At 34.5% G+C, this 475,207-nt stretch overlaps 38 protein-coding genes, 17 long non-coding RNA genes, 6 other non-coding genes and 71 pseudogenes across 157 annotated transcripts in view; 60 read left to right on the top strand and 72 right to left on the bottom strand.

Moving 5' to 3' along the window:
* Positions 1-2,032: 2,032 nt before the first annotated feature.
* AT3G30240 lies at positions 2,033-2,695 on the bottom strand (annotated as a pseudogene; the record flags this gene model as incomplete). The annotated part of the gene is made up of 2 exons: positions 2,033-2,233; positions 2,327-2,695.
* A 199-nt stretch (positions 2,696-2,894) lies between these two features.
* On the bottom strand, positions 2,895-4,254 carry AT3G30235 (General transcription factor 2-related zinc finger protein; the record flags this gene model as incomplete). The annotated part of the gene is made up of 5 exons (NM_001161182.1): positions 2,895-3,003; positions 3,269-3,306; positions 3,373-3,537; positions 3,689-3,783; positions 4,155-4,254. The coding sequence occupies 5 exons, from the start codon at positions 4,252-4,254 to the stop codon at positions 2,895-2,897; spliced, it is 507 nt and encodes a 168-aa protein (NP_001154654.1).
* A 477-nt stretch (positions 4,255-4,731) lies between these two features.
* On the top strand, positions 4,732-7,285 carry AT3G30230 (myosin heavy chain-like protein; the record flags this gene model as incomplete). The annotated part of the gene is made up of 5 exons (NM_113922.1): positions 4,732-5,186; positions 5,761-6,077; positions 6,228-6,355; positions 6,518-7,115; positions 7,200-7,285. The coding sequence occupies 5 exons, from the start codon at positions 4,732-4,734 to the stop codon at positions 7,283-7,285; spliced, it is 1,584 nt and encodes a 527-aa protein (NP_189642.1).
* A 327-nt stretch (positions 7,286-7,612) lies between these two features.
* On the top strand, positions 7,613-7,888 carry AT3G30222 (uncharacterized protein; the record flags this gene model as incomplete). The annotated part of the gene is made up of 1 exon (NM_001125268.1): positions 7,613-7,888. The coding sequence occupies one exon, from the start codon at positions 7,613-7,615 to the stop codon at positions 7,886-7,888; it is 276 nt and encodes a 91-aa protein (NP_001118740.1).
* A 173-nt stretch (positions 7,889-8,061) lies between these two features.
* AT3G30220 (uncharacterized protein) lies at positions 8,062-8,654 on the top strand (the record flags this gene model as incomplete). Its single annotated transcript, NM_113921.1, has 3 exons — positions 8,062-8,220; positions 8,336-8,499; positions 8,540-8,654. The coding sequence occupies 3 exons, from the start codon at positions 8,062-8,064 to the stop codon at positions 8,652-8,654; spliced, it is 438 nt and encodes a 145-aa protein (NP_189641.1).
* Positions 8,655-9,736: 1,082 nt separating this feature from the next.
* AT3G30219 lies at positions 9,737-14,949 on the bottom strand (annotated as a pseudogene; the record flags this gene model as incomplete). Its single annotated transcript has 1 exon — positions 9,737-14,949.
* A 292-nt stretch (positions 14,950-15,241) lies between these two features.
* Positions 15,242-18,730, bottom strand: AT3G30218 (annotated as a pseudogene; the record flags this gene model as incomplete). Its single annotated transcript has 1 exon — positions 15,242-18,730.
* A 1,469-nt stretch (positions 18,731-20,199) lies between these two features.
* Positions 20,200-20,806, bottom strand: AT3G30216 (annotated as a pseudogene; the record flags this gene model as incomplete). Its single annotated transcript has 1 exon — positions 20,200-20,806.
* Positions 20,807-24,927: 4,121 nt separating this feature from the next.
* AT3G30214 lies at positions 24,928-25,951 on the top strand (annotated as a pseudogene). 2 transcript variants are annotated; one of them is made up of 4 exons: positions 24,928-25,053; positions 25,169-25,299; positions 25,387-25,511; positions 25,603-25,951. The 2 variants fall into 2 exon arrangements; another variant differs by having other exon boundaries at positions 25,387-25,951.
* A 3,307-nt stretch (positions 25,952-29,258) lies between these two features.
* AT3G30213 lies at positions 29,259-32,041 on the bottom strand (annotated as a pseudogene; the record flags this gene model as incomplete). The annotated part of the gene is made up of 1 exon: positions 29,259-32,041.
* Positions 32,042-39,091: 7,050 nt separating this feature from the next.
* On the bottom strand, positions 39,092-40,528 carry AT3G30212 (annotated as a pseudogene; the record flags this gene model as incomplete). Its single annotated transcript has 1 exon — positions 39,092-40,528.
* A 381-nt stretch (positions 40,529-40,909) lies between these two features.
* On the top strand, positions 40,910-44,968 carry AT3G30211 (annotated as a pseudogene; the record flags this gene model as incomplete). The annotated part of the gene is made up of 1 exon: positions 40,910-44,968.
* Positions 44,969-46,017: 1,049 nt separating this feature from the next.
* On the bottom strand, positions 46,018-48,157 carry MYB121 (myb domain protein 121). The gene is made up of 3 exons (NM_113920.2): positions 47,776-48,157; positions 46,987-47,116; positions 46,018-46,729 (listed from the first exon to the last, which is right to left on the bottom strand). Exons 1-3 carry the CDS (start codon positions 47,951-47,953, stop codon positions 46,207-46,209), a joined length of 831 nt encoding a protein of 276 aa, NP_189640.1. The 5' UTR covers positions 47,954-48,157; the 3' UTR covers positions 46,018-46,206.
* Positions 48,158-52,257: 4,100 nt separating this feature from the next.
* Positions 52,258-58,768, top strand: AT3G30200 (Plant transposase (Ptta/En/Spm family); the record flags this gene model as incomplete). The annotated part of the gene is made up of 12 exons (NM_113919.4): positions 52,258-52,331; positions 54,460-54,531; positions 54,931-55,045; positions 55,243-55,478; positions 56,656-56,783; positions 57,075-57,172; positions 57,560-57,763; positions 57,848-57,940; positions 58,010-58,115; positions 58,191-58,483; positions 58,576-58,665; positions 58,745-58,768. 12 exons carry the CDS (start codon positions 52,258-52,260, stop codon positions 58,766-58,768), a joined length of 1,533 nt encoding a protein of 510 aa, NP_189639.4.
* Positions 58,769-64,178: 5,410 nt separating this feature from the next.
* On the bottom strand, positions 64,179-65,246 carry AT3G30190 (annotated as a pseudogene; the record flags this gene model as incomplete). Its single annotated transcript has 3 exons — positions 64,179-64,658; positions 64,766-65,001; positions 65,171-65,246.
* Positions 65,247-65,614: 368 nt separating this feature from the next.
* On the top strand, positions 65,615-66,772 carry AT3G30187 (annotated as a pseudogene). Its single transcript has 3 exons — positions 65,615-65,650; positions 65,737-65,856; positions 65,939-66,772.
* Positions 66,773-67,531: 759 nt separating this feature from the next.
* AT3G00600 lies at positions 67,532-68,418 on the bottom strand. Of its 2 annotated transcripts, none has more exons than NR_143838.1 (2): positions 68,232-68,352; positions 67,532-67,637 (listed from the first exon to the last, which is right to left on the bottom strand). It is a non-coding gene; the product is annotated as an uncharacterized misc_RNA (transcript). The 2 variants fall into 2 exon arrangements; NR_143837.1 differs by lacking the exon at positions 67,532-67,637 and adding an exon at positions 67,678-67,841 and having other exon boundaries at positions 68,232-68,418.
* Positions 68,419-69,541: 1,123 nt separating this feature from the next.
* AT3G30183 lies at positions 69,542-70,801 on the bottom strand (annotated as a pseudogene; the record flags this gene model as incomplete). Its single annotated transcript has 1 exon — positions 69,542-70,801.
* Positions 70,802-72,636: 1,835 nt separating this feature from the next.
* On the bottom strand, positions 72,637-75,794 carry BR6OX2 (brassinosteroid-6-oxidase 2). The gene is made up of 9 exons (NM_113917.4): positions 75,463-75,794; positions 75,045-75,369; positions 74,471-74,620; positions 74,142-74,387; positions 73,977-74,063; positions 73,813-73,891; positions 73,397-73,503; positions 73,183-73,307; positions 72,637-73,098 (listed from the first exon to the last, which is right to left on the bottom strand). The coding sequence occupies exons 1-9, from the start codon at positions 75,651-75,653 to the stop codon at positions 73,011-73,013; spliced, it is 1,398 nt and encodes a 465-aa protein (NP_566852.1). The 5' UTR covers positions 75,654-75,794; the 3' UTR covers positions 72,637-73,010.
* A 12,534-nt stretch (positions 75,795-88,328) lies between these two features.
* On the top strand, positions 88,329-88,790 carry AT3G30165 (zinc ion-binding protein; the record flags this gene model as incomplete). Its single annotated transcript, NM_001339043.1, has 2 exons — positions 88,329-88,601; positions 88,668-88,790. The coding sequence occupies exons 1-2, from the start codon at positions 88,449-88,451 to the stop codon at positions 88,788-88,790; spliced, it is 276 nt and encodes a 91-aa protein (NP_001327268.1). The 5' UTR covers positions 88,329-88,448.
* A 513-nt stretch (positions 88,791-89,303) lies between these two features.
* Positions 89,304-92,618, bottom strand: AT3G30170 (annotated as a pseudogene; the record flags this gene model as incomplete). The annotated part of the gene is made up of 1 exon: positions 89,304-92,618.
* An 8,524-nt stretch (positions 92,619-101,142) lies between these two features.
* AT3G30160 (uncharacterized protein) lies at positions 101,143-102,870 on the top strand (the record flags this gene model as incomplete). Its single annotated transcript, NM_113915.2, has 5 exons — positions 101,143-101,332; positions 101,445-101,577; positions 101,682-101,786; positions 101,899-101,959; positions 102,522-102,870. The coding sequence occupies 2 exons, from the start codon at positions 101,143-101,145 to the stop codon at positions 101,528-101,530; spliced, it is 276 nt and encodes a 91-aa protein (NP_189635.1). The 3' UTR covers positions 101,531-101,577; positions 101,682-101,786; positions 101,899-101,959; positions 102,522-102,870.
* Positions 102,871-103,407: 537 nt separating this feature from the next.
* On the top strand, positions 103,408-104,364 carry AT3G30150 (annotated as a pseudogene; the record flags this gene model as incomplete). Its single annotated transcript has 4 exons — positions 103,408-103,509; positions 103,665-103,787; positions 103,927-104,079; positions 104,188-104,364.
* Positions 104,365-108,367: 4,003 nt separating this feature from the next.
* AT3G30147 lies at positions 108,368-109,309 on the top strand (annotated as a pseudogene). The gene has a single exon.
* A 2,207-nt stretch (positions 109,310-111,516) lies between these two features.
* Positions 111,517-111,784, bottom strand: AT3G06015. The gene has a single exon (NR_141220.1). It is a non-coding gene; the product is annotated as an other RNA (long non-coding RNA).
* A 2,512-nt stretch (positions 111,785-114,296) lies between these two features.
* Positions 114,297-119,407, top strand: AT3G30145 (annotated as a pseudogene; the record flags this gene model as incomplete). The annotated part of the gene is made up of 1 exon: positions 114,297-119,407.
* A 5,982-nt stretch (positions 119,408-125,389) lies between these two features.
* Positions 125,390-128,042, top strand: AT3G30122 (annotated as a pseudogene). Of its 7 annotated transcripts, none has more exons than one of them (8): positions 125,391-125,870; positions 126,018-126,058; positions 126,186-126,260; positions 126,336-126,384; positions 126,552-126,591; positions 126,678-126,737; positions 127,491-127,668; positions 127,754-128,033. The 7 variants fall into 7 exon arrangements; another variant differs by having other exon boundaries at positions 125,411-125,870; positions 126,455-126,591; positions 127,754-128,042; another variant differs by having other exon boundaries at positions 126,186-126,384.
* A 254-nt stretch (positions 128,043-128,296) lies between these two features.
* Positions 128,297-128,664, bottom strand: AT3G02865. Its single transcript, NR_143894.1, has 3 exons — positions 128,592-128,664; positions 128,406-128,512; positions 128,297-128,326 (listed from the first exon to the last, which is right to left on the bottom strand). It is a non-coding gene; the product is annotated as an uncharacterized misc_RNA (transcript).
* A 145-nt stretch (positions 128,665-128,809) lies between these two features.
* On the bottom strand, positions 128,810-129,222 carry AT3G06005. Its single transcript, NR_143907.1, has one exon. It is a non-coding gene; the product is annotated as an uncharacterized misc_RNA (transcript).
* Positions 129,096-129,535, bottom strand: AT3G05995. Its single transcript, NR_141219.1, has one exon. It is a non-coding gene; the product is annotated as an other RNA (long non-coding RNA).
* On the top strand, positions 129,412-134,797 carry AT3G30120 (annotated as a pseudogene). The gene is made up of 12 exons: positions 129,412-129,532; positions 129,995-130,156; positions 130,892-130,994; positions 131,081-131,147; positions 131,251-132,018; positions 132,089-132,159; positions 132,253-132,327; positions 132,449-133,411; positions 133,509-133,823; positions 133,900-134,064; positions 134,136-134,224; positions 134,308-134,797.
* Positions 134,798-138,023: 3,226 nt separating this feature from the next.
* Positions 138,024-139,795, top strand: AT3G30110 (annotated as a pseudogene). The gene has a single exon.
* On the top strand, positions 138,689-138,805 carry MIR8183. The gene has a single exon (NR_141218.1). It is a non-coding gene; the product is annotated as a microRNA ath-MIR8183 precursor (primary transcript).
* Positions 139,796-139,949: 154 nt separating the features above from the next.
* AT3G29970 (B12D protein) lies at positions 139,950-141,323 on the bottom strand. 3 transcript variants are annotated; one of them, NM_001339041.1, is made up of 3 exons: positions 141,131-141,323; positions 140,437-140,525; positions 139,950-140,189 (listed from the first exon to the last, which is right to left on the bottom strand). In NM_001339041.1, exons 2-3 carry the CDS (start codon positions 140,502-140,504, stop codon positions 140,039-140,041), a joined length of 219 nt encoding a protein of 72 aa, NP_001327220.1. In that variant the 5' UTR covers positions 140,505-140,525; positions 141,131-141,323; the 3' UTR covers positions 139,950-140,038. The 3 variants fall into 3 exon arrangements, with proteins under 3 accessions (NP_001327220.1, NP_189632.1, NP_001327219.1); NM_113912.4 differs by having other exon boundaries at positions 141,198-141,323; NM_001339042.1 differs by lacking the exon at positions 141,131-141,323 and having other exon boundaries at positions 140,437-140,577.
* A 6,349-nt stretch (positions 141,324-147,672) lies between these two features.
* AT3G29830 (F-box/RNI-like superfamily protein) lies at positions 147,673-149,471 on the bottom strand (the record flags this gene model as incomplete). Of its 2 annotated transcripts, none has more annotated exons than NM_001339040.1 (3): positions 147,673-147,937; positions 148,031-148,224; positions 148,539-149,471. In NM_001339040.1, the coding sequence occupies 3 exons, from the start codon at positions 149,469-149,471 to the stop codon at positions 147,673-147,675; spliced, it is 1,392 nt and encodes a 463-aa protein (NP_001326343.1). The 2 variants fall into 2 exon arrangements, with proteins under 2 accessions (NP_001326343.1, NP_189631.1); NM_113911.1 differs by having other exon boundaries at positions 147,673-147,960; positions 148,051-148,224.
* A 2,232-nt stretch (positions 149,472-151,703) lies between these two features.
* Positions 151,704-153,212, bottom strand: AT3G29820 (annotated as a pseudogene; the record flags this gene model as incomplete). The annotated part of the gene is made up of 1 exon: positions 151,704-153,212.
* Positions 153,213-154,607: 1,395 nt separating this feature from the next.
* AT3G05965 lies at positions 154,608-154,917 on the bottom strand. Its single transcript, NR_141217.1, has one exon. It is a non-coding gene; the product is annotated as an other RNA (long non-coding RNA).
* Positions 154,918-156,169: 1,252 nt separating this feature from the next.
* Positions 156,170-158,496, bottom strand: COBL2 (COBRA-like protein 2 precursor). Its single transcript, NM_113910.5, has 6 exons — positions 158,230-158,496; positions 157,888-157,967; positions 157,316-157,772; positions 157,076-157,232; positions 156,731-156,999; positions 156,170-156,645 (listed from the first exon to the last, which is right to left on the bottom strand). The coding sequence occupies exons 1-6, from the start codon at positions 158,306-158,308 to the stop codon at positions 156,362-156,364; spliced, it is 1,326 nt and encodes a 441-aa protein (NP_566851.1). The 5' UTR covers positions 158,309-158,496; the 3' UTR covers positions 156,170-156,361.
* A 762-nt stretch (positions 158,497-159,258) lies between these two features.
* On the top strand, positions 159,259-159,880 carry AT3G29805 (annotated as a pseudogene; the record flags this gene model as incomplete). The annotated part of the gene is made up of 1 exon: positions 159,259-159,880.
* A 4,536-nt stretch (positions 159,881-164,416) lies between these two features.
* AT3G29800 (P-loop containing nucleoside triphosphate hydrolases superfamily protein) lies at positions 164,417-166,424 on the bottom strand (the record flags this gene model as incomplete). The annotated part of the gene is made up of 3 exons (NM_113909.1): positions 164,417-164,614; positions 165,166-165,501; positions 165,636-166,424. The coding sequence occupies 3 exons, from the start codon at positions 166,422-166,424 to the stop codon at positions 164,417-164,419; spliced, it is 1,323 nt and encodes a 440-aa protein (NP_189629.1).
* Positions 166,425-167,007: 583 nt separating this feature from the next.
* AT3G29798 lies at positions 167,008-167,392 on the top strand (annotated as a pseudogene; the record flags this gene model as incomplete). The annotated part of the gene is made up of 1 exon: positions 167,008-167,392.
* A 999-nt stretch (positions 167,393-168,391) lies between these two features.
* On the bottom strand, positions 168,392-168,929 carry AT3G29797 (ECA1 gametogenesis family protein (DUF784)). The gene has a single exon (NM_001084756.2). It carries the CDS (start codon positions 168,905-168,907, stop codon positions 168,437-168,439), a length of 471 nt encoding a protein of 156 aa, NP_001078225.1. The 5' UTR covers positions 168,908-168,929; the 3' UTR covers positions 168,392-168,436.
* A 4,562-nt stretch (positions 168,930-173,491) lies between these two features.
* On the bottom strand, positions 173,492-177,959 carry AT3G29796 (uncharacterized protein; the record flags this gene model as incomplete). Its single annotated transcript, NM_113908.1, has 7 exons — positions 173,492-173,656; positions 174,795-175,002; positions 175,415-175,588; positions 175,650-175,757; positions 176,172-176,429; positions 176,892-177,099; positions 177,689-177,959. The coding sequence occupies 7 exons, from the start codon at positions 177,957-177,959 to the stop codon at positions 173,492-173,494; spliced, it is 1,392 nt and encodes a 463-aa protein (NP_189628.1).
* A 6,477-nt stretch (positions 177,960-184,436) lies between these two features.
* AT3G29792 lies at positions 184,437-188,942 on the bottom strand (annotated as a pseudogene; the record flags this gene model as incomplete). The annotated part of the gene is made up of 1 exon: positions 184,437-188,942.
* An 806-nt stretch (positions 188,943-189,748) lies between these two features.
* Positions 189,749-190,764, bottom strand: AT3G29791 (uncharacterized protein; the record flags this gene model as incomplete). The annotated part of the gene is made up of 4 exons (NM_113907.1): positions 189,749-189,854; positions 189,958-190,045; positions 190,178-190,354; positions 190,758-190,764. The coding sequence occupies 4 exons, from the start codon at positions 190,762-190,764 to the stop codon at positions 189,749-189,751; spliced, it is 378 nt and encodes a 125-aa protein (NP_189627.1).
* Positions 190,765-192,897: 2,133 nt separating this feature from the next.
* On the top strand, positions 192,898-193,425 carry AT3G29790 (uncharacterized protein; the record flags this gene model as incomplete). Its single annotated transcript, NM_113906.1, has 2 exons — positions 192,898-193,018; positions 193,112-193,425. 2 exons carry the CDS (start codon positions 192,898-192,900, stop codon positions 193,423-193,425), a joined length of 435 nt encoding a protein of 144 aa, NP_189626.1.
* Positions 193,426-193,968: 543 nt separating this feature from the next.
* On the bottom strand, positions 193,969-194,896 carry AT3G29787 (annotated as a pseudogene; the record flags this gene model as incomplete). Its single annotated transcript has 1 exon — positions 193,969-194,896.
* A 556-nt stretch (positions 194,897-195,452) lies between these two features.
* On the bottom strand, positions 195,453-196,461 carry AT3G29784 (annotated as a pseudogene; the record flags this gene model as incomplete). The annotated part of the gene is made up of 1 exon: positions 195,453-196,461.
* A 1,688-nt stretch (positions 196,462-198,149) lies between these two features.
* Positions 198,150-202,280, bottom strand: AT3G29782 (annotated as a pseudogene; the record flags this gene model as incomplete). The annotated part of the gene is made up of 1 exon: positions 198,150-202,280.
* A 988-nt stretch (positions 202,281-203,268) lies between these two features.
* Positions 203,269-207,338, bottom strand: AT3G29783 (annotated as a pseudogene; the record flags this gene model as incomplete). Its single annotated transcript has 1 exon — positions 203,269-207,338.
* Positions 207,339-208,457: 1,119 nt separating this feature from the next.
* On the bottom strand, positions 208,458-210,321 carry AT3G29781 (annotated as a pseudogene; the record flags this gene model as incomplete). The annotated part of the gene is made up of 1 exon: positions 208,458-210,321.
* Positions 210,322-214,280: 3,959 nt separating this feature from the next.
* Positions 214,281-214,883, bottom strand: RALFL27 (ralf-like 27). Its single transcript, NM_113904.3, has one exon. The coding sequence runs from the start codon at positions 214,777-214,779 to the stop codon at positions 214,426-214,428; it is 354 nt and encodes a 117-aa protein (NP_189624.1). The 5' UTR covers positions 214,780-214,883; the 3' UTR covers positions 214,281-214,425.
* A 1,210-nt stretch (positions 214,884-216,093) lies between these two features.
* On the bottom strand, positions 216,094-216,690 carry AT3G29779 (annotated as a pseudogene; the record flags this gene model as incomplete). Its single annotated transcript has 1 exon — positions 216,094-216,690.
* A 427-nt stretch (positions 216,691-217,117) lies between these two features.
* Positions 217,118-221,164, bottom strand: AT3G29775 (annotated as a pseudogene; the record flags this gene model as incomplete). Its single annotated transcript has 1 exon — positions 217,118-221,164.
* Positions 221,165-222,838: 1,674 nt separating this feature from the next.
* AT3G29778 lies at positions 222,839-225,918 on the bottom strand (annotated as a pseudogene; the record flags this gene model as incomplete). Its single annotated transcript has 1 exon — positions 222,839-225,918.
* A 756-nt stretch (positions 225,919-226,674) lies between these two features.
* On the top strand, positions 226,675-227,763 carry AT3G29777 (annotated as a pseudogene; the record flags this gene model as incomplete). Its single annotated transcript has 1 exon — positions 226,675-227,763.
* Positions 227,764-229,037: 1,274 nt separating this feature from the next.
* AT3G29776 lies at positions 229,038-233,514 on the bottom strand (annotated as a pseudogene; the record flags this gene model as incomplete). Its single annotated transcript has 1 exon — positions 229,038-233,514.
* Positions 233,515-234,082: 568 nt separating this feature from the next.
* AT3G29786 lies at positions 234,083-234,871 on the bottom strand (annotated as a pseudogene; the record flags this gene model as incomplete). The annotated part of the gene is made up of 3 exons: positions 234,083-234,247; positions 234,359-234,604; positions 234,695-234,871.
* Positions 234,872-235,539: 668 nt separating this feature from the next.
* Positions 235,540-238,424, bottom strand: MES11 (methyl esterase 11). Of its 2 annotated transcripts, none has more exons than NM_113902.4 (4): positions 237,669-238,424; positions 236,680-236,916; positions 236,448-236,591; positions 235,540-236,365 (listed from the first exon to the last, which is right to left on the bottom strand). In NM_113902.4, the coding sequence occupies exons 1-4, from the start codon at positions 238,047-238,049 to the stop codon at positions 235,955-235,957; spliced, it is 1,173 nt and encodes a 390-aa protein (NP_189622.1). In that variant the 5' UTR covers positions 238,050-238,424; the 3' UTR covers positions 235,540-235,954. The 2 variants fall into 2 exon arrangements, with proteins under 2 accessions (NP_189622.1, NP_001327129.1); NM_001339038.1 differs by having other exon boundaries at positions 235,681-236,365; positions 236,448-236,613; positions 237,669-238,229.
* Positions 238,425-238,707: 283 nt separating this feature from the next.
* On the bottom strand, positions 238,708-239,069 carry AT3G00590. The gene has a single exon (NR_143836.1). It is a non-coding gene; the product is annotated as an uncharacterized misc_RNA (transcript).
* A 6,536-nt stretch (positions 239,070-245,605) lies between these two features.
* Positions 245,606-247,013, bottom strand: AT3G29774 (annotated as a pseudogene; the record flags this gene model as incomplete). Its single annotated transcript has 1 exon — positions 245,606-247,013.
* A 2,453-nt stretch (positions 247,014-249,466) lies between these two features.
* On the bottom strand, positions 249,467-252,505 carry AT3G29769 (annotated as a pseudogene; the record flags this gene model as incomplete). Its single annotated transcript has 1 exon — positions 249,467-252,505.
* Positions 252,506-255,840: 3,335 nt separating this feature from the next.
* Positions 255,841-259,295, bottom strand: AT3G29773 (annotated as a pseudogene). The gene has a single exon.
* A 6,005-nt stretch (positions 259,296-265,300) lies between these two features.
* Positions 265,301-266,522, bottom strand: AT3G29772 (annotated as a pseudogene; the record flags this gene model as incomplete). The annotated part of the gene is made up of 1 exon: positions 265,301-266,522.
* Positions 266,523-267,214: 692 nt separating this feature from the next.
* AT3G29771 lies at positions 267,215-268,099 on the bottom strand (annotated as a pseudogene; the record flags this gene model as incomplete). The annotated part of the gene is made up of 1 exon: positions 267,215-268,099.
* Positions 268,100-273,833: 5,734 nt separating this feature from the next.
* Positions 273,834-274,163, top strand: AT3G29785 (Pol-like polyprotein/retrotransposon; the record flags this gene model as incomplete). Its single annotated transcript, NM_148768.1, has 1 exon — positions 273,834-274,163. One exon carries the CDS (start codon positions 273,834-273,836, stop codon positions 274,161-274,163), a length of 330 nt encoding a protein of 109 aa, NP_683610.1.
* A 780-nt stretch (positions 274,164-274,943) lies between these two features.
* On the top strand, positions 274,944-275,273 carry AT3G29789 (annotated as a pseudogene). The gene has a single exon.
* Positions 275,274-275,778: 505 nt separating this feature from the next.
* AT3G29768 lies at positions 275,779-278,320 on the top strand (annotated as a pseudogene; the record flags this gene model as incomplete). The annotated part of the gene is made up of 1 exon: positions 275,779-278,320.
* A 1,501-nt stretch (positions 278,321-279,821) lies between these two features.
* Positions 279,822-282,493, top strand: AT3G29767 (annotated as a pseudogene; the record flags this gene model as incomplete). The annotated part of the gene is made up of 1 exon: positions 279,822-282,493.
* A 202-nt stretch (positions 282,494-282,695) lies between these two features.
* AT3G29788 lies at positions 282,696-284,492 on the top strand (annotated as a pseudogene). Its single transcript has 3 exons — positions 282,696-282,776; positions 282,810-283,032; positions 284,039-284,492.
* Positions 284,493-284,507: 15 nt separating this feature from the next.
* AT3G29764 lies at positions 284,508-284,834 on the top strand (annotated as a pseudogene). The gene has a single exon.
* A 1,864-nt stretch (positions 284,835-286,698) lies between these two features.
* On the top strand, positions 286,699-289,115 carry AT3G29766 (annotated as a pseudogene; the record flags this gene model as incomplete). The annotated part of the gene is made up of 1 exon: positions 286,699-289,115.
* A 327-nt stretch (positions 289,116-289,442) lies between these two features.
* AT3G29765 (General transcription factor 2-related zinc finger protein) lies at positions 289,443-291,053 on the top strand (the record flags this gene model as incomplete). Its single annotated transcript, NM_113901.1, has 1 exon — positions 289,443-291,053. One exon carries the CDS (start codon positions 289,443-289,445, stop codon positions 291,051-291,053), a length of 1,611 nt encoding a protein of 536 aa, NP_189621.1.
* Positions 291,054-291,078: 25 nt separating this feature from the next.
* AT3G29763 (General transcription factor 2-related zinc finger protein) lies at positions 291,079-292,596 on the top strand (the record flags this gene model as incomplete). The annotated part of the gene is made up of 1 exon (NM_113900.1): positions 291,079-292,596. The coding sequence occupies one exon, from the start codon at positions 291,079-291,081 to the stop codon at positions 292,594-292,596; it is 1,518 nt and encodes a 505-aa protein (NP_189620.1).
* A 453-nt stretch (positions 292,597-293,049) lies between these two features.
* On the top strand, positions 293,050-293,317 carry AT3G29762 (annotated as a pseudogene). Its single transcript has one exon.
* An 831-nt stretch (positions 293,318-294,148) lies between these two features.
* Positions 294,149-297,056, top strand: AT3G29760 (Haloacid dehalogenase-like hydrolase (HAD) superfamily protein; the record flags this gene model as incomplete). 5 transcript variants are annotated; one of them, NM_001339035.1, is made up of 7 exons in its annotated part: positions 294,149-294,331; positions 294,636-295,698; positions 295,780-295,861; positions 295,952-296,018; positions 296,097-296,282; positions 296,396-296,456; positions 296,552-297,048. In NM_001339035.1, the coding sequence occupies 6 exons, from the start codon at positions 294,687-294,689 to the stop codon at positions 296,743-296,745; spliced, it is 1,602 nt and encodes a 533-aa protein (NP_001325861.1). In that variant the 3' UTR covers positions 296,746-297,048. The 5 variants fall into 5 exon arrangements, with proteins under 5 accessions (NP_001325861.1, NP_001325858.1, NP_189619.2 ...); NM_001339036.1 differs by having other exon boundaries at positions 294,164-294,331; positions 296,144-296,282; positions 296,552-297,015; NM_113899.2 differs by lacking the exon at positions 294,149-294,331 and having other exon boundaries at positions 294,687-295,698; positions 296,406-296,456; positions 296,552-297,015.
* A 2,915-nt stretch (positions 297,057-299,971) lies between these two features.
* Positions 299,972-300,515, top strand: AT3G05955. The gene has a single exon (NR_141216.1). It is a non-coding gene; the product is annotated as an other RNA (long non-coding RNA).
* Positions 300,516-301,268: 753 nt separating this feature from the next.
* On the bottom strand, positions 301,269-305,204 carry AT3G29755 (annotated as a pseudogene; the record flags this gene model as incomplete). Its single annotated transcript has 1 exon — positions 301,269-305,204.
* A 715-nt stretch (positions 305,205-305,919) lies between these two features.
* AT3G29750 (Eukaryotic aspartyl protease family protein) lies at positions 305,920-307,395 on the top strand (the record flags this gene model as incomplete). Its single annotated transcript, NM_113898.1, has 4 exons — positions 305,920-306,111; positions 306,189-306,923; positions 307,002-307,137; positions 307,193-307,395. 4 exons carry the CDS (start codon positions 305,920-305,922, stop codon positions 307,393-307,395), a joined length of 1,266 nt encoding a protein of 421 aa, NP_189618.1.
* A 277-nt stretch (positions 307,396-307,672) lies between these two features.
* AT3G29740 (BTB/POZ domain-containing protein) lies at positions 307,673-308,052 on the bottom strand (the record flags this gene model as incomplete). The annotated part of the gene is made up of 2 exons (NM_113897.1): positions 307,673-307,795; positions 307,912-308,052. The coding sequence occupies 2 exons, from the start codon at positions 308,050-308,052 to the stop codon at positions 307,673-307,675; spliced, it is 264 nt and encodes an 87-aa protein (NP_189617.1).
* Positions 308,053-309,403: 1,351 nt separating this feature from the next.
* AT3G29739 lies at positions 309,404-310,837 on the bottom strand (annotated as a pseudogene; the record flags this gene model as incomplete). Its single annotated transcript has 1 exon — positions 309,404-310,837.
* Positions 310,838-310,879: 42 nt separating this feature from the next.
* Positions 310,880-311,086, top strand: AT3G29738 (annotated as a pseudogene; the record flags this gene model as incomplete). The annotated part of the gene is made up of 1 exon: positions 310,880-311,086.
* Positions 311,087-311,315: 229 nt separating this feature from the next.
* Positions 311,316-312,962, bottom strand: AT3G29736 (annotated as a pseudogene; the record flags this gene model as incomplete). The annotated part of the gene is made up of 1 exon: positions 311,316-312,962.
* Positions 312,963-313,198: 236 nt separating this feature from the next.
* On the bottom strand, positions 313,199-316,045 carry AT3G29734 (annotated as a pseudogene; the record flags this gene model as incomplete). The annotated part of the gene is made up of 1 exon: positions 313,199-316,045.
* Positions 316,046-317,532: 1,487 nt separating this feature from the next.
* AT3G29732 lies at positions 317,533-321,377 on the top strand (annotated as a pseudogene; the record flags this gene model as incomplete). The annotated part of the gene is made up of 1 exon: positions 317,533-321,377.
* A 1,050-nt stretch (positions 321,378-322,427) lies between these two features.
* AT3G29730 lies at positions 322,428-325,006 on the top strand (annotated as a pseudogene; the record flags this gene model as incomplete). Its single annotated transcript has 1 exon — positions 322,428-325,006.
* An 825-nt stretch (positions 325,007-325,831) lies between these two features.
* AT3G29727 lies at positions 325,832-327,623 on the top strand (annotated as a pseudogene; the record flags this gene model as incomplete). Its single annotated transcript has 1 exon — positions 325,832-327,623.
* Positions 327,624-330,532: 2,909 nt separating this feature from the next.
* Positions 330,533-331,890, top strand: AT3G29725 (annotated as a pseudogene). Its single transcript has one exon.
* Positions 331,891-335,150: 3,260 nt separating this feature from the next.
* AT3G29720 (HXXXD-type acyl-transferase family protein) lies at positions 335,151-337,102 on the top strand (the record flags this gene model as incomplete). Its single annotated transcript, NM_113894.1, has 2 exons — positions 335,151-335,238; positions 336,528-337,102. 2 exons carry the CDS (start codon positions 335,151-335,153, stop codon positions 337,100-337,102), a joined length of 663 nt encoding a protein of 220 aa, NP_189614.1.
* A 351-nt stretch (positions 337,103-337,453) lies between these two features.
* Positions 337,454-340,250, top strand: AT3G29710 (annotated as a pseudogene; the record flags this gene model as incomplete). Its single annotated transcript has 7 exons — positions 337,454-337,637; positions 337,687-337,901; positions 337,991-338,224; positions 338,640-339,380; positions 339,455-339,616; positions 339,694-340,053; positions 340,137-340,250.
* Positions 340,251-340,587: 337 nt separating this feature from the next.
* AT3G29700 lies at positions 340,588-341,163 on the bottom strand (annotated as a pseudogene; the record flags this gene model as incomplete). Its single annotated transcript has 2 exons — positions 340,588-340,806; positions 340,984-341,163.
* Positions 341,164-342,048: 885 nt separating this feature from the next.
* Positions 342,049-344,493, bottom strand: AT3G29695 (annotated as a pseudogene; the record flags this gene model as incomplete). Its single annotated transcript has 1 exon — positions 342,049-344,493.
* A 477-nt stretch (positions 344,494-344,970) lies between these two features.
* On the top strand, positions 344,971-345,879 carry AT3G29690 (HXXXD-type acyl-transferase family protein; the record flags this gene model as incomplete). Its single annotated transcript, NM_113891.2, has 2 exons — positions 344,971-345,034; positions 345,272-345,879. The coding sequence occupies 2 exons, from the start codon at positions 344,971-344,973 to the stop codon at positions 345,748-345,750; spliced, it is 543 nt and encodes a 180-aa protein (NP_189611.1). The 3' UTR covers positions 345,751-345,879.
* A 7,612-nt stretch (positions 345,880-353,491) lies between these two features.
* AT3G29680 (HXXXD-type acyl-transferase family protein) lies at positions 353,492-355,167 on the top strand. Its single transcript, NM_113890.3, has one exon. It carries the CDS (start codon positions 353,716-353,718, stop codon positions 355,069-355,071), a length of 1,356 nt encoding a protein of 451 aa, NP_189610.1. The 5' UTR covers positions 353,492-353,715; the 3' UTR covers positions 355,072-355,167.
* A 1,932-nt stretch (positions 355,168-357,099) lies between these two features.
* On the bottom strand, positions 357,100-358,764 carry PMAT2 (HXXXD-type acyl-transferase family protein). The gene has a single exon (NM_113889.3). It carries the CDS (start codon positions 358,566-358,568, stop codon positions 357,213-357,215), a length of 1,356 nt encoding a protein of 451 aa, NP_189609.1. The 5' UTR covers positions 358,569-358,764; the 3' UTR covers positions 357,100-357,212.
* Positions 358,765-362,385: 3,621 nt separating this feature from the next.
* AT3G29660 lies at positions 362,386-363,996 on the bottom strand (annotated as a pseudogene; the record flags this gene model as incomplete). The annotated part of the gene is made up of 5 exons: positions 362,386-362,789; positions 362,866-363,068; positions 363,235-363,499; positions 363,615-363,790; positions 363,866-363,996.
* Positions 363,997-365,078: 1,082 nt separating this feature from the next.
* On the bottom strand, positions 365,079-368,694 carry AT3G29650 (annotated as a pseudogene; the record flags this gene model as incomplete). The annotated part of the gene is made up of 1 exon: positions 365,079-368,694.
* A 59-nt stretch (positions 368,695-368,753) lies between these two features.
* AT3G29648 lies at positions 368,754-371,584 on the bottom strand (annotated as a pseudogene; the record flags this gene model as incomplete). Its single annotated transcript has 1 exon — positions 368,754-371,584.
* A 4,425-nt stretch (positions 371,585-376,009) lies between these two features.
* Positions 376,010-376,430, top strand: AT3G05945. The gene has a single exon (NR_141215.1). It is a non-coding gene; the product is annotated as an other RNA (long non-coding RNA).
* A 1,046-nt stretch (positions 376,431-377,476) lies between these two features.
* Positions 377,477-378,001, bottom strand: AT3G29647 (annotated as a pseudogene; the record flags this gene model as incomplete). The annotated part of the gene is made up of 1 exon: positions 377,477-378,001.
* Positions 378,002-378,156: 155 nt separating this feature from the next.
* AT3G29643 lies at positions 378,157-381,857 on the bottom strand (annotated as a pseudogene; the record flags this gene model as incomplete). The annotated part of the gene is made up of 1 exon: positions 378,157-381,857.
* A 3,238-nt stretch (positions 381,858-385,095) lies between these two features.
* On the top strand, positions 385,096-387,641 carry AT3G29644. Of its 5 annotated transcripts, none has more exons than NR_141637.1 (4): positions 385,101-385,361; positions 385,793-385,853; positions 386,833-386,895; positions 387,015-387,641. It is a non-coding gene; the product is annotated as an other RNA (long non-coding RNA). The 5 variants fall into 5 exon arrangements; NR_141639.1 differs by having other exon boundaries at positions 385,749-385,853; NR_141640.1 differs by lacking the exon at positions 385,793-385,853.
* AT3G29642 lies at positions 387,171-388,632 on the bottom strand (annotated as a pseudogene; the record flags this gene model as incomplete). The annotated part of the gene is made up of 1 exon: positions 387,171-388,632.
* A 2,188-nt stretch (positions 388,633-390,820) lies between these two features.
* On the bottom strand, positions 390,821-391,333 carry AT3G29632 (annotated as a pseudogene; the record flags this gene model as incomplete). The annotated part of the gene is made up of 1 exon: positions 390,821-391,333.
* Positions 391,334-392,548: 1,215 nt separating this feature from the next.
* AT3G29641 lies at positions 392,549-395,771 on the top strand (annotated as a pseudogene; the record flags this gene model as incomplete). Its single annotated transcript has 1 exon — positions 392,549-395,771.
* Positions 395,772-397,958: 2,187 nt separating this feature from the next.
* Positions 397,959-398,474, bottom strand: AT3G29640 (annotated as a pseudogene; the record flags this gene model as incomplete). The annotated part of the gene is made up of 1 exon: positions 397,959-398,474.
* A 516-nt stretch (positions 398,475-398,990) lies between these two features.
* Positions 398,991-399,308, top strand: AT3G05925. Its single transcript, NR_141211.1, has 2 exons — positions 398,991-399,119; positions 399,176-399,308. It is a non-coding gene; the product is annotated as an other RNA (long non-coding RNA).
* A 188-nt stretch (positions 399,309-399,496) lies between these two features.
* AT3G05915 lies at positions 399,497-399,701 on the bottom strand. The gene has a single exon (NR_141210.1). It is a non-coding gene; the product is annotated as an other RNA (long non-coding RNA).
* Positions 399,702-401,961: 2,260 nt separating this feature from the next.
* Positions 401,962-402,716, top strand: AT3G05895. The gene is made up of 2 exons (NR_141207.1): positions 401,962-402,215; positions 402,598-402,716. It is a non-coding gene; the product is annotated as an other RNA (long non-coding RNA).
* Positions 402,717-403,809: 1,093 nt separating this feature from the next.
* On the bottom strand, positions 403,810-404,358 carry AT3G00580. 2 transcript variants are annotated; one of them, NR_143835.1, is made up of 2 exons: positions 404,047-404,332; positions 403,817-403,995 (listed from the first exon to the last, which is right to left on the bottom strand). It is a non-coding gene; the product is annotated as an uncharacterized misc_RNA (transcript). The 2 variants fall into 2 exon arrangements; NR_143834.1 differs by having other exon boundaries at positions 403,810-404,358.
* Positions 404,359-405,329: 971 nt separating this feature from the next.
* AT3G29645 (uncharacterized protein) lies at positions 405,330-406,136 on the top strand (the record flags this gene model as incomplete). The annotated part of the gene is made up of 3 exons (NM_001339033.1): positions 405,330-405,434; positions 405,739-405,779; positions 405,866-406,136. The coding sequence occupies 3 exons, from the start codon at positions 405,330-405,332 to the stop codon at positions 406,134-406,136; spliced, it is 417 nt and encodes a 138-aa protein (NP_001327917.1).
* AT3G05885 lies at positions 405,406-406,062 on the bottom strand. Its single transcript, NR_141206.1, has one exon. It is a non-coding gene; the product is annotated as an other RNA (long non-coding RNA).
* A 350-nt stretch (positions 406,137-406,486) lies between the features above and the next one.
* On the top strand, positions 406,487-407,887 carry AT3G29639 (uncharacterized protein). Of its 2 annotated transcripts, NM_001339032.1 has the most exons (3): positions 406,487-406,848; positions 407,305-407,425; positions 407,591-407,880. In NM_001339032.1, the coding sequence occupies exons 1-3, from the start codon at positions 406,787-406,789 to the stop codon at positions 407,786-407,788; spliced, it is 381 nt and encodes a 126-aa protein (NP_001326982.1). In that variant the 5' UTR covers positions 406,487-406,786; the 3' UTR covers positions 407,789-407,880. The 2 variants fall into 2 exon arrangements, with proteins under 2 accessions (NP_001326982.1, NP_001078223.1); NM_001084754.2 differs by having other exon boundaries at positions 407,305-407,887.
* A 3,073-nt stretch (positions 407,888-410,960) lies between these two features.
* On the bottom strand, positions 410,961-413,411 carry AT3G29638 (General transcription factor 2-related zinc finger protein; the record flags this gene model as incomplete). Its single annotated transcript, NM_148767.2, has 6 exons — positions 412,726-413,411; positions 412,548-412,602; positions 412,225-412,385; positions 411,691-411,966; positions 411,328-411,614; positions 410,961-411,209 (listed from the first exon to the last, which is right to left on the bottom strand). The coding sequence occupies exons 1-6, from the start codon at positions 413,039-413,041 to the stop codon at positions 410,961-410,963; spliced, it is 1,344 nt and encodes a 447-aa protein (NP_683609.2). The 5' UTR covers positions 413,042-413,411.
* A 978-nt stretch (positions 413,412-414,389) lies between these two features.
* Positions 414,390-415,405, top strand: AT3G29637 (uncharacterized protein; the record flags this gene model as incomplete). 2 transcript variants are annotated; one of them, NM_001339031.1, is made up of 2 exons in its annotated part: positions 414,390-414,647; positions 414,993-415,187. In NM_001339031.1, the coding sequence occupies 2 exons, from the start codon at positions 414,489-414,491 to the stop codon at positions 415,185-415,187; spliced, it is 354 nt and encodes a 117-aa protein (NP_001326993.1). The 2 variants fall into 2 exon arrangements, with proteins under 2 accessions (NP_001326993.1, NP_001326994.1); NM_001339030.1 differs by having other exon boundaries at positions 414,543-414,647; positions 414,993-415,405.
* On the bottom strand, positions 414,980-415,313 carry AT3G05855. The gene has a single exon (NR_141205.1). It is a non-coding gene; the product is annotated as an other RNA (long non-coding RNA).
* A 281-nt stretch (positions 415,406-415,686) lies between the features above and the next one.
* On the bottom strand, positions 415,687-416,029 carry AT3G05845. The gene has a single exon (NR_141204.1). It is a non-coding gene; the product is annotated as an other RNA (long non-coding RNA).
* On the top strand, positions 415,699-416,146 carry AT3G29631 (nuclease). The gene has a single exon (NM_001339027.1). It carries the CDS (start codon positions 415,727-415,729, stop codon positions 415,955-415,957), a length of 231 nt encoding a protein of 76 aa, NP_001326984.1. The 5' UTR covers positions 415,699-415,726; the 3' UTR covers positions 415,958-416,146.
* A 1,516-nt stretch (positions 416,147-417,662) lies between these two features.
* On the top strand, positions 417,663-418,556 carry AT3G29636 (transferase-like protein; the record flags this gene model as incomplete). The annotated part of the gene is made up of 4 exons (NM_148766.1): positions 417,663-417,900; positions 417,984-418,127; positions 418,214-418,349; positions 418,475-418,556. 4 exons carry the CDS (start codon positions 417,663-417,665, stop codon positions 418,554-418,556), a joined length of 600 nt encoding a protein of 199 aa, NP_683608.1.
* A 709-nt stretch (positions 418,557-419,265) lies between these two features.
* On the top strand, positions 419,266-420,825 carry AT3G29635 (HXXXD-type acyl-transferase family protein). The gene has a single exon (NM_113885.2). It carries the CDS (start codon positions 419,293-419,295, stop codon positions 420,667-420,669), a length of 1,377 nt encoding a protein of 458 aa, NP_189605.1. The 5' UTR covers positions 419,266-419,292; the 3' UTR covers positions 420,670-420,825.
* Positions 420,826-424,670: 3,845 nt separating this feature from the next.
* Positions 424,671-431,861, top strand: AT3G29634 (annotated as a pseudogene; the record flags this gene model as incomplete). The annotated part of the gene is made up of 1 exon: positions 424,671-431,861.
* A 1,130-nt stretch (positions 431,862-432,991) lies between these two features.
* AT3G29633 (uncharacterized protein) lies at positions 432,992-434,011 on the top strand. Of its 2 annotated transcripts, NM_001339029.1 has the most exons (2): positions 432,992-433,211; positions 433,246-433,969. In NM_001339029.1, the coding sequence occupies exon 2, from the start codon at positions 433,483-433,485 to the stop codon at positions 433,576-433,578; it is 96 nt and encodes a 31-aa protein (NP_001326985.1). In that variant the 5' UTR covers positions 432,992-433,211; positions 433,246-433,482; the 3' UTR covers positions 433,579-433,969. The 2 variants fall into 2 exon arrangements, with proteins under 2 accessions (NP_001326985.1, NP_001319667.1); NM_001339028.1 differs by having other exon boundaries at positions 433,023-434,011.
* A 1,340-nt stretch (positions 434,012-435,351) lies between these two features.
* AT3G05825 lies at positions 435,352-435,649 on the top strand. The gene is made up of 2 exons (NR_141203.1): positions 435,352-435,483; positions 435,515-435,649. It is a non-coding gene; the product is annotated as an other RNA (long non-coding RNA).
* A 536-nt stretch (positions 435,650-436,185) lies between these two features.
* AT3G05815 lies at positions 436,186-436,424 on the top strand. Its single transcript, NR_141202.1, has one exon. It is a non-coding gene; the product is annotated as an other RNA (long non-coding RNA).
* A 1,420-nt stretch (positions 436,425-437,844) lies between these two features.
* On the top strand, positions 437,845-439,518 carry AT3G29630 (UDP-Glycosyltransferase superfamily protein). Of its 2 annotated transcripts, NM_001339026.1 has the most exons (2): positions 437,911-438,614; positions 438,693-439,492. In NM_001339026.1, the coding sequence occupies exons 1-2, from the start codon at positions 437,996-437,998 to the stop codon at positions 439,340-439,342; spliced, it is 1,269 nt and encodes a 422-aa protein (NP_001326983.1). In that variant the 5' UTR covers positions 437,911-437,995; the 3' UTR covers positions 439,343-439,492. The 2 variants fall into 2 exon arrangements, with proteins under 2 accessions (NP_189604.1, NP_001326983.1); NM_113884.3 differs by having other exon boundaries at positions 437,845-439,518.
* A 2,116-nt stretch (positions 439,519-441,634) lies between these two features.
* On the bottom strand, positions 441,635-442,303 carry AT3G29620 (annotated as a pseudogene; the record flags this gene model as incomplete). The annotated part of the gene is made up of 1 exon: positions 441,635-442,303.
* Positions 442,304-447,468: 5,165 nt separating this feature from the next.
* On the bottom strand, positions 447,469-447,712 carry AT3G05805. The gene has a single exon (NR_141201.1). It is a non-coding gene; the product is annotated as an other RNA (long non-coding RNA).
* Positions 447,713-451,866: 4,154 nt separating this feature from the next.
* On the bottom strand, positions 451,867-453,221 carry AT3G29618 (annotated as a pseudogene; the record flags this gene model as incomplete). Its single annotated transcript has 1 exon — positions 451,867-453,221.
* An 8,638-nt stretch (positions 453,222-461,859) lies between these two features.
* Positions 461,860-470,033, bottom strand: AT3G29615 (annotated as a pseudogene; the record flags this gene model as incomplete). The annotated part of the gene is made up of 1 exon: positions 461,860-470,033.
* Positions 470,034-471,304: 1,271 nt separating this feature from the next.
* AT3G05795 lies at positions 471,305-471,587 on the top strand. The gene has a single exon (NR_141200.1). It is a non-coding gene; the product is annotated as an other RNA (long non-coding RNA).
* Positions 471,588-472,410: 823 nt separating this feature from the next.
* AT3G05785 lies at positions 472,411-472,904 on the bottom strand. The gene has a single exon (NR_141199.1). It is a non-coding gene; the product is annotated as an other RNA (long non-coding RNA).
* A 1,250-nt stretch (positions 472,905-474,154) lies between these two features.
* The window catches only part of AT3G29612, a pseudogene marked incomplete at both ends in the record, with an annotated part of 1,793 nt that continues 740 nt past the window's right edge, over positions 474,155-475,207 (top strand). Inside the window, one exon of the mRNA in view lies at positions 474,155-475,207. This exon is cut by the window's right edge and continues 740 nt beyond it. The product of the transcript in view is annotated as an uncharacterized protein (mRNA).

Genomic DNA, 475,207 nt, shown 5'->3' with positions numbered 1-475,207 from the left:
GGAAATATTTAATTTTATTTATAACATATTATTTCTATTATTATTTTAGTTTAGTTGCTAATAATTTTATGTGTACATAATATCTTAAAGGAAAAAACAAATAAGATCTTGTATCTCTAAACATATTATGATTTGAGTCATTTGACAAAAATAAAATATTTGATAGAATGTATGTCGCATATTTTGTTTTGGCTATGTACTTAATTTGTTATATTTGGTAAATGAGAATATATTGGAATATATTTATAACATAAATATGTAAACAAGTTTCTTTATAATTGGTTCTTATGAGCTCTAAATAAAATCTAATGGCAAAAAACAAAACAACATAAAAATTATTACTTATATTTTATTAATAAAATATTTTGTATTTTGAATTAATGACATTTGATTTTTGTCGATTGTTTTTGTTTTATCTCTAACAAATTAAAAAATACAAAATATTTTGATTTATATTCGAAATAAATATATTGATGCTGAATATTCAGTTATCATTTAATATTCAGTGTTGTTTCCTTTTTGGTTTTTGTAGACAAGTTGTGGGTTCAGAAATCCACACTGGAGATTTATATTTAGGTTTATGTGAAAAAGAGCTAGATATTCAATAAAACTTTGAGAATTATATTGCTAAGAACGAATGGATTTTATTGATGAGAATCAAGTGAATACAAGGTAGAGTATGAGAATACAAGTATGTGATGTATTAAGCGTTTGTGGGCAAAATAGGCCATGTCTTCTTCAAGTTAGCCTCTCTGTTTATATAGGTCTTCTTCCTAGGTCATTTGGTTCGAGGTCAGCGCAAACTTCTCCTACATTTCAGGTCTGTTCCAAACTTCTTTTATATTTTAGTTTCGTTCCGAGATTCCCTCTTGGCTGATTCCTGATCTGTTGCTAGCTGCGCATCTCTTCTTAGTGGGCTGACAGGCCTGATTTAAATCTTAGAGCCTAATTAATGTTTACGCACGTGAGAATTCGAGGTGCGAATTCCTGCTCCAACAATAGCCCCTAGTCCATCGAGTGAGTGAGCGAGCTCGATGTGCGGAAAACAAGGTTTGATGTGATAGCGTAAATATTACTTGGGTGACGTGAGATAGGTGATTGGATCTCATGTATTTCTTTGTTCAGGCTGGGCGAACTCGAGTGTTTCACTTGTAGGATATCAGTTATGTTTGTGCTTCGGTTGGTCAGTTCTTGGCAAGTTACGCTGCGCATTTCGAGGACCTCTGAAGTAAGATCACAAAAAGGATTCGCCAGTTTTCAGAAGCTGGGCTTAGTGGTATCGCAATATTCTTAATGAAACCGTCGTGTCCTCCTTGTTCGAACTTTTCTATGTCAAGTTGCAATCTTAAGAGGTGGCTTTTGACATGGTTGTTGTAGATGAGCTCCGATGAGTCGAAACCTATGAAGGTTGAGCTGCGTATTTACGGACTTTTGGAAGCAAGATTACAAATGTAATTACGAACTATTAGTGGTGGGCCTATTGTATCGTAAGATTACGAATGAGTTTGCCAAATTCTCTTAATTTGGAGTGAATTGGTGTTGGGTGATGAGATCGATGAAGGATCAAAAATTATTTGATGCTAGGATTACGCAGTCCTATGTTACGCACTTAGATGGTCTAAGATTGTTTTAACCTCATGTTAAGTGTGGACCTGTTGTAAGGTTATTCACTTAACTGGTTTGAGGCTATTCGGTTTTAATACCTAAAATTCAAAACTTTGCTGATAAGAAGCATGAAAAATAATTTCTGCGCTCGAGAGTTAATCTGCCTATGTACTAGTGAAGAGATACATAAACGGAAATCAAAAGGCAAGCGGACGAGCTGACACTTGTATCAGCGACATGCTAATAGTGTCCTATCTGACGGGAAAGGATCGGTTTAACCAACGAGCTGAAAGCCATGTATCTTAAAAAGTCAAATATGCCTTATATGCGAATTGGAAGCAAATGAGCTAAAAGGAGTTTCGGTGTAAAAAACTAGGTCCGCGAAGCAACGCATAGGCCTAGTTTTTTTGGCATTAAATGAGGTGCTTTATCCTTTAGACTCTGTGAATCTAAGGGCTAGGACGGCGGTCTCTTCTTCGGCTTTGGCGAAGTAGAGAGCCTTGTGGAGGGCATCATCTAATGTAACTGGTTGTCGGAGAGTGAGTTCCTCACAGAATCTTGAGGAAAACATTAATTCGTTGCGGAGGGCCGCTATGGCTACTTCCTCGTTCAGGTTCACAATTTTTGACTTGATTCCTTAGAACTTTTCGACGTAGGATCGTAGGGATTCGTTTTGGAGCTGAGTTAAGTCTCATTGGTCAGCCTGAGATGTTTTATTCACGATGAGCACCAAGTATTGCTTGAGGAAAGCAGCTGCGAGTTGATCGAAAGTAGCGATAGTGTTTCCTTCGACGCTTGTGAACGAATCTAGAGCATGGCCTACGAGGTTTTCTGCGAAAAAGCGATAGTGGCCTGCTTCGCTTTCCTCGTCTGCCAGGTACGCTAGTGTTATGGCTAGCCGGAAAGCTCTAAAATGAACCTTCGGGTCGGCCGTTCCATCGTACTCCGGGAAGCAGAGTCTCTCGGCGACTCGGATCCAAAAATGGGCAATTCTGTCCGTGAACGGGGCACGCTTTGTCATCTCTATTACTCGATCTATGTCGGGAGCGTTGCTCACAGCCAGGTGCATCCATGAGTGCATTTGAGCCATGTGCGTTTGACATTTGAGCCAGATATATAAAGAAACTACAACATATAAAATATCCAAAAAATGTTTTTTAATAAAAAATAACACCTTACAAAAACACCCTGCGATTTTTCATATCCTGAAATCTTTTCATCACACTTTCATTTGTAATAGTTTCAAATACTTCTTTCTTAACAAAACAAACTAAACAGTCGTTCAAAAATTAATCTCCAATCCGGTTGCGCCGATCTGTCTTCACAATCTTCATTGCTGAAAAACATCTCTCAACAGTAGCAGTAGCAACATGCAAAATCAAAATCAACTTCAAAAGCCTATAAACCAAAGGAAATGACATATGTTTCCGCATTTCAACCAACACACGAGCAAGTTTTTCAAGACTCTTTAAGTGAACAAATCTGTCATTACTTCGAACATTATCAATGTAAATCTCTAATTGTTGCTCAAGGCATATGCATTCTCCAGGACTAAAGTCGTATGGATAGAACGTAGATAACCTCATCAATTTTGAGTGGTCAAATTGAGAGAACGAATCGATAGGACGTAAAAAACAGCACAAATAAGCAATTCGGTGTTTACCTCATTAAAACGATAGTTAAACTCTTGAAGCTGTAAATCTAAAATTGCATATAAGCAATACACCTTGTAGTGATGCACATTTGATATCCCTGTTAGCAATTCACCTTGTAGTGATGCATATTTGTTATCCCTGTTTTCTTTCTTTGTTTCCTTGAGTCAACAAAATCTTCATCCATGTTAAGCTTTTCAATATCATGTTTCTCACAAAAAGAAGAGATTTTAATCATCAGAGAATTCCACCCATCAACCCTAAACTCCTGCAGCTTTCTCTTAGTTGATTTCACCAATGATATGGCATTCAATTTCTTCAATAATAGATTTGGCTAATTTTTCTGCAAAAAAATGCATAATATCTTTCTGAATCTTTGGAGATGTCATCTGATTGTTACCAGGAGCATTTTTTAACATCACCTTACTCACAACCTCGTCCTGGTCATCAGTATATTTCAAGAGTTCCAGAAAGTTACCTTTGTTAACAGATTCTTCTGTCTCATCGTGTCCACAAAAAGGTAATCCTTGTCGTAATAAGTGTCTAGAAGCATCAATGAAAGCATTCAACCTAATTTGATACTCATTTTTGGTGATATCATCTTTGTGGATGTCGGATTCGCACACTCAAGTATTTATTTATTTAGTGAGAAAGATTATTCTTGAGGACAAAAATTAAGTATAAAAAGCTATGGATTGCCAAAAGCTGTGAATTGATGAAAAATGCGTATAGTAAGTTTGCACAAAAATGCGTGTGTCTTTCATGGCTCTTGGCCCTACTACTAATACTCACAAATGATATTTAATTCTTAACTACACATAATTATTCTTTCTTAAATGTGTCCGTTTTGGCCTTCAAATTTATTGCTTAGACGTTCGAATTTGAATTGACTCTGACCTTCATGGGCCTCGCCCTTTAACCGATAAAGCCCAATCCGTCCTTGACTTCGACTTTGCCCCCACTTCGCGGTGTGATCACTTCGTCCGTAATCTGCCATTCTCCCAGGAATCTTACGGGCCTTACTCCTTGTGGGCTTACTTTTTATCTACGTGGCAATCTTTGGTAGGTCCCGGACTCTGGTGCGGAATATGACACCAACAATTAGCCCCCCAAGTCTTTCGAAGTGTTCTTCCAATTCGGAAGACTAATATCTTAATGGGCAAAGATTGAGCTAGATGACTTTCCGATTTCCTGCCAAAAGCTTGTTACTCCTTCGATTCCGGCAATGTCCATATTTATCCGTATGACATCTGTCACCATTATGACCGCATCTTAATTATTACTATTAAAGCGGGAAAATCCTTCCGCTTCCTCCACGACTCCCGAGGCGGTTTCATCATCACCACCAGCTTGCGTGAGGTAAATTCATTTACCTCTTTCTTACTTTTCCGCTTTTTCTTTAGAATAAAATTTCTCGCCTTTTTCTTCTGCCAACTTTCTCTTCTTCGAACGCTTAATTTTTTCACCTTCCTCGATGAATCCTGATACTGAAAGACCCGAATCCCCGTCTTTCGACGAGGGGGGTTCTAACAATGACATATGCACTCGCCTGAACGATATCGCCGGTCCACACTACACATCCATCTGTACCCTTCAATCCCTCGAACGACTAAAAGATCTCTACCAGATTCTGCCTGAGATTATGGCGGAATCAGAGATGCATGGCCCCTTTGAGTCCCCGGAAGACCCTCGCCCTGGTTATTTATGCGTTTACAAGATCTATTTCAAGGGCTGCGGGTTGACCTTCCCTCTTCCCAAGGCCTTGGTCTGTTACTTAGATGCTCTTATAATTGCTCTACCCCAACTAACCCCCAACCTCCTCCGAACTATCTTTGGGATCATAACTATTGCGGCGGAAGCCGGATTCGTTATCGGGGTCCCTGAACTGAACGAGCTTCTCACCATGAGAAGTTCATCAAAGAAAAATGGGTATTTCTCGGCATACCCGAATGCTAACAGGAACCATCTCGCATCTCCTGAACAAGGATAAAAACTGGCATCATCCTTGGTTTTTGATTAAGAAAACCCTTGCTTCAATCAAAAATCTGTTCCATGCACTCCCATCTAAGTGGTTTGCAAAGCCCGATAGAAATTAGGTAATATACACCTTCTTTATTTATCTTTATTGCTACTGACCAAATCCATTGTCTCGCTTCGCAGATTTCATCGCTCAAACTTTCCCGACCAAAATATTCATCGAATTCTTGAAAATCGTCCTTGAAGGGGATACCTTTTGGAACTCCTTCACTCTTGATCGGTTTATAGAAGCTAATCGCAAACTCATAATGAATCCATCCGGATAGAACCTTCCACTGCCTCCCCCTTTACCTCAAGGAACATCAGCTCGGGCCCTTGCTTCCCGGCGCATGATGCTATCCAAACCGATGGCCGAGGACTGTGAGGAAAATAAGACATTCCTCATGTCCGTCATCGTTTAAAAGGAGTATAGTAGGACCCTGTTAGTCGGTAGTGCTGAGGGGGCCGAATCTGCTGACGCTTTTAGATCAACTCCATGTCCTGAACGTCGTGGTGGCTGTTCGCCTCGGAGAAACTTATCTCCCCATCGCAACTCTCCTCGTTACTCTCCCCGAAATAGACTGAGTAGCAAACCAGTTGCTGACTTAATTCGCAAGAAGAGAGACAGATCAGCCCGAGGTAACTCTTCCCCACGGAGAGAGAAATCAAAGGCTCGGACAGACCGTTCCCCTAGGTTATCTCTTCCACCTCGATCGATGGGTCCTCCCCTTCCTGTGGTCACATCTCCCCCTCCTCGACTTAGTGGCGAGAAGACTGACCGAGGTGTGACTCCTCGACAGGAAGGTTCTAAGTCACGAGATACTCCTCCAAAGTCAAAGAATCGTTCTTGTTTCTCAAGCCAAGTCGCTTTCATGTTTGGTAAACAAGTTTCCTTTTCTAACTTCTGCGTTGTTCGCGGCCTGAATAACCCTTGATCCCTTCTCTCTTTTTCAGCTATGGAAACAGAGGGTAACGTTTTCCGATGTTTCAAGACCCAAAAGGACGCGATCTTGCCGAACTTTGATAGATGGCGTCCTACAATCCACAAACGCTTTTTACTTCATGCCTACCATTCATCTCAGGTTAGTTTCATTTCTATTTTTCTAATCGTGATATTCCTTTATGTACTAACTTGCTTTTCCGGATTTTATACTCGATGCCAAGCAAACAGCGAACTCAACGACATGGTTGAGCACTATGAAGGACTGCTGCTTAGTAGGGAGCAAGACATCTGCACCTGGAAGGGCAAGTTTTCTTCCCTTGAGGCTGACCTCCGCTCCCTTTCTGATTCCAAACAAAAGTTGGAGGATCAAGTTGACCTTTTCTCTACCGAACTCAAGAAATCAAACGCCGAATTGCAAGATCAGTATCGCAGACATGACAAACTCCAAGATGAACTCTCAGTTGCCCGAGGCAGGCTTTCTGAATCCAAATCGGCCGCCTACACCTTGAACAACCAGTTCACCAAACTCGAGGCGAAGTACAAAGCCATCACCAAACTTCGAGATGCTGAGTTGGCTAAGTCAGCGGCTAAAGCCAGAAATGAGGTGAAGGGTCGCGGGATGGAGTTGATTCAAGGGGCCATTCTTTTCATTCAAACCGAGCAGGCACGTTCAGAACTAGAATCTGATATCAAGGAGCATGAAAGCAACCTACTCTTACTAGACCAAATCCACAAAGATGATTTCTCTGAGGAGCAAGAAAGGTCCGATTTGAAAGCCGTTCTATACGAGAAACGTATTCGCCTTGCTGCTCTTCCCGCTTCATCCTTCAACCCTCAGCACTTCGAGGAGTTCTTTACCCAATCACCCCCCTTGGGTGAATCGGGTTTAAATTGGGCTGGTAAACTTTCATACTTAAAGCTTATCATATATCGGTTTCTTTTATATATATATCTTTTTGACTGATTTGAACTGTTCTCCTCAGGATCAAGTGAGCCCGTTGATACTGCCGCACCCGAGGTGCCTGCTACATCGATAGGGATTGTTGAACCTGATCCTGCTTTGCCTTAAGCTCCTTCGATCGTGGATAGTGAGACGGTGATCATCCCAGATGATGAAGGTGATGCCGGCCATGAACCGGGAGCCTCTTCTGAGCAAGTCCCTACCGTCGAACCGAATGAAACCGAGCCGGTTGATGTTGAGCTCGAGATGGCTACGGATTCATAGTGGCTGCGTCCACTTAAATTTGGGGTTTGTCCCAAACATTTAAGAATTTGAAATTTAATATTCGGATAATTATGTTTTTGCCTAAAGAGGCTTTTTTTTTGTTTGAACAAGATTTTGCCTGAGCAGGCTTTTAAACCTTTTCCACTATAACCCTTTGAGGGTATTGCTAAGATGGAATGCGGGTTTGCAAAGTCCGCATTAGGTATTTTTGACCATGTGGTTAAGTTTCAAGATTTCTCGGCTTATTCGGCCTTTCTCTTAGTTAGTGAGAACGGAGCTCGTTTTCAACGTGAATTCCCCAACTCGGGTTTAGTCAATTCAGTAAACTTGTTGGGTTTGGGCCTTAACTGTTTTACTTTGTATTTAATGGGCTTTTTGTCTTTAATGCGACGGTTGCCATTTTCCTTCCCATTCCTCGAGACACAGGAAAAAACTTCACGCCTTTGAAACAATAATTGCCTTTTTTCGATTTCCAAAAATGGTTTAAACCATTCGGACATACCATAATTATTGAATTTTTTGTTGCAAGACAAAACCTAACCCTCTATAAAATAAGAGTTCAGATGCCGCTGAATTTTCCAAGTATGATTTCATAAATTTACTTGGTAAACACTACAAGAATGGAAAACGACGGAGCCTCCACCGTCTGTCCTCTCGACCTTGGCAGTCAAATGTTTTTATCCGGCGATGGTTTTGAACCGGCCAGTGTCCTCTTTCCCCACGCTGCTTTTCACTTTCCTCCAAAAGACAAAAAGGAGGCGTACGATTTCATGGACAAGGTCGGGATTCACTCTTCCTTCCTTTATTAAACTTCTTCCTCTTCCTCTTTTTATGCTAAACAATTTTCCGGGCTACGTTGTCGACAAACATCACCGCTTGTGCGATGAGAGGCAGCGTTTAGGCCTCAAGAGTTTGCCTCTTGAGGCCCGCATCGCTCGAGTGGAGAGGAAGGTGAGGGCCATGGAGAGTGATCATTTCCAATCGAATTGGAGGAAGGTGCGTGGCCAGGATCCCGACTATGCTTCGGATTTACCTCCATGCCCGTGGTCAAGTCCAAGGTCCCGTAAACGCTCCCGTCGAGGTGGTCCCGTCCGACAGCGAGGAGGACGACGAGGAAGAGGATAGCAACCACTGGAAGCGTGTCAAGAATGAACCCGAGGTGGATGATAAAAATGAAGCATCCACTTCGAACGCTGATCCGGCGATGAAGTAGCCTATTCTTGAGTCTCTTCCATAAATGTTCCCGAACTCGTTACTTATTATTTTATTTTATTTTATTTGAACCTGCTATGGGCTCCGGCCCATATTATTTTATGGAAACTTTGCTACTTTCCTTAATCTCGAAATATTCGTTTTGGAGATATGTTTTAAATGCAGGGCTGACTGGAAGGCTTAAGTCTTTCCGTGAAACACTCTGGTCTCAAATGGAATTGCAATCCTCAAGGGATACAAAGTCCCTATAAATTACAACCCCTCTTTCCGTGAATCACTCCGGTCTCAAATGGAATTGCGATCCTCAAGGGATACAAAGTCCCTATAAATTATGACTCCAAATTTACCTTATTTTTCATCACAACTTTCTTTTCCTTTTGCAACTATGGAGTTTAACCTTCGATGCTCGGAGTACATGCCAGACTTTTGCATGGTCAGAATGATGGACGAAGACATCCCAAACGTGCTGGGGAGAGGGCCTTCTCCACCTCGTGGCTTCTTCCGGTCCTAAATCCGAGCTCCATGTGCACTGATCAAAGGCCTTTCAGATTGAAATCAAGAAATCGCGATGGCTTTCATCAAAGCTCTTGCAGTTCAGCACCAAAAGCGTTCGTTGGAAAAAAGGAAGCTTCGAAAAAAGATTAATCGAATGTTACGTAGGGTCACCGCGATATCAAGGGAGCTTCACACCCTCAACTCTCACCCCAGTGACTGGATCGAGCTCGAAATCTCCGAATTCGCTCGCATCCCGAATTGTATGATGTTGATCCTTGACCTCGCTGGTCAAGGAGTCCAAGTGTTCTCTACGTCGAGAAAGGTTTCCTATCTCGAAATGCGGGCGTGGTGAAACTTGTCTTTTTTGCTTATTGCTTGAATAAACATCGTTTTGTTTCCTGTACTTGCATGTTCGCATAGTCGAACTTTTCTTTGCTTTGTTTGTTCGCACAATCAAACTCCTTTCCCTTTTAATGAATCAAACAAATTTGATTAGAAGCTGAACTCGTTTCCAAGCTGCGTACGTACCCATTTCGGGATCAAGCCATACCGTAGTTCATGTACATAACAAAAAATGCGTGTTACTTAAACATAAAACTTCTTTAAATTCACCACATTCCATGGACATTGGACTGGCCTGTCTTCTAAATCTTTTAACCTGTAAACACCATTGTGAACCACTTCGGTAACAATGTAAGGTCCTTCCCAATTAATACCGAGCTTGCCTGCTCCTTTTTCCTTCTTATTGTCAAAAACACGGTTTAGCACAAAATCGCCTACAAAGAAAGGCCTGCTTTTGACTTAGGTATTGTAATACCGAGGTGCTGCTTGCTGGTAATTTTAAATTCAGATTGAGGCTTGATCTCGCCTTTCATTGATAGTATCTATCGAATCATCGAGCATTGCAGAGTTTTCCTCTATTCGGCAAAGTCCAGGCATTTTGAGCTCAGTCGGAACCAATGCCTCCATCATGTATACCAAAGAAAATGGAGTTTCCCCAGTAGAACGCCTAGTAGTTGTGCGGTAAGCCCATAAAACGGGTTGGAGCTCGTCGCTTTTTTAGATTGTTTAGGATTGTCTTGTTCGCGGCTTCGGCTTGACCATTTCCTTGCCGGTACCGTGGAGTAGAGTAACTAACTTTGATTCCCCAATCTGAATAGAAAGCTTCGAATTCGTGTGAAATTAATTGTGGTCTATTGTCTGTAACTATCTCGTATGGGACACCGTGTCGACATATAATGTTTTTCCAAATGAAAGTTTTTACCATCGAGTCCTTGATGCTCACGTATGCTTCGGCCTTAATCCATTTCGAGAAGTAGTCAGTTAAGACCAAAAGATATTGCACACCTCGGGTTGACCTGTGCAATGGTCCAATGATATCCATCGACCACCTCATAAACAGGTATGGGGCAGAAATGGAGGAGAATAACTCCGACGGTTGGTGGTTAGAGGTGCATGAAGTTGGCAACGTTTACACCGCTGGGAGTACTTAACACAATCCGTGATCAGAGTGGGCCAATAATTTCCCATTCTTTTAATCTTAAAAGCCATGGCCCTTCCTGACAAATAACTACCACACAAACCTTCATGCACTTCGCTCATGACAATTTCGACTTCGGGTCCATAGATGCATAATAGGTAAGGGTCGCTGACACCTCGTCTATACAACGCGTCTTTTGATAAACAAAATTTCGCGCTAACGATTCTCATTTTTCTGGTTTGCCACTTATTTTTGGGAGCTCGCCTGTCACAATGTAATGTTTTATTGGCTCCCTCCAATCAGCCCCCCAATCTTTAGCCGAAATTTGGTCGATCTCGTAGAATATCCGTGGTTCCGGTTTGGGATGCTCATTTGGTTCAAGAATATCCTCCTAGATTAGTGGCTCGGTTTCTATAACTGTTTCTGGAACTACGTCTACTGTCAGATTGACATGCTCTGCGCTACTGTTTTCTTTTGACACGTTGGGCTCGGGTATGGTTGAACCCTTTGACTTTCTTCGTTTGACAGGTGGCAATTCTATCTCAGGTTCTCCATGATCACGTGCCGTAGCTCGGGACCTTGTAATGACGGGTGTTTCTTTCTCCTCTTTAATGCTCCGTTCTGAAATACATTCCACCGGGATGACTCTTTTTACCTCAGGATCCGACGTTGATGCTTGCGCAGCAAGTGCATCCCAATCGTATTTTCTCTTCGCGGTATGCGAATGAGTTCAAATTTTTTGAAGTTCTTAGCCAAATCTTTCACTACTTTGAGGTATACTTCCATTCTTGAATATTTGGCTTCATAATCTCCATTGAACTTGTTAACAACTAGTTGCGAATCACAATAAGCAATCACTTCTTCGGCTCCAATTCCTTGTGCTAGCCTCAGTCCGGTGATTAGAGCTTCATACTCTGCCTCGTTGTTAGAAGCACTAAATAATAAACGGAATGATTGTTCAAGAATTTCCAATGTTGGAGATTCCAACTTTATTCCCACTCCGGATCCTTGTTTTGATTTAAAATCCATATACATGCAACTTCCAAGTTTGATTATCTGGTTGTTCTAGTGTGCTAAGCACTGGTAATTCGGTCAAGAAATCTGCCAAAACTTGGGCCTTCATGGCGACTCGGCTCTTGTACTCTATATCATACTCACTTAACTCCACTGTCCACTTCGCCAATCTTCCGGACTGACTTGGAGTATGAAGAATTGTTCGAAGTGGCTGGTTGGTTAACACTTCGATTGGATGAGACTGGAAATATGGACGCAGCTTCCGGGCATAGGTTACCACCGCAAGTGCGAGTTTTTCTATCATTGTGTACTTGGTCTCTGGATCTGTCTTAGACTTACTTATGTAGTAAATCGGTTTTTATTCGCCACGATCCCCCTGTATCAAGACTCCGCTAACTGCATGGTTTGACACCAAAACATATAAATAGAGCTTTTCATCCACTTCCGGTTTGGACAATACGGGTGGAGTGATTAGGTACGCCTTAAGCTGTCCAAATGCTTCTTCACATTTCTCATCCCAAAGAAATTCTTTGTTTCTTTTTAGAATTTGGTAAAAAGGCAAAGATTTATCTGTTGATCTTGAAATAAAACGGTTCAAAGCTGCAATCCGGCCAGTTAACCGATGTACTTCAAGGCATTGATTTGGTTCGGATTGGCTTCAATTTCCCTTTTGGTCACAATACAACCAAGGAACTCTCCGGATGGGACTCCGAACGTGCACTTCGTCGGCTTTAGCTTCATTTGGTATTGATTGAGAATCTCAAAACATTCTTCTAAATGCTTAACGTGGTCCTCTTTCTTTAACGACTTGACTGACATATCATCTATGTAAACTTCCATCGTCTTCCCAAGATGCTCGTGGAACATTTTGTTGACCAATTGTTGATAAGTAGCTCCTGCATTTTTTAAACCAAAAGGCATTACCTTGTAACAATAAATACCTCTATCCGTGATAAATGACGTCTTATCTTGATCTTCGGGATTCATCATTATTTGATTATAACCTGAGAAAGCGTCCATGAAAGTTAGTAACTCGTCCAAAGTGGTTGATTCCACAAGGCGATCTACATGCGGAAGCGGGAAACTGTCCTTCGGGAAAGATTTATTGAGGTTTGTGAAGTTGATGCATACCCTGTCCTTTCCATTCTTTTTTTTTACCACGACAGTGTTTGCCACCCAATTCGGGTATTGCACCTCCCTTATAGATCCTATCTGTAAAAGCTTGTCCACTTTGTCATTTACCACCTTTGCTCGTTCCACTCTGAGTTTTCTTCTTTTTTGTTTTACAGGTTTGAAGCTTGGATTCACGTTTAGCTCGTGGCAGATTATGCTTGGATCTATGCCAAGCATATCCGTTGCTGACCACGAAAGCGACGCTTTATTTTTCTTCAAAAGCTCTATTATGGCCTCTTTTATTTCCCCGGTTAGAGTAGCTCCAATTCGAAGATTCCAATCTTGTTTGTCCTCCTCTAACATAACTTCGATCACGAGATCATCCACTTTCTACCCACTAGAAAATCTTGGGATTATTCCTTTCTTCGCGGGCTTTGTTAATTGCTATTGGATCTTCAAACGGTGGCTAGCCATATAACATGTCCGCGAAGCTTCTTGATCTCCTCGAATTGTTTCTACTCCGCTTGGAGTTGGAAATTTGATGCATTGATGATACGTAAAGGGGATCGCCTTCATTTGATAAATCCAAGGAGTCCCGAGGATGATGTTGTAAGCTGCCGGTTTATCAAAAACGACAAAGTCCACAATCTTCGACATTTTTCCAGCTAGAACTGGTAGCTTGATTGTTCTAAGAGACATGGTTGAACCGCTTGTGAAAGCCACCAAAGGGGATGGAGGTCCCACTATGTCTACCCGACTAATTCCCATTCTTTCCAAAGTACCTAGAAAGATTAAATCAACCGAACTAACCGTATCGACGAGAATTCTTGAGACTTCAAAGTTAGCCACGTCCAGTGTAATGACTAGAGCGTCATCATGAGGTCTTTCAAGGTGTCGCGTTTCTTTCCCGTCAAATGATATTGAAGCGCCTTGGTAGTTAACTTCTTCACTCAAACTTGATTTAAGTAGAACATTTCGCCTATGCTTTTTGATTGCACTAATAGAATCTCGGCAAAGTTTGGAGCCTCCAAGGATTACATTGATCTTCCCCTTCGAACTCCTTGGTTCTTCTTCATTGGTCAACCTTGGCCTTTTTGAATTTTGAACTTCGGAGTTATCCCTAGCTTCGTGATATTTCTTCACGAAATCGTCTATGTTGAATTTGGAAAGATCTTCGCTGGCCCATAGTTCAGCGAGATGCCTTTTGAGGACACTACAATCTTTGGTTAGAGGTCTGATTACCATATGTATGTCGCAGTATAGACTTTCATCTCGGACCCAGGTGTTTGACTTTCCTTTTCCTTGGAACTGCTTCCAGACGTTATTGTTAAAAGGTTGCAATCCAAACTTCCTTGGCCCTTGGTTTTCCCTGGGCTCGAATTTCTTGGCAGGAAAAGTAACCGCCGGTTTTGCTGGCTCATTCCATTTTGCAAAACTTTCTTTTTCGTCTTCTACTTCCGTCCAGTTGTTTGCTCGAAAAAGTGCATCTTGAATTGTGTCCGGCTTGTGTAGTATTAGATCCTTTTAAAATTTTGAATCATGCCACAAGCCTTTTCGTAGGGCAGACAAAGCCGATTGTTGCGAAATCCTTGGAAGCTTTGAAAGTACACCCTTGAATTTGGTCATAAAAATCCAAAATGACTCATTCGGCCCTTGTGACAAATTCCAAACATCGGTGTCCGAAATGCTCTTATCCATAAGAATGAAGTATTGTTTCAAAAACACGGCTGACAATTCGTTGAAGTTACTGATTGAACGTGGCTCTAATTAGGTGAACCACATCAGCGCTTGTCCACAAAGATTCTCAGAAAAGAGCTTGGAGTACCCCGCGTCTTCCTCAGCTTCATCCAAGTCAACTCCTCCTGCGGCGATTAACCCGTCATTTTCAACCCCCAAATTAGTCTCAAATCAGTCGCAAACCAAGGTTTTACGACTATATAACGACTGAAAAAATTGTCGCTAAAAAACGGTCGCTAAATAAATTAGTCACAACAGGGTCGCTTATTTACGACTATTATCTGAAAGCAGTTTTCAGTCGCACATAAGCGACCGGTATGTGACTACTTTAGAAAGTTGTAGATATCCGACTAAAAAGCAACGCCGCTTACTTAAGACAGTTTTGAGACAAAAATTGTCGGTCTCAAGTGATTTGGGACTCTTTGTTCTACTGTCTGTTACCAATCTCCTAAACCTGATTAGATTTTGAATTGAGAAGCTATTAGTAGTAAATAAAGAGGATTAAAAACATGAAACAAGTTAACATTCATAAAATCATTCACTCATACATTATATTATCATCCTAAATAGTTTTCAACAAAAGACAAAGTTTTTCAAAAATTCATTAGAAAATCAAGTTCAATGGTTAGAAGAAGTATCAGACAAAGTAGCTGAAGTGGAGGCTAATGGAGTGGTGCCTAATCCGGTGTCTTCTGGGGTGCATGTGGTGGTTGAAAATGTGCTTGGAGCTGGCTTGTTTAGCTGGGTGCCTGTGGTGGTTGGTGGGAGGGGTGGTTCGGGTTCTATAGAATCAGTAGGCAAAAATGCAGCCAACTTAGGATCTTTTTCCTTCATGAAGAGGAGAAGCTTCTCCATCCGAGATTGATATTGCTAGTGATCCTCATCACGTTTTGCATTTTGAGCTTCATGTTCTGATATCTTCTTCTGCAGCTGATCTTGAAGATCCACAATGGTTGATGTAGAAGAGCTCGCATAACACTCGTTCTTTTTTCTTTTGTTCAGCGTCTCCACAAGCGATCCAAGGCCATAAGGGTTGCCTTTGCCATCTATATGAGTACACTAAAACAAGAAGACAAAGGCACAAATAAAATGAATTAAATCATGAGAACCAAAAAAAGAGAATCATCATTACTCTAAGCATTTATCACTCATCAAACAAAGAGTAAGACAATCATAATTTCCAAGCAAACAAAGACAAGCATTCTAAGTAAATAAAAACAGAAATTAATAACCTTAAGAAAGATCTCATTCTTCTCTTCAAGGCTGAGTGTACGCTGAGTTGAATGCTGAGAGGAATTGTCAGAAGTTTGAGGACCATCCCGATCTATTTCAGACATCCTCTCTTCAAGGCTCTGCGCATACGCCTCACCAACTTGTTGAGATTTTTGATCCACAAAAGATCCATCAGCCCTAGTATGTGTTGCAATAAACACTTCTCCAAATGTGACAGGTCACTTCAAACGTTCCTCCTACAATGAAAATAAAAGAGATTAAAATCATATAAGCAACATTAGATAATCTGTTAAGTGAATCATTTGGATAAAAAGAGAAATATTACCATCTCTTGATGAACTTGCACAAATGATTTCTGACCAGCTACATGTTTGTGCACTCCAAGACCTCCACGAGTAGAGTTTCTACAATGTGAAGCATTCTCACTTCTCTCAATAGCATCTCCAGTGTTCCAATGCTCCCACATCCGACCCCAAAGTTTATCTCGAATCCACGGTGGTTGTGAACCACTCTTCTTTGCTTGACTGACAATCCCTTTCATACGCTTCTTGGCTATAACCAAGAATCCTTCTTTAACAAGCTCAGTAATCCCACTATCCCAATTATACTTCCGCTACAAAACAAGTAGTTAAGTTAGCAAAGATACTTCATATATACAATAACATAATGAAAGGTTTATAAGATAGTACCGCAAAATTCCTAAAGTATCTCTCTTGAATGTGTATTGGTGTAACCTTCCAACTGAAGTAAGGCCCATCAAACTTCCTCCGAAATATTCCAGCAATCACTCTAGACAGCTTCCCCTTGTGCCGGTTAAACCTGTAACAAAAGACACAATATTAAGTTGATATCACATTAGACAATGGAAAAATAACTCGTAAGTATACAAACTACAAAGACTTTAGTTGATGCAACTGATATATCCCTATTTTCACTAATTTGATCTATGTTTTAGGTATATGATTTTGAGTCTTTATGTTATTTCTCGAGTCTTTTTAGTGTCTTTTCAGGTGTATTATACAGTGGGACAACAATGGAGATAAGGAGACATTTTGGAGCAAAAGCTAAGGAAAAGGAAGCTAAGGACGATTTTCAGTCCCAAATTCAAAGGAGTGTCGATCGACACACTCTTGGTGTCGATCGACACCAGTTTTGGCCCAGCAAAGTCCAAGACGCTTTCAAGTTTATAGAAGAAGAAATTTGCCCCAGAGGACTTCCCTATTTGCATTATTAGTCCCTGGACGTTTTATAGGGTTTATATACATTGTTTTAGACTTTAGTTTCTTATTATCAAGCTTTTTGCAAATCCCTATTTTCAGAGACATAAGCTATTCATCATTTGTTCTTCAGAGATTGAATTCAGTTCTTAATACAGTGAAGGGATCCTTTCTTTCCCTTATATGTATTGCTGTGTTTATGCTTTCTTATTCAATCATGTTGTTTGTTTCATTCAATATGTTTGAGTACTCTGCTTGTTAGGAATATAGTTTCTCATTAGGGATTCATATGGTTTAGTAGATTGCCCCTTTGCTAGGTTATCGGTAGAATTCTTCATCTTTGATTATGTTTAATGGTAGATCTAGAGTAATTAACTAGATTTTGAATCCAGACAATAGATATGCCCACCATAGGTATTTGTAGTTGGATCTATTATTTGATGAGCCTGGTTTATAGGTGTGTAATAAAAATCGGCTTATCTACTAAGGTGAACAATCAAACTTGATAAGAATGCATATTTAGGTTAATAATCTCTCGGCTTCTCCGGTTATTCTTAGCTATAGATATAGGGAGTTTCGCGGAACACCACCGGTTATTCCATAATTAGAGTTTGAGTTTAAGAATGGTTCGATAACAACCTAGCTTTCATTAGATCTACTAACCAATAGTATCCTGAGAATACCCTGTTCCTAGCTCTTTATTTAATCATTTACCACACAATCAATCTGCTGTCTTTTTACTTTGCTCTCATTTTATTTCAATCATCACCTACTAGCTTAATCTCGACATTCAACTCATTGTTTGAACAAAAGAACTTTGTGAATTCGATCCTTAAATACTGCAACTGATCTCTTATTTGAGAGAGTAGTTCTTAGGGTAATTTGAACGTTATCAGCAACCAACAGAGAATTAACAACTTAATTAAAAACGCTCTCAAAACAGATGGTCATTCACAAACACAACCGCTTACTAAGCTCAATCACCAACTCAAAATAATATCCATACAAACACAACCGGTTACTAAGCTCAATCACAAACTCAAAATGATATCTATAAAAACACAACCGGTTACTAAGCTCAATCACCAACTCAAAATGATATCTAAAAAAGGTGAAAAGATAGAGATTACCAGAGAGTCTCGACCCCAGGGATAGGCTTTTCAGACAGAAGTGGAAGCTGTTGTCGACCTGGAAGGGCTAGTAAAGAATCCAACAGATCTTGATAGTCGACATTAGGGTCTTCTTCTTCGGGGGAATTAGGGTCTTCTTCTTCTTCCTTGTCTTCTTCCCCATCTTCTTCCCAATCTTCTACCCCATCTTCCTCTTCATGATTATTAGTGTTTTGTTGCTCCGTTTGACGAGGCTGTTGTTGAAGACCCGAAGATTGATGTTGCCGAGCAGGAGCCTTTTGTTGACGAGTAGGAGGCTGTTGTTGGCTCGTAGGAGCCTGACGTTGACGAGTAGGAGGCAGATTGCGATGAACGGGAGGCGGTTGTTGAGAACCAGAGATCAAGGGTTAACAAGAATTAGTCGGGGTTAGTGTTGTTTGGGGTGGCGTTGTCTTTGGTACAATAGCCGGCAGATACTATGAAGATAGGCTCCTATGGTATTCTGTAGCAGAATGTGTCGCCAAATTAGGGTCGACGAGTGAGAAGAGGCTCCGTGACAACTCGAACCTAACACTGGATTTTTACCCTGGAAGACTCGGACTTCAGTTGACGATTCGCGGCCTCGACCTCTACCTCTACCTCTATCTCTACCTGATTTTCCCTTACCACTAGCAGCCATAACGAATGAAGAAACCCTAGATCTAGAAATGGTGAAATTAGAAAGCGAAGGGGTTGAATTGAAACAGAGAAGAGAATCTAAATCTAGAAACCCTAGATCTACACAATAAAAACAAGAAATCGAGTTGAAGAAGAGGAGAGAGGTGAGAGCGTTTAACCGCAGAACTGTAAAGAGATTGAAAGAGAAGAAGAAGAAACGATAAAAACAAGAAATCGAGACTTTATAAATTATTGATTAAAAAAAGAGTCTATATTTAGTCGCAAAACCGTTGCACACTAAATTGTTTGGGGGAAATATTGAGCGCCTAAACACTTAGACAAAAAATTGGAGAAAATGATTGAAATTAAAAACAGTCGCAACTTAGTTGCACTACTAGTCGGTCTTTAATCACAAACAGGTCAGCAATTAGTCACAAAATAAGTCGAATATAGGTTAAACGTAGCTTATTGGTCGCAAAACGGCGACTGTGTTGTGACTCTACATTATTAAATTCAGTAATTCCATTGAGTTTGATCCATAAATTATTGAGAAGCAATGATTTAGTAGTATAGATTACATACATAAGTGTTAGGTTTGTAAATGTTTTGCTTTCTTAGCTTATTTTATAATTGTTTGAAAAAGATTATTTGTATGTTAAAGAACATGTAACACTTGATATAAATTAGGGATTTTTGAATATTTAGTTTGTAAACATTGGAATTGAAGAGATTGATTATATTCTTATAAATAATATCGATCAAATCAAACTATTAAACGTATAAGAAAAATTGCAAACACACCCCACAATACAAATTTTGAAATGCAAAACGCGAGCGTCGGTTAAACGTAACTTAAAAGTCGCAAAAGTGCGATTGTTTTGTGACACTGTATAATAAAATGTTTGAAATCCATTGAGTTTGATCCATAAATCATTGAGAAGCACTGATTTAGTAGTATAGAGTACATAAATAAGTGTTAGGTTTGTAAATGTTTTGCTTTCTTAACTTATTTTATAATTGTTTGAAAAAGATTATTTGTATGTTAAAGAACATGTAACACTTGATATAGATTAGGCATTTTTGAATGTTTAGTTTGTAAACATTGGAATTGAAGAGATTTATTATATTCTTATAACTAATATCGATCAAATCAAACTATAAACATATAAGAAAACTTGCAAACACACCTCATAATACAAATTTTGAAATGCAAAACGCGAGCGCCGGTTAAACGTAGCTTAAAGGTCGCAAAAGTGCGATGTTTTTGCGATTATATTTTTTTCTCGCTAACGGGTTGGTAAATAGTCGCAGACCTGAGACTTTTTTGCGACTATTTGTTTTCGTCATTAAGTAGCGACTAATTTGCCTTCATGTTAGCGACTAATTTGCCTTCATGTTAGCGACAGTCGTTAGTTAGTCGCAAAAGGATCACAAAAATGTCGGTTTATTTTGCGACTGAAAGTTTAGTCACAACAAAGAGTCCCAAAATGAAGGTATTCTTGTAGTATAATTAGAAAAGCTGCGAGATAACTTTTTGGATCCTCCAAACCGTTGTAAGGTTCTAGATTGAGCTTCCGAGAATCTCTGATTCTCAAACTTGCGATTTGTGGGATGAAAGGTGTTCGCCGAGCTTCTTCAATGACCTGATTGATATCCGGCTCCGAACTAGTGGCCTGATGGAACTTTGATCTTATTTCTTTCAGGTCCCGACTAACCTTCTCATGGTCTCGAACTGGTCGAGACTTTCTTGCTCGTGCTGATCTGCGAATTGGTCTTTGTCCCCGAGCTGTGTTTCCCCGTCTCCCGGCTGAACTACCATGTTAGCGGCATCTGGAGTTGTTTGTCCGCTGGTTCCATCTCGCGCAAGGGAGCTTGGCGAATTGAAAATAGTCTTTCGAACTCCAACAGGATTTCCTGCATTCATAGAACAAACACGAGATTCTATAGTACTAACATTTTGTCTAAAAGATACCTGGGTTGGTTGTAGTGTATCAACGGCTTTTTCCACATCCGAGAACTTACGTGACATGTCCGACATGGTTTGCTGCATGATTTTGAGAATTTTGGCCAATGATGCAATGATGACGTCTTCTACGGCCATTGCTGCTTGTCTTGAAAATGTTGTATAAAAAATCTGACGACTCAAGAATCCTCCGTCCCCACAGACGACGCCAAAATGTGGATGTCGGATTCGCACACTCAAATATTTATTTATTTAGTGAGAAAGATTATTCTTGAGGACAAAAATTAAGTATAAAAAGCTATGGATTGCCAAAAGCTGTGAATTGATGAAAAATGCGTATGTAAGTTTGCAAAACAATGTGTGTGTCTTTCATGGCTCTTCGCCCTACTACTTATACTCACAAATGACATTTAATTACACACAATTATTCTCTCTTAAATGTGTCTGTTTCGGTCTTTGAATTTATTGCTCAAACGTTCGAATTTGGATTGACTCTGACCTTCATGGGCCTCGCCCTTTAACCGATAAAGCCCAATCCGTCCTTGACTTTGACTTTGCCCCCACTTCGCGGTGTGATCACTTTGCCCGTAATTTGCCTTTCTCCCAGGAATCTTACGGGTGTTACTCCTTGTGGGCTTACTTTTCATCTACGTGGGAATCTTTGGTAGGTCTCGGACTCTGGTGCGGGATCCGACACCAACAATCTTGTTTATGCAAAGCTTGTTTGATAGACTGCTCTTGTCTCATCAAGTTTTCACATCTCATTGCTGCATTGTTATGAAAATTATTAACACCTCTTGCATGTTCGAATATGTTCTTAAACTTATTCCAGCTAGAGAAACCGTCAGTGGTCCATGCATCATTTCTTCCACCTTTACCGGCACTATCTCTGAACAAGTAACAGTAAATGCAAAACGTTGTGTCCTTCTTCACACTATACTCTAACAAGATAGGATACTTATCAAACCAAGCAGGATTAAATTGTCTCCATAAGCCTTCTATTTGTGTCTACTTAAAAATATGACCACGAGGTTGAAAAGGACGTCTAATCAAATATCTACGAGTTACCTCATTTCTTTCATTAGGATGATATTCTGAAAAAAATTCGGTCAGCTGGATTACTAGGTAGACTATCCAAATCAGTGTGAGATGAGGACGTAGCTTTCCTCTTCAAAAACTTTTCTGTAATTAGGTCTGAAATAACAAAAGTTAACAAATTATCATGTCAAACAAAAAAAAAATTCATAAAAAGTTACTACATAATACAAATAAAAATAAATTAATCGCCTAGTGAAGTGAAGCTCACGTTTCTCATTCCATCAAAATAAAAATTTAAGTTATTAACTAGTTTAATATCCAACAAACTACATACCAAGATCCAAGAACCAAATATCTAAAGCTTTATAGATCATACTTCATGTTTTGGTTAAATCATAAATTTGGGTATATAGATTTTTTTTAAAGTAGGATAATCAAATATATCTAGGTGATAGATACAATTGGAGATGTTGATGATAAAAAAAACAAAATACAATTGAAGAGAAATTATATATATGAAAGTTGGCCAACTCTCTCCATATGAGTGACAAATCATCACACCAGTGAGTGCCACATGTCATTGTAAATTAATATTAGTAAATTATAACAAAATTTAGTGATAAAATTTTAAAAGTTTCACATTGGATTAAATCATCCATTAATCTCACTCTTAACAAAATATCTTCATTTAAAAGAAAAAATATAAAAAATCATGTTAATGTATCAAACACTACTCTCATTTTACTTTTCTTATTTTTGTTATTTTTATAATAGTCATTATTTGATAATGACTAGAAATTTTCGTGTATTACAACTTAACTGTTTGTTACTTAACCTTCCTTAGTTTAGTAATTTTAACTTACTCTTTTCTTTTTATTATATTTTTTTGTTTATATGATATTGTCTTTTTGTGTTTTTATGATAAATTGATAACATTAATACTGACATGCATCTTTTGTTAAATAGTGATCTTTTGAGATGTTAGATATACCAAAAAGTTCAATATACGACCCTTTATCTAATATGGATATATGCAAATGCAAAGAGAGAAATCTAAAAGTGTTGAATCAAAAGACTATTTAATTTATGATTTATTTTTTTTTCATGTGAAAACTTTTAAAGCAAATGAGTAGTTTATATATTTGTTATTCAAATTATATCAATCCAATATTTAGCCATGAGCCTATCATGATGTGATTGGAATATTAGATTAGGAGAGAATCCATGGAACAAGAAATTATTTGCTTAGAATCAAGTTAGGCAACTTTCAAATCAAATAAGTAGCATAATTGCATCGAATTGTATCATATTGTTGATGTAAGTATTTCATGATAGTTAAAAAAATTTAGAAACTTAGGTATATAGATAAAAAGATTTATACATGAAAAAAATATAATTGATATTTGAATCAAAAGTGAATCTAAATATACAAATATAATTACATAAAATGAATATAACTTTATTAACTACATAATAACATACACGAAAATAACATAAATTAGCAATAAAAAGAGTTAAACATAATTATTTTAAAACAAATTTTAAACAACAACCCACACATAGCGTGGGTACTCACCTAGTTATATATTGATTGTTGTGCACTCTCCTTTTCTCTCACGATGCTGATTTATGATGAAGTTTTTGGAATTGACTTTTGAAGTTCCGTAGAGAATTAATTAGTTAGATTTATTGTAGTTTAGGTTATTAGACTTAATTGGTTAATGATGGGCTTTTTTAATTAGGTAAAATCTATATATTTATTTCTGGTGGATTTTTAATTTCTCCAAATAAACAAAAACATTGGGCCACAATTAATAGGGTGTCAAAAACGAAAATAAATTAGGTGCATTATTAGCAAGCCCAGATACATCTTAAGGAAAAATTAAAATGAATGGTGGGTCAAGTGAACCACCTTTTGACTTAATAGGTCTGCCCTTGCTATAAGTGTCACATGTCAGCTTTTGGAAGTGTGTTTTTTGAGAGGGGAGAAATGTCAATTAATCCCCCAACTTTCAAAAAATGGTCATTTTATACATCAACTTCGTATGTTGTCATTAAGTTCAGTCATTAACGGAACTTCTAACGTTCGTTATCATCCGTTAACGACTTTATTAGTCAAGTTTTAAATTGTGGCCATTTTAAACATCGACTTTATATGTGGCCATTTTAAACATAAACTAAGCGTTGACTACCATTTAAAACATGAGAAATTCGTTGACCAAGCCAAAATAAACATGTTGTCATCATTCATTAAAAGAACTTATAACATTCATTATTACTTGTTAACGACTCTATTAGTATCTCTAAAACGACTTTGTTTTGAGAATAATCAAAAGAAAATCAGGATTGTTTTCTAAATGAAAATCAGGAAACGTTAGAAGTTCCGTTAATGACTGAACTTGATGTATAACATACGAAGTTGATGTATAAAATGACCATTTTTTAAAAGTTGGGGGATTAAATGACATTTTTCCCTTTTTGAGAGGAACCCTTCTTTATTATATAAAATGGCTTGACGAGAAAAAAATTTAGGGGCTTATATACACACACTACACACATCAAGTTTTTGCATTTGTTTTGTTGGATCCATAATGAGCTTAATTACAAACTTTTACTAATTATATTTTCACTTTAACATACTTTTATATTCAACTAGATAAAGGCGAATTTAAATAGCTGGGTGTGAAAAATAAATAGATTTTATCAATATATTATTTGAATTGTAATGGTAATCTTTATTCATTTTATCTAAATAATTTTAAAACTAAATTTCAATCTTATATATTTCATTTTTGTAATGCAATTACTCTATTTATTTCACGACAAGAAACTGATTTTTATATCTATTCACTTCATCTTAATGGATAAAAGCTAAAAAATAATAATTTTACTCCCTCCATCTTATTTTTTAGTTATTGGATAGTAATTTAAATTTTTAATAGTAACAACCACACTTCTTCAATATTTATTATCCAGATCAGGATTGGGCCTTGCATGGTATTTTTGTTTTCCTGAGAGGATTGGACATCATCACAGATCGGATCTCGGATCCTGGATCCTAGATAATAAGTCAGAGGACTTGTGAGACCCAAACCCCACTTAGGCCCAACAAAGGCCCAATTCCACTAGAAACAAAAACCTAATACATACATGTGTATATATAGTCTTCCTCATCAACCAAGCAGCAGCCATTTACGTCTTCTTCATCACCATCTCTTCTTTATCTCTCATCTCAATCTCAGCCATCATCATCATCATCGTTGTGACACCGGAGTTGACGTCACATTGTGGTCGTGATTATTCTACGTGGTTGGTTTCGTTGTCGTTCATCACCGGATTGTTAGGTAAGGAAAACCTATCATGGTTATGAATTATACTACTGAAATTGGTTCACTTAGCAAGTGGATTCATGGATCATAACTTCAACTATTGGATTTTTGTGTGAATATGTGAAAGAAGAAAACAGTTCAAGTAATGGAATTGGTGATCCGTTTCCCGTCACGTCCGGAGGAGTTTGGGCGAGTTCTTAACGGTTCTGAGTAGATCTCGTTCCCAAGTTTTCAGAACAGTTTTCGGATCCAAAATCGGAGGTAAGATCGATCGGGAAATTGCGTTTAAAATTGGTGATTACTCACAATTTTTAGAGCCATTTTTTCTAAGTATCTGAAACTTTGCAGTTTCCGGTAGAGGTTTTAAAGATCTATTTCCCATCGGATCTGAAGGAATCAGATCGTGAATTTGGTGTCGTTGGAAAGATCTTGAGGAGAGCAAGAAGTAGCAAGTTTCGTTTTTACGATCCAAGGTAAGCTCCATTCGCAAAATGACTTACAAGTTAGTGAAAAATAACAGTTTCCCTGAACCCAGAAAAATACTAAGTGTCAGGAACATTGCAGTTTCATCTTAAGGTTTTTAGGAGGCGTTTCTGGTCATCTCGGAGCGACGGTGGATACCGGTAGAGAAAGTGTTAGGGAAGACACGGAACTTTTTGTCTTTACTTGGAAAAGTATACCCTAGCTGCCATGTCGATTGCTTGTTGAGCAAGAATCAGCTGTTTTGTGAAAACTGCAGAAACCCTAATTTTTCTTTGTGTTGTTTTCTTGTGCTGCAAGTTTCAGATATTGTCAAGGAGTTTACAACCTTTTTCTTTTATCCCAAATTCAGTGAGGGTGTGATCTGCGGAGATTCGATTACATGTTTCTATTTTTATGCTTCATGATTCATTGCATAGGAATAGATCTGTTTGCTTAGTAATAATGAATTGTTAATTAGGATTGATGATATGATGATTGGTCTAGTAAAATAGGATGATTGAATTATTGTACTTGTGATAACAAGTAAATTATGAGTTATATGAGAAAGTGGAATCACAGTGGAAAAGTGGAAAAGTGGAATAGTGGAAAATGGTCTACATTGAATTGACGGGTTCTTTGTAGCTCAATAAAAGACTGACGAGTCCAGTGGAATAAGATTGGTTCAAAGGTCAGGGAAATGATCGAACCTGGTATTGATGTGGAGATCTTGCTTAAGCAAGAATGAGTTGTGTGTTATAGTTTTGAATATTGATGCAAACTATATGAGTGTTGTGTCTGTTTCTATGTGATTATTGATTGTTGTTTAAAGGTAGAATCGTGTATCGTATTTCCAGTGGGCGGAAAGGATCCTCTCACTGAGTAATTCTTTACTCATCCCTTTCTTTTCCCTTTTTCCCCAGGTCACGGTGAGAATTGTGTGTAGTCGCTCAAGTCTGTCTTGTTATTTTCTTATACGATTTATTAAATAGTTTTCAGTGATTTAAGATTATTTTTAAGACAATTTTGTATTTGAATTAAGAAAGTGGAATAGAGCAAAGATATAAGTAAGGTGAAAGCACACTGTCTCAATGTTGAGGTAGACGGGTGTGACAGGACTACTCTTTACTCTTGATGTAGGTCAAATTAATCCTAAGAGCACTCTCTCAAATAAAGAGGTCAGTTACAGTCTCCATAGGGTTTTACTCCCAAGAACAATAGAGAAAGAGAATAGCCTCCAAAAGCTTAGGTCTAAACAATGACTTTAAAATATATATATATATATATATATATATATATATTAGATGTCCTAAAACGTGCAGGAACTTCTTTAAAAATAAGGAAGATTTCAAGGACGAATTTGGAAATCTTCAAAACTTCAATAATTTTGCGTATTTGAATTGTCGTCAGGTATTAGTGTCACTCGACACCAGCGGTGGTGGTGTCGGTCGACACCTACGTGGTTTTTTGGTCTCTAGATTTCTTCTGCAGCATAAGTTCTCTTTTTCCTCCAGAATGCTCAATAATTTCGAAATGCATGACAAACATGTAAAAACCTGAAAAGAACTACAAAAGACTATAGAAATAACAAATAGACTCTAAAACCTATACCTAAATCATAGCTAAAAGTAGTAAAAATAGAGGTATATCAACTCTCTCAAACTTAGCTTTTGCTTGCCCTCAAGCAAAACAAAAAAGCCGATCCCGTGGAAGAGGTTTGAAAACGCAGGAACTCCCAATATTCTCTAGCCTATTGCCTTGATCATTTTAACCAAATCCATATGCCTAGCAAGTTTAATCAAATCCTAACTTATATTATTCAAGTTACCTTAAAACCAATCTCTCAAATAAGAGATCGTCGATAGTATTTAAGGGTTGAATTCCTCAAAGTTCTTTTGTTCACACAATAAACTTAAGTGTGAAGATTAAGCTAGATAGGTAATAAGTAAATTAAAAGAAAGCAAATTAAGCAAATAGCATATTGGTTGGTTGTAACATAAGATAATAAAACGTCAGGTTTAGGTTATTCTCAGGAAACATATGATTAGTAGATCTAGAATTAGATAGGTTGTTATCGAACCGTTCTCGAACTCCAACCGTAATTATTGCATAATCGGTGATGTGTCGTGCTACTCACCTAAGTGAATAGACCGATCTAAACAAATTTGATAAGTTCACCTAAGTGAATAGACCGATCTTATTCGAGACGCCTATAAACTTTGGCCCATCAAATAGTGGTTTTGGTAACAGGTACCTATGGTGGGTATACCTATTATCTAATATCAAGTTCCAGTTAATTATTCTAGAACTAGCATTAAGAATAACCAAAGATGAAGAATCTTACTAATAACCTAGGAAGGGGCAATCTACTAAATCATATAAATCCCTAGTGAGAAACCCTAACCCTAACAAGTAGACTACTCAGACATGATGGATAAAACAAACAGCATATATGAGTAAGAAAACATAAACAAATCAATAGAGAAAAGAGTTAGAAAAGATCTCTGCACTGTTATTGAAAATCTCTGAAAACAGGGGATGAATAGCTTATGAAAGTATTTTGTAGCAAGTTGCAAAAGACTTTGTTGCTAGAAAAGAACTTAGGTCTAAACAATGACCATTAAAACTATATCTATGACCTAAAAAACGTGCATAGACTAATAATGAAAATAAAAAGTCTTCTGAGGCAAATTTCCTTATCTTCAAACTCTAAAGCGTGATGGACTTCTCTGGGCCGCAATTGGTGTTGATCGATACAAAGGGTGTGTCGATTGACACTCTCGAGTTGATCTGGCAGTGAATTCGTCATTTGGCTTATTTTCCTCAGCTTATGCTCCAAAATGTCTTATTATCTCCATTGTTGTCCCTTTCAATAAAATACCTGAAAAGACTCTAAAAGGACTCTAGAAATAACAAAAAGACTCAAAAACCCATATCTAAAACATAGCTAAAACAGTAAAAATAGGGTTATATCACTAAGCAACATGTAATTCTTTGCAAGCTTACACAACATTCTAGATTCCATACCTAAATTCCACAACTATATCCAACAGGCTTTCATTGCTGGGTCTCATCAAGCAAACTAATATTCAAGAACCTTCTAGACTCATTCCTCTACTATACCATGATAAATCATACATTATATATATATATATATATATATATATATTTTTATATTCTTTCTCTCCCCAGACTTATTCTTTTCAGAGATAGGACAAAGGAGTACTCGCTTCATCAGATAGATATCCTCCGCATATTTCCAACCTTTGCAATTGATCATTCCTGAGAATATAAAATTATGGGATGAAAGGAAACATTATTAACCCTTTATACTACAGGAAACACTCTCTCTTTTTTTTTATCACAGAGGGGAAGATAATAATTCTATATGGTCTCATATATCAGGTATGAACAAGGAGTCAAGTTATATGAATATTAACCGTTTTGACCAAGGGTAAGGAAGAGCAATGAGATTAGCGCCAGCCTCAATGGATTGTATTGTAAACCAGGATATCCTAAAATCTGTCGATTTGCCATTTTGATTTTTCAATAGTCGAACCTGCAGCATTAATCAACCAGGCAATATTCTTAAGAAATACAGATCATAATTTCTAACTAAATCTTGACTCAATAAAACGAGTCAAAAAGAAAAATAAGAGTAATAATAAGACTCAAAAAGAAAAACGTAGTTAGTAACTGCGTCCCCTACACTTAAACAACATTGTCCCTAGTGGCATTCAAATACAAAGTAAGCGAGAAAAATAAAAGAAAAACGTAAAATACTGGATAATTAAAAAGAAAATCATACCAGTGAGTTACCTCCCACTAAGCGCTTATTTATAGTCAATAGTTTGACTTTGTAGGGTTTACACATTAAGTGGATAAGAAGGTGACAGTAAATGCTTATTAACAACACGTCTCATCATCCAAAGTGGCGTATAGGCAGTTGGCGTGTGAGGTTGACCTAGGAAGTGAGGAACATCAGCAGGGCATGACTCAGGTATGGGTGCAATACTCTTATTTCCTGCACAATCATCAAAAGAAAGAACAAGCGCTCGACAAAAAACTCGTGGCTTGCTAAACCGTAAAACAGTGTTTTGAAAACTTTAAAGTCGTATTGATGATATCCTGAGGTTTAGGTGGAAGAGATGAGTACCGTAGCCTTTTCGGAGGTGGGTGTAGTGGTAGAGGTGTGGTGGTTGTTATTACAACAGTCCTTGGAATATCAGCAGTGATGTCAACTCGAAAACTATCTTTAGGGAACAACTCTTGTGCAGCCCGTGTGGGGTGTCGATCGACACAAGTGATGGTGTCAATCGACACCATCTCTGCATGATCGATTCTCAACAACGAATTTCAAACTTTCTTCATGTGGACGCTTGCTGTTACTGAATACCTTGCCAGGATAAACAACTGTGTCTATAGAGGTCTCTATAGAGAATGCTTGGCCATAATCATAGGTGGTTTCCTCTAGTTGTCAATGTCAAAAGTCATAACCACATCACACACATTCAAAGCAATTCGGCCAAGCTTCACATCAATCTGAGCACCAGCAGAAGCTAAGAATGATCTTCCCAAAATAAGAGGATCTGGAGGTTCTTCTTCATATTCCAAAACCAAGAAGTCAGTTGGAATCAAGCATTCTCCAATTTTCACAGGAATATCATCTAAGATACCTTCAGGGATTCTCTTTGAGCGATCAGCTAGGAGAAGAGTAATCTTAGTAGCCATGAAATTTGTCATCCCAAGTCTTACATCAACAGAATGAGGCATCAAATTGATACAAGAACCAAGATCACAAAGAGAACGAGGAAACCTGTCTGTAGAGATTGAAAAATCGAGTACAAAGCTTCCTTGAACAGATAGCTTCTCAGGAAATCCTACTTGGATTTATGTCACTGCCCTGTTCTGAGACAAGTACTGTCCTTCCCTTCTCATCCTGCTTCTCTGGAGCTTCATCTAGTGTAATAGCATTTGGAAGCGATGGTGACAACTTCTCTTTATCAACAGGAGGCAATTGAAGTAGAATCTTATCCATTATACCCATGCAATACTCCTCATGAATATCCTGTTTTGACTATCGAGATATTGGACAAAGAACTTTTGGTGTGAAGACTTGTCCAGTAACTGGTGGAGATTCAAGGAAGATATGTGTAGTGTGAGTCCAGTGTCGATCGACACTAGGTGAGTGTTGGTCGACACTATTGTCTGGCACCGATCCTACACTGTCAAACGTCAACACTAGCTCGTTTGTTTCGTGCTGGTGTCCATCAACACCCAGGTGCTGTCGGTCGACACTGTCGAGGTCGAGTCTGGTAGATATGACTTTTTCACAGCGTGACTTCTCCTATATAGTTGTTGGTGTCGAGCGATACCAGTGGTTGGTATCGGCCGACACTACCTCTACAGTGTCAAAATGAACCTGATTCTTTTCAACTTGCACCAACTCATCTTCACAATCCAGCAAAACAACATGATAAGCAATTGTAAGGCTGCTCTCAGTCCATCTCGGAGAGGTTTTCTCGAAGAGGTGTTGTTGTTGTCCACTCAACAGTTTAACTGCATTGATAGATTCCTTCGTTAAAACATACTGATGGAGTTTCCTAATGTCTATTCATATTTCAAAGAGCTCTCCAAGTAATTCCTCTAACATGGCTTCAGTTTTACTCTTAACAACAGGTGGTGGGTGGGCTTTGATGGAAGAAGTGACAGCTAGAGAAGTAATCTGTGTAGAATCGTGATCCTCTCTACTAACGGTGGAAGCTTCAACCAATGTTCTCTACCTACTGTTTATCCTCTTTGTTGTGAGACTTCTGACAGCATTGTTGATAAGTACCAGTGCTTCGCTATGACACCTTTTCATGAAATTGCCATCACTTGCACCATCGAAACACATCTTATACTACTCATCGATTCCGCGGAAGAATATGTTGATGAGATGGCTTTCTTGGAAAACATGTTATGGGCAGTCCTTCTGATAGGATTTGAATCTGATCCAAGTTGCCTTCAAACTTTCTGTTGGATCTTGAGAAAATGAAGAAATATTTTCTCGCAGTAATTCTGTCACTGAATCATCAAGGAAGTGGTTCATGAATGCGTTCTTCGTGTCCGTCCATTTTGTCAATGAACCATCGTCTAGCTGTCAGAGCCATGATGTTCCTCTTCCCGTTAGAGAGTGGGGAAAGAGTTTGCAAAGAAGATAATCAGTTGGTACATCATCTGCATAGATTGAGGACACTAAGTCTTTGAAGATTTCCAAATGATCTAGTGGTGATTCATCAAGAGCACCTCTAAACTTTCCTTCTGAAACAAGATCATAATTGGCAGTGAGAATAGCAAATTTTTCACTTGCAAAAGGAGGTAGCTAGATCGATGACCGATTTGAGTAGAAAAGATCAACATTGTTGAAGTCACCTATGGTAGCTGGTTTGTTCTGTAGATGGTGTCGATCGACATCCTGTTGGTGTCGTTTGACACTGTCGTCGATATCAGCAATCAATTTGTTGCGTTCCATCTTTTAGTTTCCCTGTCAGAGGAAAAAAGAAGAAAGGAAACGCGTGAGTAACAAAAGAAAGAAAAAACTTAGTATAAATTCTACACCTAGTCTAATGGTGAATCAAAGAGAACTTCGGCAACGGCGCCAAATTTGATATTGGTCAAATTAATCCTAAGACCACTCTCTCAAATAAAGAGGTCAATTGCAGCACTTAGGGATCAAATTCACAAAGTTCTCGGATCACACAGTAGACTAATGGCTATCGAATTAAGCTAAGTAAAATACTAAAGAAAATAAAAAGAAACAAAAGTAAGCAATAGCAATAGATTAGATGGAAGTAAAATAAGATAATAAAAGCGTTAGGCTTAGGATATTCTCAGGAAACAGATGACTAACAGATCTAGCTATGATTAGGATTCTTACCGAACCGTTCTAGAACTCAAGTCACTAATATAAAGTAACCAGTGATGTGCCGTGCTACTCACTATGCCTAGAGCTAAAGATTCCCAGTGATGTGTCCGTGAATCCCTAATTCTAAACATACATTATTATCAAGTTTGATTAGTTCACATAAGTATCTAAACCGTAGCCCTTCTATGAGCCTACCTGTTTGTTTCTTAAATACTTAGGTCCATCTATGATAGTTCTGGTAACAGGTACTTATGGTGGGTATACCTATTATTTAAGATCAAGTTCTAGGTGGCCAATCTAGAACTAGCATTAAGAATAATCAAGATGAAGAACTCTAAAGATATCCTAAAAGGTGGACGATCTACTAAATCATCTATAACCCTAATGAGAAACCCTAAACCTAACAAGAAGACTACTCACACATGATGAATGAAGCAAACAACATGATTAGAATAGAAATCAATAATGAATATATCAAGAGATTAGAGTTTAGGAAGATCTTCTCTAAAGGGAGTCTCCACAGCGCTTTGCTTCAAAGAACAACAGAGAAAGAGAATAGCCTCCAAAAGCTTAGGTTTTAACAATTACTTTAAAATCTATATATATATATATATATATATATATATATATATATATATATATATTAATATATATGTCCTAAAACGTGCAGGGATTTCTTTAAAAATAAGGAAACGTTCTGGGACAAATTTAGAAATCTTCAAAACTTCAACAAGTTGCGTATTTTAATTGTCGTCAGGTATTGGTGTCGCTCGACACCTTCGTGATTTTTTGGTCTCCGGATTTCTTCTGCAGCATAAGTTCTCTGTTTTCCTCCATAATGATCCATAAACTCCAAATGCATCCCAAACATGTAAAAACCTGAAAATGACTAGAAAAGACTTTAGGAATAACAAATAGACTTTATAACCTATACCTCAATCATAGCTAAAAGCAGTAAAAAATAGAGGTATATCAACGCTCATAATAATAATAATAAAATCTATATATTAAAAAGGATGAAAACCTCAAATATCCTACAACATAATTTTATATCATACTAGATAATGCCAACCTAAATAGACAGGTGTAAGATATAAATGTAAATGTTTATGGATAGTATTTGAATTGAGAATAGTAAAATAGTAATCTATAAATTTTTCTAGATATTTAATTGAATAATTTTTGTTTTAAACAAAACTTAAGTCTTATGTATTATATTTTTTATACATTTTAATTCTACACACACATTCTTTTAATGATTTTTGAATTCTAAATAATAGCCCATACGCTTTTTCTATATTTAATATAGTATTTAGAAAAATACAGTTTTCTATCTTATACATTCAATTTTGCAATACAGTTTAACTATCTATTTTGTAACGCCCGACAGTCCTTACTAGGGTCCCAGGTCCTCTTTTGGACACTCTGTCCATCCTTGCCCGATGGTCGGTCTGCTACGTCCAGCAGACTTTAATATTTGTTTACCGACTCTACAAATCACCACATGATCTTTCTCCATGCTTTGTCCTCACTCGCATGGTTCCGACAATCACTTGTCGGAAGGTCACACATCCTAAAATTACTCCAGCCCAAGCACCTTTAACAATGGATTTCTTTCAGCGCGTTTAGCCAAAATGATAAGAGCAGTTTGGTAATACAAGTAGGTAAATCAATTCTTTTAAATATATATGCGTGCGGTACCATATTTCTGAGACTGTGGTGTTACAATTCATCCCACTAACCAAACGCAACATCCTCATTGCACACCAAGATTGTCACCCCGACAGTGTGAGCCCTCTTGATCCCATACTTGTCTTAGTTTAGCTCTGATACCACTTGTAACATCCCGACCGTCCTTACTAATGTGCCCTCGTTCTCTCTCGGGCATGTGAGCCCACCCTTGTCCGACGGTCAGTCTGCTATGTCCAGGAGGCTTGGAAAACTTGTTTACCGATCCTACAAACTACCACATGATCTTTCCCTATGCTTTGTCCTCACTCACATGGTTCCGACAATTACATTCCAGAAGCACACCCATTCTGAAATTATTGGTGCCCAAACACGTTTAACTGTGGAGTTTTCTAACGACGTTTAACCAAAAAGAAAAGTGCACTTTGGTGAAATGTGGCCAAATCAATTCTTTTAAACCTCTCCACATACATCACCGTATTTCTGAAACCGGGATGGTACATATTTTCATCATAATAAATTTGATTTTACTTCTACATATATCATCTTAAGTGATAATAATTTACATCAAAAATATTATCTATATCAGATCAAATCTATATGACACCATTTTGTAAACATGGTTATTTTTGCAAATCACCTTTCTCTGGTCTCTATTTTTTTTTTAAAACCAAATGTCCAACTAACAACGCAGAAACGCAAAGCCCAACGTATAAGAGAAGACGATCGAGACACTGTATCACAACCATACAGTTTATATATGTACATATATTTTTTTCTCAAATACATATGTTTCTCAAACTACTTTGAAAAATTATCATGGACACTCTATAACCTTTTCAACAAAAATTGAATTGTAGACTTCTAATGTAATTTAAAAATAATATGGTAAACTTTTGGTATGAGTTTATGACGTTTTACAGTAAGTAACATGTTTTTAGCAATGTCATTCTTCGCTCGTAACTTCAGTACTCCAAAACTTCAGTGTTTTTACAGCAAATACATATATTCACATGTTTGTTAGTCGACATTCACCGGTAATAGTATTGAGAAATATTAACCAAATGTGTTTTGATATGAACTAAAGAAGAATCGAACAAGCTTATATAAAGAACTAGAAAATGACCCACGCGATGTGTGGGTGAAATGAATGTAGTGAAATATATGTCTATAACTAATATATATATTGATATAATATTAAATTATTTTATAATACATTTAATAAAAATTATCATAAATATTGTGACTATGATATTTTAGTTTTAAACTAATTATTTAGTTTATGAATTTTAATCTAAAATTATTTTTGGTATTTTAAAATTTAAAATTATCAAATTGATCAAAAGAAATAAATTATAATATTGATATACAAGATAAGCCTTGTGCTTTATTTAAATATATATGAAAATGATATGCAATATTTCTCTGACTAAAAGAATTCATAATTGTTTATATCATATTGATTATAGTATGTCTGTAAATTGTAAAATAGTTAATAGATTTGAAGTTGTGAGATTGATAAAGTCTTGATTAATTAGTAAAATTAACATATATAAATATTGATATATTGATACTAATTGATATTAATCAAAAGAACTCTAAGTGCTTTATACAATTAATATTCAAATTATTTACTATTTCTTCCATCATTGAACAATATGGTAAGAAAGTATTGAATTTATTTACTAATGATTTACTATATACACATGATTTTTAATTAAAAAGTTCAAAATTATTTCGATGCACATAATCAAATATTGAAGGAAAGACACTATAATTCGGTTGAAAAATAAAGTAAATTTAAATTTGAAAGTACAATGTAACAACATAGAAATTAATTTCAATTAACAGAATTTCCCACCAATGATCTCAATGAAGATTATATATTTTGTATAGTTTCATCATTCATCAAATCTCCTAGGCTCTATATTATCTTCATCCATGTAATATCTTTATAGATTACCTCATTTGCCAACAAATGCATCAAAAGAGGAATTATTATGGTCACTATAAAACTTAAGAAATAAAATATAGTGTAAATTTAGCATGATAAGTAAAAGATAAGCATTCTTTCAACTACTATGGTTAGTAAAATGAGTTATAAGTTACTATTTAGTACATAAGATTTTATCTAAATTTGCAAAGATCAAACTTTTTATGACATGACCAATAATAAATTAAATGTGTACAAATAGGAACAATGTTTGTATATTAAAACTATAAATTAAATGAAAGAGACGGAACACTTTATAAGTTTAAGAGGTTTTATCCAAGTCTCAGCCTCCTTTGTGGAACACTTTATCAAAGGCAAGTATGCGTTTTTTGCTCATGCCGTTTATGACCATTCAATGGTCGAGGATTTCGCGGAGTACGTCTCCATGGTCGAATCCATCTTGGCTTCAACAGATTTTTCAAACTTTACAAGCTTCTTCAAGTCTAGCACCTCTTTGGAAAACTCATGGAGCTTTTATCCTATGTCCCTTTATGTAATCTCTATTTCAATTTGTATGAACCTTCCTCTTTTGAGGTTTTAGTTTAATGCAAGTTTGTTTGACAAAAAAAAATAAAATGAAAAAGACGGAAATTAAAGAAGTAACCACATATTAAAATAAAAAAGTGAATATATTAAGCAGGACCAACCAGGAAATATCATATGGATCTAATAAACATTTGGCTATATATGTTTATCATTTGGTTGAGTACTCACTTTTGGTATTTTTCATTTAAAAACTAAAATAATTTTAAAGAATAATATGAATTTTAGCAACTTGACAAAATAAACATTATAAACCATTTGTCAACTTCAAAACATGAAGAATAAGTAGAAAATGAAGGTAAACAATACCTTGTTTCTCATGTAAAAGTGAGAAGGTACCTTAGACATTTTTCATCAAGTCATTTATAAAGGAAATCCACCTTTCACATATTCACTTATGTATATACTCCAAAATTTGACTCAACCTATTTATTTTAAAACCTACAAAAATGTCACATAAAAGAATTTTTAAAAAGATATTTAGTTAAATATATATATATATATATATATATATATATATATATATATATATATATATATATCCATTAATACTATGTTTATATCCTCTATTAAAATATTGTACATGTTCAAAAAATAGCAGGTTGAAGAGAGGTATAAGACAACGGGTTCGCATGTCGAACAACTAAAGTGAAGTTAAAAGCCTTTGAAACCATTTACTAAACTTTGAAACTTTAACTATGGTTGTGACTAGAATAGTTAAAACACAAATAGTCGGAGAAAAAAATTAGAATCATGACATTAATAATTAAATAAGATATAGACCACATATGAGCATCGAGCAACACATATATGATTTGCCTACCTACTACCTTCATCATGAACAGAAATTCTCAGTGTAATAGTTGCTAAGAAATTCTTAGTGTAATAATTCTTAAGCCACTTTGTATCTACCATTGCACCTATAAAAGGATGTATAAGCAAAAACACATGAAACATGCTATAATGAAGAGAAGTAACAAAGTGTGAATCAGTATCACCACATTTGGACGATTCAAAGGCTACATAAAACAGATATTAAAAATTATAAAAATGAGAGAGGAAAATTAACTTGATTTTAGTTCATTTATTTGGTGAAAATGAGAAAAATAAAAAACAACATAATACAGAGGACGAAGCAAACCTTTGAGATTACCATTCTTTGGTTTCTCCAATCCATCATACTCATATGGTTCGTGTTTTGTCTCTTTTTCTCTCTACTTTCAATTTAATTATGTGGAAAGACTTAACAGACCACAAAATATTATTTCGATGTTTCAGGTATCAGGAAAAATATAAAATTTACCATGCACGTTTTTATTTTCTTCCTATAGAAAGAATGAAGCTTCAACCTCAAGCGTTAATTAACTGACATGCAGAGAAACCCGCTTAAAAAAACTGACATGCAGCGTCTTGCATTTTATAAGGTGAAGGGTTACATTAAAAATGATATTTAATATGATACTAAATACTGAAATCATGATCATAATTACATAAATGATAATTATGTTTGTGTAATGTACCTGCTTTGATTTATGAAATAGAACAGTTTAGTTGACTAAAAAAAAAACTGCAATAGTTAGACATAATAAATAAAATAAAACGTGATATCACCTGTGTCATTAAATAGAATATTAACCTCACAACATAACTGAAATGTAGTGTGAGTAATTCATTGTTTTTTTCATTCAATTTATTATATTGTAAATGATATTTATGACTTAAGTTATATGGTCAGTTATGTTGTTTGTTTTCTTTCAAGATATACGTAACTTTTTACAAAAAGTTTTTTTACACAAATAAACATTTAATCGATTATGTGAGAGCCAAATTTTTTTAAAACAAATAAACAAATTATCATATTGTCAACATACACATACTATAATCTACTCATACATTTTTTATATCTTGAAGTTATTTTAGAGAAAAATTATTTGATCTTTGGTTGAAAGATAAATTAGTTTTAGAGAAAAATTATTTCATTCTTTAATTCAGAAGAATGACACATGTCGAATTTATAGAGCGCCACTTGTCAGATTTTTAGAGCACAAGTTTGAAGAAACCTTACTTTATTATATTGTTTTTTCATTCAATTTATTATATTGTAAATGATATTTATGACTTAAGTTATATGGTCAGTTATATTGTTTGTTTTCTTTCAAGATATACGTAACTTTTTACAAAAATGTTTTTTACACAAATAAACATTTAATCGATTATGTGAGAGCCAAATTTTTTTAAAACAAATAAACAAATTATCATATTGTCAACATACACATACTATAATCTACTCATACATTTTTTATATCTCGAAGTTATTTTAGAGAAAAATTATTTGATCTTCGGTTGAAAGATAAATTATTTTTAGAGAAAATAAACCTCTCTTTATTATATAAGATAACTCTCTTTATTGATGTTTTGAGAGTTCTCTCAAAACTAAACAAGTTTTCTCTTTTTTCTTATTATTACAACTCAACCAAGGAGATGATTAATATAAGAGTCGTCAAGTACCGCTTGATCCCATTCTTGTCACAGAATCCTTGGAACTCTTGTGAGGTGAACTCCCCTCCTCTATCTGTACGCATTGTCATGATTTCGTTTTCAAGATCCTTTTCGACAAGAGCTTTAAACGACTTTCGTTTTTCAAACGCCTCACTTTTCTCTTTTTAGTAGAATCGTCCTCATGTATCTTGTGTAATCGTCAATGATTACAAAGATATACCTGATAAAAGTAAGGTAACTAGTGTTATAGGGCCGCACAAGTCCGCATAAAGTAGTTCCAACGTTCGTGTGGACCGGTATTGTGTAGCTTTCGAAAACGATTGATGAGTTTGTTTTTCAACCAAACATGACCTGCAGAGTTTCTTCTCACAATTAATCTTGGGTATGCCGTGAACTATCTCACGAGTTGACATAGTCTTGACTGTTCTGAAGCTTATATAACCAAGTCTTGCATGCCATCTCCATGTTTCTTCTTCGATCGTTGAGTGCAAGCAAACCGACTTTCCAATGTTGAGATTGATCTTTGGTTCTCGTAATGTTAGGTGGTTGTGTCTTATTCTAACATCCTAACCTGTTAAGTTGTTTTTCCCAAGCTTAGTGTGTTACTCTTTAGCTCTGGATGAAGTAGATATCGGTTAAGAGTTTTTTGTTCTCTAATTTTTCCTTTGAAGAGAATTGACCTTTTACCGTCGATGTTAACACAAGGTCCATCTCCAAATTTCACCTTCTGTTTGACGTTTTTGTTTAGCTCCGAGAAGAATGGTCTAACTTCGTTTAGCTCACCATTATCTTAGTACTATATTTCATCTTCTGCTTTTTCTTTCTTGTACTCTTTTGGCAATATATTTTTTTCATTAGGAAACAAAAATTCATGCATGTAGAGATCCGCATCCGATTCTTGTGTTTCAACCTTGTTTACCTCTTGAAATTTATGTTTTCTCTCAAGACACACCGAAGCAAAGTGTCCCATTTTAACACATCAAAAACACAACACATCGGGTTGATCCGTCTTTTCCTTTGATCGATCTTGTATGTTGAATCTGCCACGGCTTTCTTTGTAGCCTATCTTGTGAATTCATACTTGAGAAAAGTAGGTTTCCCAAAGTCTCAATGTTACCTTCCTCGTCAAGTATACGCTCCTCGTAAGTTTTTATTCGTCCCACTATATCTTTGAAATGGCTTTGTTGAGATCTAAGATTTATTCAAGTGATGCTATGATTTGAATATACTTGGCTCGTGGTAGACTATTAAGGAGCTTCTTCACTAACTTTGTTTCATCGATTGACTTCCCTAGGTGATGTAGGAGAGATTTAGCAGTTTTAATTTTTTTTATACTTCCTTATTTCAAACTTACTACTTTGCATAGAGTTTTCTAATTTATGTTTTGGTTTCTACTCTATATATAGAGAGACCCTAAGTTATTTTCTAGACACGTTTTATCATTCTAATTAATAAAGTCATAGATTTTTTCTCTAATCTGGTGGATTTTTAAAGTTTCAACCCTTCAAGTTTGATGCTTCCGAACTTGATTTCTATCTAGGCATAGTGCTTGCTATTCCAAGGGATTCCAACTGCATCAAGTGGTATCAGAGCATGCTTTCTATAGTCTCTTTTCAAGCTTGATCAACTATGGCAGATCAATCATTGACGAAAGCAGACCTTCAGGACTTGATCAAGGCTGTTACCATGGCTCTAACTGCTATGACCAATCATATGGTGATTCCATGATTAGAGTTGAGCGAAGGAATTGACAGAATAATCATGATTACCGTGTATAGGCTGACATTCCATTGTTCTATGGTACTATTGGAGTTTAGGATTTTCTACATTGGCAAATCAACGTTTATAGGTTATTTGAAGTTATGGGCGTCCCTGAAAACAAGCAAGTTAAGATGGTAGCAATCAGATTAAAGAATATTGCTGCTATGTGGTGGGATAAACTTGTTGTTCAGATACAAAGACAAATAAAAGGGGCGGTGAGGACATGGAGGCGTATGAAACAGCTCATAATGGAAAGGTTCTTGTTGGAGGACTATGAACAGATTCTCTATAATATGTATACTGAATATGTTCAAGGAAAAAGGACCGTGAAAAAGTATACTGTGGAGTTCCTGCGATTTTCTTAGCCTAATGATCTAGGGGAGACAGAAAATCAGAAAGTGGCAAGGTACATCAGTGGATTAAAGAGTTCTATACAGAAGAAGATGGGCTTGCAAATTGTGTGGACTCTGCAAGAAACTTCTGTTCTAGCTTTGAAAGTTGAGTTAATGGAAAAATCGTCCCGTAATTTTACTTAGTTTAGAAGATACTCACCCCCAAAATAATTGTGAAGCAACAAGAGATAAGGAGAAGACTATAGTGACAAGGGATGCTAACATTGGTAACAAAGGATCTGATAGTTCTAACAATGGTTATAATAATGCTCAGAAGAAAAAAAAAAACATCAATCTAGAAGCAAAATAACACTTATGTGAGACCATCCATCGATAAGTGTTTCCGTTGTCAAGGACAAGGACGCAAATCGAATGTTTGTCCTAGTAGGAGAACTGTAGCTTTTCTAGAGGGAGAAGAAGAACTTGAAGAGGCAGATGAGTATGCATGGGTTGAATTTGGTGAAGAAGAATCAAATGAGATGATAAATTTTGTACTTCAAAGGATCTTATTATCATCTAAGGAAGAATTTGTTTAGAACACGATAATATATTAACGACAAAGTGTGTAACTTGATTGTGGATAATGGTAGCAGTGAAAACTTAGTTTCTCAGAAACTGGTGGAATTCATGAAGTTACCAACAACGTTACATGAAAAGCCATATTCCTTAGGATGGGTTAGTAAAGGCTCTCAATTTCGTGTATCACTGTCTTATAAAGTTCCAATCTCCATTGGTAAGCATTACATAGAAGAGGTTCTTTGTGATGTTCTCAACTTGGATGTTTGTCACATCATATTTGGTCGTCCTTGGCAATACGATAATGATATTACGTATCGAGGAAAGGACAACGTTTTAATGTTTACATGGAATGGACAAAAGATCACTATGGCTCCTGTTTCACACTTTGATCAGAATCTAGTGAAGAAAAATTCTAACTTCTTGATTGTGACACAAAGTGAAAAAGAGCTTGATGAAGCAATTAAGGAAACTCAATGTATATGTCTAGTGGTGATTAAAGGCTGATGAGTGCTATAAAAGAAGACAAAACAATTCCAACAGATATACTAGAAGTCCTAAAAGATTTCAAGGAATTGATTGCAGATGAGCTACCATAGGAATTGCCTCCTATGTGCAACATTGAGCATCATATTGATCTTATTCCGAGATCAAGATTACCGAATCTTCTTCGTTACCGTATGAGTCCTAAGGGCAAAAGAGATATTGAGGGAATAAATTAAAGATCTGCTGAAGAAATGGTTCATTCATGAGAGTATGAATCCTTGGGCCAGTACTAGTCCACCTTGTTCCTAAGAAAGGTAATCAATGGCGGATGTGTGTAGATAGTAGAGCCATAAACAAAATAACTATCAAGTATCATTTCCCAATTCCTCGATTGGACTACAACTTGACGAGTTAAGTGGTTCTAAGGTCTTTTCCAAGATAGATCTTCACAATGGATACAATCATATACGAATTAGACATGGGGATGAATAGAAGACAGCTTGCAAGAGAAAAGATGGACTGTACGAGTGGCTGGTAATGCCCTTTGGACTGTCAAAAGCCCCTAATACCTTCATGCGACTTATGAATCAAATTCTTTGTCCGTTTACAGGTTCTTTTGTAATGGTTTATTTCGATGATCTCTGATTTATTGTAAAACCAAAGAAGAATATTTGGAGCATGTGAGACATGTGTTAAAGGTTTTAGAAGGGAATAAATTGTACATCAATCCGAAAAGTGTACATTCACTAATAAGTTATTATTTTTGGGCTTTGTTGTTGGAAAAGATAAAGTAAAAGCAATTAGGGATTGGCCTGCCCAAAAATCAGTCTGTGAGGTACACAGCTTTCATGGTTTTGCTACCTTCTATAGGAGATTTATAAGAGATTTTAGTACTATTACTTCTCCTATTACTGAGTGTTTGAAGAAAGGAACGTCTCATTGGGGTTTCAAGTAAGAGAAAAGTTTTGATTTATTTAAAAGAAGCTTTGTACTTCACCAGTTCTAGCATTACACGATTTTGATAAAGTGTTTCAAGTTGAATGTGATGCTAGTGGAGTGGGAGTACGGGTTGTCCTGCCCTAAGAAAAATGACTAGTGGCTTTTTTCAGTGAGAAATTGAGTGAAGCTTGACAGAAATGGAGTACCTATGATCAAAACTTCTATACAGTATTTAGAGCTCTAAGGCAGTGGGAGCATTATTTGATTCAGAGAGAGTTCATTTTCTTCACTGACCACCAAGCTTTGAAGTTTTTTCACAGCCAAAAGGTGATAAACAAAATGCACGCTCGTTGGATAAGTTTTCTGCAGAAATTCCCTTTTATAATCGAGCATAAGTCAGGCGCACCTAATAAGGTGACACATGCATTGAGTAGGAGAGCGTCATTGCTACTTACTTTAACACAAGAGATTTTGGGCTTTGAGTTTATGAAGGAGTTGTATGAAAATGATGTTGAATTCAAGGAACTTTGGGCCAAGTGCAACGAGAAGCATCCTTCTGCATAGTTTCATGTCCGAGAAGGCTACTTGTTCAAAGGAGATCGATTGTGCATTTCTTGCTCATCACTAAGAGAGAAGTTGATCCAAGATTCTCATGGGGGTGGTATTAGTGGGCATTTACGTAGAAACATTGCTAATATGGGAGAGATATATTTTGGCTACATTTGAGAAGAGACGATGGAGCTATTGTCAAAAGGTGTTATACATGTCTGAAGTCAAAACGTCAATCTCAAAATATTGGTCTCTGTATGCTTTTACCTCTTCTTGATGGTATTTGGCAAGATTTAGCTATGGATTTTGTGTTAGGATTGCCATGTACACAACGGCGTGTGGATTCTCTATTTGTGGTAGTTAACAGATTTTCCAAGATGACACATTTTATTGCATGCAAGAAGACCGCTGATGCATCCAACATGGCCAAGCTGTTTTTCAAGGAAGTGTTGCGCCTTCAAGGGGTTCCTAGTCGATCACTTTGGATAGGGACATAAAGTTTCTAAGTCATTTCTTAATTACTCTATGGAGGATGTTTAGAACAGCTCTTAACCAAAGTTCTATAGCTCATCCGCAAACCGACGGGCAAACCGAAGTAACAAATAGAACCTTGAGAAATATGGTTTGAAGTATCTGCGGGGATAAACCAAAGCAATGGGATTTAGCTTTGCCTCAAATAGAATTTGCTTACAATAGTGCTGAACATTCTATGATAGGGAAATCATCTTTCTCTCTAGTGTATACTTCTGTTCCTAAGCATGTGGTTGATTTGGTTAAATTACCAAAGGCTCATGGGGTAAGTGCATCAGCTGAAATTATGGCTGAAGAGATTTTAGTTGTTAAGGAAGTTGTCAAGACTAAGTTAGAGACTACAAGGAAAAAGAACAAGGTCCCTGCTGATAAACGTCGGAGATTCAAAGTTTTCAAATACGGTGATGATGTGATGGTGTTCCTCCGTAAAGAGAGATTTCCAGTTGGTACTACAACAAGCTGAAGCCTCGCAAGTATGGCATGTTCAAGTTGTCGCGGAAGATCAATGATAATGCTTATATTGTGGCTCTCTCGGAATCGATGAACATTTCCAATATCTTCAATGTAGCTGACATTCATGAGTATTGTGCAGACGGGGACAAGTTCTTTAGAGAGGAGAGATTTAGCAGTTTTACATTTCTTTTGATAATTCCTATTTCAAGTTTTTTATTTTATGTTTTGGTTTGTTCTCTATATAGAGACCCTAAGTTATTTGTTAGACACGTTTTTTATCATTCTAATTAATAAAAGTAGAGAGTTTTTCTAATGTAGTGGATTTCTAGAGTTTTAACCCTTCAAGTTCGACGCTTGCTATTCTTAGAGATTCTGATTGCGTCATTAGGACTGCGGACTTTGATGCTAGTTCTGATATCCTTCATGCAAAGGTACCCACCATCTACGAGTCCTTCATCTTTACTTGTTTGAATTCATACATTAGTGTTTGCAGCCTTGCTTCTTCAACTCGATCAACTCCGAGATTTCTAGATTTGATTGAGTCCCAAATCCCTTTAGAAGAAACTTGTTCACCTATTTGTAAGATTAGAATCTTCGAGATGGATTGGAACAACAAAGAAATTGCGATATCGTTTTGTGGAGTCTGCTAAACCGCGTTCAACTATGCCCATGCCCCACAACTTATTAACCCGTAGTAAGACCTTCATCCTCATGGCACAAACTGTATAGTTTGGCAAGGTTAGCATAGGGCATTAGATGGCTGTCTGGACAAGATCCTTCTGTTGTGGTGGTTAGTCGATGTCGTCCATGGCTCGATTACGTCTCTGCTGTGTTCTTCAAGATTCCATACTTGACTCCTTCAAGTTGATCGAAACCGCTCTGATACCAAACAAAGAAGATTCGAACAAACTTATATAAAGAATTACTCTCGTTTTTGATCTTTAGAAACTCTCTCAAAACTAAACAAGCTCTATCACTTCTCTTATGGTTACAACTTAACCAAAAGATGTATTTATAGAAGACACAACTTTGCTAATCCTATTACAATTAGGTTTAGATAACTCTTAAAACTAATATATTTCCTTAAGCCTTATCTTATACTTTAACCGACTTATTAAAGCTATTGTAGGCCTTAAGTTAACTTGAAAGATTACTCAACATGAATTATATGTGACAGAGTCAAGGTTTCACTGAAATAGTACAATGCATGATGTCTACCACTATTAAGGGTTCATGGAATAAAAAAATGGAAAGATTATTTTGAAACTATTTATTCCATAAAACTTATACAAACAATGGTAGAATAGACATATATATTCCAAACCATCTTATTAGCCTCACTCCACTCTAGTTTTAGATCACTACTAAAGTTATAAATTACACAATGAGGTGTTTTAATTTTTTTCTCAACCTACGAAGACACAACTTCTTGATATCTTCGAGCATACTAATCAAAAAATATAGCCTCCCATGTAAACTCCAGTATAACTATAATCCCCTGAGCCACACGACGGGGCCTCAATTCCGCTGTCTGGAAACTTCTCATCAATATCCGCAGCTGTTCCCTGTCCTGAGCCACCACCAAAGCTATGCGGATCATCCTCGTCTAGATTCCACAAGCTGCCCCACAAGTGACCTTCATCGATCATAGAGTGGTCGGATGAGGTTGTTGCTACACTTTGAGGCATATATAATTTGTCATCGAAGACACTTGTCGGGTAATACAAGGATGAAGCTATGTTATGATCGTTGTCGATATTCATGTGATCTTGGGACACTAGCTGAGACTGATGATTCTCAGATTGTGCTTGTGGTTGTGGTTTAAGATCCACTTGTTGTTGTTTCCGGGATAGAGATTTTTTTACTTTGTCTTGCTTCGAAGAAGATTTTTGGTTTTTCTTGTAATGTGTTCTCCAGTAGTTTTTTATTTCATTATCGGTTCGTCCTGGTAAATATCTTGCGATTGTAGACCACCTATATATATTTTGTGAAAATATGTAAGTTCTCATGAAAGGATTGATTACAAAAACTAAACATAGGTATACACTAGTACAAATGTATGATAATAAAGAGTTGAGACTCATGAAGAATAGTTTAGACTATGATATTTTAGTTAAACTTTGGAGTAATTGTATCTCTTTCTTTCATTGATATATAATATCAATCTATTATGTAGGTTTGAGCTTACCATTTACTAGAGAATATCAAGAAGAAAAAAAAGAGTAGCTTACTTGTTACCCCAAAGGGAATGAAGTTCAAGGATGATTCCTTCTTCTTGAGGAGTGATTTGTCCTCTCTTAAGCCCTGGCCTCAAGTAGTTCACCCACCTTAGTCTACAGCTTTTACCACTTCTATTCAACCCTAATTTTTAAATTCCATGAAAGGAAATGGAGCACTATAAATGGGTTTGACATATAACATGGATATAAAAAAAATAATGCAACTTGATGATCTTTATCTATATAATATATGAGTATGAATCTCTTAAATTTTAACATTATCTCGACGAAAATGCTCGAATAAAAAGGGTATAATATATGTAAAAATGTTCCCAAAACTTATGAAAGTCAACTCCTGAAAACAGAAAACAAGGAATCATAAAAGATCATCTTTTGATTATTCGAAAAACAATAAACCGTAAAACCTTTCCACCATGACATTGTCCTCTTTCTGTTTGTGAAAGTTTGAGACTGCTTCTAGATTATAAATAAATAAAAAAGAGACAAAGAAAAAGAATGAAAGAGCTTAATCAGGTCAACTATACCCCATATACACTTATATGATCTCACACTTATCTATATTAATCGTCATAAAAGCATGTGTTATTTAATTATATAGATGTATATATAACTATTATAATTAAATCTTACTTTCATTGAAAAAAAGACTCAAACAGAAAGAAGATCAAGATCTTTGGTATAATTTGGTGATTCGCTTACTAATATGTCTACGAGATTATAAAGATTAGATTAGTAAAACTTATGTGTTTTTAGAAGCCATGATTGAATCAAAATAGTTACCTGCACACTTAGCTACAGTGCTCCATCTTCCTTCACCATGCGAAGTAACATACTCTGCGAGAAGCTTGTCTTCTTCAAGTGTCCATGGTCCCTTCCTACATCCTTGTTGTTGATGTTGTTGTTGATAAATATCATGATCATGCTTTTGATGATGACCTTGAACTCCCCAATCAAGCATACTTGTTCAGTCTTAAATAGTTTTTCACTCACAAATCAATTCTACAACTTCTGTCTGTGTAAGACTGTTGCTTAATTTGCTCTTCTATGTTTATGTTTTCTATATCTTTGTCTCTGCTTGAACATGTGCGTGTGGATATAAATAGTATGTGGATCTCTATTATATGCTTGACAACAGTCACTTCTTACTTTTTGTGGGTGTTTTGATTCTAAATATTTTATTTCATGTACTTATAGACTCTATAGTTAACCATGTAGCATATGCATTATCATTAGCCTCGTCAATCATAATTTTTTTTTACTAGCTAGACTTCCTCAATCACGGAAACAATCTTGAGAAGCCACTATTCTTCGAACAAGTGTCGATACCATAATGAGAACCAGCTCATTATTTTCTTACCCAATTAGGATTCTACAAGTACCCTATTACCAAATCTATACATAGATCCGTACCATGAATTTATTCGTCATCACCAAAAAGAAAATATTCTTGAACAACAAGGTTTTGTCTTTGGACACTTAAAAAGTTTCTTATAGACATCATCACAGAGGCATAACTTTGTTCTGGATTCAGTTCTCGGCGGAAAATATATATTATAAAATATATTAGTGGGTTGTCTTTAAATTCTCGAAAGGAACTTATGAGCCACTAGAATCTCAACATCTGTGTAATAAAATAACGAAAAAAGAGGCATGCTTTAAGAGTAATTTGTGATTAGTTTACAAATATAAAAATATAATTATGCTCTAACTAATGGGCCTAATGAAGTGTATACTAAATCGGGCAATAAACAAATCAGAAAATGCCTTCCATACAATAAAGTAACGATGACTCACCTTGTATCCATGTGGCCTTTCGGCTGTACGTATCAACATTTATGGCAATGTTAGGGTTTTCTTGAATTAGTTAAACCAAGTAACCAAAGATTATACGATCTTCTGTCTTTTTTTAATCTGAATGTTTAAACATTTTTACGTTCAAGATTCGTACTTGAAAACTAGATTAAGATGTACGTGTAACTTTACATGAACCCCTAAAATTTTTAAATATTTAAGTTAATCACATAATAGATTCATTAGGAGGTTTATAAGATTACCTCTATTCATTGTTGCAGATAGTTTTTTTGTGAACGGATTACCTGAATTTTTAGGTTAGCAGATTTCTCTTACCTTGTCTATAAACTTAGTTTTTAACGTGTTGTGTTTTTTATATTCTTATGATGGTTTAAATATATATATTTATAGGTGGAGAGAGGACCTATTCCTCATTAGGATTTTTTTAAAATTAGATCTCATCAATCCATTACGATAGAGATTGATTAGAAAAAACTTCTTTATTACCAATTTAAATAATTACCAAATATGTTAAATAATAATATTATTCATAGAAAACAGATAACTATAAAATCATATAATAGGGAAAAAAATGTTAATTAATATTTCTTACATAAGATAGAGAAAAAAGTTCTCTTAACCCTGAACATTTCAACTTTGGAAATGAAATTTAAAAATGATCTTTGAAGACATGTTAAATTATCAGAATTATGACTCTTTTCTTTGTTTCTTATATACTTTTTTTTTAAATCTTTCTTGTGGTTTTGGTAATTTGTATTTAAGAATTTGTTTAATAAGAAATCTTTCACTTTACATTTCGAAGTAGAGTTTTTGGTCGATGCTATCAGATAAGCATCAAAGACAAAATCTTTAATGACGTTAGAAGTATGATAATTTTTGCTATTAAAGAGAAAAATATAAAAGTTCTATTCTGACAAAGACTCTACACGTATGGACAACATTTTTGCTATTTAACCATTTATGCACATCAATTATTTGGGGGAAACAAAAGCACTCTAAATTTGTTGCGCATGTCTTACTATAATTAAGTTAAGATAAGTAACCAAACCAATACATATTCATATTGAAAAAGAGAAGGTGTCTGCTGACATCAGCCATACAAAGGTTGAAATGGTTTAAAGTTTAAACGCAGTGGTATGAGGATGAATACCGGAGTTACGCAAGTTCTTACTTCTCTCAGTCAGTTTTTACTGCATTATTAATTTTTGTAATAGATTTTCGCTAGTGTATCATTAAATTGTTGAACCTTTAGTATTTATGAATGTATATTTATATGTGTATGTATGTATGTACGAGTTTGTTTCGAACAAGAATACAAGATCCACAACTCGAGAAAATTATTTGAACTACGAATCTTGAAAACAAACACTCCTTGAAAACTAAATGAAATTGCCAGGTTGTCTTACAATAAGATATATGCCCCAGATATACTTTATAATAAAATTAAAATATGTAAATTTTGTTTAAGATTATAAAGCTTCTAGAATGATTATTATGGTACATGGTGCTGGACCCATTTAGTAGTTCGTCACTTAGATTGCTTACTATTTTAGCACTCTATTTATGTGTAGATTATTAAACTTCTCCGACTATAATTGTTAGCAACATTTTTATTATTAGTTTGGTTTCTTTAAAATATATTACAGTCTGTTGGTCCACAATTTCTTCATATCAAAATATGCTATATAAATCAATTTTCGTGTGGATATTCGAATTCGTAATTTAAAAAGAAAATTCTTGAAATGTAATTATAAATAATTTATTTATAACAAAAAAGAATATTTGCAAAGAAAAACCGGCAAAGAATGAATCAATATAAGGAAAAGATCATGAGAGCTATACCCATTTATGATATTATGCATGTTTCAGATTGTCTTGTCAATCATGCGGATGACGAGATGATTAGGAGGATGAGTATATTTGTTTCTGATGGTTTCCATACGTAATCAAAATATTACATAGTTTACTACTTTACTTTTTCTTACTATTTAACTTGTTTCTAATTTTCAATGTTCAATCACAAGTCGATCGATGACTAAAAACTTTTCAAATTATTCTTTCATACATTTATCCGGTGTATTCTTAAGTTTTCTAAAATTTACAAGTCGGTAGACGACCAGTCAAGTACAAAATAAATCGAAAATTTATGATTTTTATCAACTAAAATAAAAATGGTTCAAATTAAACTAGTAAAAAATATGCTATAAAATCTAATTGATTAAAAGATATTAAATATATTTAATTTTGTATAAAAAAATAAAAACAACACTTAATTTGTAAAAAACACATTTAAGCTACAAATATATTGAAACAGAGGAATAAGACTTAAATAATTATTGTTACATCATGTGATTGTAGAGCTGGTCGACACCTCACACGTTTAAACAATTAGATGTTTCTCTCATATTCCATACGAGAAGGACCACAAGTTAATTAAATACAGTAGTGGTATAAAGTAAGAAAAATGAAATACTACATTTTGACTAAAATAGATTAAAAGACTTGAGGATCGAGATAGAGCAAAGACCCATTGAAAGAAGTTTGAAAACTTGTTGCTAACGTGTATATATAAGTCCAGCTACCTTACTATTACTAAAAGAAATATTCATTAATTATTTAGTCTTTTCTTAAACAATATAATTATCCAGTCTAATGCCCCAACTACTATTAAAGTATATAAAACATTAAAATTGTTAAACAAGAGAATGTTATTTAGTGTGTGAACAAGGCAAGGCTCCGGGTTTTTTTTTACATTTCACAAGGTTTTTGTACATTTGAATCATTGATGTGTCTTTCACTCTCATTTTTTTTTAATTGAATATACAATTTATTAAAACCCAACCAAAAAAAAACTGTTTTTACGGGCTGCATCTATTCGAGTTTTTAAAAAGGATTAGTTAATGAAAAATAATGTTTATGTACTTCTGGATGCAAATCATATTTGAAGTGCTCCATCATATACTTATACACGCATCCATGAAAGTCACTGATGGGGTGAGGGAGTTGTAATTATGTTAATGTTTTTGACTGTTTATTTATGTTAATGTTTAAACATTGTTATTCGACTAATCATTTGATTGATATATATATATATATATATATATATATATTATATATATTACTTTTTTAATTTATAAATTTTACTTTATTTAAGTACGATTTTCAGTATGCATCTTATTAGAATAAATGGGTTGACTGGTTATCTTGGATTAACCTGATCTTGGTTTAATGTTGTAATTTAGCCTTGTGTATATAAGCTTTTTATTTTATTTGGTCAAAACATTTATCCTTTCATTTAACCAAAGAAGGATATAGAGTACAAAACATCAACTCTAATGGTTTGATGCATAAGACAAAATTAGAGCAAATTTACAACAAAGGTAGCTAGAAAGATTGAGAAAGTCTTAAACAAAAGGGATAAATCCATACGATCCTACACAGAAGAAGGCAATGTCGTTCGTCCTCGATAAACTCATCGGACAAGACGCAAGCAACGGTCATCGCCGACGAAATCCGTGGAAAAGGTCCTTCTTGGCAATGATACCTCATATAACATATTAACATCCTTTATGTCAGAGCTAGAATCGAATCTGAGATGTGGAGGCGATTGAGGACTGTTTATCCTTGAAATCGATGAAGGTAAAAACATGTGTATAACATTCTAAAGTTTCAATCCGAGAGCAATGTTTCAGCCACAACCTAAGTAAGGTTGGGGAAGCATATTGAACATTCTTCAAAGAGCTGTTCGAGGTGGGACGAGGCTTGAGATCGGTTGGAAGCTTACCAGAGTATAATTTAAAAACATGAGAGAGTCGTGACAAAAGTCAATCAACCGAGTAAGGATCGTCAAGCTTATGACTTCATAAAGCATGGCCATTAATTGGAATTAGACAAGGTTTCTTAGACAAAGATAGCTATACCAATGCAAAGAAATTAAATTCCACCTCTGGCGGTGTCCTCGACCACACAGATCAGGAACTCGAGAAATCGATTGAATTGGATTGAGCAAAGTAAAGGAGCAAATGAACCTGGGCCTAACAGATTGGAGATTAGAGCCATTCCCTCTATTAATGAATAAAGCCTTAGTGGTGATGGACCAAAATGACAAATAGGCCCATTAGGTGAAACCCTAATTTTCCTGTGTATGTGTTGTTAGTTTTCTTGTAGCAGTGAGTGTGCAAAGGAACTACACAAATGACAAATCAAAGTTGATCTCTTCACCGGACGGGATGACTTCGCCTTGGTTAGAGTGCACTCTAAATCCATAGCGAAGAGGAGGTGGCCTTACTGCGTCGGATTTTGTCCATTGTGATTTCTTTCGAGAGAGATTTCTGGGTAAGCCTAAATTGGAAGAATTGAGGCGGTTCCAATGGTATTAGCTTCGACAGGGAGGTTTGAGGGTGAAATCGGAAGAAGGTCTCCAGACATCTTCCATGCTTTCTCTCATAAACGTTCACGAGGTTGTCAAAGCTTGTAAATGGGAAAAAAGTTTGGGATGAAATACAAATTGTTGAGGTAACTGAGAGGAGAAGAACGGTTCCAACGTCGGCAAGCCGAAGCTTCACCAGCGTTGAAAAAAATAATGAATTTTGGTGTCTTGGTAATAGTGCCTGGGAGAGTTTTCCTTTGTATTTTTCCGACCACTTTTTATGTGTATATAAGTTTAAGCGTACATAAGTAAAGATTTTTGATCTCATATCTTTTGATATATGTGGATGATGATATTGAGAATGAAGGAAAAGAGGTGAACATGAAACTCGTCCTCTCCTCAATCAAGGAGAAAGTAATAGAACTAACAGAGAAAATCAAGGATGTTTGTAAAACTATGGCTCATCATAGCAAGCTGATCGTTGAGGAGATTTCATGTTCTGGAAAAGATCAATTGTTCTGGAAATATCATCGCGGTTGAACTTTATGAATGTATGTTTTTCAAGAGTCTCAAGACTCATACTTTCGATGTTTTAAGAATTGTACCTTTTATTTTACTTTGTAACGTTGACCATCAAACTATTCTAGAGGATTGGTTGATATGTACATCTATCTCGTATCACTACAAAAAAAGGGACGGATTGAATCACTTATTTTGAATCACAAATAAAAGTGATGTTATTTAACATTACTTATTTATAAATGAAGTAAATATATATGATTTAGTACCGTTTATATTAACTGATGTGATAATTAATTAGTTTAACATCATTTAAATAAAACTGATGCAATTTCTATTTATTTGTATCACTTTACAATAATCGATATAAAATAGAAATTTATATCACTTAGATAACTGATGTATTTATTAATTTTTGGTAACATCATTTGTAAAAATATTCAAAATTTACATCAAAAAAAACTGATGTAAAATGAATTCTATTATTAATATTATAAAATAAAAAAAATAAAAAGTAACGTTAAAAAAAATCAGATTGATAATTAATCACCTACCTATCCTATATTATCTCGACAGAATTAATTGTTATAAATAAGATAGATTATCATCTTCCTTAATCAGATTCTTCTCAACTTAGCTCCATTTTTTTCTGGTTTTAAACAAAGATCGAGTTGTTGCACGTAAGTTATTGTAAATTATGATATCTATTTCATCTTCTTTACTCCAATTTTTTTAAATTGAAGTATGGTGTAATATTTATTCAGGTTAAGTATTGTTCAAGAATTCTGGTTTTTACCGGCAAGTTTTTCTTCTGGATTTAGGCATCACCATCACACGTAAGTTTCCTCTGATCAATTATTGTTTAGATAGTCGGCAATTATAAAAGTCTATAAAACTTTGATCATGGTAGAATTATAAATACTGATGATATTGTATCTAACTCCAAACCACAAAACTTATGAAGACTACCTGAATAATTAGATTTATATCTTTTTATACTCTGATTCAATCTTTTGTTTTGTTTTTTCAGTCTTTTGTTTTTGTTCATCACTTAGATTCAATATGTTTGCTAAAGCATATTTGTATGATGAACGAAAGATTTATATGTATGGATTCTATTTTTTTTTAGAAATTTTAATGTTTGTTTGTGAATTTTTAAAGCCTACAAATTATACATTTTTTTATTTGGTTTTTAAGGTGATTTAAGAATTTCGTGTCTTCATCAACGCCGACAGAGTTTCTCCAATTGATCTTGCTACTAGTTGGAGAGCTTATAGGGAGAACCTCCAGCCTTCTACTGTACGTGGAATTCCTGATGTCAGCATTAATCCTGATCCAAAATCTGTTGAGGTACTTTGTTCTTCTACTTTTTTGTTTCTACCGCCATTCTATCTATCTGTAATGTGTTAGTTATGTGAACTAAAACAACAGGAATGATTTTCTATGCCTCCCGTAATTTCAAAGTTTTGACTGCAACTTCCATATCAATCTAGAATTCCCATGGGGAGAAATAAATCTTATGGACTTTGATGTCTCATATAAAGCAGTGTCCTTTAGAAAGTTTGGAGCTTGATCTTGCACATTATGAAGTTCCTGCTCCTACGCCTTCTGCAAACTCGTACCTTGTTTATGCGGCGGATAATGCAGAGAATCCACGATCTCTTTCAGCTTCTGGTTCATTTAATGACAGTACTCCAAAAGCAGCACAGAGAAATTCTGAAGATTCCGGTGTTACGGTTGATGGATCACCATCTGCAAAGGTAGTACTTTGTTTAGTTGCGTGGTAGATGCATGTCCTCCATTAATTAACTTTCGGCTTTCTTGTTTAATCATCTGCATGATTAATATCCTTGCTGGATGAAATAGATACGGTGGTATGAGAACTTTCTTGGTGTTTAAATTTCTTAGTCAAATAGTTAACTTCCTGTTTTAATTTTGCTAAGTTTTAGAGTTGTGAGCCTTGACATTTTTATCTAAGTTATTGCACGTGTAACATTTCCTTGAATTTTTGATGGAGGTTCCAAAAAAGGTGGGCTTAATTTTTTTTAGTATAGATTACCGCATAGACTAAACAAACTTATTAAAAAGTTAATTTATACATATGCATTTGGTTAAAATAATAAATCACTAAAATTTTCAGATCCCGCTAAATTTTAACCCAGCGGGAATTAAATTTAAGTGTAATTAGTAATAATATTTTCCTTATAAATATAGACCACTAATAAATTGTTTGATTTAGGGTTTCTAAATATTCTCTGAGGAGGAACCGTCACAGAGCGTAATCCAATCTCTCAGGTCACGATTTAGAATTCAACCAGCAGACACAAAGTGAGTTTTGTGTTCTATTTATGTTGTTTGTGTAGACTGTTTGCATTCTCATCATCTAAACATACTAATATCTTTATCATTTAGTACCTCCATTAGAAGATTGATATTTGAGCTCTTTGGTTCTCTATTATTTGTTTTTTCAAAGTCATATGAATTTATCTTCCATCTTCTCCTTCTGTTTTTTACTCTTTCTCCGATTTTTTCCAAGTTAGATGAATGTTTCTATATTGCTATAAAGAGATTTGTTATTTATCTAATAGTTTAAGTACATTTGAGTCATAGAAAATCACAATTTTTTGCGCAGTTTTCCATCACACCGTGTAATGATTTGAGATTAGAAAGTCAAGATTTGTTGCTTTGTTTTATATGCAAGAGATTCCCTTGGAAACAATTGCAACCTGTCACGTTAAAAACACTTTGTTTAAGATTCATTGAATTTGAAAGAGTCAATCTTTTAAACTGGATGTCCTATTTTCTTACAATGATAGTACGTAGTCTGCAATTGCATGTCAATTAGGCTTATACAAAAGAATCTTAGGAATCATAGATAAAAGCTGAAAATCAAGGATCATATTCCTTTCTCTGTAATGGAATTATTTGTTGCTAATCCTTTTTTCTTTTACATTGATTAGGATCATGGACTTTACCGACTCAGAAACACAACAACCTGATGATCTACCAAATCTGGAAACAGATTACACTATGCCTCCTCCACTTGCCCCAGAATGTAAAAGCTTCAAATGGAAAATAGAAGTGATAGGTAATTCTATAATCTGCGTTGGTTTTTGATATATTCAAAGTCAAATATTCACTCCTTTATAACTTATTTGCTTTAGTATATCTGTTAATTTGATTTATTATAGACTAATTCGATTTTGGGGGTTTGATGTATATGTGGTTTATCAACAAGATGTTGATGGAAACATAGAAGGCAAAATGATGACATCAAAAGATGTCTAGATAATGCAAAACCACCGAGTTATTGTGCATTTTGATGAATATACCAATCAGCCAATTGGTGATTCTGGAGGTTTACTTGGATCATGGTTAGGTCAGTTAAGCAATGATGTCATGTTGCTACCCATCAACTACACTGATTGGAGGTTGGTTAGTCCACACATAAAAGACAGAGCATGGGCAGTAATTCAGGTAACATTTGTCTATAGATTTTTGTACAATGGGATGTTTTAAGATTATAGTTAGGTATGATGACTCGGTTAATTTGCAAGTTTTTTTCAAAACGTAATTTATAATTATAATATATAAATTTCAGTACATAGTGCGAAGGACGTTGATGATTTTTGATTTTTGACTCTTTTTTTTACAGATTTTATTCTACCTCCTTGACTCAATTTTTGACTATAGATTTTTATAGAACGTTGAAGAATATCTGTCTATAGATTTTTGACTCAATTTTTTATTCTACCTCATTGACTTCGAATCTTAGTGGATAACGTTTGCTAAACATTACTAATGATTTTATAAATAGCCGAAGAGTTTGAAATAGACTTTTTTTTATTATTATTTTCATTGCAGTCCAAATTCAGATTTGATGATCCAATGATGAGGAAAGATTATGTGATGGGTGCACTAGGTAGCAGATGCAAGGATGTTAAATTACGTTTTTGGAGAGAACACAAACGTAACAATCTGAATGAAACGTTGGAGAATCGACCCGAAAAAGTTCCTGAAGATCAATGGTCTCATTTGGTTCACTTGAGATTCACCGATAAGTGGAGGGTATAGTTTATTTGTTGGATATTTATATGTAGTATAGTTTCTATATCAAATGCAATTAATCTTTTTCAACATGTGAGCTTTCAGAAAATGCAAGAACGGAATACAAAGAACCAGAAAAATCATATCATGCCTCACTTATGTGGAAGGAAGAGTTTTTCAAGAAAAAGAGACGAGATTGTGAGTTATTTAGTTATGATATATAGAAACCTAGTTTATTCTGTTGAATTTGTATATTGTTTAACGTAGAAAATCAAGACTGGGAAAACGCCATGTCGAGTGGAGTTTTTTATTGAGAGTCGCAAGAAACATGATGGAAGTTTCGTATCAGATGAGGCAAAATTACGCGCGATTGGTTTTATTAAAGTCTCTGTTGGATTTACTAGTTAACTATGTAGAATATTTATCTTTCTTTGCTCGTTTTAGGAAGCACTTACGACGTTATTGAATCTAAATCCGCAAGTCACATACAACGGTACTGCTAGCTTGGATGACGAATATAGTCAGGTGTTCGGTCCAGAGCGTCCAGGCCGAGTACATTGTGTTGGTCGTGGGCCCACACCTTCAAGATTAGTGAGACATTCCAATGCAACTAGAAGAAAAGATATAGAAAATTCTGAATTAGTTGCCCAGCTGAAGACACAAGTAAAGACATTAGGTGATCAAGTTAATGCAATGTCTACGTTCCTTGGACAAATACTTGGTAATTCAACCGGTGAACAAGTAATAATATAATAATACTTTGTAAGTTCAATTGCATTATTATAATTTTATATATATAGAGGCAAATACTAATGTTTAAACAAAATATTCAGGCAAGTGCGTGGGCTGCAAATTTTGCAACAGCTTTTGCAAACATCCCAAATCCAGCATTTGTAAACATTTCAAATCTGCCTAATCCTCAGGTAAAGAGTATTTACATATTAATTTCATATATACTAAAAATTTAGATAATTAACTTATACATTGAATGATTTTTTTCAGGAAAGGGATGGTGGTGCTAGCTAGCTAGTGGATAAACGTTTAAGCTAGAGTTGAAGGCAATGCTAGTTAATTAGTATAATCAAAGTTTGTTTAGCAAAACTTTTTAGTTACTTTTAATTTGCACACAATGGATTGATTATGTAGTTTGTTTTCAGTTTTTTTAATTATTAATTAAGTTTGCTTTTTTGTTTTTCATTAATTAATTTTTGTTGGATTTAAAAAAAAAAACTAAAAGCCGTTAGTTATTATTTTCATTAGCTCCACTTTATAAATGATGTGAAATTATTTCAATACATGTTTTTGTCAATTATATAAAATAATATTCTCATCAATTTCTAAAAATGATGCTACAACTAAAATCAGTTTTGAAAATTGACATAAATATAACATCAATTTCGTAGAAGTGATGTAATGTTTTAAATCAATTATTATAAATGATTCATGTACTAACATCGTTTACCAGACATGATACAACAATTAAAATCAGTTATGAAAATTGACACTAGTTTTAGTATCATTTATTTGTAAGTGATATAAATATTGATATCAATTATTATAACCGTTACAAATACTAACATCGCTTAGGCAAAGTGATGTAAATTATACCATCACTTATAGAAAATTATGTAAATATCACATCAGGTTTTTTTAACCGTTACAAATACTAACATCGTTTAGACAAAGTGATGTAAATAATATCATCACTTATAGAAAATGATGTAAATATCACATCAGTTTTTATAACCGACTCAAAGTAAACATCAGTTATAACAAGCGATGCAAATATTATGTGAAGTTGCATCAGTTGTTAATAAATCGATGTAAATTATTTTCATCAACAAGATACGAATCGTTTATTTAAGTGATGTAAAATTTCTTTACATCAATTATAAGTAATACAAATATTCGATATAAGTGATTTAAAATGAACTTTTTTTGTAGTGTATCTATTATAATTCGTGAAATAAGTTTGAAAAATACTTGTTGTATTTTCTTCACATTTTTTTTTGTTAACCGATTTTAATTATAACTCAAAAGAGCCAATCCCGAAGGATATTGTTTACATATGTGTGACTATTTTTCACATTTATCATCTCAAAAATCAAATAACCCAAAACATTTTGCTTATCAAATAAAACCACTTTTGCCTTTGATCCTTATTCATATCTCGAAATGACGCAAATAAAATTAACTAAGCCAAGAGTAAATTAGTTTCTGGTCAAATATATAAAAGATTTTATGCACTGGGTTATATGGGCCTTGTGACTATATGGCCCACTAACATGACCACTAATCTCTACGTAAAGAAATAGCAAGTATTTAGATTCGAAATTATATTTAATATATATGATATAAGGCAATCAACAATAAAATCGTAACTTCAAAAATATCACTATCCCATAGTTTGCGTGAGTAAACACAAAAAATAGCAAAAATTTATATTCAAATCCATATTGACACATTTATATTATTAATTGGGAATCATTGGGAAACTTTACAACCTTTGAAGGGTAGTTTTATAATGTCTAAGACTAAATTAAGTATTCGTTCATATGTAATCTTGTCATTTAAAATAATAAAAATGCCCGGATCCTTATTCGATTGTCGGGTCTATTATCAGGTCAAATATTTAAAGGATTTATGCACGAGGCTATATGGGTTTCGTGACTATATGGCCCACTAACATCACCACTAATCTGCACGCAAAGAAATAGCAAGTATTTAGATTCAAAATCATATTTCAATATCTATACTATTAATTGGGAAGCATTGTGTGAACTACAACATTGTAATGGTAGTTTAAAACTAACTAAATGAATTTTTGCATGGGTAATTTAGTAAATTAACAACTACTACAACTAAATAAATATCTTGGATTTTGTTTAAACAAGATCGAATTAAATCAATAAATTAATAAATACCCAATATTTTCGGAAATCATTTAAAAACATTTCCATAACATATCAGGCTATTTTAATTCAAATTATATATATGTAAACTTATTTATTTTGGTAATATAATATTAGATAATTCGGAAACTTCAATCTAATTTAATAACAAATTATCATTTAGTTTAGATTTTATACAATTCCCTTAACAAAACTATGTTAATTGTTTTCGATTAGTACACATAAAAATGATTTTAAATTATGATTTAGCATATTCAAAAGAGAAATTTTGGATTTTAGATTTGTAATTATCTAGAAAATAGTTTCAGTATATATTAAAATATTTAACATTTTAATTAGAATTTAAATGATATAAACTCTTAAAGTATTTTTCTAAAACAGGTAATTTTCATTATTTTAAAAATACATCACTAAGCTAAATTTGAATTATATAAAAGAAAATATATTTTTAAACGTATTATAATAGTTACAAGCTTTTGGAATATTCATTCTTCTAGATTCGATTATTTCTTTTTTTTTAAACAGTAAAACAAAGTTTAAATACCAATGTTTAAAATTTTTAATGCAAATATTCAAATGAGAAAATATTGATTCACACCAATATTCTTATTTTTTCTTTGAAATTTGAATGACTTTTCTTTGGAACAAACAGTAATATGATTTTTTTGACAGATCATTAACTGTATTTGAACAATAATGACTACCATATTTACAATAATGCATAAAGATAAGTTTAATTTAAAAAATACCAAAATCGTTGAGATCATTGGAAAATTTAGCTTCTAAAAAAAAAATATTTTTTTCATCCTAAATTTAAAATATGTAATTCAGATTAGTTTTTTTCAGACAATCTAAGATTGAATCCAAATTAAAATCTAATTTTGCGTGCAATCTATCTCTTATAAATGTTATACATACATTCACATTTTGCCTCACAATCAATCTAGAATATTGATTCTTTAAAAAAATAGATAGAGATTCATAAGTAAATTACTTCATGTTCTAATGATGTTTATCTCCTAATTTTACTATTCATTTATGCATATTCTTATGGATTTTTCTTTCAGGGTCAACACTAGATTACAAGAAACTAGCTGGGTGTTGGTCAATATTATACCACAGATAAAATCATGGAATTAACAATCAAAATAGAGTTATACAATCTGAAACAATAAACAAAACAAATATAACTTAATTTATTTTTTTATTTTTAACTAAAATCAACAAATTTATTAGTTTATATAAAAATAAAATAAAAATTAGCATGTGGTACCCTACAGGTAAATCACTACGATTTCATGAGGTTGCAATATTAATTTATACAAATTTTGACTTTTAAAATATACTTTATACAATTATTGAAAGGTATACACTAAAAATCAGTTTTATATACTACAATATCATAATTATTTTTAAATATATTAATCCAAGATCTACCACAGGTCAATCCCTCGATTTTTTAATATATTACAATAAGAATATTTAAAAATTACAAAAATAATATTTAATTTTACAGAATAAAATTATCTGGTGGAACTAGTTTGGATTGCTATTCATACGGGACGATAATCTACGAGTTAAATCTTAGAATTAATAATTTTAACACAATTATACAATCTTAAACACTAAACAAAAAAAAAAACAATATTTACAAAACAACTAAAACTTAAAATTCGAATTTTTAGTTAAAAAAAAATCGACCAACGGTGTACCGCGGAGTAAATTTTACATTATATCATCTAATTTGATCAAATTTCAAACAAAACAATTAATTTGTATATATATATCAAACTAACAAAAATACACAGATTTTCCAAATATCTCTATATTATTCCGCAATTCGAAACAAATCTAACATTCGATTTACTATGCAAAATACAAATAAAATATAAATAATATAAATTAATAAAAAATTTAGCTATTGTATCATAATTAACACTATACACTTTTTTTATGCACATTATAATTTATACACTACAATATCTTTTACTAAAAATGTATTCCAATACATTTCTTAAAATATGAAATCTTGCAAGTATGTGCGGGTCAGAATCTAGTATATGATATAAGGCAATCAACAATAAAATTATAACTTTGAAAATATTACTATCCCATAAATTGTGTGCGTGAACACAAAGAAATGGCAAGAATTTATATTCGAAATCATATTAACACATATATTCTATAAGGCCTTCAACAATAAAATCGTAACTTCCAAAAGATCATTATCCCATAATTCTTGAAAATCACCTTAATTTTGAAATTAAGTGAAATTACACAACCTATATTTTCCTTAAATAGTATAGATAACAAATAAATCTCAAAACTATTAAGATATCCGAATATCTTCATACCAAACTTATAATAACTGAATCACGTACTTTAAACATTTATAAGAATAATAGGATGAGAGTATCCTATTCAATTATTACTAGCAATCTTCTTCTAAACTAATTATCATTCGATAATATGATGACTTACTAAAACTAATACAATTAATTATTTTGATCCTTTTGCAGAAAGAATATATACCTTATCAAAGATTATTAGGTCATATCCTAATGAACTGAAAATATTCGCAAAACCTAACTTATTGCTTCACGAAATTGATTTACTATAAATATATGTCCAATAATTCCTAGAATCATACACTCACCTTCAAAAATCGAGCAAAATTACTCTTCCCCTTCCACATCATAAAATGGCCGCACAGTTACCCATCTCTAGGCTTTCCGAAATCAAGCCTTTCAAAAGAGAATGGAAAATCCAAGTTAAGAGTGTGCACTCATGGTTCAATACACAAAGTAAACAAGGAAACTATGGAAATGATACTTACTAATAACGATATGTCTTGATTAACTCAAATAATGAGATTAATTACTAAAATGTCTTATAAAAGTTGGGTTTAAATTGGTTATTTTCTTTTTTAAAATACTATTTTCTCATTTCTGTAAAATATAATAAATACAAAAATACCCTTTAAAAATATTGTGATTTTACAAAAGTCTATCGTTTAATTATAGCACATTTTTTCTTGATCCGTAGACTTACAGATTTTTTATGGCAGGCTTACACATTTTTTCTCCAACCACAACACTAAAATGGTGGTGAAATGACACTATATTTAATGTAATTTTCACACTAAATGTTTTTTCATCTCCAACCACAACACCAAATATCACACTAAAAATACTATTCTCTATTATTATATTATTAACCTAAAATATTGATACTTAAAAAAAAAAAAAAAATATTGAAAACAAATGTTAGACAACAAATTATTATATTGAACAAATTTAATACAAAATAAAAAAACACAACATATTATTATATTAAACAAATTTTTCTTCATTAATTAATATAATATTACAATCGATAAACCAAACATAATAAACATAAATTACATCGTACTAATTCTCAGAATTAGTATATTGTGAGCACAAATGTTCAATTAAAGCATTTCTAAGTTCAATATGAGCTTCTCGGTCTTTAATTTGTCTGTGCCAAGCCAAAAATTCTTGAAATCAAGCATCATCATCACCCGTCATCTCAACTTCTTCAATTGGAACTTTAACTTGTTCTTCAATTGGTGCATCAATATCACGCTCATCTTCGATGATCATATTATGCATTATGATACAAGATGTCATTTTATTCCATAATCGTGATGGCTCTGCCACGATTGCAAACCTCGAGTGCAAAACTTCGAAAGCAGGTTCCACATCTTTTCTACAAGTTTCTAGTTTCATGGCAAATAATTTCTTTTTGGGACCACGTGGATCATGAATTGTTTGAACAAGAGTGGACCATTTTGAATATATACCATCAGCTAGGTAATAACCCATATTATAGGGTTTTCCATTGCTAACATAACTAGCGGGTGGAGCAGTATCTTCAGCTAGATTAGCAAAAAGATGATATGCCTCTAACACATTAATATCATTATTAGATCCTGGTAACCCAAAATATGCATGCCAAATCCACATATCATAATCAGCTACAGCCTCTAGAATAATAGTAGGAGATTTACTACGACCAGCATTTTGTCCTCTCCAAGTTGTTGGGCAGTTTTTCCATTTCCAATGCATACAATCTAATCTACCCAACATACCTGGAAATCCTCGGGATTCGCTAATGTAGAGTAGGCGTGCAACATCATTAGCGTCAGGTGATCGAAGATAACGACATGCAAATACCTCAACAATGGCACGACAAAATAAGAAGAAAATGAAGAAGAAGATGAAGAAGAAGAAGTTGAAGAAGAAGAAGATGAAGATGAAGAAGATGAAGAAGATGAAGAAGATGAAGAAGAAGAAGATGAAGAAGATGAAGAAGAAGATGAACTACCTTAGTTAAAACTCATCTTTTATGAGAAGAAATAGAAGAAGATAGTGATATTCCTTTTAGTTCTAAACATATTGCGCATTATATAGAAGAGCATGGAATTGTGATATTCATCTTATCAGGAAAAGATAAATTGATTTTAACCGTTAAACTTTTTTGACCAAAATCTAACCGTTGCACTGTTTAGTCATTTTATGTCTTCTATCAATGGTCACCTCATGAGAAAAAGATGAGTTCATCTTAGCCATTGAATTTTTTTGAAGAGGATCTAACCGTTGCATTGATTAGTCATTTCATATCGTAAATCAATTAATACCTCATGAGAAAAAGAGGAGTTCATCTTAGCCGTTGAATTTTTTGATCAAGATCTTACCGCTGCATTGATTAGTCATTTCATGTTGTGTATCAAGTATCACTTCTTTAGAAAAAAAAATAAGTTAATCTTAACCGTTGAATTTACCAAGATCTAACTTTTAGTATTACTTTATGTTCTCTATATAAATATATACTACTCTATGAATAATCACACATCTCCAACTCATTTTCTTATTTCTTATATTTTTCAAAAATGAGTTCAAGTCGCTCTTTGTCATATTCTATTCAAGAAGATATACAATTGTGTCATGTGTATCTTGATGTTTCCCAAAATTCAATAATAAGAATAAACCAATCAGGAGATCAACTATGGACAAGAGTTGAAGCCGAGTATCATAAATCCGATCATTTTCGTCTTCAACGAAGACCAAAAAGATCTTTACAAACTCGAATGACGTCAATTCTTTCTACAGTCTCAAAGCTGAGAGGATGTGTTAACCAAATTGAGTATAAAGATCCTAGCAGTGCTTCCGAAGAAGACATTGTAAGTACTCAATTATAAATTATTGCGTTTACTAACTTATCTTTATTAAATTATTTGTACATACTAACTTATTTTTATTTGTTTATTGTCAAGTTGTTATTAACTCAATATGAAAAATACAAGAGAGGATTCAAATTTGATCATGTATGGCCTATTCTTAAAGGTATTGAGAAATGCTAATGATAACATGAAGACACCTGCTGCATTCCAAGGAGAAGGTCGAAATGTTACGTCATCTTCATCATTTTCAATCAATACCGAGTCATCATCTTTCCCTGGTATGAATTCAATTGATCTAAATATGGATAGTGAAGATGCCAATTTTAGTTTATCTTCAAGGCCTATGGGTTTGAAAAAAAGCAAAGCGAAAACAACAATCTGAAGAACTGTTAAACAACTTTTGGAACAAAATGATAAACTTATCAAAGCTATTACTAAAGGTACTTCTGAAAGAAATAAAATTCAAAGCCAGAAGATCGAGGTAGCTAGAACGAAAGAAGAGAATAAAATATTATTTGCAGATTTGAATTCATAAGTGATCCATCCTCTCGTGCATATATTGAAAATGAGAGAAAAAGAATTTTGGAACAAAGAGCACAAACAAATCAACATGAAGAAGATGGTGAAGAATCCCAATATCGAGCATCTCATTATCAAAAAAGTCAATCTGATGGAAAACAAATTCAAGAAGAACCGGATCAAGGTGAAAACCAAAGATCACCAAATAACCGAGAAGATTTTACCCAATATTATAATTATCTTAGCGGAACCGGAAACAATTTTCCGTAGCCATTTCTCAAGTTTTTGTTATGTTTTTAAAACCTATCTTGTTGCATTTAGTTTTTATGTTTTTGTGGTTTTAATTTTTTAATTATGTTATCAATGTTTAATTTATTTTATTGTATTTTCAATCAACTTCTGTATTAGTTTTGATATTTTATACTAATTCATAATTCATATTATTAAATTAAAGAATACAAAAATAGTTCTGATAAATTATTTTTTAGTTACAAGCCTTAATTAGATTACTTAAATCTCATTACAAATCATATATAATCTATTGTAACTAAATAAAATATTTTCTATTATAATAATATTAAAACAAAAGAAAAAAATATTATTTTAATATTTTTCAACTTAATTTACAAAGTACGCTTTTATACCTCAATAAATATACAGTCTCGTTTTCAATCTCAACTCCGAAACAATTTGAATAAACTACCTAAACTATTAAATTTGGGCAGAAAACTAGATTGACTTAAACACAATTTGCCAACCATTTTGTTTTACTCGCTTAAACAATATATTGGCAACGAGACATCCTTTTATGTTAATTAAATAACATCGTTTTGGTCATTTGAATCCATAAACTAAACTGAACGACGTTGTTTTGGTTATTTTAGTCCATAAACTCAACAAAACGATAATATTTAATTAAGAAAAAATATCACTTGTAAAGATAAACCGACACTTCATTGTCACTGTATTGAGTTTATGGACTCAAATAACCAAAACGGTGTTACTTCTCGTTGTCATCGTATAAAGTGAGTGAAAACAAATGGTTGACTGATTGTGTTTAAGTCAATGTAGTTTTTGCTCAAATTTAATAGTCTAGGTAGTTAATTTATTCGAATTATTTTAAAGTTGAGGTTGAAAAAGGTACTATGTATTTTGTTAAGGTATAAAAATGCACTTTGTAAATCGTTCGGGTTGAAAAACGCCCTTTTTCCCCCATAAACATATAGCAATCAATAAAAATGATGTACACATTCTAATCAACCTGTAAACAGATAAAGAGAAAACACCTCAATACACTAACATGCTTTTATCACAAAATAGATACTACGAATCTATATACAAAATTTTTACCTAATCTATATCAAAAAGTCATATAAAACTACAAGACGATGCATTACTTTTCTTCAACCATGAATATGTAGCATATTCTCTCTCAATTTAAATGTCCAAGTTTCTCCATAGATACCTTAAAATAAAACAGAGAAAGTTTGATCAAATTGAAATGAAAATCACGAAAACCTTAACCGTTTCAACATAATATCTCAAAAGAAACCTAACATTCATGCATATAGGAACAATAACTAATCAAATTCATGAACAAATTTAATATCCAAAGATTATTAATCGAAAAATTTATCAAGACTTCAAAAAAACTTTATCTGCCCACAAAACAATCATTAATTACCAAAGACTCTAGTAAATATCAAATTAAGATACAACGGACTATTAATCGAAACAATCATGAAATTAACCTAATTTTACAGACAACAAAAAAATTCTAATTTCTCATTTTTATGAACCGTATTTCAAAACAATCAATTAACATCAACTAATACAAACTAAGAGAGATTTTTACCATGACAACCTGATTGGTGAACGATTAACACCGATTTATCATACGAAACTCAGAGATCTGGCGAGATTGCTCTCCAGTTTTGAATGACCACCTCACTGATTTGATGACCAAGATTCACCGTCGATGACCATGATTGAATATACATCATCGAATCCTCCGATTGGTTACGATTTAGAGAGAAATTTCCTTTGCTTTCATTGGATATAAATTGCAAAAAAAAAAGAGAGAAGGAAGAGGAAGAGAGAGAGAAACACGGGCATGATTTTTTCGGTTTTATATTTTCTCTTCTTCACTTATCGATAGACACGTGCTCGCCTCTTAACTCATCATTTGTCTCTTAAACAAGAGGCGAATCTTGATATAATACACAATCAAACATTAAACTTTTAATGCTAATAAAACTAAGAACCACCTTACAACACAAGAATCCCAGTTCTACAATGGATAGCTTCATCTTGCGTACAAAGACAAATATATCTATGTCTGGTGGATTGTAAGGTGTGATTTATTTATTACAAACCGAGCCGGCCACAAATACAAGCTGGGCAAGCCCATGTCCATGCTTGCGAACAATAGTGTATATAAACCGTTTTCGGCTTCAAAATTATGTAATGGTTTGGTAAGTTAATGAAAGAGCTTCTCTATTTTGGATGTCATTATTTTTTTTGTCTTTTACTCAAAAATATTAATTGTAAATAATTAAGTAGAAAAACTTATCTCCAATAAAATACTCTTTTTAGAAAAAGAAAAAACGAAAAACAAGATTAACTTAAATCCCAATCCATCGTCACGTTCTTTCTAATTACTCTTCTTCCTCTAGCATTGTGGTGGTTCACTACTGCCATAGTTCTAAATTTGTCATCTTTTTTTTCAAATCATTGATTTTACCTATGCATGTATCTCATAAATATTCTAAAATTCATCTAATTAATCCAAGAATTTTACCAATGACGATAAACCTCGTAATCAAATTGATCTTTTTGTTGTAATTTTCTAAGATATAGTATTAACTTTTTGTGCCACCATATGCAGTTATATAAATGATGCTATGCCTCTTAGTTCGTTCTTGTTTGTACTAATTTAAATTTATTTTTTATTCAGTAAGATGTCTTCCAAACAAATAAAAAGTGAGGGAGGAGAAAAAATAAGAAAGAAAAGAGACAAGAAACACTAACAAAGTCAATCGCTAATTCGATGTTACAGTATGTTAAACGAACAGGAATTTTTAATATTGTTGAGGCTTTAGAGCATGAGATTAACAAGAATAGTGATGTGGGTGATACTTCATAAATAGAAATATTGGTGATGAGACTTTTATTTTATTTTATTTTGTCATCCGAAAATAAATTATGGCTCAAACGAGCCATTCCTGAAGAATGCTGTTTACATATGTAATATGAAGCGGTTGGGTACGAATTTTTTGTGCGAAAGTATCCGCTTTAACATTAGCACTACGGTAGATTAAAGATAGAGAAAAACTTGTGAACTCATCCTTGTCGCTCTTCAACTCTTCCAAATACGCAGAGAAAGCCGGCCATTCGGTTGGGAAAGACACCCTCTGCACCAGATCTGAACAGTTTGTAAGAAAAATTACATCTTAGTTGTCAGCACCAATCATACACTTCATCGCCCAGAGGAGAGCTTCCACCTCTGCATGTAATGGAGATAGACTTCTTCTGAGATTGGCAGCTCCCATGGTTGGCGTCTCTCAATTTGATGATGTACAGTACCATCCTAAGCCAGAAAAATTGTCGCTATCTTTCTAAGATCCATTCACAAAACAACGATATCCAGAATAATTGTTGTCTTATGTAAAATGCCGCACTCGATTATGATTTTCCAAATTGAATGAACCATGAGTTTCATTGTGAAGCTCAAGTTGCGCGGACTTCCACGAGTCTGACTCTTTTTCCACCAAATATCATATCTCTAGAGGATCTTTATCCACATTTTCAAAAAAAAATCCATTCCTTACTTTTCAAATATACCAAATTATCCATAGAAATGAAGATAATTCGAATTCCGAAGGTATGTGCCGAAAAAATGATCTAAATTTGCATAAATAGATGCATAAGGAAATTTCATGGGACCGTAGGTATATGTGAAAGTGCCCAAATCTGACGCGCATGATGGCATAAGAAAAACGTGTGGTTAATGGTTTCTTCTAGAGCACCACTTCTGCTACATCATATCTCACAGTTTATACCGCGTTTTCGTAAATTGGCTGTTACTGGTACACATCTTGCTAAAATTTACCACAAAAAGTGACGTAACTTGGGCGGACACTATACTTTCCATGAGTATGCTTTTAAGACTTTGATGTCTAGGCCAATAAAAGAAGAGTTATCATCCAAAGTCTTTAACTGCGCCGTATGATATCCAGATTTAACAGTATATTTTCCAGATTTTGTGAAATACCAACCTAGGATATCTTCCTTAGTTGACGCACCCAAGTGTAGAACACTTATTAGCGTGACATTTTCCAGATCGGTGATGAGACTGATATTCCAACAAATGCCCAAGATAGAAATATTGGTAAAGATGGAGTTGAAGATGAGCATGAATTTGATCAGACTACAAATATAAATGAGAATAAGAACGAGATGAAGATGAGAAAGCTGATGATTACTCATATATCACTCTAATATATATTTATTATATTATTATATGTAATCCTTTTAATTATGCTTTTTGATTGTGTTATGTGTCTATATATAAGTTGTAACCTTTCATTCAATAATAATACAGCACAATATAATTCAATACTCTATATTTACATGGTATCAAAGCGGGTTTTGATTATGAGTTTCGATTTAACGATCAAACTCATATTCTTTTAATATTTTTGTACACACATACCAAAAAAAAAAGAAAAAAAAATAGGAAAAAAAAAGAAAAAAAAAAGAACAAAAGAAAATCACTATGGACAACATTTCCTCCTTTGCCATCACCGAAACTCAACATCTCTCACCATCTAAAATCTCGGTTCTCTTCTGTGCGATTCTGTATTCTCCTTCAAATCCCATGGGAGCTCCGAGACAAGCCACCAACGTTTCCATCTCTCGGCCTCAACAGACTACTAACGAGATGCATTTCTCTCTGTATATATTATATGCTTAATATGCTTAACGCATTCCGCTATCTACCGCCCATCTTGAGTCCATAAGCGGTTGAGTCAATCTCGACTTCATTTAAGCGATATGCTTCCACACGACTTTTGTCGTCCACGATCGAAGTTAATCCTATGTTAAGTCACAAGACCTTTTTCTAAGCTAAATGCTTCCATCGACTTCTTTCAAAGCAAACGATTAAATCTCGTTACAACCGTCACAAATATGATTTTCGAAATGATGTCAATCTTAAGACGTTGCTTATGTTGTATAACGTACATTCTATCACCGCGTTGAGATTGAGGACGCGTATTAAAGAAAGAGTATCTTTATATCACCTATGATTACTCAAATCTCATATATCACTCTAATATATATTTATTATATTATTCTATGTAATCCCTTTAATTATGCTTTTTGATTATGTTATGTTGCATCATGCATTTGCATTAGGGATTATATATAAGTTATAACCTTTCATTCCATAATAATACAACACAATACAGTTCATTACTCTCTATTTATACATTAGATGGAAATAGAAGTACGACTACAAAAAGAATCAGACTATTGATAAGTATATGCAAGATGAGATCAATAAAGAGATACATTAGAGAGAAATGTGTTGTTAAAAATAATTGCAATGGTAAAGAGTCTTGCTAAATGTTATTATCAAATCACAATCAAAATGTTAACAGTAGAGAATAATTAATTAAATACAATTCCATATATAAGATACACAAATAATTCTCTAGTCACATAATTTCTCATGCTCTTATCAAAGTATGAGTAAAAACATTTTACCAAAAAAAAAATATGAGTAAAATTATGATTGTAGAAATAATAAAATATCCACCACTAGTTTATAAATCAGTCATAAACTAGTTTATAAATAAGAATGAAGAATTCAAACCTGACTCATATAACTCAAGTCTCCACTCCACTAGTTTATAAATAAGAATGACGAATTCGAACCTGACATATTTCAGTTGTGATTGGCCACATTACAGAAATAGAATTGGTGCAAAACCTATATGGATTTAAGTCGAGTTGGGCTGTCTATCTGTAGTTTTTGGGCTGTCTATAAATACACTTATTTGGGTTATCCTTTTTTAATAAAAACTCAATTTAAAACTTCAATAAGTAGAATGGGCTGCTGTCAACCAAAAGAAAAGTATAATGGGCTATAATTGGCTCATTGCAAGTAGGCCCAAATATTAGTAATCAGCCCGCCCAAATCATAACAATATAACTAATTATGTGCATATGTACATGTTACTCTGTAATATACTTGTCTCATATAGTTTCACGAACAAACAAGCTTTTTATTCAGATCATTCACAAAGTCTTGGACAGTTTTTGAACATCAGAAAAGAAAAACAAATATTGTAACTGGAACGATGATGTTAGACTAAAAAAAAACACAGAACGTAATTATGAAATGTAAAAATTTATGGGTTACAAATTTACAAGATAAGAGACTAAGCTCAACATTTCAAATATTTTATTTTTTTCTATATTCCATTTTCTTCTTCTCTCTTTCTCTCTGTACATTATCCATCTCCTCTATGATCTTGAGAGATTTAATAGATAAAATAGGTTAATTAGCCCTACAAAATGACCCTTAATAGATTTATTTACACATTTTTCAATATTAGGACAAAACTAGTCAGTAAGGTGAACACTTAAGATGGTATCCTTTTGGTGCAGAAACTCTTGGAAAGACCATTAATTTGTCTTCTCCATTCTCTTCCCATCTGCACAAAGTCAAAAAAACATTTAAGTCACAAGAACAACATTAAAATAAGATACCATTAGAGAAACATGAATCAAGAACATACCTATATTTTGTAACAAAGTAGTGAAGGAAGCTTGAGACTTCCGAGATTCCTAGTTCCTTTCCAGGGCAAAGCCTAACTCCACCTCCAAAGAGTAAGAAATAGCTCTTTGATTCTAAGCTCTTTTCCTACATAAAGAAACCCTCTTTGTAAGCCAGAATCTTTCAAACAACAAAACACAAAGAGCACCAAAAAAAATTATGATGCAAACACTAACCATCCATCTCCATGGGTTAAAGATCATTGGATCTTCATAAAGAGATGTATCATAGTTAATCTCTCTTGTGTATACGTAAATTCTCCAACCTTTTGGGATTAAATAACCTGTAATTATCAAAAACACAACCACTATTAATACAGATAAGAGATTGTTTGGTTTTTTATGATTACAAAGTAAAAATAAAAAGGGTTATTGATCTTCTCTCCTGTCAAAATAATTGAAATAAAATTATGGAGGGTCACGGGGAGATGATTGCTTCGCTGGATTGGTTGGTATATTTTTGTAAATAATTGATGTAATGTAAGGTCCACATGCCCAATTTATTTTTCTCATTTAAATACTATTTTATTTTATTTTATAAAAACTAAAAATTTCTTAAAATTTGACAATCAAAATGAAAAATAGTTTCTTACCGTTGAGTTCTAAGTCGTGAGTAGTTTTCCTAAGGACACCATTAACAATCGTTGCCAATCTTGATGTCTCAAAGATCACCTATTTAAAAAATGGTCCAACATTATATTAAATCACAATGAAACAATGAATATTAATAATTTAATTTGTGTACGAAAATACTCACAGCTCGAGTGAATTTCATCGATTTAATATCGTCGAGAGTGAGCGGTTCGTCAGGTCGTTTTCTCTCCCTTATAGCCAAATGTTCTCTCTGCAAAATCCAAAAAAAATCAATAACCGAACCAAATCAAAGAAACCGGTTTAAGAGATTCTTTCTAAAAGTACATACTCTGAGTTCTTCAAGAGCTTTTGGATGATCATGGAGATACTTAAGAGCCATCATGGAGGTTGTAGAGACAGTCTCATAACCGGAATACAAGATCGTTACCACTTGATCTCTTATCTCTTTATCGGTTAACAAGTATCGGTTATCTTCCTTCTTCATCAAGTAACCCAACATGTCTGTGAAAGTTTCTCCAGACTCTTTTCTTTCTTGCATCAGTTCTGTCAATAACCTATCGATGTTGTTTCTTGCCTGAAAAGCAACCAGAAAAATGTTAGTATATACTCATTTTTTTGCATTTTTGTTATCTTGATGTCGGTTTTCGGGTATTTTACTTGGACTCCACTGCGGTAATTCGTTCCCGGGATATCGATCGGGACCGATAGAGTTCCCACAACAAGCTTGAAAAACTCTGTTCTATATTCTTCAACCTCTGGTTTTTTCAAAGTCTCAGCTATTTGTAACAACGATGATAAAAATGCCATCTGCACAACAAAATAACATGAGTCAACAGAAGATTATTAAATTATACTAAAAAACTGTTTTAGTTCTCCAAGATTCAGACATTAACAATTATCGTCAAATTACGATTCTACCCCTCCAAAACAAAATAAAAACTAACTCCCTGAGAGAATTTAGAATAATATATACCTTTTACCTAAAATCAACAAAAAAATAGTTTGGCTATAATATGAATCTAATAGACCAACAAAATTAATTAAAGTGAGGACGAACAAATTTCTTTTGTCAAAAAGAATGATAGTAATTAATTTTCTTTTTAACAAAAACAATAAATTGCTCTGACATATTAAAAACATTACATCCCCAATAAAGGATATAGACCCGAGATTCAGATTCAATGTCTAAAAAACAAAGAGAGAAAGAGAGAGAAAAGCTTAAAAAACGTACATGTTTGGTCTTTTCTTGGATATCAACTGTCTCAAGATCATCCCAACCACAAAGATAGTTTCTCATGAAATCATCAATCTTAGGCAAGAGATGGTCTTTCATCATGGTTGGGCTTATTAAAGAAAGCAACGAGCCTCTCATTAGCCGGTGGCTCGGGCCATGAACCGCAGCTATGTTGCATGTCCCTAGAATATCAAGCATAGATTGCGGGTAACCGGCAACAAGTCCTTTCGATTCATTCATTAGAATGTATCTGTTTAACTCTGCGTCCATTGAGACTATTGTTGGGCAACCAAGAATGTGAGACTTGAAGAAACTCCCATATCTAATTAGGGACACAAATATTATCGGTTTCGGCCCAGAACTTTCGAGTAACCTTAACATAAAAATAATAATATAATGGAAGTATTTTTTTTACCTTAGTCTTTGGTTTTTCATGAAATCTGGTCCTTGTTTAAGAAACTCAGTCGTTTCACCAAATATTGGCCAGCCCATGGTTCCAGGAGGAAGACCTTTCTTAGAATATCGCATCTGGTTCCATCGGAGAAGAGCAGTACATAAACAAACAATGATCACAAGAAGACCCAAAATCATCATCATTATGCCCATCTTTGTGTGTTTTTTTGCTCTGTCTTTTTTTTTTTTTTTGTGCTATGTCTTCAAACAGAGAGAGAAAGAGATGGTAAAGAGTCTTTGGTTGGGACTAAATGGGTGTGTGTGGCGTTGTTTATATAGGAACCTAAAGACCAACATGCTATGAGAGAGAGAGAGAAGGGGATGAGAGATTTTACTATATAGGAAGAGTCAAAGAGAAATTTATGGTATTTAATTTATTTTAACAAACTCTGTTTAATTTTCTTCGTTTTTAAAATGTTGTTTTAAGTAACGACCATATCGTTATTGTTTCAAGAGTAAAATAAGCAAACTATGGCAATTTTCAGCACGAAATTCAGTTATCACTGATCATATATAGCAAATATTTGTACATGTATCTTATGAGTTATGACTAAAATATCTATCTATACTACTAAAACCAGTACCAAGAAAATAACAAAGTTCGATTATTGTTATAGTTATAACCGTGATACTAAAAAAAATTGAGTTTAGTTTAGTAAATAATTTTATCATACCAAAACAGAGTTTAATTTTTATTTGTTTCCCACTCTTTTAAATATTTTGCTGTTGATGAATAAATTTAGATATTTAAACAAAATAATAATAATGTTTTTTTGTTGAAGTAACAGTATTTCATTTTTATGTTTTTATAAGTTTTTGAATAACTAGATTCGAATTTGAATCTAGTTTATGTTTACGATGTTAGAAAAAATATTGACTTATCAAGTTTTCAGAGAGTTCTTACACTTTCATAAAAATAGTTCTTGTAAATAACTATTAATTTTAATAAATATATTTCAGATATAATCTTGATAAAGAAATTGATTGGAAATAACAGTTTCTATAGTTGTTTTGATAAATTTATTAATTTATAGTATGTATTCGAAATATACAAATGTGGTTATTTTTTAAGTTAGTGAAACTTCGCTTTTGTTTTTTACTGGCTATTGTTGACAAATAAGTCCAAACTTAAGAATCAGATATTTTCTTAAAATATATATATTGAAATATATTATAATAGTACTATATATATAGATATGCACTAACACCAAAAAAAAAAAAAAAAAAATATGCACTGCTCTGTTAAACTATCAGAATATGATTTTATAAAAACCAATTTTCTAAAGGTTGAAGATTTAAACATGATACCTTTTCAGGGTCAATTTACATAAAAGATATAAAATATTAAAATAATTTGATTTTGTTTTACAAATTAACAATTATTGTACATAGAGTTTTTATTCCATGAGGAGTGACAAGTCCGGAAAGGAATTATCAGCTTGTTATCACAGTGTCTTATCTTTGATCTTGTTCAATTTATTCCTTTTTATTCATCTTTGTACATTAATGTTTTTTCTTAAACAATAAATTGTAGGACCGCGAAATCCTGATTTAAAAATAAAAGTAAAAGAATTTTATAAAACGATTAGAAAAGACGGTTTTCGAAAATAAGTAAAGGCGAGATTTAATCTCTTTTCATAATCTAAACTAACTCTCAAAATGTGGCGGTTTTTATAAGCAGCAGATTGCAAGATACAATCACTCGATAGCAGAATTTGCGAACACTCGATAGCAGAATTTGCGAACTTGAAATAAACGATATACTCTTGAAACTTACTTTGAGAAAAAAATGGAAAGAAGGAAAGAGTTTCCTTTAGTCTTTAACAAGAAACGAGCGAAGTGAATGAGAGGAGAAGGCATTTTTTTATAGGTGAGAGGAGAGAATATGCGATTCGCAGATTACGGTGGAGATCGCGTGATCCGTAGTTAATACGGCTTGGATTTTCTTGTAGTCACATCATTTACACAAATAAAAACATGATGAATTTTAGTCACATCATTTGGTTAAATAGTATTTAAAAGCTTGTAAAATTATTATAATTATGTTTTCAATAAATTATGAATACTATAATATTATAAATTATAATATCATTAAAAAAATAGTTTGTGTGATGATTATAAAAAGTAATTAATTAAATTTTTTTAAAAAGTAAAAGACATAAATAAGGATGAAATCGGTTAGGTTCATATTGATGACTAAAGAATAAAACAAAATTGTAAACAATTAATTATTAATTTTAAGAGTTTATGGTTTTATACGATAATTATGTTTGATATTTTTTTTCAATAAAACTATTAAAAATATTAACTTAAAATTCCACAAATAATTACTTTATTGTTTAGAATTATAGTTTATTTTCTAATTGCATTGTTAACTTAATAATATTATTTAATATATATATATATAATAAATCAAATTAAATATTTTCATTTTCTCTTTTGTCATTGTAAATTTTCTTAAAAATTTGGTGGAATTATATAAACTTATAATAATTTATTTGTGTATTTCATTAATATTGTTGACAAAAATAGTTAATTAAGCAATTTTTATATGTTATATTTTTGATTGATGTTTTCAAAAATTCAGCCATATTCAGAGGTTACCATTTAAATTCTAACTTTTTCAGTAGGATTCCGTAAAAACTTACAACAAAATTCAGCCATATTCAATGGTTAATATTTACTATTTAGACCAATGATGTAAGATCATGTACATGGGTTATTTATTTTGGGTATCAGTAGCCCAAAAATCATATTTTAATTAATCAAACTATGAATTTGGGCCTGATCGATATCAGTGGACTGATACCTTTAATACTCAGTATCAGGTGACGTGGCAGCATACGGTTGGTTAGTATTTTCGCTCAAATCAGAAAAAAAAAAAAATCTTTAGTAATCCTATGTTTTAATATATTAATTTTTGATTTTGCAAAAAAAAAAATTGATACTTAAACCGGTCTCACCAATGCAAACATATTTAGTAAAAATATCATTAAAAATCTCAAATAATAAATAAATATTATAAATAATACTATAAAATTATTTATGATACTATATGAATATCACCTATATACATGCTCTAATACTTAAAAGATGTTATATATGTAACCGCAGTCGGTTTTAGAACCTTTAAACTGAAAATGTAAAAGGTAATAATTAAAAATTATGACAATATTTTAAGATTAAAGAAAAAGAATGTAGACAGAGTAGAACTTAATTAAACCACCAACTCATTCTTCAAGATCTCAAACATGAATGCTTGTTTGGTAGTGGGTGAGTGAAGATTCTTCTTTTCAGGTCAAATTAAAGTTTTTAACTTTATAGTTGCATCTTTACAGGTTTGTTATAAATAATCACATTAATGATTTCGATATAATTGGGATGAAAAAAGATGTAGGTATTATGTACCTTCGGTTTACATACCACAGTAACTTTAAATGATAACAGATTAACATAATATATGTATACATAATACATTATATTATACTACCAAAATTAGAGATAATTATCCTTTTTGCACATAAAACGTAATAATTTGTTTTAAACAAGATTATCTGCTTCACAAATCTGTAACATATATTTATCAGTGGTAGAAACTGAAATTTGAGGTCTATAGTTCAATTTAACTTGACACGAAGTTAAGGTTAAATCTATAAGTTACATTTTACACACCGACTTCAGTATATATCTATGTTTTGCAGAAGAGCTTTGGAATCAAACCATAATATTTCGTACATATGAATAGAGAAAATCTTCAAATTCTTTCTTTTTTTAGTTATACACTTTAAAGATTTTGGTATCACATTCTCAATTAAATTAAAAGGTATGTTTATGATTCGACAGTGTAGTAGGGTTAAGTAAAATGATGGTTGCATAAAAGTAATGATTTAAATATTAATTAATAACTATTATCTATTGATAAATAAAAAAATTAAGAAGAACAAAGAAAAGAAGAATTGAAGGAAGGTACTTGGGAGAGATGAGGATGGGCACATGGGCACCACCCAAAACAAAAAGTACATTTAAACCAAAAGCACTAAAAGAAAAAAGAAAAAAAAATCATCTTTAAAACCTTTTTATTCAATTTTATTCCTTAAAAGAACTTACAAGAAGTTCACGTGTATGTTCTAACAAATATATATTTTTTCATATGGAATTTTTACATTAACTCGCTAAGAGACACACGCTAGTGTCATTCCTGCATGTGAATAAAAGAAGAGAGAAAGAGAGTTTTGCAATAAAAAAGTTTTGAGAGATTTAACCTATTCATGGAAATGTGATGGGTGATATATAACTAACCACTTTAAATTAATTAGTTATACCTTTATTAACACTAGCATAGTGAGTTATCATCTTCGTGCAGAGTATCGATGAAGAAGAAAGTTGATTGGATCGAAATATGTAAATTCAAGTTGTTGTTTTTAAGATTTTATTTAAATTCAAATTATATAAATAAATATATTTATAGAAAATTATTACCAGTATTAAAATATTTACCATTACATTATAAAGGACCAATATTCCTATTTTTTCTATTGTGATTTTAGTTATTGTGAATATTTTAAACATCTTAATCTTTTGTCATTTTTTAATATTCGTTTGAATTTCGGTTAAAAAAATCATCAATTGAATGAATTTGTATGTGTTTTTCTATATTCCATTTTTCTTTCTTGTTCAATTTTTTTTGTTTTTGTTTTGGATAATATATATAGAAAGAAGGAGACAATTTGTTTTACAACATTCTTGCCTCTGTTCTAACTGCAAGTTTGAATTTTGGTCCGCCTTGAATCATGAAAATATGTACACATATTTATAAAAAGTACTGTGCATACGTCATCAACCAGCCATGAGCCCATGACGTTTAAGAAGTATTGGGAATCTTTTTTGGTTTTAACAAAAATGATATTTACTGTTATATATGAACTGTCAAAAAATATATGATTGATACAGAAAGTGTGTAATCAAGTTTAACAACTATCAACTTTTATACTTTGGTCTTTGGTAGACCTAGACATTCCATTACCTGTCTAAACTCTAATTTGATTCTTTCGGGTTTCAAATATTTTGGATATAGGGGATTAAGACCTGCTTATGTATTTTGAAATTCGATTCTGATTCCGTTATTTGGTTCATGTATTCAATTGTATAGTTGGTAAAATTTGAAAATTATGAGATAAAGTTCAGGTTGATTATTTTTTTTACCTAAGTAAAATCAAATTATATGTAAATATCTTTTGAAAAAAAAAACTAAAACTTTAGTTTAGTTTTTAAAAAAATTTGGTTAACTTTATTTGAAAATAACTAAAATATTTGAGTTTACAATTGTAGTTGTGTATATTTGGATTATTACAAGTCTAAATATGAAATTCTAAATATAACTAATATAAATTTACATGTATATATATCATGTTTTTTCAGGCATCCTGTCGATTTTCAGTTCAGGTTATATACGAGTTCTTAAATATTAAATTCTAGAATCATCGACTATTTATGTCGATTGTGGTTTGGTTCGATTCTTTGAATCTAGATATTTTGCCGAAAGCTAATATGTGGTTTATTGTCAAAAAACTTCCATAGTTAAGTGTGCTTGTGCTAGAACAATTTTTGATATATGATTTTTGGAAATTAATTGTTAGTATTATGTAAGTTAGGACAAAACACACAAATATATCACGTGGTAATTTGTAGGGTAAGTAAACAAATTTTTAAACTTTTCAAAACTAACAAATCGACTGTCCGAAAATTATAAATCCACGGATCAAGAGAAGATGTGGAGGCTCACTAAAATGGCATTCGGTCTTTACATAATTGCTAAAATGTAATCTTTGTTACCTGATTCATCAGTCATTTTTCACCATGATTTTTTTCTTAAATAAAATTTATCTTAATTGTGGGATATAAATATTACATTAGCCCCTTCAATTGTATGACTAGTGGCTAAAATCTCTTTGAACATTGGCCATAATTAATTGTATTGAAACAAAATTTTATGTTTAATTAATTATTAGCTATGATAATTTATATATATTAATTTGCAATTTTTATACAACAAATAATAAAACTAAAAAAAAATATTTTGATACTTGTTAGAAATTCGGAAGCGAGCAACATGGATGCGCATAATATTAGTTCCAAATAATGATATATACTTGCCAAAATGAATGGAAAGTTGTTTTGTATTTTGTTCTTTTGTTTGTGATTGAGATAAATACATAATTTGGTACTAATCACATCAATTTGACTTTCATTATGATTTGGATTTGGAGTCTTCTAGTAGTTTGGAAGAGGGAGATCACCTTTCTTATTTGTAAACACTATTTTTTTCTTTTTATATATTAAAATTTCAGCACATACATTAAAAAATCATTTAATTTTATTTTTAAAATATCTAGCCCTCTCACTAGAAATAATTTAACAAATAAATAAATAAAAAAAAACAGAAAATTTTCAGGAGTCAATAACAATAAAAAAATACCTAATTTTACATTAAAATTTAAAAACATTCAAATAAATAAAATAAAACCTTTTTTGCTTAAACAATACTTCCTCTGTTTCTATAAGTTTGATTTTCTAGCTTTTGTTGTTTGTTGTACAAAGACTAATTTTAGCATTTTTCTTTATTTTTGTTGGCTGGCATATGATAACCAAACAATTCTTCATTATTTTTCATTCTTTTGTAGAAATAAAATAGCATCTTCTCATTTAACGTCTGGATTTGGTTTTTAAATGCATCTCGAGTTACATCGACATGTGTGCAATATGGATAGAAAATCTTAACTGAATTTTGCAAGGGAATCTTAGTAGTAACTATAGACATGGATCACTTTTGTCACAAAAGAGTTCAATATCAAAACAAAAACAGGAGTGCATATTTTACGGACAAAAAACATTTGTTCACATCTCCAAATTCTGATTATTAAGTAAGTTTATGGCTCTAAATATGAATGAATTTTATTTTAATAGTGGTTAATTAAATGCGTTTAATGAGTTCAAAACGTCAGTCTATTTTTTTTGTTTTTGTTTTTCTTCATTGCATTGTTTATCTTTTCATTGCTTTTTTTTTTCTTTTATATTCTTCATGTTTTTAAAAAAAACTTTATAACCACTCTATCATAACGAAGTAGGTATTATGATTTATGAGCGGGTCCGTACATCTTTCGGGTGAACATCAATGTATGTTATGATAAAGGATACGTCTAATCAATGTATTTGTATTCTATATAAGTCCTTACTTACTTCACAAAAAAAAAAAAAAAAAACCCCATCTATTATTGGTTCTAGTTTTATCGAATTTAAAACTAATGACAAATAGAGAACGACGGAGTTTGATGGCATTTGTCTTGGTGTGCAAATAAAGTTGCATTAGAATGCGACTTGAAGCTAAGCTTGTATCCAAGTCCAGATCCTTTGAAAAGGACATGACAAACATGCATATCTGTAACCATTGTGCACGTACGTCTAGTGTTTACCATTTGTTTACATATATAGAGATTTCTTGAGGTGTTTATTCCAATCCGAACTATCTCCATCGTATAAAACCCAAACTATCTCCATTGTTTATATATAAACACGAATGAGTTTATCATTTCATACACATACTAAAAGTTTGATGTCCTATCCTACATAAACTATGATAATTTATAATCATACATTAACCAAAACGATGTAAATCAACTTGTTAGTAATTACTAGTGTTCAAAATATTGCTTTAGGAACCGTCTACGCGAACTATGATAATTTAGTCTAATCATATATTAACCAAAACGATATAAATTAACTTGTTAGTAAATATCAATGTTCAAAAAATTGGTTTAATCGCTGATTAGATTCTAATTAATCCGAGTCTAAAGATTTTGATTACTCTAAAACTATGGAAACAAGTTGGAAAGAAACCTTAATCGCCTAAACAACCAGAGTTTGCATGTTTTTGACTATTTGTTAGGTCCGATTGGTAACGCAAAGCTGTACAAAATTTTTACCGGTTAGCAAAAACTATTTTTTTTAGAAGAATGCAAAACTGTAAAAAATAACTCTTCAAGAAAGCTGTACAATAAAAATAAATATAATTTTTTTGTAACGCTTTTGATAAAACTTTTGCGATTGGTACAAATGAAAGCCGTACAAAATATTTTGTTTTTGTTCACCAATCATCTATACGATTGCTCGATCATAAAGTAACGACAGTATAAACTAGATATAACTCATACCAGTTTGTTTGTATAAACTAAATAACTCATACTATTCAATATAGAAGAAAAATGTGTCGGTTGATTTGTTTGTTTTCCAAATGAAATTATTGCACAAGCCAACAATTGGAGATAGAGTTCAAAAGACGTACGTACCATTTCATATAGATGTGGCAACTTTAGCACCTTTCCGTCTTTTTGTTTCCTTGGTTAGACTAGTCTATTGGATTTATTACGTCAAAATTGTATTCTAAATTCCTAATTAAGAGTTTTTTCCATTACAAGAAGGAAGATTTAACTTTTTTTTTAAGAACTAAGATTAATCAAAAGTAAAATTACATACCCGATTAAAAGCTTTCAAAATTATATGATTCTGAAAATAATTTCGAAGAGTGACAGGACCCATACTGGCCATGCACTCATAAATGCTCGATGTGAGAAAATCGATGTATTTCGTGTGAAGTGAACGATTGAATTATTGATAAAATATACAAGTAATAAATAAGTTAGACGTACGTGTGCTTAGATAGAGACCAGAGCAGGAATGTCTACCCACACGCGCACATTAAATAATATATGCATTTCTCTGCAAATCACTGAAAATGGAAGTATATTATATAAGTAATTGAATATATAAATGTTCTTTCATATTTTCAAGAACTCGAAAATTATTTTTTGGAGGCATTAAATTAAAAGCTGCAATGTTATATCGTACATTGAAAATCTCTAGTTGCACGAGGGCCTCTTTTTTGTCCCCTTTTGCTCTATCCTTTTCTTTCTCTCTCTCGTATTATTTTCTTTATTATTGCATTTTTGAGTGATTAATTACCTTTGTGACAAAATAAGAAATGAAAGAGATTAAACCTTTGAATTAAAAATATTATATATTTTTGAGTGAACAGTTGAGTTGATTTTTTATAGCATAATAATGAGATTTCTTATTATGAAAGAAAGGAATAATCAAATAATATTAATATGTATATTCCCATGCGTATGATGCATCCAAAACCTGCTGTTGATTGGTTGGTCTTTTTGGTTGTGTTCGTGTTCATGTTCATGCATGTGTGTGCATCAAAATAGTTTATCTTGTAGCCAATAATTTTTTTTATCAGCTGCTGTTTCAAATTTATAAATCAACTGGTGATACGATTTATCACCTAGATAAATTATTTTTACATGTAACAGAGTTAGAACATTATCCAATACAAATAAAAATATTTACATTGAGTTAAGCTCACTTTCTATTTTTAGTGCATTTTATTTTCTACCTACAGTATTTACTCTAGCAAAGCCATGAATTACACTTAATCAAAATATAACTAGAGATAAGTGTTAAATTGATTTTAGCAAAAAAAAGAGTTTAAAAAAGAAAGAAACAATATTATAATATTTAAGTGGTTTTAACACATTTTTTTTGGTAAAATGTTGAGTATATATATATATATATATATATATATATATATATATATATATATATATATTATTTTTACAAATATATGACAGAAGTTATAGAGAATATAAGAACGAGACTACAGAAACCACCAAAATTACGACACAATACATAATACAAAATGAAAGCAATAGTGAAACTCAACAAGCAGATCAAATCCAGAAAAAATACCAATTCCAAACCGCAAAGTTCTGACATTTGCGTGGTTTCTTCAGGTCCAAAGATCTCAATTTCGCATCATTGTTGCCACAAGTATCTCAAACCTCAGTCCATCCTCAAAATGCTTACAACTTCTCCGAAGACTAAAACTTAAACAAAATAACTATGACGGACTAAAAATACACATCTGGCGGCACAAGAGCATCTACAAGCAGCCATAGAAGGCGCCTCTAGCCACCAAACTCATCGCGAGCGACAAGAACCATCTCCCACAAGATAGCAAAGCCACCTAAACCGAACCGTCGCCTCTATTCCCCATGGATAACCCCACCAAAGCATCACACGGCTTCAATTCATCGCAGGCTGAACCTACAACAACAACAAAAAAAAAAGACAGCAACACACAAGCAACAACAAAACTGAACCAAGATAGAGCCACAATGAAGCCATACACGGAAGACTGAGACACACATATCACCTCCAAAACCACTGCTGCAGTCGTACTGAACAACTACAAAGAGCCTCTTCAAAAGCTTTGTCCAGCCAGCCAACCACCACAAAGAGCCGAGGAGAGAAGCAAAATTGATCTGAGTCTAATTAAGCGTCGGAAAGCCAAGTCGATGCCGAGAAGAAGTAAGATCCAGAGCCGTCCTTGAGCTCCATCACCTCCTCTGGCGTCAAGCTCTCCACTTACAAAACAATCAAATCGGAATCTTACTATAGATTAATTAATAAAAATCATTTTTTAAGTAGTACTAGGCCAACATATGCAAAACATGCAAGTTTTTTCATACATAATTTGTTAGTTATAACAATTTTTGGCATTTTGTATTAACCATTTTGATGTATTTCTCTCTTTGTCGAGTAAATAATTCATTCCTGTTTTTTTATTTTTTTAAATTACATTTTTAACGCTTATTTACAGTTACTTACTTTATAAAACAAACAAAACATTGTTATTTTAAAATATATTTTAAAAAATAAAAATAACTTTGATTTAGTATATTATATTTACCTTAAAATAACCTTAAATTTAACTAATATTTATTGTCTTCACATATATATATGGGTTTTGTGCAAAAAATCTTAAAGCTAATTTATTTTTGTAACTTTACCTTTCATGTCCCAAAAATACAGAATAATCATTTGAAATCAAAAATAATACACAATATATCCTTTTTCAATATTGTCAAGTTTTAAAATTTTGATAAACAATATATCAAATCGAAGTCCTCGAGATGAGGAGTTCAACTTTATTTTTAAAATTTTCAAAGGCAAATGTACGTGATCATGAAACGTTTATAATATATGTAAAATTGTAAAAATGGACTATATTGCGTATTATTTTAGATTTTATATTATTATTTTGTATTTTTTGAATGTGGAGAGTAAAGTTGCAAAAATGGGCGATTTTGAGGTTTTTTTTGCACAGAACTCTCTCTCTATATATTGTATTAACTGAAAATATGAAATAAATAATATCATATTATTTAATTTTTATACTTTAATAAAGAAAAACATAATTAAAATTTAATATGCATAAGATTATATAATTTAATACAATTAAATTTAAATTAATTAATTTATATATGAGTTTGATATACTTTTTTTAACTAATTAAATTGAAATTACTTCATTAATAAATGAAAACATGCCAATATTTTTATAATTAAGAGTTGATGCATGATTGAAATCTTAATTAAAATACATAAAATAATAAATATAATATGATTAATTTATATATATATATTGAAACAGTTCAAACCAAAAATTGAAATAGTAAATAGCAAAAATTAGGTCAAATATATCTATATAGTAGCAGTCTTGAGAGTCGCAATTTTGACTTCCAACCTGCAGAATAAGAAAATGCAAAACAAATTATATGGACCAAAAATGTCATACTAATATATAGGTTGCATGCTTTTTAATTCGAGGAACGAGAAGGAAATAAATCTTATTTTGGTATCATTGCTTCTTTAACACAAATTACAACTTTCTAGCCGATAATTTTTTCTTTTAATGGAAACATAAAAAAGTTGGGATATATCAAATTTAGTATTTTCTTAAAATAAATTATATTCGTTTTGGAGCAAACGCAAGTACAAAAATGTATTCCATAAGACAATTTTAAATCCCTATACCCTTTAATTTGTATAATTTTCAGAATTAATGGTAAATGCTTATGTGGTTGGAAGGAGTAATTGAATAGAGTAACAAAAGGGCAAGAGAGTGGAACCCATAGAAAGAGATTAAAGAATGTCAGTTGGTTTGTCCTCAAGTACTCGTCGGCTTCCGGTGAGAGGAGAATTTGAGTTTCTTTTATAATACCAATATAAAAACCATATATTATAAATATAAAAGCATATATTATACATATATGCATGTATAACTGTGATGATTGAGTGCACGTGTGGCTACTAGTGTCCACGTACCCATGTCTTTATTCTCTGAAGTTGACCTATTTGTCTCCTCTCTCGTTTTCTCTCTCTTATCCTTCACGGACTTTCTTCTCTCTTGCCTAAGTCTACTGGTTACTCTTGTTTGGTTATAGTCTAATAGGAGGTAAGACCGGACTAAGGTTTATTACAATGACAACAATGTTTTGTTGTGGTTTGCTTTATCCAATGAGTTGCTCGGATTATAAACTGTCTACATTCTTTTCTATTCAATTAATCTTTCTCACGTTTGATTGATTTCTGTTTTGTCGACTGGTGCTAATCATTTTAAAATATGTGACTTAAAAATTGTTTTAAAAATATAGAATGCGATCGGGAAAAATGTTGTTTAATACACCAACTTTCAAAAAGTGGCCATTTAAACCATGAATTCCATATATGGTCAAATAAAACTTAGTAAAAGCGTTGACCGGCCATTTTATACATTCAAAAACGTTGATCCGCCCAAAAACCCTGCGACGTTAGCAGTCGTTAACAGAGTCGATAACAGGCGTTAATTAATCCGTTTAAACACAAAACGACGTCGTTTTGTGTTTAATCGAAACCAACAAAATTCCCAATTCGATTCTCAATCCCTAAAATCCCCAATTTCAATTCTCATGCCCTAAAATTCCCAAATTCGAAAATCTTCAAAAGCCTCTCCATTTTTGTTCGTTTGAACTCGAAAACTCCAATTTCATAGCCATTTTCTGCAGATATGAGTTTAGAAATCTCGAGTGTTGGGGAAGAAGGAAGTGGGAACCGTGGGTTTCCTTCAAAGTGTCGTTGTGGTAGAGATGTCGTCATCTATACATCAAGCTCGAAGAAGAATCCGGGAAGACCTTACTTTCGATGTCCAACCTATCAAGATGTAAGTAGATTTGATTTTGTTTTATTGTTTTTGGTCATAAGTAAATAATTGTCGATGGAATTACAGGACCATTTGTTTAAATGGGTTGAAGATTGTGTGTATGAAGAGGTTGTAGATGCAATACCGAGAATCTCTATCATTGACAGCGAGGTAAACAATGCCAAATCGGAGGTTGCTCGAGATTGCTGAATTAAAGGGTTTGATCCAAGAATTGAAAGAAGATGAAATGTGGAGCAAAAGAGAATTGAAGAGATGGAAATCGATGACCAAAGTGTGCTTGGTGTGCCTTTGTATAATTTTCATTGCAATTGTGATCATAATGTTCTACAAGACCAAAAATGAGGAAATTGAAGAGAGGTTACTAGCGTTTGTGTTTGGTTAGATGGTTTGTGTTTACTAGTGATGTGTGTTTGGTTACTAGTGTTTGTGTTTGGTTAGATGGCTTTTATCTAAGTTTGTAATGAAATGGTACTATGGTAATGCAATGCTTGTTTTGTTCTTGGTTACTAATGTTTGTGTTTGGTTAGATGGCTTTTATCTAAGTTTGTAATGAAACCATGATTGGTAATGCAATTCTTGTTTTGTTTCACAATGATTAATAATCCTAAACAAAGTTCATACATTAAAAACGATTCATACATTATAACACTAATGTCACAAAGCCAAGACAAGTCAAAACAACAAAATGAAATCGATACTAAGCTAAGTCATAAAGACAAGTTCAACCACCAAAAAGAAACTTATGACTAAGCTGCAGACAATAACAAAAAGAAACTTGTGACTAAGATTGTCTGAACACTCAAACCATGATTCAAATCGACGAAGTCCTTGTGGTTCTGCTTCTGCTTGTGCTGAACCATGTCTTCTATAAGGTTGCGGTCCTTGTGATGGTCCACCTGCTTGTCTTTGTGCTCCACGACCACCACCTGATGCTGTTTGTCCTTGTGCTCCACAACCACGACCTGCAGCCCTTTGTCCTTGTGCTCCGCGACCACGACCTGCAGCCCTTGGTCCTTGTGCTACGCGACCACGACCTGCAGCACTTGGTCCTTGTGCTCCGCGACCACGACCTGCAGCACTTGGTTCTTGTGATCCAAGACCACGACCTGCAGCACTTGGTCCTTGTGATCCAAGACCACGACCTGCAGCACTTGGTCCTTGTGATCCAAGACCACGACCTGCAGCACTTGGTCCTTGTGATCCAAGACCACGACCTGCAGCACTTGGTCCTTGTGATTCAAGATCAGCCTGTGATCCTTGATGAGATTGTGGTTGCTCTTGTGATCCAAGATAAGATTGTGATTGCTCTTGTGATCCAAGATAAGATTGAGATCCAAACACTTCTGGTTCTTAAATTAAAAAAGAGAGTCAGAAACACATGTTGGATTGTTAAAAAGGAGAGTCATAAATGAATGTTGGATTGTTAAAAAGGAGAGTCATAAATGAGAGTCACAAACCTGATTTTTCCTAGGACGACCTCTTGGTCTCTTTGTTGGATTCAAGACAGTTGGAATGTTGCACCTTTGCTTGTTGTGCCCTTCTTGATGGCAGTTAGAGCATGTCATGATTCTCTTTTCCCGAGACATCTTGTTTGGATTTGAAGGAGCTGCAGCTTCATTTCTACCTTTCCTCCTAGCATAGTTACTTGGCCTCCCAGCATTGCCTCTTCTCCATGGTGGTGGTAATACAGGCAACCTATTCGTCCTACACCATAAAGGCATCCCTTGGACAGGCCTTATACCTTTCAAGTAAGTTTCTCGCCACCTTACCTTTGTGTAATAGTCACTCACGTAGTCTTCCACCTTTTCTTTTTTTCCGATTATCACACAAGTCGCATGAATACAAGGGATCCCAACCATCTGACACTTCCTGCAATCACAAGTTTTCTGCTCCATATCAACAAAATAGCTAACATTATTCACATATATCTCATGCAAGTTTTCTCTGGCCATGTATCTCTCGCACTGTCTAAGCCCAACAATCATTTTTTCAATCTCTTCATGAGCTCTCTTTGTGAACCTTGTCTGCAATTTTTCAGCAATTAGGAATCTCTTTGCACTTCTGACCATGCATTGCCTCCGGATATCCTCCAGCATATCCAATATTGGCTTTCTCCTTGCCTGCCTAATAGTCCTATTAAAAGACTCACTCAAATTATTGAGGTTGTCATTGCAACATGTACCTATTCTGAAAAATGCTCTTGACCATGTCACTGGACTAGTAAGCTGCAGAGATTCATAAGCTTGACGATTGTACTGCTGTAGCTCCATCATATGATTATTAAACTCCTCAACCGTGTAGCTTCGTGCTATCTTCCAAAACAGACGCTGGAGCTCTAAATCATGGCTGTCCCTTTTCCAATTATCCATGATGTGTTTTGAACATTGTCGATGCTCAGCATGTGGAAGTATTGTATGGATAGCTTTGACTAGCCCCTGCAATATGACATAAAACATGACCAAAAATCAGTAAACAAAACAACAAACCAATTTAACAAAGACACAAAGTTAAAAAAACTAACAGATTGTTTATCAGAGAGGATAGCTATATTAGCCATTTGACAAAGCCCCAAACTTGCAGATAGATGTCTTAAGAACCAGTCCCAGTTGTCATCATTTTCTATCTCAACGACAGCCCAAGCAATAGGAACAATCTTGTTATCTCCATCTCTTCCAACTGCAGCTAGAAGATGGCCTTTAATATCCCATTTCAGAAAAGCTCCATCAAGTCCTATGAAAGGTCTACACGTTTTTATCCATGAATCCTTTTGAGCCTTAAAACAAATGTATAACCAAAAAACCTCTGTTTGGCTCCAATGACAGCCCCTGCAGTTGTCTCTATCTCAAACTCAGTCCATGGATTCTGCTTTATTACCTCTGCTTGGTAATCCCAGACTCTTGCAAAATGGGCTTCATGGCTAGCATTTCTTGCTTTCACCACTTTCGTCTTTGCTTTAGCACATTGGTCCGGAGTCACTTCCAAGTTGTATTCCCTCAATATCTCAGCAGCCATCTCATATTTTGTAAGCTTTGGATTCACTCGCAACCTTTCCTCAAACAAATAAGCAATGGAAGACCGCTTCAACATCTTCGAATGCCCAGACCTCACACATATATGGTTATTCACATAAGTTCTTATTTGCATCTTATGCATAGTCTTCTCATATGAACAATACACTTTCCACGGACATTGAACACCATCCTTATCAACATAGCTACACTTTGCAGCAACAATCCTAGCTTCTGATCTAAACAGTTTAATGTCGTACCTTGTCTTCAATGAGTACCTCAAGACTGCAAGCTTGAAGTCATCGGGAGTGTTGTAAGTTTTCTTCAATTCTAGCAAAACCTCTTCATTCGCAGCATCTCTATGACCATGTACTTCTCTGGTTCTGCTCTCATCTTCGTCATCAGATGAAAACGGATCGGGAATTTTATCTTCCTCCCATACATCATCCGGTGGATCATCATCACTACAATCTTCTTCTACTCCCGCAAACTCTGGGAATTCTTCTGCAAGGTTGAGGTTAGCATCTTCTTCAACACCTCCGTCATCATCATCGTTACCTCCATCGCTTGTTGCATCATCATCATAACCTAAAGCTTCATCATCGTTACCTCCACAACCGGTTGCATCATCACCACCACCTACTGCTTCATCATCATTACCTTCACCGCCGGTTGCATCATCGTCACCACCTACTGCATCAGTATAAGCATCACAGTCTTCATCACCATGAACTGCGCAATCATCTTCGTAGTCGGGGTCGGGATCAATTTCAGCCTCGTCTTCGTCCCCCACTCTTATCTTTCTTCGTTTTCGATGCCGGCTTGGAACACAATCTTCTCCTCTGGCAACAAGCTCTATTCCGACTGGAGCTTCAACCGGTGGAACTTCAACTCCGTCTCCGACGACACTCTCTAATTCGACTGCCACTTCAACTCCACGATCCACAACACTCTCTGATTCCCCTGATCCAATCGTAGATATCACGCCTCCCATCCTAATTTTCGTCATTTGGGAAGACGATTTGAAGATTTTTCGAATTTGGGAATTTTAGGGCATGAGAATTGGAATTGGGGATTTTAGGGATTGAGAATCGAATTGGGAATTTTGTTGGTTTCGATTAAACACAAAACGACGTCGTTTTGTGTTTAAACGGATTAATTAACGCCTGCTAACGCCTGTTATCGACTCTGTTAACGACTGCTAACGTCGCAGGGTTTTTGGCTTGGTCAACGTTTTGAGATGTATAAAATGGCCGGTCAACGCTTTTACTAAGTTTTATTTGGCCATATATGGAGTTTATGGTTTAAATGACCACTTTTTGAAAATTGGTGTATTAATTAACATTTTTTCCGAATGAGATCTATTAATAATAATTAGTACAATATTGAATATATGTTTATAGAAAAAAAAACTTTAACTAAAGGAATGACCAAAAAAATATAATTATCTCATTAAATGAAAATACCTCCAAACTTGAATTGATTTTGATGAATGAAACGCATTGTTAATAATAGTTAACATTTAGTTAATAGAGTTATTCCGAATTCGATATAGTTTAAACGTTAAAGCAAAATTGTTTTAAACTTAAAGATAAATGATTAGTAAAGTTATCGACCGTTAAAAAGAAAATAAGTTTTATAGAACGTAAAAATGGACATGGTTGTCTATCTCAAGCTTTTATAGGCCTTGTATAGGACTAACTATCTCAATCTTTTATAGGCATTGTTCAAAACGCTTTTTATTTTTTATTTTATTGAAATCCCATTCTATATAATAATCCTTTTTTAAAAGGAATTTATTTATTTGGGATTTTGTTCAACCATTCTATTTACACATACTCAAAGACAGTACGAGGCGTTAAAGTTAGAAAAAAACAGTTTGAATTTGCCATCATATTCGTTTTTCAGTTTTCTTTACTATCTTTTTGTAAAAAAAAAATAGATAGAATAAAAACTTACTTTAATAATAGTGGCATATATGTAAATATTCAGAAAGTTTGATCAGTAATGTTGTAACTCAATTCTAATGTCGAACCGAAATGCGAGGTTCAATAAATGCAATGTTTAGCCATTTTTGAACTAGATGTCAAAAAACTGAAAAGGTCAAAAAAGCGAAAGGTTTCATTTCATATTTGCTGATCGATTCTATTTACCTTTACTCCATCTTTCTGTAGAATGTGTACTACCAACACTAGTAGTGAGTAGCCCATTGCCTATTTTGTTTCGCCATATATCAAAATATTTTCAAAGTACTAACTACTAACTCTAGATTCCACGTTACTCCATGTGAAAGCTCAAATTGAATTTTGGTTAGTACTTGTTGTAAGAGGTTGGAAAAAAAAAAGCGAAATGTAAGAAAAGAAAAATTTTGGAGATATTTTTTCATTTACCCACCACAAAAAAAAAAATCATTTACCTAAACAAACTGAGCCATAGTTTTTTTTTTCTATCTTTAATTTCCCTTCATAATTTGGTCATCTAGTAATATTATCCTAAATTTATTGGTTCCAAAATTAAAATCGAAATTACATTTAGTTTTGTTTTGTTTATGTGAGACTAAATTCCAGTTTTTCAATAGCTTTGGTACATTTGTCTACATTACGACATAATTCAAACAGTTTTGAAAATTTTGTAAAATTTGATACGGTTCAGAAGTTTGGTTTGTATTAAAAATTGGAAACATTGGAGAAAATACGAAAATTTAATACCAAACTGGTTACTAATTAAAAAAAAAGTTTCCAAGCAGGTATAGGCATAAACCAAAACCGAACAAACTTATAGAAATTCCGGTATGATTATTATTTTTTAGTTTTCTTCTATAAAATACTATTAGTCACACTTGTAGTGGTATCCTCACTGTAGAGTTTAATTGGTATGGCTCAAGACATGCCTACTTAAATAACATTTAAAATTTGAATTACTGTACAAATTCAATTAATTTCGCTATTTTATTGTAAGTTTATATATAAACATGTTTGATAGCTACTAAACTCTCATACAAATAGAAAGCAATATGACAAAAGAATACTATTAACGTAAAATCCACACCTAATGCAAATGTTCATCCAGTAAAAAATAAATAAAACAAATGCCACTTAGCGTGGATTTGAATGAATTGGCTTAAAACAACAAAATAGTATTAACACATTTGACATAATAAAACAAATTATTGCCTTATCACTAGATTTTAACCAACCGAAGGCATAGCAAATTATTTTAAGTCTAGGAAAGAGTTCAATTTTTGCTAGACATATTTTTCTTTAACCATTGCAGAATTCAGATACAAGCAGTTGCAAGTTTGATCAAGTTGTTTGAGATCTTCCGACTATAAAACAAAACTACTGTTTAAAAGAATTTTCTTTTATTTACAATATCATAATTTATCATAACGAGACAAGTGGGAACAGATTGATGGTATTGTGACATACGCTTCATGTGAAATTAGTATATAATAATTTTGCTTCCATGTGAAATTTGGTATCTACTTTTCAAGTCAATCTTGAACTCGAAAATTACAAGGCTCGAGAACATTTTAAATCACAATGACTAGCACACACCAAATCTCCTGGTCACGGTGACGCATATGAGTCTAACACCGTTCGAATGGTGACAACTAATTTTAGAACGTTATACTTATACACATAAACCATAATGTTTGGTAAATGGTAATAAAATGTAGACCGTATTTCACTTCTTCCTACACCATTTGAATCCATATATGAATATATGACCAAATTCTGAAGACAAAAAATGAAAAAAATCATGGACCAAGATTCCAACATATATGGTATGGTTTGATTGATGCAAAAAAGAAAAATATATTTACAGCTTAATACCTAACTGTAGTAGATTCGGGAAATCTACTTTGGTATTTTGATGTAATATAATATTTGTCTTTTTATTTCCTTGATAGATTCTTCCAAACTGATCATTAAATACTACATAGTCATCTCAAAATCTTTGACTCCACAGATCCTACGGTTAATTACTTAGAGTAGGAGGAATATTTTACGTGGCTAAACAAGTTTTAGTAATGTGGTAAAAGTCTTATCAAATGAAACAAAAGGCAAAGTTGAAAGACTAAATTGGCACAACATTTCGTTGTAAGCAAAAAGTCCAAACCTAGCGAAATGGCTAACCATTGATCCTATAATGTGACACATGGGTGTCAATAATATTTTTGTCTAAGAAAAAAGGGTTTCAAAATATACTATATGATCCATATTTAAAAATTTAATTATAATATAAGATACGGTCTATTAAAGGAAACCAAATTATATGGTGACTTTAGCCATCCGTGTGGTGGCTGCGGTTGCATGGACAATAATGGGCCATAACGAATCTGTGGGTTTCAACTACAATTATTATTAAAGTTTTTAAAATTATTTAATATATTCTTTTGAACAAACAATAAATTATTTATATATTTTGCTGTATAACAAGCTGGCAACAATAAAATGGTAATGGATTTTTCGAATGATAACGAAATTTATTGTATATATATATATATATATACTATATATTATAAGTTAAGGATATGTACATCAGCACACTACTTTATTTCATTAATTATTAGTTTATCACACTGAAAATTTTAATACTTCTGAAATCAGCACATTTTTGCTTAACTCAAAGAAGAAATAAAAATACATACAATAATTATACTGATGTAAACACTAGAATGTTCGTAATTATTATAATATGAAAATTGTTTGTTATACCTTACAAAGAAAAGAAGAATAATAGTAGATTTGGTTATTATATCTCTTTATAATTAAAATTTTGATTTGATGGATGCACCATACAAAAAATGATCATGTACCAAATATAATATGGTACAAATTCAATCAATAATATCACATGCATTGCTCATGCAGCACAATGTTTTGCAACTACCCAAACTTTTTTGTCTGTTAAAACCTACTAACCAAATTATAGTCTTTTTTTTTGTGAGCTAAACTAACGAAATTTATAGTCTTTAGTCATACATTTATACGGTATTCGATCCCTCGAATATATATAAAAACATATGCAAATCTTTTTCATATATATAGAAAAAAATGATTGAAACAAAAGATTGTCAATGTTGAAATTAAGAAGAAGAAAAGGTACGTAGGGAAGATGAGGTTGCAACCAACATTTTGCTAGAAAAGATTCTTAAGATGAGCTTTGGCGTTGGCTCCACTATATACTTGTCTTTCTAACACCCATGTGTGAAGGTCCCCATTACATTTTCTTTTGTTTTTTTTTTCCATGTCCAAGTGCTTGTCTTGGCTGTTGTTTCTTTCTCCATCATCTTCTCCTTTGCTTCAGTTTCAAATATTCTATATTTATAGATATGTTTGTATATATATTACTTGAAAGGATACGAATATATTATATCCTCTCATCTCTTAGCTCTCATCCATATCAACAATGGTTCTATCAAATGAGGAAAATAATAATCTGAAATGATGAGTCAATTATAGTTGCATCACCACTTTTTCTTTTAGGCTTACATCCATATAACCTCTGGTTTCTATCAAATATTGAAAATCTATTTTAATATGACAAGTCATGTTCATGGGGTTGGATAGATACATTACACTAATGGCTTTATGAATGTCGTCTGCTAGTTATGTTAAGTCATATTACTCTTAAACTAATCAATTTCCCAAAAAATTTGGGTTAAATTTGAATTCATATGGATAGTTATAGGATTAATGCTGTTTGTTTGATCCCAACACAAATGACTTATGATTCCCAAAGAAATTTTTCTTAAAAGTTTGATATATCCGGAGGTAAATCTTTTCATGCTTGGTAATAGTAGCAATGAAATTTAATCCAAAGAAAAAGTTTATAGTTTCTATTTCTCCAAAATCATTCGCTACGGCAACTTTCTGTATATTCTCCTGCATTGTTTGCTCTCACTCGATTGGTTGTTTCAATGTGCATTTCAAGTTTAAAGTCTGGTCTTATAAACAAAGACATTTGAGGATTTAATTGTCCATTACCATTATGCATAACCACGTAGTAGGAACGAATATCTACTAGCTAGTGATTTGTTCACTTTTGGAATATAAAAAATATGACCATTGCATGGTTATTTGTTAATCTTAGAATTCCGAAATAAACCAAAATTCCTTAAACTCGTTGAGATCTTGCTAATTCTACTGAAAAAATATCAAAAATCTTTGCAAAGCTCGTTTACTAATTTTCAAAATAACACAAGTAAAGCTATTAATTAATAAAAAAACATGAAAGCTCAAAAATATAATCTTAATTGATAAAATATTAAAATCTAAAATATAAATAAAATAATGAATAATTGTCAAATTTTACCCTACATTTACTTGATATATAATGTAGATTTCATGATCGTCTTCTCAACGTATGGACTTTCGCCAACGAAATGGTAGATGTCGTCAACCATCATGTCATCCAAAATAGAACTTAATTGGATTAAGAAACCAAATAACTGAATCCCAACTGACAAAATAGTGAAAACTTCTAAGATAGGTTCGCGATGTATTGTTGTTTTTAGAAAAACTAAACTCAACGAAAGGTTATATATACGATTAGTTTGAATCTCCGAAAAACTGACTAAAACTCAAATCGTTCAAAATGTAAAATCCAATACATCCCCATAAGTCTTCTAAAACAAAATAAGATTTTAATACAGTGTATCTACTGAAAAAGGATTACAAAATAAATAAATTTAAAAGCCTTACGAAAACTCATTTATTAAGTGTTGTTTTTTATTTATTAAAAAAACTTGAAAATTATAGAAAACCTAAAAACTAATCTTAATTGAATATGCATAAGCATTAAAAACTGAAGTACACATTACATAAAAAATAAAAAATAATTGTTATAATCACTTTGTTATTCATAAACTCAAACTCAACAATCGCATATACTGAGACAACTTCTTCATGTACACCAGTGGACTACCATGTGGTGTGCTTTTTGCCTCCCCACATCGACACTCTCATGTGGGGTTACATTTTAATGCAACATACCAAAAATATAACAAAATTCTCAAATCTAATTATGTTTGTTCATGATGATGTATTGTTTGATTGATAACATGAATTGTTGCATGTGATAAGATGGTTAATCAATCACAAAACAATGATCTAATAGTAAAAATAGTATTGTTTTGAGTTTTGAACTAAGATTTGGCCGATTAATAACCATTTCTGAACAATAATTTAATACTAAAGATAGTATAATTTTGAATTTTCAATTCATTTTTTTCTGGTACAATTTATCATCTATATATATGGAATGGATAGGTGTATAATGAATGAGAAAAAGAACAAAAGAGGAAAAAGGTGAGTGTTAGCCCCAAATTCACGTTGCCCCCTCGTGGGCTTAAGGATTCCAAACCAATATTGTGTCCTTATGGTACGATCTGTAGACTGATAGCAACATGCATTGATGTGATCACTAGCCGGCTTTTTCCATCGTCTCCATTATGTCTTCTTTGAGTTTTTTTTTTCTATTTGCACGCACAATTCTTCTAGATTAACTCACATTGTACGTAAAAACAATTGTTGATTAAAACAATTAGTGAAAATATGTGTTTAATAAATTTTAATGTTTACGATTATTCCAAAATAATGTATTTATGGATGAGAAATTGATTAGTAAAAGATGAACGAAAAAGGTGAAGTGTTTTATATATAGACATAAAATATAACAATTTATACAAATGATCATTTTCAGTTGTTAAATTTGATTTTACCTATTTTAGACGGAATCATACTTTTTATAGACACCTAATGACGCGTAAATGTTTTAAAATGTGTAACAAAATAGATCGCTAATTTGTGTTACTGAGTGAGGAGCCAAATAGATTTCAAACCATTACATTACAAGTTTAGATTGAATTTACCTTCAACAGGATGATAAAAATGGTGCTTTAAAGTCTAGTGACTTCAGAGTCGTAATCACTTCATTAACTCCATTCGCTTTGTTGCTTATGTTGAGTTAATGGACTGAAATTTAAGGATTTTAAATTATGCTTTCATGTTCTTATCATCTTTTGTCATGAGATTTAGATTTATAATCTTTTTTTTTATTGTATTCTTTCTTTATTTTCAATGAAATATTTCCATTTTAGCAAAAAAATAAAAATCTAAAAGATCATTGGGCATAAGTAATTTAAGCCCATGTATAAATGGGCTTCGTTGTTAGTATTATGTTAAGTAGAATAGGGAATCATGGTTATGGTTAATTTAGTCCAAACAGTGAGAGAGACATATTGAATACCAGCAAAGTTTTTTAGATATATATATGTAATGAGATTAGTGAATGAAAAGTATAAAAACCAATAAGTTCTTGTCAGCTAAATTCGTAAATTGTTTAACCTCTATGCTATTAAAAGAGAAGTACATTTAGAAAACAGGTCGGATTAGTTTTAAAATTAAGCTTCAATTTAAATTGATTTACAAGTAATTTATCAAATCTGATCTTTTAATTTCAATTCGATTTCAATTGAACTATATATGGAAATATTCGTCAGTTTTAATAACATTAACCACAATCTAAACAACCCTCTAGTTGGCTTAATAAATCGAGTTTAAAACGAGTAATATCCGCGCAATTCATTCCTACTAATAAAGCAACTCAATATTCTCTAAACTATACATTACTATCTACAAAATATGACAACTATATTTACTATATGACAACCAAACCGTTCTCATTAAATTTGTGTGATTGAATATATTACGAACTTGATGAACATATTATTCTTAAATGTCAAACTCGGCAAGATTTGATTACAATTATGCATTGTCTTTTAGTAACTAACCTTATTCGCAAAATCATAATTTTGGAATATGCTTCAAATTGATCCTAATCTTTGACCTAATACTAAACAATATAAATATATGCTTCGTATAAGAAATGAATTTCACACCATAACTTAATAAAAGCTTTAGAAATTAGCAAAACTTACATTCATAATAATAGCTCTTAACGCTACTTCGCCTTTCACTAGCCTCAATACTATCAAGCCATTCAAGACAACCTCGAAGATTCAAGTAAAAATTGTTCACACTTGGAAACAATACACACAATATTCAGGCGAGACAGTTGAGATGATTTTGGGAGACACCTTTGAGAGTTTTAGTTATCATATTAATTATCATATGAAGAAATATTTTGAATATTTTGATATAGATTAACTTTTTTTTAAAAAAAAAATCAGGAAATTTTAATTACTGCGACGCTTAAAACGGCACATGCCATAAAGTTTCGAAGAGACATTGTCACTAGAAAATGTATCGTAATTGAGAATTTTACCATGTCTAAAGCAATAAAAAAATTCAGAGCAACAAAGCATCCTTATTGGATATCCCTTAAAAACTGTGTTTGAAATAAACAAAACTTTTCTAAAGGTATGAATGGAAAATATAGTCGAACAAAAAGTATTGAACTCGGGGACGAATTCTCTTTAAGTGGGAGAGAATTGTGAGACCCAACTCTCTAATGAGGCCCAATAACAGCCCAACTTCTCTAATAGAAAAACCCTAAGCGTGTGTATGATAATATGTATATATCTCCCTCTCCACACAGCTTCTTCTCACGTCTTCTTCATCACCATCACTTCCTTATCTCACATCTCAATCCCAGCCATCATCATCATCGTTGTAACGCCGGAGTTGACGTCACGTTGTGGTCGTAAGTGTTCTACGTGGTTGGTTTCGTCACCGTTCATCGCCGGATTGTTAGGTAAGGAAAACCTATCATAGTTATGAACTATACTACTGAAATTGTTTCACTTAGCAATTGAATTCATGGATCATAACTTCAACTATTGGGTTTTTGTGTGAATATGTGAAAGAAGGAAACAATTCAAGTGGTGGAATTGGTGATCCGTTTCCCGTCACGTCCGAAGGAGTTTGGCGAGTTCTTAACGGTTCTGAGTAGATCTCGTTCCCAAGTTTTCATAACAGTTTTCAGATCCAAAATCAGAGGTAAGATCGATCGGAAAATCGCATTTAAAGTTGATGATTAGTCACAGTTTTTCAGAGCCATATTTTTCCAAGTATCTGAAACAGTTGCGTCTTAGGGTTTTAAGGAGGCATTTCCGGTCACTCCTAAGCATAGATAGACCAAAAGACGGTTGTATCCGATAGAGGAAGTGTTAGAGAAGCCATGGGACCCTTCGTCGTCACTTGAAAAGGTATACCCTAGCTGCCACGTCGATTGCTTGTTGGACAAGAATCACATGTTTTACCAAAACTGCAGAAACCCTAATTTGTCTTTGTGCTGTTTTCTTCTGCTGCAAGTTTCAGATATTGTCTAGGCATCTTCAACCTTTTTCTCCCAGTTTGCGTCTCATTCCGAGTTGCTAAGGTGAGGGTGTGATCTGCGGAAATTCGATTACAAGTTTTTATTTTTATGCTTCATGATTCATTGCATAGGAATAGATTTGTTTGCTTAGTAATAATAAATTGTTATTTAGGATTGATGATATGATGATTGTTCTACTAATATATGATGATTGAATTATTGTACTTGTGATAACAAGTAATTATATGTGTTATATGAGAAATTGGAATCACCATCTTTTGAGATGATGAAAAGTGTAACAGTGGAAAAGTGGAAAATGGTTTACATTGAATTGACGGGTTCTTTGTAGCTCAATAAAAGACTGACGAGTCTAGTGGAACTAGATAGGTTCAAAGGTCAGGGAGATGATTGAACCTGGAAATGATGTGGAGATCTTGCTTAAGCAAGAATGAGTTGTGTGTTATAGTTTTGCATAGTGATTCAGACTATATGAGTGTTGTGTCTATTTTCTATGTGATTGTTGATTGTGGTTTAAAGCTAGAATCGTGTATCGTATTTCCAATGGGCGGAAAGGATCCTCTCACTGAGTAATTCTTTACTCACCCCTTTTTCCCTTTTTCCCCAGGTCACGGTGAGAATCGTGTGTAGTCGCTCAAGTCCGTCTCGCTTATGGTGTATTTTGGGAATCGCGGTTTATTTTCTCTATTTGTTATTTTATGATACGATTTATTACAGAGTTTTCAATGATTTAAGATTCTTTTTAAGAAAAGTTTATATTTTTAAGAAAAGTTTATATTTGAATTAAGAAAGTAGAATAGAGGAAAAATATAAGTAAGGTGAAAGCACGCAGTCTCAATGTTGAGGGTGACGAGTGTGACACACAACTCGTTATGTCTTATATATTTCATACATTATGTAGAGATGTGAGGTTGGCCTGTACTTTGTGGGAGAGATTTTATGAAACACTAATTGCTACTTGCGAAAACATTGGGACTAAAAAGGCTATATGTTTGCTTTGTTCGCAAAGATGAATGAATTTAAAGGTAACATATACAATATGAAAATTGTTTGCATTATGTAATACATATTATTAAACTGAAATTAAGTTTACAGGACAGAGATCTGTCTCTAGTGCTTTTGATATGTCATTGTTGCAAATCGATCCAGATCATCCTTAAGTTCGAGAGTTATGTTGTTGAGTAACTTTTATTGTCCATTCAAAACTATTTTATAATTGAAATTTTAGTCCAATTTATGTGTTTAATTTTACCCTAAATTTTGTGTAGTCTACCACAAGATGGACTGTTTTTAACACTGCAAGTCCATGTTCTTAAGCAACATCATGTTGAAAACAAGGTTGAATTGTATAACAGTCTTCGAGTATGTACCATCAGAGACCTTATCTAGTCAACTGAGATTTTTTATCTACAAATTTTGTACTTGGTATCATGCATGCAAACCATAAGATTTGATTCCTTATAATTTGTTTTTAGGTTGGGAAGTTAAAAATAATGGGCACTATTTTTCCCATTGAAAAAGACTTTTCGTGGTATTACTTCATGTGTATGAAGTGTAAGAACACTGCCTTCATAGTTCCAAAGTTTGTAATCGAGGTTGATAATAAGGGAAATAAACCATTTTATTGGTGTATGGTACATGTAAAGAAACTACAAACATAGCAATCCCAAGGTATGTTTACTTATACATAATTTTATTACAGTATGAAGAGTTTTTACAGTTTTTGTGAACATATGTAATTTTAATTTAGGTACAAGCTTATTGTCTAAGTCATGGATTCAATTGTTCAACTAAATTGATGCTCTTTGAATCCGATGCAAAGAAGATTGTCTCTTGCTCTGCTTATGATCTCTTGAACGGAGAATATGATGAGGTAACTTTTATAAGCTATCTATTGTTTACTTCATTATTATATGCAGTGTTTGTGAATTTAATATGAATGTGCTGATCATAGATAAAAGATCCTACTATTCTACCACAACCCTTGGTGAATTTGATAAGAAACATTCTAGTTTGTGGTGTTAATTGAAAAAGATAACATCAACGATGGTAATGACACATACAAAGTTGCATACGCTTGGGTTAGTCGTGAGCCTTTACAAAGTGACACTATTGGTGATTCTAATGTTCTTGACGATCTTCAGACTATTGTTTTAGTTGATCAGGTTATATTTTATTGATTTTTATATATTTTATTTATATTTCGTGTGAGTTTTTAGTTAAATCAAATGTCTTCTTCGTAAGATACCCTACTGTTAAGTAATAGTAGTGAGAGAGTCGAATCTTTGGCTACTCATTCGATAACTACGTCATCCAAGCGTAAGGACAAAGAAGATGATCCTCTTGAAAGTCAATCATCGTCATCCAAAAAGTTATGCATTCCGAGCATTGGAGATAATATTGTCAAAGGAAGTGTTGGAATCGTGGAAGAGGATTTGGTTTCAAAATAATCTAAAAGGTGTTTCTTGGAGGAGTTTAATATACTATGTTGTTCATAACATTTTATTTCATTTTGAAGAATTTTTTTCTTTAGGCTTCAATTATTTATTGTTTTGTATGACTTCTTTCTACACTTTCATATTTTGGTTTGAAATAAATTTCGCAGTTATTTTTGAATAATTTTATTTATTACTTCTTCATATACATTTAATTTAGTAATTGCAAACGTTATCATCAGTTGCCTTATTTGTTAAATTTTCAAACTATATCTTCTACAAACAATATATATAAATGACTATAATGTTTGTTCATATATGACTTCATTGTTATTGATCTTGAACACGGTGCTGGCGGAATTCAAGAGGCACTCAATTGCATTCACGCTGTTGATGCGGCATGATCATCTACCGCTCTTTTTGTTCTGGATAGTTGTCAAGCATGGGTCCATATGCCTCAAGGAACGGGTTACTCTCTTTTGAATTATCTAATGAACATACACAAAAAAATCTTGATAACCTTTTGACATCTCTCGATCTCAATAAAATAAAGCGGTAGAAAAGAGCAGTAGACATCAGTTAATACTCTTTTTTCATCATTTAATATTTTATCTAGGTCTAGTATGATAAACCTATTATTTTTATGTCTCTTAGATGTTATAGACAGAGACACATAGTTTTTTCACGTTCTTTTGGAACCCGAACATCCATGATTGGATAAGTAAAAGGTTCGGTTCGTGTCAGGTTGATTTCAAAGGAATTGAGTAAGACATTTGGGATATACAGACTATACATATGCAAAACATAAGCTGGAGAGATACATATGTAAGGTTTTCTACCATATAACAATACAACGTTTCTCCAAAGAAAAAGGTTACAATGTCGTCATCCAAAATTGCGGTCTGTATCATCCTCATTTCACTCGCTAATCTTGATGAATGTATGTCATATAGTTTACGGTTTCCCATCACTAAACATCATTAGTTACTAATATTCTCTATAGTATTTTAAAATCATTTATTTCTCTTGTTATATATAGGCAATTTTTTCAAAGAGGACAAGCCATTGACCAATCCTATCGCATGAAGAAAGATAGGAAAAGCACCATGCAAACCACAAAGAGATAAATTTGTCCGAACATATTCTCAAGAATTGGTAATGTATACCATTGAAGGCTGTCGGAAGAACTGCCGCACAACCTATTAACCCAACACCTCCTCTTTAAAGATTTAAGAAATTTGAAGAGCATTTATAAACTATTTTTTTCTTTATCAGATAAATAGTAAATATTCATGTGACTTCACTACAAATAATTGTGATTACCTTAATTTTGGTTAATAACTTTAAATGTCTATGTAATATGCAATACTAAATATTTTTTTAACTCTTTATTATTTTATATTTTATTTGTATTATTCACGTTAACCTTATTTATTTTTTAAAGTTGTCATACATAATATATGAGAAATGATTTTTTGAAAAATATTTTGCTCATAATTAACTTCTTTGGAATGAAATGAAAGTTTTATTCAAAATCCAATTAAAATATCAATTGTTTTTACATCATGTGCTTCATCTATTTAAATTTTTGAAAAGAATTAGAAGAAAATAATGTTTATGTACTTCGTGATGCAAACTATACTTGAAATAATCCTTTATACTTGCGTCTAAGAAGAAAACATACTTCCGGATTAGATATAGATAAATCAGGCTATTAGAGGATAAAAGTAATAAGGTCGGATCGGTTAGGCTGGGTTCAAAGAAACTTGTTACCTTTGAGGAGATGTTTAGTGCTATTGAGGGCTCTATTCAATAATTACAAAGTTTGTTATCATTTTTTGATATAAAATCATAAACGAAAGGAAGAGAGAAGTTCAACGATAACGACAAAAAGAAGTATTATTAATCATCTAATCAAAACTAATGAACTCAATTTTTTGACACATATATCATCATTTCAAGAACATTTTAGGTCATATTTTATTTCCAATCAGAATCCAAAAAGAATTTCCAGATTTCAGTTGTTCATAAAATTTATAGTTCCTTATTGTAACAACCCGTCCCGTGGGACTCGCACACGTGGCCACTCTCTGCCACATGGCATCCTGTTGGCTCTGCAGCGCATCGACCCTAACCTCTCTCCTTGGGCCACCAAAGCCCACATGTAGGTTATTGGTGCGCTTGGCGTTTCTCGAACCCAAGACCTCACCCTTTAACAACCTTCCCAGAGGACAAGCTGTTACCAATTGATCTGCAGATTGGGGCGGGTTGTTACACTTATGCTATGTGTTGGTCTTGATTGCAAGTCCGACCAAATATATCTCGATGTCAATAAAGTAAGACATTTGGGTTCTACAATTTGCACATTTTCTTGTACTCCAAATTTGTTTTTTTTTTTGCTTTTACGAGTGGTCTCGAAAACTAATTTGGAACTTAGAGTTCTAAATATCAGAATAGTAAGTTTGACAAATCAGCTTATGTAGCTTAGTATTATTATCTTTTGTGAATAATTGATGAGACTTATAATTATATTGATTGTTTGATTTGGTTACAAAGAGAATAACTATTCGGTGTATGATTTTAATATTGATTCATGTACTCTTGAAACATGTATTACGTTCTTCAAAGATGATATGTGTTTTGTAATATGATTGGACTATTTCTAATTCACTTAAGCATCTAAAACACTCTTATGTTATGCGATAATGTATTTGTGTAAAGTTCTTGTTATAAAATTTTACGAGAGAGCAATCTTACTTATTGCATCTGTCTTTTTCTCGAATGAAGCTTGGATTTTGAACATGTTCCTCTTCTTATAACTCAATAATAGTATTTACATAACTAAATATAACGACCGTAAATCTAAATCAATAACTAAAAGAAAAAAATTGTTAGTATAAGTTTTAAATATTGATCATTTGGAAATCCTCAAAAACAAGTAATTTACTCTCTTTTATTTTTTGTTCAAATGAGTAATTAACGCTTAAACATCAATTTTTAGAATATAAAGGAAATAAAGCTAGCCAAACTAATTTTTTTTAAAAACAGTTTTTCTAGGATTTCCCTACAAAAATAGTTGGAGACATTTACATATATGTTTACTTTACATGTAAGGTTTTGTTACCATAAAACAAGAAAACGTTTTTTCAAAGAGAAAAATTACAATGTCGTCATCCAAAATTGCTGTATTTTGTATCATCCTTATTTCACTCACTAATTTTCATGAATGTATGTCATATACTTTACATTTTTCTGATCTTAGTTACCAAAATTCTCTATAGTAGTTTAAAATTATTGATTCTCTTTTTATATATAGGCAGTTTATTCAAAGCCGACAAGGTATTGACAAATCCTATCACATGAGAAAAGACAGGAAAACCACCATGCAAACCACAAGGAAATCATTTTGTCTGCACAGACTATCACGACATGAAAATGAATACTATCCAAGACTGTTGAAAATGGTGTCCTTATTAACCCAACACCTCTTTTTCAAAGAATTAAGTAATCTGAAGGGCGTTTCTATACCAAATTTTTTTCTTGTGCTATAAATAGTAAATATTCATGTGACTTCACTAAATGTTATTGTGCCTACCTTAATTTTGCTTAATAACTTTAAATGTCTATGTAATAATAAACAATACTAAATATTTTTCATCTTTTTTTTTAGTTTTTATTGTTTTATTTGTGTAATTTACGTCAACTTTATTCATTTTTTAAAAAGGTTGTCATATACAATAAATGAGAAACGAGTTTTTATTTTTTTTTGCTCATAATTAACCTTTTTTGAATTGAATGTAAAATTATCCAAAATCCCAAAAACAAAACTGCTTATACATCCAGTGTTGCATCCATTTGAGTTTTTGCATCATTTTTGATCTACATAAGCCAAAGCCCTCCGCACTGGCGACCTCTTCCACTTAAACTTCTCCTATACGGATTAGTCTAGTTTTTCCCCGAATCGAAAGCCAGTGAAAAGGATTAGAGGAAATTTTTAATGCAAACCATACTTGAGTGGATCCATCATACTTGCGTCCATGAAGGTCACTAATGGAGGAAATATATAAGAAAAGAGGGAATTAGTGACTGCATGATGCAACTGATAAAGCAGTTGCTAAATGTTGTGACTGGATTGCGACTCTTTAGCAGTTGAATGGTGACTAAAACAATATACTCACTAATGTGTTCTTTACACAAACTCTGCTCGAGTGGATATATAGCAACAACAAGAGTAAGCGGATGATAAATGACATACAATGGCCAATTTTGTTTGCTGCAACACTATGGTGGGGATGGAAATGGCGGTGTGCGAATGTCTTTGGTGAAAACAAGAAATCTCGAGATAGAGTGAGCTTTGTTAGAAGATTGGCGAGAGATTACACCGTTGCGCAAGGTAGCCTAAGTGGGTCAACGAGGAGAGTAGAGAGGGTGGAAAGGTTGATCGCTTGGAGACCGCCAGGTGAGGGATGGCTGAACACGGATGGGGCGTCTCGCGGAAATCGGGTCTAGCAGCTGCGGGCGGGGGGGGGGGGGGGGGGTCATAAGGGAACATCAGGGTAATTGGTGCGGTGGCTTTTCGGTGAGTATTGGTATATGTTCTGCACCTCAAGCTGAATTGTGGGGCGTGTATTATGGGCTCTACATTGCTTGGGAGAAATGGGTGACAAGAGTGGAGTTGGAAGTGGATTCGGAGATTGTGGTTGGGTTTCTCAAGACCGGTATTGGAGATTCTCACCCATTATCATTCCTAGCGCGGTTATGCTATGGCTTTATCTCGAAGGACTGGATAGTCCGTATCTCGCATGTGTACAGGGAAGCTAATCGCCTTGCGGATGGATTAGCGAACTATGCTTTTACTTTACCATTAGGGTTTCATTTTTTTCACTCTAGTCCGGATGTTGTTGATTCGGTTAGGCTAGAAGATACTAGTGGGACTTCGTGCCCAAGACTTGTTCGAATGTAATTTTAATTTTTCTTAATAAAACGGGAAACACTGTCTCCCTCATTCCACCAAAAAGACAATATAGTCACTAATATGTCAGTAGTTTGAGACTAATATAAATAGTCGTAGTATAGTCGCCAAATTAGGTGACTAAGTAGCTACTAAACATATAGACACCAAATTAGGTGACTATTAGCTATTGTTTAGCGACTATGTTATTTCATTAGGGCCTTTTAGTTGGGATTTTGTAGACTTGAACCATTTACGATAGCTTAACAGCCATATTATAAAATCACTGACTCTTTCGCAACAAATTCTAATCCTCTCCTAACAAGCCCTAATCCTCTCAATTCCATTACGATCTCTTTTATCTCTCTCCAATCTTCATCGAATTGAACCCTAATAGATATTCATATTTTTTTTTGTGGAAGAAGGAAGAGAGGAGGAGGAGGAAGAAGGGTTATCACACCTCAAATTGACCCATTGCTCCAGGTGATTCACAGACTTTGAATCAAAGACTCACCAGTCTTCCTAGGAACTACACATTCACGTCGGTGAACCCTCAAGCCCCATATCTAGAGTCTCATCGAAATCATGTCCCAATCGGCCATCCTCCAACGATCCCTACTTACAAAGACTATTCACCTCCAAGGATTTATAGTCGGCGAGGAGCACTCCCATATTGGAGCCTGGAACCACTTGGTAAGTATCTTCTCTTAACATCTTATAGATTGTGTAGATGCTAGGAATGTTTGTGTACGAACTAGGAAGATAGATAATATAGATTATCAGGAAATCTCTATATAGGAATTAAGAAGATAGATTTTGTAGGAATCTTTGTCTTGATTTAAAATGTGGTTTGATTGAATCTCATTGATTGAATCTTATAGATTGTGATTAAATTTTAAATATGTGTACAATTAAAATCTATGTCTCAAGATCCTTTGTAGTTTGATTGAACCTTTATAGTCTTAAAATTGTGATTTTTTTTCAATCTTTGAAAATTCTCTTTTATTGTCTAATTCTCCATTTAGCTACTAGTAATTACGAGGAATACATTCATTGTTCTTTTATTATATGTTTCTAATTGCATGCCTTTTTTTTATTTTGTGTTTGTAGGTTTGATAAGAACAAGTTTAAACTTACCTGAAGATTACAAAGGTTTTTACAAAAAGTTTCATGGGTCATATTACAGGAAGTTCATAAGTTATATAAGTAGAACGAGGCAGCTAAGTTGGTTGTCTTGAGAATGACGAGTCTGCCGGTGATACTTCGCCTCGATCAGAGCTATCTCAAGAAAAGGATGACGAGATCTTTTTCAAGTAATGTGCTTCTTTGTGTTTGCATTTTCATATATTATCGTTTTGAAAAATGGTAAGAACTAATACTCTTTATTTTGTTTATGCAGTCTACTGTCCCAAACGACATAGGAGAATATTTAATTTTAGAAGATTAGGATGTTACACCAACTAGAAGCGGAAATACTCGGGAGGCTCTTCTTCTTTCACAAGCCTGCAAACACAGCTTGAAGAAGCTAACTACAAAATAAAGGAACAAAAAACTTTACAAGCAGAACGTGAAGCAGAGGCTTTGCAGATTGCATCTGAGCAGGTGAGCACTTGATGATCATGAAGAAGTACTTGAGCGTAACCGACCCAAACATTCTAGCCTTCCCTTAGTCTCAAACTATTGATCCCGCTATTGCTGATGTCCAAACATTGGTCCTTTAATTTTTTATCCTTCTCTGAACTTGAAAACGTGTGTTGGTTTGAATAAGAATGTTTGTTCGTTTTGAACATGAATGGTTTTTGGTTTTGAATTGAACAAGAATGTGTGGTTTGTTGTTTGTATTTTAAAAACAAATTTCTTATGTGTTAACAAGTCTGTCGATAATAAATTAAAAATTACAATCAATTTATCTAGAATTAAATCAAGAATTAATTGCAGGCTAAATCGAGAATTAAACCTCTAATCAGTCACAAAGTAGTAGCAATTCAGTCACCAAAACGTTCATAATTTTTTTGTCATGTAGTGGCAAAGATGTTGCATAACAGTCGCTATACTTAGCGACGATATTGCGCCAAATAGTGACCACTTAAATCGGTCGCACATTAGGCTGTTATGTGAGTGATTATTTTAACACGATGTTTAGCAAATACATGTTTTACTCACAAAGTAGTCGCAAATAGGGGTTTTGTGACTGATTAATGACTTCATATGTAGTCGCCATCTAGCTGTTTTCTTGTCCTGCAAGAAAATAAGTTAGTTGTTTTCTTGTCCTGCCAAAAAGTAACTTAGCTGTTTTCTTGTAGTATACCGATGCAAACTTTTTTTCCAAGGAGTTTGATTAGTCTAGGTGACGATGTGGGCGTGTCTCCATGGGAACGAGCATTCCACTCTCTCCATATGCAGTGAATCGAAGCTTGGAAACGTACCGGGGTAAGAACAATTGTGCTGCTTCAAAGGTGGTGTCCGAGAGTAGTGGGAGAAGGTTGTTCCAACTAATGGCACATCGATTCTTGAGAAGATGTTTATATATCATCTTAAATGTTCCTTAACCACAAGTTAAATTTGTGAGATAACTATATCGATCTGCTAACAAGTTGATTGACACTCAACAAGTCTTTGTAACCAATGTTTTTTTATTCTTTTTGGCATGGATACAATCTTTAGGTTAAACTCTTTTTGTAAAGCCTCAAACTTTTATTTTACATGATATTCACATTCTTATGATAGCTTAATATACACAAAAGATCTTTTCAAAAGATCAATTAAGATACACACAAATCAAAACAGAATAACTGCCAAAAGCTATAATTATTATTTCCTATACAAATCTACATAATATACTTTAGCAGTATCATTTAGTTTCTCAGAACTTTCAATTCGTAATAGTAGTGTGTTTTTCTAGAATAATGAAGAAAAAAATGGAATTTGGTAAAAATAGCAACACAAATTCATTTCATCCTGCAAAGAGGAACTGTTCCACTCCCATTTCTAGATTGTAATAGAATGTTACACAACATAATGCATCAAATGCTAAGCAATGTGTTCCTATAAAGTCTAATTACGATAGAGTATTTGCAGATCTTACAAATTTAACTCTTGTTGTAATAGAAGAATCACATTGTCCATCATAAATCAGCCTTTTACAATCTCAGCTAGGTGTAAAAAACCATATTAGATCATCCATATTTTTGTAAATAGTTTATTAAGTATTTCATATCTTAATTGATGATTAATTTTCCAAAACTTAACTTAATGGTTATATCTTTATAGATGCCAGATCGTTCAAAATCATACTTTACACCAAATCGTAATGGATATTGTATACCACATTTGTTATCACAAAGTCATAATTCTGAAATTATTGATGAATCTCCTCTAGACATAGGTAATCAGTATGACATAAACTTAGAATGAAATATATTTTCCTAATAATGTTTCTATGATATACAAATGATATATTTATTATTTTAAACCCTTCACTACAACCTCTAACCAAGTTACAGATCAAATTAGGTGGTCAGGAATTTACTCCGGTCAGAGTGAAACAATCAAAGTCAGCACTTGGATCAGATAATTTGCTAACTTCAATAATATTAGAAGCTTTAACAAGTAAGATTCATTATATAAGACACAAGGTTCTTATTTCAAATTTCTAATCTAAAACTTTTGTAGAAACTAATTCAATCTTACTTTCCTAATTATATTCAGGTACAAAAAAATGAAGAAAACCATACAAATCTTTTATCAGTTCCTATTAGTCAGTCATATTTTGATATAGGCAGAGATCATTATTTCCCGAAAAAGGTGACTACACTTAAAATATTTTACTTATTGCAAGGGATATGCAATGTGGAACATATAAATTGTTTTTTCTTTGTTTCAGGGACAATTAACCAAGAGAATTCAAGTGATCAAAGCAGCAAATCCAGACTAAAAAGTCTGCTAATTAAGTATTAAAAGACATTACGAACAAACATGTTAGAGGAAGAAAACTAAACTCTCCTGTCATGAATGTAGTTGATGCTGCTCCTGAAAAACGAAAGGAAAAAATGTCTCAAGTGGTAAAAGTTTTATATCCTTCTCTCCGTTTATATTCACATTTTAAATTGTGTAGCAGTAGATATTATTGGATTTACTTAGAAATATAAAAGCATAAATCAGGTCATTATGATAAATGCGAATATATCATCCTATATATGTTTATTTATATGACGTGCAGACATCAACAATTTCTTATATCCATGTATTTAACATTAAATGCAGATGCTGAAAATATTATTCCCATTGGCAATTCACAAATACATACCATGCCACCACGAATTAATACCTCTCCTTCTTTTGTTTTCAAAGACTACTGAAGCAAAATGAGAACCATTAGAACTCAGCAAATGGAAAATGATAGAATTTATATTTCACCAGCAGCAGAAAAAGGTTGGTTTATAGATTTTTATTGACAAACATTTACATTAATTTGGAAAAAAAAAATATATCCATCTTTTATTATTATCAGTTTCTGTTAACAATGATCAAATACTTGGAAAGACAACTGAGAAATCTAAATCAAGTAATCCAAAGTATCGGAACTTAGAGGAAGAATTTGATGATGCAATATAGACATAATATTCTGAAGGCAAGTATAATTTAAACATTAATATTTTTTTCATTTTGTGATAATTTATTGTTTTCAAAACCATTGTAGATGATGTCGAGCAAACGTATTTATACAATAACAATGATGAGGAAGATCTTACTCTGTCTGAATCTGATGAAGAACCGCCTACTATCAACCAAGATCCATTTACAGGTGGAGACTTCAGTAATCTATCTACAAAGAGAAACAAAAAAGGTAAAACAGCAAAAGATGATTTAGGTATTTAAACAAGAATATTTTAATACATAAAATCTATAAAAATTTGTATATAGTACAACATTTTTATCATTAGGTTATCTAGATCATGGTGATTCGACATACAAGTGTCGTTTTTGTGGAGCTATAATGTGGTACGACGAGCGTTTTAACAAAAGAAGGAGATCTAAAAATTCGACGTTTTTCTCTACTGTTTGCAAGGGACTATAATACTTCCATTTTTGAAAAAGTCTCTGGAACGCCTAACAAGGTTACTTACAGGAAAAGATCGACTAAGTAGACATTTTCAGAAAAATCTCAAACCGTACGGAAAAGAATTTTCAATGACTTCACTTGGTGGTAAAGTTGATAGGTCAGTTCAAAAAGTAAAATGACCAAATATGTTTCAACTACAAGGAGCAAACTATCATCTCACATACAAGTGAGACTTTCCATATGCGTATTGTTAGTGATCGTATAGGTAAGGATGGAAGGAATTATTACAACCCAACAACATCTGAAGTGGCTGCAGTGATTCCTGGAGATTTTGTGAAAGGAATGTCATCTCGTGACATAATCGTTGAAAAGAAAACAACTGGCAGACTACAAAGGATTAGCGAAATTCATTCCTCTTATTCGCCACTACAATATCCTTTCATTCTCTATTATGGTGAAGATTGTTTCAGAACTAAGATACATAAAGGATACACTGGGAAAAACAATACCAGCAAAATTAAGTCCACTAGTATGAGACAATGGTTTGCTTTTCGGGTTCAGGAAAGGGAGAATGAAAGCCATACTCTTCTATTGTGTAGGAGATTGTTTCAACAGTTCTTGGTTGATGGCTATTAAACAATTGAAGCTAATAGGTTGTCTTATATTAAATTCAATCAATCAAAAATTCGTTGTGAGAAATTCAGTAACATCAAAGAAGCGTCTGCAGCTGGAAACAAAAAAATGAATGAACATGGAAGACCTTTGATTATTCCTTCCTCATTCACCGGTGGTCCTCGATATATGGTACAACAATATTATGATGCAATTGCCATATGTAAGCATTACGGGTTTCCAGATCTATTCATCATTTTTACGTGTAATCCTAAGTGGCCATAGATTATTAGGTATTGTAAAGAACGTGGTTTGAATCCTGATGATAGACCAGATATTATATGTCGTGTTTTCAAGATTAACCTTGATTCACTTATGTTTGATTTGACTGAAAAGCATCTTCTTGGAAAACTGTCGCATGTAAGTTTTCTATATATTTATTTATTGTTTAATATATATGCATATATATCTTAAATAGTTTTGAAAAGTAATGATTATATTTTTCTCATGCATCTATACAGTTGAATTTCAAAAAGAGGCCTGTCACATGCTCATATACTGTTATTCATGGCATCTAGGAGTAAGCTACAATCTTCTGATGATATTAACAGGATAATTTGTGCTGAAATACAAGACAAACAAAAGAACCTAGAGCTTTATGAGGTCATCAAAGAGTCGATGATATACGGCCCTTGCGGTGCAGCGTTTACAAATTCTCCATGTATGGTAGATGGTAAGTGTTTAAAGATGTATCCTAAGCCTCATGCTAACTTGATCTAAAGTAGGATATCAAGCTCATATCAATGTGGAGTGGTGTAATCAAACAGGTTCCATCAAATATTTATAGGAGGCGGGAGACATAAGATTTTGTTGAAAAGTGTGGATTTAAGTGTGACAATAGGTATGTTGTACCTTACAATGGGAAGTTATCGTTGCGATATCGATCTCATATCAATGTGGAATGGTGTAATCAAACAGGTTCTATCAAATACTTATTCACGTATATTAATAAAAGACCTGATCGTGTTGTTGTGGTTGTTGAGCGTATAAACAAGAGTCAAACTTCAAATACAGTTTCTGAGAACATTCCTAAATAAGATAAGCCAAAGAAGAATGAAATTAAGGATTACTTTGATTCCAGGTTTGTTTATATTTATATAAGCAAGAAACAATTTGTTATATAATTTATAACAAGGATGTTTTATATTAAAATTTCTTTGTTTTTGTAATCCTTTGCAGATTTGTATCTGTTTCAGAAGCAATATAGAGGATTTTTAAATTCCCAATTCAATTTAGAAATACACTGGTGCATAAGCTTTCTTTCCACAAAGAAGGAAATCACCCGTGTTGTTTCGATGAGGATGAAGATATTTAAGATGTTTTGGAAAAAAAAAAGCAAATGAAGATTATCAGTTTACTGCTTGGTTGTATTTGAATAGTCATGACAATTTTGCAAAGACCCTCACTTATTCTGAGATACGAGCACATAATACTTGGGATGGGAAGAACAAGCAATGGAATACATGTATAAGAGGATTCTCTTTAGATAGGTATAAATTACGTCCCACGAAAAATGGAAGCTGAATATTTTATGCGTATATTACTTAACATAGTACGAGGTCCTACATGTTCTGATGATATCAAAACATTCAAAGAGAATTTTTACGAAACATTTAAAGAAGCATGTTTGGCCCGTGATATTTTAGACGATGATCAAATTATATTGATGGTATCGTTGATGCAAGCCAATGGTTATTTGGAGATGATCTTTAGAATCTGTTTGCTAATATGATACTGTCTGAGTCTTTATCAAGAGCAGAACATGTTTGGGAAGCAACATGGCATATTTTATCAGAAGATATTGAGAACAAGAAGAGGGAAGAATTTAATAACCCAGGATTGTACTATGTTTCATACAAACCAGTTTTAATCATTAGTTTAGATTCACAGTGATTTGCTTCTTATTTTTAGGACATGTTAATATACGTTTCAGATTTCACTTTGTGTGAAGTTGACAAGAGAAATTATAATCTTCAGGAGATTGAGAAACTACTTCTTATGAATGGTTATTGTTTGACAAACCTTAAGACCTTTCCTTATACAACAAGGGAAACAATTGATAATTCGAATAGATTGATTGTTGATGAGATGAGATATAACATAAGTGAGTAGATAGAAAAGCACAACGAATGGCTCACTATGATGAAAATGGAGTAAAAATCAATTTTTGATGAGATAATGCGTGTAGTTGATTCTCAATCAGGTGGAGTTTTCTTTGTTTATGGTTTAGGAGGTACTGGCGACAATTTTTGTGTAAAATATTATCAGCTGCTATCAGATCCAAAGGAAAAATCGTGCTCAATGCTGCATCGAGTGAGATAGCTTCATTACTTTTACCCGGTGGACGGACAGCACATTCCAAATTTGCTATTCCTTTAAATCCAGATGATACCTCTACGTCTTCAATAGGTCGGAATACTGATATTGGAGATTTAATGAAGGAAGCTTCTCTTATAATATGGGATGAGGCACCAATGATGAGTAAGGTTTGTTTAGAATCATTTGATAGAAGTTTAAATGATGTGTGCTGGGAAAACATGATAACATGCCTTTTGGTGGTAAGGTGATTTTAGACAATTTCTTCCCATAATCCAGGGTGCAGGAAGAGCTAAAATAATGTTATCTTCGTTAAATGCATCTTCTATGTGGGAGAAATGCAAAGTACTAAAGCTAACTAAGAATATGCGACGTCTAAGCAACATAATTCAAACATGTTCACAACATGACGACTTTTCTTATCAAAACTTAAAAAATTGATATTATGTAGCTTGAATATTATGTTATGAACATGTTTCATTTATGTTGTGTGTTTGAATCAAGGTTCTTTGTTTGTTTAATACAGTTTTTTTTAATTAGGATTCCAAAAAATAGAATGTGAAATCGATAATTAAACATGTAATCAGTCATCAAATAGTTTCAATTCAGGCACCAATACTTTAACTAAACAGTCGCCATGTAGTGGCAAATAGTCATTATATCATTCACAAAATAGTCGCCAAAGAGTCACTATGGAGTGGCAATAATGTCTCCCAACAGTCGCTAAATCGGCGACTAAATAGTGACAACATTACTTAATTATTCATCAGTCGGTAAGTGGCGACGGTTTGGCGACTAAAAAATTTAGCGACACATGGTTTGCCGAGTACGTGTTTTAGTCGCCAAATTGTCGTCTTAATGGGTTTATCGACTATTACGCTCCTTATTCTGTTGTCACTAATTACATGTTTTCTTGTAGTAATGGGTACTGTTGATTATATTTCTGATCTTAATATTCAAAGGCCTAGTTTTTTTTTACGTGAAGATTTTGTGTATTTTGAATCATCAACCAAACCACTTTGATGAACCCACAACAATGATCCTCACATATGAAAATGTTTGTATATGTATCATTTGTTTTTTTTTAAATCACTTACTAACTTTGTTTTTGATTTTATTCTTTATATCATTCATCTATTTCGAGTTTACATCTTATTAGGCTAATAAGATTGATGCAACAATACCGACTGAAAATTATATGTACAATTTCCAAGAGGGACTCAAGGAAGGTAGTTGGTATAACATGAAAAACTTCTATGTAATGAGATCAACTAAACATACAAAATACTCTTGGTGTCCTTTGGAAATTCAATGTATCTGGCTAACAAGTATGTGGCCTATTAGTCCTAAATCTTGTAGCAACTACCTTGATTTTGTCCCTTGAGATGAAGTCAAATATGCCATTGATCAAGACAAGAATTATGTGACAGGTAATTTGATTTGTGTAATTTCAATCAAAAATTATTGTAATTTTAGAAACATATTAAGTTAGGACTAATTGATTTAAAACAAATGTTGTTGATGTGATTTCAAACGTATCTCCTATTCGAAGGTTTCCATTTGTATGCCGTCACCGAGAGACTAACTATGAGGCAAGATATGTGTCTTTTGACATCACTTTTTGGAATAAAACATCATTATTTATAAAATGTCTTATGATTTTGTGGTTGAAGGGGAAAGGTTACAACCTGTGTTGTAAATGGTAACTCCTGTCAGTTTTTCGTCACGAACTAGTTTAAGAAAATAGCTTATGTGACTTATAACTATGAGCCAGTCCTCATTGTTATACGTTTTTGGAGAATCTCGGAGTTCAATGGTAAGTTTGTTAGAGTTTCCCATTCGTGAACAATGTTTGAATGCAATTAAACTGTATTTTGTTTTTTTTTTTGTTTTTGTTTAGGTAATAACTGTTTTATGAGTGAGAATGGTTGTTCAAAGCTTTACATTGATCCAACTTTCACTGATTTTGACACTCAGAGATACTTGTAAGTAACATTCTATCATATAAAGAGTATATACCAAATTTCAAAATGACTTTATTTTACATGTTTTAACATAGACATGTCTTTGAAGTTGGACAAGTTTATGATTATGTGAAAATGGAGTTGGATCATGATAACTAAAGTGGATATGGATTGATATAACTGCTATGCTTGCTATTTTTTATTTATCTATGTCGTTTTATTTGAATAAACTTTGTTCAGAAACTTAATTTGTTTCTGTTTATGTTTATCTAAGGTTCAAACTACTTTATGATTCCATGTTATAAAGAGTAGTGTTCATACTGAAAATATCATATCAATCTATAATTCATACCGGAAACATGTTATAGATAAACATTACTCAAAATTATCTTAAGAACCTAAAACTAAAACATGCAATGTAAACATAAAGAAGTATAAATAAATTTGAAAGGTCACAAATTATGGTCTTTGTCTTTGTGACAAATTGATTTAAAAGGTCACGAATTATGGTTTTCGGGTCTCCATTGCAAAATCTGATATTCAATTCACCTCTTATCTCAAAGTCCCGATTCACATCTCTAAACGATTGATACTGGAGCATAATGAGGAACCGATTGAGATTGTGAATTAAAAATCCAGTTGTAGGAAGAAAAACAATTAGCTTTTCCATATGGCACATATCTCCCATAAACCGATTGAATCATGAATTCAACGAATCTAATTATCAAAAATCAGATCAAAGAAAAAAACTCTTACCTAATACTTGAATCGATCTTTGTTGCGCCAATTATTGGAATTCAACATGAGTAAGATGATCGTTTAAGGAGTTTGAAGAATTTTTCTCAGAAATTGATCTAATAGATCTATGGATGTCGGAAGGACGAGAAGACGATGTGTTTTTAAAAAATTAATTAATTTCTGAAATAAAAGTAATAATAAAAAATTTGGCCATTTGAGTGGGTGTTATATTAGGTCATAAACGATCGAAAACGAGGAAATTATTACAGTTGAAGATATATGGTATTTTCTTGGGTGGGTGTAGATGATATTTTGTTCTTATACAATTAGATGGTTAGGTACATTAACTAAATAAAATATACATAGTTACCGTAACTATATTTTATTTTTTTGGTCAAATTGACATATATATTTGGATTAAATATAATTATACGAAACTATACAACACATTATTACATAATCAGTATTTCCTATTCGTAAAGTCAGTTCGATACACATTATTTAATAATATTGTTATGTACTTTTGTTTACGTTTTTACGATTTAAATTTATTAACCTCCTCAATCAGAATCGCAACCTATTCTATTTTATTACCACACTAGATATTGACCTGCGATATACCGCGGGTGAATATGTTTATTTAAAAGTTATATAAATCTTTTTACAAAAATTATTATTTGTATATGAATGATATATTTTTGACACCTAATTTTTATTTATGGTAAGCTTGGGTAATTCATGTTTTATGTTCTGATATTTGTTGTCTAATAATTTAACATTAAAATTCAATATTTGTTTTTTGGAAAAATTCTTTGTAATGCCTTTTCACACTAACCCTTTTCAATTCTACTTTTTCTATTTACCATTTTCATTTATATCCGATTTAAATTTTTAATGACCATTTTACCCCTATTTGTAAATTGATTTAGGTTAACAAAATGAAATATTTATATTTTTCGCCTAAAATATTCCAAAATAAAATTTCCTGCCAAAATTTTCCCGCCAAAAAATTTCGGAAAAAAATTTTCCGCCAAAAAATTTCTCGCCAAAAATAAATTTCGAAAACATTTTTCCCGTATTTTTTTTTTTGGCGGGAAATAGATTTACAAGAGATTTTAAAAGGATTTTAAAATATTTTAAAAGATTTACAAAAGATTTTAAAAGGGTTTAAAAGATTTATAAGAGATTTTAAAAGGGTTTTAAAATTTTTACAAGGGATTTTAAAGGGCTTTAAAAAACTTACAAGAGATTTTAAAAGATTTTTAAAGTGTTTAAAAGTGTTTTAAAATATTTACAAGAGATTTTTAAAGTGTTTTAAAAGATGTACAAGAGTTTTTAAAAGATTTTAAAGAAATTATAAGAAAACCCTTTAAAAACTCTTATAAATCTTTTTAAAACCTTTTGTAAAGGTTTACAAGAGTTTTAAAATGGTTCAAAAAGAGTTGTAAATGTTTTAAATACTTACAATTCTTTTTCTAAGAGTTAAAAAATGCTTGTAAAGACTTTATAAGAGTTTTAAAAGGATTTACAAAGGTTTAAAATCCTTGTAAATCCTTTTAAAACTCTTTAAAAACTCTTGTAAATCATGTTTTACCTTTTTATAAGCTTTTACAATCCTTGTAAATCATTCTATACCACTTACTTATCTTTTAAAAACGATTGTAAACCATGCAAACCTTTTTTAAAATCCCTTGTAAATTATTTTTTGACACTTACTTATGCTTTAAAAACGATTGTAAATCATGTTAACCTCTTTTAAAATCCCTTGTAAATCATTCAATGCCACTTCTTTATGCTTTAAAACGATTGTAAACCATACAAACACTTTTAAAATCCCTTGTAAATCATTCTATGCCACTTACTTATGCTTTAAAAACGATCGTAAATCATGTTTTACCCTTTTATAAGCTTTTAAAATCCCTTGTAAATCATTCCAATACCACTTACTTATACTTAAAAAAACATTGTAAACCATGCTAACCCTTTTTAAAAATCCTTGTAAATCATTCTATGCCACTTACTTATGCTTTAAAAACGATTGTAAATAATGTTTTACCCTTTTATAAGCTTTTAAAATTCCTTGTAATCATTCAATGCTACTTACTTATGCTTAAAAAACGATTGTAATTCTTATAAAACTATTGTAAAAAGTTTTAAAATGATTTACAAAGGTTTAAAAAGGGGTTTTAAAGTATTTACCTATGTTTTTAAAGACTTTATAAAGATTTTAAGAGGTTTTAAAATGATTTACAAGGTTTTTTAAAAGAGTTTTAAAAAAATTTACAAGGATTTTTAAAAGCATTTTTTTGGCTGGGAAAAAAAATTTACGAGAAAAAATTTTAGCGGGAAAATTATTTTTTGGCGGGAAAAAAAGTTTGGCGGAAATATTTTTTTGGCGCGAAAAAAAATTTGGCAGAAAACTTTTAGTTTCTAATTACATGTTCTTATTAGATGAGGGTAATTTGGTCATTCTGTTCAAGGGAAGAGAAATTTTTAAAAATGAACAATATAAAAGGGTATTGTTGCAAAAGGGTAGTAAAAAAAGGGTAGTTTTGTAAATCTCCTTTTTTTTTTGTGGTTCGAGTTTTTAAGAGGTAATAAAGATTTAAAACTTGTATTATCTAGAGGTTGACCCGCGGTATACCGCATGTTAATATTTTTGTTCGAAAATTAGAGATTTTTCTTTTATTTAATATTATTTATATGTAAATAACATATTCAAGGGGTACATCATAAGCCTATATTTTTATTAAATAAAAAATTGAATTCTTGTTTTTAAGATGATCTACAGGTACATGCTATTTTTTTATGTATGATACTATGATACACCTTAGGACGATTTTATTAACTAATTTGTTTTTTGAAATTTTAAGTTATATATTTGTTTGGTTAATATTTTTTTTTAGTGTTTAAAATTGTATAATTGTATTTTGATTGTTAATTTTAGGATTTCATTCATAGTATACCATCCCGTATTAATATCAATTCAAACCCGTCCCACCATATAACCTAGTTCCATGAAATTAGTCATAATTTTGTCATTTTTATGAAGTTTGAATATTTATAATATTAGAAACTTCAAAAAAGTTTTAATTCGATCCAAATTTCATAATTGCATATTGATTGTTACATCTAAGATTTCACCCGTAGTATATTGCCCGTATTTATATTTTTTTAATATTTATATGTTTAAACTTCTAATAAAGTTTAAATATTTACAAAATTTAAAACTTCAAAAAAAATTAAAATTATTAATACTTAAAAGTTTTTATGGTCTTAAAAATTTTAATACTTAAATTTTAATAAAGTTTAAATATATATAATATTTTAAACTTTTTAAGTTTTTAGTTATTTAAAATAAAGAACCGGAGTAAACCGAATAACACTTTTAATTTTGGATGTCTGATATATCAAGGTTCCTGCTCATTCATATTCAAAAATATTTTAGTCTTTTTTATAGTATGACTCTAAACGAATTCCTAATTTTAAGCAATGTGAAATATTGTACACTTATTTTTTTCCATAGATTGAGTATTATATGTCTGTTTTTTAAAATTTGAATTGCATCATATGCAGAAAAATTAAATATTTTATTAACTATATGTATTTTATAAATAAATTCAAAATAAATTAGATATAAGAACAAATATAGTAACATAAAATAATATATTTATATCTAATGTCGATATAGAAATTTTAGAAAATTAGCCTTAATCGAATATAGTTCAAAAAAAAGATTTAATTAAGGATAAAAGTTTAGGAAAGAGTTAATTGAAGTATTTAATGAAAACTAACAATTTGTAAGTATTTAGACATATAATATTTGGTTGAGTTTAAATCTGTAAGGACTAATATTGACAATAATAAAAAGGTAAGAGATTTTTGGCCAAAAACCCTACCAAAAATGTATATATATATATATGTCCAAATATATTTTTTTCAGAAATTTCCAAATACGTATCCTTTTAATACTATAAAAACACGTTCCGTAAACGTCAAATAAATTCGGAAACAAAAACATTCTCCCCCGTTGTAGCGCAGATCCAATCCTAGTAAGCTAATACAAAGTAGTATCCAATTCCTGTGAAACATTTGCAAACATATATAGAGCATACAAAATTGAGAACTTTGTTTAAAGCCCACAAAACCCTATCGAAATTGTGTTCTCATCATTCTCTTTGGAACTTTGTTCAAACGCAAACTAAATTGAGAAACAAGATTAAGATACTATATGTGACAAAGATTATCTCCACCCACATGATTCACAACATATAACTAAAGTTAATATTATTATATTTATTGGATAAAGCCTGCCTAAATAGAAGGATGTAACAAATAAATATAAATATTTATTAATAATATTTGAATTCTAAATAGTAATTCATACCTTTTTAATATTTAACTTAGTCATATTATCTTAAACCAAATTAATATCTAAATTGTTGATATTTTAATTCTATACAGTAACCTCCACATTTTTTAATTTTAATTTAGTATATTTTTTTTAAAACAAATTTTAATCTTATATATGTTATTTTGCAATATATTATAACTGTTTATTTTATCATAATATATTGGACTTTGATTCTACCCATTTCATATTAATGGATAAGTACTAATTTTTTATATAAAAAAAATATGTATATTCATATCAAATCTATATCTTAGTAATAATATTTTTTAAAATAAGAAAACATTTATTTACAAAAAAAAATTGAAAAACACAAAAAGTTTGGAAAACAGACATTTGTTAAAGTATAATTTTTATATATGTTTTAATCTCGTTTTGAATGACTAAAAGTAATTCATATAATAAAAATAGGTTTTAAAACTAAAACTCCTTTACTTACAATTTTTCAAAAAAAAATGTAGATCTAAATACTCACCGTTTTTCACCAACATCGAAATGATTTTTTTTTCTCCACTCAATGAGCAACGACTAACAAAATCGTTCTTCAATGATTTTTAATATTACAGATTAATGGAGACAAACGTACAAGAAATCTCCATCGATCTATAATTAGAACCCTTCATTGTGATTATACGTATAAAGAGAAATGTCGTAGGTCGTAGATCGTTGAAAGTTTCCAAAATAGAAAAAAGAAATATCATATGTCGTAGATCTAATAAAGATCAGAAGATATTATTTATGTAAGAGTTATCATAATTTGAAATTAATAATAAATCTATACTATTAACAGAGAATGAAATATATGAACCATTTGAGCCGTTTTCGTTTTTCGTGGTCCAGGAACAAAAAAACAATTAAGGGTATAAGCGTCATTTACCCATCGATTGTTGTCATTAATATTTCATTAACCCTATGATACAAGAATCGGAAGATAAAGGCAAGTACTACAAGAATCTTCAGAAGAAAGTTCTCGAATCTGTGACCGAGGTCAGTGACATCGACGCCATCATTGAGCAAGCTGAGGAGGCAGAGTGATGCAGGGCATATTTCCTCTTCTTAATAGTTTTCTATTCTTTTTTTCTAGAAGTTTAACATTATCTAGAGTTTAGTATTTTTCCTTTATTTAGTTTCCAATTCCTTGAAAGATTAGGTTTGATGTTTTATTATATATAGTTGATAGCCTAAGCTTTGTAAGGACACAACATTATTAATTTAATCAAAGAGCTTTTAAACTCTAAAAACCCTTATTGCGGCTAGAACTCGAGAGTTCTCAACGGAGTAAGAAGACATAGATTCTTGGGCATTCTTAGACTAAACAAGTTTCTTTGTGTTATCTATCTTGGTTTACATTACAGAGCGTCTTTACACCATTAATCATAGCTCCTCCACACCTTTGTCCATTAATCTGTAAGCTTTCTCTTCTTCTAATTTCCTCTTTTTTATTGTTCTTTGATTGATTAAGTTTTTGTGGTTCTGTTTGTATAAGTTCAATATGGTAGTGTCATCTTGATGTTCTTATGGTGTGCTGTTTCTCTAATGTTTTTGGTGAAACAGAGACACAAATTCCAGCTCAAGTGTTATAAGATACATGCCAGGTACCTATCTTCAAGACTCTTTCATTTAGTAACGACTATTTACCTCACTCTTCTATTCATTCTACTCCTGCTTGCTCTTGGCCTTGGCTGCTTACTCTGTGGTTATTTAATCTCTTTATTGCTTCAGAACATGTCTGTTATTGGATTCGATATCGACCCTGAATCTCTTGAAACAGCAACACTAAATGCAGAGGAACTTGAGGTTTTTTTTGAAATGAAATGAGTTTTCTTTTGGTTGTATAGCAAACACCATTGCTATAATTGGTTTGTTTTGTAGGTGCAGATAGATTTCGTTCAGTGTGACAGTACAAAGCTAGAGTTAAAAGGTACTATCCTCCTTTCATTTTTGGTACAATCCTACTCGTAACTTTTTTGTGGCTCTATGAATTTTTTTAGGTACAATTGTTGATACTGTTGTAATGAACCCTCCATTTGGTACACGAAAGAAAGGAGCTGATTCGATTTGGTGATGATGATGTCTATGTTTGAGTAGGTCAGCTACTGTTAGGCTTATCGATGGCCAACAAAACATGGTAAATGTGACTCAAATTCTTGGAAGTGTAGCTTTGATTCTGCACAATAGGACTCATAAATTTCCAGTTTGTTTTGCTCTCTATAGCTTGGTTTAGTGTCTAAAGACGAAGCCGTTCGAATGGCTGATGATGCTGAACTTGATCTGGTATGTGTTTCCATTGAAATGCTCTTACTTGTGGACATTAGCTATTCGGTATATGCAATGGTTTTTGTACGATATGAGTCAGAACTCGAATAAGTGAAAATGAGCTAATAGATGGAAGATTGAACTAGAATTAAAGTAAATATTAGAAGAAATGCTCTGATACCGTATTAGCATAACTGAATTTGGATGAATGATTTATATTATTCTCTTCTTGAAGAAGAAGAGAATGTACATTGGTGAATAGCTGCTGCTGCGTCTTCGTCTACTGGGTAGTGAGATCTTGATGCCTGGTTCAAAGTACAAGAATTATCATTTGCCATTGCTTTAGCTACATATGCAGTACACTATTCATGATTTAGATATATAGGCATATACTTTGGCTATTGTATACGTTACATAGATAAACTGAACGTACAATACTGAGTTTACATGATCTATACTATTTGTTGTCATCAAGAGAAGGTTACAAATAAATTGAACTTACAAGCTTCCCATTGTTACACGCTTCCACCATTGAAATGAGTTTCTTCCCATTGTAAACAAGTTAGGCTAATTTCAATGCTCCTCTGCACTAGACTAAACAAAAAATTATCAAAATGACATCCATAAGCGTTGGCTGATAGGCTCACATATTGATCAAAATGTGTAGTTTATCCATTATTCACTGCTAAAATCTCATGTTCTGTTTAGTGCAATTGGTCAAATCTATAATATTGAACCATTGGCTAACGATTGATCCAATGTCTTGAACAGCGTGCTACAATCAAAGTGAACGGTAAATACGCATATGAACAAGGCTTCAGCAATGGCGGTACTTCAATCATGGTTAGACCAACTAGAGATGGCACGTCAGACATCAGTGAACGCTCAACATACACGATCACTAACAGAGATCAGCTGGGGAAACCAGATACGAACTTATGTTCTCCATGTATGTAGATACCGAATCCACACATTTTCCGTTGCAATTTGGTTTACATGACAATGATCTGAGTAATTATTCTTTGCTTTTGTAGCAATACAGAATGGTGAAGGATCTGAGAACAAACTACGAGGTCTCTGATCCTGACTCGGTTCTTGAAGGAGACTTAGATGGTTTCATCTCTAAGCTTCTTATCTTCTTCTTTAGACAAAGATGATCCTGACCATTAGTTTAGAGATGTTGACATGATTGTCTCAAGAGAGTTTCTACTTATGTTTACTTGAAACGTCTTTTATTACTAAACTCCGAAAGGACTTTAGAATGACATTCATTGTTTTTAAAATGGTTTAAATAAAATCTTTACACAGTATTCCGATATTACTTCTAGCAAAAGAGAACACATCAACAAAAAGAGATGAACTAAAACAAAAAGAGAACTGAAACTGAAAAATAAATCCAAAACTGAAAATCTGAAACATAAACCAAATCCAAACTAATACTGAAACATAAACTAAATCTTTTGAACTAAAACTAAAGCTGAACCAAAAACCGAATTGAGCACCTCTAAAAAAAAGATTTCTTACATTCCTTGGATCTTCAAACATTACGTGAAGAATCATAACAAGCTTCTATATTGTTCTTCTGTACATGTACTAAGAATTTGTCTCTGTAACAAAACCAGAGAAAGATCAATCTTAAAACAATGTCTATTTGACTCAATTACCAAAAGGTTATAAGCTTCTAACCGGCAATTCTTCTGTTGTAACTTTCTTGCAAGCATGTGCTTCAGCCTATACTTTTTCTATCTTTCTTCTGCGTCTCTTGCTGTTTCTTCAATTTAGTGAACCTTCGACTGAATCATGGATGAGTAAACAACTTTTGGATGTAAATCGACGAGTCAAAGAGAATAAAGAACTTTTCCATGTTCGTACCTTGCCATTCTGTTGTTTTTCTCCTTAGGTCACAATTTTGTTTTGTTTCTCTCTTAAACTTTCATACTTTCACACATCCATAAGTTTACACACATTACACATACATATAGGAGATTTCTTCTACTCACCATACCCACTCTCTTAGACCTTAAACTTAGTCACTATTTAACCTTACTTCTAGACATTAGACTTAGGGATACAAGCAACCTTACACAACCTTACCTTAGCCACTAACAACCCCAACTACTCTACCTCAAGTACTTAGCTAGAATAAGCTACTTCTACGAATGGGTCACAACAAAACATACTTCACCACTTTGGGCCTAAACAACTTCATCAGCCCAATAAGATAAAACCTAAAAACCCACTTCACTTGTTGAATTTTCTTCTTCTTCTCACGTCTCTCTCTTACGTCGTCTTCTTCTTCTAGTTTCCAATCTTCTTGTTCTTCATCATTGTTGTTTCCTTCTCACTGATGTTCTTCTTCTTCTTTGCCGGATCAATCGGAGAGTTCAATCTCAACACATTCCCATACAACTTTTATATCCCAACCACGACGAGCTCCTGAAGCTCCAATGCCACGAGTAGCTGATAACAGAGGATCTCCATGAACTGGTCCATCAGATTCAGTACTTGACTAAAGCTCCTCGTCGGCGAAAAATGAGTCAGCCTTTTATCCTCCGCAAACCAAACGGACCAGGACCGCAACGCCCGCATTATTTTGGGCTTCCTTACATGGGCCCGTACCCGCCCCGCCACATCCCTAAACGGACCAGGCCCGCGGACTTGAGGCCCGATTGACACCATATATAAGTCTTCCTACGTGTAGTCTTCTTCAATTTGTCCGCTCTTTTTCCTTTTTTGCGTCTAGGTTTCTCTTCTTCTCCTCTGATTCCTCCAATTCTCGATTCCTCAATTTCTCGATCCTCCTTCTGCGATCTGTGAGTTTCTAGCATATCTCTGTCGAAATTATTTGGGGTTTCGGATTCTGGCTTTTGGTTGTGTGCGATGTGTGATCGTCTTTTCGTTTAATATGATCTCTGTTTCGATTTTGGTCTATAATCTTCTTAGATATTGATGGTTTTAGGGTTTTCTTACACAAACATCGTATCAAGACATATGTTTCAGTTGTATATTACTTTGGTTTTGTGAAACTTAGGTTTAATATCGTTTACAGAACCAAACTGCCACTTTGTTTTTGTTAGGGCATTATGAGGGCTTATAATTACTAGTTAATTGCAGTATTAACAACTCTAATGTAATTAGTTTGAGTGATGGATCTATATAGATTATATCTATGATTTTTGAATACTCTTTTGTCGTTTTCTTGTACTATATATTTATCTGTTTTGTGTTACCCTCTTGAGTGATTTCTCTAATCATTCTTTTGTTTGTTTGTTAAGGTTTATCGAAGGCGGTTCTTGGTCAAAGCCCATACATCTAATGGAGGGAAATACTAACTGGAAGCCTAATGAACAAGGCGGAGACCGCGCTGCTGCGAATAATTGTATTGATTGGAGATCACAACTTGAGCCTGAATTACGGCAAAAGGTTCTTTCAAAAATGTAAGCCATTCTTTCATGTTTCTTTTGTTGGACTCATTGTTCTTATTTGATTATTGACATTCATGAAAGAGAGATAGGAGGTTTTCTTGGTCATGCTTTCGATGTGATCCTTGTAGCTTCCACATGATAAAGATTGCAACAGTTAAAGCATAAGAGTTGTGCATAAATGTTTATTATAGTTGACAAAACCTAACTTCAACCTTTTGTACTTTAAGTTTTGCATATTCTTTTAACCTCATTAGCTGCATTTATGCTCTTCCTCACTAGAAGAATCTTGTTTTACTCTCGCTTCTATTGGTAATATTTGGCACATATGTACATTTGTTTCAGTATTTGTTCGCTAAACGTAGCGCCTTGTTGTATGGTTTCATGTGTATATAAGCGAAAGGGACTTGTAAAAAGCGACTCAAGGACTTGTTTTGTAGCTCTAGGTGAAAAGGGACTTGTAAAAAAGTGTAGCTCTGGTTTACTGTTGCCATCGTCTTTGATAGCTCTGATTTATTACGCGTCATGTATTTCAGAAACAATGAAACATATCTTCCATTACTAATAATTTTTTAACTAGCGAGTCTTGTGGGATAAAATAGAAGAGATTAAAAGTTTTGAGGAACCTGTCAGACAGAACATTAACTTCCTCTAGAGTATCAGTTGTATCCAAATTCTTCATAGTATTATTTTGTTTAGCCGATTATTATTCAAACTGTCACTGATATTTTTGTTCTCATCTATGTGTAGAGTTGAAAAGTTCAAGGAAAAGTTTCCTACAGATGAAGAATACAAGATTAACGACATTGCTTCCAAATTTGAAGAGAAGTTTTTTGACATAGCAACCGATAAGGTGCTAAAATACAAATTCTTTCTCCATCTATTAACTTCAGAATCTGAATTTGATATCTTACTCATTGTCTCCTTGCTATGTCTCAGAATGATTACCTTCGGAAACTCAGTGAAAAGCTGCATTATATACTGAGAACTTACACTCGAGTTCCAGGTAATAAGTTTTTGGTTTCAAAATTACACTATTTTAGCTTAATAACAAACAAATTACTTACTAACTTTTTTTTTTCGATGTCTTTATCTAAACTAAACATCAGCTTCTCAAGTAGTTATGAATCAAGCTCAATCTCTTCCCACCTCGTTGCCATATACGCAGACTACAACAAACCAACAATGGATACAGCAAAATACACAGAGAAATCTCAACATTCCTGTGTCATCTTCTTTGCCAAGTCAGGTACATGGTAGGCAACAGCTTCTTCCTCAGCAGCAACAGCCTCAACAGCCTCAAATGAATCAAATCCGCCATGGGAATCTACGACCTTCGCACATGCAGCAACAAGCTCAGCCACCGCAGCCGCAGCATCATCCGCAAAGTCTGTTGAAACAACCTATTCAACAGTCCTTTCCACAATCAAGTTCAAGCCAACAAAACTCTCAATCACTGCCAAGAAATCAGTTTCCGACACAACGGGTCAGTTCTAGTCATCAAAAACAGATGGTTCTGCCGTCCCAAAGACAAGAACAAGAGCAAGTCATTAATCAACTGATGAATGTTCCAACATCACGACCTAACAACAGAGACCAACAAGGAGCTTTTCGGGTATCATCGTCTCAGCAGAACAATACTGTTGGCTTACATGCAATGGCTCAACAGAAGAATAACCTCCAAAGTATGACTAGAGGTCAACAATCTCAACCAATGATGTCACAACAATACCGCCAGCAATATCCCATGCAGCAGCAGCAGCCTCAGAACAGAAACAATACCAATCTGTTTCAAGCAGCATATTCGTTGCGCCAAACACAAAACATAACAGATCAACAGAATCAGCCACAACAATTACAGAGAGCAAATCCATCTAGTATGTTTCCTCTCTTACTAACTTGTAGATGTGATATTGTTTTTAGTTCTAATAATGAATATCTTTGTAGCTTCTCAAGATTCTACGGGAAAGACGGTAAATGCCAATCCCGGGGACTGGCAGGAGGAGACCTATCAGAAGGTATCTTCACTTGCCTTGCTCTTCGCTTCTTAACATCACAATTAGGTTTTGATTTTGTTTTCAAACATCTCAACATTTTCCTGTTTCCTGCAGATTATAAAACTGAAAGAGATGCATTTTCCTGTTCTGAGTTTAATGCACAAAAGAATTGCGGAAAAATTGCGGCAGGTACTTCATTTTATAACCTAATTTTTTTGCTTCTGGAACAAGGATTTGTTCTAATGGTTTTCTTAAGCATTTGTTTTTCAATTTTGTGTTGTTTTTGGTTTAATAAACCTAATGTTTACAGACTGAATCTCTTCCGCCGCAACCGATGCAAGCTCAGTCGATTGAAAAGCTAAAGGCGGGAAAATTGTCAATGGAACACCTTATGTTTTTCTTAAGTGTTCAAAGGAGCAATGTATCAGAGAAACATAGAGACAAGTTTAGTCTATATGAGCACCACATATTGAAATTTACCAAGAGTCAGACCATGGTTCAGAGGTCAACGCAGCAACAACAAGGACAATTTCCTCCTTCTCAAACAGCAATGCAATCCCAAAGTCCTCAAGTCCATGTGTCACAGTCTCTTGATAAGGAGCAAATGAGATCACGGTTGATGCCAAGTTGCCAAAATGAGGCCTCGTCTTCGTTGCAGACAAGGCCTAGGTTGGAACCAAGAGATGAGAACAACATTATGGCTTCCTCAGGAAATGTCATGTTACCTTCTGCTAAACAGAATCCTCAGGCCGTAAACACAAATATCAGTCCGGTTCAGTCGTTGCAGCAGCAGAAGCGATTCCGTCACCGACAAATGCAACAACAACAACCACAACAAGGGAATCATCAGCATCAAATGCAGAGATCAAACCAGACAAATGAGATGAATGATGTGAGGATTAGGCAGAGGTTGCTTGAGAAACTAGTCTCATCGAGTCAGCTCCAGGTTCCAAAGCAAGTGTCTAAAGTTTCATCCCCTCAGATACAGAACCACTCTTCTCCTCAGTTAGTTGACCAGCAGATTCTTCCTGCGACGGTTAACAAAACCGGCACCCCATTGAAGTCTAGTGGCTCGCCTTTTGTTGCTCCAGCTCCATCTCCAGTTCCTGGAGATTCTGAAATGCCTATATCTGTTGAGTCTCCAGTTTCTGGTGTTGAAATAAACTCAACTTTAGATTCTTCTAGTAAACTGGGCACACAAGAAACTCCTCTGTTATCTGTTCCTCCGCCCGAGCCAATCACCGAGCGGCCTATTGATCGACTTATAAAAGCGGTAAGTAAAGAAATCATAAACTCTATAGCTTATCCAAGTTTACTTTCATTACCTTCTCCTATTTACTGACCTAATGTTTAATGTCTGTACTTTCTAGTTTCAAGCAGCATCACCAAAATCATTGGCAGAATCTGTAAGTGAGATTAGCTCGGTGATCAGTATGGTAGACAGGACTGCAGGATCGTTCCACCCTAGTGGAGGATCGAGAGATGGTTTAGGCGAGGATTTGAGTGAGAGGACAAGAAACTTTACGACACACGAAGAAACAAATCCGTCTAAGAGAATGAAGCGATCATTCAGCATTGTGTCGCGAGATATGTCATCACATATTGATAGTTATGAACAGTTCAGTAGCCTTGAATCTGAAGTTGATTCCACAGCATCATCTGGCTTGAAAGTTAACAATATTGCGGTAAGATCTACTCTGTTTTATCGAACTACGAAAGCAAATGAAACATCGAAATAAATTCTTTTTTTCAATCTTGTAGCCTGGTGATGCCATTTTGCAAGAAATCAAAGAAACAAATGGGAGACTTGTAGAGACAGTGGTGGAGATATGTGATGAAGATACTTCAGGAACAATAGTCACGTGTACTTATGCTCCTGTGGCTCTCAGTGTCACATTCAAAGATCATTACAAGTCTGGAAAAATCGTAAGTCTCTCCAAACTTCTTCTTTTTCCTCACTGTGCTCAGCTTTTTGATGTCTCCAATGTTTGATGCAGGCACAGATTCAACCTTTACGCTTACTAGTTCCTTTGGATTATCCGTATAGTTCCCCGATGGTTCTAGATGAAATCTCCTTTGACACTAGGTATGAAACTTTACATAGAAATCAAGTAACAACGGTTGGACTAAACATATATGATCTTAAGGATTTATATTCACATGTTTCAGTGTACACAAGTATGAGGATCTATCCGCGAGAACAAGATCAAGGTTCAGTTTGTCCATGAGGGAAATTTCAGAACCAGGGTCTCTGAAAGAAATAGCTCAAACGTGGACTGATTGTGTGAGAGCGACAATGGTTGAGTACGCAGAGAGACATGGTGGAGGCACTTTCAGCTCCAAGTATGGTGCTTGGGAAACGGTTCTACGAGCTTCATGAGGACTAATACTTCCTTTCTCACTCACCGTTCCAGATAAGGTCGTGAGATTTTGCACAGACGTGGATAGAAGTTTTTAGGTGGGAAACCTTATAGCCCAAGTTAGGTTTTCTTATTTCCTTTGAGATAGAATAAACATTTATTTGTATGATGTGGCTCATGGCTTCTTATTGTATATATTTTAACAAGAAATTATTCTATAATTGTTTCAAAACAGATTTAGGTTCCATTTATGGCATGAAATATTTAGGCATGAAACATATTCATGGCTCATGGCATTAAATATTTAAGTTCCATTTATAAAGCCCAAAAGGCTGGAATATATAAATATAAAAAATAGAATTATAGAAATTGAAGCTCAAGCCCATAAAACTAAATCATCCTTAATAATCGTCGAAGCAAAATTTTTAGATCTCATTAACCAGAAAATAAGAAAACTGAAATTAATATCTGATTTGGATTAGAGCTTGATCCTCTCTAAAAGATACGTCTCTAAAGTAACCTATTGATATACATAGCATGATTGGTTGAGCTATAGGAGATTTATAAAGCCACTAAAAAGTTACTGCCCCAAAATTGAAACAATCACAATATAGTTTTTCTATTTTCTCTCACATTCCAATTAATAATTTTTTAATTATTTTGGCTGTAAGTACAAGCTTTTCTACACCACAACTTTATGGTCTTTAGAAGGTCGGTACATTTTTTCTCTTTTTCCTTTCACTTTATTTTTTTATTTTCTTTACAAATATTACTATAGTTTATATATATATATATATATATATATATATATATATATATATATATATATATATATAGTTTATGGACAGAAATAGTAGGTAAACATTTACTTATGACATATATGCAACTCACATTATTTTTTAATATATATATATATATATTAAATTGATACTTGTGAATAATATTATATAACACATAAGAACAATTTACCAATAATATTTCTTTTTTGTTTTGCTTAAGAAAACATACTACCAAAATCTTATTCAACAATCAATTTATTTAGGTAATAATATTTTATTAATAAAATCTACATCTTAATTTTTACAGCAATAAGATCTACAGACCTATATCAAAAATTTTACAACGATATATCTATAGCTACAGACGAACCAATCACCTACATAATATATTTATTTTCCGACTTAAAAATTTGACATAAAAGATTTTAAATAAATAAAAAACAAGTCAACGTTTTGTTTGTGGTTGAATTTTAAGTTTATTGATAAAGATGAGAGTTTGTATACAAAAGCTATAGTGATCCAACCATTTTCTTTTAAAATATTTTTACTTATTTGGAATTTATTATAATTGTTTACTAAGGTTATATAATTCAAAAATATTTTTATAAAATTTAAAGACAAATATTAATACACGTTCAAATTTTTTAATATGGCATAAATTAAAAAGATTTTAGAGAATAAATCGTACTTTACTTTAATAGATAAATATGTATATATATATATATATTTATTTTTTTTTCCTTCTTTATTTCTTTAAATAGAAGCGAAGCAAATTAAAATGAGATAGAATTAGCGGAACTTAATTCAATTATATCCCATCTAACTTGGTTATTAATTTCAGGCTTCAGCTACAAGAAAATATAGTTTTTTTTTACCTAATTTTCTATCAAAGTTTTGGTAGGAGAAATTTTCTACTAAATTTTAACGATATTGCTACGAAATATACATTTCGTAGAAAATTCGAAGCAAAATTTCCTACGAAAATATTCGTCAAAAGTTTGTAGGGAATTTCCTATGAAAATCTTACAAAATATATCGTCGTAGGAAAAGTTGTACGAAATTCGTAAAAATGTCATGGGAAAAATTACAAAACATTCCCACCACGATTTGGATCTATAAGTTTCAAAATCTGGATTTAGGGACTAAGATTCTCACCATGATAACTTCACATCGTTGGTTTATAGATTCTATGTTATGGATATGGAATCAAAGATGTTAATTATGATAGTTTGACTTCTCGAAAAAAAAAGATGATCGTGATTGAGATTGTCTTTTGGTGTTATAATCTATTCAGATATTAAGATGTTTTTGGTCGTATGAATGTGTGTTACATACTTACATCTTTGTCCATATTCCTCTAATTTAATAATAAAATTGGCTGCTTGGGAAGGGCTAAATCATTATCTCATCTAAATATTTCTAAGTTTGGGTTCTAGGATATAAGATTAAAATTCTTTCTATCATGCAGATTTCTAAACACAAGGATAAGAAATGGACCAAAGGCCCTTAAACCTGCTCATGTGATCAATATCATCTGTTGCAGGTAATAGATTAGCTTCTCTTGTTACTTTATCCGTTTGATTGCTCTTATTAATCCATAGGTGATAGGTCTAGTTTGGTATGAGTTAAGATTTTAGAATAACTTGTTTTCTTTTTCAATTGTCATGAAACACTAGTTCTATTAAGAGTAACTTGTTTTCTTTCATTTTCAAGGCTGCAAATGAAACTCTTGAAAAAGAGTGAGAAGAGAGACTTGTTGTTGATATGTATAAACTCTTGCAATAGTATAACTCGAGCTTGTAATCTTAAGGTGATGAAGCTCATGAAAATATAAAGGCATGAGAGAATGAACGGACGGACATTGTTTCTGTGTTTATTCGATTTGTTCTTTAGATTAGGGTTATGATTTTAGACAATAGATTTTTTTTGTCTTATTTTAATTTTAGACATTCAAATTATTTGTTTTTTTAATAATTTGATTATATATATGATTTAGATTAATAATAATGATTTTTAACTGTTTCAATTTTAATATTCAAAATTAATATAATTATTGAAAACAAATTAATTAATTTGATTAATGTATTAAGTTCTTAGGAAAGTCGTAGGAAACTGGTAAAGTTTCTGATTGATTGTAGAAAAATGGTAGAAACCTATTTCCTTCGAAAATTCTGGTAGAAAATGGTCAAAAGTTTTTTCCATTTTCTTACAAAATTACTTACGACTTTTCTTAAGAAAATCTTATCAATTTCGATTTTTTACGGAACATTCCCTACAAACATTTTTCGTAGGAAAAATCTATTTCCTACAAAATTCTTACGATTTTGGTAGTAGGAAAAATGGTTTTTTCTTGTAGTAATAGGATCAACAACTTATTGAAGTAGGTTTGGTTTTTGGTTTGTTTTATTGAACCGACTCATTTATTATTATTATTATTTTCTAACCAACATAGAATGATTTGTTTTTTAAAGGGTGAATTTGGTGAATAGCCAATCTACATAAAGTTATTAAATATCTAACACTATAATATGCATAATTCATTGAGGAGCACATATGAGGTGTGAAAATACAACACACTCCTTCCTTCACCTTCTTCCCGGTTCTTGTCTTCTCCTCAATCCAATTATTTTTTCCAGAAAAAATAATTCTTTATCCCAATTCATTTTAATTACAAACACCTATTGATCTAAGATAACTAAACCCTAAGATACTATACGTGGAACCCAAACAAAAATCATTAAACGAAATGTTATCATCTCAAGTTTCAGTTTTCAATCCAAGAATTTTTTCCAGAAAAAATAATTCTTATATCTCAATCCATTCTAATTATAACAAACACATGTTGATCTAAAAAAACTAAACCCTAAGATACTATACATGGAACCCAAACAAAACTCATTAAACAAAATAAAATAATTTCAAGTTTCAGTTTTCAGAAATTTGAAAAAATGAAATCATCTCTGTGTCTTCTATATTAAGATTATTTTACATCTTAAATCCAAATTTTTTTAATTATTAAACTTTTCAATCATAATTAATACTTAATAGTACAATAGCAGTAGAATAGAATAGTACAATGGTGATGATAGCTTTGGTGACAATTTTCCGACGATAGTGGCTCCGGATACGATTTTCCGGTGATAGTGGCTTTAAAAGTAGTGGTGGTTGTGGTGGTAGTGGAGGAAAAGAAAAAGGAAGAGAGAAATAGTAGAATTGTATTTATTACATATAATACACACAATATCATCTTCTAGTTTTTGAAGTTATAGTTTCCAAATTATTAATATTTTTTTGTTATATTTGCAAATTTCCATTTTTTTTAAAACAAAACCAAGTTTTTGTATGGATTTTAGACATATAACCTAACCAAATTAACGAAATCGATGACGAAGACGACGAAGAGATTTCATGAGAAGTTAGGGTTTTAGTTGACGGAATTGTGGCGGGATCTACAATTCTTCTTCTTCTTCTTCTGAAAAGAAACCCAAAGATCCCTCCATAATTCCCTCCACTAAAACCCTAACTTCTACTTCCGCCGCTGCTCCAGCTCTCGATTCTGGATCTAACTTAGACAAGCCAATCATCCTCAAGCATAAGAAGAAAGAAGCTACTGATTCACCAGCGATGAAATCAGGGACGAAGCGAGCTAGTGAAGGAACTACCTCAAAGGATAACAAAAAGCCCTATTTTCAGAGATCATGGACTGAAGAAGATGAGATCTCTCTATTACAAGGTATGATTGATTTCAAAATCTGAGACAAGTACAAGTGCTTATGATGATATGAATGGTTTTTTCGATATCGCTAAGAAATATATAAGCTTTGATGTTAGTAAAATCCAAATTCGGTGATAAGATTAGAGGTTTGAAGAAGAAGTATTTTGGTATAAGGAAGAAGAAAGGTGTAGAACTGGATCATGAATTCATGATAAGAAATGTTTGGTATTGGCTAAGTCTATTTGGGGACTTGATGGTATTAGCTAAGTCTATTTGGGGACTTGATGGTATTGGTGTTGTTGAATCTGTTGTAGTTAAGGCTAATGGGAAGGAGAAGAAGGTGGAGTCTTTGAACCTTTGGTTAAAAAAGATAAGGAAGTAGTGAATTGGTTTGAGAAGTCGTTTTTAGTTCGGGTTGTTGCGAGTCTCGATGTGGATGAGTGTATTGTGAAGTGGAAATGGAGTAAGGTGTCTAAGACCATCTCCAATGGTTGCTTCTATTTTTTCTTCTAAATATAGAGAAAAAATTAGGGATCTCTATTTTCACTCCAATGGTTATTCAAAAATAGAGATCTCTATTTGTTAGAAGAAAAATAGAGGATAAAAAATAGAGATGTGTTGGAGTGAAATAGAGGCAAAAATAGAGTGTTGAGACAAAAATAGAAATGAGTTGGAGATACCCTAAGGAGAATAAGAAGAAGATTGAAGAGAAGATGAAGTTGGTGGAGGCTAAGGAACTTGAGTTGTTGTGGGAGAAGATAGATGTTTTGAGGGAGGTGGTTTCTGTGATTGCTGAAACTATCTAAGAAGAAGTAATTGGATTATTAGGTTTTTTGGTTCTTTAATAACGGGTTTAATGGAGATGTAATGCCTCTTTTGTTATTTATCTTAGGATTTATGTTTCTCATCTATGTATTTGGTCGATGGTTGTAATGAGCTTAAGACTTTGGTGTTTTTGAGACTCGGGACACAGGATTCAACTTTTTATTATTATTGAGAGATACATATAAACGAGGATCTGATAACAATTCATAATAAAATAAGATTTAGTTGTCCTCTTGAGAGAAGAAACGGTTGAGTGAAGGCATAACTTGAGGTTGACGGGTCCTTAGATACTTGCGAAAATTGTGTTGTGCATATTTTTCTCCTTCGTCTTTATTTTCTAGAATTCCCATTTTTCTATGCTCTTTATTTATTCTGTCAAATGTTTTAAATGTAAAAAAGCATTAGTAAAATATAGAAATACAAAAAAAATAGTTAATTTAGTCATAAGTTAGTTATATTTGGAAAACTATATAACCGACATATATTAGTAAAGTTTGAAAATATTTAAGAAAAATTGTTATCCCATTTTTGACAATGTAAATAAGCATCTTTCATGACATGTCCTAAGTTTTACTAAACCACATATTAAGAAAAAATAATAGATTTGATGAAGACTAACCTGCAGTCAGGGTTTAAGAATGCATTTCTTGTGAGTTGAAACACAACCATAGATGTCACAAATCCCATTGCTCCAAGAAGAGGGTACACCTAAATTGTTTCGTTTAATTTATATTAACATAAATTAAGGTATCGGTATTTTACTATTCTTATATATTTGATTATACTCTTTTTTTTATTCATCACACTTTTGAAATAACACATCAATGATCGGTTGTCCCAAAAAAGAAAACCTTACAAAAGTAATACAAGCAAATTCATCTAGTTCTAGAAAAATATGCTAATTTAACAATTCGGTCATAATATTAAAACAGTTGTAACTATTTTATTTGGGATTATTGTTGATTTTGCTATTTTTCATCAAAATTTTTTGAATTTCCCATTTTTACTATAATCTTACAAATATGTCATGTTTAACATTAAAATATACGTATTTAGGATTTTTTTGGTAAAAATATGTACTTTATATAAATATTAAACCCTAATAACAACCAAAACCGACTAAACCTAAACATAACGAATAAAACGCATGTTAAATCATATTTCTGTAATTTGAAAAAAGACAAAATCCATAAACTATTCAAAAAATGGCAAAATCCACAAATGCTATCCAGAAAAATGGCAAATCCATAACTGATTCATTTAATCTTCTGTTAAAACTAAACTAAGATAAAATTAATTTATTTATTTCTCACCTTAGTTATGATAACTGTTTTATCATAGAAAGTTTGCAATTCTTCATAAAAATAAAATTTTCCTAACCTCAGGTCTCACCCAACGCCCCATTTCAGTTGATCCTTTCTACTCTCTATATATAAAATCTTCAGGGTACTATTCAATATGAATTTTTTTTTCTTTTGGTTTTGTTATGTGTAAGAAAAGAGAATCAATACGTATATGGTATATATAGTGTAGAGATATGACATGCTGATAGAAAAGTCCATGCCCTCATAATTTGAAACTTAAAAACCCACGGACTTGTTCCTGTGGGCTGATCTTCTTGATTCTGCTTATTGGTTCAATATGTAATTTGTAACGTTAATTATAATTTGTTACTATTATATATTTTTATTTCTGTCTAGTAGAGGCTTTACCATATGTTACATACTCTTTCTCTCTTATTTTTTATTTTTGCTCAAGTACTATTTCCCTCTTATGGTGAGCTGTTTAATGAAGTAATAAATCTATTAAAAATATGCATATATATACAACATATTTAGCTTTGACGATAATTACAAAAATTATTGAGATAATCTGAGATTATTGCACCTTTGATGAAACCTCATTTATTTAATGTTGTTATACCTACGTAACTAGGATTCTACAGTATTTTAAAATATATTTATTTCTTTACATGTTTAATTGCTTTCAAAGTTTTTGATTTCTTACCGCTATCCTAAATCTGTGGGTGGTTCAGCCTTCTCAAATTTACATTTCTTCTGTTTGACGTATCATTTTATTCAAAATTTGACAAAGTCAATCAATATTTCCGTTGTTTTGAAATTCTATCAGCTTCAATCAAACCTTGGGGTGGGATGATACTATAACATTAATTTTGCTACAGTTATAGGCCTAGTCCAAATTGGTGGAGCAGAAGTCTGCGGATCATAAGTCCATTTGTTTTAAACAGAATTCTGATACAAAAAGCCCATTAAAAATGAAAAAATAAAATATAATAGATCCAAAATTATTTTTCGAGGATTAAACACTAAAAAATAGTAGAAATCTAATACAACATACTTACGGCCGGCTGAGAGGGTGTGCAAAGGGTGTTTTTGCACATAGTCCAGTATTTTTTAGTCAGATTTCTTTAAGAAACTAGGGTATAAGAAATTATACGAAAATGCCCAAATCTATACATATAGTATATATAGTATACGAGATAAATATATTTTTTAAAATGGCTACAGGATTCCACTTTTCTCTAAGCCGACCCTGATACTACTATACTATTATTTGTCAAGCATGAAGAACCATATATTTTCTCTATGGCGATTTCTCTAATCTGCATTAGAGACAAACGATCATCGATCCCCCTTTGATTAGCCCTCTAAACCCAAGTAGAGGATTACTCTAGCATGGTTAAGTAACTCATCAAAGGTTGCTTTGATAATACCATAAGAAAGAGATGAATAAGACTTAAATAGAGTTTAGAGATTACTTCTTTGAATGTAAAATATAAAAGGTAAGACTTCACCTTAGTAGATTTTAGACAAAACAAGAGAAAAATAGAGATTTGGTGTCTTTCCAGGCTTGGAGAGGTGTGGCGGCAGCTGGGAGGCTCACGGCAGCAGCTAGGTTCGCTTGTGATGAAGACAAGAAGAAAGCACACCAAGGAGTCAGTTTAGGGGTAAAAACGTCAATTTCGTTGATTGGGTAAGTGATTGGCCGAGTTCTGGACTTGTGGCAAGGTCAAGTGACATGTGGGAAGTGTGAGGGACTGCCCGGGTACGGGCCTTCATAACCGAGCTGACCTTGAGGCTCCAGAACGGTTGCTTCGCACTACAGCCAGTCTCGCATATGTCTTCATTCTCCGGGTCGTATTATTCCGAACACCTTTATAGATTTATTCGTTCCAAATAGAAGTAAATCTTGACTCTACTAAATTTCCATAAACACTGATATGTAAATTTGATGCACGTGGAGGTCTCCAACAAATGACAAAATTCTGAAGTACATAAATTGTCTTGAAACAAGAATTGTTCGTCTTTTCGTCTTTTTTACTCTAAAACTCTTAAAACTTTCTTGACTCCCAAAATACTTGTTTATCATCTCCTTAGCTCTAAAATGGCACCAAATTCTCCCTAAAACATAAAAAAAAACAATAGGTAAAACGGGTGAAATGACGTGTTATCACATTTCATCACTAACCAATTCTCATATATTATAAGTTTTTAAATTGAAACTGCAAATATATATGCTTAATTTTGTAAATGACTAATTGCAACTTTATTTGTATAATATAAATCATTAAATTATTTGAAATTAAAATTGTAAGCTTATTATAGATTAAAGCATATTTATTTATTTATATATAATTATGTTGAATTTTAAATGTTTAATGTACCTAGAAAATTTTGTTTTAACTTTTAACCTCTCCAGGTTGAAAGATAATTTTTTTTTATTGTTTTAAAACCCGTTCTGTTTAGAACAAATCATCGTTTCTAATTTCTTATAAGAAAACTAACTTTATTTCTTGGATTTGGCAACAAAAATAAATTATTTTTGGAATGCTTTTTAATATACGATATATTTACATTTTACGTAGAATTATATATATATATAACTTATTTATAAAGAATTAGATGTATTATATATATATATATATATATATATATGTAAATATATTTATGTAAGTTGTAATAAAAAACTAAAAAGTCGTTGACCAATAATTAGACCAGTTTGATCCACAGACCTCGAAGATAGTCCCATTTGATTTTCGAGTTGTGTTTAAAACCTATTATAAAGCCAAACATAAGTACTATGTAGTTTCTTCAGGCAATAATAATTCATAACAAATTTATAGAAGCATATACAGTAAAACCTCTATAAATTAATAATGTTGGGATTGCAAAATTTTATTAATTTAAAGAGGTATTAATTTATCAATAAATTAATATTTATTAATTTATAGAGAGATTTTCTTAATTAGGTAACTTTTTTAAAAAAATTATAAGATTTCTTTCATTATAGAAAATATCTTTCTTGAACCAGTTACAATTAGAAAAATTCTTTCTACTGCCGTTTTCATGATGCCCCTTTTCAATTCTACCCTTTTGTTTTATCCATTTTTATTTCTACCCTCTTTAAATTTTTAATGACCATTTTACCCTTATTTAGAAATTGTTTTAAGTTAACAAAATAAAATATTAATATTTTGTCGCCTAAAGTATTTCAAAAAAAATTTCCGGCCAAAACTTTCCCGCCAAAAAATTTCGAAAAAAAAATTCCCGCCAAATTTTGTTTTCAAAAATATTTTTCCCGCCAATTTGTTTTTTTGAAGGGAAATAGATTTACAAGGGATTTTAAAAGAGTTTTAAAATATTTACAAGAGATTTTAAAGGGGTTTTATAAGATTTACAAGGGATTTTAAAAGGGTGATTTACAAAGGATTTTAAAAGGTTTTTAAAAGATTTACAAGGAATTTTAAAGAGATTTAAAAGATTTACAAAGGTCATTTAAAGATTTTTAAAGAGTTTAAAATTGTTTTTAAAGGATTTTAAAATATTTAGAAGGGATTTTAAAAGGGTTTTACAATATTTACAAGGGATTTTAAAGGGCTTTAAAAGATTTACAAAAGATTTGTAAAGCTTTTTAAAGGGTTAAAAGTGTTTTGAAAGATTTACAAGGGATTTTAAAACCTTTTAAAATTACTTGTAAATTTTTTAAAACCCTTTTAAAATCTCTTGTAAATCTTTTAAAACTCTTTTAAAATCTCTTGTAAATCTTTTAAAACCCTTTTAAAATCCCTTGTAAATCTATTTGCCGCCAAAAAATATTTACAAGGATTTTTAAAATCTTTTTTTTTCTTGAGGAAAAATTTGGCGGAAAATGTTTTTTTTGGCGGGAAAAAAAATTTTGGCGCCAAAAAATTGGCGGAAAAAGTTCAGTTTTCAATTACATGTTTCTATTAAATGAGGTTAATTTGGTCATTTTGTTCAAGGGAAGGGGTATTTTTAAAAATGGACAACATAAAAGGATATTGTTGCAAAAGGGTAGTTAAAAAAAGGGTAGTTTTGCAAATCTCCCTTACAATTAAAACATTAGTAATAATGTCTAGAAAACAACACCAACAATTTTGATACAGTAAAATATGAGAACTGTAGTCAAACAAAAAAAAAATGAATTTTAGGCAAAAAAATATTATAAATATATTTTAAAGAATTTCTTACATATAATATATATATATATAGTTGATACATTTATACAATTATTAATTTATGATATTATGGAACCATATATTTACATAGGATTTTCAAAACAATTATTATCTTATTAATTTATCGATTTATGTCACTTTTTACATTGGTCCCAACTCGGCACCGAAAACATTCATTAATTTATAGAGATTATTAATTTATAGAATATTAATTTATAGAGGTTAGACTGTATTATCCCTATATTATATTATAATAAAACTATTCATAATATTAAATAGAATAAGGTTTATCCGTGCATGACATAGAATTTTAACTAGTTATAATGGAAAAGATACTTACCAATTAATTCTGTTTTGGTTTAAAATAAAATAAATAGAAGAAAAGATAAAATAAACTTACATTCTGTTATCCAAGTTAAGAAGAGGTGAAAAGATGAATGTGAAAAGTTAAAACAATAAATTAGGCATTGCAATCACCCTAATTTATTTCCATATTTCTAATTTACAAATAAAATAGGCTTTAAACTCACAATAATTAGCAGCTAACTGTAAGAACCGAGATCTCACAAACAATTTATTTAGGCAAGTAAGGAGAAAGTTTCGATCAAAAACTTTTCTATTGAGGTCGTCATTCGCATGGTATTCTGCTATTAAGGCATTGACTTCCTCTTTTAGGAAGCTCTTTTGAGATTCGAATTATGTTATAATGCAGATTTTAGATCTTTAATTATTATTTGGCTAGGACACAACCAACTTTATTTATATCAAAAGTTAATGCTGGTTTGCGAGTGTCCACATGTTAGAATTGTTGGTCTTTTTTGAGTTTGTAAGACCCAATTTTAGGAAATATGATGTTGCATGAGAAGAGATTAAAATAATTAATTTGATCATCTATATCTTTAAAGTGAACTTATCTACAGTTAAGCATGCTTGAGCTGAAGTGGTTGTTGTTACCATGCGAGCGAAGACAAAACATGAGGAAAGATCACATAGTGATTTGTAGGATCGGTAGATAACTCTTTAAAGCCTCAAGAAATAGTGAGCATGCCATCGAAAAAGGGTGGCACACAGACCGAGAAAAGACATGGGGTCCACCAAAGGTGGCGGTCGTAACATTACAAGATTGAAACACCCCAACTTCAGGAGATAGTGGTGTATGAAGAGAGTTTAGAGCGCTTTTAGGATTTGTGACCTATATGGAAGTAATTATCAGTACAAGTAAGGACAAAATACCGGAAAAGATCACTAGTGATATGTAGATCGGTAAACAAGTCTTTACATCTTCTAAAAGTAACGAATTGGCCATTAGAAGAAGGTGGACACATGTGTCGAGAGAGAACATTATCCACTAAAGGTGGCAGCCATAAAATCACTGGTGATATCAGAGCCAAACCCAAACGAGTGTAAAGACAAAAGGGTTGACTCGGTCGGGGGTGATGGTCTTCGTAAACAACTAGGATGATGTGATGTGTTAGTAAATAGATTGTAACAACCTAATATCAGCAAATATAGTGGTGCATGAAGATATCTTAAAATAATTCATTTGGATATCAATGTCATAATTGTTTTTTATATTTTCAATCATACATCATGAAAAAAGTTTCACAAATAAGCATGATTGACCAGAAGTGATTTCAAGATCAGTTAACAAACATTTAAGTGATTTTAGGTATTGTGCAAGGACAAACACAAAGAAAGATTACGTGGTGATTGCATAATTGGTAAACATGTTGTGAAAGACTAAAATATAGCAATTCAGCAGTAGGAAGCCGTTCCTCAAGAAAGGACATGGGACCCACAAAAATGGAGGTGAATTTCAATGTGGATAGACCAATTTGAGTTCACCTTCTTTAGACTCTTTTCTTTTGGGCAGCTTTGGCGTCTCCTTATTTTAAAAATTTATGTTCCAAATAAATATTTTTGCATACTTACCTTATTAGTTTATGCACATGTACATGCATTTAATGGAAAGTAATTAGATAGATTGAAGTGAAAAAATTAAGTAGAATTCAATCTAATTCTAGTACCAAAGAAACAAAAATATAAAACCTACTAAAATTAAAATCGAGTAGAAAAAAGAAAAGAACAAAGAAATAAAATGAAAAGATTCTTAATTATATTATCTTTTAACAATAATTTTTAACAGTAGATGATATCATAATGGTAATACTCAAATATTTAATATTGTTTTTGGTGTGCTGACAGAACCAAAACAAAGTCCTCGATATCCCGAGGCTCTTATTCATAAATAACAATCCAAGGTACCAAAAGTACCAACCTTATTGTCGATAAATCAAACTTGAAAACATCAACGAATGGGCTAAACCCCATAATTGAGAAGTCATGAAAAGGAACTTTTCAAGCGCTGTGCAAAATAACTTGTACTCGATTTGAAGTTTTTTGTAACATCGCGGCTCCATGATAGGCCCACTGCCTTGGCATTTCTTGCAACGGAGGCAAGTAAAGTTCAACTCTTTCCAATGCAAACCCATGCTCCGGCAGAACCAAATAGTTCAATAAATAGAACTCGTTCCAGCTATTACAAAAACCCCTAACCACAAGGATCTTGAGAGTCCTTCTCAAACACCTTGATGAGATGTTTTCCAGCCATAATGTATGTGAACTGGAGCCACCATGTGAAGCCATCTGGAGAAGATCAACATGAGTCTTAGTAATACTAATAATAATAATCATTTATATAGAGTAATGTGACTATTCAATATATTGTAATCTTACAGGGAAAGGTTTTAGACAAAGAAGCTGGAACGTGAGGGTCTCTAAGTTCGGGCAATGATCAAGAAGGAGCCTCATACCCGTAAACTCGTTCGGATGCATGAGGGTTTCTAGCACCAAATGTTGTGCTTGGACATCACGAAGCATATCAACCGGATCGTTACATTCTGAAATCACCTATCATAAGAAAATAAAACACACGCACACAAATGGTTCGATCAATTATATTATTTTGTGCAACAATTCAACCTAATAATTTAAGGGTGATATATCTACTTTACTTTAACAAAATGGACAGATCTCATTTACGTGTTCAAGATATTTATAATCCTCTAGGCCATAATTATATATTAGAAGATTACGCAAATATTTTGTTCTAGAAACTAACGTAAAATAGAGTAAAATCAGTCTCGATCCCGTTTAAATACTGGAAAAAACAAAATATGTAAAAATTTGTTTATATGGCAAAGAATTATTTGTTAAAAACATACCTCAAGGAGATAAGAGCAGACGGTCAAAGTCCTAGAAGATCGAAGATCATTAAGAAGATGGGAAAGAATATCTCCAGCTTCTTTAGGTGAATAGGTTGGTTCGTCATTTTCATGCTCTATAAAAAAATCTAAGTAAACCTCTTTCAACAATATCATATTCACTTTCTGAAAATCGAAGACGATGACATTTCCGGAGTACTTGAAGATTTCTATGTTAGGTAGGTTTAACAAACAATACATGGTAGGGATAATGCAGTTATCGATGATCAGTTCTCTGACTCTAATTTGCCCAGCTAACTTAACCTCATCAAGGTAACAAGAGATAATACTCAGACTCTCAAGCAAAGGAAACTTTGATAACAAAGATTCGATCTTTTCAAGTCTAAACCAACCAATAGAGAGCGTTCTTAGTCCTACGTTTGTGAATCTCGAAGGGTCAAACATGCATGCGTAAATCGTCAATGATTCGAGGGTTTGTAGACCGTAAATGAGTGCGGGCAATTCAATAACAAAGTCATCATTTCTCAACCCATCCCATGTGTTATCCCAAAAAGGGCTTGAGAAATCAAGAACTAACTTCTTTACTTGTCTAGAGATGGAAAACTCAATCAATGACTTGATCTCTACCTCGAAGCCCACCGGAAAACCGAGACAAATTTCAAAACTTTCGATAACCTTAATGGGAACTCTAGAGACCCAGTTGAGCATATACCGAACAAATGATACCCGTTTGGAGACATAGTCAAACACAGAGATGTCCACATACTCTGATTCCTTAAAGGAAATGTTCTTTGCTTCATAGCAAATATTCCTCCAACGCTTTGAGAGAATGCTCGTCTTTACATTATCCTTGAAGGACAAGAAAGAGAGGATCATAACTAGAACTACATCTGGTAGACTTGATATTCTGTCTCGTTGGTTGACTGAATCCATTCTCCTTGAATTCTTACCACTTGGAAATAACTGCGATAGAAGAAGAAAACAATTAGCGATGGACAAAATGAAAATGGACAATGAAATATACTCTTTTGTATCTATAATTTCTTAAGAAAAAATATGAAGCCATAAGCCATTGCAAAACCAAAAGCAACAAAGATGCTCAAAACATCTTTAAATAAAATGAGTTAGTGGGAAACAAAGCAGACATCAAAATATTTTACTTTATAGATTTAGCTCACACTTTTCTTCACCATTAGTAAAATATTTCTATGTTTTACTTAAATTATCTCAATACATGTTTAGTTCAGTTATGTTATTTTTTAATATAATGGTAATTTTTTTATCTTTCATTGTAAAAGTGTCATAGATTTTCCTAGAATCATGGTCGTTTTCTCCATCTAAACTTAATGGTAAATCATTTGATGAATCTGCCAACAAAATTTTGGCACTAACGTATCCTTCAAGGGTTTGTGGTTCTAGATGATATTCCTTTTATTTTGGGAATGACTATAATCCAAAATCACAAACTAGATAGGCTAATTTGGTATCATGCGAAATGTCAGAGATATATGGTTAAGCTACTGGTTAACTGAGATATGTTTGAGGAGGTAGAGTGGAGCCTGAGTTGTAGAGCTTTAAACGCTTAAGAATGGAAAACTAGAGCTCTTTCTAAACTCATACACTTTCTTTGGTAACTTGCATCGGGATCCGTAGCAGTTATTTCAAGTCTACAAAGACTTGAAATAAGTTGTGATATAACCTGTCAAAAGTATGGGGCATCTAAGAAACTACTAATCATGCTCGTTTTATGATCCATCCTCATTAAAAACTTGGGAGTTGGCAACAATTCATTTAACACTTGGATTTTTTACAAGTTTGGTACCCACAAATTTGAATTTTCTATTTTGGAGAGTACTATCTCACCATAAAGAGCACCAAATCTCTCTAGTTGTTTTCCGTGGCTTTTATGGTTCTTACGGAATGATTTCACTCGAAGGAAGGGACACAACTCTTCACAAGCACTAGCGTAGTAATTGTAGTAAATGGATAACAACATAGGAAAGTATGTTTCTCTATATTAGTACTAATATGATATTTGGTCTAATTAGACTATTAAAATTGTAATTCAGTTACAAATTGCAAAAACTTGCTCGAATAAATTCTTATGAATCTTGATTATACTAAAAACAGGTTTCAATTATTAGAAAACTTAGGTTTTGCAAGATACCATTCCATATATATATATATAGCTTTGGAAGGAGCAAAACTTATTTGGTTTGACATGGTTTTGATATCAAGATGATGTAGTAGGATCCATTATGGGAGCTCGAAATATACAGTAAGTCTCTCTCTACTACATTCCAAATTAGAATAACTCAAATGGGTTATGTTTACTGTATGATAGACCAGCTAAAGAAGAGGGTAGCATTTTCAACAGACTCTTCCGATTTGGTAGAGATGAATTGACTTTTAGAGGAGTTTGTGAGGAGTAAGGAATTGTTTTCTTTGGTTACTATTTTGTTTATTCCACACAAAAAAAAAATTAAAAAGCGGGCATGATCATGCAGTGCATGACTTTATCTGCAAAATATTAGTTATCCTATCATTCCGTAAGAACCATAAAATCCACATGAAACAACTAAAGTGATTTCCTGCTCCTTATGGTAAGATGGTACTCTCCAAACTAGAAAATTCAGATTCGTGGGCACCAAACTTGTAAGAAATCCAAGAATTAATAGAAATGGTGACAACTCTCAAGTTTGCAAGGAGGATGGAGACATAAAAGGAGCATGATTAATGGTTTCTTCTTATGTCCCAGACTTTGACAGGTTATGTCACAACTTTTTTCGCGTCGTTATAGACTTAGTGTCGGCTTAACTATAGGTGTTGGTAGTACGACCGCCCCATATACATAAATTTTTAGGGCACAAAAAAAAATTGTATATACAAAAAGGGCACAAAAAAAATTGTCTATATAAAAGGGGCACAATTTTTTTTTATTATACCAAATGGGCACCAAATACTTTTCTTAAAAGAAGAAACCTAAAAAAAAAATATTGGAGTGACATATCTTTAAATTTGTCTCATGTGATCTGAAATGTATGAGCATACTTGAAGTAACTACTAAGGATGCCGATGCAATTTACCAAAGAAAGTGTCTTTTTTTGTGTGCGACCAGGAGTCAAACGCCTCCCGTGATTTATTAGAAAAAATAAAATCAAACTACATCTGTACTCATCTTGGTCTTGTAGACCCATGATTATCCTCTAACCAAAGCGGAGCAACAGCCTCTGGTACAGAAAGAAAAGAATGAAAACCTAACGGTAAAGTAAACGCATAGTTGGCTAATCCGTCAGCAAGACAATTAGCTTTCCTATACACGTGAGAGATACGGACTATCCAGTCCCTTGTGATAAAGCCATGGCACAATCACACCAGGACAGCGGATGATAGTCACATATCCCTGTCGTAAGAAACCCAACCACCATGTTTGAATCAATCTCTAATTCCACTTGGGTGGCCATCCTCTCCCAAGCCAAATACAGCCCATAGTACACACCCCACAGCTCTGCTAACGGTGCCGAACATTTACCTATATTCAGCCCAAAGCCCCCACACCAAGCTCCATCACTATCTCGCAAACCCCCGCTGAAGTGGCTAAGCCCAGGTTTCCTCTAGAAGCACCATTTGTATTTACCTTAATCCAGCCTACTTGTGGTGCCGACCAACCAATCATCCTCTCCTCTCGGCTGATCATCCTCTCATTCCCCATATTTGCGAGCTTAGCTAAGGCCACCTCTTTAACTGCATCTTTAAGAAACTTTACTCTATCCCGGCACACCCCATTCTGCCCAAAGACATTACCACACCACCATTTCCATCCCCACGAAACCGATATTGTAAAGAAAGTAGCCAAGGAACTGCCCTCAACAACCGCTCCTTCATCTAGGTTAGCATAAACCCATTCATGCAGTGATTGAGTAAAAAACACATGTTGTTTTTGCCTTGGTACTATTCTGGTCCAAATACATGTTATGGCAGGACAATCTTGGTAGGACAATCTTGGCAGGACAATCTTGTAGTACATGAATGATTATTTCCACCCCTCCTTTACAGACAGAACATACATCTGTGTTGGAAATGTGCCTTCGCTTCCTCTCCGCATTGACCATTATCACCTGATTACAAACCAGCCACAAAAACACTCGTATTCTTTTTGGTACTAAAACCCTCCACACTAGACGGAAAAGCTGCTCCAAGTTCTGTCTCAGTGTATCATCTAGTGTCAACATAGCATAAGCTGACCTCACAATAAAGTTCCCATCTGCACTATCTCCTCAAGATATCTTATCCTTCGCACCAGTAACATTATCTAGAACCACAGCTCACAGTTACAGTCTTGTATTTTTGGAAATAAAAGGTATCAACTTACTCATATCTGAGCCCCTACAGTCTCTCCATAAATCTCGAGTTGATTGCATCTCCATCCCCGCAGCTAACGGTGCATTTGGAGACTTCATAATGGAATTATTCGATAACCATCTATCTATCCAAAATCTGATATCTTTTCCGTCGCCCAAACCCGCTATGTCCATGAATAATAACATCACGCAGCCCATCACCAATACTTCTCCATGTTGATGACCAGTTGCTTTTCACAGTGACCCATTTGGCATCATGGATATCACCCATCTTGTACTTACTTCTCACCACTCTTGCCCAGAGACTAGATTGCCCAAAGAAAGTGTCTCCGAAAGAGCTCTAATTTTCCTGCTTTCGTGTTTAATGTTCAACTAACAACTAAGGTTCCACTCTACCTCCTCAAACATATGTTAGTTAATCAATAGTTTGACTTAACTGTATGTCTCTCACATTTTGTATGATACCTAATTAGCTTATCTAGTTTCTAATTTTGGATTACATCCACACCCAAAATGGAATATCTTCTAGAACCATAAACTCTCGAAGGATATATTAGTGCCAAAAATTTGTTACCATTAAGTTTGGATGGAGAAACTTTTCTCTGCTATTTCCTTGTCGGAGATTAAAATTTGGTATCCTAGGATCATCTATATAGCGCCAAGCCGATTTATTATCCTTTTAAGACGTGTTTTTATTGTCTAAATTATACACTTCCATCCAAATGACAGAGAGTTAGGGGTTTTTGCCTCCATAATGTGAACATTCATGTAGTATCTCACTTTCAACACCCCTGCTATATATACTAGTGAAGTTGAGAATTAAATCCATCACCAATAATGTTTAGCAAGGGTGTTGAAACCCCTTGTTAAGATATTCACTAAATCCATCCAAATTCACTGATTTTTTCGAAAGATCGAAACCCCATCCCTTCCATGTGTTAATTTACACAATTTCTCCGATGCCAGTCATTGTAGGCACACGTACTTTCCTTTAAACTCCATCAATAGTTCAAAATAACACTTGTTAGCTTAGCACTAAGCTCTTAAAGAACATTAAAGCACATAAGAACATATGTATGGTAACTCTAAATAATTATTTAGTTGGTACTTTGTTCGGTGTAATTAATATTTTCTTACCGAACATAACCCATAACCCATAATATATTGAAGTTGATTTTTGACCTAAAGCTATTCCATATTTTCCAATAATATCGTAGAAAACAATGTCTTTTAGGTTTCCCATCCAACAACACATGGTAAGAAACTTAATTAATGCTTTACATGATCAAAGAAATCCAAACAAAATTATAGCCTAAAACGAGTCAGAACAACCTCTAAACAGATTCATTCTATCTTGTCATATGCTTTACTGATATCAATCGTAATAATCAAAAAAACTTCTTCATACATAAACTATGGAATATTTCTTGAGCTATCAAGAAATTCTTTGTAATAACTCTGCCCGAAAAGAATGATACCGAAGAACTTTTGATCTAACTTTATCACTCATGTTAGAAAGAAAAATCGGTATGAACTTTCCCATCTTTTGTGGTTTATCTGTTTTCAGTATTAAAAATTTACTGAAAAGATTTGGTGTGGTAATTCAAATATACACACGCACATATTGGTGAAAAGAATCAAATTTTTATCAGCTATATATATAAGAATCCATAACTGATACAAAGTTGAATTCAATTTTGAAAACCAATTTTAAATTGTGGAAGTGACGTACATAAGTAAAAGAATCTCTAGATTTTTGAGATTTTTCTTTTTATTATTTTCCACTAAATTAGTTTATCAATCAATGAATGGTTTTGTTTTTATCAAAGTATGGTTGGAAATGAAAAAAGTAAAGAACCAATCCTATTTCTAGTATGTTACATATATCAAACATAAAAAAAAATTGAGTTTATTAAATCTGTGATTGTTCCAACGATAAAAGAGGCTAGAAAACCAAGTAGACAACACGAAAAGCCAAAACGATTTCTTAATTTTCTAAAAGAACAACCAACGCACCTGAAAGTTTGACACCACCCACGCTTCTGAATCGTCAAGATCTCACGAGTTGTTTTTGTCTAAGAATTTTGTAGTATGAAATCAGTATCAATCCTCCCTCTTGAATCTTTAGATTCAATGAATAATGTTAATGTCTTGATTTTTTGATGACTCAAAGTCAGAGTAATCTTTCTAAGTAAATAAAAGGTAAGTTAAGTATTATATTGTAGTCCAGTTTAGGCCAGTAATCTGTCTTAGATATCTTTCTCTTTTTGTTTAAAAATTGGTCAAGGAGGAGGTGAATGAGATTTCTTTCTTCTTATGGCATATTGAATCATTGTTTTTTTAATGGAAGAAATTTATAATAAAAATTAAAATCATCATATATTGCTCATAAAAAATGGAAACATCATTAGTATAGAACTTTATTATTCAGTAAATCTAAATATTCAACATTACCAAACTAGTGAGAATTGATAGAAATCACCAATAAAGTTATATATAATAAAAAAACATTATTCACAATAATGTTGACGTGTCAACTTTTTTCTAAGTAGACAATCAACTTTCTAAAGAGTAAAATGAGTCATAAAATTAAATCAAATTATAATCCATTCAATTTAGTCCATTAGTTGGTCATTACAACCCAAAACTTCTGTAAGTTTGTATGATATTAGTAGAAAAAATATCATACAAACATTATATGGATGTAAGGCCAAAGCCTAGAATCTCTTAATGATATTAAAAAAAAAGGGGTCTTTTGTTATCCGAACATTGTTTAAAATTCTATATCCAAACTAACAAAAATGTACTTATATATTGAATGCAACCTTGTCAATCAATCCCCTACATTGGATGCCATGTGAATTGTTCACATTCTTCTTGATCATACTAGAGATATTTTTGGACTCCAAAAGAAAATATATTTGTGACAGTATAATGGACTAAATAGAAAAGATTATAATGTAGTTAACCTCATGACAAATTCTAATTTTTTAGTTTTTGTTTTATGTGTGTGTTTTTTAACAACAAAAAATATCTGGGAAAAAAATTCCTAAAAACTCATAAAAAATAGGATTTTTGATTTTCTTTAGAAATTTGCAAAAATTAATAAAAATCTGGATTTCCTTCTCTCTAGGGAAAATTTTTTTTGTCAACATCTTGAATGACTAAAATAGGATATCAGAAAAACTAAAACCAAAAACAACTCTAAAACACATATTCATTCAAAGTCATAGTGAACAAATAAAATTCAAATTTCTTAAAAACAATGTCAGTGGTTTTATTATAACAAAGTGTTAACCTTCAAGAAGATAACTAGTTAAGTCACAATACATACATAGCATGCTTGTCAATTAACGTATAGATAATAATATATTTCAGATACAAAGAATGATTTCCTAATAACACACTCACTTATAATGTAAACATCACCAAACATGTCCATGACAGTATATAGATATCCATTTACATAAGAATCAAAACAGATAAGAAAGTGATGAGAAGTATGACAAATGGCGAGGTTGCAATGTTTGGACTAGCGTTTGGAAGCCATGGATAAGAGTCTGGAGGTGGCATAACGCAGTTATCACCGTTGAAGTATATGCGCCTCGGAAACGCCCATCCTTTCTCGAATGTGAACTCCAATGGGTTCTTTTGGAAGAGAAGCTCTGACTGTACATTGCCTACTGGACCAGCTTGGCTTAAAAAATCATTGTAGAACTTGATTCCCCATAGCATGGCCGTGTCATCTTCAATATATGATCCAAAACATTATATTATTAGAAACCAAACATTTCTTAAGAACAAGAGAAAGAATCTGAATGAGAAACTTACTTATGTTCAAGTAAGGATTAAGCGGTTTGTAGTTGAAACTGAAAAGCTTAGTGAGATTGTCGAAGTTGGGATGCTGAACGACTAAGTTCCACTGAGAGTAGTTCATATTGTAGTTAAAGTTTGTGATGGCAACCTTCACTCTCCAGTACTCTTTGTAGCTAGTTTTTACATGCCAATGAACTCGAATGGGACACATATGTTGCGTACATTGCAAGAGAGGTTCGAGGTTGTTCTTCCCTAAGGCTGGTACTACTGAAGCTATTTTAGGGCTGTCACAAGAAATGAATCAGAAAAGAGATAAGAAAACAAAACCAAGATGGAGTTTCTAAGAGTATAGGAACTTACTCAACACATGTACCAGCTTGAGAACTATTTTGACATCCACAAGAACAAGTTGGACATGGTACTATAGTTTCATTGTAGAAGGCTGAGAGTGAGACACAACAAGTCGGAGTTTTCCGTGCTAGAAACTGCGAATATGTGCAAGTAATGTTCCATGTAACTGCCATAAGAAAACATCAAGAGAAGTGGGATTAGAAACAAGAAAATATAACTTATAGATGCTAACACAAAAGCTAAACTTACGCAAAGACTGAGTCTTTCTTCGTTTATCCGCGGAAATGAATCTACTCGGCTTAACGAGTTTTGCAGGCCCGCAAGTGTAACCAGGTCCTGGAGCCTTCAAAGTTATATTCCTAGGTGCTCTAACCGTAGTATTAGTTGTTCCAGACTGGCCAACACTAATCTGAAACGAAGAAATCGCGGTTGCGGGGTCTTGCGCCCACGCGCTAATCACACCGCCTCTACAACAGTTTGATATCTGTTGGTTATAAGGAGTTCCCGGTAACAAATCAACGATAGCCGGAGTTTTCTTGCAGCAATGAGGAATGTTACCCTTAAACTTAGAACAATCTCCTTGTTCTGTTGCTTGACCACCAACCATACTCCAAATTACTTCCTTCTTCATCCAACTCCATCCTAATTGCCACCCCGGCGCCTCAATGTGACGGTATTGTTGGAAATTAAAGATTGTTACAACAGCCTGAAGCCAATAATTTGTTAATAGTAGTAATCACTAAAGACACATTTGAAACAAGATTTATTATATAACATTGTGATAACCACAACATTTAAAGTGAAGTTTTTAAATTTCTTACCACATAACCATCACCAGTCCAGCTCATAATATCCCATTTTATAGTAATGTTTCCATATGGATCAAGTGCATCATAAGCTTCTGTGTTAGAAAGATAATCTCAAACATGTGAGCTCATAACCAGAAAACAGAACAAACACAAAATTAAGACTTTTTCCTATCAATTGGTTAAGATAATAGACAACGTTAAAATTCAGAGAAACCCCACAGAATCATCATCATCATTCACCATCACAAATTCAGAAAGAGTTACAAATATCAATGATAATTATCACAGATGAAAAAGAGACAAAAGTGTAAAAAACAATTTTCTTTTTCTTTCAGACAGAACATTGAAGCAAACCTGTTGTGGTGAAAGTGAAACTGGTCCAAGAACAGAGAAACAGAAGCAAAAAGGAGAATCTGGAGAAGAGAATGTTCATATCTCTGATCTCTGATTTCTGATCAGCAGTTGTCTTTGATCTCTCCCGCCGGCGGAAACTTCTCGAAGATGTGTGTGAGAGAGAGGAAAGAGAAGAGAGACACAGAACTGGCTTTAGTTAACTTTTAAGACTTAGAAGCACTTAAAGCCAAAAGTTACTCGTTTTAATCAGTGTTTTATTAGTTTACGTTTTGTACATTTGTAGATAATTACAACCAAGACAAGAAATGTATTTACTATTTTTATTTAGTTTGAAGAAGCAGACGTTACATTAATCTTGTGGACAAACCAAAAGTATATATATTAATCTAGCTGTATCGCAAATAAATATTTCAGAATTTGTGTTTAGACTTTTAGTCTAAATTTGAAGGTAGAGCCGGTCAAGTTACGCTTAAAATATTTGAAGATATGATAAATTAATAATAGGAAAATCTGCTGATTTAAAGACAATATTTACATCAATAATTAAAAATATATATATAAAGAAAATATTATGGTATGTGAAGCAGTGACTTTTGGCTGATGACTAAAATTAAAAATTGAACAGAAGTCACTAAACTGAACAGAAGATTTTGTTTTACCCAAGCTAAAATAAATATTAAAACAATCCAAATAGTATATAAATTTTTACAGTAAATAAGCTAAACATGGTCTTAATTAGGGGTGTCAAAATGGGTAACCCAACTCAACTCAACTCATAATCAAATGAGTTTAGGATTAAATGAGTTATGAGTTGACCCAACCCATTTAACAAAATGGGTTGGGTCAACCCATAACTCATTTAATTTGATGGGTTGAGTTGTTAAATGAGTTAACCCATTAAGTAATAATTTAATTAATTATTATTATAAAACAATAATAAATAATTATCATTATTAATTCATTATCATCAAACTTAAAATATTTACGGATTCCACTTTTTACAGGTTTACGTTTTTGGTATAGAAAATCACGGATTTACGTTTTTGGCGGGAAAATTATAGGTTTTTACGTTTTTGGCCGGAAAATAATGGGTTTACATTTTTTGGCTGGAAAATTTCGGGTTTAAGCTTTTTGGCGGAAAAATCTCGGGTTTACGTTTTTGGCGAAAAATAACGGATTTACGTTTTTGGCGGGAAAATCTCGGGTTTACGTTTTTGGCGGGAAAATCACGGGTTTACGTTTTTGGCGGGAAAATCACGGGTTTACGTTTTTGGCGGGAAAATTATGGATTTACGTTTTTCGCGGGAAAATTACGGGTTTACGTTTTTGGCGGGAAAATCACGGGTTTACGTTTTTGGCGGGAAAATCACGGGTTTACGTTTTTGGCGGAAAAATCACGGGTTTACGTTTTTGGCGGGAAAATCACGGGTTTACGTTTTTGGCGGGAAAATCACGGGTTTACGTTTTTGGTGGAAAAATTACGGGTTTACGTTTTTGGCGGGAAAATTATGGATATACGTTTTTGGCGGGAAAATCACGGGTTTACGTTTTTGGTGGAAAAATCATGGGTTTATGTTTTTTGGTGGAAAAATTACGAGTTTATTTTTTCTCAATTTCATCGCTTGTATATTTAAGAAATTTGGAAAAATATTAATTTTATTAAATTGGTTTAGATGTGTTGGTTAAACTTAAATTGGCATTGATTTAGAGATTTTAGTTGGTTTAATTCAATTTTACAAAATTTGATGGGTTAATTGGGTAAACCATTGAAACCATTAACCATTACAACCCAACTCATTTTACTCATCAAACCAATTGACTCATCAACCCATTTGACCCATCAACTCATTTCAGTCAAAATTTTCAACTCATTAGGGTTCATGGATTGAGTTGAGTTGACCCATGAATTTTGACTCATTTTGACACCCCTAGTCTTAATCAAATATTGAAAGGCGAACTGTTTAACTGATATTGACTAAAAATCGGTAATATTATCTTAAAAGGAAAAAACCCAAAAAAGCTGCCATCTAAATTTTTTTTGCTGTTTAATACGTTTACTATTAAATTTGAAAAAAATACTTTATTTAATCGTAAAATTTTGAAAATAGATTGTATATATAAACATAAACCGCATGGGTTAAGTTTTAACCGCAGTTAATATTTCCGTTGGCATAGTTAACAATCGTTAAGTCGGAGATACGATTTTACCAATTTTTTAAAAATGAAGGTTTTTAAAGACAAGCGAAATTAAATAAAGTATTTTTATTCTAAATTTAATACTACACGTATTAAACGGCCAAAAAAAATTAGATAACGGTTTTTTCGGGGTTTTTCCCTTATCTCAAACTAGTTAGCTATAAGTTTTTTTTAATAAAAAACCGAATCAAAACTCAAATCGATCAAACCAAAATAAAATTATATTTCAAATAGATCAATTTTTGTTATTGAAAACAAAAAATTTGAATAGTCAGAACCAAATTGAACCGAATAACTGAATATCCACTTCTATCCAAAACAATAAAAACTATTATCAAGTATTATGATGATTTTTTATTGAGAAAATGTTATTTAATATCTCAATTTTCAAATTATGATCTTTATAAATCAGCTTCACATGTGAATATTTTATATATGTAGCCATAATTTAAAAGTTAGGATTGACATTTTTCTTTTTTTTTTAATTAGTCAGTTTATTTAAAATAAATTTTATTAAACCAAAGGTAATTTTCAAGGGACCAAATAAACTGAATAAAATAAAGCGAAAACGAAGACAAGAGTTACAACAAAATATTTTTTTATTAATCTGCAAAAATGAATAATTTAATTTAGTGACTTTCATCAACAGCTACTAATCTATTTGCAAGGTACAGTTGTCTCGAGAAAAAGACGGCAACGTTTGTCTATTTGCTGGGTCCATCCGAATCTAGAACCTTAAGTTTTGTAAGTTTTCATTTGTTTGTCACGGAAAAAGGGTCACCGCATACCACAATAAAATTACCTCGTCGCCACAACCCACATATATTTCATAATATGGGCTTCGAATTCATGAATTAGGCCAAAACCGGGCCATATCTTTGGTTCTCTACATTAATCAGTGTGATCTTTAATCATCCTTTCAAATAGTTTCCACATAATACATTTTAAATATCTTTCATTTCATACACTGTATCAAGTCTAGGGGTGGGAAAAAAAACGAAAACCGGAAAACCGAACCGTACCGAACCGAAACAAATGGTTTGGTTTGGTTATGGTTTTGTATAAAAATCCTTTTGGTTGTAATTTTTATTTAAGTTTTGGTTTAGGTTTGGTTTGGTTAAAAACCGTAAAATCGAATGTTTTTTTTGGTTTTTGATTAAAATTAAAAATAATTGTATATATATAAATATAATATCCATTTGATATATTATATTTACCAAACTATCGAAAAACAAAACCCTAACCCTAACCTAAACTAAAATTCAATATAAATTACATGCTGTCATTTAGGATTTGGGTATACAAACTAGATTTTGATTTTATTTATGCATCAAACTTATAATTTTTTTTTGGTAAAAACATGAAAAAATCGGAACCAAACCGGAACCGATCCGAACCAAAATACATATGGTTTTTAATTGGTTTTAATTTTTCTAAAACCGAAAAACCGTAAAACCGTTAAAACCGAACCGTAACCAAACCGAATTTCATATGGTTTTTATATGGTTTCACTTTTCTTAAAACCAAAAAACTATAAAACCGAAAAAACCAAACCAAAACCAAACCGAAAAAACAAACGCCGAGCCCTATAAAAAACAGTGGATATAAAATTCTAAAGACTGAAATCTGATTATAGTACAGTTTCGTAATTTCGTATACGTTATAATAGAAAACATGTAATTGCTTTATGTTCGTCAAATATCACAATTTTAACTATACTATATATAATATTAAAATCTCACACTTTTCTGAATTGCCAAAGTATATATACATGTGTAATTATCACTCAATAAATTTGAAATCTAATTTACATTTAAATCTTCATAGTTAAAATCTCTAAAACAAAGCTTCATTCAAACTAAACTATTGTAACGCCCGTGAACCGGAAAATCGGTTAGGGTTTGTTTTTAAATCATCTGGTTTAATTGGTTGGGTTAATTGGAAACCCTAAAGTGTGCCTATAAAAGAAGGAAACTCGAAATTAGGGCAGAATCGTTAACCACTTTTCGTTTTATAAAAGAGAAAAAAAGAGAAAAGGAGAAGGAGCAGAATCGTTAGGGTTTGGAAGAAATCAGTTTCGTCATATCAAATCATGGTCAAAGGTAACGAAATTTGGTAGAGTTATTCCCAAGTCGTTTATCGTTATGCTCCAGTTTACAGAACTTGATTTGGATTAAAATTGGTTGAGTTATTCGCAGTTTTGTGAGACACGTTTTCTCAGACGCGAATTAGGACCAGCGGAGATTGAAACTGAGATCGTGGTCTCGCCTGTTTTCCGATCGGCACTAGATTTTGTGGGAGGCGTTTTTACGTCGGCAGCTAGGGTTTCACCGGGGCGATTGAATAGTTAACGGTTAGTTTGTATTTTAGGGTTTCGTCTTTGAGACTGCTTGTTTCTGATTTTTCCTGTCCAGTTTGCTTCAAGGTTTTTTTGGTTGTGGACTTGTTGTAGGGCGGTTCTGGACTGTTTCAGACGCAAGGAGAGTCTCTCCTGGTTTAATTATTGTTAGGATCAATTTGTTAAGGTGAGTGCGTGACCACGAGCTTATCTGAGCGATTGGGTTGTATGATTTGTTTTATGTGATGATATGTAGGTGTGGTGAATGTGTGTTTGGGTGAATTGTTCAATGACTGGTTTGTTTATGTTGTATTTGTTATTATACCCTTTTATTTGCTTGTGTGTATAGCTCGTAGATGGGAGGATCGTCTCACTAAGTATTTGTGATAATACTTACGCATCTCTTTGTGTTGTTGATGCAGGTAAAGATAAAGTGTGATCGTGGAATCATGGCAAGGAAGAAAGGATGATTTAGGAACTCGGTTGTTTTATTTTTGTGTTTTTGGTTATTGGAACCCGGTTAGGATTGTTAGTTATTCTTGGTTTTGCTGGTCGAATTATTTATTTATTCATAAAATAGTATTTTTGACTTGCGGTTTAATTGTTATTTTATTGGTTGGTTTAATTAGATATTTATGGGAATATTTAATTATATTTTTAAAAAATGAGTCGGGTTGTTTCAATTATCAATCAATCTAAATATAAGGTATATCCAGAAAGTTCAGAAAAAATATAGTTAATCTGGATATCATACCTTACAAAAGTGTTTAGTGCATCCAAGTTAAGATAATATATACATAAGATTTTTTTTTTCTTTTTGAAAACCTATATTCATAAAGATTATATGTTGTCAAATCCGGGAATAATCTTGGAATGCTCTTAACGAGTAAAAAAGTAAGTTTTTAGTTAGCATAAATTGTCTTCATGGAAACTTAAGTTCTCCTCAGCAATGCCGTTCCTAGATTTATCAGAGTTTAAGACGAAGTTGAGATTATAAGCCTTTCCAATCTTTTTTAAATAAAATAATTTTGTAACTATATAAATCATTGAAAACAAACAATAATATGACTAAGACATATTTTTTCTTCCTTCATTTTTAATTAAGGCTTTCACCAAATTCTCATAATCTTATGTTTTTTAGATTCGAGTTCGATACATTCTCAAAGACATGTTGCTAAAGATTTAATTTTTTATTATTATTAAATCAGCATAATCATCATTATTTATAAACAAAGCTACTATAAGATGAATTAGTATACATTAAGTATATTTATATTTAGAAGCGGTGAAGCAGATTCTAACTGTTTTAAAATAAATAAAGTGAATAAAAATAGCATTAAAAATTAGGTTAGTCACTTTTAAGAGAAATAAAAAAAAATTTTATTTTTTTTAAAAAGTCGAGGCTATTTGCTTCAAATAGTATAATATTTGGAGCTCTAAAACTTTTAAATTATTATGAAGGCAAAAATTCTATTTCAATTATACAATTTGAAAATTATAACTTAAATCAAAAGTATTAAGTACATGCCACAGAGAGAGATTAACTGAAGAAGTTAGATTTTCTTTAGAAACTTCCTTTAAACCTCACTTTGGGTCTCTCAGATCTGTTTTATTCTTCTACCAATGAAATCAAGTTTGAGAGCTACTTATCTCTTATTTCTCGTTACTCGAGTAATCTATATTACTTCCGGTCTCTGTCTCATTGCATCGAACTTGGTTCAGAGCTTCAACTATAATAGTCTGACTTTTCCTAGGTTTTGAATCCAAATTTGAGTTTTTTCTTGTTTCTTCTGGAATTTGTGGTAGATCATCATCAATGTGATCATTCTCCTTCGATGAACTATATCTTACCTGCGGCTTATAGCCTATCTAGGTGACCGACTACTGAGATATCTACCTTCTCTTTGCTCTTAGAAGTTCTTCTTGTTATAACATTAATGGAGAAGACAAGTTATTGTACGTTAGTTGAAATGTAGATAGAAATACAAACCTTAGTTGAAATGTAGGCAAGGACAAGAAATTCTGTATAAAGGAAAATAAACTTGGTTTTGGGAGATCATTTCCATATATTTTGAGTAGATCATTTATTCTTATCGAGATTTATGTCTCGTGTGTTGCCCTTGGGCTTATAAGGGCTAAGCCACCGCACAAAAAGAGGACGGTGAGCATCGGGTGACCATCGTTTTAGTGAATCACAAGCTTTTAGTAAACTATTACTAGGTTAATCAACACACGCAATTTGGTTATTTAGGTGTTAAAGGTATAATAATAAAAGAAATCGATGTTTTGTGGAAAATGAGCACAACTTTCATAAACTCGTTTCAAGGAAACGTAACTCATAAGTCTTTGTCATCTTCATCAATCTTATTTGATATGATACTCGTCATCTCCAAAGTCCTCACCAAGCTTTGGAGGGCCACATCAACATCTTGGCTCTTCATTAGCTCCTCCACGACTTGACCTGGTGTCACAGCTTGTCCATCAATCAAACGCTTGATGTCCGGGTAGAGACGGTGTGGGGCATCATTGTCATGAGAGATGCCCAAGTAGTTAGAAGCCAACGTTTTGAAATCCTCAAAACAGCAATGTCCCATGTAAATTTTCATTTCCATACGACATAGCAATGTTTGGTCAAACCTCTCCTTGTTGTTTGTCGTGAATATCACGACGCGTGCCTTGCCATTCGACCAAGGCCAAGTTAGGGAACTTAACAGTTGCGATAATGCCACTTTCGAGCCCTGTTAATCATACCAAAGAAAACAAAACAAAAGGTAATTAGTTTGAAAATATATACTAATAAAATTAATCATCAACTGTGTGTAATTTGGCCCATTGACTTGACTGTATAGATTATTAGCACAAGTTCACTAACCTCGAGGGAGGTGTCGATATCTTCTACGAGGAGAATCGAGCTATCCTCGACTCTGCGAATTAGTCTCCGAGTGTCGAAGTCAGTTTTCACCCCTTGAGTTATGTTATAGACATCGAAGTTGAGATATTTAGCAATAGCAGCAACAAGACTAGTCTTCCCGGCCCCCGGTAGACCATGCAGCAAGTAATATCTCATCCAATGTCGCCCAACTCTTTTGTAGAAATCTTCCTTGCTGATGAACAGGTCAATATCGTCGATGAGTCTACGCTTGAGGTCTTCCTTCATAACAATCGTTTCAAAGCTTGAATGGTGGTCAAGGATCTTGGTTTCCCAAGTGTCACAGCAGTGAGAGTATGTATGCATCTCGAGGATTCTCTTCTTGCTCTTGATCTCCTTTGCCTTGCTCTCCACGAAAGGTATGTAAGAGTCGAAGACCAAATCTCTATGCTTTTCGTCAAATCTCAGCTCGAAGCATTGCTTAGGGATGTTTCCAATATTATTTTTATCCACGAAAATCCTCCACTTGAGCTTGGCCCCTTGGTATATATCATCGAACTCACGTTCTTCCACGAAGTCAAGGTTGATTTTGTCGAAAAGATAAGCCTGAGTGGCGCCATGGATCACGTTGATCCTTCCGTTCTCAGAAGTCTCTTCGATGATAACCGTGACTTGATTATCATGGTGAGTCAGCGAAGGAGGGCCGACAAGATACCGGAGGTAAGAGATGATCAAGTATTGTATCGGACGAGTTATTGCTTGAACCATTGATTTGATCAACTTGAGCATCATGATATATTGATTGATTCTATTCGACGGAAGTATGAGTCTTTAATCCAAAAAAACAGAGGAAATTGTTTTATCAGAAAGAAGAAACTGCCGTGGTCGGCTACAAACAAAGAAACGAAGAAGAAGCCATTAGGGTTTCTAATGACACGTGAGTTTTTTTTTTTTTTTATTCATTTTTGAAATTAGTATTAATTACATAATTAAAGGAATAAAAGACGTACATATAAGGGAAGTACTATTTGTTGCCTTAATAATGAGAAGTTTAATAGAAGATTTCTTTTATCTAATTAAAATCAATAATCAACAACGAGAGGGAAATCCTCAAGCATCAGTCAACTTTTGATACCATGGCTATGAAACGACGATCTAAAGCGTTCTGTGATCGATGATCTTGACCGGTTCATTAGAAGGAAATCTATACTAAATAAAAGTTGAAGTTATTTGCTTTTAAAGGCGTCACCAATCGAGATTAGCCATATCAATAATTAACATATTTATCATCTAAGTAATTAACATATTTGAAAATAGTAATTACTTTCTATTTTAAAATAAATATAAAGGAAAATAATAAATATTAACTTTAAATAAATTATGTTTTCTGCGACGAGGAACTGGAGACGCGAGACCACCTCTTTTTCTCGTGTCCCTATTCTTCTCAAATTTGGATCGCTTTAGCAAAAGGACTTCTCAATGGCAGAAACGTTTCGAGTTGGAGCTTAATCACTCCTCACCTTCTTGACTCGTCTCAGCCATATCTCCATGTTTTCACCCTTCGGTATACATTCCAAGCTTTGATTCATAGTCTATGGCGAGAGAGAAATGGTAGGCGACATGGTGAGCCTGCAATTCCGGCTTCGAAGCTAACTAAGCTCATTGACAAAAACATTCGGAATAGATTCAGCACACTTCAGAAGATGGGGAACAAAAGACTTCAAGGTGGGCTGCAGTATTGGTTTCAAACTCGCAGTTAGGACACATGATCATCTCTCAGACTCTGTTTGAACTCTCTAAATTCATGTTACATTTATTGTAAACAATGGTTTTTTTTGTTGAATATAATTTTACATTCTTTCAAAAAAAATAAAAAATAAAAAATATTAACTTTAAACTTATTGGAAAAGGAATTTCAGTAACTATAACAATTTAGAAGCGAAAACTTTTTCTTAGAATAACAGAAAACAAACAGAGTACATCTTAACGAGCTTGAAAAATGTTTATACTAACAAGAAAAAAAAGAGATTTTCGAAGAAGAAATATGGAGCATGTGAGTTTAAAAGGTATGACACATATTGCTTAGAAAAAATCAAAAGAGGATGGAAAGAGACACTGTAAGAAAGAATGAAACAAATAAAATGAGTGCTTACAAAAAAATAGGAGAGTGATAGCTTTTCGTAAAAAATTGTGAAGACAGAAATTCATATATATATTGAAAAGAGTGTGAGAAAATATGAGTTGTTAAAAGAAAGTGTAGATAAACTTATAAATATACTTCTATATAGTATATTATTTTTAGAAGAGTTATATTGACTAATGTAGCGAAGATAAACAAAAAAATAATAAATTTGTGGGTACCAAAATGAGAAAGTCGTCGAAGTTATTTTCCGTACAACAATTTATTTTATACATAAAAACACGTCGTTATCCTAAATATCTAAAACTAAAGAAAGTGTTATAAACCAAAAAAATGTTCAAATGTTGTAAAACCTAAAAGTTGTATTAAAGTTATTTTTAGTTATGTATTTAAATTGTAACTATTTGTCATGGTAATTTTAAAATTTAAAGAGTTTATAATATTGACAACAAGTAGACATATAAAAACATATCTTTCAAAACTTTCAATAAAAATTTTTAGTCACACAAAATTTGTGTCATATGTTTGATAAGTAAAACCAAATCAAATTGTTGGTATAATTAATGGTTCCATGTTAGCAAAGAAAAAAACTAAAATCACAGAAAACAAAATCGATCAGAAATAATAGTATTGTATTCATATAATGAAATTAGTTACATCTTTTTTAACCAGAATACGGTGAAACAGCTCCAATTTCAGTGAAACATCTGTTCCATATTTCATTAGCTTTGGAAAACCTTTTAGAAGTAAAACGTCTAAGTTGATAGATTTGAAAAAATAATTTCATATATTCCATGTGACATTCCTTTCCAGCTTTCACTATCCCTAAACAACAATCCCTTGAAGCACTTTTGTTCTGAATAATTTCAGCCAACACTTCTTCTATACATTTGTCTGGGACGTCCATCTTTTTACTGCAGTTTAGAAGATATTTTTTTTGTTTCTTTGAATATGTACGACCAACATTATCGTTATAATCGTTCGCTGTCGGTGACCTTGCAATCATCGCATTAAACTCGTCGTCTGAAATGAGGAGTGGCTTGTCATTATCGCCTTCTTTGGCCAAAGTTAGATGAGAAAACGATAGCAAAACCATGATCGAAGAAAATAGGATGAACATGGTTTTATTCTCCATTTTAAAATATTTTGATCTTTTATTCTTAATTGGGTTCTTTGTTTATGTTTTACCAATGAGGATTTCTGTGTGTATTTATAGTGTCGAATGTTCATTAACGTTATTATTTAGTAACTCTTTAATAGTGAAAATAACATCTTTCTTTATTTATCTCTCACCAACAATATTTTATTAGTTATCACATAATTTACATCTTTTGACGTTTTACACCGTTTATAAATATTATTCGTTTAATACATTTCAATTTATGACTATGAAATAAGTTGAATAAAAAATCTTGAGCATATCATAGATAGAAAAATTAGGATTTAAGTCCCTCTATATGTTCATTTCAAGCTTCATTGTAGTACATTTACTGTTTGTATTCAAATGAATTTGCAAAGAAATTAAAGAAAAGAAAATACAAAAGTAATGAAGTAAGTTATTCAAATAACTACCAAACTTATTTTATGAAACCCATTGCTAACAGTAAACACTAAATATGCACCGAAGGTCCATACTTAATTATTTATGAACATGAGGATATATTGGTGTATTAGCTATTTAATACTAGTTAAAAGTAAGAGGTTAATTTGGCAAAAAAATTCCAGAAGAAAAGAGTATAAAGGTAACGAAAAAGTTATTTTAAACAAAACCTGCACCATAGTTAACTATTTGTGAATATGAAACTATATGAGTGTATTAACTATTAAATACTGACTAACAAAAGGAGTTAATTTGGCCCCCAAAAAAAAAAAAAAAACATAACAAAAACATCTAAGGTGTACCAAACTGATATTTCACTAAAACCAAACCAAGATTTACTTATATAAAAATGGTTTCATACTTTCATGAATTAGAAAATCAAAAATCGAAATTGAACCGAACCGAACCAATTTTAGTGTATCTAAACTAAACAAACCAAAAGTTAATAAGATATTCTATAGTTTTAATTTTTATATACTGTACTTACAATAAATATATACATTTTGCAGAAATGTAATATAAACTATGTAAAATCTTTATCTATATTAATAAATTTATCTAGTCATGGTAATTCGGGTATATCTATATTTATAATCTTTATCTATATTTATAAATGTTGTAATTTTCAACATTACAAAGTTTTAAAATGTTTTAATTTTTATTGTTTCTAAAGACGTTCACATAGGACTTTAAACAATCAATCGGGATTAGACATCTCGCTAATTAACATTTATGAAATTATTCTTATTTTCTATTTGTTTGATTTTTGTAAATTGGAAAAAACTCATATATGAAAATAAGAGAATATTTGAAAATATGAAAATTTTTCTAAATATTCTGTGACCAAATAATATAAAAATTATCAAAATGAAAATTTCTATTTTATTAATTTAAAGTATATACCATCTCATTAATAAAAACTGAATAGAATAATTGAATTTTTACTTTAATAACTGAATAAAATAACTTGAAGTACTGATAAATTTAGAGTGATTAATAATAAATTATTTATTTTTTAATAAATTTAATAAAGTGGAAATTTTCATTTTGATAATTTTTATATTATTTGATGAAAAAATATTTAGAAAATTTTCCATAATAAATTTAAGCTATTTGCTTTTAAGTTATTGTATTCATGCCATAAATTTACAAAAATCAAGGAAATATAAGTTGATAATGACATGTATATATAAAAATAGCATTATTTGTTTCCATATAAATATCGTCGAGAAAAAAAAACTCCATAAATTTTATAACGCCTTTTTGTTCCTTAAAAATACTTTGATGAGGGTTTTCGTTCAGCTCATATCAAGCTACTATATTTTAAAACTGTTAGAAAATTGGTGGCGATATCAAAAATTCATCGGCGAGCTTTCTTAAAAGAAATTCAGTTGGTTGGTTTGTAGAACCGTGCATGTGATATTGTTTCATGATAAGAAAAATCACACACAACGTTTAAGTAGAAGATAATAATAATAAAAAAAGACAAAATATTATAGCAGAGAGATGATTCGTTAGTATGTTGGAGGAGAAGAGAATGTGCATAACAATGTTTTTGTGGTAATCACATCAGCTTTTTTAATTATATTTCTCAGCATAGATGAAGATCACAACAATTATGAAATCGGAACAAAAGTTGCGACTTTTGATGATTCATGAATGTAATGGTGATGAAGAACGACATAGATGCTGCATTCGTAGGAAGACGGGGAGACGGTGGGAGAAAGAGATTTGGTTAGCGGCGGAGCTGGCTGGCATTCTCTTCTTCTTTGATCTTCGCACTTAGATGTTTGTATCTCAAGTATACTATGACAAAGCCACAAGGAGAGCTATACATGTCATTATTTTTGAAAGGGAATATGACACGTTTATGCACTTTCAGAGAATATTATTCCTTTTGAGGCACTTTTCGAGGATGAGGCACTTTCCCTTGTTTATGGAGGATAAAAGGACAATTATATCCTTTTCAAACTAAACCATCAATTGCTTAATTGGTTAGCATAGTTTTGTTTGAATTGGTATCTAATAAAACGACAATTGAGATTTGGAGATGAGAAAGGGAGTTACCTTCACAATTACAGGATATTATCTCACAATATTGATGTCGATGGCTGATATTTCTTCCAGCCAAGGAATTCTTCTGGCAAGTGGATTCTGAATCTCCGGGTTGGGTATGAGCCTTGAAGTAGTTGATATTCCCTGTGCAACGCTCTCTTTCTCCCATCCCAAAAATCTCCTTCAACGATCTCTTTCAATTGAGTTGCCTCCGCCTTAACCGGCAATGGTTTGGGAACGATGTGTATACAGCGCCTTAACCGCCAGTGGGATGGGAAAGATGACATAGAAGTCGATTCGGAATCTCCGACTCTTTTGTATTGACCTGGCAGAGCGATGTTTTATCATAGACTTTGATAAGCTTAAGATTATGGAACTTGTAGATATCTGAAAAGTTTAGACTAACGAGAGTGACGATTAGAGATAGTGTGTTGCTGCAAATTATTGTGTACTTCCAACGCACCCAGACTTTAGTCGGCTTTATATCATCGTATGGTTCTTCATAAAGCAAAAAATTTCTTTTATTCCCCACCGAAATATTAAATGAAAGTTTTTTCTGAATAACATTACATAGCTGATTTAAGGATTGATGCACATAATTTAGACTGTGGCCTTACCATGAATCAGATGAATGTTGCCATTTCAACTGCATTCTGCATCGTTAGCAGAAAAAATATAAGATATCTATGTACATAAATCATAATGGGCTAGAATTGAGAAAGGAAAAGTCATGTTGCTTTCTAAAAATGAAAATTTTTATCAACAATAGTAGAGTCCATGCTGTGGTTTGACTTGATCCCCATTAAACAAGAAATTGATCTAAAAAAATAGAAGAAATAGTTTATGCAAATTAGATAGTATCCACAATATCATGTCCACTAAATCAAGGACTGCAAACTATTGTTGTCCACTTCTATGTGTCCAACAAGTCAAATCCATGTAAATGATATCATAGTTGTCCTTATATCCACCCAAATAAAAAAATAGTTTATGCAAATTACATAGTATCCACAATATCATGTCCACTAAATCAAGGATTGCAAACTATTGTTGTCCACTTCTGTGTGTCCAACAAGTCAAATTCATGTAAATGATATCATAGTTGTCCATTGATGAGTCTTCTGTATCATTAATTGCTTAACCGGTTATATTGATTATGTTTGATGTAAATGATATCTTTCAGTTTTAACCTTTTTTTCTTCTTGGACTTTTTAGTGAAAGCCAAAAAAGAAATGAAACATTGATTAGTATTGGTTAGTGATGAATCTTTTGGTGCAACAGGAAAAAGAGGCTTCCAAAGAATTCCAAAGAATTTGTAGTCTATCTAATTGATGCTTCTCCCAAAATGTTCAGCTCTACTTGCCCTTTTGTATTATATTGATATTTAACAAGAGAAAGAAGACAAACAAAAAGTCATTTTCACATTGATGTTAGTTGCATTGCTCAGTCACTCAAAACTCATATTATCAATCAGTCAAATGATGAAATAGCTATATGTTTCTTTAACACTGTAAGTTTCTCGATGAAACGTGTTGTATTGTTTTCTTTCTTTTTTTGGGGGTCATTACTTCTTTATTTGCTAACAATTTTGTTGTCACTTGTAGCGTAAAAAAATAATCTTCATAATGTAAATGGTGTTTATGTCTTTAATGTTCCAGAGAGAGAATGTATTGACCGTAGAAGAGTCCATGCCGTGGTTTGACTTGATCCCCTTTAAACAAGAAACTGGTCTGAAAAAATATAAGAAATAGTTTCTGCAAGTTAGATAGTATCCACAATATCATGTCCACTAAATCAAGGAATGCAAATTATTTCTCTACACTTCTATGTGTGCAACAAGTGAAATCCATGTAAATGATATCAAAAGATACAAGTTTTAGAAAAATATAAACATATAGATGGACATATAATGATGGATAACATATTATGAAAACAATGACATCTTTTTTCAAGCCAGTTTGGTTTGTAGCAAGAGCGATGATGAAGCAAATAGTTTAGATTTTTTCTTTTTCACTACAAGAAAACAGGCGATTTGCGAGAGAAATTTGCAATGGAAAACATCACTCAAATTGCTACAGAGTTGCGAGAGGATTGTGAGGGAACAGGACCAAGTCGATATTCCGTCGCAAACTTTGTGACGAATATTTCCCTCACAAATTTGTGAGACAATTGCGAGGAAACTGCGTGGAAGTCATGATTCCCCGCAAAAACGTCGCAAATTAGCGAGGGCTTTGCGGGAAACTGAGTTCACTCGCAAATTGAGTTCCACAATATCATGTCCACTAAATCAAGGAATGCAAATTATTTCTCTACACTTCTATGGGTCCAACAAGTGAAATCCATGTAAATGATATCAAAATATACAAGTTTTAGCAAAATATAAATATATAGATGGACAGATAATGATAAAATAACACATTATGAAAACAATGACACCTTTTTTCAAGCCAGGTTGTTTTGTAGGAAGAGCGATGATGAAGCAAATAGTTTAGATTTTTTCTTTTTCGCTACAAGAAAACAGGCGATTTGCGAGGGAAATTTGCGATGGAAAACATCCCTCGCAAATTGCTACAGAGTTGCGAGAGCTTTGCGGGAAACTGAGTTCCTCGCAAATTGAGTTCCACAATATTATGTCCACTAAATCAAGGAATGCAAATTATTTCTCTACACTTCTATGTGTCCAACAAGTGAAATCAATGTAAATGATATCAAAAGATACAAGTTTTATCAAAATATAAACATATAGATGGACAGATAATGATGGATAACACATGATGAAAACAATGACAGCTTTTTTCAAGCCAGTTTGGTTTGTAGGAAGAGCGATGATGAAGCAAATAGTTTAGATTTTTTTTTTTTGACAACAAGAAAACAGGCGATTTGCGAGAGAAATTTGCGATGGAAAACATCCCTTGCAAATTGTTACAGAGTTGCGAGAGGTTTGCGAGGGAACAGGACCAACTCGCTATTCCGTCGCAAACATTGCGACGAATATTTCCCTCGCAAATTTGCAAGACAATTGCAAGGAAACTGCGTGGAAGTCATGATTCCCCGCAAAAACGTCGCAAATTTGCAAGGGATTTGCGGGAAACTGAGTTCCCACGCAAATTGCGACGCACTTGCGACGAAAACTTATTCTGTAGCAATTTTTGCGACGGAGTTGCGAGTCTTCGCTGGTTAGGGTTTAGGGTTGCGAGTCTTATTATAAATATTTGAAGTTCTTAAACTAAGACAAAATGATATTTAATTTCATAAGACGCGGTTATATAGTCAGAATGATTTGGGTCGATATTAATACGTGATGATATTCTAATAATCTTTTGCAACAATGCCCTTTCCTAATGACGAATAGATCTCTCCGACAAACCTTTTCTTCGCCGACGAATAGATCTCTCCGAGGGAACAGGACCAATCGCAAACTTTGCGACAAATATTTCCCTCGCAAATTTGCGAGACAATTGCGAGGAAACTGCGTGGAAGTCATGATTCCCCGCAAAAACGTCGCAAATTTGCGAGGGCTTTGCGGAAACTGAGTTCCCCCGTAAATTGCAACGCACTTGCGACGATAACTTATTCTGTAGCAAATTTTGCAACAGAGTTGCGAGTCTTCGCGGGTTAGGTGAACACGTTATAAATTTCCTTACTATTTGTTCTATGTTTTGGTTATCATTTATTGTAACATTCGTTTGTTCTATTATTATAAATATTTAAAGTTTAGAAAACTAAGACAAAATGATGTTTAATTTCATAGGACGGGGTTATATGGTTAGAATGATTTGGGTCGATATTAATACGAGATGATATTCTACAGGTGAAATCTAAGGTATAACAATCAAAAAGGAGATTTGCAAAAGTGCCCTTTTTCTAATTACCTTTTCCAACAATGCCCTTTCCTGATAGCCATTTTGAAAATTGCCCTTCTAATGTGGAAAATAACGGTCTATCCCTTTACTGAATAATTAGGGTTTCACTTTCATTTTGACAAACCTACTCAAATTCGCCGACGAATTGTTCTCTCCGATAAAACTCAAATTCGCCGACGAATTGTTCTCTCCGACAAACCTCAAATTCGCCGACGAATAGATCTCTCCGACAAACCTCTTCTTCGTCGACGAATAGATCTCTCCGACAAACCTCTTCTTCGCCGACGAATAGATCTCTCTGAGGGAACATGACCAACTCGTTATTCCGTCGCAAACTTTGAGACAAATATTTCCCTCACAAATTTGCGAGCCAATGATTCCCCGCAAAAACGTCGCAAATTTGCGAGGGCTTTGCGGGAAACTGAGTTCCCCTACAAATTGCAACGCACTTGCGACGATAACTTATTCTGTGGTAAATTTTTTGATGGAGTTGCGAGTCTTCGCGGGTTAGATGAACACGTTTTAAATTTCCTTACTATTTGTTCTATGTTTTGGTTATCATTTACAGTAACATTCGTTAATTCTCTTATTATAAATATTTGAAGTTTATATAAAACTAAGACAAAATGATGTTTAATTTCATAGGACGGGGTTATATGGTTAGAATGATTTGGGTCGATATTAATACTGGATGATATTCTACAGGTGAAATCTTAGATATAACAATCAAAAGGGAGATTTGCAAAAGTGCCATTTTTGTAATAACATTTTGCAACAATGCCCTTTCCGAATGGCCATTTATAAAACTGCCCCTTCTAATGTGGAAAATAACTGTCTTACCCTTACTGAATAATTAGGGTTTCACTTTCATTTTGACAAACCTACTCAAATTCGCCGACAAATTGTTCTCTCTGATAAAACTCAAATTCGCCGACAAATTGTTCTCTCCAACAAACCTCAAATTCGCCGACGAATAGATCTCTCCGACAAACCTCTTCTTCGCCGACGAATAGATCTCTCTGACAAACCTTTTCTTCGATGAATAGATCTCTCCGAAGGAACATGACCAACTCGCTATTCCGTCGCAAACTTTGCGACGAATATTTCCCTCGCACGTTTGCGAGACAATTGCGAGGAAACTGCGTGGAAGTCATGATTCACCGCAAAGACGTCGCAAATTTGCGAGGGCTTTGCGGGAAACTGAGTTCCCCCATAAATTGCGACGCACTTGTGACGATAACTTATTCTGTAGCAATTTTTGCGACGGAGTTGCGAGTTTTCGCGGGTTAGGGTCTAGGATTGCGAGTCTTATTATAAATATTTGAAGTTTATAAAACTAAGACAAAATGATGTTTAATTTCATAGGACGGGGTTATATGTTCAGAATGATTTGGGTCGATATACATACGGGATGATATTTTACAGATTAAATCTTAGATATAACAATCAAAAGGGAGATTTGCAAAAGTGCCATTTTTGTAATAAGCTTTTGCAACAATGCCCTTTTCTGATGGCCATTTTTAAAACTGCCCCTTCTAATGTGGAAAATAATGGTCTTACCCTTACTGAATAATTAGGGTTTCACTTTCATTTTGACAAACCTACTCAAATTTGCCGACGAATTGTTCTCTCTGATAAAACTCAAATTCGCTGACAAATTGTTCTGTCCGATAAAACTCAAATTCGCCGACGAATTATTCTCTCCGACAAACCTCAAATTCGCCGACGAATAGATCTCTTCGACAAACCTCTTCTTCGCCGACGAATAGATCTCTCTGACAAATCTCTTCTTTGCCGACGAATAGATCTCTCCGATGGAACATGACTAACTCGCTATTCCATCGCAAACTTTGAGACGAATATTTCTCTCGCAAATTTGCGAGCCAATGATTCCCCGCAAAAACGTCGCAAATTTGCGAGGGCTTTGCGGGAAACTGAGTTCCCCTACAAATTGCAACGCACTTGCGACGATAACTTATTCTGTGGTAAATTTTTTGATGGAGTTGCGAGTCTTCGCGGGTTAGATGAACACGTTTTAAATTTCCTTACTATTTGTTCTATGTTTTGGTTATCATTTACAGTAACATTCGTTAATTCTCTTATTATAAATATTTGAAGTTTATATAAAACTAAGACAAAATGATGTTTAATTTCATAGGACGGGGTTATATGGTTAGAATGATTTGGGTCGATATTAATACTGGATGATATTCTACAGGTGAAATCTTAGATATAACAATCAAAAGGGATATTTGCAAAAGTGCCATTTTTCTAATAACCTTTTGCAACAATGCCATTTTCTGATGGCCATTTTTAAAACTGCCCCTTCTAATGTGGAAAATAACGGTCTTATCCTCACTGAATAATTAGGGTTGCACTTTCATTTTGACAAACCTACTCAAATTCGCCGACGAATTATTCTCTCTGATAAAACTCAAATTCGACGAAGAATTGTTCTCTCCGCAAACCTCAAATTTGCCGACGAATAGATCTCTCCGACAAACCTCTTCTTCGCCGACGAATAGATCTCTCCGACAAACCTCTTCTTCGCCGACGAATAGATCTCTCCGAGGGAACATGACCAACTCGCTATTCCGTCGCAAATTTTGCGACGAATATTTCCCTCGCACGTTTGCTAGACAATTGCGAGGAAACTGTGTGTAAGTCATGATTCCCCGCAAAAACGTAGCAAATTTATGAGGGCTTTGCGGGAAACTGAGTTCACCCGCAAATTGCGACACACTTGCGACGATAACTTATTCTGTAGCAATTTTTGCGACGGAGTTGCGAGTCTTCGCGGGTTAGGGTCTAGGATGCGAGTCTTATTATAAATATTTGAAGTTTATAAAACTAAGACAAAATGATGTTTAATTTCATAGGACGGGGTTATATGGTTAGAATGATTTGTGTCGATATTAATACGAGATGATATTCTAGAGGTGAAATCTAAGATATAACAATCAAAAGGGAGATTTGCAAAAGTGCCCTTTTTCTAATAACCTTTTGCAACAATGCCCTTTCCTGATAGCCTTTTGAAAATTGCCCCTTCGAACGTGGAAAATAACGGTCTTACCCTTTACTGAATAATTAGGGTTTCACTTTTATTTTGACAAACCTACTCAAATTCGCCGACGAATTGTTCTGTCCGATAAAACTCAAATTCGCCAACGAATTGTTCTCTCCGACAAACGTCAAATTCGCCGACGAATAGATCTCTTCGACAAACCTCTTCTTCGCCGACGAATAGATCTCTCTGACAAATCTCTTCTTCGCCGAAGAATAGATCTCTCCGATGGAACATGACTAACTCGCTATTCCATCGCAAACTTTGAGACGAATATTTCCCTCGCAAATTTGCGAGACAATGATTCCCCGCAAAAACTTGGCAAATTTGCAAGGGCTTTGCGGGAAACTGAGTTTCCCCGTAAATTGCGACGCACTTGCGACGATAACTTATTCTGTAGCAAATTTTCCGATGGAGTTGCGAGTCTTCGCGGGTTAGGTGAACACGTTTTAAATTTCCTTACTATTTGTTCTATGTTTTGATTATCATTTACAGTAACATTCGTTAGTTCTCTTATTATAAATATTTGAAGTTTATATAAAACTAAGACAAACTGATGTTTAATTTTATAGGACGGGGTTATATGGTCAGAATGATTTGGGTCGATATTAATACGGGATGATATTATACAAGTGAAATCTTAGATATAACAATCAAAAGGGAGATTTGCAAAGGTGCCCTTTTTCTAATAACCTTTTGCAACAATGCCATTTTCTGATGGCCATTTTTAAAACTGTCCCTTCTAATGTGGAAAATAACGGTCTTATCCTCACTGAATAATTAGGGTTTCACTTTCATTTTGACAAACCTATTCAAATTCGCCGAGGAATTATTCTCTCTGATAAAACTCAAATTCGACGAAGAATTGTTCTCTCCGCAAACCTCAAATGTGCCGACGAATAGATCTCTCCGACAAACCTCTTCTTCGCCGACGAATAGATCTCTCCGACAAACCTCTTCTTCGCCGATGAATAGATCTCTCCGAGGGAACATGACCAACACGCTATTCCGTCGCAAATTTTGCGACGAATATTTCCCTCGCACGTTTGCTAGACAATTGCGAGAAAACTGTGTGTAAGTCATGATTCCCCGCAAAAACGTAGCAAATTTATGAGGGCTTTGCGGGAAACTTAGTTCCCCCGCAAATTGCGACGCACTTGCGACGATAACTTATTCTGTAGCAATTTTTGCGACGGAGTTGCGAGTCTTCGCGGGTTAGGGTCTAGGATGCGAGTCTTATTATAAATATTTGAAGTTTATAAAACTAAGACAAAATGATGTTTAATTTCATAGGACGGGGTTATGTGGTTAGAATGATTTGTGTCGATATTAATACGAGATGATATTCTAGAGGTGAAATCTAAGATATAACAATCAAAAGGGAGATTTGCAAAAGTGCCCTTTTTCTAATAACCTTTTGCAACAATGCCCTTTCCTGATAGCCTTTTGAAAATTGCCCCTTCGAACGTGGAAAATAACGGTCTTACCCTTTACTGAATAATTAGGGTTTCACTTTTATTTTGACAAACCTACTCAAATTCGCCGACGAATTGTTCTGTCCGATAAAACTCAAATTCGCCAACGAATTGTTCTCTCCGACAAACCTCAAATTCGCCGACGAATAGATCTCTTCGACAAACCTCTTCTTCGCCGACGAATAGATCTCTCTGACAAATCTCTTCTTCGCCGAAGAATAGATCTCTCCGATGGAACATGACTAACTCGCTATTCCATCGCAAACTTTGAGACGAATATTTCCCTCGCAAATTTGCGAGACAATGATTCCCCGCAAAAACTTGGCAAATTTGCGAGGGCTTTGCGGGAAACTGAGTTTCCCCGTAAATTGCGACGCACTTGCGACGATAACTTATTCTGTAGCAAATTTTCCGATGGAGTTGCGAGTCTTCGCGGGTTAGGTGAACACGTTTTAAATTTCCTTACTATTTGTTCTATGTTTTGGTTATCATTTACAGTAACATTCGTTAGTTCTCTTATTATAAATATTTGAAGTTTATATAAAACTAAGACAAAATAATGTTTAATTTTATAGGACGGGGTTATATGGTCAGAATGATTTGGATCGATATTAATACGGGATGATATTCTACAGGTGAAATCATAGATATAAAAATCAAAAGGGAGATTTGCAAAAATGCCATTTTGGTAATAACCTTTTGCAACAATGCCCTTTCCTGATGGCCATTTCTAAAACTGTCCCTTCGAATATGGAAAATAACGGTCTTACCCCTACTGAATAATTAGGGTTTCACTTTCATTTTGACAAACCTCTTTGTTTTCGCCGACGAATTGTTCTCTCCAATAAAACTCAAATTCGCCGACGAATTGTTCTCTGCGACAAACCTCAAATTCGCCGACGAATAGATCTATCCGACAAACCTCTTCTTCGCCGACGAATAGATCTCTCCGACAAACCTCTTCTTCGCTAGCGAATAGATCTCTTCGAGGGAACAGGACCAACTCGCTATTCCGTCGCAAACTTTGCGACGAATATTTCCCTCGCAAATTTGAAAGACAATTGCGAGGAAACTGAGACCCCCTGCAAATTGCGACGCACTTGCGACGATAACTTATATTGTAGCGAATTTTCCGATGGAGTTGCGAGTATTCGCAGGTTAGGTGAACACGTTTTAAATTTCATTACTATTTGTTTAATGTTTTGGTTATCATTTACAGTAACATTCGTTAGTTTAATTATTATAAATATTTGAAGTTTATATAAAACTAAGACAAAATAATGTTTAATTTCATAGGACGGGGTTATATGGTCAGAATGATTTGGGTCGATATTAATAGGGGATGATATTGTAGAGGTGAAATCTTAGATATAACAATCAAAAGGGAGATTTGCAAAAGTGCCATTTTTGTAATAACCTTTTGCAACAATGCCCTTTTCTGATGGCCATTTTTAAAACTGCCCTTTCTAATGTGGAAAATAATGGTTTTACCCTTACTGAATAATTAGGGTTTCACTCTCATTTTGACAAACCTACTCAAATTCGTCGACAAATTGTTCTCTCTGATAAAACTCAAATTCGCCGACGAATTGTTTTCTCCCTGACAAACCTCAAATTCGCCGACGAATAGATCTCTCCGACAAACCTCTTCTTCGCCGACGAATCTCTCCGAGGGAACATGACCAACTCGATATTCCGTCGCAAACTTTGCGACGTATATTTCCTTCGCAAATTTGCAAGACAATTGCAAGGAAACTGCGTGGAAGTCATGATTCCCGCAAAAACGTCGCAAATTTGCGAGGGCTTTGCGGGAAACAGAGTTCCCCCGCAAATTGTGACGCACTTGCGACGATAATTTATTCTCTAGCAAATTTTCCGATGGAGTTGCGAGTCTTCGCGGGTTAGGTGAACACAATTTAAATTTTTTTACTATTTGTTTTATGTTTTGGTTATCATTTACGGTAACATTCGTTAGTTCTCTTATTATAAATATTTGAAGTTTATATAAAACTAAGACAAAATGATGTTTAATTTCATAGGACAGGGTTATATGGACAGAATAATTTGGGTCGATATTAATAGGGGATGATATTCTACAGGTGAAATCTTAGATATAACAATCAAAAGGGAGATTTGCAAAAGTGCCAATTTCTAATAACCTTTTGCAACAATGCCAGCCATTTTTAAAATTGCCCCTTCTAATGTGGAAAATAACGGTCTTACCCTTACTGAATAATTAGGGTTTCACTTTCATTTTGACAAACCTCTCCGTTTTCGCCGACGAATTGTTCTCTCCAATAAAACTTAAATTCGTCGACAAATTGTTCTCTCCGACAAACCTCAACTTCGCCAACGAATAGATCTCTCCAACAAACCTCTTCTTGGCCGACAAATAGATCTCTCCGACAGAACAGGACCAACTCGCTATTCCGTCGCGAACTTTACGACGAGTATATCCCTCGCAAATTTGCGAGACAATTGCGAGGAAACTGCGTAGAAGCCATGATTCCCCGCAAAACGTCGCAAGTCTGCGAGGGCTTTGCGGGAAACTGAGTTCCCCCGCAAATTGCGACGCACTTGCGACGATAACTTATTCTGTAGCAATTTTTGCGACGGAGTTGCGAGTCTTCTCGGGTTAGGTTAACACGTTTTAAATATCCTTACTATTTGTTTAATGTTTTGGTTATCATTTACAGTAACATTCGTTAGTTTTATTATTATAAATATTTGAAGTTTATATAAAACTAATACAAAATAATGTTTAATTTCATAGGACGGGGTTATATGGTTAGAATGATTTAGGTCGATATTAATAGGGGATGATATTGTACAGGTGAAATCTTATATATAACAATCAAAAGGGAGATTTGCAAAAGTGCCTTTTCTAATAACCTTTTGCAACAATGCCCTTTCCTGATGGCCATTTTTAAAACTGCCCCTTCTAATGTGGTAAATAACGGTCTTAACCTTACTGAAAAATTAAGGTTTCAGTTTCATTTTGACAAACCTCTTCGTTTTCACCGACGAATTGTTCTCTCCGATAAAACTCAAATTCGCCGATGAATTGTTCTCTCCGACAAACCTCAAATTCGCCGACGAATAGATCTCTCCGACAAACCTCTTCTTCGCCGACGAATAGATCTCTCCGACAAACCTCTTCTTCGCCGACGAATAGATCTCTCCGAAAGAACAGGACCAACTCGCTATTCCGTCGCAAACTTTGCGACGAATATTTCCCTCGCAAATTTGCAAGACAATTGCGAGGAAACCCACACCTGTTAAGAGAACGAAGTTTTTGAGCCATCGGTTAAAGTATATGTTGGTTACTACTTTTAATGGCGCCTTTTTCTATTTTTTCTTTTTTTTAATTACTTTTCCCATTGGAAACAAATTATGTAGTACTTAAAAATAATTTATGAATTGTTATTCAACGGTTCTAACAAATGCATGTTCAATTCCTTGTATCCTAAAAGTGTCACGTGCTAATAAATCTAGGAAAGTGGTGGTAGCGGTAGGAGATAAGAAACATACATGTAAGATTTTGTTAGAAATTTCTCTTTAAAAATATTTCTAAACCAATCTCTTACTAATAAAAGAAGCTCATTGTGGCTTCTCAAACCATCTACATCAGCAAATTCAAGACTACCTAAAATCATGCCACATCAGCAAATTCATAATTATACATTCAGTAAATTAACGACATGAAACAATATTTATGTATTATTGAGTTAACTTAATGAAAAAGCCACGTCATATTACTCTCTTTCTAACTCAAAATTCTTCCCAAGTACAGCCACGTCATTAACTTTTAGACTTCTCTCGACATAGAATCTTTAGTCTAAGAAATTAGGGTTTTCAATAATGTCCAAGAAAGTTCAATCGTTTCCCCTTCCTACCATTTATCTCATAAACGACACCTCTCCACATCTCCCTTAAGTGCATCACCGAAGGTTTTTCCCTAACCTTTTTGATGAACAATTGTCCTTTTTGATGCAGAATTTAGGTACGCTTCTCAAGCATTCATTCTTCTCATTTCCTTCGGTTTGAAGCTACTTTCATTTCCTTCGGTCTTACATAATTTGATTCATTATCTTCTGTGTGGTTATGAAAAATCACAGAGCATGGTGATAAACAAGATCTTCATGCTGACCAAATCAAGAGAAGAGGTGATCAAGTGAACGCATGAGTTGGAAAGGTTAGTGCATCCGGAAGTAAGCCAGAAATAGGAACGAGATCCTCAATGATATTTCACCATGGTTCCTTCATGTATTCATTGGGGATATAAATCTGTACTCATAGTTTTCTTTATCCAATTGATGCCCTAATTCCATTTCAGTTGAGTTATATATGTGGATTGTTGGATCATGTACGATGACAAAACCGTTAAGGTAAAAGTGTTGAAATAATTTCGACTTTGCAAGCAAATACTGATAGAGAACATGAATCAAAGAGATATGTGAAAGTTTTCTATATTTCTCAATCGAAACAGAATGTGCAATTGGATGTTTATATACTCTACACTAAACCAATCTAAACCATATACATTGTAAATACAATCTAAGTTAACCGGTCTAAACCGAATCTATATATACAGTCTAATAGCCCCCTCAAGCTTGAGTTTCAAAGATGTTAAGAACTCCAAGCTTGCTATTGTTAGTTCTAAAGAGCACCGGATAAAGAGGTTTAGTAAACATGTCTGCAAGCTGATTATCTGATCGAACAAACATAGTCTTGAGAATCCCAGCTTCAATACATTCTCTTACCTTGTGACAATCACGCTCTAGTGTTTAGTTCGCTCGTGAAACACAAAATTGCTAGCAATGTGCAAGACTGCTTCATTATCACAGTATAAGTAAGCCGATGCTTTGAAAGGAAGAGCTGTCAAGAGATAACCAACCCATTTGAGTTCCTTAGTAGCAACAGCCATTGCCCGATACTCAGCTTCAGCAGTACTCATTGAAACAACATCATGTTTCTTTGATCTCCAAGATACCAATGAAGAACCTATAAAAATGGCAAAACCAGTCACACTTCTTCTACTATCTGGACAAGTCCCTCCATCAGCATATGAAAATCCTCCCAAATCATAATTTGTATCTGTTCCATAAAACAAACTTTGTCCAATAGATCCCTTCAAGTAGCGAAGAATCTTATGAACAGCAACAAGATGAATATCCGTTGGAGCAGATGAGAATTGTGCAAGCTTCGAAACTGCGAAAGTAATATCAGGTCTTGTGATGCATAAGTATTGGAGCTTGCCAATAAGACGACGATACTGCTTGGAATCAGCAAGAACAACACCAGTTTCTTGAGAAAGAGTCTGATTAGGTTCCATAGGTATCGAAGACGGCTTGCAATCAGAAAAACCTGTAGCAGTCAACAAATCCAGAACATACTTCCGTTGATTAAGAGTAATACCTTGGTCATTTCTAGCAATCTCTATGCCTAGAAAGAATTTAGGAGGACCAAGATCTCTGAGTTGAAAAGCAGAACTCAATTGTGACTTCAACTCCACAACAACTTCATCATGAGTACTCACAATCAAAATGTCATCAACATACACCAATACTACCAAATAATGCCCATTAGCCTCTTTCATAAACAAAGTATGATCACCATGACACGTCTCAAATCCAAAATTCACCAAAGTACTCTTGAACTTCAAAAACCATTGGCGAGAAGCCTGTTTTAAACCATATATTGACTTGTGAAGACGACAAACAACAGTAGGAGAAACTTCTACTCCCATCAACTCTCCATAACCAGGAGGTAGCTTCATGTATATCTCTTCACTCAAGTCACCATTAAGAAAAGCATTAGAAACATCTAACTGATGCAAAGACCATTGCATTTTAGGAGCCAAAGAAAGCACAACCTTAACTGTAGCCATCTTTGCTACTGGGAAAAAGTTTCAATGAAATCAATGCCCTCTTGTTGAGTATATCCCTTTGCAACAAGTCTGGCCTTATATCGTTATATACTGCCATCTGCATGAAACTTAATGGTAAGAACACATTTACATCCCACAGCAGTCTTTCCTTGTAGTAAGTCACAGATACTCCAAGTTTCAGTTCTTATAAAAGCGTCAATCTCCTTACCCATACCATCAGTCCATTCCCTGTCATTCTTAGCCTCTGAAAACTTTTGCGGTATTTTTATTTTGGTGATGGTGTTAATAAAAGCACTGGAAGGCTCAGATAAATAAGAATAAGAGATTTAGTTTGCTAGTGGATAAGGGGAAGTTTTAGATAGGGTATTAAGAGTATTAGTAGTATAACAATGAAAGTCCTGCAAATGGGAAGGCAGTTTTCCCTGCCTATTCGATTTAGATTCAGAAGGAATAAAAATAGGAGAAGATGTCTCATCTTGATGTTGAGGAGCATCAGAAGATGGTTGCACTAGAGGCAGATGTCCATCATGATTTGGTGCAGGAAGAGAAAAATGAGGAAAGAAGTTCTTTACATCATCTGAGATAGTGGATGATGAAAAAGGGAAAATTTCCTCATGAAATATAACATGTCTAGAAACAAAAACCGAGTATGTCTCAATATCTAATAGCTTATACCCTTTAAAACTTGATGTATAACCTAGAAAAATACAAGCTCTAGCTCTAGGATCAAATTTGGTTCTATTCTTAGGGGATGTGGAGCTATAACATAAACAACCAAAGGTTCTAAGAGATTGATAATCATGTTTTTCACTAGTTAATCTTTCATAAGGAGTTTGGTTTTCCAAGACTGGGGAAGGTAATCTATTAATCAAGAAAGCTGCTGTTAAAACACAATCCCCCCAAAATTGTAAAAGAACTCATGATTGAAACATGAGAGCCCTAGTTACATTCAACAAATGCTGATGCTTTCTCTCTACAATAGAGTTTTGTTCAGGTGTTTCAAGACAAGAATGAAAACTTTTAATTCCTTTTTCCAGATATAAAGATGTAAATTTCAATTCATTAGCATGATGTGACCTAACTGAACAAACTTTAGTGTTATATTGAGTTTCAACAAGATTAAGAAAACCAGGAAAAACATGTAAGATATCAGATTTCTGTTTAAGCATATAAATCCATGTAGCACGACTAAAATCATCAACAATTGTAAAAAAATATCTAAAACCATCTACAGTAGGTACAGAAAACGGACCCCATGTGTCAATATGAATCAATTCAAACGGTTTATTACGCATGTGATTCGACAATTTAAAAGGCAAATGTTTCTGTTTTGCAAGATGACAAACATGACAATGATGAGATGTTTTATTGATTTTCTGTTTAGACAAAGATAAAACTTCAGAAAGAGTATCAATTTTATTCAAAGATGGATGTCCTAAACGTTTATGCCACATATCAGGTTCAACATGAACACTAGCATAGACAGACAGACCTTGTAAAGAAGACTCAGAAACATGACAAAGAGACTTATCAACATTCAAGACATATAGGTTTGCAACTTGACTACCGTTTCCAATCATTAACTCCTGAGTAAGTGCCTGAATATAACAAGCATCAGAAGTGAAATTGACTTTAGAATTCAAAGATTTAGTCACAACACTCACACTTAACAAATTAAATTTGAATTCAGGGATATGCAACACATTATGTAAAGACAAAGCATCAGTAAGTTGAATATAACCAGCACCCTCAATTTTCACAGCCTGACCATTAGGTAACCGGACAAATGTTCTATCTAAGGCTTTGTAATCTACATAAATGTCCCTTTCATGTGTAACGTGAAGACTACCCCCTGAATCTATTACCCAAGCTCTATGAGACAACTCAGTTTCATGAGGTATAGATGAAGTCAACATGTCATAGTAAGAGAAATCATAGAGAGAGAGAAATGTACCAGTTATCTGTGAGATAGATTGTACGGGATTTGAAGACAAGGCTATAGACTTATCAGGAGATGGAAAGACAGTATTTGATTGGAGCTTGGAACTTAGATAAGAGATCATCTGTTGAAGTTGATGTGGTGACATGTCTGCATTCTTCTCTTCAAGCAAATTCTCTTTCTGAATAACCATAGAATCATTCTGAGACACCACTGAATCTGAACTGGTCATGTTTGTACTGCCCACATAATTATTCTTCTTAGCCCTTGGATGACCAGGAGGATAACCATGTACTTTGTAACATTTGTCCATAGTATGACCAACACGAAAGCAATGAGACACTTAGGTTTCTGTGAATTCCCTTGTGCCATCAGAATATTGTTTTGTTCAGTGAGAATTGCCTGAGCTTGAAAGGGTGAAGGAGTAGACACCACAGGTCTTGAATATCCAACAATTCTTTGACTCTCATCTTGATCTAGCATATTATAGATCTCATTCAATCCAGGTCTTGGTTTCATATTCAATATCTAACCACGAATGTTATTGAAATTATCATTCAATCCCATCAAAAACTGAATCACACGACTTGTCTCTGCTTCCTCAAGAAGTTCTTTAACCTGATCACAATCATATTTCTTCACAGTACGAATCCTTGTGTTTGACAGTTGTTCCCACAATGTTTTCTTCTTAATGAAGTATGCTGACAAATCTAGATCTCCCTGCTTGAGTGTCATAACAGCCTGTTCAAGTTGATACTTCCTTGGCAGATTAGTAACCTTGAACCTAGTGAATAGATCATCCCACATTTCCATAGCATCCTGATAATACAATATGCTATCATAGATCTCCTTGTTCACGACATTAAGAATCCATGATTTCACCATACTATTGCATCTACTCCATATGCGGAAACTCAAATCATCCTCAGAAGGTCTCAACAACGATCCATCAACTAAGCCTAGCTTGTTCTTTGCATCTAAGCTAATTTTCATCGCAATCGACCAACTGTTGTAATTAGTTCCATCAAGAATATGAGATACAATCGTTAAACCTGGATGATTCTATGAATGGAGAACCAATTGATTGTCGAAAGAGTCAGTGTTCTTCAACATCGATCCACGGACCTCAGAAGTTTCGAATCTTCGATTGAGTTGTTGTTGAGCTCTCGCAACTTCAGGATCTTCAGCAATCATCGAGTTACGAGTAGATCGAGCAACAAAACCACCATCGTCAGGAGTATCACTGAGATTCTTCATTTTCCCACCTTTGTTCTCTATTTTCACCAAAATCGATCGCGCGGAAGAACAATCGATGTAAAGAGAAGTGAATAATCGAAGAAACTGAGTAAGAATTGAAGATTGAAAATAAAACCAACTGGAAAAACGCAGAAAATGCTCTGATACCATGATAGAGAACATGAATCAAAGAGATATGTGAAAGTTTTCTATATTTCTCAATCGAAACAGAATGTACAATTGGATGTTTATATACTCTACACTAAACCAATCTAAACCATATACATTGTAAATACAATCTAAGTTAACCGGTCTAAACCGAATCTATATATACAGTCTAATAAATACACTATTCCACATTTATCACCTATTTTTATGTAATATCCTTAGGTTATTGGTAACTGGAGTGATGATACTTTCTATGTGCTGGAGAGGACACTTGAAACCACATGTTCTTTTCTGCTCTCTATATAAATAAAAAAAAAAGAAGAAAAAACAAAAAAACATAGCAAATGGGAGATCTGTTGCTACTGTTTAGGAGATCTCCCATGTACATACTATAAAGGTTTAGAGCAAAAACCAGAGAGGAGGAAATGTGATGTACTCATCACTGGTTCTAAGAAGATGTGCGATGAAGATTTTGTTTTAAGTTTAAGTCATTGTCGCATAAGGATTGTGGGTGTAAATCTAGCTAAATAGAAGATAGAAGTTAAGAGAAAGATTGCATACACTCTAATCCAATCAAGTTTAACATGTTATCCAATAAAGATAGAAAAAACATATTAAAAATATGTACTTTTTTCTATCACTGCTTTTCTTCTTTTTATTTTAGGTAAACTGCAATTGAATTGTATTTAAAGGATGAAATTAGCCGAAGAGCTCTTGGATGGGTGGTGGGTGTGACCACTTTGCTTGCTTCTTTTGACACCAGAGTAAGACTTTTGCTTTTCTACATGTCTTCTACAATATAGAAAAAAACAAAAAGTCTACATATTGCACGATCGATATTGAGTGTATTTTTTTTTTTTGTCATAAGGAGATTCTATTAGGTAGTGAAACTCACGGTACAGAGTTGGATTCAAATGCACAAAGGGCATGTTTAGCTAGCAAATCAGCCTCACAGTTGGCTGAACTAGGAATAAAAGAAAAACCTACAAAGTGGAAACAAGCACAAAGAGCTCGAATATCCATTAAGGTAGCATAAATCTCAATGTGAATCTCAGAAGAATTCAGGATAGAAATCAGGGCTTGGCAGTCGGAGAAGACTTAAATATCCCTAAAACCAAGAGAGCGAGCTTGCGTTAGGGCAGCCAGAATCGCCAGAGCTTCCGCCTCAATCGCTGAAGAAACCACGGATCGATGAGTCACAGCTCTGGTGATAGTACTTTCTGAAGGAGTCGTATTAGAACGGAAAGACCAGCCGAGACCAGCATTAAAAGAGATTGCATTCCACGCAGCATCTGTGTAACACACGATTGGGGCAGAGGAAGAAGAAATTAAGTGTTCTCTAGAGTTTACTGATGGAAATACTTGAGATAACGTCCTGTCTTGAGCTGATTGACAACACTTCGCTTCAGCCTAAGCTTTGTCAACTATTTCATTCTCCGTGAACGAGGAAGTGGAGAAGAGTAGAGCGTTCCTCGCCTTCCAAAACCAGCAAGTCCACAAGAAGAGAGATACTATTGAGTGTATATTTGTCTAAGTTTGTGTCATAAGCTGTGTTACCAACCCCTGAACAAAATAATATTTCTACCTATACATTTTTGGTGAAGCTTTTGTAAAAAATCCTTTATGTAAATATTATTTAGTTTTTAATCCCTACAAAAAATATCTAAACAAAATATTTTAAAGTACAAAACTTACAAATCATCAATCAACATTAAACATTTACATAAATATTTTCCTTTCTTAACATCCCATTTGTGAATAATTATAATTGAGTTATTGCATAAAATATCCTCCAGCGAAATTTTAGTCCAAAAGTAAATAATAATTAGTTTTTAGTCCCTACCAAATCTATTTTAAGAATATATTTTCTTAGATTTATATCCTTAATTAAAGTTTATCTTTATTGCACTACATTTCTATATTTACCTACATTAAATATAAATATATAAATTCTTCTTTCACTTTTATTTGTTCTTATTTCTAAATTATTTTGATTTTATATAAAAATATATATAATTAATAAATGTTAGATTTTTCTGCATATTATGTAATTCAATTTTAAAAAGCTGATATACATTACTCAATCGATAAAGAAAACAAAATATTTGTACAAGGTCCCACATTGCTTAAAAAACTGGGCAATGGTTCAAAGTCATACTATAAAAAGAATTAAAATGATTCTGAATACGAATGAGCAGAAAGCTTAGATTTATCAGGCATCCAAAATTAAGAATGTTAACCGGTTTACTCTGGTCTTTTTTTTGAAGGATTGAAACTTTAAAGGGTCCGATTGGTGACCATTTTTAAGGTAAGGAATGGACAGGAAGGACATGTTCCTTATTGTTCCCCTTTTTTCACCATTCAACTAAATTTTTTTTTCCAAATTGTAACATGTGGACCCCACATTATTCCTAATCATTCCTTATTTTTTGAGGAATCGTAGAAGAAAATTGTTTCTTCCCAAATTTGATGAGGAACAAACAAGAAAACAAATTAAATATTTATTAATTAAAAATTAAATTTATGTTCGTTTAATATTATATATTTAATTTAGAAAATAATTTATTTATTTTTAAATTTTTGTTACTATTTGTTCTATGTTTTGGTTATCATTTACAGTAACGTTCGTTAGTTCTATTAGTATAAATATTTGAAGTTTATAAAACTATGACAAAATGATGTTTAATTTCATAGGACAAAGTTATATGGTAAGAATGATTTGGGTCGATATTAATACGAGATGATATTCTATAGGTGAAATCTTAGATATAACAATCAAAATACAATTATAAAGTTTAGATCAATATTTTTTTTTTGAAGTTTCAAATATTTATAGTATTTGAATTTTATAAGAAATAATAAAATGATGTTTAATTTCATGCGACATGGTCATATGGGACAAGTCTAGATCGATATTATTATGGGATGGTATACTATGGGTGAAACCCTAGAATTAACAATCAAAATATAATTATACAATTGTAAACACTAAACAAAACAAATAATATTAACACAACAAATATAATTTAAAATTAAATATAATCTTTAGTTATAAAAATCGTCACAAGGTGTATCATACTTCAATAAACAATAGCCTATATATATAAATTATTTTAAAGACAAAAAATCAAAAAAATAAAATAAAATTATAGAACTATAATGTATCTCTTGAATATGTTATTCATAAATAAATAATATTAATTAAAAAAAAAATTAACTTTTTAAAGAAAATATCAACATGCGGTGTACCACGGGTCAATATCTAGTTGGTCAGTCAAAGAGTTGTTTACGACAATACAATATGCAGAGAAAGAGGTGTTTGTAAACTGAAAATTTGTTATTAAAACTCCTCCATCATCACTACAAGAAATATGAGTATTGATAGCATATTACGATAGCGTATTTTCCGTAACTGCTATCATAGATGGTACTTGAATTTTGATAACTATATTATAGCATTTCAGAAACGCTAAACCCTATAATTACGGAATCAAAACTAAAATTACTTATAATCGCCAACATTAACCAAATATTTTCCCTATGCCGCCAATACTTAGCCCAAAATAAGAAAAAAGCTCAAAATAAAAATCAAACCCTAATTTCTATTTTCTTCATCCTCTTCGCTCTCTTCTCTTACCTCTTCCTCTTCCTTGATTCTTCCTTCATTCCTCCCTTCTCCTTAGCTCTCCTTCACCTCTTCACTCTTTTCCTATGATTATACATCCCTAGATCTATTGGTTCATTTTACTTATGTGGTTCGTCACTTCTATTTTCAAAATTCTCAGAAGTTCATGATCTAAGTAAGTAGTGTTCGAGTTATGTCTATGAGTCACCGATGCTACATACAAGCGATGGTCTTGAGTTTGCTTTTCTTGGAGAAAGTAATGGTACAAAGGAAATGAAATTAGTCTCTTCTGATGCTAAAGATATGTCTCAGTCGCAAGTTGAGTTTTCAGGTGAGTAAAGATATTTCTTTACTACTAAAGTGACTCAATAAGTTTGTGGTCAAGAAGCCTGAATTTTACTTGTTTTATTTCATGTTCTAACAGAAGATATTGTGAATCTCGTCGTTGAAGACAGTGAGATAGATGAAGATTGCAGTATTTGGGGAAAACCTAAGAGAAAAGGTAGCAGTATTTTCCGAAAACCTAAGAGAAAGGAAGAGACTACAACAATTATACTACAAGAAAACCTGCAATTTGCAACTCCAATATTAGTCCCAAAATGGTTGCAAACAAGGTTGTTACGACTACTTAGTGACGATATTAAACCGTCGCTAAATAATAAAGTCGCAAAATGGTCGCCGATTAGCGACGAATTGCGGACGCGTTCTGTTAGTCGTAAATATGCGACTGTATTGTGACGATCCCAAGAAGTTGCAGATATGCGACTAAACTGCAACGAGGTACACTGAGGTACGGTTCATACACTTAGTTACAATTTAGTCGGAAAATAGTCTTTCCTTTTTGCGACGAAGTTAAGGCGCTTTAAAATTCATCGCAAAATTGTAACACTTTTGCTACGCTTGTGCCACATTAGTCATATTTGTATAATTTGATTTAGTCACAAATTCGTCACATAATTGTCACATAGTGGGAGTAAGTTTGGTGACGAAAGGGTCACTGGTTTATAAAGTGGTTTGGTCACTAGTTAGTCACATTTTTTGTTTTGGTTTAGTCACAAATTGTCGTATATTTGGAATGATAAACCTGATTAATATTGAATTAAAAAGCCAATGATGCTAGTTAAATACCATTAAGAACAGTAATCAAGTTTACATTCACAAAATCATAGTGAAACCTAAATATTATCATCTTAACAAGTTCAACAAAAGCAACAAAAGATTAGCATCCTAACAAGTTCAACAAAAGCTACAAAAGATCAAGTTTAATTGTTAGAAGCAGTGTTAGACAAAGTAACTGAAGTAGAGACTAAGGGTGTGGTGCCTAATCTGTTGTCTCCTTTGGTGCCTGCTTCTGTGATGGTTGGTTGGTTGGCTGTGGCGGTTGGAAGTGTGGTGTGTGGTGGTTGGAAGTGTGACTGGTTCAACATCTGTAGAATCTGAAGACAAATAAGCATCCAACTCGGGATCTTTTTTTTTTATGAAGAGGACGAGCTTCTCCAAGCTGGCTATCCGAGATTGAGATTGGCGGTGCTCCTCATCACATTTTGCATTTTGCTCCGCTTGTTCAGACATCTTGAGCTGCAGCTGCTCTTGAAGCTGTGCAACTGTTGATGAAGAGCTCGCATAACTCTCCGTCCTTCTTCTTTTGTTCAGAGTCTCCACAAGTGATCCAAGGCCAAAAGGGTTCCCTTTGCCATCTGTAAGAGTACACTGAAACAATAAGACAATTACAATCACCAAAGACAATCATCATTACTTTAAGTATCCATTGCTCATAAATTCCAAGCAAACAAAGACAAGCAGATTGTAAGCAAAATAAAAACAGAAAATTACTTTAAAAAAAATCTCATTCTTTTCATCAATGCTGAGCATACGATGAGTTGAATGCTGCGAGGAATTACCAGAAATTTGAGGACCATCCTTGTCAATTTCAGACATCCTTTCTTCGAGCATCTTCATGTAAGCCTCACCAACATGCTGAGACTTCTGATCTACAAAAGTTCCATCAACCCTTGTATGAGTTTTCATGAACACTTCGCCAAATGATACTCGCCGCTTCAACTGTTCTTCCTGACAAAGAAAATCAAACAGATTAAAATCATGGAAGTAATAATAGAAAAGCTGTTAAGGGAATTGTTGGAAAGAAAACTGTTACCATTTCTTGAAGAACTTGCATAAAATATTTCTGACCAGCTAAGTGTTTGTGCATCCATTTTTGTGATATAAAGTACATACATATGTTTAGGTTTATAAATCATTGCTTTCATAACTTATTTTGGAACTTGTTTGAAAATATCAATCATGTTAATCAAAGAACATGTAACTCTTCATATAGATTAGGAAGTTTTGAATGTTTAGTTTGTAAAATTCAGAATTGAAGAGTTTGGTTATGATTTTATATCTAATTTCAATCAAATTAAAGTAACAACGTATAAGAAAACATATACATAGACAAAAACTTAAAAATATCGAAATGCAAAAATGAGTGTTGGTAATATGTAGGTAATCAGTTGCAAAGTGCGACTGTAACTTTCATTGGTCGCAAATAAGTTGCAAAGAGCGACCGTTTTGTGACGAATAATAAAGTTTTTCAAATAAAAAAAGGGGTCAAATGGAATCGAACCGCGATCGTATAAGATTGTGGGCTAGTATGTGACCAACTGGGCTGGCCAATAGTATGATTTTCATCTTCGAAGATAAGTACTTAAAGAGATATTAAAATAATATTTTATTTATAATTTTCTTACAAATACACATTAAAATCATGTCCATTCAAAATATTCTGATTGTTCATCATCTGGTTCTTCTTCATCTTCATCCTCAGATGTTGATGAATTACAATGAAATTCATCTCCTTCTTCAGCATCTTCAATATCAAAATCAATAGGTTCATCTTGATGGTTTGTTTCAGCTAAGCTCTCAACGATAATTTCTTCAATTATGCTCAGAGTTGTTTCATCAACGGATTGTTGCAATGCAACCACATCATTTAAGGTAAACTTCCCTTGGACAACATTCCTTGGATTGACTTTCTAAACTGAAAGCCACGATTTTCGAAGTCGTTTGATGTTCGTGTAAGAAAGATAACAAACCTGATCAGCTTGAGACACTGTAAAAAACCGACATTTTAAAATTTTAACTGAAATATGAATTTCTTACAAATCACTTACTAAAGAAATTTAAAATTTACCTAAAATAAATGGTTCATAATTTGGATATCTCCCTTATTCTAGCACGTCTACAACCCCTCCATTTCTCATACGAATTCTTTTCCCAACTTTTGAGTCAAACCATTGACAGTAGAAAAGTGTGATCTTTAAGTTAACAAATCCTGGATACTCGAGCTTGATTATAGTTTCAACGATCCCATAAACATCTTCTTCATGAGATGCTTCAGAATAATTTTGGCCTCGAACACATACCCCATAATTCATTATTTTATTGGTACGCCCATGATCCTGCGTGTGAAACATATACGCTCTTGTAAAATACATGGGCCAAGACTTGACTTTGTTTTCAGGACCTTCTACTATTTCATAAACCCATGGAGGGAAACTTTGATGACTTCGCGTTGCTTCCACCTACATAAAAATCTGATAAATCATAAAATAAAGAAGTAAACGTACACTTTTAATTTGTAGGATATCAGAGAGATGATCGGTAGTATTTGACTACATATTGGCGAATCCATATATGAAAATCTTCATCTCTTTTCGACGCAACCTCATCATCAGAGAGTTCTGGATATTCATTCCGAATTTGCGCATCCAACATACTGCTTTATCAAACATGTCGAAGATCTTCCATTATTAATTACAAAATAGAGATTTTCAAAGTTTTATTACTTGGTTAAAATAGAATACCTTTCAAGCGGGCGAAAATATTCACAATTACGCAAAACATATGCATGTGCGCATTGGTAATCTCTCTCATTTAACCAAAAGTCAATTCTTTTGCCACTAGGACGACCAACTTGAGTAAATATGAGTGGTACCGGGACAGGGTATACATTGTAGGAGCCCAAAAACCAAATTGAGAAACAAGTACGAATTTTATTAAGATAATGATAATAATAAAATTACAATAACAGTAATTAAGGACAAAAAGTAAATCACGGAGGCAAGATATGATATATTTTTCCTTAATTCAATAAATCGGCCGTAAGTGCTTTTCGGACATTACAATTTTTGAATCTCAGGATACAACCGATCACGAACTAATACCCGAGCACACAAGTATTAGATTCAAGCGAACTAGATCTACGATATACTCTCGAAACAACTAAACTAAGAACTTACTTTTAAGAAGCAATAGAGAGAGAGGAGAGACTTTAGAATTTAGAGTGTTTTGTGTTTGAGAGCTTGAGAAATAATGAGAGGCTGGGTCTCTTTATATAGTAGAGGGAGATAGGATTTTGCAGAATATTCTTAGGATAAGCATGACATATTTTGAGACTATCCTGAGAATATTCTGAGACTATCCTATCCTGAGAATATTTTATGACTATCCTGAGAATATTTCCATAAGATTCAACTCAGCAAGCCCAATAACTCACAAGCATGACGGTCCGCAAGCCCGACAGCCCTTGAGCCGACGACGGGACGTCCCGACAACCCGCAGCCCGGTTCAGCCCGGTTCGGTTCGGTTTGGTCCGGTTTGGCCCAAGTATCCCACTTTACACCATTATTTCTCATTCAATACAACTCCGTTTTTGACGTATGAGTATACCATTTTGTAGTACTCTTTACCAGCTTTCCAATGCACTAATGACCCGATAATTCTGTTCAGCCGTTTGGCTGGAATTTGGCCGGAAAGTCACCGGAAAAATTTTAAGTAAAAAAAGTTCCAACAAACCCCCACATGAATAGAAATAAGTCTAAACATATGAAAACTTTACTAATCCTAAGGACTAAAGCAACTAGCTAGACAGACCTTCGAGAGCATAAACGAAAATTAACTGTATTTGAGTTGGTGGCGTTTATCTGCTTTGAACCTACTGATTGTTAGTACCTGTCGAGTTTACTCGGCCAGATGGTGAACATGATGTCTTTAACCATCCGGAGTTTGATGCAAACTTAGACAGCAAGTATAACACAGCTTCATTTTCTCGTAGAATGTGGTTCTTTGTTTTTGTTCATTGTGGCCTTGAACATGCCTGGTTAATCATGAGTGAACTTAGAGAGTATAGCCTCACATATTCTCCTAGAAACGGCCCCATTTCACACTCACAAGGTGATTTACTAGCTGCTTGTATTTTAAAAAATATCATGTAAATACTTCACATATCTTACAAAGCTAGGTTCAAATCATTGAAAGCAAATGCTTAATCTTTACACATACAGGAAGCACTGTACATTATTTTAGGAACTAGGAAGAGACAACAGTCTCTCAGTGCTTATAACAGATTTAGTTTGATTTAGTTGTCCCTTTGAATCTATGTCATGGGATCTCCAATCTTTGTAGGTGGGGTTACCATCAAACTTCCTCTTAGGTGGTAGGCTTTAAACCCATTCCTCTTGATGATCTTGCAACTTGATCTCGATTCAAACCTTTTGTAAATGGATCCGCTAGGTTGTCAACTGATTTGATGTAATCGATCGTGATTACTTTAGTTAAGATAAGTTGTCGAATGGTTTTATGTCAACGTCTGATGTGACGAGATTTACCATTATATAGGGTACTTTGTGCCCTGCCTATAACTGATTGGCTATCACAGTGTACACGTATTGCAGGCACAGGTATCCCCCACATTGGAATGTCTTCCAAGAAATTACGAAGCCATTCGGCTTCCGCTGCAGTTGTATCCAATGCTATGAATTCCGATTCCATAGTTGATTTGGCTGCCACAGTTTGTTTGCTAGATTTCCAGGATACTGCTGGACTTCCAAGTGTAAAGATGTATCCACTAGTGGATTTAGAGTTTTTGGAATCTGCTATTCAGTTGGCATCACTGTAACCTTCCAAAACCGCAGGTTCTTTACCATAGTGCAAGCCATGATCTTTGGTATAACATACGTAGTTCATAACTCTAGTTATAGCCTTGCAATGATTATATCCTTGATTGCTTGTGTAGCGACTAAGTACATTTACAGAGTGCACTAAATCCGGTCTTGTACTGTTTGTCAAGTACATTAAACTGCCAACTACTCTTGCATATTTTACCTGTTGCACAGGTTCACCAGAGTTTTTAGTCAAGTGAAGTTGAGGATCAACTGGATTTTTTGCAGTCCCATTAGAGTAATGCTTGAAACGATCGAGTATCTTCTCATCATAGTGGGTTTGAGACAAGATAATGCCTTCATCAGTTCTGATGATTTTTATACCCAGAATAACATCTGCTAGACCCATATTTTTCATTTCAAAATATCTTTTGAGCATGTTTTTAGATTGATTTATGATATCTGTGTTACTCCCCAAGATGAGCATATCGTCTACATATAAACATAACAAAATGTACCCTTTTGGAGTAATTTTGAAATATATGCATTTATCACATTCATTAATGGTAAAATCATTAGACATCATAACACTGTCAAACTTCTCATGCCACTGCTTAGGAGCCTGTTTGAGTCCGTATAGTGACTTCACAAGTTTACACACTTTGTGTTCTTGTCCTGGGATAACAAACCCTTCAGGTTGTTTCATGTAGATTTCCTCATCCAAATCTCCATGTAAGAAAGCTGTTTTTACATCCATTTGATGTATTTCAAGATCTCTTAAGGCTGCAAAGCCTATGAGCATCCTGATTGAAGTTATTTTCGTTACAGGAGAATAGGTATCAAAGAAATCTAAACCTTCTTTTTGTCAAAATCCTTGTACCACAAGCCTAGCCTTGTACCTATCAATATCACCATTTGTTTTCCTTTTAATAGTGAAAATCCATTTACTCCCCAATGGTTTAGAACTTTGGGGTAGATTTGCTATCTCGTAAGTATGATGTTGCAAGATAGAGTCTATTTCAGTATTGACTGCTTCCTTCCAATAAGGTGCATCGGGGGAAGACATGGCTTCTGAATAAGTTCTTGGTACGTTTCCAGCTAAAAACGCCATCAAGAAATCATCACCGAAAGATTTCTCTTTTCGAGCTCTTTTGCTCCGCCTAGGTTGATCTTCAGGTTCCTGTTCTGTTTCTTCAACAGTAATAGTACCCAAAGAATTGTCCTCAGCTTCCGATGTTGCTGCAACTCGTTGATCACGAGTTCGTTTTTGAGTTTTCCTACAAGGAAAAATATCTTCAAAAAACGATGCATTTCTTGATTCCATGACTGTATTTTCATGGATATCTGGAATATCCGATTTATAAACAAGAAATCTATAAGCATTGCTGTTGTGCGCATATCCGATGAAGATACAGTCTACAATCTTAGGCCCAATTGTGACCTTTTTGGGAGGTGGTACAGCCACTTTTGCTAGACACCCCACACTTTTAGGTATTTGTACGAGGGTACTGTACCTTTCCAAAGTTCATATGGTGACTTTGCAGTCACCTTATGTGGTATCCTATTAAGGATGTAGTTAGTGGTAAGAAAAGCTTCCCTCCACATGTTCTAGGCTAACCCTGATTCCTGCAACAATGCATTCATCATTTCTTTCAGAGTTCGATTCTTTCGTTCCGCAACTCCGTTAGATTCTGGTGAATAAGGAGCAGTTGTTTGGTGTATAATACCTTTTTCTCTGCAAAATGCATTGAATGGCTCATTATATTCTCCTCCTCTATCACTTCGAACTATTTTTATAGTTCTCTGAAGCTGATTTTCTACTTCGAGTGTAAATTCTTTGAATTTTACCAGAGCTTCATCTTTGCTATGCAATAGATATACATAACAATATCTTGTGCAATCATCTATGAAGGTAACAAAGTATTTCTTACCACCTCTAGTTTGCACATATTTTAAATCACATAAGTCTGTGTGAATTAAACCCAGAGGTTCAGTTGTTCTTTTAACTCGTGGTGAGCGAGTTTTAGTGAGTTTTGCCTGTACGCATACTTCACATTTTTTTTGGTTAGTTTTGAATTTCGGAATTAAATTCATGTTTTGCATTTTTCGCATTGTTTTATAACTGACATGTCCTAAATGTTCATGCCAAGTAGTAAATGACTCTACCAAGTAAGCAATAGGATTTTCATTCATTTCCACAACAGAAGCAGAAGCTACATTTTTCGGAAAGACTGTCATTACAGACATTTTGACCAGTCCACCTTTAACGAAACCCTTTCCCAGATACACCCCATGTTTCTTAAGAACTAGCTTATCAGACTCAAAGTTAACGGCAAAGCCATTGTTACTTAGCACCGTTCAAGAGATGAGATTCTTCCGCATGTCAGGTACATGCTTCACGTTTTGCAGAGTAAGCTCACGTCCCGAAGTCAGCTTCAGAACCACTTTGCCCTTACCTTCAATCTTAGACATCGCCGTGTTGCCCATGAAGAGTTGTTCGTTTGACTTGTTATTCACATAGGTGGAGAACATGGTCCTATCTGTGCAGATGTGTGTGGTTGCACCAGTGTCGTAGTACCACTTCACTTGGTTGTCGTCCACCATGTTACATTCAGTGACCACTGCAACCATATCCTCTTCAGTTAGGTTTGCCTGGCTCTTGACATCCTTGGCTTTGCTCTTGCAAACATCAGCCTTGTGTCCAATCTTTCCACAATGATGACACTTTCCTTAGAACTTCCGCTCAGCATTGCTCTTCTTGAAGTTTGTTGACGATGAAACCTTCAAGTTCTTCTGAGGAATAGAGAACCCTTTTCCCTTGCCTTTCAGCTTGGCCTTATGCTCAGCTACATTAACATCATGCCCTTGATTCTGAGCACCCGCGTGAGCCCCACGATTGTTGCCTTCAATCATTAACCTTCGGATGAGATCATCAAAAGTCATTGCCTTACGTTTGAAGTTAAGGTAATTCTTGAAATCTGACCAGCCCGGTGGTAGCTTCTCGATCAAGCAATTCGTCTTGAAGACGTTGCAGATCGACATCCCTTCCAACTCTATCTCTTGACAGATACGTTGAAGAGCCTCCACCTGTTCCATGATTGGTTTGGAGTCCACCATCTTGAAATTCAGAAACTTCGCAGTTGAGAATCTTTGCATTCTAGACTCATCAGTCTTATACTTGTTCTCTAAAGTTAGCCACAGTGTTTTGGAAGACTTGGCCTTGCTGTAGAGGTCAAACAGATCGTTCAACAAGCGGTTCAGGATTAGACCTTTGCAACAATAGTCACCTTGAGCCCATGTATCCATACCTCCAACTGTATACACATATGTGGTACCTTGAGGAACTATTGGTGGATCCTCTGGGAGGTACCTTTCCATGTTTATGCTGACCAAATAGTAGCGCATCTTTTCTTGCCACGTTTTGAACCCGGATTTGCCATCAAACAAGTGTGACATCATCCCTTGGGAAACAGAGGCTGGTATGGTAGTGTTGGTTGAACCATTACCGAACAGATTTCGGCGCACATTATCCATATCAGAATCGGTGATCTGTGTCTTTTCAAGCTCTTTCGCAAGGCGCAAAGCTTCCTCATCCGGGGTCTCAGCAACTGTGGTGTTGCCAACGATCTCGTTGTTGGTGTTAATATCAGTCATTCTGTTCACAGAAAAACAGATTTGATTAGTATATTAACCAAAAAATTCAGGTAACTAAATTACACCGAATTAGTTTTGCAAACTCGCTTAAGAAGCGTTCGCAAAAACTTGTTTCGCGTTTCACAAACTCACTCAAGTATGAGCGTTCGTGGAAACTAGAGAAGTTTATATAAGAAACTGTCCATAACAATCGCTACATAGCGTTTGCGAAGCAATTTAGAAAGAGGAGAAAGAAAGAAGTAATAACGTTCTTCTATAAACCTTCCGCGTAAGCACCCAAAGATGATAGCAGAAACAATTTTTAGAAGATTTTAAAATCGTTTTAAAAAATTCGAAAAATTCTCAATCCTTCTAGAGCGATAAGCTAAAAGCAGATTTATTGAATTAAGATTGTAATAGCCCAAAAACCGAATTGAGAAACAAGTACGAATTCTATTAAGATAACGATAACAATAAAATTACAATAACAGTAATTAAGGACAAAAAGTAAATCACGGAGGCAAGATATGATATCTTTTTCCTTACTTCAATAAATCGCCCATAAGTGCTTTTCGGACATCATAATTTTTGAATCCCAGGATACAACTGATCACGAACTAATACCCAAGCACACAAGTATTAGACACAAGCGAACTAGATCTACGATATACTCTCGAAACTATCGATTTATAGAACAAGAAAATGGTGTATATAAAGACTCACTCTTTATTAATCTTTAGGAAACTTACTCAAAACCTAAAGCTCTCACTAAAGCTCTCAAACTCTCAAACTCTAAACTTCTCAATAGGATTACCACAACTTGGCATCTCTATTTATATGAAAACTCTAGCTATTAGATAACTCCTAATAACATTAGATAACTACTAAATATTGTATGTAGATAACTCCTAAATACAATCTAATCCTAATCACTTAGGATTTGGTTAGCTTATTCCTTAAGCTAACTTCAAGCTTATCAACATTCACTCCCTTAAGCTTGAACTCACACTTCGACAACTCTTGAACTCCAACTAGCTCTCTCATCTCTTTGAATTTGATTCTTCCAAGTGCCTTTGTTAGAAGATTCGCCTTCTGTTCTTCCCCGGGAACGTGTTCCACTTCTATTTGCTCATTCTCAACACACTCACGAATGAAATGGTACCTCTTGTGAATGTGTTTGCTCCGGCCGTGAAATACTGGATTCTTGGCAAGTGCTATCGCCGATTTGTTGTCAATGAGTAGTCTCACCTTCTTGCATGCTTCTCCTGTTACCTCTCCAAGTAATTCCTGCAACCAAATTGCCTGCTTAGCTCCTTCAGTGGCTGCCATAAACTCAGCCTCACAAGACGATAAAGCCACAGTTTCTTGCTTTTGTGTACACCAAGTTATCAGAGAGCCATCAAGGTAGAATATATGTCCGGTTGTGCTCCTCCCATCATCCTCGTCTACATTGTGACTGCTATCACTGAAACCTATTAGCCCCGACTTGTCTCCTCGCTTGAAAGATAGTCCATAGGAAGTAGTGCCACGCAAGTATCTTAGAATCTGCTTCATAGCTACTCCATGACCTTCTTTAGGTTCTTGCATGTATCTACTCAACACACCAACACAGTATGAGAGGTCAGGTCGTGTGTGAAGTAGATACCGAAGACATCCAATGTTTCTTCTATACTCTTTTGGCTCAATGTTCTTCTCTGTCTCCGAGTCATGACTTCCTTTCTCTGTTCCCGCTTTTGACAGCTTCAAACCGGAGTTCATTGGAATGTGAACTGCGTTGCAATCACTCATCTTGGTTTCGTCTAGGATCTTCTCTGCATATCTCCCTTGTTTCAACATAATTCCTCCATTATACTGAATTACTTCGATTCCAAGATAGTATGTGAGTAACCCGAGATCACTCATCTCAAACTTGGACGCCATTCCTTTCTTGAAGTCATTAATGAGCTTTAAGCTAGAACCTGAAATAAGCAAATCATCCACATACACTTCTACTAGAAGAAGATCATCTTTCTCTTGCTTACGATAGAGCGATGGTTCTTTAGAACACTTGACGAACTTTAATTCCCCAAGTATCTTGTTTAATTTGTTGTTCCATGCTCTAGGCGCTTGTCTTAATCCATAGAGTGCCTTATTCAATTTGTATACTTTGCCTTCACTCCCTTTCTCTGTGAATCCTTCTGGCTGTGAAACAAATACTATCTCTTTTAATTCACCGTGTAAGAATGCTGTTTTGACATCGAGATGATGCACTTCCCATCCGTTTGAAGCAGCTAGGGCAATGATGAAGCGGACTGTTTCGATTCGTGCTACAGGGGCAAAGACTTCGTCAAAGTCTATGCCATGTCGTTGTACGTAACCTTTAGCCACGAGTCTTGCCTTATACTTGTTTATGTTCCCTTCTGCGTTCTTCTTTAGCTTAAACACCCATTTGAGCCCGATTGGCTTAGCTCCTTGAGGAAGTTCCACTAAATCCCATGTCTTGTTCTTCTCAATTGAAGCGATTTCGTCCTCACACGCTTCTCTCCACTCTTGTGTTTCTTTTGCTTCAGCATAATCCCAAGGTTCCTCGTTTATTACAGAGAGGAGATATTCACTTTCTTCTTCAGCAAGTAGAACGTAATCCTCTAAGTACTTCGGCATAGAAACTTGCCTTTGAGATCGTCTTAGTGTGGGTTGTGTGTTCTCTTGTGGTTGACCTTCTTCTTGAATTGGTTCCTCTGTTTCTGTTGCTTCAGTGACTCGAGAAGTGTCTTCATCCTCAGTGTTCTTCTCGCTTGTCTCAGAACCATGTTCTTCTCTTTCTCTTCTTAGTCCGTTATTTCCAAATTGTTCAAAACCAAGTACAAAGTTTCCTGAATCTTCTGTTGATTCACTTCTTAGATCATTCCACTTCCAACTTTTAGTTTCATCGAAGACTACATCTCTGCTTACAACTATCTTGTGAGTGGTTAGATCCAAGAGACAGTATGCCTTTGAGCCTGGTTCGGTTCCTAAGTGTACCAGAGAACGTGATATGTCATCTAGTTTCTTCAAATGAGGAGATTCTATTCTTGCATATCCAACACAACCAAACACACGTATGTGTTCTACATTGGGTTTCCTGCCTTTGTATGCTTCATACGGTGTTTGATTAGTTAGAACTCTTGTTGCTACCCGGTTTATAACATAGGTGGCATGTCGAACAGCTTCTCACCACAAGTAATTTGGCATCTTCATATGCTCCTTGTCATCTCCATTAGGGATCTGTTTCGTCGCTCTACTACACCATTTTGTTGAGGAGAGTGTGGTGCTGTGAGATGTCTTGTTATACCGTTCTCTTCACAAAACGTTTTGAACTCATGAGAGACAAATTCTCCACCTCTGTCTGTCCTACAAGTCTTGATAGTTACTCCACTCTCTTGCTCAACTCTTGTCTTGAATCTCTTGGATTTTTCGAAGGGTTCGTTTTTTTCTTTCAAGAGAATAGACCACATATAACGAGAGTGATCATCAATTAGCACAAAGATATATCTGTTCCGAGCACTTGTAGGAGGTGTGATGGGGCCGCAGAGATCTCCGTGTATCAACTCTAGGTTCTGTGTAGCACGATAAGATGAAGCTTGAGGGAAGCTTTTGCTTACTTGTTTCCCGAGTAAACATGAAGCACATGTTTCTTTGTCAACTTCCATTTGAGGCATTCCGATAACAAGATCCTTCTTCACCATCGTCTTCAAGGTCTCAACTCCAATATGGCCTAACCGTGAGTGCCATTTTGCTGAGTTACTAAGGACCATTGCTTGTAGACACTTAGGAGGCTCAATCTCCATGAGTACTTTATACAATCGATTTTTAGATCGATTTGCTTTTACTAGCAGCTTTCCATCCTTGTCATGCATAATGAGCAAATCATCTTTCATTCGAACTTCACACCCTGATTCTGTAGCTTGTCCAAGGCTTATGATGTTGCTCTTGAGATCAGGTATGAAGTATACATCAGCAAGAATTTTCTTTTCCTTGTTTTTGCTAATGAACAGAACTGAGCCTTTTCCCTTTATGTCGATTCTCGAGTCATCTCCAAAACGAACTTTCCTTGTAATTGATTCATCAATTTTCGAAAAAAGCTCGATTTCCTAACATATGGTTGCTTGCTCCATTATCTAAATACCATACGTTGCTTGCATCCGAACTTGTCTCAAACTCGCTTGGTTTAACATTTTTCTCATTGAGATATACCACTTCATGCACCATTAGTTCTTCAGCTTCTTGAGTGTCATTGTCTTCTTCTTCTTTTGCTTTTTGTAGCTTAAGTAGACGATCAGGACAAGAAGAAGCATAGTGTCCTAGCTTATCACATCTGTAACAGACCACCTTTGACGTATCACGCTCTTGTTTGTAACCCTGATATCCAAACCTGCCACGACCTCTCCCTCTTTGATAGAAGCGATCTCCTTGTCCTCTGCCTCTACCTTGCTGAGATTGTGAATCATGGTTTGCATACATAAGTTTCCATCGTTTGTTTGATCCTCCTCTTCATCACATATCCTTTCTTCATAGACTTTCATCCTCCCCACTTTGTCTTCAAAGCTTGTCTTGTTAAGGTCGAGAACCTGTTCAAGTGAGGCGATGATTTGTATGAAGCGTTTCCTTGGTAGACTGTTTAGGAATTTCTTGACTAATTTTGATGCTTCAATCTTTTCTCCTAATGCTGCAGTTTTGTGGTTATCTCTGAAAGTCTCCCTGCAAAGTCTTCTATTGTATCTGTCTCTTTCATCTTGGCTCTCTCAAATTCTGCCATGAGAGTCTGAAGTCTTGCCTCCTTAACTCTTTCTGCTCCAACGTTTTTCGTTTTTATCGATTCCCAAACTTCCTTCGCAGTCTCAAGTTCTCCGATTTGAAGGGTTAGAGACTCAGGTACTGATTGGAAGATGAGGGCTCTGGCGATATCGTTCTTGTCCACGTCTTCTGATCCCGGTTCAACAGTATCCCAAACTTTGTGTACCTTGAGCAACAACCTCATCCGCATAGTCCATACGTTATAGTTTGTGGCGCTGAGTAGAGGACATGAGATGGAAGCTGAGCTCGTTTCTTTTAACTTGCTGCCTGTAGTAACCAGAACTATATCTCCCATAGTTTGATTTTCTAAAACAAAAAGCTTTGTTATTGTTTTTAGAGTTTTGTTCGATAATTCAATATTGCTCTGATACCAAATATCGAATTATAGAATAAGAGAATGGTGTATATAAAGACTCACTCTTTATTAATCTTTAGGAAACTTACTCAAAACCTAAAACTCTCACCAAAGCTCTCAATCTCTCAAACTCTCAAACTCTAAACTTCTCAATAAGACTACCACAACTTGGCATCTCTATTTATATGAAAACTCTAGCTATTAGATAACTCCTAATAACATTAGATAACTACTAATATTGTATTTAGATAACTCCTAAATACAATCTAATCCTAATCACTTAGGATTTGGTTAGCTTATTCTTTAAGCTAACTTCAAGCTTATCAACAGAAACTACTAAACTAAGAACTTACTTTTAAGAAGCAATAGAGCGAGAGGAGAGACTTTAGAATTTAGAGTGTTTTGTGTTTGAGAGCTTGAGAAATAATGAGAGGCTGGGTCTCTCTATATAGTAGAGAGAGATAGGATTTTGCAGAATATTCTTAGAATAAGCATGACATATTTTGAGGGTATCCTGAGAATATTCTGAGACTCTCATATCCTGAGAATATTTGTGACTATCCTGAGAATATTTTCATAAGATTCAACTCAGCAAGTCCAATAACTCACAAGCATGACGGTCCGCAAGCCCGACAGCCCTTGAGCCGACGACGGGACGTTCCGACAACCCGCAGCCCGGTTCAGCCCGATTCGGTTCGATTCGGCCCGGTTTGGCCCAAGTATCCAACTTTACACCCTTATTTCTCATTCAATACAACTCCGTTTTTGACGTATGAGTATACCGTTTTGGAGTTCTCTTTACCAGCATTCCAATGCACTAATGACCCGACAATTCCGTTCAGCCGTTTGACCGGAATTTGGGCGGAAAATCACCAAAAAAATTTTAAGTCAAAAAGTTCCAACATGAGCTTCACCAACATCATACCGACTTGACCTGCAAATTAAACATATGTATAACTTTATGTTTAGTTGTTTGAATGCTAAACAAAATTTTACTTAAGATAATGTTATAATATAAATATGAAATACCTTCTTCTAATAGCTGTAGAAATGTGTGAAGCAAAATAGTGTTCAGAGAAGTAAGATATCTCATCATTCATATATGATTGAACAATTGAAGCCGCTGGATATCTTTTGTTCTTTGTCTTCCCTTTCAAACGTTTAAAAAACCTTTCAAAAGGATACATCCATCTATATTGAACTGGACTACCAAGCTCGGCTTCATCTGGTAAGTGTATAGGTAGGTGCTCCATCACATCAAAGAAAGAAGGTGGAAATATTTTTTTCCAAATTGCACAGAATCATGACAATATTCTCCTTCAAAAGTTTGACGCGACTTTGCTCCAATGATCGGCTACTTAAGTCATGAAAAAATGCTCCAAATTCTACGATAGAAATATTTATGAGATGATTAGTAAATTATTACATAAATAATTTATTTTAACATAGGTATATATGACATAATTACCTGATACTGCAAGATGCACGTTATGCGGTAGGAGTTCTGCGAACACAAATGGAAGCAATCGTTCCATAAAGACATGACAGTCGTGGCTTTTCATTTCCGAAAACTTACCGACTGAATAAGTCCACATAAGAACTACTTTAAGGTTGAAGTTTTGATCTAAGGACACATCGTATGCCTTAACTCCATTCATCCATAAATCTTTTAACTCCTCGATAAGTGGTTGGAGGAAAACATCTAGACTAGCTCGTGGATGATTTGGTCCCGAATTCAAAATCGTTAGAAACAAATACTCACTATTCATGTACATATCAGTAGGCAAGTTGTATGGAGTCAAAATTACTGGCCACAACGAATGATTTTTGGACATGCCAAAAGGATTGAAACCGTCAGTACATAACCTAAGATACACAGTTCTGATGCAAATGAGGGCTGCCATTGCTGAAAATTCTTCCACTCAGCTGCATCTGATGGATGACACATTAATCCCTCCTCTGATTCATGCTCAGCATGCCATCTCATCGAAGCTGCAGTCTTCTAAGATAGATACATTCTCTTCAATCTATCTCCAATTGGTAAATACCACATCTTACTAAATGGTATTCTTGTTCTTCCATCACTTTTCTAATACCTTGGTTTTCCGCAGAACTTGCAATGCTCTAACTTCTCATCATCTTTCCAAAAGAGCATACAATTGTCTATACATACATCAAATGTATGGTACGGCAATCCTAGCTTTTGCATCAAAGTCTCTATCTCGTAGTAGGAACCGGTCGCCTTATTACCCTCAGGTAAATACTTTGTAAACGTTTCCGCCCATCCGTCCATGCAATTTTCTGACAAATTGTGGTCGACTTTATGGTTCATGAACCGATCTGCCAACGATAATTGCGAATGACCTTCTTGACAAACATCGTAAAGCGGCGTGTTTGCAGCAACTAACATATCATAAAACCGTTTCGCTTCTTGGGTAGGTTCTTCATGAACTCGTTATATGGTACAGAACCATGAAACGCATGATTAACCATCCCAACATATACATTATTCCTATCAAATCCTATAGGTTCATCATGAATACCACTAGTAAAATCGATGTTTTCAACATATTCTTGATAAGTACTAGTTCCCTCCCCAGTATCATTGTAATCTTCACCATGTTCATACCAGACATAATAATTGGCCATAAACCTCTTACTAAGCAAATGACTCGAAATGGTGACAACTTTCATACGTTTAGAATTTTTACAACCTACACAAGGACAATAAAACCGACATTTTTTGTCTTGAACATGAGAGCTTACAAATTCAATGAAATCTTCCACACCCGCCAAATAATCCGTCGAGATATTATTAGTAAATAGATCGATTCGATTGTACATCGATTCGCGTGATGAATTATTCCATATCGTTTCAAATTTGTTTTTTGTTCTATCTTTTTTCTCTCCTTTTTTTTTTTTACTTATCGATCTCAAGAAATTTGTTATGAAGAATTCAAATGAAAAGGTACGTATATATAATGAAATATTTGTGACGTTTTTGTGACGATAATGTGGAGTCCCAAAAGTTGGTACACCTAATTTCTAATGATTTTAAACGTTTTCGAAAATAGTGTTACCATTTTGCGACCGTTATTAAGAGTCACAAAAAGTAAGTTCTGCCTACTTACACCTAATTATTTTCGGGAAAAATGTTGAAAAATGCGCCAACTTTCAAATTTGGGACGAAAAAAGCATGAACTTTCGAAATGTCATTTAAATCTCAAAGTTTGAGTTGGCTTATTAAAAAATGTCTAAGTTTCGTTGACGTGGTCATTTAAGGCATGCCGTGAAATTTCCGTTAACAGAAAATTAACGGAGTCAACTTTCCGTTAACAGTTCAAAACGATGTCGTTTTAAAAATTAAAAATAAGAAGAAAATCGGACACAACCTAGTGTCAAACCGACGATTCCCTGCAGCTGTTATTAAGCCTTCAACCATGGAGCTACTGTAAACTTGTAACAACATTGATTGAGCTTATATATATGTAACTAGTTGAAACTAATAGAACTCCATTGTTGCCTGAGAAGAAAACAGCGTGAGCAGGTGGCGTGGAATCACGTCAAATATGAGCGTGAGGTTGAGATCGTGTGGCTCGTCTATGTCCAATGATGGTTTGTTTGGGGAGAGTACCGTTCTCGGATTTATACAATTGGAGATCCGTTTAATGTTGTCGATTTCAAGTATTGTGAACTCTTGATTACATCTGATTCAGAGTTATTTTCTGGACTTGTTCACGTTGTTTATTACGCAGGCAACAATGGAGCTTTTAGGTTTGTGTTTTTCAATTAATTACATCTACGAATATATATATATCTATTAGCTTAAGTAAACACCAAAAGCGTGAGTAGCTCAACGGTTTAATGCTTGACTACAGATCCAGTGATCTAAGGTTCTAGTCTAGGCTGTTGTCAGTTTTTTATTTATTTTTAATTTTTAAAACGACGTCATTTTGAGCTGTTAACGGAAAATTAACTCCGTTATTTTTCCGTTAACGGAAATTTCACGGCACGCTTTAAATGGCCAGGTCAACAAAACTTAGACATTTTTTTAAGAAGTCAACCCAAACTTTAAGATTTAAATGACATTTCGAAAGTTCATGCTTTTTTCGTCCCAAATTTGAAAATTGGCGCATTTTTTGACATTTTTCCCAATTATTTTCATATTTTCGACATTTTCTACCTACTCTTCGCGACTACTTTAAGACGATATTGGGACTATCATTTCTGACCAACATGACGTCAGTAAGTAGTCGCTCTTTGCGATTTATATGCGACCATTTTTATTGCGTCGCAACAGGGTCCGAAAATAGTCGTTCATATGTGACCGTTCCGACAACAACCACTGGTCGTTAATTAGCGACCGTTTAGCATCTACCTATATCGTGGTTGTTACGGTCACAAAATCGTCACAAAGAAGTCACTATAATTTGTGACTGAATAAGTGGTCACAACAAACCGTCCCAAATTGCAGGTTTTCTTGTAGAACCTATGAAGCTGAGCTAACTTCCTTGAAGAACCGAGTCCAATATCTAGAAAACAAAGTAAGGATTTTGCATGATCTCATCAATAACTTCCTTAGCAGAAGTAGTATATAAAAGTTAGGATATTAGGTTAAGTATTGGATTGAGACTTGTGTTATGTATGAATTAATTTTTGGTTTATGAAATGATGTATATCTTTTGGATGTTTTTATTATATATATCAGATATTTTGAAAACTAAATAGGTTCCACCAAATGCAAATAGCTTAAAACCAATCGCATAAAATTAGAGTTATGGCACTGAATATTATAGCATCATAAAAATTATAGATCATAGCGTCTATATATCGCTAGTATAAGTTGATTTATGAAAGCGTTTTACTAATGTTATGGTATAGTACTTTATCGTAGCATATGGAAAAAACGCTATCGTATATGGAGGGTCTAACATAATAGGGGCATAAGAAAGCGTTTATAAAAACGCTATGGATGACATTTAATAGCTCTTTTTCTGGCTAATAATGTAGATATTTCTTATAGTACATATACGGTGTGATTTCCTATCCACAATTTTCAGTGTAAATTGTCTCTCAAATCATTCTAAATCATATCATATATAATTTTACTACAAAATCCGAGTTTTGCACATTTTTATAAATGATTAATCAAATAACCATATATTTGGATTGATTTTAACAAATGGTAAATTCAATAAGGTAGGATTTTAATACATTTTAGAAAATCATTGGTGCTATAAGGGGAGATTGTTTATAGAACATAAATAATCTCAAATCAATAATTCTATGCCCCTATTAATGATAAAAATAAGCAATAATTAAATTAAATATAAATAACATTGAAATAACAATAAATAGATAGAGTTAAACCATTAATAGTATTATATATATGGTTTCTTTAGTAAAATGTTAAATACAACATTATATGTTTTTTGTTTTTTCAAAATTAACAAACTTTAAAATATCAAATGTTTCTAGGCGTAGCCCGAATTCTACCCTAGTATAGTTAAAATTGTTTATGTTAAAACAACAAGTAGATGCATTATGAACAATAAGGCAACATCTTGCATGATTCTTTTTTAACTTAGGTTGTATGTACTTTGGTTGGATGGTATCTAACGAGTCCAAAAGTATGAAGACTTCTGTTGAAATTGTGGAAATAGTTGTTCTTTTTTAAGTACCGATTTCAATTAAAAAAGGGGAATTAGTAAGGCGTAATAAAGATAATAAATTTAATTGATGAAAGTTTCTTTGCATTTTGAACAATTGACATCAAAATTTAGGTACAAAAACGGCTGATTTTTATCTAAAAATGATAAAGAAAGAGAGAAACTTGGTTGACACCATAAGATAAACTTGGATTATGAAATATGGCAAAAGAAAGTGAGAAACAATTATGACATGATATCTTTATGACAACGTTTAGTTCATATATATGTAGCTCAACATAAAAACGAAGATGAAAAGTATAACGAAGAAGCGAACAGTGAAAGTAATGATGATAACTTCCAAAAGAAAATTGATAGTTAAGATGACAATAAAAGATATGAAAAGTAAAAGATAAAGAATCTTGAGAGAAATACGAAGACATAGGTTTGACAACCAATTGAATATAAAATAATAAAATTGGTTTGTGGTTCTTTTAATTAAATTTGATTCTTCAATACTATTATTTTAATAATTTGAATATGGTGTATTTGAAATGAAATTTTACTTTAATTTAAAATTTATAACTAATTGTATGTATTTTTAACCAAAATATATCGAAAATATTCACGTGTAGCATGGATTGAAAACTTAGTTTATATTAAAGGAACATGGAAAAGGAATTGATCCTTAATTATTCAAATAAAATAGGATACTTCAAAACCATTATGATACATCATCTTTAATATTTGGGGCCCTAAAAAATGTTTTATATTTTAAAAACCTGAGACAAATGCCTTTTTTTATTACTCATAGGCACGGTATTGCTCATCAGCTAAGAACATTTCAATGGTTTCACCAAATTTGAAAGTGTATTATTTCCATGAATTCAGGATCTTAACTTGATGTATTTTGAAAAAAATAAACGAAAAAATGATCTCAAGTAAACAAAGTACTGTAGGTTTATATATTTATCAATAATATATAGGCCTGTTTATATGCATATAAAGCTTCAAAAATAAATAAAAACTCATTTGATAAGTGTTATTTTTAGTTATATAGGAATTTGTATTTTAATAGCTATTGTCAACCTCACAATTAGTGGAGATCCGGTTGCATAATATGTTTCATTGATTCATTGATTCAAACTTTCTTATACACATCTAGAAATGTTCTATGCATTAAACTTGATCAACAAATTTTATTTTTTTTAACCTACCCAACTTTCTTATTATTACTTTAAATTCTTTTACATTTTAATCAAAAAATCTTTTACATTTTAATAAAACACACATAATTAAGAAGAAAAAGGCAACATAATTACAATTATAAAAAAGACACGAAGATAAATAACTATGCGGCACGTTTGCATCTCTGGTAGTAAGTACAAGTTGCACCTTTTGGATTAACAGTCCCTATGCAATTACCAGCAATTCTACCATCACAAGTTGGCTGCTTCTGCAAAGTTTTGTAGCTTAAGTACTTTCTTTGTTGTAGAATCCGCCGGACTACCGCCTCAACTCCTTCCTCATCCTCCTCCTCAACCGTTGCGGTTATACATTCTCCAACGGTGTCTCCAGGAGCACATCCGTCATATCTCAACCCACTAGTAACATTCCCTGTAGATGCGGTTGCGGAAGTTGCCGCGAGGAGAAGGAGAAGAGAGCTGGTGAAGAAGAAGGAGAAGGAGAAAAATGTTTTGGTCATGTCTAAAGCTTAAGGTTAGGAGATGTGTTTTGAGAGGAAGAAGATAGTAATAACCCTCACCATATATCGTTGTGTAACATTAATTTATTTATGTTTATATTAAGTTTATGAATTATTGTCTTGCTGGTTTAATAATTGCGGTTGATATTTGACTTCAATTTTTATATAGTAGCGGCGAGTAGGTTTTGATACCGTGTAAATATTCGATCCTATGATTTATTATTGTTTGTGAATTAATAAAAAATACATTGAGTTTAATTTTTTTTGTTTTTTAAATTGTTTATAAAACTGCAAACGTTCTATCTCGATCAGTTTCTTTTTTCTTTTTTTTTTGATATACAAACACCATTTTTATTAAATTATTGGAAAGACACTCTCCGCTAGAAAGAGTTATTTAGGAACCGACGTGCTTATATGGGAGAAAAGGCAATTTCAAACCCAAGCTTTTTTAGCTAAACAATCTGCTCGAATATAAATTCTACGTTTTCTTGCTTAAATCCATCAAGTTAACTAGCTGGTAGTAGCCTAGTGATAAAAGACTTGAGAGTATAGTTTCAATCCTCTAACCCTTAGGTCTCTTTTATTTTCATTTGTTAGTTGAAATGGAGTAGTCATACTTTAGGTCAACTATCAAATCTGATGAGTGATGAGTGTGCTACTGAATCGACGACTATACACTTTTGTCAAGGGTTTTAGCTCAACCTAAATTAAATTCTGTTGTTTTTAGTGGGACTAAAACAAGACAGATAAGTTTATAATATGGAATTGAAAAGTACTGGCTTGTGGGGTTTGGCTTTTCTTGGCTTGAATAGTCTGGCTCGAAAAAAAAAAAGTCTTTGGACCTTTAGAAAGCTTCGGGTATAGTTGGAACCTTTGGGTTGGGTAGTGCAAGACGATGAGTTAAATAAAATGAAAGATCCTTTAGTTATAATGATAAGAGGACATGAGTTTGGGGGTGATTTCAAAAGCTGAAGTTTGAAGCGGCTCAGCTTGATTTTGGGAGTTTTGGACCCTACATTCATATAAAGGTTTTTCCAATCCGATGTTCAAGGTTTGAAGCTTGAGCGTGCGCCATTTTGGCTCCATCATCTGTAGTATCTTAACCGGCTCTAGTGAGCTCTTCTAAGGTGATTTTTTTTTTTTTTTGAATAAAAATGTAAAATTTATTCGAAAAAAACGTTTGTACATCAAGTGCAAATGTAAGTTAAAAGGTTTGCTTAGACATTGTTAGAGAAAAACAAAACGACCAGGCTTTGCTTATCTTGTGGCGAACCAAAGTGACATACATCCGGCGTATCTCCCGTCTCCTTGCTCTCATACGGAAGACAACTTATTTTGAATCTCCTTGTCTAGCCTTCGCAGTAAGGAAGATGACTGTAATGGTTTTTCACCATGTCTTCTACTGTTTCTTTGTTTCCATATCGAGTGAACGAGAATCTGAAAAGCATATCGCAAGAGAAACAACCTATCTTTTCCCATCGTCTTGTCCGTGAGGAGTTTGAGGGTGGTAGTCCAATCAGTTGTGTAATGGCTTGTGAGCAGATTTGAAGTGAGGCCTGACCAAATTTCTTGTGAGTATCGGCACGAGAAGAACAAGTGGTTTCTTGTTTCCATAGGCTCTGAGCAGAATACACATGCAGCGTTAGCCCCGACATTCCAACACTGCATTATGTCCCCTGTCGCCAATCGATTCTTTATTGCAAGCCAAGCGATGAATGAGTATCTAGGTGTGGTATGTGGGAACCATATACCTTTATGCCATTCAACGTGTGTCCTTTGTTCTCGTGTTGCAGCCCATGTGTCTTTCATCTTGAAACATGGTGTAAAACAGTCGCCTTTTCCTTTCCACAACACCACATCCTCTGCTTCATCAAGCCCTCCATTTCGAAGCTCTTCTAGCTGAGCTTCCATTTGGTTCAATTGTTCCGCTCGGTGTCTTCTTCGCCTATGTGTTGTAGAACTTTGATCTCTCAAAGTTATTAAGGATCGGACAACACAGATTTTACTCTGTTTTGTCTTACTCTCTCTGTTTCTCTTTCGACACTCAACGTATTGCACTAATTATTGTAAACACAAACCACACACTTTTATTAGATACATAAACAGTATTTATAGGTTTACATGACACACTTTAACTGAGGGACACGTCTCTAGAAGACAACCCAATGTAAAGACACATACACACACACGTAACTGTTTTGTAGTTAACAATTCTATACGTATCTTTTCGGTGTGATACGAATAGTTTATAAATCAGTTACTTAACTATATAATATACTACTCCTCTAAGATAATAAAATAAGATGAAGACTTGATCACGTCCAACACTCCTCCTTGATCATGGCTTCATAGTTACGCCTAGCTCTTCTCGTAAGACCTCGAACCTTGTTGTGTTTAAAGGCTTTGTCAATATGTCAGCTATTTGTAACTCTCCTGGACAGTACTCAAGTTTGATCTTCCCATTCTGTTGAGCCTCTCGAACGAAATGATATTTGATGTCGATATGCTTGGTCCGACGATGTTGAACTGGATTCTTTCCGATTGCAATCGCTGATTTGTTATCACAGAAGATCCTTATACCTTTCTCTGCCTTGAAACCGATCTCATTCACCAACCTTTGTAACCATATTGCTTGGTTTGCTGCTGAGCAAACGGCAATGTACTCCGCCTCGGCCGTTGATTGGGCAACCGTCTTCTGCTTGCTGGAATTCCAACAAAATGCACCTGATCCGATCGTAAAGACGTAGCCACTTGTACTCTTCTTGTCCTCAACTGATCCGGCCCAATCGCTATCAGAAAATCCCACCAATTCTGGTTTTTCTACTCGCTTGAAATGAATCCCATATGTCAAAGTACCTTTAACATATCTAAGAACCCTTTTGGCTTCTTGAAGATGTTGCTTTAATGGAGATCTCATGTAGCGAGACAAGTAAGAACTCGCATACATGATGTCTGGTCTAGAAGCACAAAGATACAACATACCTCCAATCATGCTTCTATACATCGTAACGTCTTCAAGCTTTTCACTTAAGACCTCCTCTATTTTACCGTGGGGCGTCAATGGCGTTGACACACTCTTGCACTCTTGCATTCCAAATTTCTTCAAAAGCTTCTTTGCGTAGTTTTCTTGTGATAAGAAAATGCCTTCATCGTCTTGGTTTACTTCCATGCCAAGAAAGTAACTTAGTTCTCCTAAGTCTGTCATTTCAAACTCATTCTTCATCTCCTCCTTGAATCGTTCAATCTCTTTTACGTTGCTTCCTGTGACTATGATGTCATCAACATAGAGACTAACCACCAATATCTCCTTTGAAGTCTTCTTCACATAAAATGCTGCATCATTGATGCTTCTCTCAAAACCATTCTTGATAAAGTATCCATCAATGCGTCCATACCATGCTCTAGGTGCTTGTTTTAACCCGTATAGCGCTTTGTGAAGTTTAAGAACTTTTCCTTCTTCTTTTTCTTCTATGAAACCTGGTGGTTGTTCTATGTAAACTTCTTCTTCCAAGTCTCCATTTAAGAACGCTGACTTCACATCCATTTGGAAGAGTTTCCATCCTTGTTGAGCCGCAATCGCCATTATGGTTCTTATTGTATCATATCTTGAAACCGGTGCAAAAGTTTCAAGATAATCCACACCATATTCTTGTGTGAATCCTCTGGCCACCAATCTTGCTTTGCGTTTGATTGCTTCTCCACTTGCATCAGTTTTCAACCGAAAGATCCATTTGACACTGATCACATTTTTGTCTTTTGGTCTCGCCACAACTTCCCATGTTTTGTTCTTCTCTATCATTCGCAACTCTTCTCTCATGGCTTCTATCCACTTTTCATCTTTCATTGCTTCCTCCAAAGCTTGTGGTTCTTCAGCCATCATGAGACACATCTCATGTATAAGAGCCTCTCCTTCAACTTCATTTGTTTGGTCCATAAGATTATTGATTGATCTGAAACCTCTTGGACCAACAGATTCTTCTCCTTCTTCATGTGAGTTTTGCACTCCTCTACTCGAAATATGAAGTTGATTGAATGCGTTACTTACTTGATCTATATGGGCGTTTAGATCATTCCCTCCTCCTTGTTCTTGTGAATTGATCTTGACTAGCGATAGAATCGCTTTTCTTTCTCCTTTTTCATCATGGCTCCATGTTTTCTTCTCATCGAATGTCACATCTTTTGACACTTCGATCTTTTCTTCATTTAGCAAGAACACTCTATACCCTTTTGATTCATTGCTGTAGCCTACGAATATCCCTTGCTTGGCTTTAGTGTCGAGCTTTCTTCTCTTCTCATCCGGTATGTGTATGTAACATACACATCCAAAAACTTTCAAGTGATCAACACTTGGTTTCTTTCCACTCCATATCTCCATTGGTGTAACTCCTTTTTCCAGTGACTTAGATGGCAATCTATTTTGCAAGTATGTTGATGTTGCAATAGCTTCAGCCCAAAACTTGTTAGATAACTTCTTCTCTTCGATCATTGATCTTGCCATCTCTACGAGTGTTCTGTTTCTCCTTTCCGCAACACCATTTTGTTGTGGAGAGTAAGGAGTTGTTATCTCATGATGTATGCCACTCTCTTGACATAGTTTGATGAATTCTCTTGATAGAAATTCTCCACCTCCATCTGTTCTAAGCCTTTTGATTCGACTCTCCGATTGGTTCTCCACATAAGGCTTGAATATCTTGAACTTTGTGATCACTTCACTCTTGTTTTTCAAGAAATACACCCATGTCATCCTTGAGAAATCATCAATAAATGTGAGGAAGTACCTGCTCCCATTTATTGACTCCGTTTGCATTGGACCACACACGTCCGAATGAATAAGCTCCAAGGTTTTGTTTGTGTTGCTTTGAGATTTCTTTGGAAAACTCCTCCTTGATTGTTTTCCCATCTCACAAGCCGCACATATGCCTTTTATTACTTCAAACTTTGGAAGCTTTTCCACAATCTTCAGCGTTTGCATTGTCTCTATCTTGTCATAATTCACATGACCAAATCGTTTGTGCCAAAGATCTGTTTGTTCTTCTTTTTCTTCGAAAGCCATATACGTTTCTTCTCTTGATTTTTTCCAAATAATTGGAAAACTTCTGTCCTTCATCTTGATGTCTAAGATCTTCCTTCCTTTTAAATCTTGAATCACACACTTGTTGTCTTCAAAGATGACTCGATACCCGTTGGATATCATTTGAGAGACACTAAGCAAATTTCTTGCTAGTTCGGGTACATAAAGTACATCTTTGATGACATGATCTCCTTTGTTTGTGGATACTCTTATATCTCCTTTGCCTTCAGACACAACCTTTCCACCATTACCAATCCGTATGATAATTTTCTTGCTGCGATCCAAAGCGATGAAGTGTCTAACATCTTTAGACATGTGATTGGTGCATCCGCTATCTACCAACCACGTTTCTTCTCCAATTGTTGAGATCTCTTTTTCTTCAACAGCACTAAAGAGCATATGACACTCATCTTCTTTTTCATCTTCTGATTCTTCAATACTTAGATGTGCTCTTTCACCTTTTCTAAGTTTGCAATCTCTGGCTATGTGTCCTTGCTTGTCGCACACATAGCATCTTCTTTCATAGCTTCCACCTCTTTGTGAAATGCTTTCACTCTTCTTTCTGAAACAATCTACCTCATTGTGATTGTTCCTTTTACACACGCCACACCACATGTTGGTCTTCCCATGGCGAATTTTGTTTTGCTTGTTTTCTCCTCTTGAGCCAAGCTTTTCTCCATTAAACGCACCCTCATTGATACGATCTTCTCGGAGATTTAAACGCCTCTCATGCGCTTTCAGTGTTCCTATCAATTCTGTGACAGAAAGAGTTGATAGGTCTTTCGTTTGTTCAAGTACCCCAACGATACTGTCGAATTGTTGTGGTACGGAGATTAGAATCTTTTGAACCACTTGGTAATCGGACTTCTCTTCTCCATGAACTCTTAGTTGATTACTCAGATTAATCAACTTGGTTGTAAAATCATTTATGGTTTCACCTTCCTCCATCTTTAGATTCTCATATTCTCTTCTTAAGGTCTGAAGATTGATCATCTTAACTTGTGAACTTCCTTGGAACTCCATTTCCAAAGCGTTCCACGCTTCTGTTGCGCTTGATGCCGGAGCGATTCTCGGAAATATTGAATCAGAAACTGCACTTTGAAGAATCTGAAGAGCCATCATATCCTTCATCACTTGATCGTCACGCTCTCTAGTTAACGCCGGTGAGGTTTCAGGCGACGAATTCGACGTAACCCCATTTTCGATAACATCCCACAGCTTCCGTGTTTTCAAGATGGTTATCATCTTGATTTTCCAAAAGCCATACGATTCACCATTGAAGATTGGAATAACTTGCTGCATTGTTGTCTCCATAGCTCTGATACCATGTAGAACTTTGATCTCTCAAAGTTATTAAGGATCGGACAACACAGATTTTACTCTGTTTTGTCTTACTCTCTCTGTTTCTCTTTCGACACTCAACGTATTGCACTAATTATTGTAAACACAAACCACACACTTTTATTAGATACATAAACAGTATTTATAGGTTTACATGACACACTTTAACTGAGGGACACGTCTCTAGAAGACAACCCAATGTAAAGACACATACACACACACGTAACTGTTTTGTAGTTAACAATTCTATACGTATCTTTTCGGTGTGATACGAATAGTTTATAAATCAGTTACTTAACTATATAATATACTACTCCTCTAAGATAATAAAATAAGATGAAGACTTGATCACGTCCAACATGTGTAAGTGCTTCAGCCACTGTGTCATGTATACCAACCTCGGTGCCCTGTTATCGCAATCAAAGGTCCTAGAGGAGACCAATTGTCATGCCAAAAGAGGGTACCCTTCCCGTTATGAATCTCATACTGTATAAAACCAGAAGCTCAATGTCGATATTTCAGTAGCTTTTTCCACATCCAAGTGCCTAACGTTGACGTTCCTTTCTGCAACCAAAACGAACCTTTACGTAGCACATATTGTTAGTATATTGTGATGTTGCTGAGTTGTGTAGCTGTGACAGTTGGAACATGGACACTCGGTCAGAATCACAACATATGCAGTGACAGTTTAGAGAAACATTCTAAGATAGTATTGAAGCTTGAAGATCATCAAAGTACAATCTACATAGGTGAGCTTGAGTTCTAAAACGCAGTAACAAAGGGGGAGAATGAGAGTATATTTGTAACTGGTTGTTAGACTCAAGATGATGACACACAGCTCAAGATATGAGATGATACAGACTACACTGCAACAAGAACATATGTGTGAAACAGGGATGATACAGACCGTGATACAACAGAGGACTTGGCACAGAATGAAACAAGAGTTTATGCAGACAGCAACAGAGATATTGAAAGATCTGTGTGACGCTGGAGTATCAACAGAAAGTATCAGAGTTGTGTTCCACAGGTAGCAGCTGTGTACACAACAGGAGAACTGAATGTAGAAAGAAATAAGCTAAGAATGAAGATGACGTGGCGTGTTTCTATTGGAGACGTGATGTTTCCTTTAGTGGTGGCTCAGATACTTTCGGATCAAAGAAAAAAGATTGCGAGAATATTTGGAGCTTAGGGTTTTGTCTTGAGTATATATAGATGGTTGTCGTGACAAAAAGAGGTTGCGCGTCTATGATATAGTTGAGAGAGATGCACACATGTGTGTGGCGTCGCCCCACCAAATACAGATGATGATCTGTTGGTGGTATTCCTTTGGAATCTGCAGCCGTTAGAGAAGACGGTGATGCACCGGTGCTGCCGGGTGGTAGTCAAGACATGCGTGGCTTGATACTGTTTCCAAAGTCCATCTAGAAAAGAGTGGTAAGCATAGTTATGCTGTAATATCATATGCAATTGTATTTGCAATCTTGTTCTAGTGGAATTGTTCTGGACTAGGTCCCGGGGATGTAGGTTGTTACCGAACCCCGTTAACAAATCTCTGTGTCATTTACTTTATGCACACGTACAAGTTCTTTACACACTCTCATCATTAACGACGTATTAGATCTAGTTAGTAATTTCACATATAACCTTAGCCATTGTACCCATAAAGAATTTGATGATAGCAGTCTCCAAATAAGTTTAAGGCAACTAACTTTGTTTGCTTCTTCTAGTGAGCGAAGCCCCAGCCCTCCTTCTTCTTTAGGTACACAAACATCCCTCCAAGAAACTTTAGCTTTTTTTGAATTTAACTCAGGGCAGACCATAGAAAAGCAGAGCATAGACTGTCAATTTCTTTGATGCAAGCACTCGGTAATCTAAAAGCAGACATCCAAAAGTTTGTAAGGCTATGGATCACAGAACTTATAAGTTGCAAACGTCCGGCAAAGGAGAGGTGTCCTGCCGTCCAACTATTTATTCTTCCTCGAATTCGTTCTATGAGAGGAGCATAGTCACTTGTCGTCATTCTTTTGCTTAGTAATGGCAAACCAAGGTAACATACGGGAAGAGTACCTGATTCAAAAGGAAATGAGCTTAGAATTAAGTCTTTTTCACAATCTCTAACCCCCGCCATATATGACGTCGACTTTTCGAGACTGATTTTCAATCTTGAGAATTCAGCAAACTTATCAAAAATCTTGAGAATTTCTTCTATTGATTTTTGTTTTCCGTCCGTGAATACTAAGAGATCGTCCGCAAAACACAAGTGCGTAAGCTTCAGTTTTTGGCAACGAGGATGGTAGCCTACTCTGCTTTCCCGGGCAGCATGGTCAATCATTGTGGACAGAACTTGCATACATATTACGAACAAGTAGGGAGAGAGAGAACAACCCTGTCGCAGACCCCTCGCACTTTGAAACAAGCCAGATAACTCTCCATTCACTTGAACTGAGAAGGAAGCCGTGGTTTAACAAAGCTCTATCCAATTTATGAATCGCGGTGGGAGGTTTAAAGCGGAGAGTGTGGCCAAAATAAAAGGCCATTGGACTAAATCGAAAGCTTTCGATATGTTGATCTTTACTGCACTTCGAGGAGAGATAGTTTCTTTGTGGTAGTCTTTGACAATTTCTGATGCCAATAACACATTTTCCATTAGTAGACGATCTTTGACGAATGCAGATTGGTTTGGTGAAATGAAATCCGGGAGTAGCTTTTTGAGTCTGTTAGCAATAATCTTGGATATGACCTTATATATCACATTGCAACAAGAGATTGGCCTATAATCCTTCATCTCCGTGGCTTCTTTCTTCTTTGGTATTAGTGCTAAAATTGTGGTGTTAACTCCTTTAGGTATGAATCCATAGAGAAAAAAAGATTGGACTGCTACCTCAAAATCTCTCTTTACTATAGGCCACGTTGCCTTAAGGAATTCCACAGTGTATCCATCTGGACCCGGGCTTTTATCACTTGGCATCGAGAATAACACTTCTCTTATTTCCTCAGTAGAGACTTCTCTTTCCAACTGCATTCCATCTGCTTCTGACACCGGTACTGCACTAGCTTCCTCAGCTCCTCCTCTGAAATACCCTTATAGTGAGCTGGCCTGTGAGCTAAGAAATCATGAAAAAAACTTTCAGCCTCTTTTTTTTATCTCCTCTTGTGTGTCCACTGTAGTACCATCAGGGCATTTGATCTCATTGATGGCATTGCGTACTTCTCTAACCTTTGTCGCTTTGTGAAACACTTTATTTTTGCCATCTCCAACCTTAAGCCAATGGAGCTTTGATTTTTGTTTCAAATATTTTTCCTCCAAGCCCGAGAGGTGCACCCATCTACTATAAGCTGCAGATTCTATTCGCATTGCCGATGTTGTTGGATTCATTAACGTTTCCATCTGACATCGACAAAGAGTTTCAAAAATTTCCTTCGTTTTCCTCGCTAGATCACCCAACTTGGCTTTACTCATCGATTTAATTCTTGGTTTCAGTGCTTTTAACTTCTTTGAAAAATGAAACATTGCGGAAGTTGAATGGAAAAGCGTTTCAGTGCTGTCTCAGAAGTCTTGAATCATTGGTAAGAACCCTGCATTAGTAGCCAAAGCATTCGTGAATTTAAAAGGCTTGCGTCTGTGTTGTTTAGCAGCTCCTATATTTATGCGACATCGGAGATGATCAGAACATCCCCCTGCTTCAAAAACTCCATATGATTGCCGAAACTCTGCTAACCAAGCATCATTCACTAACACCCGGTCTAGTTTCTTACATATTAGCTCCTCGTCATCTCTTTTGTTACACCAAGTAAATAATGGACCATGACTCTGAATATCACTGAGAGAACAATATCGCACCACTTCCTGGAAATCTCTCATTCCTGCGGGAATAACAGGGTTTACCTCATATAGAGAATGCTCCTCACCCTTCAAAATTTCATTAAAATCTCCATATATCATACACGGCTTATTTCTAAACATTGGTGAATCTTGGTGATTTTGCAAATCCTCCCATAACTCTTTTCTGTCCTTTATGAAGTTCGAAGCATAAACAAAAGAAACAAAAAATTATTCCTCCATATTTTCCATAAGAACTGAACAAGTAATCATTTGACCACTTGTAAAACATGGCGTCAATCTAACTCGTGGACTCCACACTTCCCAGATCCGTCCCAAGCGATTAAAAGCATAGTTTGATATGAAAGACCATTCCGGAAAGACTGATCCTACAATTCTTTCTGCTTTTTTTTCTTGTACCCTCGTCTCCAAAATACACCCAAACTGCAAATCTTCTTGAGAAACCCATTTTCTTACTATGGAATGTTTAGACATTTTCTTGAAACCACGAACATTCCAGAAAAAGCTCGACATAAATTAGTGTTGGGGGGGCCTTTTACTCTGATCCCGCGAGATTTGAGTAGAAAGGGTCGAAACTAATTTGTGAGCAGTCTTAGAGTCCCGAGGGATGTACTACCGCAATGGCAAACCCACCTTGTGTGCCCGAGAATTTTTTGGCAAGCCAGTTTTTCCTTGGAAAGACTCTTGTTTGCCGTCATCATTCACCACAACTCTGGTGTTTTCTTCTTTCTCCTTTCCTAGCGTCTGTTCTATATTTCCCTCAAGTTCATCATTTGATTTCCCTTCACCGCCCTCTATTGTGTCACTTAGAACATAATAGGAGTTTGAGAGAGTATAAACCTCACCGAAAGTCAGTTTCTCTTGCTTCTTGCTTGGGGTATTACTAGAGTGATGGCTTGTTTTTAGGGTAATTTGCAGGCCACACCCTTCGACCATGTTTTATTTTCTGGGATTGGCAAAGTCAAATGTGGTTTTCACGTTTTGTCTTTTCAGCTGAAATTTGACCATTTTACCCTTGCTGCTACAGTTGAGAAACTATTGAATGTACGGTTTAGTTAGTCAGGTTTAGTTAGGTACACTGTTCCGGTTTAGTTGGAGATATTTTTGTTTCACTTTGAGGAGTGCGGCTGTACAGTTAGAAGGGAGATTTTTTCCTTTAAAAACTAAATGACATCAACATTTAATGGCCCAAAAAGTTTAGACGTGACTCTTGTCACAACTAATGCAAAATCATCATTACATGTTATAATATTATAAAATTATTGATAATAATTGTTGAGTTAAAGATGAACCCAGAAACAAACATTAATTGCTAACGTACATTGATGTTGAAGATGTGTTGATCTTGTTTATTTACGAAGTTTGGGGTCAAGACAAGCATTATCGTGTAAGTAATGAAGTTTTAAAGATTTTTTTTGTTATAATACACTATGATCTTCATTGTGTTCGAAATCAATTTTGTTCTTTATAAAAAAATCCAGAATTTTTTTATTTCTAATTTTGTTGGTTGAAAATGGTAAATGTGTAGATATTTATGTTTATAAGTGCGTATAACGAATTTCTATTTGTTTTTGTCGATATAATAATGTTTTCAGTTGCATTTATTGGGTTTCTCCTGAATTTATGAAGCAGTTGGGTAATGGATAATCTCGTATTTACTATGGTCGGTGAGTGGAGATACAAAGAAGAAAAATGGAAATTTGAACCAGAGGAAAACATGTTTGGTCGCTGTGTACGTGTTAAGGAAAACATGACGTACACGGAATTTGTATGTACACTAAGCGAGACTTTCAGTTTGAAGTCCATAGAGATCAATCCCATAATTAGTTACTGGATACCGGGAGAGATGTTAGTGATGATAGATACTAAACGCCCTCCTGTCTACATTGAGAGTCAAGTGAGGGTGGGATACGATTTTTTTTATTCGTGGTGGGTATCCTTCTCTCAACTTGTTTGTCTCTTTCATTACAACCGTCAAGACACTCGGGAATAATGTCTCTAGGAGTCATGGTGACGATGCTGAAAGTGACCGTGTGTGTGATAGTGTTTTAAATGTTGATGAAAATAATGAGGCCATAGATTAGCAAGACGAGATTGAAGACGATAAAACAGATGAGGATGAAGATGGGGGGACAACGAAGATGGTGATGGGTATGATGATTATCAGGGTGACGATGGATCTATGGGGGAAGTACCATCGATCCTACTATTGATGGTAGTGAAAGTAGTGGCGAAGATTATGATTACAACAAGTGGAACGATGAAATTGTAAAAGAATATGGAATAGGGAATGTTGAGGAGAACGTCATTCTCACACAGCTGACTGTTCAACATCCAAGGGAATTCAGTCTTCTGTTGGCAGAGTGTACGTACACAAGTCAGCGTTACCTGGCGGAGATAACATTTCTCACCCGGGTGACCGTACACCAGCTGTGACTCCAAGAAGTATGTGTCAACATGGTTTGTACCAATGTACGTACACTATAGATTGAAGAGTGTTTTTAAGAACAGAAAAGTCATACAACAAACAATGTCTTATCTCGCAATCAAACAATCTTTTTGCTACAAGCAACCTAGGTCATATCCTACAAGATTGGTGATGGTATGCGTTGATGATACTTGTCCATGACATTTGACTGCTCAAGTCGTCAAGAATTCAGAATATTTCAAAATCACATCGTATGAACGTCTTAGAATATATCTCGCCCACTGCCAATATTAGTTTAATATTGTATCAATAAAATTTTGTATAATAATTTAATTTACAAACAAAGATGTACGTATATTATTACACATGTACATACATTAATTTACCAACAAAAATATACGTACATTATTACACATATACGTACATAATTTTCAATATGAGGAACAAATATTATTTCACCATCTATATCTATTTAATTATTATGTATGTATGAGATTATTGAGATATAAGAATACGTAATAAAATAGCTTGACTTATTAGAAATCGTACCATATACGTTCGACTAAATAATTTTGTGTACGTACACTGTAAATTGAATATACGTACACAGAAGAAATTTAATGAAGGGTATAATTGTAATTTTCCAGTCATCTTCAACCTGTGTATCCTTTTCTGCAAACCTAATTTTGCGGCCATCTTTAGCAGTTTTCTCAAAATCTCATTTTTTTATACGTTTTAATTACTATTTATATATAAATCTTGTAAACCTAGAGTATCTTTAGTTTAAAAAACTAAATTGTTTGAATCTGTGATTTTTTTTTGCATTTTGTTCATCTCTGAAAACAAGAAATTTCTTCCTCAATTTTGGAGTTCAATGGAGAGATGTCGAAATATGAAGAAGTGGATAATGAAGTTTGAACTTCTTTCTACTTTTCTTTCAAATCTCTCCATCTCTTTCTCTTCCTCTTTTTCTTCTTCTTTGGTTGCTTCGTTTCAGTTTTTTTTTCTTTTTTTTTTAAAACTGAACCATAGAAACTAAACCGAAACCAACTGCTGTGGAGTTTGGTTGATTCTATTAAGGGTATTTTGGTCTAAAAACCATTCAAAAGACAAATGGTGAAAACCACATCTCACTTTGCCAAATCATGAGAGCAATTCTTTTTTTAGCCACTTCTGTGAAAATTTCTTTTGTTTTTATTGGTGTGATCCATCCATCCGCCTTCTCTTCTTCCTCCGTACTTTCTTTCCTGGCCCCTGTGTTAGCATTTTCCGAAGTGGTGTTATGGACTGCATCTTCCACTGCCTCTAGTTTCTGAAATAAACAGAGTTTCAAGAGTTGTTCTGTTTATTATGAATGATTACATGTACATATATAGCTTTAGAGAACAAGATCTTTGTGCTATCACGATATCGTATCTTACCGAAAATATAGAAACAATATTAACAATACAGATTTTATGGAGTAACTTTGATATACATTCCTGATTTAACGCCAACGTTCTCTTCACGCAACTTTGTAGCCAAGTTTGTAAACCAAACCAGTTAAACCGGATCTCCAACTCCAACACCCCCCCTCAAGTTGGAGCATACAAATTTCGTATGCCTAACTTGACCCGAAATGCTGAGAAACAGTCACGTCCCAAAGGCTTTGTAAAGATGTCAGCAAGTTGAGTAGTAGTGCCAACATGACGAGGAGCTATTACACCTTTAACAAATTCATCACGCACAAAGTGACAATCTATCTCAATATGCTTTGTGCGTTCGTGGAAAACCGGATTCGTAGCAATATAGATAGCAGACTTACTGTCGCAGCACATTATCATCGGTTGGACGTGACGAACCCCAAGTGCAAGCAGCAGCTGTTTCAACCACAACAATTCTGAACCAAGAAACGACATTGCTCAATATTCAGCTTCCGCAGATGATTTACTAACTGTGTCTTGCTTTTTCGTTTTCCAAGAGATAGGAGAGTCACCAAACTGTACAAAATAACCAGTTACTGAGCGCCTACTCATTGGATCACCAGCCCAATCCGAGTCACACCAACCAGTGATTTGAAAATCACCTGACCGTCGAAGAAAAACTCCTTGACCCGGATCAGCTTTGAGATAGCGAACGACACGTAATGATGCCTGCCAGTGATCCTCTCTTGGTTCTTGCATAAACCGTGCCAATATATGTACCGAAAATGCCAAGTCGGGTCGTGTAACAGCTAGATAAATCAAGCGACCAACCAATCGTCTATACCGTTGTGGATCCGTGAGCAGTGGTGACGTTGACAATCCGAGCTTATGATTTTGTTCCAAGGGAAAACTCGCAGGCTTAGCTCCCAACAAACCAGTCTCTGAAATGATATCGAACGCATATTTTCTCTGACAGATATAAATTCCTGTGTCACTCCTTGCCACTCCTTGCCACTTCTATACCCAAAAAATACTTCAATGGACCCAAATCTTTCATATGGAAGCAAGACGCAAGATACTCTTTAAATTGTTGAGTAGCACTTTGAGAATTCCCAGTGATAATCAAATCATCGACGTAAATGAGAATTTTAATTCTAACAGAACCTTTGACAAGAGTAAATAATGAATAATCAGCAAGCGATTGCCGAAAACCATACCTCTTTAAAGCCGTTGTCAATTTTTCAAACCAACATCGAGGAGCCTGTTTTAAACCATACAGAGCTTTACGGAGACGACACACCTTGTTCGGATGAGAAGCTTCAAAACCGGGAGGTAGCTTCATATAAACCTCTTCTCTCAAGTCTCCGTGTAAAAACGCATTGTGAACATCGATCTGGTGGATTTCCCAATTGCGTTTTGCTGCGACATCGAGAAACAAGCGCACAGTGGCCATCTTTGCAACCGGAGCAAAAGTTTCACCATAGTCCTCACCTTCTTTTTGTTTGTTCCCCAGCGCAACCAAACGTGCTTTATACCGTTCTATCGTACCATCGGAATTATGCTTCACTTTGTAGACCCATTGACTGCCAATCGCTCGTTTCCCTGGAGGTAAATCCTCAATAGTCCATGTATGATTCTCTTCTTGAGCATCAATCTCTGTACCCATCGCTTTAACCCATCTTGTATCCATCATGGCTTGCTTATAAGATCGTGGTTCTGTTGCAGAAGTAATAGCAGCAACATAAGCGATATGAGTAGCAGAGAAACGACGAGTATCATCTCGCTCTTGCAATGGATATAGAATTGAATGAAGTTTAGACTTCGGTTCCTGACCGACTGCAGTATTGACAACAAAATCCTTAAGAGTCACAGGTTGTGTTCGTTTTCTTTCACTCTGTCGTCGCGGAGGAGGTACCGCCGGTGGAGCCACCACGTGAGAAGTTGTTGTCTTAGCTCGAGACAGAGGCAACAGCTGCAGATTCGTCGGAGCAGAGGTAGACGGAGCCGACGTCGTTGAAATTACAGGCGGCGGGTTGATTACAGGAGGCGCCTGAGGCGTCGGAACTTGTTCTGTGGGTAACGGAGCTGACGGCGACTCTTGTGACTGCAATTCTGTTACAAACGGGCCAATTTGATCTGTTTCACAAAGTGGAGTAGTTGGGCCTGCGTTTGGGCCCAAATTATTTTCTTCTTCAACAAACCCATCAGCTATTGGGGTCCACAAAGCTTCTTCTTCATCGATTATACTCTGTTCGTGAGTCATTTGAAATGGAAATTCTTGTTCTGAGAACACTACGTCTCGTGACACAAAGAATTCATGTTGCTCCATATCAAATAGTCTCCATCCTTTTTGACCATGCGGGTACCCAACAAACACACAACGCCTACTCCGTTCTGCAAATTTGTCACCACCACGATGACGATTGTGTGCATAACACAAACTTCCGAAAACACACAGATGATCAAATCGAGGCTGCTTCTTATGCAAACGTTCGTATGGCGTGCTATTGTTTAACACTGAGCTCGGAGTACGATTAATCAGATACGCCGCTGTCAACACACATTCCCCCCAAAATTCAATTGGGAGATTGGCTTGAAACCTCAACGCCCTTGCTACATTAAGTAAATGCCGATGTTTTCTCTCAACCCTGCCATTCTGCTCTGGAGTAGACACACAAGATCGTTCATGAATGACTCCGTGTTCTTGGAAAAAACTAGTCAAACACAGAAATTCTGTTCCGTTGTCGCTTCTCACTGTCTTGATTTTTACATTGAATTGTCGCTCTGTCAATGCAAAGAAATTTCTCAAGTGACTAGGTGCTTCACTCTTATCATTCAGTAAGTACAGCCATACCCCTCTTGAATAATCATCAACGATTGTTAGAAAATAACGAGCACCCGTATGTGACGGTGTTCGATAAGGACCCCACAAATCACAATGAATTAACTCAAAAATTCTCGAAGTTTTATTGATACTCAACGGAAATGAATTTCTAGTTTGCTTAGCGCGATGACAAACATCACATGCCTTATTCAAATGTGTAGAAGAAACAGAAACAGAACTCTCTGGGATTAAACTAACTACTCTCGCAGCTGGGTGACCCAACCGACTATGCCACAGCTCATAATTCTTTTCCTCCTTAACTGTGACTGATGCTGCGATCTCCGTACTGCGAAAGTGAAACGTTCCCCCTACACGCCTACCAGCTCCCATCACTATCCTCGAAGTGCGGTCCTGCACAACAAGGAAGCGATCAGACATTTGCAAAACACATCGATTCTCATCCATCAATTGTCCAATTGAGATTAAATCAGACTGAAATTCTTCAACATAAAACACAGATTTCATAACTAAATCTGATCCAAGACGAACTGTTCCTTCTTTAACTGAAATTCGTTCCCTACCATCAGCTAGAACTATCAAAACTGGTTCCATATCTCTAACATTCATCAATATATCAAATTTTCCTGTCAAGTGATGCGAAGCTCCAGTGTCCATTATCCAAGAGGGTGAAGTGGACTTACCGGTTAGTTTTTCAGTTGCAGCCTCTTTCCCGGAATTGAGTATGCTTTTGATAGTTCGCCACTGACTATCAGTGAGACCGCTCACACCGTCACGATCCTCATCAGTAAGAGCATAGTTTGCTTGTTCAAAGGAGTCATGATTTGGAACTGTCACACGATTGGCGTAAGCAGCTGCACCTCGTCCACGCCCGCCGCTTGAACTAGTCCCTCCACGACCCCGAGTTTGCATTGAGCGGCTCCGTGGCCTATCTCCCCACCACTCCGGGTATCCAATGACTGCATAGCAGCTATCGGACGCATGACCGCTGCGATTGCAGTGTTTACACACCATTCCCTTTTCTTTTTCATCACTTCTTCCTTGGTAAAGCTTCGGTCTCATCTGAGCAGCAAATGCATTGACTTCACGTTGATCATCCATAATCTTTGCTCCATTTCTGATCAGATCCTCCTCTTGCCTCACAATGTTGTACACTTCTTCCAAAGGTTGCACAGGAACACGTGACACAAGAGTTGATCTCACTGTTCGAAACAAAGCATCATCAAGTCCAAACAAGAATTCATGAACTTTGTCTTCTTCACGATCCTTCTCCTCAAGAGCACCAAGATCGCACACACAACCACCACACTTGCAGGTACGTACGGGACGAAAACTAGCCATACTGTCCCAAATCTTTGTTAGCTTCCCATAATATGTCTCAATTGTAAGCCCTCTTTGCTTACAACACGCTAACTCAGATTTAAGTTGCTGAAGTTTAGGCCCATTCATCACAGAAAACCTTTTCTTCAAATGATCCCAGAGGTCCTTCGCCACATCACGATTAGAAACGTTCTTCTTCACCACTGGATCGATACTCATTTTATTCCAAGACACGAGCAATGCTTGAATAGTCCACCAATCTTCCAAATCTGGAGATCCTTCTACGGGTTTTGAAATTGTCCCGTCAAGGAATCCAAATTTCTTTCGAGAGCATAACGCCGTCTTCATGCTGCATGCCCATTCATCATAGTTACTTCCAGTGAACAATGGATGTGAGATTACTGCACCAGGATTGTCGGCGGAAGTCAGGTCGTAAGGTGAAATTGTTCTTCTCACCTCCACTGTCGGGTTCGGGTTCGCTGCCATCGTCACTCTTCGTTTCAAAAGAAAATCAAAATTGATTTCTCAAGCTATGCTACCATGAAATAAACAGAGTTTCAAGAGTTGTTCTGTTTATTATGAATGATTACATGTACATATATAGCTTTAGAGAACAAGATCTTTGTGCTATCACGATATCGTATCTTACCGAAAATATAGAAACAATATTAACAATACAGATTTTATGGAGTAACTTTGATATACATTCCTGATTTAACGCCAACGTTCTCTTCACGCAACTTTGTAGCCAAGTTTGTAAACCAAACCAGTTAAACCGGATCTCCAACTCCAACAGTTTCTTATCAATAATGTCTTCTCGATCCGGTGTTGTATCTTTTGGTAACTTTGATTTTGAGCTAATTTGATGGTTACCCACATCACTAGCCCCTGCGAGACATGCATTCTTCACATGACCCCATTTTTTACAATTACAATACCGTGGGGGAAGCCAGGGTTATGTATAACTGATCACCACGTCCAGTTCTCCCTCTTCTTCACCAAAGAAACGATATTCCTTTGGCAAGTCTTTGGTAAGATCTGCTTCCACCAATATTTAGGCTTCATCGAAACTAACACATGCCTCTGTTTTTGGGTGTAGCCGTAGCGGTTTCCCCACTGCACTTGATAAAAACTCCAAACCCTTATCCGTAAACATCGACGGTGGAACATTCTTGAGAATGATCCATAAGGGAATGGATTTCATAGCTGGCTGTGTCTCCTCCGCAAAAGGGGTCCATTTAGATACGAGCATAGGAATTCCAACTATATTTCACATACCTCTATTCAAAATCCTCTTTCGAATGCCTTCACTTCTAATTCAAAACTTAACAGTCGTCTCATTAACAGCAAAAACATCAATCATAGAAGATTTATCTCCCAACCTCCAGATTTTGTTCACAATCATATAGATCTTTCCCACATGTGGTGCTGTTGTATGAAGAAATTTTCCAAGCAGGAAGTCCTCCCAGAGCGGTTTTGCTCCTTCAAAAACTCCCTTAGGTACCACTACCCTTTGCTGCCCTTCAACTTCCGAGACCACAAACTTTTGCTTTGTAAACATATGCTTTTGTGCTGCCTTCAGCCATAGCCTTTGCTCACCGAGAACTCAAGTCCCTTGATTGGATGATGAAATCGTTGGGGATAACCCTTCCAAACTCTTTGAAACCTCCTCAATCTCCTCTACAGATTTCGTTTGACCCATATTTCCAGCAAACTTTTCCTCGCTTGTCTGAGATCTGTCCAACTCTTCGTCGTTTCTGGTGCACTCAACAGAGGAAGAGACCAGCTCCTCTTCCGATGAAGGGCCATCTCCAACCCTAGGCGGAGGAGCCGCCGGCAGCATCAGCCTTGTTGATCAAGCTAGGAACCCTAATCGCCTTCAAAATTGCCTCCACGTCAGTAGAGCCTTTTTTATTGTTTATTTGATCCTTTAAATATCTGAATCGTGAAGCTTCATTTTAAACTTCTAAGGTGATCTTCAAGTTTGAAAGCTTCTATTTGTTATTTTCAAGCTCCATTTAGTTTAGCAAGCTCTCCACTAATGAACTAGTTGAATCCATCACTTAAGCTCATCTCCAATCACTTTAGGCATTAATTGTGATGTCTTTGGTTTGTTCTTGATTTGGTACGATGTTCTAATAATGATTACGCAACCAAATTAAATATAATGTTTAGATGAATTGGTCAAAGATTAGTACAATGATGCAATCTCCTTTTTAGTGGCCAACCTTCTCAAACCAATATTATGGATATAATGAAGATCTAGAATATTGTTAATTTTTGTCATCTCGGCCGTATGATTTTAATATAGAGCGATCTCATCGATTTCTCAATATTTACGGTTAGCTTTTTGAAAAAAGTTTACCTCCTTCAAAAATTCTTTGTGTACAACAATGAATTCGTTTCAAACATATATCTTAGGGCCATTGCTTTTGCTTTGGATTAGAGTTACCATTTCCACTTGTTACAACATTTTCTTATTATCCTTATCTATTTGAACCAGGACCACATATGCCAACTTGATTCACAACTTCTATATCTCAAAAGAATTTCATATACACGTCAAAAAATGCCATAAATACATTCACACACATACAAGAACATACAAGAACACAAGAAGATTTATGAGAGCAAGAGCAGGTCAATTAGACCCTCTAGAAGAATTGGAACGTCTTCTTTAAGGATCTTGAACATCTGGTTACCATAAAACGAATTTGTACCCTATGTCCCATTACATGCATTTTTTATAAACATTTTTTTTCTGGTAAAAACAGGAGAACAAGAAAATAGAAATACAGAATGATGACCTTTGAGAAAAGGCAAGAAGAAACAAAAACAACATCACCAAATGAAACAAAAAATACAGAGGAAGAGAGATCTGATGAGACACTTTGAAACACCAGTTAGTGAATATCATGATAAAGAGTTAAGCAGGGCTAATTCTGGCGATCTCAAGCAGAAGTTTATGCAAAGCTTGTGGTTTGGAAAAGAAAGGAGCATGGTCGGCGCCTTTTAACCGATAAACCTTTTCAGGAGGACTACTATTGATCATGTTTTCTTGAAGAGTCACTGGTATAGCATTGTCTTCTAACGTCTCTATATAGTACCGTCTAACTGATCCGTAGTTAGCATCCGAAAGAGAGAGTTTTTCAAGAACCGGCGCAAATGGAATTGACCTCATTGATACAGAAGCCAATGCAACGTCCTTCGAAGGGCTTTGGTTGAACAAAAGGTCTTTGAGAAGAGATTTGTCTAAGTCAATTGCGGTTGGAGGGTTTTCATTACCATTTGTGTAGATAAATATCTGAGCTTTTCTCATTAAATCGTTCTGACCGGCCTGCAAAGTGTGTTGTAATCGAAATCACTATGGCGCGGAACAAAGCTTGAAACATGAGAAGAATATATATGAGAAAGCAAACCTTCAAGGAGAACATATCGAGTGTACTTTGACCATTTGTTAACATCGCTGCAGCGAGGAAAACCGCTTTCGAAATCTTTGAAGGAAAGAGTTCCATAGCATAAGATATACATGCTCCACCAAAATCGTGACCGACCAATATCACCTACAAGTTTACATAATACATTCTACCAATTTTCAAAGACGAAATAAAAGGGAAAGGAGTAAAAGATGAATGCAAAGAGAAACAGAACCTTCTCTCCTATGGGAAGCTTTTCAAGAATATCGGTAAGTGGCTTGACATATTGTGACAAACTAGCGATGCCATTTATATTAATCGAGTTAATACCGCAACCTGCTAAGTCTATAGCGGTAACTTTAAAACCATCTTCCTCAAGAAGTGCAATGGTTTTATACCAACACCAAGCGCCAAAACTACCTCCATGAACAAGGACAAAATGGTTTGTTTCCAAGTCATCTAGCTTTATACCCTACTCAAATATCAGTAAAAAAAAAGAATTTAAGTTCGAGAAAAAATATGAACTCCAATAAAATGTATAATCCAATTTTTTTCCTATCCCAAAATGGATCATCTATAAGATTAGGTGAGCAAATTCTCAAAACACTATATTTGGGCATGTTTGGCTAAAATGTTAAGTAACTAAAACAGGTTTCAAGTTTGAATCTTGATTAAGATAATACTTTCAACATCAAAACCGTCTTCCTCTGATAGGTGGTCCCTCCTCAAAGCCAAAGAGATGTGTTTTGTCTTAACACAAGAACACACAAAGTACCAAAGAGATAAACTCTGTTTTGTCAATTTTCAAGTCTAATTCCTTAACTTAACATTGAAGTCTTTAAATACACAAAAATAAGAAAGAAACTAACCACTAAATCTACTACTAAGATCGTGGAGAATACAATCCCATTAGTTTAGGAGCCATAACAAGACCACATCTCTTTTCTATGACACCGGTTTACTCTGGTTATGTGCTTATCATCCTCTATAATATAATCTCATTGTCACAACATTCACACCATTAACAATAACCAATGAAACAAAAATAGAGTCAGCAAGTTTCAAGACTCACATTGATTTGTAACCACTTAATACGTTGAGCCAACAAGCATTCAAGAAACTATACTATAAATATTCATTTAATGCCAAGTAAGAAAACTAATTAAGACATATCTTTAATGAAGTACAAAAAAAAAAAGTAAGAATCAAGAAGAAGAAAAGAACCTGATTAAGAAACTGATGAGGTTGTAACAGAGGATCTGTAGAAGACCTTGACCTCGAACTCGAGCTTCGAGGCAACTGGTTCTTCTTCGAACAAGAACCTTGATAACGTTGTGAAGCCGACCGATCAAACGGCAACGATCCTCCACCACCGTTTTGCTGTCGGAACAAAACAGCAGCAGCAGCAAGAGCATGTTCTTGAATCAAAGCATCTTCGAACTTGTTGTCTCTTCTAGAAGAAGATGATCTGACCCGGTTGTTCCAACGGTTACTATTAAGACCCGACCCGGAAGAAGAAGCTCCGATAGAAGATTGTCTTTTTGTGATGGGTTTTCTTTTCTTCACGGGTTTTGGCGGAGTAAACAAAGAACAGAGGTTTCCCATTGCTTGAACATGAAGAAGAGTGTGAAAAAGATTTTAGCTTTAGAGAGAGAATGAGAAAAAGTTTGAGCTTTATGGTGGTTTAGAGAGAAAGAGTGACGTGAGAATTCAGGTGAAAGTGGTGGCGAGAAAGTGGAATGTAGAAGCTGTCAACTTTTTAATGACCTTCTCGGAGAGTCTATAACCGTGAAGGAAGATTGGGACCATTGCCAAAGGGGAAAGTGGTCTATAAAGATATAAATTATTTAAAAATTGCAAAAGGCTTTTTTTTTTTTTTTTTTGTCAAAACAACACTACAACAAATATAGACATAGATAGTATACGATTAACGCCATTAAAAGTCATTGATAACGAATTATTAAACGTTGTATTTGCGGCAGCTATAATAGGTGACATGCTATTGTAGCGTTGATTTTCACATGCTATGATATTTCACCATCTTTAATAGCATTTATTTTGACGCTAATAAGTTTTATGATAGCATTGTTATTACATGGCATTGTTTGGTCTTTCTTACGATAGCTCTTTGTATTAGTGCTATTACATTACTTTATTATTATAGGTTTGGTTACGTGTTGCATATTATTTTGTTGCAGCATTTTTAGATGCTATAGATATCAAGAATGCTATGCAGTATGTCCTTTTCAGTTTCCATACTACCCTGAAACCTGATACCAAAATTTTTCTTAAACCAACATTACATTACCAAATCCAACAACACATTACAGAATTCAAATTCATCATTCAAGTCTCAACAGAAATAAAAATAGGGAACAAATTAACAATACATGGAACAAATTACAGCTTCTACGAACTCACTTTGAACTCACCTGCAAAACTTGAAAATCTGAGATTGAAATCAGAGTTGAGGAGAGCTGCAGATTCGGCGAAGATTGAAAATCTGAGATTGAGGAGAGCAGATGCCGAGCACTGGATTCGGCGGAGAGAGCGAGAGATCTAGAAGATGGAATCGACAGAGATGGCGAGCTGAAATCGACTGGATTCGGCGGAGAGAGCGAGAGAGCCAACGATGTGTTTTTTTTATATATGTTTTTTGCTTTTTTTTGTTTTTTGTCTTTTTTTCCCAGCCACTGATTTGTTTCACTCCTAAACCGCGAGAATACCTTTTTTTTTCTAAGTGTTGGCGCTAACTCATAAAATTTAGGGCATAGCATTACTGTCACACTAGGACTCTAAAAACTCTAATTTCACTTTTAATAACAGTTACAGAAATCGTGCTATCTTAATGTGATATAAATATCCATAATTTTGTAGCAATAATTATATGACTTTCAAGTTTCAACCCTGAATAAGTAACTGTAACAAATCTATATGTATACATTTTTTGAGTATACCTATGAAAGAAATCTCAGAGTTGATACTTATTTATAGTGTTATACCCCTGTCTTTAATTCTTATCAATGAATTAATATTTCTGATTACTATCATTTTCTTTATCTAATTTATCTCCATCAATTCTAATTATCTAAAAATTAAGAAATCTTAAGATATTATAATTATTTATACTTATTAAAAAGTAAATATTATAATTATATAAAGTTTATTAAACGTTTAGAATATTTATAATATGTAAAATCTATAAAACATAAATAATCATTAAAAAAAATTTTTGAAATTGATTTGAATTAGATATTTTTAAATAAAAGTACTATTAAATTACAATATCATGTTTAGTTTCACCGAACGCTGTTAAATGGTAAGACGGGTTTCAAATATTTAGAATATTTAAATTTATTATATATTAAATAACCATTTGAAAGAAAACTTTTAAATTGATTTGAATTATATATCTTTTAAATTAAAATATTATTAAAACAGAAAATAAAATAATATTTAATTTCACCGAATATATTTATACGAAACGATATACTACAAATGAAATCCTAAATATAACAATCAAAATACAACTATCTCATCTTAAACACTAAACAAAACAAACAATATTAACAAAACAAATATAATTTAAAATTTTAATTGTTTAGTTATAGTCTAGGTTTTAACTTAATGAACGGTATGTTATTGTTTCTATATTTTTAAACGGTAAAATTCAAACATAGTAATTATACATTAAATAATATATTTTGTTGATAAGTATACACTAAATAATATATAAATATAGGAGTTATATATTTAAAAATATAAAACATTAAATTATATATATTTTTAACCTACAAAGCAATTTAAATTTTATTAAAAACAAATATAGCTCTACAGTATATCGCAAGTTAAAATCTAGTCAGCCGTACAAAGATTTTAACTAAAAGTGAAAAACAAATCGTTGTTATAGATCCTCGGTAACCCCGACTGATATTTACAAATCTATATACTTTCAATTTTCAAACTCTTATATACATCTTTGAAAATGGTAAAATTAACCCTAAAATAATGGAAAACGTAAAACTAACTTTCCAAATGTTTGTTTTAATTGCGAGTGTAACTTTCTCGTGGCTATCCACTTACAGAGAAAAAGTACTCTCGCACATTGCTATTCAAAATATGATCATCAGAATATCAAAATTTTGTTTGGACCACCACTATACAACATATAAAAGTAATTTTGAGTTAGGAGAATCAGATCCCGAGGCATATAAATAACAATATATCAAGATATGTAGATGCTAAGCTATCATGATCACTCACATAAGCATGTGAATTCTCTCTCAATGCAATATGTATGCAATCATAGGATAAGTAAATTAGCTTATTTAACTTTTTCGGTGACGCACTGTAGACGAAAAATTTATTGCTGTTAAAAACCATAACGAAAGTATATATAATATATTATACACATGAGAAATAATCAAGAGAAGAGAAGAAAGTGTGGACGTGTAGAGAAAATGAGAGAGCAAATGACAAACTCTTATATCTTCTTTCTTGTTATCTTTTTTCTTACAAATCAACTTTAGTCGACTACATATATATACTAAAGTAACTTGGGCCAAAGTTATGTTAAATTTGGATAAAATTATCCACAATAGCTTAGAGAGGAAATAAAATTATCCACAATAGCTTAGAGAGGAAGCTACTTAGGAGTTAAGTAAATGATGGATAATCATCATATTTTATAACACTCCCCTTTGAATATCCATAATTTTTGTTGAGTTACGTACTGCCTCGTTAAAACTTTATCATGAAAAAATCGTATAGGATAAAACCCATGACAAAGAAAATAGTGCAGTGACATAATCTCCTTCTGTAACAAACGAGACGTGTTCTCTTCATAGCTTTCGTAGATGATGCATCTCGATCATTCTCTTCGCCCCGTTTGATCTTGCCATTATATGACAAAGATTTCGGAAGAGAGATAGACCTTTATTTTCTTGTCTATATTTTGCGTGTTCTTTGCTGTCTCGTTAAAAATCTTTTCATGGAAAAACCCAGTGGGATAAAAACTATGATAAGGGACAAAGAGTACAGCCATGCTCATCATCATATGTCTCCCCTTGTAAGCATCTTCTTCAAATGATTCATTTTGATATGTGAAGAAGCTTTCTAAATGTTGTAGCTGGAAGCGCCTTTCTGCTACATTGTTTCTTCCATTGAATTGGGAAACACATACAACATTGTCTTGTTGTTGGCTCTTCACTGGTGACTATAGTGCTTGCTTCTTGTATATGTTGATGGCGTTAATCTAAGCCATACATCTTTTTGGTGTGCTTCATGAAGCGCAATAATTTTGGCATAACTTGAGCAAGCAATGACCAAAGTCTGCTATTAGAAATGCCGCGATGTTGTTGTTTTGCGATATTTTTATATGGATCTGATATAAATCCTTTATCTGCAAAACCAACTAAACCAAATTCGAGATTTCTAGAATAAAATAAGTCCAAATCAATCTAACCTTGCAGACAATATAGGATATTTTCACTTATCTCGATGTCTAACCGAATGAGATGAGTTAATCCTGCAAGTAGATCTATAGCAAATACTGCATACAATTCACAAAATATATAAATACTCGTCAGCATTTATATATAGTGTTTTATGACCAAATATATAGAGTCGACTTCCTTTAGGAGTGATTGATATAACATCAATTACTTTAGATGTTTAGTTGGAATATCTGGAGACACTTTTGTCTTTCCAAGATCTTTTATTCCAATGAACTCTTTAAGAGTTTTGATGATCAAAATCATCATGTTTATAAATTCCCGGAAATATAATTATGATATCATATATCTTTCAGGGATTAGTCCTTCAGACATCCCATGAGACGTAGTTCAAGTCATTTATATAGCATCAAATTCAATATATAGGGTATATTAACAAAATCCGTTGGGACACACCGTTTTGTCTTATATATCATAATACCCTTTTGATGCTTGGACCATGTGTCCATAAATTACTCGTTTCTAATACGAGAATAATATGACTTGATTGTCTCTTTATTTATTAGCCAATATATATTTATATATCTCTTTACTCTCACAGAGCGGAGATTCATGATCCTCATTAATTACATTGCGCGCTAGATCATAGATCATTTTTCATGCCGACATTATATTATCTTTACTTGGCTTTGGTTCCATATTTACCGTAATGACATGGTTAATGAGATCTCTTAATCATAATAAATGATTTTATATATATAGGTACCTGATTTCGTTATTAACCATGTCAATCGTCTCTTTACTCCTTTTTGAGGAGTCTCCTTACTCCTTTTTAGGAGTCTATATGCTTTTCTTTTAAGAGTTTAATCTTCTGTATAATAATTTGCTCCTTTCGAGGATTTTCTTTATATTTGGAACCAAAGTTGTCTATCACGTTCTTTAACGTGTTCTAGACAATAATATGTCATCCGCCAGAGACATATTTTTGGTGCATTTTTTATTTTATTTTAGCTGGAATATGAGATTTTCTATGAACTGTCTAAGTTCATATTTATTTATATGAGGATCAATAATTTTATAAAATCTCATTCATCAGCTGTTTGCATTTGATTTGCAATTTATTCTGAATAGTGATCATTTTGAACTTTTGAACTCTTAAGTTCATATATATTTGTTCAAAAATCCAAACTATTCAATAATTCTCCCATAATGATTGAGAAATTTTATCATCAACATGATGATACGCAAATCTTACAATTGGTACATCTAAAAGATGGCTCAATATTAATAGAGCGAAGACTTATCTCCAGCATCTATATATTTCATCCTCTTTGGATGATATTTTTATGAGGTGCATAAGAGCATTTATAATATATATCTCACACTTATAAAATTTAAAATGATAAATATTTGATCTCTAATCATGTATAAATTACATGAGAGAAATATTTCTTATGAATCGTTGGCCTTATATATAATCATTACTACATGCAAAACTGCATGTTCCATGTAAAAACACGGAGATTAAATCACCATAAATCGTTTTGCAATCTCTTGGATTTGTATTATGAACGATTTATTAAAACTCAATTTGAGAGTAAACATCATTTTTTAGATATTCCACTTTATCTTAAAGTGATAACTTTTAGGATATGACTTCACCAGAGTTATCTCGCTCTGGGGTGTCAAATTCACCAAAATTTATCGACTTAATATCGATGTGGGATTCCTTTAATTCTCCCCTTCGAGATAATAACTCTTTGAGTTCATTCATCTCGAAATGAATTCTACCTTAGGATCAATAACATATCCAAATGAGATCATGTATTTAATCTTGGATCTTTTTAAAGATGTGGGACTTGTAATAACCCCTCCAAAAATTATGGCTTTTCAAGCCTATTTATCTTGGACCGAATCTTATTTTAGATCGGTTGGAGTTTAATTTGGTGGATATTTAAGAAATTGACCAATGATCTTATTAAAACAAAAAAAAATAATGGTGATTTGGCCAAGAATCATAAAGTATGAGAAATAATAAAGAGAAGAGAAGAAAGTGTGGACGTGTAGAGAGAATGAGAGAGCAAATGACATACTCTTATATCTTTTCTCTTGTTATCTTTCTTCTACAAATCAACTTTAGTCGACTACATATATATACTAAAGTAACTTTGGGCCAAAGCTATGTTAAATTTGGATAAACATTATCCACAATAGTTTGGTGAGGAAGCTGCTTAGGAATTAAGTAAATGATGGATAATCATCATATTTTATAACAATTGCAAAATAGCATTGTTATTTTCGTCTATCCACGAGAAAAATTAGCTTATTTAATTTTTTCGGTGAAGGACTGTAGATGAAAAATATAATTCCAACTAGATATTTTATTTAGTACAAAATTATATATATAAAATTTTAATATATTGTAGTTCTAAGTGATAAAATATTTTTTGTCAGTCCTTATATAATATTAATATGAATATATATATATATATATATATTTTATATAATACTTAATTAAACATAATGTTTCTTAAGATATGGAAATAAAAATAATATTATTTTAAAAAATAAAATTGTTTGAACAATAAGTTTATTTTATGTTAACAACCACAAAATAAGATTGCATATAATTCTGTTAGATTAAAAATCAAAATATCATAAATGTGATGTATTTATAATATAGATTATTTTAAGTTAATTAAAGAAGTTAGCCGTTATTTTGTGTTATTTTGTGTTAATTAAATAATGTTGTTTTCAATTTGTAAATTTTTGGTTGTTGAAATAGAGATTTGTTAGACGTTGTTATGAAATTTAACTCGATTATATTATAACCATATTATATTATATAGTAATACCAAATTTAACTCGTGCTTAGAATCCATATTTTTATTTTTAAAATGCTAATGAAAATTGTTTTCACAATTCGTCATTCGCTGTTTTCAAAATTACTTACAAAATCAAATTTTCATAAATTTAGAGGTGTCAAACCTTATTTAAATTTTACGCCATCTTTTTTTTTGTCAATCGATATTGATTAGAATTCAAGAACCATCTCTGAAGAATGTTGTTAACATATGTGATATGATGGAGTTCGATACAAACTTTTCATGCCAAATCCGCTTTAACATTTGCACACCGAGAGATTAAAGATAAAGACAAACTTGTGAATTTTTCCTTGTCGCTTTGTAATTCCTTCGAATACATTAAGAAGGCCGACCATTCATTTGGAGAAGACACCATCTTCAAAAAATCTTAACAGTCTGTAAAAAAGATTATACCATGGTTGTCAGCACTAATTATACACTTCATCGCCCAAAGAAAAGCTTCCAACTCTACATGTAGTGGAGATAAATTACTTATGAGATTGGCAGCTCTCATGGTTAGCGTCTCTCCATTTGATGATGTACAATACCATCATGTTTTAGAAAACTCATTGCTTTTTTTCCAGGATTCATCCACAAAGTAACGTCATTCAACATAATTTATATCATGTGAAATATCCCTTACTCAATTCCAAGTTTCCAAATTCAACAAACCATGATTTTTAGTATGAAACTCGATTTAAGCTAAGTGCCACGATTGTGCATCTTTTTCCGGCAAGCGTAATACCTATAAAGGATATTTATCCACATTTTCATAGATCTTTTCGTTCCTTGCTTTCCAGATATACCAAATTATCCATGGCTATTGATGTAGTTGCATCGTGACTTTATACTTCTCTATCCATAGGATGGAGAGTAGGATATTATATATCCAGAGGATTTAATTTTCAAAAATATCGTTTGTTGGAAACCTTTGGAAAAAATGAATCTGGAACTGTAATCAGACTTTACAATTGTTTTGCAAGTAGGGCCGAATTAAAATTATCGACATTATAAAATCGCAACCCATCTTTCGATTTGCTAATACACAATTTATTCCAAGCTATCCATTGCATACATCTAAATTCACCATTAGAACTCCACCAGAATTTTGTAACCGCACTAGTAAGTTGAGAATGCCACAACTACTGATTTAGTCATCACCTCTTTCCCTCCTTTCGATAAAAATTAAAGTCGACTAAAGAAAATATTTTATTCATCCATTTATCTTATTCTGTAATCTATCTCTAACTAAAGAAAATATTATTGTTTTATATCCACCTAAACTTTATGGTAAGCTGAGATAAGTACCTATACCACCAAGGTTAGTGATATCCAAAGTTGAATTTTATTTATGCCTTGATAGAATCATCTATCTTATGCACAAACTATATCGATGATTTTGAAATTTTTATTTGCTGTCCCGAAATTGCTTCATATTGTTTTATTATTTCCAAAATGACTCTGCACTGCTCTTTGTTAGCTTTGCAAAAGAAAAACTATCATCCGCAAAAAATAGATAAGAATTGAAGGACTTGTTGTTGCTACTTTGATACCAGTAATCAATTTTCTTTGCTCAACTTTCCGAATATTTGCAATAGGCACCTCTGTACAAAGGATAAATAAGTAAGGAGAGAGTGGATTGCCTTGTCTTAAACCTCTCCTCGGTACTACTAAGCCTCTAGGTTGTCCATTAAGGAAAACTCTATATTAGACTGTTGTAATACATCACATTAACCACAAAATCAACTTTCCAAGAAACCCATTTTTTGTAATAACTTCTCAATGAAATTCTATTTCATCCTGTCATATGATTTACTCATATTAGTTTCAATGGCCATGAATTTTTCTTTACATGACGGGTTAGTTCTTATCCCATAAAACATTCTCTTGTGCGATAATAGTATTATTCGAGATTAGCCGTCCTTCCACAAAAGCATATTGTATTTCCGAAATAAGATTTAACAAAACCGTCTTTACTCTTTGACAAAAGATTTTTGAAATAACTTTATTACCAACATTACAAAGAGTAATGGGCCGTAATTCAGTCATCCATGTCGGTCATTCCGTATATTAATCGTATTTAACCGTTTATCGAAAACTTCATCTTGAAGGAATGAGTTAACCAAGAATAATAGGTCCTTTATAATGGTATCCCATGCTTTTTCAAAAAAAAGCTGTCATACCATCTAGGCTTGGTGCTTTTTCCGGATGCATCATAAATAAGGCTGCTCGAACCTCACATTCCATCGCGGGTGATATACCTCAATTTTCACTGCTTTTAGCTATGATTTAGTTATATTTTTAAAGTTTTTTTGTTATTTCTAGAGTCTTTTATAGTATTTTTCAGGTATTTACATGTTTGGGATACATTTGGAGATTATGGAGCTTTCTGGAGCAAAATAGAGAACTTATGCTGCAAAAGTAATTTGGAGACCAAACTTCGCGTAGGTGTCGATCGAAACCACCCCTGGTGTCGCTCGACACCAATATCTGATGGGAATTAAATTTCGTAACTTACTGAAGTTTTGAAGATTTCCAAATTCGCCCCAGAACTTCTCCTTATTTTCAAAGAAATCCATGCACGTTTTAAGGAACATATATATAGATTTTTAAGGTTATTGTTTAGACCTAACTTTTGATAACTTTTTTTATTCTTTATTTTTACTTTGTTCTTGAGAGCAAAACACTGTGGAGACTTGAAACAACCCAACCCGTTTTTTTTTCCTAAAATCATAATTAAATATTCTCATAAATACTTAATTAAACCAACCAATAAAGCAACATTGAAACCGCAAATCAAAAATACTATTTTATGAATAAATAAATAATTCGACCAACATAACCAAGAATGACTAACAATCCTAACAGGGTTCCAATAACCAAAACACAAAAACAAACCAAACAAATGAAGAGTTTATCTTTACCTGCCATGATTCCACGATCACACTTTATCTTTACCTGCACCATAAAGAAAAAAATGCGTAAGTTTTATCATAAATACTTAGTGAGGCGATCCTCCCATCTACGAGCTATACACACAAACAAATGAAGAGTATAACCACAAATCAAACATAACAGACCAGTCATTGAACAGTTCACCCAAAAACACAGACCCAACCTACATATCATCACACAAAACAAATCGCTCAGATAAACTCATAGTCACGTCTAACAACAATTATAACCAGGAGAGACTCTCCTTGCGTTTGAAACAGTTTAGAAACGTCCTACAACAAGTCACACAACCATAAGCAACCTTGAAGCAAACTGGACATAAAAACCAAAAACAAACAGTCTCAAAGACGAAACCCTAAATTAAAAACCAACCGTTAACTATCAAATCCCTCTGGTAGAAAGCTACCTTTAGACGTCACGAAGCTTCCCAAAAAATATCGTGACGATCAGAAACCAGACAAGACCATGTTCCCAGTTACAATCTCCGTTGGGTTCTAACTCACGTCTGAGAAAACGTGTAACCACAAAACTGCGAATAACTCAACCAGTTTAAATCCAAATCCACTTCTGTAAAATGGAGAATGACGATAAAAGACTTGGAAATAGCTCTAAAAAATTTTGTTACCTTTTACAACGATTTGATATATCGAAACTGTTTCCTCCCAAACCCTAACGATTTTGGTTCTTCTTCTTCTCTCTCTTTCTCCTTTACAGAACGAATAGTGGCTAACCAAAGCCCTAATTGCGAGTTTTTTTCTTTTATAGGCACACTCTATGGTTTTCATTAACCCAATAGATTAACTCGGGCGATTTAAAAACAAACCCTAATCGATTTTTCGGTTCACGGGCGTTACAATTCTCCCCCACTAACATAGATTCGTCCTCGAATCTAGCTTCACCCTTCCACTCTGAAGAAATTCGTGCAACCGTAGTACGCACTCCCTCCAACCCAACCCCTCTAGGTCTCTCTATTCAGTCGATATATTCACGATTTATTAGTCATTGTTGCTCACAACTCACTCTCCACTCTTAGACCGCAGTCTTCGAGCATAAACCATCACTCTTAGGCCTATGCCTACGGTATCTCGGGTATCACACGTATTATCTTCCCCACTCAAAGTCAAACCCTGAGTTGTGCCGGCTAAGCCACAGTCATCGAGTTACGACACTTGGAGAAAATAATACCTCAAAACTCATTCTCGGGTCGTCACCCTAAAGTGCGCTCTGGGATCGTCACCCGAAGCCACCTACCCCTCGCACTCTAAAGACGCCAAAATCCAGCGAGTTACCGGTACCTCAGGAGCATATCCCGCTCTTCACGAGTCATTAGGACCCTCATGTCCATCGAGCAAACAATACTAAACGCTTCCGAGCATATCTCCAAACTCTGTCATGGATTCGCGTAAGACACCTTTATGCCTCACCATCCATCATATCCTCTCGGGAATATCCTTATGACCAACTTCCGGCCATCTCGTAAACACACCTCTCTCTTAGGTTGTTTACTCAAACTTTTCAAAAATAGACAAGTCCTTTTTGGGAAACTTTCTATTTTAGAAACCGCACAACACATTCTTAAGTAACACAACTCAAGTCAAATGCAAGAAAAATACTCATATTATTAATCATCAAATTTCATGATCGTTACAACTCCAAACGAAAATGCAAATGAAAGAGAAAAAAGAACAACAATTCAAAAGCTCAAAAACTCGACAACTCTGAAACTGGAAACCAAAGATAGACAAACTCAAGCAGCAACCTGCTTCTCGAACCACTTCTTGAACCTTGCCTTCATCCTCGCCTCTGGCTCCCAAGTCTCCTATGTCACACCATCGCAATCCCACAGGACTTTGATCAAAGGAGTCTTCTTCCGCTGAAGTTCCTTGATCCTCCTCTCGAGAACCCTCACTGGTCTCGCCTCCAAAGTCATGTTGGGCTGAAGATCCTTTGGAATCTTAGCCAACACCTCATCATCCTTGTGAAGACACTTCCTCAGCATCGACACATGAAACACCTTGTGAAACGCACGCATAACATCTGGCAACTCCAGCATGTGTGCCACTGGTCCCACTCTCTCAACAATCCTGAACGGACCCATGTACCTTGGACTCAACTTAGTCTCTGAGATAGACTTGTTCGGACCTCGCAACATGGCCATCTTGAGATATACTCTGTGCCGAACCTCAAATTCAAACTCTCTCTGCTGTCGATCCTGAGCTTTCTTCATGTTCAGCTTAACAACCCGGATCCTCTTCGTGGTTCCCTGAACATAATCTGCACCATATATGCTCCTCTCCCCCACTTGGGTCCAACATAAAGGTGTCCTGCATGGCCTCTTGTACAATGTCTCGAAAGGAGCCATCCCAATACTCGCGCGATAGCTGTTGTCATAAGAAAACTCTACTAGATTCAAGTGATCCGCCCAATGGCCACCCCAATCCAAGACACACATCTGCAACATATCCACAAGTGTCTGGATAGTCCTCTCATATTGCCCATCGGCCTGAGGAAGATAAGCCGTGCTCATCTACACCTTAGTGGCTATCTCTACCTTAAAGGCTCTACAAAACGCAGAAGTAAACTTGGAATTCCTGTCTGACACAATATTCACAGCTATTCCATGCAACTTCACGATCTCGCTCACATATTTCTTAGCCAACACCGCCGCTCCATCGGTTTTTCAGATAGCTAGAAAATGTGCTGACTTAATCAAACGGTCCACGATCACCCAAATTGCATCATTGGTCCGCGACACAGGCAAACCAACCATAAAATCCATCGTGATAAAATCCCACTTCCACTTAGGAATGGGTAAACTCTGCAACAAGCCCCCTGGCACCTGATGGTTAGCATTAACTAACTGGGAAATATCGCACTCTGCGACCTTACCTACATCACTCTTCATCCCGACCCAATGATAATACCGCTTGAGGTCTCGGTACATCTTAGTCGCTCCTCGATGAATGGAAAACATGCTCGCATAAGTCTCACTCAAGATCTGCCGCTGCAACTCCTCATCCTTAGGCACACAAACTCGCCCATGCACAAAGATAGTCCCATTAGCTGTGAACTAATACTCAGAGCCCTCTGCCTTAGAAGCCGCAATCAACCCCTCATCCTTTTCTTGAGCTAACCGAACTCTACACAGAAGATCTGCTCGATCTACAGCCTCCAATCATAATGGCTCCCGTGCCACATCACACAATCGCAAAGCACCAATCTCCCTCACCAAGGCCTCAACACTCTGCCCTGGAGCCACACCCACGGGCTTACGGCTCAACGCGTCTGCAACCACATTACCTTTACCAAGATGGTAGGCTATCTCCAGATCATAATCAACCACTAGCTCCATCCACCGCCTCTGCCTCAGATTCAACTCTGGCTGAGTGAAGATATATTTCAAACTCTTATGATCCATGAACACCTGTACTTTCCCGCCATAAAGATAAGACTTCCAAATTTTCAAGACAAAGATCACCACAGCCATCTCCAAATCGTGAGTAGGATAGTTGTCCTCATGCTTCCTCAACTGCCGTGATGCATATGCAATAACCTTCCCACGCTGCATCGGAATACACCCCAAACCAACTCTTGAGGCATCAGTATACACCTTGTAAGGCTCTCCATGCTTTGGCAATGCTAACACTGGTGTACTCGTCAACATCTCCTTCAGGCTCACGAAACCCTCTTCACACTCTGGTGACCACACAAAAGGAACATCCTTTCCTGTCAGCTTAGTCATCGGTTGTGTCATACTCGCAAACCCCTTGACGAACCTCCTGTAATACCCAGCCAACCCAAGAAAACTTCTGATCTATGTGGCATTCGTCGGTTTAGGCCAGTCTCTGATATCCTCAATCTTCTCCGGATCCACTGAAACTCCCTCTGCAGAAACAATGTGACTCAGAAAACTCATCTCTCTCTGCCAAAAACTGCACTTGCTCATCTTAGCGAACAGCTTCTGCTCCCGCAGCTTCTCCAACACTCTCCTCAAATGTACCTCATGCTCCTCAGGACTCTTAGAATACACTAGGATGTCATCAACAAAAATGATCACAAACTCATCCAAAAACTACTGGGACACGCTGTTCATCAACCTCATGAACGCTGCTGGTGCATTAGTCAAACCGAAAGACATCACCACAAACTCAAAATGTCCATATCTTGTCCTAAAAGCAGTCTTTCAAGCATCTGCCTCCGCTACCGGGTCTGGTGATAACCAAACATCAAATCGATTTTAGAAAAACAAGTAGCGCCCCTCAACTGATCCAACAACTCATCGATCCTTGGCAAAGGGTACTTGTTCTTCACAGTGACGTGGTTCAACCCCCGGTAGTCAATACATAAGCGGAAACTCCCGTCCTTCTTCTTCACAAACAACACCGACGCTCCCCAAGGTGAAGTACTAGGACGAATGAATCCCTTACCCAACAAATCCTCCAGCTCCGTTTTCAGCTCTGTCATCTCTATTGGAGCCATCATGTAGGGTGCCTTAGACAATAGCGCTGTCCCTGGTTCCAACTCAATCGTGAAAGGATCAGACCGTGTTGGTGGTAATCCCTGCAACGATTGAAACACATCCTCGAACTCATGAACAACCCAAATGTCGCTCACTGCTACCTGCCCCACGGACTCCGACATAGATATCTTACAAGGTAAGCCTCACAGTCCTTCTCGATCATCTTCTCTGCATGCACTGCTGAGATGACGAGACTTCCGGAGGTAGGTCTCACTCCCTGATAAACCAACCTCCCTTCTGGCCGCTCAAAAGAAACTCTCCCACAGTGACTGTAACGCCCCTGAATCACTCTATGGCCGGACAAGCCAAGGGCAACCCGGAAACGCCACATTGATAGCTCACACGGACAACCCAACTTAGGTTCCAAACGAATTTAGACCCTTAGCCTGATTACCCACATGAACCATCCCTCACGAACGCGGTTTAGGCTTTTCAACCCTTGCCATGATCGTGAGTTATGTCAGTCCGGACAAGACTAATATCGCATGAAACACACTCTTTATATGAAAATAATCTTTTATAACATAGAAATTTCGTACACCAAGTATCCAAAACGTTTTAACAATGGCGCCACGAGCATATACGCTCAAATCAAATCAAGAATCAAAACCATTAAGTTTTGCAAAAAGCAACAAAACTCTATACCGGCTTTCCTACGTCCTGAGCATCCCTCTAATGGTTTCCATTAAGGTTTCCTGCAAAACAAAATGGAATCATAAGTAATCTAAAATTACTTAGTGAGCACGGTTTACCTGCAACAGATATTAGTTCCCCATCTCGAAACACGCAACAGAGAATAGCAACAAAAGGTAGATTGCAAAAGCATCTACCAAAAACATGCACATGCAATTAAGACTCCAGTTTTATTAAGTTTTCTTTTCTAAAATATGGCCCAATATGCTTCCTTCAAACACCCCCACACCAAAAACACACACTCCCGGGATCTCCCGCTTTACAACCACAAAGGCATGTAACTGGAGCATCCCTACCAAAATGCTACACCGTCGTGTAGACAACTCGATCAGGGTAGCTAGCCCCGTCTCTCCGAGCCCTTCGCACTACATGGCGATAGAGTAACAACGTTAACAAGATCCCACGATAGCACGGTTCACTACGAAGGTCAGACATACCACGATCTTAATACGCTTATGGTCTCTGCCTCCTACCACGAGCACCACGCATCAAGACCAAACATTTCAAGATATTATGAGACATATGGTTAACCAAACACATAGAATCATCAATATCTCAACATAACCTCCCAACCATAAGCCTTAAACATAAGAATCTAAAAGATCTCATATGCGGCTTAGTACCATCATTCACACCATTAATCATTACTCATACAATTCATGAAATAAATCAATGAATGCTAGAGTATATGATCATGCAACCAAACAAGCAATCAATTACCCAAATAAACACCAAACCTATCATGTGCCATATCACACGCTTCGAGACTCACAGAGATTCGACTGAAGGTTTACGGTTAGTTTCAACGGTTCTCGGACATCTCACGACTTCTCCACAACATTTGAATCTTGATCTAGCTTCTTTCTAGTTAACCTCCTTCATTCTTGACTTTTAACACAAATCGGCAAATCAAATCTCTTGACAGGATTCTTGATTATACTCAAAAGGATTCTCATATGATCGCCACGGATTTCTCGGTCGCGGACAAGGATATCTCATCCACGAATAGGTTCTCTTGATCACGGACATGATTTCTACCATGTCGATCCCAATACATACCTTGTAATTCGGGTTTCACCTTAACGCAGACATGAAATCCCGAGCATCATTCCTTGTGCTTCTCTTGATGTGAAAACTCGAGCAAGTCCTCTCCTTGGGCTAGATACTTTAAAAACAGATCCAAAAGCACCTGTTTTACCTGCAAATCACTCAATATGCAAATATGCTATGCAATGCAATGCAAAGCATGAAAAGTGAAGAAAAAAAACTATGAATGCATGAAAAGTGTCATGAAACTAAGCTAAATGCATGTAAAACAAGTATATAAGCGTTTTCTTATTAGTACAGAGAACAATTTATTTTGACAAACCTCATGGTGTTGCTTTGTGTGATTATCATATGCATATTTGTAAGTTTGAACTAAACCTTCACAGAAAACCACAACTACAAACAAACAACAAAGAAGTTGTGTATATAGAAACAAACAATAAAGGATCGTTGTGTAAATAGAAATATTCGTAAACTAGTGTAAGTTGTTTAAAAATGAATATCAACTAAAAGAATATATATTAGTAAGACTCTACCATAATTTGTGTTGTTTCCGTGAGTTTCCCAAGCCACGCATACAGCTCCTACGGTTTGACGCTGTTTCTGAAGCAAATAGTCTTAAAAGTTTTGAAAATCAAGTAGTATTGGAGTTGTAATGATTAATTACTCCCAATTTTAAATTGAAACATACCTTGAACTCATGTGATAATGCTTTGAATCTCTAGAAGTAATTGAGGATGAAACTTCATACCAGTGATATGACTTATTTCAAGCTCTTCCATAACGTCCTTATGATGTAAAGGTTGCAAGATCGGCCAGATTTCTCTCAGAATCTAGACTAACACAACACAGAAAAAAAACACTACACATACAATGCAATAGTTAGGACAAAACACACTGTTGCTGTAGGAAAATAATAACAAAAATCTAAAAGTACTCACGCCTGAACGGTGTTCACCATTACGTGTCCCTCAAGGTAATTCCTTATGAGTAACATGGTTTCGTCATGCCTCGTCCTCCTACTTGCTTCGTCCATGACTAGCAAGAGCTCTTTCTCTCCACTAAGAAATTCTGGAAACAAGACCCAGGTAAGAAATAGAGCATGTATGTACTAAAGAGCATGACTTTATTATCCACATGACCAACCAAAAATACCCAAAACCCAAAACTCAGAGTTACGAAAAAGAAAACAAAGAAATCCTTAAGAAATCTAGGTAAGGCCGACGACTAGTTTTCAAATGTAACCAAATAGATTTTGTTTTGTCATACCCATGACAAAAAATACAAGATTTGTGTTCAAATCAAAGATTCTACAAAACCCTATTATCGCTGAAATCAGAGATTTTTATTATGAGACAAAGAAAATCGAAAAATTCAAAAATGAGTTTACATCACAAAAGCAGATAAAATCGGTAAGAAGCAGAGAACACAAAGTCGGCAATAGTTACTTTCGACTTAGGGTTTAGACAAGAGTCCTTTGAGCTACTTCTTAGTTCTTATCCTTCTTCTCCTTTTTTTTTTCTTTCTTTTCTTGCTTTTTCCAAACTCATTGTCAACTTGTATCTTTTACTCGTATATTATACGTTATTGACTCCAAATGGAGAAAGCGTACCGGACAGAGCGGATCAAGCGGAACAAAATCGGATAAAGCGGTTCTAGCTGAACAAGTACGGATCAAGCAGTTCTAGCGGTTCAAAATAAATTTTGAATGGTGAAAATGAATTAAATATTACGGATTTTATTATATAATATTAAATTATGCTTTTATTTATAAATATAGTAAATATATTATTTATAGTGATAATTATCAAAATATTTAATATTTTAATTCAAATACAAAAATAAATAAATAATATCTAGTATTTTGATTTTCCCATAACATATCTACAATAATTTTCCCTCATATTTGGCTTTTTATCGCTATTAACTATCTCTGCAGTTTCGATGTTCCCTAAGCCAGTTTCAAAATTTGTGTCCGTAATCTCTGTTTCTCCCATTACTTCTCCAAAATCTTTATATGAAAATTTTGAAATTATGATAAAATTATGTAGTCCCATTGTAGCCATTACTACTCTCTTTTGCACAAGAGTAGTATATCTAGTAATTCACAAAGAATCCTTCATTTTTTTCTTCCAAATTCCAAATGACCTCTCAATAATAAAACGTAAAGATGCATGACATCGATTAAATAGTTTCTGCTTATTCCTAGGAGGAGGAGCATTTTCAAATTGTGCCATATGATAATGAATAACTCTGTTTCGTGAAGAATTATATAGAATCAACTAGATAATATATTTCTGTTGGAAGCAAAAGAAATTCAGAATCTCTGTCTTGTGCGATTGTGAGAACTGCTGTATCATGATAAGATCTTGGTACTCAATTCCAAACATATGTGAACAACATATTCAAATCACATATTGCCATGACGTTGAATGATGTTCTACCATGTCGATCCCAATATATTCCTTGTAACTCGGGTTTCACCTTAACGCAGACATGAACTCCATCATTTGCTCCAATAAATCCATTAAAATATGGCTCATATCTTCGAGCTACTTGCAATTGTTCATGAATTCGGTATAGTTCTTGTCTTGTTGGAGTCTTGATATAATCACAAGTAAGTAACTCAGTCGCTGTAAGGACCTCAAAAAATTTCTCCTTCACTGTCTCTTGATTTTGTCCAAATAGCAATCCAACATCTCTTTGAACTTCATTGTGACCACATGTCCGTAGAAACATTGTCACACTCTCTTTAATGCTTACATTCGATGTTGGTTGCAACCCATAATTTATTTGAAGTGTTTCACATAATGTTCCGAAACAACAAAGAGACATTTGTAATAATTGTAGACAAGCATCATCATCTTCTTGCAGACGACACCAAATATTGTGCTATCCCAAACCACCATTTGTTTGGATTGGTGCTCTTTGAAAATATTGATTGTAGTAACTCAATGTTGGTTGAATTATTAACTCTTCAAATTGCTCGTTTTCCAAATTCTACAGCTCAATTATTTCCTCGTAGCTTAGAAATTGGACTCCTCGTGCACGCAACTGACATATACGAAAAATCTATAATTTTATAAACATAAATTAAAGAAACATTGATTAGAATGAAACTAAATAGTGAATATTGTATTATACGTAAAAGTCATTAGAAAAATACAAAATTATGACTTATAATAAAACACATGCCTACTAAATTAATCTTCATCTTCCGAAACATTTTGATGAGTTTTATTTAAATTAGGTCCCCGCTTCCTTCCCTAAATATTGAATAATCCCCTTGCTCTTCGTTTTCGTGGTATTTGCTATGTTGAAGAATTAGGAACTGGTGTTTCTTCAGAATTTTTGTCTTGAAGATTTGGTGTGGTTTCATCTTGACTTCCTAGGGAAAACCCACGTTGAAAATTTGCCGGATGAGCCCATTGTGAAGAATTCGGTGAAGAGCCCCATTGTGAAACATTTGATTATGAGTCCCATTGTTGATCACTATTCCACTGTGGAGCAACTGGTGGTGAGTTCCATTGTGGAACATTTGATGGTGAACTCCAGTTTGGATCATTTGATGATAAACCCCATTGTGTCCCACTTGGAGGTGTACCCCATTTTGGTGCATGTTGTTTTGTTCTCCATTCTAAAATATTTGGTGATGACCCCCATTGCGGAACATTTGATGGTGAACTCCATCGCGGAGCAGTTGATGATGAACCCCACTGCGGACCATTTGATGGTGATCTTCAGTTTGGACTATTTGACGATGAACCCCAACTATGAGCATTTGGTTGTGTGCCCCATTGTTGAACACTTGGTTATGAACTCCATTGTGGTCCATTTGAAAGATTACCCCATTGTGGTGCACTTGGTGGAGTACCCCATTGTGGAGCATTTGGTGGTGTACCCCATGAATTACCATCACAATAAGGACTCTTGTAAGGAAAACCACCAGACATTGAACTGCCATAAGGAAAACAAGCAGAACTTGGAGTCCCAAAATGATGACCCGTGTTTAAGCGCTTTCCGACAGGTTCATCATCACATGTATATCCTCATAGAACTTGTAAAAATTGTATTTTATCTTCATAGGATTTGTTAGCTCTAGTAATAAAATATTTACGCCAAAATTCGTCTTCTCTAAATTCCTTAATGCATGACCAATAAAATTTTGTGTTGGTTGGAAAATCCATTTCTTCAAAAATCTTCACAGCTAGATCACACTCATCGAAATCATCTTGGTCGAACGGAGTTGGGCGTAAACTTTGGTGTTGAAACTCACGAAAACTATTCATCGTATCTGTTAGCGTTCTCTCAAAAGATTACTTTCTTTGAATTCCTCGTGAACCACTTGCAATAGTGAGTGACACGTGAATTTTCCACAAATCTTTGTAAAGTGCTTCCACGTCTTCCACGACCTCGTTGTTCAACTCCTGAAGTAGAAATCTGGATTGGATCAACTGATGGAGAATTTTGGCGAGTATATTTGTTGATGAACTCATTTGTAGGACGTGTTTCATCATCAATATTAACGAGATAAACCTCTTCGCTTTCTTGTGTCACTTGAACATAACTTTCAGGCATTTCATCACAATATGTTTCTAAGTATGTATTATCTTGGTTATTAGTTGTGCTTTCGTTCAGAATCTCTTTTCTACGCTGGTTTACTGAGTAATATGATTGGGGTTTGACATTATATAATCTGAAATAATGTTGCATCACATCCCAGAGTTGTGGCGGTTCTTGTTGAAATTAAAGTATAATTTTACATACCTGATATTGAAAAAAATGAAATAAATTTTTAGAACATAAAATTTAGTAATCATATTAGGTAATGAGAAATATTCTAAATACTTACTTCTTGCTCTTTCCACCATGAATTACTAGCAGTTATCTGATGTGTGACAAGATCAGCCGTGATACCTGTGTTATCCATGAGTTATACATACTTCTTGTACTTTTTTTTCAACTGGTTAAGCTTTTCTTTGAAGAACCGATAGTTTATATTGAGATTGAACTTCTCATTAAATTTTTCAACCAAAAACTCTTTACCAAGGGGTATAGGGTCTTTTAAATGGTAGTTATTCATGGCAATTGCTTTTATCATATAACTCAAGAAATATTCTTTCTCGGCTAAGGTTCCATTTGAAATTGTCTTCGCTCTACAAGTGTTTTAAAAAGAATAAATATATTTTACAGTAAACTATAATTGCAAAAAAATTTAGAAAAACAAAAAGGAGATATTTACCCGTGTTGATGTTTCAGTATAAACATTTGTATCAGCTTCTCCGGTGTTATTTGTGTTTTGTCGGCGATTAGACGTCATATCTACAATATTAAAAATTTGTAATTAACATGTTCAAGTAGGTATGAAACAAAAGCAAATGTTATGTTAACATCAATTATTTCATTATATCTACATTTTGCTTTTAAATAATCTACTATTTTAAATTTATTATAATTATGATTTAGAACTAAATACTAATAATAACATGCATTAATCTTATGTATATATAATATGCGCAATTATAATTATTTTTGATGCAACTTAAAAAACAAATTACACCATATAAAAGTTATTTTTATTTTAAAAATATATGTAATTATGTATATATTCCTTTTGATACTATTTATTTTTTAATTAAAAATGAAATTTTAATAGTGATTTTTTTGTTACATCAAAAAAAGATAAAAATTACTAAATTTCTACTTTATAGACAGCTAACAAAAAAAAATATAAAAACAATTGGTAAAATACATCAAGTTATTGTTTTATTTCATGGAAATTTTACATTTATAAATCAAAATTGTAATAGTTCATAAATTGTACTTATAACTAAATATTTTTGTATTTCAATAATTTTATACAAAAGTTTGAAGCTATAAAGAAATTAATCAATAAAATTACTCTATTTTTAATTAATTGATATGTATAAAATTATAATCAAATATTTTTAACACATACATATATTATATATAAAATAAAAACATACCTTGATTTCAAAAGTAAATATGACCTTCTTTCTTTTGTTGTGTGTAAGAGATTTTAGTTTTTTGGTAAGTAATAGAGAGGTTTTTTTTTGGTGTGTGTAGAAGTGTTTCTCTTCAATTTATTATATAGTCATACATGATATTAAAAGTAAATATAAAATTATTTCATGAATTGTGTGTTGCATTATATAGATGATCCACCCCATTTTTGTTGTGTGGTTCATCCACTTTTTTTACTAAAAGGGTATCAATAGATGGCGTTTAAAAAATATATTACACTTAATATGGAGGGACCATAATTAATTTTCCCATTTAGGATTTGTGTTAATTATATACAAGAAAACAGAGCATCTCCATGTGGATCATATTTTTTTTTATCCTTTAGTGATAAAAAGTGGGTGATCCATAAAGCAGTCCATGCTCTCAATTTATGAGCGTTCTACCTACAAAACACACATTTCAAAAAGTAATTATTTTTAAAAAAATAAAAATTATTATTGCAGAAGTAAAAAAATGAGTATTTTTGTGAATTCTTTTAGATATAATACTCATGTGTAGAAGAGAGTGGTAATGGCTACAATGGAACTACATAATTTTATAAGGATTTCAAATTTTTCAGATGGTGATTTTGGAAGTAATGGAAGTGACGGAGGTTATATACACAAATTGTGAAACCAATATAGGGGATATGGAAGCTTTAGAGACAGTTGATGATGATGTTATGGGAAATATGAGAGAAAATATTGTAGATATGTTATGGGAAAATCAAAATAATACATTTTAATCTATTTTTAATGTTGTATTTGAAATAGTTTTTTTCAATGTTTTAATAATTATCAAAATAAATATATGTACTTTATTTATATTTAATTTATAATTAAATATTATATAATATGATCAGCAATATTTGATCCGCTTTCACCATTCAAATATTTATTTGGGACCGCTAAATCTGTTTGATCTGCAGTTATTCTACTAGATCCGCTTGATTCACTTAATCCGGTTTTGTTCAGCTTGATACGCTTTCTCCCTTCAGAGACAAAGACAAAAAAAAAACACATACTATAACGTTTCTCCCACAAATGCATAAACTCAAATAATGAAAAGTTGAATGGAAACATTAAACAGATAAATTTGGAAAGTGTGCCATATACCTTTTATCTGCTTTTTATCCATCACTCATTCATGACCATTGTTTTTGGGATACACACACCTCCAAATTATTTGTATTTAGAAAATATTGAAAAAAGTGTTACTTTTAACACAGTTTTCGTGGCTGCTATAATTTCACGTGTTATTTTCTATATACTTAATTAAGATAATGAAGGAGTAATACAGAGTCAGACCCTAATTTAGCAGCAGTCTACAAAACATATATCGATTAGATTAAGATAATGAAGCAGTAACGCAGAACCATGCCCTAATTAAGCAGCAGATAATGAATACGACTTCCGCATGTTAGTTAGTCATGACCGTTAGATTAATGTTCAAATTGTCCATGTTTGTTGGTGTGGTATATATGGTACATATAATATACTAACCAATGACACATACATATCACACAACACGACTCTAATTTAGAAGAGATCGATGGGTTCGACACGGTGGTCCAATCAACAAAGAGTCAAAGGAGTAAGTTAAGTACGATGTGGGTGGGGACCTAAGTGAGCTAAAAGACCTTGACATGCAGGCTAGATATTCTTTGTTATCGCACGAGTACGTTACATATACTACCTTGGTTAATTTTTATTTTATTTCAATGATCTTTTACACAAGAAGACTTTTGTTTTCTTCGGATTGTATATTTTCAACATACACATCATTGGGCTTTGAAAAAACGGTTGCTTAAATATCATCATCGTACTCAAACTTTAATTGTTTCTCGCCGACGATCAAAATTTTGCCAGTCTTGGGTCCTTGCTCCCTACTTCCAATCTCTCTTCTCGTTCATTACACTTTATTACTAGTCTTGATCATCTTCTCTTCTACTTTTGTTTTTCTTATTACTTATTACACTATATATGATCATTTTATTTACATTTCAAACTCATGCAAAGTTGTACCTTATTTCTTTTGGAATCACGACTTAGCTTTTGCCTCTGTTATTTTCTTTCACTTTTTAATACAGAAGTAATTGAGAAGAAAAACACAAGGATGGATCATGGATGCATGGAGCCAAGTCAACAAGACCGGCGGAATCGGCTTCTAATTTTTAGAATATAATTTTTGCAAACTTTTCACAAGTGGCGGGACAATACCGTACCAGCGGTCTGCCTATACCAAAGCTTAAACGCCAATAAAAGTGAAGAAACCGGCGGTCCAAAACCGACAGTTTAGCTATTATGAAACTCGTCTGTCGGTAAAAATGAAATAATTGGCGGTGCGACCACCATTGGTCCAGCTCTCACGTTGCTCGAACGCCAGAAACCTACCAAGGTTATAAGAAGAATTCTTTTTGGTCTCATTGTTTGTCTAGTCACGTAGAACAACATTCAACAGTCAACACAACGGTCAATGGGTCAATAGAATTTTAAAATTTCTCATACACAATCGAACAACATCAGTTGTTAAACTTTACTTTCATGAAGAAAAAAAAAACCAGTTTATTACAAACAAGGTGAATCAAAAGAGAGTGTGATGGATCGATTTATTTACTGAAGCAACACAATTTTTGGCGTGGTTTCAGCTAAACAAGAAGCCTCCAAGTAAAAAAGTCTGTCCTAATGCAAAAAAACAACAACCAAAGGAGGCCCCAGATCCAACAAAGCTTCTATCAGAAGAAAATCCAAATATGTGATGTGTGTTTTATTTCGCCTCATGATTTTTTTCTGAAAGACCACACGACTACTGCAAGTGCACAACAAATCGGAGTAGTATTTAAGGATCGAATCTATATGGAGTGTAGCTGCAAGGTAGAATTTAAGTTAGATGACCTGGCCAAGACAAACAAAAGAGGGGGTTTGGTGAATTGAATGCTAATAACTAAAGAGTGGGATGCATGTAAAAGAAAGTAATGAAGAAGGCAATGAAAGTAAACAATGAAAATGAAAGAGCGGGTGTAAAGCAATATGGGGAAGGTGTTAGGTTCTTCTAGGGTTTCTCCGGGTATCAGGGTTCTACAATAAAGGATTAGAATCAAGATCAAGTGATAACATGATTATGTTTGTTTATTTCCAAGTTCTCGGACATACGAAACTCATTCAAGTTCGGCTAACCCCATGGTGTATGGGTCAAGAGCCAACTAATCTCTTTATGTACCGTTGCTCAACTAACCCTATGGTGTATAGGCCGAGAGCAGGCAACAACGCATAGATTGACGCATTAAGTTCAAGTTCGATTCTAGTCCATAATGTCCTATAACTCAACTATCGCATTTTATAACACAATATTCATTCCTGAGCTATGTTCAAGCAAGTTATACAAGATTTTGCCAAGCATAAAACGCATTAGGTGGCGTGTCGGACATACATGCATTAAGATCAAACTCAACTAGAAAGTACAGTTTAAACGATCAAACAAAATCATAGAAACTGCCAATCTAAACCAGATCATAGAAACTGCCAATCTAAACAAGATCTAACATCCCCATGAATCCCCTTTGAAACCCCATCAAACCTAATTAGAAATCTACTCACACATACTCAAAGACAATAAATAACACTACTCACACATCCCCACCAATTTCTTGGGCTAGAGTATGCAAATCTCTGGATTTAGTTGTTTCCGACATTTCCTCAAAACACCTTTTGGTTGTGGAAAGTCTCAGATTAACTTCCAATTGATCCAGAAAGGAAATAACACTAAGAACTCCTAATCCATAAGGGAGTCATGCATATAAACACTTAGCTAGCTAAAAGAACAGAGGAATCCACCTAAACCTAACCCATTATCAAGAACTCTGAATAACACTACTCAAGAACACTCAAGAATATCATAGATCTAAACCCATCAAAATTAGAAAACCCTGAAATCATTATAAACTTAGTTTGTGATAGATATAAGCAAGATAAACAACTATGCATAAGAAATCAAACTCAAATTCTTTAACATTCAACAGGAAAATAGATTACAAACTCAGAATACACTATTATCCACCAGACTAAAGAAAAAGATATTTTGGGCAAAAACATAAAAGTCCTATTTGTAGTAAATCCTAGGATACCCTAAAAAGGAAAATGACAAAATAACTAAGGCGGCGCAGCACAACTCGACCTCAAGCCAAGTAGAAATCCCGAATGGAAGCACTCGACTTCTTCTCGAGTTGGTTTGCTCGAGCAGCTTCAGTTCTTCAGATGGCACCTCTTCTGCTTGGTACTTGATCAGCAGGTCGAGCAGAAATCGTGAGCATGATTCCTTGTGCTTCTCTTGATGTGCAAACTCGAGCAAGTCCTCTCCTTGTGTTACAAACTTCCAAAACAGGTCCAAAAGCACATGTTTTAGCTTCAAATCACTTAATATGCAAATATGTTATGCAATGCGATGCAAAACATGAAAAATGAAGAAAAAAGACTATGAATGCATAAAAAGAGTCATGAAACTAAGCTAAAGGCATGGAAAACAAAGGCTTAAAAGTAGTAAAATTAAGTGTTATCAATAATATCTCACAAATTTGCGATAGAATTGCGAAGCATCTGCTGCAAATGTTATGTCCTTAGCAAAATCTTCACAAATTTGCGAGGGAGTATGTCCTCGCAAATCTGTCGCAAATTTTCGAGGGATTTACTAGATATTTGTTGTAAAATTAACATTTGTCGGACATTCATCGCAAATTTGCAACGATTTTGCGAAGACAATATTCATAGCAAATTTTGTACGGATATGTGATGAAATTGCGAGAACCATCGCAAATATATTGTAAATTGAGAAAATAAAGTTCAAAGAATTACTTATAAAATTTAATCAAATTTTTTTTTTGATACATTTGAGTACTCTCAAGGTTCATAGAGTATTTTCCATCACCGAACTCTTTGAATTCATCAAATTTTCACATATTCGTTGGATTCATCTAAGGTACATTAGAGCATGTCTAACGTTGGGTTCTTAATTTTGTGTTCTTAAGTATTGATTTAATATGAAAATTGAATAAGATAGACTTAAGAGATGGTGTAATGAATATAAATTTTTTGTGTGTCCAATGGTAGGTTCTTAGTTGGGTTTTTTTTTAAAAAATATTTTTTTTTTAAATATTTATAAATTTAGAAGACTTAATAATTATTCCAAATGATAAATTAGAAACATACATAACATACAATTTATAACATACATGACATAAAACTTAATAGTTTAAACTTGATTGTTCCCAAATTCTGTTCATATATGCTCAACCAAATTATATTTTAATTGTTGATGCCTAACTTGATCATGAATTCGAGTTCGAGTGGCCATCATATTCCCAATATCTGAAGGTATATCTGTAGAATAAGTGAAATCCACTTGTAAACTTCTAGCAGATTTCGCTTGTATGGATTCGCATATATTAGGATATATCAAAATGAGTATATCCATCTCGTTCGTCTTCAACTATCACATTGTGAAGTATTATACAAGCTCTCATAATATTTCCTATATTTACCTTATCCCAAATAAGAGCTGGATTTTTGACAATTGCAAATCGAGCTTGCAAAACTCCAAAAGCTCGTTCCACATCTTTACGGTAAACTTTTTGTATGGTTGCAAATAAAAATGCTTTCGGACTTTATGGAAGTGAAATAGATTGGATAAATGTAGTCCATTTAGGATAAATTCCATCAGTGAGATAGTAACCCAAATGATATTCGGTCCCGTTGACTAAATAATTTACTTTTGAAGCTCGACCTTGTAAGATATCATCAAAAACTAGAGAGCGATCAAGAAAGTTTATATCGTTTAAAGTACGTGGAGGTCTGAAAAAAGCGTGCCATATCCTAAGATCTTGGAAAGCAACAACCTCTAAAATGGTCCTTGGTTTGCCAGAGTCACGTGTATATTGCCCTTTCCAAGAGGTGAGAAAATTCTTCCACTCCTAATGCATACAATCGATGTTTCCCATCATCCCAAGAAGTCCGCGAATCTCTCCAAGAATGAGTAGGCGATGAAGATCTTGTGTAGTGGGTTTTCTTAGGTACTCATCTCCAAACAAATTATTGCTTCAACAGAATGTTTCATGCACTTCATCGAAGTGCTTTCACCAGTCTAGAGGTATTCGTTAGTCGCACAACCATATGCGAGCATACGAATTGCTGTTGTACACTTCACCGAGCCTTCCGGTAGCATCTCTTCTCTGTTGAAAGAGTTGAATTTCATTCGAGAGTTGATCAACAATACACATGAACAAGAGTTTATTCATTCTAAAACGGCGTCAGAATAGATTAGGAGAGAAAGCTGGATTTTCTCTGAAATAATCATTCCACAACTGGATGTGTCCATGTTCACTATCACTTTTGAAACAAGCTCTTTTCGTAGGTTTGGTTTCTCTTTGACGTTCCCCATAAGAGTAAAAATTATTTTCAAATTCTTGCTCGGAAATATTTTCAAATTCTTAGTCAAACGCTTCGTCAAATTTATCACGCGAGGAGGATGCCATTTTCTTAGGTTAAAATATGGGTTTTTGGATTAAGTAGAAAATATGGATTTTTGGATTAATATAGAAAGAGAAGATGAGTTTGTGAATTTTGTTTTGTATTTGTTTGAGAGAGTTAGTTTGTGAAAGAAGAGAGAAATGAGTTTGTGAAATTAAAGAAAAAGAGTTGTGCAATAGAGAGAATGAGTTTTGTAGTCCAATATGTGGTGTAATTTATAGTCCAAGTAAAGCATACAAATATGTGGTGTACATACAAAGCATACAAATATGTGGTGTACAAACAAAGCATAAAAATATGTGGTATCATTGACATTGTCCCTAAACTTGGTATCCTTTAACCATGTGATCATGTCTCCATGTGATTGATTGCTATCCTTGTCATTGTTCCTCAACTTGGTATCCTTGTCATTGTTCCTCAACTTGATATCTTGTCATTGTTCCTACACAAAGCAACAAATAATGCATAAAGAGTGTTAACTAGCCCGAATATAATTCAACTTGCAAAAATAAAGCTTGCTCGACCTTGCGGACTAAACATGAACCAAACATACACCAACACAAAGCACTTGATTAAACTGAAACACAGAGCACTTGATTAAACTGAAACACAAAACAACAAGAAGACTTATAACACAAAGCATAAACTGAAACACAAATACATGAAAGACTTAAACTGAAACGCAAAGATATCGAGTAAAATACATGTTTTTAATTAGCTTGTTCTTTAGTTCTGTTTTCACTTCACTAAGAGTGTCAGATCTTACAACTAAACTATCAAGCAGTTTCCCACATAATTTGCATCCTCTACAGCCCATTTCCTTATTCTTCCACATTTGTTGAATCTCCAGCCATGCTCCTTTTTCCTTTACCTTTGGCAGCCTTAATACCCGGGGGACGAGCTTGGGAAGCTTCAACTACAGGAGTAGAGCTTGGAATAGCTACAGGAGGACCACCGCTAACCTTTCTTCTTTTGTTGAGTAAATTCCCTTTGGTTGGAAGAGAGGCACACCACTTCTCATCATGCCTTAAGTCCTCCAACAATGCTCCATGCTAAACTTTTCATTCTAATCTTGCTCGTAAATTTTATGAGCTAACCTCATCAAATCATTCTCATTCATTACACGTGCCATCTGAGATGTTACAGCTGCATGGGATCCCACAAACATGCATGTAAATTTACTGATCTTCGACAACCTTTATTTACAATGACTGGCGGGTCGATTGTTGAGAGTGCCAACAGAGGGACTTGATGCAATGTAAGAAGCAATGCGTTTCCAGAATGCATTTGCTCGTTGCTCATTACTAATAACAACATCCTTGCTTGTGTTTAGCCATGCATAGATTAGTAAAACATCGTATTTAGATGCCCACTTGGTCCTCATTCTTGGTATGCGGTATGTGTTTGTGGTTTCACCATACAATGCTGCTTCACACCATTTGGTACTGAAGACAAGGGCGGCAGATTTACCAAGTCCAAGACTTGGTGAAACACTATCAGCCACATTGACAGAGGTTTATTGTTGAGTTGTTAATAGATCCATGAAGCCGAACGTGTTAGCATAAGGATTCATTAAGGATGAAGAAAGAGTTACAGTGACTTTTAAAGGAGGATGTGGGAAAATAAAGAAGAGAAAAGTGTGGCTTAAGCTGCGATTATACTTGGGATGTATAGAAGGTTAGGTTTAAGTCTTTGATTGTTTTAAGTTATAGTTGTTGTTACTTGAGTAAGCATTCAATGTAAAAACATATTTCTTTACCTAATGAAAAGCAAAGAAGCTTTGATCACATTGACATTAAGAATGATGTCAATGTAAGTTAAGTCATACATATTCTAATCAATCAACCTCTAAACAAACAATCAGCTAACAATTGAATACACACAAACATTTATCACAAAACAGACACACTACAATCAATACAAGTCAAGTCTTACCTAATCTAAAATACAAAAGTCAACTATGTCAATGTGATGCATTACCTTACTTCAAAGGTTTATATATAGCAAATTCCATCTCAATTTGTTGAATATTTTTCCTCCATAGATACCTCAAAAGAAAATACAAAAAATTTCATCAAATTTAATCGGAAAAATCCAAAATATTTCACAATTAAGACACAACACAACATCACAATTAAGACATTGCGAGGATTTGCGAGGGATTAGCTAGAAATCCTTCAATCGCAAAATGCATTATTTCTTATAGTGACTATGTTACTAATGTACATTTTCTTCTAGTATCACACCCAAGAAGGTACTTACTAATATTGTATATTGAGACAGTTAGTAATGAGATTTACCTAGAATGACTCAAAACTTAGCCAAAATAACTAAACTGGTCCTAGATTTACCTAGTAGACTCTCAGTAGGATTCAAACCCATATAGTTTTGAACATCTGTCAGAGAAAAAAGAACGAATGGCTCTTGTAGGATTCCCAAAAAATGCTTCGCTTTTTTGCTAAAGCAGTTTATTTTTCATTCGCTTCTCACATTCTGTGAATAGTCAAGGTATTGAAGAATAGGCAGAAAAGGTATTTTCGGAATCGTCTCATTTTATATGTCTTCTTTCCATTTGAATAAAGAGAGATAAAATTGTGTTTTACGATCTTCATCTCCTTTTTGCAAAGATTTTTCAAAGCTTCTTCATGATCATAATTTGAGTTTATCGAAATTGGAATGGATCTTCTAAGTTGTTTATTTATTTATTTAATTACATAGATCCACAAGTGAACAGAGGTAAAAATGGTGGGAATACGATTTTTAGGATTTTGAAAAGCTATAAAAATTGTGCGGTAAAAACTCAACCAAATAATGATGTCTAGCTATGAAATCTAACTAACTAAATATTATGCGTTAAAAACTCAACCAATCAGTTTAGAACACTCATAAACATAAAATTGATCTACAGAGAAATGTCTCTAGTGCCATAATTAAATTGCTATCAAAATTTTACTTATTCATTCCAAAAATTTAAATTTTGTAATTTTGTTTTATACATTTTTTTTTCTTCTTTGTTTGTTTTTGAATTTTTTAAAATACATTTTAGTGGATTTATCATAAGGGGTCTCGAAGTAAACATTTAGTGATATAAAATATACAGAAAAAGATCAACCAGAAATAAAAGTTTAAAAGATCGGATAAAACTAAATTGGTGAAAATGAAAAGATATTTCATCAATAACTAAAGAAAATAACTATTTAAAAACATGAAAACAAATGACAGAAAAAAGTTTTGAGGAATATGTCGGAAAAAAGGAGTATGGAATTATGCATCAAACTACTTTCATGAAAGTTAATGGAGATATTCTTAACTAATTACTCCAACAACCTTCGATTCTTTTAACAAATTGCAGCTTTTTGAAATCATGTCTGAAAATGTTGAAGATTTGTTTTTGTTAACCAGAAGCATAGTCTTTTTAACACGTGCAAACGATGAAGTATCACAACCATGTTAATTTTACTTTGAATAATAAATAAATAAAATACAAAAATTGTCAAGAAAAAACCGCTTTGTTATTGTTCTTAACAACAAAACTTTCATGGCGTCTTTTTAAGTGTGACCGTAAGTTTTTTACTTTAAAAAATTTGCATGCATAAATTTTAGTATTAAAATGACTGATTTACTTTATAAAACAATCATATGATATTGGCTTTAAGAAAAAAGAGATAACAAGACTTATCTAAAAATGAAATTGAGCCAATATCATCAAGTAATATCATACTTAAATTTATATAAAAAAAAGAAGTTAAAGTCTTAGATAGCCTCTAAAGAACCTTACTCACTAATTTTAAAAAATAAATTTCCTTGAACAATTTCAATTCTCATATATCTAAAACGAATCATTTTTTTTTTTGATCTTCATCTTCTTCTCTGGATTTTTTCTATAGAATGAAGTTGGAACAGAGAAAATAAACTTTTTTATTAATTCTATTGAGATGATGAAGTAAGGGTCGTAGCATAATTTTAAAAATTTATTTCATTTTAAAGATACATAACTATGTAAGAAAATAATCAAACATTGAAAATAGAGAATGGAGATGGATCTTTTTAATTTGACTAGGTGAGTGCCCGTGCTATGCGCGAGATTTTATTGTTGAGTTTCTTAAAATTATTTTGTTATATATTTATTTTGTTATCCTTTTTAAAATGTTCTTTGATAAATGAGATTGTATATGAAGGATGAGAACTATATACTATTTAATAAGCACTATATAATGTTCGTTAATTTGTATCTTTACGTAAAAGCTTTGAGTATGGTGAATGTTGGGTTCCCGTTTTTTTATATATGAGGTTATTAAACTGTAATAATGTCTAATATGTAATGATAATGTTTTAGTATTGTTTAGATAACACTAATTTGTTTTAATGGTAAGTAATTTAGATGGTGACCAAACCGCACGGTGCAGTACTGTTTAAATAGTAACAAAAAGATTTACATATATATGTATATGTATATATTTTCGTTACTATTTGAACCGCACCGCACTTGATCCACAGTTGAACCGCTCATCTTCTTTTGGACTCTAATTTGTAAGTGTATTATATATTTTTTGTTTGGTATTGGTAAATGTACATATATATTGCGTGTTTATTTTTCTGATTGTTATAATTTTTCTTTTTGTTTTTTCATTTGTGTATTATGTGTGTCAAATGACTTCATATTGTCGAATAAAGTTTTTCATTTTCGTATCAATGTATTACTTATGTTGTAATCCTAATTGTTTAACTTTAACGAACCTATGATTAGTTATAAATCAAGTTTAATAGTTGTTTTTTTTATAAATCAAATTGAGTTATAAATCAAGTTTTATAAATCAAATTGAAAATTGTTTCTAGTTGTTTCATTATTTTCAAAAATCTTTTGGCAAGAAATATCAATTTTTTATTTATTTTTTAAAATATAAGGAATGTAATAAAATGTGTTTTTTCCATTAGCATTTGTTTTATACAGAGTTGTAAAAGACTATAGAAGAGCACCATTTTAGCTTACTCATACATATTTTTATAAATTTGATTTTGTTTTTAACATTTGTTTTGTTGTCCTCTTTTGTTATTTTTGAAAATTTTATTTAAAAATATCTATTGTTTTGTAAATGTTTGCTACTTAATTTGTTCATATTTTGATTTCTTGCCTCATATATAATGTTTGATTGATGGATGCTTAACAATATTAACAATACGTTGAAATTAATATATGCGTAGATAGGTAATATAAGAGTTGAATTTTATTTAAATTAAAAAATTGTGCAACAACAATAGAAACATGAAAGCAAAAACAATTACATAATGTAATTTGTTTTGAAGCTTAGTGATAGTTCACCGCCTGAAACATTAATGGTGGAATTCTTAAAACTCATTCCAACTCTCTAGATAATGTGTTGAAAGTTATATCATAAAGATATACTTAAACATTTGTTTGTAGATAAAACACGTTTCATATGTGTTGCTCAAATATCTTGGATGGCACACGCGTGGGGGTTATATGTTGCGAAATGATATGATATAGCAATTTTTTCTCGCCACTCTAATCCCATGTAATGATGTTTTGATTTTTTTTCCAACATGTTTCAGCCATGGTGGTGTCTTCAGCCTCTTGAAGGTGGCTCAGATAGACCTTCCCCTCTTCAGTTCTGCCTCTACATAATAATAGCATGGCATACATGAAGGAAGCTTCTTTTTGGCCTACATCAATTGATTTACCAATATGGTGGAGACCAAAGTCAGAATGATCAAGGATAAAATAGCGTATTATACCTTTTTTGTAGTGAAAATTTGGGTTGTTGTTGTCAAGATATTTCTTCATAATAAGAAAGTGTTTGCATGCCGAAAACGATTTATCCACCAACAAAGCAAGATTAAGAGTTTTGAGCACGCATTTGTTATTTGCTGATGCACCTAGTTCTTTGCATATAACAATGCAATTATGAAAATCTTCATAACGATCATATTTTGCAAAAAAGTAACCCATTAATTGTATTATTGTAATAAAATAATCAAAAACTTGTTGAACGTATTGTGCGGTGGGGTTAGCATGGAGTCGATATTTCACCATTAGATCAGTGTAGTTCTCGACAGCAAGCAACGAGTTCCTTTGAAGCATACGCAGTTTCAAATTTTTGAAAACTTGGACATCATCAGTTGAGTTACGAGTTCCTTGCAATTTCTAACATCGGCACGAGTTTTTGGTCTACGTTTCCAATTTTTTTTTAAGAACATCTCAAGAGAGTTCATCAAGCGGTGTTGAACTTTTTGGTCCAAGAGGTTTGGATGATGTTGAGTTACAGTGGATGCTCTTAGTCTCACATACATTTTGTTATGTTTCTTTATTACAAAAAAAATAATAGATATTAGAGTTTAGAATATAAATATGAATGGAAACTTTGGTAGGTGTATAATTCATATAAAAAAATGATGGATGGAAAATAATGATGAGAATGACGTGTTTGCTCTATTACTCCTACGTAGAAGCTTTGAGTGTGGTGAATGTTGGATTCCCGTTATAATATACATATGAGGGCATTAAATTGTAATGATGTCTAACATGTAATGGTTAATCTTAGTGAAACCTTACTTTAAATGGGTGAAAAATAAAGTTTATCTATCGGGTGATAGAAAATATATGAATTTCAATATTTTATTTGACCTCAAATATGTATAAACGATAATATGTTTTAAGAAAATATGTGTTAAAGATATTCAATTTGGTCACCCTGTTAAATGATTATGTATATAATAGCATATAAATCGGTTTTAAATATCGAATAGGAAAAAAGATAACCAAGAATTGACAACGAACTACGAGAACTAGATATATTGCATGCCTACATATACCAACTATATGATGATATGTGGTCAACATCACGAACATCTTTTTCCGGAATACCAATCGTCAAAATCCGGTGTTGACCATCCTTAACCGGCATTGACCAACAAAAATATTCAAAAAATAATATGAATGTATGATGTCTGGAAAATGTTCTAGTAAGAGTATTTTGGGTATTTTCAGCGTATGTGTGTTTACCCTAGGTTTTTCATTTATAATGTAATTGTAGCAGTCGTCTCTATTGATAATCAAAGTAGAGAGTTAAAGCTAGAGATTGAGATAACTTGTAGCTCCTGAATTTCTTTGATCTTAGTGAAATCCGCATTGGAAGAGAAGTGAACATAGTTCTTTTGAGTGAACCACTAGAAATCTTGTATATACTTTATTTTTTGCTTTAGTTTCGTGTTTAAGGAGGAATTAGATCCATAATTCCTAACAAGTGGTATCAAAGCACATGGTACTGTTGTAGCTTAAGAAACGTTGGGAAGCAAAGATGGTTCAACACATGAACGACAAGGTCGATGGTACTAGTTATTCGTTTTGTAGGATGAAAATTGAAGATTATCTGTATGGTAAAAAGTTGCATCAACCGCTGGGAAAGAAGGTAGAGACGATGAGTCAGGATGACTGGAATATTCTTTATAGACAAGTTTTGGATGTTATTAGGTTAACAATATCGAAGAATATCGCGCACAATGTCGCGAAAGAGAAGTCTCCAGACGGGTTGATGAAAGTTCTCTCGGATATATATAAGAAACCTTCTACCAACAATACGGTAATTTCTCATGAAGAAACAATTTCAATTGAAGATGGAAGATGGTAGTCATGTTGCATAGACATGAACAAAATATAACCGTAACTGTATTTCGGAGCGTAACCGGACCGTTTATTAACCGTAACCCCACTGTAACCGTAGAAAACGGTTAATAATCATAACCGTGAAAATAGATGAACTACGGTTAAAAAGATATACTAACCGTAACTGTATCAAAACCGTTGGTTAACTATATAGTTAAAACCTTAAAAATATAGTTGTAACTGTGTATAATTCTACAAAGATAAACTTTTCATTTCACGATTTACCTATTGAATTAAGTTAGTGTTTTTATTTTTGTACTTCATAAAAGTTTTCAAATTAAAAATTTGTCAGCAACACTAAAATATGAATAAATCCGTACAATTAATAGCTTTGGTAATAGTGGTTAGGACGGCTGCGATTCTCATTTTGATTCTTTTTTAGCATTCTCTTTTGTGATGATAATAATATTCTTAAATTTGTAATTGTGTATTTTCAGCGTATGTGTGTTTACCCTAGGTTTCATTTATAATGTAATTGTAGCAGTCGTCTCTATTGATAATCAAAGCATAGAGTTAAAGCTAGAGATTGAGATAACTTGTAGCTCCTGAATTTCTTTGATCTTAGTGAAATCCGCATTGGAAGAGAAGTGAACATAGTTCTTTTGAGTGAACCACTATAAATTTTGTATATACTTTATTTTTTGCTTTAGTTTCGTGTTTGAGGAGGAATTAGATTCATAATTCCTAACAAGTGATATCAAAGCACATGGTAGTGTTGTAGTTCAAGAAACGATGGGAAGCAAAGATGGTTCAACACATGAAGGACAAGTTCGATGGTACTAGTTATTCGTTTTGCAGGATGCAAATTGAAGATTATATATATGGTAAAAAGTTGCATTAACCGCTGGGAAAGAAGGTAGAGACGATGAGTCAGGATGACTGGAATATTCTTGATAGACAAGTTTTGGATGTTATTAGGTTAACAATATCGAAGAATATCGCGCATAATGTCGCGAAAGAGAAGTCTCCAGACGGGTTGATGAAAGTTCTCTCCAATATATATAAGAAACATTCTACCAACGATACGGTAATTTCTCATGAAGAAACAATTTCAATTGAAGATGGAAGATGGTAGCCTGTTGCATAGCCATGACCAAAATATAACCGTAACTGTATTTTAGACTGTAACCGGACCGTTATTAACCGTATCCCCACCGTAACCGTAGAAAACGGTTAATAACCGTAACCGTTAACCATAAAAATAGATCAACTACGGTTAAAAAAATATACTAACTGTAACTGTTAATTAACCGTAACCGTATCAAAATCGTTGGTTAACCATATAGTTAAAACCTTAAAAATATAGTTGTAATTGTGTATAATTCTAAATATAATTATTTCACTAAAATAGTATTTAAAATCGTTTAATGTGCCCACTAGTACGATCTAAGCCACTCCACTGCTCAATATCCATAAATCAAATCATAAGTAGTTCATATAATTATTATTGATACTCTTAAAATTGTTTCTTAATGCTCACAAGTCACAATATCTTCTCTTTGGTATTGTTTTCGTTTGGAAGTTGTAATACATATTGTTATTAACTCAATCATTATAATTATGACTTTTAATTTATTTATTCGTTGGTTTATTTAAGAAAAATAGATAACTGATTCATTATAGATATTTGAAGCACATAATCATGTAAAATAAATATTATTTGATATATCACTATTTATTTTATTATAAAGAATAAAAAATATAATATTTTGACTATTTCATAATTATCATATAATTGTAACTTTATTTAACCATAACCGTATTAAACTGTAACCGTACTTAACCGTAACCGTTTTAACCATATATATAACGGTTAAGATTAAGGTTAAAGCAAATTTATAACCGTAACTGGTGTTTAATAAACCGTTACCGTAATAACCGTAACCGTGGTCATGCCTACTTGTAGCGCACATGAATGCTTTCAACATAATTGTCAACCAACTATATTTGGTTGAAATAGAGTTTGATGATGAGATGCATGCTTTGATTTTGATAGGATCTCTACCGAATAGTTTGGAGACCATGAGGGCAACAATTAGTAATTTTGTTGGTAATGCGAAGCTCAAATTTGTTGATGTTCGAGATTAAATTTTTCAGAGGAAGTTCAAAGGATATATACATATATGAGAAGCTGACGAGTTCTATTTTCAAAGTTGAGAACATAGGCGTAAGTCAAGACACAGGAAACCGAACAGTCAAGCAGTGTACATGGTCAACCTAAGACAAGAAAGCTTGCTGGGTGCACGAATTGTTGCAAGAAAGGCCATATTAAAAAGAATTGTTGGGCTTTACAGAAGAAGGAAGACAATAGAAGAGCTGGAGCTAATGCAGCAATGGTTGATGCATTTGTAGGGTCTGTAGATTCTCCAAGAGAGAGTGAGTCTCACATAGTGGATGTTGACACCACATAATCATCGTTCTGGTCCCCTGATAGTCAGATTGATTCTTGGGTTCTTGATTCAATAGCCTCATTCCACACGACTGCACACCCGAGAATAATGAAACCTATGTTAGTGAGCATTATGAGAAGGTGTATCTAGTAGATGGAATACCTTTGGACATTGTTGGTGTTGGAGACATCAACTTGAAGTTGTTAGAGGGACGTGTGTGGAAAATAACAAAGGTGAGACATGTTCCAAAATTGATGAAAAATCTGATTTTTGTAGGACAACTTAATGATATAGGACATGATGTCAATTTTGGCGGTGGAGATTGGAGAGTGACTAAGGGTTCTATGGTGGTTTCAAAAGTTCTTAAAAAGGTATTCTTATATGACTACAACCTATGAAGACACAATTGTTGTGTTCAAGAATGCAAAGAAGACTAAGTTGTGGCAGATTGGGGAATATGAGCGACAAAGGTATGAAGCTCATGATAGCGAATGGTACACTTCCAGATTTGAAGATGGCGAATCACCATATGTGTGAAAGCTACATCCTTGGAAAGCATAAACCGTTTGTTTCCCAATTGATGGCAAGAAGATAAAATTTGAGAATCACGAGTTGGTACACAGTGATGTGTAGGGAAAAGAAAAGCTGGTATGCAAGTTGCAAAAGAGTTTTTATGGGCTGAAATAAGCTCCAAGGCAGAGGTATAAGAAATTTGATAGCTTTATGAGTTCTTGAGGTGTCAGGCAGACCATTGTTGTTATTTCAAGAGGCTGAAGGAGTCCTACTTGATATTGCTTTTATATGTGGATGACATGCTGATAGCAACTCTCTTAGAAGAGTTTGCGATGAAAGATCTGGGAGAAGCTAAACAAATTATTGGGATGAGAATTAGTAGAAGCAAGGAGGGTCTTTTGTTGTCACAAGAGGAGTATGTGAAGAAAATCCTCAAGAGGTTTAATATGGATGATGCGAAGTTGGCTAGTACTCCCTTGGCGAGTCATTTTTAGTTATCTAAGGATAAACGAGATGGGATATATGATATGGTTCCATATGCTTCTGTTATATGCAAACTTATGTACGAGATGGTTTGTACAAAACCAGACGTTGCACATGTAGTGGGAGTTGTTAGCAGGTTTATGAGCAATATGGGCAGAGAGCATTGTGATGATGTTAAGTGGATTCCAAGGCATATAAAAGGGAATTTGAGTTCTGTGTTGTATTTCAAGAAGTAATAACATTCGAGTTTTGAGAAGGGATTCTAAGGATATGTTGATTCTGACAATGGGGTGACATTGATAGTTCGAAGAGTACATCCGCGTATGTTTACATTTTTGGTGATGCTTCAACAAGTTGGTGTTCTAAGTTGTGGAAGATCGTTGCTCTATCTAGCTGTGAAGTTGAGTATGTTGTTGTAACAGAAGCAACAAAGAGTTGATGTGGTTACAATCATTTATGTTAGAGTTGGATCAAAACCATGAGGGAAGTGTGTTATATTGTGATAACAAGAGTGCCATAGATTTGGCAAAGAACCCGGTTTACCATTCTCGAATGAAGCACATAAAGAAGAAGTATCAATTCAATAAGATCAATGTTGGAGATGGAGTGATGGTGCTTGAGAAGATCCCTAGAGTTGAGAATCTGACAGACATGTTGACAAAGGTCGTGTTGTATGATAAGCTGAGGTTAAATACAACCTAGGTCGGTCTTATAAACTGCAGATAGAAGACGATGTTGTAGATGGAGACAAAGATTGTGATTACTCTATGATATAACTCTGTTTTTACTGATTTTTTCTATGTTTTAGATTTAGGATTTTGAGTATTTTTGTTAGTTCTCGAGTCTTTTTAGAGTATTTTCAGGTCTTCCATGCAGTGGGACAACAATGGAGTTGAGGAGACATTTTGGAGCAAAAGCTAAGGAGAAGGAAGCTAAGGACGATTTCAGTTCCAGATTCAGTGAGGGTGTCAATCGACACACTTCTGGCGTCGATCGACACCAGTTTCAGCCCAGAAAAGTCCATGACGCTTTCAAGTTTACAGAAGTGGAAATTGCCCCAAAAGATTTCCCTATTTGCATTATTAGTCCTTGGTCGTTTTATAGGGCATATATATAGTTTTAGAGGTCATTGTTTAGACCTATCAAGTTCTTTTCATCCCTATTTTCAGAGAGACATAAGCTATTCATCTCTATTCTCAGAGATTCATCCAGTTTTCAATATAGTGAAGAGATCCTTTCATACTCTTATCTTATTTGCCGTGTTTATGCTTTCTTACTCAATTATGTTATTTGTTTCAATCAATATGACTGAGTAGTTTGCTTGTTAGGAATAAGGTTTCTCATTAGGGATTCATATGGTTTAGTAGATTGCTCCCTTTGCTAGGTTACCTGTAGAATTCTTCATCTTTGATTATTCTTAATGCTAGATTTAGAGTAATTAACTAGATCTTGAATCCAGACAATAGATATACCCGTCATAGGTATCTGTAGTTGGATCTATTATTTGATGAGCCTAGTTTATAGGTGTGTAATAAGAATTGGCCTATCTACTAAGGCGAACAATTGAACTCGTTTAGAATGCATGTTTAAGTTAAAGATCTCTCTACTTCTCCGGTTATTCTTAGCTATAAGCATAGGGAGTTTTGCGGAACGCCACCGGTTATTACATGATTAGAGTTTGAGTTTAAGAATGGTTCGATAACAACCTAGTTATCATTAGATCTACTAACCAATAGTTTTCTGAGAATACCCTATTCCTAACTCTTTATTTCATCGTTTACAACCAATCAATATGCTGTCTTTTTACTTTATTTACTTTTTATTTTAATCATTCCTTGCTAGCCTAATCTTGACATTGAATTCATTGTGTGAACAAAAGGACTTTGAGGAAATTCGACCCTTAAATACTGCAACCGATCTCTTATTTGAGAGAATAGGGTTAAGGCAATTTGAACCATATCACTCTCCAAGTGGAAGATTTTTGAGTTGTGGAGACAAATCTTAAGCTATTTAGGGTGTATAGAATGGACGTTGGTTTTATTCTATGAAGAAGGAACATTTGTTCCATTCTATGTGAACGTATGACTATATGGTTCCACTTTATGTAAACGTATGACAGTTATTGCTCTATTATATATGAACCTATGATGTTTAGGAAAAGTTTGAGTAAGTGTATTTTGGGTATTTTTGGCCCATGTGTGTGTTTACCTAAATTTTTCTTTTATATGTAATTGTAGCAGTCGCCTTTGTTGATATCAAAGTAGAGAGGTAGAGCTAAGGAAGTGTTTATATGTAATTCCAAAAGTTGACCTTTCTCCAAGTGGCTCAGAAACGTATCTTTACCCAACAGAAATTTGAAGTGGTCGAAGTTGATGGTTGCAAGAAGGTGGTTGTACCTAAGGAGGTGTTTGTAGGTGCAAAACCTTTGTGGGAAGATTTCATAATCCGAAAGTTCCTCAACACAAAAGATCCACATGTGGGAAAGATCCATATGATTGTGAATAAGATCTGGCGGCTTGGAGACAGATCTTCACTAATTGATGTTTTTGAAGTAAATGAATCAACAATCACGTTTCGTGTCCGAATTGGAAGTATGAGGCAACGAATACTACACAGGGGTATGTGGAATATTACGGACATTCCTATGATAGTATCTAAATGGACTCCATTTGCAGAAGAAGCTCAGCCTGCAATGAAATTGATTCCCCTGTGGGTTACCCTTTCCAACATTCCTCTGACCATGTTTACAGACAAAGGGCTTGAGTTCCTGGCAAGTGCAGTGGGAAAGCCAATTAGGCTTCATCCAAAAATAGAGTCATGTGTGAGTTTCGATGAAGCTCAACTATTAGTCGAAGCGGATCTTACTAAGGGATTACCTAAAGAGTGTGCCATTATGGGTGAGGAGGATGGAGAGTTGGATTCAGTTATCAATTACTCCTATCCATGGCTACCGCCGAGATGCACCTATTGTAAGAAATGGGGACATCTACACTCTACGTGTCTTTCTGCAGAAGCTCGAGATACTCAAGCTCCATCAAGTTCAGCACCTATCATGGTAGTTACAGAGGAAGTAAAGGAAACAACTCTATCACCACCCATCGCTCTTGAGAAGGAAAAGAGCCTTGCGACTACAGAAGATTTGACAACGGGTAAAGGCGTTGATGTAGACATAGAGAAAGAAGATGGTGGGGAATGGATCAAGCCTAACATGAATCGCAGCAGTTCAGGATTAAAAAAAAAAAAGAGTTCAAGCTATGGTGAAGTTTCGATTTTGTCCAACTCATATTCAGTTCTGGGAGAAAAGGCTGACACTGAGGAGGAAAATAAAACAGAGGAAGCAGGGGAAGCAGAGATTCCGTCTCGAGTTTCTGGTTCCGGTTTTGTTGATCAAGAAGTTCAAACTGGTACAGCTCAATCCCATGACGCTGTTTCAAAAAGCCGTGTATCCAAGGTTGAGCTGCCACCGCGACCATCTCTGCCACGCGGATCAAAGACTGCTCATAAAATTATTCCACAACATTCTGCTTCTTTCACTAGTGATCCCTCTAGAGATCAATCCAAGAAGCATCACTCCAAACATCATTAAATGTTGGGTTTCTTTTGGAATGTTCGTGGTCTAAACAAAACGTCAAAATATTCCATAATTCAAAAATGGATTTTTGAGAATACGTTCAAGTTTGGGTGTTTGTTAGAAATTCGGTTTAGTGAGAAGAAGGTGCAGATGTTGATGAATCAATTGTTTAAGGGATGGTCAGTTTTGACAAATTATGAACACAATAGCAGAGGTCGAATTTGGGTAGTTTGGCAAAGTCATGTTAGATTGAGCCCCTTCTATAAGTCTGCTCAATTAATTACTTGTTCGGTGAAGCTTGAGGAGCTCGATGACGAATTCTTTTGTTCCTTTGTCTATGCTTCTAATGGTGTAGAGGAACGCAAAGAACTATGGCAGGAGCTACGAGATCATTACGACTCTCCTATGTTTCAAAATAAACCATGGTTGATATTTGGAGACTTTAATGTCACTCTAGACTTGGCTGAGCATTCTCGAGTAGACACGAACCCTTTGGTTACAGGAGGGATGCGGGATTTTCAGAGCCTAGTCAACTATTGTTCACTCTCGGATATGGCGTCACAAGGACCTATTTACACTTGGTGTAACAAGAGGGAAAATGACTTAATTCTTAAGAAACTCGATAGAGTTATGGAGAATGATATGTGGCTGCAAGTCTTCCCGCATGCATATAATATTTTTGAGTCACGAGGTATTTCTGATCATCTTCGGTGCCGGATTATGCAAATAGAAGGAAATATGAGTAACGGTAATGGCGGAGGTCGGAAGCCTTTCAAATTTGTTAATGTCCTTACGGAGATGGAGGAGTTCTTACCGTTGGTCCAAAACCATTGGCAAGACACAGATGATTTGTTCCTATCGACTTCAACCTTATTTCGTTTCTCAAAGAAGCTAAAAAGCGCTTAAACCAAAGCTGTGTGTTTTGGCAAAAAACAGACTTGGAAACTTGGTAAAGAAATACAAAGAAGCGTATGACAATCTTTGTCTTTTGCAACAAGAAACTCATGCAAAACCTTCTCCTCTTGTGATGGCAGCAGAAAATGACGCTTACCAACGTTGGGACCCTGTAGCATAGCTGGAGGAGAAATATCTTAAACATAAATCGAAGCTCCATTGGCTAGACGTGGGTGACAGGAATAACAAAGTATTTCATCGAGCAGCAATGATCCGTGAGTCTACAAATGGTATCAAGGAAATTTTGTGTCAAGATGGTAGATTGGTTGTGGGAGAGGATGAGAAACAAGCCGAAGCAGAGCGTCAATTTAGAGATTTCATGCAGTTTATTCCGAGTGATTTTGAGGGTTCGTCGGTGGAGTAACCAATCAAACTTTAATATTTGTACATGTCAGAAAACTAAATTAAAATTAATCCAACCCAATTTCTTTTTAAACTAAACTTTCAATGTTATAATAAATTTTACATTAGCCCAGCCCAAATTGTTTAAAAGCTATTTTTCCAATGTTATTACATGGGTCTATACTTTCTATATTTTGTTTTGTTAACCTGTTTCGTTTCAAACTATTGTTTAACCTGTATTGAAATGATCGAAGAAGAGAAAGACTCGTTCTTAAAACTCGTTGATGTTCATCGAAATTTGAATTCGTCGAATCAAATCGACTCTGTTTGGGGATTTAATCTCACGAAATTCATGAAGATGCAATCGAAATCGTCATCGTCTGAGGCAATTTGGTGGAAGAAGACTCATCGAGCTTACAACGATTCGTCGTCGTTGAATAACTCGACCGAACACATGGCTCAGTAGTGGGTTTCGACGTGACTGAGTTGGATCCTGAAAACTCGCTACCCGGGTTTGTGGATGACGTTCCGATAAGCTTGAGAAGATGGGTGTGTTACCCAATGCTGCTAGGTCGAGTAAGGCCATGTTCGTTTCACCAGTCAGATGGATCATCTGGATGGAGATGAGTTTTGATGTTCGTTTGATGCCAAAAACGGTTCATTCAGATGATCCATCCAAATGAATCATCTGGATGAGTTTTAAAATTTAGACTTAATTTTGAAACTCATTTGGCTGAACTAAATTGGATTATTTGGATGGAGATGATTCAGTCCAAAACAAAAAATGACAAAATACCCTAATTATTTCAATTGATTATTTAGATGTATTTTTTAGATAAACAACAAATAGACTTAAATCTTATTTTACAATTATTTTTAAAAAAATAAAATAAAAAATTTCGATAGAACCGCAGTATCGAATTTTTCCGTTAAAACAGTAAAATTCCGTTTTCCGCCAAAACCGTAAAATTCTGTTTTCCCGCCCAAACCGCAAACTCACGTTTTCCCGCCAAAACCGTAAAATCGTGTTTTTCCGTCAAAATCGCAAAATCATGTTTTTCCGTCAAAACCGCAAAATCATGTTTTCCAGCCAAAACCGCAAAATCACGTTTTCCCGCCAAAACGTAAAATCACGTTTTCTCGCGAAAAACGTAAAATCACGTTTTTCCGCCAAAAACGTAAAATTTTGTTTTCCGCCAAAACCGTAAAATCGAGTTTTTCCGTCAAAACTGTAAAATCACGTTCTCCCGCCAAAAACATAAAATAAATTTATAAATATAAAAAACTAATATTTGAAATTTATTTACTTTTAAATATATTTTAGATTAAAAATTAAAATTAATATGTTTACAGGTAATAATAAAAATATAATTAGATGAAAGCATGGGTATTTTAGGTATTTGTATTATTACAAAACATTTGGATGGAGATAGAGATAAGCAAACGAACAACATCTCATTCGGATAGTCCAGTCAAATGAACCGACTAAAAATGAAACGAACAAGAGTCGAATGAATCATTCAGATGGACATGTTGAATAGATGAGTTGGATGGATCTGTCAAATGGAGAAACGAACAAAGCCTAAGACGCAATTTCAAACACATTATGCTCGTGGACCCTAAAACCTCCTTGTTCCTCAGTGACCCGTTAACCCGGATTCGTAATCGGATCCCCGAATCAGTCCTCTTCTTCTCTAAACACAGTGGCAAGAAAAGCTCTGATGTTATTCCGGTGATTTTGATCGATGGAGCTAAAGGAATCAGGAGATTATCGAGCTCGATGCACACTGAGATTGTGAGAGCGACGATTTAGCTGCAGCATAAGAAGAAAAACTCGGTTACGGAATCGGTTGTGTTGAGTCAACTCGTTGGGAATGTTCACATGACGAAGAATTTTGAAGTGGTTACGAGTGAGTCGGTGGCTTCGTTGATAAAGAATCATGATATAATACAAAGAGGTGGTGGTAATAGTAATCATATAATTTATATTATGGCGATTATTATGAAACGTATTTGTCATGAAACCAAAATTGTTAAATAATATAGACTAGCAAGTGTCAAGAAACAAAAATAATATAGACTAGCAAGTGTCATGAAACCAAAATTGTTATCATTTCTCTGTTTCGTAATTTTTTTTCACATTTTATTTTATGTATACTAGGCATATAACTAAACAAACCTACTTTCTTACGATTACGAGGTCCATTCGAATATGAAATTCAATCCTGAAAATACAGCATCCCACTTTTTTTATTACTCAAGGTTTCGATATATTTTGAAATCGAGAAATTTTTACTGGGGGCAGGGACGGAGCCAATGAAGAATTATAGGGGTCAAATGACCCTAGTGAACTTTTGGAAAATAATAAAATTTTTATTAAAAACTATTTATTGACCCCAGTCAAACAAAAATATTGACCCCTATGAATGATTTGTTGAGGTACAAGTAAAACAAAACCCAATAAAATTTTGTGAATTATAAATACAAAAGCCTAATAATTTTATTGAATTATACTAATGTTAGGTCCAATAAAAATCTGTCAAAATTAAGAAAGTAAAAAACCTAAATAATTGAACATGTGTCGTGGTAGCCAAAAACAGTTTAGCTTCTTCCTCTTTTGTTTTTTTATACAATCATCACATCCTTGAAAATCAGATTAAGGCTCGAGACTATAGATTTCAAGGTAAACTCTTTTATATATATATATATATATATATATGTTTTATATAAAGTTTAATTAACTATCAACCAATTTCAATTTGATCACTTAAGCAAAATTTGTTTGTGATTAATTTAGTTTTTGGTGTTGTTATTCTGTCAAAAATTGAAAACTCAATTCGTCATTATTCATGAGTTTTCTTTGTAACGTTAGTCGTCAATATACTGTTTTCTTCTTAATTTTTGATGTAGTTTGTTTTAGTTTCTAATTTAATCTCACAGTAATTTTTACTAATGACAAAAATTAAAGTTGTCATGAATCATGATAAGGCCACGGAGAAAACAATTTTTATATTTGATTTAAGTTTTAACTCATGATTTTTATATTGTTTCTTATTTTTGTATGTAGGCAAGGCAACAACAAAAATAATGTATCGGTTTCTGAAAAGAAAATCTCCGCCACCACCTGATATTAATTTAAATGAATTGCCAAGTGATCCCGCAAAGAGAAAAAGCATTCTAAGTTATCATCCTAATCAAAGAGATGAGGTACGACGTGAATATTTGATTAGGGGACCTTGTCAACCTCGTGGTCATAAGTTTAAACAAATAGCAATTGGAAAGGTGTTACGCCGTTTTAATCCAAAATGGTTTGATTTGTATGGTGATTGGTTGGAGTATAGTGTGGAGAAAGAAAAAGCTTTTTGCTTGTATTGTTACTTATTCAGAGATCAAGCTGGAAATCAAGGAGGGAGTGATAGCTTTCTATCAACTAGTTTTTGTAGTTGGAATAAGGCTGATAGGTTGGACCAACATGTGGGATTGGATGTGAATAGTTTTCACAATAATGCGAAAAGAAAATGTGAGGATTTGATGAGACAAGGTCAGTCCATCAAGCATGCTCTCCATCAGGGACGGAGCCAATGAAGAATTATAGGGGTCAAATGACCCCAGTGAACTTTTGAAAAATAATAGAATTTTTATTAAAAAACTATTTATTGACCCCAGTCAAACAAAAATATTGACCCCTATGAATGATTTGTTGAGGTACAAGTAAAACAAAGCCCAATAAAATTTTGTGAATTATAAATACAAAAGCCCAATAATTTTATTGAATTATACTAATGTTAGGTTCAATAAAAATCTGTCAAAATTAAGAAAGTAAAAAACCTAAATAATTGAACATGTGTCGTGGTAGCCAAAAACAGTTTAGCTTCTTCCTCTTTTGTTTTTTTATACAATCATCACATCCTTGAAAATCAGATTAAGGCTCGAGACTATAGATTTCAAGGTAAACTCTTTTATATATATATATATATATATATTTTTTTTTATATAAAGTTTAATTAACTATTAACCAATTTCAATTTGATCACTTAAGCAAAATTTGTTTGTGATTAATTTAGTTTTTGGTGTTGTTATTCTGTCAAAAATTGAAAACTCAATTCGTCATTATTCATGAGTTTTCTTTGTAACGTTAGTCGTCAATATACTGTTTTCTTCTTAATTTTTGATGTAGTTTGTTTTAGTTTCTAATTTAATCTCACAGTAATTTTTACTAATGATAAAAATTAAAGTTGTCATGAATCATGATAAGGCCACGGAGAAAACAATTTTTATATTTGATTTAAGTTTTAACTCATGATTTTTATATTGTTTCTTATTTTTGTATGTAGGCAAGGCAACAACAAAAATAATGTATCGGTTTCTGAAAAGAAAATCTCCGCCACCACCTGATATTAATTTAAATGAATTGCCAAGAGATCCCGCAAAGAGAAAAAGCATTCTAAGTTATCATCCTAATCAAAGAGATGAGGTACGACGTGAATATTTGATTAGGGGACCTTGTCAACCTCGTGGTCATAAGTTTAAACAAATAGCAATTGGAAAGGTGTTACGCCGTTTTAATCCAAAATGGTTTGATTTGTATGGTGATTGGTTGGAGTATAGTGTGGAGAAAGAAAAAGCTTTTTGCTTGTATTGTTACTTATTCAGAGATCAAGCTGGAAATCAAGGAGGGAGTGATAGCTTTCTATCAACTGGTTTTTGTAGTTGGAATAAGGCTGATAGGTTGGACCAACATGTGGGATTGGATGTGAATAGTTTTCACAATAATGCGAAAAGAAAATGTGAGGATTTGATGAAACAAGGTCAGTCCATCAAGCATGCTCTCCATAAGCAAACCAATGTTGTGAAGAATGATTATCGAATCCGGTTGAATGCTTCCATTGATGTTTCTCGACACTTGTTACATCAAGGATTACCATTTCGTGGTCATGATGAATCAGAAGAGTCAACAAATAAGGGTAATTTTTTAGAGCTTTTGAAGTATACAGCTGGTCAGAATGAAGTTGTAAAGAAAGTTGTGTTGAAAAATGCTCCTAAAAATAACCAGATGACATCTCCACCAATTCAAAAAGATATTGTCCATTGCTTTTCAGAAGAGGTAACTAGATCTATTATTGAAGAAATGGATAATGATGTCTTTGGCTTGCTTGTAGATGAATCGGCTGATGCTTCAGATAAAGAGCAAATGGAAGTAGTTTTTCGCTTTGTTGATAAGTATGGGGTAGTTAAAGAAAGATTTATTGGTGTTATTCATGTGCAAGAGACATCTTCTTTATCTCTGAAAAGTGCTATTGATTCTTTGTTTGCTAAATATGGATTGAGTTTGAAAAAGCTGAGAGGGAAGGGATACGATGGAGCTAGCAACATGAAAGGAAAGTTCAATGAACTGAGATCATTGATTTTGAAAGAAAATAGCTCTGCATATTATGTGCATTGCTTCGCTCATCAACTACAATTGGTTGTCATGGCAGTTGCAAAAAAACATGTTGAAGTTGGAGAGTTTTTTGATATGATTTATGTTTTGCTAAATGTTGTTGGAGCTTCTTGCAAAAGAAAAGATAAGATCCGGGAAATCGATCGGCAAAAAGTGGAAGAAAAGATTAGCAATGGTGAAATTAAGACAGGAACTGGGTTGAACCAAGAACTTTCCCTTCAAAGACCTGGAAATACTCGTTGGGGTTCACATTATAAGACTTTGTTGCGTCTTGAGGAGTTGTTTTCATCTATAGTTATAGTTCTCGAGTATATCCAGGATGAAGGCACCGACACCACCAAAAGACAACAAGCATATGGTATTCTCAAGTATTTTCACACCTTTGATTTTGTTTTCTATCTGGAGTTGATGTTGCTTGTTATGGGACTCACTGATAGCTTATCAAAGGCTTTGCAAAGAAAAGATCAAGATATCTTAAATGCTATTTCATTGGTGAAAACTACTAAATGTCAGTTGCAAAAGGTTAGAGACGATGGATGGGATGCTTTTATGGCTGAAGTTAGTTCTTTTAGCGAGAAAAATAACACTGGAATACTTAAAATGGAGGAAGAATTTGTTGATTCTAGAAGACCAAGGAAAAAGACGGGTATAACCAACTTGCATCACTATAAGGTGGATTGTTTCTACACTGTCTTAGATATGCAACTTCAAGAGTTTAATGACCGCTTTGATGAGTTGAATTCTGAACTACTTATTTGCATGTCATCTTTGAGTCCAATAGATTCTTTTCGTCAGTTTGATAAGTCCATGCTCGAGAGATTGACCTAGTTTTATCCAGATGACTTTAGTTTTGTGGAGCGTAGATCTCTTGATCATCAACTTGAGATCTACCTTGATAATGTGAAAAACGATGAAAGGTTTACAGATTTAAAGCGTCTTGGTGATCTTGCTCGTGTGATGGTAGAGACAAGAAAGCATCTTTCACATCCTTTGGTATATCGTCTTCTAAAGCTATCTTTGATTCTTCCTGTTGCAACGGCAACAGTCGAAAGATGTATTTCCGCGATGAATTTTGTGAAGACTACATTGCGTAACCGTATCGGTGATGTGTTCTTAAGTGATTGTCTTGTTTGTTTTATTGAAAAGCAAGTACTTAACACTGTTACAAACGAATCGGTGATAAAACGATTCCAAGATATGAGTGAACGTAGAGTTCATCTTTAGAGTTTTTATTTGTAATGACATTGTTATGTTTATAGTAAAGTTTATCGTTTCGTTTAATTTTTTTTTGACCCCAGTGAGTCATTGTTCTGGCTCCGCCACTGCTCTCCATAAGCAAACCAATGTTGTGGAGAATGATTATCGAATCCGGTTGAATGCTTCCATTGATGTTTCTCGACACTTGTTACATCAAGGATTACCATTTCGTGGTCATGATGAATCAGAAGAGTCAACAAATAAGGGTAATTTTTAGAGCTTTTGAAGTATACAGCTGGTCAGAATGAAGTTGTAAAGAAAGTTGTGTTGAAAAATGCTCCTAAAAATAACCAGATGACATCTCCACCAATTCAAAAAGATATTGTCCATTGCTTTTCAGAAGAGGTAACTAGATCTATTATTGAAGAAATGGATAATGATGTCTTTGGCTTGCTTGTAGATGAATCGGCTGATGCTTCAGATAAAGAGCAAATGGCAGTAGTTTTTCGCTTCGTTGATAAGTATGGGGTAGTTAAAGAAAGATTTATTGGTGTTATTCATGTGCAAGAGACATCTTCTTTATCTCTGAAAAGTGCTATTGATTCTTTGTTTGCTAAATATGGATTGAGTTTGAAAAAGCTGAGAGGGAAGGGATACGATGGAGCTAGCAACATGAAAGGAAAGTTCAATGGACTAAGATCATTGATTTTGAAAGAAAATAGCTCTGCATATTATGTGCATTGCTTCGCTCATCAACTACAATTGGTTGTCATGGCAGTTGCAAAAAAACATGTTGAAGTTGGAGAGTTTTTTTATATGATTTCTGTTTTGCTAAATGTTGTTGGAGCTTCTTGCAAAAGAAAAGATAAGATCCGGGAAATCGATCGGCAAAAAGTGGAAGAAAAGATTAGCAATGGTGAAATTAAGACAGGAACTGGGTTGAACCAAGAACTTTCCCTTCAAAGACCTGGAAATACTCGTTGGGGTTCACATTATAAGACTTTGTTGCGTCTTGAGGAGTTGTTTTCATCTATAGTTATAGTTCTCGAGTATATCCAGGATGAAGGCACCGACACCACCAAAAGACAACAAGCATATGGTATTCTCAAGTATTTTCACACCTTTGATTTTGTTTTCTATCTGGAGTTGATGTTGCTTGTTATGGGACTCACTGATAGCTTATCAAAGGCTTTGCAAAGAAAAGATCAAGATATCTTAAATGCTATTTCATTGGTGAAAACTACTAAATGTCAGTTGCAAAAGGTTAGAGACGATGGATGGGATGCTTTTATGGCTGAAGTTAGTTCTTTTAGCGAGAAAACTAACACTGGAATGCTTAAAATGGAGGAAGAATTTGTTGATTCTAGAAGACCAAGGAAAAAGACCGGTATAACCAACTTGCATCACTATAAGGTGGATTGTTTCTACACTGTCTTAGATATGCAACTTCAAGAGTTTAATGACTGCTTTGATGAGTTGAATTCTGAACTACTTATTTGCATGTCATCTTTGAGTCCGATAGATTCTTTTCGTCAGTTTGATAAGTCCATGCTCGTGAGATTGACCGAGTTTTATCCAGATGACTTTAGTTTTGTGGAGCGTAGATCTCTTGATCATCAACTTGAGATCTACCTTGATAATGTGAAAAACGATGAAAGGTTTACAGATTTAGAGCATCTTGGTGATCTTGCTCGTGTGATGGTAGAGACAAGAAAGCATCTTTCACATCCTTTGGTATATCGTCTTCTAAAGCTATCTTTGATTCTTCCTGTTGCAACGGCAACTGTCGTAAGATGTTTTTCCGCGATGAATTTTGTGAAGACTACATTGCGTAACCGTTTCGGTGATGTGTTCTTAAGTGATTGTCTTGTTTGTTTTATTGAAAAGCAAGTACTTAACACTGTTACAAACGAATCGGTGATAAAACGATTCCAAGATATGAGTGAACGTAGAGTTCATCTTTAGAGTTTTTATTTGTAATGACATTTTTATGTTTATAGTAAAGTTTATCGTTTCGTTTAATTTTTTTTTGACCCCAGTGAGTCATTGTTCTGGCTCCGCCACTGCTCTCCATAAGCAAACCAATGTTGTGAAGAATGATTATCGAATCCGGTTGAATGCTTCCATTGATGTTTCTCGACACTTGTTACATCAAGGATTACCATTTCGTGGTCATGATGAATCAGAAGAGTCAACAAATAAGGGTAATTTTTTAGAGCTTTTGAAGTATATAGCTGGTCAGAATGAAGTTGTAAAGAAAGTTGTGTTGAAAAATGCTCCTAAAAATAACCAGATGACATCTCCACCAATTCAAAAAGATATTGTCCATTGCTTTTCAGAAGAGGTAACTAGATCTATTATTGAAGAAATGGATAATGATGTCTTTGGCTTGCTTGTAGATGAATCGGCTGATGCTTCAGATAAAGAGCAAATGGCAGTAGTTTTTCGCTTCGTTGATAAGTATGGGGTAGTTAAAGAAAGATTTATTGGTGTTATTCATGTGCAAGAGACATCTTCTTTATCTCTGAAAAGTGCTATTGATTCTTTGTTTGCTAAATATGGATTGAGTTTGAAAAAGCTGAGAGGGAAGGGATACGATGGAGCTAGCAACATGAAAGGAAAGTTCAATGGACTGAGATCATTGATTTTGAAAGAAAATAGCTCTGCATATTATGTGCATTGCTTCGCTCATCAACTACAATTGGTTGTCATGGCAGTTGCAAAAAAACATGTTGAAGTTGGAGAGTTTTTTTATATGATTTCTGTTTTGCTAAATGTTGTTGGAGCTTTTTGCAAAAGAAAAGATAAGATCCGGGAAATCGATCGGCAAAAAGTGGAAGAAAAGATTAGCAATGGTGAAATTAAGACAGGAACTAGGTTGAACCAAGAACTTTCCCTTCAAAGACCTGGAAATACTCGTTGGGGTTCACATTATAAGACTTTGTTGCGTCTTGAGGAGTTGTTTTCATCTATAGTTATAGTTCTCGAGTATATCCAGGATGAAGGCACCGACACCACCAAAAGACAACAAGCATATGGTATTCTCAAGTATTTTCACACCTTTGATTTTGTTTTCTATCTGGAGTTGATGTTGCTTGTTATGGGACTCAGTGATAGCTTATCAAAGGCTTGGCAAAGAAAAGATCAAGATATCTTAAATGCTATTTCATTGGTGAAAACTACTAAATGTCAGTTGCAAAAGGTTAGAGACGATGGATGGGATGCTTTTATGGCTGAAGTTAGTTCTTTTAGCGAGAAAACTAACATTGGAATGCTTAAAATGGAGGAAGAATTTGTTGATTCTAGAAGACCAAGGAAAAAGACCGGTATAACCAACTTGCATCACTATAAGGTGGATTGTTTCTACACTGTCTTAGATATGCAACTTCAAGAGTTTAATGACCGCTTTGATGAGTTGAATTCTGAACTACTTATTTGCATGTCATCTTTGAGTCCGATAGATTCTTTTCGTCAGTTTGATAAGTCCATGCTCGTGAGATTGACCTAGTTTTATCCAGATGACTTTAGTTTTGTGGAGCGTAGATCTCTTGATCATCAACTTGAGATCTACCTTGATAATGTGAAAAACGATGAAAGGTTTACAGATTTAAAGCGTCTTGGTGATCTTGCTCGTGTGATGGTAGAGACAAGAAAGCATCTTTCACATCCTTTGGTATATCATCTTCTAAAGCTATCTTTGATTCTTCCTGTTGCAACGGCAACTGTCGAAAGATGTTTTTCCGCGATGAATTTTGTGAAGACTACATTGCGTAACCGTATCGGTGATGTGTTCTTAAGTGATTGTCTTGTTTGTTTTATTGAAAAGCAAGTACTTAACACTGTTACAAACGAATAGGTGATAAAACGATTCCAAGATATGAGTGAACGTAGAGTTCATCTTTAGAGTTTTTATTTATAATGACATTGTTATGTTTATAGTAAAGTTTATCGTTTCGTTTAATTTTTTTTTGACCCCAGTGAGTCATTGTTCTGGCTCCGCCACTGACTGGGGCGGGTGCTATCCGAGAACAATTAGCCAATTTAGATTTGCAAATTATTATAGAAAATTTGTTGGTAGAATGGAAACAATTAGGAGAAGAAGGACCTACGGGGAATGAATGGGAAGATCGAAAAATTGTAAAAAGAAAAAAAAATTTAGTTAGACGTATGAAATTAGCTAAGCATTTTCTTTGAACAAATATAGAACCCGAATGGATGGTTTTACTAATGTTTATGTTTATTATGTTCTATGATATATATATTTTGTTATATTAATAGATACAAAGAAACGTTAAATATTTTTTTCTGTATAGATTTGTATATTTTAATTGCATACATTAATCTATTTTTGTTTTAATATCATTGAATAAATTCAAAAGTATAAATTAATTGGAGAAAAAAATCAGAAGTAAGACTAATGGTAAAATCTATAAATATCCTAATAAAATTTAGATGTTTAATTAAATAGATTGAAAAGTTCTGAGAGAACGACACATAAGTATGACATTTTCGTTAAAATAGCTTTAATCTTACCAGAATTAATACATGGTGATTTTAAACACTTTTCACATTTTTTTTTTAATGATTTTTCTAAATAAATGTTCGTAAAGCAAAAATTAGCTTCCAAAACTTATAAAGACTATATCGGTCTTACTAAAAAAATCAATAAATGCATTGTGTTCACAATTATTTTCTAATGAATCCTTTTATTCTATATATATCATGAATTATGATAAATAATATTCAATACCTACATACAACTTAACAAAATCATATTTTAAAAAAAAACATCCGCGGTTTGACGCGGGTTTTGCTCTAGTATTTGTAAAAATGTTTAGTTTGGATTGAAATCTACATGCTACCAAAGTTGGATCGAAATTGGACTTTTACCGTAATGTATATGGGCTTTACTGGGTCTAAGTCTAAGTAAAACAATTAATTAGCATAGAAACTGTTTATAGAATTAAATTAACCGACCCGAGCGAACCAGCTCCGAAGACCCGACCCGAAAACTTGACAACACGAGAGATCTAAAGACCCCACCAAGTCACGTCTAAGCCACTAAACTTCTTTCTTGTCTCTCTGCAAAAAAATCCTTGGGAACACCAAACGACATCAAAACGCTGTCATTTCATCTCCTCTCAGATCCTTAAATTCTCTTCCACTCCAAATTCTCTGGGGAAAGGTCAACATTTGGAATTCTCTCTGTCTCCGACTTTTGTTCTTCCTCTCCAAATTCATCTGTAAGTTTCTTTACTGTAATTGTTCCGGAGAAATTTGTACGGGATACAAAATCCAGATCGATCACTTGTGTAATGATACGGACATATATGTACGAACTACTGTTTTGATAAATGCTTTTAAGTCAGATCATCTTTGTTATTACAAAGTCTTAGATTTTTGCTTATTACACGTTAATTGTGATTTAACTTTGCATTATCTTAATTAATCAGTTGTTATTGTTAAAAGTTAAAACTAAAGAATCATTTAATTGTTCTTGATTTTGATTTTCTCTCTTTGAATTTGTTATACTTTCTTCTTCAACAGATTGGATTGAAGTAAGTTAGTGATGCAAATTCTGAGTTTTTCGAGTTTAGTATGAGAGCAATTGAACATTCTGTTGAAGAGGAACCTCTGATTAAGAAAGCTAAATTGATTGATAAGGTCGAAAATTGTCACGAGGTTTCAATGTTGCCGCTAAACGAAACCGTGGTTAAAGGGAATGAAGAAGTTTGTTTGTTAGATATGGAAGATAAGAAAGAGACTTGTGTTGACGTTGAATCTAATGAGAGAAAGAAAGAAGAAGTTTCGGTATCGAGCTTGGTTGATCGAAAACATGTTGTTTCGGGTGACGAAAACGTAGAAAAGAAGGAAGAAGGTTCTGTTATATCGGCTGTTACGAGTAGTGATGAAGTTCCAGTGGTAAAGAACAACGATTCTTGTGTTGTTTCGGGTGATGAAACCGTAGAAAAGAACGAAGAAGGTTGTGTTATATTGGCTGTTACGAGTAGTGATGAAGTTCCAGTGGTAAAGAACAACGATTCTTGTGTTGTTTCGGGTGAGGAAACGATAGAAAAGAATAAAGAAGGTTCTGTTATATCGGCTGTTACGAGTAATGATGAAGTTCCAGTGGTAAAGAACAACGATTCTTGTGTTGTTTCGGGTGATGAAACCGTAGAAAAGAACGAAGAAGGTTGTGTTATATTGGCTGTTACGAGTAGTGATGAAGTTCCAGTGGTAAAGAACAACGATTCTTGTGTTGTTTCGGGTGAGGAAACGATAGAAAAGAATAAAGAAGGTTCTGTTATATCGGCTGTTACGAGTAATGATGAAGTTCCAGTGGTAAAGAACAACGATTCTTGTGTTGTTTCGGGTGATGAAACCATAGAAAAGAATGAAGAAGGTTCGGTTATATCGGCTGTTATGAGTAGTGATGAAGTTTCAGTGGTAGAGAACAACGATTCTTGTGTTGTTTTTGGTGGAATCAGCGGGGTAAATTCATTGGTGTTAAGGAAAAAACTTCTTGTTCTTGATCTTAATGGGTTGCTTGCTGATATAGTTACTCCTCTCAAGGATGTTCCAGCGGATATTAATATTGGAAGAAGAGCAAGTAAGTTTCTTTTTGTTCATTGTTATTTGTGAGACCACATTGTTACTTATATTAGTTTGCATTTTTTTTTGGTTATGACAGTTTTCAAGAGACCTTTTTGTGATGAGTTTTTGAGATTCTGCTTTGACAAGTTTGAAGTTGGTATCTGGTCATCGAGAAAACAGTAAGACGTTACTCTTATTATATATAAGATCATATCATTGTTACTTCCATATCTGTGTGAATAATCGATATAAGTTTTGTTTGCTTGCAGGAATAATGTTGTAAGAATCACTGAGTTCTTGCTTGGTGATTTGAAGAGTAAGCTGTTGTTTTGTTGGGTAAGGTGGTTCTTGCCATGCACTCTTCCTTTTTTGAAACTAGTAAATATCGATTTTTCGGGGATTTACTTTTTGCAGGACATGTCTTATTGTGCTACAACCAGTGTTGGTTCGCTTGAAAATAGGTACAAATATGTGGTGTTCAAGGATCTAAACCGGCTTTGGGAGAAACACGATCCAAGACTTCCTTGGAAAATGGGTGATTACAACGAAACCAACACGGTTTTGCTAGACGATTCTCCTTACAAGGCTTTGCTTAACCCGGTAAGCTATTTTGCGATGTCTTCCCATCTTCCTCGTGTCATTTATACAACAATTCTTTTACCTTATCGTCATCGATATTTTAAAGTTTTGAATAAACCATCTGAATGTTACAGCCATATACAGCAATATTCCCTCATTCATACAATCATCAGAACAAGACAGATACATCTTTAGGTAAACATCTAATTCAGTTACAAGTTTGCGGGGTTTGGTAACGATTAAGTGAGTATGAAGAATCACAATTTTTGTTCTGCTTCATTGTAAACTAGGTAATGGTGGTGATTTGAGACTTCATCTTGAGAAGTTGGTAGAAGCGGAAAACGTTCAAGATTTCATCAAGAAAAACCCTTTCGGGCAAGAAGCTATTACGGAAGTAAGCGAATCGTGGGAGTTTTACAGAGAGATCATTCGTATGCTACGTATATCTTCTCAAACGTACAGATTAAGGAACATCATACGGTAGAAAACTGAGGAAGCTGCAAGATTTTTTGTAGAGTTTGGGGGATAACAAACGTAAAGGAAGATATAGAAAGATTAACTAAAACAACGTGATGTTCTGATGTTGTTGTTACAAATGTGTTGGTGTTTTATTTTATAAGTTGTATAACCACAAGTAGTTGCATTTTTTTCTTGTGTAGTTGATTATTTATTATTAAAACTTGTATTTCATATCTTTATTCTGGTTGTTGGTGTTAGTTTTTACTTTTTAAACAATGGAATTTATTTCAATTGTAACTTTAGACATCTAAATTTTCTTATGGTTTATATTGGATATAGACTTTTTAAACATTTGGAGAAGACATATATTAGCAAATATTTTACTGATTATTAACTAAAAAAAAGATGATGCATTTGATTTTCATTGTGACTAGTTTAAACAGAAGGATCAATTCGTTTAGTTTAGGCTTCATAAACTATAAATGATACGAATTATGTTGTTGAGGTTGCAAAAACAATATTTGTTAACAATATTTTAAAACAAAGTTTTTTGTTAAATAAATATTATTCTTACTAAACGTTTTTTGTTTAAATAAATAAATTTTGTATTTGAACTTATTTACAATGTCATGTCACTGACATTAATTATTTATTAATGAAAATATTTAATTAAAGATTTAAATATTCTAAATCCTTGCTTTTAGAGTTATTATGTCATTACCTTATAAGCAAAAATATTAATTTTTTAAATATTATTATTTATATATTTAAAATTTATAAAACATTATTAATATTTAAACTTATAAAAAGTTTGATATATTACAATTTTTTAACATCATTATATAATATATGATTCAAAATTTTAAAAATGAACATATATTATCCTATTAGCAAAAAATGTGTGGGTTCAACGTTCCGCATCGACAAAAATATTTAGACAATGATTTATAAACATATCATAAATAAGATCAACATTAATATAAATAAATAGTTTTTTTACGGGACGGGTTTGGCGGGATGGGTTTGGCAGGACGTTACTTAATAACAATTGTAAACTATAAAATAAAAATATATTATAGATAGATACAATTTGCAAAAGAAAAATTATACTAACTTTAAAAAGATAAATTGTCACCGCGGTGTACCGCGGGATAAAATCTAGTTTATTATTAAAACTTGTATTTCATATCTTTATTCTGGTTGTTGGTGTTAGTTTTTACTTTTTAAACAATGGAATTTATTTCAATTGTAACTTTAGACATCTAAATTTTCTTATGGTTTATATTGGATAGAGACTTTTTAAACATTTGGAGAAGACATATATTAGCAAATATTTTACTGATTATTAACTAAAAAAAAGATGATGCATTTGATTTTCATTGTGACTAGTTTAAACAGAAGGATCAATTCTGGTTTAGTTTAGGCTTCATAAACTATAAATGATACGAATTATGTTGTTGAGGTTGCAAAAACAATTAAGGCCATGTTCGTTTCATCAGTCAGATGGATCATCTGGTATGAGTTTTGATGTTCGTTTGGTGCCAAAAACGGTTCATTCAGATAATCCATCCAAATGATTCATTTGGAGGAGTTTGAAAATTTAGGCTTAATTTTGAAACTCAATTGGCTGAACTAAATTGGATCATTTGGATGGAGATGATTCAGTCAAAAACAACAAATGACAAAAATACCATAATTATTTCAATTGATTATTTAGATGTATTTTTAGATAAAAAAAAACAAATAAACTTAAATCTTATTTTAAAATTATTATTTTTTTATAAAATTTTTTTTGCTAAAACCGCAATGTCGAATTTTTCCGTTAAAACGTAAAATTCCGTTTTCCTCGAAAACCGTAAAATCATGTTTTCCCGCCAAAACCGTAAAATTCTGTTTTTCCGCCAAAACCGCAAAATCATGTTTTTCCGTCAAAACCGCAAAATCACGTTTTTTCGTCAAAACCACAAAATCACGTTTTCCCGCCAAAACCGCAAAAATCACGTTTTCTCGCCAAAACCGTAAAATCATGTTTTCTCGCGAAAAACGTAAAATCACGTTTTTCCGCCAAAAACGTTAACTTTTGTTTTCCGCCAAAACCATAAAATTGAGTTGTCTCGTCAAAACCGTAAAATCACGTTTTCCCGTCAAAAACGTAAAATAAATTTATAAATATAAAAAAACTATTATTTGAAATTTATTTACTTTTAAATATATTTTGGATTAAGAAATAAAATTAATATGTTTACAAGTAATAATAAAAATATAATTAGATGAAAACATGGGTATTTTAGGTATTTGTATTATTACAAATCATTTGGATGAAGATAGAGATAAGCAAACGAACAACATCTCATTCGGATGGTCCAGTCAAATGAACCGACTAAAAATAAAACGAACAAGAGTCGAATGAATCATCCAGATAGACATGTTGAATGGATCAGTTGGATGGATCTGTCAAATTGAGAAATGAACAGGGTTTAACATTGCGCACCCTTTTTGTTGCAACCTTCCTTGAGCCGTATATCGACTTGCCATTGTTCATTAAACACCATTGCCATTATAAGATAACTTGAGTTTGATTTAGAAAACGATGGTCAGATATATAGAGAGGAAAGTAAACCCCATTGACGGCAGTCAAAATGACTTTTGATTTACTTCATTTTCCAAGACTTAAGAAAAAGGTGAGACACTAATGGTAATATAGACCGTACTAAAGTCCCAATTAAATCCCATCTTTTAGTTACCCTCTTCTCTTTACATATGTAACACTTGTAAATATGAGCACCCCTTTAAGCTTGCAAAATAAAAAATTTACAAATATCTATAAAAAGCTTTTTCACGAGTTCTTCTACTATTTTCGCCAACATTTGTATGACAAGCAATCTGTTTATATTTGTATCTTTTTTTTTTTTCAGTTTCATCGATGTGAAATAGATTATTACACGATCTAGTGCACAACTGGCAATAGTTCCCACATATAGTACACGATCTACCCCTGTCCCAAAGAACCTTTCACTATCTCCACGGTAAGATTTGAGTGATTGACAACGAAAACCTTGAACTCATCAGAGCTAGAAATTGTACTTATATTGGTTTTGATATAATCCAAGGTGGCATCATTGAGGTCTTTGTCAAAAGGGATTTGAGCAAGCTTAAGGACGTTAAGAGCATTAGAAGGAATACGAGATTTTATAAGTTGGATTCTGCATAGGTCACGTAGATGCGGAATCTCATATTTATCGGCTGCAAGATAGAGTGACCTAACGTGTTGCCTCCCTTTCGTAGAAAGCCTAGATCCGGAACTGTAGATGAACTCAATGATAGGTTCAGAAGTTGGGCCTTATATATGGGTTTTTATAAGGCTTAGTGTTTGGCCTGTTTACTTTAGTAATGTCTTTTATTTAAACTCTTCTTTAGTCATTGAAAAACACTTATCGATTATAATCTTAAGAATGTTTATCTTCTTCATCTTCTTTCTCCTTCCTTTCCTTTTCTGAAATTCTTCTGCATCTCAACCTATTTCTTCTATTATCTCATCTCTTTCTGTTACATATCTTGATAAGCCATTTTGGTACTTATCAATTGGTGCTTTCATTGAGAGTTGAACTCAAGACTACTCAAGCTGCTCAAACCAATCAAGCCGCCACAATCTCTGATCTAGAAGCAACACTCGATCGATTTGTTGAAAAGGTGGAGGAAAAGCTAGATTCCATCGTCCAAAGGCTTGAAGCTCAACAAGAGGAGTATCGAAAAGGGATTCGTGAAATTTTTGCTACGCTTTTTCCGGTGAATGCAACTGAAGAACCACCTGAGAAGAGGAAACAAGAACATCACGAGCTGCCTCAAGGTCTCACGACCAAATCTGAACCCACACCAAGGAAAAATGCAGAAATCTCGCCTGGGCGTTTTGTCGAACACTTGGCGTGTGTTTCACCAGCAGAAGAATTTCGATTCTGGATTATCAAGTACCAAAATGGCTTATCAAGTGAAGTAACAGAAATGAGGTGAGATACAGAAGAAATAGAGATGAGATTCAGAAGAGTTCAGAGAAAGGCAGGAAGAAGAAGAGAGAAGATGAAGAAGATAAACATTTCTTGTTCTTAATCGATAAGTGTTTTTCAATGACTAAAGAAGAGTTTAAATAAAAGACATTACTAAAGTAAACAGGCCAAACACTAAGCCAATTGATAAGCGTGAACTTATCAAGAAGGAAAACAGAGAATAGAAGTAGAAAAGGAAGAAGAAGTATAGGATAGAAGTCGAGTAAGATAAGAGAGAAGAGTAATAAGGAAAGTTGATTAATTCATTGATGAATATAACCCTAAAATAGAGTTCCGCTTAAGTAGTAGTTCCCCTACAGAAACTACAACCACTCACTCACAACAACACTTAAATGACACAAAGTTAAATAAGAAAACTATAGGCATTCTTATTCTTTGACATTGTCAAAGACATTGTCAAAGCCTCTGGATGGTACAGAGTATTTCCTTGACTTCCTTTAGCTTCATTTCAGCCACTAGGATCATAAACCTTCTTTGGTACTCTCTTCCTTGGAATTCTGACTTCTCTTGCTGACTCCATTGCTTGAGTTGCTGCCTTACCAATACTCCCCCGTAACAAAGCCACTTTGTCCTCAAGGTGAGAATCTGGAAATTGTTGCGTGATGCCCGTCATTGGTTCCCATGTATTCTCACACTCTGGCATACCCTTCCACTTAATCAAGAGCTTAGTATCTTCTGTTGTGTTGCCCTCTCTGATCTCCATTACCTCTTCTGGTTCTGTTGCCCACTCCAAGTTAGAAGTCATAATCGCGAAGGGGTTGAGCTTGTGCTGAACCTGGAAGCGCCTGTCTCAGTTGGGATATGTGGAACACATGATGAATAGAACTTTCAGTTGGTAGCTGCAGCTTATATGCCATTGCTCCTATGCGTTCCAGAATCTTATACGGACCAAAGAACCTTGGCGATAGCTTCTCATTACGTCGTTGAGCTACAGAAAGCTGTCTATACGGCCTGAGTTTTAAATAGACCCAAGTTCCCACTGAGAATTCCAATTCTCTTCTATGCTTGTTAGCTGACTTCTGCATTCGAGCTTGGGCTGCTTGTAGATTCTCTCTCAGCATAGTGACCAGTCAGTCTCTTTCTTGCAGCAACTCTTCAACGCCGGCGTTAGCAGTGGGTACATCACCGAATCGCAAGAGTTTGGGAGGTTCTCTCCCATACAGAGCCTGAAATGGAGTCATCTTAATCGCAGAGTGGAACGATGTGTTATACCAGTATTCAGCCTACATTAGCCACTTAGCCCAAGTCTTTGGTTTCCCATTAACAAAGCAACGAATATACGTCTCTAAGCAACGATTCAGAACTTTTGTATGGCCATCTGTCTGAGGGTGATATGATGTACTCTTATCCAGGGATGTTCCGTGTGATTTGAACAGAGAAGACCAGAAATTGATGATAAAGATTTTATCCCTATCTGAGACCATACTCTCAGGAAACCCATGAAGTCTGACTATTTCATGAAGGAAAATATCTGCTATAGACTTGGCTGTGTAAGGATGCTTCAGCGGTACAAAGTGATCATAATTACTAAGCCTATCTACCACTACTAACACCACATCATAGCCTTCAGACTTTGGTAACCCATCAATAAAATCAAGGCTAATGTTCGACCATACCTTAGTAGGAATGGGTAGCGGTGTGAGAAGACCCGCTGGTGACAAGGTTGAGTACTTATTTTGTTGACACACTTGACAGCCTCTGAGGAACTCTACCACGTCTCTCCTCATTCCCTTCCAATAAACTTCACTCGCCAATCTCTTGAGTGTCTTGAGCACCCCTTCATGACCCCCAATGGGACTAGTGTGGAACCTTTCCAACAACTTTGGAATAAAAGGAGAATTTGTTGGAATCATTATCCTACCATCTTTATGTAAGGTGCCAACCACCAAACTGTATCCTTTTTCAGACTCTTGTCCACTTAAAAGCTTTTCTCTGATGAGGTTGAGGCTAGGGTCGCCTTGTACTTGATCTTGTAATTCAATCTTGTGCAGAGTAGCTGGAGCCAGCAACAACATGTTCATCACCTGCTCTGTGACTGGACGTCGGGACAAAGCGTCTGCTACACGATTTTCTGCGCCTGGTTTGTACTCAATTTCATAATCCAAACTGACAAGTTTGGATGCCCATCTCTGCTGTATAGCTGACACAGCTTTCTGGTTAAGCAGATGTTTGAGACTCCTCTGATCTGTCCTTATAATCACCTTCTTGCTTGCTAGATAGTGTTTCCACTTGTCCACTACAAAGACAATGGCCAACAGCTCTCTCTCGTAAACTGACTTAATTCTGCCCTTACTAGAGAACCCCTGGCTAATAAACGCTATGGGACGTTTATCTTGTGATAGCACAACCCCGATTCCCGTCCCTGAAGCATCCGTTTCAATCACAAAAGGCTTTGCAAAGTCTAGCAATGCTAAGGTTGGCAACTGGATAACTGCTCCTTTAAGTGTCTCATAAGCTTTATTAGCTGCTTCAGACCATTCAAACTTACCCTTTTTAAGCAATTCTGTTAAGGGTTTGGCTATCTTCCCATAACCTGCTACAAACCTTCTGTAGTAGTCAGTGTGTCCCAGGAACCCCCTCAGCTCAGTTATGTTCTTTGGTTGAGGCCAGTTCACCATAGCTTCAATTTTAGCTGGATCCGCAGACACACCTTTCCCTGTTACCATGTGACCCAAGTAAGAGATTCTGGTGCTTCCAAAGTGACATTTCTTTTCATTGGCATATAACTTATTCTGAAGTAGAATTTGGAGAACCGCTTCTAGATGTTTAAGGTGGGTCTCTTCGTCTGAGCTATAAACCAGAATGTCGTCAAAGAACACTAGAACAAATTGACGCAGGTAGGTTCGAAACAACTCATTCATTACTGACTGAAAGGTGGCCGGTGCATTGGTCAAATCAAACGGCATGACCAAGAACTCGTAATGACCCTCATGAGTACAGAAAGCTGTCTTCTCCACATCTGCAGCCTTCATTCGTATCTGATGGTACCCCGATTTAAGGTCCAATTTGGAGAACATCGTGGCTCTGTGTAGCTCATCCAGCAGTTCCTCGATCACTGGGATTGGATATCAGTCCGGAACGGTAGCCTTGCTCAATGCCCTGTAGTCCACGCAAAATCTCCAGCCTCCGTCTTTCTTCTTGACCAATAGTACAGGACTTGAGAATGGGCTGATACTAGGTCTGATTATCTCAGCTGCTAGCATCTCTCTGATCAACTTCTCCATTTCATTCTTTTGTGCGAATGAATACCGATATGGTCTAGCCTTGATCGGTGAGCTTCCTAGTTGTAAGGTGATGGAATGCTCTCTATTCCTTGATGGAGGTAACCTTTGTGGTAACTGGAAAACCTTCTTGTAATCCTTGATAAGTTTCTGAACCCCCAAACTGTTGTTTCCTTCCGCCTCATGTGTCACCTTTTCTCACTGTTTTTTCCAATGCATGAAGAGATATCTGTTGTCTCAAGAGGGCTGGGTCTCCCACTAGTGTCACCCATTCTTCGTTGACCTTGAATTTCAGAGTGTGGCGCCCCCAATTGATCCTTGTATCTCCCAAGGTAGCTAACCACGAGTACCCCAGCACTATATCTGTGGTTCCCAAAGCAAACAGAAAAAACTCCTCCTTAATATCCACCCCTTGAATGTGTAGCTGCACATCCTTAACTTTGCCTTGTCCTGAAATAATCTGACCATTACCAACTGCTACTCCAAAATCACTTGTTGGTGTGACTGTTAGTGAGCACCGCTGAGCAACTTCTTCAGAAATGAAGTTACTAGTTGCTCCTGAATCAATCAACACGATCACTTCCTGACCTGCTATCCATCCTTTCATCCTCATAGACTTTTCATTAGTAAGGCCAGCCATTGAACTCAACGAAAGATGCATCATTGTCTGTCCTTCCACCTTAGGTTCCGGTTCTTCTTCACTCTCAGATTCGTCTTCCTCCTCCAGTAACTGTCCCGCCTCGCTTGTTGCGACCAACTCCAAACATTTGAGCTTCTGATTTTTACAGCGGTGTCCTGGAAAATAGCGGTCTCCACACGTGTAGCATGCGTTGTTCCTCTGATCCGGTTTCCTGTTATCTCTTACCCCATCAAATGACCTCCTAGCTTGAATGATATCCTGTGTCTTGATAGGGCTATTGTTGTTGCTTCGATGAAGCACCGGAGCTGAATTTGTTCTACTAACGGATTTCGAGTTGTAATTTGAGTGGAAAGACGTCTTCTCCTGCTCTTGCTCTTCTATGAGGCATGCTGTCTCCACAATCTCATATATGCTAGAGGGACGTGTACGCATCACTTGGTCTCTTATATTTTTCCTCATTCCCTTTAAGAAAATTCCTTCCAAAAGATCGTTAGTAATGTGTGGCACCTCAACTATTAATTCTTCAAACCGTTCTCTAAATTCCTCCACTGAGCCTTTCTGTCTGATGTTCAACAACTGCCACACAACAGACCCGCAACGACTGTGTCCAAATCATTTTCGAACTTTTTTCTTAAAATCATTACAATCTTTGAACAATCCTCTCATTAGCACACCTCTCAACCAATTTAAAGCTGTTACCGAAACTAAACACGTTATAGCTACCTCCAACTTTTGATGTTCCAAGGTCTGGTTCTGCAGAAAACTCTTCTCCATTCTGAATAACCAGTCATCTGGGCTCTGTCCTTCATACTGTGATAGATCTGACCTTCTTCCAGGTGACCCAGTGTTGTTACCCGGAGATCCTAGCTGACCGGTGTTCTGGCTAAACCCGTATGATGTCTGAGACGGATCCATTGTTTGGATCGGTACTGCCAGCAGCGGTAAGGGTAGAATCCCATCCCCTTTTGCCTTTAACGGAGCTTGAGGTGTGATGCAGCTGTCCGTGGTGACGTTGGTCTGGAACTGAGCCGTGGACTGAGGACTTTCAGCTAGTACAGAGCCTCGTTGCTTTTCACGGAAAAAACCTAAGAAGCTGTCTAAATAACTTTGAGAATTATTTTGGTGAGAATAAAATTTCGGAGCATGAGAGGTTACAAATTGTTTATGCTAACTTGGAAGGAGAGACTAGGCAATGGATAAAGCATCTCTGGAAAAAGAATTCACCTACAAGCTGGAAGGAATTTAAGTGTATGATGGGCCGAGAGACAAAGACGACAATGAAGTTAAATCATCAACCTCATTATTCGGGAATACAACAAGAAGGATCAGTGCGTGATTACAGAGAAAGGTTTGAAGCTCTTTGTCTTCGCTCAGTTACCTTACCAGGACAAGGCTTCGAGGAGATGTTCTTACAAGGGTTGCAACCTAGTTTGCAAACTGCAGTTCGAGAATTGAAACCGAATGGGATTGTACAAATGATGGATACAACACAATGGTTAGAAGAAAGTAATAATCTCATAAATTCTGGAATTGTGTCGTCATTGAGAACAGCTACCAATCAAGACAGGCGGAGCTGATGAGCCTTACCCTGGTACAAGCTAAGCTGGATGTGGTAAAGAAGAAAAAAGGAGTTATAAATGAGCTGGAAGAATTAGAGCAGGATAGTTATACCTTGAGACAGGGAATGGAGCAACTAGTGATAGATTTAACCAGGAACAAAGGTATGAGATTCTATGGCTTCATATTAGATCATAAGGTCGTTGTAGCTATAGATTCTGGAGCAACCGACAATTTTATCTTAGTTGAGTTAGCCTTCAGTCTCAAACTACCCACGAGTATTACAAACCAAGCTTCAGTTTTATTGGGACAAAGGCAGTGCATACAAAGCGTAGGAACTTGTCTCGGAATTAGATTATGGGTTCAAGAAGTTGAAATCACTGAGAATTTCCTTCTGCTAGACTTGGCCAAGACTGATGTGGATGTGATTCTTGGTTATGAGTGGCTCTCAAAACTGGGAGAGACAATGGTTAATTGGCAGAATCAAGATTTCTCTTTCAGCCACAACCAACAATGGATCACTCTTTGTGCTGAGCACGAAGAACTTGAGCAAGTTACTACAAAAGTAAAGATGAAGAGTGAAAATGAGCAAGAGGATATTGAAGAACAGAGAAATAACGATGGGGAAATGCTTGTTGTTTCCTACCTTGAGGACAAGGTAACTTTAAAAGGAGAGAGTAAGGTTACATGTGGAGGAATCGCTAAGGAAATACAAGGTGGACATGTTAAGAGCGTTGAAAGTCAAGAGTTGAAGCTAAGTCCAGAACACTTGGAAGAAGTTTCATGGTTGGAACCTTAGAAGGATACTAAAGAGAATGACGATGAGAAATCATTTTTTGGGCAACCCGGGGTGAAACACAGTGAAGTTGTAGCTGGAAGTACGCGGAACATGTCAACCAAGAGTGAGAAAGACCAAACCCGCTCCGTGTGTGTTAAAGGTGCACACATAACAGACTAAAGAGGCGGTCATATCAAAGGAGGTAAGGACTGCAGAACCGTTTGAAGTTGTGGGATTGTATCATCCTTTTAAAACTGTGGTTTCAAGGCTAATGATTGAATTCGGTAAAGAGGTTACACAAATGCATGTTGAGGAGATGGTTGATAAGTGGGAATCAAGTGTCAAAAAGAAGGTTGCAGCTGTAGGCTCAACCGAAGTTAGGACACTCGTCCAAGGAATTCACTTTCTTCCACCTTGAGGACAAGGTGACTCTCAAAGGAGGGAGTATTGATAGGTTCAGGAGTTGGGCCTTATGGGTTTTTATAAGGCTTAGTGTTTGGCATGTTTACTTTAGTAATGTCTTTTATTTAAACTCTTCTTTAGTCATTGAAAAACACTTATTGATTATAATCTTAAGAATGTTTATCTTCTTCATCTTCCTTCTCCTTCTCTGAAATTCTTCTGCATCTCAACCTATTTCTTCTATTATCTCATCTCTTTCTGTTACATATCTTGATAAGCCATTTTGGTACTTATCACTCAACCAAAGCCACTAACTCTGTGTGTTTTAGCTCTGAGAGAGTGATTGTGTCTAGCGTAGTTGTAGCCTTGATCTCTTCTGTTTCCAATATCATCTTAAACACCTCAGATCTTGCAGACTATAAAACATTCCATAACATTCACAATGAAATTCAGTACGAGTAAAGAACGTTTCGTAAATGTTTTTTTAAGAATCATATGATGATGAAAAAATAATAAGGAAAGAGGAAGAGACCAGAACAAGCTTATGAGCAGATATAGATACACCCTTCTGATCGCTGTCCCCTGCCTTCAGCCGGACATCGACTTGTCGCTGTTCTTTCAAAATCCTTGCAAGTCCACCCACGAAAAGCTCTTTGTTGGTTTGTGATGCCATGTTTTTAAGTTTATCTTCATTCTGTTAACGATTGGGGTTATATAGAGACTAGAGAGCTAGACGGTCAAAATTACTCTTTTGCTTTCTTTTCCCAAGATTTTTTTAACGTGAAAGAGACATTAATGCACGAATCTGTAGAGTAGTCAAGGTGACTAATATGAAGATACTTGTAAGAGAATATGTAGAGACTGGGATTCTGATAATTGTGCCCTTAGAGTTATACGATTCTAGTAAATTGAACTTTAACCAAAATTATTTCAGGTATGTTCGAACCGTTTTGGTTCAATTCGTATGGTATGGTTAATTTAGTTTGATTAGGTTCAATTAATTTTTCATATGGGATATTGATAATTAGCAAGTTCTTTTAAACGATTTTTCTCTTGTCATTTTGGAATTAGTGTTTAATTTTTTTTTTGGAAACCCTAAACCTAAATTATGGTAATCATCGTTCTCTCCGTCTCTCTCTCTCTTCGACGTCCTCCACAGGAACAGTTCGTCTCTCTCTCAGTCTCTCTATATCAATAGAACTTTCATATTTGTTCCTTCTCTAGTTATTATAATTGCCCACGTTCTTTACTATTCAAGCAGTTTTGAGTTTCTTCTATAGGGTATTTATAGAAGTATTCAACTTTCTAGAGCAATCGCTTTCGGTTGGTTAATCTAGTAGTTGAATCACAGGACCCATCACTTCATGTTTCAGGCAATGGATGCCAAAAGATTTGACACAAGCTATAAGTTGTCTTACAGATGAAATTCTTGGAAAAATATTGTCCTCACTTTCGACAAAACAGAGATGCAATAAGTTGCAATCACTACAGGAAAATAGGTTTTTAATAGAAGACGAAAAACGCTATTTATCGTTACTATAGCGAAAATAAAAACGATATGTTATCGCCCGCTACGATAGCTTGCCAAGTTTTCATAGCGGTTTTTAGCGACGCTATTAAAAGTGTTAATACAATAGCGGATATCATTTGTTATAGTGTACATTATAATAGCGGGTGTTTTATGTTATTGTTTTGTGTACAATAGCGCATATCATCTGCTATTGTTTTTAATATAATAGCGGGTATGTTGTGTTATTGTTTAAATTATAACAGCGTTTATTATATGCTATTTATAAATTTAATTTAAGCATGTCACAAAATCATTGTCTGCTTTCATTTATGTTGTTGTTTACATATATAATCAATATCAATATAATGTAAGAAAACCATAAATCAACTTTTAATTAATATTGTCAATCATACAACAAGTTCACATCAATATTACACAATATTACACAATATCAAATCTGTCAATAACCCAAGTTCACAGCAGTATCAAACAAACACATGCATAACATAGATCATATCAAAATGAGTCTATCATTAGGCCAAGGTACAGTAAGGCCTACTGCATCGCCAATGCACATAATCTCAGAATTTGGTCTCCAGAATTTAGCATCTCCAATCTTCTCAGATTCTACCCACACGATGCTAGCATTCAATCCTAGGCGTTCGAAATGTACTAAATCTTCTGGATTTGTTGAAGAAACTCGACCAGTTGCAACTACCTTCTCAGTTTTATCGATATCTAACAATAAACATTTCTTCTTTTCACCTTTACTGCTACTAGTGTTGATACTACCATTCTAACAATTGAAAATTCAAAAGTATATCCATCAGAATTCCAGTATATGAACAACAAATCAAATCATACTACAAAATAAAGGTTCTTGAATCTTACCGAACGTGTTGATCTTGTTACTTTTTAAGAAGGCGGCATTGCGTTATTAACAAACTGTATCTTTGGCTAAGCCCAAACGATTTTCTTATTAAGTGCATCACCCATGACTGACATCTCAGCAATTGGTCTCCACAAAAAGGCACTTTCTTTAACCACCAAATCAATCTCCACAATTGCATTAATTGCGACCAATAGGTACTTCGTTCAAGAGTTCATTTGGATCAATTGAACACAGTTTACCTTCAGCATAAACCTCATCCACAGTCCAATCAATAATACGAACCCTCTCTTGTTCCTACATTTCAGGCAAATGTATTACCAACCTAGCTAAAGAGTAAGTTTCTATAATTTGGATAAGTTGATAACAAGCCTCTAAACAATTACCGTATATGCATCATCAATGTTCTTGTTTGCAGTTGTGCTCCAACTTGTGAAGTCATCATTGTCCAAAATCAACTTATTCTCTGGCCATGCAATTTTGGCTCCCAACGCTTGTCCAATGAAGACGATGTTTGGTATAGGCCTCCAAACAGAAGCTTGTTTATCAAATACCGTTTTGACTACAATAGCAGCTGCGTTAGGTCCTAGTGGTACACGACGAATCTTATATGCTGGTTCAGTAGAACACAACTCTCCTTCAGCAATAACAATATCATCTTCAGATTCCAAATCAAGAATTTGACATTTGACGCCTACTGTAAAATTGGTTGCTTCAGATCTGGATTGAGTATCACAAGGTGGCTGAGAAATAAAATTGTTAGAAGACTAAAATATCACATAGAAGTTAACTAACATAGATCATAACAGTAAACAAGGGCGTCTGAGTACATACCTTATTACTAGCCATTTTTTTAACAACATTCTGTAAGTCTTCAACCTTGCTCAATAATAGTTCTTGAGTAGCTTCAAATTTATGCACATGTGAGTCTCTAACTTGCAAAAATGCCAGCTAGGTTAATGTAGCCCCTCTGCCCAACCCTCTAACTCTCCCAGGTTTGTCTTTTCCTAGTACTTGAGTCACAACATCTTCTTTAACACTAGTGGATGTGAAATCCATTTCACTCTCTATTGATTTTATTTTTTCCACAATCTACAATCCTTTCAAGCCACAATCTACCACATTTGGCGAGAAAGGAATGCTAGACGTCATGGTGAACTTAGCTCACCACCGAATAGGCTCATCAAGCTCATTGACAAAACAGTTCGTAATCGAATCAGCTCAATCCGAGATACAGGAGATCACAGCTACAACACTTGCCTGCAGCTTTGGTTCTCCACTCGACCCCTTCATCCTCTACAACCTCTCTAGTCTTTTCTTTCAGCTATTGTATCTTCAGCTTATATTCTAAACTTTTACACACACTGTTACATCTTTTGTAAAAAGGTTTTTGACTGAATACAATTTTACATTCTTTCAAAAAAAAGATTTTATTTTTTCCTGCATTCAAATATGTAATCAAACAGGTATAAGTAGCTAGCTTTAGATAATATCAGAGTAAACCACAAGAAATTAGATATTACTTACAATGGTCTCGACAAATTCGGCCTTGACTGGTCTTCCATCAGAATGCGTGTGTCCTGCAACCCAAACTTTACTCCTTGTCACCTGCGAGGGGTCTGAACTCTCTTTTTTCTACAAGTAAAAGAATTGAATGTGGTGTATCTGAGACTTTATCTCTTACTTCCTATGATTAAAACCATTTAGCAACTCTCACTTTCGCCAGAAGGTTGGATTTAGAAGCCCTAAACAAACAACCCATATGTTTGAAAATTTCTCTTCTTTGCAATTCTTGGTCCACATTGAACCTCCCCTACATTAGTATACAAATGTATAGAAAATCACTATTCTTTACTTAATTAGTTTTTCAAGTAAATGTAATAAGATGATCAATACACTTACCTGAATTTCCTCGCATAGTGTGTCCCTTATTATATCATCTAGCTGCCTCCAATCATCCAGAATAATAGGGACGTACTCTCTCACAAGTGCTCCAAGAAATGATGAAAGTTTAACTGAACCAGATCCCACAAATTCTCCCAATTCTGTAAATTCGACATCAACTTTGTCTTGTGCACTTTTGGCCACTCTTCGCAGCTTTGTGGGTCCTCTTAGTCTGTTTTTCTTGGTCACTGACACTTGTGTTGATGTTTCAGCAGTCGCAGTTGTAAGCCTTTCAGTGGAAGGCTGGCCAAAATCTTCTTCTTGAGCAGGAGGCTCCAAATCTTCTTCAATAGGGTCTGTTCTCTCAACTTCTTGGTCATCAGCTTCTTCATTTTTATCCAATGAATCAGCACCACGAGAAGCTTGGGTTACTTCCTCAAACTCTACTTGAACTCCATCTTCATCATTAAAAGTCGTCTCCTTGCTGCTTTCTTCTATCACAGGAATAAGCACTTCCTTTTGTTGCTTCTTTTTCTTCTTCAAGGATGATATGACAGGACTCGCATCTAGTCCCTTTTGACGCTTACTACGGCGTGGGTTCAGTTCACCTTTCTTAGCCATTTCAGATAACCTGAAAAACCATCAAATCTCCAAAGTTAAACATGTATTCTTAACAATAAATCATACATTAATCCACTACTGTAACCCCTTCACAATCTGCCCTAGCACAAAAACTGTCATCATCAGATTGATTTCCTGAATCATCAATTGGTTGGACTGAAAATGGTGCACTATTAAACTCCTCTTCAGTCTCTAACTCATGATAACCTCTTGGTGGCGCTCTCATTACCACATACCACTGACTCAAATCATCCTCTCTAGAGTAAAACACTTGTCTCGCTTGGGATGGCATAATGTAAGGATCTTTTACAAATGCTGCTTGGCTCAAGTGGAGGTTCACAAGCGTGAATCCTTCTTCTTCTCTCACACCATGACCTTTATGGGCCCAATTGCACTTGAAAATAGGTATTTGGAACATATGGTAGTCAAGCAATAAAATCTCCTTTATGACTCCATAATATGTAACTATGTCAGCTTGGTGCCTACTATCACGTGCACTTGATCTACGCATACTAAAGGCTTCATATGTGACTCCACTATTCTGAGTCTTTCGCTTTACATCATCGGTGTGGAACCTATGCCCATTTACGATAAACCCCTTGTAAGTCTGAGCAATTAGTCTTGGTCCAAGTGCTATCCGCCTTAGCTTCATTGAATGATCCTTTGAGTTTGAAGGGATCTAATAAAAACAGACAATACTCAATACATCATTACAGAGAAACAATATCATATTTGTAAGTGATGAACTCATACCTTATTTTTAATCCACTTTGCAAATCTTTTGTTGTGTAACTTGAACACTAGAGTTTCGTTTCTTGCACAACTATCATCAAATTCTTGTAATTCTTCCAAATGCATACTGAAAAAAGACAAAACTTAATGTAAAGATCATACTCGATGAATAAAGATATATACAGGAGATTCAGTGCTCTTACTCAATATAAGGTTCAGTCACAGCCATGTTCATTAGAACATATCGATGTGTTATCTCTCTTTCTTTCTCTATTAGTGTAACATTTGTACCCTTATATAATGGACGACCTCCAAGCACATTCTCATTTGTCTCAATATCTTCATTGCGATTAACTGATTCTTCATATGGTAACGAGTTGCGTAGGAACTCTGTGCAAAATGCAACACATTCTCCAGCCAAATAGCCCTCTGCAATACACGCTTCTGGTCTTGCATAGTTCTTAACATAAGATTTCAATTTTTTCATGTACCTACATCATAAGAGAAAATACTAGCCTTAGAGTCTGAAGATTTCAATAAAGCTAACTAACAACATATCACATAATTAGAGAGTTAGAAGTAGAAGTACCTCTCAAATGGGTACATCGAGCGAAAATGTACTGGCCCACCCATTCGTGCTTCCCTCCCTAGATGTATGGGCAGGTGAAACATTATGTCAAACATGGAAGGAGGAAAGAACCGTTCTAGTTGACACATTGTATCCACAACTTCAGACTCTAAGGCTAGTATTTTCTCTGGATCAATCACACGCTGACATAATCTATTGAAGTAAAAGCATAAACGAGCGACAACAACTCGAGGTCCTCTGAGCAACAAGCCTCTCAAAGCAACTGAAAGTAGATTCTGCATAAGGACGTGATGATCATGTGATTTTAACCCACCAATTCCAAGAGGCTCAACTGATACACAGTTTGAGATATTAGCACAATATCCGTCAGGACCCCTAAATTTTGCTAACCTATTGCAGAACAACTTCTTCTCTAACTTTGATAGCCAATAAGCGGCAGGAGGCAGGTAAGTTCTCTTTCCACGTGTGATTGCATATAAGTGTTTTCTAATCCCTATGTCTTCTAAATCCTTTCGTGATTTCAAACCGTCTTTTGATTTAACACTTTGCATCAAAGTTGACAACATTGCATCAGATATGTTCTTTTCCACATGCATCACATCTATATTGTGTCTCACAGGCATATCCTGAGCAATGAAAAAATCAAAGTTAGACAAATCCATACTACATATACTTGTAATACAGTTTAGAAGACACACTAACCTTCCAATATGGTAAGTCAAACAAGATAGAACGTTTCTTCCAACGCCACTTATCACTATCTTCTTCTGCTTCTTCATCTGAATTAACACCCTCTTCATCCAAATCAGTTCTGCTTCTCTTACTTCTCTTATCCAGCGGTCTCCCAAAATCATTGCGAAAGTCCTTTAATGTCTCTAGAATATCAACTCCACTATGAATTCTATTTGTAGTTCCATTCTCAACCGTGTTATTAAACCAAGCTTTTCGACGTCTATAAGGATGCCCAGGTCGGAGACGCTTTCTATTGCCTAAGTAAACATGTTTCCGACTAAACTTCAACCACCTATGTGGTGTATCTTTACCACAGACATTACATGCTTGTTTCCCTTTGACCTTACAACCAGCGAGAGTCCCTAAAGCCGGATAGTCACTGATAGTCCAAAGTAACATTGCTCTAAGTGTAAAAGTCTCTTACATAAAGGAGTCATAAACTTGAATACCATCATTCCACAGATCAAGTAAATCATCTACCAAAGGTTGTAAGTAGACGTCGATGTTGTTACTGGGGGCTGTTGGTCCAGGGATGAGCATGGTCAACATGATGTTCTCTGACTTCATACACTTGGTAGGAGCCTTGTTATAGTTAACTAACATAACTGGCCATACACTGTACTTAGTATTCTGCATTGAGAATGGGTTCATCCCATCTGTAGAAAGGCATAAACGAAGGTTCCTAGGATCACCATCAAACTCAGGCCATTTCTCCTTCACTTTTTCCCAAGTGAGCGAGTCAACTGGGTGTCTCATTGTCCCATCTACACTACCATTGCTGGAATGCCACCGCAACTCTTCAGTAATCCTTTTCGATCTGAAAAGTCTCTTGAATCTGTCCTTGATAGGGAAATATCTTAAGACTTCTGCTGGAACCCCTTTATTTTCTTCTCCTGTGTGGTTATCCTTCTCCCATCGTGAAGCACTACATCGCGGGCAGCTAACTAACTCCTCATACTGCTTACGATAAAGAATGTAGTCATTCTTACAGGCATGAATCATATCGTAACCAAAACCGAAAACCTTCAAGAACTTCTTTATCTCAGCAGTTGACTTGGGAAGAACATTCTCCACAGGAAGCATATCGTGAACAACTGTAAGCAACTGATCAAAATAGTTTTCAGACATACCACTTTTCACCTTGATGCGATAGAGAGCCATTATTGCAACCACCTTGGTATACTTAGAACTTGTCAAGTATAGAGGAGTTTCAGCTTCCAATAACTTCTCTCTAAACTCAGCTTCTTCTTTGCTTAGTTCTTCATCATAAGCATCATTGTCATTCTGAATTTGCTGCTTTTCTCCACCACTGAAAAATGCAGTCCTAATCAAGTCATAAGCATCATTCTCTGAAGATTCAACACTAGCCATGTTATGTTCCCTTCTCTCTCCATGGTTATTCCAACATGCCTTAATCTTATATTTCTCATCCATCCCTCTAATCACCAGATGCTCTAACACGATTTCTAATAGATGATGGCAAACATTCCGACAGTCAATGCATGGACACAATAATTCTTCAGGATTACCCAATTTTTGTGCTGATTCATTCACAAAAACGGTAGCACCTTTCTCATATTCAATGCTAGCCCTTCATGTAAATAAACAAGGCAAAATATCAATAAGAAGAAACAAAGTTGAAATAAAACACTAGCTAATTGATAACCAGAAAATTCATACCTTGGAAGCCATACCCAAGCCTTTTCCATGTTATAACACCAGAGCTCAACCACGGATTACTCAGACATGCGTGACAATAATTTCATTTATCAAACACTCATCTCACAACAAATAAACCAAAAAATATAGAAATAGATAAGAATCTGCTACCTCTTAAGCTCTTGTAGATTCTGAAACAATAATCTGCATAAAGAAAATGACTATTAGTTTTCATCAAACTAAAAGCCAAAACACGAAATCCCCAAATTGAAAACCAAATCTAAATCTAACTAAAGAACCCTAAAATCGAAATCCCCAAATTGAAACGAGGACCTAAAATTAAAATAAACCAAAACGAAAAACAATTAATCACTTAATCGAAATCCCTAAATCGAAATCCCTAAAATCAAAACAAAACCCTAAAATCCCCAAATCGAAACGAAACCCTAAAACCCCTAAAATCCCCAAATCAAAATCCCCAAATTGAAATGAAATCAAAATTGAAATCAAACCTCTATCAGATATTGAATTGAACAGATTAAAATACCTTTATCAGATATTTCTGGGCTTTGTGAGAGAGTGAATTATCGAAGACCAATCGAGCTATGAGCTACCGAAGAACAATAACCATTTTGGAAAAGAGACAGAACAATAATCGTTTTGAAAAACAGACAGAACAATTCGACGATTGAAAGAAATTTTTTTGAAGAACAGTGAGAGAGAGGAATTGTCGAGTTGAACAGTGAGAGAGAAGACTGAATGTGGACTTAACCTTTTTTTTACTTAACACGTGAAAATAATTTTTAGTGAGTAAAGCTATCATAGCATTTCATTTTTGGAGACGTTATCTTTATTTTATCCTTCTATCAATGATAGCATATTGACATAAAACGCTATATTTCTGTGCTATTAAAAACCCATTTTCCTGTAGTGAATAACCAGTCTGTATTCATCAAAGATCGGCTTATAATGGAGAATTTGTTGTTAGCCTCGGAACTAGTTAAGGATTATCACTACAAGAAAACAGGTAAACGACGACTACAATCAGCGACAACAAACGTAGTCGTAACATTATACGACTATTTGACGACGGATTTACGACTCGCATGCGACAACACGAAAAATTGTAGTTACATAGTCGTTGTTTTACGACTATCGTATGCAGTCGGCAAAGAGTCGGCAAGTAACGACTATTTGACGATTATATTATTGAAGGGATAATTTTGTCGTTGCTTAGTCGCTAATTAACGACTATTCTACCGTCTATTTTATTTAGTCGCTAATTTGGCGACTACAGGACGATTAGACGTCTTAGTCAGCCTGTAGTCGTAGAAACGTCGCACCATAGTCGTATAAAGTAGATGGAAAACGTGTTTCACATTGGTAAGTAGGTACACCTAATTATTTAGTTGTAGTCGTAAATTAGTCACAAAAATTGGCCTATATAATAAACGTTCACGCAACTCTTCTTTCACCAACAAATCAAAACAACAACAACATCAAAGAGAAAAAAAAATATTAGTTACTTTATTGTATAATGGCGGGAAACTACAATTATGGCGGTACTGGCGGTTTCTATCGAGATTGGATGTACAAGAGATTTGATGAAGTGACGGGGAATTTGTCAGCCGAATACGTCGCAGGAGTTGAGCAATTCATGACATTCGCTAATAGTCAGCCAATAGTACAGAGTAGTCGAGGTAAATTTCATTGTCCTTGTAGTGTATGCAAGAATGAAAAACACATCATCTCGGGTAGAAGAGTTAGTAGTCATTTGTTTAGTCATGGATTTATGCCTGATTATTATGTTTGGTATAAGCATGGAGAAGAAATGAATATGGATATAGGAACGAGTTACACGAATAGGACTTATTTTAGTGAGAATCATGAAGAAGTGGGTAATATTGTAGAAGATCCATATGTGGATATGGTGAACGATGCATTTAATTTTAATGTGGGGTATGATGATAACTATCGTCATGATGATAGTTATCAGAATGTGGAAGAACCGGTCCGTAACCATTCAAATAAGTTCTACGACTTGTTAGAAGGTGCAAATAATCCTTTGTACAATGGTTGTCGTGAAGGGCAGTCGCAATTATCCTTAGCATCTCGACTCATGCACAACAAGGCGGAGTATAATATGAGTGAAAAGTTGGTGGACTCCGTTTGCGAAATGTTTACAGATTTTTTACCAGAAGGAAACCAGACAACCACTTCACATTACCAGACCGAGAAGTTAATGCGCAATTTAGGACTTCCATATCATACGATTGATGTTTGTCAGAACAATTGTATGCTATTTTGGAAAGAAGACGAAAAAGAAGATCAATGTCGATTTTGTTGTGCGAAAAGATGGAAGCCTAAGGACGACCGTCGAAGAACCAAAGTACCATATAGTCGTATGTGGTATCTACCTATTGGGGACCGGTTGAAGAGAATGTATCAGAGCCATAAGACAGCAGCGGCAATGCGATGGCATGCTGAGCACCAATCAAAGGAGGGAGAAATGAATCATCCTTCAGATGCAGCAGAGTGGAGATATTTCCTAGGGTTACATCCCCAGTTTGCGGAAGAACCCCGTAACGTTTATCTCGGGTTGTGTACTGATGGGTTCAATCCATTTGGCATGTCTCGTAATCATTCATTGTGGCCTGTGATCCTAACTCTTTATAATTTACCCCCTGGTATGTGCATGAATACAGAGTACTTATTTCTTACCATTCTGAATTCTGGTCCAAATCATCCTCGAGCTAGTCTTGATGTCTTCCTCCAACCTCTTATTGAGGAGTTAAAAGAGTTGTGGTCTACTGGAGTCGATGCGTACGATGTTTCATTGAGTCAGAATTTTAATCTAAAAGCAGTACTACTGTGGACGATTAGCGACTTTCCGGCGTATAGCATGTTATCAGGATGGACTACTCATGGTAAATTGTCTTGTCCTGTTTGCATGGAAAGTACAAAGTCTTTTTATCTACCCAATGGACGGAAGACATGCTGGTTTGATTGTCACCGTAGATTTTTTCCTCATGGTCATCCATCCCGTAGGAACAGAAAAGACTTTCTGAAAGGAAGAGATGCTTCTAGCGAATATCCACCTGAGTCTTTGACAGGGGAGCAAGTTTATTACGAGAGGTTGGCTAGTGTAAATCCACCAAAAACGAAGGATGTTGGTGGGAACGGTCATGAAAAGAAGATGCGAGGCTATGGGAAGAAACATAATTGGCACAAGGAAAGCATCTTGTGGGAGTTGTCTTACTGGAAAGACCTCAATCTTCGACATAATATTGATGTGATGCATACAGAGAAGAATTTTCTTGACAACATCATGAACACTCTCATGAGAGTTAAGGGTAAATCAAAAGATAATATCATGTCAAGATTGGATATTGAGAAATTTTGTTCACGCCCAGGCTTACATATTGATAGTAGTGGCAAAGCTCCATTTCTAGCGTATACATTGACAGAAGAAGCCAAACAGAGTTTATTACAATGTGTGAAATATTATATTAGATTTCCAGATGGTTATTCTTCAGATTTGGCTAGTTGTATAGATCTGGATAATGAAAAGTTTTCAGGCATGAAAAGTCATGATTGTCATGTATTTATGGAGCGACTACTTCCATTTATCTTTGCTGAACTGCTTGACCGGAATGTCCACCTTGCACTATCAGGTACAATATATACTTACTATATTTTTTTCCAACATTTTTTTAATCTAATCATTTAACTTGCACATATATTTTAGGAATTGGAGCATTTTTCCGAGATCTATGTTCGAGAACTTTACAGACAAGTCGCGTTCAAATTCTCAAACAGAACATAGTTTTAATCATCTGTAATTTGGAAAGGATCTTTCCACCATCATTTTTTGATGTTATGGAACACTTACCTATCCATCTCCCATACGAAGCTGAATTGGGTGGCCCAGTCCAATATAGGTGGATGTACCCATTCGAGAGGTTTTTCAAAAAGTTGAAAGGAAAAGCAAAGAACAAAAGATATGCTGCAGGTTCAATTGTTGAGTCATATATCAATGACGAGATTGCTTATTTTTCAGAGCACTACTTTGCCGATCATATTCAAACAAAATCAAGGTAAATATATTTAATTATTTAACGATTAGATATTCTTCGATATTAATTCACTTACATGGATCAGGTTAACAAGATTCAATGAAGGTAAAGTTCCTGTATATCATGTCCCTGGAGTACCTAATATATTTATGCACGTCGGCCGTCCAAGTGGTGAAATGCATGTAGATTGGCTTTCAGAGAAAGACTACCAAAGCGCACATGCATATGTTTTAAGAAATTGTGACTATTTTAAACCATTTGAGAGGTATTTTTAATCACTCGTTGTTTGTAAATTTTTACTAAGATCACTTTGATAATTTTCCTCGTTTGTAAATATAGTATGTTCGAAGATTATCTTTCTGCCAAATATCCATGCTTGCCCAAAAAAGAACTCTACGCGAGAAGAGCGGAAGAATATCATTTATGGGTTAAAGAATATGTAAGTCTATATCAATTTTGGTTCATTCGAAAGGTGATCATTTAATATATACTAATTGATATTGTTTATCTATTATGTAGGTAACATACTGGAACACTACTTCTCCATTTCCTACTTGGGTTCAAGAGATTGTGCAAGGACCTTTGAACAAGGTTAAAACTTGGCCAATGTATTTCACAAGAGGATATTTGTTTCATACGCAAAATCACGGCGCTGGACGAAAGACATGTAACTATGGGGTCTGTGTTAAAGGTGAAAATTACGCTGATTCATCTGATGAAGCGGATTTCTACGGTATCTTAACTGATATTATAGAACTCGAGTATGAGGGTATCGTCAATTTGAGGATCACACTTTTTAAGTGTAAGTGGTATGACCCAAAGATCGGGAGAGGCACTCGACGAAGCCATAGTGGCGTTGTAGACATTCTATCTACGAGGAAATACAATAAATACGAGCCATTTATTCTTGGTACGTAATTATTCTTAAGTCCAAAATACGTTTTTTTTTTAATTATTAATAATCTATCTTTGATATATGTATACAGGATCTCAAGCAGATCAAGTTTGTTATATTCCGTATCCATATATGAAGAAACCAAAGAACATTTGGCTCAATGTTCTAAAAGTCAATCCGAGGGGAAACATTTCTGGAGAATATGAAAACAATGATCCAACTCTTTTGCAAACAGAAAATGATGATGATGTTTTGCTCACTATAATTGAAGATCCTGTTCTTGAAACTCCGGTAGCCAACTTAAACCCAATAATCCTTAATTACGATGTCGGGGATGCTGAACCAGAAGACGAATTCCGATGTAATTTATCGTCCTCGGACGAAGATGAAGTAGAAGATGAAGATGTATAACTGTGTTAATATATGTATAATTATTTGAATAAATATTAGAATGAATTTTGTTTCATAATATCATTGAACTTTTTTATGATATACAAATATTTCTTCACATTTATAATTATATCAATTTAAAAGTGACTATTATGCGACTAATGAGCGACGAAGATAAGTTTTATTGGGCTTCTAAACGTTGAAATCCAAACCCATTAAAACCGGCGACAAAACGACGACTATTATGCGACACCTGTTTGATATGTTGGGCTTTAAAATTTCGAGGCCCAAACCCATTAGTATAGGCGTCTATATTGCGACTAAATACCGAGACAAGTTTGTTTTGTGGGCTTCTTAATTTCGGGGCCTAAACCCATTATTATCGGCGACAATATTGCGACTATTGGCCGACAGATGTTTGGTATTTTGGGCTTCTAAATGTTGAAGCCCAAACCCAGTAATATTTTATGACAAAGATGCGACTATGTTCCGACAAGTTTTGATTTGTTGGGCTTTGAAATTTTGAAACCCAAACCCAGTATAATTGGCGACAAAATTACGACTATTCAACGATACTTTTTTGATTAGTTGGGCTTCAAAATTTCGAGGCCCAAACCCAAATGAATATGCGACAATTATGCGACTATTATGCGACTTCTATTGTGTTGAAAACCCTAAATCGAGTCATTTCTCTTCGAGCCAAACACTTAGCCATTTCTTCTTCTTCTTCTTTTTCTTCGTCTCGAAAACCCTAATCCCCAATTCTCTTTCTAAGATCGATCCTTTCTCCTTCTAGATCGATCTTCTTCTTCTTCTGCTAAGATCAATCGATCTTCTTCGATTTCTCACCTTAAACCTATTCGATCCAACCTCCTCTTCTTCTTCTTCTTCGTCTCGAAAACCCTAATCCCCAGAACTCTTTCTAAGATCAATCCTTTCTCCTTCTAGATCGATCTTCTTCTTCTTCTGCTAAGATCGATCGATCTTCTTCGATCTCTCACCTTCAACCTCTTCGATCTGCTTCGTCGTCTTCTTCTTTTTCTCTTCAATCTCTTCATTTGGCTCACTATCATGCCTATCGCCGGTCGAGGTGGCTCCCGGAAGCGTAAGACGACGCCGAACGTCACTCAGAGAGCCGGCGCCGGCGGATCAAGACCTGCAAATCTTCCTCCCCAATACAACTTCACTCCGGCGCTGGCGGTTCAAGTTCCTGCGACGGAGCCGGCTCAACAACATGGACCTTCAACGTCTGCACCCCACGTCCGCAACTATCCACCGCCTCTGCAACTCTTCCAGAACTCAACGACTCAACCACAACATCAAGCTCCTCCGCCTCTATCTGAAGAGGTCCACTACACTCCGCCGCCAACAGCGCCACCTCAGCAAACTCCTCCTCAGTCGCGAGATTCAGACGCTCCAGCAAACAGCCACCCGTCGTCTCAAGGGAACAACTTCCAAGAGGAAGTTCCTGGGACGTTGTCGGAGCTACAAGAAGACTCGGCGTTGGCTCTGCAATCGACACTCTCTACCCCATCTAGTGGTGTTGTGTCTTGTCTCCAATTCCCAAACCTAAAACCGAGTGGTATGTTCTCTTCCTCTATTTTATTCTAGTGTTCTTAGCCTGTGTAGTGTAACTCGTGTTATGGTCTGTAGAATGGCTTGTTAGGGTTTGTGTAACATAGTAGAATCTGCCTTTGTTGGAATTGGATGTTTGTTAGGGTTTGTGTAACATAGTAGAATCTGCCTTTGTTCTAAACTCGTGTGTAATCTTGTTAAGTTCTTCACTTTGTCTATAATCTTGTTAGGTTATTTATTGTGTTCTGTGGTGAATCATGAACATAATTGTGGAACATTTGTTGATTGTTGAACTTAGCATGTTTTCGGCTTTGACATTGAGGATCTGTCTTTGTTCTATACTTGTCTATAATCTTGTTAAGTTCTTTATTGTGTTCTGTTGTGAATCATGAACATAATTGTGGAACATTTGTTGATTATTGAACTTAGCATGTTTTCGGCTTTGACATTGAGGATCTGTCTTTGTTCTATACTTGTCTATAATCTTGTTAAGTTCTTTATTGTGTTCTGTTGTGAATCATGAACATAATTGTGGAACATTTGTTGATTGTTGAACTTAGCATGTTTTCGGCTTTGACAATGAGGATCTGTCTTTGTTCTATACTTGTCTATACTTGTTCTTTACTGTCTATGATCTTGTTATGTTGACTATTGTGTTCTGTGTGTGATCTTGTCGGCTTATACTTGTCTAGAATCTTGTAGAATCTGCCTTTGTTCAATTATATAGTCTGCTGTAGTTGTAGTGTTTTGGATTTTAAACATGTTTACTTTCTGTCTGTGTTGCATGTGTTTGGAGGTTTACTCGCGACAGAGGATCTAAATTGGTTAGAAAGATCACATGGATTTTTACTCAAAAGTTCAATGCTCCCTACTATAATTGGTCCTGTGTGCCATTGGATAAAAGAGAAAGATTGTTTTTAGAGTTTGCGGTAAGCTTCTTGTATTTCTCCAACTTTCATTAGACTGTACTATTTAATCTGTCATTTGTTCACTAACTTCACACTTTTTTTGTAGAAAACTCACCACTGGGATCTCTTAATAACAGGGACAGTCCAATACTACTTCAATGAGATCGTTAAGAGGCGCTTGAAGGACATGGTTAGCACCGCAAGGAGAACTCGAGAGCAGCCTCCATGGATTGGAGAAACTCTGTGGGGAACCATGTGCGACTACTGGGACACTGAAGAGGCACAAAAAAGGAGTAAGACATATTCCAAAGCTCGTCTCTCTGACCGTAACGGTCTCGGTCCTCACGTCCACTACTCTGGGCCAAAGTCTTTCCAAGAAATCCAAGATGAATTGGTAAGTGTTTCTGCAATCTTCCCATGTGTTTTAGTGATGTTCGTTTAACTGTGTGTGATGTTTAGTCTGTTGATAGTAATGAAGCTTGTGATCTGTGTTTGCAGGAAGAAAAAATGGGAAGACCTGTCCCTCTTGGTGAGGTGTTCATCCAAACACACACTAAGTCGGATGGGACTTATGTTGATCAGAAGGCAGAGAAGATTGCTCTGGCGTATGAGCAGAATGTGAGAGAGTTGTCTGAACTAGAGGCGGCTGCTTCTTCTGTGTCTGATGGCTCTTCACGTCCTCGGGATCTCACACTAGATGAGTATGCAGCCATATTTCTCGAGGTAAGATGTTCTTTGTCTTTTTCAGAGTCTTAGAGACATTTAGGATCTGTCACTAATTATCTTCCTCTTTATTTCTTGCAGTCCACAGAAAAGGATGCAAGAGGCAATCCTTATGAACTTGGCTGTCTTAAAGAAACTCTAGGCAGTGCCAACCGCCAACTCCCCGGAGACTCAACCTTTAAAGCCTTAGAAGAACGGCTGCAGGAAGCTCAGCGGCAAATTGAAGAACAGGCTGCATATAACGAAAAGCGAGATGCTGAGATTGCTGCCCGAGAAGCCGAGACAGCCCGAGTCACAGCTAAGCAAAAGGACAAGCTCGAGCACTTGTCCTTAGTCGAGAAGTATCTCCGCCAAACCGATCCGCAGTTCTTGGACTTCATTGCCACACACTCTTCCACATCCACAGAGCGTATCCCAATTACTCCCCCATCTAATGATCCATAGAATTTAGGTTTCCAAACACTAGTTGTATCTTTCAATAAGTTGTATGTTTGAACAAGATAATTTTATGTTTTGAACTTGATTTTCAATATATAAGCAGTGTTTTCATATTGTATAGCATATCAATAACAAACAAGAACAATCGATGAATAAACAAGAACAAACAAGAAACCCATCACCTGATGACCAAATCTTTATTCGGACCAAACTATTAGTCGCAAAAAAGTAGTAAATAAGTAGCACTATAGTCGCTGAATAGTCGTCAATTAGTCACATAACTTTACGACAATCATAAGACTAAACAAATTAGTCATAAAAGAATCGTAAAACAGACGTCCAATAGTCGTATATACTTATACGACTATGTTATGACAAAAACTTTCAAATCCTTGGTAAAGTACTTTTAATCGTCAAAGAGTCGTCGAATAGTCGTAAACATATTTACGACTATTTTACGACAATTGGAAACATACCCAAGGTTTAGAATATTTCATCGCAACATCGTCGTAATGTCGTCGTACACAATTAACGACTACGAAACGACTACATGTTCTCACACGCTCTGTACAGTACAAATAATCGTAGGATAGTCGTCAATTAGTCGCCGACATAGTACGACTACGTAACGACGATTTTTCACTGTTTAGTCAGTTGTCGTATTATTGTCGTTGACCAACGACTAATTAACGACTAGTGTTTTTAGCGACTATGGATTAATGACTACAGTCATTAGTCGCAAATTAGTCGTATTAGCTTTAGTTACGACTACTAAACGACTGACTTGTAGGTCGTCAATCACCTGTTTTCTTGTAGTGTATCCTTATGATATAAGGAATCAATCTCCGCAAGGTGTGCATTAAAGATTGATATATCAAAGGCTTTTGACTCGGTCCAATGACCTTTTCTTCTCACGGTTCTAAAAGGTTATTATCTCCCGCTGGTTTTTGTTCGATGGATTGAACTCTGTATTGGTACTGCATCTTTTTCGGTTCAAGTCAATGGAAGAATTGGCAGGTTACTTCCAAAGCAAATGAGGGTTGAGACAAGGCTGCTCCCTCTCACCTTATTTCATCGTCATTTGTATGAATGTTCTGTCTAAAATGCTTGACAAAGCGGCTAGGGATAATGATATTGGGTACCATCCTTGGTTTAAAAACATGGGACTCATGCAGTCATTTGTGTTTTGCGGACGACAGTTTGGTTTTTTCAGATGGTAGTGCTCGATCCATAGCAGCATTACTACAGGTCTTTGGGAACTTTCCAGGATTTTCGGGTCTATAAATCAGCTTAGAGAAATCGACGTTGTTTATGGCAGGTTGCTCACCTCAGCGTATAGATAATCTGCTTCACCAATTTCCTTTTGTTGCGGGAACACTTCCGGTCAAGTATCTTGGTCTCCCGCTTCTCACAAAAAGTATGACACGTTCCGACTATCTCCCACTTCTTGAGAAAATACGATCTAGAATCGCTTCTTTGACAGATCGGTTTTTATCGTTTGCGGGTCGCTTACAACTGCTAAATTCGGTTCTATCGAGCATCACAAGCTTCTGGCTCTCAGTCTTCAGGTTGCCTAGTAAGTGCATAAAGGAACTTGAAAGTCTCCTCTCAAGGGGGGGGGGATGGGGCTAAGGTCGCTATCTGAAACGAACACTGTTTTACTGAAGCTTATTTGGCGACTCGTCTCTACCAAAGATTCTCTCTGGGTCAGAGCAACTCTGTTACGATCAAAATCCTTATGGCCGGTAAACGGATCTACAAGTATTGGTTCTTGGATGTGGAGAAAAATTCTAAAGTATCGAGACAAGGCAAAATCTTTACAAAGATTGGAGGTAAATAGCGGTTCAGATACCTCCTTTTGGTATGATTATTGGTGTTCTCTTGGTAGGTTGACGGATCTTTTAGGTCCTCGTGGATGCATTGATTTAGGTATCTCCTTTACTTGCTCAGTTGCAGAAGGCCTCTCAGCGCACCGTCGTCGTCATAGGTCTGTTTTGCTCAACCGGATTGAGGATGAATTAGAGTCCTAAACTCACGCCCTACTCATCATTCTGGGAAGGACAATTTTCTTTGAAAAAGAAACAATGGCACTTTCGAGAATGTTTTCATCTGAAGAGAAACTTGGCATGCGATACGACAACATATACAATATGTGAATGGTACAAAGGTGTATGGTTTCCCAAATCTACACCTAAGTACTCTTTCATAGCATGGATCGCAGTTCGTAATCGCTTAGCGACTGGTGACAGAATGCTCAATTGGAATGTTGCCGTAAGTGGTAATTGTGTCTTGTGTCATGAGGATATCGAAACAAGGGACCATCTCTTTTTCTCTTGTTCATATTCGACTCAGGTTTGGTCCGCCTTCACCCGGCACTTGCTTGGACAACACTACACAACTCATTGGGAGTCTCTGATTTCCATGCTTACGACTTTACCAATTCCAAAGGTCCATCTTTTTGTCTTGCGATATGTGTTTCAGTTATCCATCCATAGTGTATGGCGGGAACGGAATGGGAGGAAACACGGGGAACCACCAACTCCACCCAACACGCTAGCAAAAATGGTCGATAAAAATGTTCGAAACCAGCTTAGTACTTTGCTGGCCTCCCCTACCTACGAAGGTGGGCTACGATATTGGTTCCATACTCATCCGAATTAACTATATTTCAGTTGTTCGTCTTTAATTTTTCTTCTCAAACGTTCAGCTTGATGTTGCATTTTTTGTAAAACAGTCTTTTTTGGTGAATAAATTTAACATTCATACATAAAAAAAGACAAAACAAGCTGCTTCAACATTTGTCCTCTCAAAAAAGTGGAGGTATATGTTTAGCTTGGTGGATACTCTCGATTTTGATGATTCTTTCTTGAATAATAGCTTCAAGAATTTTGTGGATTGAACTCTGACTTAGCAATGTGACTTTCTGATCAAGAAATTCTCTCTAAAATGTAAGGTTCCAAAGGAGAATCAAAGGCAAAAGGCTTATGTGGGCAGTTGGATCTCTCATGTCATAAAACGTGGTGTTTTGGAAATTGAACTAAGGATAAAAGATCGAGATGCATAATGTTTGCCTCACCAGCTCTTTGCAAGCAAAACACTTGTTAAGCTGTCACTAAGGCTCCCTCTTAGAAACCTTCCTTCATATGTGTCACTTCCATCTCTTAAGTTTCTCTACATAGATACGATTATCGATAAACATGATGATTTGCTTTGCACGCTTCTTGTTGGTTGCCGAGTGCTTTAGGTGTTAACAATATTCCTTAACACACTCCTTATCAGAGGCAAACCAACAATACCTAACAACACCATATTGAGCCCGTCTCTCAAGAGACTATCAGTTTATTATCGAAGTCGTGTTATTAATAGCAGCCTATCATTTGACCTGCCAAATCTTGTATACCTCAACTATTCTAGTTTCTCCTTGTGTCAGTATCCACAAGTTAATATGGACTCCTGACATGCTACACGCTGGATTTTGATCCACCAGGCATTGCGGATGCAGATGTAATGAAACTCATTATGGGGATAAGAAATTAATGTTGAGATCCTTCATTTGTCTCCTGGTTCGGTCGATGTAAGTTCTTTGCGTCTCGGCAATTTTCCTTGTTTCGTTTTGAGAAATCTTGGGACAGTCTTAAAGTTTGTTTTTGTTTTCAGAAGATTTGTTTGATTTGTTCCTTCTATGAAGATTGTCTAACTGTGTTCAACAGTCTAATTAAGTTATCTTTAGGTCTTATGAATGAAGATGGTTGGTAATTGCTCGCAAATGTGTACTTAAGCATTCTCCAAAGCTTGAAAATCTAACCATCAAGGTATATATATATATATTCAGTAAGAAAAATCTATGAATCAATATATATATACAAATTGTGTGGTTGATCAATCTTCTTGATTAATGTTTTTTTAGGATCTGAATGGTTACACAGGTGATTTCTCCATGCCTCTGAACCAAGTGAGGGTGTTGCATGTTCTTGCTTATTGCGGAACTGCTGAAGAGTTGAAACACTTAAAGAGTTTTCTGGAGGATTTTGAACATATTGAACTTGTTCATGTGGATATTGAGGGAAAGGATACTAGCATAATATCGCAAGCTACAAAGGATCTAGCAGTTTCATCTATGTACCAAGTCAAAGTCATATTTTTAGGATAGGTTCCACATTCCAAACCAGTTAAAAGTGCTCATTATCTTAATCCTAACTTAATAGGATGATCACCGAATACCATCTACATCTCATATCATTTCTTTGTAACTAACTGACGGCATATTAACCCAAGAACAAGTTTACCAGAAAAAGATGGCTTGTTAACAGGGATCCTAAATAGGTCCCTAAATGGAGACTCTAGAAGGAACGTTATTTCTGGTATTCCCTTAAGCGCATATGCTAGATGACTAAGGTACTCCGGTTTAGAGTACGCATTTATCTTAGCCTTGGTTGGGTAGTGGTCGAGTGCAAACAACCTCTGTGGTAATTCACCAGGATCCTTAGAAGTACTTCCTGAAAGTTGAAAAATACGATGAAGTTCTTAAGACGTACACTATATCCAAATACAAACTAAACATAAACTTGATATTCATATACACGTACACCGTAAATTTTATACTCAATCTACTGTTTTTAGCGGAAACACTAAAAACCCTTTGTCAATTGAAATTTTCTGATTTGAAATCTCTAAAATTAACCTAAATTTTGTATCAAAACATTCCCAAACGAAGTTAGGGCAAACTTACCCATATTTGTCGTCGCCGCCGATGACATTAACTTTGGAAACTCCTCGCCGCCGACTAATCTACTTCATCTCCGCCATTTGAGTACTTCTATAAAAAGTGAATCGAGAAACCCGAAAATCCTCTTATTGTTAGACACTTTAACACGAACTCGATCAAAATTTCCTCCACTTAAGCAACGACTCGAATTCGAACAGAGCCTCAATCGAAATTTCACTTTCGATCTGGGTTTAAGTTTCGTCGGAATTGTTCTGCGTCTTCAAAACAGTTTTTGATTTTGCGTCTTCGACACTAAATTCGGAAACTCCTCGTCGCCGACTACTCTTCTTCATCTCTGCCATTTGAGTTCTTCTATAAACAGTGAATTGAGAAACCCAAAAATCCTCTTATTGTTAGACACTTTAACACGAACTCGATCAAAATTTCCTCCACTTAAGCAACGACTTGAACTCGAAGAGAGCCTCAATCGAAATTTCACTTTCAATATGGGTTTAAGTTTCGTCAGAATTGTTCTGCGTCTTCGAAAAGAGTTTTTGATTTTCTTTTATTTTTTTTTGGTAGTTTTAAAATTATTAACTTGTTTTTGATTTATTTTAAAGTTTAAATATTATTTTCATAAACAGAAAAACAAAGAAAACCGCCTCGTTTCATTTCTTATTGGAGGGTATATTCGTCCACTTAAGCCCAAATGGCTAAAACCTGATTGGCCCAGCCCACTTTGCCACTTTCTAAAAGAAAAACTGAGATAGAAGGCTAAGGTGAAATTTTGTTTTGAAACAAATACCTGAAATTGAGTCCAAGTGAAATTGTCTCCATCAACGATGGCTCTTAACATGATCAAGATCTCCCGAGTCAGCCATGCAACTAACTCAGTCACCCCGCTCTTCCTCCCACTCACTTTCTTCGATTTACTTTGGCTAAAACACCATCCCATCGAGCGAGTCACCTTTTACAAACTCTCTGAGTCATCATCTCACGACTCTTTCTTCTCCACAATCCTCCCAAAGCTCGAGCAATCTCTCTCCCTTGCCCTCACTAACTTCCTCCCACTCTCTGGTCACATCAAATGGGATCCACAAGATCCTAAGCCACATGTCATCATCTTCCCACAAGACACTGTCTCTTCACTGTGGTTGAGTCCGACGCTGACTTCTCAAGACTCTCCGGCAAAGAGCCTCGTCTCGAGAGCAAGTTACGTTCTCTTATCCCTACGTTAGAAACTTCCTCTAACTCTTCATCTATTCTTGCTCTACAAATCACTCTCTTCCCAAACCAAGGCTTCTCTCTTGGGCTCACAACCCATCATGTCATCATGGACGGCAAAACCTCAACAAATTTTCACAAATCTTGGGCTCATATATGTAAATACGGAACCATACCACAAGGTTTTGTTTTACCTACACATTCGGATCGTACGGTGATCAATGTTTCTGTCGGACTCGAATTTAAGATCTTGCAACTCCTGTCGTATCTATCAGGAGACGTAGACAACGACACAAGAACCTTAAAGTCTCCTTCCGCTAAAGAGATTGACGACGACCTTGTCCGGGTCACGCTCCAGCTGTCTCAAGAAAATATCAAGAAACTTAAAGAACGAACCAAGAATGAGTCAACTCGGTCTGATCTTTACTTGTCAACGTTTGTAGTCAAGTATGCTTATGTGTTGACTTGTGTGGTTAAGGCGCGTGGAGGCAATGTAGATAGACCAATTCGGTTTATGTACGCTGCTGATTTTAGAAACCGTTTAGACCCTCCGGTTCCTTTGACATACTTTGGGAATTGTGTCTTACCAATTGACATACATTTTGGGAGAAGATGGGTTTGTGAATGGCGTGGAGATTCTAAGTGATTCCATCAAAAGTTTGGGTTCACGACGTGTTGAGTCATTGTGGGAAGTGTACGAAGAAGGAACTAAACACATGAAGTTGGGTACACAAGTATTAACTGTTACCGGGTCAAACCAATATTGGTTATATGGATTGGATTTTGGGTGGGGAAGACCGGTTAACACTTAAATGATGTCTCTTTACCAAAACGGTGAGTTTTCTATGTCAGCGAGGAGGGATGAAATAGGTGGTGTGGAGATTAGTATATGTTTGAAGAAATGTGAGATGAATGTTTTTCGATGGCATTTTTGTGGGAATATGGGTTTGTCAATGGTGTCAAGATTCTAAATTTACAATTGAATGATTATTTGTGGCTTTTGCTTGTCCAATTGTGTGTATTGAGCTAGTTTCTTTGAATCTTACTCATCCGAAATCAACATGCTATACTCAAATCTAAGAAGGAGACTCATATTTGAGATTGCTAGGTATGTTCGAGACCTTTGAGCTCTAAATTCCGCGATTGTGGGTTTTCTAGACTTTGACCTTTAAGCTCTTAATCCCGCAGTTATTGTTCTCCTCCGACTTTTCTAATGATTTCGAGAGCTTTTCTTTTTGACTTTAGTATATTTCCTTCTGTTTCCGGTGTATCGGGCTTTATCTTTCGGAGATATTTTTGTTTTGCCCCGGCTTTTGTATTTCAAAAACGCATCCCAAAAATATATTTCTCCGATGTATTATATAATGAAAATCTTTAAGTGAGAAAAAAAAAACTTCCTCTCAAGCTCTTCAGTTATTTTCATCAAAATTTGTTTTGCTTGTTTGACAAGCAATCTGTTTTCTTTGGTTTTCTTTTGCATCAATTTGTATTTTATTTTTTTAAGTAAAGACTAAACTAAGTTTAAGAGTTAAGTAAGTCTAGTGGGAATGGTTGTGTAGTGGTTAAAGAGTTGTTGTCTTATTTTCTTCTATAAATTTTTTTTGTTAATTAAATGTGGTAGTGATGTTGTGTAAGACAATGAGAAATATGAAAACAAAGATTTACAACATTATGTTACTTGGATTTGTCTGAGGCCATAACTAGTGCCTAGTGGGATCTGAGAATTATATATTTCTGTAATTTGAATTGGCGCAAATGTCTAGATTAAGTAGAATTGGTACTTTAAGAAATTGATGTGAGGTGTTTGATAAGTGTGTATTTTGCATGTTTTGAGCATCCATTTGTCATCACTTTAGCATCATATCATCACTATTTTATATCATTTCTCATCATTTGTCATCACTTTGCATGTTTAGGATAGTTTTGCATGCATGTTGCATATTTGTGTTGTTTTCAGGTGATTCGGAGTTGTTGACGAGCTAATTGGAAGAAGCGGACCTGATCATGCAAAACCACTCGACCCCTAGGTCGAGTAGACGATTCACAACCTCAGCAGACCACTCGACCCCCTGGTCGAGTAGAGGACATCACCACTTCACCTCACCACTCGACCACGAGGTCGAGTGTCTTCATCTCCATCACCTTACCACCACTCGATCACATCACTCGACCCCGAGGTCGAGTGTCTTCACCTCCATTACCTGATCATCACTCGACCACATCACTCTACCAGGAAGTCGAGTATCACCATCACCACCATTCGACTACACACTCGCTGGCAAGCTTCAGAGTCTTCTTCATTCCGTACTCAACCAAACACTCGAGAACAAGGAAGAAAAGAAGACTCCAGCTATTCACTCGACCTCCCACTCGACCACATGGGTCGAGTACAGTTCTTAATCCGTCCCAATACTGCGTCGTTTTAAGTATTAGGGTTTCAGAATATTTGGCTATAAGTAGCATGTACTTCACATTTTCGCAAACAAGTTTTTATCTAGTTTTATTCTGCAGACACTGTGTTCTAGACCTTTTGTAATCCGGATTTCTCTTTATCTATTAAGTATTCAGTATTTGTTCTTGATTTTAGTTTACTGTTGTTCATTCTGTTATCATCCTGTTGTTACACTGTTGTTATCATGTTTTCAACTTGTTCAACGTTTATGCTTTCTGCTATGATGTCTGAGTAGTGAATAGGTTTCTGAGGATGGGTTAGAGTAAGTGTAGAATTCTTAGTATGCTAGGTGGTTGAGTATTGATTGATAGATCCCTTCTGGATTAGTTGTTCTTAATGCTTATTGCTTTCTGATCAACTGGAATTTGAGCCCAGACATCTCCGCGCCCAAAAGGTGTTCGATGAAATGTCTGAACCACTAATTCCAGAGATTCGTGGCCATGTACCAAGGTATTGGATGCAGAGAGCGTTTTGGCTTTAACTTGTTGATTCGTAATGCATGTTAGGTTAGCTCTCGTCAATGGTGATTGAGTCTGGGACTAGGTTAACTTGAGGGTCTCTGTTGCGGTGGCACTTAGATTTGGTTAATGAACTTGTTGTCTAGGGACAATTTATTGAGCATGACAATCACTTGTAAACTGAGGAAACGAAACTACTCAATTACCCCATCCTCGGGAATTCTTTATCTGATTGAATTCTTTGTTTACTTTACTGTTGTTTACTGCATCTTGTCATTTGTTGCTTAATTTCTACAATTCTTTCTTGTTACTCGACCTCATACTCGACCACCCAGTTGTCTGGCAACAGACTGTGCAGTCGAGTATCTGTGTTATACTTTCTGTCTGTTACTCGACCTCACCCAGTGCTCTGCAAAGAGCTGTGTTGGTCGAGTGTTTTACTGTTTCTATTTGATTTTCTGTTTTCTGCATGTTCACTTAGGACTGCTAGAACACACCAAAACCTGTTATTGCTTGGCTTGACTTAGTGACTTCTGATCACATCTTGATTGTTAGCATCATACCCATTTGAATTGACAACCTTCAGTACTACAACAACATGATAGTGCTTTAGGATTAATTGATCTTAAAAACCTATTATCAGTGTTAATGAGAATTTGGTGTTTGCAGGATAAAGGCTTTGTGTGTGTTGGATGCAGCGAAAATTGGTGTCATGTTTACAGTGAGGTTTACAAGATGAATCATATATATGAAAGGAGGCTATCTTTCTCCATCTGCTTGACACGTCAGCATCTAATAGCTCGCCACGTGTACCTATTAAAATAAACAAATAAATAATTAATCAGCTCTAAGTAAAGCCAGGATTTAATCTACATAAAATCTCATATCCACGATTATGCATTTACGAAGTACTCAACTATTCATGATTCATGAATAATATTTGGACGTTTCAAATACCCAACTATTCTTATCCAAACTTCCCCAAGAGCATGATGTATACAACTTATTGGTATTAATTTCATTTTAATTTTTAATAACTTTTAAACTTCTAATCATATCCACTTATATGTTACATAACGTAAATATTTAATTAGCTCCCATATAAAATTATAAATACATGCATGTCTTACTTTTCAATCTCTTTTAAATTATTTCTTGGGATTGTAAGAGTAAACTAACATCATATATTCATATGTTTTCTTTTTTCAGATTGCAAGAACAAAATCAACTACAATCATTAACATGTGCTACATGTAGATGGAGGAGAAGAAACTGAGGTATATTTATCTATTGATTAATTATTAATATATCATGACCAAGGACGAGAGCAATGGTGACAATCCTGACGATGGTGATGCGGCAAAGGAGAATATAACGGTGGGAAGGCTTGCTCTTCAAGGTATTCTATTTGCCTAAACATCTAAATTTCAAATTACACAAAACACTGGATTTATAACACGAATTGGATAGGTTAAAAATAAAACAACGGACAAAGATGTCAAAGGCCGGAAGCATCAAAAGAACAGATGCTAATCTTGTTGATGTGTTACATTTCTACACAAGGTTTATGTTAACCTTGTTGATGTGTTACATTTCTACACAAGGTTTATGTGGTAGTCTCTCAATTTTATAGGAATAGATAATTTAATATTGAATAAAAATAACTTTAAGAGTCGTAAACTACATAAGCCCGCACGTAGTGCGGGTACTCATCTAGTTCATATAAGAGTTTCTACTAATATATGTACTTTTACTTTTTTTTAAAAAAAATTTGTATATACTTTGTAATATATTGTTTTTGTGTTATGATTTCATATAATGTAATAAAATATAATATATTTATATGTCAATACTCAATTTATCCAAAAAACCTCATAAATTAAAATAATATATAATTACAAATATAACAAACCGAAATAATGATAATACAAAAGCTATTTTAGTGGAATAAATTGCATATATATAAATGCTATTTTAATTGAATAAATTGCATATTATAAATGTTATTCCAATTTATTAAATTGCATATATTAAATACTGTTATTTAATAATTAATAACAAAATATAATCATTATTAAATAATATTAAATTGCAAAAAGAACACGCTATAATATATAATCAAAATATAGCACTACTTAAAACTGCTATTAGAAGTCATCGACCTATTATCATGGACGAAGATATAGCGCTTTCTACTCCGCTATCATCTCGTTAGATAGCTTATTCGACCGCTAAGAATACTCAATTTTCCTGTAGTGGGCTTTACCTACCCTGAGCATCTTTCATATGCTTTTGATAATTGGTGAATAAAGTTTTACTTTGGCACACACCAAACACTCGTCTGTTCGAAGACTGCCCAAGATAGATTGTCTCCGTCAACGATGGCCTTAAACGTGATCTAGATCGCTCGAGTGAGCCCTGCAACTAACTCAGTCGAACTACTCGTTCTTCCACTCACTTTCTTTGATTTACTTTGGCTAAAACTTTATCCCACAGAGAGAGTCACCTTCTACAAACTCACCGAGTCATCTCGTGACTCCTTCTTCTCCTCGATCCAACCCAAGCTCGAATAATCCCTCTCCCTCTTCCTCTCACACTTTCTCCCACTATCCGGTTACCTCAAATGGAACCCCCAAGATCCTAAACCACACATAGTCATCTTCCCCAAAGACACTGTCTCTCTCACAGTGGTCGAGTCCGAAGCTGACTTCTCTTATATCTCTAGCAAAGAACTTCGTCTGGAGGCTGAATTACGTCCTCTTGTCCCCGAGTTACAAGTTTCCTCTGACTCAGCATCGATTCTGTCTATACAAATCACTTTTTTCCCAAACCAAGGCTTTTCCATTGGAACCATAGTTCACCATGTCGTCATGGACGGCAAAACAGCGTCCAAGTTTTACAAAGCTTGGGCTCATATATGTAAACACGGGAACATACCACAAGATTTTGATCTACCTATGGTTTTAGATCGTACGGTCATCAATGTTCCGGCCGGACTCGAACCAAAACTCTTTCAACTCTTGCCATATCTCTCAAAGGAGAAAGTCAATGCAAGAAATTTAATGCTGCCTCCCGCTAAAGAGAACATCAACGTGGTTCGGGTCACGCTCGAGTTGAGTGAAGCGAACATCAAGAAACTTAAAGAACAAGCCAAGAACGAGTCAACTTGGTCCGATCTTCTTCTATCAACGTTTGTAGTCACGTACGAAAAATCATCTGGCCAGTCCCTTTTTTGCAAAGAGGAAGCCAAAAAATCCTTGTAAAAAACAGAAATAATTTTTTTTTTTTTTAATTCGAAATATATGGATATTACTAGTATATCCCCATCCGAACCTATTAATTACCAGAAAAATCATGGTTCGTTTCCGAACCAAACCACCCGAACCACCTTTACTCTTTATTTGAAAATCAAATAAGAAAAACTCTAATATTTCCAGGGATTTCCCAATTCGAATTTCATTCTTTTTCTCATTACAACCGTTTTTGATTTTTCTTCTTCTTCTCCTTAGTAACCGCTGAAATTAACCGCAACATTCCCTATTTCTTTAAATTCAATCGATCGTTCTTCTTCCTTTCACCAGTATTTCCGTTCTATTTCCGATTCGAAATCAGTCATGCCGCCTAAGACGCGTGGAGGAGGTCAAGGGAAAAGAAATGAGATAGAAGCGTCGGCGCCGGCGAAGACAGAGAAAGTTAAGGCACCGGCGGAGAAAGTGAAGGAAGGCGCCGGCGGAGAAAGTGAAGGAGAAGGTGCCGGCGAAGAAAGCGAAGGTTCAGGCGCCGTCGAAGAAAGCGAAGGTTCAGGCGCCGGCGAAGAAAGCGAAGGTTCAGGCGCCGGCGAAGAAAGATAAAGAGAAAGTGCCGGCTGAGGAGCAGTCGCCAACACAAACGACTGCGACGGCGATGGCAACCAATGCGGCTCCAACGACAGCGGCTCCAACGACAACGGCTCCAACGACGGCTCCAACGACGGAGAGCCCGATGCTTGATGATTCTACGTTTTATGATGCTCTGAAGCATATTCCTGCTGAAGAAATTCAAGAGAATATGCAAACTGATGAGGTGGAAGATGAAAATGAAAAGAAGAAGCAAGTGAAGAAGAAGAATCAGGGAGTAGTAGCCGAACCTTGGGCTCCGATTCCGATTCAGAGGAGACGGAGACAAACAAAGAACTCGCGTGTGCTAATCCCGTGGAAGAGGCGGAGAGACAAGATGACGGCCTAACCGTTATCGAGGAGGAGGAGGAGAGGAGCTCTGAGAGCGACGAGGACGTCAATGTGGAAAAGTCCGTGGAGGATGAGGGACACGAGGACGAGAGAGACGAGGACGTGATAGTGGAAAAATCCGGGGAGGAGAGGACCATAGACGAGGACATCGCAAATGTGGTAAGTATTCCATTTCGTAATACCGATCTAATTGGGTAATAATGCAATTGTGAACTGTGGACAGTACTAGTAACATTGGGAAATGCTATGTTGATATTTAGGTAATATTGGCGGATGTGGGTAATACCTTAGAGTAATACTACAATTGTGATTTATCGATAGTTAGTACTAGTAACTTTGAGAAATACTACATAGTAAAATAGGAGTATCTGTGTAATACTGGTAATTACGGGGAATACTTCTGAGAAATTCAGAGTAATACTGTGGCAGTACTATTTACAATTGAGTGATATATGAATAGTAGGATTTGTGTAATACTGGTAATTTCGGGGAATACTTTTGGAAATACAGAGTAATACTGTGGCAGTACTATTTACAATTGAGTGATATATGAATGAATGTTTGTTTCTTTCAGGATATGGAGGAAGCGATGGCAATGCAGCCACTTGGTATGTACTTCCCGGTGTCGGAGTATCCCAAGAAGATGAAGTTAGCAACGAGGTGTTATATCTCGGAGGTGTTGAAGACCTTCGCTGACTTGGAACATCCTCTAACGCATGTTGAGAAGAATTATTTTATGGAGCATCCGAGTTTCAAGCACATCTACCACCTGCCTTCCGGATATACCCACAAGTTAATGCGGATGTGGATGCTTTTTCTTCGAACGGCATCTATTGAGAAGAAGAAGGAGGTTTGGTTCGTTGTTAATGGAGTTCCCATCCGCTATGGTATTAGGGAGCATGCTTTGATCTCTGGTTTCAACTGCAAGGCCTATCCAGCTAGTTATCAGAGTGCTGGTAATATGAACTTCGCCAACAGGTACTTCAAAACCGGGGTAATTAGACGTGAAGACGTGAAAACCAAGCTAATGGAGATGGAACCGGCTAGATCAAAGGATAGGTTGCGGATGGCGGCCCTCTATTTTCTAACTAGCATCATTGTCATGCCTACTAAGACCGGAGAAAGGGCTAGTCCAATTGATGATTTCTGTGTGAGGTCTGCAAGTGATCTTACGTTTTGTAAGATATTTCCATCGGGGAGATATTCATTTGAGTACATGTTAAAATCGATCTCACACAAATTGGATCATTTTAACGGTGTCGTCCCGAACACTCAGTCACCATGGCCTGTTCCCGGATTCTGTGTGCCGCTTGAGGTAAGTCACATGTTTTATCCTTGTTACATTTTCGTAATTGAAGCTAACAATTAAATTTCATGTGGTTTGTGTAGTTTTTAGCATTTGAAGCCATTCCATCACTTAGGGAAAGATTCATAGAAGAAAAAGAGGGTGCACATGCCGGTTGTCAAAGGATGTGCAAGGTGAATTTCAAGAGGATCGAGATGAAAGGATTTACCCTTGAGCAAATCAACCATGTACTCGGAACAACTGAGGTTAGTATTTCCTATTATTCCTTGAGCAAATATGATTTTATTTCTTTCTAATATTTCATTGTCTATTATTTCCATAGGTCATTGAGAGTATAATTAGAGAGAAGGCTGAAGAAGTACCTCTTTTGGCTGAAATCACGGGAGTAGAGGATGATGTTGATAAGCACGATGTTGTAGTTGATAGTTGGATGAAGCGTCTTGGTCAAGGGCGTGAAATTAGATTTGAGGAGGTGTACAACGAGGATGTGCAGGCACGAATGGAAGCCCCAAATGAAGAGGAAGTTCCCACAGCTGTTGGACCGGGAGACCCGACGTTAGTTGATGTAATGGAGAAGCTCCATTCCATCAATGATAAGCTGAATGAAGCTTTGTTGGTGCTTATGGAAATAGAGGAAAAACAAGCAACGTTCGAAGCATTTATGGATGAGATGAAAGCCAAGGTAAATCTGGGTAATACCGGATATACTGTTCCATAATTGGTAATATCGCGTAATACCAAGGTTTAACTAAATTAACAATGTAGATGTCTCAGAACCCACCAGATGAGGAGGAATCAACAATTAAGGAAAATGCGGCTGCTCCTGTTGTGCCCAAACGAGTGACCCGTTCAACCCGTGCAAAGTCTAGTAACGTGTGAAAACTATTCGTGTAACTTCTCCGGATTTGTATTTTGATTTCTTGTACTTTGACTTTGTTTTAGGATTTCGCAAGTACTCGTAAAACTATGTTTGTATTCAATTAATGTATTAGGATGTTTTATGATATTGTTAACTGAAATACGGGAAATACCTCGTGCTATTACTACTAAGAGATATACTGGAAATATCAAACTGAACAACCATAGTATTACCAATCAAAGAGAAGTCTTACAATCGAAGGGAAAGTCTTACAAAGCATACAGAAAGTCTTACAAAGCATAGGGAAAGTCTTACAAGCAAATTAACAATAAGATTAAGGAACAATAGGATAACACATTACTTCTTTGGAGCCATAGGATTACGGAATAACACTTTGCTCACGTTCACAATCTCTGCACGGTGGGCTTTCAATTCTTTTTGCATTTCTTCTATGAGATACTCATGACTTAGAACTTTCTTCCGATTGTAATCAACACTCTCCCTTAAGCTACTCACCTCTTCTTCCATAGCCTTATCCCAAAGTTTACGGATGTGCATACAATCAGTTCTATCATCCTACAAAGTACCAAATATTTATCAAATATAGATCTAGATCTACAAAACCTAGAAAAACTTGTGCAGTATTACTTGTTCTAGGCAGTATTACCATAACGGGAAATACTCTGAAATACCAAATATATCTAGATCTAGATCTACACAAACTTGAAAAACTTGTGCTCTACATCAACATACCTTAAACTTCTCGCATTGATAGTATCTCTTTTCATCCTTTCGAGTGTCGACAATGCTACCACCGCATGGACAAAACTTAGGAATCCCTTCCATCATCGCAACCATTTCCATTTGCTCAATGGCTCTCTTCGCCACTTTCATATCATCGTAGTAGGGGTCTCTCTCACACAGTCTATCCATGGTAGAAAGATGAAAGAAAGATGAGAGATGTGAGAGAATTCGAGTCGAAGAGAGAGATGAGAGATGTGGGAGAAGAGAGATGAGAGATGAAAGAAAGTTGTAAGAAAAGATCGAAAAAGAAAGAGGAAAAAGAAAAAAGTGAAATTTTTGGTTTTGGAGGGAATCTCAAAATTTGTTAGGCGCCAAAAATTTTGGGGGAAAACCAAAAAAATTAATTCCCCACGTGTGCGCCGTTTTTTGGAGATTTTTGACATGTGCGCAGCCTTTTTACAGCATAGTATTTTCTAAGGTTTTGGTAGTGCCAATTTCTCAAATAGTATTACTTTCCATGTTTTTCATGTTTAGCAGTATTTCCTATATTTACAATTTGTTTATTTAGTAGTACACTAGATTGAACTTTATAAATATAGAGGTTTAAATATTTTGTGCAATTATAAATTAAATATATGTAGCAATGTGAATTTTTCATTTTAAGTTGGTGATAATATTAAAAGTGAGCTTAAAAGTATAAGGGATATGTTGTATTGAGTCTACTAAAAATAAGTTAAAACGATTTAATATTAAAATTTCTAACTTAATTAAGTATAAATGATTAATAATACATTTTTATCTGTTTATAACTCACTGTATTCATTTTCATTGAGTTTTGAGGTAAACAAATTCGAACTCCATAACACCAACTTAGTATTACCAGTAGTACTAATATGACCACAAATTCGACAGAAACAGACATGATATTACTTGTTATAACCAATATTACAAAAAAACAATAGAAACAGACATAGTATTACAGAAAGGGGAAATACAGTATTACATAGTAAGTCCATACCATAAAAACAACAAATCACTGCAGAAACAAAGTAAAAAACTCAGATAGGCGTATTCCCAAATAATAATCATTGACACGATTGCCTTGGACGCCTTTTGTTTTGCGTCCTTTGTCGTTTTGGCTGCTTTTCCCCGGTTGATGGAAACCTTAGCATATTTTTCCTTCCTTTCTTCGGTTTTTTAGACAGCGGAACTATCTTCAACGCCTTTACTTCATCTGGTATTTCCCACTGCGACCTATCCGGAACAAGATAAATAGTCCTATAATAGGCCAATACCCACAACTCCGCCCAATAATATTTTGTAACCAAATCATGTAACTCCAAACCTCTTCTCCGATCTTCATCATCCATAATGTTAATGAAAGCGGCTAATGCATGAATACAAGGATATTTTTGGATATCGAAAACCTTGCAACTGCAAGTTTTCAAAAGCAAGCTCACCGTATAATCTATTCCTTTGTCGCATGTGACTACATATTCTCGGCAAAAACCCACAAATCATGCAAATAATTCTCGACCAAAGGCACCATCTTATTTTCTAAAGATCCAGACGCGGCTTCCATCCGATGTTCATTAAACCAAACGGAGATTTTTTTGATGATCGCATCAAGCATTGGTATTAACGAGTATTTCCTTGCGTTTTTAAACACATTGTTCAAAGATTCCACACAATTGCTTGTGTCTAAGTTGTATCTTTCTCCGGGAAAACAACACCTTGTCCATTTTTCTTTCACGGTTGTATCCTCCAAATACTTGGTCGCCTTAGGATATCTCAACTTAAACCCGTCATACGCTCGGTTGAAGTCCGCCACGACGTAGACCCGACTTAACTCCTGAAACTTCCATGCGAGTACGTCTCGGTTGGTGTGAGTAACATGACCTTTCACATTTTGGGACAAATGCCAAATACAATACCCGTGATGAGCCGCGGTATACACGTTCCGTATGGCCTTTATGAGGCTTGCATTTCTATCCGTCATGAAAACCAATTCTTAAGTATCGGGTACAACCGTTTTTAGCTTCTCGAAAAACCACTCCCAACTAGCATCATTCTCACTGTCGAGTACGGCAAACGTTATGATGTAATGGTGACGGTTAGGATCTTGAGCCGAGGCAAACACTAGCACTCCGCCATATCCGTTCTTCAAATGTGTTGCATCCACAATTAAAACTTTCCTCATCACTCTAAAACCTTCAATGCTAGCTCCCAAAGCTACGAATACGTCCACAATTAAAACTTTCCTCATCACTCTAAAACCTTCAATGCTAGCTCCCAAAGCTACAAATACGTACTGAAATTTATCATTCTCATCCAATTTCAGATAAGTAACTGTACCATCATTTACCTTCTTCAACATGTATAAATAACAATTGATATCCTTGTAGCTTTCTTCCGGGGTACCTTTTAAATCATAAATCGCATGATATTTCCCCCTTAGCGCTGTCGAGTATGATACTTTCACACCTAACTTCGTCTGAACTAGCTCCATGATAATTCTTGGAACCGGAGTTTCCAACTATCCCGGAAAATGATCATGAAGGAGAGCTGCGACTAATTGTGGGTTGCGTTTTTTTTCCTGAGCCTACTACTACCTTTACTTAGCCGAGTGCAACTATGCATCTTATTGTACCTTCTAATCGAGAATATATCAGTATTACTGATATTGGACGCTCGTAAACGCCAAGAACAGCTCTCTTTGGCACACTTTAGGACATAGCGCTCCTTATCCGACTTCTTAATCACATAACCAAAACTGTTAGCAAATGCAGCTCAATCCACCACCTCGTGCAATGCCGCCTTGTTTGGAAATTCTTGACGTAAGGTCAACCCAATTCCGTCTTCCCATTCTTTTTTAAACATACCCGGTTCTACAGCAGGTGGCGACTCAACATACTGTTCCCCCCTATCAGAATTATCCATAGACTCATCATAGCGTGTTTCATCTTCTTGAGTCCCGTGATCCTCCACTATTGCCTCAAGTTGATGTTGAGTTCCGTGATCCTCCACTATTGCCTCAAGTTAATATTGAGTCCCGTGATCCTCCACTATTGCCTCAAGTTGATGTTGAGTTCCTTGTTCCTCTTCTAATAAGACGATGAGTGCACCATCATCCACTCTCATTTCATCCTCCTCTGAATTCAACTCCGTATAGTTCTTACCAACAGAACTTTTACCAACTCTAGACAATTGCTCGGGCAATTGCCCCGGCTCGGGCGGTTTAGAGATCTCCTCCACAACCAAAACACTTCTCCGATTATTTTTTGCGGATGTTACATAAACAAAGACATCCTCATCATCACAAACGTTCATTTCTTCCTCTACTCCGAACAACCGTGGATTGTACCTCATATGCAATTTTACCTTATTTGCATCTAATCCAAGCTTCGTCATTATCCTATCTTCTAACACTGAGAGAGTAATCTTCTCCCTTAATCTCTTCATCATCACATTATACATGCGACCTTGGAATTTAAAATATATGATCATGTTCTCTTTCATTGTAACCTGCCAAAACAATACACATACTCAGTCAATATTACTAGTATTACCGATTCTAGTACATTTACAGTAATACTAGTACTAATTCTGAAATATTACATGTGTGAGTAATACTATTACATATATGAAATACTACGTGTTTAAGTAATATTGGTGCTATTAAAACATACTATCTATATAAATTACGGTACTACTATAGCTAGTTCGACCAGTATTATTTTCGCGACAAGAACAAATATTCGATTTGAGTTCAATTTAGTATGAATCAGCATGTGAAATCAATTGCTTACCCATTAACAGACCAAATGAAGCCTAAATCTATACTTAAACTTCTAATATAGGTGCTAAAACACAATAACCCAAATCTAATTGGATTGAATCTCAAAATCCTCAAAATATGTAATTCAAAGCTTTTGAAGCTCTCTTCATACCTGGACTTAGTAGATTGATGCAGCTTGCAGGAGGAGAAAAACGACAATGCGGCTCGCCGGAGCTTGCCGGAGCTCGCCGGAGGAAGAATCCCGAAGAAGAAGTCGAGCTCGTGCTCGAGCTTTTTTTTTTTCTTTTTCCGTTTTTTTTTTTTTCAAAATGTTTTCTATTAATTATTCTAATTATTCATTCAAAATAAATTACAGGGATAAATTCGTCTTAACACAAATCATTAACTCAAAGGGGATATGAAGACTCTAAAGTGGTTTTGCAGATTAGTTGTCCCAAAAAAGGACACAAGAAATGATCATTCGTCACGTACACTTATGTGTTGACTTGTGTGATTAAGGCGCATGGGGCAGTGTGGATAGACCGATTCGGTTTATTTATGCTGCTGATTTTAGAAACCGGTTAGATCCACCGGTTCCTTTAACATATTTTGGGAATTGTGTTTTACCAATTGATTTTAATGGATATGAAGCGACGACCTTTTTGGGAGAAGATGGATTCGTCAACGGTGTTGAGATTTTAAGTGATTCGGTCAAAGGTTTGGGTTCACGAAGTCTTGAGTCAGTTTGGGAGGTGTACGAGGAAGGAACTAAAAACATGAAGGTTGGTACAAAAGTATTGACTGTTACCGGGTCGAACCAGTTTGGGATATATGGGGCGGATTTTGGGTGGGGAAGACCAGTTAATACTGATGTTATGTCTCTTTACAAGAACAATAGCTTTTCTATGTCAGCGAGGAGGGATGAGATTGGGGTCTCTTTGAAGAGATGTGAGATGATTGTTTTCCTTTCTTTATTTAGTAATGGATTTGACAATTGAAAGTTAAATCTGGATTTAAATGATCATTACATTGTATCGTCTTCTAAATAAGTGAGTTCAGTTGTTAAAAGGAAAAATCTGTATCTTGAATTCATTCGATGGGGCATGAAAAAAAATCCAAAGTCCAAGCAAAGAATTTAATGCAGATTTATCCGTTATATTTGTATCATTGTATGTCATATATTTGTGTTTTAAAGATTTTGGTAAAGTAGTTAGGTGTATATTTTGAATGTAAAGTTGAAAAAGTTATGTGTAATACACACTTTGTATTGAAAGAGTGATTCAAAGATTTTGTGGATTTTAGATTGGTGGGATTTATGTGAATTCTATAAATTTTTGGTGATTTATTAGAATTTCTATAAATAAAAATAACATTCCTTTGGTTTTATTTTTAAATGATTTTGGAGTATTATGTGTGTGATACTATAGGTTTTTGATCTATATTCTTTAAAGTCAATCATTACAGTAAGATGTGAAATAATATGATCTAGACCCGTTTCGGATAAATAATTTATTCAATACAGTCTTGATTTGATTCATGAGACTTTCTTCTTTGTACCCATTAGCCCAAGTTTCCACCAATTTTCACTAAAGTTTCCACCAGAATTGGACATGAAGTTTAGTGACATCTCCGGAAGCTAGGGATGTTGTCGTGGTAAAAAAAAACAGTCCAGCCCTAACCCAAATTGAACCCACCCATAAAAATCTCAAATTTTAAAAAAACTCGAATGGATTTTAGAACTTGTGGGTAAAATCCCAAAAATCCATGTGTTTTGAAACTATCTGTAAGTACTCGAATTATATAGAGATATATTTTAAATTGTATTCATTTTCTGTATTTTCTGAATATATTTATATTTAGCGTCATCTACATATACATTTTTGCAGCCACTTTAATAAATAAATCCTGACACTGATTTATAATGGCATGCCATCGACATTTATTGTTTTACTAAACTTATTTTTAAATCTAAATATAAAATCTATTATGTTACTAAAGTTTAGGAAACTAAAAAAAAAATCACAAAAACATTTAAATCTTTCCAATTAGCATTAATCACCCTGATTTTTTGTTTTAAATCATTTATTTTCAGTTAATAAAATGAATCAAATCTTATATTACAATATATGCTTTAATATTTTCATTAAAAATTTAATTACGTAATAAAAAATTGAAACCCAAATTATCTCAATCCATATTTTTCGTTTTAAATTTGCAATTGTACAAAATAATTTTGTTTTTTTTTTTGGCATAAATAAATTGTACATGTATTAAGTTGATATTGCTGATTCAAATAATACTAGATTCTGACCCGCACGTACGTGCGGGGTTTCGTATTTTAAGAAATGTATTGGAATAATTTTTTAGTGAAAGATATTGTAATATATAAATTATAATGTGCATAGAAAAGTGTATAATTGTTATTTATGATACAATAGCTAATGTTGTGAACCGCACAATATGCGAGTTATAAGTATTATCATATGGTTTTGATAAAAGTTTGTATTAATTTTTTTGTGTTAGTGAATTATATAATAGTATATATATCATAAATTTATCAGTTATCATAATATTTGAAAATAAGATGTATGGAAGGTAATGTAAAAACAATATTTTTTGCAAAAACTTTTAGTTAAGATTTTATTTTATTTTGGGTTAGTGAATTATATAGTAGCAGAGATATCATAATAGTAATATTTCATTGGAAATTTTTCTTTTGTTCTTAAAATTACTTTGGTTTACACGTTTATTTTCTGTTTCTTAGTTTTAAAATTTGAATAGAAATTTTAGTTATTTAAAGTTTAACAATTTTTGCATCATTTATTAGTGTTTTATTTATATAAATAGTTTGGTTTTGCGTGCTCTCATATGTTGTTTCTTAATAGTAGCATGTATCAAAGTTCCCTGTAAATTAGTAAATTAGTGAAATACAATTGTGTTAATAATATAAAAGATACAATCCTGATATAACCTAGATTTAAACGAAAATCAATACTTACATTTTTATCAGGTAGGATCATTTCCATGGTTTCTTCTGAGTATTCCGTGTATTAAGTCCATGAATACAAAATCTTAACTTGGATTTTTCCATTCGATTTTGAAAGGCTTTACGTTAGCAAGGTCTGTGACCAAAGCAAGTACATTCATTTTTGTATAAGCAATGGTATTAGTAAAAAGAGATTGTTCAAAACGTGTGTGTGGTTTTTTACTTTCAGAATGATCCAAAATTTTAGAGTTATGATAATTGTTAGAAATATTAAATGATTATTCATGTTGCTACAATATTCTCCGTGTTGTTAGAATTTACAACAAACGAATAGGATATTATTGAGCATTAAATGATTACCATATATATTAGTTTAGATTTATACAGATTTTTATAATTTATATAACAAACAAATCTAATTCAAAATGCTCCGTATAATTTATATAACAAACTAATCTAATTCGAAACAGATTTCTATAATTATATTAGTTGAGCTTCCATGTGACCATATGAACTGAACCATATTGCATATATATGTTTGTACGTATCATATTGTAACTATATACGATTTATATTATATAGTTCAAACACAAATTTATATAAATAATATATGATTATCTATGCATATTTTTCAAAGTACATCCATGAAGAACAATAAAGTTGGGTGCGCAAGGTAGTCAAATACAATTAGTCGAATCAATTCAAACATGAATTCTATTTTTGAATTATTTTGCGTGTGTGTTAAAAGATCCATACTATTTGTTAGCCTATTAAACTCATTAATGTGTTTTGGATTAGTTGTTAAATTACTATATTACCTATGTAAAAAATTTATTTAATTAGTTATAAACTACCCTTCAATCACACAATGCTTCCCAATTAATAATATAGACTAGATTGTAACCCGTGGGATGATTTTTTTTTTAAAAGTAGTATATATTAAAACTTGCAAATTTTACTTTTATAAAATATTTATATTATACAGTTTATAATTGTTATTAAGTAACGGTATACCACGAATCCATGAGATAATTGTTAAAAAACTGAAGTTTTAACCCCTATTAAAACAGCATATTAATAATATTTTAAAATTTTATAAATATTGATTCAAATACATCCACCATATAACCCAATTCCAAAATAGAACTCGTTCTGTAATTTTTTTACCGTCCCGTGATTTTTTTTTAAAATAGTAATTTTTAAAATTTAAGAATAATTTTTTATATAGAAAAGTTTTGCAAATTGTATCATTCTCTAATACATTTATATCTATAGTTTAATTTTATATATAGTAACATTATACATACCACATTACATTTTTGGTTTTATATAATCTTTTCTAAATTAGGATGATTTGATATGTTTAATATTAGTGGTCTTAAAAAATAATAAATTAAAGATCTAACCCGTATTAAAACGATGGATTAATTATATTTTACTTTTTTATTAATGTTGATTCAAAAATCCGTCCCTCCAAATCCGTCTTGCCAAAAAGCTATTTATTTTGTTAATATTAATTTTATTAATATTAATTTTATTAATGATATGACTCTGAATTAGAATGTAAATATTTTAGATAATAACATAGGAGTGCACCATATTTATTTAATAGGAGAATGTACCATATGACCCGAATGCACTTTTATCCAAATCCACCAAAAAAGTCTTGCAAAAATACTATAGAGATAAGAAACGATAGTCGGTTTTGATAGGTATAAGATTAGCAAATATATTAGTTAGCTTAAGTTAGTTAAAGAATACAAATTGAAAAGGTATATTACACTTTATTCGAATATAGTATCAAAACTTATATAACACAGAGATTTGATATTTTTTTAATTGATGAATACTTTTTTGTGCTAATTTTTATGTGATTAAGATTTAATTGATTTCGTATATAAAATATTAAATTGACTTATTTGTTTATAATTTGGTAACAGATAGATATTTGAATATTCAATATATTTTGCTTCAGTTTAAGAAATCTTTGATGATCCGTCTTTAGATCCAATAAGCCCTATAATCTAGATATTAACCTGCGGTATATATTTTAGTTAAACTAAATTTTTTTATTATAAAGATGATTTAAAAATATTTGATATTATTTTATTTGATTTTAAATGTATAGTAAACTGTGAGTTGTATATGTTTTGTTGATATTATCTATATTGTTTAGTGTTTAAGATTATACACTTGTAGTTTGATTGTTAATTTAAGAGTTTCACCTGTAGTATACCATCTTGTATTAATATCGATCTAAACATGCAATTCTAGGATTTTCAACTTGTATTAAAAATTGAATCACATCTAATATGTTATTAATTATTGTAGTATATAAGATTATAAATTTTCAATATAATATGTATGAAATTGAATATAAATATTTCAAATTATGACCCGTTACTCAGTAGAAAATTTTCTTAAATCTATTTTTTATCCGTTATAATATTTTTTTATGTATTGAACAGTTTATATTTGTTTTTAAAAATTCAAATTATGACATATGGGAAAAAACTCTAATTATTTTTTTATAATGATGATATTATTTTTCCGCAAAAATAGAATCATATAAAGATGAGAAATGAACTATAATAATTAATAAAAAATTAATATGATAATTTAGATATCAAATATAATTTGTTGATTTTAATTGGTTACTTTTTTGGAAATTAATAATGTATTTCGTTTTTCTAATTAAATTAAATTAATTAAAATTTAGATATCAAATCTTATATGTTGATTTTGATTGGTTATTATTTTTGGAAATTAATAATGTATTTCGTTTTTTAATTAAATTTAATTAATTAAACTAGTATTTGACTTTTTAATCCTTAAAGAGATACTCTTTAAAATTTTATTTCTAATGGCATACCTATGTAATTACTTACAAAAATTAAGGTTACATTTAAAATGTACTTCCCAAATAATATAGTAGGATTAACAAAATGTCTAAATTTAGGTTATTAGAATAAAAAATAGATAGTCAAAAACACAAGTATTGTATATCAATCCCAAATTATGATTAAACTAAATCTTTATTTATAATAATTTTTACCAAAACATAACATTATATATATTAAAAATTTTGAAGTACCTTTTTGAAGTACTTTTGTAGTACCTTTTTGAAGTATTTTTGAAGTAAAGTAAGAATTTATAAAGAATGTCATTACATTAAAGTCAAAAACAATTATTATTTTTAAAGAATATTATTGATATATTTTAATTTTATGAAACATTATTAATATTTAAACATAAAAATTAAAATATCATGAGACGAGAAGTATAACAGGACGGGTTTAGATTGATATGAAATACAAGGAGACGGGTTTGGATTGATATAACACATGTTAAATATTTATTTTATTTTTTTATCATCACTAATTTTTTTAATTATACTATTAATAGAAAATAATATAACTTTAATACTAAATATAAAACGGTAAAATTTAATATTATTATATATATAAATAAAATATTTGCTCCGTGGTGTACCACGGGTTAGATTCTAGTTAAACTTATCATTCTAACTGATTATACTTGTGGCTATAGTGACTAAGTGTCGTAACACACACAACACAACAATGGATATTAACAGGTGGAGTCTTCAAGGTATGACTACTCTTGTAACCGGTGGGTCAAAGGGAATTGGGTCCGTTTTCTTCCTCCCAAATGCTCTGTTTCTGAGTTTCTTCTCTGTTTTTTTATCCTAGAGAGGCGAGAGTGAGCTTCGGAGCCTAGAGACTAGGGTTTATCACAAATCAAATTGAAGAGAGAGAGTGATAGAGATGAATCAAATTTAGGAATTAAAATTGGTAGAGAAGAAGAACACGTAGAGAAACCAAATTTGGGGATTTAGGGATTTTAGGAGAGAAAAAATGATGTCGTTTTAGTACATTAAGTTTAGAAGGAAAAAAGTCCATGGATATCCATAACCCGACAGGGTAAAGCCCACATACAACTCTACGTAAATAAGATCCGCTCGTTTTGAGCCTACTTTATTTTTAACAATACATTGATCTTTAGGCTTTAAATTTTAAGCGGGTTTCGGGTTCCCACTGGACTTTTACCCATCTTTAACATCCCTACCGAAAACCATAAATCTGAATGAATTATTAAGAGAGATTGTGTTCTATTCCATCCCAAGAAGAAAAGTCGGATTTCTACTAACTTGAACGAGTGAATATGCACTTGTCTCTTTAAGAAGATCATCTTATGATGCAAGACAATATGTACTTTTTAGTATGAAGAAAACTTAGTATAGATATAAGAGGTGATCATTTCCGGAGGAGGCCTGAAAGAGAATATCGATGAAGAGGTTTTGATTTCTCTTAGTCGAGATATATTTTAAAGTTTGGATAGTTTAATAATTGTGGAGGTGTCAGTTCTAATTTTGATGGGGAATGTATTTTTTTTTTTTTAGTTCAAATCTCTCCAATTTCCACTGTTTAATGTATGATTTTGTTTTTTTCATGTTTTAAATTTGCTTGATTGGTTTTTCGCCAATTACCAGCAAACATTATGTTTTGTAGGCGGTTACGGTTGTTAGCTTTTAACAACAATCACGCAAATCATTTTATACTGCTACAAATCTATATATTTGTTTGAACTAAATATTTTGAAAGCTTTTTTCCGCCAAAATTAAAAAATTCCTTTTATCTACATTAGTCATAATAATTCACTAAAAATAAATAAATAATTGTTTTCTCTTGTTAAACACTATCATAACAGATTCTTAAATATTATATACATAATATATATATATATATATATAAATTAAATGAAAAGATATTTATAACTATTAAAAATGTTTTGTATATTCAAATGTTGTAAATCTCTTAAAACTTTTTAACAAATTTGAAGAAATTTTTTTAGAGGAAATAATTATGGGTTCTCAAAATATATTATACATAGTATGTATTTTTGGTATATTTTATGTAAAACATTGTTGCTACTGCTGTGAAAGCTGTGAAAGAGTCACAAATTTTTAATAGTTATTAAAAAAATTATGGTTTGATGGCATATTATTTAATTTTTATGCTGGTTCAGTGCAACTATCCTATATTTTATGATAGAAAAACAAAAAGAAATTTCCCTATTTTTAAAAAGAAAAATGTCGGAAAAATCTTGAACTGTGAAAAAATGTTGAAAGAAATCCCCAACTTTGGCTTCAATGGAATATATAATCAATTTTTGCTGATTTTTCAGTTAAATCGTAAAGTTTTGTTGACTTCTCATTTTAATCGTAAACTTTTGTTCAGTTTTCCAAAATAGTCACGTCGTTAAGCTTGCATGACGAAATAAATTAACAGTGTTACGTCTCTGTTGAAATCTACGTTCACTTATTAAGATTTTCAGCCGAGACTTAATTATGTTAATTTATTTCGTTAGTCAAATTCATGATGACTAATTGACTATTTTGGCAAAGTGCTAAATTTCACTATTAAACTAAGAAACCAACAAAATTTAATGATTTAATTAGAAATGAACGAAAGTTGATTATATATTTCATCACCTAGTAAGGTGAAGATTTTGTTTTTCAATACTTTTGCACAACTGGGAATTTTTTCTGACATTTTTCTCATTTTTAAAAGCTTCAAAGCATTAGTTTTAGTTGAAAACGAAACAAAGAGGAAAATAAAAGTTATGCGCACATATTCTAGTGAAAAATTGTATTCAAAGGGAATTTGATGGGTTTAGGTAATGGAAAATCTCATAACATTGTAATCACCTAAAACTTTTAATCATTGAGGTCTAAGGAATTTTTTTTGCATCATTTTGTTTTGAAATGCAGTATGATATAACTAAAAAACATCTTTACCTACCAAAAGCATCTTTCATATGGTAGTGGGATTGTCATATTTTATTCCCATGCTTTTGATAATTAAGTGAATAGATGTTTATTTGGCACACCAAAACAGTAGTCTGTTTGAAAACTGTCTGAAAAAAAAGAGTCCAAGTGAGATTGTCTCCGTCAACGATGGCCTTAAACGTGATCAAGATCTCTCGAGTCAGCCTTGTAACTAACTCAGTCGAACCACTCGTTCTCCCACTCACTTTCTTTGATTTACTATGGCTAAAACTCAATCCCATAGAGCGAGTTACCTTCTACAAACTCACCGAGTCATCTCGTGACTCCTTCTTCTCTTCCATCCTCCCCAAACTCGAACAATCCCTCTCCCTCGTCCTCTCCCACTTCCTCCCACTCTCCGGTCACCTCAAATGGAACCCCCAAGATCCTAAACCACACATAGTCATCTTCCCCAAAGACACTGTCTCTCTCACAGTGGTCGAGTCCGAAGCTGACTTCTCTTATATCTCTAGCAAAGAACTTCGTCTGGAGACTGAATTACGTCCTCTTGTCCCCGAGTTACAAGTTTCCTCTGACTCAGCGTCTCTTCTTTCTCTACAAATCACTCTCTTTCCAAACCAAGGTTTCTCCATCGGAACAACAGTTCACCATGTCGTCATGGACGGCAAAACTGCGTCAAAGTTTCATAAATCTTGGGCTCATATATGTAAACACGGAACCACACCTCAAGATTTTGATCTACCTACGGTTTTAGATCGTACGGTCATCAATGTTCCGGCCGGACTCGAGCAAAAGATCTTTCAGCTCTCTTCGTATATCTCAGAGGAGAAAGACTATGCAAGAACCTTAACGCTTCCTCCGGCTAAAGAGATCGATAACGACGTTGTTCGGGTCACGCTCGAGTTGACGGAAGTGGATATCGAAAAACTTAAAGAACGAGCCAAGAACGAGTCAACCCGGTCCGATCTTCATTTATCAACGTTCGTAGTCTCGTACGCTTATGTGTTGACTTGCATGGTTAAGTCGTGTGGAGGAGACGCGAATCGACCGGTTCGGTTTATGTATGCTGCTGATTTCAGAAACCGGTTAGATCCACCGGTTCCTTTGACATATTTTGGGAATTGTGTCTTACCAATTGATTTCAATGGATACAAAGCGACAACGTTTCTAGGAAAAGATGGATACGTTAACGGAGTTGAGATTTTAAGTGATTCGGTTAGAGGTTTGGGTTCACGAAACATTGAGTCAATATGGGAAGTGTATGAGGATGGAACAAAAAATATGAAATTGGATACACAGAATGTGACTGTTACAGGATCAAACCAATTTGGGATATACGGGTCGGATTTCGGGTGGGGAAGACCTGTTAAGACTGATGTTATGTCTCTTTACAAGAACAATGAGTTTTCTATGTCGGCAAGGAGGGATGAGATTGGTGGTTTGGAGATTGGTATCTCTTTGAAGAAATGTGAGATGAATGTTTTTCTTTCTTTATTTACCAGTGATTTCGATATCTACAAATAAATATTCCTATGTCAAATAAATTTCGCAATTACATGAAGAATTACATTTTATCATCTTCTTATAAATGAATTTCGAGTTGTTAAAAGTACAAAAAAATGAAATGTTACCATTAGATGGAATGGATCATTAAAAATCCAAAGTCCAAGCAAAGAATTTAGTGCACATTTATTTGTTATTTTATTGTAATGTTGAATTAGTGTTCTAAAGTTTTTGGTATACTTTGATTATTAAGCAGTGTTTCTTGACCGACGTCTTTATGATTAATTATAGTGTTTTTACATTTTTTTGAGATCATTCAAAATATGGAAAAACGGTTGAAACTGTTAAAGTTAATCAATATTTTTAATTAGTTTAAGAATTTTGAAGTTTTATTATAATAATATAGTTTTTGGTTTTCAATTTAAATTATAGTTTGTATGTATTTTTGTAGATTTTAATTTATGTTAATCGTTATTGCTACAGCCAGTCACAGATTATCCATAAACGCATCTATTTTTAATAGTTGTTAGATTTTTGTTGTTAGTTGGCATATTGTTAAATTTTTATGGCCGTTGAGTGCAATTTTCATATATTTTATGATAGAAAAATCAGAAACTTTCACTATTTAAAAGCTTCAACGCACTAGTTGTTGTTGAAAACGAAATAAAGTGGAAGATAAAAGTTATGCTCACAGATTCGAGTGAAGAATTGTATTTTTGTGGAATTTGATGGGTTTAGGTAATGGTAAATCTCATAGCATTGTATTTACTTAAACTTTTATTTATTTTGGGTCAAGGAAAAAGATGCATTTTGAATCATTTTGTTTTGAAATTTTGTATGATCTATGGGGGCTTTTGTTCAAATAGGCATATTTAAGCCTAAAAACTTGAGAAAATGTACATTTATCATGGCTTATAAGAATGGGTATTTCTCAACTGATGGTTTAACGATTTTGCTCCTGGAATATCTTATCGTTTCCTTCTTTTTTCATTTTCTTCCTATGCTTCTCGTTCTAATTTTTTCCAGAAAATTTTAATCTGTTTATCCCAAAAAATTATTTCTTATACAAATACCCATTGTCTCAATATAAGTAAACCCTAGGATGATAGTATATAGGGAACCCAAGGAAAAACCTTAAATAGACTTTTGATAAAAATTTGATTTTGAGATTTCGAATTTGAAATTTGATTGGTTCGTTTTCTGGGTTTTGAAATTTATTTGGGGTTTTGCCTAATTTGTCTCCTTTGGAAGTTTATATTCGATTTAATTTGTTTATATGTTGCTGCTGAGTTTTGTTGGTAATTTATGGATTTTTTATTTAGGAAACTCAATATGAATCAGTTAGAAAATCCAAAATCATAATAAAAATATCGATTTTGAGTTCTATATTCCAAAATGAAAGAACCGTTACTACAAATCAGTTTGAATTTGATCTGGTCTGGGAATGGTAGAAAGATAGAGAAATAATTTGTAGGTGGAAGAAATTTGGTGGAACGTAAGAATAAAACCGTAAAAAAAAGTGGAAGAAATACCTAAAGTTATAAGATACAAAAAAGTGTCGCTTCATACAAAGGGATAAGCATTTAAGTGCTATTTTCATAATTGGTCCATGATATATGATAGTGCATAATATATGACAATACGGGATCCAGTAGTGATGAATGGATGTGATGCTAGGACATTATCTTTGTCCGTGATTATGCTAGAACATTATCTTTTGTCTCTAGATCTTCCTATAGATAAAGATGAATCAAGTGACTGAGACATTTTTATGATGATGGCTGTCAAAATGATATATTTTTTTGTATAATCTAAAAAATTGGAGATACAAGTAATGAATTAGAGATATACTTGATGAAAAAATGATTATAACGATGAATAGGTTGGAATGACTTATAACATTTTTCATAGTGGAAGAGTGATAGTCTAAAATTCTCATCTTTTTTTAAGAGATGGCTTGAGATGTTTTTCTAGTGTATAAATGTTCTAGTTTCTGAAGAAATCTTGTTTTCTTCTATATGTGTTTTTGGAGACTTTTACTAATATATCTTTATTTAAACTTATTTATTAGTGGAGAATTATGCCCAATACTTCTTGTGAGAAAAAAACAAGAATAACTAACCAAGCATTACCTTATTATTAAAATCTTACAAAACAAGAGTTTAGCTATGTAAACCATTGTTGAAAAAAGACACGACCGAATCCATTTCAGTCTTTTTCAAACACATTCCAATCTCAACGCCACCTGACTCATCACGTCTCTCAGCCATTGCGATCGCTTCTCCTTGGTCAATGGAGACAATATCAACTTTAACGGGTCTTCCCCACCCGAAATCCGCCTCGTATACTCCCAACCGGGTCGACCCGGCTATCGTCCCAAACTGTGTACTCCAACTCTGAAAACTAAATCCTTCCACGAAAGTGTCCGCAATGGTCTCTATCTTTCTTGAACTCAACCCTTTCACCAAATCGCTAATAATCTCAGCCGCCGTCACAAATCCCTTCTCTTCCATAAACTCCGCCGCCTTACGGTTATAACAGCCCACCGGAATCATACAGTTTCCGAAGTAAGTCCCCGGGAGCTTCGGATCTAACCGGTCTCTGAAATCTCCTACGAACAAGAGACTCACTGATCTGTCTTTATTACCTCCACGTGCCTTCACGAAACAAGTCCACGCGTAAGCGTAAGCAATGACAAAAGTCGACAAGTGGAGGCTCGGTGACACGTTCTTGACTTGTTCCCTAAGTCTCTCAATATCAGCCCGAGAGAGAACTAGCGTGGCTAACACGACATCGTCTCCGAGTTTACTAGAGGGAAGCGAAGTCAAGCTTCTGATGTTGGTTTGGTCCTCTTTGAGAGATCTCACTAACTCTATCATCTTTTCATCAAGATAGGTCGGATATTTGATCAAAGACCGGTCATAAGACGGAGTTAGATTCTCCGGCATGCTTTGAAGTTCTTGTTTGCAGATTTGAGCCCAAGCTTTGATAAAAGTGCTTGACGTTTTCCCGTCTAAAACAGCATGGTGTGCTGCAACACCTATGGAGAATCCTTGGTTAGGAAACAACGTGATTTGTATGGAGAAAGCGGTCGCTGAGTCATCAGAAACCGGTAACTTGGGAACCAAGGCATGTAACTCTGACAAAGGACGCTGTCCATAACCGGAAAGATGAGAAAAGTCAGCGTCACTCTCGGCTATAGTCACCAAAACGACGCCGTTTTCCGAGACGATTATGCTCGGTTTTGGCTCGTTTGGCTCCCAAGTGATGTGGCCAGTGAGAGGGAGATAGTTACGGAGGATAAGGGACAGAGAGTCCTTGAGCTTAGGGAGGATAATGGAGTGGAAATGGTCACGAGTAGACTCGGTGAGCTCGTAGAAGAAGACTCTTTTGACTGGCTGGAATAGTAGCCATGGAAGGTCGAAGAAAGTTAAAGGAAGTTTGTGCAAGTTGGCTGAGTTGATGACTGAGTAGTCGGTGGGGGTGACTCGGGCAGTCTCAATGACGTGTAGCGTCATTGGTGATGGTCACGATTGAGGAAGAAGGTTAAAATGATTTAGGAGTCTCAAAAATGGGAAATGTAGAGTAAGATGGTTGTGTTTCTCGAGATACACCTTTCAACGATATATATAGACTAGACAACAGAATCAATAAGGAAATCTCTATGCGCTGTACAAAATATTAACAAGCTATATTCTAACTATAGTTTAAAATATTGGAGAGATACGGTGTTATTTCTTCTAAAGGAAAGTTAATAGTATATAGTAATGAGTCGTGAATTTTTGAATCTTCCCTACTTTACGACCAAATCTTCATCTCTATCACTGGTCATCAAAAGTGACTCTTTTTTTTTTTCTTTGTCATGATGTAGTGTCTTTTGTTTTTGTTGATATATCCAAAATTGGAAGTAGTTCACATTTTTCCAAAATATTGGAGTTTAGTTAAGATTTTGCCTTTTTGATATACACCACAATATGACAATATACTGTGAAAGCAACAATTGTTTTTAAATAATTAGTTAGTTTTTAAGAAACCAAAGACTCTTAAAATGTGATTCACAATCTCTTAGCTTAACATTTTAAGGATCCAATAGTTGCAAGTAAACGGAAAAAATTAGGTTTCCGAAGCGTTTCATCTCTTCACTTCCTCGCCTCTCTTTCTCTTCCAGATTACCCTTTCGTCTTCTAAATTTCATCACAAACGAATAAAATTCAATATAAATTAGGCTTCTCAATGCTCTCTAGAGACACATCAAAATTTATGGGTTAGATTTCAGAGGTTAATCCATCATACGGATTAGATTGCAGGCAGGTCTTAGGGAATTCACATAAAGGTTTGCATGTTATTGTTATTTTTTGGCAGTATCTAATTCTTCTGTGTTTTTTTTTTCTTTTCAAGGAACAAAAGTAAATCGGACTCGGAGGATAATCAACGGTAGTTTCTTAGCATAATCTTAATATAGTTCTTAGGAATATTTTTATAATTGATTTTAAAAATTTTGATGTTAAGATTTTGGCTAAGAGATTAAAATTTTGACGATATGCAGTTGTGGCCTCTTAATTTGGAGTTCTTAAAAAAATATATTTTAAAATAAAAAATATAAACATTTTAATTTTGAAAAACTTAATAATCAGTACAACTCATAAAATTTAAAAGATCCATGACATAAAAGTTTAAACAAATATGACGTAAACATAAACGAAAACGACTAGATTTAGTATACCTAATTTATCTAAGAACTAAGATTAATTGAATTGAAATATTGGATTTAATACTTAATTTATCTAAGAACTAATCTAAGAAATATTAGATCTGACTCTTATATAAAAGTCATTCTTAACAATTAATCATTTTAAACATGAAATTTAATACCTAATTTATCTAAGAGCTAGCATGAGAAACTACCATTGATAATAGTGTTAAGCTGTAGAATTGACGAGGCATATATAACATTGTAGAAAAAAAAAAAAAACTTCTCAAGCAGATGTTGGGACAAAGATTGATAGTATATTGCTTATCAGTGTGCATAATCAGTTTGGTGACCAGTACAAGCGACAAAAGTGATCTTATGATTTTTATATTTTTTATTATTATAATCCTTACGAATTGATACAAACGTGATCAAATATCCAGTTTGGGCGATGACCATAAGAATGCTCGATTATTTAGATTACTTGTGTTTTTTGAACTTCATATGTTACTGTTAGTCTTAGTGGTATCTATCTTTAACCACTAGGGGTTTTCGTTGGGTGTTGTTGATGTTTAGCAAGTTCCTTTTTTTTTTTTCCAATTTCTCTGATTAATACATTGTGTTTATATCACAATCATGTGAAGATGTAGATTTATTTTGTTTGTTATGAGTCGTTTCAGAATGATATAATGAATAGATATAAAGAAGCTCATATATTTCTAACTGTTCCGTTATTTGGAAAGCTCATATATCTCTAACTGTTACGTTATTTGGAACAGTCATATTTCAACTTCTATCAAAGCTTATCAATGTCGAGCTTTGTCATCTCTCATATTTTCAAGCTTTTAGAAAACCGTCTATTATAGTGATGGTGGGATTAACTTGCACCACTCTCACGTATGAGGTACGTTGTTATAAATTGCTTCGGAGTTTAGACAGCTTCGTGTATGAGATAGCTGGGTTTTTTTTTAACGATTTTTATAGGTTAAACGAAGTAGTTCGTAAGAGATATTATTTTTGACTAATGATAGAATAAATGATGGAGTTGAAGAATCGGTTCGCAAGACATAAAACCGGCTCAGGAGACTAAACCGCAAAGATAGCAACAATTATAGTCGCTGCAATTGATCGATGAATATAACAGCAGACAAACGAACAATGTAATTTGTCGCTGGTTAATATGGCTGAGTCTAGCGACAGACAAACGAATAAAATAAATATGTATTGAAAATTCGTCAACTAAGATTAATATTATATGTAATCTCAAATAATTTACAAGGTGCTGTTAATTTCTGCCATATTATTACTTTCAACTAATGTTTATTTAGTCTAGCTTATGTTACCAAATACATGATTTGTAGAGAAGAAACCTAAAGTGATTTTATATGGCCTGTTAAAATATTCTAGCCAACAACCAAAAGCTAAATATGGCCTGTTAAAATATTCTAGCCGACAACCAAAGAATATTCGTGTTGATGATGGTATCTACCACCACCAGTAAGATAGTAACCAATGGCAAGACCGTGCGACTTCTGTTTCCAGCCAAACAATAAACACGTTGGTTTTTATTGTTAAAAAGACAATTTTATAATATATAAGTTGATTTTTCAATAACATAAAATATAAAATTGGAGATTTGTATGTCCGTACGTAGCCCGGATTATTTTACAGTACATTTATACTTTTTTTATTTTTTTGGGGATTACGTGGGCTTTTTCGCAAATTAAGAAAAGATCATATAGGTCGGCAACAAAAAACCTTATGTCTAAGTATGAAAATATATGAGGATTGTTTATTTCAAAAACTTTCCGACACCCGAGTCACTAAATTTGACTATAAGAAAATTAGTGTTTCAGTTTATCAATATTTTTAATAGATTTATGAAATTATTTCAGGAAAAATATAACCAATATAGTTAAACTAAAACCCATGTCTTTCTAACATTTTCTTTCAACTAGAAGTCGATCTATCAGCTCTTTTATTAATATGATTCAGATTGTATTTTGACACATCATCTATATGGGATGTGGACTTAGTTCTAGGTTTGGGATGAGTTGGACATAGCAACTTTTTGTTGGAATTTGGATTTGAAATCCAAATTTTTTTAAAAAGATAAATGCAAAAATGATATACGTAAAAACACTACCGTTGGCGGATCCAGGAAAGTTTTTAATATGGAGCACAAATAAACAATATTAAATTTAAATAAAAAATATGAAAAAATGCTTTACATGTGGTAACAAAATTGTGACATTCTCTTTATGTATGTGGCTACTGTTGGATTATACTAACATAATTCAGCTTTTTTTACAGGCTTCTCAATCAGCTTCACAGCTTTTTCAACCTGAACCAAGTCAAGATTCACTCACTCAAGTTTGATCTCTATGTAATAGCTTAGTAGGGCTAGTATGGCACTTCTTTTATCTCGGATGTTATGAACCTTAGTTCTTTTGTATTCTCAGATATTATGGGTACTTGTTTTGACTCTTATGTATCCTTGGCTGTTATGTACTACTTTTGAATATTGTATTTATTTTGTTATTGCATCTTTTGTGGATTAATGTTCATAGTTGTATGCCAAACAAAAGGACAACAAGAGATGAAAACCGAGACATAAACATTCATCGAAACAACATACCATTCTTAAACATCCGAACAAAATACCTTAATCATAAAAGTCAAACAAAGTAACAAACAAGAGTAACAACACAAAGCATCCTAACACTACTTTGTTCAATCTAAACCGAGACATAAACATTCATCCGACTAATTTGCTCAATCCAATCATGATCATACATCCTATCACTACGACGATCATCATCTTCTTATTGCCTTCTTTTGATTCAGCCAAAGCATCGTCCACTTTCTCAAATAACTCATTCTCAATCTTCATTTGGACTTTCTCACAAACCATTTTCTCAAACTCCAAACTCTGTGTTCTAAGCTCTCTCACTTGTTGTTCAACTTCCCCAATCTTTGCATTAAACTTGTCTAAATCATTGATCAAAGCTTCATCAACCCACTTGAAAGTGTGTTCATCATTCCTTAGCTATCAATGAACAATAAAATTCATAAGTAAAAAAATCTAATTCAGCTTAAACATTGATGAATATCAATGAAATTACCTTGTTTGTTGCAGCAAAACCACAACGAAAGTATCTTCTTTAAGGATTCGTATCGGATTTGGATGTTAGGGCAACAATTCCTTCCCTACACCAACATCTTTTTGGCATTCTGTCGACTCTTCCTCTTCCACGAGAACTTGTAGATCCCGTCAAACTAGTAGATAGATTGCTCATCGAAATTGAATTCGAGTTTTCTAATCGAACTGAAGGGAATTAAAATTTTGATGTTTCAGGGTTCTTAGATGGGAATTTATCGAGCAATGATTTTAAAAATTTGGGGATGAATATTGGGTCTGGTTTTTAAAAGGAATAAGATATATTTTTGGTTTACTTATGACCAGTATTTCGTTTTCTATAGGGTTTACTCACCAAACCAAGAAAACACAGTCTCGGGGACATTAAGCTGTAGAACTTTGATTTGGTGGGGAAATCAGCATTTAACTTCCAACTCATGGGTAAATAGACCGAGGTGAAAGAACATGCTCTATCTGGCGTGATGTCCATAGTTCTCGGCGGGAAATAGAGCGTTTTTCCCAAATGTAGAGACTTACACTATTGCTCTGCGTTCATTGAACAACTCCTTCACATTGCCTCATGTATCACTGAGTTGCAACTTCTTTCTGTCATGCTCCAGCTATGATAGAACAAAACAATATTAATGTCAAATGAAACGCAAATACTACAACTACTACAGTCATTACTTGATCATTGACAACAAGGTTAATTATATATGTTTATCAGAATCTAACCATAGACAGGAGCGTGAACTTGCTGTAGAAATTCAAGCATAATAAGGTAGAGCGAATCCGCAGCTTGTGTGAAGCATATGTCATGAGCAGATAATGTGCTCTCAAGGTCTTGAAATATGAAAGTAATTCATAAGAGGAACTTGCAGACATTAGAGTTGAATAAGCGTTGCCTCCAGCTGTGACACAACAAAATTGTATTAAGATTATATGAAACACAAATTCCAAATTAACTACTTGGTATTGACACTTACCACACAGTCTTTACTCGATCATTGACATCACAGTTTCCTCCGAAGACATAATCACTGTGATAAGGGCTATGAACAAACACTTCTCCCAAGCAAGCATGTAATCCAGCATCACATAACATTTGATGTAGCATTTGTTTTCAATTGTTTATGGAACCATAATTTGCAATTAATCAACTCACCAAGAATACACACAATTGCTTAATCTAAGCTAACAAGATGATTTTAAGTATTCTAAATCTTAGTAACAATGCATTATCAAGCAAACAATGCAAAACAAGATAAAAGAAAGCAAGAAACAAAAGACTAACAAGTTTCAAATGTAAACAAAGCGGAAAATTAACAAATTACTAAGTGATAACTAAAGACGAATTCTCGGGTTAAGGTAATCGATTAGAAATGATAAAGAGATGGAGCATCAAACAACTTCTAACAAGCAATGATCCTTAGGCCATAGAACACTAAGCAAGACTAACATATTTCCATGATATTAATCCCTTTACTAATCAATCTATCATCAACAATTTCCAAAGGCAATCAGTTGATCAATAAGCATAAATAACAAGTCTATCTAGCCATTAATCACCCTAATCAACAATTTCCAAAGGTAAGGTATGAAAATCACTTAAAGATTTTGGTTCGGGAAATTCATCGAACACCTTCCGGGCATGAAATTCCTAGTGTCTAAATCAACATGATCAAGGTTGATCTATCCTTAAAAGCAACCAATAAACAAGGATCTTAAGTAATCCACTACAGGAAAAACGAGAATTAATAACATCTGAATAACGCTATCGTATAAATAGATAGCGTTAATAAAAACGCTATCTCATCAACCGCGATAATAGGTCGAACACTTTATATAGCGCTTTTTGTTTATGCTATCTTAAAATTATCTTTAATAGCGTTTATTTGTTTGCTACTGTAGATTTTATAATAGCACTATTGTTTTGTTATTAATAATTCATAAATAGCGTTAGTGAAATGTTACTATATATCTCACTGAATTCTGGAAATATATAAAATTTAATTTCGTTTTACGAATTAATAATTTCAATTTCAGAAATAATTGTTGTGACAGGTCAACCAAATTGTAAAAATCAATTTGAAAAGAAATTAAATTTCATAAAATCAATAAAACATCTAAAATTCATACAATCTTTGTTTGTGATAAAAAAGTAAAAAAATTACATCAAGTTCAGCAAGTTCAGAGTAACATGAGTCTGTCATTAGGCCAAGCTACAATAGTGCCTATTGCATCGGAAATGAATTGAATTTCTGAATTTGGCCTCCACACTTTTGCATCTCCAATCTTTGAAACTTCGACCCATACCTTGCTAGCATTCTGACCTAAGGGGACATGGTGGACAACATCTGCAGGTTTAGATGAACAAACCTTGCCTTCTGCAACTCTTTGGCTAAAGTTATTGATATCCAGCAAAATACACTTCTGTTTCCCACCATTGATGTTACCCGAAGTGTTACTTAGAGTCTGTCAATTTAAAATTTGAATGTATATATGTATTAGAGCAGTTCTCACCATTGCAGCTACTCAACTGTATCTAAACAAATTCACAGAAGATGAAATATCATACCGTTGATGATGGTCTGGTAGGTGATTCCTGTAGTGGTGATGGTCTGTTAGCTGATTCATGTACCGACGATGAACTTATAAATTGTATCTTCTGAATAGGCCAGACGATGTTCTCATTAAGTGCTTCACTCATCATTGACATTTCAATACTTGGTCTCCACAAAAAAGCATCGCCTTTAATTACCAGATCAACTTTAACAACTGCAACATTCAGACCTAGTTGAGTATTGTTCACCATTTCTTTTGGATCAGTTGAACATAATATACCTTCAGCTATAACTTCATCAAAAGTCCAATCAATAATGCGAACTCTATCTGTTGATGTATCCTATGTAATCAGGCATATATATCAGCAAAGTTCCACTTAAGTTCCACATTTAAGAATAAATCAAGTTAGAAGTTAGAAAGTACCGTGGAGCTAGCAGTCTTATTTTCAGTTGTGTGCTCATCATTGTCCAATATCACCTTATCAGCTGGCCATGCAATTTTACTCCCCAAAGCTTGCCCAAGTGAGCAAATGGTTGGTGTAGGTCTCCAGACATATGCATCTTCGACTAGGACAGACCTCACAATAATAGCTGCTGCGTTTGGACCAAGTCTTATACGACCAATCTTGTAAGTTTGTTCAATTAGCAGAATTCTCCTTCTCCAACAACAACTTCAGTAGACGCATTCCAATCCAGTAGCTGACATCTAACTACTTTACTATACTAGTTGCTTCTGATTTTGAGTGACTATCTGTTGGAAACTGTGAAGAACAAAAAAGGGCATCAGTAAAATAAAGACTACATCACTATCATAACAGAGGTGAGAAACATACATTTTTGCCAGCTAAGTCATGAACGACATTCTGCAAGTCTTCAAGTTTGCTGATCAATTCAGCTTGTTTAGCTTCAAGCTGCTGCACATGTGAATCTCTAACTTGCATGAAAGCTAGCTTAGAAAAAGTAACCCCTCTGCCCATCCCTCTGACTCTCCCGGGTTTGTCCTTTCCTAATACTTGACTAACAACATCTTCTCTAATATTAGTATTAGATGTGGAGTCCATTTCACTGTCAATTGACTTTATTTTTTCCTGAAACAAAACACAAATCTTGATAAACAAATTGATCAAGAAAATGATAATAGAATAAAGGACAACTTCTTACAATGGTCTCTTCAAACTCTGGCTTCACAGGTCTCCCATCAGAATGTGTGTGTCCTGCTACCCAAACCTTGCTTCTTGTCACCTTCCTTGGGTCTAAACTCGTTTTTTTCGACGACCAAATATTAATTTAAATAGCAGCAGAACTCACTATTGTTTTCAAGGAGATATTCGTAACCAAAAACTATATAAACTTACCATCTCTTGAGCCAGGCGAATCATTCCTTTTCGACTGGTAGTATGTGGAATTTGTGCCCTCCTTAATTGCCTAAATTTGTCACTTTGTACCTACAAATCAAACCCAATGCAACATTATTAACATTTTCTTGTAAATTTACTTTAGAAAATCAAATTTCACAATGAATACAACCTTAAAAGTGCTGCTAGTCCTACTCTTCACCCAATTGCTCCAAACTGCGACATATGGGATGTTGCTTGGTCTTAGCTCAAGTACTCTAAGCTTTGTCTTTGCAGCTTTAACCTTTGAGAGAATCTTAGATTTATGGGACCTCCACAAACAACCCATCTGCCTAAAAATAGCTTGTTTTTGCCATTCTTCTTGCAGATTAAACCTCCCCTACATAAGTTTAGATTGTTAACTAAGAGTCACAAGGGAACGTTCTGGTAAACTAAATAAATTGTTATACATACCTGAATTTCCTCCCAAAGTGCGTGTCTTGTAAGTTCATCAAGGTGCTTCCAATCATCAAGTATCACAAGTACATGCTCCCTGACTAGTGCACCAAGAAAGGACGACAGTTTGACTGAACCATTCCCAAAGTGTTCACCCAATTCTGTAAATTCAACATCGACCTTATCATCTAGATGTTTAGCCAGTTTACGCATCTTAGATGGACCTCTAGTTCTCTATTTGTTAGTCCCTGACTGATGGGATTGTGCTTCTTCACTCTGGTTTGAAACTCTAGTTGTGTCTTCTTCGATTGGCTCCTGAATGCTCTCATGCTGTGCATTATCATCAGCAGGTAAATCCTGATTGCTTTCATTAAGGTCTGCATCTTCTTCATTAAGGTCTGAAACTTGCTCATCTCCCTCATCAACACTCAACTCATTGTTTTCCTCTCTCACAGGCTTAAGAGGACTCGCTTGCTTCTTGTTTTTCCTAACTTTTCTTACTTCAAAAGGACTCACCTCAAGTCCCTGTTGACGCTTACTGCGACGTGGTTTGGTGTTAGCTTGACTTGACATCATTCTGGTTCCCCTGCAACAAGATCAATTTTTAAAAAGTGATTAAAAATGACAAGTCAACAACTATTCTAATACTAAGAGCCCTTCACAATCATCTCTAGCACAAAAACTTTCATCATCTGAAGATTGATTTCCCATGTCTTCTATTGGGTGGACTAACAACTGACTAACACTCTCCTCTTCTGTCTCTAATTCATGATACCCTCTTGGTGGCGCCTTCATAACAACATACCACTGACTCAAGTCACTTTCTCTAGAATAGAAAACTTGTTTTGCTTGTGATGCCAGGATGTAAGGATCTTGCAGAAACGCAGCTTGACTCAAATGAAGATTCACAAGTGTAAATCCATCTTCTTCTTTCACACCATTCCCTTTGTTGGCCCAACTACAATTGAAAATGGGAATCTGGAACATGTGGTAGTCCAACATTATGATATCCTTAATCACTCCGTAAAATGCTACTATGTCTGCTTGGTGTCTAGTATCTTTGGCACTTGATCTACACATACTGAAAGCTTCATATGTTAAACCACTGTTTTGAGTCTTTCGCCTTACATCCTCTGTGTGGAACCGATTACCATTTATAATATAGCCCTTATAGGTCTGAGCAACAAGTCTTGGACCAAATGCAAGCCATCTCAGCTTTGTAGAATGCTCCTTTGAATTAGTAGGTATCTAACAGGAAAACAGTACAAAATACTAATCAATGACACATAAAGTCTCTTTTATCAACAGACCAAACATTCTCTAATCGATGACAACATTACCTTCTCTTTGATCCACTGAGGAAACCTGTCGTTATGAAGTTTCCATAACAAAGTTTCGTTTTTAGAGCATCTAGCATCGACTGCTTGCAATTCCTCTAGATGCATCTTGCAGTAACAAGGTCTGTAAGTTGATTATACAAGTTAAGCTGAACAAACTGACAAGAATGAAGATAGAACTTACTCAATATATGGATCTACTATTGCCATGTTCATTAAAACATATCGATGTGCAATATCTCTCTCTCTCTCTGTTAGAGTAACTTCAGTAGCCTTATTCAGCGGTCGACCCTCTAGGATATTCTCATCTGTTTCAAGGTCTTCATTTTGATTGACTTCTTCTTGGGGTGGTAATGAATTCTGAAGAAACTCAGTACAGAATGCTATGCATTCTCCAGCCAAATACCCCTCAGCCATACATGCCTCTGGCCTAGCATAGTTTTTAACATATGCTTTCAGTGTTTTCATGTACCTGACATCATCATTCAAAACAGTACAAATAAAGTTAAGTGGTTTTCACTTTTAAAATTGAGACAGACCAAACAAAGCTTCAAGAAAATGTACCTTTCAAATGGATACATCCAACGAAAATGAACAGGGCCACCCAATCGTGCTTCCCTTGCTAAATGTATGGGAAGGTGGAACATAATATCGAAAAGTGAAGGAGGAAAGAACCTCTCCATTTCACACATTGTCTCAACAACTTCAGCTTCTAATGCAAGAAGCTTCTCTGGATCAAGGACACGCTGACACAGTCTACTGAAGTAATTGCATAGACGGGTAACTGCAATTCTGGGGCCTTTAGGCAGAAACCCTTGCAACGCCACATGCAAGAGATTTTGCATAAGTACATGATGATCGTGTGACTTCAGGCCACCAATTATTGGAGGATCTACTGAAACACAATTTGAGATATTAGCGCAATAACCATCAGGCCCTCTGAATTTAGCTAGCCTACTGCAAAAACCCTTTTTCTATGTCTTAGATAACCAATAAGCTGCAGGATGCAAGTAAGTCTTCTTTCCTCTTACCTCTGTGTGTAAGTGTGATCGAATTCCTATGTCTTCCAAATCCTTCCTTGCCTTCATCCATCTTTGGATTTAGAACTTTGCATTAGAGTGGACAATAATGCATCAAAGCAGTTCTTCTCCACATGCATCACATCTATGTTGTGACGGACTGACATATCCTGAAAAATAAGAAAAATAAGTTAGGACAAACAACAAAACTAGTTCACAAAGAAAACACTATACTTCTTCTGAATGAACTAAACCTTCCAGTATGCTAATTCATAGAGTATTGACCTCTTCTTCCACCGCCACTGATCTGTATATTCTTCATATTCTTCTTCTAAAACCAGATCCTCATCTCCCAAATCTGTTCTGCTCCTCTTTGTTTTCTTATCCAAAAGTCTTCCGAAATCATTTCTAAAGTCCTTAAGTGTCTCAAATATGTCAGATCCTGTCTGAATTCTATTCACAGTTCCATCCTCAACTGTGTTGTCAAACCAAGCCTTTTTCCTTCTGTAGGGATGTCCTGGCCTTAGTCGCTTCCTGTTTCCCAAATAAACATGCTTCCGACTAAACTTTAGCCACCTATGTGGTGTATCTTTGCCACAAACGTTACACGCCTGTTTCCCTTTAACCTTACAGCCAGCTAGAGTCCTTAAAGCCGGATAATCACTGATAGTCCACAATAATATAGCTTTAAGTCTAAAATTCTCCTTAGCATAAGAATCATAAACCTCAATTCCTTCTTTCCAAAGATCATTTAGATCATCTATAAGAGGTGCAAGATACACGTCTATGTTGTTACTCGGCGCAGTAGGTCCTGGAATGAGCATAGTTAACATGATGTTCTCAGCTTTCATACACTTAGTCGGACACATGTTATAGTTCACCAACATAACCGGCCATGTACTGTACTTCGTATTCTGCATTGAGAATGGATTCATCCCATCTGTGGAAAGCCCAAGACGAAGGTTCCTTAGTTCAGCTGGAAACTTTGGATATTTATCCCTCACCTGAAACCAAGTCAATGAATCAACTGGATGTCTCATTGACCCGTCTACACTTGCATTACTGAAATGCCAACGCAACTCCTCAGAAATTCTCTTTGATCTAAACATCCTCCTGAATCTATCCTTGATTGGAAAATACCGTAAAACCTTCGCTGGAATCCCTTTCTTTTCCTCTCCTGTGTGCTTATCCTTTTCCCATCTTGATGCACTACATCGTGGACAGCTTACTAACTGCTCATACTGCTTCCTATACAGAATGCAATCATTCTGGCATGCGTGAATCATTTCATAACCAAAACCAAATAGCTTCAAGAACTTCTTCATCTCATCTGTGGATTTTGGTAGAACATTATCCACGGGTAGCATGTCGTGCACTAATGACAAGAGCTGATCGAAGTAGTTCTCAGACATACCACTTTTAACCTTTATGCGATAGAGTGCCATGATTGCAGAAACTTTAGTATAGCTGGGACACGTCGAGTATAGAGGAGTTTCTGCATCAATCAGTTTCTGCCTAAACTCTTTGATTCTTCTTTACTCTCAACATGAGAACCCTGATCACCACTCTCAGTCTGAGACTGCAGATTTTCTTCTCCCTGATAAAATGCAGTCCTAATCAAGTCATAAGCCTCAAACTCAGAAGTCTGAACATCAGTCCGCTGATGATCCCTGATATCTCCATGTTTGCTCCAACAAGTATTCATCTTATACTCTTGATCCATACCTCTAATCACCAAATGATCTACTACTGTCCCTAATGGTTGATGGCAAACATTCCGGCAATCACTGCAGGGACATAAAATATCCTCAGGATTACCCAATCTCCTGGCTGGCGCCTCAACAAAATTATTAGCTCCTTCTCCATATTCAGGGCTAGCCCTGTTAGTCAATAAAATTAACAAATTAACTCCAATATAATCACTGTAAGTATAAGAGAACAACGTAAATAACAATCATAAGCTTACCTTGGCAGCCAAACCCAAGACTTCTCCATATTAAAACAATAACTCCAAAGCTCGACCAGCAGTTAAACACACAAGTATTAGAGTTACTCTATATGTCAGACACCAACCATGAGGATCAAATAAAGGTAATCACACAAAGAGAAACCAAATACCTGCACAGAAGAAGAATCTATGAGGGATCTTGTGAATTGTAAAACCCGAGACTGCAAAAAAACACAAACTTTTATTCCATGAATCGCAATACAGCTGAGTTAAGAGAAGAACTAAACCACTCAACCATTACCTGCTAGTGCTAGTCCTTCGTCTATGCGAAACTCGAACTGCAGAAAACAAGACATGAATCAAACCACTAAAATAAAGACAACACAAGAATCAAACCAAAAACAAGACATCATAATCGACTATAACTATTCGTGCTGTACAATTTATAGATCTAAAAATCCAAATACAAATCGAAACAATAACAATTTTGATGAAGCAAAACCCTAAATACTGGTGTCAGTTTCAGACAATGTTCGGCGAATGTGAGTTGCCAAGACCCCTAATCGAAACATCAAAGAAAGAATTTCAAAGCCTAGTGAACTAAATCGAGAACCCAAATCGATTCAATTAAAAAGAAGCAAAATTGTGACAAATCAAAACCCCAAACTCTTAAAACTTCAATTGAAACAAAACAAAACAAGATCTAAACCCCAAAATCATACATGCATTAACCCTAAAAATTACAACCTTGAAGCGGACGAAGACGATGGATGGGATTTGTGGTCGAGTACGAATTTCGACGAGAGAGCAAGAGTGAAGATAGATGCGACAATCTCAGATGGTAAGGAAGAGTGAAGATAGAACCTCTTAATTTTTTAGCAGTGAAGAAGTTCAAGAGCTAGAGAGAGATGAAAAGGAGAAGAACAGTCAAAGGAGAAGAACAGTCGAGGAAAATTATTTTTGGAGCCTAAGTCTTTGGTCAAAGGCTTTTTGGAGCCCAAAATTTTTTAGTTCCCGCTTATGATTCCGTAGCGTTTTAATATGGATCTGCAATCAAAACTCTTATATACCAACTTTAATAAACACGTTTTTTAGTAAAAACCTTTCATAGCGTTTTATAAATTCTAAACGCTATCTAAAAATCAGTGGTTACTCATTAATAGCAATACTACATAAAACGCTATAACTCAGTGCTATTAATACTCACTTTTCTTGTAGTGATCTAGCCCTAAACTCCATAACCCAACATCTAAATCATCCTAATCTACCCTAACCAAAGAACTCTAAATGACTACTCACTCATGATCATGAAAGCACAAAGGAATAGGTTTGGTCTTTGTGTAATCATAATTAGAGAAGGTAGATAAGAGATTTAAAAGGTAAACTTTGATTCAAAACGCAACTAACCAAGATTCATACAAAAACTTAAGATAAAGAACCTTAAAAGAAGTTTTGATCTCTAAAACAAAAGCTCGCCTCTCTAAAACTAGGTTAAGAGTATTTATAGTAATGAGAAAATAAACCGGATCAACACGGAACAAATCGGATTTTGACCCGGTTTAGGAAAGCAAGCGACCAAGCAATAGATCACTTGGTAGATTCAAATATCGTCCCCATCATTAATCCTTGACCAATCGACCACGCAATCGACCACTTTGGTAGATTCAAATTTCCTCCATAGCTCTGGTCCTGACCAATCGACCACGCAATCGACCACTTTGGTAGATTTAAATTTTCTTCGTAGCTCTGGTCCTGACCAATCGACCACGCAATCGACCACGCAATCGACCACTTGGTCTATTGTCCTCCTAGCTTCTCCTCCTTGGTCACTTTACATTGTCTTAGCTCATTTGTTTGCTCCATTTGCTGCATTTTACTTTCAAAATTCTAAACTCCACTCATGTACCTAAGAAAACCAAATGCAAATGCAAATGCAATACTATATCCCAAAATATGAATGCAAAGCAACAAAAAATTAAGAGAAAAGAGGTTTTAAAACAACCAAAAACACTAGATATCAACATTCAATTCACATAGAGAACACAAGCAAGCATCAACAACCTAGGATCTTCCAATTCTGTGAATCATCCTACGAGAAATGTGTTCAAAACTAATCGATCATGATTCAACAAAACCATACCCTAATCTTCCACCACAAATCATCGTAGGATCTTCCAGTTCTGTAAATCATCCCTAGAGAAATGTGTTCAAAACTAATCGATCATGATTAAACAAAACCATACCCTAATCTTCCACCACATCATTAAAAATACTTGTAGAAACAGAGAATGACTTACACCACTTGGCGAGCGCATAGAGGCGTAGCATCCGTTGGTGATACTGATATTAGAAAGCTCTGTCGTCTTAAACTTGAGAGAAAGGAAAGATTCCCCTGCGTCTCGACCAACAAGAGCGGATAAATCCACCGTGTGTTTCCCCTAATTTTGCCATCGCCAATAAAGAAACAAAACTACCACCATTAGATTCAGAAACATAGGGTTTTTCTCCACGATTCGAAAGATTAGGATTTGAAATTGATGCGGGGGGTGGGGGGGTGTTGGGGAAGATAAGAGAAGAGAAGAGACAAAGGAGAATGTTAAAAAACCCGAAGAATAAACGATTTTTGGTAACCCGTCGGAAAATACAACAACGTCAGTAACCCGTCAGAAAATACAACAACGTCAGTAACCCATCGGAAATACTTCGTCGGGAATCCATCGGGAATAACGTTGTCGGGAAACCGTCGAAGAAGATACCGACCGATTTTTAACAACGTTCTGATGCAATGCCTGACAACAATATTCGTTAGAAAATAGTCGGAAACTATTTTCGACGAGGATCCGACGATCATTTCCGACTATGTTCCAACCAGTTTCGCAACCAATGTTATCGTTAGAAAAGCATAGAGAAATTATCGGGAAATATCTCGTCGGAAACCCGTTGGTAATTTGTAACACGTTTGCGTCGACATTCACATTTCCGACAAGATAGTCTCGACCATCTATGTCGTTAAAAATTCGTCGAATACGGCTGTTTCCGACGTTATTCCGACGATTTCGTCCGTCGGAAAGAGCTTATCTTCTTGTAGTGTCATATGGTTATTCTTACTTATCGGAAAATAAAATTATAATGGACCAAAGAATAAGTGTTACGGCCCAATAATAGATCTAGCGGGCCCAAATGATACGCCCATAGATTTGATTTGACAAGGTTTGACAAGGCTAGAACAGATGGTTAAAATATCTGTTCACAATGAGTGTGAGGCTAACCGGGTTTTGATTTGTGTTTGAACGAGATGGTTACCAATACGGTTTTCCAGAATTTATCATTCTGACCAAATTTATTTTGATCAGACCAGGAAGATGGTTCATACCATCAGCTTATCTTGACCGAGTATCTCAAAGGAATCCAGTCCAGGGCTAATGAACTCCTGGAGATCAATGAACCCATAAAATAAGTTTACAAATTTAGTTTTCTCTCTTTTATGGTGTGATTGATGATGATTTTGGATAGCTACTGTATAAGAATCTTCTTATTACTCAACCACAGATTACACGATACTAAACAATAAATCTAGAACATCGTCTTTATATCTACGCCCAGATATAGTTCACATTTGATATTTTAAAGTTTGTTAACTTAGTAAATTGTTTTAGTTTGTTTTTGTATACATTACAAAAACAAAATCATGGAATGTTGTATTAAACATTTTAATAAAGAAAATATATAAATATGTGAAGAAAACATATTTTTTACTGATTTAGTTATATCTATTTTTCACCTTTTCATTGTAATTTATATTTGAAATTTTAATTTTAATTTTAATTATTATTATTATTATTAATAGGAGGCATACTGAATTGTTGATTTGGGAGGATTTGTGTTTTAAAAAACTATCACCCCTTATTGCACCAATGATTTTCTCAAATGTATTATAATTATACCGTTCCAAATTTCATTTGTTAAAATCATTCTAAATCTATGTTTATTTTCTTTTCTTTTTTTTGTCGTAATGCCAAATCTATGGTTCTTTGATTAAACATTTATAAAAATATTTTTAAATCTCTCGTTATTGCAAATTGGGATGTTGTAGTAAAATTGTATATCATATGATTTGAGAGACAATTTACAGTGAAACATTGTGGGTATATATTTGGAGGAATTTTAAAATTTAACATTTTTCCAGTTTACAAACACCTATTTCTTATTTATTATTTATCACTAATCTATTTAGAACCCTAAAAAATAGACAATTTGAGAACATCAATAATCTAATAATGTTGATAAGACTAGCCTATTTCTAAATCTCCAAAGAACCACCAATAGTCTAATAATCTTGAGAGTTTGTTTGGAAATTACAGCATAGGACATCAATTTTCTTTTTAGTATCACATCCACAAACTTGGTTGCTTGTTTTTTATGATTATAACCTGAATAGACTGTGAAGTTTGTCGAGCTGCTCGGAAAATACTTTGTCATCTTGACCTGAAATAACTGAGGATTGTTTATTCCAAAAAATTGCCTGACACTTTTCTTTTCTTTTCGTCAAACTTCATTTCATTAAAGAGCCCAAAGGGCATTACACATAAAGTACAAGACCCATTTAAATATTTAATATAAACCAAAGACACAGATTAAAGCTTATATCAATACAGCTCATAGACACATGTCTTAACAAAAGATAAACACGGGCACGTGGCAGGTCTGGAGAAAAGTTGTTTCTTCATTAACTCCATTGTCGTCGGGGAATTACTTCCAGTCACCGGCATATTTCTTTACCTTCCAGTTCTTCATCATCTTCGAACAGCTTCTACCAGATTAAGCCTTTCTTTTTACCAATCGCCTTTTGCAATGAACATTGGAAGTAATTGACTTGATTTACTTTGCTCATCGGATTTCTTCTTTAACCGCTAAAAATCGAAGCAGTCTTCAGAGAAACTATCAAACACGACAGGGACTCCAAATCTACATACTCCAATTCAATCAACTACAACCACTTGAAATCAAACGACCAAAGTGAACAATCGCTTAATTTAATCCCATATGGGCAAGCGAGGATTTACCAACAATTGGACGAAGAATCAAGTACACAGCTAACAAAGACCCATCAAACCACAATGATTTAACACTTCAACAACATAGAAGTGTTGATTTGAAGAACAGGCAAAAGGCTTTACAAAAAAACTACAAATCGAAACAAAGTATAGAAGAAAAACCGACAAGAAGTTTGAGATAGATCTGAAAAATAGTCAGAAAGCTAAAACATAAAACGAAATCTAAAGAGATCCGATGTTAATCGGATTAGCAAAAGATATGAACAAGATTCAAAGTTTTTTCTCTCTAAAAGATTTGAGAGAGTTAAGAGAGAGAAAACTTCTGACACTTAAGTCACTAAAGAGACTTTCAAGTATCTGATTGCTTTGCTTCTCTTTGTGATCCCAATCCTTCTCCTTAAGCTCCTATAAGCTCTGAAAATGTTCGACTGATGACTGGTCTGCTTCTCCTTTAATACTAGCAGATTTCTTTCCTTCTTTAATAGTGGCTGACTTCTATCCTTTCGCTTTTGCTGCCTTGACACCCGGAGGTCGACTTATTATTCCATCATCTTCAACATTGATTGGTTGGGAACTTGCATTACTGATATAACCCGATTTTCACCGATTTTAACTATGTTTTAGGTATAGGATTTTGAGTTTTTATGTTATTTCTCGAGTGTTTTTAGTGTTTTTCAGGTATTCTATTCAATGGGACAATAATAGAGATAAGGAGACATTTTGGAGCAAAAGCTAAGAAAAAGGAAGCTAAAGACGATTTTGGTTCAGGAATCAACGAGGAGTGTCGATCGATACACTCTTGGTGACTATGCAATACGTCGGACGATCGACAATAAGACATCAATCTATATCCACTTTAGTTATCATGATCCAACTCCATTTTCACATAATCATAAACTTGTCCAACTTCAAAGACATGTCTGTGTAAAACATGTAAAATAAAGTTTGGTATATACTCTTTATATGATAGAATGTTACTTACAAGTATCTCCGAGTGTCAAAATCAGTAAAAGTTGGATTAATGTAAAGTTTAATTGCAGTTATTACCTAAACAAAAAGAAAAAACAAAATGCAGTTTAATTGCATTCAAACATTGTTCACGAATGGAAAACTCTAACAAACTTACCATTGAACTCCGAGAATTTCAAGAAACGTATAACAATGAGGACTGGCTCATAGTTATAAGTCACATAAGTTATTTTCTTAAACCAGTTTGTGACGAAAAACTGACAAGAGCTACCATTTACAAAACAAGTTATAACCTTTCCCCTTCAACCACAAAATTTTAAAACATTTTATAAATAATGATGTTTTGGTCCAAAAAATACAAACTGAACATAAAATAATATAGCAAAGATAATGTAAACTTACATGTTATCAGTGATGTCAAAAGACACATATCTTGCTTCAAACTGTATTAAACAAACAAAGAACCTTGATTCAAACACACAACATAATTCAAACATGTTCACAACATAATATTCAAGCTACATAATATCAATTTTTTAAGTTTTGATAAGAAAAGTCGTTATGTTGTGAACATGTTTGAATTATGTTGGTTAGACGTTGCATATTCTTAGTTAGCTTTAGTAATTTGCATTTCTCCCACAGAGAAGATGCATTTAATGAAGATAATACTATTTTAGCTCTTTCTGCCCCCTGGATTATGGGAAGAATTTGTCTAAAATTACCTTACCACCAAAAGGCATGTTATCATGTTTTCCAAGCACACATCATTTAAACTTCTATCAAATGATTCTAAACAAAACTTACTCATCATTGGTGTCTCATCCCATATTATAAGAGAAGCTTCCTTCATTAAATCTCAAATATTATAAGGTATCATCTGGATTTAAAGGAATAGCAAATTTGGAATGTTCTGTCAGTCCACCGGGTAAAAGTAATGAAGTTATCCCACTCGATGCAGCATTGAGCACGATTTTTCCTTTGGATCTGATAGCAGCTGATAATGTTTTCCACAAAAATTGTTGCCAGTACCTCCAAAACCATAAACAAAGAAAACTCCACATCATTGAGAATCAACTACACACATTATCTCATCAAAAATTGTTTTTTTCTCCATTGTCAGCATAGTGAACCATTCGTTGTGCTTTTCTATCTGTTCACTTATGTCATATCTCATCTCATCAACAATCAATCTATTAGAATTATCAATTGTTTCTCTTGTTGTATAAGGAAAGGTCTTAAGGTTTGTCAAACAATAACCATTCATAAGAAATAGTTTCTCCATCTCCTGAAGATTATAATTTCTCTTGTCAACTTCACATAAAATGAAATCTGAAACGTATATTAACATGTCCTAAAAATAAGAAGCAAATCACTATGAATCTAAACAAATGATTAAAAATGGTTCGTATGAAACATAGTACAAACCTGGGTTATTAAATTCTTCTCTCTTCTCTTCTGATAAAATATGTCATGTTGCTTCTCAAACATGTTCTGCTCTTGATAAAGACTTAGACAGCATCATATTAGCAAATAGATTCTAAAGATCATCTCCAAATAACCATTGGCTTGCATCAACGATACCATCAATATAATTTGATCATCATCTAAAATTTCAAGTGCCTAACATGCTTCTTTAAATGTTTCGTAAACAATCCATTTGAATGTTTTGATATCATCAAAACATGTAGGACCTCGTACTATGTTAAGTAATATACGCATAAAATATTCAGCTTCCATTTTTTGTGGGACGTAACTTATCCTACCTAAAGAGAATCCTCTTATACATATATTCCATTGCTTGTTCTTCCCATCCCAAGTATAATGTACTCGTATCTCAGAATAAGTGAGGGTCTTTGCAAAATTGTCATGATTCAAATACAACCAAGCAGTAAACTGAGAATCTTCATATTTTTTTTCCAAAACATCTTAAATATCTTCATCCTCATCGAAACAACACGGGTGATTTCCTTCTTTGTGGAAAGAAAGCTTATGCACCAGTGTAGTTCTAAATTGAATTGGGAATTTAAAAATCCTCTATATTGCTTCTGAAACAGATACATATCCGCAAATGATTACAAAACAAAGAAATTTTAATATAAAATATCCTTATTATAAATTATATAACAAATTGTTTCTTGCTAACATGATTTAAAGTTTGATCAAAGTAATCCTTGATTTCATTCTTCTTTGCTTATCTTATTTAGGAATGTTCTCAGAAACTGTATTTGAAGTTTGACTCTTGTTTATAGGCTCAACAACCACAACAACACGATCAGGTCTTTTATTAATATACGTGAATAAGTATTTGATAGAACCTGTTTGATTACACCATTCCACATCGATATGAGCTCGATATCGCAACGATAACTTCCCATTGTAAGGTACAGCATACCTGTTGTCACACTTAAATCCACACTTTTCAAAAAAATCTTATGTCTCCCGCCTCCTATAAGTATTTGATGGAACCTGTTTGATTACACCACTCCACATTGATATGAGCTCGATATCCTACTTTAGATCAAGTTAGCATGAGGCTTAGGATACATCTTTGAACACTTACCATCTACCATACATGGACAATTTGTAAACGCTGCACCGCAAGGGCCGTGTATCATCGACTCTTTGATGACCTCATAAACTTCTAGGTTCTTTTGTTTGTCTTGTATTTCAGCACAAATTATCCAGTTAATATCCTCAGAAGATGGTAGCTTACTCCTAGATGCCATGAATAACAGTATATGAGCATGTGGCAGACCTCTTTTTGAAATTCAACTGTATATATATATCTGCATGAGAAAAATATAATCATTACTTTTCAAAACTATTTAAGATATATATGTATATATATTAAGCAATAAATAAATATATAGATAACTTACCTGCGACAGTTTTCCAAGAAGATGTTTTTCAGTCAAATCAAACATAAGTGAATCAAGGTTAATCTTGAAAACACGACATATAATATATGGTCTATCATAGTATCATCAGGATTCAAACCACGTTCTTTACAATACCTAATAATTTCTGGCCACTTAGGATTACACGTAAAACTGATGAATAGATCTGGAAATCCGTAGTGTTTACATATGGCCATTGCATCGTAATATTGTTGTACCATATCTCGAGGACCACCGGTGAATGAGGAAGTAATAATCAAAGGTCTTCCATGTTCATTCATTTTTTTGTTTCCAGCTGCAGCCGCTTCTTTGATGTTACTGAATTTCTCACAACGAATTTTTGATTAATTGAATTTAATATAAGACAACCTATTAGCTTCAATTGTTGAATAACCATCAACCAAGAACTGTTGAAACAATCTCCTACACAATTGAAGAGTATGGCTTTCATTCTCCTTTTCCTGAACCCGAAAAGAAAACCATTGTCCCATACTAGTGGACTTAATCTTGCAGGTATTGCTTTTCCCAGTGTATCCTTTCTGTATCTTAGTTCTGAAACAATCTTCACCATAGTAGAGAATGAAAGGATATTGTAGTAGCGAATAAGAGGGATGAATTTCACTAATCCTTTGTAGTCTGCCAGTTGTTTTGTCTTTAATGATTATGTCACGAGATGACATTCCTTTCACAAAATCCCCAGGAATCACTACAGCCACTTCAGATGTTGTTGGTTGTAATAATTCTTTCCATCCTTACCTATACGATCACTAACAATACGCATATAGAAAGTCTCACTTGTATTAGTTTAAATTTTGTCCCTAGCTATTCTCAAGTTTTCTAAATATGGGTTGACTTCATCGAGCATTTTGATGAGCATTTTAATGATTTTTTGCTTCAGTTTATTGTTGCTTTTTTAAGTTGAACTGTCTTTCCCCTTACTGCATAAAAAGTATTAAAAAATGTCAACATTTATATTAACATATAGTCGGAAAAAATAAGAATACATAGCTTACCTTAAAACAGTTTCCCTATTTGTAAATTCATTTTCTGTATGAACAATGTAAAGTTGTGAAAACTTTGCATAATAGTTTTCCTTAGGCTTCATACTTCCAGTGAGATGATAATTTGCTCCTTGTAGTTGAAACATATTTGATCATTTTTCTTTTTGAACTGACCTATCAACTTTACCACCAAGTGAAGTCATTAAAAATTCTATTCCGTACGGTTTGAGATTTTTTTGAAAATGTCTACTTTGTCGATCTATTCCTGTAAGTAACTTTGTTAGGCATTCCGGAGATTTTTTCAAAAATGGAAGTTTTATAGTCCCATGCAAACAGCAGAGAAAAACGTCGGATTTTTAGATCTCCTTCTTTGTTAAAATGCTCGTCGTACCACATTATAGCTCCACAAAAACGACACTTGTATGTCGGATCACCATGATCTAGATAACCTAATAATAAAAATGCAGTACTATATACAAATTTTATAGATTTTCTGTATTAAAATATAAAATTCTTGTTTAAATACCTGAATCATCCTTTGTTGTTTTACATTGTTTCTCTTTGTAGATAGATTACTGAAGTCTCCACCTGTAAATAGATCTTGGTTGATAGTAGGCAGTTCTTCATCAGATTCAGACAGAGTAAGATCTTCCTCATCACTGCTATTGTATAAATACGTTTGCTCGACATCATCTACAATAGTTTTGAAAACAATAACTTATCACAAATTTTCAAAATGAAAAAATCATTAATGTTTAAATTATACTTGCCTTCAGAATATTATGTCTATATTGCATCATCAAATTCTTCCTCTAAGTTCCGATACTTTGGATTACTTGATTTAGATTTTGAAGTTGTCTTTCCAATTATTTGATCATTGTTAACAGAAAATGATAATAATCAAAGATGGATATATTTTTGTTTTCCAAATTAATGTAAATGTTTGTCAATAAAATCTATAAACCAACCTTTTTCTGCTGCTGGTAAAATATAAATTCTATCGTTTTCCATTTGCTGAGTTCTAATGGTTCTCATTTTGCTTCAGTAGTCTTTGAAAACAAAAGAAAGAGAGGTATTAATTCGTGGTGGCATGGTATGTATTTGTGAATTGCCAATAGGAATAATATTTTCAGCATCTGCATGTTATATTAAATACATGTATATAAGAAATTGTTGAATGTGTGCACGTCATATAAATAAACATATATAGGATGATATATTCGCATTTATCATAATGATCTGATTTATGATTTTATATTTCTAAGTAAATCCAGTAATATCTACTGCTACACAATTTAAAATCCTATTATATTATTTGGGTAGTACATTTTAAATGTAACCTTAATTTTTGTAATTAATTACATGACAATGCCATTAGAAAAATTTAATCAAAAACAAAATCCTTTAATGACATCATTAAGGTTACCAAAATCATTTAACGACAATATTCATCTCTTAATTATAGGGCTTATTGGATCTAAAGACGGTTCATCAAAGATTTACTAAACTGAAGCAAAATATACTGAATATTCAAATATCTATCTGTTACCAAATTATAAACAAATAAGTTCGTAAAACAGTTTAATATTTTATATACGAAATCAATTAAATCTTAATCACATAAAAATTAGCACAAAAAAAAAGTATTCAACAATTAAAAAATTATCAAATCTATGTGTTATATAAGTTTTGATACTATATTCGAATAAAGTGTAATTTACCTTTTCAATTTGTATTCTTTAAATAATTTAAGCTAACTAATATATTTGCTAATCTTATACCTATCAAAACCGACTATCGTTTCTTATCTCTATAGTATTTTTGCAAGACTTTTTTGGTGGATTTGGGTAAAAGTGCATTCGGGTCATATGGTACATTCCCCTATTAAATAAATATGGTGCACTCCTATGTTATTACCTAAAATATTTAGAGTATAATTCAGAGTCATATCATAAATAAAATTAATATTAATAAAATAAATGGCTTTTTGGCAAGACGAATTTTTGAATCAACATTAATAAAAAGGTAAAATATAATTAATCCACTGTTTTAATACGAGTTAAATCTTTAATTTATTATTTTTTAAGACTACTAATATTAAACATATCAAATCATCCTAATTTAAAAAAGATTATATAAAACCAAAAATGTTATGTGGTATGCATAATGTTACTATATATAAAATTAAACTATAAAATATAAATATATTAGAGAATGATACAATTTGCAAAACTTTTATACATAATAAATAATTTTTAAATTTTAAAAATTACTACTTTAAAAAAAAATCACGGGACATGTAAAGAAATTACAGAACGGGTTTTATTTTGGAATTGAGTTATATGGTGGATGTATGGTTTACATTACTTTAAAATAATGATCTCTACCTATATCAGAATATGACTGACTAATAGGAACTGATAAAAGATTTGTATGGTTTTCTTCATTTTCTGTACCTGAATATAATTAGGAAAGTAAGATTGAATTAATTTCTACTAAAGTTTTAGATTATAAATTTGAAATAAGAAACTAGTGTTTTATATAATGAATCTTACTTGTTAAAGCTTCTAATCTTATTGAAGATAGCAAATTATCTAATCCAAGTGTTGACTTTGATTGTCTCACTCTCACCGGAGTAAATTTCTGATCACCTAATTTGATCTGTAACTTGGTTAGAGGTTGTAGTGAAGGGTTTAAAATAATAAATATATCATTTGTATATCATAGAAACATTATTAGGAAAATATATTTCATTCTGAGTTTATGTCATACTGATTACCTGAGTCTAGAGGAGATTCATCAATAATTTCAGAATTATGACTTTGTGATAACAAATGTGGTATATACAATGTTCACTACGATTTGGTGTAACGTATGATTTTGAACGATCTGCATCTATAAAGATATAACCATTAAGTTAAGTTTTTGAAAATTAATCATCAATTAAGATATGAAATACTTTATAAACTATTTACAAAAATATGGATGATATAATATGGTTTTTCACACCTAGCTGAGATTGTGACAGGCTGATTCCTGATGGATAATGTGTTCTTCTATTACAACATGAGTTAAATTTGTAAGATCTGCAAATACTCTATCGTAATTAGACTTTAGAGGAACACATTGCTTAGCATTTGATGCATTATGTTGTGTAACATTCTATTACAATCTAGAAATGGGAGTGGAACAGTTCCTCTTTGGAGGCTGAAATGAATCTGTGTTGCCATTTTCACCAAATTCCATTTTTTTCTTCATTATTCTAGAAAAACACACTACTATTACGAATTGAAACTTTTGAGAAACTAAATGATGCTGCTAAAGTATATTATGTAAATTTGTATAGGAAATAATAATTATAACTTTTAGCAGTTACTTTGTTTTGATTTGTGTATATTTTATTGGGAAAATTAAATTTAAAGGATATCTATAAAAAAAATTGTCCATCTATTCCTTTTTTTTGTAGATTAGTCAAATAGGTTTTTCAAAAAAAACTAAGTCTTATTTACCTTTATTTTATTTTATAATTAAAAAAAACAATAATTTCCTAATCTATTTACACAAAAGAAATAGTAATTTTAGTAAAATTTTGAGAACCTAAATCCTCTAAATGTATTAGAGTCTTTCGAAACCCTATCTTTTATCTCTCTTCCTCCTTTACTCGATTAAAAAAAAAAAACATTCAGCTCTTAAAAAAAAAATTCCGGCGAAACTTACTCTCCACACTCGCCGGCGCATTCTTTGCCATCTCCGGGATCATCTCCGTTTTCGTCGTCGCCGGCGATTTCTTTGCCTTCTCTGTGGTCGGCGCCATCGTGTCCAAAGTCACTTGAATCTTCTTCAATCACCGTCGTGACCACTCATCTCAACCTCCCTTCCTTCTCCGCCACCAAAACCGCCAAGGTCCGTCTTAATTTCTTAGAATTCATATTACTTGTAGAGAGGATTCAATTTCTTGACTCTTAATTTTAAGGGATTGCATGTAGACTTAATAACTCATCTAGCTCTTTGATTCATTTTAATGTATTTGTGTTTGTGTTTGAAATTATAGATTAAGACATAGTTAGATGAATTTCGTTTTTCATACTTGTAATTTAGGGCCTCAATTTTGGGTTTAAGGTTTGATTTTAACTTGGGCATCTTAGTCTTTGAAAGCTTTAGTTTTTTACGCATAAGAAGCTTTAGTTGATTTGAAGGTTTATCTTGTTTATACATTTGGTGTTTATATGTTTGGGATCTCGTCATGATGTCTTTGATTGTCACAATTTTCTGGTTTATTTCTCCTTTAAGTGGCTCTTTCTTCATCTCCTTGCTTACAAGCAAATCTCTCACAGCTTGACTCGAATGTGTCGTCGTTAACAGAGAACATCAGCCACTGAACAATATCTCTTCATTGTGAGTTCTCTTCTTGGAATTTCTTTTAGGACTCTTGAAACCTTTTGACTTTTTTTTTTTCTGTTTCTCTGTGACTGTAACTTGAAATTTTTGGATAGAGATGTGTGTTAGAGAAAGAGAAAGTTATACTAGTATATCTTAGTAGATGAGAAAAAATATCATGAAATTTTAGTTGATATATACAATTATTATCCTGTTTCTATAGTGCGAATGCGAAGTTGATGTAGTCTTTGTTTATACTAACGTTATATTAAACAATATGAGAACAATCAATTATATAAGATATATTTGCTGAAGAGTTCAACTTGGACTAATATACTAAAGTTTTAGAATAATAAAGTTAAGTGGGAAATCATAATGTCAATCATTAGTTTCGAAAGTGCTCGGAAGTTTGATAATTATGTGATTAACTCATTTGGACTGATCTGTGAGAGATCTCTCCCTCTCTCTTATCGTTTTCTTTTTTTTTGTTTCCAATATAATCGTTTATGACATTGTTCTGTTTCTCTGTGACTGTAACTTGAAAATCTTGGATAGAGATGTGTGTTAGAGAAAGAGAGAGACGAGAGACTTCTAAAGCTTGTTGGTTTTATAGAATAAGATTTATGTGGGTTTGAACACATAGTTATTGGGATTTGATCACGTGATCTTATTTTGACTATTGCTATTTAATAAGATGGTGAGATACTTATCTTATTCTTAATCATTTACTTACGATGATGATGATATGGGAGGTTCCAAAAGTCCTGTCTGACTATTGCTATTTAATCACGTGATCAATAGTCGGTTTCCATTAAGAAGCTTCATTTTTTAGAGACAAAGATCCACATATTCACATTACCTTATCATGATAACTGCTTTGAAACTAAGAGATGGTGGTCATGTGATTAGCGGTCTTTGATAATTTTCATGTCATATTTTTCTTCTTGTTTTGTCTTTCCTCTTCTTGATTGCTAACGTGGGTACTATGTTTTTTCAGGTTTTTTATCTATATTATATCTGTGGTGTAGCTTCTTAATGGAAACCGATGAAGGCATCACGAGTATGAGTTCAAGTACTTTAAGATACAATTTATTTTTGTTTCTCATGAGAGCTATTTACTAATAACGCTGCAGCTATTATCTCTTGTTTTACTAACATATAAGTGATTGTTATGTGCAGACATTAATAAGGAGTATCCGAAGCGCTTATTCAGACATGGTAGAGAGCCTCTTGTTGGAAAAGTCAACAACTTCTGCAAAACAGCTCTCCTCAAGAGAATCAAGAAAGCTATGCCACTAGAGTATAAGGAAGTGAAGAGTGATCCTCTGTTTGCACATGTCTTTGCCATATTTGAAAACCGTTTAGGATACTCTGTTTGCATAGCTTACTGTCTAGACAGTTGGTAACTAGGAAGAAACATGAACTCTGGTTTGTGTTTGGAAACAAGCCTCTTCGATTTTCTATGCAAATACCATGAGATGCCAATGGATAGATTTTTTCAAGCGATTTAGTGATCGAGAAATGCCTATCTGACACAAAAGCTAAGTCTTCTTCATCCGCTATGAGTTTCTTAAGTTGTATAAAAAACCATTGCCATGAAGAATCATTCTCGGAATCAGCAACTCCAAATGCAATTGGATACAAATTGGAGTTACCATCTACTGCTGTAGCTACCAACATAACTCCTTTGTATTTGCTTTTCAAAAACGTACCGTCAACCACAATCACTTTCCGAATAGGCTTGTAAAACCCTCTAATAGACTGACCGAAAGATATAAATAGATATTTGAATCTATTCTCACCATCAACTTCGTAGTTTGTATAAGTACCAGGATTCGCTTGTTCTAGCATGTACAAGTATTTTGGTATCTTCCCATAACTTTTCTCAGGAATTCATCTGACCTCGTTAACTGCATACTCACGAGCCTCCCACGCCTGATGATAAGTTAGCTCGTGTCCGTATTGTGTGCGAATAATATTGCTGATATCATTCGGTTTAGGACCTTCTAACACACGTTCATAATTATGCATAATGAGACGTCCAATTGTTTTGGTTGAAGATGTGCGACAAAAAAAAATTTCCTGGAAGGAGCACATGAATGGTCATCCATAAACTTGTTGACTTTAAAATACAGAGATCTCTCTAAACGCTCCGCTCGAAGACTCCACTTGCAGACCACATCTACGCATCGTATACACCAAAATTTCTTATCAGACTTTGTACTCATGTAGTCGCAGTTATACTTCATCGCATACAACTCCATTGTTGCCTTCAAAACATCTTTACTTCTGAAATATTGCTCCTTTTTTACAGAAAAAGACTTCGACGATGATCCCACTCCATCACTTGCACCCTGATGATGCTTTCGCTTTTTTGGACTTTTGGCCAAATCGATGACAGACTGTTTGTCTTTTCCACCTCTCTACCTAATACTTTTTCGTCAGCATTAAAACAAGCATCTCCATCGCTTGGAGCATTTGGTTCCTTATTCAAATCAAAATTTTCTTTACCTCCTTTATCTTCAACTCCACCATTGAACGTCACACATAACTTTACGGTTTTTTTCTTTTTGCAATAGGAAAGAAAATTACTAACCTGTCTGTTATTTATCATAACATTAGGAGGACAATCAACGCTAAGATCCGTGGGTAAGTAGCTTAACTCCACATCGATTGTACTCTGTTCTATTCCATAGTCTTCTCTGACCATCAGCTTAAGCTCTTCAAAAGTTGTATTCAATTCCAAAAACAACAATCTCCCACGATTTTTTTCATCAACAATAAATCTCCACTCCTTGTTATCATACAATCTCCAAATACCACTCCTCACATAGATATGCATAATGAAAAACAGAACACGAGATGAAAAAGGAAGAACGTGAAGAAGAAGAGATCAATGATAGGGCACAAATTAATCGACTAAGGCACGTTTTCTTTTGGCGTTTTTTCTTTTAATTCTAAAAAATTAGAATTTGTTTTCTAAATCCAGTAAAAATCGTAATCTTAACAGAAAGTATTTTGTGAAACCGAAATATTTATTAAATATTTACTTTCCTTTTTCAAAGATTCACTTTCTATATCTAGGAATTCTAAATAGTTTAGAAACAAAATTCTAAATTTGGTTAGAATATGAATTCTAAAAGTGAAAATTTCTTAGAAAACGTTTTCTAATGTTTTCAGAAACTATAGAAATTCTTAGAATACAATTTCACACATAGTTTAGAACAAGAAGAAAATTTTAGAATACATGTTCTACAATAATTAGATATTGAATATCCTATTTTCTAAGATTGTTAGAAAGAAAAATAGTCTAAATATTCGTAAAATATGTACAAAATATTAGAATAGAAATTCTAAATTAAGTAGATCACTAGAAATCGTTTTCTAAATAATTTAGACTAAAATTTATCTATCAAAAAATCAACTTTCTTTCAACTAAATAACAATTTTTTTTTTACAAATTATCTATATTCTTGTAGATCTATATGTTATCAATGTTAAATTTTTTTAAAAATGCTTATAATATAGAGTAAGGGTATTTTCGTCCAAATTGGCATTCTCCAAAAAAAGGTGTATATGGACAATTTTGTTTGTAGAACTCCTTTAGATTTAATTTCCCCTATTTTAATTGATCTTTTGAAAAGATCTTTTGTGTATATTAAGCTATCATAAGAATGTGAATATCATATAAAATAAAAGTTTGAGGCTTTACAAAAAGAGTTTAACACTAAGATTTGTATCCATGCCAAAAAGATTAAAAAAACATTGGTAGCTGATATAACCCGATTTTTACTGATTTTATCCATGTTTTTAGGTATAGGATTTTGAGTCTTTATGTTATTTCTCGAGTCTTTTTAGTGTCTTTTCAGGTATTCTATGCAATGAAACAACAATGAAGATAAGGAGACATTTAGGAGCAAAAGCTAAGGCTGATTTTGGTTCAGGAATCAGCGAGGAGTGTCGATCGACACACTCTTGGTGTCGATCGACACACTCTTGGTGTCGATCGACACCAGTTTCGGCCCAGCAAAAACCCTAAACGCTTTCGAGTTTACAGAATATCAAATTTGCCCCAGAAGATTTTCCTATTTGCATTATTAGTCCCTGGACTTTTTTAGGGTCTATATATATTGTTTGTAGACCTAGTTCTCATTATCAAGTCTTTTATCAAGTTTTATGCAAACACTATTGGGAGAGACATAAGCTATTCATCCATTGTTCTTGAGATATTCATTCCAAGTCTTAATACAGTGAAGAAATCTTTTCTAACTCTTATCTCCTTTGATGTGTTTATGCTTTCATACTCAATTATGTTGTTTGTCTCATTCAATATGTCTGAGTAATTTGCTTGTTAGGAATAGGGTTTCTCATTAGGGATTCATATGGTTTAGTAGATTGCCCCCTTTGCTAGGTTATCTGTAGAATTCTTCATCTTTAATTATGCTTAATGCTAGATCTAGAGTAATTAACTAGATCTTGAATCCAGACAATAGATATTCCCGCCATAGGTATCTGTAGTTGGATCTATTATTTGATGAGTCTGGTTTATAGGTGTGTAATAAGAATCGGCCTATCTACTAAGATGAACAATTGAACTCGTTAAGAATGCATATTTAGGTTGATAGTTTCTCGGTTTCTCCGGTTATTATTAGCTGTAGATATAGGGAGTTTTGCGGCACGCCCACCGGTTATTCCATAATTAGAGTTTGAATTTAAGAATGGTTCGATAACAACCTAGCTTTCATTAAATCTACTAACCAATAGTTTCTTGAGAATACCTTGTTCGTAGCTCTTTATTAAATCATTTACAACACAATCAATCTGTTGTCTTTTTACTTTGTTCTCCTTTATTTTCACTATTACCCTGCTAGCTTAATCTTGACATTTAACTCATTGTTTGAACAAAAGAACTCCGTGAATTCGATCCTAAAATACTGCAATTGATCTCTTATTTGATAGCGTAGTTCTAGGTAATTTGAACCATATCAATAACCATCGACACACTTTCTTTTAGCATTTTTATTCCCTTTAATAGTTGCAGCTTCACACCATTTTTGATCATACCTTAACTTTCTCCACGTATGCTCTAAGTTGAACTTCTTCTTGGTATCATTGTAGTAGATTTCATAAGCCAACTTCATTACATCATCCTCACTTTGTCCACTAGTTTTATGAGTTGTTGCCGTCTTATAACAACCTACAAACTTGGTCACACTTTTATTGACCTTTGACCACCTTTGCTTACACTTAGCATGCTCTCTCTTTGGCAGATCATCAAGTTGCGGACTGATATCAACATATGATGCAATCTGTTTCAAGAATGATTGACATTGTTGGTCATTACCAATCACATGATCCTTGTTGGTGTTAAGCCATGCCCTGACAAGAACAATATCTTCTTTGGGAAACCATTTCTTTTGTGATAAACCAACCTTCGGTTTGACTTCATCTTGTGTACAACCCATGAGTGTTACTTTATCTTTACTTCCTTCTTCAAACATTTGTGTATTAAAGGCTGGGACTTCAGATGATCCACTTGCAAAACGATTGATGTCTTCTTGCTGACTATGCAATAAGTCTATCAAACCCGAAGACTGATAAAATGGATTCATATCATCCATTTTAAAGAAGCAGGTTAAAGAAGAAGGTTGAAGAAGATGGAAACAAGAAATTCAGAGAAAATTGAAGGTTAAAGAAGAAGGAAATAAAAGAATGAAAGTGTACTTATACGCGTAACTCTATATCAAACACAAACCGGTAATCAATGAGACAACAACCACTTTTAAATATGCCTTGATTTAGTTGATGTGATAAATATATCGTGCGTTCTCTACTTGTACCAATCGTCTCCACAACCACTCCATTTAACCTCACAAAAATAGAGAAAACAAAATCATATTAGCATAAACATCAAACAGAAGGAAATAATGTTATTCACTATATGGAGAATCAGAGAAACTATGTTAGAATCAACACTTCATTTTTAATGAGTGTTATATAAGCACTAATGATCTTGTTCTACTGTTTCATATCAAACCGTGAGGCTTGCTCACATATTTTCTATTGATCTCTTAACCATTAGAATATTGCTCTTAACGTTTATCCATGCCCAGTCTTCAATATTCCTTTCCCTTTCACACGAAGGCAAGGTAAATTTATCACAACAATTAAACTAAACACTTCTTGATACAAAAAGATTGCAGGCATATAAACTAAACACAAAAGCACAATCTCTCTCTGACCACTGTGATACCAAGAAGAATAAACACAAGGTATAAACAGGAAACAAGATTAAAATATTTATAGCTAAAAGAGATTGACTCTTTTGGAGTTTCTAAAAAAATAAGATTTTTTTTTTTTGATATTCACATAAGTATAAAGGGTATGCATTCAAAATTGTTCCCGCACAAAAGAGAGAGGAGATTTTATTTGTCTAACCTCTTTGGTTATGAATCTTAGACTCTTAGTTTAAGAAGTACCAAGCGATTGAATTTCACAAGCTTCTCAATCTCTTGCTAGTTCCTTCCTGTTAGCTTCAAGAAGAGGCCAAACAATTATAAGAATATAAATTTATTACATAAACAACAAAATCGCAAAGGCTTTAGTAACGATTAAGATTTATCATAACTTATGTAAGATTGTTTGCCAACACTTCCTAGTATATATGTTTACAAGTTATGATATTTTTCTTGATCCAAAATTTCATTACGTGTTAACATATTCTTCAGGTGAAAACGGTTACCTCAAAAAAGCTGCCAAACATGTTGTAGACACATATGAAAGCATGAATCACAAATCAAATATGTTTTCAATTCACCGTAATTTGATTAACAAAAACTAAGAAATTAGCAATGGCTGAGAGAGTCATCAGAGCTGATGCAAAAGGAGTTTTGAGAGATGAGGATGGACAAGCCTACAATGAGGCTGGTCAGAGATTGGATGATCATGGACTCATCCTACCTGAGGACGCCAATGAGGATCAAGCGCGCCTCAATGCGCAGTTAGCTGCTAGAGATGCAGCAGGGCTCGGTGTCGAGCGACACCAACTGGGTGTCGATCGACACCATCGGGAGCAGCACGCAAATGCAATAGGTGTCGAACGACACAACAGAGGTGTCGATCGACACCAACACCAGATTCTTGCAGCTATTCCTCTAGCTGTGGAACCACGTCGTACTCTTGGGGATTTCAACAGGTCAGACCGGTTCTATGCTAATCGATCAGCGATTGTATCCCCACCATTCCAGAGAAACGACTATGAGCTGAAGCCTGGCTACTTTGCTTTAGTTGGCGAGCATCCTTTCCATGGCTTATCTCATGAGCAACCAATGGATCATATCGAGCGATTAGAGGACCTTGTTCTGAGCATCAAGGCTAATGGAGTCTCAGAGGACTACCTAGTGTGCAAGCTCTTCCCTTATTCACTTTCTGGGGAAGCAACTTCTTGGCTGAAACAACTTAAAGCAGGTTCCCTCAAGACTTGGAGAAGCATCAAGATAGCCTTCTTGAACAATTTCTACGATGATGCTAAGTCTGAGGAGTTGAGAAATAAGCTCTCTACCTTCACACAGGGTCCAGCTGAAGCTTTCAAGGCTGCTTGGGTTCGTTTCAAGGAGTACCAACGAGATTGCCCACATCATGGTTTCCGTGAGGTACAACTTTTAGGTACCTTCTTTAGAGGAGTTAATTGGAGATACCAGATGGCTCTAGATGCAGCGAGCAATGGTAACTTCAATACACGTTACCCAGCTGATGCTACAACCCTTATATAGAACCTCGCTTGCAGCAACAGTACCAAGAATGCTGATTTTGAGAGGAAGAAGATTGCTGGAGCTATTTCAGGAAATCAGATGGCAGAGGTGAATGCTAAGCTAGATTCAGTTCATAACTTGCTCACAGGGAAGAAGCATGTCCACTTTGCAGCTAAAGAAGAAACTATTGAGCCTGAGCCTGAGTCAGAAGAAGGAGTCTTCTACATAGATGGTCAGGGATACAGGAAGTTTGGGCAGCCACAGGGCAACTTCAGTGGCAACAGGTTTACAGGGAACTAGGGTTCCTTCAACTACACTCCAAAGCCTGCTTTCCAAAAGACCTTTCCTCAAAGCATCTTTCAAAGGAACTATGGTAATTCAACTTACCAAGCCCCCCCTCCACCCTTAGTAGAGACAAGAATGGAATCGATGCTTGAGCAGATTCTAGAGAGCCAGACTAAGCTTGTTGTGGAGTTTAATGGCAAGTTTGATGCTGTCTACACAGATCTTAATGGGAAGATCGATAATCAGAGCTCTCACTTGAAGAAGCTAGATGTACAAGAAGCTCAAACTGCACAATCTATCAAGAGACAAGAGGGTTTTCTTCCTGGTAATCCTGATGCTAACCCAAGGAAGAGCCGCAATGCCATCTTGATCAGAGAAGGAGATGATGTGTGGGAGGAATTGGACACTGAAGACGAGTTGGAGCTCGCAGTTGCAGAGATGGTGTCGACCGACACCCTCCTGTGTTGATCGGCACCATATGGGACGCTATTCTCAGAGACGACTCAATACGACGGTGTCGATCGATACCCCTCTAGTGTCGATCGACACTGGATCCGGACAACACCTTATGAGGTGCAAATACCTATGCTGCCCGAGTCTGTCTACACTCCTCATGTCCCGTATCCGAGGAGGCGTCTTTCTAAGCAAGAGATTCATGCTGCTAAGTGCACATCCATAATGGAGAAGATCCTCCATACTCTTCCTAAGGATGCTTCTGAGACATCTTCTGCTTCACTCAACATGTATGTCAAGCGACTTGTTGACAATGAAATTAGCTCAGATGAAGCTAAGGTACTTACCAGAGACATCAGTGCAATCATGCTGCCTAAGGCCAAGAAGGAGAAGGCATAGAGAGTAGACATAGCTGAGTACATCCGCACCATTACTCCTGGTCAGAGCACCGAGAAGCTTCCAGATCCAGGTAGCTTTGTTCTTGATTGCTCTATCTCCACAAGCAGATTCAGCCGCTCTTTATGTGATCTGGGATCAAGCATCAACCTCATGCCTAAGTCTGTTACTAAGAGACTAGGCATGACTCACTACAAGCCTACTCGCATTACTCTTCTCATTGCGGATCGTTCCAAGCGAATCCTTGAAGATGTTCCTGTTAAGGTTGGTAACTCTGTTATCCCTGCTGATTTTGTGGTCCTGGACTATGAAAAGGAACCCAAGGATCCCCTTATCCTTGGAAGAGCATTCCTAGTTACAGCTGGTGCTAGGTTTGATGTGAAGAGAGGGAGAATCTCTCTCAAGGTTTGTGATTCGGAGATGGAGTTTGGCATGGATGGTTCAAAGCTTACTAAGCCTATCAGTTGCATTGCTTCTAGCATAGGCACACCTCCTCAGACTGATCAGAATCCCACCATAGAGCAACACACAACGCTCCAACACGTTCAGCTCGCCAATGAGAGTTGTAGAGCAACGGTGACTACCCCTGTCGATCGACACCCTCGGGATTCACGGACAGAGAATTTTGCAGATTCTCTTCAGCCCACACCACTTGAGGACCTATGTGATAAGTTCTCTTCTCTCTCTTCTCCTGTTTTATCTTTGATTAATTCTTTGGATTATTCGAAGACTGCTTCACATGATAACAAGCCTAGATTCCTCGAAAGCTTGTTTCTCCTGTTGTTTTTGCAGGTGACGAGAAGAGTGTCGATCGACACACCCCTGAGTGTCGATCGACACACCCCTGAGTGTCGATCGACACCAGAAGCTGCTCGAACCATATCCGTTTACACACCGCCTTGGAAGGCGAGGAGGCAGCATCAATCCTCCACCACTCCACCCACATCCTGAACTCCGCCAAGTCAACCTATTGACTCAAAACAAGCGCTTAGTGGGAGGCAACCCACTGGTTTGATTTTTCTTTTCCCTCTCTTTTCTTTTCTTCTATTTTTGATTTATTTTTCCCGCTTTCTCTGGATTTGAATGCCACTGGGGAAAATGTCGTTTAAGTCTGGGGGAGGTTCGTACTAATATGGCTTTTATTTTTGTTTCTTATTATTTTTCGTTTTGCAATTCATTTGGTTATTTCTTTTATTTTCTAACTCTAAAAAAAAAAAAAAAAAAGAAACGTTTTCTTTAGTTTACTTGTTTATTGCCTGATTGATGAGTGCTGCAGGTTCGAGTCAATCCGACTATTGGAAAATCTAGTTGGCAAACTAACAGACTTGAGGATATCCTAGTTTCCAACTCAACCACTAAGGCTGGAGCTAATCTCACTGCTCTTCCTTTTACTTCTTCAAACGATTAGTATTCATACATCTTGACTCCTTGTTCGTACCTGATATTGAGACCAATGTGATAAAAAAGAATATGTTCCTCTCACCTTATAAAAAGAAAAAGATAATGAGAGATTGAGATGACTTTCAGATAGTGTATAGGGGTAGGAATGTTTTCTATGACCCCATTATTATACATTATTTGGAATGATCAATTACAAAGGTTGGAAAAATGCTGAGGATGTCGATCCAGTATGCGAGTTCCCCTTTCTTTAATCTCTAAAAAGAATAAGTCTGGGGTAGAGAAAGAACACCGAAAAAGAAAAAATATATAAAAGAATGGTCAATTTATCATGGTATAGTACATGAATGAGTCTAGAAGGATCTTGAATGCTGGCTTGTTTGATGAGACCCAGCGATGAAAGCATGGTGGATATAGTTGTGGAACTTAGGTATGGAATCTAGAATGTTGTGTAAGCTTGCAGAGAAGTATATGTTGGTTAGGATTTGATTAGACTTGTTAGGCATATGGACTTAGTTTGAAAGATCATGGCAATAGGCTAGAGAATGTTGGGAGTTCCTTTGTTTTCAAAACCTCTTCCACGGGTTCAGCTTTTGTGTTTTGCTTGAGGGCAAGCAAAAGCTAAGTCTAGGGGAGTTGATATAACCCGATTTTCACCGATTTTAACTATGTTTTAGGTATAGGATTTTGAGTCTTTATGTTATTTCTCGAGTGTTTTTAGTGTCTTTTCAGGTACTCTATGCAATGGGACAACAATAGAGATAAGGAGACATTTTGGAGCAAACACTAAGAAAAAGGAAGCTAAGGATGACTTTGGTTCAGGAATCAGCGAGGAGTGTCGATCGACACACTCTTGGTGTCAATCGACACCAGTTTCGGCCCCAGCAAAAACCCTAGACGCTTTCAAGTTTACAGAAGAGGAAATTTGCCCCAGAAACTTTCCTATTTGCATTATTAGTCCCTGGACGTTTTTAGGGTTTTATATATCTTGCTTTTAGACCTAAGTTTGTTTTATCAAGTTCTTTGCAAACCTTATTGTGAGAGACAGAAGCTATTCATCCATTTGTTCTTGAGAGATTCATTCCAGTTCTTAATACAGTGAAGAGATCTTTTCTAACTCTTACCTCTATTACTGTGTTTATGTTTTCACACTCGAATATGTTGTTTGCTTCATCCAATATGTCTGAGTAGTCTGCTTGTTAGGAATAGGGTTTCTCATTAGGGATTCATATGGTTTAGTAGATTGCCCCCTTTGCTAGGTTATATGTAGAATTTTTCATCTTTAATCATGTCTAATGCTAGATCTAGAGTATTTAACTAGATCTTGAATCCAGACAATAGATATGCCCGCCATAGCCCATAGGTATCTGTAGTTGGATCTATTATATGATGAATCTGGTTTATAGGTGTGTAATAAGAATCGGCCTATCTACTAAGATGAACAATTGAACTCGTTAAGAATGCATATTTATGTTGATAGTTTCTCGGCTTCTCCGGTTATTATTAGCTATAGATATAGGGAGTTTCGCGGCAAGCCCGCCGGTTATTCCATAATTAGAGTTTGAGTTTAAGAATGGTTCGATAACAACCTAGCTTTCATTAAATCTACTAACCAATAGTTTCTTGAGAATACCCTGTTCCTAGCTCTTTATTAAATCGTTTACAACACAATCAATCTGCTGTCTTTTTACTTTGTTCTCCTTTATTTTCACTATTACCCTGCTAGCTTAATCTCGACATTTAACTAACTGTTTTAACAAAAGAACTCCGTGAATTCGATCCTAAAATACTGCAATTGATCTCTTATTTGAGAGAGTAGTTCTAGGTAATTTGAACCATATCAATAACCATCGACACACTTTCTTTTAGCATTTTTATTCCCTTTAATAGTTGCAGCTTCACACCATTTTTGATCATACCTTAACTTTCTCCACGTATGCTCTAAGTTGAACTTCTTCTTGGTATCATTGTAGTAGATTTCATAAGCCAACTTCATTACATCATCCTCACTTTGTCCACTAGTTTTATGAGTTGTTGCCGTCTTATAACAACCTACAAACTTGGTCACACTTTTATTGACCTTTGACCACCTTTGCTTACATTTAGCATGCTCTCTCTTTGGCAGATAATCAAGTTGCGGACTGATTGCAACATATGATGCAATCTGTTTCAAGAATGATTGACATTGTTGGTCATTACCAATCACATGATCCTTGTTAGTGTTAAGCCATGCCCTGACGAGAACAATATCTTCTTTGGGAAACCATTTCTTTTGTGATAAACCAACCTTCGGTTTGACTTCATCTTGTGTACAACCCATGAGTGTTACTTCATCTTCACTTCCTTCTTCAAACATTTGTGTATTAAAGGTTGGGACTTCAGATGATCCACTTGCAAAACGATTATGTCTTCTTGCTGACTATGCAATAGGTCTATGAAACCCGAAGACTGATAAAATGGATTCATATCATCCATTAAAGAAGCAGGTTAAAGAAGAAGGTTGAAGAAGATGGAAACGAGAAATTCAGAGAAAATTGAAGGTTAAAGAAGAAGGAAATAGAAGAATGAAAGTGTACTTATACGCTTAACTCTATATTAAACACAAACCGGTAATCAATGAGACAACAACCACTTTTAAATATGCCTTGATTTAGTTGATGTGATAAATATATCTTGCGTTCTCTACTTGTACCAATCGTCTCCACAACCACTCCATTTAACCTCACAAAAATAGAGAAAACAAAATCATATTAGCCTAAACATCAAACAGAAGGAAATAATGTTATTCACTATATGGAGAATCAGAGAAACTATGTTAGAATCAACACTTCATTTTTAATGAGTGTTATATAAGCACTAATGATCTTGTTCTACTGTTTCATATCAAATCGTGAGGCTTGCACACATATTTTCTATTGATCTCTTAACCATTAGAATATTGCTCTTAACGTTTATCCATGCCCAGTCTTCAATATTCCTTTCCCTTTGACACGAATGCAAGGTAAATTTATCACAACAATTAAACTAAACACTTCTTGATACAAAAAGATTGCAGGCATATAAACTAAACACAAAAGCACAATCTCTCTCTGACCACTGTGATACCAAGAAGAATAAACACAAGGTATAAACAGGAAACAAGATTAAAATATTTATAGATAAAAGAGATTGACTCTTTTGGTGTTTCTAAAAAAATAGGATTTTTTTTTTCTGATATTCACATAAGTATAAAGGGTATGCAGTCAAAATTGTTCCCGCACAAAAGAGAGAGGAGATTTTATTTGTCTAACCTCTTTGGTTATGAATCTTAGACTCTTAGTTTAAGAAGTACCAAGCGATTGAATTTCACAAGCTTCTCAATCTCTTGCTAGTTCCTTCATGTTAGCTTCAAGAAGAGGCCAAACAATTATAAGAATATAAATTTTATTACATAAACAACAAAATCGCAAAGGCTTTAGTAGCGATTAAGATTTATCATAACTTATGTATGATTGTTTGCCAACACTTCCTAGTATATATGTTTACAAGTTATGATATTTTTCTTGATCCAAGATTTTATTACGTGTTAATATATTCTTCAGGTGAAAACGATTCCCTCAAAAAAAGTTGCCAAACATGTTGTAGACACATATGAAAGCATGAATCACAGATCAAATATGTTTTCAATTCACCGTAATTTGATTAACAAAAACTAAAAACCCTAAATCAAACATTCAATGACTCATCCTCACATCAATCATGTCAAATAACAAACACTTAGCCTCCATTGATAATAAAAAAAACTCCTACTCAATGCTTACAATATAAAACCCTAAATTCAGAATTCAAATAACCCTAAAAGAAACATCAAATTTCCCAAATTAAATCATGATAAATTGCAGAAAGAAATAGATTCTTACCAGTTATGAGCTTCAGTCAGCGATTCTCCGATTCGATTCATTTTCCACATGCGCTCGTGACCACCGGTTTTGCAAAAGACGGATCCGCATCCGTCGTCGTCGTCGTTTGCTCATGCCCAACAACTGCTCATACAACAGATCGACTGCTTCAATTGAACCTTAATCGTCGGATCAAAAGTCCGGCTCTGTCGCCGTCGCCTTCGCCATCGTCGTTTCGTTGAGAGAGAGAGAGAGAGAGAGAGAGAGAGAGAGATAGAGAGAGAGAGAGAGAGAGAGAGAGAGAGAGAGAGAGAGAGAGAGAGAGAGAGAGAGAGAGAGAGAGAGAGAACGTGAGAGAGAGAGAACGTGAGAGAGAGAGAGAGAGAGAGAGAGAGAGAGAGAGATGAGAAACAATTTTTTCCATGCGTTTTTTTCCTTCAGTTTTGTCACATAAAACATCCAATGAGAACATGCCACGTACACGTTTCTCATCTCATCAAAAGTTTTTCTCAAGAGAGACATCTCTCTCCGATTAAAAGGTTTCTGAATTAGTTTTTCAACAATTTTGTTGAGAGAAACCATTGGGAGAAATATTGAGCCATTGGAGATGCTATAAGTTTGATGATGAGAAAATTTTAGTGTTGACTTTATCAATATTTTTAATAGGTTTTTGAAATTATTTCAGAAAAAGTATAATTTGTTGATAATTTAAAAACAAGCGGTGAGAATAATTATAAAATGTCCAGAAATTAGGAGATGATAGTTTAGGCCTTAGTTAGGCTATTTTACATAATATTGAGACAGAGTAGGCCCTGACAAAAACGGAGGTCCTTATGTCGCACCTTAAAACCATAATCAAGCTCAAACATATTTGGTTTCAAACATAAATATAAAACTAGCCATGAAACACAAATTCAACAAAAAAACAATCAAAATTCAATATTTGTTTCGATTTTTTGAACAAACTTCTTCTTGCGTTTTTCTCGGCAAAGTTATCCATCCAACTTGTACAGTCCAGCTCTCCAACCATGTCCCTCTCATTGACAATATAGCCAGCCCATTCAATCTTTCTTCCGACATAGTAGAATGCAAGTAAGATTTTATCAACTTTAACTTGGAAAAACTTCTTTCAGCCGAGGCGACGGAAACTGGAACGGTTAACATCACTCTAAAAGTAACCCATTTATTTGGATAACAACTTTCAAACTTTTTCAAAAAATCCAATTCCTCAATAGGCTTCTTGATCTCTCTTGGTAAAACTTCTCTTAGAACTTTAAGCTCCAAAAATAAATGATCCCCATCAATGTCTGAATTCTCTCCATGTTTAAGAGAAGTTTCAAGATTGATCTTGGATCTTGAAAACGAATTGCTCGAACACTTTCAACGCGACTTTCCCAACGAGTCTCTGATAATGGCTTAAGTGTGAGACCTCCTACCATCGCTTTAGGAGTTCTCACCTAGGTGTAGAGGATGAAAACAAGCAATAGATGCGTTGGATAATTCCAAAGAATGAAATCGCTTTTCAAGATGATTTGGTCATATCAGCAAGTGCCAAATTAAGACTGTGGCAACCACATGACGTATAAAATGCTACTGAATTGATATCAAGCAATCACTTTTGTACTCTTTTGTGTTTTCCTTTCATATTGGATCCATTATCATAGCCTTGTCCTCTCACATCATCGATTTTCAACTTGAGATCACCCAATGTATAACAAAGCAACTCAAAAAGTCCTTCCCCGATCTATCGACGACTTCTAAAAACGTCACAAAAAGTTCTTCAACTCGTGTCGTTGTGGTGGAGACATCAACACATCTGATAACAAAACTCATTTGCTCTTTATGACTTTTATCTAAAGTACAATCGAGAATTACTGATAAATATTTTGTCTCTTGAATTTTTTTTGATGATCATACGTTTGAATTTAGATCCTAGCATAACAATCAACTTATTCTGGATTTTGGGGCTTAGATAGTGATAGTGAATTTTACCTTCTTTAACTCGTTTGATATGCTCCTGCGTAAGTGAATCAAACTCTTCAAACGTTTCAATGAATCTCAAGAAGTTTACATTATTTCTCTCACCAATCTTCTCCTTAGTTTCACGGAATGCTATATTCTGCTTAGCAAGATTTTTCACCAATGCAAAAAGTCTCAACAAAATTTCTCTCCAATGATTTTTCTCTCTTTTGACTTCTTCTTGTAAATACTTATCAATGGTATGCTCCTTTCCCAATCTCAATTAATTCTATCCATTGACCCATGCAAAAGATGTGACTATGGCTAGTTTCATGTTGGCTGAGTCTTATCTTGACATTCCTCCAATCGTTGAATCATGTGCTTGACAACTGAGTGGCATCTTGTTCCCGTCTAAACAACTTACAACAAAAGCAATAGATTTTGTCTTATGCTTTTGAATAAAGTAACCAATTCCTGTCTTGTTTTTCTCCATTTTTCAACTCCCTTTTGAAATATCTATAAAAAAAATGTCTACCAACATCATTTTTGGGGAAAACGTAGTCTCTTTCAACTCTTTCCATAGGACCTTTTTGCACTAGATAATCTTTTAATCCCTTATCATTTTTTCTCCAATTTGCAGGATCTGTAAATTGTAAAATCGAAATCTCCGGAGGTTTTTCTAAATCCACAGGCACATCATCTTCTTTAGAGATTTTTTCACATTCCTCTTTGTCACAATCAGCCATTGTTTCTTCTCCGGCCTTATCATCTTCTTGATTCTCATTCTCATCACCAACTCTATCACTTTCATCATACTTACCAGATTTTGACCTTTTAACATACCTCAACATAGAATTACTCAAAGATTTCACAAGTTGTTCATCTTTTCTCTATTTCTTTCTTTTTTGAGCCCCTGTTTTACACTTTGTTTTTCTTGTTGAAATACCTAAAAAAGTTTATATAAAAATTAAGTTTATGAACAAAATCAACTAAAAATTAAGTATAAACATGAACACATTATCGACTAAATAGGAAAATTATCTGTCATGAGTATAGAGAATTGATTGTAGAAGTAGAGATTGAAGAACAGCGTTGATGAAAAGAGAAACAAAGAAGAGGAAGATACTCAAAGGTCATGGGTATAATGACCAACCAAAACATTATTGTTGGTTTTTTTTATGTATTAAAGTTGAGTTTCTGTTTTATAGGTTGTCGGGCTGAGTGACTGACACGTGACACCACATAAATTGATTTTTTATTCTGTTTTTAAAATATCTTTCTTCATATCACGTTTATTCTGTGAATATTTTTGCTCTAGCATATAGCATAGGACATGTACGATTTATAAATATATGTATATATAAAAACAAAAATTAAATGGGAGCCCCTTAAAAATGGGGGCCTCATACCAATGTTTCTCTTCGCTCTGTCCAGGGCTGACATTGTATTGAGATTTATAAAATTATCCTATTGTGGTTTAAAAAAAAAGAAATAATTAAATGCATGTTTTTGGTTTTAGTCGAATTAAGATAAAAATAGAGGATTGATTAGATGGGATTGTAGTTTTTGAAAATATTATTTTTAGATTATGTGCAATGAACATGTTGAATAAAAGATTCAACTGTTTAATGTTGGGAAAAAAGCTATAAAAAACTCAAAATAATTTTAATTTGGAAGTTTAATACCCAATATTTTTAGATTGGAATAAAAATACCTCATCTAATTATTTGTATTCCAAAAATATCTCAGACACAAATTATTGGTAGAATCAAACCCAACCGTTAACGGGCGTTACAGAATTATTTGACGGCGTTAAATTTTAACTCTAACTAGTTTAATATATATATATATATATATATATATATATATATATATATATATATAATTGTTTGTCTACACTAAACGAAATTTATTACCGTACCCTAGTGGTATTTAGCAAGGTCACTTAACCCTATTAACCCGAGTTCGAATCCCTAGTAAGGCCCTTTTCTTATTTTCGCCGGTGGTTCTTAACAGATCCGCCAATCACCTCATCTCCACCTCCAACGCCTCCTTCTTGCCCTCCACCTTCTGTAACTCCACTTCCTCCACCTCCAACGCCTCCTTCTTGCCTTCCACCTTCTGTAACTCCACTTCTTTCACCTCCTCCACCTCAATCCGCCCATGTTGGAACTTGGAACTCTCCCCAAACTCTTTCTACAAAGAAGCTCTTCTCTTTCAACCTTTTCAAATAGCAGATCCGAATCATGAGAAGCTTCTTCGACCCTTGACTCTGGATTTCTCTCCAATTTTGATTTCTCAACGAACACCCGGAGGAGAAGAAGAAGAAAAAACTAAAAAAAAAATTGCGAGTTAGGGGTATCAAACCCGAGTAAGGAGAATAAGTTAGCCTCGTGTGTAGCCACTAGGATACAATAATATTCTCAACTAATAAATCTAAACAACCCCTATATAAACTAGATCATACGGAATTAGAATTTAACACCGTTAAATGATTCCGTAACGCCCGTTAACGACTGGATTTGATTCCACCAATAACTTATATCTGAGGTATTTTGTGACTACAAATAATTAGATGAGGTAGTTTTATTCCAATCTAAAAATATTGGGTATTAAACTTCCAAATTAAAATTAGTTTGTTTGTTTTTTTAACTTTTTCCCGTTTAATGTTTGCAATGGAGGTGTTGAAAACTCAAAAAAAGCTATGTGAATTAATAAGTTCATATATGTCTTTTTTTTTGGGGTCCATATATGCAACATGTCATCATGTTATTGGGATGTACGTTTCACACACGTTCTCTGCAAGTGAAGAGTTCACTTTCTTGAGATAATAACACTTGTTATATTATTATTGGCATTTGAGATTTTGGAGATTTTTTATCCCATCTTATCTATTTTCAATCAATTATTATACAATTAACAATTTATATATAAAACAATATTTATATGAAAATTCATAACATTTTAATCTTTATAAATATAAACTTGGTTCATTCGGACACATAAAAAACAAACATTTTAACTATAGTTTTTTATTATTCTCCAAAAAAATCTTGTTTTTATTTTTAATTTTGTTTTGTGAAATAGATTTTACTAATAATCGTTTACAAAATTCCGCAAATTTTCCATTTTCTTACCCAAATTCCAATAATAATTCTACCCAAATTTCTTTTAATTATCTTTTTCCATACCCAAATTCCAGTAATTATCAATATCAAAATCCATCTTTCAACTAGTCTCAAAATGTCTCAAATTATGGATTTCCACCAAATTTTCCAGTGCCATCATCTGTTCCACACTATCATCCATATTATGGATCGATGATGTCATATTCATCTCAACCACCTTCTGAATTTCCTGGATTTTCTACACAAATGACTCTTGGAAGGATGACTGGTGTTGATGAAGACATTCCAAACAATGAAGATTCAACTTCTACTCGACGAAAAATCCCCAAATGGACAACTAAGCAAAATTTGGTGTTTTTGAGTGGATGAATTAAATATGGAACATATAGCATTGTTGAAAGAAACCAAAAGAGTGAATCATACTGGGGTAAAATTGCTGAATATTGTAATCAGCAATGCTCATTTGATCCTCCGTATGATGGAGTTACGTGCAGAAATCATTTCAACTACGTGAATAAAATATTGGGCAAATGGATTGGCGCTTACGATAATGCTAAGTGTATGTAATAAAGCGGATGGTCAGAGATTGATGTATTCGCAAAAGCACATGAACTATATTCAAATGGTAAGAATGTGTATTTTAATTTAATGTTAGAGTGACTCGCTGTTCATGATCAACCACGCTATAGTAGTCAGGTAGGAGAAAAAACGGGGTCTGGAAGCAGTGGATCTAAGAGAGCTCACAATACTAATGCAAGTGACTCAAACTCTGTATGATCTAGTGCTCGTCCCATGGGAGGGATGCGTCTAAAAAGAAAGTTAAAAAAAGGTAAGGGTGATGCATGCTTGGAAGTCGTTAATGAAGAGTGGAATGATTTCAAGCAATTGAAAGAGAAAGAGTTAGAAAACTTGGAAAAAAATTGCCAAGAGACAGAAGAGGCAAACAAATTGAAGAAGATGGAGATGGTTATGAAGCTATCTGAGAATGAGCATCTCAATGATTGGAGCAAAAAGCTATTAGAGAAGTTGAACCACGAACTATTTGGAAATTAGTGGGTTTGAAGTGTATGTGTACACTTTGTCACTTTCTACTTTAATGTTTATATTTGTCATATGTATGTGTGTATTTTATCATTTTATGCTATAATTGTTGTTTGTCATTTTATGCAATAATATTTGTTTGTCAGTATTCCATTATTTTCCGACAATATAATCCATCAATTTTGGCTTTTTATGTTAGAAACTTAGAATCTAATCCTTATCTTTTAGTTTACCACATGATCCTTATCTGTTGGATCTCAACCACATGATCTTTTCATCAAATCCTTATCTTATCATTCTCTTTCAACCACTCGATTTTTTTATAAATGGAAACTCATTTTTCTATTGATGAAATAATATAACAAACATCATCTTACTAAAAAAAATCCAATGGATCCATCAGAATTTCCTTTCGATATTGAAGCTTACAAAAGACAATCTCAAATTGAAGAGAAATATATCATAAACCGGTTTAGAGAGCGTCGCAACAAAATTGAAGAAGATTATCCACGTCGTAACAAAAGAAAATACATCAAGAGAGATCATGTAGCTGGAAACCAAAGACTCATTGACGACTACTTTGCTTAATAACCTATGTATGATGACGATATCTCTAGACTTGAGAAAGCAGCTGCACTTAGTGATGATAAGGGAGAGAGAGCATGGGATGGTTACTGCAACTGAGTATGTCTTCCGTAGTGCCTGTTGCTGGCATTTTCAAAAGGTAAGTTCTTATTACCTTAACTAATATAGCTACTATTATTCAATATTTTTGATACTGTTTTCTTCGGGCACAGACAATTTCTGCTCTATGCTAATATTAGATATTTCTTTGAAGATTATAAATTGTACTTGAACTGGAATTGTGTTAGCAATCAATCTCTTCTCTAATTCAATTAGAATGGCATTTGAATAAGCTTAAGAATAGATCAATTGAAACATCAGCAAGCTAGATAGTGTCTGTGAAAAGTATAAAAAAGAAGATGCATCAGTTGTTTAAGGGGGTCAAGTATTCTGAGTAGAGTATGGGATGCTCCAGAGTCCATCTGTAGGTTTCATGTTTCCTTCTATCAGAAATTCAGAATATCATGGTACTTGTGCAAAATCACCATGAATCTTGACGACAGTTATGACATTTGAATATATGCTTTCATTCTCTGACTAGGTTTTTCTATGGCAGTGGTGAGAAAGCAGAAACGAGCGAGTGGCCGGCGATGGTGGAAGTTAAGCGTAGAGTTAGGCTGAGTGGGTTTGGGAAATTTATTCAAGAGCTTCCCAAGTCTCGAACCCGTGCCCTAATGGTATACAAAGCTTTCTTTTGTTATCATTGTACTAGCATTACATTGAATAATCTATTGCTTCATACAACACTAGAAGTAACCCTTTTACTTCTCTTATATATCATCTTTAATCATCTCACTTTGTCTCATCTCAAAACTCTTCTGTCTTCTCTTCATGGAAACCAGAAAGCAAAGAGATTACAATTAAACACTTCACATGTATGCGTCACAGGAATGGGGACACGTTTTATGTATGCAGAACATCAACTATATAGATTTGGGTCAAATTTTGTATTAAATCCATCCAAAGAAAAGGGATGCCAATTCAGTTTTATTATGTCTCTGTATATGAGTTTCTGTGTCTGTGGGGGACATATAGAATAATCAGGAAATCTCAAACAATTGATCGACCACACACGCAAAAATAGTTAATTAAATTCTCTTTTCTTAAAAGGACTTTTTTTGGGGAAATTATTGGGTAAATTCAAAGAGAATCTTTCAACAACACATACATGAAACAAGAAAGAAACCTATAGTTATAGTAATTTACACAAAAAAATATATAATTATAACTTTGCATTTTGTTTGAAAATATCATATTACAAAAAGTATAATAATCATAATAATAATTTGAAGTTCTTTGAATAAATGCAAATAGCTGATTAGTTGCAAATGGGGATCTATATAAAGATGATGTCTATATAATTAAATTTTTGGCGTGTGAATTCATTTCATATATAGGAGATTTGAGGTTTGACAACTGTTTTCCTTTCGTGGTTTTTCATGATATTCTCAATGGATCTTTAAATCTTGATTTCTGTGTTGGTAATGAAATAACAAATTATAATGTTGGACATATATTTGTTTTGAAAAATACTCAATCTTATGCATATTTTCAATAGATTTAGTACTTTGTGTTATGCAAATTATGATCAAAGAGTGTCACCAACTATCACTTTAATATAAAATTTATCTTGAATTAGAGAAAAAATAAGGAGTTATGTAGCTTTTAAAATGGTAGATTATTAAAAATCACTAGAGAATAAAGGCTCATATACTAAAATAAACCTAAGCAATACACAAATCTACCATTCTTTTTAGAGATTTTTTTTTTTTTTTTTTAGTGTTTATTCGTTTGTCGAATATTAATTTATAGAGGTTCTACTGTATCTTTATCTCTTTTATGGCGTAAGATGGTTCATCTTTTCAAGGTATGTCTCTTTATATCCGATAAAAAAAAAGTCAGGCTTCGCCTTGCATCTCTAGGAACTCAAGGGAGCTTGGATGATGATGGGTTTATATTAGTTTTTTTATATTGTGATTAAGTGTTTTTGACTTTTATGATAGATTGTTGCCACATAAATTACAGATCAAAGAAGAAAAGAAAAGAAAAGAAGATAAACGTAAAAGAAAAGGTTTTATTAATAAAAGAAACTTGAAAAAAGAGAAATCAATTCTTTCGATTTTTTAGACCTGGAATTGGCCATTTAGTTGGTTAAGGCGACTAGCGCTTGCGTCCCAACCATGAGTATTACTTGGGTTAAGTCCCCAAGCAATCCAAGAAGAAGGAGCGGTTCCATGTTGGCGAAAAACGATGGAAACGGTACCGTTTGTTTCGTTATATATCCAGTGGAGAAAATAGCCTAAGGTCGGAGCTCAAAGTAATCGGCTTTCAGCAAGACAAAGTTATTGGAGAAATTGTGTTTGTACACACAACAAGACTCATAAGAAAAAGTGTTGCCAAGACGACAATAGAGCGTGTTTAGAGATTGTGTTCGGTTCATGTCTTTGTGTTCTATTTTGAAGCTTGGGTGGGATTAATGAGAGTTGCGAGACTTAAAAATATATAGACACACAAACGTTGATGCCTTTTTAAAGGCTATGAAAGTTGAAAGCTGGTCTTTGTTGACTTTTTTAATCATTCTTTTCTAGATGTGATATGATATAAGCATAACACTCATATATATCAACTTTAAGGTTGTTTATAAGGACATGGTTATAATATGAATAGTTTTTGGAGAGAAATCCCCATTTTAAGTAAAACAAAAGTTTTGTATAAAACGTATCCGGATACACACATACTTTTTACTTCTCGGATTAGTTTACCAGTTGAAGACTATAGATTGACAAGATCCATCATAAATCCCATCCGCTATCGTTATTTGTTACTGTGATAAGTGTTTTTGAGTTTTATGATGGGTCATTGCACCACAAACTGGAGATCGAAGAAGAAAATATAAGAAGACAAACGTAAAAGAGAATGTTTAATAAAAAAAACTTATAAAAAGCAAAATCAATTCTTTTGATTTTTGAGACTTTTAGCAGACCTAGAAATCAAGATGGTGGATATTTTCGGTATTTGGTTTTGTTGTCGTTAACTAATCCATTGTTCTCTACTCTAAATTTTTTTAGTACATATGTCATTTTCATATCGTTTTTCTTTAGTGCATTGTTCAGTGGTATGATAAATCATTTCAGCGTCAAGATGGCAAAACAGATTTTTGAGATGGCCATGCATTTTATAAAGCTCCAAAGTAGAGATATATTTGTTTATTGTACATGTCCTAAACTAGAAGTTTTTCCGGTGCGGAGGAGACTAATAATACACTAATTTTGGTCATAAACAATAATAAAAAGATGGTAAATGTCAATAGTTGTGCCTTCTTCTCATTTAAGTTAATTAGCTACTTTAACACTTGTGGTTCTTGAGGATTTAAGTGCTAAATACTAAGAAGAGCTTATGAGATCATGTTCTTTACCATCTCAACTTCTAAAACTTTTATGTAATGTGAGTGAGCTCTGTGTTTTTTTTTCAATCCGTTGAAAAGTTTTGAAAGAGATGTGATGGCAATTTTGAAAGTGTATAGTAGTCAACTATTGTGTTATTGTTGGAAAACATGTATTATGTTATGTGTATTTCTTTAATTACCTTGGTGCTTAATTTCTTAATGTTTACTTTACCATGAATTATACTGATCCGAAAATTTTAAATTGTTTATCCAAATTTATTTTAACCTTCAATTATCCCAGAAAAAGTAGTCAAAAGAAACATATGTCGAAAAATTATATGAAAAGATACTTTAAAATTTTTTATAGCAAAGATAATGCTAGAAACAAAGTTGATACAGTCATTTAAAGATAAGTTTTAAGGGCTGCAAGCTCTGCATCCATATTTTTTTGTTATTATCGATAAGTTCAATTTTTATTTTTGGGAGTATTGAAGACGTATATTCAAAGGAAAAATGATTTTGTGAGTTAAATTTGTTGCCGTCTACAGCATCCCAGCGGACTGTATGAGCCGACATGTAGAATTTATAATATAAAACTGTTATTTTAATAAGTAGTTCTCTTACGTTCAACATAAAATGAATCATCTAAGAGCCAATTTCACGAAAAAACAACAAAAAAATTGATCTTAAAAGAGAGTTAATTTCATTCTCTATTTTAGATGAGTGTTAGAGTATGTATATATAGCGTCATACATCTAAACTAAGTTAAATATTGGTGTTATTTGGTAGGGGTTAAGGTATAGTGTTTAACATTTAGATGAAGTTAATTATTTGTCTGAATTCTTTCCATGTTTAAGAGAAGTTTCAAGATTGATACATGATGCTTTTAATCCATCTTCAGTTTCTCTTTTGAGCTTTCTCAAATCAATCAAGAATCCAAAATGTTTCCCATACTCTTCAAATTGTTCAAACCTCGCTTGAAGAGATACTATAGCTTGATCCACGATTGTATAGAAATAATCGATTTTGAAACTCTCTTCCTCGCTTAGCATCACACTTTCACCATGTTTCTCCACCTCCTCATCAAAATGCATTTTTTTTTGATGATACGCTTTCTTTTCACTGGAACTTGGGCTCGACATCCATAGATTCTGCAATTATTTTAGTTTCCGCTTTTGCTGCTTCAAAACCAACTTCTCTGTAGTTTCTAAAATACGAGAGCAACCCCTTTAGTTGAACAAGAGCAGTATCAATAGCAATATTCTCTATTTGCATCACCTTACTTACCGTGTTTACGATAAATAAAAGATCATACCAAATAACCAAACCAAATAAGAACTCAAACCTTCCGATTCCATGAGTTTCACTTGTAGCAAGAGCGTCGGCATCGCTGCGAGCTTTAGGATCATCAAAATTTTCAGCCAAATAGTCTAAAGCATCTCTTATTTTTGGATCTTGAAAACGAATTTCTTGAACACTTTCTACGCGACTTTCCCAACGAGTCTCTGATAATGGCTTAAGTGTGAGACCTCCTACCATCTCTTTAGGAGTTCTCACCTAGGTGTAAAGGATGAAAACAAGCAGTAGATGCGTTGGATATTCCAAAGAATAAAATCGCTTTTGAAGATGATTTGGCCATATCAGCAAGTGCCAAATTAAGACTGTGGCAACCACATGACGCATAAAATGCTATTGAATTGATATCAAGCAATCGCTTTTGTACTCTTTTGTGTTTTCCTTTGATATTGGATCCATTATCATAGCCTTGTCCTCTCACATCATCGATTTTCAACTTGAGATCACCGAATGTATAACAAAGCAACTCAAAAAGTCCTTCCCCGATCTATCGATGACTTCTAAAAACGTCACAAAAAGTTCTTCAACTCGTGTCGTTGTGGTGGAGACATCAACACATCTGATAACAAAACTCATTTGCTCTTTATGACTTTTATCTAGAGTACAATCGAGAATTACTGATAAATATTTTGCCTCTTGAATTTTTTTTGATGATCATACGTTTGAATTCAGATCCTAGCATAGCAATCAACTCATTCTGGATTTTGGAGCTTAGATAGTGATAGTGAATTTTACCTTCTTTAACTCGTTTGATATGCTCCTGCGTAAGTGAATCAAACTCTTCAAACGTTTCAATGAATCTCAAGAAGTTTCCATTATTTCTCTCATCAATCTTCTCCTTAGTTCCACGGAATGCTATATACTGCTTAGCAAGATTTTTCACCAATGCAAAAAGTCTCAACAAAATTTCTCTCCAATGGTTTTTCTCTCGTTTGACTTCTTCTTTTAAATACTTATCAATGGTATGCTCCTTTCGCAATCTCAATTAATTCTATCCACTAACCCATGCAAAAGATGTGACTATGGCTAATTTCATGTTGGCCGAGTCTTATCTTGACATTCCTCCAATCGTTGAATCATGTGCTTGACAACTGAGTGGCATCTTGTTCCCATCTAAACAACTTACAACAAAGCAATAGATTTTGTCTTATGCTTTTGAATAAAGTAACCAATTCCTATCTTATTTTTCTCCATTTTTCAACTCCCTTTTGAAATATCTATAAAAAAAATGTCTACCAACATCATTTTTGGGGAAAACGTAGTCTCTTTCAACTCTTTCCATAGAACTTTTTTGCACTAGATAATCTTTTAATCCCTGATCATTTTTTCTCCAATTTGCAGGATCTGTAAATTGTAAAATCGAAATCTCCGGAGGTTTTTCTAAATCCACAGGCACATCATCTTCTTTAGAGATTTTTTCACATTCCTCTTTGTCACAGTCAGCCATTGTTTCTTCTCCGGCCTTATCATCTTCTTGATTCTCATTCTCATCACCAACTCTATCACTTTCATCAAACTTACCAGATTTTGATCTTTTAACATACCTCAACATAGAATTACTCAAAGATTTCACAAGTTCTTCATCTTTTCTCTGTTTCTTTCTTTTTTGAGCCCTTGTTTTACACTTTGTTTTTCTTGTTGAAATACCTAAAAAAGTTTATATATAAATTTAAGTTTATGATCAAAATCAACTAAAAATTAAGTATAAACATAAACACATTATCGACTAAAATAGGAAAATTATCAGTCATGAGTATAGAGAATTGATTGTAGAAGTAGAGATTGAAGAACGACGTTGATGAAAAGAGAAACAGAGAAGAGGAAGATAATCAAAGGTCATGGGTATAATGACAAACCAAAACATTATTGTAGTTTTTTTTTTTATGTATTAAAGTTGAGTTTTTGTTTTATAGATTGTCTGGCTGAATGGCTGACACGTGACACTACATAAATTGATTTTTTATTTTGTTTTTAACATATCTTTCTTCATATCATGTTTATTCTGTGAATATTTTTGCTCTAGCATATAGCATAGGACATGTAAGATATATAAATATGTATATATAAAAACAAAATTAAATGGGAGCCCCTTAAAAATGGGGGCCTCATACCAATGTTTCTCTTCGCTCTGTCCAGTGCCGGCATTGTATTGAGATTTATAAAATTATCCTATTGTAGTTTAAAAAAATAATAATTAAATGCATGTTTTTGGTTTTAGTCGAAATAACATAAAAATAGAGGATTGACTAGATGGGATTGTAATTTTTGAAAATATTCTTTTTAAACTATGTGCAATGGACATGTTGAATAAAAGATTCAACTGTTTCATGTTTGCAATGGAGGTGTTGAAAACTCAAAAAAAATCTATGTGAATTAATAAGTGTTGAATAAATTCAACATGTCGAAACTTTTTTTTTTTGGGTCCATATATTCCACATGTCACCATGTTATTGAGATGTACGTTTCACACACGTTCTTTGCAAGTGAAGAGTTCACTTTCTTGAGATAATAACACTTGTTATATTATTATTGGCATTTGAGATTTTGGAGATTTTTTATCCCATCTTATCTATTTACAATCAATTATTATATAATTAACAATTTATATATAAAAAAATATTTATATGAAAATTTATAACATTTTAATCTTTATAAATATAAACTTGGTTCATTTGGACACATAAAAAACAAATATTTTTACTATAGTTTTTTAATTATTCTCCAAAAAAATATTGTTTTTATTTTTAATTTTGTTTTGTGAAATGGATTTTAATAATAATCCTTCACAAAATTCCGCAAATTTTCCATTTTCTTACCCAAATTCCAATAATAATTCTACCCTAAATTCTACTAATTATCTTTTTCCATACCCAAATTCCAGTAATTATCAATATCAAAATCCATCTTTCAACTAGTCTCAAAATGTCTCAAATTATGGATTTCCACCAAATTTTTCAGTGCCATCATCTGTTCCATACTATCATCCATATTATGCATCGATGATGTCATATTCATCTCAACCACCATCTGAATTTACTGGGTTTTCTACACAAATGACTCTTGGAGGGATGACTGGTGCTGATGAAGACATTCCAAACAATGAAGATTCAACTTCTACTCGACGAAAAAGCCCCAAATGGACAACTAAGCAAAATTTGGTGTTTTTGAGTGGATGAATTAAATATGGAACATATAGCATTGTTGAAAGAAATCAAAAGAGTGAATCATAGTGGATTAAAATTGCTGAATATTGTAATGAGCAATGCTCATTTGATCCTCCGTATGATGGAGTTACGTGCAGAAATCATTTCAACTACGTGAACAAAATATTGGGCAAATGGATTGGCGCTTACGATAATGCTAAGTGTATGTAACAAAGCGGATGGTCAGAGATTGATGTATTCGCAAAAGCACATGAACTATATTCAAATGGTAAGAATGTGTATTTTAATTTAATGTTAGAGTGACTTGCTGTTCATGATCAACCATGCTATAGTAGTCAGGTAGGAGGAAAAACGGGGTCTGGAAGCAGTGGATCTAAGAGAGCTCACAATCCTAATGCAAGTGACTCAAACTCTGTAGGATCTAGTGCTCGTCCCATGGGGAGGGATGCGTCTAAAAAGAAAGTTAAAAAAAAGGTAAGGGTGATGCATGCTTGGAAGTCGTTAATGAAGAGTGAAATGATTTCAAGCAATTGAAAGAGAAAGAGTTAGAAAACTTGGAAAAAATTGCCAAGAGACAGAAGAGGCAAACAAATTGAAGAAGATGGAGATGTTTATGAAGCTATTTGAGAGTGAGCATCGCAATGATTGGAGCAAAAAGCTGTTAGAGAAGTTGAACTACGAAGTATTTGGAAATTAGTGGATTTGAAGTGTATGTGTACACTTCGTCACTTTCTACTTTAATGTTTATGTTTGTCATATGTATGTGTGTATTTTATCATTTTATGCTATAATTGTTGTTTGTCATTTTATGCAATAATATTTGTTTGTCAGTATTCCATTATTTTCCGACAATGTAATCCATCGATTTTGGCTTTTTATGTTAGAAACTTAGTATCTAATCCTTATATTTTAGTTTACCACATGATCCTTATCTGTTGGATCTCAACCACATGATATTTCATCAAATCCTTATCTTATCCTTCTCTTTCAACCACTCGATTTTTTATAAATGGGAATTCATTTTTCTATTGATGAAATAATATCACAAACATCATCTTACTAAAAAAAATCCAATGGATCCATCAGAATTTCCTTTCGATATTGAAGCTTACAATAGACAATATCAAATTGAAGAGAAGTATATAATAAACCAGTCTAGAGAGCGTCGCAACAATGTTGAAGAAGATTATCCACGTCGTAACAAAAGAAAATACATCAAGAGAGAGTTACGTGATTCAAATGCACATCATGAATTGCAAGCAGATCTAGTCAAACATATCTTGGCGAAATTCAGAATGTCCTGAAATTAAAGAGATTTTTATGTCTTTATGTGTTGTGTGATTTAAGAGTTTAATTGTTTGTGAGTTAATCCGTATGTATTTGAAGTGAAGTGTGTTTATTATTAATTGTGTTGTGTGCTTGTATCATATTGTAAATCAAAATTTGTAATATTTTTTTTGTTTTAATAATAATTATTTGTTTTGTTCAAAAAAATTAGTTAAGAACATAAAATAATTAATTTTTGTTAATTTAATCTAATTTGTCGATATTTTAATTTTATTTATTAATAATTATTATTATTATGTAATCACAAAATATGAATATAAAAGAAAAAATAAATAATGAAATAAAACTAGTGGGGTAGAGTGTTGAATTTTATTAAACAAAACCATTAGAGTGTTTAACATATAAGTAGGTGTTGAATTATTATGTGGAGGAAAGAAAAAATAACGTGGAGTGTTAAAAAGGGAAAAAGGTGGGTGTTGAATAAGTTTACCATTGTACATAGGGAAAAATATCATTAAAATCCCCAACTTATTGAAAAAGTTTATTTAAATCTTTAAATCTTTACGAAACGAAATAAATATCAAACTTATGTTGATTTTCCAAATAAATATACAACTTTCGTTGATTTTTCAAATAAATACCAAACTTTTATTGGCATAGCCATATTAGGCATGACATTAACAGACCCTGTTATTAGAGTCCATTTTTTGTTAACAGACTCGTTAATTGAAAACGACAATGTTCCCTATAACAATAAAACAACGTCATTATGTCATAACGGCTCAATTAAATCCTAATTTCAAATCATATGAAGATTTAGGGTTAGGAATTTTGCTCGATTTGGAGATCTAAGATTGGATTTGAGGATTTAATTTGGTCGTTATAACAAAACGAGGTCGCTTTCTTGTTATAAGAAACAATAACGTTTTGAATTAACGGATCTGTTAACAGAAAATTAACTCCGTAAACACAATATGTTAATCTACTTAATATTATGCCTAATATGGTCATATATACGAAAGTTTGGTATTTATTTGGAAAGTCAACAAAACTTTGTTAATAATTTCGTTTTGTCGGGAGTTGAGGATTTAAATCTACTTTTTTATAAGTTGGGGATTTTAATGACATTTTTCCCTAAGTATTTAATTACATTGCTAAATAATTTGATATATGCGATGAGGTATTTTTGTCTAACTTACATAAATTAAGAGAGAGAACTAATAATACAAAAAAAAAGTTATATTTTTAATTTTTGATTCTTCTGAGCATAGAGAATAATATAGTCCAAAGTGTTAACACTCCGTAGCAAAAAAAAAAGTCTTCATTTATGATTATTTTATTAACTCCATGCACTAAATCTATAATGTACATTTACATCTAAGAGATGATAGTAACTATTATTGAATTATTGAAATGCACTACTATAATCTTTTCACATTCGTGAATTCAAAAACTAAAAGTAAGGTTTCTTTTACTATTTTTTCATAACATAAGAAATTCAAATTATTTCCATGCATCGACGTGGATCTTCTAGTTTCAAATATTTGAATGTTCTTTCTGCATACAGAGCGAAGAACAGGGTCGATAATGTGTATCAAATCATAGGCTCACATTTGTAAATTACTAGAACATGGAACCGTTCACGTGCCTTCCAAATATTTTGACTCCAATTTTAGATCGTACTCATACATCAATGCCCCGCCCGGTCTTGAATCAAAGATTATGGAATCAATGTGCTACTTCTTGTATGAAAAAGATGGCAAGAGAACCCTAAAGCCGCCTCCAAGGGGGGATATCAGCACCGATCTTGTCCGAATCACACTCCAGCTGACTCAGGAGAAAGTCAAGAAACTTAAGGAGCGAGCCAAGCAAGAATCAGCGCGCTCTCTACATGATCTATATTTCTCAACGTTCGTCGTCACAATGGCCTATCTCTGGAGCTGTCTGGTGAAGGCGCGCGGTGGCAGCAAAGAAAGAACGGTGCTGTCCATGTATTCATGCAGCCGAATTTAGAAAACGGTTAATTAGATCCACTGGTTCCAGAGAGGTACTTTGGGAACTGGGTGTTCCCTATTGGTTACAAAGCAAAGCTATTGTCGGGAAGAGACGGTTTCTTAAACGCTATCGAGATTCTTGGAGATTCAGTCAAAAGTTTGGGTTCACAAGGAATTGAAGCACTTGCGAGTTGTATATTGATGGAACGAAGGAGGTGAAACCGGGTACTCAAGTTGACTCTGTTTCGGGGTCGAACCGAACTGGGGTATATGGGTCAGATTTTGGGTGGGTTAAACCCGTAAACGACGAGATTGTGTCCATTGACCGGTATGCAGCGTTCACGATATCAGAGAGGAGGGATGAGATCGGTGGCGCTGAGATAGGCTTGTGTTTGAAGAAGATGCTATCCTCGTAGTAGGGTTGAGGGCAGCTCTCTTGGCTTTACCTTTTCTCTAAAGTATGTATGTGCGTAGTTCAAGTTTTGGGGCTTCAAGTTCTTAGGAAGAGCCGTACGAGGCAGCTCACGTACGGTTCGGGAGCCGAGACCCTGCACAGAGTGAGATGGATACTTTTATGTCTTCGTTTAATTATGGTTTGGACATAATTGTATCACCTCTTTAGTGGTGCTTGCTTGCAATTTGTCTTTTTGAAAAAAACAATTGTTGCAATATTATGCACAACACATTACACATATATGTCATTGCTCTTGGTCAAGTAACGTTTTCCATGCAGAATTTTTAAATTTGTCAAAGTTACCTTATTTATGTATGATCTGGATACTAAAATTTGATGCATTAGATACGGCTCTGTCACCCAATTTTTATTGTTTCAACTTCAAAAGTGAGGTTAAAAAGATTTTGGAAGAGGATCAGTAGTCTAATTGTTTGTCCTACAAACATACAGTATCTTGTTAAGATGATCTTCTTTTATTTAGGTGTAAAAGAATATCTGTTTTAAACTGCAAATTGTGGAAAGTTTAGTTTTAATCTAGGTGTAAGAAAAAAAAATCAAAACAAATCATTGTGACGATAATTAGCGCAAATTGTGGGAAGTTCATTTTTAATCTAGACTGATACTGAAGCATCTTTATCTATTTTAAAATTCTACCACAAAGGTTATTAAAATCCCTTACCAAACATTCACACTTGGTAACAGCTGGTCTGAATCAGGACTTATTATAAATTTAAATTTTACTCCATTTAATTTAGTTATTTGATTTGTAAATGAATATAATTTGATTTTGCAGGAAACATGAATCTGGCGTGATATATAAATATTGTTTATTTGTGACCAAAGCAAAGAAAAATCTTGTTTATTTACTACCATTAGAGATTGTTGAGCTACATACTCATCATCAATGGCGCTAAAGGTAACCAAGATCTCCCAAGTCAGCCCAGCAAGTAACTCGTCCAATGACTCAGCCAACTCGATGGTTCTTCCACTGACGTTCTTCGACTTACGTTGGTTACAATTCCATCCCACCGAAAGAGTTATCTTCTACAAACTCATCAAAGACTCATCTCTTGAGTCCTTCCTCTCCGTGATCCTCCCCAAACTTGAGCTCTCTCTCTCCATCGTCCTTCGTCACTACCTCCCGCTCGCTGGCCGCCTCACATGGAGCTCACAAGATCCTAAACCTAGCATCATCGTCTCTCCGAACGACTATGTTTCCTTGACTGTCGCGGAGAGTGATGCTGATTTCTCCCGTATCTCCGGTAAAGGGATACGTCCCGAATCGGAGATACGCTCTTTGGTGCCCGAGTTATCGCTTTCTTGTGACTCACCTTCGGTTCTTTCTTTGCAAGTCACTTTGTTCCCCAACCAAGGGTTTTGTATTGGTATCGCTTCTCATCATTCTGTTATGGACGGGAAAACAGTGGTTAGGTTTATAAAATCATGGGCTCACATTTGTAAACATGGAGCCATGGATTTACCGGAGGATTTGACTCCGGTTTTAGATCGTACGGTTATCAATGTCCCTGCAAGTCTTGATGCAAAAATCATTGAACTTTTGTCATATTTCTCAGAAGTGAAAGATAGTTTCAGATCATTGAAGCTGCTTCCTCCCAAGGAGATCAGCCCCGACCTAGTACGGATCTCGCTCGAGTTGACTCGAGAGAATATAGAGAAACTTAGGGAGCAAGCCAAGAGGGAGTCAGCTCGCTCTCATCATGAGCTTCACTTGTCAACGTTCGTTGTTGCCAACGCGTATCTTTGGACATGCTTGGTAAAGACGCGTGGAGGAGATGAGAACAGACCGGTCCGTTTCATGTATGCTGCTGATTTCAGGAACCGGTTAGATCCACCGGTTCCTGAGATGTATTTCGGGAACTGCGTGTTCCCGATAGGTTGCTTTGGTTACAAGGCGAATGTGTTTTTGGGAGAAGATGGGTTTGTTAATATGGTCGAAATTCTAAGTGATTCGGTTAGAAGTATTGGTTTACGAAAGTTGGAAACAATTTGCGAATTGTACATTAATGGAACAAAGAGTGTGAAACCAGGTACACAGATTGGATCCATTGCCGGTTCGAACCAGTTTGGGCTATACGGGTCAGATTTCGGGTGGGGAAAACCATGTAACAGTGAGATTGCGTCCATTGACCGAAACGAGGCGTTTTCGATGTCGGAGAGGAGGGATGAACCCGGAGGTGTGGAGATCGGCTTGTGTTTGAAGAAATGTGAGATGGACATATTTATTTATCTGTTTCAAAATGGTTTAGAAATGGTTCTTTAGGGTCTTTGATTCTAATGTTTGTAAGATGTAATTTTTTTTTTCCTTTTTGTGTGGTTTATGGAAATGTTTTGTGTATCATCCGAACCTATCTCTAATCATGAACCACACTGGTTTAAGTATAGAAGCATTTATGGATTGAGGATCTCGGTTTGTTCTTAGGTTAGTAATTAACTTTTGAATTGGCCAAGATGTGTATTTTGGATTACAATTAAAACTAGCCAATTGGTTTAAGTATAGAACCAGACTGGTTTAAGATGTGTACGCTACGCGGACCTCAAGACTACTAAAATTGTTAACATGAAGTACTGTAGAAAAATATAATCTTAAAGTTCTTAAATAATTACCAGTTATGCAACTATCTATAATTAAGAAATTAATTCTACAATTAGATATCAATATATTTTGGAATATAGATATTTAAACTGTGATTATTTATTTGGGTGATTAGTTACAATAACTCATTTTATTTTTTGAATAACTAAATAACCTATTGAAAGTTTTAAAATCCAGAAAACAGATGTTTCCTAAAATACACTTTGTTTTTCTCTTTTTTCTTTGTATGTAAGAATATTAAATTTAAAGATAAAATAAGGCTTTTACATCCAGTGTTGCTTTGACTCTGAATTTTTTTTTTAAAAAATAAGACTTTACAAGTTTTAACTTCTAGAATCCTACTTACGGTCCCTTCCTACAACGTTTGTCGCCTAAAGCTTGAATATGTATGATGATGAGTTAATAGTATTAACTAACGAATTAAAAGATATCTACAAGTAAACATAAGGTTTTCCTAAAATACACTTTGTTTTTCTCTTTTTTTTTGTATGTAATATTAAATAAAATTCAAAGAAAAAATAACGTTTTTACATTCAACGTTGTTTTGACTCTGAATTATTTTTTTTAAAAAGACTTTACAAATTTTAACTTCTAGAACCAAACCACATTGTAATTATACTAACGGTCCCTTTCTACAACGACGTTTGTCACCTAAAGCTTGAATATATGATAGATGAGTATTTGCTTGTTTTTCAATCCATCGGACCATGCCGCATTTTGTTTTTCTCTCTCTATAATGTGTGGATCGAGGTTTGGAAGACATAGAGAACGATCGATGGCCAGACATTTGTGTACCTTGAGCTGAATATGTTCTTGGCAAGAGCTGACAAGACTTCGAAAGAGTAATCAGAAGTGAAGAAGAGATGGTCTCATGTTTCTAATGCGTTAGAGCACAAGACACACACCCCCGATGCTCCAACATTTCAGTTTTGCAAGAACACCATATTTCCGAGGACTTTCTTAGGGACAAATATGTCCGAGGGATATCTAAAGGACCGAGATTTCCAAAAGAATTCCAAGAGAACGTATTTCCGAGAAATATTACTGAAATATTTCCATGGGATATATTATTATAGTTAATTAATAAATTTATATCTTATAGCATTGTTTTCTTGTGGTACAGTAAAGATAATTTGGTTATTTTCAAATCCTCTAGATTAAAGAGAGCATAAATTAAAGTAGATGATAAAAAGTAAAGAAAAGAAGGTTCTTTGAGGCCCGGCCATTACAGAGACAAACACCAATAAAAAGCATTTTGAGTTGTTCTTGAGAGAAATAGAGTAGTCCTTAGGTTTTGTATCAATGTAACTGTCTAAAGTTCACTAGGAATTTGTTGAAGTCGAACTAACGGGTGTCTTAGTGAAATTCCATTTAGGCAAAGTTTAGGGTTTAATTGTCTACATATGTTTTAATAAAAAGTTATTGAGAATTAGGCACATTACCAAACTTTGTGAAATTGCTTGTGTGCTTATATTCTCGTAATAACAATTCTTTTTTTTCCTTTTCTATTTGCTCTGTAGCCAAGTTTCCACTCCCTTTTTGTGTTTGACAAACTTTTAACTAGACGAGTATACATGAGATGTGGAGAACATGCTCTGTCCGTATTCAAGAGAGGTTTATAGACGAGTTTCTTCTTCGTGCCAGACTAACATATGTGTACGAAAACATACATAACCCCCAAACAGTAGCTCGGATTGGCTTGCAATGACATCCATTAGAAAGCTCACTCAATTGCTTATAACTTTCGTGGAGAGGTCCAAAGCTAAATCTCAATGAAAGATCTTCATCCGAGTCGATCTTTGAGGGACTTCGGACTGGTTTTGAATCATCAATTCCTTTCTTTGCATCCAAATGTGTGTCCTCCATTATTTTAACCTGAAATAGCTCATAAAACACACACAAAACACCAAAATACACACAAACACACTATAGGACACTAAATGCAACAAAACACAATGAAAATACGAATGAAACACAATAAAATTACTCTTAACAACCATGATAAAGTGATAAATATAGAGTATATCACAACTCATGCGTGAGTTTGGGTTGCGATCACGGAGCCTGAAACTTTGTTATTGTTTCATGTAATAACAGACCTTGGTAAGATCAATAAGGATTACTTGTTTAATTGTTTTCCAAATTGATGTCTCGATTCGAGGCCTACTAAAAAATTGGGTGATTTGCAAAACTAGCCATATTTGATAACTTAATTAAGAATATAATATTATATACATATAAATTAAGAAAGTAGCATATAAGGGTTGGGAAAAGACTATTTTCGTGTGGAGTGGTTGGTGAGATGATTTAGTAACACTAAGTTTAGTTTTCACCCATTTGTATTTTTTTGTTATATATCTTTTCAAAAATATAGATTCTAATTCTGAAATTTAAATTTGATAAAAATTATTTCTCACAAACCTCGTGCCGTAGGTTCAACTATGCATTCACATAGGAAATATTTCTCACTTTTTTTTTTAAATTGATGGTCACTACAAGAATTAAGCTGGATTAAGTCACTTAAATAACGTTACTTTGATAACTGATGTTAATTTAGGAAAAAGGAAGGAATTGAGGTTCATTTATTAAACTGACTAAATAAAGTAACGTAATCTAATTAATTAGTAAGCCTAATGTTTCTCTCAATATTTTTGTCGTTGTTAAAAAGGCCATCAATTTAGTTTTACCACAATACAACTTAGTAGCCCATTAGGCCCAATAATGTTCATCTTCTTCATCGACACTTAACTAAATTCACAAAAATCTTCTCGACACTTCCACATAGATCGCTTTGATTTTTCACAGAGATTGCTTTGATTTTCACTTCCATAGAGATCGCTTTGATTTTTGTTTATCAGTTCGTTGTTTGGTCAAATCGAAAGCTCGATTAGGATTTGAAGCTCAATCGGGATCTAAAGGTTTGTATGGTTGTAATTTTTTAAATTTGTGTTGTGTTTATGACGAAACAGCTCAAATCTAACCTAGTTTCTGGATTAGCTCAATGATTTGATAATTGTGGTGAATTTTGGTGAAGGATACAATGGATTCGTGAAGTAATTTGAGGTAGAATTTCCAAGAGGCGTGAATCTCATATTTCAGAGTTATTCAAGGTACTACTCTTTGATTATGATTATGTGGTCATTTTCAATGCTTTGTTCTCATCTTTCGTGAAGAAAACTTAGCTATTGTGAATGATGTTTATGTTTTGAGCTCACTGGTTTGATTAGATGCATGAGTCGTGAATGATGTTTATGTTTAGATCTCACTGCTTTGATTAGATGCATGAGTCGTGAATGATGTTTATGTTTTGATCTCATTGCTTTGATTAGATGCATGAGTCGTGAATGATGTGTAGCCTTTGATCTCACCACTTGAAAAATGATTTGATCTCACTGCCTTGATTAGATAATTTTAGTACACATAAACTGCTACTGAAAATAATAAACTGCCACACATAAACTGCTAAACTTCTTGTGAAAAGAACTGCTACACATAATAATTTTACTACATAAACTGCTACTTGATTTTCATTTCTGCTTATGATGCTTCGTTTCTCTTTAGTGTTTAATTTCCATTTCTATGAAAATCAAAGGGTTTTTATATTTCAAATATAGTCATTAACTAGTTATCCCATAACTAGTTTGTTTTATTCATAGACTGATTGTAAAATGGACAAATCTTGGATAACAAAACATTTTTTTTCTCAAGACTACATAAGTGGAGTGAAAGACTTTCTGGATTTTGCCTTTGGTAATAGTAAGATTATCATGATAAAATATCCTTGTCAGCGTTGTTGTCTTACTAAACACAAGCTCAGAGTCGAGGTTGAAGGTGATTTAGTCTGTTATGGGTTTCTACCTTCATATACAAATTGGTATTTTCATGGTGAGGAACTAGATTTTCAGGATCAGACAACAAGAGTAGAACAAGAATCTAATGTGGATCATTTTGAAAACCCAACTATGAATATGCTTGGAGATATTTTTCCAAGTATGAGTAATAGTTTTAGTGAAGCTCCTAATAGTCCTAGGGAGGATCATTCCAAGTAAAATGAGGCATTTGATGATTTGTTATCAGACTGTCATGAACCTCTGTACGAAGGGTGTCACACGTTCAGCAAATTATCTTTCATGATCAAGTTGTTTCACATCAAATGCATATCAAGGATAAGTGACAAAGGGATGTCTATGATAATTGATCTCTTGAAAGAAGCATTTGAGCATGCAAAGCTGCCAAATTCGTTTAATGATATGAAGAAGTTAGGATTTAACTATGAGATTATTCATGTGTGTCCCAATGACTGCATGTTTTATTGGGATGATGATGCATCTAGACACACATGCAAAGTCTGTGAAAGTTCAAGATGAAAAACACAAGCTGCTGATGAAAAACACAAGTTCAAGTTCAAGAAAAAGAAACGAAAGCCACAAGCTGCTAAAGTGCTTAGATATTTTCCATTGAAACCAAGGTTGCAGCGTCTTTTCATGTCATCAAAAACTGCTAAATCTATGAGGTGGCATGCTAATTCTGAGAATAAAGATGGTTTGCTAAGGCATCGTAGAGATGGAAAAGCTTGGAAAATATTTAATGAATAATTTCCAGAGTTTGCAACAGATCCAAGGAATATCAGACTAGGATTGGCAACTGATGGGTTTAATCTGTTTGGTTCTATGAGTACAAACTATAGTGTATGGCATGTGCTATTATTTCCTTACAATCTTCCGCCTTGGATGTCAATGAAGCAAACATCAATGATTCTGCATTGATAATCCTTGGAAAACACATGCCGGGTAATGATATTGATATCTATCTTCAAACCCTTATACTAGAACTAAAAGAGTTATGGTATGATGGTGTTTTAACCTTTGATGCCTCTTCAAAAGAGACATTTTGTATGCGTGCAACATTGTTATGGATCATCAGTGATTTTCTAGGACTTGGAAATTTATCTAGGTGGAACATATACACAGGATTAGCTTGTCCTTCATGTAATTATGATGCTATGGAATTTCGTTTACGTCATGGAAAGAAAAACTGCTACATGGGACATCGCCGGTTTCTTCCTCATAATCATAATTTCAGGAAAGATAAGGAGCATTTTGATGGTTGTATTGAAACAAGGGCTGCTCCTATTACACCACCAGGAACTGTTATTCTCAATATTGATGTAATTTTGGGAAAGAATGTAGATTCTCTTGGAAAGAAGAGGCGCATGATAGAAGCTCAGAAAAATCAGTGGAGGAAGTGTAGTATATTCTTTAAACTGCCTTACTGGAAACATCTTTTTTTACGTCACAATCTTGATTTGATGAACATAGGAAAAAATGTATTTGATAATTTCATCTTTACATTATTAGATGACAAAGGAAAGTCAAAAGACAATCTTAGTGCTAGAAAAGATTTGCAAGAGCTTGGAATTCGTCAGGAGTTGTGCTCTAATGATAATGGGAAATATCTTTTGGCATGTTTTACTATGAGTACACAAGAGAAAGATAGATTTTTTACTATCTTGAAGAGTGTAAAGCTTACAGATGGATATTCTTCAAACATTTCTTCTTGTGTTGATCTGAATCAACGAAAAATGGTGGGCTTAAAGAGCTATGATTGCCACATCTTGATAGGTTAGTTGTTAGCTATTGCTATACGTAATGTTTTGCCTCGGGAGGTCTCGTTTGTTATTACAAAGTTATGTCGCTTCTTTGGGGAAATAAGTTCAAAGGTATTGGTTATTCAAGATGTAGATAAGTTACATGAGCATATTACACTTACATTATGCCATTTAGAAATGATATTTCCTCCAGCATTTTTCACTGTAATGGTACATTTGACCATCCATCTGACAGAAGAAGTGAAATTAGAAGGTCCAGTTCAATTTAGATGGAATAAATGAAGAGGAATCATCTTCGGAAGTCTCGACGTCATCTTCGTCGCTTGAAGTTGCCAATGGTGGATCGAGTTTCTTCGTCATTGAAAATGTCAAAGGAGAAAATCGGAATATTCGAGCGAAAGAGAAGAGAGAAGCTTTTCAGGGTTTGTGAGAAGACGACGGCTAGTGAAGGGAATATATATATATATATATTTTTTCTCATCTAATTAATTGCGACAATATTTGTTTTCCTAAATATTCCAGTCTCGTTTGTTATTACAAAGTTATGTCGCTTCTTTGGGAAAATAAGTTCAAAGGTATTGGATATTCAAGATGTGGATAAGTTACATGAGCATATTACACTTACATTATGCCATTTAGAAATGATATTTCCTCCATCATTTTTCACTGTAATGGTACATTTGACCATCCATCTGATAGAAGAAGTGAAATTAGGAGGTCCAGTTCAATTTAGATGGAATAAATGAAGAGAAATCATCTTCGGAAGTCTCGAAGTCATCTTCGTCGCTTGAAGTTGCCAATAGTGGATCGAGTTTCTTCGTCATTGGAAATGTCAAAGGAGAAAATCGGAATATTCGAGCGAAAGAGAAGAGAGAAGCTTTTCATGGTTTGTGAGAAGACGACGGTTAGTGAAGAGAATATTTATATATATATTTTTTCTCATCTAATTAATTGCGATAATATTTGCTTTCCTAAATATTCCCTAATAATGATATTCAAATCGTTTCATATTCTCATCTAATTAATTTTGATAATATTTAAACGATTTAGTTAAGCGATTAATATTCTCATCTAGTCATTTATGATTCCATTGTTCTATGAGAGTTAAATGATTAATATTGTCATTAAGTTAAGATTCCAAATCTTAAAGAATATTAATGGTTAAGTTTCATGATCTTTTTATATAAAAATCTTTGATTTGCCTAATGTTTCCAGATTGAGGATCTAAAAATATATATTTTTTCGACATTCTCATTAATATATATATATATATATCGTGAAGGAGTCCAATATTACATATAACAAAAGCCACTAAAAATCAATATTTAAATTGCAATGAAAGAATAATTTAGGTTTAGATCAGACACTTGACATTAATGACAAATCATAATAAGTACAATTTCACATTTTCACACTATAATGATATTTTTGCTTTTGTTTTATTTCTCTGTTAATAAATTGGCACCAATAATATTACATCAAATCCCCTGTTCTCGTTTGTCACTTAAATGATGATAAAGTAGACATTTCTACATTGGAACTCAAAATTCATGATCTCGCCACAATCTCATGATGATAATGTAGACATTTTTACGTTGGAACTCAAAATTCATGATCTCTCGTCTGCCACACTCTCGTATTGATATCATCATTTTTTAATTCGGTAAAACGAGTCTAATTTGTTTTTTTTTTTTTAAATTATGATAGTGTAACAAAAAGTTTTTTTGTTTTGTTGTCAAGAGACTTTTATTAAGAGCTTATCGTTAATGATGATTTTATTTGGTTTGTTAAAAATTTAATTACTTTTTTTCTAAATTGCCACTTTTGCAAAAAAAACATAAAATCATTCACAATTCCACCGAAACATAGTTTTATTCAAACATATATACGTCGTATCCAATTGAAAGGATCTTTGGTCGCTTCAAGTCTTATGTTAGAAATGGAGCACAACCTGAAGGGTCTATTTGTGAGCAGTATATTGTTGATGAGTGTCTTACATTTTGCTCTATGTATCTTGATGATATAGAAACAAGATTTAATCGTGTTGGTAGAGTGGATGATCACACTACGGTGGAGCATGACTTAGGTCTTGAATCACAAATTCCACAAATTTTTCCTTCTCTTAGGAGACCAGTTGGTGCTTCCATATTGGATACACTTAGTCCTATAGAAAGGCAGCAAACGCACTGATACATTCTAGTCAATAGTTCATTATTAGATGACTATCGCAAGTAAGTTTTCTACTTTACGCTGAAAGATTTTTTATATTGATTATGCTCGTTTATCATAGTAATTTTGCCTTCCTTTGAAAATTTATACGGTATTTAAAAGTGAATTAAAAAGATCACAATTACGACGTAGAAAAAGAGGTAATGTGATAGATATAAATCGGCATGTGCATCTCCATTTGAGTTAATGGCTTAAGCAAAAGGTAGAAAAGAATGGTCTCGATGGTATTTCTGCTGATATTCGTTGCCTTACACCTGGTCCATCTAGTAAGGTAATAAAGTTCTCCGCATATAATATGAATGGCTTCAATTTTAGGATTATAGAAAGGGACCAAGATTTGAAAATTCAGAATAGTGGAGTTTTTGTCTCAGCTGAAACCATTAGTTATGCTAGTTCTCGCGATAATAATCCTATAGCTAGAGATGTTTCTTATTATGGAAAATTAATAGAAATTCTGGAACTGAACTACTATGATTCATTTAGAGTTGTATTATTCAAATGTAAATGGGTAGATACTCGTGATGCTCAAAGATTTAAGAAGCATGAGTTTGGTCACACTTTGGTAAAGTTCTCTCGTTTGATACACATTGGAAGTGGTGAGGAAGATGAGCCTTATGTGTTGGCATCTCAAGAAAGATTGGTGTACTATGTGGAAGATGCACAAGAAAAAGAATGGAGTGTTGTTGTACATATCCAACCAAGAGACTTGTATAATATGGAAGATCCTACTAGTTCAGATGAATTTCCTCCTCAAGTCATCATTGAAGATCCTCCTGTTCAAAGTTCAATGATTATATCTGATAATGTTTTCAATATTAGATTAGTGAGGCAAATAGAAGATCTTGAAAGTTCTCACATTCCATGTGATTTATATGATAACATGGAGGTGATTATATTTGTTGATTATATTTGCTTGGTTTTTGCTTGGTGATTATGACTTCAATATTATTCTAACAACTATGTTTCTATCTTTGTAGGTTTAAATATGTATGAGACAGATTCTTTGGCCCCACCTCCTCTTGGACCAGAATAAGCTAGTGGAAAATGGAGAGTTCATGTCATAGATGGTTATAGAAACATTACAGAGGAAAAGATTTTAGGAAAAGAAGTGTGGAGCATGCTAAATCGGCGGGTTATGGTTGATTTTAACAGGAGAGGACAACCTATCAAAGATTCTGGAGGTTTGCTTGGTTCGTGGTTAGGCTCACTAAGTAATGATTTTAATATAATACCTATTAACTATACAGATTGGAGGAAAGTTCCCAAGAACAGAAATGGCTTGGAGAGTTATTCAGGTATTTTCATTACTTCTCATATACATAATCTCTGGTTTTTAATAATAGTTACTTATACTTTACTTTGGATAAGTTCTCACCATCTATATATACATTTTTGCAACCATTTTAGCAAATAAATCATAGAGTTGGACTTATTTACAACCCAATGCTATTAGCATTAAATTTTTTTTCCAAAATAATTAATTTTACATTAAATTTTTAATTTAAATTGTCAATCACATTATCAATCAAATTTAATCCAAACAAACTTCACATCAATCCCTTAAAATTAGCATAAACTTCACATTAATTATTTAGACATGAAAATATTTATTTAAAGATTTAAATCTTCTAAATTTTTGCTTTTAGAGTTATTATATCATTACCTAAAAGGCAAAAAATATTAATTTTTTAAATATTATTATTTGTATATTTAAACTTCATAAAACATTATTAATATTTGAATTTATAAAAAGTTTAATCTATCAAAAATAATTAACATCATTATATAATATATAGAGTTTAAAAAAATCTCAAAAAAACTTTCGTCATATTTTGTGATTCGAAATTTTAAGAATGAACATATATTAACCAATTGGCGAAAATGTGTGGGTTCAACGTCCCGCATCGACTAAAAGATTTTGACAATGATTCATAAACATATTATAAATAAGATCAATATTAATAAAATAATTAGTTTTTTTTGTGGACAGGTTTGGCAGGACGGGTTTGGCAGGACGTTACTTAGTAACAATGGTAAACTATAAAATAATTTACAAATTTTTATATATATTAATTTTAAAAAATGAATTGTCTCCGCGGTGTACCGCGGATTAAAATCTAGTTTTAAATAAAAACAGAAAAAAAAAAATCAAGGAGGAGGAGGAAATATGTTTTATCTGCATTAGGAGGTAGATGTAAAGACTTAAAGCAACATATTTGGATGAAGTATAGAAGAAATACTATAGAGAAAGCATTTGAAGCAAGACGAGGACTAATTCCAGAAGATCAATGGAGAGAATTTGTGGAAATACAGTTCACTGATAAGGCTAAGGTAAAACCTATTAAAATCTGCTTACCCTACTTTATAGTTTGTATATATCACATATAAATATGTACTGCTTTGTTGTAATAAAGAAAGTGAGAGAGCGTAATATTAATAGTCGAAACAATCATAAAATACCACATACACTTGAAAGAAAGAGTTTAGCAAGAAAACCTAATGAAATGGTACGTTTATTAAACCCTTAGTCAGATTTATGGTTCCGTTAATCCTCTTTAATTTGTTGTAATTTTCCATTTATTAGGAAGAGGAGACAAGCAAAGAACCAAATCGAGCTGAACTTTTTATTGTATCAAGGACTAAGTCAGATGAAAGTTTATTGTGCAACGAAGCAAGATTCACTTTGGTAAACTTGTCATCTTTGCTTTTTGATTGAAGGTTCTGTGTTTCACTTTGGTAATCATGTCTGTTTTGCAGGATAAGCTTTCCCAAGTAATGACTCAGAATATTCAAGATGAAGCATCCGAGACGAGTACTGAGTCTAGACCATATGATGCATTTGAACAAGTATTTGGTTATGAACCTTCGGGTCGAGTTCGATGTATGGGACGTGGAGTAACACCATCCAAGTATCTTTTGAATCATGAATCTATGACGTCTAATACTGAAATTTTAGAGATGAAGACTCGTTTGAAGGGACTTGAAGAGAAGCTAGACATTGTGACAGATGCTCTTCTTGTTCTTGTTAAATCAAAAAGCCAATTCCAAGTAAGTTACAATTTCTTTCTGATCCAAATGTTATCATATCATGAAGATAATAGAAACTTTATTTTTTATAGGTGACTGCAAGTGCAACAACTGGAAATAAAAAAGTGAAAACCGATCTTCATCAATCATCTAGTATCAACAGTGACCAGGTAACAAAAGTTTATGTACATGTGACGGTTTTGGCGTATGAAATTGTTGCAATGGCAATTGAATTCATGGTTCTTTTGTTTAGCTAAAAATTGAATTTGAACTGGAATTTCAGGAAAATGGCATTTTAAGAACTGGAATTTGAACTACAACATAGATTAATGTGATTTGGATGGAAACTTGTATGTCTCTCTTCTCTCTTCTCTCTTGGATGGTTTTGTTATTATAGTGATTCTCGTATGTAGTTAAGGCTAAGTTGTAGTTAAAGAATCAAAAGGTATAAGTAGTGTTATTATCGTCTAAGTTGTAGTTGTGGAATAAAAAGATCTTGTTGTTATAGTGATTCTCGTTTGTAGTTAAGGCTAAATTATAGTTAAGGAATCAAAAGGGACAAGTAGTGTTATTATTGTCTAAAGTTGTAGTTGTAAAAATGAGAAAAATTGAGACTGCCATATATGTTTTTGTTTCATTTCAGATATGCTTCAGAAGAGGTACAAGAAGATGTGCATATCAGATTGAAAAAGAAATTGAAAGAGAACAAGGCAATTGTATACCAAACAATATTCTTGTATTTTTCTATTTGACTTTCTAAACATGAAACTATATATTATGTATTGTTCTTACTATTGAGATATTTGATTTCTTTTGGCTATTGTCCCTTGTTTTATTTACAGCTTTGATTCGGACAAAATGTAAAGAATTCAGAAAATATGTATTTGGATTCAGACAAGACATAAGTGTAAATGCAAATGTGTTTTGCATTCAGACAAAAAATTAAAGCCCATTAAAGAATTAAAGCCCATTGTATCTTTTGACGTTAGTTTTAAAGTTAGTTTTTCAAGTGATGTTAAAACACTTAACGTCATCACTTGTTAAGTCATTTTGAAAAGTGACTTTATATTGTTAGAGTTAGTTTTAAACTGACGTTAGGGTATTTAAAAAGTGACTTTTTCGTCTGAATGATTCATATGATATAACACATCAAGTTGTTTACAAAAGCACAAAAGGAATGAGGACAATCAACTACAGAAAAATCACTACACCTAAGTAATGCATTTATGAACTTCAAAGAGATTCTATAGCTAAAAAGAGTAGCCCTAGGCAGGCTACAAAAGATTGTGATCGATTCCTCCACTGTGACAATAAAGCCGGCAAGAACATGAACATTTCCGGAGACATTAGCCGGCGAGTAACAAAAACCTCCCGGAGACATTAGCCGGCGAGTAACAGAAAACTCCCGGAGACAAAGACTAAACAAGGTAAACAAAGGGGAAAACCCAAACAAATAAACTAACAACATCCATTAATACTTCCCGGATCAGCATCTAGATATCCAAAAAAAGATTTAACAAAACTTAAACCTAGCAAATTAAAACAAATTTGAGACTTACAAAAACACACAAACGGATTATAATACAAGAATCTCCTTTACCACAAGATAAAACCGAATGAAAGTGCCGTGCGATCCACTTTATACTGCTCCAAGGAGCCACGGAGGCAGTGAGACACATCCAAAGCCTAGAGACACAAAGAATGTCTCTTGAAGAAAGGAAGAAGATCTAGATCTACGATGGTGAAAAATCTTCATCTGAGGCAGTGAAGAACCGGTTGAAGACTGCCTCTGCCAAGAAGGATACGACCAGAACTGGTGCTAAGAATGGCGGAGACAAAAGATCCAAACATCAAGAACCCAAGGATGAGGAGATTAAGCTTTAAAAATCTAGATCTAGAAAACTAGAATTGATTCCGTTGGAAGAAAAATCATAGATGTGCCAAAGGAAAGAGATAAAACAAAGAAAGAGAAAGAGTTTCACCGGCTCCGGTGCTGTGGAAGCCACCGAAACCGGAAAAACCTAGGCGGCAGCTCCTTTTGTTTTTAGAGAGAAGGGAGAGGATTTTTAGGTCTAGAGAGATAATGGGCCTTTTGATAATAATACTCATTTAAAAAGTGACTTTAGATCCCTTGTTTTTTGTAGTGGGTTTCCTATTTGTATTTATATCTACAAGATTTTTGTTTTTAAATAGATAAAACTAAACCCTAAGAAATGATAGTATATAAGGAACCCAAGCAATAAATTTTATAAATTTTGTAATGAAATTTAGGTTTTGATTTGTGAAATTAACAAAATTATTAATAATAGTAACATTCTAGAAAAATATTTGTTAAGTTGGTATAAACAAAAAATTGAGAGATAAGAGATGAAAGACTATAATGAATATAAGGGTAAAATAGTCTTAATATGAAAAATATGGAGAATATCATATGAGATTTTTTTATTAGGTTAGTTACTTAATTATTAAATTTTTGTTGGTTGTACTTACAAATTTCCCTAAACAATTTCTAAAATTTGCGTAGTTCAGATTCTGAACCCGCCACATTCAAATTTTTGAATTGACAAATACCACTGCACAATAGACGATTTTGTAATTATGATGCCTCTTAAAAATTAAATATATTTTAATGTTTAAAGCACATGTTTGTTACGTTTTAGGTCTGGGCCGGCCCTCATCAAACATGCGACTTTCAACTTTTTTCAGTTTCTTGCTGTGGGTAATTCATGTAACACCCCAAATTTGAAAGAGGGGAAAAGTTAATTTGATAATTTAAAAACTGTATAACTTCAGGGAGATTTCTGATTGATTCAAAAGTCCAAGACAAAATCTCTAAATAAAGAAAGGTTCAGAGACTAAACTGCAAAAACGAAAAAAAATGAGGGCAACTCGAGTTCATCGTTCCAAAATCAGAGGGATAGTTTTTGGCAACTCAAATCTCTATCTCTCAACCCTAATATATCGTATATATATGCGTTTTAAAGCCCCAACGATTTAGAAGCCGATTACAATGAATTGGAAGTTTTGATGAGATTTCAAGACCTTTCTTCATCAACTTCGATTTGATTATTTTAGGGCAACTTGTGATCGGATTTTGTTGTGAGTTAGGTTGATCGTGCTTCTTCATATTAGAGCTTTAGTTCTGGGTTGTATTCAGCTTTGGTACAAGAGTTTGGTAAGCCTCATCTTCTTCCTTATTCAAATTTTCTCCATGGAAGTGAGCTTCAAGCTCTTTAATGGTGGATTTCGTTTCAGGAAGAATTAGAACTTGATCTATACCTTGTTAGAAAGCTCTCTTCAATAAAAAACCAACGTCGCTGAAAATTCACCAAACGAAAGTCGAAAACGATCGGAATCTGATTGGTAAATATTTCAAATTTTGTTGATTCATAGTCAAATCGCAATTTATTTAAGCCGGTTCTTAAGGTTTTAAAACCGGTTCTGGAATTTTATGTCTATGGAGAATATTATTTTGAAATCTAATTTGGAATTGATTGAGTTTTGATTTTAAACCCATAGCAATTCTGACCGGTTCGGCTCTTTTTAAACCGGTTTTGGCAAATCAGATACCTGTTCTAGATTTCACTTGAAATTATCTTTCCGATGGTGTAGTTTAGGTATTTTTTTTATTAACGGTTGAATTTAGGTAAATTGTTTGGTGGTTTGGAATGTGTCCGGAATTACGGTTGATCACTCGTTCGATCTGAATATCTGAATATCTTTGTCAGGTGAGTTCTAAATCCCTTTTAGATATTATTCCGTTGTATAATATTTTAGGAGGGAGAAAACTAATTAATTAAATTAGTTGCATGATAAGTTGTAAAAATTAATTTGGTTATCTAGATAAACTAATATGAATATGTTTTTTGGTAATAAGATATGTTATTCTATTTAGAAATAAAATATGGTATTCTGTTAAGACTGGTACATTCGTATAATATGTTAAATGTGAGTTTAAATAATCAATTAAATTATTTGAAGGTTAATTTTTGAAAATTTATTTGTTTGATTCGATAATTAATTTGGATATTATGATAATAAGATATGTTATTCTGTTAAGACCAGTATCAGCATGGGGCGATGCGCTGCAGAGCCAACAGGATGCCACGTGACAGACTATGGCCACGTGGGCGGATCCCACGGGACGGGTTGTTATATAAAAGTCGACTTAGATCAATTGGTAACAGCTTGTCTTGTGGGAACGTTGTTATAGGGTGAGGTCTTGAGTTCGTGGAACGCCAAGCGCACCAATAACCTACCTGTGGGCTTAGGTGGCCCAAGGAGAGAGGTTAGGATCGATGCGATACAGAGCCAACATGATGCCACGTGGAGGAGTATGTCCACGTGGGCGGGTCCCACGGGACGGGTTGTTACAGCTCTATTGTGCAATCTGTGGTAGTCGGCATCGCCAACAGATTATTATGTATTTTGTTAGTGGGATTGAGGTCGGTTAATTCCGTGGACCGTACTTCTTTATCACCTCGTTAGGGGCCAACATCTCTATCGAGTATATTATGTAAATATTCTGTCAGTATATGGTTTGGGTCGACTAATGCTGCAGTTGTACCATTCCGACGTGCATTGATGGATACATGCTCGTTTTGTTCTGAGGTTATTATTCTGTCTGATGATATTATTATGTTCTTATGATTTAATTATGTATTTTGCTAGCATAAGTTCTGACGTGCTTTACTTTATTTAAAATTAATTGAATTGAAACTATGTTTGTTAGTACCAACACGTAAATATTATTCTGTGCGGGATCAGACCGTGTTGGTACTTGTTCTTCGGGTTTGTAGTCTTACTGAGCGATTTTTCACTCACATAAGTTCTGATTCCGTGCAGAGAGCATTGACGAGAAGCGGTATGCAGCTGAGGTTTAGAGTTTGTTATTCGTAGAGCGAGACTTGGTAGACTTTCTAAAGTTTAATTTATTTTGTTTTTAAGATTTGGAGTTTACACAAGATTTCAACTTTGTATATTTTGCAAATTTTAGTATTTTTATTATAGTAATGCTTCAAAGATTCTTTTGAATTTTCGGAATGTTACTGTTCAACTTCAGCATATAATACATTTTATTTACGAAAATACCTTTGAATTGAAGAAAGCACATTGCTTGTGGATAACAAAAACATAATTTTATAAAATTACGTGTTTACACTGTATAAATAATGTCCATCTTCTTCACTTGAAAGATAAAAAATTTGGAAACTTTCAAAAGCTTTTAGAAATCTTTTCTAACGTTTCTAGAAAAACATATTGTGTTTACTCTACAACAATGTTGTTTTTCTTCATTTGCAATATTATTTTCTCATATCTAAACCATAATTCCAACATAGTAAACCCTTATCGTGGTCTTAAACATTTTTTATTTGTTAAAGCTGTTAAGTTAAAACTTTCAATCACAAAATGTAAACCAAATAATATATTATAATAGAAGAGATCATCAGATAACCTCGATCACGTAGGAGAAAATACATTGTCATTAAAAAGTTTGAGCGTGTACAAAATTATTTACTCTTCAATGAATAATTTCTTTCCAAAATCCCAATGTATCCGTCGATAGTAATAAAGAAAACCTCATTCGAATATCAAAAACAAAATTGCGAGAAAAAGTTAAATATACATAACATTTAAATATTTAAATACATTATATTTTATGATTAAAAATCTTATACGTGTCTCTATGCCTTGTTTTTTTTTTGTCGGCCAATTATCTTATTATGTGATAAAACGTATGCCTTCTTTAAAATATGCAACTATTTGACGTAATACATTAATGAAATTTACTCAAACAATTTTTCTATAAGGACAAAAATGAAAAGGCAACCACAACCATTCTTGACAACCACACTAACACATGAAACAAGTAAAGTAGTAAACCAATAATTTGGTTTTATATATTAAAGTAAACTAATAATTCCCACCTAATTCAACTAACCATTCACTGATAATCACACTTAACCTAAAATACCATTAAATTAGTCGTTCATTGCTTCATGTAGTGGTATCCTGAATAGACGAGAAGCATCAATCACATAACAGTTTTTTCTCTTAGAAAGAAAATACAAAGTTTTTATTTCGTTTGAGTTTCTTGTTTTAGGTTTTGACAATTTAGGGGAAAGGAAAATGGGGTCAAAGTTTCATGCTTTTCTTTATCCATGGTTTGGTTTTGGTCATATGATTCCGTATCTTCATCTAGCTAACAAATTAGCTGAAAAAGGTCATAGGGTTACTTTCTTGGCTCCCAAGAAAGCTCAGAAACAACTCGAACCTCTCAACTTGTTCCCAAACAGCATTCACTTCGAGAATGTTACTCTTCCTCATGTTGATGGTCTCCCTGTTGGCGCAGAGACAACCGCGGATCTCCCGAACTCATCTAAGAGAGTCCTCGCTGATGCCATGGATCTTCTACGCGAACAGATTGAAGTTAAGATTCGTTCTTTGAAACCTGACCTAATTTTCTTCGATTTTGTTGATTGGATTCCACAAATGGCAAAAGAATTAGGAATCAAAAGTGTAAGTTACCAGATCATATCGGCAGCTTTTATAGCTATGTTTTTCGCTCCTCGTGCTGAATTAGGTTCTCCTCCACCTGGGTTTCCTTCATCAAAAGTAGCATTACGTGGACATGACGCTAACATCTATTCACTCTTCGCAAACACCCGCAAATTTCTCTTTGATCGAGTCACCACAGGCCTTAAGAACTGCGACGTCATTGCCATAAGGACATGTGCAGAAATCGAAGGTAACTTATGTGATTTCATCGAAAGACAATGTCAGAGAAAAGTTCTCTTAACCGGTCCAATGTTCCTTGATCCACAAGGGAAGAGTGGTAAGCCGCTAGAAGATCGATGGAATAATTGGTTAAACGGATTTGAACCAAGCTCGGTAGTGTACTGTGCGTTTGGCACCCATTTCTTTTTCGAGATAGATCAATTTCAAGAACTCTGTTTAGGAATGGAGCTCACGGGTCTACCTTTTTTGGTAGCGGTTATGCCACCGAGAGGGTCTTCAACGATTCAAGAAGCATTACCAGAAGGGTTCGAAGAACGGATTAAAGGGCGTGGAATTGTTTGGGGAGGATGGGTGGAACAACCTTTGATATTGTCTCATCCATCAATAGGTTGCTTTGTGAACCATTGCGGGTTCGGTTCAATGTGGGAGTCTTTGGTTAGTGATTGCCAGATTGTGTTTATTCCACAATTGGTTGATCAAGTTCTCACAACGAGATTGTTGACCGAAGAACTCGAGGTCTCCGTGAAAGTAAAGAGAGATGAAATTACTGGTTGGTTTTCGAAGGAGAGCTTGAGGGATACGGTCAAATCTGTGATGGATAAAAATAGTGAGATTGGGAATCTAGTGAGGAGGAATCATAAGAAACTGAAGGAAACTTTGGTTAGTCCTGGATTGTTGAGTAGTTATGCTGATAAGTTTGTTGACGAATTAGAGAATCATATCCACAGTAAGAATTGAAAACTTGATCAAATTAAAAACTTTTTTTTTTTTGGGTAGCAAATAATATTTCCTCTGTTTTCAAATGACAATAGTCGTTTTACTTTCGTAAGATTTAATGTTTCAGACCGTGGACTCATTATTTTCTGAAATAAAGTGTGAAATTTGATTACAAAAAACAATTGGTTGTGACATTGTTATAAAATTAATGTTTCTATATAGATGATCGTAAAAAATTCTTAGGATTCAAATGTTTGGATCAAGAAGAACACCTTAGAGTTCTTTAATTTATTTAAGACAAAGTTACATGTATATGTATAAACGTTTATTTTTTTCTTGAATATAATTTAAAATTAGATTAAAAAAAAAAGATAGTAAAAAATTCAATTTTAAAAAAAATATTTAACGTTAAATTATATTTAAGTAAAAATTAAAATAATATTTCCTCTATGTTCAAATGAAAATACTGTAAAACCTCTATAAATTAATAATGTTGTGACTGCAAAATTTATTAATTTATGGAGAGATTTTCCTAATTTAGTAACTTTTTAATAAATTCTATAAGATTTCAAACATTATAGAAAATATCTTTCTACATCCAATTACAAGTAAAAAATAATAATCATGTCTAGAAAACAACACCAAAAGTTTTTGATACAGTAAAATATTAAAACTAAATTCAAATAAGAACAAATATAAATTTAAAAATATATTTCAAGAAAAGTTTTTACATATAATATATATATAGTTGATTTATTTATATAATTATTAATTTATGATATTTATGGGACTATAAATTTACATAGGATTTTCAAAAAACATTATTATCTTATTAATTTATCGATTTGTGTCACTTTTTACACTGGTCTCTACTCCGGACCGGAAGAATTTATTAATTTATAGAGGTTATTAATTTATCAAGTATTAATTTATTAGTCGATTTACTTTCGTAAGATTCTATGTTTCGGACCGTTCTTACCTTGGAGTCATTATTTTCAGAAAGAAAGTGTGAAATTTGATTACAGAAAAACAATCAGTTGTTACATTGTTATAAAAGAAAAATTCTCCTAAATGCCCTTTTCAAGATGCCCCTTTTCAACTCTACCCTTTTTTTAGCCATTTTCATTTCTACCTTCTTTAAATTTTTAATGACCATTTTACCCCTATTTAGAAATTGTTTTAAGTTAACAAAATGAAATATTAATATTTTTTCGCCTAAAATCTTCCAAAACAATTTTCCCGCCAAAAATTTTCGAAAACAAAATTTTCCCTCAAATTATTTTTCTCGCAAAAAAATGTTTTTTGGCGGGAAATAGAGTTACAAGGGATTTTAAAAGGGTTTTAAAAGGTTTACAAAGGATTTTATAAGGGTTTTAAATTCTTTACAAGGAATTTTAAAAGGATTTACAAGGAATTTTAAAAGGGTTTTAAAAGATTTACAAGAGATTTTAAAAGGGTTTGAAAAGATTTACAAGGGATTTTAAAGGGCTTTAAAAGATTTACAAATGTTTTTTAAAGATTTTGAAAGGGTTTAAAAGTGTTTTGAAAGGGATGAAAGTGTTTTGAAAGATTTACAAGTGATTTTAAAAGGGTTTTAAAAGATTTACAAGAGATTTTTAAAGGGCTTTAAAGGGTTTTAAAAGATGTACAAGGGTTTTTAAAAGATTTTTAAAGAATTTACAAGAAGTTTTTTTGGTTTTTTCATATTATGTATTAGTTTGGATGATGCTTATTTGTGAAATCGTACTTCCTCTTCTCTTGTACTCAACAAATATCCAAATAAAAAAGATTGTGTTTCTTAAGCTTTTTATAAATAAGTAAACAAACGGAAAAAAAATTTAGTTCTTATGAATGTTCATGCCACGACAACAATAAAGATTGTGTATTATCCAAGATACTAAAGATATTACATTTCAACACAAAATCTATACTTTATTTTTTAACTATGATATATGAATAATAAATCATAGTTTAGATTCGAAATTTTCTACTTTAACACCATTATGAGCCTGATTGGTTGTGGTTGTAGCTTTAGGATTTTAGTTGTAGAAATTTGTCTGTAGATTTTTTTGATGTATCTGTAGAATTTAGATTGTAAAATTAAATGAAAGCATGATTGGTAAAAACAGCTTTTATTTTTTTAAATTGAAAACATGAGATAAATATTAGGTATATATTTGGATTTTTCTTTTATATTTTTACTACTAAATAAAAAAAATACCATCTAAAACTTAAATAAAATTAATAAATGTGTATTAAAAGAAAACTTATTAGCTTATGAGTTTTTCAATAATAATAAAACAATGCTCACACCTACCTACTAGAATTCCATAAACTCATTGCAATCTCATCGCGAAATCCCTCCATGTGTTGCCTCGAACCAGTCATGTCTTGTTCCACTGTTTCATCCTCATCATCTAAAGTAGGGTGATGATCATTATCTTGCATCCAATCAATATCAAAGTCGAGATCTGGTATGCCTAATTTCCATACAAAGTTATGTAGTGCCATAGTTGCTACCATGATCTTTCTTGTTGTTACAATGTTATACCATGCCCGGTCTTGCATGATCCTCCATTTTCCTTTCCACACTCCAAATGTTCTTTCAATGACACAACGAAGTAAAGAATGACGCCAATTAAACTTTTCTTTATGATTATTGGGTGGTGCTTGATTTTGAAACTGATTGTGATGGTACCAAGTTTGCCTAAATGGTCCCAAATACCCTCGACGTAGCGCATATCCTGAATCAACAAGGTAATATTTACCTATATGTGGATGCGGAAAATTAGGATCGCCTTCCATAGCTAAAGAAAGCACTTTTGTGTCATGAGCAGAACCAAAAACACCTACATATATGTAAGTAAATAACATGTCAAAGTTACATACTGCTAGAATATTCATGCTGCATATGCTTTTTCTATTCCAGTATCGTTGGTGATCTCGTCCTGAGACCATAGCAGGCACATGTGTGCCATCCATTGCACCAACAATTCCTATGAGCTACAGCCAATATTATTTATCGGACTGCAATTTAGGATGAACTTGAGTGATATTCGTAGGATCCGGCTTAAACGTATCTATTGCCATAAGCTCCATTACATTAAGCACCTCATAAATTTTTCTGCATATGGTCTCTTGCGAATGTCCAAACATTCTCATGATACTACGTTGACTCGCATTGTGACCACAAATATAGAGAAATATTGCTCCACTTTCTTTCACAGACAAATTTTGAGAAGATCTGATCTTGTATGTTTTTTCTATGATCTCACATAGATCAAAAAATACTTTGAGACGCATTCTCAGGAGAAAGTCACATTTGTATGGATGACCGTGTATTAGATCTTCTACAAATTGACGACCGCAGTTGGGATGAGCACACAATGGTTGCTTCACCATATTTATTATTCTAAACTATCTAATAATTTAGAATCATCTTCAATGTCATCCTCCACCATTTGCCAAAACAATTGTACTATTTGTATTTAACACCACATAAAAACGTAAGAAATATATAAAATACGATAAGATGTGAACTAAGAGAAAACCAATACAATAACATTTAGAAAATCAAATAGAATATATGAAATCAAAAGCCCCTCCCAAAAAATCCTAAAGCAAAGACAGATGATTTTTTTTTAATGATTACTCGTCATGTTTACGACCAATCATTTGGTTGAGATAAAGAAGTGCAAACTTTTTTTCTTGAATCCCTATAAACCATCTTCGAGCAACTTCATCATTCGAAAGTAAATTATTGGCATCCGAATAGAATATTGAGCCAAACTCAATCTCTGAATTTTGATGTATCCGTCGTGCAGCCATGGTTACGTCAGATGTCATTACGGATGACATCTCAGTTGCTGCCATTGTTATTGCATTTGATCGTTCAGGGAAAGCTTTTGATAGATCAGTCCGATTGTCAATGTTCGATGCCCCACGTTTACGTTTACTTCGGTGATCAGAATGTGATCGTTCATTGGAAGGTGGATTAATGGTGCCTTGTGTTGACTGATTGGTCTGATTTTATGCATCTTCTGGAGTAGATAACGGCACCTATGAATCCTCACCAACATAAGTTGTGTTCATATCAACTTGTCCTTGAGTATCATATGTACGTTGAGGACGATACACATCAGGGCCATTTCCAACTCACCATCCATCTTGAACTCCAATATGGGATCCAGTAAACATTCTTTCTAAGAAATCTTCATTGGCTAAACTTCTCTTACGAAATCGTTTAGCCAGTTGAGTTTCCTAAATATTTTAAAAAGATTTGTATATTATTATCTATACTTACGTATTAAAGTTCTAAAATAAAAGAAAAAATAATTTAATATATATAATGAAATGTTTACTTGTATTCGAGAATCCCACCATTCTTTATCCATGGTTATTATTCATGTGCTATGATTGATGGATACTCCGGTGGAGCCGCATAGTCAACGGTAGCAGTCATACCAGAGCTTCAAATTTTGAAGATCATTTCCAAAAGTTTTCCATACGAAATCAGATCCAATAGCTTCTTTGAAACTTTTCCTCACACTTAGTTTCCCTTCTCTACTTAAAAAGTGTCTATCCAATTTTCTTTATCAAGTTGAGATAGAACTAACTCTATGAATGTTTGAGAAACTTGATCTGTCAATTTAATAATAATCTATGACACGAAGTATTTACCTAACTAATTCTAACTTATTCTGAAATAAAAGCATTAAAAAGTATTTACCTCTCTTTGAGAAGAAGATGCATCGTTGTTTGTCATATCTAAAAGCATAACAATCATATAAATACGTAGAAAATAGTTAACAACAAAACAAAAAAAAATCACTAATTAATTATTCGTTATGTAAATCACACAAGAAAGGAGGGGCAAAAATTATGAAAGATGCGAACCTTTCTTCTTCTCTCTGTTATGGCTGCCACTCAAGGTTTGATTATTATATATATATATATATATATATATATATATATATATAATTCTTAAGCTAGGTTTTTTTTTTATCAAAAATGTTTAATATAAAACTTAAATAAAATTATATTCCAAAGACCAAAACTTACGACTATAGCTTTTGATGTTTCTAGTGCCCAAAAAAAGGGAAAAAGTAAAATGTTGTTGTAGACCTAAAAATTAAATGTAAAATATGATTGTTGTAGATTTATAGTTGTAGACCAAAATATGGATGTGAAAAAACTCTAAAGACACAACCAATCAGGCCCTATGTTGATGATTCATCGAGTTATTTCTATTTGTTATGTTCTAATTGCCATATGAAAGAAGAGCATCTAGCTGAGGTATCATGGGAAAATGATGGATTTGTGTCTTTTGCATACACAAGTGCCATTCATTTTTTAAGATCAAACGTGGCCAAATAAACTACACCAAATGGACCTCTTTCCAAGATGATGAGGAAAAAGAGAGCTTTAATACAAAAATTCTTTAAAAAGAACTGATCATTCTCTGAAATTTTAAGGTGAAAAAGGAGAAGAAAAATGATAAGGATGACAACATGGAAGATGACCTGAAGATGTTTATTTATCAATTGATTAAGAATGGAACAAAAAAGAAGAAGATCAGTTCATTAAACAAAAGTGATGAGAGAGAGGGAATTTAAAGAGAACAAGCGCAAGGTAGAGAGAATTGGAGCAACTTTGGAAGGGCGGGAGCGACAGTTTGGTTATGTAAAATTAAAATATGTATTAGATATTACTGTAAGATGATTTCTTTATAACTATGTTGTTTTCTATGTCACATTTCTCAACGATACTTAGTGAAGTTGTTTGTCAAGTATGTGTATCTAATGTTCACTTCATCGATTAGATTATTTGTGGTTGTGACAAAAGTGTATGGAATTCTTAATACATACAAAATGAGATAATGAAAGATCAAGAATGATATATATTCTCTTCAACAGTCAAGATTAAAACAGATTCCAATTCTTACAATTATACTAAAATTTGAACTGAGCACATGTAACTGAATAGTAAAGTATCTAACCAATTGACTAAAGCATTATCAAACAATGGTCCTAAAACATGATTTATATCTGGTGACATAAAGTAGATGTTATGGCTGCCTTATAGACGGGTCGTGCAAAAAGAAGGATAGTGCATACAATATTAAATATCCAATATACTATGAAACAATATATAATAGTAGATATGACACCATAAATATTTTCTTGGGAATAAGCGTATATCTGATTTATTTTATCATGAACAAATTATCATTTCCATAATTAACTATATGTACTTTAATCACAAAATGTTCTCGAAAAAATCAAAAAAATATTATCAAAATTCAAGTTTTACTATTATCCTAGTATATAGATGTAAATATATTACCTTGAATAATATTTTTTGTTTTTGTTTTCTTTTTAGTTCTAGAAAATCTTAACAGAAATATTTAGGAAATAACTTAGAGATAAGATTCATAAAGTCTGTTTTCAATTATTTTTTGGTAATCAGTTATTTAACCCTTGAACAACTTACATAATTAATAAAATTGGCACTTTGAATGAAGATGAAAGTAATGAATTTGTTACTCTTTTTGTTTTCCATATTTTTTTATATGAGAAATAAATGGATATGTATTTATTATAAAATTATTTTTCACAAACAACAATTGAACTGACGTAATCAATTTCTCTTCGAACACATTTTCATGTGACCTTTGTCATCTTCTATAATGCACTTTTTATCTTCTTTGAATTGGTTCATAACTCAGACCAATTTCCTTCTTTTCATTTTCACAGTTTATTTTTCTCATATTAATTGCATGATATTCTTGCTCATTTGAGCGTCAAATAAGTTTAGAAAAATATCTACTAATCATTTTCTCAACACTTATTTATATTTTCTACCTATATTTAAATAATTTCAACTTTTAAATTTAGAAAGCATCAATAATAAAGATATAATACTCCTATTGTAAATGGTATATTTTTACTATAGTTTTAGTACTCATATACATTTATTATTTATATTTTTAATCATCAATGTAAGTTTATACTTTCACACAATTAGATATAATATCAAATTATATATATGTATTTTCTATAAAGTAAATTCTGTCTAACATCTAAAAAAACATTATACATTCTTACATTTACAATAAAAATTTAACAAAAAATATTTTTTATATCGTAAGGAAAGAATAATATTTTAAATAAATTTCTTCCACTTCTGTATTAACACTCTTAGTAATAGTCACTAATTACTATGTCGAAGTAATGATTTTAATTTTATTGTTCTTGATAAATATATAAATACACAAAAATAAGAATATTGGTTTATGACATGGTAATATTTTATTAGATAGTTAACAGTCCGATGTGAATCTGCCAGTGGACATCATCGATACTACAGATCGAACAAGCTATTATATTCTACAAAAATATTTTAAAACATGTAAAAATAGGATTGCGACAAAATATTGAAAATAGTCATAAGTGTGTCGATTTCAGGACTTAAAGGAAAAAATACAACAATAGTTCTCACCATTGCCGCTAATGAGTTTTTCTAGTGAACTCTCTCTCACACACGGTTTTTCTTCTTTACTTACTATATTGAATGATATTTAAAATAGAAAATTTGTTAAAAAAATTAAAACATGATCTTTATAATATTGAAAAGAAGCTACTACCTTGCCAGAGACAAAATTTTACCGATAATCTACTACTAAAACTATCTATAATGATTTATTGAAAAATATTAATTCAATAGTTGAATACTTAAAGTGAAGTATTGAATAAATAAATGAATCTTACGTGGATTAAATGGTATTGATCGGATTCAACAATATTGAATTGTTAAAAATGAACCGTTCATTGCCACTTGTCATATAAATAATTAGAGACAGAAATTGTGGGGGAGAAAGTTAATGTAAATAGGACATGTTATTCTTTTATTTGTTACTGAGATTTCTGATATTTTTTTTTCCTCTAAATTATCAGAGATCAATTATCTTATAAAATATTTATTTGTTTTAAATTATTTTTACATTGAAATTCATCATATTCAAATTCTATAAATAGATACTTGTTTCATTTGATTTGGACATAGAAAAAAATACATCTACTTTCACTATAAATTTTCCATTAGCCTCCTGTAAACTCGTGTCTATATCTTTTCATGTTTCTTTTCCAGTGAAATGGATCCTAACAATAACCCTTTTAACACCCAAAATTCCACTAATTACCAATTTCACTATCCAAATCCCAACAACTATCAATCTAAGGCAAGCGGGTATAGTACACTGGAACCATTCTCAACGGAGGTGTTACATGCGTTTACAAATCATGTGCGTGCTAGATCCGAGTTGCGTGATTCAAGTGTCCATCATGAATTGCAAGCAGATTTAGTCAAGCACATATGGGCAAGATTTGGAATGTTACGTGATCAAAGAGAATTTTAAGTTTGTGTGTTCATTATATTGTACTAATTAGGTTATGTGTGGTTTATTAGTTATGTCGTGTGTTTATTAATGTATTGTATTTAAGTTTTTTGTAATTTTATTTGTTTTGATAATTACAATTTCTATTTCTTCTTTATTTTTTCTTTTTAATTAATAATAAAAAATAAAAAAGAAAACAAAATTCAAAAAATTATTTAATTCATAATTATCTTAATTTAATTTCAATCTATAATTAGTCTTAATATATAATCACAAATTTAAAACATAAAAAAAAAAGAAAAATAATGAAATAAAAATGGTGGGGTAGGATGTTAAATTTTATTAAAGAAACCATTGTAGAGTATAAAATTTGAATTGGTATTGAATTATTATGTGGAAGAGAGAGGAAAGGATGAGGAAGAGGGAGAAGATGATGTAGACGATGTTGAATGAAAAAACCATTGTTGTTAGTCTAATAAAAGGAACTTATCGAGGCCTTTCAAAGTGTCCAACTCAGCATTCTCAAAAATACTCTTTCTAATGGACACGTCAGCATATGGGAGTTATTTGTGGCTCTCTTTCGTTTCTTTTCTTTTCTAGAAATTTATTATGTTCACTCGAGACTTACAATGATGGTGGGATTGAAAAGCTTATCGTGATAGTGTTGAATTCTTCTCTTTTCACTCTGTTTCATGTTGGATCCTCTTGAATCTTCTCCATCAAGCTCTAAGTTTGTTCCCTCTTTTCTCTCAAGTTCTCCGGGCTCTTGGTGATTTTCGTCTTATCACACAAAGGTTGGTCTCTTACCTCTTTCTTGATTTGATCAGTTGCTTCCTTCCTTTCGCAGTTGATTTTGTTTTTGACAATTGTTTCAGATTATTGGTTGTGTGGCCTCTCTTGCTTGCTTCTAGCCCATGATCATTGATTTTAACTTTCTCTTTTTCTGCTTGATTTAATAAAAATTTATATTTCAACAGATGGATACCTCATACCTTATACGACATGATTAAATATGAAGAGGTGCTCAAGAGGATTCACTTGATAACCCCATCGTATTTGGGTTTCAGCTGCTCATAGGAGTCAGCTTTTGGGATGGATGACTATGTTCAAGAAGAGATTCCATAGTGGTCACCATCAACGCGGAAGTAGATAGACTTTGTTTTCAAATTGATTTTAAACATTTTAGTTTTGTCCAATAATTTGATTTTATAAATACTATTCAGATTCTTAAATAATTATGAATAAAAGTTTCAAATTAATATGATCATTAAAACCAATTAAATTGTTTTTGTTTAAATTAATTTACTAAGAAATTAGTTGAATTTTGTTTTGTAGAAAATAGTTATCTACAAAATAACTGTAGAAAATTGGTTGGATTTTGTTAATAGGAAAATGAAAGAAAATATTTTTCCTACCAAAAATCAGTCAACAATTGCTATTGTTTTCTTACTACCGCTTCTTACGAGATTTATGAACTAAATTATTCTGGTATCAAATTCCTTTGATTTTTTTCCACTCTTCATTCCGTACAAGACATTTCAAATGTTATGACTTTCTTAAAATATGAGTTACATGTCTTCTTTCAGTTTAAACATGTTATATTTTGAAACTAAACAAAAAAATAAAATAAAAAAAAATAAAGATGACTTAAAAAACAATGATGAGATTATAAAAATGAAACAAAATACTATATAGACTAATATTAATAAAAGAACTCTTAGAAAAATGAAATTTAAATTTTAAACATATTTGCAAAGAGGAAATTTAAACATATATCGAATTGAAGAATTAATTGTATTATACATCTTTTCTTTTTAATATAAGATATTATATCACATAACTATTTCATATGTATTTTAATAAAACCAAAAAAAAAAGTTTAATTATCAAACATATATCACATAACTATTTCATATGTATTTCTGCTTGATTTAATTATTATTTAATTCATAATTATCTTAATTTAATTTCAATCTATAATTAGTCTTAATATATAATCACAAATTTAAAACATAAAAAAAAAAAAGAAAAATAATGAAATAAAAATGGTGGGGTAGGATGTTAAATTTTATTAAAGAAACCATTGTAGAGTATAAAATTTGAATTGGTATTGAATTATTATGTGGAAGAGAGAGGAAAGGATGAGGAAGAGGGAGAAGATGATGTAGACGATGTTGAATGAAAAAACCATTGTTGTTAGTCTAATAAAAGGAACTTATCGAGACCTTTCAAAGTGTCCAACTCAGCATTCTCAAAAATACTCTTTCTAATGGACACGTCAGCATATGGGAGTTATTTGTGGCTCTCTTTCGTTTCTTTTCTTTTCTAGAAATTTATTATGTTCACTCGAGACTTACCATGATGGTGGGATTGAAAAGCTTATCGTGATAGTGTTGAATTCTTCTCTTTTCACTCTGTTTCATGTTGGATCCTCTTGAATCTTCTCCATCAAGCTCTAAGTTTGTTCCCTCTTTTCTCTCAAGTTCTCCGGGCTCTTGGTGATTTTCGTCTTATCACACAAAGGTTGGTCTCTTACCTTTTTCTTGATTTGATCAGTTGCTTCCTTCCTTTCGCAGTTGATTTTGTTTTTGACAATTGTTTCAGATTATTGGTTGTGTGGCCTCTCTTGCTTGCTTCTAGCCCATGATCATTGATTTTAACTTTCTCTTTTTCTGCTTGATTTAATAAAAATTTATATTTCAACAGATGGATACCTCATACCTTATACGACATGATTAAATATGAAGAGGTGCTCAAGAGGATTCACTTGATAACCCCATCGTATTTGGGTTTCAGCTGCTCATAGGAGTCAGCTTTTGGGATGGATGACTATGTTCAAGAAGAGATTCCATAGTGGTCACCATCAACGCGGAAGTAGATAGACTTTGTTTTCAAATTGATTTTAAACATTTTAGTTTTGTCCAATAATTTGATTTTATAAATACTATTCAGATTCTTAAATAATTATGAATAAAAGTTTCAAATTAATATGATCATTAAAACCAATTAAATTGTTTTTGTTTAAATTAATTTACTAAGAAATTAGTTGAATTTTGTTTTGTAGAAAATAGTTTTCTACAAAATAACTGTAGAAAATTGGTTGGATTTTGTTAATAGGAAAATGAAAGAAAATATTTTTCCTACCAAAAATCAGTCAACAATTGCTATTGTTTTCTTACTACCGCTTCTTACGAGATTTATGAACTAAATTATTCTGGTATCAAATTCCTTTGATTTTCTTCCACTCTTCATTCCGTACAAGACATTTCAAATGTTATGACTTTCTTAAAATATGAGTTACATGTCTTCTTTCAGTTTAAACATGTTATATTTTGAAACTAAACAAAAAAATAAAATAAGAAAAAATAAAGATGACTTGAAAAACAATGATGAGATTATAAAAATGAAACAAAATACTATATAGACTAATATTAATAAAAGAACTCTTAGAAAAATGAAATTTAAATTTTAAACATATTTGCAAAGAGGAAATTTAAACATATATCGAATTGAAGAATTAATTGTATTATACATCTTTTCTTTTTAATATAAGATATTATATCACATAACTATTTCATATGTATTTTAATAAAACCAAAAAAAAAAGTTTAATTATCAAACATATATCGGGCGTAGCCCGGATTATCCTCTAGTCCTCTCTTAATACTTGATCAAATTGTTCATTCTCATCCATTCTTAGATTTGGTTCAACATCATTGTTAACTTCAACATGCAATACACTTCAAACTATTTCTTCAATCACATCCTCAAAATAACACTCTAGATCTTCATCATCTCGAGTATGATTTGGTGTTTACGTCTTTGGAATGAGAAGCCTCATCTACATTTATCTTCCTTCAAATCTTCTCAATCAACTTCGCATCTGTTACTTCTCCTTTCGATTACTTCAAAAATAGTGAATACACTTCTTCATCTTCTTCGTTAGAATTCCAAAGTACATATTCTCTGATACTATTATATTACCCATCATACGTAAAACATAGTATTAGGAATTATAAAGTACCTCCCCCAGTTGCCCAATTATCTTCTCAACGACATGGTAGAAAAGGTCATTCTATACCTTCATTGGTAGGGAATGGGTACTCGTTTCCTCAATCAAATGGATCCAAATATTGTCCACTTGGTATCAGTTCCAAAGATTTTCTATGTTTGGCAAACCACTCCGCTATCTTTCCCACTATTGCATCTATCAATTGTAATAGGGAGTAGTTCCTTACTTTCTCTAAAACACCATTTACAGATTCAACCGAATTGCTTGTGTCTCTGTTGTATTTTTCTCCTCCAAAATAACATCTACCACATTTGTCACATCCGCATAATCATCTAGATATATACGTGTTGAAGGATATGTAGTCGAAAAAACTTCATAAAACCTTAAGAACTCCGCCTCCGTATAAGCTCGAGCACATTCCCTAAATGTTTTTGCACTTATGCCTTTTTTACTCTATAAACATTCAGTTTCACGTTTTGAGACAAATGGTAGATGCAATGTCCATAGTGGCACAACGGATAGACGTCGGCTATTGTCTTGATGAGACTTTGGTTTCTATTCGAAACAAACATAATTTCATGATAATCCGGTATAATCGATTTGAGCTTCTTGAGAAACCAAGTCTAACTATCGTTTTTCTCACCATCAACTACACCAAAAGCAGTAAGATAATGACAAACCAAGGAGAGGCACACCGACTATGAACGGGATCTTGAGTCGTAGCAACAATTAGGATTCCACCATAAGCAGTCTTCATATGAGTTCCATCCAAAATTATGACTTTTCTCATAAGTCGAAAGCCTTCAATGGAAGATCCTAAAGCAAAAAACAAGTAGTTAAACTTATTTTCCTCATCCACTTCCACATACGAACCTGATTCATGATTCATCTTTTGTAACATGTACATATAATAATCAACAAACCTAAAACCTTCCTCTGGTGTACCTCTAATATCATTTGCAGCTTCTCTTTTTCCTCTCCACGCGGTAGAATATGAGACTTGCACACGAAATCTTCCTTGAACCAAGTCAATAAGATTTTTAGAGTTGGAGTGACAATTTATCCCGGATAATCTTTGGCTAATAATGAAACAACCATAGTCGGTGTGCCCCTCCTTTTACTTTGCCCTATAGTTGTACTTGACCGAGATCATGAATGAATCCTTTCGTATAGAATAAGGCTTAGACATGCCACCACATATCTGGGATACCAATCACATCCATTATATGCTTCTGAACATGCCACCACATATCTTAACGGCTATATTTCATTACAAAAAACTCAAAGACATTGTTATGTCCATCCTTTTCAAGTAAACTTTGGATTGCTTCTTTGCTTCCAAATTCTTGGCCTATTGTAATTTCAAGCTTATCATCCCATAAAATTGGTCCACGCACATTTTCTTCTAAATATATATCCTTATTCTCCACCACAACCTCTGATGGTTCTCCTACATACATAGCAAGGACAGCACCACCAATCTCATCCGTTCCAACAATTAGAGATGTATCTTCATTATTTACAACATTTTGTCTAACCAAATCCTCTCTTAATATTTTATCAAATCGTTCATTCTCATTCATCCTCATATTTGATTCAACATGCAATATACTTCTAAATCCTTCTTCATTCACATCCTCAAAATAACACTCTAGATCTTCATTATCCCGAATATAATTTGGTCTTAGCTTACGTCCTTGGAATGAGAAGGGAAAGTAACTCACTTTAAGCTTTGTCGAAGTCTCATCTACATTTCTCTTCATGCGAATCTTCTCAATCAACTTCGCATATGTTACCTCTCCTTTCAATTTCTTCAAATGAATGTCTTATTTTTTTTTTTATGTGAATTTTGTATCAGTCAGTTACTGTATAAGATAAACCAACTTTATTCGGGAGGGGAAAATCATGAGTGTACGTGCGGGTCCATTGGATAATCTGTGTTTTGTCCATTGATCGTTTGCCACGTCTATGCATAGGTAGTTTGAACGGTGTGGATTTAATGAGTAGAGGAAGGGTTGTGTGGTTTTTGAAACAAAGGAGTCCGACTTGAGCTCATTGGATTCTAAAACATCTGGAGATAAGTATGGAATTTTTTTTTTGTTTTTTTTGTTAAAGGCACAAAAATAAGAATATGCTTTGGATAAGACTTATAAAATAATATTGTTTTGATTCTATATTTCTAACATAGTTTAAACAAAAAAAAATATGGTAAGGCTAATTATTCCTCTCCTCTGACATTTTGGAGATGGGACTTGCTTGTAACGCCATTGTTTTCATCATAAGTATTGTCTTCTACGTAGAAACTCCAGATAGATACACAGTTTTCATCAGCTAAAACACCAGATAGATACGGGTTTTGAAACAAATAGGTTGAGTCAAAATTTTGGAGCATATGCAAAAGTGAACAATATGAAAGGTGAAGTTTCTTTAGAAATGACTTGATGAAAAAGGTTTAAGACACCTTCTCACTTTTAGATGAGAAACAAGGTATGTTGTATCTTATTTACCTTGAGTTTCTACTCTTTCTTCATGTTTTTTAGGTTGACAAATGTTGTTTACAAAATGCCTATTTTGTCAAGTTGCTAAAATTCATATTAATCTTTAAAAGTATTTTAATTTGAAATACATATGAAATACTTTTTAATACATAAGTTTTATTTTGAATTAAACCGTATAGTAAAGTTTCGAATGATGACATTTATTTACAAGAACTTGTACCTCAGAAAATATATCACACATTTCTCTTGCTAAATTTGTTTTTCAGTTTTTTACAATATTATTATTCTTATTAAATTGAAGACATAAATAAAATTAATATTTTTATTATTATAAAATATTATTATTAGTATTAAATAACAATAAAAATAATTAAAGCCACATCATTATTGTAAAAAGAAAATGAAATGTTCGGTTAACAAAATGTTGTAATCTGTGTTTTTGTAGAAATATGAACATGAAAACCACTTCAAATGTTTAAGATACTAAAATTATCACTTTGATTGGTTATTATCAGATTTCAAAAGGTCCAGTCATGTTTGATGAAGAAATCGCCAAGTGTGACATAACATAGAGCATATTCTTCAAAGTAATTTTTTTGTTCCTTCATTATTATTCGTTATCCATTTTTGATAAACGATTTTAAAGTTTGAACTGTGGTGTCGGTGGTGTGAACATCGATCATCATGGTTTTTTCATTAATGTTTGTGTCAAAGATTTGAATAGCTAAAAAAGGATAATTAAATATCAATAGTAAAATAATAATTTCAAACATAAAAGTTGAAGAGAAAAGAAAATGAAGAGAGATATTTTATGGAGAGAGATTTTGCTAAATAAATTCAAGATACTCTCGATTAAAAAGAAAATAAAAATGAGAAGATGTAAAAATTGAGAGAGTGATTAATTAGGTGTAACAGAAGAAAATAAAAATGATAAGATGTAACTTTTTTGTTAAGCAAACTATTGTAGAATGTACAAATTGAGAGGGTGTCTATTAGGTTGAAGAGAGAGAACATGATGTTAAAGAAAGAAAAGATGCAACATTAAAACCTAGTCTAATATACTCGACAACAAGACATTATCACAACCAGAATCTTAAACACTTTGTTCCTTTTTTGGGTCATAATACATCAAAATCTTAAATATGTATTTTATTTTACGTTTTCTTAACTTTAGTTTTTGGAATATAACTTATAGATCCAATCATGGATGATGTTGGCTTTACCTAGTCTCTACCATTATACATCATCACTACGACACATGTCAAACAAGTTGTAACAATATTCTACTAAAACCTTTTGAAACCTTAAGAGATAGGACCGCAACAAAAAAGTTGAAATGGCCAAAAGTGTGTCGATCTCTTTGTTGCTAATGAGTTTTGTGAGTAAAATTTCTTTGGCACACGTTTTTTCTTATTGACGATCTCTTTATAATGTTGAAAAGAAACTATTACCTTGCCAAAAACAAAATAGTGTCCTAATATGTTTAAGATATTTGATACATGTGAAATACAGTTTCATACATAAAGTTTATCTTGAATTAAAACTTATATTAAAGTTTCGAATAGGGGTGGGTATTTCAACCGAACCAAACAAAACTGAACTGAACAACCAAACCCAAACCGATCCAAACCAAATGTAACACCCATGAACCAGAAAATCGGTTAGGATTGTGTTTAAATCGCCCGATTTAATCGGTTGGATTAATAGAAACCCTAAAGTATGCCTATAAAAGAAGGAAATACGAAATTAGAGCTTTGTTAGCCACTTTTCGTTCTGTAAAGGAGAAAAAGAGAGAGAATAAGAAGGACCAGAATCGTTAGGGTTTGGGAGGAAACAGTTTCGACATATCAAATCATTGTCAAATGTAACAAAATTTAGTATAGTTATTTCCAAGTCTTTTATCGTCATTCTCAATTTTACAGAAGTGGATTTGGATTTAAACTCGTTGAGTTATTCGCAGTTTCGTGAGACACGTTTTCTAAGACGCGAGTTAGGACCAGCGGGGGATTGTAACTGAGATCTTCCTCTTGTCTGATTTCCGATCGGCACAAAATTTTGTCAAAAACTTCGTGACGTCTACGGCTAGCTTTTCACTGGAGGGATTTGATAGTCAACGGTTGGTTTTTAGTTTAGGGTTTCGTCTTTGAAACTGTTTGTTTTTTATTTTTATGTCCCGTTTGCTTCAAGGTGTCTTTTGGTTGTGTAACTTATTGTAAGAAGAAGCAAAACCAAAAGAAAAACCTTGAATCAAACTGGATATAAAAATAAAAAACAAACAGTCTCAAAGACGAAACTGTGAACTAAAAAACCAACCGTTTACTAACAAATCCCTCCGGTAAAAAGCTACCCTAAGACATCACGAAGCGTCCCACAAAATCTTGTGCCGATCTAAAAGCAGACAAGACCACGATCTCAGTTACAATCCCCGCTGGTCCTAACTCCCGTCACAAAACTGCGAATAACTCAAAGATTTTGAATCCAAATCCACTTCTGTAAAATGAAGAATGACTATAAAAGACTTGGGAATAACTCTACCAAATTTTGTTACCTTTGATAACGATTTGATATGTCGAAACAGTTTCCTCCCAAACCCTAACGATTCTGGTTCTTCTCCTTCTCTCACTTTTTCTCCTTTACAAAACGAAAAGTGGCTAACCAAATCCCAAATTTCGAGTTTCCTTCTTTTATAGGCACACTCTAGGGTTTCCATTAAACTAACCGATTAAATAAGGCGATTTAAACACAACCCTAATATATTTTCCGGTTCACGGGTGTTACAATTCTCCTCCACTAACATAGATTCGTCCTCGAATCTAGCTTCACTCTTCCACTCCGAAGAACTCCGTGCAACCGTCACTACGGTCTGCACTCCCTCCAACCCGATCCTTCTAGGTCTCTCTATCCAGTCGATATACTCATGATTAAATAGTTATTATTGCTCACAACTCTCTCTCCACTCTCATACCGCAGTCTTTGAGCATAAACCGTCACTCTCGGGCCTCGAACTACGATATCTCGGGTATTGATGTGTGTTTTATTTTTCCTCAGGCTTTTACCTGAAAGACCACACGACTACTGCAAATGCACAGTATATTGGAGTAGTATTTGAGGATCGAATCCACAGGAGTGTAGGTATAAGGAAGAATTCAAGTTAGTTAACCTAGATCAAGACAAACGAAAGAGTGGGGGTTGTTGTATACAGTGAAATAAGTAAAGAATGCAGTAAAAGTAATAAAGCAATAAAAGAAAACTAAGAAAAGGCAATAAAAGTAAATGTCAATAAGAAAAGCGGTGTAAAACAAGTAAAACGAAACGCTAGGTCATCGGGAGTTTTTTGCGGGCATCATATTTCAATCAATAAGTTATAGATTCCAATTCAGGTGATAACATGGTTAGGTTTGTTTATTTCCAAATTCTCGGACATACGAAACTCTATCAAGACCAGCTAACCCTAACGGTTAGTAGGTGAAAGCCGACTATTATCACTAATATCTTGCGTACTTAGTTACCCTATCGGTTAGTAGGTGCTAACATGGTTTCAAAATATAAGATCAAAGCATTAAGTTCAAATTCGATTCTAGTCCATAAGTCTCTATCACTCTGCGGGTGTGCAACGGTTATAGTTCTTTATTCAGTTGAGCATTCAAACAAGATTTTGCCAAGGAATGAAATACCTAAGGTCAAATACTAGGTGGCGTTCCGGACATACAAGCATTAAGATTTAACTCAACTAGAAAGAATAATGGAAACGATCAAACAAAACCATAGAAACAGCCAACCTAAATCAGATCTAAAGTCCCCATGAATACCCTTTGAAACCCCCCTAAAACCTAACTAGAGATCTACTCACACATACTCAAAAAACACGACATCATATGAATAAGAAATTGCATAAAAGAGAGTATGAATATAGAAAAGGGTTTAGAGATCTTCTCAGGAAATCCAAAGCTTGATAAATCTTCTTCCTTTTACAAGAAGAGAATAGAGAATTGAGAATTGAAGAGAAAAAGAGAGATTTAAAGAAGAACAAGAGGAGGACGACTTTTTGGGGCGGTGAGAGGCGCAGGAGGCAGCCTATTTCGTGGGTGATCTTTTAGAGTTTCCCTTAAACTTGTATTTATTGGGCTTCATTAGGTCAAAGGGTGGAAACGTCCTTCCATTGATTAGTAAGTGATGGGCCAAGTTCTTGGGCTTCCTAGGGTTGCTGGAAGTCGGCGGCAAGAGGAAGGTAAGGTGTGGTTGTGCTCCCTAGTGGTCGGTGAAAGTCTAGAGGGGACGCCCAGGTTCAAGTCACCTTGGCCGGCGGTTTTAAATTGATCACTTTTAAAACCGCGATTCTAAGACATATCTTTACTCTTCGGGCCATAACTTCTGACCGGCTTCATGGATTGCTTTGATTCGACTTCGACGTTAATTTTGACTCTTCTATCTTTCCAATTACATAGAGATACCCTCATGCCGAGATCGGGAAGATATTAGACGGATGTGAAATATCTGAGGCACAGAAACTGTCTTAAAACGGATTTTGGTCGACTTCTACTACTTTTTGCATGAAAACTCATAATTCTTCCTTGAAGCTCAAATATTTGAAATATGCCTTGAAGTATCCTTTAACTCTTGATTTCTCCATGAAAAACCTAATAAAAATATGGTAAAAGTGGGCGAAAATACGATGTTATGAACTCCCCCAGACTTAGACTTTGCTTGTCCACAAGCAAACAACAAAGCCAAGCTGGTGGAGAGATTTGAAAAAGCCGAAACTCTCCTACTATCAGAGACCATGTCCTAAAAGATATCTTGCAGATGCATAGAGACAAAGACATCACGTTAAAACATTCTCACTATAGACTCAAAACGTTCGCAATCCTTATCCATCCGTCTCAGACCAACAAGAGAACTCAAGAATCTTGTCAGTTAACCCTCTACATTTATTAAAAGTTGGCGTGAGCTTTCTCACTAGAGGGTGTCATTCGGGGTAGATGACGCTTGGTATGAAAGGGGTTTTTGGTGTTTAAGTGGTGGAGTTAAAGTGTTTAGGATTACCGTATAGTCTCGAATGCAGGAGATGTTGCAAACCGCAAGAGCGAACGGATCGGTTGAGGTCCACAATTTCCAACCACTTCTTCTTTTTGAACAACTTCTTCTCCTTTACTTCTTTCTTACTTTCGGTTCCCCGAGACTTAGGTTTTTCCGAGGGGGCTCTCTTCTCTAATTGGCTCATCTCTCCCTTAGGTTTCCATTTCTTTCCATGGAACCATGTTACTAGACTCTCTTGGTTGTAATGTTTCCTTTCCTTTCTTTTTAATTTTTATTTTTCTTTTCTCTTTTTTTTTTTTTTTTTTTTTTTTGGAAGGGCAAACAGAACTTCTAAACACCGTGTCTAATGAGCATACCTTTTGAATTGGTTCCAAGGAAGAATAAACTCTTAGGCCGTTTTGTTGAAATCTTTTCTTTTACTTCCTTCTTCCGTCTTCGTGGCGGGAAATTGTGTTGTTCCTTTCTCTCCGACGTTTTTACACACATCTGCTAAATGAAAAAGGGAAAGAGAAATGCATGAGGCTTGAAAAGAGGATAGGATTTAAGGGTAGGAACCACTAAAAGTGAGTGGCCATTCTGGATCAGCAGAGCGTGGTAAAAAGGGATAAGAAGTCCTGAATGTATATGCTCGTTTCCCCGATCTAACACCCCTTCATGAGAAAGAATTAAGTTTAGGTTAAAGCATCCAAATAAAATAGGGTTAAACTCAGTTCAAACAGAGTCTCTGAGGTGAGACTTCAGGGTTTCCCCTAAACTTGTATGAACAATTCTTGGGTTCACCCTCTAGGGGGTGAATCCATTCATTCACCACCACCCACCCCCACCACCCCCCTTTAATTAACTAATTAGAATTTGACATGTCATCTATTTAAATAATAAATAAATTAAATCACAAAATTTAAATCTTAACCACTATTTTATTAACCCAAACCAAAATATAATTTCGTTTTAATCACAAAATCTAAACTCTAACCGCTATTTTATCAATCCAAACTGAAATATAATTTCGTTTTAATCACAAAATCAAAACCCTAACCGCTATTTTATCAATCCAAACCGAAATATAATTTCGTTTTAATCACAAAATCTAAACCCTAACCACTATTTTATCAACCCAAACCGAAATATAATTTCGTTTCAATCACAAAATCTAAATCCTAACCACTATTTTATCAACCCAAACCAAAATATAATTTTGTTTAATCACAAAATCTAAACCCTAACCACTATTTTATCAACCCAAACCAAAATATAATTTTGTTTAATCACAAAATATAAACCCTAATCACTATTTTATAAACTCAAACAAATAATTTCCTTAATTAAAATTCTATAGAATTTGTTTTCTCATTTTGTTTTGTTTTATTGATTTTAATTTATTTATTTTTTAAATAAATAACATGTCAAATTCTAATTGGTCATTAAAAAGGGGTGGATGAATGGATTCAGTCCTAGGGGTGAACCCAAGTATTTTCAACTTGTATTTTTAGGGCTTCATTAGGCCAAAGGGTAGAAACGTCCTTCCATTGATAAGTAAGTGATGGGCCAAGTTCTTATACGTGTATACCCGTGTTACGCGTATGATCTTGATTTTAATTTTTTATTAATAATATATTTGAATTTATCAAAAATTTATATTTATTTTACCAAATTGTGAATGCTTTTTTATTATAAGTAAGATTTTTGTCTTATTGTTTTTTAATTATATATGATTTCTTGCAGTAGATTGTTTACAGTTTGAGTATAATCGCTTTTATTGTTTTAAATATTTATCATTGATGCATTTTTCTAATGTTAAAATAATTTTTTATTATGTAATAAAAGAACTATATAATTTGTAATATTTTGTATTATTATTTAAAGATTAACTCCCCTTCTCGTTAAAGACATTAGTTTTTGTAACAACATTTATTATTAGTTCTAACTGTTTAATCTAAGTATTATGTGTATCAAATTGCTCAAACAAAAAAAATTGCAAATTTATTTGCTTACCAAACAATTCCCTCTAAATTTGGCAAACCACATTTATTGCATCGTAGAAGTATTTTTTTTCTTTCTAAATTACGCTCATAACCTTTCTAAGATAAGTATGTCCAACCGTTTCTTTCTAGGATGCCAACAATATATGCGTGGCAGAGAAATTTATCATCATTAGACTTTTTAAAGTGTTGTAAATTGTTGAACGAAGGATTCACACAATAGATTAGTTTAGAGAGGGAAAACAAATCTAGTAATTTCTCTTCATTAGGTATTCCATCCAAGACTCGATTACAAAAGAGGTTCTAATCTCTTATGAAATACATTAGGGTTTTGCTCAAGAACAGAGAAAGAATTAGGGTTTTTAGAAGGTATAGCTGCATCCGTGATGGATTGCCTACGTACCCTGTGAAGGGATTAAGCCATTTGTAGTTCTCTTTGGGTATAAAATTGTGTCTTTCTTGTGAGTATCCAAAGATATACCTTTTGTGAAGTCCCTGAGGCACTTTATATAGGGTCGTTAAACCGCCTCTCTAGCGATATTCTCAGAAAATTTCCATTTATCCTTAAAGTCGGTTCAGGAGGATAATCTTCCTAAGTATATTTTCCTTATTTTCGGAGGCTTCGGAAAGATTTCCTGATTCGACATTATCTTCAGATATTCTCCTTTATCATTTCAGAAAGTCCCAGAAATGATCCTATTATTCCGGAAATGATCCTTTGAGAATGAATGGTTTTTACAAGTCTTTGCCTCGGGTGTTCTTCAAGGCTCGGTGGTCGTTTGAGATGTAGCTTCGGGGCAAACTGAAAGGCCCCGATCCGGACTGCCTAAAGTCTGGACGAGTTCTCTCGACCCAAGCCACTAAGTGACTCGACCCTAACCGTTTATGAGGTTCTTTCCTAGTCTAATCCGTTCCATATGATTCCGTGGTTCAATATATGAGACGAATAGAGTAAACAAACAATCGGATACTTTATTGATTAAGCAAAGGATTCGATACAACCTATGAGTTTGCATATAAGCTATTACAAGTTATATAATCGATCCCTAGACTATCCGAACTATCACCACCCATCATCCCGGCCTAGAGTCTCTCGCGCCTAAGCCAAGTCCTTCCCACGATCACCATTCGTTCCTGAAAGTCATAGAGCCATAAGTAATCTCATTTACTTAGTCTTATGCAAGTCCATGCAAAGCTCTATATGCCATACACTACTCGGATCCGTGGAGAGGATTCAGAGAGGGGAAGATCGCGCATCAGTCCGGCCGATTCTCGGCAGGTCAGTTAAGACCCGCCGGTCCTCCGCCGAGCCGCATCCCCGCCTCAGCCGATCCCTACCCGGACCGAGTCTTGTGTAGGATGCACATGACCTGGATACTACCCAGCCCTCTAGTCGATCCTTTAAAGGATCCGACTACTAACTCACATCCTAGAACCCTTAGACTCAAAGTCTAGGATCCCTTACCTTCCTTCTCGAGGTTAGGTCGATCCGACCCTCCTTCTTTATTGCCGGCAACAGCCCGGCTACCGAATCCTAAGACTATTTATTCTCCCAAGAGGGAGAGAGTTTTAATGGTGAGTTTCTTGTTTTTTCGGTGTGTTGTGGTGAGTGGAATGGTCCTGGGCGCCCTTCCTTATATAGGGGGCGAATGGATGCTTCCCGAATCAACACATCCGTTCCTTGCACCTTTCCGAAGAGTTGCACCTTTCCGAAGAGTTGCGCCCTTCCGAAGAGTTGCGCCCTTCCGAAGAGTTGCACCTTTCCGAAGAGTTGTATCTCTTCGCCCATAACCGCCCAGCTAGTTCGTCACTCATCCAGCTACCTCGAGCTCAACCGTCACTCGTCCAGCTACCTTGAGCTCAACCGTCACACGTCCAGCTGCCCGAGGTGGACTGTCACTCGACCTGAGTAACCGTCACTCCTTCCAGCTGAGCTTGAGCTTTGGGCGAGCTGACCTAGCTGATTTCTTTACGATCCTAGCTTAGCCAGCATGATTTCCCCTTTGTCCGAGCTTATGGTCAGCTCCTTCTCACTTGTCCGAGACTCCACCTTCTTCTCTAGGACCAAGTCCTAGCCAACAATCCTATTGACGATCGCGGGCGTTACAAGTCTCTCCCCCTTGAATTGGATTCGTCCTCGAATCCGCATCAAGTTGATCTTTACCCATCTCCTTGAACCACTCCGGAAAATTGGCCTTCGTCTTATTCTCGGTTTCCCAAGTGTATTCTTCACGTCCTCCACAATTCCACAAGACTTTTAACAAATCCCTTGATTTTCCCCGAGTCCCTTTTGTCATTCGGTCCATGATCCGTACCGGCCATGCTTCCACCGTCATGTTCTCCTTTAACCCGGGAGGTACATCTTCCACGCTTTCTTCTTGATCACTTAAACACTTCCGTAATTGTGACACATGGAAGACGTTGTGAAACGCATTTAGTTTTGGAGGAAGGTCAAGTTTGTATGCCACCGCCCCTACTCGTTCGATCACCTTGTACGGGCCAACATACCTTGGGCTTAACTTTTTCCTTGAGGTGAATCGCCCTGCCCCTTTATAGGTCATCACCTTTAAGTACACCAAATCTCCTACTTGGAATTCCAATTCCTTTCGACGTTTGTTGGCGTAGCTTTTCTGTCGATTTTGGGCTTCCTTTAACTTGATTTTTAAGAACTTCATTTTCTCCGTGGTTTCATCCACGATCGTAGGTCCAAACAACCGACGTTCGCCCACAGGCGTCCAACACAACGGTGTTCTACAAGCTCGGCCATACAACGCCTCATAGGGAGACATATCAATACTAGCTTGAAAACTATTATTGTATGCAAACTCTACTAACCTTAGATATTTCTCCCAGTTTCCTCCCCAATCCAAGACGCATGCCCTCAACATGTCCTCGAGGGTTTGAATCGTTCGTTCGGACTGTCCGTCCGTCTGTGGGTGGTAGGCAGTACTTAGGTTCACTCGAGTTCCTAAGGCCTTTTGGAAAGCCTTCCAAAACTTTGACGTGAACCTTGTGTCTCGGTCTGACACTATACTAACCGGAATCCCATGTAACTGCACGATCTCGTCTATATACTTCTCGACAATGATTTCTGCTCCATCCTTATCCGAGATTGCCATGAAATGCGCAGATTTAGTCAATCGGTCTACCACAACCCATACTGCATTGTGTTTGGACTTGATCCCCGTTGGCAGTCCAGTGACGAAGTCCATCGTTATGTGGTCCTACTTCCATTCCGGTATAGGTAGGTTTTGTAACAACCCACTTGGTACTTGATGCTCCGCCTTGACCAGTTGACAAGTCGGGCACTTGGCCACCCATCTGGCCACGTCTTTCTTCATTCCTACCCAATGGTAGTACCTTCTAAGGTCGCGGTACATCTTGTTCGACCCAGGATAGATTGAGAACTTCGATTGATGCGTCTCTCTTAGGATCTCCTCCTTTAATGCCCTATCGTTCGGCACACATACTCGACCGTTCACCACGATTGTACCATTGTTCGAGGTTTGGTACTCGGTCTTGTTGTTTAGTGCCCATCCTTTTATCTCCTCGTCCCGTTCCTGAGCCAGCCGGATCCTACTAAGCAGGTCGGCCTGATCGGCGGCTCCCAACCCTAAGGGTTCAATTTCTTTAGACAAGGCATTCACATGCAATGTCCCCATCATGTTAACCAAGTCCACTTGGCTCCGTTCCGCCTCAACTTCTGAGCGCCTCCTACTCAGGGCGTCAGCGACTTGGTTGGCCTTGCCCGGATGGTACGCTATGTCCAAGTCATAATCCGCCACAAGTTCCATCCACCTTCTTTGCCTTAGATTCAACTCCGGCTAGGTGAATATGTACTTTAGGCTTTTGTGGTCAGTATAGATTTGAACTTTAGCACCATACAAGTATGATCGCCAAATCTTCAAGGCAAATACTATCGCGGCCATTTCTAAATCATGCGTAGGGTAGTTCTTCTCATGTTTCCCCAATTGCCATGATGCGTATGCGATAACACTCCCCTTTTGCATCAGTACGCATCCTAGTCCCACTATGGATGCGTCCGTATAAACCGTATAGGGCTCACCTTCCTCCGGTAAGACCAATACCGGTGCATTAGTCAACATGGCCTTTAACTCCACGAAGCTTTCCCGCACTCATCCGACCAGTTGAATGCGGTGTCTTCTCCGGTCAGTCGAGTCAAGGGTTGGGCCATGCTCGCAAAACTCATTACGAACCTTCGGTAATACCCCGCTAGTCCGAGAAAACTCCTAATCTCGGTGGCATTCCTTGGTCGTGGCCACTCCTTTATCGACCGTATTTTCTCCGGATCAACCGATACTCCTTGGTCCGAGATAACATGACCAAGAAAACCAACGCTCCTTTGCCAAAATGAGCATTTACTTAACTTCGCAAATAGCTCATGTTCCCTTAGCCGTTCCAGCACCGCCCTTAGATGTTCTTGGTGAGCTTCCCAAGATTTTGAGTAAACAAGGATGTCGTCAATGAAGATGATAACAAACTCGTCTAAGAAATCCCGGAATACCCCATTCATCATTTTCATGAAGGCTGCTGGTGTATTGGTCAATCCGAATGGCATGACCACAAACTCAAAGTGGTCGTACCTTGTCCGGAAAGCCATTTTCCTCACGTCCGTTGGCTCTATGGGAATTTGGTGATATCCTGAGGCCAAGTCGATTTTTGAAAACCACTGTGCACCTCCAAGTTGATCCATCAACTCATCTATCCGGGGTAAAGGATATTTGTTTTTCACCGTAACTTTATTCAATCCCCGATAGTCGATGCATAGCCTAAAGCTACCATCTTTCTTTTTCACAAACAGAACCGGCGCACCCCATGGTGAGCTACTCGGCCTGATGAATCCTTTATCCAACAACTCCTTCAACTGTTTCTTTAGCTCCGCCATTTCCGCCGGTGCCATCCGGTACGGAGCTTTTGATATGGGGGTTGTCCCGGGCTCGAGTTCTATCGTGAACGCGTCTGACCGGTCCGGTGGTACACCACTAACGGCCGCAAACACGTCCGAGAACTCGTTGACGATCGGAATGTTTTTCAACTCCGCACTCGCCCCCACTTCCTTGGTTGTGATCGTGGCTAAATATGCCTCACATCCTTTCCCGAGCATCCTTTCAGCCTGGATTGCCGAGATTACCAAGCTTCCCGAGGTTGTTCTTATTCCTTGAAATTTTAACATACCCTCGTCCCTCTCGAATTGTATCCGTCCTCGGTGACCATCTATGTGAGCCTTGTACTTCCCCAACCAGTCCATCCCTAAGATAACATCATGTTTCTTTAGTGGAACAATGATTAGGTCTGCATGCATATTGACACCGTTCACTACAACCGAGATGCCCCGAACAAGTCCGGTCGGATACATTGCATGTCCGTCGGCCGCTCGTACCATTCCATAATCGGTGTTTGGTTCTTTCCTGAACCCACCTGTTTTAACCAATTCCGGACTAACAAAACAATGTGTAGCCCCAGAATCAAATAGAGTGCGCGTTACTACGTCACCTACTCTCAAGGTCCCTACACATTCCCTTAGAATGCTGAGTACTTCCCCTTTCCCATATGCATGATGCAATGCAAATGCAGTTATTGAAATAATGAATAGGGAGTTGTGAGAACGTACCAGTGATCGCCCTGAAGTTTCCGGCATCGTTAGCTTCCTCCGACAACTCATAATCTCGCGATGCCACGGCTTGCCGCTTTGGGGGAGGCGGCAGTCCGTTTCCCCCGCGATTGTCCCTTTGTCCGGCCTGCTTCTCCGCAATCAACTTAGGGCACTCTCGCTTTAGATGTCCAGTCTTTCCGCAATAGAAACAAGTCCTTGTCTCTTCACCGAGAACCTTGGACTGTCCTGGTTCCATTCTCGGGTAACTTTGGATCGCATGGTCCTTGCTTCCACACTGGCCACATGCACCTATGGCCTTCCAGCAAGTTCCGTTGTGGCTCTTACCATAGGTCACGCATTCCCCGGTCTTAGCATCGGACTTGGTGTTATCCACCTTGTCAAATTTCCTTTTCTTATCTGCGGGTTTGGTGGATTGATTATTCCGGATCGGTGCTTTCTCCCGGTTCAAGTACCTCTCCTCCTCGATCCCTTCCTCAATCATTGCTGCCCTTTCAACCAATTCGGAAACCGAGTTGAATGTCCGGACCAAACAATAGTTGCGGATCTCTATCCTTAGTCCACGGATAAATCGGCGCACTTGAGCTTGTTCCTCCTCAAGTTCACGTCCCACATAACGCCTTAGGCGGTTAAATTCCTCATCATATTCACGCACCGTGCGGTTCCCTTGAACTAGGTCGAGGTACGCACATTCAAGCCTATCCCAAGCCTACGGTGGAAAGTACTTCTTGTTAAACTCGTCTTCGAAATCCGCAAAGGATCGGACCTCGTCCCCTCTGCGTTTCTCGACGGTTAACCACCAGTTATGGGCGTCTCCTTCAAGGAAGTGGACCGCAATGTCCCTTTGGTAATCCTCAAGGTAGCGGGTAGACTTGAAGTTCCTCTTGAGTCTACTCCTCCACTCATCAGCCACAATAGGGTCCGTACTGTCCATGAAGTGTCTCGTGCCCAGCCATGAGACATGTTCGAGAAGACTCAGATAGTCTCCCCTTTTCCGCCCATGATTCGGTTGCGGATTCACTTCCACAACTTCCGAGTCATCGTCCTTTTGGTTATCCACTCTTTGGACCACCGGATCTGCTACAACGGCCTTGGTTAATGTGGCTAGTTGCGCCATCATTCCTTTCATCAAATCCCACTGTTCTTGGGCCGTTGGAGTATTGTTCCGGTTATCCGTGCTGTCCCTTGCACCGCTACTCTCCGGTGCTTCCTCATTTATGGATTTCTTCCAGGCCTCAGGTCCGGCCGAGTCTGTCCCATCGAGCATCGTCCCGACTCTGGTTTTCTCGTTGATCATCGTTTCCTCCTCAACCAAAGTCTCCTCGACAATGCCCTTGTCCTTCTTACTCTTTCCCGTTTTGCTGCTCTTACCCATCTGCGAAACCTCCAAAGTTAATCCACATAACTCCGAGTAAAATCGCAAAAGAGTAAAGAACAACTACCGCGAGATTCTCAAGCCGACGAGTGGTGATACCCCTTAACCCAACACCTAGTCCTAGAACCAAGCATGCTCTGATACCGTTTATGAGGTTCTTTCCTATTCTAATCCGTTCCATATGATTCCGTGATTCAATATATGAGACGAATAGAGTAAACAAACAATCGGATACTTTATTGATTAAGCAAAGGATTCGATACAACCTATGAGTTTGCATATAAGCTATTACAAGTCATATAATCGATCCCTAGATTATCCGAACTATCACCACCCATCATCCCGGCCTTGAGTCTCTCGCGCCTAAGCCAAGTCCTTCCCACGATCACCATTCGTTCCTGAAAGTGATAGAGCCATAAGTAATCTCATTTACTTAGTCTTATGCAAGTCCATGCAAAGCTCTATATGCCATACACTACTCGGATCCGTGGAGAGGATTCAGAGAGGGGAAGATCGCGCATCAGTCCGGCCGATTCTCGGCAGGTCAGTTAAGACCCGCCGGTTCTCCGTCGAGCCGCGTCCCCGCCTCAGCCGATCCCTACGCGGACCCAGTCTTATGTAGGATGCATATGACCCGGATACTACCCAGCCCTCTAGTCGATCCTTTAAAGGATCCGACTACTAACTCACATCCTAGAACCCTTAGACACAAAGTCTAGGATCCCTTACCTTCCTTCTCGAGGTTAGGTCGATCCGACCCTCCTTCTTTATTGTCGGCCACAGCCCGGCTACCGAATCCTAAGACTATTTATTCTCCCAAGAGGGAAAGAGTTTTAATGGTGAGTTTCTTGTGTTTTCGGTGTGTTGTGGTGAATGGAATGGTCCTGGGCGCCCTTCCTTATATAGGGGGCGAATGGATGCTTCCCGAATCAACACATCCGTTCCTTGCACCTTTCCGAAGAGTTGCACCTTTCCGAAGAGTTGCGCCCTTCCGAAGAGTTGCACCTTTCCGAAGCGTTGTATCTCTTCGCCCATAACCGCCCAGCTAGTCCGTCATTTGTCCAGCTACCTCGAGCTCAACCGTCACTAGTCCAGCTACCTCGAGCTCAACCGTCACACGTCCAGCTGCCCGAGCTGGACTGTCACTCGACCTGAGTAACCGTCACTCCTTCCAGCTGAGTTGAGCTTTGGGCGAGCTGACCCAGCTGATTTCTTTACGATCCTAGCTTAGCATGCATGATTTCCCCTTTGTCCGAGCTTATGGTCAGCTCCTTCTCACTTGTCCGAGACTCCACCTTCTTCTCTCGGACCAAGTCCTAGCCAACGATCCTATTGAGGATCGTGGGCGTTACACAAACAGTATGTACCGGCTCGGGGCACGCTTGACACTTATCCATTGAGCTCAGTTGATTGTCCCCCAAGGCGATATAGATATTTTCGGTAGCGTTCTCGCGGTTAGCTCGGGCTGTGCTCATAGGATTACCACCCGAGCCATTCTATGAACTCTCCGATATAGTTGACCAAATAAGGTCCCGAGATGCTTTGTTCTAGCCTCGGGGCCTATCATATATTTAACCATAAGGTGATTGTTATTCTTATGAATGTTTGGCTCGGTCTTGCTTGTGGGGGAATCCGACCCCAACAGTTAGTCCCCCAGCTCGTTGGTTTAAGAGTTAATGCGACGAGCTTCATGAATGGTGTGACCGAACCAGCTGCTTTCGCATCTAAACTGACTGATTCATGTCTTTTTAGAGTAAGGCTTATTTGTTTGTTCCCGAACAATGTCTTTGTTTTGGATTTTATTCTGATTTTTTTTTTTTTTTTTTTTGATTTTTTTTTTAATGTAAAGACATGCGTGGATGGCTTTATCCACATTCTGAATGAATATTTTGGAATATTTCGATAAGAAACTTTGTCTTTCATACCCGAGGAGGTTGACAGGGGTACAAATTACCTGTGTCAAAGTTGGGTTTAGTATATTTTGTTACCCAGGTGATTGACTCGGTACCAGGTTATTTGGGATAACTGGATTTCTAAGCACTAAGACCAAAGCAGATAAAAAACTGTATTTTCCTGACACCAGTGTTTATGACAACAAGATTTTACTAGACTAAGTCGGAAGGACTTAAACGGCCGAGGCAAAAGCTTGGCACCAGTATTTATGGTAACTGGGTTTTAGTTTCCGAGTTGATCGGCTCGGTACCAGTTAGGACTGAGTTTTTGTAGGAGTGAATATATTGGAGCGTTTTCCGGTGAAGCTTTGTCTTTCATGCCCGAGGTGGTTAGCTCGGTACCAGTGTGTTTAGAGTAACTGGATTTTAGTAGACTTGAATACCCACGGTTACGACCCGATCTGATTAAGTCATTTACGAGCGTTTAGAAACTTATCTGGGGCATCGGTGTTAAGTATAACCGGGTTTCAGAAGATAGAATTCATAACCTGCTCGGGAAAAACATCCGAGCAGTTTCTAGCTAGATCAGACGTCGTATGTATCTTCCATGATCCTCTGAAGTTGCTGCGGCAGAGTCATTGTTTCCTGATTTCTGCAGTATGGATGATTTTGGGCAAACTTTGAAGGAGATTTGCAGATAGAGATTAACACCAATCGATAATCCGTTTAAAGAATAGGATTCCCTGTAATTATATCTTCGCAAAGAGTACTTACTCGAACCTTAACTCTTTCTGGTGCGTCCGAAAAATGTCTCGCAAAAGCTCTAGCTATACACCAAATCCTGTTTCAGACTTGGCATGGATCGAGGACTTTTTCAGTTGTTTCCTGGACAGGAAGCAAGATGAATAACTTCTTGATCTTAAGTGCATTTGACGACCCGTCAGGTGCGGTGAAATCTTTGGTTGATAGTGTTGAACTTTGAGTTGCTGATCTCAAGTGAGAATAACAATGACGCGATCGAAGAATGGTAGCAAAGATGATGTAGCAGGTTCCCCAACCTAGAAGGAGTTCAACAATAGAGACGAGATTGGTCTCTATAGAAAGATAAGCCTTGGGGCTTCATGATGATGTGAAGGTTGATTCTGATATTCTACCAGATCGACGGGAAATCGATCTAAAAAGCAGCTGATCTGATAACAGCGGAACTCCGCTCTATGGTTTCGGCCAGGATGCGCTCGTCGCGGAAAAACTGTGAGAATTCTTACAAGACTGCAACAAAAGAGGCAAAGTTGGATTCTTTAGAAAGATAATGATGCGCAGATCGGGTCCTGGTTCCTTTTAGGTCGCCGGGAAATCGATCTGAAAGCTGGCAGATTGGATGTTGACGGATATGTGGTCTGATAACTACGCATGCTTGAGAGAAACGCCTATAACTCCCGGAAGACAGCATAGAATGAAGCAAAATAGATCTTGTTGGCAAGATAAGCCTCAGAGATTAAGAACGATATGTAGATGGGCTCTTCATGTGTTTTGAATCGCTGGGAATCTACCTTCTACCCCAGTTGTTCGCGCAGTTCGAGTCTGCGATATTGACAGATGTCATATGTTGCGTGGAAACAGTGATAACGCTTAGTACCCAGCTTCGATATTTGTGAGGTTGATTGTGTTGGAAGGATAAGCCTCGTATCTTCAGATTGATAGGTAAAACGCCTTGTTATGCTTTCTAGATCGCCTGGAATTTTGTTTTGAAGTTGGTTGTTCTGACAGCGGCGGGTTTGACAAAAAGATTGCATCCGGTGAAGAGAAGCGATGATAACTCCTAGCTCTAGGCGTTCGGGTATTCGGGTCGGGTTTGGGTCAGGTATTTTGGGTTCGAGTTTTTCGGGTTTAGAAATTTAAGACCCGTTCTATATATAAATAAACCCAAACTCGAACCCGAACCTGAACCGAATCCGACCCAAAACCGAACACGAGTTGTTTTGCTTGAATATATTTAAAAATATACAAAAATAACTAAAATATCCAAAAAAATCCTAATATTTTTTATATATAAGTATAAATATAATTAATATATACAGTACTTATATTTGAGATATGTTTGGGTACCTATTCGGGTTCAGGTTCGGGTTTTTTGGGTTTTAAAGTTTAGACCCGTTCAGGTATTTTAAAAATTCGGGTTTGGGTTCGAATCGGGTTTTTCGGATCGGGTTCGGATCAGTTCTTTTGGTTCGGGTATTATGCCCAGGCCTAATAACTCCCAGTAGACCGCTCGGATCGAGGCAAGGTCGGCTTCTTTGGAAAGCTGAATCTCGGGGAAATCTGTAGATAGGTATATCGTAGCTTATTTCATCAGGAGTTTCAAGGAAACGATCCCGAAGCTGACTGGTTTTATAGAGTTGGATCTTGTGACAAACTGCACTTGCCTGAGATAAACGTTTATATATCTCATCATATATCTTAGATTAAGGCGAGGTCGACTTTTCCGAAAAGATGACTCTGTGGGCGATCCGTTGATTTATTACTCCTCATGAGATTCTCTGTGATTTGTTGGGAAATCGGCCCCTAGGCGAGCTGGACTATTCCGACGGATTATAGTTTAACTCTCAGCAGATGTATCTGATTGAGAGGTGGTTAGATTCATTCGAAAGCTGATCACCGGGGCAATCCGTGAATAGGTTATACGTCACCTGGTTCATTGTACCTTGACGGGAAATCGGTTCCGAGGCAGACTGGTCTATTCAGACGGATATGTGAAGAAACAGACGAGAAAATGGTTGGAAACTCCTTTTTTGTCAAGAGAAAACCTCATATCTTCCCTGAAAAAACAGAAGCAATTTTTGATTTAATTTAAATTTGTAAAGTGATGATTTTACCAAGATACTCTAATCGAAATCAAACATTTACACACTGAACCTGGATCTATTCGAACCCAGACCCGACCCATATCTCCAAACGAATTTTTCTTCGGTTTCTTTTTCTTTTCAACTTCAACTCCTCAACGACGCTCCACTCTCCTTATTCGAAACTTCTCCTTTTCGATTTCTCAACCTCCTTGACGCCTATCCTCTTCGTTCTCTTCTCGACAACAAAGAACGAGAACCCTAATCTCTCATTTCTGAATCCTAATCTTCTCCTTCTATAACCCTAACTTCCCAGCCATTTTCTCCAACCCTAACCCTAATGGCGCCGAGAACAATTCCTCCTCTAAAGAAGAGGAAGAGAGGAGTAGCCGGAGGAACAAAGCCAATAGATGTTGTCACGAAGGCAACAACGGAGCCTCCGACAACGACAGAGGAGCCATCAGCGACGGAGCAAAATCCGGTCGCAATTGAGGGAGGAGTTGAAGAAGAACCAATTCCGACCATAATCCCGACCGTAGTGGAAGAAGGAGAGCAGTCTGACAACAATGAGGAAGAAAATTCTGAGAAGGATGAGAACGAAGAGAGTGAAGAAGAAGAGAGTGAAGAAGAAGAGAAAGAAGAAGAAGAGAAAGAAGAAGAAGAGAAAGAAGAAGAGGGAAATGTTACCGGAGGAGAGTCCTCCAATGATAGTAGTACAACCTTGGGCGAAGAGTACTCCTCCGATAAGAATATGAATGATGAGACTGCAGTGGAAAATCAAGTGGAAATTCCGGCGTCAATGGTAAGTATTTCTCAAGTATTTGAATGGTATGAAACTAGTAGAACAGGATAATACTATGATTTCTGGAGAATACTGTCATTACTAGGATATAACTATGTGTATGAATTTTGGGTAACATTGGTAGTACTAAGATAGAACTATGTGTATGATTTCTGGATAATACTGTCATTACTAGGATATACCTATGCGTTTCTGGGTAATACTGTCATTACTAGAAAACAACTACGTGTATGATTTCTCGGTAATACTGTCAGTACTAGGATAGTACTATGTGTATGATTCTAGGTAACATCGGTAGTAATATGAATGAATGTCTGTTGCAGGAGATCGACGAAGAAACAAAAGCAATACTACCGCTGAGTATGTATTTCCCGCCTTCGGAATACGTGAAGAAAATCAAGCTTTCAATTCGGTGCTATATTCACGAAGTGTTGACTACATTCGATAAGTTGGAGCCGGAGATGAGCAAGTCCGAGAGGGAATGGTTTCAGAACCATCCGAGTTTCCAACACATCTTCCACATGCCAAGAGACCCAAACCACCGACTTATGGGGATGTGGATGCTCCTTTTTCGCACGGCGCGCATTGAAAGGAAGAAAGAAGCGTGGTTCATCGTCAATGGCGTTCCAATCTAATATGTTATATTGGAACACGCATTGATATCGGGCTTCAATTGCAAGAACTATACACTTGGGTATAAAAATACGGGAAATTTGGATTTCAAGAAGAAGCATTTCAAGAATATTGTTGTGAAACACGAAGACGTGAGAAAGAAACTCATAGGAATGGTACCCGCGGGTGAAAGATCAAAAGAAAGGTTGAGGATGATGGTCTTGTATTTCTTAACCAGCATTATCATAGCACCTATCAAGACCGGGGATAAGGCACCTCAAGTGGATGAATTTTGCCTCAAGGCTGTGAGTGATCTCACGTTTTGTAGAAATTTTCAATGGGGGAGGTATTTTTTCGATTACATGTTAGGAACCATCTCACACACGGTGAATCATTTTAATGGTTCAGTCACCAACAACGAGAAGTACGTATGGTCGGTTCTGGGTTTCTGTCTTCCGATGGAGGTTAGTTAAAACTTATATTAATAGGTGATTATTTGCAATACTGATAATACTGTAGAATACTATTTGTTATTAGATATTGTTTTCTTATTCTGTAGCTTCTTGCATTCGAGGCAATCCCACAGTTGAGGGAAACATTTATGGAGGACATTGCAGGAGCAGATGAGGGATGTCCTAGGATGTGCAAGGTGAGGTTCAAGAAGAACCATTTGAAAGGCTTTCCTCTTGATACCATTTATGCAGAATTGGGTATAACTCAGGTTAGTTGTCCTAGATTTACTGTTTTATGAAACGTTTGCTATTCTAATTAGTTATAATAATTCATTCATACTGTTTATCTTTACAGGTCAT

This window comes from Arabidopsis thaliana, chromosome 3 (genome assembly GCF_000001735.4).
Source record: "Arabidopsis thaliana chromosome 3, partial sequence".
In the NCBI taxonomy this organism is placed as follows: Eukaryota; Viridiplantae; Streptophyta; class Magnoliopsida; order Brassicales; family Brassicaceae; genus Arabidopsis; species Arabidopsis thaliana.
Note: the sequence above shows the minus strand (reverse complement) of the source record. Positions and strands in the feature narration are given on the sequence as shown.

Bases quoted from the DNA above. Each gene is read 5' to 3' on its own strand.
- MYB121 (NM_113920.2), bottom strand. From the start codon at position 47,953: ATGCTTGATTGGGGAGTTCAAGGTCATCATCAAAAGCATGATCATGAT. The intron at 47,117-47,775 runs GTAACTATTTTG...TTTAAAAATTAG, and splicing joins CACTGTAGCTAAGTGTGCAG to GGTTGAATAGAAGTGGTAAA. The intron at 46,730-46,986 runs GTAAGCTACTCT...AAATATATATAG, and splicing joins CATTCCCTTTGGGGTAACAA to GTGGTCTACAATCGCAAGAT.
- BR6OX2 (NM_113917.4), bottom strand. From the start codon at position 75,653: ATGGGCATAATGATGATGATTTTGGGTCTTCTTGTGATCATTGTTTGT. The intron at 74,064-74,141 runs GTATGTACTTTT...TGGATTTTGCAG, and splicing joins AAGCTCTTGAAGAACTCAGA to AGAGAACATTTGGCTATAAG. The intron at 73,892-73,976 runs GTGAGTATTTTC...TTTTTTAAATAG, and splicing joins CGATGAAATTCACTCGAGCT to GTGATCTTTGAGACATCAAG.
- AT3G29970 (NM_113912.4), bottom strand. From the start codon at position 141,221: ATGGGGCGTTGGGTGAGACCTGAG. The intron at 140,526-141,197 runs GTTAGGAAAATT...GAAACAATTTAG, and splicing joins GGCGTTGGGTGAGACCTGAG to GTGTACCCTCTTCTTGGAGC. The intron at 140,190-140,436 runs GTTAGTCTTCAT...AACATTTGACAG, and splicing joins TTCTTAAACCCTGACTGCAG to AATAAATAAAGAGCATAGAA.
- COBL2 (NM_113910.5), bottom strand. From the start codon at position 158,308: ATGAACATTCTCTTCTCCAGATTCTCCTTTTTGCTTCTGTTTCTCTGT. The intron at 157,968-158,229 runs GTTTGCTTCAAT...TTTCTAACACAG, and splicing joins TTTCACTTTCACCACAACAG to AAGCTTATGATGCACTTGAT. The intron at 157,233-157,315 runs GTAAGTTTAGCT...TTCTTATGGCAG, and splicing joins AAGAAAGACTCAGTCTTTGC to TTACATGGAACATTACTTGC.
- AT3G29797 (NM_001084756.2), bottom strand. From the start codon at position 168,907: ATGGAGAATAAAACCATGTTCATCCTATTTTCTTCGATCATGGTTTTG.
- RALFL27 (NM_113904.3), bottom strand. From the start codon at position 214,779: ATGACCAAAACATTTTTCTCCTTCTCCTTCTTCTTCACCAGCTCTCTT.
- MES11 (NM_113902.4), bottom strand. From the start codon at position 238,049: ATGGGAAACCTCTGTTCTTTGTTTACTCCGCCAAAACCCGTGAAGAAA. The intron at 236,917-237,668 runs GTTCTTTTCTTC...ATATTTGAGTAG, and splicing joins CTCATCAGTTTCTTAATCAG to GGTATAAAGCTAGATGACTT. The intron at 236,366-236,447 runs GTTTGCTTTCTC...CACACTTTGCAG, and splicing joins TCGATATGTTCTCCTTGAAG to GCCGGTCAGAACGATTTAAT.
- AT3G29680 (NM_113890.3), top strand. From the start codon at position 353,716: ATGGCCTTAAACGTGATCAAGATCTCTCGAGTCAGCCTTGTAACTAAC.
- PMAT2 (NM_113889.3), bottom strand. From the start codon at position 358,568: ATGACGCTACACGTCATTGAGACTGCCCGAGTCACCCCCACCGACTAC.
- AT3G29639 (NM_001084754.2), top strand. From the start codon at position 406,787: ATGGGATGGTTACTGCAACTGAGTATGTCTTCCGTAGTGCCTGTTGCT. The intron at 406,849-407,304 runs GTAAGTTCTTAT...TTTCTATGGCAG, and splicing joins GTTGCTGGCATTTTCAAAAG to TGGTGAGAAAGCAGAAACGA.
- AT3G29631 (NM_001339027.1), top strand. From the start codon at position 415,727: ATGGATCCATCAGAATTTCCTTTCGATATTGAAGCTTACAATAGACAA.
- AT3G29635 (NM_113885.2), top strand. From the start codon at position 419,293: ATGGCGCTAAAGGTAACCAAGATCTCCCAAGTCAGCCCAGCAAGTAAC.
- AT3G29633 (NM_001339028.1), top strand. From the start codon at position 433,483: ATGAAAGTGCCGTGCGATCCACTTTATACTGCTCCAAGGAGCCACGGA.
- AT3G29630 (NM_113884.3), top strand. From the start codon at position 437,996: ATGGGGTCAAAGTTTCATGCTTTTCTTTATCCATGGTTTGGTTTTGGT.